Source organism: Neofelis nebulosa, chromosome 9 (assembly GCF_028018385.1).
Source record: "Neofelis nebulosa isolate mNeoNeb1 chromosome 9, mNeoNeb1.pri, whole genome shotgun sequence".
NCBI classification, from domain to species: domain Eukaryota; kingdom Metazoa; phylum Chordata; class Mammalia; order Carnivora; family Felidae; genus Neofelis; species Neofelis nebulosa.
In genome coordinates, this window is record NC_080790.1 from 36,398,069 (window position 1) to 36,969,355 (window position 571,287).

Sequence of the window (571,287 nt, forward strand, 5' to 3'; positions counted from 1 at the left end):
CCTTAAGAGGCTACTCGGCCTTTGCAGCATTTACCTAAGTTGTATTTCTATCATATAAGGCTTTCTGTCTGGCCTGCTACTTTTGCGGTCACTGTCCCTACAGTCACCCTCATACTGTCATCTTATATCCTTGTATCTTTGCAGTCCCTTTGCCTTTGCATGTTGATGCACTACATCACTAACCCCTGTGTTGTTCAAGGCTCAGCTGTCGTTCTTTTGCCTTTATTGGGCTATCTTCCTAGTGGGCTATACAGTCAAAGTAATGAATGTAAGGTTAACTGAAATAATTTTTCTCCTGTGGTTATGCCACAATGGAATGGAATTGCATACGTTTGTTTCAGTTTGCTTTTGATTTTTAGCGACTTTTTTTTTCCTGTTAGATTTAGTGTTTTCTTTTAATGGTTATTTATTTATTTTGAGAGAGAAAGAGTATGTGAGTGGAGGATGGGCAGAGAGAGAGGGAGAGAGAGACTCCAAGCAGGCTCCACGCTGTCAGTGCAGAGCCCGAGGCGGGACTCTATCTCACCAACCATGAGATGGTGACCTGAGCTGAAATCAAGAGTCGGACACTTAACTGACTGAGCCACCCAGGCGCCCCTAGATTTAATGTTTTAAAGTTATGTAAATATTTACCAAATTCCAAAGTCAACATTATAAAACAAGGTGTATTCAGAGAAGTTTACTTTCCATCTCTATTCCCTCCCACCTCCTATAGGCAACATCTACAACATGTTATTAACTTTTGGTGTATCCTTATTTCTTTTGGAAAATATAAATGTACAATATACACATTCCTCCTATTATACAAACGATGGCAGAATTTACATATTGTTCCTCACTTGCTTTTTAATCCGTAGTACCTCTGGCAATCCCTTGCATGGCAACACACAGAGAAAATCCTCAGGGTGGGGAATCCATGTACTTCACATAGGGCAGCTCTCTCTGCCTTGGACCAGGACTTTGTCTCTTGGAGGAGGGATATGAAAAATCCAGCTGGCCTCGGGGCGCCTGGGTGGCTCAGTCAGTTAAGCATCCGACTTCCGCTCGGGTCATGATCTCGCGGTTTGTGAGTTCGAGCCCCGCATCAGGCTCTGTGCTGACAGGGGCAGAGCCTGGAGCTATTCTGTGTCTCTCTGTCTCTCTCTGCTCTCCCTCCCTTGCTCATGCTCTGTCTCTCTCTCTCTCTCTCTCGAAAATAAATAAACATTGAAAAAAAATTTTTTTTAAATCCAGCTGGCGTCAAAACTGGCTGGTCTCGCTCTGGGGAGCCAGGGAAAGGCACCATGACAGTTCACAGCCTGATTGCTTCCAAAAGTGAGGATCCATGGGAGTCAAGCCCAGAGCCCCCTGATGTCAGACTGCCTGCCATGGGCGTTCCCAGCATGTGCCACGGTGCTCGGCAAGGTGGTGGAGCCTACAGTAAGCCCATCGAGTCTGTTTGCAGACTTTATCCTGGGGAAAAAGGAGCCAGGCTCATCAGAGGTGAGTCTGTAATGAAGCCATGGGTCTTTAGAAGGGAGGGCACTCCTGAGGACAGTGTGGTGGTGATTTTTGGAATCTGTCTCTTCCCTACTCCTGGACACATGTCTAGCTCCTGAGGCAAGACAGGCAGGAAGTATAAGCTGCCAGTTTCCCCATTGCAGGCTATGCTTGAGGGCCCTGTTCACGAAGTGATGACATAAAGGGAAGCCATGTCACCTGGGTCCCTTCTCCACACACCACCCTGGGGCTCCATGTCGGGTCAGAGAGTGCCCCGTGGGGGAGGTGGCACAGCTGCTCCTGGTCACATGGGAGAGATTCCTCAATGCTCCCAGAAACCTTGGCAAGATAAGAGGGAGGGGCCATGGTTCTGCATAGGCAGGGGAGGCAAGGGCCAGGTAAATCTGAGCTATTACTGTTACTGGATTTCCCAAAGTCGTCAGACCGGGGAGTACTGGGAAGCATGGGGGACACTGTAAATCAGTTTCCCAAGTTGCCTCATTTCCCTCCTCAAACCCTAGCAAAGTGGCCAGACTCCTCCATTAGAAGCCATGCCCTGCAATGTCCTCATCTAAAAAGAGAGGACTGTCTGGACAAGATCCAGGGTGCCCCCCGTGCTGACACTTTGTGGTTCCATGATTTCTGCAAAACAAACTAAAGTCCCCTGAGAACAGTCTGTGCCTCACCACAGAACCCTGAGCCCTGGATCGTAAAGTTCTTGCCCTAGGTGTCCATGAAAGTGGCATCCAGAAAATTCATCGAGGCCCTGGGGGGAGTCCTGTTGGCGTAGTGTGATATAGGGTATATCTAAGAGCCCTGGGTCCTCTGCTTCAGAGAGCAGCATGCCCTTGGGCCAGTCAGCTAACATGACAGTCCCTCCTCTGCAGAAGGAGCTAGAGGAGACACGGCCGCGTCAAGATCCAAGGAGCCACCGCATGTGGGAATGCTCTTTACATGTTCTAGCCGAGGGCCCACCTCTCAAACAAGAGCCAAGGGTCTGGGGGCAGCACAGAGTACGCCCAGCAGCAGTGTATGGCCTCCCTCTTGCGTGGAGGGTCTAGGGCTATAGGGTAGCCCCCGGAAACAACCCCAGATGCCATCCCCAGTCCACTGTGGACCAGTGCATCTTTCTGCGAGGACTGTGCCGCTGGCTCCCTTCATTTCCCTTGAGGCCCACCTGTGGGGACCCTGGCTCTTGCCCCAGCCTTCTGCTGCCTGATAAAAGACTCAGAGCTGCCCTGAGGAGTGGGCTGCTGTGCAGGGGGAGGCGGGGGGTGGGGAAGAGGAAGAAGGAGAAGAGAGCGCTGGTGGACTTGGAGTAGCCGGTCCCAGCTGTTTCTGATACCAGCCACACTCCTGCCCTTCCCCAGTTAGGGTGTCCAAGCCTTCCTTAAATTTTGTGAACCGATGCACTTCCATTTCGCCGAAGAGAGTTCAAATTGGGTTTTATTATCGATAACTGAGAAAGTCCTGGTTCTTTTAGACAGTCCGAGGGGACCCCATTTTTTTTTTCATCCTGATGTGCTCTTTAATCCCCATTCCCTATTCCCTTATCCCTCCACCCACCTCCCCTCTGGAAACCATCAATTTGTTCTCTATAGTTAAGAGTCTGTTTTTTGATTTCTCGCTCTCTCTCTCTCTTTTTCCTTTGATCATTTGTTTTGTTTCTTAAATTGCACATGAGTGAGATCATACATGACTGACTTATTTTGCTTAGTATCATACTTTAGGGGGACAACATTTTATGTCTTCTCCGTCCCTCCCTCCTTTCCCTCCTCTCTTTCTCTCTCTCTCTCTCTCTCTTTGTGTGTGTGTGTGTGTGTGTGTGTGTGTGTATAGTACCTACATATATGCATATGTGTGTTTATATAATATATACACAGTTTTTTCCCTGACATTTAGAGAAAGCTGCCCTTTTACCCCTAAATACTTCAATTTGCATTCCTTTTTTTAAAGTTTATTTATTTTGAGAGAGAGTGTGCAAGCATGGAAGGGGGAGAGAGAGAGGGAGAGAGAGAGAATCCCAAGCAGGCTCCACACCATCAGTGCAGAGCCTAACACAGAGCTCAAAAACTCACAAACTGTGAGATCATGACCTGAGCTGAAATCAAGAGTCAGATGCTTAACCAACCGAGCCACCCAGGGGCCCCCAATGTGCATGCTTAGAAACAAGAACATTCATTTATATATCTACAGTACAATTAGCAAAACCAGGAAATTAACAATGATACAATAATATTATTTCATCCATCTTGTTTAATTTTTCCCAATTGTCCTAACCATGTAACGGTCTGCTGTGCAGCAAGGCTGTGAACCACCGGCTTAAGCCAATGGCTTCACATTAGAGTCACCTTTGGGGCAGGGGTTTAAAAATACAGACGCCTAGGCTCTACCTCTAGAAATTGGATTTATTTATTTATTTAGTGCGTCTGTACTACTGAGCAATTTTTAAAAACCCAAGGTTACTCTAATGTGCAGCCAATGTGAAAAACAGTTATTTGAACTGATAGTGGTCATTTCCTTCCATTGCTTTATCATATTTTTAGTGATTGGTTTTGGATGGGGACGCAGGGTTGAATAGTGTTCCTCAAAAGTTCGTGTCCACCAGGAACCTCAGAATGTGACCTTATATGGAAATAGGGTCTTTGCAGATGTAGTCAAGTTAAGATGAGGTCATACTGGATCAGGGTCGGTCCTAACTGATGTCCTCAATAAGGAGAGGGAGATTTGAAGACTCAGGGAAGAAGGTCATGTGACTGTGGAGGCAGCTATAAGCCAAGGTGCGCCAAGGACTGTCAGGAGCCACCAGAATCTAGCAAGAGGCAAGGAAGGATTCTTTCTTGGAGTCTTCAGAAGGAACAGGGCACATTGCTGACACCTTGATTTCCAACTACTGGCTTCCAGGACCATGAAAGAATAAGAAAAAATATCTGTTGTTTTCGGCCACCCAGTTCATGGTAATTTGTTAAGGCAGCCATGGGAAACAATACAGCGGGCCTAGGGCCCAGTTAAGACCAGGAGGCCTAAGGGCAATTCTACCGGGTCATTTCTTTGACAACCTTCCCTGCCAAATTCCTTCCCAGATTCAGTTTCCTTGAAAGATTCCTTAGGGCTGGTTGCCAAGTGCTGTTGATTCTCCCCACTTTGGGCACCTGAGAGGGTAACTCTTTTCTGTTCCCTGGAGCAGGTGTGCCGTGTGAACAGATTGGTGCTCATCACTTTGGGGCGCCTTATCAAGCCCATGGGCAATTTGACCTACTCTCGTACTCTGATGCCATGCTAGCGATTCTTCAGATGGGGGTTGCTTGGTCCAACAGGCCCCAGAGTGATAGGTGACTTGCTGGGAACCCCAAAAATCCATCCAGAAGTCTTAACAGGGGTATAGGTCAGACTCTTGCCACAAGAGGCTAAAGGCTAGAGTTTCCCGAGTTTTAATTGGCCTTTATTGCTCAAAACACTTCTGTTTTATCTTTTACTGATAGAACTTGGAGAGCCATTGCCTTTTCCAACTCTGAACATCCCTGGATTTGTGGACTCTCTATTCCGTTTCATCGCTGCTTGCAAACTGCTCAGTTCTTTCTAAGTTCATCTCTTTCTTATTATAGCTAGTCAAACACAGCCAACAGCAGCCAGCAAGCAATGCTAACATTGTCTTTTTAGCATCTTCTCCTCCGGGAGCAATGAGGTCGTTGGCTATATTGTCTGTTGGGCACGGTTTTATCAAACGTTTGCCACTTTGTGTGTGACATGAACTTCCTTCTGTTCAGCTTTGGTTAACAGCATCCTCACTGCCCCTCCCAGTCCCTAAGTCAGTGTGTGTGTGTGTGTGTGTGTGCATGTGTGTGTGAATATATATATATATATATATATATATATATATATATATATATTGAGATCATGACCTGAGCTGAAATCAAGTCAGATGCTTAACCAACCAAATATATATATATATATATATATATATATATATATATATATATATATATTTTTTTTTTTTTTTTTTTTTTTTTAATTTCAGTAGCAACGTTCTTCCAGTAGCTTTGAGGCTAGACTAGATTGTAGTGGGGTAGCAAACAATGCTCCAAAAAATCTTAGTGGCTTACGACACTAAGCCAAAACAAACAAACAACAAAGGTTGTGGTTGTTTTTTTTTTACCCCCTCACTCAATCTACATGCACTTAGTAACTTGTTTTTAGCTTACAGATCTCTGACTCAAGAGGAACCACACCCTGACTTGAGGGAGAGCCACTGGGCATCCCCCACTGGCCTTGGACTTGATGTTGTGACAGAATGGGAATTTGGTTGCCTCTTTTAAGGAGTGAAGAGTATAGCTTGCCTGTGGAAGGAAGAGTGAGACAAATGTTTAGCTAGGTTTAGTAGTCCCTAGTGGGCAAAGAGGGAGATTTAGTAGTTATTAGTGCTGCTTGCAGATTATTTGGGGTGTTGGCTTTCTGAGTACAGCCAGAATGTTACTTCCTTCTCCTATACAGTTAGAGTGAACTGCCTTGGCCGGTGGATTGTGAGTGGAAGTCACACGTGTCCTTGAGAGATGGAAGCTTTAAGAGCCTGTGTGGTCACACAATGGTGGCCGTTGTGTCTGCTGGGATCTGGAAGGAGGGACCGTGGAACAGAACCCTCATGTGGCTTGGGTGAGAAATACCCACTTATCTTTATAAACCCTAACGTTCGGGGGTGGTTTGCAACCACTGCACACCTGGAATGGTTTGGGGGTTGTTTCTCACTGCTATCCTATCCTGACTGATATAGAAGGAAACCCCCCTCACCCCCCGCCAGTTTCTGCTTGGCACTATGTGTTGTTTGGAGCTGCTACATCCAAACAATGGATGGAGGAGATAAGATATGAGATGAGATAAATTAAAAAAAAAAAAAAAAGACAAAGATAACACACTGAAAAAGGATAGTAGAACAGAAAGATGGAAACAAAACACGGTCCCTGAGTAGAGCTACAGAACTAGCCCTGGGCACTCTCCTACTTCCAGCCCTCGCGTTATATGAGAAAAACAATGCCCCTTCTTCATCACATTTGCTTGGGTATTGTCACCTGGGGCTGCACAGATGTTGTGTTGGACAGAATACAGGCCCGCCAGGGGCACCTGGGTGGCTCAGTTGGTTAAGCGTCCGACTCTTGATCTCGGCTCAGGTCATGATCTCGAGGTTTGTGGGATCGAGCACTGCATCGGGGTCTGCGGTGTCAGCACAGAGACTGCTTGGATTCTCTCTCTTCCTCTCTCTCTGCCCCTCCCCTGCTCACACTTTCTCTCTCAAAATAAATAAATAAACTTAAAAGTTTTAGGGAGCCTGGGTGGCTCAGTTGGTTAAGCAGCCGACTTTGGCTCAAGTCATGATCTCACGGTTCATGAGTTCGAGCCCCACATCAGAGTCCGTGCTGACAACTCAGAGCTTGGAGCCTGCTTCAGATTCTGTACCTCCCTTTCTCTCTGTCACTCCCCTGCTTGTACTCTCTCTGTCTCTCTCTCTGAAAAAGAAAAAAAAAAAAATTAAAAAAAATTGTTTTAAAAAGGCCTGCCAAAGATATTCATGTCCTAATCCTCAGAACCTGTATGCTACCTCACATGGGAAAAGGGATGCTACAGGTGTGATTTTAAGTGTCTGATTTTAAGATAGAGATTATCTGGGGGCGCCTGGGTGGCTCAGTCAGTTGAGCGTCCGACTTCAGCTCAGGTCACGATCTCACGGTTCGTGAGCTCGAGCCCCGCGTCGGGCTCTGGGCCGATGGCTCAGAGCCTGGAGCCTGCTTCCGATTCTGTGTCTCCCTCTCTCTCTGCCCCTCCCCCATTCATGCTCTGTCTCTCTCTGTCTCAAAAATAAAAAAATAAACATTAAAAAAAATAAGATAGAGATTATCTTCATGTGATTATTTGGGCGGGCTCAATGCAATCACAAGCGTCCTTGTAAGAGGGAGGCAAGAAAGTCAAATCAGAGGGGAATGAGCAGTAGAAGCAGAGGTTTTTGTGATGCACTTTGAAGATGGAGGAAGGAAGGGAATAGGAGCCAATGGATGAAGAAGGTAGCTTCTAGAAGCTGGAAAAGATGAGGAAAGAGATTTTTCTCTGAAGCAGAGTCAAGCTCTGCTAAGACCTTGATCGGCCCTGTGAGATCCATTTTTGACTTCTGACCTCCAGAACTCTAAGAAGATACATCTGTGTTGTCTTCGGCCACTCAGTGTGTGGTAATTTGCCACACGGCCACAGGAAGCTGATAGAGATGACCTCTGCTCACCTAATGACAGGAGACAGCTTCCTAACTGCTGCACTGCACCCCCACCAGTTCCCTCCCTTGCAGAGTGATTTTTGGAAGGAAAGGGCTAACATTTCCTTCGTATTCAAAAGAATAGGGGCGCCAGAGTGGCTCAGTCGGTTAAGTGTTGGACTCTGCACGTGGTGCCTGCTTGGGTCTCTCTCTCTCTCTCTCTCTCTCTCTCTCTCTCTGCTCCTCCCCCTCTCGCACGTGCTTTCTCTCTGTCTCTCAGAATAAAAAAATAAAAAAAGAATCAATAAGATGAGAGTTATCCAGAGGAAAGGGATGAAAAATCGCCACTTAGGTTGTAACTCCTTTCCTACGCCCCACAACCGCATGAGGAGGGTCCTGGGAGAGGAATTCCCTGTTCCTGTCCGTTGTCTTGCTCTGCCTGCGTCTCCCAGCTGCTCTGGACCGCACCGGCTGCAGGCTGGCTACCCCCAGATTACAGTCATATTAGAGGTCACTATAAAAGGTCCCGTTTTGGGGTTGGGGAGGTGGGGCAGGAATTTTAGCCGAGCAGCAGCTGAGTTGGGGCCAGAGGTAGACCAGACCCTTACCGGACCCGGAGAGCCAGGCAAAGAGGCTGGCACGCAAGGCCGGCTGAGTAAAATGCCTGCGCTCTGAGCAGCCGGGACTCCCGTGCCCACGTCCACCTGACCGTTTCCCTCTCTAGGGTTCTAATACTTGCTTCTGGTGCACCCCCAGACCGGGGGGGACACTTGAAATGGCATGGGCGGTAGAAGCTAAAGCCCCAGGGTGAGGCGGTGGACTTTGAGCTTCCTGGAGGGCGAGAGGAGACCACCGTAGGAGCCCCGACTTTCTGGACAGCTCGTCCCTCGTGCGCAGGGAGCAGTGTCCCGGGAAGGCCGGCTGGGAAGGGGTGGGGCTGGGGCAGGGGACAAGAAGCTGCGGAGGGAGGAGCCCGCCCCCGGGCGGCGCGGATAAGAGAGCGTGCGCTCCGGGCTGCACGTGCCGGCATCTCGGAGGAGGAGGCGCGGAGGGCAGACGGCCCCTAGGGTTCCCGCGGCAAAGCCGGAGGCCGGGCGGCGCGATGGAGCCGGCTCCGGACCCGGGGCTCGGGGACTCGTCCCTGCACCGCTACCTGGACGGCGAGTTTTGGAGTCTCAAGAACGAGCCCCGCAGACTCCTGGGAGGCAGCCCGCTCTTCCGCCCACAGGTACTGTGCCGCCGCAGGCCGGCTGGCCGTGTGCCCTCGGTCTCCGCGCGTCCCCGGGGGCACCGTCCGGGGTGCCCCGGGCCAGGACGAGGCATCGCCCTCCTACCCTGTACAGATGGTGGGCTCTCCTCCGCAGAGGTGCGGGCACCGTAGACGGCCGCGGACCTCACAGGCCCGCAGGGAGGGTGGCCTCCGCCTGCCGGCTCCCTCCTACGCGGAGAGTGAAGGGGTGGGCCCGCCGCCGCAGGCGCGGTGATTTCCTGAGAGTCGCGGCTGGAAGGTTCGGCGCGGCTTCTAGACCTCAGTTGTATGAATGCCCACCCTTCGTGTCCCACTCCGGGTGGTGGGAGAAGAGGCAGAAAATCCGGGATGGGGTGGGCGTGGACGGCGACCAGGGTCATTGTGCCACCGGGTACGCAACGGGTGCACCGAGTGCGCCCGACCAGGTGCGCAGGAAGCGGGCAAGACAGCTTAGGCTGTGGATGGTGTCTGCCTGGAAGAGAGGGACTTTTATTGGCACGGGGATGGACTGGCCCTGCGCAGGGCATATCTGGGCCTCTGGGGTGGGACGGACTCCCAGGGGCCCAGTACTTGGTTCTAAGGGGTGCTCAAGTCCACAAGGTCATTTGATGCCGGGACAGGTCTGAGAAGTGGACAGAGGGGCGGGTGCTGCTCAAGTTCCATGGAGAGAACTCAGTGACAGGCAGTCAGAACCAGAACTCAGCACGTGTGTCCTATTGTGGGCTCTTTCTCCTGTGCTGGGTAGCTCACCCCTTCACAGGCAGTCTGAAAAGCCCACTCTTAGAACCAAGCTCTGGAGTTGTAGCTTAAGGAAGCCCTTAGTAAAAACGCCAGTATGTTGCGAAGGAAGATTAACTAGCTGGCAGTGTCCAGTCCACCCACTTTGAGCTTCTGTCTTAAGAATGAGCTGGGCTGAGGGGTGCCTGGGTGGCTCATTCGGTTAAGTGTCCAATTTCGGCTCAGGTTATGATCTCAAAGTTCGTGAGTTCCAGCCCCATGTCCTCCCTGTACTGACAGCTAAGAGCCTGGAGCCTGCTTGGGTTTCTGTGTCTCACTCTCTCTGCCCCTCCCTGCTCACGCTCTGTCTCTCTCTTTCAAAAATAAATAAACATTAAATGAAAAAAAAAATTTTTTTTAAGTTTTTTTAAAGTTTGCCCATTTTTGAGAGACAGAGAGAACAGAGCATGGGCTGGGAAGGGGCAGAAAGAGAGGGAGACCGAATCCAAAGCAGGCTCCAGGTTCTGAGCTGTCAGCACAGAGCCGGGTGCGGGGACGCGGGGATCGAACCCACTGACCGCGAGATCATGACCTGAGCCGAAGTCAGGTGCTTAACCGGCGGAGCCGCCTAATTTTTGACAGGCACCCCTAGGTTTTTAAATTTTTATGTATGTATGTATGTATGTATGTATGTATGTATTTATTTTTAAAGAATGAGCTGGGCTGAGGTGGAAGCAGGTGCCTTGCCCTTGGGGAAGAAGCTGGGGTTCCTGCCCTGGAAGGGGGTGGACTTAGGGACAATGAAATGTGAGATGTGTAAGAGGGTGAGTATGTCCTGGAATGTCTTCCCTGCTTTCTCTTTATGTCATGGTTTTCAAAGTGTGGTCTAGGGGTACCCAAGATCGTTTCAGGAGATTCAAAGGGAAAACCAATTTGATAATAATGCTAAGATGTCATTAGCGTTTTCACTCTCATTTTTTCACAGTGTTCAGTGGTGGTTTCCAGAGACTACATTAAGTATAATATCCCAACAGATTAAATACATAAGCAGATATGAGAATCCAGCTATCTTCTTTTTTTTTTAATTTTAACTTGTTTTATTTTTTATTTTTTTAAATTTACATCCAAATTAGTATATAGTGCAACAATGATTTCAGGAGTAGATTCCTTAGTGCCCCTTACCCATTTAGCTCATCCCCCCTCCCACAACCCCTCCCGTAACCCTCAGTTTGTTCTCCATGTTTATGAGTCTCTTCTGTTTTGTCCCCCTCGCTGTTTTTATATTATTTTTGTTTCCCTTTCCTTATGTTCATCTGTTTTGTCTCTTAAAGTCCTCATAGGAGTGAAGTAATATGATATTTGTCTTTCTCTGACTAATTTCACTTAGCATAATGCCCTCTGGTTCCATCCACGTAGTTGCATATGGCAAGATTTCATTCTTTTTGATTGCCAGGTAATACTCCATTGTGTGTGTGTGTGTGTGTGTGTGTGTGTGTGTGTGTGTCTGTATCTATATCTATATATCTATATATCTATACCACTTTTCTTTATCCATTCATCCATGGATGGACATTTGGGCTCTTTCCATACTTTGGCTATTGTGGATAGTGCTGCCATAAACATGGGGGTGCATGTGTCCCTTCGAAACAGCACACCTGTATCCCATGGATAAATGCCTAGCAGTGCAGTTGCTGGGTTGTAGGGTAGTTGTATTTTTAGTTTTTTGAGGACCCTCCATACTGTTTTCCAGAGTAATGCAAGCTGCACCAGCTCTTGCATTCCCAAGAGAATCCAGCTATCTTCTATGAATCCCTTCCATTAAAGAGATTTGTAAAAATGCAAAAAAAAAAAAAAAAATGCCTCTTATTACTAAATTTTGGGGGGAGGCTAGAAAATATAGTTTTTTCATTAAAAATTTAATGAATTTAATACTATTACTTTCTTTTTCTTAACATTTTTAATGTTTATTTATTTTTGAGAGAGAGAGTGAGAGAGAGGCAGAGAGAGAGGGAGACACAGAATCTGAAGCAGGCTCTAGGCTCCGAGCTGTCAGCACAGAGCCTGATGTGGGCCCAAACCCACAAACCACGAGATCATGACCTGAGCCAAAGTCAGACGCTCAACTGACTGAGCCACCCATTACTTTCAAATGATTTAATATATATTTAAATATTTTTCTGTCATAATTTCTAATGTGGTAAATATCAATAAATGCTTGAGGGTCTCAATAATTTCTTAAGAGTTTATTTTTCTTCTAGAGCAGTTTTAGGTTTACAACAATATTGGAAGAGAGATACAGAGATTTTCCGTATTTTGCCTGCCTCCACACAGGCATAGTCTCCCCCATTATCAACATCACCCACCAGATTGATACGTTTTTTTAACCAAGATTGAACATCATGATCACCCCAAGTCCATAGTTTATGTTAGTGCTTACTGTTAGCATTGTACATTCTATGGGTTTAGGCAAATATATAATGGTACGCATTTATCATTATGGTTTATTATACAGAGTATTTTCACTGCCCTAAAGATCCTTTGTGCTTTGCCTATTCATCTCTCCCCACAAACCACCCCTGGCAACCACTGAACTTTTTACTCCATAGTTTTGCCTTTTCCAGAATGTCATGTGGCTGGAGTCATACGTCATTAGCTTCTTTCACTTACTAATGTGCAATGAAGCTTCCTCCATGCCTTTTCATGGCTTGAGAGCTCATTTCCCTTTAGTGCTGAATAATCTTTCATTGTCTGGACGAGCCACAGTTTGTCTATGCATTCACCTACTAACGGGCATCTTGGCTGCTTCCAAGTTTTGGCAGTTAGCAGTAAAGCTACTATAAACATCTGCGTGCAGGTTGGTTTGTTTGTTTGTTTGTTTATTTATTTATTTGAGAGAGAGAGAGAGAGAGAGAGAGAGAGAGAGAGAGCACGCATGAGCAGGGGAGAGGGGCAGAGGGAGAGAGAGAGAATCTTAAGCAGACTCCATGCTCAGCGCAGAGCCCTAAACAGGGCTGGATCCCACGACCTTGGGATCATGACCTGAGCCGAAATCAAGAGTCGGACCCTCAACTGACTGAGCCACCCAGGTGGCCTTGTGTGCAGGTTTTTATGTGAAGGCCTCAACCGTTTTTAAGAGTACAAAGAGGTTCTTTCAGTCATACTTTGCTCTGCTACAGCCCTGTCTACACATGTCTACACGTCTCTATTCCTGTACTCGTCAGTCTTCTCAGTGTCATTCCTAGGCTGTTATCACTTTGCCTTTTTCAGTTTAGGGAACTGCAATTTATTTATTTATTTTAAAAAATGTTTTAATGTTTATTTATTCTTGAGAAGAGAGAGAGAGCAGGGGAGGAGCAGAGAGAGATGGAGACACAGAATCGAAAGCAGGCTCCAGGCTCCGTGCTGTCAGCAAAGAGCCCGATGTGGGGCTCGAACTCATGAACCATGAAATTGTGACCTGAGCTGAAGTCAGACGCTTAACCGACAGAGCCACCCAGGTGCCCCAGGAACTGCAGTTTAAAATATGGAACAAGGGGTGCCTGAATGGCTCAGTCAGTTGAGCATCCAACTCCAGCTCGGATTATGATCTCACGGTTCCTGGGTTTGAGCCCTGCGTTGGGCTCTGAGCTGACAGTGAGGAGCCTGGAGCCTGCTTGGAATCCTCTCTCCCTCTCCCTCTCTCCCTCTCTCTGCCCCTCCCTTGCTTGTGCTCTCTTCCTCTTTCTCTCTCTCTCTCTCCAAAATAAGTAAATAAACATTAAAAAATAAATAAAATATGGAACAAAATTCTAATATTCAAACTGCTGACTTGGGCCAAGTAGAAATACTTCCCTGAGATGGCACCACTGGCTTAGGGATAGAGGGAAAGGCATACCAGCGGGTCACAAAGCCAGCAGGTGACTTGTTTCCCAGTATGACCGTCAACAAGTGATTTCACCTTACTGAGCTGCCATTTGCATATCCACTAGGTTATTATGTTGCTCGGATGAGAAACTGATGAATAGGTATTCAGTGATGCTGGCTGTGGTTTGATACCACCCCATCCCCCCCCCCAAAAAAAAACCCACCAAAAGAAAAACACCAAAAAAGAAAAAGATAAGAACACCATTATGCTAACAAACACTTTTCTCTTCTTTCCAGTTCTCGTTTACTGGCTTCATAAGTTTGGAGTTGTGATAAGAGCATAGACTAAATTTCATATTGTTTTTCCCAAGTGATTCAAGATTCTGATCTCTATTCGAAAGGTCACGCTGTACTATCAGATTTGATCTTATCACGTGCTAGAAGACAGCGATCCTGATTTCTTGATGTTTTAAACGTTCTGCCAGAATAGAACGCTCCATAGGAGACCAGAAATAAAACTTCTCTAGTCACTGATTTGCTGAGGTGTCTGGTCCTTCTCCTCCTCCTCAGGCTTTTGAAGTTAAAATGGTGTTGGGGGTGGGGTAGGGTATGTGGCCTGTGGCCACAAGGTTCCCTGAGTGCCATGTGTGTGTGTGTGTGTGTGTGTGTGTGTGTGTGTACAGTGGGAAGTTTGTACGGGGTCAGGCACTCCCAGGACATAAGAGGCTGGGAAATAGATTGCCTCTAAAAGACCAGAGGTTGTGTAATTTCCTGTGCACATGATGACTACCCTCCTCAAGCACTGGGGTTTGCCTTCTACACTCTGCTCCCAGGGGCGGTGTGGACGCAGTCCAGGCTCCCCTCCTAAGGAATGGCTTGCCCTGTCTCCCAAAGACTGGCTTGTCAGGCTGACTCCACACTGTCCCACTCCGTTAGAGAGTCCCCCCAGCCCCTGGGATACCATGGTTGCTGAGGGCCAGGCTGCCCTGTGACAGCATGCTGTTTATTTTGACAGGGGGAGGATTTGGGGAGACTCGAGGTTCCTCACTGGGGTTTGCGAGCAATGTTTAAAAGCAACGTGTGAAACGAGATACGCTTTTAACATGTTTTTGAGTGAGTTTCTTGGCAAACGGGAGCTCTTTCCTGAGGGCCGGGCTGGTGAGTGGGTGTGCACGTGTGTAGGTATGGCACAAGTCCCTCAGGACAACAACCTACAAAGCTCCACTAGATGTTGCTGGTCTCTTAAAACCTTTTACCTGCCCTTCCACAGGGTTCCCCTCCCTGGTGTCAATGTGGTGGCTCCCCTCACCCCTTCTTTCTCTCTACTCCCTTGGCTTCCTCTCCCTAGAGCAATGCATGCATCTCTTCCTAACTGTTGATAATTTTCCCCTTAAGTCTTCTTTACATATGCAAGTATACGTGAAGCCGGTCTCATCGCAAAAGGCCAAATAATTTGGAAAACTTGAAAGGTTCCTAAGCTGTCCCCTCCTCCAACTGCTTTTTTCATTGTAGTCAAATACACGTAAAATCAAATTGACCACTTTTTAAAAAATTTATTTATTGGGGTGCCTGGGTGGCTCAGTCGGTTAAGTGTCTGATTTCAGCTCAGGTCACGATCTCACAGTCCGTGAGTTCGAGCCCCGCATCGGGCCCTGTGCTGACAGCTCAGAGCCTAGAGCCTGCTTCACATTCTGGGTCTCTTTCTCTCTGCCCCTCCCCAGCTCATGCGTGTGTGTGCATGCACTCTCTCTCTTTCTGTCAAAAATAAATAAATATTAAAAAATTTAAAGTGCTCACTTCGGCAGCACATATACTAAAAATTTTTTTGAGGAAGATTTATTTATTTGCTTTTGAAAGAGAGAGAGAGAGAGATCTCAAGTGGTGAAGGGGCAGAGAGAGAGGGAGAGAGAATCCCAAACAGACTCCGCACTGGCAGCATGGAGCCCGATGTAGGGCTCGGCATGGGGCTTGAACCCACAAACCATGATCTGGTAGCAGATTTTTGATTACAAATTCGATTTCCTTACTGGTTATGGGTCTGTTCAAATTTCCTATTTCTTCCTGTTTCAGTTTTGGTAATGTATATGTTTCTAGGAATTTTTCCATTTCTTCCAGATTGCCCATTTTATTGGAATGTAATTGCTCATAATATTCTCTTATTATTGTTTTTATTTCTGCTGTGTTGGTTGTGATCTCTTTTCTTTCATTCTTGATTTATTTGGGTCCTTTCCTTTTTCTTTTTGATCCAACTGGCTAGTGGTTTATCAATTTTGTTAATTCTTTCAAATAACCAGCTTCTGGTTTCATTGATCTGTTCTGTTCTGTTTTGTTTTTTGTTTTTTTTTGTTTTTTGGTTTTGATAGCATTAATTTCCGTTCTAATCTTTATTATTTCCTGTCTTCTGCTGGTTTGGGGTTTTATTTGCTGTTCTTTTTCCAGCTCTTTAAGGCATAAGGTTAGGTTATGTATCTGACATCTTTCTTCCTTCTTTAGGAAGGAGTGGATTGCTATATACATTCCTCTTATGACCGCCTTCGCTGCATCCCAGAGTTTTTGGGTTGTGGTGTTATCATTTTCATTGACTTCCATATACTTTTTAATTTCCTCTTTAATTTCTTGGTTAGCCCATTCATTCTTTAGTATGATGTTTTTCAGTCTCCAAGTATTTGTTACCTTTTCAAATTTTTCTTGTGGTTGATTTCGAGTTTCATAGTGTTGTGGTCTGAAAATATGCACAGTATGATCTCGATCTTTTTTGTCCTTACTTAGGGCTGATTTGTGTCCCAGTATATGGTCTATTCTGGAGAACATTCCATGTGCACTGGAGAAGAATGTATATTCTGCTGCTTTAGGATGAAATGTTCTGAATATATCTGTTAAGTCCATCTGGTCCAGTATGTCATTCAAAGCCATTGTTTCCTTGTTGATTTTTTGATTAGATGATCTGTCCATTGCTGTGAGTAGGGTGTTGAAGTCTCCTACTATTATGGTATTACTATTGATGAGTTTCTTTATGTTTGTGATTAATTGATGTATATATTTGGGTGTTCCCACATTTGCCGCATAAATGTTTACAATTGTTAGGTCTTCTTGGTGGATAGACCCCTTGATTATGATACAATGCCCTTCTGCATCTCTTGATACAGTCTTTATTTTAAAGTCTAGGTTGTCTGATATAAGTATGGCTACTCCGGCTTTCTTTTGTTGACCATTAGCATGGTAGATGGTTCTCCATCCCCTTATTTTCAATCTGAAGGTGTCTTTAGGTCTCAAGTGGGTTTCTTGTAAACAGCATATAGATGGATCTTGTTTTCTTATGCATTTTGTTACCCTGTGTCTTTTGATTGGAGCATTGAGTCCATTGACGTTTAGAGTGAGTACTGAAAGATATGAATTTATTGCCATTATGATGCTTGTAGAGTTGGAGTTTCTGGTGGTGTTCTCTGGTCCTTTCTAATCTTTGTTGCTTTTGGTAGTTATATATATATATATATATATATATATATATATATATATATATGTGTATATATATATATATATATGTGTATATATATATATATATATATGTGTATATATATATATATATATGTGTATATATATATATATATATACATATATATATATATATTCATCTTTTCTCCCCTCAGAGAGTCCCCCTTAAGATTTCTTGCAGGGCTGGTTTAGTGGTCACAGACTCCTTTAATTTTTTTTTTTGTCTGGGAAACTTCTTATCTCTCCTTCTATTTTGAATGACAGCCTTGCTGGATAAAGAATTCTTGGCTGCATATTTTTCTGATTCAGCACATTGAATGTATCCTGCCACCCCTTTCTGGCCTGCCAAGTTTCTGTGGATAGGTCTGCTGCAAACCTCATCTGTCTTCCCTTGTAGGTTAGGGACTTTTTTTCCCTTGCTGCTTTCATGATTCTCTCCTTGCCTGAGTATTTTGTGAATTTGACTATGATATGCCTTGTTGATGGTCGGTTTTTGTTGAATCTAATGGGGATCCTCTGTGCTTCCTGGATTTTGATGTCTGTGTCTTTCCCCAGGTTAGGAAAGTTTTCTGCTATGATTTGCTCGCATAACGCTTCTACCCCTATTTCTCTCTCTTCCTCTTCTGGGACCCCTATGATTCTGATGTTGTTCCTTTTTAATGAGTCACTGATCTCTCTGATTCTTATATCGTGCTCTTTTGCCTTAATCTTCCTCTTTTTTTCTGCTTCATTATTCTCTATAAGTTTGTCCTCTATATCACTGATTCTCTGTTCTGCCTCATCCATCCTTCCACTGCTGCATCCATCCATCCATGATTGCAGCTCAGTTATAGCATTTTTAATTTCATACTGATTATTTTTTACTTTTTATCTCTGCAGAAAGGGATTCTAATCTATTTTCGACTCCAGCTAGTATTCTTATTATCGTGATTCTAAATTCTGGTTCAGACATCTTGTTTGTATCTGTGTTGGTTAAATCCCTGGCTGTCGTTACTTCGTACTCTTTCTTTTGGGGTGAATTCCTTCGTTTTGTCATTTTTGAAGGGAGAAAAGGAATTAATGAGGTAGAAAAATTAAAATTAAAAAATATTAAAATTAAAAAATTAAAAATGCACGCACACACACACACACACACACACACACACATCGAATAAATGATACTAGATCCTGGGTGTGTTTTGGTCTGGGTGTTGAAAGTGGTTTGACAGAAAGTGGTTTTAGAGACAAAAAGGGGGGAGGAAATCGTTTGAGAATTTGAAAAAATGAATACACTGAAGTAGACTAAAATGAGATGATGGGAGTAAAATAGAATTTGAAAAAATTTACACAAAAGTAAAGAATATAGTAGAAAAAAATTTTAAGAAAAATATTTTTAATAAAAATTAAAAATAAAAATGAATTTTTTCACTTTCTGTATTCAAGAAAAAGAAAAGAAATGAAAAAGAGAAAAAAAGGAAATCTTTTGAAAATTTGAAAAAGTGAATACACTGTAGTAGACTAAAATAAAGTGATGGAAGTAAAATAGAGTTTGAAAAAATTTACATAATAGCAAAAAATATAGTAAAAAAATGGAAGAAAATGTTTTTAATAGAAACAAAGTAAAAATGAAGTTTTTCTGTTTCTGCATTCAAGAAAAAGAAAAGAAATGGAAACGACAAAAAAGAAAAAGAAAAAAAGGAAATCGTTTGAAAATTTGAAAAGTTGAATACACTGAAGTAGACTAAAATAAAATGATGGAAGTAAAATAGAATTTGAAAAAACTTACACAAAAGTAGAAAATTTAGCAAAAAAATTAAGGAAAAATATTTTTAATAAAAATTGAAAATAAAAATGAATTTTTTCTCTTTCTGTATTCAAGACAAAGAAAAGAAGTGTAAAAGAGAGAAAAAAAAAGAAAGAAAATTGAATAGATGGACCCGCTTATAGATTGAAATAGGACTGAAATTACTTCGTTTTCCCCTAGAAGTCAGACTATGTAGCGCTTTATAGTCCATAAACTAAGTAGGCGGTGAGACTTGTGTTCTTGAGGAATGAGGTTGGCCCACTTGGGCGGGGCTCAGTGTAACGGCTCCGTTCTCCACTAGATGACGCTGCTAGCCTACTGGGGTGGAGTGTTGTGGCACTGGTACGTGCATAGGTGCGTGCGCGGGAGCGGTGAAACTGGTGCCACCCAGCTACCCAGTCCCTAGTATTGGAACTCTGTTCTCCTTGATCAGCCATCGTGCACCCGTCTTCTGTCTTTAGCTTTTGTCCACTCCCCACTTTTTCTCTGTCTATGACCAGGCCCCAGGCAGTACCTCTCTCCTGAGTTTTGTCTCAGATGCGACTGTTTTCCCCGACCCCTTACTTCTGAAGGACTGTGGCTTTGACCCGTTCTGCCCCTCTATGGGAGGGTCTCACCGAGCAATGGCCGAATGCTGGCTGCAACCAGGAACACTTGCCAGATCCTGCTGCTGCCGGTGCCCCGAGACTGCGGCCAGGTGCCAGCCCGCCCCAGAAAAAGTTTGCTAGATAGTGTAGCAGCAGCTTTTCAGGGATTATGGAAAATCACAACATACATCTGGCACCAGGCTTCACCCTTAATGACCTTGTTCCAGCACCAGTGAATGTGGCCGTTTTCTGGGGCTGCTGGGACCAGGTGGTTTCAACAGTCTCTACCAAATGTCCTTCCAGCAGTGGAACCGTTTTTCCGTGTGTGGCCCAAGAACCTCCCGGACCCCACCCTGTTTCTGGGGATTCGCCCTTCCTACCAGAGCACCACCAGGTATCGAGCTGCAGAGTTGCAACCTTTGCGCTCCCCTTGTTTACAGTCTTAATGGAATTTAAACCCACTCCTTTCTCCTTTCTCCCTTTTTAGTTTAGTCCCTGCGGCTGTTTCCAATTTTCCACTTTCTCTCCAGCTGCTTTTTGGGAGGAGTGCTTTTCCCGTATTCTCTGCCCCCCCCCCCACCGCACCCCACCCCCCAGTCTCTGTCCTCTCTCTGCTCGCAAAAGCACCTCCCTTCCCTCGCCTTCTTGCTCCCCAAGTTCACTGATTTCTGTGGTTCAGGTTGTGCAGGTTGTTGTGTTAATCCTCCAATCGACCTAAACAACATACTTAAACCACCACTTCTTGACTATATAATGACTATTATTGAAAACGAAGATCTCACTGCTGCATTTTCTTTGTCTATGCTCTGAAAATCACCGTGTCACCATTTTTATTTAAATCACTATCCAGTATTCACATTGCTATGACTATATAAATATTATTCCCAGCTGTGCCCCATAGTGCACTGTATTTAATTTCCTTTCTTTTATAACTTTTTATCATTTTATCAGTTTCTCCTTTGTTCATTTGCTTAGTTTTCTATAAACTCATCAGTCACTGACACCACAGTTTGGTATAGAATGGTTACACTCCTCTCAACTTAGTAAAACCTGTAAGGTAATTGGCAATTCCACTCCCCCAGCCCCTGTGGACACATCCCTCCTGGAGACCTCCGTCTGGGGCTTCTGTCTGGACTGGCTTTCTGTGTCTCTTCAGTATTATCTTAGGAATTGCCTTTGAATCTCCTCTGTCTTCCCAGGCTTTCTCTTTCTTAGTTACCCTTTGTGGAGTATGGCCACAAATTCCTTAATGCTACTCCCACTGAGAAGTGTGGTTGTGTCCCCTCCCCTTGAATCTGGGTGGCTTTGTGACTGCTTTGGCCCACAGAATATGGCTGAAGTGACAGCATGCTAGTTGCCAGGCTCAGGTCTGAAGAGACTGACACCTTTCACTTCCTGTCTTTTGAGGTCCTGAGCGTCCATGTAAAATGGTCTGCTAGCCTGTGGCTGGTCCATGGAGAGAGGCTGCAGGAAGAGAGGTGAAGAGTTGCTAACCATTCCCAACGGCTCCAGCTCTCAGCTGTTGAAGTCATCTGAGCTGGGGCTCCAGACACTGTGAAGCAGAGACAAGCCATCCCTACTTGTTCCCGTGTGTCCAAATTCCCGATAGGAAGCAGAGAGATAGAAGAATACTGATGCATTGCTCTTTTAAGCCGCTAAGTTTTGGGGTACATTGTTACACAGCTATGGAGAACTAGAACAGTCTTTCATCTAATAGCTTCCTGAGAAAGAATATAAGAGAAGTCACTTTTGGAGATTTTTGAGATGTTTATGTCTGAAGATGTTCACCATCCAATTGACTGAATGTTCTTCTGGTATAGAATTCTAGGCTGGAAATAAAATTTCCCCCCGATTTTTAAAGGCTTCATGCCATTGCTTTTGGCTATGTATCCAGCATTGCTATGAACAGATATTACCTCTTTTGCACCCTGACCTTTTATAAATGGCTTCTTTTTCTTCCTTTTGGAAGCCACAGCATTATGAGCGTTCTTCTTTAGTACTGGGTGTTGCATCATTTACAGAGTGATCTGATGTGGGTGTCTTTTGCTTTCAGTGTGTCGGGTATGTAATGGGCTCTTTAATCTGGAAACTCACACTCTTCAGTTATTTGCACTATTATCTGGAACTCCTTTTGTTTAGATGTTGAAACCCCTGACCTTGTCCTTTGATTTTCTTATCCTTTCTTCCTTATTTTCCATCTAATTCTTTATTTTTTTGTTCTACTTCCTGGGAGATTTTCTCTACTTATCTTCCAACTCTTCCTGAGTTAAAAATATCTTCTGTCATATATATTTTTTAATGTTTATTTATTTTTGAGAGAGAGAGAGAGCGAGCATGGGAGGAACAGAGAGAGAGGGAGACACAGAATCTGAAGCAGGCTTCAGGCTGTCAACCTGTCAGCCTGTCAGCTGTCAGCACAAACGTGGAGCTTGAACTCACGAACCGTGAGATCATGACCTGAGCCAAAGTCGGATGCTTAAATGACTGAGCCTACCAGGTGCCCCTCTTTGTTCCTTTTTGTAATAACACCTGTTCTTGTCTTCTGATTTCAAAATCTCTTACATTTTTAGATGTTCCTTTCTATTCCTCTGCTTTGTCTCTGTTTCCTTTGGTTTTCTTTTTTTCCATTTGTACCTTTGACCTCTGATTTTTGTGTGTGAAGCTTTCCTTAAATGTCTAGTCCATCTTGGCTGTTTGCTCACAATAGGAGCAAAATAAAAAATACAAGTAAAGTTCTGATTGTAAACAGGCAGGGTTGCTGGCCACAGGCTTTCCTGATCACAGAGTAGCCTCTTTTCAGTGACAGATCAGTATTACGTTTTGTTTTGGACAGAGTTCCTTTCTCCAGAAAGGACTCTTTTAGTTTTCTGAGGAATGGTGGGTAGAGGATGAAGGACAGACAGGTCATAATCCTGGCTGCCTAAAGTGACCGTGAGCAGGGCTCCTCCCTACGTGACTTTAGGCTAACTAGAAAATGCTCCTCTCCTAAGACATTTGACTTCTGTTTGCTGGAGAATGCGTGTTAACTCTGATTTTGTTAGAACAAGTCACTTTATAGCCATCTGCTGGGAAGTTGTCAAAGCTGCCCGTGATGTACAGGCCATTCCTGATGTTTGGTTATGTCCTCAATGTTGGTAAGTGGGGCCTCTGGCTGAGGGGTCTCCCCCTGGCCCCACTGTTCTCAGTGTGCGTCTTCTCTGTTGCTCTCTCACGTCTCCTTCTCCCGACAGTGAACCTTCAAGCTGTGATGAGCTGGGGGAGGGGACTTGGAGCTGTCAGAGGTGCCTGGAGCCTCCAATCCCCAAGCCTTAGTGGAGTTCAGTTGTACCAGCTGGTTGACTTCCCGGCCCCATAAACTTGGCATTCTCTGTTCTGCGATGTCTGCTCCCCATTCACCTGCCTGGTCACTTTTTGGCTGCCAATATGTTGTTGCTATCCTTTGTCTGCTGTCAGTTTCTCTTCAGTTCTTGGTTGGCCCATGTGGGTAGTCACTCCTGTTTCGGGTGCAGAGACGGAAACACAGCTCACATTGGCTTCAGGCGCAGAGACTGGAATTCAAGTGCATGGGTGGTGCTGTCAGGAGCCCAAGCATTGGGCTCTGATTGCCTGTCAGTCTCTTCGTAACGATGGCTTTATGGAGCACGTGCAAACCTCTGTTTGTTCTGAAACTGTGGGCTTACTAAGGGCGCTGCAGACTCCTTGGTCCCTGAGTGCTCTCCTCACCTCCTCCTTGGCTGCCATGGGAGAGTATTGACTCAACCTCTTCTTGACCCTTGAAGGATCTCAGGCCTTGAAGTCTGGGTTGTAATTAGCCCCCAAGGGAATTTCCATGTCCATCTTTCCAGTTCCCATTTACTTGCTTTTTTAAAAAAAATTTTTTCTGTTTTTATTTTATTTTTGAGAGAGAGAGACAGCATGCACAGAAGGGGGGAGAGGCAGAGAGAGAGAGGGAGACACAGAATCCAAAGCAGGCTCCAGGCTCTGAGCTGTCAGCCCAGAGCCCAACACGGGGCTCGGACTCATGAACTGTGAGATCATGACCTGAGCCAAAGTCAGATGCTTAACTGGCTGAGCCACCCGGGGGGGGGGGGGGGGGTCCCGGTTCCCATTTACTTGTAAATGGACAGGTAGGTGGATAGGTGGCTCTCAAGGTTCAGCAGGGGACCCTGGCTCCTGTGCATGTTGCTTAACCCACTGAGGGTGATTCCTACATAGCTGTCGAACGGGTTGTTGTTGAAGACGAGGGGTTTCCACTTTGGCCCCTGCAGACCATGTGTACCATAACGTTCAACCAAAAGCATCCTTTGTGTGACCAACAGTGTCACCACAGCTGGAAACACAAAACCCAGCAAGCTAGCAGACTCCACCATTCCATGGGCAGGGCACAGCCCTAGGAGGGCGTCAAGGCCTGCTTATGCCAGTCGACCACAGATCTAGCCATCCTCCAATACACTTAGTTAAGTGGTGCTGCCTGCCCATTTCTGTTTCCTCAACCAATCTCTCTTGTGTCACTTCAGCCTCAGCACCTCTTATTCGCACCCCCCAAAATAATCCTCTTTGTTTGAGATTTCAAGTCTCCTTTCTAAGCCAGATGCCGTCCTGGAGGCTGGGATCACAATGATAGCCTGGAGCTATGAGGAGCCACCCCTCGGGCTGAGCTGGTGTGGCACCCTCGGAGTCCTGGTGGGCAAGGTCGAGCCAGCAGCAGTCTCTGGCACGCATACCTTTACCTAGTGAGGGAGCATGTCTGAGTTTGTTGAAAGTTCCTATCTTTTGTCTTGGGTGATTGTACCTGTTCCTGTCTTCCGCTCATTTGGTCATATATCTCCTTTCACTTCCTTCCTGCTCCCTTCCGACCCTTTCCTCCTTACGTCCCCTTCCTGCTCCCTCCCTCCTGGGGACTTCCTTTCTCAGTCCACACACACCCCACTTCTCAGCGGATCCTGCAGAGAGACCCGCTTCTTGCTCCCCTGCCTTCTCACTGCCCCGGCAGCCCGTCCTGACAGAACCAAGGAAAGGTAAATGCTAAACCGAAAGCTTTCTACCGCAGAAAACAACCCTGCCGTCCCTGGGGAGGCAGGAACGGCTCTCTGGCCACCGGAGGTCTTAATGATAATGTGTGAAAGCTCTCTCAGTGTCACGCTGTTTGGGGACCCTCCTTCTCCTCCGGTGTCTTCCAGTCTAGAGGCTGAGCTCCTTGAGGGTAGGAACAGGCCGGATCCGTTTTGAGTGCCCCGTGTTTGGTGTGGTGCAGACGCTTACCGAAAGCGCGGGAAGGAAGACCGAAAGGAAGGATGAAGAGGAGGCATCTCTTCACCCGCAGTCGCTGGCCAGCAGGCCTAGGATGCGGGAATGTGGATTGGCAATGCCTCCTGTCAGGGATTCCCATCACATTTCTGTCTCTGGCCGGGAGGATCTTTTCTCCCGCCTCCCTCCTTTCTCTCTCTCTCCCTGCCTTCTTTCTGCTACTTTCGTGGAGTTTGCCACTGAGCAAGTGTACTTCTCTGTGGTTGAGCGAACCCCACAGCTACAATTAAACCGCAGTGCTTAGAAAACCCTTCCCGTAGCGTTTTCTGTCACCCTTGTTGGTTCAGGGCCTTAGTCTTTGACACTTACCACAGGATGATTTAACGGTTTCTGTTTCCATTCAGGGTCAGGTCATCCAGGCTGTGCGAGGGCTCACGGGGGGGTGGGTGGAGGCTCTGGAAGGTGGAAGGTCAAGTTGTGAGGCAGCTGTGGCACTTACTGGAAGACTGAGGGTTTCTCTTCTCGCTGCTTCTGGGGGTCTGTTCTTCACCTCTGCCTTTCATTTGTGCGAAGGCCTGGCAGTGGGTCCCGCCTCATTTCTTAAGGGAGACGGAGCGTTTTGATTTTTGCCATTTTCAACGAGAAGAGAGTGACCGAGGGAGTTTAACCTGGGCCAAGCTGGAGATGTCTCCCGAAGCAAAATGATAAAAGGGACCAGGACAAAAGAACAGGCTAGCGAAGCAGAGGCACCAGAGTTGATTTCCAAGTTCTTGTCAGTATTCGCTCCAGAATGTGGGTGCTGCCCGGATAAGGCTCGGCACCAAGGATATTTCTTGTCAGGAGGGCATTCACATTTGGTATCTGAAAATGTGCTTTCCATTGCCCTAAAGCTGATCTTTGATTTAGATTTTGAGAGGAAAAAAATAACACACAACTGCTTTTTTAAAGTGGTTTTCGGTTTGTTGGGTTTTTACAAGGTTTTTCAAAAAATGCACCAAGATCTGTTTTGTTGTTGTTATTGTCGCCTTGTTTCTTGTCTCTTTTCAAAATGGACTTAATTTTAGAATAATTTTCAATTTTTAGAAAAATTGTGAAGAAAATAGAGTTCCCGTATACCCCTCATTAAGTTTCCACTGTTGTCAACATCTGACACAACCACGGTACGTTTGTCAAAACGAAGAAAGCAGCACTGGTTCATTACTATTACCTAAATTCTAGACTGCATTAGAATTTTCTCACTTTTTCCACCAGTGTGTTATTTCCGTTCCAGGCTCCCATCCAAGATGCCACATTACGTTTTGTGGTCATGTCTCTTTAGCGTCCTCTGACCTGTGACAGATCCTCAGTCTTCCCGTGCTTTTCTTGACTTCGACACTTTTGAAAAGCTTTGGTCGTGTATTTTGTTGAATACCCTCAGTTTGGTCTGCCTGATGTTTTTCTCATGTCTAGATGGAGGTTATGGGCTTTTGGGAAGAGTATGAGGGCGAGTACCCTTCTCGTCAGTCATAACAGGGGGTACATGCTATCAACATCAGCGGGATGTTAACCTTGAAACCCCGGGCGGGGTAGTGTTTATCAGATCTTTTCATTGTAAAATGACAGTTCCCCTCTGCAAGCAGGTCGTTAAGCGCAGCCGACGCTCATGGGACAGTAGTAATGGTGTGGAGACAGGTGAAGCCCCACCTGCTAGAGGGGGAGGTAGCTACACAAATTATTTCAGGCTATTCATCTCTTTTCCCTATGTATTTATTTATTTTAACTATTTGTATCACTATGGACTCCTGCAGATTTATTTTATGACTGTGTTACAGTCCAGTAGGACGTCATTCATTTTGCTGTCCTCGTCGTTCCAGCGTTGACCCCAGGGGGCTCTTTCAGTCGTCTCCTGTGTCCCCTTGACACGCCTCCATCCTTGGGGGACTTTTTTTTGAAGGACTTCTTTACTTTCTAATACCGCAAGATGTTCCGGGCTCATCTTGTATTTTCTCTGCCCGTTTCTCCAGTGAGCCCATGTTCCTTTTATTTGAGAATAGTTTTTAGAAACCAAGATCTGTCCTTGAAGGTCTCATTTTTACATAAGGAAATGATGCCCTACCATAATTCCCCTTTCCGGTCATCTACTTTCTTCCAGTTTTATATTTAAAAAATTTAAACATATAACGGAATTGAAAGACTTTAACACTGAGTTCCAAATACTCACCACCTAGATCCTACCATGAACATATTATTGTATTTGCTATATTACATGTTTGTTCATTTATACCTCCCTCTATCCACCATGATTCACTTTTGGGATGCATTTCAAAGTCCCCCCTCCCCCCAGATAATTCAGTGTGCATATCATGAACGAGACTTCAAAATGTGTTCGGGTGTTTGTTTTGTCGTGTTTTGCTTAAAATGCAATGCAATGCAAAAATCTTAAATGTCCACTCGCAGAGTTTTGACACCTGCATACGCCTATGTAACTCAAACCTCTATCAAAATATTGAACGTTACTATCACCCCAGAAGTTTCCCTCATGTCCTTTCCACTCAATCCTTGCTTTTATCTTCCCAGAGGTAACCACTGTTGTGGATCCCCCCGCCCCTACTATGTTTTAATTTTGTCTGTTTTAGAGTTTAATGTAAGTGGAGTTACACGATCTGTTCACTCAGCATATTTTTGGTGGTATATTAATTCAACGTAATCCTGTGCAGCAGTGAAAATGAATGAGCCACAGCTGCGGTAGGTTCCAAAGATAAATCTCACTAGCCATGTGGAGCAAAAGAAATGAGACACAAAAGAATACATAGAGTCTAATCTCATTTCTGTAATATTCAGAAGCAGTCAAAAATAATTGATGGAGTTACAGGTCAAGAGCGCAGCCAGCAGTGGACAGGAGAGAGGGAGTAATGACTGAGAGGGAGATTACGAGGAGATTCTGTGTGCTGGTGACATAGTGTGATTTTCTTTGACGCGGATGAGGATTATATAGGTGCGTTTTCTTTGTGTTAATTCATTAGGCTATCATTTTATGACTCATGTCTTATTCTTGGTGTATTACATATTGTCAAAGTGTTTTAAAAATAAGATATTAGTTCCTGCCCGTCAGTTGTGTGTATGTGTGTGTGTGTATGACAATGCCACGTGTATTATTTATCTATTGATATGTCACACATGACCTCAAAACTTAGCATCATAAAAAGTAATATGTATTATCTCACCTGGTTCCTGTGGGTTGGGATTTCAGAGCGTCTTAGCTGGGTGGCTCTGGGTCTGTCATGAGGTTGCACGTAGGACTTCAGGTCTGAAGTCCTATGAAGGTTTGACTGGGGCTGGAAGATCCACTCTCAAGATGGTCCACCCACATGACTGTTGGCAGGAGGCTTCAATTTCTCCCCATGTGGGACTCTCCATGAAGTGACTTGAGTGTCCTCACATCATGGCAGCTGGCTTCCTGCAGAACAAGTGATTCGAGAGAGCTCAGCATAATGTTTTCTAGGTTAATACACGTCATGCATGTGTATCAGTAGTGTATTCCTTTTTATTGCTAAGCAGTATCCCATTCCATGGGATCACAGTTTATATAATAAATCACAGTTTATAATAAATCACAGTTTGTTTCTCTGTTCTCTTAGTGATGGATACCTGGGCTGTTTCCAGTTTGGGGCTGTTATGAATAAAGCTGATTTGAATGTTCTTCTACAAGAATTTTGTGAGCATTTTGTTTCTTTTGGGTAAATATCCAGGAGTGTAATTGTTAAGCCATAGGGTAGATACATGTTTAATTTTACGAGAAGTTAACAGGCCTTTTCCCAAAATGATTGTATCATTATATATCTTCACAACAAAGTATGAGTTCAGTGGCCCCGCATCCTTGTTAGCATTTTATTTTGCTTTATTATTATTTTTTTCTAGCCATTCAGGCAGATGTATAGTGGTATCTCATTACGGTTTTAATTTCCATTTCCGTGGTGACCAGTGTTGTTGAGCACTTTCTCGTGTGCTTATTGGCCATTTGTATATCTTCTTTTATAATTTGTCCATCTTCTTTTATAATTTTTCTTTTTTTTCTTAAAAAAATTTTTTTTAACGTTTATTTATTTTTGAGGAAAGAGACAGAGCCTGATGGGGAGAGGGACAGAGAGGGAGAGGGAGACACAGAATCGGAAGCAGGCTCCAGGCTCTGAGCTGTCAGCACAGAGCCCAACGCAGGGCTCGAACTCACGAACCGTGAGATCGTGACCTGGGCTGAAGTCAGACGCTTAACCGACTGAGCCACCCAGGCGCCCCCATAATTTTTCTTTTTTATTTTTATTTTTATTTTTTTTTTCAACGTTTTTAATTTATTTTTGGGACAGAGAGAGACAGAGCATGAACGGAGGAGGGGCAGAGAGAGAGGGAGACACAGAATCTGAAACAGGCTCCAGGCTCTGAGCTGTCAGCACTGAGCCCGACGCGGGGCTCGAACTCACGGACCGCGAGATCGTGACCTGGCTGAAGTCAGACGCTTAACCGACTGCGCCACCCAGGCGCCCCTAATTTTTCTTTTTTAAAAGAATGTTTATTTATTTATTTTGAGAGAGAAAGAGCATGAGCAGAGGAAGGGCAGAGAGAGAGAGGGAGAGAGAGAATCCCAAGCAGGTTCCACACTTTCAGTGCAGAGCCCGACCTGGGGCTCCATCCCACGAACCGTGAGATCATGACCTGAGCCCAAACCAAGAGTTGGATGCTTAACCAACTAAGCCACCCAGGCATCCCTCCTTTAATTAAAAAAAAAAATGTTTATTTATTTTTGAGAGAGAAAGAGAGAGAGAGAACACAAGTGGGGGCGGGGCAGAGAGAGAAGGGAATAGAGAATCCAAAGTGGGCTCCTCACTGACAGCAGCGAGCCCGACGTGGGGCTCACACCCACAAACCCCTCAAGGTCACAACCTGAGTCGAAGTCAGGTGTTCAACCGACTGAGCCACCCAGGTGCCCCCCCCCCCCCCCCCCCGTTTCTCCTCTAGAGTCAGATTCTCCCTGTAACTCTCTCCCCTGATAGCCACCGATCTATTCTTCAGCGCTATAATTTGTCCTTTTGAGAATGTTATAAAATTGGAATCCTATAGTATGTGCCTTTTTTTTTTTTTCACTCGACACAATGCCTTTGAGATCCATTCAAGTTGTCGCGTGTACCAGTGGTTCACTCCTTTTTTTGCTCAATACCACCTTGTACAGATGTACCACACTTTAGTCCCCACTTGGGGGACATTTGGACTGTTTCTAGTTTGGGGCAGTCGGCAAGTGGCTGCAAACATTCATGTATAAGTGTTTGTGTAAACAACGGATTTCATTTCTCTCGGGTAAATACCTGCTATGGGATTGCTGAGTTCCATTTAACTTCGTAAGACACCGTCAGCCTCTTCCAGAGTGGCTGTACCATTTCTTATTCCCGCCACCAGCAAAGGAGAGGTCCAGATGCTCGACATCCTCCTCAACACTCGATACAGTCAGTATTATTTATTTTAGCCATTCTAATAGGTGTTTACGATTATTTATGTATTTACTTATTTACTTTGTACCTTGTAGTTTGCTCTTGATTGCACACGTGAGACTTCCTAGACAGGTATCTGACTTCTGCTGGGTGTCTAAACCCCCCGCCTCTCCGAGGGAAAATGACATTAATACCTCGTTTCAGTTCTTGCTGGTGGCACATGCTGGGGCAGAGGGTTTCAAGCTTGTTCTTAGTAATGGCACCGTCTTCCTTCCAAGCGAAATCCTACATAGAACACCAGTAGATAAGTCAGGTGATGGTGGGACTGCTGGGGACAGAGCTGGGCCCTCTGTGTACCCCCACAGGTGTCCCACAGCTCCTAATCCTGACACCCACACCATCCACCCAGGGCCTGCCAAGGCTCTTAGTTCCACAGGGCCTCTGTCCGCAGTCTGAGGCATGGAGAATAATGTTTGCCATATCCTCGTATCTTACGGATTCAAGAAGACAGAGAAATTATGTATGTTGAAATACCGAAAAATAATCCTGGTAGATGATTTATGCCCCATTGTTATACAAAGAGCATCTGAGGTGTGGCCTATGAAAATTGTTAGGTGTGGAGATTGATATTTAAAGACTGAAAGCGCACAGTTATTCATGTTGTGTAGAAATTTGGAGAGTTTCAGGGTGGGCGCTATTCTTAAAATCCATTTTTTTCCATTGCTGAGGTGGTTACTTTTTTTTATTGAAAAGTGTTAGGAATCTAGGTATTTTTATTAAGATAGTCAGATGCTCAAGGTTTCAGGCAGTTTCCAAGACTTCTTCATCCTGCTTTAATTTCTTTCTTGCCTAAATGCCTCGTGGTGGCAGTTCAAATGAGGAGCAATCGCCATCTAGTGGTCATTTTAAGTGCACAATTTAAAAAATTAATACACATTTAGAGAAACCTTTTATCTTTGCCTCCTTCCCCCCCCCCCCGTTTTTTTTGTTTTGTTTTGTTTTGTTTTTTGAGAGAAAGAGAGCACAGGGGAGGGGCAGAGAGAGAGAGAGAGGGGGAGTCCCAAGCAAGTTCCAAACTGTCAGCATGGAGCCCACTGTGGGGCTTGAACTCACGGACCATGAGATGATGGCCTGAGCCAAAATCAAGAGTCGGACGCTCAACCAACTGAGCCACCCAGGCACCCCTAAAATATTTTTTTAAATGTGTTTTTTAAAAATACATCTCAATGTGATTGAAAAGTCAGAAGACATAAAAAGGTAGAGTGCTATTTCCCATTTGCCAAGTTTCCCCCATTTCCACCCCACATACACAAACGGTCAACACTGTTAATAGTTTCTGTGTGTCCTTGAAGAGAATGACAATAGCAACAATATATATGCAAGCAAATATGTAGTCTTCTCCCCCTGCTGCTTTTTAACAGTAAAAGTAATATATTCACTTGTTTGCACCTTGCTTTTTTCATTTTTTTTTTTTTATTTTTTTTTTATTTTTTATTTTTTTATTTTTGGGACAGAGAGAGACAGAGCATGAACGGGGGAGGGGCAGAGAGAGAGGGAGACACAGAATCGGAAACAGGCCCCAGGCTCCGAGCCATCAGCCCAGAGCCTGACGCGGGGCTCGAACTCACGGACCGCGAGATCGTGACCTGGCTGAAGTCGGACGCTTAACCGACTGCGCCACCCAGGCGCCCCGCTTTTTTCATTTAAATCGTATCTTGATGGGGCGTCTGTGTGGCTCAGTCTGTTGAGCATCTGACTTCAGCTCGGGTCATCATCTTGCGTTCATGGGTTTGAGCCCCATGTCGGACTCTGTGCTGACAGCTGGGAGCCTGGAGCCCGCTTTGGATTCTGTGTCTCCCTCTCCCTCTGCCCCTCCCCTGCTCGTGCTCTGTCTCTGTCTCTGAAAAAAAAAAAAAATGTTGAAAAAAAATGTTTTTTCTAAAACTTATCTTGGCAATTTCCTTATGTTGGCATGTAGAGAGATCTTCCTTTTTCTGTAACAATCTCATTATACGGATGCACTGTCCTTCACTCAATCACTCATCTTTTAGATGCTTGCAATGTTGTGCTGCTGAATTGCTGTTTCGGCCCATGTAATATTATACACATCTCTGGTAGTGCGTTTTGGGAGTAAGGGTGTGCAGGGGAATGGGGTAGACCTCTCACTGAAATGTCTAACTTGTCTCTATTGAGGAATGTTCTTTAATGTCTCTTGATCCGCATTTTTCTTTTTTGAATACAGAATTTCTTCAACTTAGGTTTTAATAGTTGGGAACTATTTAAGAGTCACCCAGTTTTCTTGAGTTTATTTTATAGTTTTTAATAATTTGTCGGGTGCTTTGGCCAGTGTGTGTAGTATCTGTGCACGAACCATCCTCACTTGACCTTGCAGTATGTTTTATTTTTCTGCACAGACTGACACAAAATCATTACTAAAACTTGACTGCTATGAGATGCTTAGTGTCAGTATGAGCAGGAAGCTTAATTTTTTTTTATGTTTATTTATTTTTGACAGAGAGAGAGAGAGACAGCGTGAGCAGGGGAGGGGCAGAGAGAGAGGGAGACACAGAATGTGAAGCAGGCTCCAGGCTCTGAGCTGTCAGCACAGAGCCCGATGCGGGGCTCGAACTCACGAACTGTGAGATCATGACCTGAGCCGAAGTCGGACGCTCAACCGACTGAGCCACCCAGGTGCCCCAGGAAGCTTAATTTAATGCGAGAATAGATGTGAATTAAGAAAAATTTTTGAGACGGAGAGAGAGAGAGAGAGACAGAGGCAGGCAGGCAAAGGGAGAAGTTGTGGGGAAGGAGCAAAGGGAGAGGGAGAGACTCTTCAGCAGGCTCCCCACCCAGCGTGGAGCCCGACGCGGGGCTCTGTCTCACATGCTGAGATCATGACCTGAGTCGAGATCAAGAGTTCGGATGCCCCACAACGTCCGAGCCACCCAGGTGCTCCCAAAATTTTAAAATAGATGAATAACAACCATTTTATCAAAAAGTGACTGGAATGGAAATGGGAAGAAAATAGCTAATACTTCTGTTCTAGAATCTTGTCTGTGTGACCCACTTCATGGCATTCCCATAGATTTTACTGTGTGGTCTTTGTAGTTTGAAAGGTCACTTGATCCACATTTTTCTTTTCTTTTCTTTTCTTTTCTTTTCTTTTCTTTTCTTTTCTTTTCTTTTCTTTTCTTTTCTTTTCTTTTCTCTTCTCTTCTCTTCTCTTCTCTTCTCTTCTCTTCTCTTCTCCTTCTTCTCCTCCTCCTCCTCCTCCTCCTCCTCCTCCTCCTCCTCCTCCTCCTCCTCCTCCTCCTCCTTCTTCTTCTTCTTCTTCTTCTTCTTCTTCTTCTTCTTCTTCTTCTTTTTGATTACAGAGTTTATAATGAATAAATACTGGAGTTTATTAAAAAAGAGGATCCATAGCTTATGTGATTCTATAACTTACTCCTCACATGTGTAACAAAATCCAAAGAATAAAGTTTCCGGAAGGGGAATTGCTGAGTCAAAAAGTAGGTACACTTGTAGTTTTGATAAATAATGTCTAATTGCTGTACATATAAATCGTACCGATTTATACCTCTCTCCCTGCCTCCCCTAGGCTAGCACATAAGGGCATCTGGTCTCCATAACCTTACCAACACAGGGTGCTACCAGACTGTCCAGATTTGTTCACATCATAGGTAAAAATGGATATTTCAGTGTAGTTAACTTTTATTGCATATGACAGCGGAGAGTTAAAAATATATTTGTGTCATTTGTATTCCTTATTCTGTGGGCCATCTGTTCAAATACTTTGCCTACTTGTTGGTCTGTTTTTAATGAGTTATATAGGAGCCCTTTAATTAGGGAGACTGGCCCTTTGCAATGACGTCAGTAATAAATATCTTGTTGGATTTTGTCCTTTGTCTTTTGACTATTCTTACAGTGTTTTGCCATGCAAAAGTTTTTGTTATTATGTAGTCACGTGTATCAGTTTTCTTTTCTTTTTTTTTAAGTTTTTATTCATTTATTTTGAGAGAGCCAGAAAGAGAGTACAAGCAAGCTGGGGACGGGCAGAGAGAGAGAGAGAGGGAGAGAGAGAATCCCGATCAGGCTCCTCACTGTTAGTGTGGACCCCACTGAGGGGCTTGGTCTCACCAATCGTGAAATCATGACCTGAGCCGCAGTCAAGAGTCGTATGCTTAACTGGCTAAGCTACCTAGGCTCTTCCAGTTTGGGGGTTGCTGGAGGTAAGCTGATCTAGAATGGCCTTGGATGAGACAACCAGGCTCTTCCTCACATGTCTCTCAGTTTATACCTTGCCTCCACATGGCAAGCTAGCCCAGGTATGTTCTTAGATTAGCTCAAGCATATTCCCATGGGATTGCAGAGGAGCAAGGGAGGAAGAAAAATGGAGTAGCTCTTTTTTAAGACTTTTCTTTCTTTTTAAAAATTTTTCTTTGTTTTTGAGAGACAGAGAGAGACAGAGCACAAGTGCGGGAGGGGCAGAGAGAGAATGAGACACAGAATCCAAAGCAGGCTCCAGACTCTGAGCTCTTAGCACAGAGCCCGACGTGGGGCTCGAACTCACAAACCATGAGATCAGGACCTGAGCTGAAGTCGGACGCTTAACCGACTGAGCCACCCAGGCGCCCCAAGTCTTTGCTTTTCTCAAGTCTACCAATATCTTAATGACCAAAGCAAATCATGTGGCCAAGCCCAGATTCAAGGGGTGAGGAAGTATAGTCTGCCTCTTTAGGAGAACTGCAGTGTCAAAGCGCAGGGATCAGAGGAGATCTGGCAAAGGGGCCATTAAAAGAGTCAATCGAACACGTGTATCACCTGTACATAGTTTTATCTGTTTCTTTCAAATTTTAATTTCTCGAATTTCTTTCCCTTGTCAAATTGCATTGGCTAATACTGCCAGAGTAATGTTTAACAACCTCTGAACGGTTTTTTTCAGAGCCCAGATTTTGGATTTATTAGTTATTACTTTTTCTGTCTTCTGATTGCTTTTCTACTTTTCCTTTAATAATTTATTTTTTCTCCTTTCTTTTAGTTTAATTTTTTTTTTCTAACTTCTTTAGTCAGCTGCTCAGCAACTGCTGGTAACACCCTACCCTGATCCCTTCACCAAACCTGTATACTCATCTCGTAGCTACTGTCAGTGTTGACTGATATCAACTCACAGCTGAACTTCCTGGGAATTGTCCTGGACTCATGGGAGTTACTGTCCCAGGAAATGCCTGAGGTTATGCTTTCTGCCCGTGATTGAATGACAGGATGGGACAAGTCCGTGGTGCCATTTATACTCCAGCCTGTCCCATCGAATCAGGCTAAGGCTGGACTTCTGCCGAGCCCACAGTTTTGCAAGCTCCCTGTGCTCTGTGTGCTCTGAAGGTCTGTCCTCGCTGATGCCCATGAACCCCACTGCACACCCACACTGCCAGTCGCCAGTGGCTTGCTTCCCCCGCCTGCGTTCCTAAAGATAGTCTAATATTTGCCCAGCAACTCTAGACCCTTTTCACATCCTTCAGCTAGGGAGAATAGGCTTTTCTTGGAGTATTTTTTGTCTCTGCCTGCTGGAAATTCTGGGTTAGAAGATTCTAAAGCATCTTGTGCAGCATAGACAGGAAACAATAAGGAGACTCAGAATCCCCTGACATGCCATTCCTCAAGCCCTGAATGCCCTCTAGGTGGCCTGCCTTCTTTGCACCTATCAGAATCTTCCTATGTTTGTTTATTGCATACGGTTCACGGGTTTTTTCCTTTGTAAGAGGGAGAATCTGGGAGAAAGAATGGGGCTATTTCATGCTGGCAGAACCAGAAGTCCTCCATTATGTAGAATTTCCACCAATAGACATAAATAACCCTAAGCTCATAGATGATAGTAAAATATGACAAAATAATTAGGAAGTGATGAGTTTGAGTCTTTATTGCCTTTATTTATAAATGTAATTTATTGAAGTGTAACTTCATATAAGTTAATTTTTGATAATGGCTGTGTTTAAAAACCAGTTCACAAAAATTCTTTAACATCTAACAGTTGCATCCCATGAACTGATTTAAGCTGGCTTTATTACACCATTGGTTCCACTTAACATACAGATAATATTTGGTCACAATTTTTTGACCAGACCTTTTTCCTGGTAGTGTTTTGCCTTGTTAATGGATTTGCTGCTCTTTTTCTCCACTTTTCTTATAGGATCATTGTATCAATTCTATGCTAGTATCTTTTTATTACTTGTAATTGGATTACTTGAATACAATTGGATGATTGCTGGCCTGACCTTTTCTTTTCTTTTCTATTCTTTTCTTTTCTTATTTTATTTATTTAATTGTTTTTTAAAATTTACATCCAAATTAGTTAGCATATAGTGCAACAATGATTTCAGGAGTAGATTCCTTAATGCCCCTTACCCATTTAGCCCATGCCCCCTCCCACAACCCCTCCAGCAACCCTCAGTTTGTTCTCCACATTTATGAGTCTCTTCTGTTTTGTCCCCCTCCCTGTTTTTATATTATTTTTGTTTCCCTTCCCTTATGTTCATCTGTTTTGTCTCTTAAAGTCTTCATAGGAGTGAAGTCATATGATTTTTGTCTTTCTCTGACTAATTTCACCTAGCATAATACCCTCCAGTTCCATCCACATAGTTGCAAATGGCAAGATTTCATTCTTTTTGATTGCCAAGTAATACTCCATTGTGTGTGTGTGTGTGTATACCACATTTTCTTTATCCATTCATCCATCGATGGACATTTGGGCTCTTTCCATACTTTGGCTATTGTTGATAGTGCTGCTATAATCATGGGGATGCATGTGTCCCTTCGAAACAGCACACCTGTATCCCGTGGATAAATGCCTAGTAGTGCAATTGCTGGGTCGTAGGGTAGTTCTATTTTCAATTTTTTGAGGAACCTCCATACTGTTTTCCAGAGTGGCTGCACCAGCTTGCATTGCCACCAACAATGCAAAAGAGATCCTCTTTCTCCGCATCCTCGCCAACATCTGTTGTTGCCCGAGTTGTTAATGTTAGTCATTCTGACAGGTGTGAGGTGGAATCTCTTTGTGGTTTTAATTTGTATTTCCCTGATGATGAGTGATGCTGAGCATTTTTTCATGTGTCGGTTGGCCATCTGGATGTCTTCTTTGGAGAAGTGTCTATTGATGTCTTTTGCCCATTTCTTCACTGAATTACTTGTTTTTTGGGTGTTGAGTTTGATAAATTCTTTATAGATTTTGGATAGTAACCCTTTATCTGATGTCATTTGCAGATATCTTCTCCCATTCTGTCAGTTGCCTTTTAGTTTTGCTGATTGTTTCCTTTGCTGTGTAGAAGCTTTTTATTTTGATGAGGTCCCAGTAGTTCATTTTTGCTGCTTTCTTTGCTTTGATTTTATCTTTTTTTTTTTAATTTTTTTTTCAACGTTTTTTATTTATTTTTGGGACAGAGAGAGACAGAGCATGAACAGGGGACGGGCAGAGAGAGAGGGAGACACAGAATCGGAAACAGGCTCCAGGCTCCGAGCCATCAGGCCAGAGCCTGACGCGGGGCTCAAACTCACGGACTGCGAGATCGTGACCTGGCTGAAGTCGGACGCTCAACCGACTGCGCCACCCAGGCGCCCCTGATTTTATCTTTTTTAAAGTTTATTTATTTATTTTGAGAGAGCCAGAGAGAACACGAGTAGGGGAGGGGCAGAGAGAGAGGGAGAGAGGGAGAATCCCAAGCAGGCCCCACATGGTCAGTGCGCAGAGCCCGATGTGGGGCTCAAACCCACAAAACCATGAGATCATGACCTGAGCTGAAATCAAGAGTCAGACGCTTAACCAACCACCCAGGTACCCCTGGCCTGGTTATTCTAAGAGGTTTCAGGGCTGGGGAGCAGGAGAAGATGGGATGGTGGTTCAGGGTAGTCCCTTTTCATAACATAGAACTTTTCCCTTCCTTGCTGCCACAGAGATAGACTGCTTCTTTAAAACATGGCCTGTCCCTGTGATTCTGCGCACCGCCTGGACCCTAAACCTGGCTCCGGGACCAGCGAGCCTTCTTACCTGCTAGCTCATTGCCATCCTTATCTTGCTCTTCCAGATTAAAGCTCCAAGTTAAGCATCTCACTCTGTATGTCTTACATTAGGAAGCGCATTTTTGCCAGTGTGTTTTAAGATTTGCCACCATTTGGCCCTTGTGCTGTGATATCTCTTTCTGTGGTTCTTCTTTCCACCTCCTCCTGCCGAAATCCTGCATCAATTCAGATGCATTAGCAGGTATTACCTCTATGTGAGTATCTGGAGATTTTTTCCTGACTCCTAGTTTCATTGAAAATGGAATTTTTGTTTTCTGTTCTCCTGAGGGAAAATGTTGATTGAATGCAGTAATGCGTATACTGAAATCCCCACTAGTGGTTTTCAGATCAGGTCTGCTAGCTGACTCATAAAAAGAAAAAGAGAAGATTCTTCTGTTGGGGAGTTTCTGTGTCCATCTGGCATTCTGGGGGGTGAGTGTTGGCATTTATTTTACATTCCAGGATGAATGGTGGGTCCCCTTGAATTTTTTGTTACCTGCCAGCTGAATGGATGGGAGAAAGTCAAGATAATCAGATTGGTTCTTGTTTGGTCTGAGGCAATCAACCAGCAGGTATTTAGGAAATGTGAGACACTGTGCCGGTCCAGAGGGCTAGACAGTTCAAGACTTGGACCCTGCACCCATTCAGTTTGTATTTCTTGTTAGGAATGAAATTTATATAGGGATAGTATATGTATTTGGCATGCCTTTTGGGACATACATGGGAACACTGTCTCCAGGATCTGGTCATGAAACTATAGGAAGAAAATAAGTTTAATGGGGCATAGTGTGGCCAGGCCTTGAGTTAGGTGCTGAGACTGTAAAAATAGATCTAACAGAGTTTGGGGGGGGGGGTAGGGTGGTAACTAAGGGTATGAATGGAGTTAATACTATTGAGCACTTACTATATATATATGCAAGCACTGGGAACTGGGATAAGCATTTGAGGTGACAATCCTCCGAGTTATGTGCAATTATCTTTCCCATCTTCCAGATGAGAGGATGGAGGTACTAGGAAGCCAGGTCACTTGATGTTGGTCACACAGAGCCAAGGGTCAAACCTGAATGAGGTTTCTTCCAGGCTCAGGTTATGCTTTGCATTTAAACATTTTAGATGGAAGAGTGGAATCTCCCCCTCTGTGTCAGTTTAGGTTTGTTGAGAAGCAAATGCCAGGATGGGACTAGATGAGTGGGTGACTTATGGGAGGGGCTGGGGTCTGTGAAAGATAATGTAAGGGAGCTGGAGGAGGTGGAGAGAAGCTTCAGAGTGTGTGCAGGCAGGGATGACACTGTGGAATGAGAGAGAAGGGCACAGTGCAGTTATAAGAAAGTCTCAGTGGGCCAGTGTCAGAGGGGGGTCTCCTGACATAAGTTGCCTGTTGGGCAATAATGGCCTTGATCTAGAATGTTACCCTACTCAATCATAGCTAGGAGCAGGCAAGAGGAAAGTAGCCTGGGGTGAATGCCACTACTACTTCCAAGGTATGGCAGCTGGAGTTTGTTTGGAAACTGCTCCCGACTCTGGGTTCTCTTGAAGGAAACTCTAAGTGACAGTCCTCATGGCCAGTACAGTCCACCCCTTGTACCACACAGGTCACTCTCTTCTCCCCCCCTCTCCCTAGTAGCTGCTCTTGAGTCATTTTGGGTACATGAAAATCTTTTGCACCTGAAGAGGGGATGCTGGAGTCTTGTTTTAAAGTCACCCTGTCAGGAAATCCTTCTGTCTTTCATTCCATTTGTACCCCACTATATTGAATACATGGTCTGTGTTACACACATAGCTGGCCTCCTTTGACCTGCAGTATCACGTAAGAGAGGGAAGAGGTGTAACAAAGCTGTCTGCCCTGTCACATCCCTTGGTCCAAAGGCTCTACTCAGAGTCACCAAGTCAGTGCCTTAACACTCATTTTGTATCTGTTCTTCACAGGTATGATTTAAGTCTGGATGAAATGGGAGCTTTGACATTTCAGAGAGTGCAGTTTGTCATGGGTCTACCTCTGTTAAAACGTGCAGTTCAGGAACAGGTATGTTTCATTGTTATTTTGCTTGTGATGTGTATATGAGTGAGACAGAGAGACAGAAAGAGAAAGAAAAATATTTTTATTTTTGTTGTTTACTTCTGTGACATGTGGAAGGACGTTTATTTTGTCCCAGGGAAAACTGTCATTGGTATGGGGAAATGCCTTCTTCAGCCCCTTTTTTCTTTCTTTCTTTAATGTTTTTTAATTTATTTTTGAGAGAGAGAGAGAGAGAGTGGGAGTGGGAAGGGGCAGAGAGAGAGGGAGACAGCAAATCCGAAGCAGGCTCCATGCTGTCAGCACAGAGCCCAGTGCGGGCATGAATTCACGATCCATGAAATCATGACCTGAGTGGAAGTCAGACATGTAAACAACTGAGCCACCCAGGTGCCCTTTCAGCCCTTTTTTCCTGCCCCACTCCCCCGTAACCTAATTGATCTCCTTCCCTTGGCCCACACATTCACGTCTCTGAAGATCACAGGCTAGAGAATTGGGGACTCAGCAGAAGTAATGACATATTTGTTTGCAAAAGAAATGTAATTTGGGGCATAAATTCAAATATCTGAGAAATGCAATGAACTAATTTGATAGGCTTTTAAAGCAGTTAGACTTGTCCAAAATGTATGAGTCTTGTTTGTCTAAACATTGCCATTCTAAACTCAGTGAAATTATTTTAGTCAATTTAGCCTCATTAAAAAGAAAGAAGGAAATAAAGAATATGTGATTAGAGAACTCCTTCATGAAGTGAACATTAGGAGCTGTATGTTTTAGCCGAGTTTAAATTGATTTCCAGGGGCGCCTGGGTGTCTCAGTTGGTTAAGGATCTGACTTCGGCTCAGGTCGTGATCTCAGGGTTCATGAGTTTGAGCCCCAAGTGGGGCTCTCTACTGGCTGTGCAAGATCCCACTTCGGATCCTTGGTCTCCCTCTCTCTCTGCCCCTCCCCCCCCGCCCCCCCCCCCCCCCTGCTTGCACTATCTCTCAAAAAAAATATTAAAAAAATTGATTTCCATCCATTTCATTCAACTCCATAGCTTCCTTAAACCTAACACTTTCATTAAACAAAACAAAACAAAACAAAACTCCTAGTGAGACCCTAGGAAAGGGGCTTGAATGAGGAATAAGCTTCAGGAACCTATCCTGCAGTGAGCCTGGCTCTTTCCTGCCCAGTGCAAGCTGTGGAGGGGAGTCTGAGGACCGAGGGGGTGGAGGTCTTCCCCATTCTGGAGGCCATTGAAGGCTTGTTTCTGTGAAATGTGGATCAGAGCCAGTGGGGGACCTGAGGTGAATAGATCACCACCCTGCCACCCCCTGTGGTTGGCTGTCCTGAGCAAGGACAGACTCAGCATCATCTTGTCAAAAGGTAGAGCTTTGGCACCCCCTGTGGGAGTACTGTAGCCACCTCCGAGGTGACAAGGGCACACTTAGGACAGCATGTGGAAAGAAAATGCCCACATAACAGAGGGAAGCATGCTTGCAAAGCCTGAAAAATCATTTCATACCAAGCAGTTTGGCAAAGTGGATTTTAAGCTAGTAAACTGCCTCTCAGTTGAGCATACGTTCAGAGCTGTGAATATAACTGGCAAAGAAAAAAGACAAAAAGCAAAAGACCCCAACCCTCTTCGATTTCAGCCACTGTATGAGTGAGAGTCTGGTCTCCAGTGCATCTGGCATGGGGCTAGATGGAAGGTGAAATCTTGACACGTGGTCAGTCTCCTCTTAATCAGTCCAATATGTCTATAGCCTCACTCAGTGTCAGTATTCAAGACCGGATGTGACAGTTGATCCCTTAATGAAGTTTACTAATTGCCGCTCATCCTACTGAGTCTGAAGGATTAGCCTGTGTAATCTTGCTCCTGCCGAAGCTGTTGATCCCTGGAGCCAATAATCTTGCTGTTTCAGTGGCTCCTTCCGTGGTCTGGGGCAGCCTGGACAACCCTGTCCTGGTTGATTAGGTTTATTCCTCCAGGAGCCACAGGATTGGTCCCAGACAATCCCTCCGGTTCATTTCTGTGACTTACTTCAGCCCATTTGGCGCTTTTCTCTGTGCGAATTCGCAAAAGCCAATGAACCTGAAGGAAATTAAACTAGTCGGTCATCAGCACAGCAGGCTCATCTCTTTGGGTGGATGTCACGAAACTCAGCGGCACATCTATTTTTGAAGGCTCTCAAATTCTGCCCTGTAAACAGCTGGAGGAGCTGTCCACGTCCCGTAATTCTAGAAGGAGTGTTACAGGATTCATTCTGCCTCTTAATAAAAATATTGAGTCATGGCTATACTGCCTGTTCAGAGAGCTTTCCAGGTCTTTCCATCCTTCCCTGGCCCCCGTTTCGTGTTGCTGTTAACTTTTGTGGATGATCCGATGAGCTCCAAGGCAGAATGCTGTGTGGAATGTGTAATGATGATGTTCTTGAGGACAAATGAGGAGTGAGTCTCATTCGTTCCAGGTCTCTATGGACAGGCCACCGGCCAAGAATAAGCCATTAAAATGTTTCCACTCTGTGTTTTCCCCTCTGCCATCTGCAGTAGATTTGAGATGTCCTAATAATTTCAAAAGGAAAAAACAATATCCGAGTCTGACTACAGAGTGTGTCTGCGCATGTGTGTGAGCACACGCACAGTGTGAACATCGTTGCACCTCGCTGACTTCTCATGTGCCTGTTTCTGGTGATGCCACATTTGTGGCCCTAAGCCAACTGTCCTCTTCTTCCCCTGTGGAAATCCTGGGTGGGGGAAGCCACCGACTCCCTGTATTTCCAGAGTTGGGGAGAGAGAGGACCTAGGCGGGAGATCTACTTTATGGGAACACTGCAACTGGGGTCGACTGAGGCTGACGGCCTGCACCAAAATCACCATACCCAATAATGACAGCTCAGACTTACTGAGTACATATTTAATGCCAGTCACAGCACCAAGAACTTTAAATGGATGATCTCACTTAATATCCACAACATCCATAATGGTGTTTCCAGTTTACAGATGAGTAAATCGAAGACGGGTAATTGGCCCGAGGTTATACATCTACTAAGTTGTATATGTAATGAGTGGAACACAGATTTAAACCCAGCTGGTCTGCTTTTTGAGCCCACTTAAACCTGGCCGTTCTTATCCCTGGCCGCACATTAGAATTGTCTGGGGGAACTTTCCAAACTCCTGCCGTCCAGGCTTTCACTCAATCAATCAGTATTTAAATTTCCCAAGTGGTCCAGTGTGTATCCTGGCTTGAGTACCGCTCTCTTATCCTTCTTTCCCAGGACTCTGCTGTCTACCCCAAATTGTTCCCATTCAGCACTTGGTCTCTGCCAGTCATGTTTCAGGGCTGACTTATAGGAATGCTCTGTCCCAATGTTTCCTTTCCCCAGGAGGAAGACAGTTGGGATCAAGCTGTTCCTGGCTAACAGGAGTGAGGAGTGAGGGCAGATATTTGAATAATGGAGTACCCATTCCATGCCTGCGTTGCCTCCCCCACCCCAACATCTTCTCTCTCACCCCGAGTTCTGCTTGTCCTCATCCCCATGACCCACATGGGTGTTGGGCATGGCAGCGTCATTATTATTTAAACCCGTGGCTCTGGAAGTATGGTCTGAGGACCCGTGGGGGTACCCAAGACCCTTTCAGGTACTACCTGAAAAGTAGATGTCCAACTACGTGTGTGTGACACCAGATTTTCATCATAACCTTCAACCAAAACAACATATGGCAGCAGACTGAGCACAGAAGCAAATATGAGAGTTTAGCTGTCTTTCGTTAAGCCAGATGCTAAAATAATTTGTAAAAATATAAAACAACGTCATTCTTCGCACTCATTTTTTTGGTTTGGGAGTTCTTTATTTTTTTAATGTTCTCTTTCTTTCTTTCTTTCTTTCTTTCTTTCTTTCTTTCTGTTTAACTTTATTTATTTAGAGATTGAGAGAGAGAAAGAGAGATTGCGCAGGGGAGGGGCAGAGAGAGAGAATCCCAAGCAGACTCCACACCATCAGCATGGGGCCCAACGTGGGGCTTGAACTCATGAACTGTGACATCATGGCCTGAGCCGAAACCAAAAGTCAGGACTTTAACTGACTGAGCCACCCAGGCGCCCCTTTTTAAAGGTTTTTTAAAAAACGTTTATTTGTTTTGAGAGAGACAGAGAGTACGAGCAGGGGAGGGGCAGAGAGAGAGGGAGAGGGAGTCCCAAGCTCTAACAGTGTGGAGCTCGACTGGGGGCCCTATCCCATGAACCACGAGATCACGACCTGGGTTGAAGTCAAGAATCAGATGTTCAGCTGACTGAGCCACCCAGGTGTCCCAGTTATGGTGATTTCTCATAAGAATTATGTCACTTACATGTAATGGGTATAGTATTATTATTTTTAAATGAATAAAAAATTTTTAACCTCTCAGTTTGCATTACTAGTATGGTATCTTGATAGACGTAACCTGCATAAACAAAAGCTCTTTGGAATCCTCAATAATTTTTAAGAATGTAAAGGGGTCCAGAGACCATAAAGTTTGAGAACCACTGATCTAAAACCATCCACTGTCATCTCAGGAAGTCCACTCTCAGATCAGTTTGAAGGGGAACTGGCAGGAGATTAGTGGCTTTATATTTGTACTTATCATAGTATAATTATTATTTCAGTTAGAATTTTAGTCTCGGTTTAAGATGGTTTTTTTTCTTTGTTTTTTATTAAAAAAAATTTTTTTAAATGTTTACTTCTGAGACAGAGAGAGACAGAGTGTGAGCGGGGGAGGGGCAGAGAGAGAGGGAGACACAGAATCCGGAGCAGGCTCCAGGCTCCAGCTGTCGGCACAGAGCCCGACGCGGGGCTCGAACTCACAGACCGCGAGATCATGACCTGAGCCGAAGTCGGACGCTCAATAGACTGAGCCACCCAGGCGCCCCTGTCTTTGTTTTTAAAGAAATACCAGGTGGGCGATCATATCTAAAATGGAGTAAGACTCTGAGGTCAGCTCACCTTAGAAGGTATTTGGGAATGGGAAGAGTGATTGCATTCCTAATTAACCCCCGAGAAAAGGAGTAGCCTTTCCCAGCAAGTTACGCAGAATCCACAGGTGTGTTGTGGAGAAAGAGCTCAGTAGAGAATATTCCGTGAAGGTGAGGATGTCTACTCTGCCACAGGCCCTTTACACCAGCCCATCCTACTCAGGCCTGCCCTGCTGCTCATAGACACCAGTGCCAGCCCTGATAGGTCCTGCAGACCATGACCAAGTACACACCCCTGCCCCCCCACCCCCTTCCCTGTACTGGTTCTTGGCTTGCTTTGAGCTCTTGGCTCTAACACTCTAGCCTTAGCTCTGCCCTTGGCCCTCTGGCTTCTGTTTGTACTGGAACCCAGGCTTTTCCTAGTGGGCTGTGACAGGCTGCCCCTGGCTCTCATTCTTGTGTGCTGCCTTTGGCAGGAGGCCCTGTCCCAGCTCCAGCTTTACAGACTTGGACCCTGGCCACTTGGCCAGCAGTCTGGCCAGGCCAGCCCTGGCCACAAGGGATGCTGTGGAGGATTTGAGCAGAGATGACAAAACAGAGTGGCCTGTTTACAGAAGTTCCTCTGTGTAGATTGGCATTTAAAGTGAGTTGTCATCTATGATGGCCACAGGAATTACTTGAGAGAAGATGCCAGGAGTGAGTTGGGATCCACCCAGGGACTCCAGAGCAGCCGGAAGCCCAGTGTTCTTTATTTATTGCACTGTAGACAATTTGGCACAATGAAAACTTATTTTGGGGCTTAATTATTATTCTTACGGTGAAATATCATGTTAAAATAACAATAGTTATTACTTGCTGTGATTTGCTATGTCCCTTCTCTGTGGCAGGTGAGGCGATTCACTCGTTTTACAACTATTTATTGAACACCTACTATGAGCCAGGCATTGTTTAAGAGGCAGTGAACAAAGCAGACCAAAATCACTTGTTTTTTTTTAAAAACTTTTTTTTTTTAACGTTTATTTATTTTTGGGACAGAGAGAGACAGAGCATGAACAGGGGAGGGGCAGAGAGAGAGGGAGACACAGAATCAGAAGCAGGCTCCAGGCTCTGAGCCATCAGCCCAGAGCCCGACGCGGGGCTCGAACTCACAAACTGCGAGATCGTGACCTGAGCTGAAGTTGGACGCTTAACCGACTGAGCCACCCAGGCGCCCCCAAAATCACTTGTTTTTATGGAGCTTATATTTTAGCCTGGGAGGAGGCAGACAATAAAAGAATCAACAAGTAAATTCATATGTCAGATGGTTGTAGACGCTGCAGATAAAAATCAAACATGGTGAGTAATAAAATGATTGGGAACAGTAAAAAAAAAAAATCAAACATGGTAAACTGGAAAAGAAGCAAAACTGTCTCTCTTCACGGGCAACATGATCTTTTGTGTTGCAAACATGTAGAAAACTGTTTTACACTAAAATTAATGTAAACTATAAAAAGACTTTGCATTAACATGAAAGTAAGCTCGTGCCTTTTAAGCTGGTCATCAGTATGACACGTTCATCATTACATGCCGTCAATGCTGATAAGCTGTGTGATAACATTAATGACAAACACAAAATTTCCAAAACAGCTAGGAATTTGGTAAGGAAGCGTGTGCTGCGAAGAGAAGAGGCATTAAATTTAACGCAAGAATCTGGAAAATCCTAAACTGTCAGAATACTACACTGATGTTGTTGCGAAAGGAGATAAATATCCTTAGACAGAGCCGTGGGCACGGCACCTTTCACTGTTCCTGACATTGGGCTTTCCTGGAGTAGTCAAGGCCCCTGGGGAGAACAGAAGTACAATGGTTACGCATGGCCTTTGTCGCAGGATTCTCCCAGCACTCTCCTCAAGCACCCTACCCTACTGTGTGGCTCCCCCAGAGAATCAGCAGAGACTAAGGAGCCAGCAGAGAATAAAAAGAACCAGATGGGGAGGCCATGGTCAGAAGGTTGGATTTTCTTGCAAAAGTAACTGGAGTCATTGGAGTGTTTTCATAATGTTGGGTGGGAGGTAGGGGAAGGGGGAGGCGGGGGCAGCACTGCATGATGCTTATTTTTAAAATAGTATAGTGCCTTGATCAAAGTTTACCAGTTGATTCAGAAAACATATACGGAAATGCGAAAGATCTGTAATCATGAAAGCAGTCCTGAAAGAGGACACCTGTGGAGGACCTTCATTACATATTTCAAGACTTATTATAAAGCTACTCAAGATGATGTTGTATTGGTATAAGGACAGACAAGTAGATTAACGGGACATTACGGAGAATCCTGAAGTAAGCCCATACATATATGACGATGGATTTTTTAACAATGTTGCCAGGGCAATTCAAGGGGAAAAGAAAAGCCTTTTCTTTAATGGTGCTGGAACAAGTAGATAAATATGTAGAAAAAAATTTACCTTGATCCCTGTCTCATAGTACACGCAAAAATAATTTGAGACGTATTATACACCTAAACATAAATTCTAAAATTACAAAGTTTGCAAAAGAACAAAGGAGAAATGTCCTTCGGACCTAGGGTGGGCAGAGGTTTCTTAGAGAGGACCCTCCCCCACCCCAAATGCTAAACATGTCAAAGAAAAAACTGATAAATCGGTCTTTATCAAAATCGAAGACTGTTTTTCATCGAAAGCCATCATTAAGAGAATAAAGGGGCAATCCACAAACTAGGAAAAGATATCTGCAATGGATATATTTGAAAAAATTATGTCCAGATACAAAGGATTTGTACCTATGTTACATAAAGAATTCCTAGCGCTCGATGATAAAAGGACAAAAAACCCAATTTAATTTTTTTAATGTTTATTTATTTTTGAGAGAAAGAGAGAGAGAACACATGAGCAGGGGAGGGGCAGAGAGAGAAGGAGACACAGAATCTGAAGTAGACTCCAGGCTCTGAGCTGTCAACACAGAGCCTGGCGTGGAACTCGAACTCATGAACCGTGAGATCATGACCTGAGCTGAAGTCAGATGCTTAACCAGGGAAACCACCCAGGTGCCCCAACTATGTAAATTTTTAGACAGCAGAGATTGGTCTTATTTATGGTCACATTTCCAGGACCTAGTTCAGGATATGACACATATGAGATGTTCAATAAATATTTGTTTAGTGAATCAGTTCTAGCGTTGGGAACTCCTGAGGATAGAATGGTACTGAGAATAGAAGGGCATTTTTATGATTTTATTATGGGAACAAAGGAGATATAACCTGATAATTTCAAAATGTTTGCTGTTTTCGGGGCACCTGGGTGGCTTAGTCAGTTAAGTGTCTGACTTTGCCTCAGGTCATGATCTTGAGGTTTGTGAATTCAAGACACAGCAGGGGAGGGGCAGAGAGAAAAGAAGACAGAGAATCCTAAGCAGGCTCCTCATTGTCAACACAGATCCTGGTCCAGGGCTCGAACTCACAAACTGTGAGTTCATGAGCTGAGCTGAAGTCGGATGCTTAACCAGCTGAGGCACCCAGGCACTCCCAGATAACCCAATTTAAAAAATGGGCAAAGGACTTGAATAGACACTTTATGGAAGTATACAAATGGCCAATAAGCGTGTACAGATACGCTTAGGATCCGTAGTCATCTGAGAAATGCATATTTAAACCATACTGTGATGACATTTCATTCCCTCCAGAAGAGCTAAAAATGGAAAAGCTGCATAGTACCGATGAGGATGTGCCGAAACCAGACGTCTCCTATGTTGTTGATAGCAGCGTGAAATGGTATAACCGTTTTGAAAAACCGTTTGGCAGCTATTTACAATGGTAAACACAAACCTACCCTTTAACCTGGTGACTGCGTTCCTGGGAATTGACAAAAGAAATGGGAACATATGTCTACAAAAAGACTTCTACAAGACTTTTACAGTTTGAATCACCCCAAACTGGAAAGAACACCAATGTTCATCAATAGGAGATTGGACAAACTGTGGCATATTCATAGATGGAAAACTACTGAGTCGTAAGAAAGAACTACTAACACACAAACACAGATGCCTTATTTGCATGAAAGAAGACAGACACAAAAAAGGTACATCCTGTATGATTCAATTTATGTAAGTTAAACAACAGGCAAGGTTAATAGATAATAACACGAGAACAGTGGTTGCCTGTAGGGGTAGGGACTCTGAAAAGGGGTATGAGGGCTCTTTCTGGGGCAGATGGAAACATTCTATAATCTTAATTGGCGTGATGGTTATATAGGTAGATAACTGACCAGAACTCATGTGCTCAAGCTCTGGGCATTTCACTATATGTAAATTTTACCTTAATAATAAAAAAATATCATAATGTCTGAAGTTTGGAGCAGAGTAGAAGCAGGGAGGCCAGCTGAGGGGCTTTTTACGACAGTCCAGGCACAAGATGGTGATGGGAGATGTTAAGAAGTGGCCGGACTTGGGATCTCTTTTCAAGGGAGGGCCGAGGACCGGTTAGCCCAGTAGGCAAGAGTCGCATTGAGAGCAGGCCCCGGATGACTGAATCCCTGAAGCCCATTTATTTTGTTTGTGTATTCTACTCTAGCTCTTTCTCTTTCTAAAACAATTCAAGGCTAATTATAACAAAGGACATGTATTCAACAAGACTGAGAAGACATAACTAAAATAGAAAATTGAAACCAGAAGGTAGAAGCAGCAAATATACCAGTTTGGGCACTGATAATAGAAAACTGATGTCAGGAATCTCTTTCTGTCCAGTACCCTTGTCTGGGCACCTAACTGGGGTTGCAGATGCGTTATAAAGGGGGTGGTGAGGGTCATTTAATATCAGAGAAAAGACAGCTCAAGCAGTGCTGAATCAAGCTGATTTTAGTTGAAGAAGAAAAATATGTCTTTGGAGACTGTCTGGACTTGTAAAACCAAAAATGTACATTTTTGTGGAACTTGATTTACGACAGAATATTGCATCACAAAGGTCTGATACATCAAGTGGTCTACAAAGAAATGGGGAATATTTTAGAGGAAACTACCTTCCTTCCATTTGAGACCATCTATTTTTTTTTTTTTTTTTTATTTTTGGGACAGAGAGAGACAGAGCATGAACGGGGGAGGGGCAGAGAGAGAGGGAGACACAGAATCGGAAACAGGCTCCAGGCTCCGAGCCATCAGCCCAGAGCCCGACGCGGGGCTCGAACTCACGGACTGCGAGATCGTGACCTGGCTGAAGTCGGACGCTTAACCGACTGCGCCACCCAGGCGCCCCTGAGACCATCTATTATGCAGAAATGTAAATAGGTTCCACACTGTCAGCGCAGAGCCCAACATGGGGCTTGAACCCACAAACCGTGAGATCATGACCTGAGTCAAGATCAAGAGTTGGATGCTTAACCGACAGAGCCACCTGGGTGCCCCACGTGTTGATTATTTATTGATCATTATCAGTACAGACACCATTATGTTGTCAGTCGAATGAGAGGGGGGCCTTGTCTATATTAGACATTCTTTAATTAAGAATAATAAATGAATCAGAAATGAAAGAATGGAAGAAAAGAAAGAGTTTATGTGTGGAAAAGATGTTTAAAATATATGCCAGTGAGGCAGTCCATCAAATTAAGCCTAGTCTTAGTTCTGGAGCTTTTCCTGATGTCTTAAAATAGACCAATCCAAAGGAATGCTTAAATCACCATCACAGGATTAATGGCAAACTGCTATTGGCATTGTCCATCAGATCTAATAACAAAGATTGCTGACTCGTGCAGAGACTGGGGAAGGAAAATAATCATCATAAATAATTCAGAATGCACTAAGATGGCTGAGTTTGGGGTTGATTCTTTAGCAAACGTGATTGAATCGATTTCGAACTCGTGAGCACAAATGACCACTTGGACAGTGCTAATGACAAAGGCATGCTCTTGCATCAACAGTATAAATGGAAGGAATGAACTATGAAGAAAACTGTGAAGAGTCGGAGATTCTGAGGGATTTACTTACTCCTGATGGTTTAGGTTTGGCTAAAATAGAGCAGGCGGGTTAATGTGAGGAAGGGTTTGTTGTAATGATGTAGGGTGGGGTGACTCTCAGAAAGATCACCCGGGTCCTGGGGCTTCTGTAAGCTTAATAGTGAGGGGTGGGCACCAGATGTTCACATGGGGAATGTGAAGATCTTGTCCCTGGCCCTTGCTTTCCCACTTACTGGGTGACCCTGGTTGGATGAGTCTTTTGATCTCCTGAGCCCGGACTTTTCTCTCTGTGATATGAGCTCTGTACTTCCTGTCCTTCTTAGCCTCTTACGGAGAGTTGTGAAGATCCACAGGACGGAGGACACATGGGCCCTTAGAGAAAGTCCGCGAATCCCTGCCACAGTTTTTTTTTTTTTTTTTTTAATTCCTTATTTGCTGGTAACTAACTCTCCAGTGTGAGCTGAAGCTGGAGCCGTGCAATGGTTCATGCTCGAGCCTGGAGATATTTTAAGACCTAATCAATACAAGATGCATTGGGTTGGAGCCAGTGTGAGAGTCATAAATCTTGACAGTTTTGCTGTTTGATAAAATTAATAACGCTCGAGAGAAACATTGCAGAAAGCTACAAGAGGGGAAAACCTAGTGTATTCTGGGGAAAAAGCGTCAGCCGTTGTGGAAACTGAGAGTCACTCTGGGAAGGTTGGTTACCATCCTGATGCTGGTGGGGCGGTTTTCAGGCACATGTCCACACAGGCGCACACACCACACGTGTATACACACATGTACGCAATAAGCAACAAGCTCCAGCGCTGTTGGTTGGGTCTCAGGAGACACTGGAGAATTAAGGAAGGCTAGCATTAATTCCAACAATGGATAATTGCAATTTGCACACCCAGGGGCCAACCACCGTCTAAGGAAATGCTGCCTGCTTCTGAATTTTTTTTTAGAGTTTATTTTTACTTATTTTGAGAGAGAGATAGAGAGCAAGCAAGGGAGGGGCAGAGAGAGAGAGAGGGAGACAGAATCCCAAGCGAGCCCTGGGCTGTCAGCACAGAGCCCCATGCGGGGCTCGAGCTCATTACAAACCTCGAGTTCATGATCTGAGCAGAAACCAAGAGTCCGGCGTTTAACCCACTGAGCCACCCAGGTGCCCCGTGAATTTTAAAAATAAAACAGCGACAGGGGTTCTGCCCTGTCTCCTATCTGGCTGGTGAAGTGTGTTCATGGAACTTTGGGATTTGTGGCTGTTGTGTACAGCGAGAGAGAGGAGGGCAGTGAAGGGGGACTGGGACCTCATTGCGTTTTATTTATCAAAGCCCTGAGAAGATCTAGAAAGGAAAGTGAAGAATATTGCTTTCTCTGTGTCCACAGTGTTCCCAAACCTTCCGAATCCTCTGTCTTCAGATCAAGGTTGTCGCGGGGATCCGAGCCAGGCGTCCCCTGTTGGTGGGAACGTCCCTTGGCTCCAAGAGGCCGTGGTGCCCCGCGTTGCTAGGCAGAAGCGTGGGGGGTGTCAGGCTCCTGGGAGCTGCGAGGGAGAAACTTGGTCAAGGCAGCACGAGGCCCGAGGGCAGTCTGCCAGGAGCCTGGCCTTCACGCGGGTGCAGTCGACTCTCCTCTGATGTGTCAGAGACCAGACGGCCACATTAAGATATTGCATGAACACATTTATTTCAGTAGGGTCATGGGAAGTATTCTTAATTAAAAAATTGCTTTCATTGTGTTGAATTTTTATTATGAAAGTAACATAACGTTTATTATAAAAAAATACTAAATTCAATTAACATGTTAATTTACTTAATTTCAAACCATAAGGAAACCTTGACGTTGGGTCTGTCATGTTTTCAGGCAGAGAACACAAAGAATTTTGTCAGTCGGAGCCTGGCCATAGGAGAAGTCCTCTCCATGGCGGACATGGCCACAGGAGTAAAGGTGAGAGGCTCTGGGCACCCCACCCTTGGTGAGCTGGTAACCTAGTTTTGAACAGCAAGGGGTACAAAGTGGAACCCTGCAGGTATGAGTCTATTCACTGGAATAGACGCAACATGGTACGCCTTACGACCCCTCGCCCTGATTCCTCTCTACCCATTATATTCAACCTTGTATTTGTTTTTTCTTTCGTGTTTGTTTGTTTGTTTAGTTTTACTGCACCGTGTCAATCATTTTCACCCGTTATAAAGCTAAATTTTCATAATCATTCGTGATTCTTCACTTAAATATTATCACTAAGATCGATCTGTATTATAGCATGCCACTGCATTCGTATTTTTTTTTTTAATCTTTTTATTTTGAAATACTAATGCTCACAGGAAGTTACAAAAATAGAAGAGAGTTAAATGAACTCTTCACCCAGCTTCCCTCGGTGGTGACATCTTCTTTAGCTTTTAGCACAATGTAAAACCAGGAAATCAACCCTGCTATAGTACTCTACTAGTACAGTATTAGACTACAGACCTTATTCAGATTTCACTAGCTTTTATGTACTCCGTGTGTGTGTGTGTAGTTCTATGCAGTTTGGTCCCATATGTGGATTCATGCAACCACCACCGCCCCAATCAAGATCTAGAACTGTTTCATGACCACAAAGAAACGTCTAGTGCTACCCGTTTGTGGTTGCACCCAGTCTCCACCCCCTCCCTGTCCTTCGGCTACTACTAATCTATTCTCTGTCTCTCTAGTTTGGCCATTTTGAGAATGATATACAGATGGAAGTTCATCCATTTTTCCTATTCCTTTGCGTGAATATACTACAACACTTGGAATTCTTAGGCTTCTCCATTTTTGCTGGTCAAATGGGCAATAAAATGGCATTGCACTGTGGGCTTGCTTTGCACGTCCCCAGGTCACCAAAGGTGAACAGAATAATGCATGAAGTGTGAGGGTTGTGGCTCCTCATGGTACCCCGAAGTCCCCAGCGGAGGGTCATCTGTGTGGCATATGTATATGCTCTCCTTTCCCTCCCTGGACACCACTGTGCCTCAAAATACGTCCCTGCATCCAAAAATTCCATCCTGATGTCCCCAAAGGGGAGAAATACCTAGAACACGAAGAGAGAATGAACAGAGAGGAAGCCAAGTCAATCGTTGGTGAGTCCAAAATGGCAGTTATTTTTGTTTTGCAGTGTAGACATTTAAAAAATGGGTAGGAACTGTGTTATTTGTATTTTTTGTTTTTTAGATTTTTATGTTTTAAAGTAATCGCTACACCCCACATGGGACTTGAACTCACAACTCCAAGATCAAGAGTCGCGTGTTCTTTGAGCCAGCCCGATGCCCCTAAAAATGGGTAGGAATTAAAAACAAAGAAATTTGTGAGTGCCATCTGTGGTGAAGGCACCCACCATTAGGCCCTTTGGGGGAGAATGGCTTCCCTGTGATTTCAGCCAGGCAGGGTCTCTTCCCTCCTGGATGGGTTGGCTGTTTCTTCCAGATGGAAGAAATCCAGCTGAGATACAACGGATGGATTTCCCTCTCAGAAATACTGGGGGACCCTGTCTAGACTCAAGATCCTCACTTTGTGTTTTTACCGTATTTCTCCCTACCGGCCTTCTTTTCAGCAAGCCTGTGGTGAGGGGTGACCATGCAGAAATCACCATCGATTCCAGCATTCTAGGTGGGGAGCCCTCTCCTTGGCAACTTTAGGGTCTTGCACGGATCCTAGTGCATAGAATTGGCACAGGGGATGTTTGAATAACTAAGGGAGAGGCAGCCTGTGGTTTAAGAAACATTTCAACCACTTGCAATGTGTGGACGTTTTTTGGATTCTGGTTCAAACAAACTAAAATAAAAACCCGAAAAACAAAACTATGTGTTAGTGGGGGAAATTTGAACTTTGGATATTTGGTGATACTAAAGAATTATTATTATTATATTTTTTGGTGGGGTAATGGTTTTAGGGTTACATTTTCAGAAGGAGTCCCTTTTACAGGTGTATGGGATATATTTAGGGATGGAATGACAGGATGTAAACTTCAGGATTACCTGGGGTGTAGCATGGGAAAGTGGATCGGGGAAAAGACGCAGCAAAATGGACCACAAGCTGGTCATTGTTGAGTTCATTATACTCTTGTATTTTGGTTAAAATTTTCCAAAACAAAAGGCTTTTAAAAAAGTTTTACTCCTGGGGTGCCTGGGTGGCTCGATTGGTTAAGCGTCCGGCTCTTGATTTCGGCTCAGGTCATGATCTCATGGTTTGTGGGTTTGAGCCCCGCATCAGGCTCTGTGCTGACAGTGCGGAGCCTGCCTGGGGTTCTGCCTCCCTCTTTTTCTGCCCCTCCCTGCTCGTACTCTCTTTTCTCTCGCAAATAAATAGAATGAACACACGCAAAAGTTTGGTTCCTGAGTATCCTAGATGAAAATTTGAATAGATTTAAAGAAACAGGTCTTTAGAAATGCTTCTCTTATCATGCCACTCCTCTGCTTAAAACTCCTTCCCCTTAGGTTTTAGAGAAGCCCTCCTATTTTTAATATGGCCCACGGGCCCTTATGTGGTTTGACCCTACTCACTTCTCCAGACACCTGCTGTATCACTTTGTCCTCCTCCCTAGGAGACCTGACATTCTTTTGTTCCTGTCACCCACCTTTGGACCACTCTTGCTACCACCTAGAATAGATTTTTTCCCCTCCTTCACCTGCCTGACACCTGCTCCTTCTTCAAGCCCCAGCCCACGTGTCCTCCGCGCAGGGAAGCTCCCTTCACGCCTGCAGTTTAATTCCCTCTACTTGTGGTCACCTGTCTTCATACCTTTGTACCTTACAGTTTTCTATCACAGCATGTGCCCGCTTTGAACTTACCCATTTATCTGTGTGTCTAATTGCTGTAGGTCTCTTAGCACCACTAGAGGGCAAACTTCTTGAAGAAGCTCATCCCCTGCGTTCTTGTTATATATTATCAGGACATGAGAATGAAACGATTACAGAATACATAGCATCAAAACGGTTACCGGAAGGGTTACACATAGAATTATCACATGACTCAGGAAATCCATTCCTAGGTATACACCCGAAAGAATCGAAAGTAGGGACTCCAACAGATACTTGTATGCCGGAGTTCATCGCAACATTATTCACAGCAGCTAAAAGGGTGGAAACAAACCAAGTGTCTGTCATCACATGAATGGATAGACAAAATATGGCCCATGCACATGACGGCATATTATTCGGCCATAAAAAGGGATGAACTTCTGGTCCCTGTTACAACCTGGATGAACTTGGAAAACATGACGCTGCGTGGAGCCAGACACAACTGGACAAATATTGGATGGTTCCACTCACATGAAGATTCTTTTTTTTTTTTTTTAATTTTTTCTTAATGTTTATTTATTTTTGAGACAGAGAGAGACAGAGCATGAACGGGGGAGGGTCAGAGAGAGAGGGAGACACAGAATCTGAAACAGGCTCCAGGCTCTGAGCAGTCAGCACAGAGCCTGACGCGGGGCTCGAACTCACGGACCACGAGATCGTGACCTGAGCCGAAGTCAGATGCTTAACCGACTGAGCCACCCAGGCGCCCCTCACATGAAGATTCTTGAATAGGCAAATTCACAGAGACAGAAAGTAGATCATGGGTTACCAGAGGCCGAAGGAACAGGAAAATGGGGAGTTCATTGGCACAGAGTTTTTGTTTGGGGTGATGAACAGTTATGGAGGTAGATAGTGGCAATGGTTGCACAACAGTGTGAATCTAATTAATACCGCTGAACTGTATACTTAAAAATGGTTAAAATGCAAACTTTATCTTAAATGCATTGTACCACAATAAAAACGAAACATTAAAAATTTAACAAAAGTTACCATTAACCCTGTTTGCCTTCCCACACATCAGTCATTGCAGTGGACTTGTTTTTCTTGTGCTTGGATCTCCCAGACAGCTAGAGGAACATGTAGACTGTGCCCCTGAGCCTAGCACAAAAGGGCCAAGGCTGTCTTTCCTGTGGGCAGTGGAGGGAGATGTGATGTGCTGGGAATACAATTCCTGTGAGCCCTGGGCTGGTCAGGGCATCCCCAGATCTCTCGGCCAGCCCAAGGGCAGCTGCTGGCCTCTGCCTGCTTTCCTTTTACACCTTCCCATGAGCTGGCTGTCAACTTGATGTCAAGGACGTGTCAGTGTCAGTTCATCTAAGTCATCTGTGCCCACAGGCCTGGGCCCCTTTTCTCTCTCCCTCCATGTCTGTGCTATCTAAAGGCTGTGGGTGTCCCTGAGCGCTTTGGACAAACATAGTTGGACTAACACAGCCAAGTGTTGGCAGGGTCAAGGCTGGTTCTGAGAGCGACTCACAGCGAGGGGGGTGGGAAAGTGAGAGGCGCCAGGGGAAGACTTCCTTTACTCAGGGCTTTGAATCCCTGCTTTAGCTTGGGAGCCAGCCCAAGGTCTTGTACCAGACACATTGATGCAATCTGGAAGGATTCTAGGGCCCAAAGAAATGTGACATGCTGCCTTTTCTTCTTCCCCACGACTGTTCCCCTTCTTCCTTATTTGAACCAGCCCACTATCTGTCTTAGTTTGCTTGGGCTGCCTTCATAAAATATATAGATCGTGTGGCTTAAACCACGGAAATTTATTTTCTCACAGTTCTGGAGGCTGGCAAGATCAAGGTCCAGCTGATTCAATTCCTGGTGAGGACTCTCTCCCTATAGATGGCTGCCTTCTTGCTGTCTTCACAATGGAACTGGGCAGAGAGAGAGAGAGAGAGAGAGAGAGAGAGAAAGAACACTCTCTGGTATCTCTTATAAGGGCATTAATCCCATCATGAAGGCCCCACTGTCATGACCTCATTTAAACTTAATTGGTTCCCAAAGACCCCGTATCCTTCTACCATCACATTGAGGATTAAGGCTTCAGCACATGAATTCTGGGGAGAACCTAATGCAGTCCGCGTAGCATTATCCTTTCTGGGGTCACCATTGTCTGAAAAAACACCTGCAGTGCCTCATTTGCTCTTGGAACGAAAAGACTCTAAATGCACTCGAAGGTTCTTTAGGAGAACCACTGTTGGAGTACTGTGTAGGAAGGGCCTGGCCTAATCGCAGCTGCGGCACTGGCAGACTTCCTGGCCTGCATGACAAACCTGCCTGGTCCGTCGTGGCACGGAGACAGTCAGAATGACGTGGGTTTACCTTCTGTCTCTGGGACCTCTCCGTCACAGTTCACGGATGCTCCTTCTACATCCAAGTTCATGATGGGTGACTTTGGTTTTCTCTCCTGTGAAGATGGTCCTGCTAATGCCCATTCATAGGCTGTGTTCAGATTCAAATTGATGATGCCTATGAGGAGCTCCATGCCATGGCTGGCATGTAGCAGGAGTTCGATAAGTGGTGGTGACTGTGCCCCCCCCCCCCAAAAAAAAAGATGTGGTCCAGAGCCCTTCCCGGCAGTCTTCTAGGTAGTGGCTCCGTTGGTGGATTGAGGTGAAGTCGATCTGCGTTCCAGCTCCAGCCCACCAGCTTTCCCTGCCATGGTGGGATTATACTTCTTGCTAGTCATCGTTTGGAAGTTAAGAAGCCCCCTTCTGGAACCCTGTCGGCCTGTCCTGACCGCAGTTCCCAGCCCCCAGGAAGCTCTGGTTGTGGCCTCCAGAGGCTACTGCCAGCCGTCACCGGACAAGTTGTGGTCAAGACCTCATGCCCCTGATGCAGCTGTCCTTTTCCTCCTCCGGATAAGTGAGAAAGGAGAAGAGGGAGCTTTCCCAGACAACACAAGGTGCGCGCAGATTTAGAGTTTTTGTTAGGTGTCCTCCCCTTTTTCTCATTTCCTTAGCACTGCTGTCTTCGGTCTTCTCAGAACAAATGGAATTCTTTGGGTCCTGTCCACCGAGGTGGACTGGAGGCCAGGGTGCCCACAGGGCACGATGATAGCAGTGGACACTGCTCTCTGAAAGGACACTTTGCCCTGTGCCCTCATGATGGCTTAGTGCCCTTCTTCATTCAATCTCTGTGTCCTTGTCTTAGCGAATCCATTCCCTTCTCTCTGGCTGCTCCTGCAAGCATCCCCCACCCCTGCAATGGGCCTCCATCCGTCTGGAGACTCGGGACAAAAACCCAGGTGTCACCTGGAGCCCTCTCTTGCCTTCTTCTCCCAAATCCAGCCCATCAGCTCTGTCTCCAGAATCTACCTTGATTGCCTCTGCTTCTCACCCCCTTCACCACCGTAGTCTGACCACTGCTCTTGGACTCACCTCAGTGGCCGCAGCGTGGGCACCTCCTTGCCGGCTGGGCTGGGATCCATGCCACTCACGAGAGGCACCTGCTGAAAGCCTATGTTAGGCCAGGGAGTCATCTGCATAGAATGCTCAGGTGCTCCCCCTGCGTCGGCCCCATTTGGTCAGATTATCTGCGTTTCAGAGAATGTGGCTTTGGGAACACACTGTCTAGCCCATGAGGGAAAATCCCCCCATTTTAAGTGACTATGTGGATTGGGGTCATGCAGACACCGCCTCTGTTAACTGCTGCGGTTTCTGCAAACCTACAGGTTTCACTCACCAGCCCAGTGCTCCTACTAATGGCATTTAATGAATGGAGGTTTTCAACATGTGGATGAAATATTCGCCCCACCCCCCTTTTCTAAAGAGGAGGAAAGGATTTAAAATCTAGAAAAGGACTATATTTGTAAAGAATGCATTAGCCACCCGCCAGAGAGATTTAGGGGTAGAGAATTCAATCTGTTTTAGTTTTAGAAAAACACTTTTCTTTAACTTGATTTCCAAGATGGCTTATGGGGGAAACATTACTATTTGGGTTGATTGCATCTTTCCAGGCTGGAATTAGCAGTGTATCACAATGGTTCTGTGGAGGGGGTGCTGAGTCATCAGAGTGTTGAGCGTTTCTGAGGACACTTTATGCTTCTCCAAATGAAAGCACTCCATATGTCAGATGCTATTAATGACATTTGTCTGTCATGATGTCAGAGCGTTTCAGCTGGTCAGGCCGTTAAAGCTGAAGTGCCCTTTAAGACAGCGAGTGCCAGGCTGACCATGCACGTGGAAGACAGGGACTAGTTCTCGCCCGAGGCTGGTGCCAGTTCCCGGACAGGAGCATCTCAAGATTCTGTTCCCACCATTTCCCTTCCTGCAAGGTCTTCCCTGGGGTTACTTTGTCTGCTAAGGCTCATTCAATTATAGCGACCCCAGGAAGAAAAGGTACCTAGGGGCTGCTGTATTTGAAGAGTCCAGAGTGCATCAGGGTTCAGGGGTGGACGTGTGGCATCTGGTCTCTCTCATGTCTCTGCTTTTCTCCTTCTCCCCACCTTGACCCCATGTGTTGGTTTCATATACCAGTTCTTGCGAAGGCAAGAGCAGCCAGCGGCACTGGGCCTCCGTTCTTCTAGGTCCATTGCATTGAAAAAGAGAGAGCTGCTTTTCTCTACTAGCCCACCCATGTGTCCCAGAGCCCACTCTGGTTGGATCCATCCAGATCATGGGTCTATGCTGAAGCCATCCCGTAGGGCCATGATATTATGCAGATTGGCCAGTCCTGGGTCCCAGGCTTATCCTAGAGCTGGGAGTGGAGGTCAACATCAGCCACAAACCACTTGGACTGATTGTGGGGGAGGAGGGCTCCCCAGAGGAAAGCCGGGGCTGTGTGGTTGGGACAGGAGAAGGCGTGCTAACCTGCAAACACAGCCATTGTCTGAGCTCTTCTGTCTTTGTCATCAGTCCCCTGCTCCCTTCAAATGGCCTCACTCCAGTCACCCTTCCTTCTCATCTTCCTCCTCATCTTTCCCCTCCTTCACTTCCTTCTTGCCAGCAACGCTTTCCCAGGGTTTATAAATGACCAAAGTACTTGGCAGTTGACCGTCACTGAGTTCTTGCAGCAACCTTAGGAAGTGCTATTAGGCATGAGGCAGCTTGGGTGGGGACCCCAGCCCTGCTCGCCATCTCAGGGTGCAGCCTTGGGCTGGCCAGTCCCCTCTCTGGAAGCTCAGTGTCCTTATCTGTCAAGTGGAGGTGATAATGTGTTTTTCCCAGGGTGGTTGTGGGAATCAGCGAGCTTGTGTGTGTGAAGCTCAGTGCTCGGAAGGCTGAGGGCTCAGTAAGAGTGGGGGCGCTCATCGCTCACTGCTTTCGTCGGAAGTGGGAATAAGGATTGCTATTCGTCCAAGGTCCCACAGCCAGTGGGTAGCAGAGCTGGGCTTTGAGCCCAAGCTGTCTCATCTCATCCCAGGCTGAGTTCCTGCTCGTTTTGCAGCATTGCATCTTCCATCAGCTTTCCTGTTGCTCATGGCCGGGCTCACCTCTGCAGGCTGGGCCAGTGCCTGGGGTCAGTGCACAAATACTTTGCTGCACATCTTCTACGTACCAGGCACTAAGCTAGCCCTTGAGCAGACAAGGCAGACTGAACGTTCAGAAGGGTCATTTGAAAGACAGACAAAACTGGTGGTGTCATAATTCCAGATTTCAAGTTATATCACAAAGCGGTAGTAATTAAAACAGTATGGTACTGGCACAAAGAGATGTAGGTCAATGGACTTGAACAGAAAACCCAAAAATTAAACCCACAATTATACAGTCAGTTAATCTGTGACAAAGGAGGAATGAGTATACAATGGGAAAAAGTCTCTTCAACAAATGGTGGTTGGGAAACTGGACAGCAACGTGGAAAAGAATCAAACTGGACCACCTGATTTCACCATACACAAAAATAAACTCAAAATGGATTAGAGACCTAAATGTGAGAACTGAAACCATTAAAAACCCTAGAAGAGAGCACAGGCAGTAATCTCTCTGACATTTGCTGTGACAACGTTTTTCTAGCTATGTCTCCTGAGGAAAAGGAAATAAAAGCAAAAATGAACTATTGGGAAAACATCAGAACAGAATGTTTCTGCACAGTTAACAAAGGAACAATCAACAAAACTAAAGTCAACCTCCTGAATGGGAAAAGATATTTGCAAATGACATATTCAATAAAGGATTAGTGTCCAAAATATATAAAGAGCTGATACAACTCAATACCCAAAAAACAAATAATCAAATTAAAAAATGGGCAGAAGACATGAACAGACATTTCTAAAGAAGACATACAGATGGCCAACAGACACATGAAAAGGGGCTCAACATCACTCATCATCAGGGAAATGGAAATCAAAAGTGTAATGAGATATCACCTCACACCTGTCAGAATGGGTAAAATCAAAACCACAAGAAACAAGTGTTAGTGAGGATGTGGAGAAAAAGGAACCTTCTTGCACTGTTGGTGTGAATGCAAAGTGGTGCAGCCACTGTGGAAAACAGTCTGGAAGTTCCTCAAAAGGTTAAAAATAGAACTACCCTGGGGCACCTGCGCGGCTCAGTCGGTTGAGCGGCCGACTTAGGCTCAGGTCATGATCTCACGGTTCATGAGTTCGAGCCCCGCGTCGGGCTCTGTGCTGACAGCTCAGAGCCTGGAGCCTGCTTCGGATTCTGTGTGTGTGTCTCTCTCTGCCCCTCCCTGGCACATGCTCTCTCTCTCTCTCTCTCTCTCTCTCTCTCTCAAAAATAAATAAACTTAAAAAAAGAATTAAAAATAAAACTACCCTACTATCCAGGAATTGTACTACCAGGCATTTACCCAAAGAATACCAAAAGAGTAATTCAAAGGGATACGTACTCCCTTATATTTATTGCAGCATTATTCACGATAGCCAAACCATGGAAGCAGCTCAAGTGCCCACCAAAGATGAAGGGATAAAGAAGATGTGGTATATATACACAACGGAATATTATTCAGCAATAAAAAAGGATGAAATCTTGCATTTGCAACCCCATGGATAGAGCTAGAGAGTGTAACGCTAAGCAAAATAAGTCAGAGAAAGACAAATACCATATGATATCACTTATATGTGGAATTTAAGAAATAAATGAGCAAAGGGAAAGAAAAAGAGAGAGAGAGAGAGAGAGAGAGAGAGAGGACAAACCAAGAAACAGACTCTTAACTATAGAGAACAAACTGATAGTTACCAGAGGGGAGAAGGGTGGGGAGTTAAGGGAAATAGGGAATGGGGATTAGAAAGTATACTCACCATGATGAAATGCAAGAAAGGAAAGTGAAAGAAGAAAAAAAGAGTCATTTGATGGGCTGAACTGGGCAGCCCTGAGGATGGAGATCTGACACTTTGTGGTGCTGGGTCCTCCTCTCCAAGTGACAGAACCATGGGCTATGTCTGCGGACAGGGACTGGAGCTTCCCAGGCAATGAAAGGAAGGGCACGGATGCCTTGCTGCTGGTGGGGCTTACGTAAGGCTTGATGAGCTGAACAGACGCTCCCTGAGTGGCCCTTGACCAGGGGTTTCGTTGTCATTAAGTTGTTGACTGTTGCTAACGATGGCCGATGCTGTGCTTGTTTTCAGCGTGGAATAATTTACTGGCTATTTGGTGGTGCAGTCAGGAATCTTGGAAGCCCGGGACATGTGACTAAGTGGCTTCAGCCACTCCAGGTATGGCACGTACCTCAATAGAGGTCTTCCGTGGAGAGCCTTAAAAGTTCACAGTAGCTAGATGTGTGCGTGTGCATGGTTGCAGAACAAGAAAAGAAATCAGAGAATGGGTGGCGGCAAGAATCTTGTTCAGAATGAGAATTTCAAGACTAGCTTCTAAAAATTGTATTGTTATCACATTAGCTGCCGCCGGGCTGAATTCTTACAATTCTCTCCAATTCACCTCTTCCCCTCTCACTCATACTCTTGATCATCAGAGAAGTCTCTGTTAGAGCAACCTCCTGACTAGCTAATGCCCTTATACTGTCTGGTAAACTCCAGGGGCAGAAATACACTGGGATGTTCGCAGTGACCGAGAGGGGCCACGGGAGCGACGTGAGAGGGATCCAGACCCAAGCCACCTTTGGCCTCTCTGCGCAGGTGAGGATTCTGCCCATCATTCTGCAGCTCAGGGTGGCAGGAGACCTGTTCAGAACAGGACTCTCCTTCTTCCTGAGGCCAACCTCATATCCTCTGTGTGTGCTGTCTGGCGCGAGGTGCTCAGATTCGAACAAATGGGTAAGTGCTTCAGTGGAGGCGGGCATACGCTCAGCTTTCACGTGTCCAATATCGGCCAACACAGTCACAGCACCCACTATGTGTGGGCGCCGCTCCACGTTCTCCACATGCACTCATGAATTGGATGCCTTGTGACAACTCTGTGAGAACAGTACTGGAGCCATTTTGTCATCCTTCCCGAAAGCAGCAGGTAAATGACTGGACGAGATGCTTTTGTCTGCACTCCCCTTTGCCCGGTGTGGCAGGAGGGTGCTGTGTGGGCTGGGGCATCCTTACCGGGAGCCACGCCCTCCTTGCTGGCATTAGGCCGTGTTTTTAACCGTGACCTGCGTGAGAATTCACATGGCAACCAAAACAGAATGTCACAAAACGGTCTTAACTTTTACTATGTTTGCTGTATGTGATGAACTTTATTAGTTTTCCTTCCATTCTCATTTATAAAAAACAGTTCATCAAGACTCTCTAGGGGCGCCTGGGTAGCCTGCTCCCCCTGAATAAAGAAAGTAACTATTGGGGTGCCTGGGTGGTTCAGTCGTTTAAGCGTCGGTCATGATCTCGTCTCAGCTCAGGTCATGATCTCATCTCACAGTTCGTGAGTTCGAGCCCCGCATCAGGCCCTGTTCTGACAGCTCGGAGCCTGGAGCCTGCTTTTGATTCTGTGTCTCCCTCTCTCTCTGCCCCTCTCCCACTCATGCTTTGTCTCTTTCTCTCAAAAATAAGTAAACATTAAAAAAAAAAAAGAAAGTATTTATTTATTTCACTCCCCTTCATAGTTTCTTATTTGATTTTGGGCTTTCCTAAGAATTACAAAGGAATACATAAATTTTGGAGTTCTTTCTAGAAATGAGTTTGGGTAAATATATGTGTGCAAGTATGGTACATGAGCGTAGGTATGGCTACTCAGTCTGTTCTTCATTTTTTCTGAGTTTGTCTTTCAGAATCTGAATTTTTGTTAGCAGGTTTTCCTGGCCCACAAATGCTAATTAGAGGTGATCAGAGTTTACATTTTTTTTAAATGTTTATTTATTTTTGAGAGAAAGAGTGAGAGACAGAGCTCGAGAGGGGAAGGGCCAGAGAGAGAGGGAGACACAGAATCCGAAGCAGGCTCCAGGCTCTGGCTGTCAGCACAGAGCCCGACGTGGGGCTCGAACTCCCGAACCGCGAGATCATGACCCGAGCTGAAGTCGGACGCGTAACCGACTGAGCCACCCAGGCGCCCCATGGAGGTGATCAGAGTTTAGAATGACAGATTCAAATGATGGTTGTTTGGGACTATGTTCATCCTGTCCTGCCCAGGTGATAGTTCTCTACAATAGTCATTGATGTCCAAGGTCATAGCAAGAATAAGGACTGACAGTTAATGAATGCTTGCTATGCGCCTGGCTCAGTGTCGACCCCCTTCTGTTTAGTTTACTGTCTTCCCTCGCAATAACCATCCGGTAAACGTGATGGTAAGCCGCTTCTGGTAATGTAGCACATGTGTGCTAGGCATCAGGCTAAGCAGTCTACATGTAACATTGTGTTAACTATCCTATAGTTTTGTAGGAAGGTATTATTGTTCCTATTTTCTAGGCAGAGAAACTGAGGCTCACAGAGGGTAGGAAAAACGGGCTCTGAGTACGTGGTTAATGAGCGAGTCTGGTTCAAGTGGGTGGGACTGCCCTTAACAGTTGAGCTCCTCTGCCAGTGGCGGGATGCTGACCGAACATCTTTTGGGTTTTAGGTCGGTCAGTTTTTTCTCTCCCTAATCCATGGTACTGAGGTCACCTTGCTCTTGTTAAAGGGCGGGGGGCGGTGGAACTGCATCCAGAGTTCTTATTTATTTGTTTCTTTTTACAATTATTATTATTTTTTTCCCCGCCAAAATCACTTCCCCGTGTGGGTCCCCTTTTCCCCAAGCAGCATAAACGATTTAGCTACCTGGTGTGCTTCGGCAGCTGCCGCTTCCTGCAGGGGAGCCGCAAAGTTGAAATCATAATGATGAGGACACTCTGGAGAGCGCTGTGCCTCCGGTAGGAGTGAGAGAGAGAATGAGCCCATCATAAACTCAAGCCACTGAGAACTGACAGAGCAGGGGGCGGGTTTCTCCCTCATCGCTTTCTGTGTTTCCCCCCTCGTTTCCCCTTTAAAATGCTAGAGCTTATCGAATGAGCCCTCTCTCCCTCAAGGACTGTTCCAATCTCTTACATTTTCTTGGTTGTTCTTCTCTGTGGGTTGGCTGTTTTATTTTTATTTTTTTGGACAGTGGCTAGGTTAGTGGTACGGATAATTAAGAAGCCAGAGAGAGGTTTATTTTTACATTTTGTGCTAAATAGCAAAAATGAATGAGGCTAAGAGCTCTCTGGCCAAAGACTTTTTTGTTTTGTTTTGTTTTGTTTTAGTGCTTACAGTACTGACCAATTGGTTGGCCTTCAACAACTAATTATGGTAGGAACCAACACACATGGTGTGCATTATTTAGATCCTGCTTTAATGCCAGCATTTTGGCTTATGCGAACTTTCCAAATCAAGTGTCTTTGCCAGAAGTGACAAACCTCCTTTCCCAGAGTATATCAGATGTGTACGGGGATGGATGGCCTCCTGCCTCTTCCCCAGCTCACCAGATCTTTCCTGCCAGGACAGGGTCATTCTACTACTTCTCTTCCTATCCTCTAGGGGTAAGCATCTCTTCGCCACATGGGGTTTTGTGGGGTTTTTTTTTTTGATGTTTTGTGTGTGTGTGTGTGTGTGTGTGTGTGTGTGTGTGTGTGTGTGGTGTTTTCGTTGTTGTTGTTACTGCATCCAGCCTCAAATAATTCCTTTCTTTGAGAAATCCTGGCTGACCTGATAAGACAAGGGCAGTCTCCAGAGACTTCTCTTAAAAAAAGATTCAGCTTGTCCACTTACGTTTCTGAAAAGCGCTCGCACATGTTAAAAGTTTCCCTGTGCAAACACATGTCAGAGAATGTTTCCTTAGGCTTCAAGAGTGTATTTCTTGGCCAGTGGGAAAGTGTAGTCTATGCACCTGAAAATCTGAATTCTGAGATAATCTTCACACAATCAGTCGCTTGTTGGTTTAGTTCAACCACATCTTCGATACTGTCAGCTCCAATTAAAGGTGCAATCCTGCCCTTTTGCCGTTGCCCCTGGATTCTCCGACCTGTCCCAGGGACCCCGCATTCAGAGCTGACAGTTATTGTCAGTCCCTTCTTGGCAAGAGGTTGAAGGGTAACTCGGGTGGCAGGCAGAATTAGAGGTGAAGGGGAGCATTTCCACTGGGATTCTGTACTGGCTTCTGGAGAGGGGGAAAGAGAAGACCGAGATTGAGCAGAGCCTGAAAACAAAAGCCCTGTGTGTTCTTCTGACCCAAGTTTATCTCAGGCTGTATGGGGCTGGAATCCCCGGTCATGCTGTGGAGACAAACTGGGTGGCATATTGTAAGGTTCTTTGCCTTATAAGACGGAGAGTTATTTACCAATGCTTCAGTTTAAGGGCTTATGCATTTGGGGGAACTTTTAATTATTATCTTCATTGACCAGGAAAACAGAGGGGCAGGTTCTGAAACGATCATCCTAAGGGTCCAATGAGGTTTTTTCTTTTTATAAAAATCAGAATTGTGTGGACTGAGATTCTAAGCCATGGTGGAAATAGGTCATCGTTGTCTATTAGGCTTGCTATCAGCCAGGCATATGGTTTTGGCCCTCAGTTGGTTGCTATTTAAACAACAGACCCATATCAATGAGGTAGGGATTTTTAAGGCCTGGGCAAGAGTGGAGGGCATGAGGAACTAAGTCATTTGGCCAGAAGGGGCAATGCCCAGCAGGCAAAATAAAACACATAGATGTGGACTCATCCAGCTAGGGGTCCCAGGTCATTAGATGTCCCATCTTTCCCTGTGAGCCTTGCCAGTGGGGTGTTTGGGAGTGAGAGTATATATCACCAGGGTTTGGGGGGTTTTGCCTGCTCCTCTGCTGTGAGGTCATGATGTGGTTCTATTTCACAGTCTTTACTGCACTGAGCCAACGGGTTGAAATGAGCCATAAGAAAGCAGAAACTCGAACGCGCTTTTTCTGTGTAGGAGTTCGTAATTGACACGCCGTGTGAAAATGCTGAGAAGATGTTCGTCGGAAACGCGATGTGTGGGAATTACGCGGCCGTGTTTGCTCCGCTCATCATAAATGGAAGGTCTCAAGGTTTGTTGCTGGCGCAGAAAGCGAGAATAATTTCCTTTACGATTACTATTTTCTAGCAAGTGCTTTACCCTGAAAGTGCATTTTACGGCACCGTTTTTGGCTTGCATAAAATTCAGTACCAACTTTATCTCTTAAATATTTACGATGACAAAATTTATGATTACATTTTGGCATGACAGTAGTCCCGTGTCCCCCCCCCCCCCCCCCCAGCTTACCCACAGTTTTGCTTTCCGTGGTTTCCGTTACCTGCAGTCAGCTGTAGCCTGGAAAGAGATGATCCTTCTTCTGACGTGCGGTCAGAGGGTCAGTAGTAGTGTTCTCTGCATCCCAGGGCCTACATCATTCCCCGCACATCTCATCATCTCATACCATCAAGAGAAGGGTGAGTGCAATGTAAGAAGATATTTTGAGACAGAGAGAGCACAGTCATGTACCTCTTTTTTGAAAATGTTTAGGGGCGCCTGGGTGGCTTGGTCGGTTAAGCATCCGACTTCGGCTCAGGTCACGATCTCACGGTCCGTGAGTTCGAGTCCCTTGTCGGGCTCTGTGCTGACAGCTCAGAGCCTGGAGCCTGCTTCCGATTCTGTGTCTCCCTCTCTCTCTGCTCCTCCCCTGTTCATGCTCTGTCTCTCTCTGTCTCAAAAATAAATAAACGTTAAAAAAAAAATTAAAAAAAATGTTTATTTATTTTTGAGAGAGCACAAGTGGGGGAGGGGCAGAGAGGGGGACAGAGGATCTAAAGCGGGTTTTCTGCTGACAGCAGAGAGCCCCATGTGGGGCTTGAACTCACGAACCGTGAGATCATGACCTGAGCTGAAGTTGGATGTTCAACTAACTGAGCCATCCAGGTGCCCCCGCATAACTCTTACTATAGCATAGGGTTATAATTGTTCTATTTTATTATTAGTTATTGTTGTTAATCTCTTACTGGGCCTTATTCCTAAATTAAACATTATCATAGGTATGTATGTATAGGAAAACGCATGGCATGTATAGATGGGGTTGGTACTATCTGTGGTTTCAGGCATTCACTGGGGTCTTGGAACATATCCCTGTGAACAAGGGCGGGGGGACTGCTGTATACGATTCAGTCATAGAACTGGCTGAGCTTCAGGATCAACACAATTGTATACTGTCCCAGGAAATGAATAAAGCTCTAATTATATCTTTAGAAAAGAGAGTTTATTATTTTTTTTAATGCTTATTTATTTATTTTTGAGAGAGAGAGAGAGCGAGTGGGGGTTGGGGGGGGCAGAGAGAGAGGGAGATAGAATCCCAAGCAGATTGTGCACTGGCAGCACAAAGCCTGATTCGGGGTTCGATCCCCTGAACCATGAGATCGTGACCTGAGCTGATATCTAGTCAGATGCTTAACTGACTGAGCCACTCAAGTGCCCTGAAAAGAGAGTTTCGCGCTGTCTCTTTGTCATCCTTAGGGCCCCACTGTTGCATTGTTCCTGTCCGCGATGAAAACGGAAGCTTGTACCCAGGAGTGACGGCCGTTGATACGATGTACAAAGACGGTGAGTCCCCAGGTGACCCCTCTCCTACCCTCATCTGCATCTTTTGCTGCTCCCTGCCTCCCTCCCCCAACCCGAGGGAGGATCTATAATAATTCACCAGAGCAGTGAAGGCAGAGAAGACTCTGATTTTGAAGCCCGATGAGAGTCTTTTATGTGAGAGCTGTTGGGGAATGTTGAGGATTGCCATTTAGGAATGTGCACTGGCCTCATTTTCTCCCAGCCTCTCGCATTTTCTAGTCGTGAGGCAGCTTCGCCCTGGGTAATTTTGCCTCCTCTCCTCTTCTTGGATGTGTGGGCTCTCAGAGGGTGGGTTGAGGTGCTCTCTCTCCTGCCCCTGAGCCACAGCCTGGTGTTGGTGCCCAGGAGGCCCCTGATGAATCCTAAGGACCGACCCGGCTTGCTGGGGCTGTTGTACCGCAGGCTGAGTGGCTTAAACAACAGCACTGTATTGTCTCACGGCTCTGGAGGCTCTAAGTCCAAGGCCAAGGTGCTGGCAGGGTTGGTTCCTTCTGAGGGCTGTGAGGGGGAATCTGTGCCAGGCCTCTCTCCTTGGCTTGTCCATGGCTGTCTCCATGCTTACATGGCGTTCTCCCTTCTCGTGCGCGTGTCTGTGTTCAGATGTCCCCTTTTAATAAGGACACCAGTCCATTGGATTAGGGCAACCCTAATGATCTTTTCTTAACTTCGTTACCTCTGTAAAGACCCTATCTGCAAATAAGGTCACATTCATAAGTACGGGGGTTAGAACTCGAACGTGTGGATTTTGGAGGGTGGGGGCACAATTCAATTTATAACACTTGGTGAGAGCAGGCCATACCCGTGGGCTCCACCGGTTGTCCACAGCCAAGGCCAAACCAAACCAAAGAAACAGGTGGGGAGAAGAAAAAGGAAAGAAGAAAAAGAAAAGAGGGACAAGAAGCCGATCCTTCGGTGGAGGGGATAGTCTCGCCTTGGCCTGTCAGTGTTTACTGACTGCCGCCATGGCTGCTGGAATGGGCGGCGGGTGGGGTTGTGAGTGCTCTAATTGTATCTCTCAGGGGTGACCGAGGCCCTTGCTGGCCTTTCCCCTTGAAAGCACCTCTTGAGCAGACGACCCAGCTCTTGTGAAGTGGTGCCAGACATTGAAAACACGGGCAACTTCAGAAAGTCTGCTTTGGTTTCCTTGTAAGCTTCTACCTGCAACCGTGTCCTTGTCAAGGGGTGATGTTTTATTTATTTATTTATTTATTTATTTATTTTTTAATTTTTGGGACAGAGAGAGACAGAGCATGAACGGGGGAGGGGCAGAGAGAGAGGGAGACACAGAATCGGAAACAGGCTCCAGGCTCCGAGCCATCAGCCCAGAGCCTGACGCGGGGCTCAAACTCACGGACCGTGAGATCGTGACCTGGCTGAAGTCGGACACTTAACCGACTGCGCCACCCAGGCGCCCCAAGGGGTGATGTTTTAAATAAAGACATTTACTAAGTAAAGACTTTTTTTCCTCTTCAGATTAAATCTTTCTAAGTGCAAAATGAACAAAAAGTAGACCCTAGACTCTGATAGGTATCATTAGGAAAAGGGCCCAGGGGCTTTCAGGAACCTTCTGGGGAGTTGGGTCACCCCAGCCACCCACTGCTGTTCTTGTGGCCATTTTCTCTTGTCTTTTTAGACACTTGGCTTCACACATGTACCCCTTGTGCTCTGAAGGAAGCACTGGGAAAGAGGAAAAATTTGACTTCTCTATCACTGGAGGAGTAAGCGGCTTTCCTGCCTTCTCTGAGTTCAGGCTGACATTCCTTCTGTTGCCTAGAGCTCTTCCTTTCCAAGTCACAGCACCGAGATCCTCCACCTGAGCCCAGGAGCACAGAAGGCACAGCTCCTCAAGAAAACAGAGAGCATCCCCACCCCCACCCCAAATAGGGAAGCATCAGCCATTCTGGGAGTGAAAAAAAGGGTTTTGAGTTTTAGTGGAGACAGGCCTGGGAAGGAGCAGGGGTAGTGGTTCAGATGCTAGCACGGATTTGCCCCCTGCAGCTCTCTTCTGCTCTCTCTAGGCCTGCGTGGTGTGGATAATGGGATTTTAATATTTCGCGAGGTTCGGATTCCAAGGGAGAACCTTCTGGATAAGTGAGTAGTTTTCTCTTTAACTCAGGTTGACTGTGTGTATGATCTCGTTGCTCTCCCAAACTAGGCCTGGTATCTCCGTCTCGCGGGCTGCATGTCTAGGCTGTCTTCGAACCATTCCCAGAAGTCTCTTGACTACCCACTGGAAAATGTGGATACAGAAATAGAAATAAATGAATATTACCGAGAATGCTGTTACCCAGACTTAATGATTGTTGCACACACTCTGATGTGCAACTCTAGACTTTTTTTCCATGCTAATGTACCAACGGAGAGAGGTATGTTTAATTTTTACTGCATGAGATCCACTTATAAATTCTATGTTTTATAATTCTTAATTCCTGTTTAACATTATGTCAAATGTTTTTATGCAACAGTAATTACGTGTACGCATTACCATTTTCAATATTGCCATGATAGACTATTGAATAAGTGATCTATGATTTATGTAATCCATCCCTTATTGTTGGGCATTTCGGTTGTTTCCTTGAAAACAAAAATTTTTTTTTTCTATTATACACCAGGTAGTGTTTGTCTTCTTTGCGGGTGGCAGGAGATAAGGTACCGCCTTTCAGCTTAATAGGCCGTTGTAACCCGTACTACTTGGATGGATAATGTCAGAGATGCTCAGTGTCACTATTTCCCAGCATCCCACTGGTGTCAGGGGTGGGTTAAATGATGAGGTGAAGGCTTCTTCTTCGGGCGCACTTTGAGGGTGGAGCTCTAGGGGTTCACATTACGCTTTGCCAAGGCCAAGAAACACGAATCACCTTTATTTTTCTCAACAGCATTTCATGTATCCGATGAAAATCCTGACCTCCAGTGCTATTGAAATCTGTGAAAAAGCAATCAATCAAGCTGTGCATAATCAGCTGTCTCCCTGCTTTATGATAGATTTTTCTTTAACACTTCACTCCTTTTCATTGCCTGCAAGCCCTTGCCAGCAGATGCCAAAAGTTTCAGAAAAATGTGTGGGAAACAAACTGTAAAAGGACCAAATTCTGTTGACTACCCACCTCCCCCCGCCGTGAAGTGGTAGGAAATAAAATAGAAACAACAAAAACATCTTCGCAGTGATCCTGATGTGTGCTGAAACCCTTAGGCCCCCTCAGGAGCTATCTGTTCCCGTGACAGCAGCCCTGAGGACTGCCAGCCTTCCCCAGAGGTGCCTGCACATTTCCTGGCCACTTATCAGCCACACTCCGCTCTGGGAGATGGGGAAGAGGGAAGGAAAGCCACATGTGGAGCTCCCCATGCCTCACCCACTCTAATGAGCTCTCAGTGGCCTGGCCAGTCTGCCAGAAGCTGGACCCATTGGTTTAGCATTCATCCAATGCCCTCGAGATTAGAAAGTTAGATTCAACCAGAAAGAAAAGTGATAGTGAACTACATGATCTGTAGAAGGTTTGAGAATTACATAGAATTTTTTTTGATAAGCAAGATTTTATTTTATATTTACAGTTTATTTATTTTCAGAGAGAGAGAGAGAGAGGGGGGGAGAGAGGGAGAGAGAGGGAGATCACGCAAGAGAGAGCACGCACACAAGCGGGGGAGAGGCAGAGAGAGAGAATCCCAAGCAGGGTCCAGGCTGTCAACGTGGAACTCGACTCAGGGATTGATGACTCTTGATTTTGACACAGATTGTGATCCCACGAACCGTGAGATCATGACCTGAGCCTAAATCAAGAGTAGGACACTTAACCGGTGGAGCCACCCATGTGCCCCAAGCAAGATTTGATTTTAAAGCCATTCCACTGGTATTTAAACTGCCCCCTAATATACCAGAGAACAGCAGTCGCAACACAGGTATTTTGAAGGAGGAGCCCCATTTTTGGGGTGTTGATAAAATGTATTCCAATAAATAGATGTTCAGATTCATTGGAATCCCTATGAAAATCCCAGTTACCTTTTTTTTTTTTCCAGAAATTGAGAAACTGATCCTAAAATTTATATGGCAACACAAGAGATTCAGAATAGCCAAAATAATCTTGCTAAAGAAGAACAAAGTAGGAGACTCACACTTCTGATCTGAAAATTTATTACAAATCTATAGTAATTGAGACAGTGTGATTATTACAGTGGATCCCCCTGAAAGCAGGTGGGAGGCAAAAAAGAAAAAGAAAAACCACTGTATTGGCATAAGGATAGATATGCAGACAGTGAAGTAGAATGGAGAGTCAAGGAATAAATTCTTACATTTATGGGAAATAAATATTCAACAAGGGTGATAAGACAATTTAACGAGGAAAGAATAGTCTTTTCAAGAAATAGTGTGGGGACAACTGGGTATTCACATGCAAAAGCCTGAATTTGGACTCTTATCTCATCCCATATATAAAAATTAACTCAAAATGGATCACAGATAGAGGCGCCTGGGTGGCTCAGTCGGTTGAGTGTCCTGGGCATCCAGCTCTTGAGTTCAGCTCGGGTCATGATCCCAGGACTGTGGGATCGACCCTGCAAGCGGGCTCTGCACTGAGGGTGGAGCCTGCTGGAGATTCTCTCTCTCTCTCTCTCTCTCTCTCTCTCTCTCTCTCTCTCTCTCCCTCTCTCTCTCCCCCCTCCTCCTCTGCCCCTCTCCCTGACTTAAGCTCTCTCATTCTCTCTCTCTCTCTCTCAAAAAAAAAAAAAGATCATAGATGTAAATGTAAGGGCCAAAACTGTAAAGCTCTTAGAAGAAAACTTGGGTGTGAATCTTTGTGACCTTAATTTAAGCACCAAAGCACAAACAATCAAACAAAAACAGAGATAAATTAGACTTGAGTGAAATTAAAAAACTTTTGCAACTCAAAGGACACTATGAAGAAAGTGAAAAGACGATGCACAGAATGGAAGAAAATATTTGGAAATCACATATGTTGTAATATATATATGATACATGTATACCATGTAGGTCATTTGCAAATCATACATATGTAGTATCCAGAATACAAAAGGAACTATTACCGTTCAACAATAAAAAGAAAAATGACCCACTTGAAAAATGAGCAAAGATCTGAATAGACATTTCTCCCAAGAAGATATGCAAATGGCTACTGAGCACATGAAAAGATGCTCAGCCTCATTGTCATTAGGGAAATGCCAATCAAAACCGCAATGAGACACCATTTTGCACCTGCTCAGATGGCTATAATAAAAGAGGCAGGCCATAATAAGGGTTGGCGAGGATGTGGAAAAATGGAAACCCTCCTATGCTGCTGGTGGGAATGTAAATGGTGTTGCTGATTTGGAAAAGAGTTTGGCACTTCTTCAAAACTTCAAAATTTTCGTAGGAGCCAGTGGCAGCTCTGTTCCTGGGGAGGTGTGGGAACATTGTTCACAAGAGAGTTGAAAACACGTCCGCCCAAAAACTTGTACACACGTGTGCATAGTGTAAATATTCATAGAATCCGTAGAAGGGGAAACGACCCAAGTGCCGATCAACGGATGAATGGATAAGCAAAATACGGTGACTCCAGACAATGGAATATCATTGGCCCACGAAAAGGAAGGAAGTATATGATACATGCTAAACCACGCATGAACCTTGAACACAGTGAGCTGAGTGAATGGAGGCAGACACAAAAGCCACACGTGGTATGATTCTGCTGATGTGAAATGTCCGGAGAAGACACATCCACAGAGATAGAGAGCAGCTTCATGGTTTCCAGGGCCTGGGGGTGTGATGGGGAGTGACCGCTAATAGTGTGAGGTTCCTTTTGGGGTGGTGAAATGTTGTGGAATTGGATAGTGGTAATGGTTGTACAAGTTTGTGAAGGTGCTAAAAACCATTGCATTGCATGCTTTAGAAGGGATTTTATGGTATTTGAATTGTATATCAACCACAAAAAAGCGGATCGATGTGTGGTCTTCACACTCGGGCTTCGCCGTTGGCTCAATGAGGGTGGTCCTCATCCTTCTTTTTGCCCGGAGCCGCTACTGAGTCACAGGCTGGTGGTGGCAGGGAACCTGCTTTTACTTTTCATGGGTCAAGCCTTTGTCAGAGTCTCCTGAGGAGATCTTGCCTCACCCTTGACTCTGCTATCTTGCGAGGGCGGTTCCAGAGACCTGTGGGACATCCCTGTGTGTGCATATGGTATCCTTTCTAGTGGTGCCAAGTTCTTCTTTTGTGTTAACCCTGCCCCTCTTTTCCACCTGCTTCTTCCCTACCCTAGGTTTGGCTCTGTGGCTCCAGATGGGCGGTCCCCTTCCCCTATTAAGAACAAGAGTGCAAGATTCAACGGGATGCTGGCAGCGCCGACCCCTTCAAGGTTAGCTGTGACTTTCCAAGCTATGGGTGCCACGAAGGTAGTCGACTCTGATTTGAATTTACATCACTGTTTATTCTCTGCTTATTCCAGGGATGGGTAACAGTTTCAGGAGCTGAGTTTCCTGAGCCACAGTTGGTATAATGTGGCTAAGGTTCATGGTTAGATACTGAGAAGCGCCAGTTGGCCATACCCAGAGAGCATTTCTGCACCCTTCTTATCATGGGATCCTATCCATCGGCATCTTAGATGTGCTGCTGATTATGGTGGGTGGAACATAGGCACTGTGGCAAAAGAGCCACAAACTTTGACCTGGGGGAACGGGTCATTCAGAACAGACGCATCTGCTGGAGAAGCAGCTAAAAGCCGACACGTGAGGGAAGGCTGGCATATCTCAGCTGAGTTTACTGGGGAGCTTTGATGGTCGTGTGGCTTTTTGGGGTGTGACATTCAGCGTCACAGGTTGGAGTCCATGAAGCCAGACCCCCGGAAGGCATCTCTACCTCGCCTCCTCCCATACCTTCCCCAATACCAACTAGTTTGGAAAGAGCAGCCCAGAGAGGAAAGTTCTGGAAGGCTCCTGCTCCTCCTCCTTCTCCTCCTCCTCCTCCTCCTCCTCAAGGCTCAGCATTATCTGTTCTCTGGGCCCTTTTCATCTCTTTGCATGAGGGAAAAGCCTGCTTTAAGCTCCACTGAGCTTGGTGAAGCTGGAAGAAAAATTAAGAAACCCATGAATATACATTGTGGCTTGAATCCAATTTTTCCATCAAGAAGGAATAAATTTCATTCGCCTGACATCAGCACAAAGTCGTCTGACTAGCAGGAAAATCCTTCTTTACTCATTTCCACTGTGTTGGTCCGGCTTCCCAGGCTTCCCAGGAAGCCTGCCTGACAGGAGCTTCCCTGTGTTTTGTGTTTCCTGTCAGCTGGTATGACTGTGATGCCGTGAACACCCACACTCCGTACGGAGCCAGTGACCTCAAGTCTGCCCATGGGCACTGCTTCCCACCCTTGTTTTTCGGCGGCCCTTAAAGCGTGTTCAGTTCTGAAGCCCCGCGTCAGGAGTGGCTCAGCTGGTTGGTCCCCTTAGCTGAATCATCTGACAAATGAATGAGCTTGTGATGAACTGGGTGCAGAGGTGAGGCCAAGGCTCTATCCAGCACAGCATCAGAGTGCTGAGGAGGACTTCTTCTTCAAGTCTGTCATAGAAACCATTGCAGCCATTTCGAGACTCCAGAAAGAGGCAAAAGGAGAGAAGCCAGTGAGCTGAGGATTACGTTGTAGATGGGACAAAATCGGATTCAGGATCAGCTGGTGCCTCGATGGCAGTATCTGCATAATATCCCCTGTGATGGTAGGAGCCTTGGGGTCCCTTTGCGGAGAGTGTGCTCAGTGAACACGAAGGCCCCTGCTGGCTCCCGCCTAGAAGGCGGTGCAGAAAGCCTATGCTTTATGTTTCCAAGTGGGCGATGCTGTGTGAAGGACGCCCAGGCTGCCGGCAGCCCCATTAGCTCATTCAGCCTAGTGCTGGAGTCCCGAGGGGCAGGATCAGGACAGCAGAGATGGGGAAGTGGCAGACCTTCTGGAAGAGACTTGATTTTGAGTATCACCAGATCTGGAGCAAAGAAGATGGGAGAGAGGAGACAGAGTGGATGATTCTTTTCTTTTATGTTTATTTGATTTTGAGAGAGAGAGAGAAAGAGAGAGACAGCATGAGCAGGGGACGGGCAGGGAGAGGGAGAGAGAGCATCCCAAGCAGGCTCCGCACTGTCAGCGGGGAGCCCGACGCAGGGCTGGAACTCATGACTCGTGAGGTCATGACCTGAGTCCAAATCAAGAGTCGGCGGCTTAACCGGCTGAGCCGCCCCGGCGCCCCCAGAGTGGCTGATTTTTTAAAAGGTGTGCATTCTCCATTCTACTGAACGCTGGCACCGTAGAGGCATTATCTTGATCATGGGCTCTGAAGTCAGAAAACCAAGGGCTCCAGTCTCAGCAGTGGGGTCGTGGGCAAATCAAGAGCCCTCCTTAAGCCTTAGTTTCCTTGCCTGTGAAACGGGCCTTGTGATAACCGTGAGGCATGAGTGAGGGGGGTGTGGAGAGCACTGGCACGGAGCAGATGTTCAATAGCTCCGAGCCATTACTGACGTGATGCCTGTTGCCAGTGCCGCTGTTGCTGGGAAGACAGCAGCTGGCTGTAAGAAAGGAATAAATGGGCTTTTCCAGGAAAACAGATGCCTGGAATCCTGGCCTGCAGGTAACGAGGCAAGTCTGAGACGTTTTGCAGAAGTGCGTAGTTTCCTTTGGATTCCTCTGCATCTGAAGCAAAATGCAGTGGCCGTGAGTCAGCACCTGCCCTGCCCAGGAGGCAGGTCGACTCTGTGACAGGGAGACCCGCTCGCGGAGCCTGCGACTCTGCACGGTTCGGGTGCCCCCGCTGCGCTCTGCCCTGATGGACAGCGACCCTGGCCACTGTGATCTCATCGCGCGCGTCTCGGGCGAGGATGATCTCACCCGTCCTCTTGGCAACTCCTCCTCTCCCAGGGCTCAAACGCATGACAGATGTTTTCTCGGCTGAAACCTAAGACGGCCCTGCTTGTTCTGCTCTCGCTGATGAGTGGAAAAATGGATCCTTTTCTCCTCCGTGCATTCCTCATGTGTTAGAAAACTGTCACCGCGGCTCCCCATGGTGACATTTTGCTCAAGGCTGAGCATGCCCCGTCCTTTTAAACTTTGCCCAGATGTCTTATTCTTCATGGTTCTCTCTCATTTCCATAGTTTCTCAGCATTTTCAGATTTTTCTCTTAAAGGCTTGCCTTAATAGCCTTCCTCCAATTTGTGTCCAGAGTGCTGTGCCAGATTAAGTGATTAGCAGGAACAAAAGGAAAAGGAAACCAAGACGTTTGGCAGGGGTGGGAGGTGGGGGCTTGGGAGGGCTCTGTAGCTGAAGTGGGGAGGCTGGGAGGCCTTTCCAGAAGGAGGAGGGAAGTGGGGGAAAGTCACCGTGAGTTTGGAGGCAGAAGTAGAGGGAGTGTGAAATGTGAAGGAGGTCTAGCCCATCGTTTTGGGTTAATTTTGTGTGGAAGTAGATATTTCAGCATAAGACAAGCTGGTCCCCGCTCGCCTAAGGGTCTTCCCTAGTCTTTTTCTTTTTTTGACGTTCATTTGTTTTTGAGAGAGAGAGAGAGAGAGAGAGAGAGAGTGCGATCGGGGGAGGGGCAGAGAGCGAGGGAGACAGAATCCGAAGCAGGCTCCAGGCTCCATCCGAGCTGTCCGCACAGAGCCCGAACTCACGGACAGTGAGATCATGACCCCTGAGCCAAAGTCAGACGCTTAACCGACCGAGCCCCTCCCTAGTCTTTTAAAGTAGGTATTGCACAGAAGCGGGGTCTCTCCCCCAGAGTCCTGAGCCGCTCTGGGAGGGGCTGGGGAGCCTGCATTTGCAGCAAGTTCCCAGGTGATGCTGCCTTTACCGGTTGGGCACCGCACTTGGAGAACCCTTGTGCAGAGCGGATGCCTACCGTTGTAACTTTCCAGCCCTGTCCCAGCCACCTTGTCACCCTCCTGGCCTCCCAGGGCCCCTAGGATCGTGGCCCAAGTTCTCTTCTGGTCTCTAGTGACTTGCATGACTTCTCACTCCACCCTCCTTCTCACATGCTGTTGTGCTGCCTAGCAAGCCCACCCCCACTTTTCACTTGGTGAGTTTTCGTGTACATGTCAGAGCTCAGGCGAGTGTCCCTTCTTCAGGAAGGTCACAGCCTTCGGGTGGTGCTTCTGTCATGTGCCCAAGGCACTGCACTCCCCCTTGCAGCATTTATTATGGTTACGACCAGCTAAAGACATGATAGGCCGTTTCTGCGTCCTTGCTAGCCTAAAAGCTCATTGCAGTGCGGGCCCTGCCGGCTTCATTCACGGCTGAGTGTTCAGCTTCCCACGTGGTAGGGCACATAGTAGGAGCACAGCGAGTATGAGTTGACAGAACGAATGAAGAATGCATCAGAATCCACAAACTGATTTGTGAACTAAGCATTCAACACGTGTTTATTCTCATGCCCCACACCCCAACCCCTCGACCCATTCCAGGGTGGCAGGGAAGAAGGATGTTGCTAACCCCTTCCTTCGGACTCTACATGTAATATGTGCTTTACAGGTGTTAACTTCTTTCTCCTCACAACAGCTCTGAGAGAGTTCCGTTGGTATATGGGGAAACTGAGGCATGAGGAGGTTCAAGGAATCTGTCCAAGGTGGGCATTGAATATCCATAGGCTGACTCTGCTGGTCCTTGGTAAGGGAGACGGAAGGAAGGTCATACCCTGGTATGTTGTGTAGATAAGATTGACATGTAGATATTATTGAAAGATACGGTTGACTTTGGTGGGAACAGGGGCAGCCCAAATGCACTACATGAAACCTAAGAAGCTGGAGGTTCTCAGGCATGTTCATGAGCTGCCCAATTAGCTGAGTTACAGCTTTGGGCCACAGAAGGCCGTGAGCTGGCCTGTGAGTTGTTGGCTGAGGAAGATCCTCACCACAGCCGCCAACCAGGTCTGCAGCTGCTGGGAGCCGTGCTCCTCCTTCTCGCCTTATCCTAGTGCCAGTGCTGAGGCAGGCAGAGGGAAGATGCCCCATATAAAGTTGTTCGGTTGAGATGTGTGGGAGTGACATGCATGGAAACAGCTGGAATGTTGTGCTTACTCCAGAGGCCATTAACAGCATGGACTCCGGAACCAGCCTCTTGGATTTGCAGCCTGCCTCTGCATGACCTTGGCAAGTCACTGAGCCTCGCCACGCCCCTAAAAAGAAACACAGCACTGCCTCGTAGAGCTGTTGTAATACAGGCCTGAGTGGGTCAGCACCTGTAAAGGGCTTCTAGGGTGCAGGCATACACTAAATCGTCAATACGCGGAGGCTGCTATTATTATTATTATAAGGGATGTGGGGGCTTATGTGATCAAGGTCAGGAACGTAGATCGTGAAAATGACCTCTGAGGTTGTGGGGATACCAAACTGGGTTTATAACCCATGCTCAGCCCTCTGTGGTACTGGTGCTTGAGCTGACAGTGGAGAATTATGAGGCTGAAGCTGGATGTGGCTGAAAATTGTCTGTGGTCATGGGTGTCTGTGGATATGGGATGGAGAGCAGTGAGGTCCATGCCATCTGACTGTCTTCCTGGGGTGCAGTGAAGGACACATGGTCTTGAGAGAAGAGTGGAGAGAGTGAATGACCCTCTCTGAGTCATAAAAGGTTGCGGTATGTATGATGATGGATAGCTTTTCCCACTTCCTGGGGCTGAAGGGAGAGCAAAGGGAAGAAAATGGTGTCATGTGGGACACTCAGAACTTGTGACGGGAACATGATCTTTTCTGATAGTGAGCCTTGTTGGACATGAATAAAGGGCCTAAGGAAGCTGGTAGGGTCCACGTTTTCAAGAGAGTCTCTCTCTCCCCTATTGATGGGAGTGCGGGGATATCCTGGCCTTGAATAACCTTTTCAAGACCTTTGACTGTAAGGTTTCATGGAGAATTAGAACAACAAAGAAGAAGAGGTAGGGGGTAAATGAGTCTTCTGAGTCAAAGTGAGCTCTTTAAACCACAAGGGGCGTGATGGCACGTTAGGTGAACACAGCTGAGCAGGCTGTGTGTTCCTGCTGTTCTCTGGCCTTAGCTTGGGGCTTCCCCTTCACCCAGGCTTTGACACATCCTCAGAGATGTCTGGGATGTGAGTGTTCTTACCCTGGTGCTGGCTCCTGCATCTGGCTCTGTGTGCTTTAGTCACTGGCTGGGGCTGGGGCTGGGCAGCTCGTGTCAGAGTGTGACAGTTTGCCTGCCCTGACAGCCATGAACCAGATGCTATGACATTTTTCCCCGAGTTGATGCTCCCTCAGTCCCTAAAATTAATAACCTCAATTTCTGTGGCTACCACTATGATAATATCAAGTTTTTGTCTGTTTAATTCTTGCTAGGAGGTCACCCACTGTAATTTTCTTCTGGAATCATTTTATGTTTACCTCTCCTTCTTGTCACTCAGTTTGATCTTATTTTTATTATTATAAATAGAACATTTAGTGGGCAGAGACCATGTCTTTTTATTCAGCTTTAGTGTAGGTCCCAGTAGAGCACTAAAAGTCATGCAGTCTTTTTATCCTTCCCTCCTTCCTTCCTTCCTTCCTTCCTTCCTTCCTTCCTTCCTTCCACTCACCTATCCATCCATCCATCCATCCACTAATCAATCAGCTGTCAGTGTTCACACTCATAGACCCACCTGTCCATTCATCCATCTGTCTGTCCATCTATCTGTCCATCCAGCTCACCCATTCATCCATCTGTTTATCCACTGATCCACTCACCTATCCATCCATCCATCCATCCATCCATCCATCCATCCATCCATCCACCCATCTACCCACCCATCCCACTTCAAAGACTCTGAACACAAGGGTGATCCATTCATGAATGATTTCATAGTTAACGGGGAGCTACAGAATGTTCTAAAGAAAAGCAGTCACCTTTCTAATGGATACCATATTTTAGAAAAACTCCCTAGGCAAGAGTGTGTCAGGAGGAGTCAGAGGCATACACCATCCTCCAGAGCCTGGCCCTCACCCAACAGTAAGGACTAAGAAGCATCTCTGTAGGGTCTTGTACCCACGAGGGCTTGGGGTGGGGACTAAACTGAATGGGATTGGATGGAAATGGAAGTACTCTGACAATGATCGCACTGAGACTTCTGCCTTGTCAAGAGGCATGGAATAATGGAGGGTAGAGTGAGGGGAGGAGATGGGTTCCCTAGAGTAATGTCTTGAAAATGTGTGATGCTCACAAGTGTGTGGGTCATTGAAATTCAGGAGGCAAAGTTGACTGATGTTTATTCCGTTGACACTTTTGTGATGTGGCCAGTCATTTGGTATCACAGAGAGTTGGAGCACTGAAAATGGAGCTCATCCTGTGTGAGTTGTATACTTGTCTTTTTAGACGTGTATGCTTTGAGGAAGTAGATTCACATTGCTCATCTCGTTCTACTCAGGTTGACATTATTCTTTCTCTAGCGTCCTCACACATACATACACAGGTGTAAGGGGCAGAGTAGCAGGACTTGTTCCAATGCCGGGGAAGACCCATGGGATGGATAAAGGGGTTTGAGCTGGGTGAGCCTCAGAGGGGCCATCTGTGAAATAGTTTCCAGTTTTCTGGTGTAGAAACTTCTTCCCCAGGTTGACCGCCAGAGGGTAGCAAATACCAATAATGACTTGCAGATTATTTTTCTTATCTATTTCTTTGCTTTTGTATGGAAGAAAAGGCTGGGATTTTGTTGCTCTCATCAGTTTAGTGCCTTGTCAGCTATGAGTGCTGATTATTACAAAGTGGTCAATATAAGGAGAATGGGGGTGCATCAGCTGAGTAACTGTCTGGCTCAAGACCAAGATTGTATGTAGGATGCAGTTATCTGGATGACTCTTCAGGATATAATTTGACTCACAAATGTCTTAAAAAATAAGTTTGCAGCATTTGGGGCGGGCGTGAAAATGGTGAAAAATTTTATCTGTGGTGTTTCCATGGCAGTTTACATTTTTAACAACTGAAATTTAAACATTGATTCTTTAAAAGGCACATCTGCTGCCTTTTCCCCCAAAGAGCAAAGAGCTAAGGATCCAGTACAACTACAGAGAAGTAGCACATGACATGAATTTTTGAAGTGGTTATTTTAAAGAATTACCGTTTCGAATGTACTTCGATTCTGTGAGCACATGTTGGATGAGACGCTGTGGGTAGTGAGCGGAGCTGACCGGGAGCAGGTGTGTGCCCCCCGGGAGCTCCTGGTGTAGCCAGGGAACTGAGATACTTCAGCACTGTGAGGGGCTCCCTGTGAGGAGGCCTCCAGGGGTTGCACTGGCAGGAGGGGAGAGGGGGTGGCGATGGTATGGAGAATAACCCTTCATAGAAGGAGAGCCCTGAGATTTTTATGGTTGGAAGCGACCTCAGAGATAAGAGTCCAGTGCAGCCATTTCTAAATGAGGTCTCCGGGTCTCTCAGGCACAAAGACCTAGAAGTTGACCTCCAGCACTGAGCAAAGTCTCCAGGTCACATCTGCAGGTGGACAGCCCGAGAGCACAGGTGGTATATGGAGTTTTTCCGTGCCGTAGGAGAGGAAAGCCTTGGGCATCCCTCCCCCTTTGATGTGGCCGAGGAATGTGAGATGTCTGTGACTCTGAGAACATTTCAAGGAACAGAGCTCTCGTGAACTAAGTCATCAGAGGCTGAGAAAACCTTGTAGGAAACCCCAGTCTCCTCAAACCCTGCACTGTGGCCGTGGCGGCGCTGAGAGCGGCGGTGACGCTGTTGCCAGTGTAGACTGCTTCCAAGCTGCTCTGAGCCCGGGTCCTGCCTCGGGCTTGCCTTCCTCGGCTCTCGCAGCCCGCTCACCTAGGACAGGTAGAAAGAGCGCCCAGGCTGCAGCTGTGAGGAGCGTCATCGGCCCTGTTGTCCGTCTCCAGGGAGCATCATTTGCACCAGCCGGGAGGTCAAGTGTGGATGATGAACGGCTGGCTTGCTGTCCTTAGGAGCTTGTCTACCGGAAACTTGATACTCCGTGTAGCACAAATGCCCGTGCAGGCCTCCGTACCTTTTCCTTCCTCCACATTTCATTAACTCCATTCTTCCGTCCCTGTGGATGAATCTGTGCGTTGGTAGGTTCTCAGAGAGAAAGGCGACAGGAGCTCAAGCCATCACCAGATAATAACTCCACATACTGAGTGCTTCCCTGAGCGTTTTATCCGTCATCACTCCTTTAGTTGTCACGGCCACCCTGTGAGATGGGTGCCGTCACCATCCCTGTCTTCCAGATGAGAAAACGGAGACATGGAGAAATGGTAACAGCTCGCGCTGGGTCCACCGGGCCTCACAAGGCGGCAGTCCGCCGCTGGGGTCCTGCCCTTTGCCCGCACCGGGATGGCTTTTTCAATCCTCAAGCAAGGAGTTCTGTGAGCCCGGCCTGGACCCTGCTCACCGACACTCTGGGACCACTTTGGCGCACGATCGTATTTGCTTTGGTTAACCAAACCAAACCAAAAATTAAAAAAGGAATTCGTCTCCATTTAAAAACGTGGCAGTTCCACTGAGACTGGGATCTGGCAGATGCCAAATGGTTAGCGGCTGGGCCAGAATCCCGGCTTCTTTCTCCACTGTGGCCTGGGACCTGATTTGTTTTTTAGTGGCACTGTCTACTTTGCATGATCGCCGTGTGTCACAGTGGTCCTGAGCATCCATCTGTCTGTGTGCTGGGAGCAGGACTGGGGAGGGGAGACAGGCTGACCCAGCCTTTGTATCCAGTGTCCTTCTTTTATGGGCCAAAGGTCCATTCATAGTGAACATTTGTTGAGTGTGCACAACTCTGAGCTCAGTTCAGTGGGATGATTTTTATTTTTATTTTATTTAATTTTTTTAAATGTTTATACTTTTGAGAGAGAGAGAGACAGAGGCAAAGAGAGAGAGAGAGAGAGAGAGAGAGAGAGAGAGAACGAGCGGGGGAGGGGCAGAGAGAGAGGGAGACACAGAATCTGAAGCAGGCTCCAGGCTCTGAGCTGTCAGCACAGAGCCTGATGTGGGCTTGAACCCATGAACCACGAGATCATGACCTGAGCTGAAGTCGGACACTTAACTGACTGAGCCACCCAGGTGCCCCTGTGTAATTATTTTTAATTTTTAAGAGCTCTTTCTCTTAACTATTCATTTTCTATAGGTATATGCTTTTGTTTTTTAGATGCAGTAGTTCTGTAATCTCTCTATAGAGATCAGTTGGAGATTTTTTTCAGAGTTCTCTTCTCTAAATTCTCAGTTTTTTTCCCCTACAGGGTCAGTTGGGATCAAGTAGAGAGAGAGAGGGTTGGGGGGCAGAGAGACTGGAACCCATCAATTACAATCAATGTGAGGTTAGTGCTAAGATGGGGTTATTAGCAGGACCAGGCCAAGGGCCACCAGGCTCAGCGTAAGCCATTCAGAGGAGTGTTCCCCCAAAGACTTTACACTGACTTTTCAAGGATAAGTAGAAACTGCTTGGGAAATAAAGTGGAGGAAGAACATTCCAGGCAGAGGGGAGACCATGCATGAAGGCACAGGGGGGTAAACCAATGAAGCCCATTGTGGATGAACAGAAGGCTCTGTGTGGCCAGAGTTCGTATGGCCTGCTTGAGAAGTCATAGTGGTTATCCACCCCCCTAACCAAGCTGGCGGGTAAGCTGGGGCCATAATGGAAAAGGGCTCGTGAGCCATGGAGAACCTGCAAAGGAAGGGTTGCATGCGGGGTAAGAACGTGACCAGAATTGCATTTTAGATGGACTGTCATGGTAGATGGGTGGAAGATAGAGAGGGTGAAGGGTCCGGAGTTGGGACTAGGATAGTGGTCCAAGTAAGACATGATACACCGTTGGTATGGAAGGGGTGAGGGAAAGAATAAGGTGTTTATGGGAAGGACAGAATAGAGAGGATATTGGAGATGATTGGATGTGAGAGACCAAGGATGACAGCAGGTCTGGCTTTGGTGACTGCATGACTTGAATTCATTCAGGGAGTTAAGAAGGATGGGGCGCCTGGGTGGCGCAGTCGGTTAAGCGTCCGACTTCAGCCAGGTCACGATCTCGCGGTCCGTGAGTTCGAGCCCCGCGTCGGGCTCTGGGCTGATGGCTCGGAGCCTGGAGCCTGTTTCCGATTCTGTGTCTCCCTCTCTCTCTGCCCCTCCCCCATTCATGCTCTGTCTCTGTCTGTCCCAAAAATAAAAATAAAAAACATTAAAAAAAAAAAAATTTAAAAAAAAAGAAGGAGTTGCCTCCTCTGCTCCCACCGATAGAAAGTTTCCTTTCAATATACACCTGGCTTGACTCTACCCTTTACTTACACTACCACAGGGGTTGTGCAGTGACCTACCTCGCTGGAAAGCTGGAGATCAATACCTTGGCATTTTTGGAGGCCTGCTGTCCCCCTTCCCCCTTCCTCAAGGAGCTGGTGTTGAGGGCTGGCCCCTTCTCATGGGGAGGCCTTCCTGTCTAGCGTTGCTGGGACTGCACGGACAAGTGCGTCTGAGGCTGGGCTGCGGTATGAGCGAGTCCGCTTCCTCTAGCCTGGCTTGAATCAATAAGAAAGGCGACATTTTGGCCTGTGTCCACTGTTACTTGCTTTATTTCTCAATTAGCATAAAAGCCAGGTGGGGGTGTCTTGTAAAACGCAATGTAGGGACCGTAAAAGGGAGGGATGTTGGCCATATTTAAGCACAGTCCCCTGCTCCTGTGAGGATATGTGGCCCTACTACATTATTACACGGTTTAGGGTAGGGGGAAATCCTGCCTGCGTTGTAGGGAATCCCTCTGGATCAGACTTGACCACAGTTTGGAGACGTGTGGCTGGAGCAGGAAGACGTAAACTGGAGAATGGACACTCCCTGCCTGCAAGGTTGGCCCTGGGTGGAGTGCCTGAGGGCTTCTATGGAATCACCTCTATTTGCTGCTCAGAAAACTCAGAAGCAAGTAGGTCTTGCCTGGGGTGCCTGACCTGGGAGGTCAGTCTTTGGGAATGTCAGCTTTAAGAGAGGAGGATCTGTGTCTTCTTGGTCACCGTTGTCCCCTCTGAACTTAGAACAGGGGTTGGCACTAAGTAAGCACATAGTGAATGAATGGATGAATGGATGGATGGATGGATGGATGGATGGATGGATATAGGGATGAAGGGAAGGCTTCTTTGATGGAGAAGAAGTCAGTCCAGATGACAGCTCCATGGAGATCAGATGCATGTCATTTGGTGGCATTTTAAATGAATTAAGGGCAGTGAACCCTGATCTGAATCTTTAAAAAAATTAAAAGCAGATATTCTCCATTTCTTCTGTGTGTGTACCAGACTTTCATTTTATAACTCTGGAGCTTGCCCACATCAGGGTATATTCAGTCCATGAAGGCGTCTATACAGGCAGAGACTATTTTGGTTTTTTTTTATTTCCTGCAGATCTCACTTGCTCCCTGGCTCACCCTTGCAGATTGCTCATGGGTGAGCCTCATGGGTCTGACGACATTGTCAGTGTGACTGGAGTGCTATTCTGGGCAGATGACCGCACAGGTCTGGGGATGGTCTCTCATTCTCTAGAGATGGCCGAGTAACAGGATTAAAGCTTCAGAGCACGGCCCCGGTCCCAGCCTGGAGGAGTTGGGTTAAGGGGGATTCTTTCTGGGCGACAGAAATGATCTCATACTCAGCACTACAGATCCGACTGAAGTTCCTCAGACGGGCCACACCTTGGAACATCTGGGCTCTGCCCATGACTTCCCCGTCTCCTTTGCCATTCAGCCATTCTGTCCAAGGGTAGCTGTCCTTTCCTCAGGAAACTTCCCCGCCCTTGCAGCTGCCCTTCCTGCGTGGAGCCCTCACGGCACCTCGCGTGTGGGGCCCCAGATGTCAACTGTTGCCTGCTTCTCCGTCTGGCAGTTAGACTGGCAGCTGCTAGAGGACGGGGGGCCTCACGCAGCGGCAGGTGCCGAGGAGGCCCTCGATAAATATCGGCGAACTGACTCAGCCCCGGGGACCCCCCAGCCCCTCGCCGGCATCTTTGCTCTAAGGAAGTCCAGGAGCAGGGAAAGGGAGCTGCCGTGTGCTGACCGCTCACTGACGGGCCAGACGCGCGATGCTGCGTGTGCATTTTCTCACCCAGCGCTCATGACAGCTCTACCCTGGTCCCCACTTTACAGATGAGAAGACAGAGGCCCTGTGAGCTAAGGTAGCTTGGCAAGGGCACATGGCTCACGTGGGGCAATGCAGTGTTGTGCCCACCTCGCCCTCGAATGGCTTGAGGGTCTCTCTTGAACAGCTCTTGTCAAAGACCCCCTTTTAAAAAATTCTTTCTCTCGGGGCGCCTGGGTGGCTCGGTCGGTTAAGCGGCCGACTTTGGCTCAGGTCGCGATCTCGCGGTCCGTGAGTTCGGGCCCCATGTCGGGCTCTGTGCTGACCGCTCAGAGCCTGGAGCCTGTTTCAGATTCTGTGCCTCCCTCTCTCTCTGCCCCTCCCCTGTTCATGCTGTCTCTCTCTGTCTCAAAAATAAACGTTAAAAAAATTAAAAAAAAAAAATAAAAAATCTTTCTCTTTTTACCTGAAGTATAGTTGACATACGATAGTATATTAGCTTCAGGTATACAACAGAGTGATTTGACATTTACGTACTTTACTCTCCACTCAACGGGAAGTGTGGCCACCGTCTGCCACCCTGCAAAGTTATTACAATATCACTGACTATCTTCCCTATGTTGTACTTTTCATCCCCGAGACTGATTTATAACTGGAATTTTGTAACTTTTAATCCCCCTCACCTGTGTCGTGCCCCCCTGCCCCTCCTCTCCGGCAACCACCAGTTTTTTTTTTCTCTGTCCTTAATGAGTCTTTCTGGTTTTTTTTTTGTTTGTTCATTTGTTTTGTTTTTTGGATCCCATATGTAAGTGAAATAAGACGCCATTCGTCTTTCTCTGTCTGACTTATTTCACTTAGCATAATACCCCCTAGGTCTATCCGCATCATGAATCGCAAGATTTCGTCCTTTTCATGGCTGAATCCATTGTGGTATTTACATACCACATCTTCTTTGCCTGGTCATCTATCAGTGGACACTTAGGTTGCTTCCATATCTTGGCTGTGGTAGACAATGCTGTAACAATAGCACATGTCTTTTTGAATTAGTGTTTTTTTTTTTTTTATTTTTTTATTTTTTTATTTTTTAATTTTTGGGACAGAGAGAGACAGAGCATGAACGGGGGAGGGGCAGAGAGAGAGGGAGACACAGAATCGGAAACAGGCTCCAGGCTCTGAGCGGTCAGCCCAGAGCCTGACGCGGGGCTCGAACTCACGGACCGCGAGATCGTGACCTGGCTGAAGTCGGACGCTTAACCGACTGCGCCACCCAGGCGCCCCTGAATTAGTGTTTTTCTTTTTCTTCCAGTAAATACTCAGAAGCAGAATTACCGGGTCGCACATATTTCTGTTTCTAATTTTTTGAAGAACCTCTATACTGTTTTCCATAGTGGCTGCACCAATTTGCGTAAGGGTTCCGTTTTCTCCACATTCTCGCAAACACTTATGTTTTTTGTCTTTTTGATAGTAGCCATTTTGACTGGTGTGGGAGGATATCTCATTGTGGTTTTGATTTGTGTTTCCCTGATGATGAGCGATGTTGAGCATCTTTCCATGTTTTTGTTGGCCATCTGCATGTCTTCTTTGGAGAAATGTCTGTTCAGGTCTTCTGCCCATTTTTAAATCAGATTGTTTGTTTTCTTTGGTGTTGAGTTGTATGAATTCTTTATACGCTTTGGATATTAACCCCTTTTCAGAAATACTGTTTGCAAATGGCCTCTCCCATTCAGTGGGTTGGCTTTTTGTTTTGTTGATGGTTTCCTTTGTTGTGCAACAGCTTTTTAGTTTGATGTAGTCCCAGTTTTTTATTTTTGTTTTTGTTGCCCTTGTCTGGGGAGACAGATCCAAAAAAATATTGCTAAGACCAATGTCCAACAGTTTAGTGCCCATGTTTCCCTTTGGGAAATTTATAGTTTAGGTGTCACATTTAGGACCCTATCCATTTTGAGTTTATTTTTGTGTATGGTATAAGAAAGGGGTCTAGTTTCATTCTTTTACATGTAGCTGTCCAGTTTTCTCAACACCACTTATAAAAGATAGTCTTTTTTCCACCGTATATTCTTTTTTTTTTAAGTTTATTTATTTTGAGAGAGAGAGAGAGCACAAGCACGGGAGGGGCAGAGAGAGGGAGAGAGAGGATCCCAAGCAGGCTTTGCATTGCCAGTCCAGATCCTGACGTGGGGCTCAAACTCACAAACTGTGAGATCATGACCTGAGTCGAAACCAAGAGTTGGACACTTAACCGACTGAGCCACCCAAGTGCCCCTTCTCATTGTAAATTCTTGCCTCTTTGTTGTATATCAATTGACCATATAAGTGTGGGTTTATTTCTCAGTTCTCTATTCTGTTCTATTGATTTATGTGTCTATCTTATTTTTGTGCCAGTACCATGCTGTTTTGATTAATATAGCTTTGTAGTATTGTTTGAAATCTGGGCTTGTGATTTCTCCAGCTTTGTTCTTCTTTTTTTCGAGATTGCCCTGGCTGTTTGGGGTCTTTCGTGGTTGCATACAAATTTTAAGATATTGGTTCTAGTTCTGTGAAAATACTGTTGCTATTTTGATAGGGATTGAATTGAATCTGTAGATTGCTTTGGGTAGTATGGATATTTTCACATTATTAATTCTTTCATTCTATGGGTATGTTCCATTTATTTGTGTCCTCTTCAGTTTGTTTCTTCAGTGTCTTATAGTTTATAGAGTACATGTCTCTCACCTCCTTAAATTTATTTTTTAAATTAAATTATTCCTAGATATTTTATTTTTTTGTTGCAGTTGTAAACAGGGTTATTTTCTTAATTTCTCTTTCTGCTAGTTTGTCATTAGCATAGAGAAACAATATACAGAAGTTTCTGTATATTAATTTTGTATCCTTTAACTTAGCTGAATTCATGTATTAGTTCTGAAAGTTTTTTGGTGGAGTCTTTAGGGTTTTCTAGATGTGGTATCATGTCATCTGCAAATAGGGACAGTTTTACTTCTTCGTTACTAATTTGGATGCCTTTTAATTTCTTTTTCTTGTCTTATGGCTGGGTCTAGGACTTCAAGTGCGACATTGAATAAAAGTAATAAGAGTGGACAACCTTGTCTTGTTTCTGGTCTTAGAAAAAAAAAGCTTTTGGCTTTTTACCTCTGAGTATTATGTTACTGTGGGTTTGTCATATATGGCCTTTAGTATGTTGAAGTGTGTTTCTTCTATACCCACTTTTTCTTTTAAGATTTTTATTTTTTTAAGTAACTTCTACACCCAATGTGGGGCTTGAATCCATGACCCTGAGATTAAAAGTCACACGCTCCACCGAGTCAGCCAGGCGCCCCTATGCCCACTTTGTTGGGAGTTTTTATCATGAATGGATATTCAATCTTGTCAAAAGTTTTTTTCCCCCGTGTCTATTGAGATGATATGATTTTTACCCTTCATTTTGTTATTGTGGTATATCACATTGACTTAATTGCAGATATTGAATCATCGTGTCTCCTGAATAAATCCCACTTGATTGTGGTAAACGCTCTCAAACGTATTGTTGAATTAAGTTTGCTAATATTTTGTTGATGACTTTTGCATCTATGCTCATCAGGGATATTAGGCTATAATTTCCTTTTACTTTTTTTTTTTTTTTGTAATGCCTCTGTCTGATTTTGGTATCAGGGTAATGCTGGTTTTTAAAATGAATTTGGAAGCGTTCCTTCCTTTTCAACCCATTAAATCTTCTTAAAATATTTGGTAAAATTTACTTGTGAAGCCATCTGGTCCCAGACTTTTGTTTGTTGGGAGTGTTGTGATTACTGATTCAATTTCATTACCAGTAATTGATCTATTCAAATTTTCTATTTTTTTCTTATTCTGCCTTGGAAGATACATGTTTTTAGGAATTTATCCATTTCTTCTAGGCTGCCCAGTTTGTTAGTGTAAACTTTTTTGTAGCTGTCTCTTAATCTTTTGTATTTCTGCAGTGTGAGTGGTAACTTCTTTTTTTTTCCTTCCTGATTTTATTTATTTGCATCCTCTCTCTTTTCTTATTGATGAGTCTGGCTAATGGTTTATCAATTTTGTTTATCTTTTCAAAGACCCAGCTCTTAGTTTCATTAATCTTTTCTACTGATTTTTTTCAGTCACTATTTAATTTATTTTCATTCTAATCTTTATTATTTCCTTCCTTTTACTAACTGTGATCTTTGTTCTTCTTTTTCTTTTACATCCTTTGGGTGTAAGGTTAGATTGTGTATTTGATCTTTGTTTCTTGAGATGGGCCTGTATTGCTATAAATTTTCTTCTTAGAGCTGCTTTTGTTACATCCCAAAGATTTTGAACCACTGTGTTTTCATTTTCATTTGTTTCAAAGTTTTTTTTTTTTTTTTAATTTCCTCTCTGATTTCTTCATTGACCCATTAGTTGTTTAGTAGCATGTTGTTTAATCTGCATATGTTTGTGTCTTTTCCAGTTTATTTCTTGTAATTGCTTTCTAGTTCTTTACTGTTGTGGTCAGAAAAGATGCTTGATATGATTTGTCTTCTTAAATTTATTGAGACTTGTTTTGTGGCCCAACATGTGATCTGTCCTGGAGAATGTTACATGTGCATTTTAAAAGAATGTGTATTCTGCTATTTTTGCTTGGAATGTTTCGTATATATCTATTAAGTCCATCTAGTCTAATGTATCATTCAAAGCCACTGTTTCCTTATTGATTTTGCGTCTGGATGTTCTATCCATTGATTTAAGTAGGGTGTTAAAGTGCCTATTATTATTATATTACTGTCAATTTCTCCCTTGATGTCTGTGGATATTTGCTATATATATATTTAGGTGCTCCTATTTGGGTACATGGATATTTACAATTGTTATATCCTCTTGTTGGCCTGATCCCTTTATCATTAGCAATGCCTTTCATTACCTCTTTTTACAGTCTTTGTTTTAAAGTCTGTTTTGTTTTGTCTAGTATGTGTTGCTGCCCCAGCTTTTTTTTTTTTTTTTTTTTTTGCGTACATTTGCATGGAATATCTTTTTCCATTCCTTTACCTTCAATCTGTATCTGTCTTTAGGTCTGAAGTAGGCAGCATATACATAGATCTTGTTTTTCTATCCATTCAGTCGCTACTTGAAAGACCCTCTATTTTGAGGCTGCACTGGAGAAGGAGTGTCAGACAAGGGGACCCAAAGTGCAGCAGCTTAGGGCACCTGGGTGGCTCAGTCGGTTAAGCATCTGACTTTAGCTCAGGTCATGATCTCACAGTTTGTGAGTTCGAGTCCCACATCAGGTGAGCACAGGCCCTGCTTTGGGTGAACCCGAGCCCCACTTCTTGTGAGCACGAGCCCCACTTCTGATGAGACCCACTTCTCTCTCTCTCTCTCTCTCTCTCTCTCTTTTTCTCTCCCTCTCTCTCTCCACCTTCACTTACTTGCACCCCCCTCTCTCAGTAAACACACACACCCACACAAACACACATATACAAAGTGTGGCATCTTAGATTTCTGGAAACTTTCATGCCTCTTGCTTGGATAAACACTGACCTTTGAGCCCACTTGGCCCAGGTGATATTCTGAGGATTAGATCCTGTCTATCTCTAGGTTTTTGGGAATGATCTTAGACTCAAACTTGATTTTTGTTGGCAGGGACATCATAGGTCAGGCAGTCAGGGTGATGGGCATTAGCACCAAAGCGACCCTATTGGGCCATGATTTCTTGATTAATTTTCATCTGATGAGAATGTTGTGGTGAGTAGACTTTTTAAAAATATTTGCATATCTCATTTCTTTGTCTAATTAGCATTGTAAGAACAATGTCCCAGTTTTCATGCTTGAATAAATAACTGTCATGGTACAAGGCGCTAAGGGGCTGGTTCACCGCAGCGCTTTCTCTTTCTTGCATTTGGCATCTCATCTACGCTTTGTTTCAATGCACACTCCAGACATTTCTTTTAAAAGAACTCCTCTTGTCAGCCAAATAATACCTTCTCCTGCCATGAGAGATCTCCTAAATTTAGAGGACAGTTTTGTCCTTGTCGTGGCACAACGCTGAGCATCAGATCACAAGAGGCGCTTAATACAAAAGTATACTCTGCGCCTATACTCCGGTTTTAAAGTAAGTGGAATTTAAAAATGGGGGAGTTAGTTTAAGGGCGGCCTTTCTTCTGACACAGCTCCACTTTCATATATGACCTTACAAATCTTCTCGTTTATTTGCTTTAGTCTACTATACAGGCCAAAGACATGACCATATTGTATGTTGTGGAGGACCGAGCATAATAAAAGTCCTTGCACTTAAGGGGTTTTCAGTCCTGCTGGAAGAGCAGGGTGGAGACCTGAAAGGATCCTACACCGACATTGGTGTCCTGGGAGCACGTTGAAGCTTGTAACAAGCACAGCTGACTTGGCTACCATGCTGCAGTTAGAGGCCAGCTGGGTGGGCATGGGGAGAACACATTGGGTTTTAAGAAGCATAATTTTCAGAACACTGGAGGGGATAGTTCTGCTCACTGCCTGGAGTAAGGTTGATTTCTGGACTTGGTTTGTAAATCGAGACCCAGACAAATGGAGCCAGTCTGGAGACGATACCCAGGATAGTAAAAGGATTTGACACCACGCCGTGCTAGGAACCACTAGAACATCTGGGGGCATTTAGCTGGGAAGAGAGAAGATCTTGGGATGGAGAAGCAGGATAGCAACCATCTAATAAACTGGGGCTATTGGAGGCAGCTGGGAAGCAGGTTCGGAACAGATGATGGAGGGCTTTTCTTGCTTTGTTAAAGATTTTGCATTTTATTATTATTATTTTTTTTGGCAATGGGGCTCTACTGATGGTTTGTAAGGAAGGAAGTGATGAGAATTAGCTTGCAGTCCAGGGAACACCTTGGTTTAGAATGGAGAACACAGAGGAGGAACAGGTATAGGGAGGAAAGCATGAGTTTGCAGAAGCATCAGGCAGGAGTGGGGAGGCTCTGGGATGCATTGGCCGAAGCTGGGAAGAGTAGGTGACATCGTGCAGGAAGAAATAGTCATGAGGGACTCTGGAAAAGCCAACGTTTAAAGGATAAGCTAAAGGGCATGGTGGGGGAATGCAAGAGATTGGTCAGGAAGTGGGAGGAAAACTAGAAGATTAAATCTTTGCGGAAGGCAAGAGGAGAGAATTTCAAGAAGGAATGTGTGGCCAGTGAATCCCCAGTAATCATCACCATTTGGTGAATGACGTTCATTTTTTGAGTACCAGCCATTTTGCTAAGTGTTCCCCATACCCCATTTCCTTTCATTCTTATAGGAGTTCCACAAGGGAGACCAGAATGTTGATATTCTATAGATAAGGGGCTGAGGACCAGGGTATTAGGCTTCGTGGGAGACAGAATGTTGGCTTTAGTGTGAGACAAGCTGTTTGAGTTCCACCTCTGCTTTTATTAGCTGCACATACTTGTACAGATTACTTGGTTTTTCTTCTCTAAACAACATATAATGGCCCAGTTTCCTGAGGATGTTGATGGGATTCCATGAGCTATCGTCTTATTTTAAGTGATGTCCTTCACATGGCGCCCAACATGCAGGGGTCCCTCCATAGGCTTTAGCACAGTCTTGGTTATTCCCCAGTGTTACCTACCTGGTAAGTGGTGGAGTTGAATTTGAACTCATGCCTGTGTGGGACCATATCCTGTGTCATGCCTTCAAACAAGGGAGGTGATATGGGACCAGAGTTGAAATGCCCGTGGGGTGGAGGAATGGTGTTTTAGAGGTAGGAGTAACTTGAGCATGTCTGAACCCAGAGGGGAAAGAGGAAGTGGGAAGGGAGAGATCGATGCTGCCAGAGAGAGGGGGATTGCCTGGTGGGAAGGTCACAGGGAGACATATGACAAGCCATTAATACACGGATGGAGGAATGATGCTGAAGCCAAAGCAGATGTTTCTTCTTCAGAGACAGGAGGGACAGAAAGTCTGAAGAGAGGAGGAGACAAAGAATTTTCCAGCAGGGGCAAAAAAATTGAGAACACTCTAACCAACTATTTCTATTCTCTCAGGAATGCAGAGTTAGGTCAAGGTATGAGGGAGAAGATCAGGGGTGAGTCGGAAACTTTGCACCAGGATGCCCAGTGTTTACAGCCCTGGAAGGTGATAGGGTGGGAAGAAGAGAGGCAAAAAAAGAAGAGGGCTTGTGGAGATCATTGAAGACCCAGTCTTGAGTGGCTTGCTGTGATGTAACACACATTTGTGACCAGGCAGTATGATGATGTAGGTAGTATTGGGGGCAGTGGTAGGGAAATGAGATGGTTGGATTGGTCCCGATTTGGAAATTGGGTTGCAGAAAAACAGAGTGAGATGATGGCTGCTGGGGAGGTGTGAAACAAGGGAGCCCGGGAGATGAGGGTGAGAGGGAATGGGACAAAGGGACGCTGGGTCTGAGGGAAATCTTTCCTCCTTCTGCCGTTGTTGAATACCCAGAGTATGTTAGGAACTTCTAATGAAGAACATATATGACTCACTTTCACATCTCATTTTCAAAAAAGTATAAGGCATCTGTGTGGAAAATTTTGTGGAAAAAGTGGCTGTCATACCTCCTAAGCTGGATTTTACTCAGACTGTTACGACAAGTGCAATCCATTAAACCTGGGCTCTCAAAATCCCTGGTGTCATGGTCGTGTACCCCAGTCCTATGATCAGTCATTTTTCAAGAACCCCTGGTTCCTTTTGTTGGAGAATGGTTTTAGAAACCAGGATTTGGGTGCTAAGTGTTTTTGTTGCTACTAGAATGTTGTTACTTCCAGGGCCTCCCAGTTGATAGAGCAAGGAAATATGTCTTTATGCTAACCTGTGTGTATACAGGTTTGTATCTGTTTGTATCTATATGAAGCTAAAATTGAGTTCATACTGATGTCTCAGCTCTAATCCATCACCACATGGATATATTCTAAAATTTTCCTCTAGATTGTCTGCCACCGCCTGCTTCAATGGTGAGAAACCTAGCTTCAGCCATTTGCCATCTATTTATTTAATTGTTCAATTCCAGTATGCATGCATGGTGGTTTCAGAATTGCTACCTCATTCGCCCATGGGAAACAATTTTATCATCCAGAGTACAGTGCTTATGTGCAGTTTATTTTGCTTTTAGCTTTACATTCTACACTCAATTCCTAAGTCACTTATTTCTGTACCTCTATCTCCCACTCCCTTCAGTGAGGTCGTTTCAGTAACTTTATCTCCCTCCCCCTTCAGCGAGGTGGTTTTCTACATTTGCGATAGATTCTTTTGTCACAGTCTGAATTCCATTCTGCAATCTCCTTAACTTTTACATGATTTTTTAAAAATTGCATACTTTCAGTTTAGTTTTTTGTGCTGTAAAGTTCTATGTGTTTTGACAAATATATAGTTTCATGTACCTACCATGACAATATCATCCAGAATAGTTTCACCACCCCCGAATAATAATACCCTGTGCTTCCCCGGTTTAGTTCGCTCCCCTTCCCAAACCTCTGGCAACCACTAATCTGATTACCAGCTACAGTTTTACCTTTTCCAGAATGTCATGTAAATATAATCACACAGCGTATAGCCTTTTTAGACTGGCTTCTCTCACTTGGCGATATGCATTTAAAATTCATCGATGTTCTTGCATGGCTTTTATTGCTAAATACTGTTCTACCTCGTAAAGGTACCACAGTTGTTTTTTTTTTTTTTTTTTTTTTTTACTGTTTATTTGTTATTTTTGAGAGAGAGACAGAGTGCAAATGGGGGAGAGGCAGAGAGACAGGGAGACAAAGAATTTGAAGGAGGCTCCAGGCTCTGAGCTGTCAGCACAGAGTCCGACGCAGGGCTCCAACTCACGAACTGTGAGATCATGACCTGAGCCAAAGTCGGACGCTTAACCGACTGAACCACCCAGGCACCCCTAAAGGTACCACATTTGGTTTTAATCCATTCACCGACTGAAGGACATCTTGGTTGCTTCTAGTTTTTGGTAATTATAAGCTGCTATAAACATTTACATGTAGATTTTTGTGTGGATATATGTTTTCAAATCGTTTGGGTAAATACCTAGGAGTGCTATTGCTGAACTGTGTGGTAAAACTACGTTCAGCTTTGTAAGAAACTGCCAAGCTGTCTTCCAAAGTGGCTCTGTCAGTTTGTATTCTTACTAGCAATAAATGAGAAAGTTCTTGTTGCTCTGGATTTTTGCCAGTTATTGTCAGCGTTTTGGATTTTAGCCATTCTAATAGGTGTGTGGTTGTATTTAATTGTTGTTTTAATTTGCTTTTCCCTGATGACATATGAAGTTGAGCAGCTTTTCATATGCTTATTTTCTCTCTGTATATTTTTTTGGCAGTGCCTCTTTAAATCTTTTGCCCCTTTTTGAGTTGTTTTATTGTTGAGTGTTAGAGTTGTTTGGCTATTTTGGATATCGATCCATTATCATATATGTGTTTTGCAAAGATTTCCTCCTAACTTATGGTTTTCATTCTCTTAACAAAGTATCTTTGATAGAGCAGAAGCTTTAAATTTTAAAAAAGCTTGGTCGGTTTATTTTTCTTTTATGGATTGTTTTTGTTGGTGTGTCCACAACTCAACATAAACCCAAGGTCATATAGATTTTCTCCTATGTTTTCTTCCAATAATTTAATGGCTTTGCATTTTACATTTAGGTTTGTGACCCATTTTAAGTTAATTTTGTTTAAGGTGTAAGGTCTGTGTCTGTCTTTCTTTCTTTCTTTCTTTCTTTCTTTCTTTCTTTCTTTCTTTCTTTCTTTATTTCTTTCATACATGGATGTCCAACTGTTGCAGCACCATTTATCAAAAAAGGTGATCCTTTCTCAGTTGAATTGCCTTTGCAGCTTTGTCAGAACTCAGTTGACTATATTTGTGTGGGGCTATTTATGGGCTCTCTGTTCAATTCCATTGATCTATGTGTCTGCTTTTTCTCCAATACCATGCTGTCTTAATTACTGGAGTCTTGAAATGAGATAGTATGCGTTCTTCAACTTTATTGTTCTTCCTCATTGTTTTTGGCTCTTCTAGGTCCTGTGCTTTTTTATATAATTTTCAGATTTGTCAACATCGATAGAATAATTTCTTGGGAACTTGATTTAGATTGTATTGGGATCTTAAGAATTGACAGATTAACAATATTGAGTCTTTTGATATATGAACATAGAATATCTCTCTATTTCTTTATATCTTCTTTGATGTTCATTTTTCAAAATCTTTTTTCCCCTTTCATTTGGATAATTTATATTAATCCATCTTCAAGCTCACTGACTTTTTTTTAATGTTTATTTTTCAGAGAGAGAGAGAGACAGAGCATGAGCAGGGGAAGGTAGAAAAAGAGGGAGACACAGAATACGAAGCAAACTCCAGGCTCTGAGCTGTCAGCACAGAGCCTAATGTGGGGCTCGAACTCGTGAACTTTGAGATCATGATCTGAGCTGAAGTCGGATGCTTAACTGACTGAACTACCCAGGCGCCCCATCACTGACTCTTTCTTTAGGCATTTCCTTTCTGCTGTTAAGCCTATCCATAAACCTGTTTTATTTTCAGATATTGTGTTATTCCATACTAAAATATTCATTTGTTTTTTGTATTTATCTTTCACTTCTCTGCTGAAATTTCCTGTCTTTTCATTAATTAGAGTGTATTTTCTTTGATCTCATGGAATATGGTTATTGAGTTAACTCTTAACAACATGGGTTTGAATAGTACAGATCTACTTATACATGGATTAAAAAAAATATGGCACAGTACTGTAAGTGTATTTTCTTCCTTATGATTTTCTTAACATTGTCTTTTCTCTAGTGCACTTTATTATAAGAATATAATATATAATGCATATATCATCCAAGATATGTGTTAATTGACAGTTTATGTTATTGGTAAGCCTTTCAGTCAATAGTAATCTATTAGTAGTTTAGTCTTTGGGGAGTCAAAAGTTGTATGTGGATTTTCAGTTGTGCAGGGGGTTGGTGCCCCTAACCTCGGCATTGTTCAGGATCAACTGAATATTTTCTTGAAAGCCCTTATCTGATAATTTCAACATCTGGATCATTTTAAGGTAGGCACTTATTGAAAGTGAGATTTTCCTGGTTCTTCATAAAATGAGTAACTGTGGATTATATCCTGGGCATTATGAATATTATGTTTTGGGGACTCTGAGTTACGTTACATTCTTTTTTTTCCAAATGTTATATTCTTCTGAGGAAAGTTGGTGGTTTATTTTAGGAGACAATGAACTTGGTTAGACTCAAGGCCCAACCTTGAACTTTGTCTTAGCTTCTGTGGGTTTGTCTTAGTTCAACTCTTTAAGTTTTGCTGCACTGCTTTGTCCCCTCCAATGCATGCTGGCCTCGTGGTCGGCCTGAGATTCATCCAGAGTTATTGCACAGGCTCAGGGGTTCCCCTTCTTCTACTCTTGCCTCTCTAGGATTTCTCCTCATACTCTTGTGACAGTAGTTGCCTTTACTTATTTTCCTAGTCCCTTTAGCCAGAAAGATAACAGGTTTTCTGTCAGTTTTAGCCACCCATGCTGCCCTGCTCCTCAACCGTGGCCTGCGTTCAGGGGGAAATAAACAGGAAAAAAAATTCGGGAAATTCACCCTGTGCCAGTGGCTACTCTGTAATCTATCTGTTTGTTTTTACTCTCCAGAATTCTCAGTAGTTGTTTTTTTGTATTTTGCCTAAAGTTTACAGCTGTGATCTGTGGGAGGGTTGACCTGGAAAGGGCTCACACTGCCATATTAGAAGTGAATTTCTGGGACGCCTGGGTGGCTCAGTTGGTTAAGCGTCCAACTCTTGATTTTGGCTTAGGTCGTGATCTCGTGGTTCATGGGATTGAGCCCCACGTCTGCGATGACGGCATGGAGGCTGCTTGGGATTTTCTCTCTCCCTCCCCCTCTCTCTCTTTCTGCCTACCCGTGGTCTCAAAAGTAAATTATTACCTCAAAAATAAATAAATAAACATTAAAAAAAAGGAAATGAATTTCTGCCTGCTTTTTTCACCTAACATTATTTCTTGGAGATCTTCCCAAGTGAGCATACAGATGACTTCCTCAGTCTTTTTAATAGTGCCTAGTGGTTCACTATAGGAGGACATTTATGTTGTTTCCAAGGTTTTGCTTTTAGAGATAATGCTGTATCAGTTGTCCTTGTACCCCTCTACTTTGCTCTGAGGTCGTGACGGAGAAATGTCTTGGGCCCTCAGCTAAGGTTTTTCTTGGAATCTTGAAAAACATTCATTCCTTTGGTAGCAATATGATTTCTTTTTCCTCCTATGGTTGACTGAAGCCTGGGCCATGTTTCTGGGCATATCCAGTGGCAGGAAGATGTGGAGGAGAGGAGAGGTGATGAAGAATGCCAAGTATTCCAGAAGTCTTAGAGATTGCTCCCAAGCACTCAGCTCAGAAACATTAAGGAAGTCTGATGGAAAAGGACAGTGACAGCTCTGTCTCATCCCCACCCACCTGGGTGTTTTATTTGATTTACCATTTCTGAATTGGTGATTCATCAACAAACGATAAAAGGCCTCTTTGGACAAAAATGTAGCACATTAAAGCAAAGCTTTCTCTCCTTGTCTGTCTCTCCTCCAATTCCTTTTATGCAATGGCCAAGGCGAATCTTTCAGAAGCATCACAGAGTCTGTCTCTACTTCATTCAGCATTTTCTGATTGTTTCCAGGATCACGTTCTCACTGTTTAGCATTGTACTCAAGACCCATCATACTCCAGTCCTAAATATCCCCAGGCATTCAATCACCTTGGTGACTTCCTGCCTAACTCAGATTCCTTACTAGTAAGCTATTGCTGATGCTGAGGTCCCCACATGATGCCCTCCCTGTTCTCCATAGCTATCTGAATCCTGCCGATCCCTTGAGACCCAGCTCAAGCCCCAGCTCCTTTGTGAAAGTTTCTTGATCAACCTCTCTCACAACAAGATTACCCTCCTCTGAACTCTTGGAGTCTGGCACTTTACACAGTGGGTCGTGAAGCTATCTTCTTGGTTTATATTATGCTTTCTGAGCTCAGGGACCATGCCATGTGCCTTTTTATGCCCTTCTTGGTGTCTTGTACACAATGGGCTTTTTATACACATTGATGATGGGTTGGAACCCTGTATTTCACATGCATTAAATGGGCAGTTTCCACACAGAGAGAAACATAACACAACTTTGTCATTGGTGGCCATTGAACCAAAACAATGCAATGGTCATCCTGGTATTACAAACATGTCAGATTAAAGTTTGAAGACATCCACATAGCCTTCTGAGTTTTGGGGATGTTGTTTTGCTCATTTCTCTCTTGACTTTTTAAAAATAGCAATTAGGATCTTTGGTGTGCAGTTTGTCCTGTAATCTTTTCTTAGGTTCTCAGAAAAACAACCCAGCTGGGTGCCTTGTACAGACATGTCCCCCTCACCACAGTGAGGAAGCAGAATGTTCTTGGCTGCTATGTGGCTATACCAGAACATGGAGGCCACAGGGAGGGCTGTTCTGTTGTCTGTCCGAGTCAAGGGGGAAAATACAGACTTCTGCGTGTTATGAACACAGCCAACTGCATATCCACATTAAAGAAAAGAAACAAACACAAAACCCATACTTTAGCAGATGTTCATTGAGCTCCTGCTGTACATCTGGTACCGGGGTAGGTATGGGGCGGAAGATAAACATAAGTGGCAGAAAGGCAGGTGAGGTAGGCTTAGGGTCTTGGCTTTATCATCCGGCCACTGGGAGTCCCAGATGAGTCTTTCACAAGACTCAGTGGTGTGATCGGCTCTGATTTTTCAGCTGAAGAAAAGAAACCCCTTCAAAAGCTCTCTCTTGTTTTTCCTGTGAGAAAAGGTGACGTTCTCAAGGCAGTGGCATGGGGCTAATGGGAAAGGACAGGACCCAGAGCAACTCATCTGGAGGTCTTGTTTCTTTTTTTTTCATCTGGAGGTATTGACTGGGGCTCACGAGTGGTTGGGTGGGTGAGCTGAGGATGAGGGGGAGTCACATGTTTTACTTTTTAATGTGGTTGTAACCTCAGTGGTAAAATACATATTGCTTATGTTCTGCCTCTTTCGTATTACATCCTGAGCTCGTATCCCTTGTTACTAGATGCTTTTCTTTTTTTTTTTTTTTAATTTTTTTTTTTTAACATTTATTTTATTTTTGAGACAGAGAGAGACAGAGCATGAATGGGGGAGGGTCAGAGAGAGGGAGACACAGAATCTGAAACAGGCTCCAGGCTCTGGGCTGTCAGCACAGAGCCCGACGCGGGGCTTGAACTCATGGACCGCGAGATCATGAGCTGAGCCGAAGTCGGACGCTCAACCGACTGAGCCACCCAGGTGCCCCACTAGCTGCTTTTCTTAATTGTAAGTCTTAGTGGCAACAAAATATTGAGTTCAAGTGTTATATTGACTGAATTCCTCGTGTAATTATTATTAATATTTACATTATTTCAATTTTTTATCTTTGTACATAAGACTTGAGCGTGCATCTTTGGGTTTTCTCTTTTATGTTATTTCCTTAGGGACGATCTAAACGGCTTAATAGTGTCATGACTTCTTGACACATTGTGTCAAATTGTTTTCCGAGTGGGCTATGCCCACAGGTGTGAATGTGCTCCTTCTGCTTCTGGCATTTGTTATGACGAGACTGTTTTTTCTAGATCTAATTCTTGTAACCATCAACAATGACTAACAGATAGTGAGTGCTCATTTTGTGCGAACACTGTGGAGCACGTTGACTGCATCATCTGATACAGCCTTCTTTACAAAGCTAGGAGAGAGTAACAATAGGTATCCCCAAGTTAATGCGAGGAAACTGAGGCACGGAGAGATGGAGCCATTTGCCTAAGGTCACATGGTTCAGAAATGCTGGACCTGGGGTTGGAATTCAGATGGGGTCTTTGGGGAGACCTTACCAAGGGTAATTGCCAACTTGTACTGTCTCACTGTTTAAACTTCCATTTTGGGGGTTTCTGAGGAGGTTGAATATTTTTCCATATGTTTAGTATTTGTTGTATTACTTAGTGACTTTCCATTTTACGTTCTTCGTAGTTTTTACTTACTAAACTTCACACTCCAACTCCATGCCAATTTGGAGTGCCAGTGCATTACAGTCTAAGTAGCCCCCACTTCAAGTGGTGGGTTTGTGTTTTGGGGTCCTTATTGGGTCAAGATGGCAGTCAGCACTGGTCTGGCACCTCACTGATGGCCATGGGATGTGCTGGCCTCCCCCTAGCTGTGTCGCTCGGGCTTGATTACTCCTTGAGAAGTTTGTTCTTTCTCTTCAGAGGAAGAGAAGGCACCCTGGAGAATTGTCCTGGGAATATTGAGAAAACTCAGATTATTTCTTCCGTCTCCTGATGAGGCAGTGACGGGTGATAGAAACGTCTATAAACCAGTTGAAGGTGTTTTTGCTCTTGTGTCTTCTGCGACGTTTCTTCTCTGTGATTACACGATCACACTTCAGCGGGGCTCTCTCTGTCTGGTTGTGTCCTTCCGTGAACCTGGTCCGAGGCGGGGAAAGAAGAAGAAAGATCTTTCTCCCACTCTGCTAGGTGCACGTGTGCAGGCATATTAGTCACTGCCTCTCTCACATCCATCATTTTAGACAAATTCACTTCTCTCATGTCAAAAGTCTGAAGTTACCGCCTGTAGATTGTACCGACCTAACAACTCAAATCATGACAGGGAACCTTTGTGAGAATTTGTTTGGGATGGGGGCAGCATACTTATTTCCAAGAGACTGTAGCCTTGTTCTTTTACCTAGTTTCTTGAGTCTTTGTTTTGAATTTTTGTCCTGGTGGGACATAGTTTAATAATATCCCTCTGCCAAAGCATTCACGTTTTAGGCTGATGAAGACAGCATCCTGAGATGAAAATTGCATTCGGGTATGCAAAAAAGTACATGTTTCATAGCATTTTGCAATGTAATTTCCCCCACATTTTTTCTTCGTTAAATGTTTTGTGAAACTCACCATTCACTACCAGCTTGTGTTAAAACATTCAAATTACGCGCTAAACAAGAGTGTAAAAGCGTGATGGTCCTTTTCTACTCCATTCCTTCCCACCCCACAATTTGATAGTCTTCCACATGTCTCTCCTTATAATTATGTAAATAATTATCTAATATCAAATATCACTTCAATACCTATTATACACATCTACCTTGTATTTGCAATTTGGTTTTTACTTAAAAATATGTTGTGTCTCTTCACAGTGAAGCTACTGCACTCTTTTCTTTTTAAGTCTATTTATTTATTTTTGAGGGAGAGAGAGAGAGGCAGGGAGAGAGCACAAGCAAGGGAGGGGCAGAGAGAAGGAGAGAGAGAATCTCAAGCCAGCCCCGTGTTTTCAGCACGGAGCCCAATATGGAGTCGATCCCACGAACCGTGAGATCATGACCTGAGTCAAAACCAAGTGTCAGACACTCAACCAACTGAACCACTCAGGCACCCCTGCACTCTTTTTTAATAGCTGTGATCATGTTTTATGGAAAGCCTCATCTTAGCCTATGCTCTATACACCTGGAAAGAGGACCTAGTTTTAAAAATTTTTTGTGTGTAATTTTTTTTTTGGTCAAAACTAAATAGAGGAGAAAGTATGGGGTAGTTCAAAGAAAGATGAGTGTTTTTAAGTGAGCATTTGGGAAAATTCAACACCCATTCATGATAAGAACTCTCAGAAAAATAAGAATAGAAGGGAACTGCTTCGACTTGATAAAAAACATCTACCAAAAAAACCCCAAAAAACTATAGATACTATCATCCTTTATGTGAAAGACTAAATGCTTTCTCCCTAAACTTGGGAATAGGGCAAGGATGTCTGTCTCACTACTTTTACACAGCAAAGTGCTGGGATTTCTAGTCAGTGCAAAAAAGCAACAAAGGGAGAAAAAGGTGTATAGACATGAACAGAAGAAGTAAAACTGACTCTATTTGCGGATGACATGATTGTCTACGTAGAAAGACCATGGAGCCTTGGGGCGCCTGGGTGGCGCAGTCGGTTAAGCGTCCGACTTCAGCCAGGTCACGATCTCGTGGTCCGTGAGTTCGAGCCCCGCGTCAGGCTCTGGGCTGATGGCTCGGAGCCTGGAGCCTGTTTCCGATTCTGTGTCTCCCTCTCTCTCTGACCCTCCCCCGTTCATGCTCTGTCTCTCTCTGTCCCAAAAATAAATAAAAAACGTTGAAAAAAAAATTTAAAAAAAGAAAGACCATGGAGCCTATAAAAAAAGTCCTGGAACTAATAAGTGAATTTAACAGTGTTGCAGGATACAAGATAAATATACAGAAATCAACTGCATTTTTACATGTTAACAACAAATATGCGAAGACTGAAAAAAACCAATATTGTTTATAATTGCTGAAAAAAGAGAAAAGCTTAGGAGTAAATCTAACAAAACATATGTGGGAATTACGTGGCGTTTATCTTACAGAAATGAAAACTTCATTCATGCAAATACCTGTACACAAATGTTTATAATCGCCCCAAACTGCAAATAACAGATTAATAGACTGTGGTGCATCTATCCCATGGAGCTGTATTTAGCAAATCAAAAGGAAGGAGCTCTTGGTGCATGTAACAACCTGGATGAATCTCCAGAGAATTATGCTGGATGAAAAGATCTAATCCTAAAGGGTCACATACTGTATGATTCCATTCTTGAAATGACAAATTCAGGAATGGAGAACAGATTGATGACTACCAGGGGCTAAACAGTGCGTGAGTGTGGGAAGAAAGTGGATGCAGTTATAAGGGCAACACAAGGGATCCTAATGGTGACAGGAATGTTCTATAGCTTAATTGTACTGATGCCAATATACTTAATGTGTAGTTATGTGTGATGTTACTATTGGAGAAAACTGGATAAAAGACACATGGGAACTATCTATATTATTTCTTTACATAATTCCTAACACCTGCATGTGAATCTACAACTATCTCATAGTAAAGAGTTTAATTCAAAAATAGGGGTGCCTGGGTGGCTCAGTCAGTTAAGCCCCTGACTTCTGATTTCGGCTTAGGTCACGATCTCACAGTTTGTGAGTTTGAGCCCCACGTCCGGCTCTGCACTGACAGCGCAGAACGTGCTTGGAATTCTTTTTCCCTCTCTCTCTGCCCCTCCCCACCCCCACTCTCTCTCTCAAAATAAATAAACTTAAAAAATTAAAAATACATTGTTTTTTCAATAATGGATCTACCATATTGTTTTTCACAGTTGCTGACATATTTCATGGAATGCCTTATTAATTTAGCCTGTATCTTATGAGCCTGGGTAGAGGGATTTTGTTTATGTGTTTTGTGTAAATTTTTTTTTTTTTTTTTTGGTAAAAATTAGAGGAGACGGTAGGTAAAAACTAGAAGGAGGAAAAGTGTTTTTCTTTCTTTGAAACAAGTTCCTTAAAACTAATTTTGCATTTTACATTAAAAAGAGATATACGGGGCGCCTGGGTGGCTCAGTCGGTTGGGCGGCCGACTTCGGCTCAGGTCATGATCTCGCGGTCTGTGAGTTCGAGCCCCGTGTCCGGCTCTGTGCTGACAGCTCAGAGCCTGGAGCCTGTTTCAGATTCTGTGTCTCCCTCTCTCTGACCCTCCCCCACTCATGCTCTGTCTCTCTCTGTCTCAAAAATAAATAAATGTTGAAAAAAAAATTAAAAAAAAAAAAGAGAGATATACTTTCCTGGGAGGTTTACTCTTGACTTTGATGGGGGCCTGGGGGTCAGAATGGGTCAACAAGCCATGGTGGGGTCTCTAAGCTGCTGTGACGGCTAGAAGGGCCTTTCATTTTCTTGTATTTAACAGCCCCAAATCCACCTTAGAAATGCCCTCAAATACTTTCGTCACTGTCTGCATTTGAGGGCGTCACCTATTTTTTCCCTTTAGTCCTGTACATTTCCTTTTCTTCTCTTCAGCCTCTCCCTCCTCCCCTGGCTGACTCTTTGACTTAATAATCAAGTTTTCACTTAAGTAATATTTGCGCCCAAAGTTCCAGTTAGGTATTCTGTGTTGTAGGCTGCACACAGAATCCAAGTCCATTGTCATGCTGATTTCTCTTAAACAGAGGTTAGGCTTTCTAGGAAAAGAGGGTGTGGTCTATGATATTATCAAATACCCGAACATTCATATCAAGAGAAGCAAAGAAACCAAAATCCACGATTATTTTGTTTGAACCCTAAAACCTAAACAATACATTCGTGAACAAACTGTAAGGATCAGCGGAGTGATTTCAGTAGTTCATGAACTATTTGGCAGCCCTGTTTGTCCATCTCTGGGTACCAGGCACACAAAGATGAGGAACCAGGTCCTGCTGCACACTTACTGTGCTGTGACACGGGTGGACAGACCATGGCCACTTAACGACAAAGACAATAAAGAGCTGGCCTCCAGAAGCCCTTACCTTTGCCAGGCCCTGAGAGCTTCCTCCCCTTTAGCTCCTGGGGGCTGCATTTATTTCACCTGTCTGCACAGGAGGGAACTGAGGTAGAGAACAGGGGTTCCTCCACCTGCCAGAGCCCCACAGCTCCTGGGGCTCAGCCCCTGGAAAATGCCTAGCAGAATGGGCCCAAGGTGCTATAACTGTGGGGTAGCTATGACTCAGGACTAACAAATGGTTTCATTTTGGGTGAATCGGGGGATAAGGCAAGTCCTTGTGAAAACCCATCTACATGTTTTAAAGCCAGTGTTGTAACGTTTAATCCAAAACGATAGTGACTGGCTCAGGTTCTTGGGAACAGCAGTGACGAACAGCATCATCATTGGTCTTACCTTTTTAGTCATCTGGGGCCTAGAGGCTTAAAAACAACCAGTTTTCTTAGGTTGGTTAAACAACCACTGCCTACATTTCAATGTTAGTCCAATGTCAATTTCCATTGATTTAGCAACTCATCTTTTACATCAGGTTTTGAAAGTTTCAGATCTACATCCTCTTCTTTTCCTAAACATTAGTGTGTCTTTTTCTTGATTTTTTTTTGTTTTGTTTTTTGTGTTTTGGTTTTTTTTTTAATTTTAAGGGACCAAGGAAGGAAAACATCACAAAATAAACTCCGTAATGAAGAACACGTCGCTCCTTTTCTTCCTTCTGCCTTCCTTGCCGTTTTCTCCCTCTTTCGAGGGGAATGGCAGAAGGGAGGGGAGGGCTGCAGCCTGTTGAGGCTCACCCTTGGCCTCCTGGGAGCTGGCCCTGTCCTTGCAGGTTGACAGCAAACAGTGGGTCTCGGCAGGGTGCACACACCTCTCCCCGCTAAGTGGGTGGTCACCTGTGAGCACCAGGAGGCCTTGTTTCCCGAAACATAACCTCAGGCCTGACCGTGAGCCTGCCTGAGCTCCCAGTGGTTACCATGCCTGAGGTCGAGTGTAAGGCACTGGGCGGACATTAAGAGCATGTAAAATGAAAATAGCTTTACTATGTGTTATAACATCATCATCGTCGTCATCTTCATAGCAGTTAATAAGAGTCATCTATTCCCAGCACATTGTTATGGTCTCTCCATACATCATCTCATTCAGTGCTTCTAAACCTACCCCTGGAGGAACAGCTAAAACACCCCCAGAGTTCCTGATTCAGTGGCGTTAGGGCCAGAGTGTTTGCATGTCTCGCAAGTTCCCAGGAGACGTGCATACTTGCTGGTCCACATCTCTGAGGTCTAAGTTAATCTGTCTAAAACAGCCCCCACTTTACATTGAGGAAAAGGCGAGAAAAGTCAGGGAACTTGACCACAAAGCTCTTTGCTACTGACCGTAAGCATCTGTTCGTCCAGCAAGGTTAATCTTTCAGAGGAAGTAGCAAGTGCCTGAGAAAGCCCTAGATGGATGCCAAGGCTCCAGACTAGTGAGTTGTTGCACGTTGGCAGGGGTTTGAGAGTCAGGCACGGGGTGGCGGTGGGGGGGGGGGAGCGGGAAGAGCTGGGGTGATGCCTGGGGGAGGAGCAGCCCTGGAGGGTGCTGTGTGGGGAGCGTGGGGTCTGTTATTGCCTGGAGAGAACACTGCTAGAAAGACAGTCAGGGAAAGGGTTAAAGACCTACTCGGTGGCTCACTTTCTCCCTGTGCCGGCTTCCTGGTGTCACACACGCTAGCTGTGTTTGTATGGGCTTCTGTCTACACCATACCTCTTCTCTCCTTCAGGCTCCTTTCCCGTATTTCCCATAAAAGGGAGAGGAACAGTTGAAAAGTGCAGGAGGAAAATAAACCAGAAGCTTTTCTTTTTGAGTTTATTTTGTGATGGTATAAATCTTTGGACCCTTGCAATGAAAACAAATGAAAGGAAGCTAAAGAAAAAACTTCACGTAATTATAGGAAAGGGGGGGGAAGACTCGCGAATGACACAAAAGCTCTTTCTAGATTTGTCATGCACGGATTCAGATTTTAAGATTTGAAAACCCAGGAGAGGCTTGGCAGTGTGGAAAGGTGTAGGGTGAGGTTGCAAGCTGGTGGCTCCCTGGCCAAATTCCACCGATACCTTTTGTTTGGCTCACATAGCATTCAAAAAATATTCAAATCAGTTTAAGACGTGGGAATCTTCGCGCTCAAGCCCTTGGCGTCCGGCTTTTCTTGAGGAATAGAGTGCTAGCACCGGGCCTGTGAGAGGGCATGGCTCCTAGTCATAGCCCCGGCCGGCATCTCACCCCAGTCTAGAGAGTTCTGGGCCCAGACTTGGAGCACCACCACTCACCAGCTGGGCCACCTTGGGGCCGCCATTTAATGGACTCTTCCTCCTCACCTGCCCCCGTCTGCCTCGGGTGGGTGACAGCACATCACAAACACGAAGCACAGTGGACCCGTGAGGAGGGGATTCCCAACAACACAGGCACCCTTGGGCAAGTGGGCATTAGGAAGAGACGCTTTGCGACAGACCGCGGACAGGGAGGGGAACCCACGTGAGGCAAGTGCCCTGCCAAGACCGCGTCACCCACTCCTTTCCTTAAAAAAAAAAAAAAAAAAAAATGTTTTTTAAAGGTGTTTAAAAATGTGTTTTCTGAAATTATTATGATTATTTTGCAAGATCCATGCAGACTACTTGGTGCTTTATAGGGCGTATCCGGCTACAGCTGGTGCACTTCGGGGGGGTTTTATGGCAAATTATTCTCGGATTACTCTTTAATGCAGCGAGGTCTGCCTGTTGTCTGAGCTCCCTGGGTCATATAGAAAACGCTCAGACTTGATACAAAACAGCTGCCTTAGTCAGCTGTTCCAAAAAAGGAGCAGTTTAAGGCCGCAGCAGCAGGAAAAAGGTTTTTGTAGCTGGTAGAGATTCTGAAAAACGTTCAAGTACTCTTTCCTTGCCATTAAAACGTGATTTAATTTTGTTATTAACAAATTGTGTAAATCGAAAACGAGGTACTCGGAGTGGGAGTTTGTTAAGTGCATTCTGGTAATACTTACAGTATGTCCTGGGGGGCTGTTCTCCCGGGAGGGCAGCAGGCACAAAACTCCAGCTGACCTCCGTGTCCCTGGGCCTCAGCCCTGGCTGGGCTGGGGTCAGGGGGGCCAACCCCTAGGCCTCCCTCGTCTCTCTCCGCTGGGCTCCTGCTGAGACCAGCAACAAAAGGGTCAATTGTCTGAGGCCTCCCTTTGTCCCTGGGGGCTCCATGGGCCTCTCTGAATGCCAAAGTGTCTCTGTGCACGTGGGTGAGTGCATGTCTGTATGAATGTGTGTGTAGATGTGCATCTGTGCCAGGGCACATCTGAGTATTGTGTAAGCATGTGCGTGCACGTGTGCACATAGGAACACATGCTTCTTGGCATATGTGCACGTACGAGTGGTGTACCTGTGCATGCATGTGTGTGAGTGTGGATGTGCATGCAGGCATAAGTGTCCATGCACACATGTGTGACTTGGGTCTGAGCGTGCACGTGTGTGTACATATGTGTGCACATGCATGTGTAGATTGGGCCCAAAGTGTGCACATGTGCGCAGATGCATGTGTGTCTGTGCAGACGCAGGCAATGGTGAGACTTGGTTAAAGCATTTCCGAGTTGCTGATGCTTCTCAGCAGGGCAAGGGCTTGTAGAGGCCTGACTGGCCCGTGGGCGTTCCTAATGCCAGGGCAGAAGACTATCTCTGGCTCCTTTCTCAGCAGATTACAAGTTGCCTTTGGTATTTGCTATGGTACAGAAACCTTAGGGAATTTTCTCCCTTCTCTGCCTTCTGTAGGGTCAGATGATATGTAGGAGTGAGGAGGAGCAGACATAGTGTCCTCACTCATGTTCCAACCTGGGGCTTTGTGGTCAGGCCTATGAAGATTTTTCTGTAGTGTTCCGGCATCTTGGCAAGGCTGCCTAATTGGATCCAGTGCGTTCCGTGTGGAGTTTAAGCCGTGTTTCCAGGATGGCTGTGAGATGCCCTGTTCCCATGCACCACATGAGTGGGTTCCCATGTAGCCCCGGGGCCTGTGCATGGGTTTGGATCATCTGGTTTCCCTAGCACCTTGTTACCTGGCCCATGGGATATGCTGCAGCTGGTCTGTGTGGTTCCGTGATCCACACTTTTCTTCCTTCACAAAGATGTCCTTTTTAAAATGACAGGGAAAGCATATTTGAGAAGTCAGGAAAAGGCAAATAAAAGTGCTTAATTGAAATTCATCTCTGTGAAGGATTTATCTCCCAGCCCCTTTTAACCAGCACAGCTACCATTGAACAATTTCCTCTGCTTTTTTCTTAGTTTTGTCCCTCCCATGCCCATTTTCTCTCCCTGCTCCAGCAAAGGCGTGTCTTTCAACTGTGGAAAAGCCACCAATGAAGCAGTACTCTAAAGCTTACCAACACATTCAGTTGGTGAAATTATCTTATAATAAGCCTAACTGTAAGCCAGAACTTTTTAACTCCAGGAAATGTAAAGTGACGGGACATGTGAAATCTGTGAATTGCTCATCCTGACCTTTTTGGCTGTAGTTTCTGTTTTTATGTTCTTCCCTAAATAATTTCCTCCTTGTTCTTTAAATTCTTGATTGTCCCTGAGGCCTCTTCTTCTTCTGTCCACTTAAATCTCCCATATATATGCATCTATATATATATGTATGTATGTATATATATATATATATATATATATATATATGTATATATATACATATATATATATACACACACACACACACAAACACATATACACACACACTCCTGGTTTAGTTGACAAATAATTGAATACACTCAGGTGAGTGTGATATGAAATCAGCTGGATGTTATATATTTCACACCTTCACTTTTAGATAATCTTTTTGTAAAATGAAGCCTATCTTCCCTGATCCCTAATGGCTCGCCAATGTCGGTTCTGCATTTGGGGTATGCATTGATGATGACACACGGCCGAATCATTCTGGAGCTGAGCTCTTCAAACAATAGCTGGGGGATTTTGCAGCGTGTCAAGCTGGACAGAAGTTTGGGCTTGCTTTCTTTTTCTTTCTTTCTTTCTTTCTTTCTTTCTTTCTTTCTTTCTTTCTTTCTTTCTTTCTCTTTCTTTCAATAATTCTAACTGATTATAGTTGACGTAATATTATATTCATCTCAACGGTTTTATTTCTCCTAACTCTCCATCCCCTTGCTTCTTCCTTACCCCTTCCACCCTCCCACGGCCCAGGGACTCTTGAGTTATCTCGTAGCATCCCGGAGAGCCCCATGGAAGTGACCTCCCCACCCCCACCGCCCTGGGGCCGACGTCAGGGAAACTGGCAGTGATGTGTTTGGGGATTTCAAGGTTGCACGTAGGCGGACTTTTTGCTCGGAAATGATATGATAGATGATGCTTGGGTCTTTAACTGCTGCCGAGTCTCTTAAGCTAGTTGTGCCACGGTTCAGCCACAGGGGGAGCGTCGAGACTTTTATGGGCATGCTTGAGGCTGATCATCATTTTAACCTAATGAAATACTTTGTAAGTTCCAAAAACGAACTTCAATTAAGTTTTGGAAAATGAAAACATTTTCATAAATGAAATATTGCCTATATATAGTAGTGGTGGTTACTATTTATAGAGTTTTTTCCCACCGGCCGGTGCCTTCCGCCGCCAAGCCCACCTGTAGAGTTTTTCCTATCAGGCGGCACGCATCGTGTGTGCGCCACACACAGGTAAAAACACCAAAATAGAAAAAGTTACTTCATCCTTGCACGAGAAAATAATTATTTGCCCATGATATAGATGCAGACACCGTGACCCTGAGAGTTTAGATAACGCGACGCCCGTATGGTTAGCGGTTGAACTCCTGTGGCCTGACTCTTCTGGAATCCATGAACTAGCTGAGGCCCGTGCCATATGATTCGACCCCCTCTTCTGCTTGAGAGGTTTCCGTGACCCCCCCCACAGAGTAAAAAGGAAATCACAGTGCCACCTTGGCCTCTACTTGTCACTGTCTCCGGCGACTGTGTACCCTTTCTCTCGATGTCACACGTGCCCTCAGAGGTGCACCTTGCCGGCTGGAGCTTATGAGATCAGTGTGAAGGTTGTGCAGATTCCCCTGGCAAGACTCTGGCCCGGGGTGGGGGTGGGGGGTCGGGTCAGTCCTCTTCATGGCCTGGGTTCCGCTCAGCACTCCTGGGGCAGGGCGAGTGGGGAAGGAACCACCCCCAGGACGGGGGTATGGCAAGCCTCAGAATCAGCCACACGCTGAATCCCATCCTTTCACGGCTTTGTCTCAGAGCTGAAAGAGCCCTGTTTTGCTCATACAAACAGAGAGTGGAATGCTGGTTGCCAGGGGCTGGGGGTGGGGAGATGTTGGTCAGAAGGTATAAACTTTTAGTTGTAAGATGAATAAGCTCCGGAGATTTAATGCACAGCATGGTGACTATAGTTAACAGTAGCATATTGTGTACTTGAAATGTTCTATCTTGCCAAAAAAAGGGAAAAAAAAAGGTAATTATATGAAATGATGGATGTGTTAATTAATGTGATAACACATGGTAATAATTTCACAGGGTGTATGTGTATCGAATCATCACGTTGTAAGTATTAAGTACGTACAATTTATTTGTACATTATACCTCAATGAAAAAACTTTAAAACTTAAATGTAAGAGCATGTAAAGGAAAAAAAAAAAAGCAAAATAAATAAATAAATAAATAAATAAATAAATGCTCTGTTATGGAAGGTGTCTCCAGATGAGAGACACCTGTCCAATTCACAGTGAAATATTTTAGATGTCTCTAAGACCCTTTGACAATCTGACTAGCCTTTAAGAATGATGTTGAAACCAAAGAACTATCATTAAAAGGTGTTATTTATGAAATATAAGGAGTAGGAGATTTTAGGAAATGTTTAAAAAATAATGGACCGTTGTAAGTTAATTTTCTTGTGAACTCAGCATGCTCTTCATATTATTTAGTATGTGTTTTTCTCTCTTTTTAATTACAGCTTGGGCTGACGATAGCCATCCGCTACAGTCACAGGTAAAGCTAAAATTTTTTTTTTTCCTCTTGAGGAATACCCTTCCTGGTTTATAGCTTTCGGTTTGATCGAATCTGTGGGTTTTCAAGCTAAATTTTGGTGGCTTCTCTACCTATGGTATCAGTTCACAGCAATTAGAATTATTCCATTTGCTTCATTGATGAGGGCCACTGGCTATTGGGAGGAATAGAGCTTTTACATAAAGGTCATGGTAGGTAGTACATTTCTTTTAAAACAAAAAATGGACGGCTCTAGGGCAGGGACACAAGTGATTTCTGGGTAGTCTAGGGATAAGCGCAGAAATCAGGGATGTCCCGCATGAATGGTGAGTCTGGGCAAACAGAAAGCTGAGTGAAGGCTTGTTAGCGAAGCCCCTGTCCCCTCCATGCCCCCCCCGCCTTGTCTTAGGTATATCTGAGAATGGCTAAAAGTACCATTTTTGGTCTTGCTTCATGATTTCTGCCTGTTTCTCAAGTGCATCATATTTATGAAAAATGTTGGTTTCTTATGCTAGTATCCAAGTACATGCATCCCCTGGCATGCATCAGAATGTATTAAGATGTTCATTAAAGGGGCGCCTGGGTGGCTCAGTCGGTTGAGCATCCGACTTCAGCTCAGGCCACGATCTCACCGACCGTGAGTTCGAGCCCCGCGTCGGGCTCTGGGCTGATGGCTCGGAGCCTGGAGCCTGCTTCCGATTCTGTGTCTCCCTCTCTCTCTGCCCCTCCCCCGTTCATGCTCTCTCTCTGTCTCAAAAATAAATAAATGTTAAAAAAAAAAAAAGATGTTCATTAAAGATCCAGTCTCAATGGAAGAGTAATAAGCAATGTCCCTCCTGCCCGTACACAACCTGTGCTCACAGCCTCCCCCAAGTGCCACCCGCTGGTCAGCTCAGGACATCTGGCCAGCTCTCCACAAACAAACCATAGTTACTGCAAAGGAGATCGCCTTCTAAATACGCTTGTCACAGGTTGTATGCGCTTACTTACGGTTAACTGTGGCTCGATCGACCCGGTGGGCAGTCACAGAAGCCTGAAAAGCTGCTGGTGCACTGTGTGGGGTAGAGCAGGAAGAAGGCAGGACTGGGCTAGAACCACTTGGAACTAGGAATGAGTGTGTGGGAGGAAAGTGTTTCTGTTGGACATTTCTGGATACTCTTGAAGAAAGCTGCTCCAGAGATGCTCATGATTGCTTTTCGGTGTGTGTGAGGGAAGGTGGGGAATTTTGCCCATCCTTCCTTCCTTCCTTTTTTTTTCTTTTTTCTTTTCTTTTCTTTTTTTTAACAAATGCTTATTTATTTTTGAGAGAGAGAGAGAGAGAGTGCAAGTGGTAGTGTGAGCGGGGGAGGGGCAGAGAGAGAGGGAGACAGAGGATCCGAAGCAGGCTCTGTGCCGAGAACAGAGAGCCGGATGTGGGTCTCGAACTCACGGACAGCGAGATCATGACCTGAGTCAAAATCGGATGCTTAACCGACTGAGCCACCCCAGTGCCCCTGCCCTTTCCGTTCTTTTCCTTTGGTGGAACTTTCCTCATATTCGAGTCCTGCTTATCAAGACTGTTTTCTGCATGAGAGCTAAAGGGGCCTCCCTAAGAAAGCCAACGTCTTGCTCTAGTCCGGAGAACAAACATGTGCTTGTTCCCGCCACGGTAAGGGTTACTCTGTGGCTCTGTGGAGAGTTCTAACTTGTGCAGAAACTCAGATTCTTCCGGAACTGGACAAAACTTTCTTTTTAATACTTTGTGAGGCTGAGGGACTTTTGCCAACTATCAACCTTTTCGAATCAGGGAATCGGGTAAGGATAGCAGAGCAGGGGAGACCGGATGGAGGTCCCAGGTGGATGGTGTCTTTGGCCCCGTGCTTATTATGGGTCCCAGGCCTGTGTCGTGGAAAAGATTCCTGCCCGGCCTGCCTGGGGCCAGGGCAGGCCCCTGGCATCCTTCTGTACGGTTACCAACACCAAACAGAAGGTGGAGACTGTTGTCTGAGCTGAACATCTTCTTCATTTGGAAAGGGAAAATGTCTTCTTACCCTTGACTGGGTAGCGATTTAGATACACCTACTTTTCTGTGGAATTGGTGGCAGTGGGCGCTCTCTGGAAGGAAGCGCTTGGCTTGGATTAGGAATGACTCCTCCCTTTGGCTCCCCCTTCCCTAAAGCAGCCCAGTCTGGCTGAAGAAGTGTGGTTAGTAGACAGTGGCTATGAAGCTGAATAGAGACGTGGGCACCCTGAGTCATGGTCCTATAGGAGGTCCTACAGGATAGGCATTCCACTGTGGAGAAGGGGAAAAATGAAGTTGGAGCAGTTAAGCAGAGCCCATTTTAGAGAGGAGGGAGCTTTGGAATTACTCATCTGGTGGCCACATTTATGGAAACCCTGTGCCTATGGCTGCCTGAGGCCGCTGAGCTACCAGTGGTCATGCTGGCAATGTTCTGTGGGACAGGGGTTTGAAAGGACAGGGAAGATGGCCTGACTCTGCTTCACAGGGTCTGGGGCCTGCTCTGGAAGACTCAGGGAGGAGGACAGAGACATCTGAAGGCTCATTCACTTCTGTGTCTAGTGGGTGATGCTGGCTGATGGCCAGAGATCTCTGTTCCTCTCCGCACGCGGGACTGTGTGGTCTCCACATGGGCTTGTTTGGGCTTCCTCACGGTATGGTAGTCGGCCCTCTCTGATTGAGTGTCCTGGAAAGGGAGAGCCAGGTAGAAGCTGTCTCCTTTCTGTGATCCAGCCTGGGAAGTCATAGAGCATCACTTCCACCTTACTCTGTTGGAGCAGACACAACCCCCTGTTGGCGTTCAGAGGGAGGAAGCAGAGACCCCGCCCCACAGTGGAAGGAGTGCTGGCCACATTGTAACAAGGACATGAGAGGTGGGGAAATCTTCATGAGGCCATTTTGGGAAAATGCTGTCTGCTGCAGAGCCTAGCTGAATGACAGGGTGCTTATTTAAAGCCGTTGTAAAAGGAAATTTAAGACACCGTCCTGGCTATAAGGCATTTACGAGCCGGGGAAACACAAGGGGTATGGGTGAAGAAGACTTAAGGATAGACGCAAATCTTATAGGAGGAGGTAAATCAGTCAAAGGAGGCTTCTTAGAGAAAGCGAATCTTAAACCATCCTCACAGAAGGCAGACTCCGTGGGCTCAGACAGGTGCCCCGCTAACTGATAATGCAGGTCCCTGAGCATACGTACAGGGACAATGTGGAGAGTTTTTTTGGCTTGGGTGAGCCTGTGACAGGTGTAAATGCCCTATTCACACATCCCATTCACCCAAGCCTAGATGAGGTTACTGAGGAGCATTTGACCTGTCCATGTACCAACATCTCAGATGTAGTGGAAATGGAGAACACATTATCAGAGGTTGTATTTTCCAGAAATGATTTCTGAAGTATAAGGAATTGTGATGGAAAAGTTCCAGGAAGCACAACAGTGTCTGTAAATCTGTGGTGGGAAAGAAACCATCTTCTGGGAAGCCCCCAGTCTGCAGGAACCAACGACTCTTAAAACTTTTTTTTAATGCTTATTTATTTTGAAGGAGAGAGAGAGAGCATGAGCAGGGGAGGGGCAGAAAGAGAGGGAGACAGAATCCGAAACAGGCTCCAGGCTCTGAGCTGTCAGCACAGAGCCTGGCGGGGGGGCGAGGGCTCGAACTCAATGAGCAGTGAGATCATAACCTGAGCCGAAGCCAGGCGCTTAACCGACTGAGCCACCCAGGGGCCCCTGCCAGAACCAACGACTCTTAATAAGGTGTTGTGAAGAGCCGTTTGTGGGTCAGACTGTACCACCTGCCGTCACACCACCTTCTCTGTCCTGTCTCTGGGGTCAGCGGGCACAGGTGGAACTGGCCTCTCCTCTCAGAAGCCTGCATGTCCTTGGATTGCCTGGTGGTAGCTCTTCTGTCCCTCTGCTGCCTGTCACCCACTTCTATCCTCAGAGGAGAGGAAGAAGATGAAACCAGAGGGTGTGGGTTTCTGGTTATGTCTCCTCTTTAAATAAAAATCCTAGTTAATCTAATAAGCTAGCTTATTTAGATTAATTGAAGCTTCAATCCTTTCGTCGATTGCTTTTTTTTTTAATCTTTTTGGCAAAATATACCTAACATAAAATTTACTATTTTAACCCCTAAAGGTTTAAAAATGTACACTTCAGTGACATTAAGTACATTCACATTCTTGTGCAACTATCACCACACCCATCTCGAGAACTTTTCCATCTTCCCAAACTAAAACTCTATACTCTTTGAACACTAACTCCTCATCCTCCCCTGCCCTGCCTCCAGCCCTTGGTAACCCGCCTTCTGTCACTGAATTTGACTAGTGTAGGAACCTCATATAAGTAGAATCATCATACAGTATTTGTCTTTTATGTCTGGGTTCTTTCACTTAGCAGAATGTCCTCAGGGTTCATCCATGTTGTAGCATGTGTCAGATTTGCTTCCTTTTTAAGGCTGAGTAATATTCCATTTGTGTGTGTGTGTGTGTGTGTGTATGTATATATAGACCATTATGTGTGTGTATATGTATATATGTGTATATATATATATATATATATATATTACACTATGTGTGTGTGTGTGTGTGTGTATACACACACACACACACACACACACACTTGCATTTATCTGTCAGTAGACATTCGGGTTGTCTCTGCCTTTGGGCTATTGTTAATGGTGCTGCTATATACACGAGTGTACAAAAATCTCTTTGAAACCTTGCTTTCACATCTTTTGAGTAAATACCCAGAAATGTAATTGCTGGATCGATCCTATGGTGATTGTATTTTTAGGTTTTTTTTGAGGAATCGCCATGCTGTTCTTCTGTCGATTATGTTTTAAAGTAGGAGTGTATCCTACATCTATATAGTTCTGGGTCTACTTCAAACGCTCACGGTTGTTTACCCAGGACCCAGATTCTGGAATTGAGAGCTTACCGGGTCCTCTTTGTGTGCATCAGGAGACTTTTGGAAGCAAGGTTTGGGACTTGAGGCTCTAATCACCAGGTCTGTTTCCCAAATTCTGACAGGAGGGCCAGGGCCAAGAGCAATGGTGCTAGGCTCCTGTGATAGACGGGGGTTGGACAAAGGGAAGGGAGGAGGCGATTGTGGTTCCAGACGGCAGCAGTCGGGAGGATGGGTTCACGTAGGAGTGGGTTGGACACGAGTGTGCAGAGGAGAGGAGGAATCACTAAATCCCGTGAACCTGGTGGGCAGGCTGTGCCTCTCAGGCTGCCACAGACACCCGGGGCAGCCTGGAGCAGGGGGGCCCTTGTGTGGTAAAAGAGGGGCGTAACCTGAGGGACGCCTGGTTTTGTTTTCGTGCATCTGCGTTTTGGCTTCGGCCATCAGATCTCCCTTGTTACGATGAACAGTGTTAGAACATCCTTTCCCCCGATTTCCACACTAACACACGCACACCCCACCTGCTCCCACTCCTGCCCTCAGACATGCTGGTTCAGGCTCCAGCCCTTGCTAGACCAGTAATTCCACGCCCGGTTGTATGGTATAGGAGAGTGTGTGGGTGTGGGTATGTGTATGTGTGTGTGAGACGTCATGTGGGGTCAGGCGCTGAGGGGTCAGGAAGTGGAGAATGACACAGTCATATTCTTCTGATGGTATAGATATACCAAGCAAGGAAGCACATCTACTGTGACCGAGGTGTGCATTTATCAACAGGTCCTGTACACATCTCATGTATTATCGTAGTGTTTTAATTTATTTTTGTAAAGTCAAGTCATTTTCACAGAGTGGAAAATTGTCTCTTGATGTTCATTCCCCACTGCTTGGCTTGAGGTTTTCGAGTGGAATCCACACAGTGGTGACAGCTGGGTAACCCCCAGAAGTGCCCTTTGCAGATAACAGCTCTCGGGGCCCCACCACCCACGCAGTGGGGAAATTGTTCCCCACTGTGTGGGTGTTTTGTTTTTTTCTTTTTCTATAAGTTTGAAAGAGAGTTTAGACGTTCTTCCCGTCTGTCACGGTGCAGCAGCCCGGAGAAGCCTGCTCCCTCCTGGCAGGAGCTCCTGGGCAAAGACGAAGTGGCTTCGAAGTGAGCATGTCATCTTTGGCTCTCGCTTCTCTGATACGACAGACAGGCCGTGTAAACCAACAGCGCGGCATTTTTGCACGTGGCGCTTAGGTCCATGTTTCTAAGAATAGCCCATGGAAGCAGGGTGGGAGAGCATGAACTAGCTCCCAACGGAATTTTGTTTTGTTTCTGTTGGTTATCTTTATTTAATAAATCAGGAAGGAAGCAAAATTTCCACTGGGCTCTGTTATAGTTAAATGGAAGTTTACAGAGGTTTGACTTTTAGATGAAGCCTAAAGATGTCTCTTTCCCACAACGGACTCTTTCTATCAGTTTCTAATAGGCCTTAACAAAGGCCAAATTTGGTGCCCTGTTCGGGCCTGTGCCCTAACCCTAATTTTGGAGTTACAGGTACTGACCCCTTAAAAGGCTGTCCCCTGAGGGCTGACGAGGGGATGGGAGCACTGGGGAGCTTGTGCGTGTTCAGTCCCAGAGAAGTTGACAGTTTGACAGTCCCTGTGTTGGACTTTGGAGGGCATGGCCTTACACCGAAAATGCAGACCCCATGATTAAATGTCATTCTGAGGCCCCCTTTGAGCGTTTGCTTTGAATGAGCCAGAGGGCCTAGCAAGCAGTTGAAGCGGTCATGTACTTCTGTGTTCTGATTTAGATTAGAAGTGGAGTTTGAAGTTCATAGATGAATCAGAACGCTTATTGAATGGACAGGCTGCATCAATGAACAAATGAAATTGTCATCTTGAAATACAAAGGGAGGAAAAGACAAGAAACAGGGCCATCAGGCCTGTTGGACTTTGATTTCAAGTGTTGGCAAATACCTAGCATCTCCCATTTGGAGCTGGTTTGATCTTGTGGAGACAGCTGGGAGACACTGTTGTTCTCCAAATTTTGTAAAAATAAACAAAGATGCCTTTCTGCCCTTTTTTCCTCTTCCAGGGAATAGTTGTTTCTGTCACTGGGGCTTTCTGGCCGACGGCTCCATCTGTCTCTTTTTCAGACTTCACAGTGAGGCCCTGACCAGATTTATCCACGGGGTTGCCAAGAAATTTATTCAACCCCAATGGCATAATCTTAAAAGCAAAGCCATCTTGTGGAAGGTTGCGTTTTTAAGATAACCTTCACACAAAATGTTGCCCCTGAAAAGCAGAATGTGAATACTCACACTGTGTCTGGATTCCATGTTCTTACTCAGTGAGGTCCTTCAAGGCCAAATGTATGTTTTTGGCTTCTTACAGCAGAGCTCGGCCTGGGGCTGTGGATGTGCCTGGAGAGTGGTGGATGCTTTTCAGGGTCCGGGGGAGTCGGGGATAGACAGATGTGTCTTCCTGTGCCTCTCCCATCCCCTTCAATCCCTTGTCTGGTTTTCATTTGGTGGCCTTGTTCTCCAAAGAGATTCTGGTCCAGACTCTCGGCCATTTCCCCAGTCACACCTGCTCATCACATGTCTGTTGCCACACCCACAGGGTGATCTCTGGGGGGATAGTTTGCCTGCCAGTAAGAGGATCTTTCTCAAATACAGATCTGATTATGCCCTTCCCACTCAAAAGCTTCCATGGGCTTCCATGCTCAGGGAACAGATTTCTGACCCCAGTCTTCATCTCCAACCCTCTCTCCTCAAAATTTGCAGTTCTGAGCTTCCTGCTTGTTCTATTCCTTGCTCTTACTATTTCCTTTTGAGGAATTCACTTCCGTCTTCTCTTCTGCGTTAGTGAACTCCTACTCATCCTCTAATGGCCCCTAGGATGGAAAAGATGTCACCTCATTTTCAAAAAATTGTCAAGCAGTCATGCTCCTTTCTGGTGTTAGGGCTCAGGGCTGACCTCAATTTCGTGCCTTTCTTTTCCTTTCTATATCAGGGAGCAGGTTGGAGAGGCAGACTGCATTCCTGGCCCCCCTCACCCGTGCCCTTCCACATCAGAACCTGTGAACCCCACAACCCAGCCCTTAGAGCCAAGGCCATTTGGCAAAGCTATTCTCTGTGGGTGAGTTTGGAAGGAACCGGTCAGTCTTTCTTTTTATGGTATCTCTGAGGGATGACCACTCCTTTACTTTCAAAAGGAGAAGACACCTAACTTAAATTGATCCAGAGATTTGACAAAACCCCAATTAAAACATGGAAACATAAATATAAAGACTTTGCATAATGGTAAGCCAATTCGAAAAATGACAAGCTAATTAAAAATGCATATATAAAGGCAAAAAACCTAGATTAGCCTAAAGTAAAATCTAAAAGTGACAACTTTACAGAAGAAAACATAGCTTCAGATCTTTGTGGCCTTGGGCAAGGCAAAGACTACTTCGGACACAAAGAACATAAACTGTGAAAGGAAAAGTTGGTAAAATGGATTTTATCAAAATTAAAAACATCTGCTCTGTGAAAACCACTGCCTAGAAACTAAAAGACAAGCCACAAACCAGGAGAAAATATTTTCAAAACACATATCTGATAAAGGACTCGTATCCAGAATATGTGCAGAACTCTTACAGCCCTTTAACAAGACGGCAGTTTGATAAGTGGGCAAAAATTCCTGAACTGATACTTTACCAAAGAAGAGACGCAAATGGGAGGGCAGAAGAGAAAGAAAGGAGATGGCAATAAACACATGAAGGGATGCTCGACCTTGTTAGTCATCAAGGAAATGCAAATTAAGACCACAGTGAGATACCATTACGCACAGATCAGAATGGCTTAAACACCCCCCCCAAAAGGTCCCCCCCCAAACAACAAAACACAAACCCACAAAATCCTGACAACACAGCATGAAGATGTGGAGTAACTGTAGCTCTTTTACGTTGTTGGTGGGAAAGTGAAATAGTGTGGCCACTTTGGAAGATACTTTGGTAGTTTCTTACCATGTTAAACACTGCCTTCCCATATGACCCGGCGCCTCCACTCCCAGGTAGTACTGACACAGGAGAAATGAAAACATTTGCCCATGCAAAGACTTCATGCAAATGTCTGTAGCTGCTCTGCGCGTAATAGCCGGAAAGTGGAAACGATAAGTGGATAAACGGACTGTGGCCCATCTGCACAGTGAAATATTACTCGGCAATAAAAAGGTATCGTGTTGCGTGAAAGAAGCCAGACTTCAGAGTGCATATGCTGTGTGATTCCATTTGTGGGACATTCTAGAAAAGGGAGCACTACGGGGAAGGAAGTGGGTGGGGGACGGGTTAACTAGAACGTGACATGAAGAGTTTGGGTGGGGGGGCAGCGATAGACATATTCCAAATCTTGATTGTGAGGGTTACATGTTTTTTGCCCAAACTTGTAGAACTGTAACACCTGAAACAGGTGAATTTTACTATAATTGAATTACACCTCAGTGAACTTGAATTAAAGAGAGCTGACATTGGGGAAAGCCCTGGCCACTCTGGTGCGAGACTACCTTGTCTGAGGCCACGTTAACAGTCCTGTGTCCAGGGGCGCCTGGGTGGCTCAGTCAGTTAAGTGTCTGACTCTTGATTTCAGCTCACGTCATGATCTTGCGGTTTGTGGCATGGAGCCCTGCGTCGGGATTCTCTCTCTCTGCCCCTTACCCCTTCTCTCTCAAAATAAATAAATAAACATTAAAAAAAAAAAAAAAAGTAGCCCGGTGTCCAAGTGCTTCTGGGTGTGGAATTATGTTGTGTTTCGGACGCCTGGAATGAGGCACCCATTTCTTTGTTTTGCTCACTTGATTGTTTTCAGTGAAGGTGAGTTGTGAGATGTGTAACTAACACATGCGTGAAGTTTATTTATTTATTTTAATTTTTTTTTCAACGTTTTTTATTTATTTTTGGGACAGAGAGAGACAGAGCATGAACGGGGGAGGGGCAGAGAGAGAGGGAGACACAGAATCGGAAACAGGCTCCAGGCTCCGAGCCGTCAGCCCAGAGCCCGACGCGGGGCTCGAACTCACGGACCGCGAGATCGTGACCTGGCTGAAGTCGGACGCTTAACCGACTGCGCCACCCAGGCGCCCCGCACATGCGTGAAGTTTAACTCACGGGTCTTTCTGAGGCTTTCCATGGAAACCAGTTGACAGGTGCGGCCAGAACTTTTGTCAGCTGGAGTTTTCAGATGGAAAGGTGCTCGAGCCAGGCCCTCTTAGTGGGCAGTTCAGCCTGAGGCAATTGGGTTTGACCTTATTCTTCACTCACTAGGCTGCTGCCCCTGTGGGGGGCCCTGGAGGGGCTGCGGGGGCGCTGGATGACACGCCAGGCTCCACTTGCTCCCCTCCGTGGAGCAGAGGTCCCCAGTGCAGGTGCCTGAGGTCATGTTCCAGGAGGCACTGCTCATCTCATCCATCTGGAAAACTCATCGGCTGGCTGGTCCCTCCCCGGAGACCCAGGGAATGGGGTGCAGCTGTTTCCAGATCTCAGCAGTGAGAGAGAGTAGTGAGAAAGCGGCTCTGCGCTCCACCCCCTGGCTTCTGAGGCGAATGTGGCAGGTGTCACCCCAACTCCCACTCGGTTGACTGCCACTGGGCACTGGGCAGGGGGCAGGGCCCCAGGCCCCCAGTGAACAGGCTGCACAGTGCGCCGGGGCAAAGCGCAGACAGAGAAACCAGCCTGGATGAAGATCACCAGCACACTCCTCGTTGTGCTGGAGGGAGTTGCCATTCTGCCGGGGCCCGGAGGCCAGCCCACAGACCATGGTCTAGCCCGGAGCCAAGCTGAGTGGGGGAAGTGCAGGGTCCTTCTCTACAATCCCTTGACTGGTGCCATAATGCCCTAGTCCAGAGGGTCACCTACAGTGAACATGCAATTGGCCTTCACCCATTTTATGGGAGGAGAGTTTACTAAGGCCCTGGTTGTGTTGTCGTTAAGTGGGAGAGGACAGAGGGGTTCTCTGATCGACCTGATGTGTGTGTGGGGGGGGGCCTGGTTCACAGGCTGATTGTCTAAGGCTTTACTTGCAAGCTTGGCTTAAGGTTCTACATCTCTTCCTGAGGAGTGTTTCTCAAGTTTTAACGTACAGTTAACTTGGCAAGATGTAATCTTTAGGCTCTGTGAAGCTAGCCACAGAAAGTTCTAGATTTACTTCCTTCCAGTCACCAGGGTGTCGCATTGGTAGGTAATTTTTCCTGTATGAATGACATTTTGGCCTCTTACGTGGCTCAAACCATCTCTGCGTCAGGAACTTTCGATACACAGAGGACTGGGCCTGCGGAGGACCTGAGGGGTCTCCTGAAGGGGGCAGCACGTATACCACCTGCTGCGGGCCCAATGGGAAAGGAATCACGCGAGGCAGCTTTTTAAACTTTTTCCTGAGGTGTCTTATCACTTAGCTTTTGCTTCCTGCTGGGGTCGGTAGAGCCTCGAGTGCCATATAGAGAAGGAAATATGTAAATTCACACTCCCGAGTCTTTGGTAAGGTAGACGTGACTGCTTGTCACGGTGGCTCTTTATGTTACACAAGACAGCTTCCACTTCCTTAGAGTTTGCGGTGGGTGGGGACGGCGAGGGGGTGTTAGTGGCACGGAAGGAGCCACATTTATATCCTCACGTGTAGGCATCTGCAGATGTCCCCAGCACTGCCACCACACTCCCCCCGCCCCGGGAACGACTTGCTCCCTTGTTCACGTTCCCAACTGGGCTGGCCTCTTACATGGTGGTGCATCTTACAGTTATTTATCTACACTCCTCCTAGACCAGTAGTTTTCACCTGGGGAATTTTGTCCCCTAGGGACACTCAGTGATCTTTTTGGTTGTCCCCGCTGTGAGGAGGGTGCCACTGGCGAGCAGTGGGTAGAAGCCAGGGACGCGGCTAACCTGCAATGCACATAGGATAGCCTCTCACTGCAAAGAATGATCCCGCCCAAAATGTGAACAGTCCCAGGGAGGAGAAACGCTGTCCCAATGGAGCGCTTCTCAAGGTCTGTACAGGACTTTTTAAAAAGTTTTTATTTATTTATTTATTTAGAAAAAGAGAGAGAGAGAGAGAGCGCTCATGGGAAGGGCAGAGAGAGAGGGAAAGAATGAGAATCCCAAGCAGAATTCCACACTGTCAGTGCAGAACCCGATCCTGGGCTTGAACCCACGAGCCGTGAGATCGTGACCTGAGCCAGAACCAAGAGTCGGAGACTTAACTGACCGAGCCACCCAGGTGCCCCAGATCTACACAGTTATTTATTCCTCTTTCAATCTTGATGGCTTGGCAGTTATCAATCGCATGTGCAGAGATTCAATTCAATTCAACAGAGATTGAATCAAATCTGTTGTTAAGAGGCTCACACGCTGTGTTGGCTCTGTGTTGACAAAATACTCCCCTGGAAACCTCTTTGTTCTCTTTGGTTTGCCTGTTTGTTTCAACACAGAAATCAAATCAGCTTTCAATTAATCATGCTAATGGGCCGGAGAGCATGTAGCCTCTCCTAAATGGTGTATCACCCAGAATTGATTTTTGGTTGTCTAGGCAATGGGAGAGAGGCACAAAATCAACAGTTAGACTCTTTTGTCCCTCTCTGGAGCCAGCCCTCTTCCAACCCTAGTTGGGCTTTCATTGGAGACACACGGGAGGGCTCTGCCCTGTTGATAATCCACAAGGTGTGACAGGTAACTGGAAGGCAGTTGGCTATTGTAACTTGACTGTCCTATTTCCAGGCTTCTTCTCACCTTTGCCCCCTTGAGAAACAAATAAAATCCGGGACACTGAAAAAAAATTCCCGTTGAATGTAAAATCATTCATGTGTTCATTCAACTGGGATTATTGGGATTATTGGGATTATTCAACTGGGATTATTGGGATTATTGGGATTATTCAACTGGGATTATTGGGATTATCTACCATGAGTGAAGTTGAAACCATACCACCTCTACCTCGGGTGACTCCCGTGGGAATACTGTATGGTAGGGCTGATAACGGAAGTGTTCAATGTAGTAAGGCATGAATGTATGTATATGTGTGTGTGAGGGGTGGGGGTTGTGTAGCTGGCCATGCCAGGTTCCACAGGACGGGCTGGAGGCAACTTCTGGAGGAGGAAGAGGAGCTTGGCAGGCAGATGGGCAGGTGGAGAATATCATCAGCATTGTCAGTACAAATTCTAGAACCCCCTCCCGTCTGTAGCTGTTTGTGACTGTCCAGGCAGAGACTTGCTGTACCCTCGTGAAGGATGCAGGACGTGATGGTTTTAAGCCAAGTGGATGTGGGGATTTGAACTCATGTCTCACCAAAGTGTGTGACACCGCTGGGAGTCCCGGGGATGATTTTGTGTGGCTTACAGCTGTGATCTAGCCTCAGGCTCTTGTTTGCTGGTCACTTGCAGGGGCCAGGGCCTGGCGGGAAAGCAATTCAGTCACGTTTGGGCTGGAAGGGACAGCTAATGCTGATGGAAACTTCTGTTTGAAATACATCCACTTAGGGGGTGCCAGGGTGGCTCAGTCAGTTGAATGGCCGACTCTTGATTTCGGCTCGGGTCGTGATCCCCAGTGTCATGAGATTGAGCCTGGCGTTGGGCTCTGTGCTGATCGTGGAGCCTGCTTGGGATTCTCCACCACTGGCCTTCTGTCCCTCCCCTGCTCACTTGAGCAACTCTCTATCTCTCTCTCTGTCTAAAAATAAATAATAAAATACATTTACTTAAGTAGAAGCTGAGTAGATACATGGAAGAGTGTTAAGAAGACTTCAGGCAGTGTGATGATGTGACACAAACCGTGGAGGGCCATCCATGTGGCCGTGGTCTGGAAAGCGCCCGCTCAACCTCAGGGGAGAGGTGGCCCTCCTCAAGTGATCCAGGAGGGACTAGAATTTTCTGAGTTTTCATACCCTCACTTGAGAAAAGGGAGGGAGGCAGGCAGTGGTTCCTGTCCCACTTGTGGGGATCGAAGATTCCAAGACCACTGCTCTGCTCAGCCTGCCCCTACCCCCAATCCATCACACCTGATGGTCAGACCGGGTGGGGGCTGTGGGGTAGGGAGCTACCAACCTGTGTTCAGGAAACTTTCCCATTTGAGAGAGCTGACTAACCCCAAGGGGCCTATGTTGTCCGAAAGGAAACCATTCGGGATCTTCTTTTTTTTTTTCAAATGACAATTTTAAATTATTTTTTTATTGTGGTAAAAAAGCACATAAAACCTACCATTTTAACGATTTTAAAGTTTGTGAGATAGAGAGTACGTGCGTGCTTGTCTGCACGAGTGGGGGAGGGTAGAGATGGGGAGAGGGAGACAGAGAGAATCCCAAGCACTTTAGCACAGAACCTGACACAGGGCTTGATCCCACGACCCTGGGATCATGACCTGAGCTGAAATCAAGCCGATTAACCGACTGAGCCACCCAGGTGCCCCACCATCTTAACTGTTTTAAAGTGTACAATTCAGCGTTGTTTAATACATTCACAAGGTTGTGCCACCATCACCGTTGTCTGTTTCCAGAACATTTTTTTTATTGCAGTATAATTGACATCCAAGATTCTAATAATTTCAGGTGTACATTATAGTGATTCAGTCTTTTTAGTCACATGTCCTCTGTGATGAAAATAGGTAGGAAAAAAAAGGAATGTTAGGTGTTGGAGACCAAACTGCTCATAAAGAGGGAAATTCGTTCCTTTTTTTTTTTTTTTTTTTTTTTGTATACCCGAAAGCAAGGGTAGAAGAATAAAACAGCGATTCTGCAAGTTGCCAACAGTTACTGTGAACCTTAAAACCAGTCTTGGTGTGGATGAAATGGCACTGTGCAATGATGCTTTAAATGATTCGCTGCATGCCTTCCCATTTAACTCTCTCAGTCCCTAAGATGGGCATTACTGATTCTGTCTTGTAGACGAGGATGTTAATGCTCAGGAGGTTGAGGAATCTGTCTGAGACCACAGAGCCACTTAATAGAGATCCTGCACTTTCCAGTATACTGGGAGCCCCCACTGACCTGGGCGTAGCTATGAATATGAGGGTCTGGTGGAGGAAAAGCTCCAAACAAATCAAAGAGCAACTTTCCTGGAGAGGATACCAGGAAGTATCTGATTGGCTGCCAACGAACTAAGATGTACAATGTGTGCTATAAAACAAGAAAGAAGATCCTATGTACTGAGGGGAAACGGAATATAAATCTCAACTTGTCCGTGGGATTACAATATTCACTTTACTAAGACTCAAATGATGCAGCTAAAACTGGTAATTTCTCTACATGTCAGCCTTCATCCATTCTTTTTTTTTCAACGTTTTTTTTTTTTTTTTTTTTTTCATCCATTCTTTTCTTCGTTGGTTGAACAGTTATTTTGTAACAAGTAGGATGCCTTTAGTTATGAGTAACAGGAAACCCTGGCTCAACTGTTTTAAACAGTAAGTGGGTTGTTTTCTCACTTAATGATTCCTGAAGTGAGGCAGTTTCAGGGTGGTTATTTCAGTAACTCAATGACATCCTCAAAGGACAGGGTTGCTTTGATCTTTCCTCTCTGCAGCCCTCAGCAAATTAGTTTTGTCTTTGGCTGACTCCCTCATGGTCACAAAATGGCTGCTGAGGTTCTTGCTGTCACATGCGGATACAACAAATTTTAGCAAAAGAGGAAGACCCATCTCTTCCTATATGCCATTTTGTAGCAGCATGGGAGCTTTTCTTTTTCCAGAAACCCTTCGGGAGACATCCCCCCTTCTTTCATTGGCCAGATAAACCATCCGTCCAGCCCTAAGGCTAACAGAAGCAAGGGGAATTGGGATGACTATGACTGGCTTAGTGAAGCACAGTGGCTCCTTAGAAGAGGGTGAATTACATGAACAAAATTGGGATTCCATTACTAAGGAGAAGGGAGAGGAGGTGGATCAATGCCTGGAAATACTGCTACGTATTTAAAAATTATATTGATTACAGAAATTTTCACACACAAGGAGAAATAGCAGAGTGGAGTCCCAATTACTCATCTCCCGATTTCTATAGTTGCCAGCATTTTGAAAATTTTAGTTTATTTCTATATTGCCTTTCATCTCCTGCCGAAGTATTTTGAAACAAATCCCAGACATATCATTCTTTAATGACTCCGTGTGTATACTGAGTACCTTCTCTATGTCTAGTTACAGATCCAAAGAGAAATGCCATTTCAGGGGTAAGCTATCAGTAAAGACCTGAGCTGGTATTAACTACTTTTTGCCAACAAGGAAAGACTAAACTCCCCGAAACAAAGGAAAACGCACCCTCCACAGAGCAGGGTTTTCTCCAGAGCTTTTGTTCTGGCCGCATCTGGAATCCTTGGGATGTCAGGGAACAGGTGTCCTGCGAGGTTTAGGTGGAGGGGCGAGGGGGCTGCCCTCTTAGTCACACATGGAAGGTGAGTGGAAGTTCGCCATCTCGTTTGTCATTTCCACTCTCAGGCGGATGAGGTGAATGCTTTCTAAGAGTGGGTTTTGATTTGATGACACCTGTTTCTGCATGTTAATAGATTTCTGGGGTAAGACAGAGCCTGGTGATGTCACCTGCAGGTGTGTGAGCCTGTGGTAGCGGTCTGCTGCTTGGCATTTGTTTCACAAGGCATTGCTAGCCACATCTGTCCTCAGCTGTGAGGGCATATTCAACAGCCAGCTGAAGAAAGAGGTGTTTTTAACCAGAACAGAGAGTCAGCTACAACAAGCTGACTCTGGGCTGGGTTGTAAACACATGTACTTTCCCTATGGCTCTAGCTCATTTCGTTCAGTTATGGAACAAAATACAAATGTTATATCTTTAAAATATCACAGTGGCAGTAAGGGTACATTTCCATGCACCCTTTTCTGAGTTTCTTGAGGCCACCTGTTTTATGATAAGTTTAAAAGACCCCTCTTCCTCCGTGTGCATGAAACAGGAAGCCTGCCTTCTTATTTTCCTTCAGTTTTTCAACATTTGCCCCTTTGACGAGAGTTCACATGCCTCAGGAGGGGCGGTACCTTTGTATATCACATAAAAATAAATTCACCATTTCTGCAAATGCAGTTCTCCATTTCTACCCGGCAATTAAAGGTCAGATTGCAAAGCTGGATCAGTTATAGGTCCATGTTCAGTATATACTCAACCTGAACTGATTTTATCTGCCTGGGCTTTGTAAAATGTTACTATTTGCACAGTGATTAAAAACAAAAGTCTTTTGCATAACTATATTTGAAAAAACCCTTAAAAAAAAAGAGAGAGACTGGAGTAATGACATGAAATAGTGCCATTTGACTTGATGCTCGTGTAGTTCAGGTGGCTTTTTAGCAGTTGCACCGTTCTTCGCGGAGCTTTCTAGAATGTGCATGTTGTGGTTGGGTGCCCTTTGTTTCACGCGCTGTGCATTTCGGTGCTATGTGAGAATCCATCCGACCCCAATACATTTTATTTGACATGCACAGCTGGGTCGCTGGAGCACAGTCCAGGCCATTAAAAAGAATGCAAAAGAAAACACAGACAATCTATTCATCAGAACCCTGTGAAAGGAAGGCTTTCTGGGCAGGCTCTGGCAGGAACGCACCTGGAGGAAGGAGAGGAGGGAAACCAACCGGGCGCCCAGGGAGCAGGGAGGAGGAAACGCAGCTGCCGTTGACCTCTGATGCTGCGCATGGCCAGGGGCTTGGCCAAAGGTGAAACCCGATTCCATCTCCAACTGGTGGATTCTTACTTTAGGATGCTCCGCACACAGGAGGCTTGGATGACGGGACTGAGGTCTTACTTGTCAGTGCTGGTCTATGCTCACCGGGCACTTGGTGCTCAGTGGCAACCCGGCCAAAGGCATGTGCGAAGCTCACTTTGCATCTGAAGTTCCTGACCTGCCAGACCGTGCTGGATCTCCCCAGACACCCCTCAGGCTCCCCAAGGAAGGAAGAGAGGAGGCAGCTTCTGGAATCCTTGGAAAGCTTTTCTTTGGCCACAGGATGTTCTAGTAACCTCAACCCGGTTCACAACCTGCCTGGCCCCCAACCCCCTCTTCCTCTTCCTACTTCCTATTTGTGATTTTGCAGCGGTGGCTTCACACTTTGCTCTTTTGTCCAGCGCAGCCAGCTTTCCATTTTGCGTGCATATGTGAGGTTGTCACCCGAACAGCCATTTTGTATTTTTGCCTAAAGGCTCTCCTAGGGGAGGGTCCCTCACCTCCTCAGCTGCACCTTCTCACTGCAGCTGGCATGTCTGTGTCACCTTAGTTACTCAGGCCTTTTCAGGGTGGCCACTCTAAGCCTGGTCTGGGCTGAGACATGGCTTGTGGTCCCCAGCTTGCTCACGGGTCTTTGGAGAACATCACTGTGTCTTTAACTCAAGGTCATGGATCTTGGTGCGAAGATGGAATTTGGGGGGACCTAAGAGCCTTCCTCTTGGTCCAGAACTCCACACAGGTCTGCGCTGCAGAGACCAGGAGCTTTGGAGAGACAGACACACAGACAGACTTGGGTCCAAGCTTGGTTCCTCCACTCTATAGGTGATTCTGTGCAAGGCAAGCACTTCACAGAGACCCTGGCAAAGAATACCCAGGAAGTGCGACTGGCTCTGTCTCCATCTTGGGGACCACACGTGGAGTTGGTTGATTACATTATCCCCCCTTTTACCCAGTGACTCCCCCGTTCTCCCACCTGGGGGTGATGCTGGAAGTGAGTGTAACTCTATAGAATCAGAACCCATGGTAAATTCAGAGCCCATGGTAACAAGATGTTTCTTTTTTAATGGCTCTGTTTCAGTATTGATTTTTGCAAAATGTTCCTAGTTCCCAAGTGAAACAAGGTTCCAGACTCATAAGGCATTTTCAGAAAGCTTTTATTTTCTTTTAGGTTGCTTATAAAGCTCAACGAAATTCTACAGCACATTAAAGCAATTAAAAAAAAAAAACCTTTAGTCTAGGACTAAGGTCCTTGACAAATATGGCTTGACAAGACTGACATAAAACTAAGAGCAACCAAAACCCACACCCCCTGAAAATACTCATGGCTTTTCCGGTCGGGATGGCCATTTAAGGTGTCCTTTTGGTTCGCTGACCTCTGAGAACGACCAGAATGAACGTGGCTCCCTGGCTCCCTTCGGTGCTTCCTTGATTCCCTCCCCCCGCCCCCCACAACCTTCCTTACATACGTTCTGCTTCTTGACCTGGAACGGGAAACTCAACATGTAACCCTGGCTATGTTATTAAATTGTAAACTTTTAAATTCACCCAGGGCGGTTGATGGGAACTTCAAAACACAGGGTGAAATTCTGCTCTTATAAAGACGGAACAAAAGCGCTCTGTCTCTTGGAGGTCACTAATCCGGTGTTTGCACCTTATTGTCACTACGTAATGTCTGAAAAACTTGGAATTATTTCCAATTAGGGGGTTTAAGTGGATCCTGCTCTCTGAGCCGTTGACCCCTCTTGTTTGTTTAGCAGGATTTTCTCACTGGTCTTCACCTTGCTGCACATTGTTCTGCTGTCAGGGCGTCTGAACTGCTCCGGGTGACCCCTGCAGAAGTGTCCGTGTCGTGAGACTCGGGAGCTGTTGTGAATTTTGTGATGACAGATGGCAGAGGCATAAAAGGCACCTCCATGGGCTTTCTGAAAGGGGATTTGGGTTCTCAGAATCTTTTTTTCCGTCTCCATTCTGGAGGCACCGCTGTGATTGCTGTCAGGGCGGCGAGGCGGCCCGTTTAGAGTCGCGAGGCCTCGGAGACTGAGAACCCTCGCGTGTCCACGCACACCCGCTCCCGGACACACGCGTCCCTCGCAGGCAAGCCTCAGCAGATCTGAAGGTCTCGGCCACTTGCCTGCTTGGAAAAGCAGGTTCTTCCCTGGCAGCTTGGCACCCCGAAGCCCTGGGGTTTCGGCATTTCACCTGGTTTCTGGAGATTAGAGGGCCAGGGTTATCAAGGAGAGCAAAAAAAGGGGGGCCTCTGTGATTCTGCGTATGAAATGGACGTCTGTAACTGGCCGCTTTCTAGACTCTGGCTGAGATTTAGAGCCCGGGGTCGTTTCTCACGGCTGAGGAAAACCCCATGGGCTCTCAGAAAAGAGTCACCTACGGTGGAGAGGCTGTGGCCGGCTCCCGGCCAGCCTGAAGGCGTAAGTAGATCTCTGTTGCCAATGTTTACACGTGAGCAGACATTCTGGATCGCTGGCTTCTTTGGAACACCGGGCCGGCCAGCAGCACCCTGGCCCCATCCCTCATGGCAGCCTCCAGCTGGAGCCCTGTAGCAGCCGCCTCCTCTGATAGCTCACACTCACTAGTTTTTTGTTTCTTTTTAAAAAAAAAAAATTTTTTTTTTTTTAATGTTTATTCATCTTTGAGAGACAGAGCATAAGCAGGGAAAGGGCAGAGAGAGGGAGACACAGAATCCGAAGCAGGCTCCAGGCTCTGAGCTGTCAGCACAGAGCCCGACGCGGGGCTTGAACTCACGGACCGCGAGATCATGACCCGAGCCTGAGTCGGACGCTCAACCGACTGAGCCACCCAGGCGCCCCTAGTTTTTCGCTTCTTCTTACCTCCGGCCAACTGAACTCATTTCCCTGACTAACCCCTGGAGGCATTTGAGTTCGCAAAGCTCCCATCGGTGATAATCTTTTCAGAGAAACTGAAACGTAAACATGTGACAAGAACCTTTAGAATCCATCCTAATAAAACAATCCAAGACACAGGAAGCATTTCATGCTACAAAGACGTCTCCCTCCATTATTCATGATAAACAGAATGGGACGCCACGTAACAATGGGAGTGGTTAACTAAATTCTGATGCGCTCCCATAATGGAGTATTACGCAGCCATGAAAGTGTTGCCTACTCAGAATTCTTAATAACACAGAAGGATGCTTACATTATATCATGTTGGATTTAAAAAAAAAAAGCCAACATCAAGTTGTTTTTGCAGTACACGCTCCTCTTATCTCCCAAAATGTGATAGCAGTTATCAATATGCATAAACTAAGACCAGAAGGAAATTTGTCAAAATATTAACAGCATTTGCTTCTTAGCAACGAAAATACCCGTGATTATTTCCTCTTTATTTTATTCTGGGCTTTCCACATTTTCTACAACGAATGTGCATAGCTTTTATATTAAAAAAAAAACATTAAAGCATAAAGAAAAAACAGAAACCTAGATTAGGAGGTTTTCCCTGAGTCTCGGCTGGGTGGTGAAAAGGCAGGAGCCAAACTCAAGTTTCCCATTTCTGATACCGATAGGGACTTGGCCCACTCCTGATGGTCAGGCTACCTGCAGCTGTGCACCTGGGATTTAGGGCCCCACGGATCTCGCTTTATTTGGGCATGCTCATCTGTACGGGGAGCATGTGTAGTTGTATGTCCTTTGCTTGCCTTCAGTTTCACTGTCATGAACAACCTTCGAGAACCAGACACCTGTGCCCCTTCAGTAGGTATTAGACCTCGTTTAGATGTAACACCATGCTGGGCGAGCTTCACGACTGTGTGATCTGTGGGCGAATTTCCTTGGGGGCGCACCTAGGCTAGGTCTTCTCCAATTTCTGTTATTCCTCCCTCTTTGCTTCTTCTCCACTGGGGAGGACAAGTCACAGCAGCTCAGGTCCCTTCATTGAGGCAGGGAAGTGATGATGCAAAGAGCACCCAAGTATACCCATTGACTTTGCACCAAAATGGCAATGGTTTCAGCGAGCACCTTGAGGTCTGAAGACCTGAGCCCCCTTCCCAGTTTCTGTCACTGACTGCTTTAGCGAGCCTGGGCAATGTGTCCTCTCTCAGGGCGTCTCCCGTACTGTCAAATGGGGAGGAGAATATTTTACGTTGAATGACTTTCTCTAGGGTGTGTGGGAGATGTCTGATGGGACCCTCAGGAAAGGTCTTCATGGTTCCTGAGGAGGAGTCCCCAGAATTGAACACAAGACGATTTATCTCCACCTTGCAAGGGTGGGCTCACGTTTAACTAAACACACAGGGACCCAAAGCTTTTCATTCTTGTCAGCAAGAAATTGAGTATTCCCTTGATCCAGAAAGCCAAGGCAGACCCACCAGAACTTTCTATCCCTGTAGACATGTCCTTGGGAGGTCCAGTTCTTTTTCAGGGTGGCTGAGTTATTGGATCTTCAGAAGTGCCTCGCACCTGAGGGAATATGAGGCTTTCCTACCCACGTGGGAGTAGTCTTTTCAGGGGGATCAAATGCTTGCTCACCTTAGCTGTGACTGTCTCTCCCAAGGAGAGAGCACTGCCAGTGGCCTCCAAAACGCAGCCCCTGTAGTGTTTCCCAGGCTGAGCATCTTTCCCTTGCAACGTGGCTGTGCAGTTAATCAGGCTTTCACTGACTATAATACAGTGCCACTTTTGGCCCTGCGCCTGGAGAGACTGGAGAGAAAGCTGGCTCCCCTGATGGGAGCTCCAGGGTTGGGTGGGCATTAGTGGTTTCATCCCAAGCCGCTTTGCACCCAGGTTCTTGGGTTCGTGGTCAACAAAGCTTGCTCTGATCAGGCACCTGGTAGTCAGCGTCTCTAGCACGTGGGGTGGATGTGCCAATAGGGACCTCGGAGCAGTCGCGTGAGCGAGGCGTTGAGGTAGGCAGCTGCCTCCCTGCTCTGCTGACTGGCGGTTCAATTTCTCTCATAATTCTGGAAGGAAGGTGGATGATTTCTATTTTTTTTCACGTTTCCGAAAGGACTTCTAAAACCGGGGACTTCAGGAGACTTTTTGGTTGCTGGGGAAACTGATACGAAGTGGAACTATGGGAATCGATATCCAAACACCTAAATTCGTCTGCTGAAAAATAGAATTGTTTGTTTCCAGTGGGCAATGGTGAAGGGAGGAATGAGGCACCCTCGCCCTGGGTCCCTGTCCCGTGGCTGGCATGGGGTCAGAGCAGGACAGCGTTGTGTGCAAGGTGGGTCTGCCTTTTCAGATCTGCCTCCAAACGCTTTTGTTTCTACTTTACCTTAACTTTGCGTTTCTACACTGTTGAATTACAGCCCGATTTCACGTTCTGAAACTAAGAGTGTATCTCTCAGTTCTGTGAAGAAAAGACTGTTTCAGAGGAGTGATGATGTGCCTTTTATTTTGAGCCCATTGAGAAGAATACGATCTAAGAGGCATTAATGGAATGAGCATTTGTTGTATTTCAGGATGATTGTATCTGTTTTTAAGTTTTGATTTTTAAAAAATTTTTTTTAACGTTTATTTATTTTTGAGACAGAGAGAGACAGACCATGAACGGGGGAGGGTCAGAGAGAGAGGGAGACACAGAATCTGAAACAGGCTCCAGGCTCTGAGCCATCAGCACAGAGCCTGACGCGGGGCTTGAACTCACGAACTGCGAGATCATGACCTGAGCTGAAGTCGGCCGCTTAACCGACTGAGCCACCCAGGCGCCCCTAAGTTTTGATTTTAAATTTTTTTTTTTCAACGCTTTTTATTTATTTTTTGGGACAGAGAGAAACAGAGCATGAACGGGGGAGGGGCAGAGAGAGAGGGAGACACAGAATCGGAAACAGGCTCCAGGCTCCGAGCCATCAGCCCAGGGCCTGACGCGGGGCTCGAACTCACAGGCCGTGAGATCGTGACCTGGCTGAAGTCGGACGCTTAACCGACTGCGCCACCCAGGTGCCCCTAAGTTTTGATTTTAATGTGCAACTTGGAGCCCCTTCTTACTCTAAAATTCAGTCTTCCTTGCACCCCCCACCCCCATTCTGGACCCCTTCCCTGAGGTCGCCACATCCACAATTTAATGTGTATGTTTCTGGATGATTTGTATGCATTTATCCATTTGTGTGTGGAGATAAATATATGGGTTTATTTATGTGGGTGTGTATTTTTGCACACAAGTGATAGTGTAATCTGTACCTTGTTCTGTAACTTGTTTTTTCCACAGAACACTATATCTTAGACAACATTCCATATCATGGGAAAAAGATCTGCCTTGTTTTTAACTGCTGACACATATTTTATGGTAGATTCACTTAACCCGCCCCCTCTTGGTAGATAGAAAATGGTTGTATTTCTCAGGGTATCTAAGTGAAGCTCTGTTTCACGTATTCTTTTCCCCTCCCCAGAGTGGTAGGTACTATTTTTTTAAGTGTTTGTGTGTTTGTTTATTTATTTATTTATTTTTGAGGGAGAGACAGAGAGCAAGCGGGGGAGGAGCAGAGGGAGGGAGGGAGAGAGAGAATCCCAAGCAGACTCTGCACCACCAGCACAGAGCCCGAAACGAGGCTCGAACACATGAACCACGAGACTGTGAACTGAGCTGAAGTCCAACACTTAACCGACTGAACCACCTAGATGCCCCCTATTTTTTTTTTTTTTTTTTTTTTTTTTAAGAAAGGAAACACTGAAGAAAGACTGATTCACCATTGCAAGAGAAACAACCAGGCTTGTCTCTTGTCTGAGACTGAGAGGGTCCAGGGCTGAGGCATGGCACCTGATTTGTGGTCAGCAGGGCATGAGGCGTCACGGCAGCGGTGGAGGCCTGCGCCAGGCATGGAGGGGCAGCAAGGAGGACCATGCAGCCGTCCGAAGACGGAGTTGGGGCTTGCCAGGGTGGCTCAAACAGAAGGAACGTCTTTGAGTTGAGGGGGCAGAAACTCAAGGTGGCCATTGTCCTTTTGCCTGTCTCTTTGTTCATTCACTCACTCAGCATAAACTGTCCCAAGCCCAGGCAAGGCGCTGGGGACCCCATGGTGCCGGAGATTCTATCCTTCAGAGCCTCCCGTCTGGTCACAGAGAAGGATGTGCACAGATGTGGTATATGAATGGCTGCCTCGGGTGTCGGGGGAGGAAGGCCCCACGGACGCTTGTCTGGCCTTGAAGGACGAACAGGGCTTTGCGGAGTGGACAAAGGAAGGGTCAGTGGGATGGCCGAAGCCCGTGTGGTTGAAGAATAATAAGGCCAGGAGGGGCAGAGGAGGGAGGCGAGGGAAGTGGGCAGGAGGCAGAGCAGGAAGGGGTTGAGAACTCAGAGCTGGGGTTCTGCCTTCAGCCGGTCTCAGTAACGGGGGGGGGGGGGGGGGAGAATTAGCACCTGATTTACTCCTGGAGGAAGAGGCACGGGGGTGCAGAAATTGACGTGCTGGAGCAGGAGAGGGGGAGGCTGGGATTCGGACCGGGGCGTGTTCTTCTGTGCATCTTTCTGTGTGTCCCATCTGTCGATCCTTAGCACTTCCAGAGGACTTGTTCTGTTCCAGACTCCGGGAACCCAGTGACTAGTAAGATGTGGCCCCCGATCGGTAGGGATCTATAGGCCGTGGATGGTGTCTTGCCCAAAGTAGGTACCCGTTCACCTTTGATGAGGGATGAGTCAGTGCTCTGAAAGGAAGCCAGGCTCTAGACTATAGCAGGTGAAAGAGGGGAGAGGCCAGAAAACAGGGCCACCGCTGGAGGAGGACTGGGAGAATCTGGAACTGAGAGTAAGGAGGGAGGGAGGAAGGGACTGGCTTGCCAGGAGGAGTAGACAGGAAATGGGAAGGTGAGCAGTTCTGGGTCGGGGGTGGGGGACAGAGAAGGATTTCTTTTGAATCCTAGGGTCAAAAGAATCTTTGTGACGTACAAACTGGAGGAGAAATAATGAGTACTTTTTGATATATAGCAAAAATTCAATTCCCCATGTGAATGCCATGGAACTGATTTATTTACACTTGTATAATTTTCTGTTGACTGAATTTGTAAAGAATTTCACGTGGTCAGTGGAGAAAAGGTAGTTAAGCTTCAGAATTGTTTTAAACATAAAGTGACAGCAAAATCATAAAGACAGTTTCTAATTTTTTTTTTAATGTTTATTTACTTTTGAGAGAGGGAGAGAGACAGACAGAGTGTGAACAGGGGAGGGGCAGAGAGAGAGAGAGACACACACACAGAATCCGAAGCAGGCTCCAGGCTCCAAGCTGTCAGCAGGGAGCCCAATGCGGGGCTTGAACCCACAGACCGTGAGATCATGACCTGAGCGGAAGTCAGATGCTTAACTGACTGAGCCACCCCGGGCGCCCCCATAAAGACAGTTTCTAAATGAAACTTATTTTAAAAGCTTCAGTTTTTATGGTTGCTTTGCCTGGCTTTGTCATTTTCCCGAATTCCTCCAGGCCCACCATTTGTGTCCCTGGAGCTTTTTCTCCAGAGCTGGGGCCTCTGAATCCTGGTTCAAGAGTGGTTGGTGCCCCTCTCTCCCTCCTGGGAAAAGAAGCCAACCATCAACACTAAAAAATAAGGGATTGGTTTCCTTTGAGCCAGATGCTCTTCCGTATCAAGCCAGTGCCTCCCTGAGGGAATCTCACCTCTGTGGGTTTTCAGATAACAACCACGGAACCTGGAATGGGTATTGTATCACTTATTCTGTATTCTTCTGGTTGAAGCAAGGCTGAGGCCTGCTCCGATCAAGAGGAGGGGAAATAGAGGCCATCTCTTGCTGAGTGAGAGCCAAGAATGTGTGGCTATCTTCAATTTGCCCCGCAGGTGCAGTTTGGGCCTGCCCCAGGTTGGAGAGGTGCCTAGCTCCTGGTCTCATGGGTGGATGAAGGGAGGCGAACCCTGCAGATCGGCAGGCCTCTAGGAGAGCCGTGTGTCATAGGCCCCCTACCCTGGGCTCCAGGAGGCAGAGGGTCGCCGTGGCTCTGTTTGCCTTAAGTCCTAGTCAGAGGCCCGAGTTTCAGTTCTTTGGAACAACGAGTGACCTTGTGGCATCTCTGTTAGCCTTTCCTTTTTGGAAACCCTTGGTATGTGGATGTTGTAGAGGGGAAGGGAGGGAGGGGACAGTTTGTTGGTTCACCTCTGAACTTCTGGACAGTGAGACCTTGTTCCTTGCTCAGTTCCAGGACATGTCTCCAAGGAGAGGAGGGAGGGATTCTCCATGGGACTTGTGGGGATAGTGGCAGGTTCCCTAAATGACAATCAAAATATTTTTTACTTTCTTAAAAATTTTTTTTTCATGTTTCTTTACTTAGAGAGAGAGAGACAGACAGACAGACAGAAAAGCCCAAGCAGGCCGTGCGTTGATGGCAGAGGCTTGAACGCACGAACCATGAGATCATGACCTGAGCTGAGATCAGGAGTCAGATCGTGACCTGAGCTGAGATCAGTCAGTCACCGGCTGAGCCACCCAAGCGCCCCAGTTTTTCTTTCATAGTAGAAATTCATGTAGCGTTTTTGCGTTGCCTTTTCTGTGTGCATTGGTTTGAATATAAAACAAAGGTTTTAAATTGCTTGTTGTAGAGTCTCACTGGCACTCTAGGTGGAAGTGCTGTTTCTCAGTCAGTGCCCCTCCCACGCCACTGGGGCCTCGCATCTCCAAGAAGAGTGAGCAAGCCTGGGAAGCCCTTGTCATGAAACTGTTTTGTCCATATCAGGCCCCACTGGAGGTGGCATCCCCTCGGGGCCCTGTCTGTGGCTGGTAGGAGGTCCGTCGGGTGGTGAGGGGTTGTGGGCACCCAGGTTTGTCCAGTGGCAGGTGTGGGGCAGGCCCCGTGGCAGTGGGGGGGGCCTGAGCATGGGCTCAAACATGGCTTGGGGGAACAGTATTGTAGGTTAGGGTCCACAGGACGCGTGAGTCCCAGGTGCCAGGGAATTTATTGAGCCTGTTCTTAGAAGCTTCTCTAAGTATTATCTTATTTACGCCTCTCAACAACCCTATGATGGAAGTCCTGGGATTATCCCCATCTCTCTTTAAGGCACGCAGTGGGTGAGAAGAAGGACAGGATTTGACCCAGGGTCGCCTCAACCACTGATCCCACTGCCTCTCTCCAGAGCAGGTGAGCAGGGCCAGAGGAGGCTCTGAGCTCCAGCGCTCAGCATTCAGATGGCCCTAGCTCCTGCAGCGGGAGGGGGTGAGGGGGCCTCTTTTGGCAGCTGGTCGGGGGGGGGCGCAGCGCAGGAGGGGCAGAACACAGGCCTCGCAGTATTGTCTGCACCTGTCCAAGAGCTCGGGTTTGTATACAGGAGACAGACTCTCCGGAGAAACAACTTGCCTCTCTCCCCCAGTTTCTGGAATGTCTATGGGAAAGGTCATGCAGCCCTTCCCTGACCAGGGTTGGAGGCTGAGGACAGGGCACGGGGTAGCTCCACCGCGTGGGCACCGGTCATCCCCAGGGCCCTGCCTGTGCCCTCACTGTGCCCGGTGAGCAGCCCGATGAGAGAGGCTAGGAGGCTGAGAGGAAAACAAAACAAGGCAACCCACCCCAGAGCAAGAGGGGTAGGGGATGCTCCTGTGACCAGGTGGGCACTGCTTGCCTTGGGAAGGAGTGTTGCCAAGGGGAGACTCCCCACCCCCCCAAACCACCTGTTGGACTGGAGGCCAGCAGGAGGCAGTGGAAGCAGCCGGAAGCTCTGAGAGGGGGAGGAGCAGGGACGTGGCATGACATTTGCGTGTTGCACGTTGGGAGGCATCAGCAAGACAAGAGATCATTTTGTTCTGTGGTTGGTTTCATGCCGGCTGCAAATGCACCTCTCCCACCCCAGCCGCAGCTGGGCCCCAAGCCCTGCTTCTGCCACAGGCAGGGCTGGGCTCAGACGCTGGAGGGCGCAACTGGGCAGCAAGACGGAGATGGTGATGTTGTCTCTAGGAGGCAGAGTGAGCAAAGAAATTGGAGTGCGGAGGCCTCAAGAGCCCATCGCGGCCACGCAGAGACTGTGGCCTTCAGCAGATCCATCACCATCCTCGTTACAAAGTGAAGGGGTGGACTCGACGGGAGTTTCTGGAGGAGCCTCTGTGGATCACCTAGGGCCACGTGGGGTGCGAGGGGACTGGTCGTTAAAATAGTAAGAAAGGCACTAATGCATCACCGTTCCCACAGCACAGCGGTGTTGCGAGCAGGGCTCAGCGCATGGTGAAGGCCACAGATGCTGTTATTGTAGAATTATCGGTTTTGTAATCTGCCTCTTAGCGGACCCCCGAATCATCCTCCCTGGGGGTAGGACCTGGGAATCTGCCTTTTATGAAACAGCTGCTTCCGGTCTCTGAGTCCTGAGCTGGGAGACGGCTGAGGTTTCTCCTGGGTTCTCTCACTCCCTTGTCCTGCTGTTCGCTCTTTCCCGGGGAACAGCACTCCCCTGGTGATTTTGTACACGATGTAATCATGGCTCTAAACTCAAGTTCAGCTGCCCGCCTGCCGAGTGGCCCGAGACGAGTGTCTGCACCCAGGCAGGTGAGGCAGGGGAGTTAGAGAGCGGGTCTGCTGCCCACACGGACACCTCGCCTGGGATGGAAACTCAGCTTCATAGGGACAAAGAACGGCTACACGTGCGTAAATGAACAAGCTAGCAGTGTCACCCTTTATTTCCCTTGACTCTTTACGTGGGAAGGCCCATGGTGAGCATTATTTCAGGTTTCTGTGAGTCAGGACGCACTTCTACTTTTTTAAAATTAAATATAGTTTCGGGCAAAGAAGAATGTTAACTTTGAAAACCGGGTCACCACAAGCCACAAGATTTTGACAGTCCTCCTCTTTACACCTCTGACACGCAAGACACTTACAAATGCAGGAGACGGGCGGGGCTTGGAGCCTGGACTCACTGACCCAGCAGGTGGTGCAGACGTGGGGTGTGTGTGTGTGTGTGTGTGTGTGTGTGTGTGTGTGAGGTCCTAGTGTGTAGGTGAATGAGTCTGGCTTCTGGATGCATTTTCTACCTCCTGTCCTCTGGGACCCCCTTCCCTCCCACCTCACCCCTGTCCTTCCAAGGGGAGACCTGCTTTGCCAGCAGCCCAGGCAGAATTGCATCCCGTAGTGGGCCCACCTCTGTCAGCCCTCGTGACCACACTCAGCCTGGGCTTAGGGAGCAGGGTTCCCTGCGATCCTAGTGCTGTGTGATTTAGGGCAGGTTGTCTAACCTCTCTGAACCTTGGGTTCTTCATGTGTGAAATGTACACTCCACCTACTTTGTGTCTGACTAAGGCCTGTAAAAGACATTCTTATTCTGTACTAAAGGTGAGGGATTTAGGGCACAGAGGAGGTAAATTACTGGCTTGAGGACACACAGGGAAGAAATTGCAGGACGCTTTCTGGCCCCTCTGGCCCCAGAGCCTGCATAATCCCACTCTGCTGTATCTTGCAAAGCATCAGCTCACACTCTTGAGGAAAGGGAGGCGCGCCACAGGGGCCTCTGCTTTCAAGGATACTTCCGTCGTCATTGTATCCACGCCTCTTTCCTTGAATTTCAGGGCGCTTTAAAAAATGTCCCTCCCTTGGGGCGCCTGGGTGGTTTGGTCAGTTAAGCGTCCGACTTCGGCTCAGGTCACGATCTCACGGTCCGTGAGTTCGAGCCCCGCGTCGGGCTCTGTGCTGACAGCTCAGAGCCTGGAGCCTGTTTCGGATTCTGTGTCTCCCTCTCTCTCTGCTCCTCCCCTGTTCATGCTCTGTCTCTCTCTGTCTCAAAAATAAATAAACGTTAAAAAAAATTTTTTTTAAATGTCCCTCCCAAAGTCCTAAGGGCTGGACACAGCCTCTGTGATGGAGAGAGGCCACCCCTGAGGGGAGCGTGTGTGTGAAGTGGAGATGCCGGGCCTGCAGGTTGGGGCAGAAGGGACCGGGCTGCTTCCTGCCACGGCAGAGGATGGTGTGGGAGGGAGACAACAGGCTGGGCGGTGGGGTCCCAGCTTGGGCAGGGAGCCCGCCTCTGTCAGATGCAGGGGAGGCGGCACCGTGCTCTGCCCTGTGCTCTGCCCAGGCCCCCCTGCACCCTGTCGTTTGTGCTCTGAGCTGCCAGGGGCTTTCCTGCGGACCGGGGTGGGGGAGGGGGCTCAGCACCCAGGTGTCCAGGCTGAGCACGATGGCTGGGCCCTCGGACCCGGTGGCCGGATGTCTGGTCTCCCTGTGTGACAGCACGCTGACACCCTTGATATAGTGGCCCAGCAAGTCAGAATGAAGGACAAGGCTCGTGCTTTTCAGCCCATTCGTTTATGCTTTCAGCAATTTTTGTTGAGGGCCTACTATGCGCCAGGCCTGATTCTAGGCACTGGGGATTCGGTGGTGAACAAACACAGGTGAAAATGCCTGCCTTCTGGAGCCGATGTGCTAGTACCGAAAACAAAGAAGAGATACGTACAATACGAATTGTGTTTAAACTGATAAGGTGATATTTAAACTGGGAGCGGGAGGCAGGGGCAACTTGGAGGCTCTCAGCTCAGTTCTCTCCGCTGCTCCCTGCCTGGCGTTCCTTTGGCACCTCGCTCACACTCCTCCTGACGGCAGCGGCCACCCCAGGCTGTGCCTGCCCGTGGCTCTGTGGCCTCCCACATCACACAACCTTGGGACGTGCTCTGTAGGTGACAGTGAAACGAACAAAAGGAAGAATGATCAGGTGAGTTTGGTTGTTCGCTGCAGAGGGACCCTCCTGCCTTCCACGTGGCCAGCGGCCACGGATGTGGCTCTCTGGCTGCTCTGGGATCTTCCACGTGGTCAGCTGCCTTCCACGTGGCCAGCAGCCACGGATGTGGCTCTCTGGCTGCTCCTGCCTCTCCAAGGTGGTCCAGTAGTCAGGCACACAGAGGTTGAAGCCGGCTGCATAGGAACTTCTTCCGGGCCTCCGCCTCACGGTCAGTCCAGAGCTGGCTGTTATCTGCCCTCTGCTCTGCAGGGAGCAGGGTGTCTCTACATATTTTCTTTTTTCCATTAAAAAAAATTTTTTTTTGCTCTTGTTTTCATTCCAGCTAGTTAACATGCAGCGTTATATTAATTTCAGGCGTACAACATAGTAAGTCGACACTTCCGTATATCACCCTGTGCTCATCGTAAGTGCACGCCTTAACCCCCATCACCTCTCTAACCCATCCCTCCCACCCCCTTTCTGGTAACCGTCGGTTTGTTCTCTATAGTTAAGAGTCTGCCTCTTGGTTTCTCAATCTCTCTTTTATTTTTTTCCCCTTTGTGTGTTTGTTTTGTTTCTTAAATTCCACACATGAGTGAAATCATATGGTATTTGTCTTTTTCTGACCGACTTGGGGTGCTTAGCATTATACTCTCTGGCTCTACCCATGTCATTGCTAATGGCAAGACTTCCCTCTTTTCTATGGCTCTAATAATATTCCTATATATATATGCATATATGCACATATGTATATATGCGTATGTGTATATATGCATATATGCATATGTGTATATATGCATGTGTGTACATATGCATATGTGTATATATGCATATACGTGTGTGTGTGTGTGTGTGTGTGTGTGTGTATCTCATATCTTTCTCATCCATTCATCTGTAGATGGACATTTGGGCTGCTTCCATAATTTGGCTATTTTAAATAATGCTGCTATAAATAAATATAGGGGTGCATGTATTCCTTGGACTTCCTATTCTTATATTCTTTGGGTAAATACCCAACTGTGTGATTGCTGGATCATCTTCATGCCAGCTGCCCTTGACTCTTCAGCGTCTCTGGGATCACTAGAGTCAGCTCAGGCTTCCGTTGGGGTCCACATACTGGCTTGCTAGATACAGTATTTGTAGACAGGTCTGTAACTTGTGTCCATTTTTCATGTTGGTCTAGTAAGAAATCACTCTTCTCTACGATCTGCACAAGTGAGTTTTCGTGTGATTGTTGTTTTTTTCAAACACTGCATATCTAGCTGAAAACAGAACTTAACCCTTTGAACATAACCACCAAGTAGATATAGCTCACAAGCACACAGGATTTCCTTTTCCGACACACTCCCACACCACTTGGGTCACCACAGAGATGAAATGTTACCAGGTTGTCTTATCTTTGCAAAGGTCAGGCCTCTACTGATACTGATGCTACACATTCCTTTGATAAAGCACTGGAGGCCAAAAAGTCCCCCTGGCACGAGATTGGCCCCTGGGATGGTGAAGACAGGACAGGAGGGGTGCCAGCTGGTGTCTCACCCACTGGAGATGCACCTTGGCTCCTGTGCGCTGTGGTGCCTTCTGGGGACAATGCTGCATCCCACAGCTGTGCAGCGACCCTTCATTTAAAGCAGGTGTACCATGCCCTTGATCTAAGGGGCAGATGTTCCAAGCTCTCCCCCAGGAGCTAAAAGGTTGGGTGTGGGAAAAGCACGAAGCTAGCCAGGCAGGGTAGCTTTTTGGATTATTTGGATTATTTCTCAGACAAAATGTTAAACAAAAGCTCATTTTGAATATGTCATCAATCTCTTATGTCAAAATTTAAAGCAATCTTCCTGCTGTATGAAAATCAGGAGTTTTTCTTCTGAGTTTCTGCTTTAAACAAAGGTTTAAAAACCTAGGTTTTGCAAGGTTTCAGCTTGCGTTTTAAAAAATTTTTGCCAGTGCCTTCTTCATGGTTACCCTTCATGGCGAAGAGAGAGAACAGCAGAAAGGATCGACATGCCCATTTCACAGATAGGGAAAATAAATATACAACAGAAGAAGTGTTATTGTTTGTTTTTTTTTTTTTCTGGGCACTTTCTAGTTCAGGAGTTGGTGGACTTTTTCTGTATAGGGCCAGATGGTAAATATTTTAGGCTTTGAAGGCTAGGTGATTCTGTCACAACTACTCAAATCTAATATTATAGCTCAAGATTAGCCGTAAATAATACATCAATAAATGAGCATGGCTGACTTCAGTGAAACAATATTTGTATAAACAGGTAACTGGCTTGCCAGTTCTACCCTAGCTGAGGGTAGAATGGGAACTAATACTTAGACCCTGTGTATGCCCAGAGCTAAATACTCTTCTAGGTTGTGTATTGTCCGTTGAAAACAAATTCCATTTGGGTGAAGAGCAGACAAAGTAACTTAGAATAGCCCTTCCAGAAAGTAGTGGACACATGAAAATGCTGGAGAAAATGTAAAAAGCATTTTTTAATGCTTTACAAAGGTAACAGATAAAGGGAGGTGAAGAGGTAAGGAAACACCATTCCAGATAAAGGGAGGTGAAGAGGCAGGAAACACCATGGTGCCCCGCGTGTATCTGCTAATCTGTTTTATGAGGCTGCGCGCTGGGAAAATGGGATACAAAACCAAGGGCCAGCACAAGATTAGGAGTCAGGTTGGGAATTATGCATAAAGCTGGGACCTGGCAGAGTGATGTTGTCAATGAAAAGTATAACCAGAATAAAAGATGGGACAGATAGGGAAATTTCCTGTCTTGACCTTGGATCTGATGGAAGGGTCAGAAAACCCAAATGGAGTCTAGATATATGTACTCTTGGTTTAGTCTAAGGTCACCCTGGGTTGAGAATACCTCCAAGCCCTGGAAACCAATCTACTATCTTCTCTGGAGAAAACATATTAAACCTAGATTTCCGGAGATGATTTTCAAAGGCACGTGGGCTCACAATCTAAACTCACAGAGCACATGAGGATATGAGCTACAATGAACACATCAGCAGAAATGGTAAATAATAGTATAGACCTGCAAAGACTGCAAAGATTACCAGATTTAGAAAATAACGTATGTCTAATATATGTAAATAAACAAAAGAAGTTATCAAAACAATGACCAAGGAATAAGAAGCTATCAGAAATGATCAAGAACATAAAAAATAAATAAATAAAACTTTTAGAAATAAAAAACATAATAATTGAAAATGGAAACTCACAAGATTGGTTAAATAAATCAGATACAACCAAAGAGAAAATTAGTAAATGAGAAGTTTTACCTGAAGAAATTAAGCATCATACTGTAGGAGACAAAGAAATGGAAAATATGTGAGGGGTTAAGGAAACGTGGGAAAGAGTGAGAAGTTTTCACACATATTTCATTGGTATTCCAGAAATAGTAAATACAGAGAAGTGAGAGGAGGAAATATTAAAAGAAATATTGATTAAGAATGTTCCAGAATTGGTGAAAGACACAAATTCTGAGTCGAAAGCCCAATCAAGCCCAAAGATAATGAATGAAAAGAAATCTACATCCAACCCCATTGTATTGAACTGGAGAGCAGGCTTCCAGAGAGTGATGGATTTTCCAAGAGGGTTGAAAGAGGCTTCTTAAGCAACAATTCAACCCAGAAGAATACCTCCAGGTGCTAATTCTTTATTTGCTTGTTCCATGCATATTCTTTCTCCCTCTCATTGACTGTAAGCTTCTTGAGGGCAGAGACTGGTTGCTTACTGCTGTATCCTCAGTTCCAGGAAGGTACCCAGCAGATAGAAAGTTCTCAATAGAAACTTATTGATGGGGTAAATGATGAAATGGTAAATCTAGCTCTTTTCTCCAGTGAGGCGAGAGATGGAAAGATGTGCCTAAAAGTTTTGTGTTTCAATTCTGACCAGTCAAAAAGTTTCTCTGTTGCTGGACCTCTGCATTTTTATTTCTTTGGGAAGAGCACTTCCCACCTCTTCAGGACCTCTCCCTTGTCCCTACCTTCTTTAGCCAGAGCTTGGTATTGTTCTGTCAGATAGAGGAACGAGGTCACACACCGACTCTGGCCTGCCTTATCTTTATCAGCGTCCTGGTGTGGCCTTGAACAGGCGGCCCCTTGGAGTCCTGCTGGCTGTACATAGAGGATGGGGATAAAAGTGACCTTAGGCACCATCCAACCTGCCGTTTCCAAAAGGTACACCCCAGAATGCTAAAAATGTGCTCTGCAAAATTGGTTTAGATGTTCAAGTAACTTAGGAAAACTCTGGAGTAAGAAGGTTTCCTTACTGCTGTATTTCTCAGAGCCATTCTCAGAGCATAATGGTGCTGTTAAATAAATAAACATTAACACTCTCTGGGGAGTTGAATGTTAATTTCTGTAGCAGAAGTTTCTCCTCTAGAAATGTACTTAAAGATACCATATCCTTTGTAGAAGAGCAAAAATATAAGTTAAAGGATAACATTGCTCACCATGGAAACATCCGGTAAGCACTTAAATATCTATAAGGGGAGACTGATAAATAAAAAGTGTTCATTCATGTAATGAAGCACCATGTGATCGTTACACAGAATGAAGGATGAGGGGGCGTGGTAATAGGCACTGGTATGAAAAGAGCTCAAAGATAACGTTATTAAGTGAAGAAAGCAAGGTACAGAGTAGGAGGTACTGTGTGATCCTATTTGTGAAAAGAAAAGGATGGGGGGACGCACGCACACACACACACACACACACACACATACAATCTGATAAGATATATCAGAGATTGTCATTAATAGTTATTTGTAGGGTATGGGCAGGGATGGAGAAGGAGAAGGCCTTTTTTATACCAGTTTTTAAACCATGTGTCCATATAACTTTAATATTAAACTCTAGCATTTTTAACAATTGATTGGCGGCATTTTTAACAATCGGTGAGCAGGTGTAGCCTGTCGCCCATTGCCTTGTGTCCCAGTGTTCTTCCCCACCAGCCTACTACACTTTCCCCCAAGATCCTTGTGCACACCATATTTGAGCATTCAACTGGATTTACCCTTGCAAGAAGAACTGAGTGCATTATTTCAGATTTCCGCCCCCCTTTTCTGGGCCCAGACTCATCTCCTTTGGCTTTCAGCTGGTTTTTATTGAGCCCCTACTGCAGGCCAGGCCCGTTTCCTGAAAACTGGTTTTTGGTTAACGTTTCTTTCACTTGCTCACGAAATCTGCCAGTCACTGTGCTGGCTCTTCCCAGTGTATTCATTCAGGCTCACCATTGCTTTACCCCAAGAGTTTTTTTCAGTGCATCCTGACCATGACCCTGAGAATATTGTTGTTTTGTGAGAAGTCTGCAGAATGCAGTTTAGGAAATGCTGGCATGGTGTGAACAGGTCCCACTGTTTATGCTTCTCTGGGAAGGTGGCCTGCCTCCCCTTATTACGGATGATCTGGAATGGGTAAAACCTTGATCTGAAAATGAAATTGTTGAGTGTGTTAGCATGTTCTGAATTTTCGGATCTTGTTTTGAGAGGTAGAAGTTTGGCCTCTTTTATAAAATACATCAAAATGCTTTTATAGAGGACCGGACAGCTGATACAAAGAGCAGGGCACTGACTCCGTTCCTCTGCCTACTTTGATCATGTTCCCAACTTTCAATGAGAATGGAGAGCAAAAAAACCCAGCCCGGGGCCCCAGCCTTGGACCCACCTCCAGCATATCCTCCGAGTGGACGCTATGACACATGGCTGCTCGGTGTTGGCCAATTACCAGGGGTCATTTCTGGAATCCCAACATGGGGAGTCAATTTACTATTACTTTAAGGTATGTGTTGCCATTCTAGTTTGGGCAAAACGTTTGCCATTCTTCTTTTGGATAATATCCAAGTTTTTCTCTTTTCCATGGTGGGAAGTGGTGCTTTCTTGCTGACAGTGGAGGGCATCTATCTGTAGTACTCTCCTCATAGGCACACGAAACTGCCAACATGCATTTGAAGAGAATGACAATTATTCAAATAATTTGAATGAATACATATTTTAAACTCTTTTCAAAAGACTTTACCTGCTGGTAAATATCTCGTGTACTTATAATAATTAGGCTGCATCTGCTTTGTCTCTTTTTCAGCCAGTTTTTAGTCAACTAAAGTCTCAGACATTTACTTTCTCTCCGAAATGGAGGCCTCATGGCTGACCCAAACCCAAATTCCTGGCCAGCGAAAATTGGGCCCAGTGCCTCCACAAATTGTCCCAGCACAGGCCTAGGTGGAAGGGAGGATCGAGTTCCAACATGGCCTGGGTGTGCCCTGGGACTTCAGGCAAACAATTTGGCTCTGCTGGGATTTGGTTCTTGTAGAAATCTAGGCTTACTAATACCTCTGTGGATTAACTGCTGTAACCCATATGGATACACATATGGCCGTTAGGGTACAATGGGGCCAAGATCCTCATTGATGATGGCAGTGCTAGAAGTTGTTCTGGTGGACTCTATCTGATCTGTGCCAGCCTTAAATCCTTCTACTTCCCCATTACCTGGGCTGCTGATTATCCAAAGACGTGTCTACATCTGCAGGGCAGGGAAGAAGAGGAACGGTCTCATTGCAACTGAAGGTATTTTCATGGTTTGCTTATGAAGAGGAAACTGCAGGTTCAAATTATAATAGAACTGGAAGGAAGTTTTCAGTGTCTGGGGGAAAACCGTGACAGAAGGTGCCATTTAAAACTTATGAATAATGTACGAGCCAAAGGAAATTCATAGTTAGGAGACCAAACCTGTCTGTCTAAAGAGAATTGCAGTAAAAGCCAAAGATGCTAGCCCCATAGCTTTTGTTCAACAAATTAGCTTAATAGGACAGCTAAATTTAGAATACCTTCTGCATGGAGCGTTCCTGGAGTGGGTTCAGTCTTACATTTCAGAAGCCTTGCATTTTATCATCAAAATCAACACCTGGGAGCGTTTTAAATGCTCTTTTACACTCAGTTCTGTAGGATCTCCAAGTACTTGGTGCATTTACCACCTAGGCTTCTCATGGATGTCTAGATGTGTATGATGAGATGCAGACAGTACCTCGTCAGTAGCAGCAACTTTCTGATTGTGTAGGATTGGAAATTAAGAGCTCATGATGAAGTCATATTAGCTGTTCCAACTGTTTTTTTTTTTTTAAACAGGTTTATTTTACTTTAATTGGTTAAGGTTTGTTTCTTTGCTTGCTTGCTTGTTTGTTTTAGTAATCTCTATACCCAATGTGGGGCTTGAACTCACAACCCTGAGATCCAGAGTTGCATGCTCTTCCAAGTGAGCCAGCCAGGCACCCCATAAAATCGATTTATGGAGATACAATTCTCATACTATAAAATTTGCCCATTTAAATTCTAGAATTCAGTGCTTTTTAGTATATTCAGGGTTGTGCATCCATCACCACAGTCTGATTTTACAAAATTGTTGTCAAAAGAAACCCTGTGCCCATTAGCAGTCATTTCCAGTTACCCTTTAATCCCAATTCTTTAATCCCAGTTCTTTAGGCAAGAACTAGTCTGCTTTCTGTCTCTTACACATTTGCCTACTATGGCATTTCATATACTAAGGAGATAATACAAGATATGGTCTTTTGTGAGTGATGTCATTCCCTTAGCATAATGTTTTTCAGATTTATTTATGTCACAGTATGTATCAAAGCTCCATTCCTTTTTATATTCCAAATAATATTCCCTTGTGCGGATTATACCGTATTTTCTTTATCCATTCATCAATTGATGGATATTGAGTAGCTTCCACTTCTTGGCTATTGTGAATAATGCTTCTATCAACGGTCATGCACACGTTTTTGTGTTGATGTATGTTTTCATTTCTCTACATTTCTCTACTTAGTGGAATTACTAAGTCATATATGTTTACGTATTTAACTATATGTAACCATATATTTAACACTTTGAGGGACTGCCAGACTTTTTTCCAAAGTGGCTACACAATTATACATTCCCACCAGCGGTATATAAGGGCTCATCACTTGTTATTGTCTATCTTTTTTATCATAACCATTTAGTGGGTGTGAAGTGGTATCTTATCAGGGTTTTGATTTGCATTTCTCTAACAGCTAATGATATTGAGCAGCTTTCTCCGTGGTTATTGGCCATTTGTGTATGTTATTTGGGGAAATGTCTGTGCAGATCCTGTACCCGTTTAAAAAAATGGATTATTGATATTTTTACTAGTGAGTTTCAAAAGTTCTTTATGTATGCTGGATAAATTTCCTTGTCAGATATATCATTTGAAAATCTTCTCTCCCACTATGTGGGTTGTCTTTTCACTCTCTTGATGATGTCCTTTGAAGTACAACATTTTTAATTTATTTAAAAAAATTTAATGTTTGTTTATTCTTGAGAGAGAGACAGAGACAGAGACAGAGCACAAGTGGGGGGAGGAGCAGAGAGAAGGAGACACAGAATCCGAAGCAGGTTTCAGGCTCCCAGCTGTCAGCACAGAGCCTGACGCGGACTCACATTCACAAACCGTGAGATCATGACCTGAGCCAAAGTCGGGTGCTTAACCGACTGAGCCACCCAGGCGCCCCCAGATTTTTAATTTTGATAAAGCCCAGCTTATCTGTTTATTCTTTTGTTGCTTTTGCTTTTACCATCATATCTAAGAAACTATTGTCTAAACCAAGGTCATAAAGATTTACTTTGGTGCTCTCTTCTAAGAGTGTTATCATTTTAGTTCCTAGATTCATTTTGAATTAATTTTTGTGTATGGTGTCCAGTAGGACTCCAACCCCAATCTTTTGCATGGGGATATCCAGTGGTCCCAATAGTATTTGTTGAAAGACTGTTCTTTACTGTTGATTTGGCTTGCCATGCTTATTGAAAAATCAATGGACACAAATGTAAAGATTTTTTTTTTGATTTTCAGTTCTATTCCATTAATCTATATGTCTATCCCATGCCAGTACCCCACTGTCTTGATTATTGTGGCTATGCAGTGGTTTTCAAATGAGTAGTGTGAGTCCCACAACATTACTTTTCTTTTCAGCATTGGTTCGGCTATTCTGGGTCCCTTATATTTCCATGTGAATTTTAGGAGCATCATGTCAGTTTCTGGGGGGGAAAAGGCAGCTTGGATTCTGATGGGGATTTCACTGAATCTGTAGATCAATTTGGGCAGTATTGTTACCTTAATGATATTAAATATTCCAACCCATGAACATGGGATGTCTTTTCATTTATTTAGTTAATTTCTTTCAATCATATTTTATAGTTTTCAGTGTATAATTTTGTTAAATTTTTTCCTAAGTATTTTATTCTTTTTGGTGCTTTTATGAGTGGAATTATTTTTTTAATTTCATTTTGGATTATTCATTGTTAGCGTATAGAAATATGATTAATTTTGTATATTAATCTTGTATCCTGCAACCTTGCTGAATTTATTATTTCTAACAGATTTTTAATAGATTCCTTAGGATTTTCTATATACAAAATCATGACATCTGCAAACAGAGATAGTTTTACACCTTCCTTTCCAATCTGGATACCTTAAGGACAATTATAAAATGCTCCTCCTCTATATCCCTAGTAACATTTTTTTTTTAATTTTTTTTTTTAACGTTTATTTATTTTTGAGACAGAGAGAGACAGAGCATGAATGGGGGAGGGGCAGAGAGAGAGGGAGACACAGAATCGGAAACAGGCTCCAGGCTCTGAGCCATCAGCCCAGAGCCCGACTCGGGACTCGAACCCACGGACCGCGAGATCGTGACCTGAGCTGAAGTCGGACGCTCAACCGACTGAGCCACCCAGGCGCCCCACATTTTTGGTTTTAAGACTGTTTTCTGATATTAATATATGCACTCCAGCTCTTATGGTTGCTGTTTGCATAGTGTATCTTTTTCTGTCTTTTTTACTTTAAACTTATTTGTATCTTTGAATCTAAAGTGTCTGTTATAGAGAGTATATTGTTAAATCTTGGTTTTTTTTTAATCTCGTATGATAATTTCTGCCTTTTTACTGGATGCTTAATCCATTTGAATTTAATGTTACTGATAATGTTGGATTTACATTTGTCATTTTGCTTTTTGTTTTCCATGTCTTTTTGTTCTTCTGTTCCTCCCTTACTGCCTTCTTTTTCATTAAATGAACATTTTCTAGTGCAACATTTTAATTCCTACAATTTTATTATTATTTAAAAAAAATTTATTATTAATTTTTAAGTAGGCTCCATGCCCAGAATGGAGACCGATGCAGGGCTTGAACTCATGATCCCGAGATCAAGACCTGAGCTGAGATCAAGAGTCGGACGCTTAACTGACTGACCACCCAGGGCAGCCCTTTATTCCTTCAATTATTTTTAACACTATATTTTTTGTGTTATTTTCTTAGTGGTTGTTCTATAGTTTATGATGTACATGTTAACTTATTGGAGTCTACTTCTGATTTATAGTGACTTAATTCCAGTGAGGTATAGAAACTTTATTTCTGTAGAGCTCTATGCCTTTCTTCCCTTTTTGTTTTATTATTCTTATATGCGTTACAAACTCAACAATACACTGTTATAGTTATTTTGTATAATTTTATTTCTTCTATTGAGGTAAGGGAATAAATGAGAGCAAGTGTACATTTATAGAGTTTGTTATATTAAACTTCTTATTTACCATTTCTGGATCTCTTGATATGGATTTTAAGTTCTTGTTGGCATCGGTTCTTTACTGTAATACAACTCGTTCCCACCTACTTTTTTGTGCAGTTATTGTCAAATATATTACATTCCTATATGTTATAGTCCTCATAACACAATTACATTCATAATGCTCTGTTCACAATTTTTTGTTTTTGTTTTTCATACTTATTTTTTGTTCAGGGTTTAGGCTTTTTTATTTTTTTATTCATATTTAGAATTTTTTGATTTTTTTTTTAGTATAATTGACAATGTTACATTAGTTTCAGGTGTACAACATAGTGATTCAGCATCTCTATAACATTATTCTATGCTCACAAGTTAATCTACCACCTGTCACCATAGAATTCTATTACAGTATCACTGGCTATATTCCCTGTGCTGTAGCTTTTATGCCCATGACTTATTCATTCCATAACTGGAAGCCTATGTTTCCTACTCCCCTTAAAATCCATTTTGCCCATCCCTCTGGCACCTTCCCTCTGGCAACTATCGGTTTGCCCTTTCTATTTATAGGTCTGATTTCTGCTTTCTGTTTGTTTGTTGGTTCCTATTCAATCGTTTGATTTTTTTAGATTTTTTTTAAAGCGTATTTATTTATTTTCTGAGAGAGAGAGAGAGAACCATCAAGGGAGGGGCAGAGAGAGAGAGGGGGACAGAGCGGACTCTGTGCTGACAGCAGAGAGCCTGATGGAAGGCTCAGACCCACAAACTGTGAGATCATGACCTGAGCTGAAGTCAGACGATTACCCGACTGAGCCACCCCGGGGCCCCCATATTCAAAAGTTTTTTTTAAATCAGTTCAATGAAGAAAGGAGAAGAAATATCCAATTATCTTATACAATTGCCTACATAATTACTTTACCGGTGCTGCTTGTTTTTTGTATGTGGATTTAAGTTACTCTCTGGTGTAACTTGCTTTCACCCTGAAGAACTTCCTTTAGTATTTCTTACAAGGTGAGTCTGCTAGCAATTGATTCTAAGTTTTTGTTTATTTGGGAATGTCTGTATTTTGCTTTAATTTCTGAAAGATAATTTTGTGGGATATAAGATTCTTGTTCGTTTGTTTGTTTGTTTCAGCACTATAAACTGCCTTTGGGCCTCCATCGTGTCCGATGAGAGGTCGGCTGCTAATCTTAGTGGTATTTCTGTGTATGTGATGAGGCATTTTTCTCTTGCTTTGTTAAGAGTTTTGTCTTTGTCTTCAACATGTTTACTGTGCGTCTGGGTGTGGATCTCTTAGATCTCTCCTACTTATAAGTTCATTGAGTTCCTTAGATGTACAGATTATCTTTTTTATCAGCTTTGGTTAGGTTTTTTGCCATTATTTCTTCAAATATTTTTTTCTGCTCCCTCCTCCTTCCTTTATGTGTATGCTGGTAAACTTCATGGCTTCTCTCATTATTCCATTCTATGTTTACTTTTCTTTGTTCTTTTATCTGTTTTTCTGATTGCATAATCTCTAGATTTATGTTTAAACCCACTGATTCTTTCTTCCACCAGCTCATACCTACTGTTGAGCTTCTCTGGTGAAAATTTTCACTTAAATTATTTATTTTTCAACTCCAGAGTTTTCATTTGTTTCTTTTTCAGTAATATTCTCTATCTGACTGAACATTCTCATCATACTTCTCTTTAACTTCTTTTTAAATTGTTTTCCAAGTTTTTATTTAAATTATAGTTGGTTATAATACAGTGTAATATTAGTTTCAGGTGTAGAATTTAGTGATTCAACACTTACATACAACACTGGGTGCTCATCACGAGTGCCCTCTTTAATCCCCATCACTGATTTAACCCATCCGCCTTCACACCTCCCCTCCAGTAACAATCAGTATTTTCTCTATATTTGGAAGTTTGTTTTTGGTTTGCCCCTGCCCTCCCTTGTTCATTTGTTTTGTTACTTACATTCCATATATGAGTGAAAACATATGGCTTTTGTCTTTCTCTAAATGACTTATTTTGCTTCATATAATAACCTCTAGTTCCATCCACATCATTTAAAATGACAAGATTTGGGGCACCTGGGTGGCTCAGTCGGTTAAGCGTCCGACTTCGGCTCAGGTCATGATCTCACGGTCCGTGAGTTCGAGCCCCGCGTCGGGCTCTGGGCTGATGGCTCGGAGCCTGGAGCCTGTTTCAGATTCTGTGTCTCCCTCTCTCTCTGACCCTCCCCCGTTCATGCTCTGTCTCTCTCTGTCTCAAAAATAAATAAATGTTAAAAAAAATTTTTTTTAAATAAAATAAAATAAAATGACAAGATTTCATTCTTTCATTATGGCTGGGTGATGTTCCATTGTATAGGTATATATCACATCTTCCTCTCTCTTTTTTTAAAATTCCAAGGTACTTTTTATTTTGTAATTTTATTTTTTATTTTTAAAAAATTTACATCCAAATTAGCATATAGTGAAACAATGATTTTAGGAGTAGATTCCTTAGTGTCCCTTACCCATTTAGCCCATCCCCCCTCCCACAACCCCTCCCGTAACCCTCAGTTTGTTCTCCATATTTATGAGTCTCTTCTGTTTTGTCCCCCTCCCTGTTTGTATATTATTTTTGTTTCCCTTCCCTTATGTTCATCTGTTTTGTCTCTTAAAGTCCTCATAGGAGTGAAGTCATATGATTTTTGCCTTTCTCTGACTGGCTAATTTCACTTAGCATATAATACCCTCCAGTTCCATCCACGTAGTTGCAAATGGCAAGATTTCATTCTTTTTGATTGCCGAGTAATACTCCATTGTCTATATATACCACATCTTCTTTATCCATTCATCCATCGATGGACATTTGGGCTCTTTCCGTACTTTGGCTATTGTCGACAGTGCTGCTATAAACATGGGGGTGCATGTGTCCTTTCGAAACAGCACACCTGTATCCCCTGGATAAATGCCTAGTAGTGCAATTGCTGGGTCATAGGGTAGTTCTGTTTTTAGTTTTTTGAGGAACCTCCATACTGTTTTCCAGAGTGGCAGCACCAGCTTGCATTCCGATCTTTAACTCTTTAAACATTATGTCATTTAGTTTTTTTAAACACGCTTATAGTAACTGCTTTGAATTCTTTGTTTACTAAGTTCAGTATCTGGGTTGCCTCAAAGGCAGTTTTTATTACCTGCTTCTTTCCTGTGTCTGAGTCACACTTATTTGTTTCTTTGCAAATTTTGTCATTTTTTTTTTTTGAAAACTGGACATTTTAGATAAATATTGTAGCAACTCTGAATATTGATCCCCCCCTTCTGGGATTTGTTGTTGTTTGTTTATTCATTTGTTTATGATGTGGCTAGACTGTTTCAGTGAAATCTGTTCTCCAGTGTGCGGTCTCTGATGTCACTCTGGAGAGGGTGCAGCCTTGAGCATGTGACTGTCTCCCTGATGCCTTGGATGACTGTGGTTTTAGCTGAGCTCTGTTTAACTGTCTCCTTTTCTCATTTCCCCCATAAGCTTTTGGATTATCTGTCTCTGTTGGTATCATAGCAGTTATTAGCCCCAATTAATCACCAGCTGATTGCTATATTGTATTCAGTAATGACCTGGGGCATATTTTATGCCACAGTCTGTTCCAGTTAAAGTTAGGCTTCTTTGCAGAAACAAAGTGTTGTCAGTCTTTGAGGCTGCTCCAGCCACAGAGGTTCTTAGCTATTCCTTTCCCTGATTCTTTTTTTTTTTTAATTTTTTTTAAATTTTTTTAACGTTTATTTATTTTTGAGACAGAGAGAGACACAGCATGAACGGGGGAGGGTCAGAGAGAGGGAGACACAGAATCCGAAGCAAGCTCCAGGCTCTGAGCAGTCAGCACAGAGCCCGACACGGGGCTCGAACTCACGGACCGCGAGATGGTGACCTGAGCCGAAGTCGGACGCTTAACCGACTGAGCCACCCAGGCGCCCCTTTCCCTGATTCTTTCTGTTAACCTTCTTGCTGATCTACCATCTGGCTGAGCCAATCATCTTTTTGCCTGTTGCCAAAAGAGTTCTGGAACTAAGAGCAACTCTGAATCGCTCACCTCCCAGATCTCCATTGTTTTAAACAACACTCATGGGCGTGATCTTCCCCATGCTTTTTTTCCAAATAAAATTAGACTCTGTAGGCCAAGCTGCAGAGCTCTCTGTTCTTGTCACCTGCTTCTCTTTCACGTCAGAACCTCTGTACCACTACATCAGAGCTGGGGGTAAGGCAATGACTTGCTTTCCCCAAAGTGACAACCCAGCAAGCGGGACTCTGGACAGGAATGGTGGCCCCTTGTCTTCTCGGTTTATCCTTCTTGGCATGAGACCTCCTCCCTGAAGTAAGCAGGGGCAGGGATGTTCAGGATCCAGTATTCCTGGCCTGCTCCATTCAGAGTAGAGTTTCTGCCCTGTGAATGGGGGGCTGAGTGGAGAAAGGGAACCCCAGTCCTCTTGGCTGTAATAGAGCTGTCTGGAATAGAGCTCCTGTAACATGGAGCTGGAGGTGAAGCAGTGAAGGGAATTAGAGATGCCACTGGCCTGCAGGAAGTCATAGCCCTAAACTGTAAGCCAGAAGGAGAAGGTTCCCCATATTCTCGGCGGCACCTGCCCTCGGTACAGTTTCCATCACATTGAGCTCTTGGAGGATGGGGGGTGAAGGGGATATGAGTGGGTCGTGGTTCAAATGAGATTTAAGTTTAGACATTCTTGAATAGATGTTTCTCCATTTGCTTAACACCCTTAGGATAGTGTCCAGAGACTTGAAGTGTTGTTTTAGACATAATTTTTTATTGACTAAGTGAAAAGCATTTGAATATCAGTACCATTCTGTGCAGGTCAGCAAAAATAGTGGAGTCCAGCTAGGGATGAAAATTGGGTTTCCTTGGGGCGCCTGGGTGGCGCAGTCGGTTAAGCGTCCGACTTCAGCCAGGTCACGATCTCGCGGTCCGTGAGTTTGAGTCCCGCGTCAGGCATCTGGGCTGATGGCTTGGAGCCTGGAGCCTGTTTCGGATTCTGTGTCTCCCTCTCTCTCTGCCCCTCCCCCGTTCATGCTCTGTCTCTCTGTCCCAAAAAAAAAAAAAAAAAAAACGTTGAAAAAAAGAAAATTGGGTTTCCTTTTTGGGCAAAGTTTAGATGTGTGCTGTTATCTCAGGTTCAGTCCTGAAAGAAGTGGTACAAGAACCTGACCTCTTGGCTTCTGGCAGGGTCTCTGTGGTCCAGCCTCCACTAGCCTCCCTGAACCTCTTTGGAACACATTCACCCAGGCCATCACCTTGTAGTGCATTTTTTGTCATCCCATGTTTTGGGTAATTTCCAACTTCCCAAGATCATACATAGAAACTCAAATGACCTTGTAGAAGTTTATTTGGGGGCAGTTTCCCTGCAAAGCGGATGAATTATTCTTGTCACAGGCATAATAAATTGTTAATTTTGGAAACGTGCTTTTGTAAAGAAAACAACCGTCAGGTCATTTTCTTTTTAATTTCAGTGATGTGTAAGGATGCATCAGTACAGAGAAATGAGATAAGCTTGTCATAACCTGGATGACAGCACTGCCCTTCGGGAATGTCCGGGGAAGATGGGAGCCAGGTGAGACAGATTAGACGGCATTTCTGGACAAAGTATGGCAGAGAAACCTGGGTGGTGAAGGAAGAGTGTCCAGAAATGAAATCCTGGGGAACCTGCTGATGTCATTGCACCACGCAGGTCTCTCTGTGGCTAAAGGCAGCAAACTAATGGTGGGTCTCGGGAAAACTCTAGCCGAGGGAACTTTTCATTGCTGCGTTCTAGGCCTTAATGACAGATGTGTTCATCCTACACCTGACGTACGGATTCTGGACATAAATGAGGCCTAATAACTGAGTAGATAGAAACTGTTAGATGGAGGATGAACTATTTAGGTTTTGCTGGGGTGGGTGGTTATTATAGCATAGACTCACTCAAAGAGATTTTTTTCTCCTTAAATAAATATTCCTTGAAGGCACCTATTTTGTTGCCAACAGAATAGCAAAGTTTGTTTTTACCTATTATTTCAATTTTAGAAACAAAGATGAAAAAGGATGCCTGGAATACACTGTGTTTAGAGGGGCTCAGGGCTTGCATTAATTTCCTGGCAGATTAGAGAATAAAGTGGGAGAGAGGTTAAAGCAAGGACTTGTCTGCCAAGTCAGTTGGAAGGAGGAAGATCAAGGGAATTGTCTGGGATGAGGGAATGGCTATTTTAAGCATACATGAACCAAAGTCAGTTCACCTTCATAGATCCTTCTCGGGTCTACCTAGTGGCACTTGCTACAGTTAACTATGTTGGGAGATTTATTCCTGTATCCCACTGGGGTAGACCTACATCTCTCATCTCTGCCTATTTCTCACATTGAAATAAGCCACAAAATTACAAAGATGAAAGGAAGAGGTGACTCATACGTTTGTGCAGTTTGACAAACCTTCCAAATAGAAAAAAGGAAACCCAAAAGTATTAAGGTGGTTACATAAAAATGTAAAGATGTGCATATTTCAAAAGCAATGCTAAAAACAGGACACGGTAGAAAAATAGCTAAATAAATAGCACTGACAGTGGTTTAATTTCCTTAATATATAAAGAACCTCTATAAATAAATAAGAAAAAATACTAGCATCACAGTCTATAAATGGATACATGGTATATAACATTTTGAAGAAGACCTAACTATAGACAGTAAATATATGAACAAATTAATTACATTATTAGTAATCAAAGAAAGCCCAGTAAAAGTAAGATAATTTTTTACTTTGTTAAATTAGCAAAGACTTTGAAAGGGCGATACTCAGATCTGGAAGAAATGTATAAGATGGGCAAGCTTATATACACTGGGAGAAGGAATGAAAATTGCCACAATCCTTTTGGAAAGTGAGTTGGTGATGCGTGACAGGAACTATTCAAAAGGTTCACATTTTTCAATCCAGTACTTTTTTTTTTTATAGAAAGTTACCCTATGGAAGTAATCATTAAGATGTGACTTCAAGGATATTGAATAACACAAGAAGTTGCATACAGTGAAATATTAGGTAAACAGAAAATCAGGATGTAGAACTCTCCATCTATACTACTAATCAAATATATTAATATGCATTGGAGATAGAAATTATCCCTTGATTGCAAAACACACACCTGTTCACTTTATTTTTTTCTGACGTTGATGTATCTGTAATTTGGCACACATTAACCATGTAGTATTTCCTTATTTACAGATCAATTATTATTAAATTAGCAGTATATCTTTAAGAGATTTTTTATTGGAGGAAATATGACACTTATATCATATACTAACATCTATACATGGTCTCTCTCACTGTCTCTTTACGTATATGGAAACTAAATAAATCTAATGTTATCAGTCAATTAGTACACTTTTAACAGACAAACTTACTGAAATTCAAATCTAAACACGTCATGTTTAGAAATTTGCAATAGGACGTTCACTTCTGGAGAGATGAGTAGATGTGCTCTTCTCTAATCTTCCCACTAAGGACAATGGAAAAGCCTGGACATCACATATGAAACAAACATAAGAAGACCCTGAAAGATGGAGACAAGAAAGCAGACCAACTAGGACCTTGAGACCTGAGGAATGACACAGTAGGGAGTTCCCTTGTTTCCTTTGGCCTCATATATCCCAAATTGCATACTGATGAGGCTGACGATCCAGAAACGCCAATGAGAACAAACAAGCAAAAGAAAAATAAAATGCCCATCCAAGTCTGCTTCCCCTGTGGTCCCACCCCACACATGCCAGCAAAGGCTAAATGCAGAGCCTAGAGTTGCATCAACTCTGCCACCATGGTGGTATCAGAGAAGGCCAAGCAGAGAGCTGGAAATTTTATTCCCTCAAGAAAGAAACAGGCCCTACCCGTGTGTTGTCAGTAGAGACCATGTGGAGAGCCCAGACATCTACCCCTACCCATCACCTCTTTCCACCTCCTGCTGTAGTGATGTAGGGGAGGCTGAATGGAAGGTTAGGACTTTGACTACTACTCAGCAATAATGACACCGCACCTACTGCCATGTCGGTGGAGACTACATGGGGAGCTAGAACTCCCATCCCAACACAGCAACAAGAAGAGCTCGCCTGTCACTTGGGTGTCAGTGGAAGCCATGTGGCGAATCTGGACTTCTACCTCCACTTGAAAGTAGTGACTCCTTTCCCCGCCACAGTAGTGTCAGAGAAATCCCAAAGGTTTAAGATCCAGAGTCTTGCAATATAATGTGAAAATGTAATGTATCTGTTTCATTAAAAAAAACTGCATGTCATACCAACAACCGCGAAGAGCTCAAACCAAATGACAAAAGGTAAGAAATAGTTGCCAACACTGAGATAACAAAGATGTTAGGCAGTCTGAAAAGCACTTTAAGGTAGCCATCATAAAAATGCTTGAAACATCAATTACAAGTACACTGGAAGCATGGGGGGAAGAAAAAGGAAGTCTTGACAAAGAAACAGAGTCTAAGCAAAGAGACAGAAAATATACAGGGGAACCAAGTGGAAGTTTTAGAACAGAAAAATATAATAACCTAAGCAAAACACTCAGTCGATGGTCTTAACAGAAGAATGGAAGGGACAGAGAATTGGTGAACTAGAAGATAAGGCAATGGAAATCACCCAATCTGGGAAAAAAAAAACTGTACAAATAGATAAGAAAGAATTTTTTAAAATGTTTAAGTAATCTATAGAAAATTAGGAAAAATAAAGCAGAAATTAAAAAACAGAGGGAACAACAACAAAAAAGTCAGACTTAAGCCCTAATGTATCAATAATTACATTAGGGGCACCTGGGTGGCTCAGGTTGTTAAATGTCCAACTCTTGATTTTGGCTCAGGTCATGATCTCACAGTCTGAGCCCTGTGATGGGCTCCGCGCTGATAGCATGGAGCCTGCTGAGATTGTTTGTCTCCTTCTCTCTCTGCCCCTGCCCTGCTCACACATGTACACGTGCATTCTCTATCTCTCTTGCAAAATAAATAAACATTAAAAAATAACTACATTAAATTTAACTAGTCTAAATAACTCAGTTAAAAAACAGAACTTGGCAAAGTAGATTTTAAAACATGACCAAACCCTATGTCATCTGTAAGAAACTCACTTCATGTAAAGTCATACAGGCACACTGAATGTGAAAGAATGAAAAAAAGATACATTATGCAAAGATTAACTAAAGAAAAGCAGGAGTGGCTCTATAAATTTCATATAAAGTAGGCTTCAGAGCAAAGGAAATTATCAAGGACAAGGACATTTAATAATGATAAAAAGAGTCAATCCATCAAAAAGTTATAACAATCCTAAATGTGCATGTAAAACACAACAGGCTGAAAAATACATAAAATAAAAGCTGATAGAACTGAAAGGAGAAATAGACCAATTCACAATTATAGTGGGAGATTTCAGCATCCTTCTTTTCACAACTCATGTGACTAGACAGGAAATCAGCAAAGGTATAGAAAAACTCTACAATACTTTCAAGCAGTAAGATCTAATCAACATTTATAAGACACTCCATCAAACAAAAGCAGAATACATTTTCTTTTCGAGTGCCTAACATTGCCAAGATAGACCATATAACATGTGCCATAAAAGAAACTGCAACAAATTTTTAAATGTTGAAGTTATACAGAGTGTTTTCTGACTGGAGTGTATTCAAACTAGGAATCTGTAACAGAAAGATAACAGGAAGGACCTCTAAAAACTTGCAAACTAAACAATAGACTTAAGTAAGTGTAAGTAAAAGTCACGTAAGTAATTAAGTAAAAGTTACTTAAGTGACTAGAATAAAAAGAAGAACTCTCAAGCAGTTTTTTAAAAATACACTGAAGAAAGGGTGCCTGGGTGGCTCAGTTGGTTGATCATCTGACTCTTGATTTCTGCTGGGGTTATGGTCTCACTGTTGTGAGATCGAGCACTGCACTGGGCTCTGTGCTGACAGCATGGAGCCTGCTTGGGATTCTCTCTCTCCCTCTCTCTCTCTTTCCCTCCCCAGCTTGACTGTGTGTGCTCTCTCAAAGTAAATAAATAAACTTTAAAAAAATACACTGAACCAGATAGAAATGAAAATACAATGTATCAAAATTTGTGGGGTGCAGCTAAGGCAATTCTGAGAGGGAAAGTTATAGCACCAAATGCATACATTGAGGAAAGTCTTAAATCAATATCTAAGCTCCGCCTCAAATTAATATCTAAGCACCCCCTTTCAACCTAGAAAAAGAACAAAACTGAAAGGAGGCAGAAGGAATGAAATAATAAAATTAAGAGCAGAAATCAATGAAACTGAAGACAGAAAAATAGAGAATATCAATGAAGCAAAGAGCTGGTTCTTTGAAAAGATCAGTAAACTTGACAAACCTCTAGCAAGACTGTCAAAGAAAAAAGAGAGAAAGCACAAATTACTAATATTAGGAATGAGGTGGGATATTACTACAGACACTGAAAATATCAAAAGGGTAATAAGGGCATATTAGGAAGAGCTTTGTATACATAAATTTGAAAATTTTGATGAAATGGACCAATGTTTCAAAAAAACATGAAATACCATATTTATTGGGTAAAATATTTTACCCAATATATAAGACAATTTGAATAACTCTATAATTATTAAGGAAATTGAATCAGTAATTTTAAAACTCCTAAAAAAATCTTCAGGCCAGATGATTTTATTGGAGAATTCTGCCAAACATTTAAAGAAGAATTAACAATAATTCTATATAACTCTTCTAGAAAGTGGAAGAGGAAGAAATGCTTTGCAGTTCATTTTATGAAACCAGTCATATCCTGATCCCCAAAACAAATTAAGACAATACAGCACAATATTCTTCTGAATATAAACACAAGAATTCTTAGCAAAATATTGGGAAATAGAATTTAGCAATATGTAAAAAGAATTACACACGTGAGCAAATGGGATTTATTCCAGGTATATAATGCTGGATGCTGGTTTAATATTTAAAAATCCATGTAATACAAAATGTTAACAAATAAAACTAGAAAAATCACATAATCATGATCAATTGGTGCAGAAAAAGCATTTGTAAAATTCAATATACATTCTTCACAAAAATTCTCATTCAAACAGAAATACCAAGAAATGTGCTAAACCTGATAAAGACCATCTATAAAAAAAGTACAGTCTGCGTACTTAATGGTGAAAGACTGAATGCTTTCCCCTTAAGATTGGGAATAAGGCAAGAATATCTGCTCTTATCACTGTCATTCAATAGAGTGATGGAAGTTATAGCCAGTGCAATAAGACAGGAAAAGGAAATAAAAACCATACAGATTGGGAAGCAAGTAAAACAGTTGTTTCTACATTCAGATGATATGATTGTTTATATAGAAAATCTCAAAGGGGTACCTGGGTGGCCCAGTTGGTTAAATGTCTGATTCTTGATCTCAGCTTAGGTCCCGTTCTCAGGATCATGAGTCCAAGCCCCACTTTTGGCTCTGTGCTGGGCATGAAGCCTACTTAAAAAAAAAAAAAAAGAAAAGAAAGAAAAAGAAAAAAAAAGAAAATCTCAAAGTGTTTACAAAAAAGTCCTAGAACTAAGAAGTAAATTGAACAAGGTCACAGGATACAACATAAACATGCACAAATCAATTGTAGTTTTTATCTACCAGCAATGAATGCAAGAGTACCAGAATTTAAAATATGATACCATTTACAGTTGCTTATAAAAATTGAAATACTTATGGGCAAATTTAACAGAACATGTGTAGGGCTTATATTCTGAAAACTGCAGAACACTGATGAAAGAAATCAAAGATCTAAATAAATGGAAAGACATACCATGTTTATAAATTGAAAGACTCTGGTGTTGTTTTAAGAACCTATGGGTACCCTTTACTTTAAGACTATGGATTGAGAGGGAAAGCAGAGGCAGTAGCCAGTCCTTAAGCTACTTGGGTAATGTCCCATTGCCAAGAACAGTCTAAAGCCAGACTAAAGCATTACTAAATGGATGCCAGCCCCTAAAGAGTACTTCACTGCTTGGTTTTCATTTTTTGACAATCAACCTCAGTGAAGGGGTTACCTGGAGAGTGCGGCAGCTCAGTATTTGTCTCCTTTCCTTCACTGAACACACATGGTGGCCTGGTTTGCTGTCTCCAGGATGACAGCAGGCTCTGGACGGCTCTTGGGGCAAGGCAGGATGCACATATACCCTGCACCTGCCATACAGTGGAGAGGAAGGCTGGCTCCCAAGGTGGTTGGCCCTCTTGCTTCCTGACTCTAACGGCTGAGGTGCTGGGGGCTTCTGTGGTATCTCTGCAGTGGTGTTGATGATGGAAGACTCTCTCTCTCTCTCTCTCTCTCTGTATAATTTTTTAAAATATGAAAATAATTCAATAGTGAAATTATTAGCCCACCCCAGGCAGTCTCAGCTATAATTTATGGCTCCGCGTCTCCCACCATTGTAATTTTGTTTTGCATTCATTAGGATATGATTTTTTTTTAAAGAACAATCTCAAGGAATCATAGTTCTGACGACTAACATTAACCACCATGTCACTCATAGATATTGCTGAGGCTGTTATTCTGAAAAGTAAATTAATTTCCCTTGTGTGGGAACCATCTGAATAACATTCACATTCCTCTCTAGGGTGGGCTGATTGACTCTGGAAAGAACCTGCTGCTTCTATGGCAACATGATGTACTGGAAGGCTCTGCCCACCCCAACTTCTCTGGCTTTATTTTGTCCACCCTTTTGTCCTTCCCTGAAATTTGGGAAGAAGAAAATTTGGCTGGTGTTCTTGGATACATAGAAGTGTCAGGTGCTTTTAGAACGCTTCATATTGCTTTCCAGTACACACACACACACACACACAATTTTTCTAACACAGCAATAAACAGCTTATCTTCTTTTCTGTCAGTAATTTCATTATCTTTAATTTAAGATTGGGTGGAAGAGACTTTCCCCTTGACTCTAACTTTTTTTTACAACAGTTTTAGTGATGCAGAATACATTGGTGCTTTGTTTGGGTTAAAGGAATAAAAGGGGGACTTCTTTTGGGAAATATCAAAATGATTTTTTCTAGATCAACGCTGAGTAGAAGAGAGGGTAATTTTAGGGACTCAGGATAATGGTAATGACTATGTTGATGAAGACATGCCTTGAAGACCTACTATGTGTCAGGCGTGATACTAAACACATATGAGCACTATCTCACTTAGTCTTTACCATCATCGTCAGCCTTAATTAATGGGCTCAACGAGTTTGTGTAACTCACTCAGGTTAACATAGCAAATGTCAGGATCTGTATGCAAACCAGATTTGTCTGATCCAAAGCCTGGGGTTTAACCACTATTTCCTTCCTCCCCTCTGGTGATGCCTGGGGTGATGGGATGTTGACTTGGTCCCAGGATAGCCTCCCGTGGGCAGCATGAGGCACTGGAAGAGGGTAAGAACAAATTCAGTGGAGAGGCAGCCAGATTCATGGGTGTTTAATTTGAAGGGGTTTGAACCTTTGTGTGTCAGGTCAGACCCACTGGTGTTTGTGTAACTGAATCCTCACAGAAGAACCTGGAGTTGGCCAATCTTCAGATTCAGAGTGACCCAAACCTTGCTCTCTACTAGGCCTTCATGGTCAGGCTTATAGTGGTTATATTCCAGGATTATAATGTTGACCAGAAGTGGCCCACTCAACGGAAATATGAGCACTGCAGGTTTACTCTGCCTTGTGTTGTCTCTTATCTGAAGGGTTGCTGGCATCTCCACTGGGGTCATCCATCCACTGGTGGGAGGAGTGGCCTGATCCTAATCCCTTATGGTTCCTGCAGCCTGCTCCACTTGGCACTTCTCTTCCAATGCGAATTTACAAGGTGGACAGTCTTTGCAGCCCCGGATGGCAGGATGTCAGTCCCCACCTGGCACTGGCCATGACTTTAGAACCACAAGTTTCCTGTTGGGGAGGGCCTTTGTATTCCTGGGGATTTGATACTGTGTGACCTTTGAGAAAGGGGAAGAAGGTATGGCAAAGGCTCTTCCTCTCTGTGTTCTCTGGCCAAGAGAACATGGGCTCTACTGTCTGTTTATGGGCTTGGGGGTGGCTGTCTCTGCCCTCTCTATGTAGACTTCGACCCTGACAACAAAGCACCCTCATTTCTTTTCATGTCGGAAATATTTTCATGTTTATAAATTGCCATCGTCATGGACTCCATCACAACCATTAAGGATCACCTATTCTATTCTGTGGTGGTTGCAGTGAGAGACTGTGGAGGGTTCAGAGAAATAAAGTGTCTGGAAGGTGCGAAAGTTATTTGGGATTTCCACGGGATCGGGGGGTGCTTTAAGAACTCTTTCTTGAGGTCATTTTTCACACTTCGTGACAATCAAGGCTACTGTTAAAAAAGCATGTACTTTTATGCTACACACACACACGCACACACACACACACGTGTGCATGCAAATACACCTTCTATCTTTCCTACAGACAGATTTAAAGATGCCATTTGAAGAATTGCAGTGAAAACACGGTAATGTAACATCTTGAACCTGATGTTTTAATGCAGGATTGCATTGTCAGAACCCGAGGACACGCTATTTAAATGCTCAGCTTCAAAAAAAAAAAAAAAAAATAGCAAGGGTTGTGTGTAGCCAGGCCCCTTCCATGATCCCAAGCTTGCTTGACCCCAGGGTGGGGTTAGTTGGGGTTGGGTGTGGTGAGGCTTGGTGCTGAGAGTCAACATGTCTGTTGACATTACTTGATAATAAGAAGCCAGGTTTTTACATCCTGGCTGGACAGCTGAACCAAATCTGCCGGGTCCAACCAGTGGTGTTAAAATATCCTGCTTTGTAACTTATTTTCTCTGTGGGTTTCTATGTTCAGGAGCATCCCAGAGAAGGGGAGAAAGGGATAGATGGGCTGTGGGCTCTCTGAGTGGTTGGAGGATCTCTGTTGGGGGCCAGTGGGGCTGCAGTGGTCCATCTGTGGGGCATTCACAGGCTCACTTGAAGCCTGTCTGTGGCCGAGATTAATGAGGGAAGGTGGCCACAGGGAGTGTGGCCGGGGCCCAGGAATTTGCTCAGCTTTTGTCTGCAGAGGTCAGCACTTTGACAGTGAAGGAGGAAGGTCTTGTCCTTCCTCCCTCCGGCAGCAGGGATGCCCGTGAACCAGCTTGCACCAAGAAGTCTCAGGGTCAAGGGCGAGCCCCAGCCACAAAGCTCCTCTCCTTCTTCCAATTTGACTGGATGTCATTCAGAGTATACTGATGCAATGATGCTGCAGAGCAGGCAACATGTGAAGCAATTATCTTTTTAGTAGGTCACTGGCCTCCTTTGGGAGAAGAGACCAGAGGGAGATGGGAAGGCGGGCAGCTCAGCCACCCCCAGAGGCTGCGCGCGCAGTAGCTGAGCTGGTGATTAATAGCCGTGTCACTTTCCATGAATGTTGCTTTAAGCAGCCGTGTTCAAAATGGAGTGGGAATGAAATAAAACACCCCAAAATAGATATTTCCTCTCTTCCTGATGAGTTGCTACAATCCAGAAATAGCTTTTCAAATCTGTAATTTTAAATGGCACCATTCACGGCATCCTCAGGGCCGTGGCTTTATTTTCACATGGATGTTGTCGTGTGCACACGCACATGCATCACTTTTCGTTTTTAAAGAGCACCAAAGGTTTGAGCTCAGTGACTTTGAGGTTTTCTTGGCGCTGAAATAAAAATTATGATTACAGAGAAAAATACAGCCTTTACATGTGTTTTTAAGGAAAAATAGTAACCCAGCGGAGGAAAAGGACAGGAAGAGGATTGTGCCCATATAGATCATACTGGAGCAGTAAAAACGTCTGGCAGGCAGTAATTGCTGGCCAGCTGCAGGGATTACAGTCCTGTGAGCTGTGTTCAGGGCAGCCCGCCAGGACGCTGGCAACCAGAAGTCGGGCCTGGACCATCATGACCCGCAGTGCCATTGCTAGGTCTGAGAGCATAAATAGGAGGGTGACCACACAGCGGCATGGCAGGGTTCCTGCACTGACCACACCCTCTCAGAGCAGAGACTTGAGGCGCCTTCTCTCTGCTGCCTCTGAAGGAGCCAGGCTACCAGTTTGGAGGCTGATAGTGGCAGTCATAGGGGTGACCTCTGGCCGGGTCTCTGGGCAGGAGAAGGGTCACTTGACTTTAGTATCACTTTTGTCCTGCCAAAGAACATATCTGATGGGTGAGAAGCCAGCAGGAACCCTCAGCCCAAAGCTTTGGGGACTGTCACTGTCTTGGGCCAGAGGGAGGGAGGGAGAGAGGGCGGGTGCTGTGCTTTCTCTCCCGCTCATGTCTTTCCTTCTGGTCCCTAGCAAAAAACAAAAAACAAAAGCAGACAAAACAAAGCAGCGGTGGGGTGGGTTGTTGGGCATAAAAGCGAAGTGGATTCCTCATCTTATTTGCTTCTTCCATCCCTGTCCTAACTGCCCCTGGCTCCCATTTGGCACTCCAGTGTCTGACCGTTGGCCTTTTGTCGGCATCTAGCAACTAGATGTTCACATCTAGCAACTCGTGAACATTCCAAGGAGACCTGGAGGTGGGCGCGGAGTTGGGTGTGGAGCTGCTGGGGGATGGTGGGACATTTCACCTGCCTTCTCTTTCCCAAGAACGCACACTTGGCCAGCCTGGGGCATGTCAAGACGGAATAGGCTGGCCTCTTGGGTTTTACTATTGTTGGGGTCCGGTGAGGCCAACAGAGCAGGGGGTGACCGCCATTGAAAAGATAGCTGTTAACTCACAGTTCCCAAGGGGAGGGGGGGTGCTGTGCCACGCGGGCCATATGGGGAAGCAGCAGGGATGGTTAAGAGGCAGAGGGAGCAAGGGGGAAGCAGGGACAAGAACCTTTACTGTGGTTTCTGTGAGAAGGAATGGGGGAGGCAGGGCAAGCAGGCTAAGCACGTTTAGGTTTGGCTAGTTTGAATAATTTCAGAAGGTTCTGGGGCATAGGGGCTGTCCCTAGTTGTCTGGTACCTGGCCTGGGGGGATAGCGGCCCAGAGTAAAAAAAGTCTGGTAAAGGAGGTGGCTGGGGGTGTGGGCTTTGAACTGGTTAGTTTGCATATGAAAGATGGAAACACTACTCAAGCAGAGTAGTCCTTTGTTCTCCTTAGGCACTGGCCCGCCCAAGGGCCAGTCAGCAGGGCCCCAGATGGCAGTGCGAGAAGACATGTGGTCAGTACAGGTGTCCCTCACACCAGCCTAAAAGGGAGAAGCGTTCCCAGGGGGGCAGGAATAACAGGGGAAGTGCCCAGGGCACCCTGAGGAGAAGTAGCTTCCTGCTTTGATTGGTCTGGTTTGGGTTTCGAAGGGGGCATGTCACGAATAGGAGAACGTGTCAGTGGGAGGAGAGGGCATTCGGCTAAGCCACCAGAAATATGACGTGTGGCAGCCGAATGAGATTGGCGGAGAGCCCTGCCTGGACAGAGGCCCAGGATGGGAAGTGTCTGAAGGGGCTTAGCAGGAAAACCAGTTGGGACACTCAGACAAGGCCAAAGTAGTCTGTTGAATGCCAAGCCAAAGCATTTGGATTCCATGCTCTGTGAGCTGTCCAGAGCTGTTCTCTTTTGCCCTCTAGTTCTGTTAATGAATTCATAGCCGCAGAGAATGCCTACGCTTGGCCGTATATCATAATCTCAGAACTTAATTAACAAGTAAGGATGCTGATGTAAATGTATTCTGGATGAAAAAAAGAAATCCCCCGCAGCAGGGGTTGAAAACTCAGTGCCTCCCAGGCCTGCGGTGAGCGGAAAGGACCCTGGGGACCACGGGGAACAGCCATGCCCCAGACAGAGAAGTCAGCAGCTTCTGAGCTCCAGTGGAACAGATCACGGGAATGGGGTCCAGAATTGCCAGATCTTCCTAGTTTTCAAGGAAAGCTGGAAATTCAGAGTCTTGTGTAATGTCCCGAGTTTTGTGACATTGCCTGGCAAGTCTGTGGCAGCTCATTAGTGACACTCTTTACTCCCACAGAGCACAAAGAAAGGCACGGCGAGGCCTGCCACATGGGCTCCTGGTGGCCTCTTTCTGCTCTGCACCTGTCACCCTAATTTTACCGTGAGGGTCAAAGAGGAAATGGGATGGTTATAAGGTATGGCCTAACCTGGGAAACTGAGGCACACCAGGTCAGGGGTCGGATCTGTCACCCGAAGACCTTCCCTGAGGTCTTGAGTCAGCCACTCTGTGGTGCTTCGTCTGCATTTCCTCACTGGCAAAATCCATTCATTCTTTCATTCATTCTTGCTGTGTGGGAGGCCAAGACAAACGCTTCACACACAAAAACAGAGGTTTTGATGGGATGCTGTCCAAAGTGGTATTGCTACCGGAATTATTTTATAGCAAAACAAAAGCTAAAAGGTGCTGCGATCAGCGGCTTCTTTTCCTGGCTGTGTGGAGAAGTTCCCTGCAGTGATGTTCTCGGAGCACATAAGGACGACGGGTGATTGACAGGGCAGGGTGAGCGGGGTACAGGGTTGGGGTCATGGGGGTCTGCACAAGGCTGTCCTGCCCACGTCACTTGGTCTTGTTCTCTCCGTGTCCGGGGCTGGGGGCTCAGCAGCTGGGCCGGGCCTCCTTGACCCTGGTGGACGCCCAGCACCTTAGGGGATGCCTGCACAGAGCAGGCACGCGGATGTCCCCCAGTGTCGTGTGGCAGTGTCTACCTTCAGCAGACAAACGTTTTAGCCACAGTGACCGTAGAGAAAAGATACAGTATAATCATAGCACTTAAAAATGGAAATTGAGAGAGTGGGGACAAATGGAATTTAAAATGCCCCGACATTATGATGACACCATTATTGGATCTGTGATTTCCTTGCTGGTTTTGCAGTGATCCAGCAAAAGCTGAGACGTTTCCCTGCAGGCCGTCTGGCCTCGTTTGGCACCAGGGCCTGCAGGCGTTGGGGTCCGCCGGTGTGGACGGAGGGCAGAGTTGGGTAGCGATCCTTGGACAAGCAGCTGCGGGGTGGTTAGGCCGTGCCCGGGGAGGTCTGTGCGCCTAGAAAACAAGCCTGTGCTCAGGGTAAAAGAGCGGTTCTCCCCATGCGAGCGTCTGGTCGCCCTTACCACCCCCCCACCCACACAACAGCAACAGGTTATGAATTCTAGACCACCATATGCACTACACGATCATGGTGGTCTTTTAAGAACAAACAAAGGCAACAGGAAAGCATCAAATTATGTTTAAGAAAGTCTATCGAGTATAAAAATGTTTTTTAAAAACTCCCGTTTCCCTTCTCTCCTTGTGACTGATAGATACCCTCACCTCACCGGTGTCTGAAGCACGAGTTTTGCTCTGCCGGTTTGATAATATAGCATTACGTGCGCCTGTGTGTGTGTGTGTGTGTGTGTGTGTGTGTGTGTGTGTGTCTGTGTATGCATGTGCACGTGCGTGAGGTGTCCTTTCAAAAATCAGCGTGAAGATCAGAGATGTTCAGAGGAGAGGCTGCCGAACCCAGGGCTGTAGAGCCATCACAGGGCTGGGGAGGGAGGTGACTTCCGACAGGCCAGGCTTTTTGCAGTCTGCGGCGGAGGGATTCTGTAGGATTAGACCCTGGGTGTTGCCTGTGGGGATAATCCCCCCCCCCCCCCCCCCCCCCCCCCGCCTTACGAACTGCTCTAAGGAGGGCCTCGATTTGCCCGGACACCACTGCCTTAGAGCAGCAGCTGTTCATAAAGCACAGTACTTCCAGCGGGATGTGAACACCTTTCTGTGTGGAACTGCAGGGGGATTTAGGTGGGCTGAAAGTAATGACCTGCCTGTGAATCTGACGGGAGCAGCGGGGTTAGAGTTGCCTCCTTGTTGAGAATGTCCTTTTGAAATACATTCTAAGATATTGCTCCCGTCCTATTAATTATGTCACACACTTAGCAAAGCTGAATAATTAATGATCGCGGGGCACCCGGAACTATAAAGTGCCATGTAAATGTTAAGGAGTAAAAATTACTCTGTGTATTAATTAAACAGATAGGCTGCTTTAAAAATAGTCCATGGTGGGAAGATTAATTTCCAGAAGAGCCAAAAAGCTTTTCTGTTGGACTATCCTAAGAAACTTTTGATATCTAATTATCTCAACCACAGTTTAGGAGACCCGGGCATTCTGTATTCTGAAGTGTTTTAAAGGCAAATGGCTGCTTAGCACTTTTAGCTCTGGAAATGAAGTTGCCTATTGAATTTTGATAAAATTTGTGCCTGCTTGATTCTCTCTAGCCGGAGGCAGTTTGGGTCTAAAGCCAAGAAAGAAGTCAAGATCATTGAGCACCAAACACAGACCCTTCGGCTGATGCCTCACCTGGCCACAGCCTTGGCCTTGACCTTCGCCAGCAGGTGAGATGGCTCTTAGGGTTTGCTCCGTAAAAATGAGTGTGAGGTCCTGCCTGGCATTAGTAAGGAGTGAGGGGAGAGGCAGGTGGGGACTTCATTTTCTAAGTGGGGACAGGAAAGTCTGTGGCTAAAATCTGATGTTCAGGTTAAAAGTGATGTCTGAATCTTGATTGTCTGTATATCTGGGTGGATGGGATCCACAGAGGATTTGAAAAACCTTGAACCAACGTTTCTCCATATTTTCTAAAAGAAACAGACTTGGCTGTTAAAATTTCTCTACCTCTGATAAAGGTTCTAATTTAAATTTTTCAAAAATAGGTCAAGGTTGTGTGCACATGTAGGATTGGGGAGGGGGGTCGGAGTCAGGCTACTGAATAAAATAACGGTGATAGTCCTGTAAATTCACACGGAGCTTTGCATTTTATAGCAGGCTTCCATCTATGCCTCTCAGCTATTCCTCCGCAAAGCCCTGGAATGTTGCCTGGGCAGTTGTGTGCTATCACCACCTTCTGAAGGTCAGAAAATTGGGGATTTGCCTAAGATCACAGGGTCTGGGAGCAGATGCACTGGGAATATAACTCCACACTTTGGACCTTTATCCTGTGTTCTTTCCTCCCTATGCAATCCTGCTTCTTAGGGAATTAATTTCTGAGTAATTGAGAATCGGTGTGTGTTTGAAATTTACTGCACCGATGGGTAGGCTGGTGCCAGGCTTTACAAAAGGAGGGTAATCGGAGGGCCCTGCCAGTCTGGTGTGCAGCTAGCTTGTGGGGCTGCCTGGCTGGGAGGGGCATGAGCGGGCACACCTCTGCTCTTACTGCACTCAAGCCTGGCATTCCACGGTTCTCGAACAGCAAATCCTACAGACTGAGCTTCAGGTACCACTAAGATCAATCAATCCAAGCCACCCAGAAGAAAATAAATGTAAATCACTCACACCCAACATCTTACTTAAAATATTTTTGAGTGGTTTTTGAGATTTAATTTGCACATGGTAAAATGCACAGATTTTAGGGTATAGTTCAATGACAAGCATATACCCTTGTGTAATGAATGCTCAAACCAAATATGAAACATTTCCCTCTTTGGGGCACCTGGGTGGCTCGCTCAATCAGTTAAGCGTCCAGCTTCACTCAGGTCATGATCTCACGGCTGGTGGGTTCGAGTCCCACGTCAGGCTCTGTGCTGACAGCTCAGCCTGGAGCCTGCTTTGCATTACGTGCCTCCCTCACTCTCTGCCTCTCCCCCACACACTTTCTGTCTCTGTCTCTGTCTCTCTCTCAGAAATAAACATTAACATTTTTTTAAATTAAAAAATTAAAAAAAAATTTCCCTCTTTGCAGTTGGCCCTCACCTCGAGAGACAACCACCTTTCTGAGTTCCACTCCCAGAGCTTAATTTTGTCAATTCTTGAGCTTCCTGTAAATGGAAACATACAGTATATATTTTTTGCGTGTGTCCAGTTTATTTCATCCCACATAATGTCTTAACATTCCTCAATGCTGTTGATAGTTTATTAATTTTTAGTGCTGAGTAGTAACATTCAATAAATAAACCACAATTTTTTAATACGTTCTCCCAGGGCTGGACATTTGGGTTGTGTCTAATCTTTTAGCTACTGTGACTAAGACACCAGTGAATATTCTCATCCAAGGTTTTCATTTTTCTTAGGGTATTTACTTGCAGGGTAATTGCATATGTGTATGTCTAAATTTATAGAAACTGCCATTTTTCAGAGAGGTAGTACCATTTTATATTCATTTCAGCAATGCATGAGAGTCCTGGTTACTCTATTCTGAGATAAAAACTGTTTGGTGTCTCAAAACTGTTGCAAAAAAAATCAGGTTGTATGAGTCATCTAAGTCTGTTCTTTTTCAAAATTTTTTTGGGTGTTTTGACTCGTCTGGGCACTTTGTATTTCCGTATACAACTTTGGATCTGCTTACCAGGTTTTTAGTTTTTGGTTTTTTGTTTTTTTGAACACAAAGCCTGATTGGATTTATTTGAGATTGCATGGAATCTATTTTTTTTTTATTAAATATAATTTGTCAAATTGGTTTCCATACAAGACCCAGTGCTCATCCTAACAGGTGTCCTCCTCAATGCCCATCACCCACTTTCCCCTCTCTCCCACTCCCCATCAATCCTCAGTTTGTTCTCAGTATTTAAGAGTCTCTTATGGTTTGCCTCCCTCCCTCTCTGTAACTTTTTTTTTGCCCCTCTCCCCCATGGTCTTCTGTTAAGTCTCTCAGGATCCACATATGAGTGAAAACATATGGTACCTGTCTTTCTCTGACTGACTTATTTCACTTACCATAATACCCTCCAGTTCCATCTGTGTTGCTACAAATGGACAGATTTCATTCTTTCTCATCGCCAAGTGGTATTCCATTATATATATAAACCACATCTTCTCTATCCATTCGTCAGTTGATGGACATTTAGGCTTTTTTTCATAATTTGGCTATTATTGAAAGTGCTGCTATAAACATTGGGGTACATATGCCCCTTGCATGGAATCTATTAAGCAATTTGGGCAGTTCTGGGTCTTTCAAATCTAAGAAGATGGTTTATCTCTATATAGGAATTTAATTTTTCTTAGTGTTTTATAATTTACAGTGTAGAGGTCTTTCACATTTTTTCCTAAATTTATTCAAATAGAATAGCTTTTAAAATTTAATTATCAAATGTTTCTTAATGTCATGTAAAAATATAATTGAATTTTTGGGGCGCCTGGGTGGCGCAGTCGGTTGGGCATCCAACTTCAGCCGGGTCACAATCTCGCGGTCCGTGGGTTCGAGCCCCGCATCAGGCTCTGGGCTGATGGCTCGGAGCCTGGAGCCTGTTTCCGATTCTGTGTCTCCCTCACTCTCTGCCCCTCCCCCGTTCATGCTCTGTCTCTCTCTGTCCCAAAAAAAAAAAAAAATAAATAAAAAATAATTGAATTTTTTATATTAACCTCTTACAGTCTCACTGAATTCACTTAGTAAATTTAGTAGTTTCATTATAGACTCTTTAGGATTTTCTATATATATCATCATGTCACATGTACATGAAGAGAGTTTTACTTCTTCCTTGCCAATATTTATGCCTTTTAAAAATTCTTTTTCTTGTCTTGTTGGACTGGCGAAAACCTACAGTAAAATATTGAATAACAATGGTGAGAGTGGACATTCTTATTTTGTTCCTGATTTTGTAAGAAAAGTATTCCATATTTCCCTATTAAGTGTGAACATTCACTGAAGAGTTTTTGTGGAATGCCTTTTATTAGACTGAGGAAGTTCCTTTCTACTCCTAGTTGGCTGGATATTTTTATCATGAATATTGGATTTTGACTTAATTTTTCTATTTAGCTGATCATATGAGATTTCTTCATTCTATTAATGAAGTGAGTTACATTGATTACTTTTCAAATATTGAGCTGGATTTGCATTCTTTAATTGGTCATAATGTATTATAATATTTTTATATTATTGGATTCAAATTGGTCATGTTTGGATAAGGATTTTTGTGTTTATATCTGTGAAGAATATACTTTTCTTTCCTTTGAAATATCCTTGTTAGGTTTTGGTATAAGGGTTATGCTGTCCTCATAACATGAATAAGAAAGTGGTCCCTTCTATATTTTCTCAAGGAGTTTTTATAAGATTGGTATTATTTCTTCCTTAAATTTGATAGTGTTTACTAAGAAGCCATCTGGGCATTTTTTTTAATACAAAGATTTTTGATTACTCTATTAATTTCTTCAACAAATATGAATCTTAAGATTACCAAGTTCTTAGGGGCACCTGCATGGCTCAGTTGGTTAAGCATCCAAAGCTTGATTTAAGTTCAGGTCATGATATCACGGTTTGTGAGTTTGAGCCCCACATTGGGCTCTGTGTTGGCAGCATGGAGTCTGCTTGGGATTCTCTCTCTTTCTCTCCCTCTCTGCTCCTCCCTGCGTGCTCTCTCTCTCTCTTTCTCTGAAAGTAAATAAATTAATTAAAAAAAAAAGATTACCAAGTTCTTCTGTGTTAGTTTTGTTACTTTGTGTATTTCAAGGAGTTTGTCCTTTTCTGCTAATTTGTAAACTTTAAGTTGTCAATAATATTTTCTTATCATAATATTAATGTCTATAGGATCTGTAGTGATGACCTTATTCCTAATATAATTTTTGGCTTTTTGAGGGGGGTCAATTTTGCCAGCCATTTATCAGTTTTGTTAATCTTTTCAAATAATATACTTTTGTCTTGAATGCTTTTGTTATATTTTTATGCATTTTTTGTTATTGATTTAATTTCTTGTCTTTATTATGTTCTCTTTTCTATTTAGTTGGGAATTAATTTGCTCTTTTTTTCTAGCTTGTTGCTCTAAAACCTTTCTGTATAAAATAAAAATGTATTGTTAACACAATTTCTGCTAATTTTATTTTGTGTATTTTTAAGCTTTGTTTTTTAGCACATACAGATTTTGGGGTTATTATTTCTTCTAGAGGAAGTTAGCCTGTTATATTCATTAATATTTCTCTTCATTTCTGGTCATTTTTCTTGTCTTGAAGTCTACTTTCTTTGGTATTGATACAACCATACTGGTTTTTTTATGCTTAGTGTTTTCGTGGTATATCTCTTCCCAACCTTTTATTTTAACCTGTCATTGTATCAACCTATGTGGGTCATGGTAAGATTTTTATAAATAGCACATGGTGAGATCTTGCTTTTTTATACAATTTGATAATCTTTTAATTTGGAATGTTAAGTTCATTTTTATTTACCGTAGTTCCTAATATAGTTAAGTCTTCTGTTTTGGTACTTGCCTTGTCCTGTCTTTTCTTGGTTTCTTCATTCCCTCTTTCTTCTTCTTGTGAATACTGTAAGTATTGTAATATGCATCCTTATCTTGCCAGTATCCACCTTGAATTGGCATTATACCACTTTATATATATATAAATGTAAACTTAAAAGACTGTAATTCTTTCTTTTTTAGGGGGTTATTGAGTAATTTCTTAGTTCCATATGATCTCCTCTCTGCTTTTACCTGTACTTGTTTTCTTTTAATTTTTCCCAAGAATCTGGAGTGTGTGTATTTAAGCTCCTTTAAGGGTGATTCTAGTGAGCCAACAGAGTTGAGAACCACAGGAGCTTTTTGGGGAGCTTCCTAGTGTGACCTGAAAATAAACTTCACTAACAGATAAAAGGCAGCAGCATTAAATTATCATGAAAATTTACATTGGGTCAAAGTAATCTGATGATGAAACCTGATAATTTTTCACATGTATAGCAAAGGAAAATAAAATTCATCTTTGAATTTTTTGCCCAGAATTACTTGTAAGTATTACAAAGAGGCAAGAGAATCTACACATTTACTTCTCTGTCCGCTATTTACAGATCCATGGCCCATGAAGTTAATAGATCACATAACGAAGAGCCACTATATATTCCATATTTATATGTGTATATATACACATATATATGTGCACCTGTGTAACAGAAGTGTGATATGTACAACACGTTTCCTTTTTCTTCAGCTCTATTTATTTTTTATCTTGGTTTAAACTTAATTTATCTTGGGGCGCCTGGGTGGCGCAGTCGGTTAAGCGGCCGACTTCAGCCAGGTCACGATCTCGCCGTCCGTGAGTTCGAGCCCCGCGTCAGGCTCTGGGCTGATGGCTCGGAGCCTGGAGCCTGTTTCCGATTCTGTGTCTCCCTCTCTCTCTGCCCCTCCCCCGTTCATGCTCTGTCTCTCTCTGTCCCAAAAATAAAAAAAAAAAAAAAAAAAAAAAAAAAACAACTTAATTTATCTTTATTTTATAAGCTCTGTATTGATACTATTAGTAAAAATTAAAGTTTCTCTTGATTTTTAGAGAGACACCCCACAAATGCCAAGATCAGAGAAATAGAGAGGTCACAATTCTAGCTTAAGGTTTCAAGGGGAGCAATAAAAGGTGATTAATGGAAATTAATTAATTAGTAAAAAATCACGGAATCCTAAAAAAAAAAAAAATCACATGCCATGCATGGGTAATAGTACTGAACAGGATAGGGTCAGGTCCACACCTCATCAAGATGTCAGTCTAATTGACCCCAAGACCTTCCAGACTTTCCTGACCTTCACCTCCTTACACACTCTGGTCTCCATTGTGGCTCTGTTGATCCTTCATCTTGTCTTGCCTTGCCTTGCCTTGCCTTGCCTTGCCTTGCCTTGCCTTGCCTTGCCTTGCCTTTCCTTTCCTTTCCTTTCCTTTCCTTTCCTTTCCTTTCCTTTCCTTTCCTTTCGTTTCCTTTCCTTTCCCTTCCTTTCCTTTCCTTTCCTTTCCTTTCCTTTCCTTTCCTTTCTGTCTCTCTCTCTCTTACTCCTCCCACCTCTCTCCCCCCCCAACCCTTCTCTCTACCCACCTGCTGCAGCAGGGGTTGACCCACTGAAAATCTGGCTATTGGAATCTCCAGGAAGAAACACTTCAACTGTGGAGGAAAAGGCTGTCTGTGTTTTAAAACAAGCCCAGAGAGAAGCTGGTGTTTTCTGTAACATATCCTGGCTTTCTTGTTTGTCTCTAGTTTATAGCTCCTGTTGTCCTTTCTCTGACTTGTGAGGAAATAGTTCAATGAAGCTGGTTGTAACATGATAAAACTTTATGCTAAGTACCTCTCCCCACTTCACACCCATTTTTTAATTTTTAAAAAATTTTTAAAATGTTTTTATTTATTTTTGAGACAGAGAGAGAGGGAGACACAGAATCCGAAGCAGGCTCCAGGCTCTGAGCTGTCAGCACAGAGCCCGACACGGGGCTCGAACTCACAGACTGTGAGATCATGACCTGAGCCGAAGTCGGACGCTTAACCGACTGAGCCACCCAGGTGCCCCTTCACACCCATTTTTTAAGAAAGCTATCAGACCTTGCTTCTAGACCCCATCTCCTAATTCTCATGGGTATAATGATGCCAGTCAACTGGCTTCAAGTTTCAGGGTCTGGGTAACCTCAGGTTTGATGAGTTCAATGTTTAGTCAATGTGCTGGGTCCTCCTCAAGCACAGAGAAACACTCGTGAGAGTAGCCTACACCTTAAGCGTCTGGGTCTGGAGTTGAGTGAGCAGGAAAAGTACCACCGGCTAGGTCAGCTGGCCCTGCCTCTCCTCCCTTCTAATGTGACAAAAATGAATAATTAGCGCTTCGCTTCACAGTTAAAAGGTAGGTAATAGAAATGAGGTCGAATGGCTTCTGTCAGTGCACGTGCGTTTACATATTCAGTAAGCACACGGGACCTCGCTGGTAGGTTCACCAAGTAAAATACAGTCGCCCAAATTCGAATCTCAGACGTCCAATGTATGATTTTTTAGTCTAAGTACATCCCAGCACCTGAACTAAAACTTATGCATTGCTTAACTGAAATTCTCCTGTTTCTACTTGTTAAATCTGGCGGTGGTCCTTGCTAGGTCCTGGACGTGTGCTAGGGCTCGAGTCAGACACGGTCCCTGCCGCACGGAGTATGCCATGCCTTGTCTGGGGTCTGGCAGTAGCAGGTGGGCAAGCCACTTACCCTCTTCCTTATCCCCTTTCTTTGCCATTGCCCTCACAGGTCTAGACAGGGAGGACCTGTCTAGCCCTTAGTGAGTGCCACTACCCAACCCCCACCCCCCCTGCATCACTCACATTCCCTTGCCTTCAACAAGGAGAGGATGTCCTTTGGAGCCTGTTCAGTTCAGGAAGAGATGGGACCCTTCTCCCCACCGGCTCGTCAGCCGCTGGCTAGCGGGGCTGGCTTGATGAGGCAAGGGCTGGTGGGGTGGGGGCCTCTGAGAGAGACGATGGGCTCCTGAAGAGCCTGCCAAGGCTTTTTTCCCTGCCTACCCTCTCCAGAACTGGCAGATGTGTTCCCTCCTCCCTTCTTCACACGACCTGTGTGTCAGGCACCTTTCCAGCCCCTGAGGACCGGCAACCAACAGCACTGCCTGGGTGGCCAGGTAGGATTCCTGTTTTCTGCCTTTGGCCACGGGTGCTATCCTTGGGTCTCTTACTAAACTCCTCCCATAGGGCCCAGGACATCCCAAGCTGGCTTCCCACTGCTGAGTACCGATGGCACCCTGCATGCTTCCTGGCTCAGGGGCACACTGGTGGGCATCTTGGCATGCGGGTCTTGCACCGCCCGGCTGATGCCCTCTATGTTCTCATCCACTGACTGCGATGGCAGAACCCCTCCTGAGGTGGCCATAATGCTCAGTAAATGTCAGCTGTTGTTGTTGCCATCACCGCTGAAACTCAAGTTTCCTACCCTCACCTCACCAATAGCCACATTGTGACAAGGTTTCCTCCTGCATGGAAATCACTCAAGGCCCTCCCTCTTTATCATCTCACCTGGACCCTCCCCAGCTCCCCTTCCTGCACCCTGTCCCCCACATGCAGCCTGGCCTCATCAGATACATTCTCCACAGGCAACTACACCTGAATAGAATCTGAACTCCACTTGACTGCTGGCCCCTCCTCGGACCCTCCAAAGCCTTCCGTACTGGATACCCTTAAGCTCTCTCCTGTGGCACTTTCCTCTGTCTGGCCCCTTGCCAGCCTCCACCCCACTGTGTCTTCTCTCCTCTACCTTGAGGTTCTGTACTCGGCCTCTGCCCTGCTTTGGCCTTCCCTGCAAGCAGCGTCCTCAGCCTGTCTGCACATTCATCTCTCAGGTCTTGGTCTTTCCTCACTGGCAGTTCGTAGATACAGTTCAGCCTGGCATCTCCTCCGGGACACCTTCTCTGAGTCTCTCTTGGAATAAGGAGCCCCTTTAGAAGCCTCTTGGAGCAGCAGCCTGGGCCCCCTCTTGTCACTGCACCATTATGATTGGTCTGAGGTTGTGCAGGCTTCACACATAGAAGCTGTGGGTCCTTAATTTGGCATCTCCACACCTAACGGTAGGTACCTAGCTCTCTGCACAGGTTGCTTCAGCTGAACTGAATGAAATTGCCTTGTGTAATTACGTCACACTTGGCCACGTAGTTGTTCGAAGCTTTGCTTTTCAACTTTCTGTTGGTCCCTAAAGCAGCAGTTATATGGCGGGAAGGAGTTAGTCCAAGAGCTCGCTGGCCAGTGCAGTTGGTAGCTGATACCTCTCCTGGGAGTCGTTTAGGGGGATTTGCTACTACAATGAATTTCCTAGCTTTTAATTTCAGCATTTTAAGTGTACCAGCCAAAAGGAGTATTTTGGGCCCGCCTCACCTCTTATTCATTCAAGGCTGGGTTCCAGGCCGGTGGGGGTGGTGGGGGGTGGGTCACAGCACCATCGCTGTTATCTTTCACTGGGATTCTCTCATTTTCTCTCACAGTTTCTTCTTACCCAACATCTTTTTTTTAATGTTTGTTTTTTTTATTTGTTTAAAATGTTTATTTATTTTTGAGAGACAGAGCACGAGCACAGGAGGGGCAGAGAGAGGGAGACATAGAATCTGAAGCAGGCTCCAGGCTCTGAGCTGTCAGCACAGAACCCGACGTGGGGCTCAAACTTATGAACTGAGAGATTGGGACCTGAGCCGAAGTTGGACGCTCAACCGACTGAGCTACCCAGGCGCCCCTTTTTATTTATTTTTGAGGGGGAGAGAGAGAGAGAGAGAGAGAGAATCTGAAGCAAGCTCCACGCTGTCAGCTCAGAGCCCAACATGGGGCTCAATCTCACAAACCGTATGATTATGACCTGAGCTGAAATTAAGAGTCAGACACTTAACTGACTGAGCCACCCAGGCACCCCTACCCAACATCTTTAAGAATAAAATTACAATAATAACTAACACATATTCTATTGCTTATCATGTATCACATACTGTCCTTAGTAACTTCTTTAACACCTCAGACAACTCACCAAGTGTCTCCTTGTTTTTTAATTGATGTTTCCATAATACCTAGAACAGTGCCTGGCACAAAATAAGATCTCATTAAGGTGAAATGATACTTTATGACTTCAGAAACTCACCAAAGTCCTGTCCTCGTCAAAGAATGGAGTCCAGGATATTTAAGTGCTTTGGATATTCCTCAGCAAATGAACACCACCATTTGTGCATTGAACTGTGTTTTTAATATAATCCTGAAACCTTATTGCCAAAAAGTCTTGTCTGCTGTCTTTATGTAAAACAGACTTTTGTAAATTGAATCCTGCCCTCTCACTGACTTAACAGTTTTAGAGATACCCCGCATTTCTCCTGAATCTCACCCTGTGGGTGGGTTCTAATAATTCAAGTGGCTGTAACAAATACCTTGCATTTCTAGAGGCATTGCCTATAAAATAAACGTATTTCGAAATGAGGAATAATTTTTCCACAGAACCCATAAATCCGAATTGATCCTCTGGGCCACTCTGAGTTTCTCGTATCAGACAGTCTCAAGATACGCACCTTCTGGACTCTACCGTAACCTGCACGTGGGAGGCTTCTCAGTTCCCCTTTGCAAGCAGACATGAGAGTATATTAAAGAACTAGAGTCACTGGGTGCACCTTTGTGTCTGGGAGACAGAGGCTCCCCTCCGCGGGGTCTATGTCTTGTCAATGTTAAGTAAAATCACAGGCCAGCATTGGAAAGAAATCTCACTAGACCTCTGCTAGGAGAGAGTCTCATGAGTCTTTCTTTTCTTAAAGCAGATTTATTTCTTATTCCCCACCCATTTCTACCCTAGGGAATGTCTAGGGCTCTGTGTGTGTGTGTGTGTGTGTGTGTGTGTGTGTGTGTGTGTGTTTAGGGAGGTCAGCAGGGAGTCATATATACATTTTTTTTTTAAATGCTCAGCTCTGGGATTCTCTGAGAATTATTGTATGGCAGTCGCAGTGAAAGACATGGGGGGTGGTACTATAGCAGATCAAGAATGCTATTAACTTCCTCAGGGCACTGGCAAACTCGTTATTCATCATGAAAAGAGCATGTTTAGGACTAGAGAGTCCTGGGCTTGAATCCTAGCACCGCTCTGCTCTGGGAGACCTAGACTTAGGTATGTAGCCTCACTCGGACCTCTGTTTCCCCATCTATAAAATGGGGATATAATTTCCTGTTTCATGGGGTTGTTGGAAGGACAAAGTTAGATGAAGTGTCAATGAAACAAATGATGATTTCCCTGTATTTCCATTTGTCCCAGCTCATTGGTCTCAGTTCTGAGGTTGGATGGCAGTCTTTCCTGTTTGCTGTAGAATGAGGTCCAATGCAACATCTTTTGCATGTTCAGGTTTCACTGAGGAAACAAGGATATTCAGACATTGCAATATTATCCCGTGGATGGAAAAAGGTAAATACCTTGAGCCAAAATTGATTTTGTCATTAATTAAATGAAGAGGCAAGCTCCAGAATGGGAGGAAAAGTTTGCCATACATGTATCTTACAAGGGAACGCGAAAGGGGACATGTAAAAACATGGAAAATAAAATTCAGCTAAAAACAAGCCAATAGAGTATGCACAAAAGAACCGAATAGACGCTTAACAAAAGCAAATGTATGACTGATGAGCCAATGCATACATAAAAAGATGCTAGTTATCAGGGAAATGTAAATTAAAGCCATGACGATACGCCATTCCATATCCACTAGACTGACTAAAATTAAAAAGACTGAAAAGACCAACTATTGGCAGACGTGGAACAACTAGAATTCTGCACTGCGGGTAGGAATGTAAAATTGCGCAAACACTTTGGAAAACTGTTTGGCAGTTTCCTCAAACGTTGAAAATGTATCTGCCATATGACCCAGTCACTTCCCTCCTACATATTTACTAAAGAGAAATAAAGACATATGTCTCCTCTAAGATTTTTTACATGAGTTTCCATAGTGTTTTCTTTGTAACAGCCCTAAACTGGAAACAACCAGAATGTTCATCAGCCGTGAATGCAAAAATGATGGGTGATCTGTGCATTGCACAGAGTGGAATTCTGGTCAGCAATAAAAAGGAACAAATGCTACAGTAAGGATGAATCTCAAAATAGTGTACTGATTGAAAGAAGCAAGACATAACATATTGTATAATCTTATTTACATAAAATGTAAACTAATCTTTACCGACAAGCAGCAGGTTAGTGGTTGGCTGGAGAATGGGGATCAAGGAAAGGATGGACTGCAAAAAGACATGAAGCATTTTTTTGGAAGGTGTTGGAAATGTTCTGTAGCTTGACTCTAGTATTATGGGTATTTACAGTCGTCAAAACTCTTTAAATGGCATGCTTTGAATGAATGCAGTCTGTCGTAAAATAAATTATCCTCAATGATGTTGATAAGGAAGAAAGATAAATTATGTAAAGCAAAAATGCAATGAATTTTAAAACATGCATAATATATAGAATATATTCTCTATATATGCATAGAATATATTCTCTATATATGCATAGAATATATATATATATATATATATATATATATATATATATAATCTCAAAAGTAGCACAATGGGGGGGGGAGAATAAAATGGAAGTGTATTGTTGTATTATAAAGTTATTACATTATCGGAGAAGTGGTGCAATGTTATTTGAGAGAAGAATGTGTTAGGTTAAAGACGCATAGGTTAGACCATAAAAACCACTAAAAAACATAAAAGTAACATAGTTAAAGCTGGAACAACAGTGGAATACTAAAACCGATTCCATTAATCAAAAGAAGACGGAAGCAGAGGGAAAAGAGAACAAAGAACATATAGGATAAATAGAGGGGGAAATTGCAAGATAATAGTTTCATACTTAATCATGTTGATAATTACATTAGGTATAAATGGTTTAAACCCTCCTCTTTAATTTGCAGATTGTTAGACATGATAAAAAATCAAGAGTGAACTAGATGCTTTCTATACGAAACCCGCTTAAAATATAAAATCTGAGATTAGAAGTGTGAGAATAAAACATTTACACCTGCAAACATTAACCGTAAGAGAGCTGGAGTGGATATATTATTATCAGATAAAGTAGACTCAGAAAAAATAATATTACCAGAAATGAAGAGGAACACTTCATAATGATAAACAGTCTACTCATCAGAAAGACATAAAAATCAAATGTGTATGGACTTGGACTCACAAAATAGCTTCAAAATACTTGAAGCAAAAGTGGCAAGTATTGAAAGGAGAAATTGACAAATCTAAAATTAAAGTTGCAGACCTCAGTCCTTCTGAATAAGTGATATAATAAAATCAATTTAAAAATCGATATAATAAACAGTAATGATACAAAACATATGCACAATATTACTAATGAGCCTGACCTAAATGACATTTACAGAATACCCAACAACATAATGCACTTTTCTTTTCTCTTTTCTCTTTTATTTTATTTATTTTATTTAGGTATAATTAATATACAGGGTTATATTAGTTTCAGGTGAACGATACATGTCCGATTCAACAATTCTGTACATTACTCAGTGTTCATCAAGATATGCATATTCTTTTTTTAAATTTTTTTAACATTTATTCATTTTTTGATAGAGACAGAGTGTGAGTGGGGGAGGGGCAGAGAGAGAGGGAGACCCAGAATCCAAAGCAGGCTCCAGGCTCCGAGCTGTCAGCGCAGAACCCGACGCGGGGCTCGAACTCACAGACCGCGAGATCATGAACTGAGCCGAAGTCGGACGCCCAACCGACTGAGCCACCCAGGCGCCCCAAGATATGCATATTCTTAATCCTCTTCACCTATTTCACCCATCCCCCCTCCACCCACCTCCCCTCTGGTAACCATCAGTTTGTTCTTTGTAGTTAAGAGTCTGGGTTTTTTTGTTCTCTCTTTCTTTTTGCTTTGTTCACTTGTTTCATTTCTTAAATTCCACATATGAGTGAAATCATATGGGATATGTCTTTCTCTGGCTGACTTATTTCACTAAGCATTATACCTTCTGTGTCCATCCATATTATTGCAAATGGCAAGATTTCAATCTTTTTTTTTTATGGCTGAATAATATTCTATTGTAGGTATATATACCAGATCTTCTGTATCCATTCACCTATTAATGGACACTTGGATTGCTTCCATATCTTGGCTATTGTAAATAATACTACAGTAAACGTAGGGGTACATGTATCTTTTTGAATTAGTATTTTCATTTTCTTTGGATAAATGCCCAGCAGTGGAATTACTGGATCATGTGGTAATTTTATTTTTATTTTTTTAAGGAACCACCATACTGTTTTCCACAGTGGCTGCACCACTGTGCATTCCCACCAACCATGCACAAGGGTTCCTTGTTCATATCCTCACCAATACTTGTTATTTCTTGTGTTTTTTATTTTAGCCATTCTGACAGGTGTGAGATGATATCTCATTGTGGTTTTAATTTGCATTTCCCTGATGATTTGTGATGTCGAGCATATTTTCATGGTAGTTAGCCATCTGTATGTCTTTCTTTGAGAAAATGTCTATTCTTTTCGAGTGCACATAGAACATTTATTAAGACAGACCATGTAAATGTAAAGGATTGAAATCATGCAAAATATGTTTTCTGATTATAATGAAATTAAATTAGAAATTAATAATGAAAACATCCGGAATAATTCCATACATTAGGAAATTAGACAACACACATACTTTATAGGTCAAAAAAGAAATCACAGGGAAATCAGAAAATATTTTGACCAAAATGAAAATGAAACAGAACATATCAGAATATGTGGTACACAGCTAGCGCAGTGCTTAGACAAAAATTTATAATTTAAATAGTTACATTAGAAAAGAAGAAAGGTAGAGGGGCACCTGGGTGGCTCAGTCAGTTAAGCACCCACCTCTTGATCTCAGCTCAGGTCTTGATCTCAGGGTCATGACTTTAAGCTCTGAGTTGGCCTCCACACTGGGCGTGGAGCCTACTTTAAAAAAAAAAAGAAAAAAGAAAGAAAAAAAGAAAAATGGAAAACCAATGGTATAAATTTCCATTGTAAGAAGTTAGAAAAAAAAGGATCAAATCAAATTCAAAGTAAGCACAAAGAATAAGAAAAATGAGAGAAGACTTTGAAAGAATAGCCAAAAATAAACCTAATTAAGCCAAAAATTATTTTTTCTTTCAAAAGATAGATAAAATTGATAAACCTTCAGCTAGATTCATTAAGAAAAAAAGGGACAAATGGTCAGGATCTGAAATAAATGAGATGACATCACTACACATCCTACAGACACTGAAAGGATAAAATTAAATATTATTATTATTGGTGTCATGTCAATGTAATGCCAATATGTTTGACAACAGATATGAAATAGAAAATTTCATGAAAGATACATGTTACTAAAAGTGACTCAGAAAGAACTGAAAAATCTGAATAGCTTCATCTGGCATTGCTGGTGAAATCTACCAAATACTTAAGAAAATAAAACATACTAACTTTACACAAACTCCTTCAGAAAATGAAAGAGAAGGGAAACCTTTCTAACTCACTTTAGGAGTATCACCCTGACATCAAACACCAGACAAAGACACTGTGAGACTAATATCCCTTGTGAACAAAATGTTAGTAGATCCGTATATTTTACTGTAAAATAATATATAGCAAACATGTGGGGTTTATGCTAGGAGTGTTAGGTTTGTGTAACATTTGAAAATCAATTTGTATGATTTACCATAGTCACCTTATAAAGGAGAAACACCATGTAAGTATCTCAACAGATGACACTCAGTTGATAGAAAACAATGAATCATCACGTCTAACGGCAAACACTCTTATCAATCTCCTGAGTCTGGGGCTTCAGTTGAGAAGACCAGTAAGGCCATACTTCATGGTACTTTCCATGAGTTTGAGGTGCTTAGAGGAAAGTACCCACCCCAGTGTGTTTACCACACTTGACTTTAGGTCCTGGAGTTTGGTTGAGCAGAGAGAGAAAGAGTTCACTAAGGATTTTGTTCCCAGCAGTTGTTATGAACAATAACTCATTTTAAGAGACTTTAAAAACAGGTCAATAGGAAGGTGTTCAGAAGGGAGAGAGAGGGGAACCTATACTCTCCATTACAGCATTTTGAAATATGACAAAGAAGAAAACCTGAGGGGGAGGTGTGCAGATGGAGGGAGGAGGCCCGTAGACATTGCACTGTGCAGCAGTTGTGGCCACAGGTGGCTGAGAGGTGAAGGGAAACAGTGACTTTTACCACTTTGAAGGAAGAAATTATTCATTTCTGTATACCTATCGGCGCTAAAACAAATTGCACAAACTTGGTGGCTTAAAATAACACAAATTTGTTGTAGCTCTGGAGATCAGAAGTCTGGAGTGGGTCTCCATGAAAAATTAAAGCGTTAGCAGGCTGCACTCCTTCCGGAGACTCTAGGGGAGAATCTGCTTCCTTGCCCTTTCTAGCTTCTGGAAGCCACCTCATTACTTGGCTCATGGCCCTTTCCCCCGTTTCAAAACCAGCAATGGCCAGTCGAGTCTCTCGCTGCGTCTCCCTGACTGCTTTGTTGTCACATCTTCTTCTCTGGCCTCCCTCTCACTTATAAGGAACCTCGTGATTACACTGGGCTCCCCTGGATAATCCAGGATGATCTTCCGAGAGAGCGCAAGATCCTCGATTTAATCGCAAGTGAAAAATCCCTTCTGCCACGTGGGGGTAACATACTCCAGGTTTCAGGGACGAGGACGTGGACATCTTGGGGGAGGGGCATTATTTATTCCACCTAGCACACGTTCAGTGGCAGTAGCATTAAACAAATTAAAAATACGAGAGACATGTAAAACTTTTGTGTGTGAAGGGCAGAGGGAGGTAGTTTGGAATATGATCCTATATGGTAGGCCGAAACAGGGAGAGAGTGAAACCGAGTGCCTGCTTTTCGTGGGGTCGAGGGGTGCGAAGACAAACGTCAGTGTGAACCATGGGGCCTCTGAGGGACCGGCAGGAAAGTGAACCTGGACAGAAGGCAAGGGAGATTTCCCAGGAGAGGTGGCGTGGTGCAGCCTCACGGTGGCAGGGTGCAGGGTGACAGTTCTGAAGGGCACATGGAGCCTTCGGCAGCGTCTTGAGGAAGGAGCAGGTGGCACCTGCGCCCGGCCTCAGACGCGCCTGCGCCGTGGTGCCGTGGTGGTGGGCGGGGCTGCTGGTTCCATCACAGGCCTGCGCTCCTCTCACAGGTATGCCGGGGGCCTCCTGGACAAGGACGTCTTCCGTGGGAAGGAGCTCGTGGACAGTCGCCCCTTGCAGGCTCTGGTGGCGGGGCTGAAGGCCTACAGTACGTGGGAGAACGTCAGCTGCCTGCAGGACTGCCCCGAGTGCACAGGAGGCATGGTGAGCCCCGCAGGTCCCCCCTGCTGCAGCGCGCGTGCCAGGCCAGCCCTGTGCGCCAGCGAGCGGAGCACCGGCTTCGGAGCCGGGCGGAAACCCGGAGCCCGGGTGACCCGGGGTGCATCACGCGTGTCCGCCCCCTACCCCGCTGCGAGGACTGGTGCAGACGGTAATTGTAAAATGCTGGCCGGATGGCCTGGCCCGTGGAGGCCCGCAGTCTATATATCGTTAAACTTGCGGTGGCCGCTGTGGACAGTATGGGAAAGGGCCAATGAGGGTCGGCTGATGAAAGCACCGCTCCAGTGTTTGAAATCCCGCTTGCGGAGGATACAGGAAATGACCCCAGGGCTGTCCAGCCCCGGGAAGAAGGCAGACGGGGATGTGCCGAGCATTTGGAGACTGCTTAGTGTGTCCCGAGCCCTGGGCCTCAGCCTGGATTGTGCAGTGAGGGGCACGAGGTGTTGAGAAGTGTCAGTATGAGTCTTTGGAGAGTTGAGGGGGACGTTGAGAACAGCTAGAATCTGTGCCCAATCCCCCCACAACCCTGAGAGCACAGGTGCCCGCGAGGTTCGGGGAAACAAATAGGAGATGGGGAGTCTCTGCAACCCTATGGGGGTTCAGAGCTGGGGAGAAGGGGGACCCACGGGGGAGTGTGTGAAGGCATGGCAGGTGTGGTGTGGGGTTGTGGGCCTGTGACACGGTGGCATGGCAGGGCTCTGGGCATCAGCTGCGGTGGCGCCTGGGGTTTATCCCCAGATGACAGCCCTGCATTGGCGACCCCCAGGGGCTGCGTTGCTTCCTCCACGTGCGGGAAGGATGCAGGTGCTGCTGGAGCCTCCAAAAAACACTTCCTGGAGGAAGGAGGGGACAGGGAGCCCCTGCTGGGTTTTTGGCCGAGTTTAATCCTGAATCTGGCTGAATATTGGCCTACAGACGGCAGCTCTGAACTTGCAGGGGAAGGAAGAGGAAGAGTTTCGGCCTCAGTGAGAACGAAGGGCTCAAGAGCAAGTTAAGGACGTTGGTGGGAAACAAAAGGGAAAGGCTAAGTTTCCAGAAAGCCTGTCACCCTGCCTCTGTGTATCAGAGCTGGGGCCTCTGGAGGGGTAAGGAGCGAGGTGAGGAAGGGCTGGACCTTCACAATAGGCAGAGCCCCAGGGTTTGTCCCACACGAACCATGTGGATGGGAAGGAGAGCCTCCTGCGTTCTCTCATCTGAGAGCCAGTGTAATCATTTCTCTTAAGGTAGCCACGTAAAGATGTGCCCGTGATGCAGGGAGGCCTCAGTTAGGTAGGTGTGCACTCTGTCCACGATGGTGGTGGTGGTGACATTGGTGACGGGCATGCTTGCTTTGCTCCTGTGGGGCTGTTGTGTGGGAGTCCACATGGAAAGAAAGAGAATGGAGAACAAAATAACAGCTGGCCCTGGGGCACAGCTGGACCAGGAGCCGAGGTCCTCTGAGGCAGCTAGGTGCAGTGGCTCATTGTGACATTCCTTAGTGACCCGACAAGGTGGAAGCCTCCTGCCACATGGCTGGTTTCCACCTGTAGCTCCAGGGAGGTGGCTGTCTCTTTGAACAGGGATTGTGGGGTACAGCAAGAAAATTTAGGTTAGCAGGTGGGAGGTAAGACCGGAAGTGACCCCCTGCCACCTCAGGCAGAGGTGGCCCACACAGGGGAGGGTTAGGGCTCTGCCGGGAGTATTGAGCAGATGCAGATATTGTGGCTTCCGACAGGTGACTCAACCCGAGGGTGTGCTCAAAACCACCTGTGGTCTTCTAGTCTTCCTCCCTTGGCTCATTCCCTTTGATGCATTTCATAGGCTGACATGCCCAGTGGCCTTCTGCCCCTGGGCCTTCATAACCTCCTGGATGACCTGAAGGACAGACAGAATGATGGACAGCTGGACTGATGGGCAGATGGACTGATGGCAAATAGGATGATGAACAGACAGACTCGTTGATTGCACTGTTGCCCTGTGCATTCATTATCTCTGATAATTTAGTTTCAGTGGAATGTTACTAATTTGGCTCTTTGGGATTTCAGATTATGTATTTGCAAATGAGAAAGAGAAAAAGGCTATTATAATGTCTCCCAAGCATTGACACTTACAAAAGTGATCAGTTCTTCCTGTCTGCTTGGCTTTTCTTGGGACTGAGGGGAAGATTCAAGACCCAGCGGCCTCCAACGTTTGGTCTAGGAGAGAGTTCACCATCCCTGCACGGTTGCTCTTAAACTGTTGTGTGCAAACCTGTGGGTTCTGAAGTTCTTTCCACATTTAATATCCATAGCACTTGGTGGTCTCTTTTAATAATATTATCACTGTGTGTCAGGAAACCATGAGAAAGTCTTAGGTTGGCTCTTTCTACAGGAGCCTCAGCAATTGTCGCTTTCTTTGGGTGATAGGTTGAATGTTGCAAGAGTGACATTTAGTTGCTAAAAGAACATTTTTAGCAATGAAGTAGACAAATGCAGAGCACGAGTGGAAGCGTAGTCTGTCACTTTTTGTGCATAAAGCCTGACATAAATGACATTTCATACCATTTTTTTCCCATAATTAGATCAAGTGAACAATACTGATTGGAATTTTCATAATTCCTGTTCATGCAAGCACACCATTGCCTTAACAACTGCTGATTAGGAGTCATTGCTAAGTATTTCTAAGTTCTGTCTCTGTGTGTGGAGCAGTGTAGTAGGTACACGTTCCCTATCCTGAGGCCCAGATAATGTGAGGGGGGACACTGTATGCTGTGCATGGAATTGCGTGACCCTACGATTCTGTCAAATGAGCATTTGGGGGCTCCCGCTCCGACCAGGTTGAAGTTCCATGTGGCAAGTATACCCTCCTGACTGAAACAGCCAGAAGGTAGATGATATATGTGAACTAAACGGTTTTCAAGACACTGGACATCAGGCAGTGAGGGACAGTGATCTCTGACAGCGAGGAAATGCGCCAGATGAGCCCTACGTTTGCCCCAATTTTACTGCCTTGAGAGAGTTTCCACACCATCCCTTAGGTGGGGCAGCCGAGGCAGAGCGCAGCGAACTCCCCGATTTGAAGATGCTGAGATTCCAGGGCAACCAAAGCATCTGGAATTCACAGAATAGGGTAGGGGACAGAAGAGAACTGGTCGGTCAGAGAGAGAATTCAGGCATCTGCAGTGGTCCCCTTTGACCATTCAGCTGAGCACGGATTATTGCATGTGTGTGAGGGAAAGAATCATGTGGAAGGAACGGAGGGAGAGGTATCGGGTCCTCACATGGGACTGAGAATAGCGCCTTTTCCCACAGGCCAGTCTGGAATACCTTAAGGCTCAGCCTAAGAAAAACAGAAATGTTATGTATGAAAGAAAAAAGATACAGGTTGATAGCAGATTTCTCACCGGAAAAAAAATTACAAGCAAGAAGATAGTGGACCACCATTTTAAAAAGTACTAAAGGAAAAAAAAAAAAAAAAAGATAAAGTTCTATACTCAGCAAAATTATATTAAAAAAAAAAAGGTATAATAAAGACATATTCAGACTTGGCAAAGTTGAAAGGATTCGTCACCAGGGGACTTTCACTATAAGAAATATTAGAGGACGTTCTTCACACAGAGGGAAAATGATACAAGATAGAAACGTAGATCTGCAGAAAGCAATGAAAAGTGCCAAAAATGGTAACTTTCTGGGCCAATGTAGAAGATTTGTCCTAGTGTTTAAATCTCTTTAAAAGGTAATGGACTCTCTCAACAAAACATAATAATCATGTAGAGTGAGGTTTATAACATACGTAAAAGCAAAATGTGTGACAATAATCACATAAAGGCCGGAAGGGAGAAAAGGCAGTAATACTATGGTGAGGTTTTTATGCTATACCTAATGTGGTATCACATCACCTGGAAGGAGACTGACCGTGGGAAGTTGAAGATTTATACTATAAACCCTAAAGCCGCCACTAAAATAATGAAGAGTTATAGCTAATCGGCCAACAAAGGAGTTAAAATGGAATCCAGCAATCCTAAATCAATCCAAAAGAAGGCAGGAAAAGAAGTAGCAGAGAATGAAGAGATTGTTCAAATAGAAAACAAACAGCCGTATGGTAGATGTAAACCAAACCGTGTTGGAAAACGCTTTAAATGCAAATACCCCAATTAAAAGGCAGAGCTTGCCAGATTGGATAGAAAAGCAAGACCAAACTATATGCCTCCAAGAAACACACTTCGAATTTAAAGACACAAAGAGGTTAAAAGTAAAAAAGGTGGAAAAAGAGATGCCATGCACACACTCCTCAAAGGAGAGCTGGAGTGACTTAATATCAGAGAAAATGGATTTCAGAGCCAAGAACGCTGCCGTGGCCATTTCATCACGACAGAGGGGCCAATTCCAGAGGATGTAATAACCCTAAACCCAATAACGACCTTTGCAGGCGGCTACTTTGCTTATCCCCACTTTGCAGATGAGGAAATGGGGGCTCAGAGCAGTTGGACTTGCCCGAGCTCCTACAGGCTGCCGGGGGAGTTGAAGCCTGATTCGTCTGACCCCCGAGCCCATGTTGCTGTGGTGAAGCAATGCCCTGAGCAGGAGTGGGAAATCACACGGAGCTGCCTGGGAGGCTCGCCAAGGAGGTGAAGTTCACCTTCTCTGTGTGGAGTGAACAAATGCCACGGAGTGAATGAGACACCCATTGCACACAGGTCCTACTTCAGTTTAACAGAATGTTACAAAGCCCACACTTACCAAAGATGAGGTCTGAGCTCCATGGGGCTCAGTGCCTCTGGTACTCCAGACCTGCCCTTCCAACTGATGCTTCATGCTGATGAACGGCAGCCTCTTCCCATGTCAGACATAGCACATGCAGGGGCCCAGGATCCAGGGGCTGTGGGGTCTCTTTACTTTGTATTTGTTTTAGTTAACAGTCATTAAGCACTTTCTATATATGTAGGCACCTTTATAAGTGCTTTCCATGTAGTAACTTAGCTAACTCTCAAATTAGATGAGTACTATTAATCAGACTAACTTTCCACAGGAGAAAACTGAGGCCAGATCGGGATGAAACAACTGGCCCACGGTTAAGCAGCTAAAATGTGGCAGAGTTTGCCTTTAAAGCCAGAGAGTCTGTCTCCAGAGGCCATGCTCGAAACCACTGTGCCATATGCAAACCAGATGTGCCCCATGCTCCAGAAGATAGCTGGGCTCACGTTAATGGGATGAGCACAGTTTAAATCTAGCATGCCACTTCGCAGCTATGTGACCTTGGACAGGTCTCTCCCCTTCCTGAGCCTATAGACGACTCTTGCTGAACTGCCCGGAAGTTAGCATTAAACCGGATCCTCCCATCATGGGGGAGGTTGGTTGGCAGGACCAGACCCTCTTCCTATCAGACCCTCTGAGGTGACTCTCTGCTCTTGCCCCCTGTTACAGGGCTGGGGGAGGTGAGGCAGGATGTGGTTAGATTACTCACCCCAAACCTCTTTGGTAAGTCAGGGAGGGGCTGGCACAGGAGCTGGGAAAGCAAAGCCCACTCCTGGCGTGCAGCCGGGCACCATTCCCAACGGCCAGGGCTTTGTGCTCACACGTGTTCTGCATTTTGGCTTTTAATCTCCATATGTAAGTGGAGAACCCAACTGGCCTCATTTGGACATGATGAAAACCCTTCACCTGCCCGTGTGGGAACACCGAGAATCAAATTCTGTGGGCTCTGGTTAGTCACATGACTCAGGCCTCAGCTGCTTCTCTTTGCTTCCACCTTCTTTCTTTAAGGATTGACAGGGTCAACCAAGTTCTTAGGATTGTTGCTATTCGACTATCCTTACGCATTGTCTCTTTTCTCCATATCCAAGCAAACTCAGATTGAATTTCCTACCGTTGTCTGAGAGAGGAATAGCGAAGCAGAACCCTGGATTGCAGAACCTTTTTAGGAGGCTGCATCATGAAGAGGGGCAGTATGAGAGGTGGTGAGGGGAGCACTCATCACAGAAGGGGTGGGACCTTTTGGTCAGGGCTCTGTGACCTTGGATCTTACCACTTGGAGCCTCAGTTTCCTCACCTCTTGAAGCCTAGCACCTGATGGGCACTCAGGAAATACTAGAATCTCCTCTGCTTTTTCTTTTCCTGGATGTGAATCCCGGCTCTCTCACCGTCCCCCCATGACCCATTAGACACATGTGGGACCTGCCTGGCTAGGGCTCCTCAGGGTGCAGCCTTGGACAGTAGAAGCAAGTCACATTCTCAGCAGATCTGACTCCAAATCATCAGGGTCTGCAAAAACAGGTGTGGGGCCTAGAAACTGCATAGTTCCTGCTGTTTCTTCCACTGGAGTAGAACTTAACAGGAGCCCTGGCTGTTGACCTTGGCCCTACACAGCCACATTCTTCACAGGGACCTGCTACAATGTCCTTTGGCCCTTGATTGTTACCTGTACCTGGATGCCCATGACCGGGGGCTGTGCTGTCTGTGTGGTCCCCTTGATATCAACAGTGGAAGATGCCACCCCCTCCATCAGGGCCCCTTTGTGAGAGCCTTCCCATCTCAGCCCCTGGCTGCTCCATGTCTCCTCAGTGTGTTTCAGAATCCCGGATGAAAGAGCAGAACTGGCTGAAGCAGAATAAAGAAATATCTGTACAAAATTGGAGCAGGGGAAAGTCTCAGAAGAGATCTATGACCCAGCGTGATGCTAAGGTTATCAGCAGACATGCATTGACCATTCCTTTCATGTCAGACACAGAGCTGCTGTTTGCTGTTTGGAGATGTCATCCAGCTGGGCAATGACTGAATCGTTATATTTTAAAGATTTCATAAGAGAACACTAAAACAATTACAAGTGTTTGTAAATTAAAAAAAAAAAAAGTGATGTGATGTGGAGCCCCTCGGTTATTTAGTAGACTTAATCCCAAGACTAATTCCTCAGGGAGACTCAACACCACCTCATTTATCTGGCATTGACCATTTCTTGGAACAGAGCCAAGGCCTGAAATAAGCAAAACAGAACTCTGGGAATCCCAAAGAGAGGACATGAAGTCCATGTGCTGAAGCTCAAGCCCTTACTCATTCCCGAAGGAGCCTGGCCAGCTTCTCTGGAGCCTGGTCATGCTTGTTGACTCTCACACATGGTTCCTGATTTCCTGGGGGTGCTGCAGAGTAGTAAGGAGAGAGGGTATCTGAATGCAAGCAGCTAAGAGTGCTGCTGACCAAAGAAGAGCCAGAAGAACTAGAAAAACCAGACTCAAAAATACAAGAGTGGAGTAGGCCCACTTTAGGCCCAAGGAGGAATTGGAACTCTTGTGGAATATGAAGTCCTTCAGGCAGAGTTGGCTCTGTGCAGGCAGGCAGGCTGGTGCAAGGAACATAGCTGTTTGAGGGTCCCCTCTCTGTCCTCGATGCGGCAGATTTACTATTCCCTGGAACAAAATAGATGGTGTTCTTTAACTGCTCAGCTTTTCATAGTAATCCCCTGGACGTGGATTGCTCAAAACAGATAAGTAGGTCAGTCTGACTTGGATCTAATATGGCAGAGACCATTTTACTCCCCGTCCAATATCTTAAGAAGAAACAGAGCCAAGAAAAGTCCTGGCTGGTGCCTGGGCCACGTGGCACTAGCAGTCCTTGTGGAGGATTCTAGGCATGGACGTCATGGGTCCAGCTGGCTAGGATTGCATGTGTGGGCAGGGTAGGGGTGAGTTGGGCTTCACCCTAGTGCCAAGTGACTGGGTAACAGAGTGAAAGGGGTTCATGCATGGCCCTCACTCAGAAATGGTGCAAGGATCTGGCAGACCTCCTGAGGAGGGACTGGCTAGGATCCAAATGCTGATCGCAGTAGAAGGGCCCTCTCTGTGCTACTACGACAGCTTCTTCAGTCAGACTCTTTGCTCAGCCCCAACCCAATTTTCTAGAACACCGGTAGGTCTCTGATCGACTTAGTCCCTTTACATTTCATTGATCAGAGAATCCTTTCTCTGGACAGAGTTAGGGCCTTGAAGAAGAATCTCAACATTTTGGGCCTCTGGATTAAAATCCTAGGTTTCTCCTCATTGCTGCTCTCACTTTCTGGTCATTATGCAGACAACAACCTGTTTGATTGTAGGGATTTAGAAAGACAGCACAATAAAAATGCTTTATGATGATAAATTGTTTCTCAACTTTGAAAGACCCTTGCTCCAAGATTAGAGGACTCAGCTCTTTTTTGTTGTGGTTGTTTTTCAGAAAAGTTTTCTGTTTTTGACTCCCTAACATCCTCTGAGTCCCTGCTAGGTAAGGTGCCAGAGCCTGTATACATGTTGCCACCTTTAATCCTCCAACAGTCCTATGAGCAAGAATTATTATCCTTATGGTTCTCCCATGGATTGAAGAACTAAGACCAGAGGTGAGATGCTATTTCTCCAGATCTAGTAGAAGATGGAGGCGCGTTCTGATTCAGATCTCCCAAATCCAAGGCTCTCACTCCTAATTCAGGACCTTGGGAGGATAATAACTTTGTTTCTGGTGCCTGGGTGCCATTTGAATCAATGTTCTATGCTTAACCTTCATTTAACATAACCCACTATTTTAAAAACCTCTGTGTTTTGCTGTCAACCTGTGGTCATTGGAAAAGATAATCTCCCAGTGAGAAAATCCACATGTCATATCTGTGAGTGTCTTATGTTAGTAGGTCTTATCTTGTCAGGTAAATTAGAGTGGGAGAGTAGCAGGCAGTAAAACTGACCCTCATCATTGATAAAGAAAAGAGAGATTACTAAAATGACCCAAAGACAATCCGTTTTATTGGCAACATTCCTTTGAAGAGCTCAGCCCAAACTTCTTAAGGGCATAAAGAAGGCGATTATAAATTTTGTATGAAATGGATAGCATTCAGACATATGAGAGGATAATGGATAAAGCTGGCGTCCATCCTAGGCCAATTTGCCAAATTTTGAATCTACTGTATTCTTATTTTAGCCTCCCTTGAGATGGTTCATAACTCGCCACAAGGATTCACTCATCACATCAAGAAAATAAAGGGCTGGGGAATGAAGTTTCACAAGTTGACTTCTGAATTTGTAATCATCTTAGTTAAAATTCTTTTGGAGGCAAGTTAGGGAGACTCATTACAGACTTGCTCAATCAGGAAAGGAGAATACAGATAGAGAGAGAGAAAGAGAGAGAGTGAGAACGAGAGTGTGAGACAGAGATGTGTTCTGGAATCCAGGTCTCCCAAGGACCAGGGACTGGGAAGGGGGTCTGGAGTGGAGGCAGCTCTGCTCTTGGCCTCTCATTCTCTCATGCCCATATTCTCAGCCTTTGCTGAGTGCTCGTTCTCCTTGTTCCTCTGCATTTGTGACTGATCTTTGGCCATGAAGTTTATAGCATCTCCATTCCAGCTGTACTCCAAGATGGTGTCTCAAAGATCTAGCACTGAACTCCTGGCTCAATTTGAGTTGCAGTACTTCCCAACCCAGTTGCTTTTGGTTAGAGAATGGGGCCACATATTATGAACATGCCTACTGATGCTTTGATTGTATGGGTGGTGAGACAGCTCTCAGAGAATAGCTGAGCAGAAATCTATTAAAGTATATATGATAGCTTTTAAGAGACTTTCTCACTAATCCTTTCAGGCTGGTGTATAGATATGGAGCTCAACTTTGTATGTTGATCTTATATCCAGCAACCTTGTTGTACTGTCACAATAATTGTAATAGTAATAATCTGTTTGTAGTTTTTTTTTTTTGCATTTCCTATGTACATAATCATATCATCAGCGGAAAACGATAGCTTGTTTCTTCCTTTACAATTATTTACATTTATTTTTTTGTCATATTATTAAAGTGGCAAGGACCTCCTGTGCAATGGTTAAAACAAGTGATTGATAACAGGCACATGAATTTTATTCTTGACTTTAAAAGGCATGTGTTTACTATTTCCCCATTAAGGATGTTATTTGGTGTGGGTATGTTACAAATATTCTTTTTCCCCCAGTTTCATTGAGAAATAATTGACATATATCACTGTATAAGTTTAAGGCATCCAACATGATAGTTCGATTTGTGTACATTATGAAATGATTACCATAGTAGGTTCAGCTAACATTCATCTTCTCATATAGATGAAATAAAAAGTAAAGAAAGAAGAAAATAATACAGGGAAAGAAATTTCTCCTTGTGATGAGAACTCAAGATTTTACACTCTTAATTACGTTCTTTCCTATATATCAAATAACAGTGTTAGCTATAGTCATCATGTTTTATATCACATCCCTAGTACTAATTTATTTTATAACTGGAAGTTTGAACCTTTGACAACCTTTCTCCAGGAATTCCTCCTTCCTCCCTGCCTCTGCTAACCACAAGTTTTGCCTCTTTTTCTGTGAGAGTTTTTTTTTTTTTTTTAATATTCCACGTATCAATGAGATCACACAGTATTAGTCTTTGTCTGACTTATTTCACTTAGCATAACGCCTTCAGGGTCCATTCATGTTGCTGCAAATGGTAGGGTTTCCTTGTTTTTTTTAATGGCTGAATAATATTCCTCTGTGTGTGTGTGTGTGTGTGTGTCTGTAGTGTGTGTGTGTACCACAGCTTTTTTATCCATTCATCCATCCACTGATGCTCATCTTGTTTTCTTACCTTGACTATAATGTAAATGTAAAGCAGCAGTAAACAATGCTGCTACACACCTGAGGATGCAGATATCTTGAGTTAGTGTTTTCATTACCTTTGAATATATTCCCAGAAGTGGAATTGGTAGTTTTATTTTTAATTTTTTGAGGGTCTTCCATACTGTTTTCCACAGATAATCCGGCCATCAGGGCACAGGGCCCCCTTTTCTCTCTCCATTCACACCCGCATTTGTTGTTTCTTTGTGATGACGGCCATTTTAACTGGCATGAGGTGATGTTTCATTGTAATTTCAACTCACATTTCTCTAATGACTAGTGATGTTGAGCATCTTTTCATGTACTTGTTGGTCTTTTTATATCTTCATTGGTGAAATGTCTATTCGAGTCTTTTGCCCATTTTTAATTGGGTTATCTATTGTTTTGGGTTGGGGTTTTTTGCTGTTGAGTTATACATGAGTTCTTTATGTTTTATATGTCAGATATTAGCCCCTTATCAGATACATGGTTTGCAAATATTTTTTCCCATTCCATACGTTGTCTTTTTCATTTGTTAATGTTTTTTTCATGGTACAGAATCTTTTTAGTTTGATGTAGTCTCACTTATTTATTTTTTTATTTTGTTGCTTGTGCTTTGGTATCATATCCAAAAATACATTACCAAAACCCATGTCGAGGAGCTTTGTTCCTATATTTTCTTCTAGAAGTATCATGGTCTCTGGTCTTACATTTAAGTCTTTAATCTATTTTCAGTTAATTTCTTACAGAATGGTGGGTCAGTTTCATTCTTTACATGTGAATATCCAATTATCCCAGCACCATTTATTGGAAAGACTGTCTTTTCTCCATTAAGTATTCTTTGCTCCCTTGTCAGATATTAGTTGACTGTATATGTTTGGGTTAATTTCTGGGCTCTCAGTTCTGTTCCATTGATTTATTTGTATGTTTTTATGTCAGAACCATACTATTTTGATGAATGTAATGTTATAGTATAGCTTGAAATCAAGAAGTGTGATACCTCATGCTTTGTCCTTCTTCCTTGGGGTTTCTTTGGTTATTTGGGGTCTTTTGTTGTTCTATATAAAAAGAGTGTTTTTTTCTACTTCTGTAAAAAATACCATTGGAAGCTTAGTAGGGATTGCACTGAATCTATAGATGGCTTTTGGTAGTATTGACATTTTAACAATATTAATTCTTCCAATCCATGAACATGGGATATTATTTTATTTATATATGTCTTCTTTGATTTCTTTCATTAATGTCTTATAATTTTCAGCATAGAGACCTTTTACCCCACTAGTTAAATTTATTCCTAAGTATTTTATTGTTTTTGATGCTGTTGTAAATGTGACTGATTTTTTATTGCTTTTTTAGAAATTTGGTTATTAGTATTTTACTTCTTTCTTTTCAATTTTGATACTTTTTATTTCTTTTTCTTGCCTGATTGCTCTATCTAGGACTTCCAGTACTATGTTGAGTAGGAGTGATGAGAGTAGGCACCTTTGTCTTGTTCCTGGTATTAGAAAAAATGCTTTCATCCTTTCATCATATGTTGAGTATGATGTTAGCTGTGGGCTTGTCATATATGGCCTTTGTTATGTTAAGATATGTTCCTTCTATGCCTAATTTGTTAAGAGTTTTATCATGGGGGCACCTGGGTGGCTCAATCGGTTAAGCGTCCAACTCTTGGTTTTGGCTCAGGTTGTGATCTTACAGTCATGGGATCAAGCCCTGCGTTGAGCCCCATGTTGAGCTCCACATCAAGCTCTGTGCTGAGTGTGGAGCCTGCTTAGGATTCTCTCTCACCCTCTGTCTCTGCCCCTACCCTGCTTGTGCTCTATCTCAAAATAAATAAACATCTAAAAAAAGAGTTTATCATGAATGAATGTTGGCTTTTGTCAAGCGATTTTTCTGCATCTATGAGATAGTCATATGATTCTTTTCTTTATTCTATTAATGTGATGTATTACTCTGATTGATTTGCATGTGTTGAACCATCCTTGCATCCCAGGGATAAATCCCACTTGATCATGGTGAGTGATTCTTCTCATGTGCTGCTGAATTCAGTTTGCTTCTATCTTATTGAGAATTTTTATACCATATTCATCAAGATACTAGTCTACAGTCTTCTTTGCTAGTAGTGTGCTTTTTCTAGTTTTGGTATCAGGATAATACAGGCTTCATAAAATGAGTTTGGGACGGTTCCCTCCTCTTTGATATGTTTGGAAGAATTTAAAAAGGATTGGTGTTGATTCTTCTCCAAATGTTTTGTAAAATTGATCAGTGAAACCATCTGTTCCAAGGTTTTTCTTTATTGGGAGATTTTTGATTACTGATTTAGTCTCCTTACTAGTAACTGATCTATTCAGATTTTCTATTTCTTCCTGATTCAGTCTTGGTAACTTCTATGTTTCTAAGAATTTTTCCATTTCTTCTTTATGTCCAGTTTGTTGGCATATAGTTGTTTATAGTTGCAAATATTCTTTGTTATGTCAAGGAAGGTCTGTTTTATCTTTAGTTGTGAGGAGGCTTTTGTGTGCTTATGTTTATTTTTCTACTGGTTTTAAAATTATGAATAGATTTGACTCTTAGGGAATTATGTGCATTTATTTTATTGAGATAATTGTACCTTTTCCTCCTTTTAGTCTGTTAATGTAGTGAACTTACATTAGATTTTCTTAAAAAATTTTTTTTAATGTTTATTCATTTTTGACAGAGAGAGAGAGAGAGAGAGAGACAGAGCATGAGCGGGGGAGGGGTAGAGAGAGGGAGACACAGAATCTGAAGCAGGCTCCAAGCTCTGAGCTGTCAGCACAGAGCCCAACGCAGGGCTCGAACTCACAGACTGCGAGATCATGACCTGAGCCAAAGTTGGACGCTCAACCGACTGAGCCACCCAGGCACCCCTATATTAGTAGATTTTCTACTGTTTAGCAAATCTTGAGTTTGGGGATATAAACACAGTCATGGGGTGTGTATGAGTGTGTGTGAGTGTACGTGTGTGTGTGTGTGTGTGTGTGTGTGTGTGTGTGTGTGTTTGTATGTCATACATTGTAGATTCTGTCTGCTAAGATTTATTGAGGATTTTTCCATCTGCAATAATAAGAGTATCATTCCTTTCTAGCACTGCCTTTGTCCAATTTGGATATCAAAGTTATACCATTTTCATTAAATGACTTGGGGAAGGAGTGTTTCTTTTTTTTCTATTTGCTCAAAGAGTTTACATAAAATTAAATCATCTGTTCCTTGAATATTTGGTACAAATCCCTGTAAAGCTGTATAGGGTTAATAGTTTATTTCTGGGAACATTTAAAGATGATTGATTCTCTTTCTTTAGTGGTATAGCTACTCAGGTTTTCTATTCCTCTTGAGTCTGTTTTCATCATTTATATCTTTCCAGTAATTTTTCCAATTATTCTTAGTTTTAAAATTTATTGGCATAAATTCATAATGTCCTTTTATCTTTTCAGTCCTCACTGTATCTATAGTTATGCTCCCTTTGCCATTCCTAATATTGTTTATTTTTCCCATCCCCTTATCTTGTGCTCTATTTTTGTATTTTTTTCAAACAATAAACTTTTGGTTCACTTGATCCTGTCCAGATTGTATCTGGTTTTTCTATTTAATTGGTTTTTATCTTTATTATTTATTTTCTCCTACTTTTCGGGTGTTTATTTTCCTGCTGTTATTCTAGTACCTTAGCTTGGATATTACTCATTAATTTTTGTTGTTTCTCCTTTTCTATTATAAACATTTAAAGTTGTAACATTTCTTTTTAAATACTGCTTTGGCTGGATCAACCATAATTTGATAAATAAAAAGTTCTGTTTATCAATTCTAAGTAAATTTTAATTTCCATCGTGACTTATTTGACCCAGGAATGTTTTCAGATTTCCTAATATCTAATGTTTTTTTAAAAAAAATAATAACTAACCTTTATATAATCCTCACAACAACCCCACAAAGTAGGACTCTTACAATCCCAGTGTTGCGTATGTGAAGAATGAGGCACTGAGAGTTTAAGCAATTTGCCCAGAATTACACAGCTCCTGAATTGGCAGATCTAAACCCATCCAGTTGGGCTATAGGGTACAACCACTGTGCAATACTGCCTTCTTTTTAGTAAATGTTCTCATTATCTTGTTGTTATAGTAATAATTATTATTATATTGATTTTTCCACTTAATTCCATTGTAGTCAGAGGAAATGGCCAATGAGATACAGATTTTTTTGAAATTTGTTATGGTCTACTTTGTGGCCTAGAAACATGGACAGTTTCCATGTATGCTTCAAAAGAATGTGCATTCAGTAATTGGATGCAGAGTTTTAAATGTGACCAATAGATTAAGGTTATTAATGGCATTATTCAAATATTCCCTATTCTTACTGAGGTTTTGGTGTGTCTGACCTATCAAATACTGAGTGGGCTAAAATCTCCCACTTTCATGGTAGATTTGTCAGTGTCTCCTTAAAATTCTGCCAGTTTTGGTCTCATGAGTTTCAAGTTGTGTTATTTGATGTTTACAATTTTGGAATTGTTCTAGCTTCCGCCTGAATTGAATGTTTGGTCCTGCTGCAGTGACTCTCTTTAGCTCTAGCAAGGCCTTAAAATGTATTTTGCCCAATAGTAATACAAGGACAGAGCCTTCTATTTGGTTGGTGTTTATCTGTTATATCCTTTCACTTTAAACTTTTCTGTTATTGTGTTGTATTGTTTCTTATAAATAACATATATCTGGTTTTTAAATTTAATTTACTCTGACAACCTCATTTTTATCTTTTTAGTCTCAGTATTTATTGTCATCACTGATATATTTGAATTCATTTCTTCCATCTTACTCTTTGCTATTTTTGTGTCTTATCTCTGCTTGTTTGGACTTCTTACTTTCTTTCAGATTTATTATTTCTGCCCCTTTTCCACTCTTCCCTCGTCTGGTTTTCATTCTAATTATGTTCATTTTGTGGTCAACCTAGCAATCAAAAATTTGTTAATGTTTATTTCTTTAATTTGAGAGAGAGAGAGCAGGGGAGGTGCAGAGAGAGAGGGAGAGAGAGAATCCCAAGCAGGCTCCCTGCTGTCAGTGCAGTCTGACATGGGACTCGATCTCATGAACTGCGAGAGCATGACATGAGTCAAAATCAAGAGTTTGACGTTCAACTGGCTGAGCCACCCAGATGCCCCCAATCTGGCAATTTTATTATGCACATTTAGCATGTGAAGTTGAAAGTTAATTATCATCTTTCTTCCAACAACACAGGGCTTAGATTGCTTTCCCTAAATACCAGTTCCCCACCTCTGTGCTATTGTGTCCATTACTTCAGCGCTATGTTTTTTAATTCCACCAACTAGCCTTTGTATTTATTATTCTATGGAACCACGGTTTCTTTAGAACTTTTGCCTTCTACCAGTGTCTTTGCTTACAATTCCTTCTGGCATCTCTTGAGCCATTGCCCTTACCCCTGCGTTCAGAATACCATTTAGTGTGGGTCTGGGGTAGTGAACTTCAGTTTTATTTGTCTGAATGTCTTCCTTTTATGCTCAGCCTTAAAAGATTAAGTACTATTAGGTATAGATTTCACGGTTGGCAGCTATTTTCTCTCAGTATTTTCAAGTTTTTACAATTATTCTGGATTCCCTTGTCACTGAGGAATCAGATATCTGTCTAATTTTTCATGGCAAGCTATTGCGGGGGGTGGGGATCTCTGCTTCTTTCAAGATAGTTTATTTTTTGGTGATCTGTGATTTGACTTAATGTGCCTAAGTATTGTTTTTTTTTTTTTTTCAATATATGAAATTTACTGTCAAATTGGTTTCCATACAACTATTTGGGGTTATTTGAGTTTGCTAAATATGTGGATTTGTGTCACTTGATCATTTTGGAAATTTTAGGTCATTGTTATCTCCGTGTTCTTGATTTTATCCACTTCTAGGTATATTAGGCTAATATCTATGTGTGCTACCTCTGCAGGTTTGATTCTGTTATGGTCTAGCTCTTCTGATTATTCTTTATTTCCCCTTGTGATTTGTGATTTTTTTTAAATTGATCCCGTGATATTTGGAACTTCATCTGGATAGTTTTTTCAGGACAGTGAGGATCTATATTTACCTCTACCAGCTGCCCGATGATCTCAACAACCCACTTTAAACTGGCTCCTTTGTTTGGGACTTTGAGGGGCCTCATAGGAAGTATGGATTCTGGCCACAGAGCCATGGTTGAAAACTCTAAGGAAAGATGTTTTCTGCACCTGCCCCCTCCCCCCCCCCCGCCCCCCACAGCCAGAGCTAAGACTAGCCAAGTTCCTCATTATGTTCTTGGGTGAGGGGTGGTGTTTTCTTATTTCACCCACGGTAGGTGTTGTTTTCCAGGAGACTATGTATATGTAGGGGTCTTTACATAACCTCTTATCTGGCCTCAACACATGGTACCCTCTTGGAGTCCGTGGTCTCTCATTGTGTCCAGCCTGTGAAGGTTTCTCTTTATTAGCTTAACCATGCATTCAAAATGATTTTTTAAAAATATTTTATGAGTAGGGCACCTGGGTGGCTCAGTTGCGTGTCTGACTCCTGATTTTGGCTCAGGCCATGATCCCAGGGTCGTGGGATTGAGCCCTGTGCCAGGCTCTGATTTTGTGATTTCTACTGGAGAATTAAAAAAAAAAAGAATATCTAGCCTGCCATATTGCCAGAGACAAATCTAACTTCCCCTCCTCCATGCTCCCTAAACAGTTTTAGTCCAGCTGCCATTGATTCCCCATGGCTTAGTCCAAAGGACACTTCTCGGTCCTCACCCGCCAAAGCATGCCTGTTCCTCCTGGACACATTCTCAGCCTTCAGGACACAGTACCCTTTGGCTTTCTTCTGGCTTCTTTGTCTTCTTAGTCTCCTCTGCCAGTGTTCTTCTGTGTGACCTCTGAATGTTGGCATTTTTCAGAATGTGAGCCTGAGTCCTCTCTTCTGTGTGTATTCACACATTCTGAGTGTATTCACACTCTTGATGAGCCCGTCTTCTCCTGAGGTTTTAAATACGACCTGTATGGTGAGGCCTTTCTAATTTACATATCCATCCCAGACCCCTTTTCACATGTCCGGAGTCTCGTATCTGACTTTCATCGCTCACAGACTCTCATACCTCACACCGACGGACGTGAAAATTTGATCTTTCCCTCAAATATCCTTCTGCCCCAGGATTCTCCAACTCAGTAGACACCACACCATACACCTACTGTTCATGTGGCCCAGGCTTCCTTGTTCTCATGCCCACTCTCAATCCTCTCCGAGCCCTTCTCCCTCCACCTCCATGCCCCCATGTCTCCCATCCATGCCACCAACTAGCCCAACTTCTCTCTCTCTCTAGGCTGTGTTCACGCAGCAGCTAGAGCCAACTTGTAAAGTCACAAGTTATCTCACTCCAAAGCTCAAAATTATTTTATGGCTTAGCACCTACACTAACCTAAAATGAACTCCTGATGGCTCCCGAGTCACTTGACCCCTATCTACCTCTTCTACCTTAACTTTGGGCCACTCTCCCCCAACTGACCACCTCCAGCTCAGCCTTCTTCCTAGTCCCTGAACATTCTGTGCTTCTTCTTGGCCTCAGGGTGTTTGCACATGCTGTTCTTTCACCGGGAGCAAGCTTTCTCCATTCCTGGTGTGGCTGACTCCTCTTCTTTAAGTTTCCAAGTTAAACAAGCCCTCTGAAAATATTCTTCAACATCTATCTAGGTTAGAAGAGGTCTTTCTCGTTATTTTTTCCCTATGGAACCCAGATCTTCTCCTTTCTGGCACTTCCCAGAGATTGTTTAATTGCCTATTTTATTTGTCTACCTGACCAACACCTATCTCTCTCCTGCAACACATGTCTGTGGTTGCAGTGGGTAGCATAGGGCCTGCGAAGTGAGACCCTCACTATACCTTTGGTGACAGGACCTATGAATGAACTCCCTCCTCTCCGTTTCCCCAGTTTATAAGCCCTGACACTGTAGGGTCATCTCAAAGCAAACAGGGCAGGGCGGGACAACTCGTCGTCACCTCCATAGGAACATCCGTCATCTGCTGGGCGTTGAACTCTGGCTGTCAGAAGATCCCACTCAGACCACGGCTGTCACAGGAAAGGCTGTATTGAATCTCACACACATCGGCTGACCTTGCACATGGGCTCTGCCCCATTCAAGGTGTGGAGATACATAGGCATAAATTAACACAACTCTAAGAAACAGTCCATCCTGTATTTCCAATTGACCCTCCTCTTACAAATAAGATTGATTTCTGTCTGTTTCTTCTCCTTCAAATTAACAAGATTTACTCTCAATTTGTTTAAAAGGAAGGAAGAAAGCCTGTTTCTAATTTGTTCTTATCCATTTATTAAATATAATCATATAGTAAAAAAATTCAGAGATGTTAAAAACAGCAGGAAAATATTAAACTTGCAGTGTACAAAGCTTGAATCATAAAATATGTTTCATGGGGCTCTTACTGAAATGGGACACAACCTTAATGACATTCGCAATTACTTGCTAAGAGGCTCGATGTAACCCAGAAGGCAGAGATAGAGTAACACATCTACCCAGCGTGCTCTCTCTTCATGGAGACCAGATTCCGGGCTACATTGCCCCCTGAGGATTCTGTTGGCTTTGGGAGCGTGGAGTTTAGAGTTCCCTCTGTCTATTCTATATTTCTTTTTTTAATTAAGAGTGAAATAAGCTAATGGAAAATATTATTCACTTTTTTGGAGATGAAACCTGTTTCTTCCCTCACTTCCCTCCTTTCTCGCATCTGCCTCCCCCACCAGAAATGTATAAGCAAAATGCCCCTACTTAGGAGTCCGGTGTGGAAAAAAAAGAAGATTCATGGGACTACCATTTCATTTCCCAACATGCTGTCGAGTACCTTGAGATGATGGCTTCGAGAAGGATTTCCTTGGACTCCCAAAGGATATGTCGACGTCGGAGAAGCAGTTCACATTGATTTCTTGCTCTGTGTGTGTGCACACGCCCCCTGCACTGCCTCAGTCTGCTTGGTCTGCCGTGACCACGTATGTCAGACTGAATGCCTTAAAAAACAGAAATTTATTCTGGAGGCTGAAAGTCCAACATCAGGCTCTTTCTTGGCAGGGGTGGTTTCTTCTGAGGCTTCTCCATGTGGTTTGTAGATGACATGTCTTCACATGGTCTTCCCTCTATGTGTCTCTGCCTCAGTGTCCTCTGCTTAGAAAGACACCTGGAGGGGCACCTGGGTGGCTCAGCGGGTTAAGCATCCAACTTTGGCTCAGGTCATGATCATGCGGTTCATGGGGTCGAGCCCTACGTAGGGCTCTGTGCTGACAGCTCAGAGCCTGGAACCTGCTTCAGGTTCTGTCTCTCTCTCTCTCTGCCCCTCCCCTGCTTGTGCTCTGTCTCTTTCTCTCTCTCTCTCTCTATCTCTCTCTCTCTCTCTGTCTGTCTCTCAAACATAAATAGACATAAAAAAAATCCTGATGAAGGTACAAAGTACCGGGTTATGACCCGGCATGGAAAGTATCTTAGGCTGCAGAGCCCAGGACTGCCCCTCAGCTTGCCACCGATGGGTGCTATATAGGTGACTATGAGGTTAACATATTTCCTCCTTCCCCAAATCCAGCACTCTTACTTTCCTGTCTTGCTCACCTGGTTCTGGCTTTCCTCACACCCAACTCACTCCTCAGCCTTCTCTAACTGTAACATGCTCAGTCACGTTCCCCCTCCCTCCAAAACACTCCGTGGGTCCCTTTGCCCAGATCTGATCTGCTGGTTTCCCAGTCCCGCCCCACTTTCCTCCTCCTAACACTTGTCTCTGCCCTCGCAATCTCGGCTCCTATTCCAAGCCTTTTTCTTGGGGGCTTTCCTTCCCAGACACCCTTTTATCTCCACATCCTGAGATTACAGATGACTTTATCTTTTTTTCTGTTGGGTTTTCCTGTGTTCTGGTTTTTTAAAATAATGCTTATGTATTGCTTTTAGTCATTTATTAAAAACCTCAAGTTCATTTTTAATTAGAAAATCACACACACACACACACACACACACACACACACACGCACACACACAGTGGTTATAATCATTTGTCTCCAAAGAATTCAGGGTCCCAAGTTTAGAATTTAGTCTCTCCAGAAGACGGCTGCAAGTCTGCATTGAGTAACTTCTCTGCATTGCGTGTCTCTCCTTAAACTTGAGAGCGTGTTCACACGGAACGCAGCTGCCTAGAATTTGTTGAACCTTGTTAGTTTCTCAACGGGTCACCTCGGATACTTCAAGGATTTAGATTTTTATGAGGGTAGGTCTCTCTGGCCTAGTCTAAGGAAATTCGATCAGAACTATGCCCTTGGTAGTTTCAGGAGATTGGAAGCGAGGTGCTGGCCACAACCGTGTCTTGCACGCAGTTGGCTTTGGGTTTTCTCCGTGCCGTTTCTCCTTCAGCTGCCGGCAAGCTCTGTGAGGGCTGTGGGCCTTGTGCCTCAGCTCCGTCCAGGCCTTGGAGAGTCTGGAATCATTGAGAAGCAGCGATGCGGTTTTACTCGGGTTTCAAACATGCGGAGGATTTCAATGTTGAGTTTCGCCATCCGGAAGAGAAATAAATGATACTGCGTTGGAAGAACTAATATATAAGATGGAGCATCTTCATGTTCTCAGGACTCTATTGCCCCTTCTCTGAGAGGCTGTCAGTATTCATTTGCTGATTCCGCTGCGTCTTGAGTAGATTATCCCTCAGGTCATTTTACAGCCTTGTGGCCTGGCTTCCTGGAGCGGAGTGTGAACAGATTCAGAAGTGTCAGAGAACGGCAAAGAATTGGACACTCGCACCCCTACTGGGATAGACCGGAGCACAGTTCTCGAAGACAAAGTATGTTGTTCCCTCAGAATCATTCTTTTGAGCACTTAGCAACTATGCTTCTTAAGTACAAAGGCTTCTTCCCAATACCGAGGTGATATATGTAGTGTTTTCTACACCAGAACTTAGGAGATTATTCAAGAACATTCCAACATGGCTCTCAAGCTTCACTTTCTTCGCCTGTGAGATGGGGTGATGTCTCACGTGGCTGTTGTGAGAAAAAAAAGAGGACTATGTGAAACAGCCAGTGAAATTCGGGTAGAGCACCCAGTCCAGAACCTAGTTGTAGCGGGCACTCGAGGAATGGCGGTGTCACAACGATGAACGTGAGTCAGCTGTGGCCTTGTGGCAGGGAAACATTCTGGAGCCTGGTCACATTCAGTGGGCACCTAAGTTTACGTGGTCTGCCTGTGGGGCGGGTTTATCCCTGTGGTTATGGGGCAGGGGCTGGGGAGGTTCGCAATGTTATTGATTTATTTCTCCGTAAATACAGCCTGTTTACGTTTATGTAACTGTGAAGGAGTCCTGCAGATGCTTACACTGTGCGCTTCGGCCTGCGTAGACCGCTGTGATGCTGGCCTGGGTGGGGGTCTGGGAAAGTAGGGGCATCTGAAGACGGCTCCCGGGTCAGGAAGCACTGACTGATGCTCCAGACTTCTGCAGGCAGCAACCCCCAGAAGTGCTGGCTTCTGTGACTCAAGTGGCCATTTTCAGAAAGAAAGCAAGGTACCCTGAGATGGGAGTGTATGGCTGCCCACGGGAGCGCCCTTCTGCGCTGCTCCGTGCGGCTTGCAAATTTCAGCAGAGGCTGAATCTTGTCATTCCCTCGCCAGAGCTGAAGTGCTAAATGCAAATAGTCCTGGGAGAAGTAGCCTGGCAGTCACCTCTGATATAACTTACTCAGGCAGGATTGATTTGTGGAAGCCGATTTTGAGAGTGGGAAAGATTCTAGACATTTAATGGGGAGAGCAAGGAACTGGAAGAAATACCGTGCAGGGGCCTTCAGAAGGGGAAGGGCCCGAGGCCAAACACAGGCAAACTTTGCTGCTCTATGTTTTGCCTGGGGCCGATCGACTTTCTCCTGAGCAGCTGCTTCTCCCAGTTTGTGTGCAGAACTACTGTCAACACTTTGAAAATGAGCAGCAGGCTACTGCCATTTAAATAAGGATTTCAGGAAATAAAAAAAGAAAAAACACTAGCTGGAAACTGGGGTGTGAATTTATGACTCAGAGTAGTTAATGATATTAACACGCAGAGTGGCAATTTAGGATTTTTGTGTGGTGTCCCGAGAATCAGGTACATTTGCTAATTTCGAAAAGGTTGGGGTGGAGGAGGCATCATTCTCCTGCATATATTTAGGGCACAATCACTAATTTCTTGACATTTATTAGAATTCATAAGATTTGGAAGAGAGGTAGAAAAAAATCAGCACAATTTGTTGAAATATTTTGGGGGAAAAATGTGACATGACTATGTCCAAATGTTTTTACTAATAATGAAGGCAAATCTGAAATAATATTTATAGATCAAAAGCAAGTGTGATGGCTTAAAACTCTTAGAATGGTTACTCTGGGCAGGAGAACTATAGTTACTGTATTCTTTTCCATTTTCTGTATTTTTGTATAATTTCAAAGAAAAGGTTAGTCTTTTATGATGATGGGATTGCACATTTAAAATATATTTCTTTTCTTTTTTCTGCAATAGGGTTACATGATGGAAAACCAAATCTCAGGCCTAAAATGTGACACGGATGTGTTTGTAACTTTTGAAGGCGACAATGTTGTTATGCTGCAGGTAAGATTCAGGAAATGTTTATTCTTCTTTTTATTTATTTATTTTTTTAATTTTTTTTAACGTTTATTTATTTTTGAGACAGAGAGAGACAGAGCATGAACGGGGGAGGGTCACAGAGAGAGGGAGACACAGAATCTGAAACAGGCTCCAGGCTCTGAGCTGTCAGCACAGAGCCCGACGCGGGGCTCGAACCCACGGACCGTGAGATCGTGACCTGAGACGAAGTCGGACGCTTAACCAACCGAGCCACCCAGGCGCCCCTATTCTTTTTTTTTTAAAAAAGTTTATTTATTTACTTTGAGAGAGAGAGAGTGAGCATGCATGAGTGTGTTAGTGCTAGTAGGGGAGGGGCAGATTTGGAGGGAGAGAGAGAATCCCAAGCAGGCTCTGCACTGTCAGCACAGAGCCCGACATGGGGCTTGATCTCATGAACCTTGAGATCATAACCTGTGCTAAAATCAAGAGTCAGTGCTCCTCCCAGCAGGTGCCCTCCTCAATGCCCATCACCCACTTACCCGTCCCTCCAACCCCCATCAACCCTCAGTTTATTCTCAGTTTTTAAGAGTTTCTTATGGTTTGCTTCCCTCCTTCTCTTTGTTTTTTCCTCTTCCCCTCCCCTAGGGTCTTCTGTTAAGTTTCTCAGGATCCACATAAGAGTGAAAACATATGGTATCTGTCTTTCTCTGTATGACTTATTGCATTGGGTGTTGTATGGAAACCAATTTGACAATAAATTTCATATTAAAAAATAATAATAAAATAAAAAATAAAAACAAAATAAGCAAATAGACATACAAGAAAGGACTTGTTGGCTGGAAGACTCCTCTGATTATTACTCAAAATGCTAATAAAGTCCCTGTGCACAAACAGCTAAAAAAAAAAAAGAAAGAAAAGAAAAGAAAAAGAGTCGGATGCTTAACTGACTGAGCCACCTAGGTGCCTCTTGGAAATGTTTATTCTTCTTAAACAGTGTAACTTTCAAGATTAAGAGTTACCCAGAAATCTAAAGTGTTCCGTACGTTTTATTTTCATCTGATGTCTTCATTTAATTGGTAGGTGTTTTCCTGTTAAGCGCTTGATCTTTGCAGTAGTTGAACACGGGATGAAATTATTTCTCTCCTAGCTGATCTTTGACATTGAACTATATCTTTTTTGCTTTAAGAAAACAGCTTCTTAGACACAATTAGTCAGTTCTTGTACCGGGAAGGCTATTCCAAAAGAGTATATGAAGACCCAGAAGATGAACAGGCACAAAGACATGAAAAGGCAATTTACAAAAGGAGGGCAATTGATCAACCTCAGTGGCGATCAGAGAAATGCACATTAGGGCATACTATAATACTGTTTTCTCTATCAGACTGATTCATGTTTAAGAGTATATTGAAGTCCCAGTGTTGTTGAGAACAAAAGGGGCACTCTTCCATGTTCCTATTAGGCTGTGTGTGATTCTACTTCTGGGACTATCTAAGGTAATAATCCTAAAATACAGAAAAACGTTAAGGCACAAACGTTTTCATTAGTACATTATTTATTACAGCAATAATGTTGGAATCTAAATTTTCAACAATAGGAAAATGATTATGTAAATCATCTTCTGGCCACTCAGTTGGGAATTATATAGCTTTTAAAATTGTACTTACAAAGAGTTTATTACAGAAATTAAAAACTTATGATATGGTAAGTAAAAATGATATAAAATTATATATACAATGTGATCGTAATTTGGTGTTTTTAAAAAAGAAAAATAGGGACTTCTGGTTCTGCTAAGATGGAATGGCCCTATTCCTCCCAGGTTCTCCCTGTTAATAATTAATACATAATTATACATATTACATGATATACATATACATATACACACATACATATACATAATACATAATTAATACATAAATACATAATTAATACATAATTAATACATAATACAGCAAACAAATGTAAGAAAATTCTGAAAGAGAGAAGGAAGAAAGCAGGCTGCCTAGAGATCTTGGAGCTGGGGGAAGGCAACGGCTGTAAGTTTTCTGGGTTTCGTTATTGTCTCCCCTAAATCCTGGATAGGGCATATATGTATGCCCTGAATCTCTAATAGGCACAAACTCCAGGAAGAGCCTGTTCTCCCCAGCCAAAGGATAGGGAAGATGGTGGCCTAACAGTCATAATAATCAAACAAACCAAAACCAAAACCAAAACAAACAAACAAACAAACAAACAAAAAACCCCAACCCCTTCCAAAAAAACAAAAACACCTTTCTAGAAATACCCTCCCTACATCAGTCAAACAAAAGAGAAAAACTGAACACACACACACACGCGCGCGCGCGCACACACACACACACCTATTTCAGCAGGGCCTGGCAGGAACTGATCTTTCACCTGACCTCTGATCCAAGGAAGTAGGCAGAAGCAGGTAGCAGGTAGCACTGCCATTACCCAACCTGGTGCTATTGGTGGGGCTGGGCAGAGATCTAATATTCTATCCCCTGCCTAGTGGAAGCAACTGGAAGTCAGATTTTTACATCAGGGTAATGTCAGCAGGGCCCATTGGTGAGCTAAGCCTCCACCTCTACTCAGCAGCAGCAAGACCCTTTGAGGTGATGTAAAATGAAGCAAATTACCAGTATGATTTAACCCTGTACCCCAGTGTTTGCAGGATCCAGTGGAGAGTTGAGCCCCTCCTTCCACAAATAGAATGGAGGTCACCAACTAGACTAACCCAGGAGGTATGATAAAAAAAAAAAAAAAACCCAAGAAGATTCAAATAACCAATATTAGGAATGAACATGGATATGTCACTAGGTATCTTGCAGGAATTAAAAGAATAATGAAGGAATACTAGAAAACAACTTTACATTAATACATTTGATGACTTAGTCAAATTGACCAATTCCTCAAAAACCACAAACACCAACTTGAAATGGACAACCTGAATAGTCCTACAATCTCACAAATTGAATTTTTATTAATAATAAAATACGTCCTCAAAAAGTCTCCAGGCTTAGGTTTCATTGAAGAATTCTGTCAAACATTTGAAGAAGAATTTTGCACAATCTCTACCAGAAAATAGGAAAGAAGGGAACACTTCCCAACTCATTTTATATAGCTTGTATTACTCTGAAACCAAAAGCAGACATTACAAAAAAGGGAAAAATACACATCAATAAGTCTCATAAATTTAGATATAAGAATCTTCAACAAAATATTAACAGATTGAATCTAACAGTGTATAAAATGAATTATACACCATCACGAAATGGAATTTATTCTTTATATGCAAGACTGCTTTAGCATTCAAAAATCAATTGTTGTAGTCCATCGTATCATTAGACTATAGGAGAAAAAAATCACGTGGACATATTGGTTTCCACAGTTAAAGTTTTTGACGAAATCACAGTGTAAAATCTTATCAAACCAGGATTAGGAAGGAACTTCTTTCACTTGATAAGAAATATAAAAAATATAAGCAACATCATGCTTACTGGTGAATCACTGGATGCTTTTCCCCTAAGGTCAGGAACAAGTCAAGGATGTCCACTGGCACCACTGTTATTCAACATAGGGCTGGAAGTTATACCAGCGCAATAAGGCAAGAAAAAGAAATAAAAGACCTAGATATTATAAAGGAAGAAATAAAAACTGTCCCTGTTTCCACATTATATGATTATCTACATAGGAAATTCAGAGAAGCTATCCCCAAACTCCTATAACTGAGTTCAGCAAGACTGCAACATATAAGATCAATACACAAAAATCAATCTCATTTCTATATACTAATAACAAGCATGAAAACTGAAATTAAACACACAATATTATTTACAATTATCCCAAAGAAAATGAAATACTTAGGTTTAAATTCAATTGACATGCATAGGATCTATATGCTGAAAATTACAAAATGCTTGAAAGAAATCAAAGAAATCCTAAATAAATGGAGAGACATACTATATTCATCAGTTGGAGGACTCTGTGTAGGAAGATGTCAGTTCTGCCCAAACTGATCTATAGATTTAACGAAATCCCCATCAAAATCACAACAAAGGTTTTTTGTAGACATAGACAAGTTTATTGACGACATCAAAACAGTGGAATAGGAGTTTTCTGCCATCTTACCCCCAGAGAACACCAATTTTGATAATCATCCAAGGGTAACAGTGCCTTTGTATAAGTCCATGAGTCCACCAAGTTCCAGCACATTGTTGGAGCAAAAAATAATCTGAGATTGGATGCATTGAAGAGAGTAAGAGGAACAGTTTCACTTTAGCCATGTTACCTCCCCCTTGAGGCAACACAGCTCAGTGACAAAAGAGATCTTTCGGCCTGTGATTTTCCTCACAGGGGAAAGTGAGAGTGTGTAAGTGAACACCCAGCTTCCCCAGACGTGTGGGACATTGCCCAAGAGACCCATTTCTTTCTCCTCTTACCCAGATTTCTGAGGTGTGTTGCATGACATGGACTGCAAGGAGTAGCTGGGAGAATAGCAGCCAGGGCTGACATCAGTCGGATATGGATCCTACTAACTGCTTTGCAGACACCTTCAGGAAACCCACTTATGAACCACTGGGGACACTTCACTTACAGATCTTCCAGCTTGGTCCACAGACACCCACAACACTCTACATGCCTAGTCACACTCATTGCTACTCCATGGCCAGTTATCAGTGTACATTCCCAAGGGCAGCAAGAGCCAGCCTCTGCAGACAGCTAGTGAGCGCCTGAAGAAAGCCAGCCTGACCCTGTGGGGTTAGAAGAAAGCATACAAACTTGAGCCCTCAGTACCACCCAAGGGGGGAGCAAACGAGAAGCTATAAGCACGAATCCTGGTTTTGCAGGATCAAAAAAAGTAATACAGTCTTAAGAACTATTCCCTAAGAGGGAATAAGAGGTGTGGAACATGTGTATCTATAGAAGGTCTGAGAAAGCTTCAATTCATAAGAGGACCGGTGGAAGGTATTTCTCTCCCAAAGCCAGTCAGTAAAGACTAGAGGAGGTGATAACTTCTTCAAATGTGAAGACAGCAGTGGAAGACTTCAAGGAACACGAGAAATGACACCACCAAAGGGACATACGGATTTTCTAGTGACTGACCCCAAAGAAATGGAGATCTGCAATTTTCCTGATAAGCAATGCAAAATAGCTGTTTTAAGGAAGTTCAATGAGCTACAAGAAAACACAGAAAGATAATTCAATGACATAAGTAATGCAATACATGAAAAAAATTAGAAATTTAACAAAAATATATGAATCATTAAAAAGAACCAAATAGGAATTACAAAGTTGGGAAATACAATGAATAAAGTGAAAGATGCAGTAGAGAACATCAACAGCAGACCTGATTGAGCAGAAAAAGATTTTGTGAAGGGGACTACAGATCATTTGAAATTATCCAGTCAGAGGAGAACAAAGGAAAAAAGAAGGAAAAAAAGTGAAGAAAGCCTACATGAACTATGGGCCACCATCAAGAGGAACAGTCTATGCATATTGGAATCTCAAAAGGAGAAGAGAGGGAGATAAGGGTAGAAAGTTTATTAAAGAAATCATGGTTGAGAATGTCCCAAATCTGGGGAGAGATTTGGATATCCAAGTTCAAGAAGCTCATAAGCCCTCCAAGACGTTCAACTCAAAGAGATCTTCTTCAATGTATATTATAATCAAATGGTCTAAATTAAAAGACAAATAATTTTAAAAGCAACAAGAGAAAAAAATCCTCAAATACAAGGGGACCCCCATAAGGCTGTCAGTGGATTTCTCAGCAGCAACTTTGCAGGCCAGGAGAGAGTGAGATGATATATTGAAATGCTGAAAGAAAAACACCCTGCTAAACAGAAATATTTAACCTAGCAAAGTTGTCCTTCAAAAATGAAGGAGAACTATAGACTTTCTCAAGCAACCAAAGCCGAGAGAGTTCTTCACCACTAGGCCTGCCTTAAAAGAGATGATGAAAGGAATTCTTTGAGCTGAAATGAAAGGACATGATTAGTAAGAAAACATAACACATAAAAATAGTAAAAGTAAGCATATAGCCAGATTCAGAATATTCTGATACTGTAATATGGTGGCATGTTAATCATTCAACCCTAGTATAAAGATTAAAGGACAAAGTATTAAAAACTAGTGTAACTACAATAATTTGTTAAGAGATACACAACATAAAAAGATGTAGAGGCATCTGGGTGGTTCAGTCAGATGAGCGTCTAACTCTTGATATAGGCTCAGGTCATGATCTCGCAGTTGTGGGATCAAGCCCTTTGTTAGGCTCAGCGCTGAGTGTGGAGTCTGCTTGGGATTCTCTCTCTCTCTCTCTCTCTCTCTCTCTCTCTCTCTCTCTCTCTCTAAAAAAATGTAAACCAAAAAGGTAGAATTTTTGTGTGTGATTGAAGTTGCTATTAGCTCAAAATATTTTACGTAGGTCTCATGGTAATTACAAAGCAAAAACCTACAGTAGACACGAAAGGTAAGAAGAAGAGAAGCAAAGTGATTTTCTCTATGGAAAATCATCAAATCACAAAGGAAGATGGCAAGAAGAAAAAAGGAGCAAGGAGACTACAAAACATCCAGAAAACAATAAGATGGTGTAAGTCCTTACATATAAATAATTATTTAAATGTAAACAGGTTACATTCTCTAGTCAAAAAGCATAAAATGGCTGAATGGATTAAAATAAATCCCACAAGACCCAAGTATATGCTGCATATAAGAGATTTACTTCAACTTTAAGGACATATAAAGGCTCAAAATGAAAGGATGGAAAAGATATTCCATGCAGATAGAAACCAAAAGGGAGCAGGGGTAGCTACGCTTATATCAGACAAAATAGAATTTAAGTCAAAATCTAATGGGTGGCAAGAAGGTCATTATATAATGATAAGTGGGTCAAGTCATTAAGAGGTTATCACAATTGTAAATATAATGGACCCAACATTGGAGTACCTAAGTATATTAAGCAAATGCTAATAGATCTGAAGGGAGAAATAGTACAGTAATTGTAGGAGACTTCAACATCTCACTTTTAATAATGCATAGGTCATTCAGATAGAAAAGCAATAGGGAAACTTTAGACTGAAGTATACTTTAGATCAAATGGATATAACAGATATATACAGAACATTCCAGCCAACAACAGCAGAATGCACATTTTTTTTGTTCAAATGCATGTGAAACATTCTCCAGGATAGATCATGTTAGGTCACAAACAAATCTTAGCAAATTTCAGAAAATTGAGATCCTACCATGTATCTTTTCCAACCACAATTGTATGAAACTAAAAATCAATAACATACTCAACAGTGCAATGTTGAGAGCTTTTCCTCTAATGTCAGGAACAAGACAGGGTGCAAACTGTCACTGCTCCTACTGTACATAGTGCTGGAAGTCCTTGCCAGAGAAATTAGGCAAGAAGAAGAAAGGGCATCTAAATTGGAAAGGAAGAATTACCGTTGTTCTGTTTGCAGATGACATGATCTTGTATATAGAAATCCTAAAGAATCCACCAAAAATTTCTAGAACCAATAAATGAATTTAGTAAAGTTACAGAATGCAAAATCAACATACAAAATTCAGTTGCATTTCTGTACATTAACAACAAAATATCTGAAAAAGAAATAAAGAAAAGCGATCCCATTTATAACAGCATCAAAGACAATAAAATAGTTAGAACTAAATATAACCAAGGAGGTGAAAGATCTGAACACTGAAAACTATAAGGCTTTGAAGAGAGAAATTTAAGAAGGCACAATAGATAGAAAAATATTCCATTTCGTGGATTGGAAGAATTAATATTATTAAAATGTTCATACTACCCAAAGCCATCCATACATTCTACATAATTCCTATCAAAATTCCAATGTTATTTTTCACAGATAGAAAAAACAATCCTAAGATTTGTAGGAAACCACAAAGGACCCCGAATAGGCAAAGCAGTCCTGAGAAAGAACAAAGCTGGAGGCCTCATACTTCCTGATTTCCAACTCTATTACAAATATAGTCAAACGGTGGTGGTACTGGCATAAAGAAGGGCATGTGGACCAATGGAACAGAATCAAGAGCCCAGAAGTAAATCCATGCATGTGCAGTCAACTAATATCTGACAAGGGAGCTAAGAACACGCAGTGGAGAAAGGAAAATCACTTCAGTACCTGGTGCTGGGAAAACTGGATATTGACATACAAAAGAATGAAATTGGACCCCTGTCTTACACCACTCACAAAAATTAGCTTGAAATGGATTAGATACTTAAGCATAAGACCCGAAACTGTAAAACTTCCAGAAGAAAACCGATGTCTCCTAGACATTGGTCTTGGCAACAATTTTTTGGGTATGATACCCAAAACACAACAAAAGTGAAAGTAAACAAATGGAACTACATCATTCTAAAAAGCTTGTGCTCAGAAAGAAACAATCAACAAAATGAAAAGGCAACCTATAGAATGGGAGGGAATATTTGCAAACCATATATTGGATAAGGGGTTAATATACAAAATACACAAGGAAACCGTACAACTCAATGGCAAAAAAGAAAATAACCCAATTTAAAAATGGACAAAATACTGAATAGATATTTTTCTAAAGAAGACATAAAAGTGGCCAGAAGATATATGAAAAGGTGCTTAACATCACTAATCACCAGGGAAATGCAAATCAAAACCACAATGAGATAACAGGTTACACGTGTTAGGATGACTTTTATTAAAAAAAAAAAAAGATAAAAAATATTGGCAAGAATGCAAAAAAAAGAGAACCCTTGTACACTTGTGCACTGTTGGTAGGAATGTAAGTTGGTACAGCCAATATAGAAAATAGTATGGAGGATCTTCAAAATATTAAAAATAGAACCACTCTATGATCCAGCAACCCCACTCGTGTGTATATGTCCAAAGGAATTGAAACCAGTATCTCGAAGGGATCATCTGCACACCCATGTTCATTGTAGCATCATTCATAATAGCGAAGTTATGGAAACTAAGTGCCCATCAATGGATCAATCCATGCAAATATGCCCTACTGATTTTTAACAAAGTTGCAAAAACAGATCAATGCAGGAATGATAGCCTTCTCAAAAACTAGTGCTAGAGAAATAGAGCATACATAGGCAGTAAGATGAACCTCAGCCTAAGTTTCCTACCTTATAAAAGTTTTGACTCAAAATAAACTACTTAAATATAGAACATAAAATTATAAAAACTTCTCCAAGAAAACGTGAGAGAAAATCTTTGAGAGCTCAGACCAGAAAAAATTCTTAGATTTGACATCAAAAGCACAATTCATAAATGGAAGAAAAAAAACCCCTAGACTTTATCAAACTTAAAACCTTTTTCTTTGTGGAAGACTAGGAATAGGGATGAAAAGACAAGCTAAAGACTAGGAGAAAATATTTGCAAGCCATATATCCGACAAAGGACTTGGGTCTGGAATATAGAAAGAGCCCTCAAAACTCAACAACAAAAACCAATCCAATTATGAAATAGACAAAAGACATGAACAGACCTTTCACTGAAGAGGAATGCCAATGACAGATGGGACCATGAAAAGATAGGTAACATCCTTAGCCATCAGGGAATTGCACATTTAAACCACCATGAGATACCACGGTAAACCTATCAAAATGCTAATATTTTAAAAATATTAATAATATTTTTATAATGCCAAAAGAAGCAGAGAAACTGGATCACTCATATATACCCATTTACTAGTGGGTACATGAAATGTTACAGCCACTTTAGAAAAGTATGCAGTTTCTTAAGAAACTAAACATGTACTTACCATAAAACCCAGCAGTGATACTCTTGGGCATTTACTCTCAGAGAAGTGAAAACTTCTGTTTACACAAAAACCTGCATTGCACATGAGTGCTCATAGACAGTGTATTCGTAGTGATGCCAAACTGGAAACAACCTAAATGTCCTTCACTGGGTGACCAGTCAGACTGACAGTGGTATGTTCATGGAGTACTACTCAGCAAGAAAAAAACAAAGAATTGTAATACTCTCAACAACTTGGATGCTGAGTGAGAGAAACCAATCCAAAAAGGTCCCATACTGTATAATCCCATTTCTTAACATTTCTTTTTTTTTTAATTTTTAACATTTATTTATTTGGTGGGGAGGGGGGTTGCTGAGACAGAGGGAGAGAGAGAATCCTAAGCAGGTTCCAGGCTCCACGCTATCAGCATAGAGCCTGATGCAGGGCTTGAACACGCAAGCCATGAGATCATGACCTGAACCGAAGTCATATGCTCAACCGACCTAGCCACCCAGGCACCCGGATCCCATTTCTAGAACATTCTTGGAATGACAAAGTTACAGTGATGGAGATCAGGTCAGTGTTGCCAGGGGTGAGGGAGGGAAAAGACAGGGAAGTGGCTGTAATTATAAAAAGGTAGCATGAGGGATCTTTGGGATGGAAATTTTCTGTATCTTGCTTGTGGTGGTGGTCACATAGATCAACATACATGATAAAACTGCATAGAACTACACACACACACACACACACACACACACACACACATGCATGCATACACGCATACACACACATACAACTGCATGTAAAAGTAGCAAAAACTGAGTGACCTCTGTGGATTGTACCAGCATCGTTTTTCCTGGTGATATTGAACTGTGAACAATACAGTGTTCTGTAAGATGTTATGATAAAGGGTACATGGGGTCTCTCTGAATCCTTTCTTACAACTGCATTCTTACAATTACATGACAATAGAAAGTAAAGAAAAAACAAAAAATGAAAGAAGAAAACGAATAGAAAACTCTGCATGAATAAGTTTAAAAAAAAATAAAAATATTGGAGATCATTATGTTGTAAAGGCACTGGATGATTGAAAAATTGTTTATATTGAAATGAATTTTTATAATAAATAAAATTTACAATGAAGAAATGGCTAACTTAAAGAGTAATGCAGAAGTTTTTGGAATGCTATTCAGTTATAAGTTTAGTCTGTTGAAAACTAAAATGTTACAGGATACGTACTGGCAGCTCTCCCCTGCCCCCTTATTTTAGCTTTCAGAGATATCTATAGTTAAGCAAATAATTTAGGGGGAATTATTTAAGAATTGCCATTTAATTTGGGATAGACTGACAGTTCCCTGCTCTTTTTTTCTCCCTCCTACCTAAACGTTGCTTAAAAACAAAACAAAACAAAACAAAGTAAAACAAACCTCTCCTTCAGAATATTCACTAATCAGACATTGCACTAATCCACATTCTCCATCTCAGCTGGTGATCCAAGTGTGTGAGGTTTTTCAACAACCTTCTCTTTGGGGAGTATGTTTTAAACCTTAGCATGTGGTTCAGCACCACCTGAGTCTGAAGTTATGATTCAGTGCTTTAACTGCAAACTTTAGCTTGTGGGCACCGTGGACAGGTTGTTTTAGTTTACTTATGGGATGGTCACAGTTTCTCACTATGAATGAAAGTGGAAGCATAGGTAGAAATAGGGACTGCTTGCCATTTGTCATGTAAATGGGTGCACGAGCAATGAGAGGGATGGTCTGATGACAACAGTGGGCAGTAACGCAGGGATGCTGCGCTAGAGGGAGGCTGTGTGCCAGCACAAAGAGGCAGAGTATCCTTGCGGTAAGAACCCACAGAAAGACTTCAAGGTCCAGGCCGAGGAAGGAAGCCAGGAATGGTTCAGTCTGCTAGGAAGGAGATAGCCAATGACCTTCAAACCAGGTCGTTTTAAGGAACTTGACATAGTTCTGCAAAATGGAAAGCAGATGGGATGGAATTGATGAGTCAACTGAAGTGGAGAGGGCCTGAGGTGAGAGCTGTTACTTTGGGGTGTCTTTGGAGAGACACTGAGTCACAGGGATTGAGAGCAGAAGAGGGGTTGGTGCAGAGAGCCAGGCATTTCTGTAAAGGCCTGCCTCACAGCAAGGTGGCCAGGCTCCCACATCAGAGCACCTGACTGCACCAGTAACATCTGCCACAACTCTGGAAACCTGCTCCGGAAACGACACTTGATAGCCTTCCCAGGGAAGGTTTGGTCTCCTGGGGTGAGAGACTGAGACCCCTAAGCACATTAGCTCCGTGCTGGGGAGAGAGTCAGCCTGCCTGCTTGCCACCAGTTGAAACACCCTATAGGAAACCTATCAATCGACATGTCCTGTTTTGTTCCCAGAGCTTTCAGGCTACCTGGCACCACACAATGATGGCGAAGGTGGCTCTAGCTGCCTGCAGTGGTCAACCTGACCGCCTTCGACTTGAGTGTTGGAATCTGCCCATATTGGGGAGGCTACCTTCCTCTGGGCTGGATTTTGCTCTGATTCTACTTCCTGAAGTAGAAATAGAAAATTCAGGAGACTAGGGGACAGCAGAAAGTGGTCAGGGACTTTTACAGTATACCAGGCTTATCTACAGTGCTTTCAGCCCTCTGCCTGAAGGTGAGACTCTAGTGATCTTGAAAATGGTGGGGCTGCTCTCCCATGATTGAGGAGATGGGGACAGAGTAGGCATGCACTATAGAGTTTCTACAGGCTTTACATATTTCCCTTTAAGCAAGATGGAATGTCCTCTGACCCTTTCATCATTTTCCTGGGGCAGAGGTTGTAGGCCCTTGGTGAAATTTAATTACATCCTCCACCAAATCCAATTACTACCCACACCCATGAAATCCCATTATAACTTCCTTTGCTTCATTAGAGATACAGCAGGACAGGTGCCTTCCTAATCCGCTCTGGCAGATTTCCTAAAGATTATCATTCAGAGGCTTTGCATACATTGTTCATTACTCTGCAAGCAGAGCAAATATGCAAAAATGCAAATAACTTGTAGTCTAACTTGCTTAAAGACCATGTAAGCTTCTGGTTTCCCATAGGAAAACAGATTCCTTAGAGATTTTAGGCCCCCTCAGAGGTATTCTCCCAAACATATTCAGATATTTTTCTTTTGTTTTTCTTATTATTTCCAAATTTTACTTAGAAAAATTCCAAGTAGAAATTTCAAGAGAAAAATTGAAAGACTAGTACAGTAACTCTTGGACTATATTCTCCACTTGGGTATAGTCTCCACTGCCAAGTGTTAATACTTTGCTATATTTAAGTGTTCTCTCTTTCTCTCTTCTGTCTGTGTGTGTGTGTGTGTGTGTGTGTGTGTGTGTGCGCGCGCGCGCATGTGTAACCTGTGAAAGTAAATTGCAGACATCTCTAAAAACTTCAACATTCATTTTCTAAAATACAGTTTCTTACATGAGCACAATGCCATCATCATACCTAAGCAAATGAACAATAATTCTGTGATATTATCTAATGAGGATGATCAGACATTTAAGGAAAATCAACAATATCATAAAGAAGGAGCAAGATTAACAAACAGAACTGCTGGCACCGGAAGAAACAAAACAGAAAAATGAAAATGAATTAGTATCCTTAAAGACGTGTGACAACACTGCATCCATGAAAGAAGAACAGCCTGCTATGAAAAATGAGCATTACATTAAACCATAGTAACCACAGTGCAGAGAAACACAGTAAATTAAAGTTAGATGTTTGCAAATTTTTAAAAATCCAATAGAAGGGCTGAAGGATCAATTGAAAAAACATTTTTTTCAGAATGAAGATCATAAAAACCAGTGAAGGGAAATAAAAGGGAAAGGCTAAAAGATACGGATGATCAAACAGAGAAATCAATGACATTCCTGAAAGAGAAGACAGAGAGGCAGACAAAATTAGAGAAATAAAAGAAGAAAATCCTCCAGATCTGAAGAAAGGCACAAGTCTTGAAATTGGCAGGACCTAATGGAAAAGGTCACAGCCTAAAAGCAGCCTGGAGAATTTCAGATCACCAGGTAAGGACAAAGAGAAAGTCCCTAAATCCTAGACTGAAAAACACTTCAGGTTACTTACCAAGAAAAGAGAGCAGATTGACTCAGTCCTCTTAGCAGCAGTGCTGAAGGCTGAAACATTACTTCTCAAGTCTAACACACCCACACATCCCTAGAGATCCAGTTGACATTCAGATTCTGGGGTGGGTCTGGGGTTCTGTATTTCCAGCAAGCTCCTTGCTGAGACTGCTGACTTGCAGACCACATTTTGAGTGGCAAGAGTCTAAAATAAAATGAAACAATGCTTTTAGAATTTGGAAGAAAGTGGAGCTCCTGGCTGGTTCAGTCAGTAGAGCATGTGACTCAGTCTTGGGGTTGTTTGAGCTCCATGTTGGGTGTAGAGATTTCTTAAAAAAAAAAAAAAAAAAAAGGAATTTGGAATGAAGTTATCCTGAATGTAAAATTTCATAGGTAGCCACATTATTAATCAAATATGAAACAAAATAAAGATGTATAGATATTCAGTTGCTCAGTAAGTTTACCTGCCATGTACTTCCTGAAAAGTATTACTTGTCGATGAACTGCAGAAAAGCATAAAAGGAATTAAGAATTATAAAGAAATGTGTGCCTTCTGGAGCTAATCCCAGGGGAGTATGTATAAAGAAATACCTGGATGGTAGTTGTGTGGCAAGTCTGGAACACGATTAGTCCAAATTAGAACAGGAAGTCAGAGGGATCAAAAGAATGGCTTCAAGAGGGAAATTATTTCGGTTCAACAAATAGAATGATTAAGAAATAGGAAGATCTTAGTGATATGATGGAAAAGGCATATGTTTCTTCTTGAAACAAGGTGATGGGGTGGGGGGAAATCCATTAAGATTCCAGGAAAAATAAAACCACTCAAAAGAAGCATGCTCCAGATACGAAGCAAACTAAAACATGACATGAGAATCTGTTTCACCTTGACACTTGAAAGCTTCTCCTTCTAGCAGAACAAAACCCAGTTAAAAATGGTTGTTTTTGGAGTGAGGCCCTAGAGAAAAGGGATTGGGCAAGAGACTTTTACTTTTTGCTTAAGACCACTTAGTATGGCTCGAAGTTTAAAAATTGGGTATATTTAAAACCATTAAAAAAAATCCCTCCTTTAAGTATAAGAAGTGAGGAAAGAGAAGGAATGAAGAGTAACAAAAAAGGAAGACCTCTATGAGAGAGAGAACAAAGGCCGGTGTGTTTCTCTCTCTGTCACACACACACACACACACACACACGCACGCACATGCATGCACACCCCTTACCCTCCAGCCCTAGTGTTCTCCCCCCCCTCCACCACTGGAGAGAATTTCACATTCTCCTAGACAGCTGGGACCTCGGGGGTTAGAATGGGGCCTTGGGACCAGTATGATGTTAGATGAGGATAGAGCACTGGCTGAACCTGGACTCCCCCTGTTCCTGGAAGGACCCATGCAGTAAACTGGAAAGAACATTCTCTCTGGGGTCCCAACCTTCTGGTTGTAGCTGAGCAGCAGGTGGTGAGGTTGAGATGACAGAAGGAGAAAAGTGCAGATACCCCTAAAATCAAAGGTGAAATTTGGTTCAAACCCAATTGCAGGGTCATGGAGCACCAGTTCTAAAGGGCTTGAGATCTGGATGGCAAAAGCAGGGGTCTAAGGAGCGGCTGGTACAGGGGTTGATGGGGCTGTGGATAACACGTCTGCTTACCTGAAGGATCAGCTGCCTTCTTATTCTGAGGGCTCTTGGGGAGAAAGAAGAAAGGGGTAGGCTGAGGGCCTGCTGGACCCAGCAGAATCAGGGGCAAATGGTTCAAGAGATCTTCCCCAAGACCTGCAGATAGGGTTGTGCCCAGAATCACCTCTGATGATGGCAGTAAAAATTAAGGGGAAGTGCATGAAATGAGACCAGAGAGGCAGGCAGAGGCTGCCTAGTGAAGGATGTGAAGGTTATGGGTAGGGCAGCCAAGAGTAGGGTTGGGACCAAGTGTCACCCTCTAGGAAGGTGGTGGTGCCCAGGCCAGGGTGGTGGCATTGAAATGGAGTGAGGAGGACAGCTTGAAGATCTGCTTAGGGGATAGAACTGATATGAAGTATTTACAAAATGTGATCATTAGGGGGAACTTGGAGGGACTTGGGGACGATGCCGTCTTAGAAAAGCTAACCAAAGTAATTTGAACAGGCATTCTGTTTTTCTATTTTTTTAAATCCAATGACCAATACACAAAGCTGGCATCATTTTTTTTTCAAAACCAGATGTTGTAGCAGCTAAATATTGAACCCTGTCCTCGAGGACCCCACGTGTGAGATTTTGAAGAAAGGGAGCCTTCTGAATCTGGCCTACTTGTTTATCTTTCCTTGTCTGCTCCCCAAAGTGACTTCATTTTCTGTACAGTGAGTTTGGTCTTGGCATTGTTTTTCAAGTTGGGATCTATGAGTTCTTTACAAGAATGTGTTAATTATTTGTTTTAATTCTGATGATACTCTAAACAGAAATAATCTAAGTGAGTTATGTCAGTTGTCTGGATAACAACCACAAAACCAGAGACTGCTGGGGGATGCTGGCCTTCATCTTCATATTTGCAAGCCCTTTGGCACCAAATAACATTCACCTTGGTCACCAGGAACCAACGAAGAAGGAACCGGTGTAGGTTTTCTATGACTAAAACAAGGTCTTTGTGCCAGGTGAAGGCCAACGGGTTGGTATGATGTGCTGTTAACGGAAGGTTTCGTAGTCAGAGACTGGAAGGAGAAGGGCCTTTCCCCGCAGCCCCCAGTGGCATGGGGCATAGCCCATCCATAGGAACCCCACGGCCAGGGAGGGCCAAGTTCATGCTGCAAAACAGTCTGCCACATGTTATTAGGTCTGTTGATGTGAATCTCATTAGTTTTATAGTTTTGCTTGTATTTAATTTCATAGTTTATAATTGAACAAGAGCCACAGACATAAGGTGTTTACATCCGGTTAAATGTTTGAACATGTTTAAGGAACATTATAATTTGAAACAACTTAAGTCAACATTGGGGGTTAAGGAGAATTCTTGTTTTCCTTCAGAAGGGGTTTGTGCCTTACTCAAGATGTAGAAAACTTCATAGGGTTTCTTTTTTGTTTCGTTTTAACATTCTCCGTATTCCCATTTGTTTCTTTTGCTGCAGATTTAAAACTTCAGTTGCTTTACCTTTTAAATAGAAGAAAATGAGTGTACCAGTAATATCTCTTCCAACTACACTGGACATTTTGTTGTTGTTAGGGGGTGGACTTCAGGAGAAGCTGGACACATGTGTGGTGCGCTACAGGGAAACTTGGCCTCAAGGGGCAGATATGAGCACGTGGAGCCGGAGGGGAGGCAAGGGTTGGAGGATGGGGCTGAGAAGGCCTGGGACAGCAGCAGCAGCCCTATACAGGGGAACATGGGCAAACTAGTCAGGGAGTTCAACTTGGACCCAGCTGCCAGTGGGGCTACCAGTCCCACTGGTAATAGAATACACCAGCCCCACTGGTGTAATAGAATACACACCAACATGGTCTACACCATAAGAACGTGTATCATCCTCCATGGTAACCCGAGAGCTGACTCAGTGGCCTGTTTGTCCTTAAGGCCCAAGCCTCTTTCTAGCATTCAACTCCAGTGACAGGAGTGGTTCCTGGGTGGTCTCATCTGCATCTTAGAGGACATTCCAGAAACCTTGTGCAGAGGCCCTCCGCTAAATTCCTCTCAGGTCCCACTGGCTAGGACTGTGCAGCTTGCCAATGCCTTAGCTGCAGGGGAACTGGGGGGGGGGGGGGGGGTGGGGTGAGCACTGGGCATTTTCCACCTCTTTAGTGAGAGAAGGTGTGGGCCAGAAAGAAAAGACTATGTGGGGGTCAATGGCAGCTAGTCTCAGATAGCTGACCAGTAGCATCTGTCCTGCTAGGTAGGTATGCTCCTGAGCTGGGCTCCACCATTCAGGGAGAAGTGGGCTGGCCACAGATGGCTGATTTATGAGGCTAGGCAGTGGGAGTCGGGGCCCATCCCCAGGCTCCCTACAACTGGCTACATAGGGACCCTTGGGATCCTTGGATGAGGCTCACACCAGGGGTCACCAGATGAAGGGTCTTCAGAGCCAGGCAGAGATCTATGTTACATAGATCTCTGCAGTAGGCCCCTGAAATCTCAGAGTGCAGTGGGGAACTGGGGCAGATGTGGGCCCCTGCCCCTCTCCAGGGGGCTGCTGCTACTTACTTCCCATGGATTGCTGCCTCAAGGGAACATGGGTTCAGGCTTCCCATAAATTCCAATTTTTCAAGAGAAGAGGAAACACATCATTGGTTTTTAATGTGAAATGGTGAGGGAGGAGGAGGTCAAAGAAAACATGTCTGTGGGGTGCACTGAGCCACAGGGCCTGGCACTCAGTAGGTTGCAGACCTCCTAGCCTTAGCCTGCTCACCTCCTTTGAAAGCTTCTGTTCTCGCAAACATGGCCCCAGAAGCTGATAGATGAGGTTGTGCCTACCCTGGAAGGGGGAGTGCCGACAAGGGGGTAAGCTTTTTAAGAGTTCCCTTCCTGCAAAAAATGAACTATTGGGACCTCATCAAGTTAAAAAGCTTCTGCACAGTGATGGAAACAATCAACAAAACTAAAAGAAAACTGATGGAATGGGAGAAGATATTTGCAAATGAAATATCAGATAAAGGATTAGTATCCAAAATCTATAAAGAACTTACCAAACTCAACACCCAAACAACATACAATCCAGTGTAGAAATGGGCAGAAGACATGAATAGACACTTTTCTAAAGAAGACATCCAGATGGCCAACGGACACATGAAAAAGATGCTCAACGTCATTCATCATCAGGGAAATACAAATCAAAACCACGCTGAGGTACCACCTCATGCCGGTCAGAGTGGCTAAAATGAACAAATCAGGAGATTATGGATGCTGGAGAGGATGTGGAGAAACAGGAACCCTCTTGCACTGTTGGTGGGAATGCAAACTGGTGCAGCCGCTCTGGAAAACAGCATGGGGGTTCCTCAAAAAATTAAAAAGAGAACTACCCTACAACCTAGAAATAGCACTACTATGAATTTATCCAAAGGATACAGGAGTGCTGATTCATAGGGACACGTGTACCCCAATGTTTTTTTTGTTTTTTTGTTTTGTTTTTTTCTTTTTTAATATATGAAATTTGCTGTCAAATTGGTTTCCATACAACACCCAGTGCTCATCCCAAAAGGTGCCCTCCTCAATATACCCCAATGTTTATAGCAGTGCTTTCAACAATAGCCGAATTATGGAAAGAGCCTAAATTTCCGTCAACTGATGAATGGATAAAGAAGGTGTGGTTTATATATACAATGGAATACTACTTGGCAATGAGAAGGAATGAAATCATGCCATTTGTAGCAACGTGGATGGTACTGGAAGGTATTATGCTGAGTGAAGTAAGTCAGCCAGAGAAAGACAGATATCATATGTTTTCACTCATATGTAGAATTTGAGAAACTTAACAGAAGACCATGGGGGAAGGGAAGGGGAAAAATGTTTCAAACAGAGAAAGAGGGAGACAAACCATGTGCCCAGTGGCCTTTGAATTTCCTCTGTCACCTTCATCCCATTATTCTGTCCTACTGACCGTTCCTGCCTGTCTCCCCAGCATTCTGGGGTTCTAGCATTCTCTTGGTATCCCCAATGCCCAGCACAGAACCTGCCACCCAGGAGGTGCGGTGTAGGTGTGGGATTATTAAACACGTGGACCCCGGGTTTAAGTCCTAGTGCCACCACTTCCTAGCTGTGTGACCCTGGCAGGCTGACCTCTTTAGGCCTCAGTTGCCTTTCTAGGTGATGGGATGATTCTACCCAAAGTTGTCAGGAGGATTAAATTAATCATTCCACTTACAGAGTTTGGAACAGTTCTTAGCCTTACTAGATGACCCCCCCCCCAAAAAAAAAGGCAGCTGTTACCATTAGGTACTGAACAAATGGATGAACAAATAAATAAAGCTTATCCATGCCCCTTGAAGGACAGATGTTTCTTATTCATCTTTGTGATCCCCCTATACTCAATATAGACAGTAGGTGCCTTGTACATAGTGTGTGCTCCATAAATGTGGGTGGGATGAAGGAAGAAAACCACAAAGATGTACTTTATTTCCTACTGGGAGGAGACATTGGGAAAATAAGTTAAATTTGATCCAGATTTAACGACAACAACTACAACAACAACAAAACCTCCCGAAAACTGATCACTCCTAAGTTCTACTGAGCAGTGCATGAATTTTTGCTGAGCTTATATCACTGCTTTGGATTCATCCATCCTCCTAAAGTATTAAGTTCAAATCCATGTTGAAGGCCCAACAATTACTCACGGCATCGTACATGTGGGTTTATCTGTTAAAATAGCTCTTCCTCTTTTCTCCTCGCTCTCCTATCCCTGCCTTCCTTTTCCCTCTTCTTCCCTCTTCCCTCTTCCTTCCTTCCTTCCTTCCTTCCTTCCTTCCTTCCTTCCTTCCTTCCTTCCTTCCTCCCTCCCTCCCTCCCTCCCTGGCTCCCTCTCTCCCTCTCTCCTTTCCCTCCCTCCCTTCCTTCCTTCCTTCCTCCCTCCCTCCCTCCCTGGCTCCCTCTCTCCTTTCCCTCCCTTCCTTCCTTCCTTCCTTCCTTCCTTCCTTCCTTCCTTCCTTCCTTCCTTCCTCCCTCCCTCCCTCCCTCCCTCCCCCCCTCCCTCCCTTTCTTCCTTCCTTTTCTTCTGGGCAAGGAATTTTTAAAGATTCTCCTCAAAGAAATCTCACTTTGATGGGATGTCTAGCACCTTAAAGAGGAAAAAAGTTAAGGGCTTAGAGAATCGCGTCCACTTAGCTTTTTCTCACAACCTCACACCCTGAGTGGCACCTAAGCCGTCCTCAGGAACCTAGAGTTGCCAGATGTAGTTGTAATAAAGATACAGGACACGCAGTTACATTTGTGTCTGTCAATCCTACTGAGGTCCTGAGGGCCAAGTCCAGCTTTGTGGGGTGAAACCTGTATAGTTGTATGAGACCTCATTCTAGGAAGGGCCTATGCTTGGTTTAATACTCTGCTCTCACCATCTTGAAATTCTTAATAATTTTTGAGCAAGGGACCCTGCATTCTCATTTTGCACTGGGCTCCAAATTACATAGCCAGTCCTGCCTAGGGCATGATTTGGGACCCCAATGCCATAAGTATTGCCCCTTTGAGTGGCTCCATCCCCCTATATGGCTCGAGCCTGAGTGCAGCCCCACTTCCTGGCTCGTCCTTGTTACATAATGGATGATATCTGGGGGGTTTTCCTAAGACACCATGTTTTCTATTCTAATTGGTTCTCAGGATTTCTGTCTTGGCAGCCGATACCACTTGTTAAGACTTTTTCATCCAAGTTTCACTGTACCTGGCATAAATCAGTGAGATACTTAGTATATAGAAATGCTAGTTGCTTCATAGGTACCTTGAAAAGCCATTTGACCTAAAAAAAATAAGTTTTATTGATGCTATATAATCAGTGTTGCCTGATACATATGATATTCATTATAAATGCATGTTTATGGTGTCATTATTCTGCACAATTGCTTAGACTCATAGTTTCCAAATGTTGGCTGTAGATTAGCATGATTCCTCCTGCAGATGGGATCTTTTTTAAAAGGCAAGAACATGGCTGTTCTGACTACTCAGGCCCCTAGAGTTCCCTTAAGAAAGGGGTTCCTGAGCAGGTGCGCTGGGAATTAATCAAGTATATGGAAGAAAAAGAGTATTCATATTTAGAACCAGAGAACTAACTGTGCAGATAACCACAGAAACAACATGACCACGAAAACAGTCACCTAGAAAGAAATAACATCACAAGTTGTCTTAAGAAAATCTTGTGCAAGTATTCAAAACACCAGACTTAGATAAGGGTGTAATAGCTTGTATTACAAGATAATATTTCACTTCCCAAAATGATCTACTACTGGGTTCATTTTTCTTTTTCCTTTTTAAAGGTTATTTATTTTGAGACGGGGGGGAGAGTGCAAATGGGGAAGGGCCACAGAGAGGGAGAGAGGGAGAATCCCAAGCACTGACAGTGCAGAGCCCAGTGTGGGACTTGAACTCGTGAAGTGAACCATGAGATCATGACCTGAGTTGAAATCAAGAGTCAGATGCTTAACCGACTGAGGTTCCCTGGGTTCATTTTTAAATAATGAAATCTCTACTATAACTAAGATAGTCAATGTGTAAAAATTATATTGAATTTCCTGATTTTGGGTAGTCATTATTACTGTGAAAGATATCACTTTGGGAGGAATCTGAGTGATGACTACATAAAACCTCTCTGTACTATGTTAGGTTTTCAACTTTTTGTGGGTCTATAATTATTTTAAAATAGGAAGTTAAAATATGTGTATATGTATGTGTACACACACACACACACACACACACACACACACACACCATAGCATATTATAATGTATTTAGGAGCACACCTATGAGTGAAAACAAGCACATCTTCATGGCATGCCCAGTCAAGATGGTGACTGATCTCTTTGCCTCTCTGGTCATTTATCAAATAAAGTGTTGGAGTTAGAGACTGTAATGCCCAAACAGCATGGTAGCTGATAGCTTTAGTCATTTAATCTTTCACCAAGGGGTATCAACAGCAGGAAATAAACTTGTTTTTACATCATATTTTTTTGTCTCGTGACCTAATAAAGGAGGAAAGAAGCCAAGAGCCAGGAACAAAAGGGAAAGAAAAGGGAGCAAAGATCCAAAATAACCGATCTGCCAGCGCCCAAATTGTCTGTTTTTTTTTTCTCTTAAGTTTAGCCCCTGAGCTGGATTATTGTATCATTCTAATTTTAATTCTAGCTAAGGTGAGTTATTTTTTTCCAATTTAAGTTGCTTAAATCGGAAAGGTGGAAGTAGTGACAAAAAGGAAAGGAAATGATTAAGGAATGGAGCAGGTTGGATGAGATATTGAAAACAGGAAGGGGATTTATTTATTTATTCATTCATTCAAGAAAGATCCTTCCGCTTTCCATTCCGTGTTGCCCGTTGTCTGACGACATGAGAATGAACCAACTGTGACCTGGCATTTACCTTACAGGCAGTAAAAAGATAAGAAGCCAAGAAACAAGTTGCTTTTGCTCTTTATCATCAGGCAGCAATTACTGCTATGAAGGAAAATAGAGGAAGGTAAAGATACAGAAGGGTGGAAATCAGAGAAAGGAATTTTTAATGCTTGGAATGATGTTGCTCTTGTAACACAAGGGACGTGGAATTATAGCCATCATAAATTTAATAGATTAGCAAAAACAAAGAATGTACACTTAATCCTAGCGATGTGTCAGTGAAAGCAAACTTGATCACTATATAATTTGAATTCTAGTTAAAGTTAGTTAATTTCTCCCCTCCCATTTTTCCCATTGCTGGGAGTGTTTTGATGTTTACACTTGTTTTGTATAGCAGCGGACGTGAAAATGTTCATGTCCTTTGACCCATAATACAGTACTGTGATTCTTAAACGTATTGGACCTAATGCCCTGTTTTTTGTAAACAATATTTTGTAATACCCCCTCTACTATCCTGAAATGAAATCATGGATACTATAACTTATCTGGAGATATAATCTCAATAATTCAAGACAATATTTCAAAGAAACGAAAGGAATTTGTAATAAACATAACAACACAGTAAGACAATGTCTGGAAGCCAATGCATGGGATTACCATGGCAGCCTCCAGCAGAGACCGAAGCCCAGGGATAGGGACGTGTCACAACTGGGAACATCCACCAGCTTGCACGTCACTGGCCTAAAGCAAGTCCTGTGGCCACCCCTAACTTCAGAGAGCAAGGGACTTTAGTCCTTCCATGAGCCTGGAATGGGAAGAACCTGAAAGCTTTGGTATAACTGAGTTAGGCTCTGGGCTATCAATTGGCTGCATGGGTTTGACATGGGTTTTGACAGGACCCTGGATGTGACATGATCCCCTGCTGGTTAAGATGACCCAATGAAGGGGCGCCTGGGTGGCGCAGTCGGTTAAGCGTCCGATTTCAGCCAGGTCACGATCTCGCGGTCCGTGAGTTCGAGCCCCGCGTCAGGCTCTGGGCTGATGGCTCGGAGCCTGGAGCCTGTTTCCGATTCTGTGTCTCCCTCTCTCTCTGCCCCTCCCCCATTCATGCTCTGTCTCTCTCTGTCCCAAAAATAAATAAAAAACGTTGAAAAAAAAAAAAAAAAAAAAAAAAGATGACCCAATGAATAATTGCATGACTGGCTCTGCCCAGCACTGCCAATAAAGCTCCCCTAGGCAGATCTGCCTTGAGAAGTTTCTAGCATCTTTCTTATAGGCTGTGTGGTCCTTTATAAGGATCTTTGCATCACATGAGGTCATGTGATTTATTCTCAGGTAGTAACAACAACAAAAAAGGGACAATGAATGCTATTCGTCTGAATATACTGATATCAAATTAATGACAGTATAAAATTGGAAACAATCTAAATAAGTGAATAGGAATCTTTAATTAGCTGTGATGGTTCCAAACAAAAAATATTGTACAGCCATTAAACAGATAATTAGGATCAGAGACAGCAGTGTGAACCAAAAATATCACTTAAGATATACTGTTGACTGAAAGTATATACAACATTTTATATAATCTCTATAGAAACATAAATGTATCTGAAACAAAGAAGGAAATATTCTTTTTTTTATTTTATTTTTTCAATATATGAAATTTATTGTCAAATTGGTTTCCATACAACACCCAGTGCTCATCCCAACAGGTGTCCTCCTCAATACCCATCACCCACCCTCCCCTCCCTCCCACCCCCCATCAACCCTCAGTTTGTTCTCAGTTTTTAAGAGTCTCTTATACTTTGGCTCCCTCCCACTCTAACCTCTTTTTTTTTTTTTTCCTTCCCCTCCCCCATGGGTTTCTGTTAAGTTTCTCAGGATCCACATAAGAATGAAAACATATGGTATCTGTCTTTCTCTGTATGGCTTATTTCACTTAGCATCACACTCTCCAGTTCCATCCACGTTGCTACAAAGGGCCATATTTCGTTCTTTCTCATTGCCACGTAGTACTCCATTGTGTATATAAACCACAATTTCTTTATCCATTCATCAGTTGATGGACATTTAGGCTCTTTCCATAATTTGGCTATTGTTGAGAGTGCTGCTATAAACATTGGGGTACAAGTGCCCCTATGCATCAGTACTCCTGTATCCCTTGGGTAAATTCCTAGCAGTGCTATTGCTGGGTCATAGGGTAGGTCTATTTTTAATTTTCTGAGGAACCTCCACACTGCTTTCCAGAGTGGCTGCACCAATTTGCATTCCCACCAACAGTGCAAGAGGGTTCCCGTTTCTCCACATCCTCTCCAACATCTATAGTCTCCTGATTTGTTCATTTTGGCCATTCTGACTGGCGTGAGGTGATATCTGAGTGTGGTTTTGATTTGTATTTCCCTGATAAGGAGCGACGTTGAGCATCTTTTCATGTGCCTGTTGGCCATCCGGATGTCTTCTTTAGAGAAGTGTCTATTCATGTTTTCTGCCCATTTCTTCACTGGGTTATTTGTTTTTCGGGTGTGGAGTTTGGTGAGCTCTTTATAGATTTTGGATACTAGCCCTTTGTCCGATATGTCATTTGCAAATATCTTTTCCCATTCCGTTGGTTGCCTTTTAGTTTTGTTGGTTGTTTCCTTTGCTGTGCAGAAGCTTTTTATCTTCATAAGGTCCCAGTAATTCATTTTTGCTTTTAATTCCCTTGCCTTTGGGGATGTGTCGAGTAAGAGATTGCTACGGCTGAAAGAAGGAAATATTCTAAAGGTAGTTCTGTATGTGATTGAATCACCTATAAATTGCTACCTAACGAATCATCCCAAAATTGAGTAACTTATTTTTTTTTTGATGTTTATTTAGTTATTTATTTTTGACAGAGACAGAGCACACCCTGTGAGGGTACAGAGAGAGAGAGGGAGGGAGGGAGACACACACTCAGAACCAGGCTCCAGGCTCTGAGCTGTCAACACAGAGCCAGATGTGGGGCTCAAACCCCAAGCCGTGAGATCATGATCTGAGCCAAAGTCGGACGCTTCACCCACTGAGCCACCCAGGTGCCCCCCAAATTGAGTAACTTAAAACAGCACACAATTGTTAGCTCCTGGTTCTGTGGGTCAGCAATTTGGGCTGGGTTGGGCTCATATGGTGTCGTTCTTCTGCTGGCCTTGCCTGGCCCCACTCACGCTATGGCAGTCAGCTAGAGGCTTGGCAGGCAGGTTGGTCCAAGGTGGTCTCACCAACACATCTAGCAGTTGCTGCCGACTGTTGGGTGCACCTCTATCTGTAGCAGGCTAGACACGGACATCATTTTTTTTTTTTTTTTTAACAAAACTGGAAAAGCATGCGGTATGTTGGGGCCAACTTATAAGTTTCAAGCTGCTGAGGGAGAGGATTAATGGAGCTTGTTTTATGGGTACATTTTAATACTATTCCCCAAAGGCCTCATCAGCCATAGAATATTAGAGGCAAAAAAGAAAATAGACCATCCATCTGTCTGGTTCAGGGAAGGCAAGTAGGTTTTATTTGAAGTGTTGACTCAACTGCTTGGTCCCAGGACTGGCATTAAAGGCTGATGTCTCAGGTGGGCGAGAGAGCAGTAGGTAGTTAGCCAGTTAGGCAAGTTGGCCATAGGGGAGGGATGGACAGTGGGAGCGTAAGCACCACACATTGGCCATGGGAGACAGAGACCTCCGGAAGGATAGGGTTTGCATTTGATTCCTTTCAAGGAGTTTGCTAGAAACAACTAGCCCTTCTCTGGCTCCAGCATTTAAAGACACCCTAGCACCTCTTTACATTCTTGACAAATGACTGACAAGTGATAAACTGTCTGCATAGGTTGTGGTGCGGGAACTGCTGGCTCCATATACCAAACAGCATCAAGAGAAACCACTCTCCCCCGTGTTCCGAGACTGGGCTGAGTCTGGGAGTGACAAGCTGAGAACCAGGTAGGTGACTGCTCAGGCTGTGACCGTCCTTGGCCCCCAGTGTCTTACTATCGAGCCTGAGTGCATGGAACCTCGTCGTGGCACAACCACTCTTGTTGAAATTTTTAATATTCCATACGGACGAGCAATGCACGATTGTTGTAGCATCAGTGCTCGTTCACCCACTCCCCAACTTGAGAACCAGAACACTGTTAATTCTGTTCTTTCTCCTCCTGTGCCTTCTTCGTTGTGTGTCCACTGTTCCCAGCACTTCAGAGATTTTAATCCTAAGTACCCCCATGAGGTAAGTTACTGTTTCCATTTCACAGATGAGGAAACTGAGGCATAGAGGTTATTTAGCCCATGGTTACTTGCTAGGGAGTGACAGAGCTAGGATTTGAATGCAGGTGGTTTGGCTTCAGGATCCATGCTTTTGCTTGTTTTTATTGATTTTTTTCGTGTTGTCTTTAAGCTTGATAAGTAAGGGGTAGCGTATGTGGTATTCTGTAGCTTCCTGTTTTCACTCTATGTTGTTTCTAAGATTCATCTCAGCTGTTATGTGTGTGGATGAAGAACTGTTCTCTTTGTTTATAATATTTAATCATGTGTATATGTCCCCATCTACGTAGCCATTCTAATAACCAACATCAGTGGACATGACATGAGGGTTGTGCTTTTGATATTTTGCACAAATCTCCTGTGAAAAATCTTGCACGTTTTCTGGGTAATATGTATAAGGGTTTCTACAGGGCCTTCAAATTTAGTTGCTGTGACTCAGAATAAGAAATAAATTTTACATCAACCACTGACGCCCACACATCCATAGAGCTCCCCACTCCACACACACCCCGAATCAGACACCACCAAAGCAAACATCTCATGAAACCTTGCTTCTCCTGTTACTCGTAATGGTCTCTGATAGTTTTCAATTTTATTTTTTAAAAATACTGACCTCAATCCTTTAAACTGATTTCACAACCAATTAGAGATGTGCAATCCGTTGTTTGAAAAACACTCCTCAGTAGTACATAGGAGTGAAAGTGCTGTGTTGTGGGGAGTATACCAGTGTTCAAGTTCACTAGATCATAACAAATTATTTTTCAGAGTCATTTTGCAGATGTATACCTTCACCGGAAGCATGTGTCCCGTGGAACCATCCTCACCAACATGTGGGATTATCAGTCTTAATCAGCCTTAATACACACACACACACACACACACACACACACACACACACGCAAAGATCTCTCACTGTGACTTTAAATTGCATTTTCCTTATTACTGTTAATTAAAGTTGAGCATGCTTTCACAAGTGTATTTGCCACTTTTATTTCCTCTCATGTGAAATGCCTGTCCATGTGTTTTGCCAATCTTTCTTTTTCTTTCTTTTTCTTAATTCTGAGTTTTGTTGTTGTTGTTGTTGTTGTTTTTGTTTTTTATCCTTTGTTGTTACAGATGTTACAACTACCTCCTCCAAGTTTGTGCCTTGTCTTATATTTTCTTTATGGTGCCTTTTAACATAAATTCTTAAATTACTATTGAATTTATCAATCTTTTATATTCCACACTTTGTGCATCTTGTCTACTTTGAGATCATGAAATACCAGTTTGAGCGTTTCACCTTCCACATTTAATTCTCGAGTCCATTAGAGGTTTATGCCTGTAGTGTGAGGAAGGGATCTAACTTCATTTTTTTTGCCTCCTGTAGGGATTGTCTGTTGTTCCAGCACCACTTACCAAATTGACTGTCTTTTACTAGTGATCTTCAGTGCCTGCTCTGGCATTCATATAGATTTCTACACATGTGGGAGGCCATTCTGGTGGTGCTTTGTTCCTAGTCTGTTTGTGTATCCTAATCCAACAATACAATACATTGTTGCAATTATACTAGGTTTGTAATTATAACCTTATATTATTGTATCTAAAATATAATTCAGAGGGGCGCCTGGGTGGTTCAGTCAGTTAAGCATCTGACTTCGGCTCAGGACATGACCTCCGGTTCGTGGGTTCAAGCCCCATGTCAGCCTCTGTGCTGACAGCTCAGAGCCTGGAGCCTGCTTTGGATTCTGTCTTCCTTTCTCTCTGCCCCTCTCCTGCTCACACTGTCTCTCTCTCTCTCTCAAAAATAAATAAACTTAAAAAAAAAATTGTTTTACTATAATTCAGAGTTGTGTTGACTTTTGCCCTTTCATACAAGTTTTGGAATCAGTTTGTTACATTTCTCAAAAAAAAAAAAAAAAGAGAGAGAGAGAGAGAAAGAAAAAAAAACAAAAAACAAAAACCTGCAGACACAAAAGGAAAATATTCTACGACTGTGGTTTTATGAGGCATCTAGGGTAGTCAGATTCATAGATACAGGAAGTAGAACATGGTTACAAGGGCTGGGAGGAGGAGAGAATGGGTGTTATTATTGAGTGGGTACAGAATTTCAATTTGTGATGATGAAAAAGTTCAGGAAAGGGATGGTGGTAAGGGTTGTGCACCATTGTGAATGTACTTAATGCCACTGAACTGTACTCTTGTAAAGGGTTAAAATGATGGATTTTATGTGATGTATATCTTACCACAGTTTTTAAAAATCTGCTATAATTTTCTTTGAAAGTGTTTTGTCTTATAGCTTTGCAGAAAAATTGACATATTTATAAAACTGACCCTCGTCTCAAAGATTTTCATTTTCTAAGTGTTTTCCAGAAATTTATAATTTTTTCCATACATAGTACATTCTTCGATAGATTACTAGGTACTTTATGATTTTGTTATTGTAAAAAGAATAGTTTTGAGGTCATGTTTTTTTGTTGCCCATTTATTATAAATGCAGTTGACTTTTGTCTATAAACCTGACCATAAAAAAAATTTCTTCTGGGTCTATAGATTCTTTGAGTGTTTTTTAACACAGACAAGCACACCATTTGCAAATGATGACTTTTTACGCCTTTCTTTCCACTTTTTATTCCTTTTATTCTTTTTCATGTAGAAGGTGTTCTTTTGTCTTATTCCTGGTTTTAAAAAGACTTAGCTTAACATTTCACTACTAAGAAGGATATTTGCTGAAGTTTTTGATAGATACACTTTGCTTCCTAAAGAAGCTCCACTTACTGTTATTTCTAATACATTTTTTGTCATTAGTAGGTGACAAATTTTATTGATTTTACTGCAAATGATTTTTTTGCATCTATTGAAATGATCTATTTCTTCCTTAACTCGTTAATGTGATAAATAAGCCTCATAAATCTTTTAATGTTAAACTACTCTTGCGTGCTTGAGAAACATTTACTTTTGTTATGCTGCATCGTTGTTTTAATATTTTCCTGAGTTTGGCTTGCTAGTGTTGTTTTAGGGTTTTTGTTTACTTATTGGCCTACTGTTTTCCTTTCTTGTAGTTCCCTGATTTGAATTCATGTCAAGTTTTACTGGTTTCATAAAGCTATTTTGGGAGTAGTTTCTTATTTTGTGGGAGAATTCGATAAGCTATTTGAAAACTATCTGGGCCTGGGGGAATATTTAAACTACTAATTCAATTATAGTTGACCCTTGAACAAAACGGGTTTGAACTACAAAGGGCCACTTACATGCAGACTTTCTTTGATAAACATAATACAGTACTGTAAATGTATTTTCTCTCCCTTATGATTTCCTTTTTTTTTTCCTTTTTTAAAACTTTTTCTTTATTTTTGAGAGAGAGAATGACAGATTGCAAGTACAAGAGTGGCAGAGAGAGGAAGACAGACTCTGAAGTAGGCTCCAGGCTCTGAGCTGTCAACCTAGAGCCAACGCGGGGCTGGAACTCACGGACTGTGAGATCATGACCTGAGCCGAAGTCGGACGCTCAACCAACTGAGCCACCCAGTCGCCCCTCCCTTATGATTTTCTTAATAACATTTTCTTTTCTCTAGTTTACTGTACTATAAGAATATAGTATATAATACATATAACATACAAAATATGTGTTAATTTTTTTTTTTAATTTTTTTTTTTCAACGTTTTTTATTTATTTTTGGGACAGAGAGAGACAGAGCATGAACGGGGGAGGGTCAGAGAGAGGGAGACACAGAATCGGAAACAGGCTCCAGGCTCCGAGCCATCAGCCCAGAGCCTGACGCGGGGCTCGAACTCACGGACCGCGAGATCGTGACCTGGCTGAAGTCGGACGCTTAACCGACTGCGCCACCCAGGCGCCCCACAAAATATGTGTTAATTGATCGTTTTTGTTATTGGTAAAGCTTCCAGACAACAGTAGGCTATGGGGAGTTAAGTTTTGGGTGAGTCAGAAGTTATATGCAGATTTTCGAGTGCACAGGGGTCAGGGTCCCGACCCTCATGTTGTTCCAGCATCAAGTGTAGTTTAATTGTTTTAAGACCATTTAGGCTTCCTCTTCTTGTGTCAGTTTTCATAAATAATATTTTCTAAGAATTTATCCACTTAGATTTGAATTTATTTGTATAAGGTTTTTCATACTGTTCACTGATTATCCTTTTAACTACTGCTAGATCTGTAGTTATGTCCCATTCGTCACTCCTAGAATTAATTTCATGTGCTTTCTCTCTCCTTTTTTGTTGCTTAATCTTACCAGATGGTTGTTTGTTGTTGTTGTTGTTGTTGTTATTTGAAACAACCAACTTTCCTCTTTGTTGATCCTCTCTGTGGTAACTTTGTTTTTTATTTCATTGATCTATGCTCATAAATGTTTTGTTTTCTACTTTTGAGGAGTTTATTGTGCTTTTCAACTTTTGTGCATTTTTTAAATTGTTATTTTTATTTGGAGGAAGATTATTGGTCTCCATAACTAAAATGTGTTGAACTAATTTCCAAGGAAACTATTTATTTTAAAATGTCATTTAGGGGTGTCTGGGTGGCTCAGTAGGTTAAGAATCGAACTCTTGATTTTGGGCATGTCATGATCTCATGATTCATGGGATTGAGCCACCTATCGGGCTCTGTACTGATAGCACAGATCCTGCTTGGGACTCTCTCTCCCTCTCTCTGTGCCCCCCCCAACCCCTGCCCTGCACTCACTCGCACATGTTCTCTCTCTCTTTCTCTCAAAATAAATAAACTTAAAAAGAAAAGAAAATGTCATTTTATCATCCTGATTTAAAACACGGGAAACGGGTGCCTGGGTGGCTCAGTTGATTAAGTGTCCAACTTCAGCTCAGGTCATGATCTCACAGTTCATGAGTTTGAGCCCTGCATCGGGCTCTGTGCTGACAGCTTGGAGCCTGGAGCCTGCTTCAGATTCTGTGTCTCCTTCCTTGTCTGCCCCTCTCCTGCTCACACTCTGTCTCTCTCTCTCTCAAAAAAAAAAAAAATAAAAATAATAAAAATAAATAAAACATGGGAAACACAATAAATAATAGTGTGTGGCACTTTTCATGTCTATTAGCATAAGGTGAAATTAAGAAATATGTAATCTGTCCTTTTTTTTCTTTTTTCTCTCTCCCTTTCTTTCTCCCTCTCTTTCTTTCCTTCCTTCCTTCCTTCCTTCCTTCCTTCCTTCCTTCCTTCCTTCCTTCCTTCCTTCCTTCATACTGGTCGGGTTCCTGTTTTTTCAAACTCTAATCTATCTTAAAGCTTGAAAACATCAGGTCCCATATTCTAGGACTGTTTCACTTAACTTGTTATTAGTTGTAATGTCTCAATTCGTCCTTGCACATTCTGTAAAGCCACTGCATCTTTTTAATATTTCTAGCCCTGAGTGGGCAATGTATAGTACTGTTAGCTCCCCCCCCCCCAATTCTTCAGTTTGAAAATTATCCAACATATAAGGAGTTGAAAGAACAGTACAACTCCCATCGGAATCAGCTCCATTCGTTCAGGAAACTTGTTCCCAAACTGGCAACACATAATCTTCCCTTTCATTTCTTTTCCACATAGCAGAGCAGAGCTCGTTTCCATCATTTTGAAGGCACAGCAGACCCTCACCCATATGCAAATTTATATTCCTAGCAAATTTTCCGAGATAGACTTGAGATGTGCCAAAGGCAGTATTCCACTTGTAAATATTTGGAAAGTTCCAGTCCATTTATTTTTGTCTCGCTTATTAACCTCTAAAACAGTATACATCTCTGTCGCATACATCCAGGTTTTACTGATTCAGTCTGTTTATCTACTTACATCCCCAAACCTTGCTCTGGTTTTTATGTATCTTGAGAAAAGCCTTTATCGTCCAACATGTTTTCAGTGCCCTGGGCACTTCTGTCAGTGTCGGTGATGCAGCAGTGACTGTGGGTTCTCAGCCTTCATGGAACCTACAATCAGATGGCGGTCATATTGACAACTCATGAGAGACGTACCCACGAGCAGGCGGGGGCGTGAAGAAGGATGGGCTGAGGACTTCCTGGTGCCCTGAAATGCCTCCAAGTAGGCAGTCATTTGTGTGGACACTCAGAAGCTACCCATTCATCTGGACTGTGGGAGGAATTAGTCTCCAGAGACTAGGTGAGGGAGGCAGGGCGTGGCTCTGAGAGTGGCTGTAGCTGGTTCTGCAACAGCTCAGTTCTGTCCCCTTGTCCTGATGAATGCTGCCTCTCCCCTCCCCCTGGGACTGCCTCTCCCTCTCTCCCTGGGGCTGCCAGCGGAGCTCTGGCTGCCCTCATCACCCCCATGGATCCTTAGGAGGTGTGGGAGCTGAGGAAGTTGAAGTTCTGCACTATGCTGAAAAGTTTTACCATGTTGTATTATGAACATTTTCAAGTATTGACCAAATTGAAAGACGTGTAGTGAACATTTATAAACCCACCATATAGATTCTACTATTAACATGTTACTGTGCTTGTTATATCACATGTATATCCATGTATCAATTCCTCAGCGCACTTATCAATTCATCTTTTTTTCCCTGATGCATGTCAAACTAAACAGCTGACATCAGCATACTTCTAAATGATTCAGCATGAACATTATTCACTAGAGTTCAAAATTTGGTTACAGTTTTTTTTCTTCCTTTGTAGAGCTTACATACAATGAAATGCACAAATCTTAACTGTGCATTAACTGAATTTTGACAAATGCAGATATATACCTGTATAACTCTTGTTAAGTAATAGGTCACTAGCACCACTCCAGAAAGTTCTCTTATGTCCCTTTTCAGTCATTTCCTGTGACCACCTCCCCAGATGCAGCCACTAATCTGATATTTTTCTACCACAGATTAGTTTATCCTGTTTTAGAATTTTGTATAAGTGGAACCATACAGTATGTATTTTTTGTGGCTGGCTTACTAACATGACATAATGCTTTCTGAGATTCATTCATGTTGTCATGTGTTCTAGCTTGTTCCTTTTTATTGCTGAGTAGTGTTCTATATTACGGATATACTAGGATTTGCTTTCCATTTTCTTATTGATGGAGAGACACATGGGATGTTTTGAATTTTTCATTCTTCTGAGTAGCTCTGCTGTGAATATTCATATGCAAGCCTTTTTGTGAAGATGTGTTTTTATTTCTCTTAGGTAAATAGTAGGAGTGGAATTGCTGGGTCATAGGGTATGTGCTTCTTTAGTTTTATCAGAAACTATGAGAACTTTTTCCAAAGTGGTTTGCCATTCTACACCTCATCAACAAGTATGAGAGTTCCGGTTGCTCCATATCCTTGTCAACGTTTGATGTTGTCAGTATTTTAATTATAGTCATTCTGGTGGACATATAATGCTACCTCGCTGTGGTATTCATTTGCATTTCCTTGATGACTGATGATGTGCCTTCGAATTTAACTTAAATTTAGAGTCATTTTGACCTTCTTATAAAATACAAGGAGGTTGCCTTTAGCGATATCCCTAATTTTAAGGGTCTTCACAGTTTTTTATGCTGGGTGAGTTTCTAAAGCTATGTGATGTGGTTGTGCCTGGCATGTGACTCATGATAGGGCAGGTGGATGAGATCCACATCCTGTAGCACATGTAGTTCACAACCTCAAGTGGATCGTATTCCACAGTAAACATTACAAAAAAGATAGGTTCTAATAACAAAATTCACAGTCTCTAGGCTTCATAGTAAGTCTCTAGAATGACTGAAACATACCTTTCAATACAATGTGAGAGTTCTTTCACTTTTTGTTAAGTAAACTAGGACAGAAGCTCAACTTTCTAATGACCAGATTCAGAATAAGTATTGATACAAGTTAAATTTCCTGATAATTGGCAGGAAAATGACCTCCCATCTTTCCTGTCTACACGGAGGGAAATTATTAATTCAGTGCTTGGCATTCTCAAAAGCACTGTATCAATTGCTTCTTAATGTTTCTCTTATGGCTTCTGATTAAGCAACAACAGCTACTTGTGGGTTTAATTTTAATTAATGAAACTCTAAATTATTTGGGTCTTATGACAACTTATTTTCCAAGAATATGGGGCGAGGGGGCCACAAAGGTGTGGCTAAGTTATGGGAAGACGTAAGTGTGAATTAAGCCCTTCACTGTCTGTCCAAGTTCCAAAAACAGAAGTTTCATGGGGCAGAGGATGGGAGGGTGCAAAATTAGCACAAAAGGCAGAGCCACATGAAAAGCCTGCAGGGCTTTAAGGGAGACAGGTGTTTTGAGTCTCTTTGTGCCAAAGTCTCTTACCTCCCCTGTGCCTCAGTTTCCTCATTGCCAGATGGGGAAGATAGAAATGACTACCTGCTGAAGAGAGTCATTATCTCTGCAGGACACTCTACCCTGCACTTGCCCACAGCCCGCTCACTGACCTCTTGGCCTCCTCTTTCCTCAAATGCAAGTGTTCCCTAAGACAAAACACGAGCCTGAGCATGTTCTGCCCATGTGACCTTGAGCAGGCTGCTGAAACTTGCTGAGCCTCAGTTTCCCAAACTATACATTGAATAATTATAGTATCTGCATCGTAGAAATTTTGAGATTGTTGAATAATTCACAGCGGTAATTAGCACAGGTCCTGATACATTATGTATTTAAGAAATGTTAGCCTTTGGGGGCGCCTGGGTGGCGCAGTCGGTTAAGCGTCCGACTTCAGCCAGGTCACGATCTCGCGGTCCGTGAGTTCGAGCCCCGCGTCAGGCTCTGGGCTGATGGCTCGGAGCCTGGAGCCTGTTTCCGATTCTGTGTCTCCCTCTCTCTCTGCCCCTCCCCCGTTCATGCTGTCTCTCTCTGTCCCAAAAATAAATAAAAAACGTTGGAAAAAAAAATTAAAAAAAAAAGTTTAAAAAAAAAAAAAAAAGAAATGTTAGCCTTTGACAAATACTTTGTGACAGATGTATTTGATGAGCAATATTCACTTGTAATCATTAGAACAAATGCCCAACAATGGTTGAGAAAATTATCATAAACCCAATGGATGCAAATTATATAGTTCTTAATGAAGAAAGACTATATAAAATATTGACTAACTATCTCTAATACAATAGTAAGTGAAAAGAAGCAGGAAGCCAAATTATCTTTACACCATAAGGACAACCACATAGGATAAACTAGAGCCAGGTACCCATCAGAATATTGAGAGAAGCATGAATACGGCGAGTGAGAGAGGTGAAGGGGGCTCAACTGTACTTACACTACTTTTCTATTGGAAAAAAAAATTTATTTTTGACAGAACAAACCCTGTCTGTTTTTCTCAAATTGAATTCTTTGGTGAGGACAAAATAATAATAATGGTCACTGTGTTTTTCCATCAGTTTCTTGGCATTTGATGTGGACACAGTCGGTAATCTCGCCTTTCTGTCGAAAGCAGTGAATTTTCGCGAAAGGGCTCTTCGCCGGAGTTTGGTGGCCAGAATTCATTACAAGGTAAAGATACGTTTTGTGTGTGTGTGTGTGTGTGTGTGTGTGTGTGTGTGTGTGTGTGTTTCTTTTTTTCCTTTTGACATGTGTTTAAGGCATATTCTTGCTGGTGAACTATCTGCTAAATGTAGTAGAGGATAAGTCAGGATAATCAGAAGCTTCTGGAAGTGGCTGGAGTTCCTACAGGGCATTTGTCTGCCCTGAAAGCCCCACTTGCTCTGAGGCCCTGATGCTGCTGTTGAACCCTTTTGTGTTGACTTTTCGAATTCCGCCTGCAAGCCATCATTTGGCTGCCATCGAAGTTGATGACTGGCATAATTTTTAGCCCTTATTGGAATTGAAAAATCATGGTCTCTGTGTTAAATGGACACATTGTTCCCTGGGGGGAAAATGTACATTGGATATATTTAAAAAATAACCATTGGGAGTGCCTGAGTGGCTCAGTCAGCTGAGCGTCCGACTTCAGCTCAGGTCATGATCTCATAGTTCGTGAGTTCGCGCTCTGTGCTGACAGCACAGAATCTGGAGCCCACTTTGAGTTTTGTGTCTCCCTTTCTCTCTGCCCCTCTCCTGCTCATGCTCGCGCGCGCTCTCTCTCTCTCTCTCTCAAAAACAAACATTAAAAATTTTTTAAAAGGGAACAATTTTACTCATTTGGCCTTTCTTAAAATTATTCAAAGACATGCTCTATAGGACATTTAAAAAAATCAAAATTAATAGCTCCAACATAAGGAGGCCAAGATATAAAAGGATTTGTGGTCCCCCTAAATCCAACCAATAAGTAGGTGTTTTTTTAAAACTAGTTACAAAGTTCAGGGGTGCCTGGGTGGTTCAGTCGGTTAAGTGCCTGACTTCGGCTCAGGTCATGATCTCGCCGTTCCCAAGTTAAAGCCCCACGATGGGCTCTGTACTGACAGCACAGAGCCCGCTTCAGATCCTCTGTACCCCTCACTCTCTGCCCCTCCCCCTTCTTGTACTCTGTCTCTCTCAAAAATACCAGAAACATTTAAATTTTTTTTTTCAACATTTTTTATTTATTTTTGGGACAGAGAGAGACAGAGCATGAACGGGGGAGGGGCAGAGAGAGAGGAAGACACAGAATCGGAAACAGGCTCCAGGCTCCGAGCCATCGGCCCAGAGCCTGACGCGGGGCTCGAACTCACGGACCGCGAGATCGTGACCTGGCTGAAGTCGGACGCTTAACCGACTGCGCCACCCAGGCGCCCCAAAAATACCAGAAACATTTAAAAAAATTAAAAAAAAATAGTTGCAAAGTTCAGAATCTAAAAATGTGTTTTGGGGAAAAACATGAATTAAAAAAATTTGACTCACTGGTTCTACAATAGATTGGGTTTATAATATATTTTAAGGTGAGATAGAAGCTAGAGTAAAAACATGCTCAATCTCTTACTTTAATTGCAGAGTAGGCAAAAGACACTGTTTTGTTCTGACTTTGATCATTAAAGGAACCTAGGTTAAGATACGTCTCATTACATTGTAAGTTAATATGAGTACCAAACACAGGATGCCTGTTATCCAAATCGCTACAGAAGACACAGCAAAGATAAATAAACGACCAGAAGCTTGTGTAATCAGAGGCAGAGCAAGGAACAAATTAGAAAGCATGTTCTTAGGGTCCTTAAAGATTCCCCAGCGCTGCTTTTTTTTTTTTTTTTTTTTTTTTTTTTTGCTCTGCCTGCATCATGGCGAGAGGGCTGTTTTAAGAGGGCTCCTTGGTTTGAGAATTTCTCCGGGATTGCTTCTTGAAATCTGCTTCCTGATCATTGTGACATCCCCTTGACTCTTGTCTGATTTGGCTAAGTGCAAGTCCTCTGTCTCTGGCCCCAAAAGATTAACAATCTGGTCTTCAACTGCACTGATCTGGTAATTCCTTGAAAACACCTTTTCCATTACAATATGATCCCTAAATTCAATCCACAAAAAAATCATGGGAGAGGCATCTTCTCATACACTTCCATTATAAAGAGACTTAAATCCCTCCAGCATCCGCCTCTAGATTAGAGCATTAGATTTAAAATGGCCTATAAAATGAATGAGTTTTAGTTCTCCTAATGAAAGCATAGATGCTTAGTTTAGAAATAAATCTAATTATATACATTTTATATAGAAAAATCTAATTATATATGTTGATGTATACTTATATACATCAAAACAAAAATGATTTTTTAAAAAAAATACAGATTGGGCAACAGCAAGATATTTTCAGATGTCTTTCAGAAGGTTGGTGTTTTAGTCTACTTGGGCTGTCATAACAAAACACCACAGATTGGTTGGCTAAACAATAGGAATTTATTTTCTCACAGTTGTGGAGGCTAGAAGTTTAAGGCCAAGGTGTCAGCAGGGTTGGTTTCCTCTGAGGTCTTCCCCATGGCTTCCAAATGGCTGCCCTCTTGATGTCTTTTCACACGATTCTCCCTCTGTGCATGCCCTTCCTGGTGTCTGTTCCTCTTCTAAGCGTATCAGTCAGACTAGACTGGGGCCCCATCCTCATGGCCTCATTTTAACTTAGTCACCTCTTTAAAGACTTTATCTCCAAATAGCATCACATTCTGAGGTGCTGCAGATTGAGACTTTCAAGTATGGATTTTGGAGGAAACATAATTCACCTCATAACCGTTAGTGATGTTGATCTTACAAAAAATGCAAAAGTGTGAAACAGTACACAGCCAAATTGATGATGCTATAACTGTGAACTTTTATGTGCCAAATAAGATATATCTGTGGTAGCCAGCTTCCAACGTACCCCCAAGAATCTTTCCCTCTTGGTATTTACACCCTTGCGTAGTCCTTTCCCATACTGTACCAGAATTGGTCTGTGTGACATACAGCAGAAGTGATAACATGTCCCCTCTGAGATGAGATTATTAAAAAAACAAACATGGTGACTTCCATGTTGGTCACTCTGTTGCTCATTCTTTCTCTCTTTCTTGGATTGCCCACTCTGTGGGAAACCTTGTCTTGAGTTTTAACTGACTTAAGTTTTAACCTGGAGATACATGAAGCCAGAACGGCCCTGCTAAGCAGCTTCTGCATTCCTGACTTCCAGAAACTCTGAATAATGAGCGTTTGTTTTAATCTGTTAAATCTGGGGGCAGTGTGTTACAGAGTAATAGATACCTCACACAGATTTGGGCACCTCAAGCTAGGTGATGATGTAACCCAAACTCAAAATGTGGGTGTGGTCTTGGAACCAGGAGTGAGCTTCGAGAAGAGTCTTAGAGAAGAAGAGCTCAATAGAAGCCTAAAATGCCTTGAAGAAATCGTTCATAGAAGCCGTCTGGGCTTTGATAAAGCTGTGGGTGAGGACTTACAGGAAAGTGAGTAGATATTATTGGAAACTGGAGGAAAGGGGATTCTTGCTATGGAGCGGCAGAACTTAAGCAACACTGTTGTGTCTGTAGTGATACAGAAAGTGGAAAACATACCTCAGCGCCTGAAAGTGTCCACAGGGTCTGCTTTCTTCTGGCTGCTTAGAGTACAACGCCAAAAGACAGAAGCTGAAGGAAACAGTGTTTAACAGGAAGGAACTAAGACTTGCCGTGGTTTTGAAGATTCCCAGGCTCACCATCTTGTAATTTCTTGTGGCTGCCATGACAAAGTACCACAGGGGTGGTTCCTGGCAACTGGTATTCCTTGGCTTGTCTCCGCATCACTCCAATCTCTGCTTCTGTCACCGTGTGGCATTCTTCAGTCTGTGTGTCTATATCCTCTTTTCTTCTTATGGGGACACCGAGTCATATGGACTAAGGCCGACCCTACTCCAAGGATGACCTCATCTTAACTTGCAAAGACCCTATTTCCAAATAAGGTGTCATTCACGGATACTGGGGATTAGTGCTTCAATATATATTTTTGGAAGACCTAATCCTACCCAAAAGAAACATAGAAGATGGCTTCAGAGCAAAGATATAATCCAGAGCACTCTCAGGAATGCACGGTCTAAAGATAAAGCCCAAGATGTAAGTGAAATCCTTTTAAGAACTGAGAAAGATCAAAGATGGGTCTTCAGTAGGGCAAAAGGCCCTCTGAAGAGATTAAGGGTATGCCTCACAGATCTTTTCAGTCCAACTGTAGGCTTCTAGGGTGCTTTTAAAGGCATCCTTCTTTAGCCTTCTCCACACCCCGAAGGCCTATCTCAAAGAGATTTGTGGATATGGATTTTTTTGTGTAATGGACTGAACCCCAAAAAAGATTCACAGAAGATGTATAAAGTTTCTAAGAGAATTATATCAGTCACATTTTTCAGTTTGTGCTGAAAGGTACAGAGATAGCACAAAATGAATAGAGCCTTTGAGCCATGAAACTTCTACAAGCTGAGAGCAGGCTGAGAAAACTACTCAGTCACAAAGATGCGGACCTTTCATGATAATGGAAAGAATGCCTCAGAGGAAGAAAACCAAGGGCTGTGGAGAATAAAAACAGCTGGACATGGGTAGGACTGAATCTTAATTAAAAAAAAAAACAAAAACTTCTGACATTTGATCAGCTGGATTTCAGAATTTCTATGGATCACTGACCCCTTTATTCCTCTCATTTTCTTCCCTTTTGAGCATGAATATGTATAGTGGTTATCCAGTCCTCTCCCACTATTGTATATTGGCCATGTACAGCCAGATACAGATAACTTGTCTCTTTAAAGCCTTCAAATCAGTTTTTAAGAGACTCTTAAAAACTGAGAACAATCTGGGGGTTGATGGGGGGTGGGTGGGAGGGGGGGTGGGTGACGGGTATTGAGGAAGGCACCTGTTGGGATGAGCACTAGATGCTGTATGAAAACCAATTTGACAATAAATTTTATATTTAAAAAAAGCCTTCAAATCAAAAGGAACTGTACTTAAGGAGTGACATCTTAGAAACCTAATCTGTACCCAGGCTAGACTTAGATGATGGGATTCTGGGATTTGAATCACTGCTGTAATGGGATGAGATTTTTGTGGCCCTTGGGAAGGGATGAGGATGGGCTGTGATAGAATCCAAGATGGCCTTCAAGGATCCCTCCCTCCTGCTACTCACATCCTTATACACTGTGCCAGAGCTGGTCTGTGCAACCAATAGAATACAGTAGAAGTAATGGGATGTCCCTTCTGAGATCGTGTTAAAAAGACACCATGGCTTCTGTCTTAGTTTCTTTCTCTCTGTCTCTCCCTCGCTCTGAGGGAAACCACGTCATGAGCAAGAACTTTGGCAAAGAACTGAACCGTCTTGACAAAAGCTATGTGAATGAGCACGGAGGTGCCTCTTCCAGCCATATTCAGATATTCAGAGACGACGGGGACCAGGGCAGTCAACAACTTGACTGGAGCCTCCTGAAGGCCTGAGCCAGAAGCACCCACTCAAGACATGCCCAGATTCCTAAGCCTCAGAAGCCATGTCAGATAACAAAAGTTTCTTTGTTTTAAGATGCTAAATTTGGAGATAATCGGTTGTACAGCAATAGATAACTAATATGGGATCTGCAAGCAAAAATTGTTTAAGAGCTTCGGCACTGATGCACACATTTTTTGAAGCAAAATACAAAAGGAGTTTGTAATGTTTTAATCAATATTTCCACTTAATAAAATGAGACGGCATTCTTTCTTTGTCAATAAGAGCATGATTGTACGATATTCTAATGCTTCTTGGGTTTCAGTTTATATTACAGACGGTGCCACTAGGAACATTCTTAACAGTGTGCAGTTTTTAGGCTTTACATACTGCCACATTGTTCTCCACAAATGTCGAACCAGATTGTACTTCCCCAGCCATGCATTTCTCCACATTCATTTTCCTAACACTTTATTTCTCCAGCTTTCTAACTTTTTTATCGTCAGGATTTGGGAGCCTGTCATCTTCTCTTTGTATTTTTATTTTACTGACACTAGAAACATAGGTCCCCTGCAAAATACCTACTTTTTATTCTGTTTTCGGCATGGTATTTAGATGCTCCCTGGTACTTTACTAAATTTTCAGAGCCATTTTTTACTTATAATTGTTCTCTGCAAGAGAGCAAATTGTTCATGAGTATTGATTTTCTAATTTTGAGAAAAGAAAATTTGCACCCACACGTGTTTTCTGAACATAAAAGAAAATTAGGCACATGGAGTGGCAAGGAAATACAAGGGTTTTCAAATCAGACAAATATATTTTACTGCTTCTGAGCCTCTGCTTCTATATCTATACATTTGGGATAATAAGAGTGGACGTAATACAAACTTGCTGCAAGGATGGAATAAGGTAGAACATGGAAGAAGAAGGAGGAGAAGGAGAAGAACTTTTTAAAAATAATAAACCTTGCCCTCATGTTAATTATCTTAGCTGCTATCATTAACGTAACTATTTTCATGGTCAATTTAAATATTCATTGAGCAGAACAATTTTCTAGGGCTTAAGCATGGGAAGACCACAAATTATTAAGATATGCTTCTGCCTTGGGATAAGTCTGCTAGTTGTAACCCACGAAAATGAAATAACTTAAGTGCTAAATTATGCCAAAGCCTACAAGCTTAGAGGAAAGAATATTGACTTCTATATCTTAGTTTGTATTTTTGATTCAGCTGTTTATTCAGCTAGCTGTATGTTGGCTTGTGTCTACCTACATTAATTTGGTATATCTTGAAATAAAACAATCTGTTCAGTAATTTGAACATCTAACTCACATGGAGCTGGGACAATAGTCTTTGTGCAATGTCCAAAGGTGGGTGATTTCATCTAGAATGCCAAGATCTTGTAAAAACAAGCCTGTGATTTGGTTCAGAATCTTTTAAAGGGGTGAAAATATGAATGGGCTTCAGAAATCGGCTTTTCTTCTTCATTTTTTGTAATGCTCTTTTTATTTTAGAGTTACTTAGCCAGCCTCTTCTCACATTAGATAGCCTATCTGCCTCTTACCCAGAATTAAACTGAAAATAGGGCCAGGAAGTGTCCTTCAGTGTGCTGGTGGCCATAAAGGAAGCACAGCCCCATAGCTTCCCTTAGAAGCCCCCCTTCTCCAATTTTCCAAAGTCATGCTGCAAATCTCGCTCATCAAGACTGCTACATCATTTTCCCGTTAGTGGGAAGAAAAAGTAAACTCGTAAACAATGGCTTGTCGCTTTGAGAATATTCTGTTAAGGACTTATGTCATTGTATGGAGAAAAAGCTATGGGGAAAAATATAGGCCCTCCGTAAACAATATGTTTAACAAATGACTGTTTATTTCCAAATATACATAACAAACACTGGGTGGGTAGAGGGATGTGAATCCAGATCGGGTGATAGTTCTAGTTCACTGGGAGCTGATTCATGTTCCATCTCTTAGCACCTGTAACCTTCTTCTACCACACTGGTAGCGTGTGTAAGAATGACCTGGAAAAGAGTGATTTTACAAATCTGATTCATGGTGCCCTCCACCACACTGCAAGGCCGAGTTAAAGTGAAAAGGGAAGCAGTCTGCCGATGAACATTATGAATCATTCTCAAAATCCAGGGACAGTAAACTAACTTGGAAACAACTACCCTAAGTTATTTTTCCTTATTCAGAGTTTGCGATTTGGATGGAGAAGAATTGGTGAGGAGGCTGGAAATAAGGTTATCAGAGATGTGACTTTCTAGAGCTTTCTGTATATGGTTTTTTACTGTTGTGGTCAGCGCGCCACCTGACTGCGTGTGTGTGTGTGTGTGTGTGTGTGTGTGTGTGTGTGCCTTTAAAACTCTTAATTTAGATCTTGAAAACATAATAAAGCCAGAGTACTTCTGTAAAGACTGTCTTTCTAACAGATGATGCCAGCTATTTTGTTTGTTATAATTTTAGACTGACAGCATCTTCGCTCAGGTCACCAGGTTGGGGTTTGGAATCTTATCTGAGTTCTTGTCTGTGCAAAATGTGTTAGGTACTGTGTTAGGTATTGGATGGCATACACATGGCTGGTGCTGCAGGTAGGGCTGCAATGATGTCCATCGGTCATAGGTCCTCGGGAGCTTTGGTCACCAGGTAGCTGGTAGATCCGGAGAGGATCTTGGAACTGCTATCGTCGACAAGCCCAAAGAGAGGAAAAACTCTGGTGCCGGTTTGTTTGTGCTTCTCTGAGAGTTTGAGGGTCGGGAGAGGGAACAAGAGAGTGACAGCAGCTGGCTTGTGTTTGTTACCTTTTTAAAAGCCAATATAGTGGCCTGAATAGCAGATGTTTTACTAAAAATCTCATAGCACAGAAATGCCAAGAGCTTTGTTCCAGAGACAGATCATCAAAGCTAGGAAACAGGATTAGAAACCAAATTTCCTGAGTTCATACTTTGCATTGATATTGATGCATCTTCTTACTCAAGTTGAATTGAGGAAATGATCAGAAGACCAGGACAGTCTGATGGAGGGGCCTTTGTATCTTCGCAGCATGGGTGCTGCCTATGCAAAGGCCACCTGTGCAGAAGTGTGGCTCCTTCTCTGCTGACCGGTGCTTGAAATTCCTTCAATGGGGAGCATGTGCCCATTTCTCAGTGAGAGATAAGGCTTAAAGTCCTGTAACTCCAGAGAAAGGGAGAGGGTAACTGACTGCCACTTCTCACAGCAAGCCGTACTTGGTGGCTGAGGAAAGGGTAGATGTTGGTCTTGTGAGACCCCAGAGTGGATGGGCAAGAAGATCTGAGGCTGACTGCACCTGCTTCCCCGGTGGATGGTGCTCCCAAGCATTAGCTTGGCACTTTCCCCTTGTTGCTGCTGGTCATAGGAAATGTTTCTGTTCTGTGATGTGTTCCTCTCTCTTACTTTCTTCTCCACCCTGTAGCAGCCCAGTTGCATTTTTCTCTTTTTCCCTCACTTCTGACTTACTCCACCTTTCTCTCATAGAGAGCACCCTAAATTCTCTTCCTAGGGAAACCTACTATGGGGAGCGAATGGAAAAGAAAGAAGGAAGGGGAAGTGAAGAGAAAGGAAAGGAAAAGAAAATTGTATTCCTGATTACTCCCTGGGAGGTGTGGTCATTTCCTTTGGAGTGTGAGAACTAGAAGGGTCCCTCAGGGTGAACTAGTCAAACTCGCTCATTTACAGATAGGCAACCTGAGGATGAAGAAGGCTAGTGTTTTCTTCAAGGTAACACAGTCACCAAGAGCAGAGATTAGACTGATGCTTGATTATGTAGATATCCTGTTGTTCCTCAAACTTTTACCCGTGTCCATCTATGAATCTTCCTGGAAACGACGAATACTATGGTGTATGCCTAGTGGGGAATTTCTGTGTCCCCCATCCCGATTACATTAGTTAATTAGAACCAAGAACTGTCCCTTCTCCTGCAACTACTTATTTATTCAATTAGTTATTATTTATATCAGTGTAGACTCAGCAATATCGTTTCTGTGTTTGGGCTGCAGTCTGATACCATCATTATTTATTTTCTTGCTCAAATTGTTCCAGTTTTGGCTATTGAGAGCTCCTTCTACTTATTCCTTATATCCCTTCGATATGTCACTATTCTCTTTTTTAGTAAGCACTTCCTTATTTTCTGTTGCCACAAAATGTATCATACCTTGAATTTTCCCTGCCAGACATATCATCATTTTCCAAGAAACCCCGCTTCCTTTTATTGGAAAATGGTATTTAAAAACCAACACCTGGTTTCTTGGTGTGCTGATGATTGCTGGGGTGTCACTGCTTCTAGCTGTTCTAAGCTAGGAAATAAATGTATGTTTGCTAACTCACACGTTCTCACAAGACCTATATGTGTGTATAGACCACAAGCTTATGCTGATACCTCTGATTCCAATCCAAAACCACAAGGTTCATTCTAGCCTTCCCTCTTTGCTATTCGTAACTTCTTTCTCTGAGACAGTGAGAAACCTGGATTTCATTGTCTAATATGTGCTTATTTATTTGATCTTCCTTAGTATGCACAGTAAGTAGTTTCAGAATTGCTAACCCATACCTCTGTGAGAAGCGCATTTACTAACTAGAATATCGTATTCTTCTTTTGGCGTATAGTATCGAAACAGAATAGTATTTCCCAATTTACTTTCGTTTCCTTCTCCATATCCTTTAGTGAGATTATGTTATTTGTTTGTTATGTAAGTTCAATTGTTCCTATTTGTTCCTACTTTGGGATCTTCCTGGTTGATTTTACTCCATTCATGGTTTAGCTACGTAAAGCACTACTAAGTCTCCAGGACTTAAAGCTTTTAGAAAGGTATACTCATCCACACTTTTATTTCTTCCCTTTTTCCCCTCTACATACTCCTAGAGGTGTTCTTTTTATTTTTATTTAGTTTTTAGCTTACTTTTCCTTTATTCTTCTCCCCCCAAATACACAAGAACATGTGTATTTTCTTATATTGCTTTCTCTGTTACATGAAGGATAGCATGCCATAGATATTCTTCTAGACTTCCCCCCACCACACCCCCACTTAACAGTAGTATGTCTTGGGAATTACTCTGTATCACTTCATAGAGATCCATCTCATTTTTTCAAATGGCATCAGAATAATATGCTGTGGATGTGCTGTCACCTACTTAACCCTTCTCTAATACATGGGCACTTAATCTTCCTCTCAGTACTTTTCAACTAGAAATAATGCCGCAGTAAATAGCCATATGCATATAAATTTTAGTATTGCTTAATGTGTATCTCCAGGGAAGATGTCTTGAAATTCGACCACTGGGCCCAAAGTAAGTGCATATGTAGTTTGGTTAGATATTGTCAAATTCTGCTTCGGAACAGTTGTACCACTTTGCATTCCTAGCCCCCATCCTCACCACCGGATAATGTTCATTTTTTCACAGTCTCATCAACAGAACCTGTCCTCATGCTTCCCCCAACCCCCAATTTGATAGGTGAGAAATGGTGTCTCTGTTTTGGTCTAACTTATACTTCTTTAGGTATAAGTAAGTGAGGGGCGCCTGGGTGGCTCAGTTGGTTAAGCGTCCGACTTCAGGTCAGGTCATGAGTTCCGTGAGTTCCAGCCCGTGAGTTCCACCCCTGCGTCGGGCTCTGTGTTGACAGCTCAGAGCCTGGAGCCTGCTTCGGATTCTGTGTCTCCCTCTCTCTCTGCCCCTCCCCTGCTCATGCTCTGTCTCTCTCTGTCTCAAAAATAAATAAAACATTAAAAAAATTTTTTTAAAAAGTGTAAGTAAGTGAGTGAACAGTTTTTGTCAGTGTGAGGGCCATTTTAACATATTTTTCATGTATTGTCTATTCATATCATTTTCCCATTTATCCATAGAGCTTTTGGTCTTTTGTCCATCCATCTTTAGGACTACTTTCTGTATTAAAGATCTTAGCCCTTTGTCACATTGCATAATTTTTCTCCCAGTTTGTCACTTGTCTTTTGACCATTTGTGGTGATTTTTGCCATGCAAAAAAAAAATTTTTTTAACTTTTATGTAGTTAAATGTAGTAATATTTGTTTTTATTGTCTCTGAATTGTAACTGACAGTTGGAAAGCCTTTTCCTGCACTTAGGTTAAAGAGGAAGTTATCACACGGAAACCACAATCTTAATGTCATGAGGAGTTCAGCAGATGGAGTCTGGGACTGTCAGAAAGACTGAAAATCAAAGCAAAAAATCCAGAACAAGGAGGGAACCACAGAGAAGGAAACTTCAAAATATGTGTATGAACATTATTCAAATCCTTGACTCATGTATGAAATATCCATGGATGGACAAGACCCCAAAGAACTCAAGGGATTTTTAATCTGGAGGGATTAAAGAGCTGAGCAGAGAATTCAACTGTTGCCTACTACATAGGAAGCAGAATTTGTAATTTGAATCCTGCCAAGTTAGAAGGGTAAGGCAAAGTCAAGGGGCTTTCCAATGAAGTCCTAGGAGGGCCCTACCTTATGTATAAGACTATGTCCCAGGAAAAGAGATTCACCCAAGGACTAAAGGTAAAATTAAAACAGACTAAAGGCAAAACCAAAAATATTCTTTCTGACAAAGCATAAAACAGCCTCCACAAATCCAAGTTTATCTGCTAGTGATCTAACTTAATGCTGGAAAAAAACCTCAACACTCTTTAGAAGAACACAACAGGATCTAGAATGAGATCATTCACATTGTCCAATATACAATAGAATGTTATCAGACATGTGAAGAAATAAGGACATGTAATGCATAATCAAGAGAAAAACCAGTAAACAGAAAAAGACTCCCCAAATGACCCAGGTGTTGAAATTAGGAGAAAAGAGCTTTTGAAAACATACAGTGAATTTATTAAAGAGTGGATGGGATATAATACATTAAAATTTCAGAAGACTTTTGGAAATTCTTAAAAAGAAAGAACTAAATGGGATAAATCTAAAAAAGATAATATTATCAATAAATTAATAATTTATTGGATGAGATTACAGATTAACAACAGATTGGACAGAACAGAGGGAAGAGTCAGTGAACAGACAAATCAATAGAAATAATTTGAACTAAAGCATAGAAATAAAAAAGATTGATAAAATGAACAGAGCCTCAATGACCTGTGGGGCAGGATCACATACTCTAGTATATATGTGATTGGAGTCTTAGAAGAAGATAACAGAGAACAGAACAGAAAAAGTATTAGCCAAATGTTTTCTTTTAAAAGAAAATGACAGCATGCAAATCCAAAAAGCTCAGCAAGGGGCACCTGGGTGGCTCAGTAGGTTAAGCGTCAGACTTTAGCTCAGGTCATGATCTCACAGTTCGTGAGTTCAAGCCCCACACTGGGCTCTGTGGTGACAGCTCAGAACCTGGAGCCTGCTTCAGATTCTGTGTCTCCCTCTCTCTTCCTGCCCCTCCTCTGCTCGCTCGCTCTCAAAAATAAAGATTAAAAATTTTTTTTTAATTCAAAAATGCAGCAAGATTCAAGCAGAGAGGATTAAAAAACAAACAATCACAAAAACGGGAGCATATCAGAGTAAGACCAAAGATGTCTGAAAACCAAAGATAAAGAATAATTTGTAAAAGTAGCCAGAGAGGAAAACACATACGAAAGCAATGATAAGAATGAGGATTGACTTTCATTAAAAACCACAGAGTCAAAAGCCAGTGCAAAAGATCTCTCTAAAGGGCTGCCAAGAGAAAGACAAAATAAAGCTGTCTACCTGGAGTTGTAGATCCAGCAAAGACATATATCAAAAATGAATTGAAGATATTTTCAGGTAAAGGATAGCTGAGAGAACTGTTACCAGGGACCTGTATTCCAAGAAATGCTAAGGAAAGTTCTCCAAGCTGAACAAAGCAAAATTACATGGGAACTCAAATCCAAAGAAAAGAAGAACACTGAAAATGCAAAATGTATAGGTAAATATTAATGGCAATTTTCCTTCTTATCTTAAACTTTTTATAGTTCAGTTGGTCATTTAAAGCAAAAATAATTATAATTATTTAGAGTTTGCAGAGTACATAAAAGTAAAATATATGACAACAATAGCACAAAAGATGGGATGTAGTATACATGGAATTATATTATTATAAGGTTCTTATATTATACATGAGTGTTATTAATTAAAGGCAGACTGTTATAAGTAAATAATACATATTATAATAGAGAAGGTAGACTGAGATAAAAAGAAAACTCTTTAGTTAATCCAGAAGAAGTCATAGAAGGAGGAACAAAAATTAAAGACCCAAAGAGATAGACTACAAGTAGACTTATACCAAACACAATCAATAATTACATTACATGTAAATGGACTGAACATTCCAATGGAAAGGCAAACATCATCACAGAGGGTTAAAAATACAAAAATTCCATCTATATGCCTTAAAGGTAAAGAGAGACAATAAAAGGATATAGCATGCAACTAGAACATAGGAGAGCCTATATTAATATCAGATAAAGCCAACTTTTAAGACAAAAAGTATTACCAAGGATAAAGAGGGTCATTTCATGATGATTTAAAGGTCACTGCATCAAGAAGAGAGAATAGCCTGAAACAGATATGCACCATAACAAAGATTTAAAATACTCGAAGCAGAAATTGACAGAACTCAAAGGAGGGACAGACAAATCTAGTAACTGATGGGACTAGTAGACAGAGATTCAGTATGACTACAATACTGTGAACAGCATTATCATTCAACTTGACCTATTTAGGATATATAGATATTTATTGAAAACTGCACCCAGGATTACAGTGCTACCATAAGATAAGTCTCAGTAATGTCAGTCAATAAACTTTTTAAAAGACTAAAAGATAGAATGTCTTTTCTATCAACAATGGAATTAAATTAGAGATCAATAACAAAATGATGTCTGGAAAGTCTCCCACATTTCTAAATAATCTGTGAATCAAAGAAGGAATCACTATGGGAAATGGAAAGTATTTCAAACCAAATGATAATGAAAACACAACCTACCAAATTTTGTAGGGTGTAGTGAAATTTCCTCACAAGGAAATTTAGAACTTGAAATATTTATCTTAGAAAGTGAAAAAAAAAAGATTTTAAATAAATGCAGGAAGCTTCTACCTTAAGAAGCTAGAAAAGGAAGAGCAAAATAAGTAGAATAAAGGTAACAATAAAGATTAGGAAGAAATTAATAAAGTAGGAAGCAAACTATAGAGAAAATCAAGAAATCTAAGTGTGTTCTTAAAATGATTGATGAAACTGATTGATCCTTAGCAAGACTGATCAAGAGAAAAGGGATAGGGGCGCCTGGGTGGCGCAGTCGGTTAAGCGTCCGACTTCAGCCAGGTCACGATCTCGCGGTCTGTGAGTTCGAGCCCCGCGTCAGGCTCTGGGCTGACGGCTCGGAGCCTGGAGCCTGTTTCCGATTCTGTGTCTCCCTCTCTCTCTGCCCCTCCCCCGTTCATGCTCTGTCTCTCTCTGTCCCAAAAATAAATAAAAAACGTTGAAAAAAAAAAATTTAAAAAAAAAAAAAAAGAGAAAAGGGATAAAGCACTAATAATATTAAGAATGAAAGAGGAGATATTGTAACATACAGGACAGATGTTAAAAACACAAAAAGGGAATATTATGAACAATTTTATGCAAATATATTCAAGAACTTAGAACAAACTCCTGGAAAAATACAACTTTCAAAAGCAAGCAAAAAATGGAAGCTCTAAAAATACCTATTAAATGAATTTAATTTGTAATGGGAACATTCCACAAAGAAAGCCCCAGGTCCAGATGATTCTTCTGTTGAATCTTATCAGAACTTAAAGATAAAAAAAATACCAGCCTTACACAAAACTCTTTCAAAAACCATATGACTGATGATACCAAGAACTAATAAGTACATTACAAAAAAATTATAAATCAATATTCTTTATGAATACAGGTAGAAATGTATAATAAAATATTAATGGCCGAATACAGCAGTATATAAAAGAAAATACATCACCAAGTGATGTTTTTTCCAGGAATGCAAGTTTGAATTAACATTCAAATATGTTTGTGAACGCAAATTGCAATATTGACAAAATAAAGAAGAAAAATTACATGATTATATAGTGCAGAAAAGAATTTTGGCAATATCCAACACAGGTTCATGTTTAAAAAGTCTTAGCAAACTAGGAATAGAAAGTGGTTTCCTCAATTTTGAAAGAGCGTATTTATAATAAACCAATAGTTGGCATCATATCTAATGGAGAAATATTGCACATTTTCCTTACAATAGAGAACAAGGCAAGAAAGTTCATTTTACCACTTCTATTTGACATTACACTGGATATTCTAGTTGGGCAACAAGACAGGAAAAAGAAATAAATGACATAGAGATCGTAAAGGAAGAAATAAGTCTATCTTAATTTGCAGATGAAATAATTGTTTACATGGAAAATATGAGAGAATTTACCAAAAAACAGAAAAACCCAAAATACTACCAGAACTAATAAATCAATAGTTTACAGGGTACAAACTCAATATCCAAAATAAATTTTATTTTTACATAACATCAATAAACAATTGGGAAACAAAATTTAAAAATAAAATTTATGATGTCATTAAAAAAGCATGAATTCTTAGGAATATATTTAACAAAAATTCAAGCAATGCAAGATCTATATCTTGAAAACTTTAATTGTTGCAGAAAGTAGGGGCGGCTGGGTGGCTTAGTTGGTTGAGCGTCCAACATCGGCTCAGGTCATGAGCTCGCAGCTTGTGAGTTCGAGCCCCGCGTCGGGCTCTATGCTGACAGCGCGGAGCCTGGAGCCTGCTTCGGATTCCGTGTCTCCCTCTCTCTCTGCCCCTAACCCACTCCCATTCTGTCTCTGTCTCTCTCAAAACTAAATAAACATTAAAAAATTTTTTTTAAAAGTTGCAGAAAATCATTCAAGAAAGCCTAAATAAATGGAGAAGTATGCCATGTTGTGCCTGGAAGAACTCAATATTGCTATGATGTTCATTCTCCTCAAATGGGTCTATAGATTCAACACCATCTCAATCAAACATCTCAGCCAGAACTTTTGTAGGAACTCACAGGCTGATGTGACAACTCATATGGAAATGTAAATGGCCTAAACTAACCAAAACAACTATGAGAAAGCTGAAGAAATGTGGAAGACTTTGCACTACCTGGTTTCATAATTTCTGTTAATGCTCCAGTAATCCAGACAGTACCAGATTGGCATGAGGATAAACAAACAGACTGGGGCGCCTGGGTGGCTCAGTTGGTTGGATGACCGACTTTGGCTCAGGTCATCATCTCACTCCATGGGTTCGAGCCCCATGTGCTGTCGGGCTCTGTGCTGACCCCTCAGAGCCTGGAGCCTGCTTCGGATTCTGTGTCTCCCTCTCTTTCTGACCCTCCCCGCCTCACATTCTGTCTCTCTCTCTCAAAAATAAATAAACATTAAAAAAATTAAAAAAAAAACAGATTAATGGAACACCATAGAGTCCAGAAATTGACCCACACATATATGTTCATTTGATTTTTGATGAGGGTACAAAGGAAATTAAATAATGCAAAGGTAATTTCTTCAACAAATTGTGCCAGAAACTAGATATCTGAATGGAAACTAGATATCTGAATGGGGAATAAAAGGGACCTTGATTTATTCCCTGCACAACACACAAAAGTTAATTTGAGATTGATGATAGACTCTAAATGTAAACGCAAACCATAAAACTCTCAAAAGGGAAAAACCAAAGAGGATATTTCTGTGGAGTTGGAGTAAACCAAGATTCCTTAGAAAAGAGGTAAGAAGCACTGACCATTATATTAAATATCTTCTGACTGGATTTTTTTTTTTTTTCAAAACCAAGAAAAAAAAAATCGGTCTCCTGAAGATGCCAGTAAAGAAACAAAAAGGCAAACCTTAACCTCGGAGAAATTATTTGCAATGCACGTATCTGGCAAAAGATTTTTATCCAGAATGCGCAAAGAACTGCAACTCAATAATAAAGACACAATCCAAAAAAAATTTTTTTTTTGCACAGAAGACTTGAAAAGGCACTTCACAAGAGGAGATGAAAGGATGGTAATGAGCACATGAAACCTTGCTCAACCATATTAGTCATCGGGGAAATAGAAATTAAAACCACAGTGAAATACCACGACGCCCGTACTGAAATGGTTTGAACTAGAATGACAGATGACACTCGATCCTGGTGACAATGTGGAGCAACGAGAAAATGCATTGCTGTTGGTAGGGTAAAAGGGCAATGACAGAAAACAGTTTGGCATTTCCTTATAAGGTTAAAATACATTCCTACTCTATGACCGGCAACTCCCCCGCGAGGTGTTTACCCGAGAAAAATGAAAGCATGCACAAGAATGTTTATAGCAGCTTTATCAATTCTAGCCCCCAAGTGAGAACAACCCAAATGTCCATCGACGTGAGAACTGGATTAACCAACCAGCTGTGGTATATTCACACAGTGGAATTCTACTCAGCAACAAAAAGGGATAGATTACTGTTACATGCAACAACATGAGAAAATTCATAGACAGTATGTTTAGTGAAAGAAGCCTGACACAAAGGAGTTGATAATATATGACTCCATACATCCAGCGTTCGTTTAATAAGCGGCAAAATTAGTTGATGGCGGTGTGGGGAATCACAGCGTGGGAGAGAAGGGTATTGACTGGGAGGGAGGAACAAACTGGGATACGGGAAATTTATGCGTCTTTATCTGGGTGGTTAATATGGGTATATACACGTGCTGAAAATCATCAAGCTATAAACTTAAGATTTACGAAGGTGGCACATCTGACTGAATGCATTTTGTACTGCAATTAAAACATTTGATGATATAACTTAAACAGCGCCTCGCAGCATTTAAACAGGCTGTTTACATGATAGGCACTTTCTCATCGTTTCACATATGAACGTGGAAACTTAGCAGTTTCTTTTTTTTTTTTTTTTTTTTTTCAACGCTTTTTATTTATTTTTTGGGACAGAGAGAGACAGAGCATGAACGGGGGAGGGGCAGAGAGAGAGGGAGACACAGAATCGGAAACAGGCTCCAGGCTCCGAGCCATCAGCCCAGGGCCTGACGCGGGGCTCGAACTCACAGGCCGTGAGATCGTGACCTGGCTGAAGTCGGACGCTTAACCGACTGCGCCACCCAGGCGCCCCAGAAACTTAGCAGTTTCTAACAGGAGGCCTCAGCCGCTGAATCTCGATTTACTAATTAGGGGCAAAAAGAAATGGAATGTCTAAACCTGCTATTCAGAGATCTTGACGTCTGGGAGGCTGGGCCACAGGAAGCAGGCCCCTGGCTGAGGTGCCGAGGGAGGCTCCGTCATGGACAGTTGCACGAGTCACCCAGACAGGACCAGGGGACAAGACAACTCAGGTGCAGAGAATGTCAAATCTGTGGGGACGTGTTGCCAAGCTCTAGGCTCATGTTTGAAGAGCAGAGCATGGAAATGACATTTTTCTAGTTTATGGCACACTGATTATTAGTGAATTTGACTGGGTGTAAGTGACTAAATACTGAACAGCAGTTTCTTTTTCAGTTTTGTCTATACTGTTTTTTTTCTAGCTTTATTGAGATGTAATTGACATATAACATTGTGTAAGTTTGAGGTGTACAATGTGATGATTTGATACACACATTGTGAAATGGTTACTATAATAGTGTTGATTAACATATATACTGCCTTACATAAGTAGCTTTTTGTGAGGTGTGTGGGGGGGGGGTGGAAATGAGATATTTAAGATCTAGTCCTTTAGCAACTTTCGAGCATGTAATATAGTATTGTTAACTGTTGTCACTGTGCTGTACTTTAGATCTCCAGAACTTACTCATCTTATAACTGGAAGCTGGTACCCTTTGACCGTCTTCACCCATTTCCTCCACCCAACTCTTGGCAGCTCCCACCTAGTCTCTATTTCTGTGACTTTAGCTTCTTTATATTCCACATATAATAAATAAGTTCATACAGTATTTGTCTATGTCGGACTTATTTTACTTAGCCTACAAGGTCCATCCATGTTGTTGCAAATGGCAGGGTTTCCTACCTTGGCAGGGCTGAAAAATATTTCCTTGTTCAGGTGCATGCATCTGTATCCCTTCATCCATAGGCACACCCTTAGGTTGCTTCCATATCTTGGCTAGTGTGAATAATCCTGCAGTGAACATAGGAGTGCAGATATCTTTTCCAGGTAGTGATTTCAGCCCTTTCAGATACATCCCAGAAGTGGGATTGCTGGATCATATGGTGGTTCCATTTTTAATTTTTTGAAGAGCCTCCATACTGTTTTCCACGGTGGCTGCACCATTTCACATTCCTGCCAACAGTGTGCAATGATTCCCTTTTCTTGCCGACGCTTGTTATCTCTTGTCTTTTTGATAACAGCCATTCTGACCGTGTGAAGTGAGATCTCATTGTGGTTTTTCATTTGCATTTCCCTGATGATTAGTGATACTGAACATCTTTTCGTGTGTCTGTTGGTCATTTGTATGTCTTCTTTGCGAAGATGTCTATTCGGGTCCTCTACCTATTTGTTAAATAGGCAGAATTTTTTTCACTATTCGGTTGTATAAGTTCCTTATATATTTTGGATATTAACCCTTTATCACATAAATGGTTTGCAGATATTTCTTCCCATTCCATAGGTTGCCTATTCATATTGTTGTTTTTTTTTTTCTGTGCAGAAGCTTTTTGATTTAATGTAGTCCCATTTGCTTATTTTTGCTTTTGTTGCTTGACTTTTGGTGTCATATCCAAAAAATTATTACCAAGACCAGTGTCAAGGAGCTTTTCCCTATGTTTTCTTCTAGGAGTTTTAGGTTTTCAGGTCTTCTATTTGAGTCTTTCATTCATTTAGAGTTAATTTGTCAGTGGTATAAGATAGTGATCCAATCTCATTCTTCTGCATGTGGTTATTCAGTTTTCCCAGCACCAGTTATTGAAGAGAGTATCCTTTCCCGACTGAGTATTTTTGACTCCCCAGTGAAATATTAGTTGACTGTATATGGGCAAGGGTAAAGGATTTTCTGGTCTCTTAATTCTGTTCCATTGGTCTACATGTTCTTTTTTATGGCGGTACCATGCTGTTTTGATTATTATGGCTTTGAAATAAGGAAATGTGATATCTTTAGCTTCATTCTTTCCCGGGATTGCTTTGATTGTTCGTGGGCTTTTGGGTTTCACATTAATTTTAGGATTGGTTTTTCTGTTGCTGGAGTGAATGCCATTATAATTTTGATAGGTATTGCACTGAATCTATAGGTGGCTCTGGGTGGTATGGACATTTAAACATTAATTCTTCTGATCCATGAACATATGAGATCATCCTTTCATTTATTTGTGTCTTCTTCACTTTCTTTCATTAATCTTGTACTTTTAGGGGACAGATCTTTTACCTCTTTGGTTAAATTTATTCCTAACTATTTTATTGTTTTCAATGCTACTGTAAATGGGATTATTTACATTTATTTTTCAGACAGTTCGTTGTTAGTGTATATAAACATAACTGATTTGTATATCAGTTTGATTTTATATCCTGCAACTTTACTGAATTCATTTATTCTAATGGTTTTTTAGTGGAGTCTTTAGGATTTTCTACATATGAGGTCATATCACATGCAAATAGAAATAATTTTATTTCTTTTCTGATGTAGATGCTTTCTTTCTATTTCTTTTCCTTGCCTAATTGCTCTGGCTAGGACTTCCAGTACTATGTTCAATAGGAGTGGGAAGAATTGGTACCTTGCCTTGTTCCCGACCTTAAAGGAAAAACTTTCAACCTTTCACTGTTGAGAATGATTTGGGCTTGAACAACAGTTTCTTGAAGTTCTCTGTGGTTAGGAGGTAGACTTATCTGGAGGCTCAAAGCTACTGGAGACTGTAGTATTGTGGTAAACAGGAATGAAACTATTATTCTGTTTCATTCTGTCTTTCCACAAGGCCAGTAGGAAGACCCCCATGGTCATCTGGGATCAAGGACATTTGTTAAGTTCCTACTGTAACGAATGGTAGCCCAAAGCCCAATGCTTTGCCATACAGCCAACCACCTGGTTGCAGGAAAAGGGAAATGGTAAAGTTGTCGAATCACAGGGGGCTCCTTCAGGCTGAGGCACTTGGGACCAAGCACACAGGTATGATGTTAGGACACCATCTCATGTGGTATCCTAATAATGCAAAGGAAGGAGTCAGATACGTCCTGTAAGAGGCTTAATATCTCTCAGTCTGGCCTCTCTGCTGAGGCAGTGCTAAGTCTTGCCCATCACCTGCCAGCTTAGCAGCTTAGGGGTGGGAATGGACAGTCACTTATTAACTTATAATTTCATGTGATCTGTCACGCTTCCTTCCCTGCTCACCAGCACCTCAGACTGTTGGAATAGGCTGTTTTGTTGTTTGTCAATTTCCAGTGCTAATTCACCTCTTTCTCCCAAGCTTTTCAAATCTCTCTCCATACCAAACCACAGAAGCTCACACAGAGGTTATCTCGACATTCTGGAAAGTGTGCTGTTTCAGAATTCCTAAAAGGTTAGCCAAAAATACAAGTGTCTTAGTGACAGTGAAATAAAAAAGCTTTGCTGGAGCTTTAGATATATATTTAAATAAACAATTAGGAAAAATAAGAGAAGATGTGTAAACGTTTTTATTTTTACTGGATAGTTCCTTGTTTGAAAGATTTTGCTCCCCGGTGATCTAGTACACCAATCACTCTGCAAGTCTGGGGCTGCAGAGATGACCGAGGTACAATGGCTGTCCTCCATGAACTCAGCCTGGGAGGGGTGGTGGCAGTAATGTAGGTCAAAGCGAAGTGCAGTGAGAGGGGTCTGGAACAAAGGAAGGGCCACGCCATTCTGTGGGTGAGGGTGGCCCACGGAATGGAATGTCCCTGAGCTGAGTCCTGCCTGGTAAGCGGCAGAATGTGCCATTTCACACCATCCCCGGGCAGAGGTGGGCAGGACCTTCCGGGCATGGCATGGGATGTGAATGAGCAACTCGCATGTTCAGGCTGAGCATCAAGCCAGTCCACATCCCAGGTGCTGGGCTAGAGAAGCTAGCAAGAGAGTGACTGTGGCGGCCCGTAGACCCTCACTGCAGTGAGCCTTGTGTACCCTGCTTGTAGGCCTGAGAACCTTCTACCCTTCCTGCAGGTGATGGGACTGTGGCCTGAGCACAGTGGTGTCAGGAAGATGATTCTGGAGGGATGATCACTGTCAGGATGACCCCTTCAAAAGCCGCAGTAACCATCATCCCAGAAGAGTTAAGATACAGCCTGAGTGTGGGGTGGTGGCAGTGAGTATGAAGGGTAGTCAGTGACACTTGGGAAAGTTTGATGGGAGAGAAGGTGAAAGCTGGAGGAAGAGGTGATCCGAGGGCTCCAGCCTGTGCACCGGGAGGTGGGATGCCTTTACTAGAGAAGGAGGCATGGAGCCCTAAGGAGTTCCAAATTGCAGCGGGCTCCATGTGCTCCAAATCCCCCGGGGGATTTGGGCTTTCTGTGTGCTGTACCCCCTGCCTTTCACTCCCAGCCCCAAGAATGCCTCTTCCAGCTGTCTCATGGGCCACGCACCAGCAGAGCTGCTGCAGAGATTCAGGAAACAAAGATCTTGGGGCCTAATTCCTCTCACGTATTAAATGTACATTGTTCTGCCTTATGTCAGGTTTAAGCAGTCACCAAGGGCAGTCAGATTCCATAACGTAGTCTTCAGCTAAACGTGAAGAGTGTATTTTTGAAACAAGATCTTTCTAGCTGATCGTACTCCAAATACAAGCTTTGGTGCCTGTAAAATCTATTTAAGGCCTCCTGACTTCCCCCTTCTATTCCTCCATCCACCAGAACTATTAGAAGGAACTTTTGAAATGAGGAAGTGGTTACAAAAGGGAGAAGGTATCAAACAGTTATCTATTTACATATCTGTTATTGGAAATTATCAAGATCAATTTCAGGAGCATAGAGTTCAAATGTATGTTAAATGACCAAAGAGAGTGTATCATCCAACAATCTTTTTGTATTCTGAAAGGCTAAGTAATGAAAAGCACACTCTTAATTTGACACAAAAAGGAAAAAGGAGGAGAAATTAGGAAGTAATATATTCAATTATAGGAGCCCTTTGCCAAGACCCTATTGATTTCATGTTCTGACAATTTCAGTTAAGCCTTAGCGGGGAGGAAATTTAGAAACAGGTCAGATCAAACATGTGTGGCCCCCCACGCCTGGAACTCTTGTGTGTGTGACAAAAATAGTGAGGGCTTCACTAGGAATGGGCTCTAACTTTGGGGTCTGTTCCTATTGCCAGGTCTAAGATTAGAGCTTGGAGGACATTGCAGGTGAGAGAAGGGGCCACAGAGAAGACCCCAGAAAATCCGACAGACACCATAACTGCTATGCAGGGAAAGGCTGGCCAGGAGCCTCATGTCCTGTTTCTGCAGAGATCCGTCTCTACTGAATTCCCTCTTGCTGTTTTTCTGCCCTCTGAATCTAGTTTCTTTTCCCCTCCCTCCCCACATGTCCATGTCTGCTCTGACCATCCATCTGTGTGAAGGGGCACCTTGATGCGGTCATTGGCCCTGACCACCATGCTGGGTGCTGGGCTGGTCACGGTCCTGCCCTGGTCAGAACAGCGCTCACACTGCAGCGTGGCAAGGGCTTCCATGGATGGATGCGCCGCTTGGTGGGGACCCAGACCACACTCAGGAGGGGGAGCTGTTGGGAGGCTTCCTGAACCAGGAGGAGGCAGTCAGGCGAAGGCAGAGGGATGGTGGGGAGAACTGTACCTACAAATATCTGAAGCGAGGGAGGGAATGTGTCCTGGGACTGGACATAGTTCAAGGTAGACAGGAGCCACGGTGTGTGTGTGTGCATGTGCATATGTGTGTCACACATGCATGTGTATCTTTCAGTGCATGTTTATTGAGAACCTGCCCCCAGCACCACGAGGGAAGGAGAGCAGGCAGTCTGTAGGGGAAGCCCCTGTGTGAACAGCGAGGACCATATGGGGTGATGTCTTTGCTAAGATAGCTGTGCTGAACAAGCTCTGTTGGGGACTGGCGACGAGGAGGTCCAGCAGGAGTTCTTCTGGAAGATAGGCTCTTTGGAGTCAGATACGTCCGTGTTCCAGTGGGTGATCTAGGGACCACTACTGGACTTTTCAGGGACTTACTGTATAATCAGAATGTTTTTCTTCTTACAGAGCCAAGCACTGCAGGGCACATGGATGTGCTCAGGAAGTCTTAGTTCTTGGACCCCTTTATACTATCATGCCATTCATCATTCTAATGTTGGGTTTCTCTAGGGAAACATGTGAACCCCAGCCTTGCACCCCAGGGCTTATCTTACTAAACAAGGACTGTCCCACCCACCCTCTGCAATGCTGCCACCTGCCACCTTCTGAGGGCGGGGGAGATTCTGGTGCAGTAGAGCCTGGTGCAGAACTGGGACCAGCAAGGTCTGGGGGTGGGGGTGGTAGACAGAGGGCCCTGGGTTTAAACACTGACCCAGGCTCTGAGACCAGACACGAGCCCCACAACTGGCCCTTCCCTTCAGGGTCCCAAAGCCAGGACGCAGCCCTCTCTGGGGCATTTTGGGCATATTTACTTTTCCTTCTCGTAGGACACAAGCTGGAACAGTAGATACAAAGGTGTCCTGATGTGGCCTCTCTCCCAGGATGTAGTAAGATGTCGAGTCATATGTGTTTATCTGTCTGCCCTGGAATTGCAGCTCAGGTTCAAAGGACAAAGGTGCAAAGAATCTTATATTCCCAGTTCAGACAGCCACCAGTGCGCTGACTCCGACGCACCTACTTTCTGTGAGACACTAGTAGAGAACTGACCAACACCGGGTCATTAATGCAGGAAGAGACTGGGGGGCTTTTGGAGAAGATAGAATTCGGGAAGGGAGGCTGTCGTGGGGATGGGGGGGGGGGTCCCTTCCCAAAGTCAATCAGAAGAAACCAAGTAAAATGGGGGAAAAGGTCTAAAGAGAAAAGGGAGAATAATTTGGTGTGCAAACACGTAAGAAAGGTGCAGAAGAGGAAGCAGTGGAATTAGCCCAGGAAAAAAGACAGAACAGTACGAGGCAGGGCAGGGGGCACTGAAAAACACAAGGGAAAAGTATGAAAGGGCAGAAAAAACTAGAAAAACAAAACCCCTAGAAAATCGGGAAAATATAGAGCAGCACAAAAATACAGAAAAATTAAAAATACAGAAGAATGAAAAAGCAATGGAGTAGGGCTCAAAAAGAAAAAGAACTCACTGAGAGAGAGGGGGAACTATAGAAAGGTTTTTAAGGGGCACCTGGGTGGCTGAGTCAGTTAAGCGTCCGACTTCGGCTGAGGTCGTGATCTTGAGGTCTGTGGGTTCGAACCCCACATGGGGCTCCGTGCTGACAGCTCAGAGCCTGGAGCCTGCTTCCCATTCTGTGTCTCCCTCTCTCTCTCTGCCCCTACCCTGCTCATGCTCTGTCTCTCTCCTGCTCTCTCAAAAATAAATAAACATTAAAAAGATTTATAGGGGCACTTGGGTGGCTCTGTTGGTTAAGCATCCAGCTTCGGCTCAGGTCATGATCTCACAGCTTGTGGGTTCGAGCCCCACATTGGGCTCTGTGCTGACAGCTCAGAGCTTGGAGCCTGCTTCAGATTCTTTGTCTCCCTCTGTCTCTGCCCTTCCCCCACTCATGCTCTGTCTCTCTCTCTCTATCTCAAAAATAAATAAACATTAAAAAAATTTTTTTTAATTTTTTTTTTAACGTTTATTTATTTTTGAGACAGAGAGAGACAGAGCATGAACGGGGGAGGGTCAGAGAGAGGGAGACACAGAATCCAAAACAGGCTCCAGGCTCCGAGCTGTCAGCACAGAGCCCGACGCGGGGCTCGAACTCACAGACCGAAAGATCATGACCTGAGCCCAAGTCGGCCGCCTAACCGACTGAGCCACCCAGGCGCCCCTAAAAAAATTTTAATAAAAAAATTTATTTAAAAAAAGGTTTTTAAAAAGGAAAACATAAAAAATATGAGAAGGCAGAAAAAATATGTAAAGACCCTCCTCCCTGAGCCTCTGCCCCACTCCTGAAAGACAAGACAGAAAGTCAGGAGGAGTGGTGGGAAGGTGGAGATGTGAACCGAGCTGGTGAGGGAGGGGAGTGGCCCTTCCTGGCCCGGCCAGTAACTCTGTGAGGATGCCCCTGAAGAGACAAAGCAGACTTTGGAGGGAGTGTGGCCCTGCCAGCACCTTGATTTTGACTTCTAGCTTCTAGAACTGTGAGAGTATACATTTCCGTTGTGTTATGTCACCAGGATTGTGGTAATGTGCTACAGCAACCTTAAAATAACTCCTTAGTGTGATTTTACTTGTTCTTATGCTCACAAGATAGGTAAGTTCCAAGCAGAGATATGGGAGGTGGACAAAGGAAAAAAGGCCCATGCTAGATCAGGCTGTATTTAAAAAAAATTTTTTTTTAATTAAAAAAAAACGTTTTATTTTATTTAACGTTTATTTATTATTGGGAGACAGAGAGAGAGACAAAGCATGAGCATGGGAGGGGCAGAGAGGGGGAGGAGACACAGAATCCGAAGCAGGCTCCAGGCTCTGAGCTGCCAGCACAGAGCCCAACACGGGGCTCGAACTCACAAAGCATGAGATCATGCTCTGAGCCAAAGTCAGACAGACGCTCAACCACCTGAGCCACCCAGGTGCCCCCCTGAAATGCCGTTTACTTTCCATGCACGGGTATTACATGTGCTTTGTAAAATGTATCTGTGAGTATTTCATATTTTTGATGCCATTGCAATGGCGTTTTTACTTCAAGCACCAATTGTTTATTGCTGGAATATGGAAATTCAGTTGGTTTTTTTTCCCCCCAAATCTTGTGATTTTGCTTAATTTGAGGATTCATTTTAGTAGCTTTATTACACACTCCTTAGGGTTTTTTTACACAGAAAATCACGTCCTTTTGGACGAAGACAGTTTTCCTTATTCCTCTCCAATCTCTCCACCTTTCATTTCTTTTTCTTGCCTTATTATCCTGGCTGGAATCTGTAGTGCAAGGTCAAATACAAGTAACGACAGACATCCTCATCGTCTCACCAGTCATCAGGTGAAAGCACTCAGTCTCTACTATTAAGCGTGATGTCAGCTGAGGCGTTTTGGTAGGTCCTTTGTAAGGAGGTAGATATTTTCATCTGGCAATATTGCTGCCCAAAGCTACTTGGGGTTTTTCTAGAAAAGAAGAAGGGGGAATGGATATGGGCATCCATCAAAAGGGAGGCCAGCAGGGGTTTCTTTATGAGTTCAGCCCTGTCTTAACTGTGTGATGATTTATTAGGAAGTAAGCATTTATTTCCATTAGAGGCTTTAAGTGTGGAATATGGTTCACATTAAACATGACCACGGACCATGTGTGACAATGCATCTTTATAAACTGTCTTTGGGAGGGACAGGTGTTGCCAGGAAACAAGCTCCCCATTAGTCCATTGGGAGGCAGCGTGGCCTGCGGTTAGAAACAATCGCTCAGAAGCCTGGCTGCCCAGTCCGAATCCGGCCCTGCCACCTCGGGCACATTCTTCAACCTACGTCGGTTTTCCACCTGCAAAATGAAGGTATCAAAAGATATCAGTAATACTTACCTCCGGGGCTTCCGAAGACTCATAAGCAAATGCAGTTAAGAGCTGAAAACAGCGTCTGTCGTCTGGTGCGTCTTAAGAAGGATTTAGTTTGTGTGGGGCTCAGTTACACACAAGTTTTCAGTAGTGGGTATACTGCTTGAAGTAAAGAACAACCATCCATTTAAAAAAAACTCCACTCTCCAGAAGTGTCCTACTAAGGTTTCATAAGGAGAAAGGGTTAGATACTTGATCTCTGTTGTTTTGTCTTGTCGGTGCAATAAATACGTTTTAAAATCCTCTGCATTGCATAGGCAGTTATCAGCTGGGCTATAGCTGTGGGCGGTGACACTCCGGAGTTCACACCGAATCTACACTTAAAGGCTGAACCAGACTCTGACCTTCTGATCTGCTTGTTTTGACCACTCGACAGTGCACACTGTTCCTGGGCTGCCCCACCTGGACGTGTGGACCACTGTGCAGCCCCGATTGGCTTCAGCCTATTATTTCTTGCCAATAAACTCCAATTCGAGGGGATGGAGACTTCTCAGTCAGTCACTCTCCTGGGCTTGTGCCTTCTTATCAACATGCTCCAAGTCCTAGGTATCATCCTTCAGTGGGGGGTAAGTCATGCCAGCCTTCCTATCTGGAGAGGGCTGCAAGGGGACACTTGCCAGCAGAGATGAGATTACCCTGGACCTGCTCAAGTGGGTCCTGCTGCAGGACTGTGATGTCAACATCTAAGGAAAAGCACTTAGGAGCAGGCTGGCAGGCCTTCAAGAGGCCTTTCCCCTTAACTTGAACCTTTTTTTTTTTTTTTTTTTTGCCTTATACTTTTTTTTTTTTTTTAACGTTTATTTATTTTTGAGACAGAGAGACACAGCATGAACGGGGGAGGGTCAGAGAGAGGGAGACACAGAATCTGAAACAGGCTCCAGGCTGTGAGCTGTCAGCACAGAGCCCGACACGGGGCTCGAACTCACAGACCGTGAGATCATGACCTGAGCCGAAGTCGGCCGCTTAACCGACTGAGCCACCCAGGCGCCCCATTTTTTTAAAAATTTTTTTAATGTTTCATTTATTTTTGACAGAGAGAGAGAGACAGAGCATGAGCAGGGGAGGGGCAGAGAGAGAGGGAGGCACAGAATCCGAAGCAGGCTCCAGGCTCCGAGCTGTCAGCACAGAGCCCGACGCGGGGCTCGAACTTCACAGACCACAAGATCATGACCTAAGCCGAAGCCAGACGCTCAACCGACTGAGCCACCCAGGTGCCCCTGCCTTATACTTTTTGAGGGGTGCAGTCACAGCAGGTTTTGTAAAGGCCCCTCTGCGGCATTTTCTCGTCTGAAGTCCCTTCTTCATGCAGGGTCTACGTTGTCGAGCCAATCATCTGTTTCTGGTTTTCTCTAGATCAGGCCAGTGAAAGACTTAACTATACACGCTGAGTTTTTTAAAAAATTTAAAAGTGCCCTCCGTTCTGTTTGGACACATATATCTGCACAATATTTTATCCTTCCTCTCTCCTTATACAGTGGTGGGGGGCAGCCGACGCATGTGTAGGAGAGCCTGGGCACCAGGCCCCAGCATGGAGTTTCAGGTGTCTTCCTCCACAGTGTGACGGGTAGAGTTTGGGGACGGGAGCATCTGGCCAGCTCTTGTGCTCACTTTTGCCACAGGTGCTCCAGAGCCTGTTCCTTGAGAATTCCATTTTCTACTGTGCCTTTTCAGCTATAATTTTGATATCAGCACAGAGAGATACTGATTCCGGGAGCAAGACAGACGTTATCCTCTCCCTGGATTATCCTAAGACACCCCAGTTAGGTGGGGACTTCAAGGCACATGTGACATGGCCCTCCAAACTCTGCCTGCTGCCCCAGGTGATCACGCTAAATTATACATGGGAAGAGGCTTTCTGCAGTGCTGTTTTTCCACTGGAGGACAAAGCGCTCTGTTACAGGAGGGCTTTGACAAAGCGAGGCCTCCAGGCCCCGCAGGAACCGCGGAGCTTCAGGCGCAGGTTACCTTCCAACCACAGGGCTCAGTGTGTGAGTTTAAAACAAATGGGAAACAGATGCACAGAGTCTGACTTTCTATTTGAGGGTTAGTTCTTTGAGCAAAGACAAGCGCTAAACATTTAAATATCAAACTGGTAGGTTTTCGAAACAAAAAAAAGGCAAGAAGAAACAAAGAAAAGTCAGAAATGACAAATTTAACACCCTTCTCTGGTCAGATAAGAATCTGCCCTTAGTGCCACCTAAATGACGATAACTGCCAGCTTCGTGATTCGGCATCTTTCTCTTTGTGTCTTTTCTTCCTTCTTATTCCAGTTAGATTTCCTCCCTTCCCGCCAACTAAACAAACAAACAAACAAAAGCGAAAACCAAAGCAAAACAACTCTTTCCGCAGGCGTGATCGAAAGAGCGTCTCACACAGAGTAGATGTGCAAACGTGCAAACGTTATCCGTCAGATGGAGGGATGACGTGGAGGTGATGTGAGTGAGGTTTCCACACTCCTGTTACCTCCTCACGCACATCAGACGCGAAACGCCAGTCCTGGAGCTGTGACAGGCTTTCGAGAAACAACCTGACAACAAATGGAAGTCTACCGGCCTACCACGGAAGGAAGGAGGGAGGAAAGACAGGTTGGCTTTGCTGCAGATTAGACTGAAGTTGTTAGTTCTGGTATTTGAAATGCTTCGGGCAGTGAGCGACCCAGTTGACACCGTGTCACTTTATCTGTGTGTGCGCTCTCCGCTTCGGATTGTTTCCTACGCGCCTGTTACACCTCAAGAATTGGCGGCTGGTAGGGGCCGTGTTTGATGTGAATGAGGACTTACTATAAACACATAAACTGGACTCGCAGTACGTTTATGGCATTTCTTCATCTAACAAATAGCCTTTGTGGGTGGCAGAGGCCAGCCTGGCAACACACCCAGGCTTAAGGTTGAACGAAAAACGTGCAAAGTGGCCATCTGCCTTGCTTCTGAGTTTGATCCTCTGAGAAGATCACCAGTGGTTATTTTTACTCTGTCAACGTGACAGGTGACGAGCAAGAAAGAGGACTTGTTCAGTGCCTGGAACTCGTGTCTTCGTCATGTTGCCTCCCTGTCTCTGGCGCGCATTCACAGAGGCCAGTTGGCTCTTGTTGAGTGTTTGTAATTGAGTGACTCGGGGTGCAAGTTAGGTGGGAATAAGGCTGCAGAAGAAGGACAGTCCCCACACCAGCCTGAGCCCTGGTGCTGAATTCAGGGCCCCAAAAATAACTCCCAACCTACCAGGAGCACTGACCGCACGACACGCACCCAGAACCCAACACTAAACTCCAAGAACTGTGCACCTGACACAACCTGACAGTTGCCAATAACGCTCGATCGGTTGGAGGCAGCTGGCGAACGGCGGCCCCTCAGCAGTGGCCCTGTGCCCAACGGGAACTGCCATTCCCACAGAAACAAGCCCGAGGGCGCCCGCGAGGATGAAGCGAGGGTATTTTTTTTAATAGGATCACTGCCTGGAGGATTTCAAATACCACAACCAACTACTTAAACCTAATCCTCAAATTAGCACGAAACTGGTTCAGCCTTTTAAAGCTGTGGTTCTCAACCAGAGGCGATCGTGCCCTCCCCGGAACGTTTTAGTGCCATTTGGAGACGTTCTTTGTTGTCGTAACTGAGGAGGGGTTGCTAGTGGGTGGAGGCCTGGGACACCGCTAAACATCCCTCCGTGTGTGACAGCACCCGCAACAAGGAATCATCCTGCCTAGATGTCAGTGGTGCTGAGAGTGAGAACCCATGAGTGTTCATCTCGACCTCCACAGAGACACAATCAAGTAAGATAAAACGAAATCTTGGGAACGGTGGAAGATCCATCAAGACATGGCAAATTATTCTGTCTTTAAATTTTTTTAATGTTTACTTTTGAGAGAGAGAGAGAGAGAGAGAGAGAGAGAGAGAGAGAAAAGGGAGAGGCAGGGAGAGAGGAAGACACAGAATTCAAAGTAGGCTCCAGGCTCTGAACTGTGAGCTCGAACTCATGAGCTGTGAGATCATGACCTGAGCCAAAGTCGGTCACTTAACCGACTGAGCCACCCAGGCACCCCAAGATATGGCAAATTATTCTTGAAAGTGTTGTGTAAGTTCCAGAATGATTCGTGTATTCATCATCACGCTCCTACTCCATGGGGGGAAAGCCTTAAAAGAAAAAGGCTCTCTCTGTGCTTGTTTGCTGTGTAGGGTTTTCCGTCACACCAGGCTCACCGCTGGCCCTAGGAAGGCGGGGTCAGGTCTGGTCACCCCCACAACTCTGGGACCTGGCTCCCAGTACTCGTGTGTCCTCAGGCACCATCTTGTGGAGTGGAGTTCCTGGATGGCCTCTGTGAAGAGGCAAGCCAGCACCCCAGGAATGCCTGCCTGCTACCCAACCTCATCGCCCAGCCACCACCCTCCCTCCCCACCCAGGCAGTGACCACATTCTGTAATAGCCACAGCCTCATTAGCACCCGGATTTGGATTGGCTTCCACCTTCTCCCCGGGGCCGGAAAGGAGGTGCCAGCGTGGGACTTAGAGGGACAGAGGAAGGGCAAAAGGCTCCCAAAGGTCATTAAGGCACAGGACTGAGCTCCCTCATTTACAGATCCAGAAATTTTAATTTGTCCGCACGCCCCCACTGTATAAGGCTCAGGGGCATTGACTCACCGTAATCAAACTCAAAGGTGACAGGTATATAGGCCAGAATGCCAGTTTATTCATCACAAATGAAAACCCAACTGCTGACTCATCTGTACACGCTCTGCCCTGTGGGGAAATCTCCATGGGGAATTCAGTTCGCGTCAGAATGTTGCAGAAGGCTGGACTGTCTGAATGGCTCTTGGAGGAGCATGTGGGTGTCCATGCTGGCCGGCCTGCCACAGAGGCTGGACCCTGGAGGCCGTGGGCTGTCTGCTGCCTGGGCTGTCTTGTTTAGCTCAGCACCAGCTTCGCTCCCCAGGAAATGCATGCAAACCACCCCTCTTCTGTTGGTGGGCTATTTTTTCAGATTTGTTGATCCGGCTGAAACTTGATAGGAGATAAAGCAGCACACGACCGACACGCGGGTCAGCACTACTGAAGGCACCTGCAGCCCAGGTCTTGTCATCCCTTCTGTGTAGATGTTTAGAGCTCCACTCCCAGGGGTGCCGGGCCTGTGGCTTCAGCACCTGGTCTCCTCCCTCTGCTCCTCTGCGTACTGACCACAGATATTACCCATTCCAGGATGTGAGCAGATGAAACTTCTTTTTTTTTTGAGAGAGAGAGAGAGAGAGAGAGAGAGCAGGGAAGGGGCAGAGAGAGAATAAGAGAGGTAGAATCCCAAGCGGTATCCTCGAGGTCAGAGCGGGGCTCAAACCGTGAGATTATGACCTGAGCCGATCAAGAGCTAGACTTTTATCAACGTTTTTTTTTTTTTTTTTTTTTTTTTTGGGGGGGACAGAGAGAGACAGAGCATGAATGGGGGAGGGGCAGAGGGAGAGGGAGACACAGAATCGGAAACAGGCTCCAGGCTCCGAGCCATCAGCCCAGAGCCTGACGCGGGGCTCGAACCCACGGACCGCGAGATCGTGACCTGGCTGAAGTCGGACGCTTAACCGACTGCGCCACCCAGGCGCCCCAAGAGCTAGACTTTTAACGGACTGAGCCACCCAGGTGCCCCCAGGTGAAATACTTCTAAACATAAACATTAAGAGATGGGATTAAATATGAAAGGGGGCATCAAAGTATCCCTGAACTCATGCCTTTGCCTTGGAAACACTGACCATTACGCCTTGAACCACTCGTCTCACCTGTCGAGAGCCTAATCAAGTTTAGTGTGAGGGTTGAGAACTTGGGCTCCAGAGTCAGGTTAACTGAATGCAGAGGCTTTATTTACCTCTGCATGCTGTGTGACTGTGAGTGGTTTAATCAACCTCTCTGAGCTTTAGTCTCATCTTCATTTACAAAATGGAGATAATGTGATATTTACCTCATGAGGCTGCTGAGAAGATCCTTGAAAGCACTTACCTTAGATATGATCCATTAGGGTTCAATAAAAAATTGTTACTACTGTTAATTACTACTCTACAAAAAAACCTTAGTTCCTATTACCAAAATGGAACATTTAGATGCTTGTTTCTTAAGAGTAAGAATAAGAGAAAGAGAAAGCAAGTTAGCTTCCAGTGTATGAAGTCTTAACACCGGCAGGAAACGTCGAGGATTTAATGTCGCCACAGCGCAAAAGAACTCCACATTGATTCTCAACCTTTTATTGGTTAATAACCACAGTAGCAAAAGTGATTATTTTTACGAAATTGGCCCCCTGCAATGTCAGAGGAGGACCATTTGGCTGTATAAAGGATCAGAAGCAAAATAATGAGAATTTGTTCAATGGCAGCATCTGGAAATCCCAGGAATGTTTTGAGATAGAGAAAGCCATCCGTAATGAGGAGGCCTGTACAGATACAGAATAGGTTCTAACAGTAGGAATGCACTCGGCACGCACCGTGCAGGAACGATTTAGTCAGCATATCATTACATTCAAATAGCATGCCGCGCCTCCGGCAGAGGTCCCGCGGGGATGGGGGACGAAGTAGAGGGAGCCCATCTGTCTTCGGTGACCGGACCCAGATGTTGCCTTTGGAGACTTTCGAAGAAAGAGCACAGAGGAGGGAAGGAAAGGATCAGTCCACGAAAGCACAGACCTTAACGTCACCCCAGATGAAAATGAACTCAGAATCTAGCCATTTTTATTAGGAACAAATGGAAAAAAAAAACCTTCTGGCATCAGTATCCGTTGTCACCTGAAGACTCAGGAAAACCATGTTTGAAACAAGAACGTTAAGCAGTCTCTAGTGGTTTCTGAAGTGGGATGTAACCATTACAATGATAAATTGTTATTTTTCTATGATACACATTTTTACCTTGCCCTGGAAAGAGCAGTTCTGAAACATGGTGCTGTCTGAACCCCTAAGGGTGTACCAATTCCTAAACAGAAAAGAGAAACTAAGCACTTTTATTACATAAATTACATCCAACGTTCTCCAGCTCCATGCAGAGTTGTCTTTTGGTTTTCCCCTTCTCGAAGCTTGTAAGGTGTTCTCATTATGCCACAGAAGTCCCTTTTCTGGTTCTTAATAAAGTAACTAATAATTTAGAATGTTCACATTAAGAGCGCATTGTAATTGTGATTGGAATGTATAAATAGTGTGGCTGTCTGGCTACCAGAAGATTAATTTCAGACTCCTCTCAGGGATGATTTGTTTCCAAACAAGACTTATTTCTTAACAAAAATGCGATCATATGTGTTCTTAAAGCATGTATTTCTTTTCTTTTTTTTTTTTTTAATTTTTTTTTCAACGTTTTTTATTTATTTTTGGGACAGAGAGAGACAGAGCATGAATGGGGGAGGGTCAGAGAGAGGGAGACACAGAATCGGAAACAGGCTCCAGGCTCCGAGCCATCAGCCCAGAGCCTGACGCGGGGCTCGAACTCACGGACCGCGAGATCGTGACCTGGCTGAAGTCGGACGCTTAACCGACTGCGCCACCCAGGCGCCCCAAGCATGTATTTCTGTATTTTATCTGCGAGTGCTTGTTCCAGTATTCTTCATGGGATCAGCATTTATTTGCCCCTGTTGTTAATAAGGCTATTGTTTAAACAAACTACATTCACCTTGATTTCTTATTAGTCTTGCCATCCATCTTCTAAGGAACTATGGGAATATACTTACCACCTCATTGAATGTGTATTTCATTATTCGAGCTCAGAAAAATAAAATGCCATAACTAGGGAACCTGGGTGGCTCAGTCAGTTGAGTGTCTGACCCTTGATTTCAGCTCAGGTCCTTATCTCAGGGTTGTGGGCTCGAGCCCTGCATTGAGCTTCATGCTGAGCCTGCTGAAGAGCCTCTCTCCTTTGAATACAGGTTTCTTCAGTGTTTTGCTGTTGTTGCTGGAGATAGAGGTCTGGCGGGGGTGGGGGGCGGGGAAAGGGTAGATACCACAGGCATTGTGTTGGCTGGGACAATCTGCATGCCTTCCTTTCTCATGGGGACCCTCTGCTGGATGGGACTATCTTTAGAGCAGTCCAGCCTGCCCTGACAGGTGGTCTGGGGTTGCAGGGAGGAGCTCTGGGGACTGCTGCCCCTGACACTGACCTTTCTCTTTGTCTAGCACCCATTAAATATGTGGGTGGTAGAAGCAGACAAGGGGTCTAGGGAGCCAAGAATGGGCAGGTGCAATTTACGGCAGCATCTTGGAGGCCCTAACGCTGGGGAAGAGAAGGGCTTTTCCGGCTCTGTTCCCTCTATCCCGGTCACGTGACTGAACCTCAGCCACATTTGTTCCTGAGAGCAAAAGGTGCAGCTGGGAGTTGAGGGCCCCCATTTCAGAGCGCGTGATGCCTGGGAGAGCCCACGCGACTGTCCTAGTCCTCTGCGGGAGTCGCCGGGTCCCTGAAGCCTGAAGTCTGGGACAGCGGAGAGGGGCCATCTGGAATGCCAGGAGGTGGCAAGAAACAGGGAGAAAAGGAAGTGAGAACTCACTTACCCTGAGCTTGCACAAGATTCCCTCAAGAGGCAGGTGAAAGCAGGGGCTCCTGCTGAGGGAGGCACCCGGGGAAATGGAGACGGTTTTAAGGAGGAGCATGGGGGCATTTGGGTGTAACGTAAATGGCGGCTATCACAAAAAGAAAAGAAGAGGAAATTTGGCTGAACTTGAAGCATTATAGCATGTAAGCCCTTGGTGGAGTGTGCAACATTGCCTCATGAGCAAATGGACACAGGAAGAGAAAGTTCTATAATGCAGACCGCCCAACGTCACACCCCATCCCTAACCCTTCCCCTCCTGGGAGAGTGGGTGGGGAGACCTCTGCTAACTCACTCGTCTTTGAAGGAGGTGACAACGTATGAGATCATCTTATGACAAACGACCTGAGGACTCTGTTGCGCTGGGAAGAAGAGGACAAATGGAAACAGCAGAGTCTAACTCCTGAGTGATACCTGTTCTGTGGAGGAGACTGTTAAGAACAGAGTTCAGCTACTTGACCCAGATGCTAATAAAGCGTCACTATCCCTGGAGCCCCAGTAGCGATCACAGCGGCCTCCACCTGTTGAGGGTTTCCCGATGCCAGTCATGTCATTTCTTTGGTCTCTACAACAAGCTCACAAAGCCCACTGAGGAAACTGAGGCTCAGCGGAGGGCCAGTTGCCTGGGATCCCATGCAAATGAGCTTTGGAGCTGGGGGCTTCAACCCCGGACTGGCTAACCCCAACGCTTTGCTCAGAAAAGCTTTCTAGGCATCAGATTTTGAGGGAGACTCTCCCGCCACCAACCCTCCCCCCCCTGCCCCCCCCCGCCCCCCAAGGGCTTTCCTTCCTACAGAGAAACACCAGAGGATGGGAGTCACAGCCTCCTTGAACTTCCGGAGATTTTCCTTTGTATATTCTAAAGTTGGCCTGTACTGCTTTTCACTACTCTCACTGGGTTTGTCTCTGAATAGCGCGTCTTCTATTTTCTGTCTCACAGGCTTTCTGTGAGAATTAAAGGAAAATCACGCAAGGAAGCAGGAGGGCCCTGTAATCATGGCGACAGCTAACAGGGAGGGAGGGCTCAGCGTATCAGGCCCCGTGCAAAATGTTATGAATGAAGCGTTCATTAATGCCCCGCCAAGACGGCGAGGAAGGGCCCACTGTCTACCCAATTTCCATCTGAGGAAGCTAAGCACAGAGAGGTTAAGTAAATTACCCGGTGTCACACAGCAGGAGGATTCAAATCCCAGCCGACTGCTACCATCTGCCCTCCTTGGGGGGCCCATACGCTCTGGGTGGGGCTGAATTTGGTCGCTCAGCATTGCTAAAGAGGCACCAAAAATAAGGCCTCCCCACCTTTGAAACGTGGGTTTTTATTTTCCTCTCTCTTTCCCCATTGTAAGCTCGAAAGAGGTACCTTACATTTGTGCTGCAAAGATCTGATCCGCAGTCCATGCCGACTTTATAACTTCTGGCGTCTAAGTCCTTTCAAAATAAGATTAATCAGTACCCAAGCTGGCAGGTGAAAGCAACACAAACGTAAAAAAGAAACAATTTTTACTGCTGAACTCTGTACTGCGAGGTTTCCACTAGGAATATGATTGAGAATGATACCTTCTAAACTGAATAAAAGTAGGAGCATAGGATCTCTCATAGCAATTCTAGGTGTGATTTTATATTTAAAAAATATCCCGCATCCCATATCCTGCAGAGAAACATATTTGCAATAAACATAAATTAAATTTAGATTTTAAAGGACAACATGTCCTAATCTCACAAAACATTTAGCAAATAACCTTTGAGTTCACATGAGCCACCCACACAAAAACCAAAATGAACTCAGAAAAAAAACATAGAAAAAGCAACTGTCTGTTGACAACCAGATTTTCTTTCAGCTCTGAGTTTTTTGGGGTTTTTTTTTTTTTTTTTGTCTATAAATAATCTGTATGTTTCAAATGTGACCAATTTTTTTTAAGGTGCCTCCTGGCATGTTCTCACTTCAGTGTGTTTTGAAAACAAGAAAAAAACTGTGCAAACCATAGGAACTAGTGGGTTTTTGGAAGGGGGAGCTTTAATATACACACTTTTCAGATACCAAAAGTGTCACAACGAAACATTAAGATGATGTATCCTTTCTACAGTGCATCTGTTTTTCTTTTATGAACTCTGGAGTTTGATAAATCACCAGAGATAAAAACATCATTTTTAACCTATCGTAGATCCCAAATGTCAGGAGGAAAAATAGTGCTGTGTGTCCTCTTCATGAATTTGCCTCTCTCTTTGCTTGAGAGTTATGGGATTTTATTTGCAGAGAAAACATAATGCTCTATTAACTTGAAAATGATGGCGTTTACTCAGAAATGTGAGAACCAAAGAGAAAAAAAAAGGAGCGTTCAATCTTCTGAGATATAATCAAGTAACAAGTTTTAATATATACTTAGAGTGGCCTAGAATGTTGGATGCAGAAGTGATCACTAGATAACTAACAGCGAGGTTTTCATTAGTATATTTACCTTCCTTTCCCGACACGTAGGACCCCTGACTTGCTCTATCGAAGTGGATGTTGAAAACTCAACAGGAAGAGTTTGTTTAACATCAGGGTAAATAGAGATGGAGGAAGCTATTTCTTGTAATTTTTTTCTACTGAAAAATGACTCCGAAATTCTCTCTTAATTGGAAGCCTGGAAAATAAAGGAAATTCCCACAGATTTTTATAACTCTAGGTGAGAAGTATTCTGTGCCCGAGAATGTAACAAAAAGCTCCTCTGGTACAGGTGGCGCCTAATCTCTTATTGCTGTGATCCGGAGGGTCCAAGTGCATGAACCAGAAAGTAAGCTTGTCACGAAAGCACAACATGGCCGGAAAAAATGGCTTTTCACAAGGTTAGAAATAGCTCTTTCTTCATACGTGATGCAGTGAACACTAGAGTTCCTTGTCTTGTGCCCATTTCATAGTTCATCATTCCTGAGAAGTTTAAGACAACTTAAATTGTATGCAAACCCATTCTAGGCTATGGACAAGTGGTTGAGTTTTTCTGATAAGTGCTATAAAAAGCTTTTGTCAACAGTCGATTCTGATCTATGCACCAGAGGTGCCTCAAGTCCCAGCTGTGCAGGACCAGTGATGGCTGTGAACACTTGACTTCAGTTTGCTTTGGTCTCTCCTGCAAGGAACATGAGGACAGTGCTGGTCCTAAGGAACGGCATTGAGCTATTTCCTTGGATCATGGGACAAAATGGCGGGATGTTCCGTAGAAGCTAAAGCTTTCAAGCATCTAAAATCTGGCCCTGCCCCACCTGAGTCCAGCATCTACGCAGTTATCCTTCAGAAACAATGCGGATGTAGATCACTCTTCCTTCAGTCCCTTATGCACCCATCCTCAGCCAACAAGCATGTGGTGAGGGCCTACTGTGTGCCAGGAACTGTGTTGAGTTCTGAGGATGAAAGATCCAGTAAGGAATGGCCCCTGCTCTCAAGGAGCATTAGGCAGAGCTGGGATGACAGTGTCTATAGAACAGAGGCTCTGGGAGAACCGGGGAGAGACTTAAGTCAGCCCTGGTGTAATGGGGTTCACATGGCTCCCCATTGAAGCACCAGGCAAGGCAGTCAGCATTTAAGACCTTGCTTTTTGTAAGGTTTACCTACATTGCAGAAGTGGAAAGGGCATTGTAAGCAGGAGGAAGAGTAGAATGGGAGGCGTGAAATTCATGGATGATTTGGGAAAACACTTGTGGTTTGGTGTGTCAGGGCACACGTAGGGGACAAGAGTCAGAATCCCTCAGGACCTTTGCAGGCCTATTCCGGGAACTTTCACTGTCACCTTGCACAGTCAGCGGAGGTCTGGGAAAGATTTGGAACAGGGGAAGGCATGACCAGATGGGGCTGTAGGAGGTGAAGTGTGACCAGGGGAGGCCAGGACAGACTGCCCAACACGCAGCTGTGAGGGTACAAACTGAGAAGCCACGGTGACAGGACTTGGAGAGGGGGGCATTCTGGAGACGTTATGGGGAAGGAATCTATGGGACCTTGAGAGTGATGGGAAGCGAAGGGTGAGGTGGGAGGAAGCACCGAGGGTGATACGAGAAGGGCTGGGCTAGTTCTGGCTCCAAGGTGGAGCAGACACGACCAAAGCTAGCCTGGACATGTGCAGCTTTGGGGGAACCAGAGGCCTGTGGGTGAGACGCCATGACAGGGAATGGCAGAGAGACCTGAGAGGCATAGAGATATCCAAGTCCCGAGCATAGCATTATGTTAAACGAGAGGTGAACCCCTCAAAATGGAACATTGGGGCTGATGCTGCCCCCTAGGCAATTGCTCATGGCCATCACGGCCATTATCTTCCTGATTTAAATGATATATCTGGAGTCCACAGCTCTTGGTTTTCCAAAATTGGTCAACTCCTGTTCCCTTCATGGATCAGTGTATGGGGGATGTGACCTCCAGCTGAGGGTCAACTGTTGGAGTTGTCTTTACAACAAGGGATCTGCTGGTGGGCAGGGCAGTCCCATGGGGACGGTGGTCTACTGACGAGAAGATGTGGCAGTGGCCACCACTGATGGCTACCTCAGGAAGCACTTGTTGGCCATGATGAGCTGGGGGGCCACACTGAGTAAGCGAGAGAGTACCCCATCCATCTGATGGTGGGCAGCCTCCCCACACATGGGAAGACTGCATGTTCCAGAGAGAGGAGTCCAGAAGAGCTGTGCCCTCGTCTCTTGTTGAGTGAATGGCCACGTTTGCCCCAGGCTGAAAGGACTCTATCCGGGGAATCAGTGGCAAGTGTGCTTGCCCCCTCTGGTGACTGTGTACCTGACCTGAGCCAGAGACACAGCTGGCTCTCCTTTGAAACCAGCTCCACAGGAAAGAGCCCTGAGAAGGAAGATCAGATCAGCATAGTGTCACAGGCATGGAGAGAGCAGAACCACCTTCCTCCCAAGGTCCAGACACTGCAGACAGGGTTTGACCCCCCCCCCCCACAGAGCCTTGCCCCTGCTCCCCATGGGAACTCTCCACCTCTAGAACTTGGCAGCCAGTTATCCATATCTCACTCCCATGGCTCAGACTAGGGTCAAGGATTCCAAGATGGCAGTGAGAAGCCGCTGCTGTTCCCACCCAGGGCCCGGCCAAACTGATGTATTGCCTGCTACAGAAGTGCAGTCTGCCCCTCCACACTTCCCCTCTGTGAGCACTGTTCCTGTAGATTTCAGAGGAGTGGTGGCGGCGGGGGTGGCGCGGAATTACTTGGCAGTTTATTTGCTTCCAAAGTTTTCGGGACCTCCTGTTTGCAAGACTTTGGGCTAGGATGACATATGACCCTTGTCAGTATAGTAGAGGAATAAGGTGCGAATGCACGTGCCCTGGTACATGGGGAGCGTGACGAGCCCGTGAGAGGTCCAGGGAGTTTGCAGACATCACGGGACTCTGAGATGCCTTCCAGAAGTTCCCTCGGTACCGAGTCTTAAAGTATGAATAGGATCCCGGAGTTGGAAGTGTGGCAGTGCATTCCGGGAGGAGGCTGCAGTGTGGACAGAGGTGAAGGTGACAAAATGAAGTCCTTGTTCAGGGAATGGCAAGGCGCCTGTTCTACCAGAAGGGAAGTGTTCAGGGGAGAAACCAGGAAACAGGTTGAATATTGGAAGAGTGGGCTGAACGCTGCATTAAAGAGCTGGGCCTTTTCTGGGGAGACAGTAGGAGGATCAACTCCCTGTTGATCCTGAAAACAAAAGAAGAGTTCTTTCTGCAAAGATGAAGCCCTTTTGTTTCTCTGTCTCTCTCTGTAAACATTTCCCTGTGGTGTTGTGATGAATAGGTGGGCGGGGGACTTCAGAGGCCCAGGAGTGACAGTTCTACAAGAGCTGAGTACAGGCTTTCAGACACAGGTGAGATGAGAGGGCTGAGGGACAGCCACCAGCATGCTACTTTGTGCCATAGAGTAAGTGGAGGACCCCTAAGCTGACCGGGAGCCTCAGGTGTGGGTCCCAAGCGTGCGTGACCCTCAAGGCTCCCGAGGAGAGGCAGGCCAGAGCTGGGGATACGGGACCCGCTGCCCCCGGTGCCAGAGCATGGTGTCCAGCCCCCAGGGTACTCGGCCGTCACACTCTCCCAGGTGGAACCTTCTGTTTAGGGGCACGTGTCAGCCTCCACATTTCTTCTGCCTCTAAGAGGAGGCTGGTTTCCTTATCTTCATTGTAAGTATGTGAGGTGAAAGCCTCCTTCTCCTGCCAGACTGGAGACACAGCTGGGACAGCTGTCCTCTCTCCAGAGATAGATGGACGGGCCTGGTTTTGAAGAGGTTTGGGTGAGCCTGTATTTTAGCATCATTCTCTAGCACAGCAAGCGTTCCCTTCTACGTGTGGGGCCCAAGGGAAGCGTATAAAACAGGCTGGCAAAGTGTTGAAGAAAATCTACCCTGTCCTGCTGCCTGAACAAACGTAGCTTCACTCATCTGGAAAAGCCAGGCTCCAGTTTACAATTCTCAGACTCTGGGAAGTTTTGTGAACTCAGCAGCATGGGGAGAAGCATCCGCCCTGCAGATCCCTAGCTGTCCACATCCCCAGAACCACCCCACACCGTGTGAATCCTCCAGTCTAGACACACAGGGTCTGTCTACACCCCTGCCAACAGCTGCCCCTTGGGCAACCCATGAGTCTGGGGGTACGCACACCAGATGGAGTACATTCCCAGGGAAGAGACTCAAGCTATAAACCCAGGACCCTGGGAAGTGGGGTGCGGACCCTAAGCAGGTAACCCCCCATTGCCACACAGGGAAGGCTACAGCCACAGGAATGGCAGAGCAAGGCTCTCTAAAGCTTGGCACCTGGGGAAGGACCCCAGTTCTCCAGGGCCCTGTCATGGGGATTGAGAGAGAAGCTGAAAGAACATTCTGAGAGCAGTACAGCCTCTGTGTCATCTGTCGAGGTCACTTGTGCCTGCTAACGTAGTGATAGTTCCCCAATCTTATGGCCATATTTCAGAAGGAAACAAGTTCAATGCTATTGTGCATTTGGTTTGTCTTGCTTTCCCCCCTTATTTGCATTCACATGTCATAGCGAAAGACATTCTAGGTACAACCATTTCCTTGTCTCAGGGATCTCCCATGTTGCAGAGTCCTGTCTACCTTTCAAAAATGGCTGCAGGGGCAAGGCTGTCGGATCTCACCTCCCAGCCCATGACAGCACACAGTCAGAAGGGGAGACTTATGTAGTCCAAGCTGGCCTGTAAGTTTGTTCTCCCCAACTACCATTTTCTTAGTTCAGCTGGGTCATTTTTTTTTCCTAGGCTCCCCCACTGCAACCCCGCACCTCAAAGCTACTTTTTACCTCAAAATCTGTTGTTCTCCCTCTCTTGTCAGGCCCATCTTTTCTGTTGCACCGAGTGGAAGGGTTGAACTGGGGGACCCTGACTGTATTCAGACAGGTGGAAGCGTTTGCATCCCCTGCCGAGATGAACTGCACTGGGACACTTCAGAGCCATTAAAACAATCGACGTGGAATCAAGAAAATCTCACCCAGCGTCTCTGAAGGAGACTGGCGCCTCTGCCACGAGCCCTGTGTTTCGTCGCACCGCCTTCTTCTCATTAGGCAGGCAGCCCCTTGAATCAGCAGCAGAGGTAGAGGAACGGAGATACCACAAATGCTTTCATTTTTAGGGTGGTTTTTTTTTTTCTCTCTCTCTCATTTAAAGGCTGGGGAGGGAAGCGAGAGGGGAATGAAATGTCAACCTTGTGGCGATGCTTCTCAGTGGGTTAGGCAGCCCAGGCAGGCCCGGTGGCCGTGCAGACCTGGTGGAGAGCGGCTGGCAGTGTGCCCACCCTCCCCCTTCTTCTGGGGTTGGGCAGAAGTCGGAGTTGGGGGAGGTGAGCCGTGAGCCTGCCGTTGGCATGAGAGCACATGTCACGCTGACATCGAAGGCGAGGGGGAAACAACCTGGGACTCGGTCCACTCTGCCACTGTTGGTGCCCAGTTTTCAAGGTTGGCTCTTGTTGCTTGTATAGACAGGGTGAGAGGGGCAGGCCTCATGAACCCGAGCCAGCCAGTTAAGGGGAAACTGCATCTTTGGAGTCCTGTGTCCCCACAGGGCACTTCGGTCCACAAAACGGGACATGTTTTTGTGGGTGATGTTGGACATGTTAGACAACGACAGGCATAGAACAGAGCTCAGGAAAAGACCCGAGGCTGCCTATGGAGTGCACAGTCTCACTCCTCGGACGAGGCAGTGTGTGCACCCATAGGCCAAAAAAACTATTTAAAGAGAAGAATCCAGTGTGTAATGTGTCCACCAAAGTATCAAGTGGAGAAGAAATAAGCGTGGTGAGGAAAGCGGAAGCTTCTCAAAGGTGCAGGGTCGGGGGCCCAGGCCATGCCGGGCACTGTGCCTTGGCCTACGGCCCTTCTTCCTAACACCACATCCACTGGGCAGGCACCAGTCTCCGCAGGTGACTGTGAGGAAACTAAGGCTCAGGGAGAGCATGTGGCTTGACCAGGGACACGCAGCTGGGAGTGGTGGTGAAGACCACCAGTGAGGTCTGTCTGACTCGGCCTTGACCGGTTGGGCCCAGGAAAGGGGTGGGGTTTGAGCAGACGGGAAGAAGACGGAATGGCTGAGGACCCAGCCGAGGATTAATGATAGTGCGGAGCTGGCAGAGGGGGGGTCTGCACCAGGGAAGAGGGGCTGAGATGCAGAGGGGAGGCAGTGTATGCAGAGCAATGGCCGTGCTAGTTTTCCTGTGGTGGCGGCAGTGGGCACGGCGACCGGAGAGGGGGACCAGGCATCAAGGCTGGGGAACAAGTCGGGAGTGTTGTACAGGAGTCAAAGTGGCACCTGTGCCGTGGGAAAGGGGTACCTCAGGGAGACACTTTGCAAGAAGGGTCAGCAGGCTCAGCGACAGGAAGGAAGAATCAGAGATCTGGCTGGGGCATGATGGTGACAAAGAAATGGGAAAATTCCGGGAAGGGTTAGCTAGGCATGGAAGTCAACTGGTTTGGATTGTATGTTCAGGGTTTAAAGGAACAGCTACACCTGGCTGGGTGCCACATCTTGTGAACACCGAAAAGTGTCGCAGTGGAGTCCAGCCATAGGCAGCTGGAGGTATGGCTCTGGGGGTCATCACAGAGGAGGGGAGGTGAGGGTGAGAATCTAGGAGCACCCCAAGGAAGCAAGTAACAAACATTCAGGTTCCCATGGCCTGTGCTCAGAAGATTCCAAGTCACAGCATAAACTTTTACCAAATGAAATTGCTATCTCCAAAAAGATTATCTGAAGAAAACCTAGCCAGGACCACCTGGGTGGCTCAGTCAGTTAAGTGTCCGACTTCGGCTCATGTCATGATCTCATGGCTTGTGAGTTTGAGCCCCACATCAGGCTCTGTGCTGATGGCTCAGAGCCTGGAGCCTGTTGTGGATTCTGTGTGTGTGTGTGTGTGTGTGTGTGTGTGTGTGTGTGTGTGTGTCTGCCCCTCCCCTGCTCATGCTCTGTCTCTCTCTGTCTCTCAAAAATAAATAAATACTACAAAAAATTTAAAGAAAACCTAGCCCCTGAATTTGTAGATTATTCTTTACTCATCCTCGGACAATAGAGGTCAATGTCACCGTGAAAGTCCAAAACAGAGCTTGGTGTCTTTTAGGGGCTGGTGTGTTCTACATGGGTGAGAGCAGACCACAATCATATGAATGCATAGGTTGGGCTCTTATCTCATCCTGAGTTTCTGTTGAGCCCCTTTCATGGGGAAAGTATCGTATTAATTCTTAACTCTCTTAAAAATTTTTTTTAATTGTTTCAAATAATTTAAGACTCAATGTAATTAATGAGCTTTAGCCGGGAGGGCATGCTTTAGCCAGCTTTAGCCATGACTGGATGGGCATATACATATAAAGTGGACAATACCGATCGATCCTTCTGTTGGTTCTGAGCACATTTTGTCTGGATAAGGGCAAAAATTTAGACTTGGGAAAAATAAAGAGCACAAGATACAAGTGATAACGGTTAAAACCATAGAGTAATTTAGTCATAGATGAAAACTCTCTAAAGATTTATATTTTTTTAGGTAACGTTGAACACAACAAAAAATTAACCAGACAATGCTTTCCTGATGAAAATTCATTCTTGATGATACAGTTCTCTTCAAAATATCTGCATTTGTAAACATGACATCAGGACATCCTTGGGGTCAGATTAGTGGAACCAGACTCTTCCTGAGTCATGAAGCTGGGTGTATCTCTGCCCACCCACTCCCGTGGGCTCTGTGCAGGTTGGGCAGGACCCCAGAGGTGATCAGTGGCTTTGAATGGGCAGGGCTGCAAACTTCCAGTAGAAGAACTTTGCTCTGCTCAAAGGCAAGTGGTAGGACTGTGCCCAGCAGACAGTGGTAAACGGTTATGGCAGGTAGAGAGCGGACACAACTTTGAGTCTAGAAATAATAGGCTCGTCTAGATGGTTGACTAAAGTTGAAATCTTAATGCCTGTCAAAAGAAGTAGATTTAAATCTGAGGGCGGTAGGGACTCATGGGAGCATTTTTAAAAGTGAAATAATATAGTCAAAACAGTATGCAGGGAAGGTAGCGTGTGGTTTGGTGTTTAGTACAAGCAAAAGAAAAAGGGGGTGCCCACACACATGGGCTTTTGGTGAGAGCTAGGCCACCGTGACGGAGAAAGGGAATGTAATTGGTGTAAATTGTCTACATTAATATTCCTAGAGCATGGCCAATCTAAATGGACCCTTAAAGTATTTTCTTGCAAGCTTTCCTGAGTTTTCTCTCTGCCATTCTGCTGGAGAAGGATGATTGGGGAAACATGACTTGAAATACGTAGGGGAGTTTATGGGATTTGTTTGAGTCAACACTGAGGGCCATTATCACATTCACACCACGAGAGGCTTTAAATCCATGGGAATCATGACAGAACACCAAGATAGAACATTTAGCACTGTCCAATTTACAAAGGCAGTTGGGTCCGCTAAATAATGGAGATCACACGAAACTGGGGTGTTAGTATGGTCTTCGCGGGGGGCCAGCTGGTCATTGGTGGCTACACCGAGGACCTCCTAGAGCTTTAGGATAGAGCTTTGTTGATGGTAATGGCCATGTGCTCTGCTGTAATCATCCCGGCCTGACAGTGGTGGAGAAGCCCCCGTGTGCTGGCCCTGACCTACCCCGGGGCCAGGGAGACCTCTATCTATCCCATCACCAAGGAAAGACCCATAGCATGTCCCCTGCATCTGTTATAACTCCAGTGCGCTTCTCCATGCCAGGAGTCCTCAGGGGCTCAAGGGGGGGTCCTTCACCTTTTCTGTTTCTTCCCTTCCAGTTACTCTAGAGCAGTTCTGGCTGGCAGTGAGGAGCTGTCCTGAGCAAGAGGACCAGGCTTTGTTAATGAAGGTAGGTTATCAGACAAAGTACTGATTTCCTTAAAGGCTCGCAGCACTTTTACTGCCCTGAGGAGAGTTTCATTTTTACAAGCAGGAGTAAATTTATCATCCCTGAATTCGGTGCTCCGCGGGGATAAACTTGTCATCGGCGGGTAGGAGGGTTGCTGGTTAATGAGCACAACCGCCGTCCGTGGTGTACAGCAAAGTGACAGGGAGTGGGTGTCAGCTACCAGCAGGGAATCTCTTTTAATTCTCCAGAGGGCTCAGTTGGTCCTATTTAAGCTTATCTGACAGAATCTTGATTCTCTGAGCAGATTTATGAGGCTTGGCCAAATTCCATGACTCTCGCTGCACTTTTTAATTAAGACAAAGGATTCCATACGTTCTGTGTCTGCCACATCCTCCCTTTCGTCACCACAGGGAGCGCCACACAAATGAGACTGTCCATGTTAACCACTGGAGCGGGCATCTCATGTCACAGATGCCTTGCCCTTGAGTGGAAGACAAGCTTCGCCATTTCTTGGTAACCGTTGCGTTCTTTCCCTCTGAGTGACAAAGGAGCACAGGTGTGGTATAACCTACATGTAGATCGTACATCCAGGTGAGCCAAAAGCATGGAAAAACTTGGCCAGCAGCCTGCATGAATTTAATTAAAACTCTGTCTCCGAAGGCAGAGAGGAGTAGACACCAGCAAGTCACGGAGGCACGCCAACACCTTTCCACCAATGACTAAGACTCGTGTTTTCACCCAGAAACTATACTTAGAGTCACCTTGAAACATGCGCATTTCCGTGACGTCATTTCAATCCCATACCGTCAGGAAACCACGTGACCCAGGAATTGCATCCCTCACCTGAACACCATACCAGGTGTCCTCCGACTTTAGAGATGGGCGGAAAAATAGAGGGCGTCACTCTAAGGGATTTCCAGCTCATTTGCCTGAGATGTGATATTTTTGGTCTGCCTTTTTTTTCCCCTAAGCTTTCAGTGTGGTTCATTTTATAATAAAGAGGTGCCGGGGCGCCTGGGTGGCTTGGTCGGTTAAGCGTCCGACTTCGACTCAGGTCATGATCTCACGGTCTGTGGGTTCGAGCCCCGTGTCGGGCTCTGTGCTGACAGCTCAGAGCCTGGAGCCTGTTTCAGATTCTGTGTCTCCCTCTCTCTCTGCCCCTCCCCTGTTCATGCTGTCTCTCTCTGTCTCAAAAATAAATAAACGTTAAAAAAAAATTTTTTTTAATAAAAAATTAAAAAAAAAGAGGTGCCGATACCAAATAACGGATCCGTCTGGGAGACCTGCTCCCCCAGAGTCCTGGGTACAATGTACCAACTTTGGCATACAGGCAGGCATATAAGCTTTTCTCGGTGTTTTGAGGTTATCCAGGGTCAGCCCTCGGTCTTCTGTCCTGACATCTATTCCCCAAGGACCTTTCCTCCCAGATACACTGTTTCTGTGGCCTTGACGCAGCCCTTGGGCCCCAGACACTCACCTCTTTACCCCCAGTCACTATTCAAGGTACATGGGCACGGAGCCTCGTGGCCCTTCCTTCCTGTTCTGCCCAGTGTTTTCTCCAGCCATCTGCTCCTTCCTGCTTCCCTCTTGTTGTTCTCCTATCCATCTATCCCCCCTTTTCCCTTCCCTGCTGTGCTTCGGTGTGCTGAATGCACTGCTGTGTGCTGCTTGGGTACCGCCGGGGACCTGCGATGCCCCAGTGACCCTGAACTTCTTCAAGTCAATAGCGTAAGGGTGGAAAGCGATACCACCAAAATCCTGCTTCTCCTTTCAGTTTCTCGCCTTCCTTCTGACTCTCCTACTGCCCCCGGCCAGCTTCTCTGGAACATTTGCTCAGATACTAGCAGCTGCAGGTGGTGGAGGAGGGTTCAGAGAGCCTGAGGTGTCCTGGAAGGTGCACGATCTCCAGTGACCTTCAGTATTTCATGCCTTCCCTGTTGGTTTCTGCAAACCATACGGTGGCAGCCGAGGACGACGTCTGTGGGTGTTTTCTCAATATTTGCAGGTATTTGAACAGGCAACATCAAAGAAGTTTCACTGATCAAAATGTGTGCTCGGTTCATACATACTGAAACTACTGTACGATTTTTTTTCAGGAGATTGAGGTTTCTAATGTCACATAGCAGAGAGCACCATGTGGGTGTGACAGTGGTGTGCAGGATTTTTGTAGATGTTATGTGGGAGAACTTGCTCAGGGTGACAGTAGATCATTCCAACTACGACCAGCCTGCAGTCCAGGATATGTTTACGGGGGTGAGCCATTCGCTTTGAAGATGGTCTGCCATAAACTTCGACAGTTCATTCAACGTCATTGGGTGAAAGGTTGCTGGAGGCAAAAACTGTAAATCTGAACCAAATATGCTGGTTTTTTTTTTTTCTTTAAACGGTACTTTGCACGCAGTGCCGTTGTTATCCCTACATTGTCAACATTGGATACTTTGTATCCCTACATTGTCAGAGATCATTAAGATCTAAGGCCAACGATCTCATTCAGAGCTGTGAGGGTGCCCAGCCCAGGTCAGATACCGCTTGAGCCAAGGTCGGATATCCCTGGAAAAACAGAGCCTGGGGTTGAGACTTGGGAGGCGGCCGAGACCAGAGGCTTCATCTGACAACCAGGAAGAGTCGGCGAGGGAGGAGAAGTGACACTCCATCTCCGCACCGCTAGTTAGCAGGCAGCAGAACGGGGACCGAAAGCCACGTCTCTGGAGCCTCGAGCTGGGCCTCTTGCCGGGACTTCCATCCAGATGAGTAGATTCACAGAAAAGTCTACCACCTCACCCCCTCCACCACACCCGAGCCGCATGGGAGGTCAGACTGCAATGAAACCACAGAATGTACTGTTGTGGCTGGCTGGTGGAACCGCTCTTGTGGCTTGTTGTTAATCACACCCCATCTGCAGAGAGTACCATCAGACGGAAGGGAGCTGGCTTCTCCATGATTCAGTTTCCCCATCTACCAAGCAGAGGTCAGGGCTCTTACTGACTTGCGATTTTCCCACCACTGCAGCCCTGTTAAGGGGTAGGAAGGAGGTATTAAGAGATAAGACAACTGTTATCAGGGTTTGCCTCTCTGTTCGGTTTCACTACAATCTGAACCAAAGAAAAGATGTCAGTTCTATAAATTACTTATCTGACCCCATTCGTGTCCATACCAACCTGTTTCTTCACTGGTTCTTAGTTCTACTGACCAGTTCATCTCTTTGGCCCCTTGCAGGCACTGCCCTGGAGAGCTGGGTTACCCCTCGACTCCACCCACCACTCTGTTGTGGCTCCAGACCTGCCCTCCAGTCCCACACCCACTCGTGCCCAGCAGGTGTGGCCCTCACCTGTCTCTGTCCTTCCTCCTCAGCCCCGGAACCGCAGCGTGGCCTGTGACTCCCCCTGCTCGGGAGCTGCCATGCCACCTGCCATATAGCTATTAATCCCCGGCAGCAGCCCTCAGAGACATCCCGTTCCCTCTCACCCAGAACACAGCACCTGGGCTTGACCCTCCAGGGACAAGTCTGGTTCCCACTTTGCTGGGAACCCGGTGTGATCACAGACAGGTCACCTCTCTCTTTTAGCCCAGTGTCCCCTTGTGGTGAAAGCGGAAGTGAATTAGATTCCCCGGGAGACCCTTCCAGCATCCACCCTCTCAATCTATGCCCCGACATTGCCCGCCAGCCCGTGACTCTAAACATGCTTGAGAATGAGCCAACCTCTACTGCCTGCCCTTCCTTCAGGCTCAGCAAAATGAACTTTCTCAGAATCCCACGTCCTACTTGTCACTCTTCTGGATTCATGTCCAGCCATAGCTCACTCTCTCTTTCTCTCTCTCTTTTCCTCTCCTTTGGCCTGGGGTGATCATAGAACCTATCAGCCATGTCTGGACATTTTGAAAGTGAAAGGAGGCACCACTGAAAATTAAACTTGGGTGGCTGGCATACAATGGGACGATCCCAGGCACATCAGGGCATTTGATTAGCCTATTTCTGCATCAAGTCCGAAGTCCCTTCTTTAAATCAAATGGATCAAGCTTGCCTATGAGGCATCCCTCTCAGAGTTGGTCCAGATGCTCCTTGTCCCCACTCCCCCCCCCACCCCCACGATTGTCACTTCTTAAAGATCGCGCCCTCCTTTCAGTGATGGAAGTTGTCAGGAAGACAGACCTCTCGCTGCCAATCTGCATTTGGACCTTCATTTTCTAAATCACACATAAACGATCACACTTCCTCATTCCGTCCTCCAGGGAGTTTCTTACACACCTGGCAGCAGTCATTTCCAATTTGGGTAGGAGACAGCAGCCCCAGCAAGGATCCTCACTGGGACGGAAACTTCCTGAGGCAATCACCTGCCGTGCCTCCCCGCTTCCCTTGGAAAAGCAGGAAGGATGTGCAGCGGAAGGTGGCCCTTCCTGGTAAACGCTGCTTTCCCGGATCAGGAGACAAGAGCTAGTTGAAGAAGCTTTGCCTGGTCTGTTACAACTGGAGCAAGACAGTAGAACAAGGCTTCCTCACTCCAGTGATGCTGAGTGGGTACCTGGCACATTCCTCCCACCGCAGCCCCCGGCAGAGGCCTGGGTGGACCTCTCTGACGAAGGGCTCTAGCTAGAGGTACCACGTGAAGTTCAAGGTAGCCCTTTCTGTGGGGGAGAGCCGATATCATACCACGTGTACTGCAGAAAACAGTAACAAGAACCGAGCTGCCTGCATGAAGATAAATAACACACCTTGAATCTCATCCCCCCAAATTGCAGACCTTTTGCAGGACTGTGGTGCCAGCAGCAACGATGCCCCAGCTCATCCTCCGTGGAGTGCTGGCAGGAGGGGCTGACTGTCTGTGGCAAGGCGGGTGACGCCTCGGTCTGAGGACACAAGCAGAGTAGTTTTAATAGCTGCTGGCCGTCTGGCTGGCACGTGCAGGGACCCGCCAGAGTCGGTGGACACGGTTGCCAGGCGCCGAGGCCGAAGTCAAGAAGACCCACAGAGCCGATTCCCCGGGAAGTCACCCCTGCCCACAGGTGTGCTGGCTGGAGTGCTGCCGGAAGCCTCCTTAGCATTGCTTACCAGCTGCCGAGTATTTTCTTTTTTTAATTTTTTTTTTAACATTTATTTATTTTTGAGACAGAGAGAGACAGAGCATGAATGGGGGAGGGGCAGAGAGAGAGGGAGACACAGAACCGGAAGCAGGCTCCAGGCTCCGAGCCGTCAGCCCAGAGCCCGACGCGGGGCTCGAACCCACGGACCGCGAGATCGTGACCTGAGCTGAAGTCGGACGCTCAACTGACTGAGCCACCCAGGCGCCCCCCCCCCCGCCGCCACGTATTAATATTGCCCCCCAAATGCACAGGGGCAACCGGACAGCTGTGGAAAGAGGGGTGCCCAGGCTCCCTGCCACGTGCCACCACCCCCCCACTGTGATCTGGCCAGATCGAGCCCTTTCTCTGTCTAATGATGTGCTAGCAACTTGGACACCCTTGAGTCCTCCTTGAAACCAAAAGCTGTCAAGTGAGTGGCGTGACCCAACCTGTCAGTCCTCCCAGGGTACTCAAATCCAGCTGCTTTCCAGAAACAGGCGTTTTCTCCTAGCCTGGTGGGGTCCTGGCCTGGCCCGAACGAGTGTTTAGCTTAGCCTGGGAATGGGGATGCGTTGAGGAGAAAGGGGATTTTCCACATGACCGCTCCACTGACTCACCTCCCCGCAGAAGGTTTAGAAACACCCAGCAGGCCGGTTATCTAGCGTTCCTTAAATTGTCATTGTCACAAAGAGTCTTTCTGCTTCACTTCTCTCACAGTCCCCTCTTTACCCTGCTCACTCCCCTCCACGTCGCTGGGCTCAAGGGGCAGACACGGAGCCATTAGGCTTCTGGAATGGCCGAGGCGTCCTTGCAGGGTCTCTCTGTCAGCTCTTGCCCTGTAGGCAAGGCCACAGCCGCTTCAGCTCCGATGGGGTGCTCGCCACGGCAACCCCAGTATCTAAGCAGAGCGTTCGCAGGGGACTGTCCCTGCCTCGCAGGCGGCTGGCAGCAGCAGTTTGAGCCTGTCAAGTGGGCGAGGTGGGGTTTTTCCCTTTTTCCTGCATTCTAACTGCTCTTTCTTGCTTTTCTCAACACGTGTAGGTGGTAGCTAGTTTAAGCACCCGACCTAGCAGCCAAGTACCTCCCACCAAGAGCTCTGGGAGGACGGTGATGCCCTCCTTTCTGCGGGAGGGCTTTTTAATGCCTATGGACCCACCCTGTCATAGCCCCTTGCCTTTGAGAGCACCCTAGGCCCCTGAGCAACCAGCAGAGCAAACATCCTGTGTGTGTGCTACGCGTGCCCACGGCCACCGCTCCGTCATCTGGGGCTGGTCCTGGGAGCAGGCCTCCCACACAGAAGGAACAGCATTCTCACTTGGGGCCTGACTGCGTCTCCAAACCCCATCCGGGGTGAACAGCGCCAATCCCTGTCGGCAATCCTTTGGCACAGATTGTTGAAGGGTGGCGGGGGGTCTGTCTGCAGTGTTGAACTTCAGTCCGTATAGCCCCTGTTGCTTTCCTGCCGCCTTCTCTGCTGCTCACAAGCCAGGGCCTCGTGGAAAGAAGTAAGCATGTGGCTGACAGTGTTTCTAAGAGAAACAGGTAGGGTTTTTCTAGTACCTGGCTCACTTGAAGAATAGGTTTCTGGTTTGTTTGTTTGTTTTTATGTTTAATAAAGGACCAGAACTACCAGGGACGTAGCAATCAAGTTTCAGACCTAGTGTTCCAGCAAACGGTGGTTTTCTCTCGTGCCTGTACCCGTGTGGGCCGTCGATGCCCCCGCATGCCTTCCCCCTCTTCAATCCCGGTACCCTCGTCACAAGCTCCAAGTCAGGGCCAAGGTTCTGAGGGGGCTCATCTCAAACCTGCCCCCTACAATCTCAGTGATGATTATCCCACCCAATGAAACACTAACTGTGGGAGGGGATCTTTGGTGCAGAGGACTAACTTTCTAACCCAAAGGAACACATACCTAATGGTAGGATTTCAGGCTTCGCCGTAAGTCAACAGAAGGGTTATTTTGGCGACTGTCTGCGGATACCTATCACAGTCCCTCTTCGTAAACGTTTGTGAATGCCTGTTTTGTGCCAGGCACCGTGCTAGGCTCTGGGGGTGCTAATACCAATAAGACCTGGCCCTCATCCTTAGGTAGCTCCCTGACTACTAAGGTGTGGAAGGTACTTCAGAACATGCAAGCGTGTTGGGGTGGGCTAAGCGCTTGAGAGGGAAGCTTCTGAGAGGGAAGACACTCAGGGTGCTGATGGAACACTCAGCTGGAGTGCCCAGCTCAACATGGGTTTCAAGAGGACTTCGGAGGAGGTGGCATTTGAGCTAAGTCTCTATGTCTCTGTAAGAGATTAAATTTAGCCAACTGTGTGGGTTCTGCTGTGCTTACCGGTGGGGTCAGTGTGAGTTGTGCTCTGAGCTTTCCATTTATAGAGTGTTTCAGGTGCACTGATGCATGCCTTGAGAGCTGGCTGCCAGAGCAGGGGGACCAGACAGCTGTCTCTCAAGGGGAGGGGTATCCAGAAGCTTCCATTCTCGTTGCACTGTGCGTGTTTCCTCATTGTGCCATTCAACATTCTTTCCTTCGGCGTGGAAGACTTCCCTGACTTCCAAAGGTTAATGTCAAAGTGAGGCGTCTCTCAGAGGGAATGCAGCAGAAGCCATGCTCAGCCGACAGTTGCTCTAGAATAGTTCTGAGAGCATGGTCTCCAAGACCGGGGGCCAAGCACAGAGCAGGAGATGAGAGTCGGGAAATTAAGAGGAAAAAGGCAGAGGGATTTCCCTAACCTACAATAGGAGAACGTGCTCTGTGCTCTAAGGGTCTGACAAAGTTGAGAGAGCTCAGCACTCACGCTCATACAAAGCTCTCCTGTTGGGGAAAATGGACCGGTGTCTTTCCAGGCTCATGCTATCAAGTGCAAGCGTTACATGGGCCTGATCACGTAAGAGGATCATCCGATCACAGGTGGGCGGCAGCCCTTTGTGAGGACATCACCCCTGCTCCGCCCCCCTTGATACTTGTTTGTCGAGCATCTAAATAAACATCCAAGTGGAGAACCAGCTGGAAAGCAGACAACCCAGTGTTCAGAAAAGCAGTGACTTTCCCCGAATGGAGGACACAATCTGCTGGGAATTTCTGGCCCTGCGAGTCTGGCAGAGGACGCGTGCAGGAGTGTCCCTCCCTGAACGCTCTGCCCTGCATTTCTCCGGTGTGCAGCTCTGGGGCACAGATTTCATTTCAGGCTGTTCTAGACGACAGGGCGGAGAGCAGAAGAGGAAATCACTTGAGACAAATAAGAAAAATGGAAGGATTTGGTAAAAGCCATCTGTGGGAAAATGAGAGCAAAATTTGGCCCTAGGGGACGAAAGTGAGAGGAGCGAACGGGGCCCAGCCCAAACTTGTTATTTTATCGTTTAAATAAAAAGGTCAAGATGCTAATGTGCCCAGGAGACTTTTCTTGAGTGACATACCCAGACTATGAAGAAACTCTGTCAGGGGGTTCCGGTGACATGAATGGAGGCTACCATACATTAACAGAATTACCAAGTGGCTGGGGGGATGACAGATTTCCCAGCACACAATGAAGGGGACATTAGCACTAAGGTTATGTGGGTGTCACGCTGGCCCAGGCTGATGAAGGTAACAGAGTTCAGCACTCCCGCTTCGGCAGCCACCCTGCCTGCAGCCAGTCACGTTTGCTGACTGAAAACTGGACGTGTTATGAGGCTTGAAGATTTCTGTTCCCCACACCTTCTCAACTCTCCCTCTTGCCCTTTCTAATTGTAGCCACTCTGTTTTTGGTTAATTTTACAGTGTTCTCAAGTCTACTCGAACACACTCACACCCACCATGGATATCAACTTTGAGATGGGGAAGAAAGAAAGAGATTGGTTAGATCTATTCCCAAGGGAGAAAGGGAAGAAGGAGAAGGGAAATCCGTTTTGGAACAAATGCCAGGACAATGGCCAGCATGAAGGCAGCAGTCAACCAGTTGCTGCTCAAGTTCTTCTGACGGAATGTGTTCACCTTTAAGAAGATCTTTCCACCTTCGTCTCTTCCAGGACTATTAAAAGGACAGGATGGGATGAAGCAACTTGCTGCGTTCTTTTTTTTTTTTTTTTTTTTTTAAATTTTTTTTTTCAACGTTTTTTATTTATTTTTGGGACAGAGAGAGACAGAGCATGAACGGGGGAGGGGCAGAGAGAGAGGGAGACACAGAATCGGAAACAGGCTCCAGGCTCCGAGCCATCAGCCCAGAGCCTGACGCGGGGCTCGAACTCACGGACCGCGAGATCGTGACCTGGCTGAAGTCGGACGCTTAACCGACTGCGCCACCCAGGCGCCCCTTTTTTTTTTTTTTAAATATAATTTATTGTCAAATTGGCTTAAATACAACACCCGGTGTTCATCCCAACAAGTGCCTTCGTCAATGCCCGTCATCCATTTTCCTCTCTCCCCCACCCGCCCCCATTCACCTTCAGTTTGTTCTCTGTATTTAAGAGTCTCTTGTGCCTCCCTCCCTCTCTGTAACTTTTTTTCCCCCTTCGCTTCCCCCATGGTCTTCTGTTAAGTGTCTCAAGGTCCACATTTAAGTGAAAATGTACGATATCTGTCTTTCTCTGACTGACTTATTTCATTTAACATAATACCCTCCAGTTCCATCCACGTTGCTGCAAATGGCAGGATTTTATTCTTTCTCATTGCCAAGTAGTATTCCATTGTGTATATAAACCACATCTTCTTTATCCATTCCTCAGTTGATGGACACTTGGGCTCTTTCCATGATTTGGCTATTGTTGAAAGCGCTGCTATAAACATAGGGGTACATGTGCCCCTATGCATCAGCACTCCTGTATCCCTTGGGTAAATTCCTACCAGCGCTATTGCTGGGTCATATGGTAGTTCTATTTTTAATTTTTTGAGGAACCTCCACACTGTTTTCCAGAGCGGCTGCACCAGTTTGCATTCCCACCAACAGTGCAAGAGGATTCTTGTTTCTCCACATCCTCGCCAGCATCTGTAGTCTCCTGATTTGTTCATTTTAGCCACTCGGACCGGTGTGAGGTGGTATCTCAGTGTGGCTTTGATTTGTATTTCCCTGATGATGAGTGACGTTGAGCATCCTTTCATGTGTCTGTTAGCCATCTGGATGTCTTCTTTGGAAAAGTGTCTATTCATGTCTTCTGCCCATTTCTTTACTGGATTATTTGTTTCTCGACTGTGGAGTTTGGTGAATTCTCTACAGGTTTTGGATACTAGCCCTTTATCTGATATATCATTTGCAGATATCTTTTCCCATTCTGTCGGTTGCCTTTTAGTTTTGTTGATGGTTTCCTTTGCAGTGCAGAAGTTTTTTACCTTGATGAGGTCCCAATAGTTCATTTTTGCTTTTAATTCCCTTGCCTTTGGAGATGTTGTCGAATAAAAAATTGCTGCGGCTGAGGTCAAAGAGGCTGTTGTCTGCTTTCTCCTCTAGAGTTTTGGTGGTTTCCTGTCTCACATTTAGGTCTTTCATCCATTATGAATTTATTTTTGTGTATGGTGTAAGAACGTGGTCTAGTTTCTTTCTTCTACATGTTGCTGTCCAGTTCTCTCAGCACCATTTGCTAAAGAGGCTGTCTGTTTTCCATTGGATACTCTTTCCTGCTTTGTCAAATATTAGCTGGCCATACATTTGTGGGTCCAATTCTGGATTCTCTATTCTATTCCATTGGTCTGTGTGTCTGTTTTTATACCAATACCATACTGTCTTGATGATTACAGCTTTGTAGTAGAGGCTAAAGCCTGGGATTGTGATGCCTCCCGCTTTGGTTTTCTTCTTCAGTATTATTTTGAGAAATAACTTCACTATTACTTCAGTATTACTTTGGCTATTCGTGGTGTTTTGTGGTTCCATACAAATTTTAGGATTGTTTGTTCTAGCTTTGAGAAGAATGCTGGTGCAATTTTGATTGGGATTGTATTGAATGCATAGATTGCTTTGGGTAGTATTGACATATTAACAATATTTATTCTTCCAGTCCATGAGCACGGAATGTTTTTCCATTTCTGGAATTCTATCAGACATTTAAATCAGAGATAATATCTATCCTTCTCAAGCTGCTACAAAAAGTAGAAAGGGAAGAAAAACTTCCAGACCCATCTATGAAGCCAGCATTACTTTGATTCCCAAACCAGACAGAGACCCCACACAAAAAAAAAAAAAAGAACTTCAGGCCAGTATCCCTGATGAACATGGATGCGACAATTCTCAACCAGATGCTAGCAACTTGCTGTGTTCTTCAAACGCTTGCCTGATAGGAAGGGTAACTAGGAACAGCCTGTCGACAATAGCTTGATGAATACGTTATTTGTGAAAGTGGCTTCGCAGGACACATAACACTGAATGTCAGGATTGGGACCAATTATACAAATGAGGCGAACCTATCGTTACAAGTGAAAGACTCTCAGATCGGGTGAAACACAAAGTCCAGCTGTGTGACATGTGCAGACATGCAGACTCCCGCTTCCAGGAAGGCCCTGGATTTTCTCTATGCCTTATATATGTTATATTTGGAGCTGAAGAAGCTGGAAATCCAGAAAAGGCGAACAAGAACAGACCCCGCCTCCAAAAAAGAAAGCTGACTCTAGCCAAAAGCTAATGGACCGGAAAAGGGCCAGCCTGGCAAAACAAAAGACTTGTAGACAACATTGCTTTGATCCAGTCCAACACTACATAAAAATCAATGGCACCACCTTCGTGCATGCTGGGAAAGGCCTTATGGGAAGCATAGATTTAGATTTAGATGCTCACTAGGCCATAAAGAGGAAATGCAACCTCGCTACTGGGATTATGTCAGAGGAAGCCTAGTAGGGAACTAGAGTTTTCATCTCCACTTGCCAGTAAGGAGCGCCCCCTCCCCCCCCCCACCACCCTGCAGTATCTTTGGGGAATACCTAGGGAGCCGGAACTTCCTCATTCAGCAGTAACAACTCACCCCTCCCCGCTCCTGCTATGGTGGTGTTTAAGAGAAGGCCAAATGGAAATTTAGGACTTTCACCACCACCCAGTGGCAATGAAGCTACCACCTGTCCCTGCCTCCCATCAGTGGGGTTCATGTGGAGAGTAGAAATGAGAGACTCCTATCCTCCCAGCCAAGGTGATTATCAATGGAGGCCTAGTGGGGAGCCAGCACTCCTACCTCTGCCTCCTACCTCCTACCCAGCAGTAATGAGGAGCACTTCCCTCACTTGGCTGTTAACAGTGGCTACAGTGCACGCTGCCCACCCACCCCCGCCACACACACACACACACACACTCGCTTCCTCTGAGGAGACAGTATCACAGATACTAAGTTAGCTAAGATAAGGTTTAAATAAGATCCAGAGTCTCATAATATAATACCCCAAATGGTCAAGTTTCCATTAAAATAATCACTCATGATACCAAGAACCAGGAGTATCTCAAACTTAACGAAAAGAAAAAAGCCAATCACTAGACTCTTCACTGATACGATAGTGATGTTTAAATGATCTGAAAAAGATTTTAAAACAGACATCATAAAAGTATTTCAATGAGTAATTATAAATGTACTTGAAACAAATAAAGCAATAGAAAGCCTCATCAGGTAGTCTCAGCAAAGAAATAGAACATATCAACAACCAAATGGAAATATTAGAACTGGGAAATACAATTACTGAAATAAAAATCTCAAGAGATGGTCTCAACAGTAGAATGGAGGGGACAGAGGAAAGATTAGGTGACCCGGAAGATAGAACAATAGAAATTAACTGAATCTAGGGGCGCCTGGCTGGCTCAGTCAGTGGAGCATGTGACTTGTTTTTGGAGTTGTGGGTTTGAGTCCCACACTGGGTGTAGTGATTACTTGAAAATAAATCTTGAGAAAAAAAGAGAAATTAACTGAATCTAAACAACAGAGCAAAAAAAGACAGAAGGGGAAGGAGGAGGAGGAGGTGGGGAGGAGGAAGTGGAGGAGGAGGAAGAGAGCATCAGGGACCTTTGGGACTGTAACAAAAGATTTAACATTTGTGTCATTGAAGTCCCGGAAGGAAAGGAGAAAGAGGGAAGGGCTGGAAAAGTACTCAAAGGAATAGTAGCTGAAGATTTCCTAAATTTGGCAAAAGACATAGACCTACACATTCAAGAAGCTGAATGACAAACAGCATAACCTGAAGAAATCCAAACCAAGATACATCATCATTAAAATTCTGAAAATTAAAGACAAAATTCTGAAAATTAAAATGCAAAAAGAATGTGAGAGCCATGAGAAGGAAATAATACCTTTTCTATATGGGAAAATTAATTCAAATTACAGCAGATTTCTCATCAGAAACCATGGTGCCAGAAGGAAGGAACATATTTTCAAGTGTTTTGGAGGGAAAAGCCCCCATCACCCAAATTCCGATATCCAGTGAAAACATTCTTCAGAAATTAAGGGGAAATTAAGATATTCTTAGATGAAGAAAAACCAACAGGATTTACCACCAGAAGACCTACACTAAAGGAATGGCTAGGGGCGCCTGGATGGCTCAGTTGGTTAAGTGACTGCCTTGGCTCAGGTCATGATCTCACAGTTGGAGGGTTTGAGCCCCACATCAGGCTTTCTGCTGTCCAAGCAGAGAGCCCACTTCGATCCTCTCTCCCCTTCTCTCTCTACCCCTCCCCCGCTTGTGCTCTGTCTCACTCTCTCTCAAAATAAATAAAAACTTAAAAAAAAAAAAAAAGGAATGGCTAAAAGAAGTAAAAGAAGTTCTATAGGGGACACCTGGATGGCTCAGTTGGAAGAGCATGTGACTTTTTAAAAAAAGATTATTTGCTTATTTTGAGAGAGAGAGAGAGAGAGAGAGAGAGAGAGAGGAGGAGTGGGGGAGGGGCAGAGAGAGAAAGGTGAAGAGAGAGAGAATCCCAAGCAGGTTCCACACCGTGAGCATGGAGCCCGACATGGGGCTTGAACCCTGAACTGAGAACTGAAATCAGGAGTCAGACTCTTAACTGCCTGAGCCACCCAGGCGCCCCGAGCATGTGACTCTTGATCTCAGGGGTCATAAGTTCAAGCCCCTGTTGGGTGTAGAGATTACTTAAATAAATAAAACTTATAAAAAAATAAGAGGTTCTATAAACAGAAAAGAAGCAATGAAAGAAAGAATCATGGAACATCAGGAAGTAAGAAACAATACAATAAGCAAAAATGGTAAATTGAAACTATTTTCCTCCTTTTAATTTTCTAAATTATGTTTAACAATTGAGGCAAAAATAATACTGTCTCATGTGATTTTAAATACAGACAGAAAAATATCTAAAATAATTATATTGCAAACAGAGAAGGGTAAAAAGAAATAAACGTTAACTCAAACTGTCATGCCAGTAGACTGTGAGACTGTGATAAGCTCTCTCTGCCTCTCTCTTTCTCTCATATATATATTTTCCATCCATTTAATTTCTGTCTATCTGTATGATTCTGTGGACAGCACAGAGTTGGTTCATGTTTTTAATCCACTCTGATGATCTCTGTCTTTTATTGATATGATAGGGCTTAAGACTCTTTTTTTTTTGGTTTCTGTTTGTTTTCTCCATTTTTCACTTCTGTTTTCTCTTCCTTGCCTTACTATATGTTACTTGAGCATTTTTTTAGAATATCATTTTGATTTATCTATGCCATTTTGGGGTGTGTCTCTAGCCTTTTTTAGTTGTTTTAGTAACACCTAGAAAAAATATATATTGTGCTAACACTAATCAAAGAAAGCAAAAGTGACTATATTAACATCAGATAAATAGACATCATAGCAAAGAGAGTTACCAGAGACAGAGAGGGACGTTACATAATAATAAAAGAGCCAGTCCACCAAGAAGATATAATAATGTCAGATGTTTATGCAGCAAACATCACAGTTGCAAAATATGTGAAGCAAAAACTGACAGAACTGAGAGTAAAAACAAGTACACAATTATAGTTGGATATTTCAAACCCTCTCACAACAGTTGATAGACCAATTACACAGAAAATCAGAACATGGAGAAAAACTCAACACCACTGACAAACAGGATCTAACAGACATTGATAGGACACTCCACCCAACAACACAGGTTACCCTATTTTCAAGTGCCCATGGAAAATGTACCAGGATAAACCATAACTTAGAACAAAAGCAAACTTCAAAAATGTCTAAAGTTTCGAAGGAAACTAAAAGAATACATTGATCTGGGTGACGATGAAAATACAATATATCAAATTTGTGGAACACAGATAAAACATTGCTGAGAGAATTTATAGCTTACATTAAATGGAGGGAAATCTCAAATCAGTAACCTAAGCTAACCTAAACTATCACCTCAAGGGCGTAAAAAATGAAGAGCAAGATAAAACCGAAGAAAGCAGATGGAATGAAACAATAAAGACAGGAGCATGAATCAATTAAATTGAAAACAAGAAAAAATAAAGGAAAACGGCGAAGCAACATTTCATTGCTTTTTTGCTTTAAAAAGAGCAATAAAATTATGAGCCCCTAACACAACTAACAAAGAGAAGACAGAAATTGCTAGTATCAGGAATAAAACAGATGATATGAGTAGATACCCTGCCTACATCAAAATGATAAGGGGATACTAAGAACACTCGATGCATATAATTTTAAAACTTAGATGAAATGAGGCAATTCTTCAAAAACACAAATTACCATACTCCGTATGAAGTAGATAATTTGAATAATGTTATAACTATTAAGGAAATTGAATTTGTAATTTTAAACTTAAAAGATTTGAATTTAGAATTCAAATTTTATAATTTAAATTTTAAATTTTAACTTAGAAAAAGAAAGCTCCAGGCTCCAGAATTCACTGAAGAATTTTACTTAACACTCAAAGAAGAATTAACAACAATTCTGCACAATTACTTCCAGAAAGTGCACCAGGAGTAAAAACTATTCATTTTATGGACCTAGTATTTCCCTAATACCATACCAAACATAGACAAACAAAAATTGAAAAATACAGACCAATATTCCTTATAAATAAATATAAACATAAAAGTCCCAAACAAAATATTAAGAAAAAGAATGATACATTGTGACAAGTGTGGTTTACTCCAAGGATGCAAGACTGGTTCAATTTTTAAAAATCAACCAATTTAGTTATCAGTATTATAGGCTCAGTGAAAAAAAATTACAGGATCATATAAATTGATACAGAAGAAGCATTTGACAAAATTCTATACCCATTCACGAAAACAACTGTCAGACAAATAGGAAGAGAGTTCAACTTCCTCAACTTGGTGAAGTTCTTCTGTAGAAATTCAATAGCTAACATCATACCTAGTGGTGAAATAATGAATGCTTTCCCCCTCATATCAGGAATAAGGCAAGGATGTTTGGTTTCACCATTTTTATTTACTATAATACTGGAAATTCTAGCCAGTTCAAGAAGGCAAGAAATGGAAATTAAAGGCATATGCTTTCAGATCAGAAAGGAAGAAATAAAATAGTCCATATTTATAAATGATAGCATTGTCTATTTTTCATTTTTATGTTTTGAGAGAGAAAGAGAGGGGGGGGGAGGGGACAAAAGGGGGGGAAGAGAGAGAATCTTAAGGAGGTTCCACATCCAGCATGGAGCCTGATGCAGGGCTCTAATGACCTGAGCCTAAATCAAGAGTTGGACACTGAACTGACTGAGCCACCCAGGTGTCCTATATCATTGTCTATTTAAAAAATTCCAAGAAATATGTGAAAACAAACAAACAAACAAACAAACAAACAAAAAGCCCTAGAACTAAATGAGTTCAACAAGGTATAGAATACAAGACCACCATACAAAAATTAATTGAACTTTTATATGCTAGCAATGAGCACATTAACAGAAAAATTTTTTAAATCAATACCATGTATGGTTTATGCAACTGATACAATTAGGTATACATCTAACAAAACTTGTGTAGGACTTATATGATTAAAACTACAAAATGCTAATCCTTAACAAAATACTAGCAAGCCAAACTCAACAGCCTATTAAAAGAAGTATACACCATGACCTAATGGGACTTATTCTTGGAATGCAAGGATGGTTCAATAATGAAAAATTAATCGCTGTAATTTCCATATTAACAGAATGCTCATTAACACATGGTCATCTTAATTGATGCTGAAATAGCATTGAAAAAATTCATCACCCCTTCATGATAAAAACACTCAGCAAATTAGGAATAGAAGGAAACTACATCAATATAATAAAGTCAATATATGAAAAACCCACAATCATCATCTTTCACTCAGTGTTGAAAGACTGAAGTCTTTTTCTTCATCCCAGGAATAAAACAAGGATGTCCACTTTCACCTCCTCTATTCAACATAGTATTGGAAGTTCTAGCCATAGTAGTCAGACTAGAAAAAGAAATAAAAAGCACCCAAATTTGAAAAGAGGAAGTAAAATTATCTCTATTCACATATGATATAATATTATTTATAGGAAACCCTAAGATTACAGACACACACACACACACACACACACTCACAGAACTAATAAACTAACTTAGACAAGTTGCAAGACATAAAAATCAACGCGCAGAAATCAGTTGCATTTCTGTACACTAACAATGAACAAATCCAAAAAAAGAAAACAATTCCATTTACAATAGTATTAAAAAAAAAAACCTTAGGAATAAACTCAACCAAGAAGATAAAAGACTTGTACACTGAAAACCATCAAATGGTGCCGAAATAAATCAAAGAAGACATAAATTAATGGAAAGAAATACAGTGTTGATGGATTGAAAGACTTAATATTTTTAAGATGACAATATTACCTGAGGATATCTATAGAGTTAATGTAATTTCTACCAAAATCCCAATGATTTTTTTTCATAAATAGAAAAATTCATCCTAAAATTCACATGGGATCTCTAAGGGGCCCCAAATAGACAAAATAATCTTGAAAAAGAAGAAAAGATTTGGATATCTCACACTTCCTGATTTGAAAGCTCTAGTAATCAAAACAATGAGGTACTGGCATAAAGACAGACATACAGATCAATGAAATAGAATAGAAAATGCAGAAATAAACCTTCACATATGTAGTCAAATGATTTTTGACAAGGGTGCCAAGATCATTCAATGGGGAAAGCATAGTCTTTTCAACAAATGGTGCTGGGAAAATTGGATATCCGCATGCAAAAGAATGAGGTTGGACCTCTACCTAACTTGACATATAAAAATTACCTCAAAATAGACCAAAGACATAACTGTAAGAGCTAAAACTATAAAACTTCGAGAAAAAAAACTTAGGGGAAAAGCGATGATATTCTACTTGTAGTGGTTTCTTGATATGACTTCAAAGGCACAGGTGACAACAAAATAATAGACACGTTGTAATTTATCAAAATTTAAAGCTTTTGTGCATCAACTGACACTATCAACAGAGTAAAAAAGGCACCCCACAGGTTGAGATAAAAATATTTACAAATTACGTATCCGATAGGAGATTAATATCCAGAATATAGAACGAACTCTTAAAACCAAACAAGAAAAATAACCTTTTTCAAAAACGTTCAAATGGCTTAAACAAACATTTCTCCAAAGAAGATCTACAAATGGCCAATAAGTACATGAAAAGATGCTCAACATCACTAATGATTAAAGAAATACAAATCAAAGTCACAATGAGATACCATTTCACGTTCATTAAGATGGCAGCTGTAAAAAACAATGAAATAACACGTTAGCAAGGATGTGGAGAAACAAGAACACTGGTACACTGTTGGTGGGCACGTAAAATGGTCCAACCACTATGATAAACAGTGTGGCAATTACTCAAAAAAGTAACAAACAGAATTACTGTGTGGTCCAGCGATTTCACTTCAGGGCATACACCCAAAAGGACTGAGAGCGGTAATTCAATGAACTTGAACAATTACTTGTACATGCATGTTCATGGGAGCACTATTTGCAATAGCCGAAAGGTAGTAGCAACCCAAGTGTCCATCGATGTATGAATGGATAAACAATATATGGTATACACATACAGTGGAATATTATTCGGCTTTAAAAAGAGAAGGAAATTCTGGCATATGCTACAACGTGGATGAACCTGGAAGACATTAGGCTAAATGAAATAAGCCAGTCACAAAAGGGCATGTATCGCATGAGGCCACTTCTATGAGGTACTAGAGTAGTTCAAATTCATAGAGACAGTAGAGAAGGTAGGGACCATGGGGAAGCAAGAATGAGGAATTATTTACTGGGTACAGAGTTCCAGTTCTGCAAGATGAAAAACGTTCTGAAGATGGATGGTGATGATGGTTGCAAAGCCAAGGACAGATAGGGAATTGGGAGTGGTGGGATGTTGGGATTAATTATGGGTTAAAACAAGTCAGAAAGAAGACCTGGCTGAATGCTTTTCTACAAGTTGCTTAACCTGTCTGCATAAAGTAGGAGTACAGTATCATTCTGAGCCAGTCTAAACAGTGGATTGTGGAAAGAGCCCCAAGGGAATGGCCTCATCTCTGCCTGCAAAGCTTTGCTTTCTGAATTTTCCCACTCCCACTGAACATGGTAAGACCAGTGCGCTGTGACACCACAAGGCAGAGAGTGAGTTTGGCAGAGTATGGCAATCACAGGATAGCTTGAATTCTGCAGCTGGCTATAAGACCCCCAAATAGAAGAAAAAGCACTTACTTCCCTCTCAGTCTATCCTCAGGGTTCAGAACCAGAGCTCTGGTTTTCCCCGTGTCCAAGCACCGGTATTCAGCATACTGGTGAAAAGATGTCTCAAGTTTACCTTCTCCAGGGCTTTCCCTCTGTCTCCTTCTTGGCTTGTTGAGTTTTATTTCCTACAGGTGAATTTTCTGTGCTTCTTTATTTCCCAGTGCTGAGGAGGCCAGGATATAGCTACGTCTAGAGTTTTCTAAAGAGGCATAAAGTAGGAGGTGCCTTGGGTCTGGTTGTCTGTGGCTCATCTCTCCCTTCTATCACACCTGCTGTATTTGATCCGCCATGACACCAGCCCATGTCCCACCATCAATTTGCTGTGAGACTCATCCCCCATGAAGAGAAACATGTTCCCCCGCCACAGAACGTGGTGGTGAAGAGCAGGCCATTCTGGGCTCCTCTGTGTCCAAAGACTCAGAAAGAAAATATCACCTTCGTCCTCAACGATCTTCTCCCAGAGAGCTCTGAGCTACCAGAATGATCCATGTGCCACGGTGCCTGCCACCTTTCTTGAGAAGAGAAGCATTTAAGACACGAGGAATATTGAGCAGATTGGATTTAAGAAAAAAAAAATTTTTAATTAACATCTCCAGGCAGTTTGGAAGGAAAAGATAATCTGATCTTGAACAACTTCCTTGAGTGATCAAAGAAAAAGACACTAAAGTTGCCTCTCCCTGCTTTTCCAGTTAAATATAAATAAAACTTCCTCTCTTGTGAAGCTGATAGCTTACACCTGGAACTGATGGCTTGGAGGAGACTGGGCAGGTGCATTATAAGGACTAAAGATGAGCATCGTTCCAGACTGGTCCAATTTTTAATCACTTTCCTATGGCAGGGAATGCCCTTAGAAATTGCAAAGCCAATGCTTTTTTGCTAATGCGGCAGAAATTCCTTAAACTAAGAGATGGTGCCACTGCCCATCAATTTTACAAGGCAATAATGCAGATCCCAAGTGGCTAAAGTCTGAGGCAGAAGGCAGAGCACTTCATCACAGTGAGAGAACTGGGTTGTTGCTGGGGAAAACTGTTCTGATACCATGCTGGTATTACCATGAATTAATAAGCTTTGTTTATCTTCTCTGACACTAGAGGTCCAACTTAGTCCTTTTGCTTCATCGTCTTGCTTATTATGCAGCTCAGGCCATGGATATAGGCTGCCTACTTGTCATAAATTGCAGGCAACCTCCCTTCTTTCTGCTCTTGGTCCCAGTGGGTTTACGCTCCTGGGAACCAAGGCTCTCTTAACTTTTCAGTTAAGAAATGCATTTCAGTTCACAAATGCATACTGAGCCCTGATGCTATGCTAGGTGCTGTGGAAATTCCAAGATGCATGAACCACAGCTCCTGCCTTCCTGATCACCTTGTGGTTAGGGAGAAGTCACATGGGCAAATAATCACACCAGCAGGATGTGTAACAGAGGGGAAAACACACCTGTCCTGGAACCCAAGAAGGGAAGAGGTGACTTTTTTTTTTTAATTTTTTTTTTTAACGTTTATTTATTTTTGAGACAGAGAGAGACAGAGCATGAACAGGGGAGGGGCAGAGAGAGAGGGAGACACAAAATCGGAAGCAGGCTCCAGGCTCTGAGCCATCAGCCCAGAGCCCGACACGGGGCTCGAACTCGCGGACCGCGAGATCGTGACCTGAGCCGAAGTGGGACGCTTAACCGACTAAGCCACCCAAGCGCCCCTAGAGGTGACTTTCAATGGAGGAAATCAAGGCGGGGTCCTTGGACAAGGTCTCAGTACAGGGAACCCTTATAAAATACAGCCATTTCAGCTTGGAGTTTGCCATAGTGAACAAAAAAGAGCCTGGATATAGGAAGGTGATATATTTCAGTACAGCAAAATGAACTTGTTTAAAGATGTATAGTTCCATGAATTTTAACACATGTATAGAATTTAACACATACATCCTGCCACAATCAGGATACAGAACAATTCAACCATCCTAACATCCCTTACAGAATGGCTTTATAATCGTTCTTTCTTCTGATAATCCTTAGCAACCAGTGAGCTGTTGTCCATCACTGTACTTTTGTCTTTTGAGAATGTTATATAAATGGGATCATACAATATGTAATCTTTTGATATTGACTTCCTTCACTCAGCATGTCTTCTTTGAGATTCAGCCAAGTTGTTGCAGACATCAACAGTTATTTTTCATTGTGAATAGTTTTCTTTTTTTCTTTTTTTTTTATTTTTTTAACGTTTATTTTTGAGACAGAGAGAGACAGAGCATGAACGGGGGAGGGTCAGAGAGAGAGGGAGACACAGAATCTGAAACAGGCTCCATGCTCTGAGCCGTCAGCACAGAGCTCGACGCAGGGCTCAAACTCACGGACCGCGAGATCATGACCTGAGCTGAAGTTGGACACTTAACCGACTGAGCCACCCAGGCGCCCCTCATTGTGAATAGTTTTCAATCGTAAGGATGTACCATAGCCTATCCCTATACCCAGTGAAGGACATTTGGGATGTTTCCAGTTTTGATGATTGAGTAGGGATGCTATAAATGCTCATGTACAAGTTACTATATTATGTAAACATAAGTTTCTTTTCTCTGGGGCAGTTTCTCAGTTTGGGCACTATTGACATTTTGGGCCAGATACTTCTTTGTTGGAAGGGACTGCCCTGTGCATTGTAGGATGTTTAGCCATATCTCTGGCCTCTACTTACTATATGCCAGTAGAAATCCCCAAGTTATGCCAACCAGAATGTCTGCACACATGGCCAAATGTCTTTTGGGGGACAAAACTCATCCACAGTTGAGAACCACGGCTCTGGGGTAAATACCTAGAAGTCAATTTATTGGGTCATGTGGTAACTAACTGTCTGTTTAACTTTATAAGAAACTTTGCATCCCTAACGTATGAGAGAGTTGGTTGCTCAGTATCTTCAACATGTGATATTGTCAGTATTTTTTATTTTTGCCATTCAATAGGGACATAGGAGTAACTCATGATGGTTTTAATTTCCATCTCTCTAATAGCTAATGATATTGAAATTTTTTTCACATGCTTTTTTTGCCATCTGTATATCCTCTTTAGTAACGTCTGTTCAAATCCTTTGCCCATTTTTAAACTGGATGATTTGTTTTCCTACTGCTGAGTTTTGAGAGTTTTTTATAAATTATGGATACAAATTCTTTCTTGGATGTGTGATTTGCAAATATTTTCTCCCAGCCTGTAGCATGCATTTTCATTGTCTTAACAGTGCCCTTTGTAAAGGAAAAGTTTTTGGTTTTGGTGAAATCCAATTTGTCAAATACTCTTTTATGGATTGTGCTATTGTTGTCATATCTAAGATCTAAAAATGTTTAATCCCAGGCCATGAAGGTTTCCCCTGTATTTTTTCTCTAGAAGTTTTAGATTTTTATATTTTACATTTAGAGCTATGATTCACTTTAAACTAATTTGTGAATACGTGTGAGGCTTAGGCCAGGTTCATTTATCTTTTGACCATTGATATCCAATTGTTTCAGCAGTACGTGTTGAAAGACTATTTTTCTTCCATTAAATTCCTTTTGCATCTTTGTCAAAAGTCACTGAGGCACATTTGCATGGGTCTGTTTCTGAGTTCTCTGTTTTGTTCCGTTGATCTAAGTGTCTATCCCTTGATGATACCGTGCCACCTTGAATACTGTGACTTCAGAATAAATCTTAAAGTCAAATAGGGTGATTCCTCCAATATCACATGTTATTCTTCTTTTTCAAATTGTTTTAGTCATTCTAGTTTCTTTGCCCTTTCGTGTAAATTTTAGAATTAGTATGTCTATATCTACAAAAAAAACCTGTGATTTTATTAGAGTTACATTAAATCTAGGGATTAATTTGGGGAGTTTTGACAAATGTACTATTTGACTCTTCTTTTTCTATAACATATTTTTTTTAAGTTTTTCATTTATTTTTTTGAGAGAGAGAGAGAAAGAGCATGAGCAGGGAGGGGCAGAGAGAGAGAGGGAGAGAAAGAATCCCAAGCAGGTTCCTCACTGTCAATGCCAAGCCTGTTATGGCACTTGAACTCAGGAACCATGAGCTCATGACCTGAGCTGAAACCAAGAATTAGGCTTAACCTACTGAACCACCCACATGTCCCCTATTTGACTCCTCTAATCTATTTTATTAGTTCTTCCTTGGTTTCTTCCATCAGCATTTTTAGTTTTCAACATAAAGATAATGTACATGTTTTTGTAGATTTATGCCTGAATATTTCATTTTAGGGAGAGCTATTGTAAAGTGTATATTGTTTTAAATTTCAGTTTCCAGTTCATGTACATGATCATTTACATTAATCCCTAGATTTAATATAACTCTAATATGTAGAAGTACAATTGGTATTTTTTGTATTAACCTTGTATCCTGTGATCTTGCAAGTTCGCTATTAATTGTAGAGATTTTGGATTTTATTTTTTTGTAGATTTCTTATAGGTTTTCTATGTTTGCAAGTGAACAGGGACAGTTTTATTTTTTCCTTTCCAAATTGTGTTTTTTCTTTTCTGATTTGTATGCCTTTTTGTTTGCTTGTTTTTTTGTTTTTCTTTTGCCTTATTGCATGGACTAGAACTTCTAGTGTGTCAGTGAATAAGAGTGATGAAAACAGATATCTGTGCCTTGTTATGGATATTAGGCAAAAAGAGTTTAGTTTTCTGCCATTAAGTAGGATATTAGCTATAAGGGTTTTGTTGTTGTTGTTGTTGTTGTTGTTATTTTGTTTTTTGGCGTGTGTGTGTGTGTGTGTGTGTGTGTGTGTGTGGTGTAGCTGTCCCTAATCAAATTAAGAGGCTTCACTTCTATTCCTACTTTCCTAAAAGAATTACAGAGATTCATTTTTTCTTCTATGTCTTCATTTATTTCTTCTATGTCTTCATTTATTATATGAAAGATAGTATACTATAGTTTCTTTTGTAAATTTGCTTTTTTCATGTGTCCTGAAAATCACTCCATATTGGTTCATACAGATCTTCTTTATTCTTTGTTTTCCAGTTGCGTGGTACTCCATTGTTAGGATGTGCCATGCTTTATATACAATCATGTATATATATATACATATATATATATACACACACACATACATATATATACATACATATATATGTATATATATGTATGTATGTATATTAATTGTTTCCAATATTTTGCAATTAGAAATAATGCTACAATTACAACAAGTAACCTTATACATATACATATTCTTTTTATTGAAGGTATACCTTTAGTGTGTATTTCTAGGAATTTCTGGGTTTAATGGTGAGTTTCATATGTAGTTTTGTTATGCTTTACCAAATATTCCTACAAATGAGTTCTACCAATTTGCATTTGCATTAGCAATATGTGAGAGCTTATGTTTTCCCATTTCATCACTGAGAGAACTTAATACTTATATATCTCTATATATAATTTTTGCAAATCAGATAAGTGACAGTATCTCAGCATTGTTTTGTTATTTCTCTAATTATGAGTTACTTGAATACTTTTTATATATTTAAGGACAGCATTTTATTTTTTGTGAATTTTCCATTCATGTCTTTTTCTCATTTTTCTATCATATATTTAGTCATTTGTCCCTTTACTTTTAAAAAAAATATTTTTAAGTTTATTATTTTGAGGAAGAGAGAGAGAGAGCATGTGCACAAGCAGTGGAGGGGCAGAGAAAGAGGGAGAAAGAGAATCCCAAGCAGGCTCCTCACTGTCAGTGTGGATGGAGCCTGACACAAGGCTTGATCCTATGAACCATGAGATCAAGATCTGAAACAAATCAACAGTCAGACGCTTAACCGACTGAGCCACCCAGGTGTCTCTGTCCCTTTACTTTTAATTTAATTCTTTATTGAGGTATAATAGACATACAACACTACGTTAGTTTCAGGTGTACAACATAATGATTCAATATTTGTATAAATTGCAAAATGATCACATTAAGTGATCAAATACATTGTGATAGAATTTTTTTCCTTTGATGAGAAATTTTAAGATCTATTCCCTTAACATCTTTCAAATATACTCTACAGTATTATTAACTGTCATTGTTGACCTATACATTATATCCCCATGACTTATTTCTTTTATACCTGGAAGTTTGTACCTTTTGACCGTGTTCCATTTTGCCCACTCCCTATCCCCCACCTCTAGCAACCACCAATCTGTTCTCTGTGTCTATGAGCTTGGTTTGTTTTTTGTTTTTGTTTTTGTTTTTTTAGATTCCATATATATATATTCCATATATATATATTCCATATATATATAAGATTCCATATATATATATATATATAAGATTATATAGTATTTGCCGTTATCTGTATGACTTACTACATTTAGCATAATGCCCTCAAGGTCTATCCATTTGCTGTTGCATATGACAAGATTTCCTTCTTTTTTATAAGGCTGAATAATATTGCATTGTTTATCTAGTTGACCCTTGAACAACACGGGTTTGAACTCTGTGGATCCACTTATACCCAGATTTTTGTTTTACAGTACAGTACCAATATATTTTCTCTTGCTTGTGATTTTCTTAATAGCATTTTCTTTTCTCTAGCTTATTTTATTGTAATACAGTATATAATCCGTATAACATACAAAATATGTGTTAATTGACTGTTGATGTTATTAGTAAGACTCTCATTAACAGTAGACTATTAGTAGTTAAGTTTTGGGGGAGTCAACAGTTATATGTGAATTTTTGACTCCACAGGAAGTCCACCCCCCACCTCCCTGCATTGTCAACTGTCAACAAAGGGTCAACTATATATACCACATTTTCTTTATGCATTCATCAGTTGGTGGACATTTAGGTAGTTTTCATTTCTTAGCTGTTGTGAATAACACTGCAGTTAACATGGGGGTGCACCTATCTTTTCCAGTTAGTGTTTTCAGGTTTTTAAATAAATACCCAGAATTGATGAATCATATGGTAATTCTATTTTTAATTTTTTGAGGAATATCCATACCGTTTTCCACAGTAGATGCACCAACTTACCTTCCCAACAACAGCAATGCACAAAGGTTTTCTTTTCTCCATGTTCTCACCAGCATTTGTTATCTCTTGTCTCTTTGATAATAGCCATTAGGTATAAGGTAAAATCTCATTCTAGTTTTGATTTGTATTTCCCTAATGATTAGTGATGTTGAACATCTTTTCATGTGCCTGTTGGCCATTTGTACATCTTCTTTGGAGAAATGTCTGTTCATGTCTTCTGCCCATTTTTTAATAGATTGTTTGGTTTGGGGTTTTTTGGTTTGTTTTTGTTCGTTTGTTCATTTTGCTATTGAACTGTACGAGCTCTTTATCATTCTGGATCTAAACCCCTTACCAGATATATGATTTACAAATGTTTTCTCCTATCGATAGGTAGCCTTTTAATTTTGTTGACGGTTTCCTTTGCTGCACAGAAGCTCTTTAGTTTGATGTAGTCCCATTTGTTTATTTTTGCTTTTGTTTCCTCTGCTTTTGGTGTCAAATTCAAAAAAATCATTGACGTAACGATTCATTTTTGAGTATTGAACCAGCCTTGCATTCCCAGGATAAAGCCCACTTGGTCATGGTACATTATTCTTTTTATGTATTGCTGGGTTCAATTTATTAATATTCCATAGGGGATTTTTAGATCTATGTTCATGAGAAATATTTGTCTAGAGTTTTTCTTTCCTGTTATGTCTTTGCTTAGTTTTGATATCACAGTAATGCTGGCCTCATAAAATGAGTTGGGAAGTTTCTCTCCTCTTCTATTTTCTGGGAAATACTGTGTAGAATTGCTGTTATTTCTTATCTAGATGTTGTGTATAATTTACCATTCTCAATGGAGAATCCTAATATTTTTTTGTGTTAGCAGGTGGTGCACCTGGTTTTTCACTGTGGTTCACTGTGCTTCCAATGTCAGCTTAGTCTCCTAAACTCCTTTAAACTCCTCTGCAGTACTCTTCTGGTCTGTCCCACATATGCACCAGTCAGTGACCAGTATGGCACCTGCATTCTCATCTATGTACTAGTTCAGTTCTCAAAGCATTAGGTAAGATAATTAGCATCAGATTCATATATGCACCCTGGATGCTGAGCCCAGCTTATAAGCAACTTTATGAGGTTACTTTTCCAAGCCTTTTTTCTCCATGACCTCCTTGGTACTTTCTGGTTCCCTGGAGCTACCTTTTTTTCATCCTCCAGCAAGAAATCTGGGGTTTAGATGTCCCCATCTGCTGCATATGCCTCCAGGGACAAGCAGCTTGAGGACTAGGGGAAACAATGAAAGTTGGGGCACCTGGGTGGCTCGCTTGGTAGGTGGTTCCAACCTTGGCTCAGGTCATGATCTTGTGGCTCATGGGTTCAAGCTCTGCATTGGGCTCACCGCTGTCAGACTGTCAGCACAGAGCCTGCTTGAGATCCTCTGTCCCTCTCTCTCTCTGCCCCTCCACTCTCCACCCCTCTCAAAAATAAATAAACATTTTTAAAAAGTGAAAGTCACCACCAGTTTAGTGGTACTTTGAATTCTGGTCCTTTGCCCCAATCTTCCTGCTACTGTTTATTTTTCAGATTACTCAAATAGCTTTTCCATTCACTCTCTCCAAGAGTTATGGCTACATTCAGTGAGAGGGACTGGGGAAGTCTTTTACTTCATCTTACCCAGAATAGACTCTATAGCCTCTATTTTTAGAAAGAGTTGTCTGCTTTGGGTTTTTTTTTTAATTCTGAAAATTAGACGTCCTATGGTAGATAGAAAAATATCTTTGAACCCTGAAAAACTTAGTTCCAACCCTGGCTCTATAATTCAACTTTCTTGAGGCTCTGTCTCTTCATGGGTAAATGGAGCCTGTGTTAGGGGTCCCCAAGACCACCCTCAGGTTTGATGATTTGCTAAAAGGGCTCACAGGACCTTTTTATTTATGTAAAATCTTTATACACATTGCAAAAGGATATAGATTAAAATCAGCAAAGGGAAAAGGTAGGGAGTGCGGTCCAGAAAAAGCCAGTAAGACTCCGGGTGTTTTCTTTTTGTGGAGTCCTACAGACAGCACTTAATTCTCCCAACAATGTAACCATGTGACAGTGTGACAGTACGTGCAAAGTGTTGCCAACAAGGATACCAAAGCTTTGGTGTCCAGGGTTTTTATTGGGGTCAGCAGCAGAATATTATTCTGACAATGTAATAGATACAGAAAAAAAAGCTGTGATTTGGGACACATTTTAAGAAACCAGACATAAGAGTATGGGTGTGCCCCTTGATGGGCATAGGTCTAAGCTACATACAAGCAATGAGGAGAGAGGTAATGGGAGGGAAATGCTTGTCCAAGGATAAATACAAAAGGATAGCATTTAATAAATGTCAGGGTGACTGAGTCCGAGCAGAACATGAGGCTTAACAAATAATCTAATGAAAATTTCAAAGGCCATTTTTAGCCACATTTAGAATTTGAAGAAACAGGCTTCTCGTTTGGAGAAGAGAGCTGTGGTGCTAAGAGATGATGAAAAGAAAGCTAAGCCCTTCATCTCCTATAATATTCCCATCTTCTGTCTGAATTGGGAAGTACTTGTAGTTTTGAGAGATCTGAAACCAAGAACAAAAGAGATGTCAGAAAATTATAAATGAACAAATGTGCACTTTTTTTTTTAATGGGGAAAAAGTAGATTTTGGAAACTATAGAATTTAAGGTTGATATGAATCTAAGTTAAAATTCTAGAAAAGACTATTCAGGATAGCTTATGAGCAATTAGAAAACAGACAGTCACCAGGAGCCTATCTGTGTTCACTGTGGCTAAGCCTTGCTAAATGAATCTTACTTCCTTTCTTAACCAGGTTACTAGAAGAGAAAAATCTGGAGAAATTGGTATATCTTGACTTGGGCCAACACTTTGCCAGACTCTCAGGATATCCTGTGGGCAAGCCAGAGAAATATGAGTTAAATGACATCTCATTAAACAGATTTTCAGATACTTGAATCAGAAGACTTAGACCTATTAGGTGGGCTCTATTGTATGAAGACACAGATGGGACTTGACAGATTTGTAAATATGGCACAAACATGTCAGGTGATTGAGTCAAGATCCATAGAGATTTGGGGGACTTGAGACAGGTCATCTCGACAAGATGATACTTTCAAAGAATAAGGAATCAAAGAATTTTGTTTTTTAAAAAGAACAAATTTTAAATCATCTCTTTAGGGACGTTTGTATGCATGTGCGTGTTGGTTGGAAACAGTTCCTGGGGGAAATGGCTTAGTTGGAGTTTGTCAAGTGAACAAACATTTGATGTTAAACCAAATACGTATGATATTCTTTTATTTATTCAAAAAATATTATGTGGCTGTCGTAAAAGCAAATTCTGCCTTAACTTGTATATAAGAGTATAGAACCCTAATCCGGGATGGTGATGGTGTTGCTAACACTACAGTCATGAAAGAACATTTGGGTAGTCTGCTCAGTTTTTTGTGAGACACCTTGAGGGTGAGAATTAGCACCTAGAAGAGGCCCCCAGGTCCAAGGTGGCAGGAGGGCTGGAAGCCATGTGGTGAGAGGGAATTAACGATCTGTGAAGGTTGATCATCTTGAAGAAAGAAAGACTAAGGCGAGATGTGGAACTGATCTTTAAATCTGTTAAGAGTTATTATCTGGATCCTTTCACAGACTCCTGTTTTGTTCCTTAGGCAGAAGTTACAGGGTTAATAGCTATGAGTCATAGGAAATTGTGTTTCAGCCAGTCTCTTACAGCGCGTTAGCTCCTTCACCAGACCTTAGGCTGGCAGAGATGGGCAGGACCAGATCACGTTCCTATGGAGCCAGCAATCCATAAATTCATGTTCCACGGGGAGAAGTGGATTGGTATACAATGGCTCTTCCAACAGAGAGACTCCTTCGAGAGCCGGATGCCTCTAAAGCACTGAGCTCCTGTCTCTGGAACACAAAAGGAAAGACATTCAGGTTCTGTGTGAGGGTCCAAGGCTGGCCTGATGGTATCTGGACCTCAGTGTGGTGTTCTGATAGCCACTGAGGACCAAGACACGTGTTTGCCAGGATAGGTAAAGAGGGTTGTTTGAGGAGAGTCTGAACTGTGTTCAAGGAGAAAAGCAAAAGTTCAAAGGCAGAATAGTGTCCCTGAGCATCAGATACACAGGAGCCACAGAAGGACAACTCAGGAGTCAACAGGGGGGAGGAGCAGACCTAGTCAGGAAGCACAGTGTGAGACTGGTTGAAGCCAGCGGTCTGGAACGAAGCTTGGCCACGATGTCAGCAGTCAGGGGCTTGTTGGGAGCTCTGTGGGACCAAGTGGGCTTGGGCCGGAGTCGGACAGGACTAGACTAGAGGCTGGACCACCGTCTCTCGGGGGTGTTAGAGAGGGGATTTGTGCCAGATACCCTCTATTTTGCTCTCCAGCTCTACACTCCACCCTTCTCCACCTGGCTCTAAGCCCAGGAAGCTGACCTACATAACTTGGATCAGTGGAATCCTTGACCTCTGCAGCCAGTTCGCTTCTGCAAACAAGAAGCCTCAGTTGGAGATTGGAGAGGGGAGGAGAAGGAGGTTGGGATATTCCTGCCCTCTGCGCACCTCCCTGCGGGGTCACCTTGGGATTTCTGGGTTCCTAGGCCAACGGTCACAACTCCTCTTAAGATGCTTCTGTCTATAGAGCTGTCTCTTCCAGGATCCAGGAGCCCCTCCCTGCCCTCCTCCCTTGCAACCTAGAGCTGGTGACAGTCCCAGAGATACCAGCTCTGGGGTACTGCACTATCCTTTGTGGCTCTCCTACAACTTGCCCACACCCTTATGAAAACCATTTATTAACCTCTTCTTGAATCACCCTAATAGGAAAATGTCATCTGTTTCTTGTCATGCCTTGGCTGACACAGGATTCTGGATTGAGTGAGAAGATCAAATAGGTTATTTCAAAAAAAACCTTATATTTCTGTGGCTCTGGATTTCTTATCACTGACCGTAGATGTTTGTAGACCCAGGAGTAATGAGAATTAAGTTTCTATACCTAGGAATCCACAGAAGTATTTCTACAGTGGATGTGAAATTCACCTAGAGATTTGTGGTTCAGTCTAGCCACAGAAGCTATACAATTTATCATTTTTGTAAGAATTCATGCTATCAGGATGTATGACAGGATTTTCAGTTGCTTCTACTATGTCTGAAGGGTCAGCTAACATCTTTACTGCTATTCTATAAAAGAGCCAAAGGTAGCTTACACTAGCCAAGCAGAACATTGGCAAAGTCATAAAAGAGCCATAATTAATCTTAAATATCTTGCACAGACAAGTCATTAAGCCATACTGTGACCCTTTCTAGGAAGATTGAATAGTGGAGGCTCTCCATAATGATGATATTTCAAGGATGTCCCAGAACCTCAGGAAAAGAAGGAAGTCTACATGACTTCAAACTGTATAATATCTGAGCCTAATGATCAATAGAAAACATTGTCTTCTGGTATGTGAAGGTCATTTCCATTTGACTATGAATAAGAGTTTTGTTGTTGTTGTTGCTTGGATGGACTTTGATATAATCTTACTTCTAAAGAGTCATTATCTTAAAAAAAAAATTTTTTGGGGGGCGCCTGGGTGGCGCAGTCGGTTAAGCGTCCGACTTCAGCCAGGTCACGATCTCGCGGTCCGTGAGTTCGAGCCCCGCGTCGGGCTCTGGGCTGATGGCTCGGAGCCTGGAGCCTGTTTCCGATTCTGTGTCTCCCTCTCTCTCTGCCCCTCTCCCGCCCGTTCATGCTTTGTCTCTCTCTGTCCCAAAAATAAATAAAAAACATTAAAAAAAAATTTTTTTTAAATAAAAAAAAAAAAAAAAAAATTTTTTTTAAATCTTTATTCTTGAGACAGAGAGACAGCATGTGAGCAGGGGAGGAGCAGAGAGAGAGGGAGACACAGAATCCAAAGCAGGCTCCAGACTCCGAGCTGTCAGCACAGAGCCCGATGTGGGGCTCGAACCCACAAACCGTGAGATCATGACCTGAGCTGAAGTCGGACGCTCAACCGACTGAGCCATCCAGGTGCCCCAAGAGTCATCATTGTCTTTTAGAGATACACAGTGAAAAGCTTATGGATGAGATGGTGTGACCGAACTTTGCCTCACAGTAATACAGAAAGGGGCATGGGGGGCAGGGGAATGGATAAAAGAAGACTGTCCATGAGTTAGTTGATAGCTGTTGAAGCTGGGTGATGGAGACGTGGAAGTGGTTTATACTATTCCCTCCGCTTTTGTGTAATTTTAAAATAATTGAATATTAACTGCCAAATGAATAGTTAATTAAAAAGTTGTTTCTTGGGGCACCTGGGTGGCCCAGTCGGTTAAGCATCCGACTTTGGCTCAGGTCACGATCTCGCGGTCCGTGAGTTCGAGCCCCGCGTCGGGCTCTGTGCTGACAGCTCAGAGCCTGGAGCCTGTTTCAGATTCTGTGTCTCCCTCTCTCTCTCTCTCTCTGCCCCTCCCCCGTTCATGCTCTGTCTCTCTCTGTCTCAAAAATAAACGTTAAAAAAAAAAAAGTTGCTTCTGGACACGGGAACATGCATTTATTATTGCTCGACGCCACTGATGTCATGAAGTTCTGTGTGTAGGTTTCAGAAGTGTAATAGGAAAAACGTATTGAAACAAATGTAAATGAGGAATGCCATTTTTATGAGAGTTTAATGAAACTAGGCTCAATGAAAACTGTTAAGATAACATTCAGAATGTACACTTAGAATATTTTTTCATGAATTGAAAAGGAAAGCAAACAAAAATACTGCATTCATGTTTTAAAATATATTACATGTGGACTTTGCTTCTAAATAACCTGGGATGAGAGCCGACTGGGTGAGGTTACAGACGAAACAAGTTTGGCCATGAATTCATATTTGTTGAATTGGGGGGCGTGGCCACATGGCAGCTTACCATGCGATTCTTTCTGCTTTTATATACGCTTTACATTTTATACAGAATGGGTTTTTTTTTTAATAAAACATATACTGCACTCAAAAATGTGACCATTTTACCTTGAGGAAGTATTAACTCTTATGATTTAATGAACTGTAACCTTATGCTATTTCTCTTTCTCCTCCTTAGCGTCTCCATTTTCTAATATATTACCATTTGTTCATTTCTCTCCTCTTCCCCCATGCCTTAGTTTTGTCTGTTATATGGAACCAAGCTGGTGTTCCAGAAGCGAGCCTCGTATCTAGAACATAAATATTTGACTCCCACGGCCAGCACGAGGATTAGGAGTCAGGTAAGGGTCCCTGATGTGCAGAAGAAACCCTTTGCACTTCAGCCGTGAGCTCTTTGCTTTCTTAGAAAACAGTCCTGTCAATCTTTTATCAGTTCCCACTCAGGGATTTTTATGCCCCTGGGACTTCACATACATGTTTGCATTGCCTACCATGATCATATTACACTTCAGAGTTTAAGTGACAAGGAAATGATTCACTGTGCATGAACTTTCTGACATGAGAAGCAGAAGAGGGAATCAAAAGCATTTTCCTTGTCTTGGCAAAAAATAAAAATGTATTAAGTGATTTTCATTTTTCTGCTTCTTAGCAAAACCTATTAAGTCATTCTTCATATTCAGAAAGAAGACCTGTGGTATTTTTATGTCAGTGATGGTAATGGAAATTCAATGTGATGGCTAAGAGTACCTGAAAATGAAGACAGAGCCGGTGAACCACCACCAAGATGCTGCTCTAATGGAAAAGAATATAAAACAACATAATCGTGTATAAAACACATTTTCTGACAGCTTCTCTTCCGGGTCCCCCATTAGATGCTATAACATAAGCAGGTGTATATGCTCAGACTTTGCCTTCAAAGGAGCTCATCATATTTGAGGACACAAAGCTGACTTTAAACCACAAATAACGGGGCACCTGTGTGGCTCATTTGGTTGAGGATCCCTCTCTTGATTTTGGCTCAGGTCACGATCCCGGGATCATGAGATCAAGCCCCGCACTGGGCTCAGTGCTGAGGATCGAGACCTCTTGGGTTTCTTTCTCTCTCTCTCCCTCTGCCCCTCTCCCCAGCTCATGTTCTCTCTCTAAAATAAAATAAAAAAATTAAAAAAAAATTTTTTTAGCCACAAATAATGACACAAGGGAGCAGAGGCTTCCCAATGAATAAGTTCAGAGTTCAGAGGACAGAGATCACTTAAGGACTTAGGAGCAAATGTCATTCTTGTTGCTAGACTTTCAAGAGTGGAAAATTCCAACAAACTGGTGGTTTGACTGAGGAGGGGGCCGTGCAGTTTTGAGCCTTCAGACAGGGTTGGTTGAAGTGAGTAAAATCACAGAAGCAGGAGTACTTAGGGCAGACATGTTGAGAAATGGTGAGCAGACCAGTTTGGCTGATGTCTCAAGTGAAAGCCTGGAGAGGAGCCAGATTGCAGTGGACACCGAAGAACCTTGAAGAATCTTTTTCCCTTTCAGGAGACCAAGAATTCTGAAGAAAAGCATATGTAAAGATGTTTCAGTTATCTGTTGCTGTGTAACAAATGACCCTGAAACTTAGTGGCTTAGAACAACCAGTCATTACGTGTCGCGATTCCACATCTGAACGGGGCTCAGCTGGATGGTTCTCCCGCTGCCTGAGGTACCTGCTGGGTCTATGAAGGCGGCCTCTGCACTCACAGCAGTCACCTTCGCTGGGGTGGCAGGGACATCTGGGGACTGCTGGGCAACTGTCTCCTTCTGTGTGACCTAGTGTGGCCTTCCCCACAGCGTAGTAGTGTCAGGGGGGCTGAATGTTTTACATGATGACTGGCTTCCAAAGAGGAAGTGGGAGATGCCAGTCCTCTCAAGGCTAGGCCCACTGCTAACATAGTGTTCCTTCAGCCACATTCTGTTGGCCCAAGGGACTCACAAGGCCAGCACAGATTTGGGCTAGAGAAGAGACTTCCCCTCTCATTGTGAGGAGCAGCGTGCACATCATGCACATCTAAGGAAGGAAAAATTGATGGCAGCTGTCTTTGGAGACAAGAAAATGCCCACTTTGGGGCATTTGCCTACCAAGAAAATGCCCACTTTGGGGAGGAAAAGAATATTTTTAATTTAAGAAAAAAAAAGCTACATGAAGGAAGATTTTAAATCCATGTGATGAGGTATTTCAGTGATATAAAATAGGTAAATAATACATCAAAAGAATATTGAGTAAAAGAAACCAACTTTCACGTACAACATTGAAGTGCTTTCATATGCTATTGGTCCAACATGCTTTCTACACTTTTCATTTCCTGGAATCAGTGAGCAGCCTGGGAGATAAGCAGGGAACAGACAGACATTTTGGAACAAGCTTTATCTATGGATCTGGGTTGCTCAGACCTATAGGACATTTCCAGGCTTTCTTTTGCAGATCTCAGGGCTACCAGCCATTAGCACTCACCCCTTCTCTGGGCTTTCCCAGTGTTCCCAGAGGGGAGAGGGTAATGTAGCTGGCACCAATACTTCCCTTCCCACTTCTGCCACACCCCTTTGAAGGGATTTCAGGGTTTCGGAAATATTATTACTAGTTTCTTTTTATTAAAATGTCTGGGACTCTTGGCCAATTGGAGATGCTTAACAGGAGTGGGCTGGTGAAAGGGTGAAAAGGGGGAAAGGGCTGATTAATATTACTGAAACTGATCTAGGTGCTTTACATGATAACTCTTCAAGTTTATTGATGCTTTCTTTCTTTAGGTGCATCTAATGTTCTGACTAATTCATCCCCTAAAGTTTCAATCCTGTTTGTTAGGATTTTTATTTTAAAAAATCTTTTTTGTTTTTTGTTTTATATCACCTATGTCCCTTTTTAGTTTCTTATACCCTAAAGTTATATTCAATTTTGTCTTGATTTCTTTATGCATTGAAGCATAGTTATTTCATAGTTTATCGCAAATGATTCTAATATCTTAAGACTTTACCAGTCTAGTTCTTTTTGTCTATTATTTCTGCTATGTGTGTAGTTATCTTTTAATATGTGTTGGTCATTGTTATTGGAAAATGATTTGTGAGATTTATGTGAAGGCCAAATTGAAGGCACCTTCTTCCCCTTCACAAAGCATCTGAAAGTGCTCTCAGTTTAAGACCCACCATAAACCAAACTCAAGGCTTGAGTTTCCCATAAGACTTGGAGAATTCAAGTAAGAGCAGTAGTTGCTTCACCCTCCCCCAGCATTATAGCTGTTTGGCATCCAGCTTATTATAGCAAGGGTCTCCCATTAAATTTCTTGCCTAGTACTAGCCCCAGTTTTGACTGTCATCACCCCTACCCCACCCCAGCCATCATGAGGCTGTCAAAGTGAAAATTCAGAATTGCTGGAAATGGCAAATGCCTTCAGGGTAAATGCAACTTTCTTACTTGTTCATTTCTTTTGGTTCCTTCTTTCCCATAATTTTTGCCGTTATTATTTTGTCAGATCATTGTTGGATGATTCCTGTATTTTCTCTAAGAACTTTGGTTGTTTTCAGCAGAATGGTTGGGGGGAAAAATCTAGCTCCCTAGCATCAGAAGCAAAGTTCCTACAGTGTTATACCACTTGACCCCACAACTGCTCTTTAAGTCATTTTCATTATCCTTACACAGGTGAGGAAATGGAAACCCAACATGGAAAAGTAACCTGCCCAAAGTAACACAGCTAGTAAAAAACCCATACCTCCCTGACTCTAAACATTTTCATTTATTTTATTTGGATAAAAATCAGCAGTAGCTAATAACAACAAGGACATTCAGTGTCCAGTTCTTGCTTCTAGTGCCACTTTCCAATAAAAGGAAGCAGGGTACCTGAAGAAATGACTGATTCCAAGAATGGGGCAATGCATACATAAGATAAGCCCGAGGCATCCTTCAGTGCTAGAAGGTAAGAAAGTGCCCAAAATGAAAACTAAAACAAAATACCCCATAATTGCGGGGTATGTCAAGGGGACACTAGAATGAGTCAACTTAGAGTTCCCAGTGGCCAAAGCTGGAACAGTTTGAGCATTGGATTATAACCCCAAGTATAAAATAATTAAATATAAGTCCATAATGATATAAATAAATGATGAAATGGATAAATAACTGGGGTTAAAAAAGACCAGTCTTTCTTACTAATGTATGTAGATTCAGTAAATGAAACCTAATTCATGTCCCTTGAGTGTGGGTTGGACTCCATGGTTTTCTTTTCTTTTCTCTTTTCTTTTCTCTTATCTTCCCTTCTCTTCTTCTCTTCCTTTCTTTTCTTTTCCTTTCTTATTTATTTATTTATTTATTTATTTATTTATTTATTTTTAATAATTTATTGTCAAGTTAGCTAACCTACAGTGTACATAGTGTAGTCTTGGCTTCGGGAGTAGATTCCTCTAATTCATCACTTACGTACAACACCCAGTGCTCATCCCAACAAGTACCCTCCTCAATGCCCATCACATGGCCATTTTCCCCACCCTCCAGCCCCCCGCTCCCATCAGCCCCCAGTTTGTTGTCTGTATTTAAGAGTCTTTTAGGGTTTGCCTCCTTCTCTCTTTGCAACTTACTTTTCCTTCCCTTCCCTATGGTCTCCTGTTAAGTTTCTCAAATTCCACATCATATGAGTGAAAACGTATAATATCTGTCTCTAACTGACTTATTTCATTTAGCATAATACCCTCCAGTTCCATCTGCGTTGTTACAAATGGCAAGATTTCATTCTTTTTCATTGCCAGGTAGTATTCCAGTGTGTGTGTGTGTGTGTGTGTGTGTGTGTGTGTGTGATCTTTATCCATTCATCAGTTGATGGACATTTGGGCTCTTTCCATAATTTGGTTATTGTTGATAGCGTTGCTATAAACATTGGGCTACGTGTGCACCTAGAAATCAGCACTCCTGTATCCTTTGGATAAATTCCTAGTAGTGCTATTACTGCATTGTAGGGCCATTGTATTTTTAATTTTTGAGGAACCTCCACACTGTTTTCCAGAGCGGCTGCACCAGTTTGCATTCCCACCAACAGGGCAAAAGGGCTTCCCTTTCTCCACATCCTCGCCAACATCTGTTGTTTCCTGAGTTGTTAATTTTAGACACACTGACCAGTGTGAAAAAATTTTTCTTTTATTTTAGAGAACAGAGCATTGACAGGGAAAACAGTTACTTTACAGTGGAGAAATCTGGCAGATCCCACCTTAACCAAGTACAGTAGGTGATCACGAGTAATAAGTTGTGTTGATGACATATACTTAAGATATTATGTGGTGAAAACAGCACTTCACTTATCTACAAAAATGTCAGAGGGAATCAGATGGAAGTACGGTCTACACAATACCTAACCAGCCCTCAAACTGCCAGTGCATGAAAGACAAGGAAAAACTAAAAAAAAACAACAACACAGACCAGAAGAGACTTAAGGAGTCATGATACCTAAATTCAGCGCAGTGTCCTGGACTGAGTCCTGGAAGAGAAAAAGGACATTAGTAGAAAAACTGATGAAATATGAATAAATTGTAGTTTGCTAGTATTAACGTACCAATATGGACCTCTTAGTTTTTACAATGGACCATAGTTATGTACGATGTTAACATTAGGAGAAACCAGGTGAAGCGCATATGAGAACGCTCCATATTATCTTTGGAACTTTTCCATAGATCCAAAAGTATTCCAAAATAAAAGGTTTATTAAGAAAAAAAATAAAGCATCAGGGAATAGCAGTCAGCCGGGGCTGATTATAAATAATAAAACTTCCGAACACCCAGGAGTGATGCTGCAGGTCTGGGCTCTGATAATTAGCAATGCGTGTATTTATGCTAAAAGAAAACAAAATGGAATTTCATTCTCATAAAGATCTTCCAGGTAAGTAAGGCTGATGTAGTCCCCATTCAACAAATGAGTGAAACTCTGCAACAGCGAAGTTAAAAGACCGCCCAAGATTCTAACTGAGCAGAGAAACCAGAACTCCTAATCCCAGATGGATCATCCTGCTTGTCTGCATGGGGCACTACAACAGCTGAGTTCAAAAGCTTCGCAGGGACCTGCCTGATGTCCCCGAGTAGGTAAAATCCATCCACGTATTCCAAAGGCAGCATAAGTGCCCTGTAGTCCAACTGGAGCCCATAGGAGAGGGGGTTGGGTTGGGGTTTGTTTTCTTTTTAGAATCCAGCTGATCCCCCAACAGCCCTTCATAGCTGTGATAACTAACTCCTTTCTTTTGTCTGGAACTTCACTGTTGACAGAGCTCGTCCACATTCCTTATCCTGTGTAATCCCCACAAGCACCCTGTAGTGTGAATCGCTGTTAATCCACTTTATGGATTGGGAGACTAAGGCTGGTTTACTGCTGATTCAGACAGTGGTAAAGGCGAGGCTTTGGGACTCTAGTACACTGCTGTTCTCAGTGTTCCCAGGCCCAAATTGTAGGATGAGCTGGCTCCACCTTTATGTCCTCAAAGTAGGTAGGGCCCTGGCTCAAAGGCAGTCCTGTGGCAATATCCCCAGGACCCCATCATAACAATGCTCCTAAGCTGGGGTGCCTGGATGGTTCAGTTGGCTGAGTGTCTGACTCTTGATTTCAGCTCAGGTCATGGTCTTGCGTTCCGTGGGTTCAAACCCTGCATTGAGCTCGGTGCTGACAGTGTGGAGCCTGCTTGGGATTCTCTCTCTCCCTCTCTCTCTGCCCCTCCCCTGCTTGTTCTCACTGTCTCTCTTGAAATGAATAAATAAAAAAGAAAAATGCTCCTAAGTAACAGATTTCTGTGCCCTTTCCATTAGGTACTTTAGCAGGGGTATGTATAAAACAAATGTGTGCTTTGTTCCTGGAAAATTTAGCATCCAGGCATTATCCTGTTTCATTCTTCATTAACTTAGACATTTGGACTTATTTTTCTTCAGATAATTACCAGCATTAGGGAGTAGCAATCAGCCAAGGCTCATGTTAAGAAGGCAAGACTTTCAAAATAATCTACCAGTTATTAATTGTGTATATCCACTAAAACCAACTTCGTTTGCTTAAAAGAGAGAGGGGCGCCTGGGTGGCTCAGTCGGTTGAGCGTCCGACTTCGGCTCAGGTCATGATCTCGCAGTCTGTGAGTTCAAGCCCCGCGTCGGGCTCTGTGCTGACGGCTCGGAGCCTGGAGCCTGCTCCGGATTCTGTGTCTCCCTTTCTCTCTGACCCTCCCCCGTTCATGCTCTCTCTCTGTCTCAAAAATAAACAAACATTAAAAAAACAATTAAAAAAAATAAAAAAGAGAGAGAGACAAAACAAAACAAATACTTCAACTTCTTAAAATAGTGTATTTTACTGCAAATGAATATTTGGCCTTGGGTCCCTACTTTTACACCAGCCTTTAAAGTAAATTTCAGCTTTACATAGAGGAGCCTCATTTTTCTCATTGGAGTGTTTGCACCCTGAATTCCTGGCACAGCTGTCCTGCTCTGTCAGTGCCCACCAGCACTGGAACACGAGTCTCGGTGACATGCAAAGAAAAAGCAAGTACATGGGACATGTGGTCAGCTCATGCCAAGAAATCAACACAGGAGGAAGCTTTAAAGTTTATGTGTGTTGAGAGAACCACAGCCCAGCTGTGGGTTGCAGATCAAAAACGACCCTATTCAGTGTGGTGAAAATAATACTTAGCAAAATGTTGAATCAGGTTCTATTTCCTGCCCTAAACCCAAATAATGGAACCACGTGAGAAAGCATGTTATAAAGGATCTGCAGGGAGGTCAGAGAGGACTGCATAACCCTGCCCAGACGTAAGGAGGGCCACCCTTGGCACCTTCCAAAGGCCATGGGAGATTGCCTGTAAGAGTAACACTATTAAAAACCAAAATTTCATTCAGGAAGAGAGAAAATAAATACTAATCATGACCATGTCCAAGCAATCTTGACACCCTTCCCCAATATTTGATCATATTACACCCAAACATTGCCTTGATGTCCTGTTTGAGCCATGACCCGTCAATTTCTTCCTAAGTGCACAGTTTCTGCTGGGGCGACAGATGGCTGGCACCTTGTCCCATCTAAGTCATTCCCCCATGCCTTCAAGACTGTTTTCATTTTGGTGTGCCCACCGATGTGCTAGGGTGTTCTAGAGTGAAGCCCAGATTTAGCACTGGAACAGTGACCAGAAGGACAAGCCTAAGTCCTCTTCTGCACCCTTGGCAGCAAGGGCACACAGGAACAGACCCAGCCCCTGGTAGCCTTGGTCTGCTCCACTGAAAGGGACGATCCCTTCTCTCCCTGTGTAAGAGAGAGCTGCTCAGGGACCCAGTTGTAGCAAGGAGGCCAAGGGGAGCCTGTTGATGGCAAGTGATCTCTTAGGCTGTATCTGCTCGAGTCTACAACAACTACTAAGGCTTGGAGTTTAGTTTCGGTTTAGTCATTCAAATGGTTGAATCATCACAGGGGGGAATCATTCAAGCCCATTGACTGATCGGTCATTCAAGTACTTCTGAGCAGAGGTACCACCTTAATGTCAATGACACACATTGACTTATTCTTAGGAAATGTGGCTTGGAGTAAGAATGTGCAGAAGTGTGGCAGACCCCCAGACTCCAAAAGCCAAGACCCTACTGGGATCCTTCAAATTTAGAAGATGGATCACACTTATTTGCTATTTTGAACTAAGCGAAGAATATAAATTCAGCCATTGCCTTGTGGCCAAAAGGCTTGGGGTAGAAGAAACAAACCAGGAAGAAAACTTAAGGAGGAGTTCCAAGCTGGGAAGATGGTGTTGGGATGTTAGCCCTTCTCAAATCTCAGCTTCAAGAACATGTACCTTATACTTGTACCCGTGATGCTTAGAGACGGTACACTTGCCCTTCACTTCCTACAAATGCAGTATGGCTGCTTTCCATGCTGCTTCTGTTAAAGGCTTCTTTTCAATGGACACTCAGATTCCCTATTCTTCTATTTTCATTTTCCCAAACCACCTGCATCATGGCATCTGAACAGATGCTCAGGTACCAGAAACAAATACAACACGAACTGGGATTTTAGGGCATAGGACATTAAAACATGCTTGAACAGGGAAAGGGAGGTAGGGTGTCTCAGTTCCTTGGACTCGTCTACTACCCACAAACTCTTGATTTTTTTTTTTTTTGTAAGGAATTTGAGAAGGAATCTGTGGTTCCCTCACCCTGGTCCCACTTACCCAGCAAGGCCCATCTGACTTGGCTACAAGCAAGTGATGAGGTTGTGACGCTTGGCTCTGTTCTACAGGCTGAGTGGAGAAGCTGGTATGGAATGTAACCACAGGCACCCATCCCATCAGGGTGGGAAGGGACATCTCCTATTTGGTGGCTTGGGTGAAGAAGCTGGGTGTTATGAAATAATAGCACAATGGAGTGGTCATACAGAGAATGCAACAGAGTCAAATTTTAAAGTCTCCATTGATTTGAAAGCATCCTCAGAACTGGTTTTAACCTTCTTTCACTTCTGTAGAACCCCTTGGTTCACCTGCAGGAGACAGCAGGGACCAACTAGAATATGAATGCATCCTGGTTCACCTTCTCTTTCCAGAGCTGGAGACCTCACACAGAGAGCCAGGGAAAATATCAGTGCCAACAGATACTAAGAAAGTGGGTTCTCTCTTTTCCCTTCCCCCTGCCCTTTACCCCTGGGCCCAGCCTGCTCCTCAGCAGCATAAAATGCATTGTTGAACCTATAAATGGACACCACTCAACTGAGGTTAAGAAAATACAAGTGGGATTTGCTTTCTTCAGTTTGGCCAAGGACTGTGAGGTCACCACTCCTGCAATCCTGGTTTCCACGTGGCAGCCACCTGGTCAACCCTCATGCTTTGCCCCATACTACAGTTTTGTGTATCTGGGGAATGAACCAGCATCATTCTGTTTCTCTTATTCAAGGTCAACTTGTTAGAACCACAGGAGAGAGCAGTTTGTTCTGCTGATCTCCAGCCCCTGGGTTCTTCTGGCAGCTGCATTATCCTGGGCTCCTTGGGGTGATATTTGAAGTGCTGGGTAACTAGGGCATCCTTCTCCATCCTTTCTCCATGAAAGTCTCAGGGTTCACCCCCTTACTCCAGGATGCACAGCGAGAATTTCCCACTGGCAAAATGTGTTCCTAAGAGTAGCTGTGTTATAATAAAAAGACCTTTTAGGAGATGGAATTCAGCTCTGTGTAAGCAGGCAAGGCAAACCGTGTCACAGTTAAGGACAAGGTGGGTTTTATTATGATTCCATAATAATACAATTTAAGTGAATTACTGAACTCAAAACAGGAATGGTCCCTACTATATCCATTTTGTTAGAAATTCATATTCTAGCTAGAAATGAATATTTTTTTACAAAATAAAACGTGTTTGTAGCTGCTTTTCTTTTTCTGATGCTGTTACCTTTTTCCTTTGATTTTAGAGACTAGATATTGCTGTGGCCTTCTCTATTCCTTCTGTCTTCTGGGGGACTCAAAGCACTTGGTACTTAGTAACTACACAAAATAGGGGTGGTCCCATTTTAAAGCACAATGGACAGGACTCACTTGTGAGAACCCATAGGTCTGTCCTTCCCTGGACACTGGTCATCCCCATCACAGAACTACCAGGCCTTAATTCTGTAACCAAATTGGCTATTGCTGAGACAATGTAAGAAGAATATCCAGATCAAGTGTGTGACTTTTTGTAGGGTCTTTTGGGATACGGGTGATCTATTTCTTAATCTGGGTGATGGTTACATGAGTATGTTCCTTTTGTAACAATTTAGCAAGCTGGTGTATACTTGTTATTTCTATCTCTGCATGCACGTTATGCTCCAACTAAAAAGAATGAAAAGAAGAATCTTCTGTTTTACTTATATAAAACCTTTTGTTGAAACCTAATCTGAAATTTATGCTGACCATGATATGGGGAGGGTAATTAAACTTTTTATTTTGAGAGATCATAGATCCACATGCACTTGTAGGAACCAATACAGAGATATTTCATATTATTTTACCTAGTTTCCCCCAATGGCATCAGCTGCAGAACCATAGTACAATATCACACCCCAATTTTGACATGGTATGGTAAATATACAGAGCTTTCTCATCACCACAGAGGTTCCTCCTATGTCTGTTTTATAGGCACACCCTGTTTCCTTCCCTTGCCTCCCCTATAATTCTTAGCAAACACAAATCTGTCCTCCATCTCTATCATTTTGTCATTCCAAGTTGTGCAAATGGGATCACATAATATGCAACCTTTCGGGGCTGACTTTTTCCACCCAGCATAATTTTCTAGAAATCCATCCAAGTTGTTGCATCTATCAGTAGTCTGTTTCTTTTTATTACAAAGGAGTACTCCATGGAGTGGATGTAGCACAGTTTGTTAAACCATTCACTCATTGAAAGACATCTGGTTTTCTTCTAGTTTTGACTATTAGGAATAAAGCTATTATAAACATTTGTGCATAGGTTTTGGTATGAATATAGGTTTTAATTTCTCTAGAGTAAATGCCCAAGAATGTGTTTGCTGGGTCAAATGGTGGGTACATGATGATTTTTTTAAAAAGAAATTGCTGAACCGTTTTTCAGAGTGGCTGTAACATTTAACATTCCCACCAGCAATGTAGGAGTGATTCCATTTCTTCATGTCCTCACTAGCCTTTCATGGTGTCACTATTTTCTATTTTAGCCACTCTGATAGATATATAGTAATATTTAATTGTGGATTTAAGTTGCGTTTCCCTAATGGATAATGATGTTGAACATTTTTTCATGTGTTTATATGCCATTTGTATATCCTCCTTGTTGAAATGTCTTCTCTGACATCTTTTGCCCATGTTCTAATTGGATTTGGTAGTTTGTTTTTTTTTTAACTGTTGAGTTTTTAGAGTTCTCTATATATTCTAGATACTAGCCCTTTGTCAGATAGTTTGTAAATGTTTTCTTCTGGCTTGTCCTTCTATCTTGACATAGTCTTTTTTCCAGAGTAAAAGTTCTTAATTTTGATGAAATCCAGTTTATCAGTTTTCCTTTTATGGATCCTACTTTTGGTGTATGTCTCATAATTTTTCACATATCCCTAGGTCCTGAAGACTTTATCCTACAGTTTTTTTCTAAACTTTTTCACTTCTACAGTTTACATTTCGGTCCACAATTCATTTTGAGTTAATTTTTGTATAAGTTAGGAGATTTGGGTTGAGATTCATTTTGTTGGTCTAAGAATGTCCAATTGCTCCAGGAAAAATTTGTTGAAAGGTTATCTTTCCTCCACTGAATTGCTTTAACATCTTTAAGCAGTTGGACATATTTGTATAGTCCTGTTTCTGCAGTCTCAGTTTGTTTTTTTTTTTTTATTTTTTTGCAGTCTCAGTTTTGATCCATGGATCTATGTGTCTATGCCTCTGCCAATATCATATGGTCAGTCGTGATTACTGTAGTTACATAAATCTTGAAATCTGCTGAATTTTTTCCTCTCACTTTATTCTTTTTCAAAATTGTTTTAGCATTTTCTTTCTTTCCCTTTCCATGTAAATATTAGAATAATCTTATCTATATTATTTGAAAAATCTTGGTAGGATTTTGATAGGAATTATGTTAAATCTGTATAACAGTTTTTGGAAAAGTGACATCAATTCTATACTGGATCTGGGGTGTCTAGGTGGCTTAGTCGGTTAAGCGCCCAACTCTTGATCTCTACTCAGGTCATGATCTCACAGTTTATGAGTTTGAGCCCCTCGTTGGGCTCTGAGCTGACAGCACAAAGTGTGCTTGAAATTCTCTCTCTCCCTCTCTCTCTGCCCCTCCCCCTGCTCTCGCTCTCTCTCTCAAAAATAAACATATGAAAATTATGATGCTAAGTGTTCTAATCCATTAATATGGTATGTCTCTCCATTTATATAGATTTCCTTTCATTTCTTTTATCAGCACATTGTTGTTTTTGACATACAAGTCTTATACATGTTTTGTTAGATTTACACCTAATTATTTATTTCTTTTGTTTTTTCGAGAGGTTGTAAATTGTATTGCATATTTTAAGTGTCTACACACCCATCACTAGTATGTGGAGATACAGTTGATTTTTATTTATTATTCTTATAATCTATAATCTTTCTGAACTTACTTATTAATTCTAGGAGTTCTTACAAATTCCTTGGAATTCTCTACATAGACAAACACGTCATCTGAAAATAGGACAGTATTTCACTAGATATAGGATTCTGGGATGAGGGTTCTTTTCTTTCAGCACCTGAAGGCATTTTTGGCTTCATGGTTAATAATTAAAATCCATTGTCATTCAAATTGTTTTTTCCCTTATAAGTAAAGTGTGTTATTTCTCTCTACCTTCAAGATTTTTTGGAGGGGGTGGGTCTTTAGTTTTCAAAAGTTTAACTATGATGTTCCATGTGTGGATTTCCTTGGGTTTATCCTGGGTCAGGTTTGCTCAGCTTTTTGAATTTGTTGGTTTCTGTCTTTTGGCAAAAATGGGGAATTTTTTTTGGTCATTTCATTAAGTGCTTTTTAGTCCTACCTCCCTTTCTTCTACCTCTGTAACTCTGATGACACTTAAGTTAGATATTTTTTTTTAATCACACAGGTCCCTAAGCCTCTGTTCATTTTTTTTCAGTCTATTTTCTTTCCATTGTTCAGAGTCATAATTTCTATTGTTCTGTTTTCCAGTTTACTGATTCTTTCCCCTATCTCCTAATTTTTGCTGTTGAGGATATCCACTGAGTTTTTATACAGGTCATTATATTTTTCAGTCCTCACATTTCTATTTGTTTTTTTGTATTTCCTATTTCTTTGCTGAGATTTTTTTGTTTGTTTGTTTCAAGTGTGGTCATATCTGATTGTTGAAGCATTTTTATGAAGGTTGCTTTAAAATCTTTGCTGGATAATTCTAGCATTTCTGTCATCTCAGTATTGGCAACTATTGGTTGTCTTTTTCTTCAGTTTGACTTCTGATTGAAACCTGGACATTTGGGGTATTAAATTATGAAACAGTGGGATTTTGTTTAAGCCTTCTGTTTTTGATCCAGTGCTCCAGTGGGAGAAAAGGAGCATACTACCTTACTACTGCCCTATAGGGACAGAAGTCAATTCTCCATTCAACCTCTGCTGATATCTAAGGGGGGCTCCTTTTTACTGTTGGGTGAGGGTAGAACTTACAGTTGCCAACTGGGCCTCCACTGATACCTTCCTGGTGGTGAAGGGTAGGAGAGCTTCATTGCTGCTCCCCACATTGTCTCCATTAACACTGGCAGTGTCTTTGCTATCACCATGCAATGGTTAAATCCTTCCTTTCACTAGGCCTCCTTTACAGCACTCCATCTGGAAGAGGAAGGAGTGCATCTCTATTGCCAGGTGTAGGTGGAAGCCTAGCCTCCCCATGTGGTCTCCACTGTCATGATGGCAGACACCTCATTACAGCCTGGCAAGGGTGGAAGACTAAGCTCCCCACTCAGCCTTGAGAAGACATGTTGATAGAGCCATAGTCTTCTATGGTGTTTGGCTGGAGTAGGGTGGTTATTGTCTAAAAATTTTCTGCCTTGCTTGACAGCCCCTTTTGACTGGAGAGGACATGCTTTTGTTGGGGTTTATATCTGCATCTATTAATGTTCTTGGGTTGACATCTTCTTTAACTCTGAGTGTGGGATATATGAGGTAAAAAGGAAACCCAGAGAATTCACCACTGTCATTCCTCAGCTCCCCATATCCCTCAACAGACTGTTGTCTTCTCCTCACATTTGAGTATTCTTATGTTTGTAATATATATATGACAAAACCTGAACAAAACCCTTTTATATATATATATATATATATATATATATATATATATATATATATATAAACTATATATGGACTATATATGTATTCGAAGTGGGCTTTGACTATGATTTTTGAGAAGAAAAAATGGTATCTGATAGAATGTTTTCTGGAGAGCTTCATGATTTCATTTGAACTCAGACTGATGGCCTCCCTGGATCTTCAATTTTTTTAGTCCTTTTTCACTTGAACCATCCCCAGCCCCTCTGTTCTCGTGCTGAAGAGTCTGCCTGCAACTGTTTCATCCAGTGACAATATCTTACTTTATCTGGAGGATTCTTTCCAGTCCTTGCTGACCTGAGAACCATACAATCCTGATTCCTATAAGCCCAAGCAAGAAATTTTCCTAGGAAAGGAGTTAACCTATCTATGGTAAAATGAGAAAAATAAAATATATTGAGTTTTTTGTAATGAAAAATAGTTTTTCATTAAAAATGTCATTATGTTCTTCCTACTTTTTAGGTGCTGAATGTTACCATTTAAATAAAATAGTGATAGTGGTCCATTTTTTTGATATCCTTACTTGACTATATATATATATATATATATATATATATATATATATATGTAGGCAATTACATGTTGGTTTGCCCCATATTGATTTTTTCCTTTCCTTTTCTCTTCATTGAAAAGAAATGAGGTCTACTTTACATATACTGAAGTATACAAATATTAGTGGTACAGTTCATTGAGTTTTGACAAATAAAATTGTAGATTGTATAATGTACACCCCATCACCCAAGAGATTTCCCTCAGCCTGTTTCCATCAATCCCTCCCTTTTGCCCCCAAGGTTCTGACTTTGTCATTACATTTCAGTTTGGCTGCTCTAGAGCCTTACAGGAATGGAAGCAAATAGACTCTCCTTTTGCTCAACTTGATGTTTATGAGATGTTCAGTAGTTCATTTTTTCCTTTTTTTTTTTTTTCTGAGTGATATTTCACTGTAGAGATATCTCCCAACTCCTTCTCTTTCCCAAATGATCTCTCTAGGCCCCTGCTATATCAATCTTGAGCAATTGGCCTTGTTACCTCCAACTGACCTCAGCTGCATCATTCCATGGGTATTAAGGTACAATGTCTTATTTATACTCACTATGGAAAGAAAAAATAACTGAAGACTTTAAGACTTACTTTTCATTTTTTTCTTGCATTAGAAAACAATTAAAAAATTGTTTATTCTTCTGTTGATTGACATTTATGGTATCATGGATCAGTATTATTATGAATAAAATTGTCAGGATCATTTTTATACAAGGTTTTTTTTGACATGTTTTCATGTCTTTTGGTGAATACTTAGAATAGTTGGTATGGTAGACATTTATTGAACTGTTTAAGAACCATAAACAGTTCTTTTAAAAGTGATTATATCATTTTACATCCCCACTAGTAACATATAAAGGTTCCATTTTTCCACATTCTCATCAACATTTGGTGTTGTCAGTCTTTTAAATTTTAGCTATTTTAGTGGATGCGTAGTAATATCTCATTGTGTATTAATTTTCATTTCCCTGGTATTTAATGGTGTTGGGCACCCTTTCAAGGTGCTTATTGTTTCTTCTTATGTCTTAGTCTTTTGTCCATTTTTAAACTGTGTGTTATTGTTGTTTTAAATATTGAGTTATAAGACTTATACATTCTACATATAAGTATTTGGAATTATCCCAGTCTGCGGCCTATTCATTTTCTTAACAGTATCTTTTAAGAAGCTGAAGGTTTTAAGTTCAATGGAAAAAAAAAATTGTCAACTTAAAATTTTTTGTCAGTGTCTTTGGGCCTTGTCTAAGAAATCTTTGCCTAACTCAAGTTTGCAAAGATATTCTCTCATGCTTTCTTCTAGAAGCTATGTGATTTTTGCTTTTACATTTTGGTCTATGTCTTATCTCAAATAAATTTCTGAGTATAGTATGAGGTAGGGGTTGAAGTTCATTATTTTTTATACAGTTATCCAAGTGTTCAAGCAACATTTGTTAAAAAGATTATCCTTTATTAGCACCTGGGTGGTTCAGTCAGTTAAGTGTCCAACTCTTGATCTTGGCTCAGGTCATGATCTTAGAGTTCATGGATTCGAGCCCCGTGTCAGGCTCTGCACTGACAGTGTGGAGCCTGCTCGGGATTCTCTCTCTCCCTCTCTCTCTCTGCCCTTCCGCCACTCGTGCGTGCATGCTCTTGCTCTCTCTCTCTCTTTCTCAAAATAAATAAACTTAAAAAAAAAAAAAAAAGATTGTCCTTTATCCATGGAAATATTTTGGCTTCTTATTAAGAAAAAATTGATCATGTAAGTGTGGGTTTGTCTCTGGGCTCTCTATTCTATTCCACTGATGTACTTATCTCCTATTTTGCTAATTCTGTCTTTATTATTATATTAAATTTTATACCAGAAAATGTAAGGCCTTCAGATTTTTTATTCCTTTTCAAAATTGTTTTTTGTTATTCTGAAAACTGCCTATTTCCATACATATTTTAGAATTAGCTTGTGAATTTCATGGAATAAAGAAGGGGACAGCTAGGATTTTAATTGTGATTCCATTAAACCTATATATCAGTTTGGGGGGAATTGATGTTTTAACAGTCCATGAACATGGTATGTCTCTTCATGTATTCAATTCTTTCCAACAATGTTTTAGAATTTTCAGTAATAGAGTTCTTGAACAGATTTCATTAAATTTATTACAAAGTGGTTTTTTTTTTATTTTTCAAAGCTATTGCAAATTATGTATTTAAAATTTTAATTTTCTATATGTATGTTTCATATTTAGTACACACACAATTAATTCTTGTACATTGCCTTGTATACATAAGCTCACTAACTCACCTAATAGTTCAAGCATTTTATTTGTAGATTCCCTGAGATTTTCTAAGTACTCAATCATGACATCTAAAAATAAAAAGACTTACTTCTTTCTTTTCAACCTATATGTTTTATAAAGATCCCACCAAGAGTCAAGTTGAGCAAGGGCTGCTTTAATTAGACCAAGGTCATTGTCCCTAGTCCAATTCCCACACACCCCCCACTCCCATACTGCCTTTTTTGTCCTGTCAGCAGTTGAGCTGGGAGGATGTTAGACTATAGTCTGTGATATCTTCGATTCTCCATTGGGTTCAACTTCTGGTTGTAACTATGGGATCAAAGTTCTCTTGAATCTTTCTACATTCTAACTAGAAGTACAAGTCCTCCCAAATTTCTTTCAAAGCATCAGGACACAGTGTTTTCAAATTACTGCTTCAGGTCCTGATTATTTTTGAAGTTTTCATGAAATATTAGTTAAAGAAAAAAACGAGGAAGGATTTTTCTCAAATATACCAATCATGCATATGTTCATGTTAAGAAAATAAACTAAATTTTTTGATATAAAACATTACTTTTGAAATTGTTTGGGTCCATGAAATTCAAAGCTCCAGGACCCACTGCCACAGAATTTCTCCCTAATATCTTGGGTTTTACTGTTATGTTCTGGCAGTTTGTGGGGCTTCTGTTTCTTGAAAAAAATTTTGGACTGAAAATTATTCCTTCTTGGGTATGCTTACATTTCTTTGGGTCTGTATTTACAAGGTTGAACTATCAGTTGATTAAACTACTGTATTCTTTTGTCTGAAAAGGTGTAACGCTAATAGGTGTGAAGCTTTATTATAACCACCTAATTTAATATTCTTTCTAGTTTCACGTAAATGTCTTTGTAGAAAATGCTACCAAGAGCGGCATTGTGGTTACTTTAATTCCATTGCCAATACTTTTATATGGTTTCCTGTATTCTAAAGGGAAAGCTATATGCACTTTTCTTCTTTTAAAACTTTTCCTCTTATGAATCAGTAGCAGCGTGAATAAATGTCAGAAGTTCTTATTAAGTGGTTAAAGTTGATGTCTCTGTCTCAGCATTCTTGTTTTAGGTAATGATGATTAAGCAGACTTCATAATGGAAAATGCCAGAGTGTTAAAGAAATTTTTTTTCTTGCTGAGTAAAGAACACATGATAATAGTAATATTTGTAAATACTCGCCTTGTGCCAAACTTGCTTAATCCTTATATTTTAAAGATAAGAAAGGTAATCATGGCTTCGAGGTCACAGCATCAGGGTTCAAAAGTCCCACTCCTTTACTGAAATGGGCATTGTCAGTAATATTTAGAAAATACCAGGATTGTGTACTCTCCAGTTGAAAAATATTGTGATAGGAAGAACATTTTGAAGGTTAATTTGTCTCTCCTCAAAATGAACTCTTGGGGTAGGTGAAATGAGGTATTTTGTTTTTGTTTGTTAAGGAAGGCAATTTCTCCATTCTAACATTTCAGATTATACTAAATATTTTTATTAGCTGAAGAACTAATCAAATAAAGTATAATTTATACTGATTCAGAGAAAATACTAAGCCGGAGTCCTGATTATTTAATGCAACCACAGAATTTCATTTCTTGCTAACGGAACTTGGCTGTAGAGAAAACCATGGGAATGTACATGTTCTTGGGACCAGGAGGCCCAATATGCTAAGCTCTGGCAGGCTTGAGATGCGAGCGGCCAGTAAAAACAAGAGCTGAGCTCCCCTTTCCAGTGGTTGTTGGGTAAATTGAGAGAGTTAGAATCATCGCACGTAGTGTGCTATTATGCCCCCATGTGAGTGTTTCAGGTATGTTTTTCTTTACATTTACCACTAGCCAGGCATTTGGGCTAAGATAGCAAATTAGCTATTACAGACCTACCACTGTGACCCTTTTCCTACAGAGGCTGGCAATTCTTTAGGAAAGGTGAATGGATGGGAGAGAAGATGTGAAGATAGAAGATGTGATCTAAAGATCACAGCCTGCCTGTGTGAATTCAGTGAGTTTGGACGTCTCCACAAAAAGTAGTAATAGCTGCAGATTGAATTTTACTGGATTGTGACAGTTTTCACTGACCATTCTGTGACGATCAGCATGTTTCTCTTCTGAAGGGATTTGAATTGTGTTTGGTGACTTATGGTACGGATCAGAGGAGCAGAGAGGGCCTGTAGACCTGTGCGGCAGAGTTCATCCAGCTTCCTGAAGAAGAATCTGCAGAGCAAGTGGCCCTCCCTTTACAGGAAGAAAACCTGTTTCCTTGAATACCCTTGTGTCTAAGCCCCACTGGCCCGGACACAGTTTCTGGAGACTTGGAGGCTTATCCTTCTCAGGAAGGGCATCCAGATCATCAGGCTGGCCTTTTTGTATCATGGCAGCTGGCTCTGAAGCCAAGGCCCTCAGCACCTCCCTCTAGTGGCAAGATCCTAGAGGCCCCCTGGGCTGCCCATTACTGCCCTAGCCCTCTTGGGGAATCTGAGCCAGCATGGCTGGCCAGACCCACATTCCCCACACTCAGCACATATGGAATATCGATTTTGACTTAGAAAGAACATCAGGGGCCACACGTTTGGACAGGGGCAGAGGCATTTCCTCATGGCAACCCTCTACCCTCCAGAGATGGAAACAGGGGGGGACAGGGGGTAAAGATGGAGGCAGAATGGGTAGACGGGGCTGTAGAAGCAGAAAGAAAGCTCTGGATTAAAACCCTGGTTGTGCCAGTTATGAGGTATGTTACTTGGAGCAAAGTTAAATGACATGTTCATGTTCCTTCAGCTAACACAGCAACTATTTCCCGATGGCCGTACTCAGGCAGTCAACCTGTAACCAAGAACAGAAAGCTTGAAAGAGGCTTAATTAAGTTATGGTAGGCCAAATAAGGGGGAATGGGAAATGTGGTGATTCAGTGAAAGGTAATGAAGAGCGTCAAGTGGAAAGCAAGATAAATTTGCTTGGCCCAAGCAGAAGGGGCAGATTGTGCTTGGGTTGTAGGTGAGGAAACTAGTTGTGGGAACTCCATAAATCAAATTCTATTAAAGGACTCAAGTTCACAATCAAGAATTTTACTTTAAAACTAAACTGAGTAGCAAGTGGAAGTGATTCTGGGCTTTTCAGAAGAAAAATGATCAGATCAAAACAACACTCGAGAAAGGTAATCTTGTGAGGCAAGAATCTGAAGAACTTGGTGAGGGTTTGAATCAGGAGGCTACAAAACAAGAGTGGAAAGGGTTCTCACACCAGATTTTTAGTATAACAACAGAGCAGAGGATTATGGATGACTTTTCCACGGAGGATAAAGACAGACAACAAAAATAAGCCAACCTTTCTCTTGTTGAGAGATTTTAGCAGTGTGCCTGAGGGACGCCGATACTCATTTTATTTCACACTCTTAACAACCTTCTGGAGAAGGTGGTAGTTACTAAAATGCAGCAATACATTTTGCTATTGTTTCATTCACACACATGTGGACACACACACACACACACAATCATTATAAAAGCTTTCAGACATATAAAAGGGGCCCAATTCATACAATAAGTAGCATCGTTGTACCTATTCCCTAGCTTGTCACTTCCAGGCTGCCATCACAGCACAAATGGAACCCACCCACTCGGCTGATGAATGGCATTATGTGTTGATATATGACCTTTCTCAAGAAGGATACTCTTTAAAGCTGTTTTAAACAAGGAGCACGTTACGCATCCTAGAATAAAAAGAGACCTCCATTTGGATAGAAGTGGCAAATTATGGGTCCCTATACATGGGCTGGATTTCCACATACTGTCACACTCAGACCCCAAGCTTCCATGTAAATAGACAAATTCATATTGAAACTTATTGGTCTGAGTTTCTCGGGAGACTTTAAAGGCCCTAATGATAGTATTGGGGGGGGGATAAAGCATCAACAACTCTTTTGCTGCCTTTTGCAGTGTGGGCTTCACATAATTAATTACCTCACTCTATCCTCCCAACCAATTCTGAGGTCAGACCTCTAACCTACACTTCAAAATTTTTGTCATGTTTATTTATTTATTTTGAGAGAGAGAAAGAGCGCAAGCAGGGGAGGGGCAGAGACAGAGAGAGGGAGAGAAAGAAACCCAATACGGGGCTCCAACCCACAAACCGTGAGATCATGACCTGAGCCGAAATCAAGAGTTGGATGCTTAACCAACTCAGCCACCCAGGAGCCCTTAATCTACCCTTTATAGTAGACAGACTCCTGGCCATGGAGATGAACCCTGTTGGCCACCTTGTTTAAGAAATCTCTGGGAGTAGGGAAACACTGCAGTCCCATGAACTAAAGTCATAGAGATGTGCTAGTCTATCCCATCATACTAGCTGACTCTGGTTAGGTCTGACCAGGCCCTATCTGTTTCTCTCTTCTAACGGTGCAGGAGAACCTAAACGTTTAGGAGACTTGGAATCTCCAGTTGCAACGATTTTCTGCCTTGCCCCCCCCCCCCCATCCCTGACACTTTGATGTTACGGAGTATTTTTGTAGGAAGCTCAAGTCCCTTGTAGAGACGGTAAAGGCATGGCAGATGGGTTATATAAGCCAAGTCGTGGTGATTTGCCTTCTATACTGGGTTAGGAAAATGGGGTGGGTGCTGGTGCGCGGTGGGACTTCCACTCTGCTATTCAGATTCTCTCCCAGATACCCCACCAACTGGATAGTCATTTGGCTTTATAAACTTCTCTTTTACGACCTGAAATTCTCTTTCAGTTAAGAAAGACATTGTCCTCAGATAATTAAGAGGGTAGAAGTATAACTGAAGATTACCTTCTCCTCCCCAGCCCCGTGATGGCAATTTGAATTTTACTTATTTTTATTTTTTTTAATTTTTTTAATGTTTATTTATTGTTGACAGAAAGAGAGAGAGAGAGAGAGAGAGAGAGAGAGACAGAGCATGAGTGGGGGGAGGGGCAGAGAGAGAGGGAGACACAGAATTCCAAGCAGGCTCCAGGCTCCGAGCTGTCAGCACAGAGCCTGACGCGGGGCCTCGAACCTGTGGACTGCAAGATCATGACCTGAGCCGAAGTTGGACGCTCAACCGACTGAGCCATCCAGGCGCCCCACAATTTGAATTTTAAAAGGAAAATACCTGGGGTGCCTGGGTGGCTCAATCTGTTGTGTCCGACTTTGGCTCAGGTCATGATCTCATAAGCCCCGTATCAGGCTCTGAGCTTAGAGCCTGGATCCTGCTTCAGATTCTGTCTCTCTCTCTCTCTCTCGCAAAAATAAACATTAAAAAAATCTTAAAAGGAAGATGCCTGTTTTCGTTACCCATTGCCATATAACATATCACCCTAAAACTTAATGGTATAACAAAGCAATTGTTTATTTCTTGCAATTCCATGGGTAGGCAACCTGAGTCGTTCTCTGACTAGCCTTAGGTAGGATCACTCCTGTGGTTGCTGTCATCTGAGCTCAAATGGACTAGAAGGTCCTGGATGGCCTCACTCACATATCTGAGAGTGGGCCTCGGCTGCTGACCGAGGGAACTTGGTTCTTCTCCACATGGTCTTGGGCATCCTCCAGCAGGCTAGACCTGCACAGCAAAGTGGTCTCAGGGTCCCAGGAAGCGAGAAAGGGCATGCATTGCAAGGCGTCTTGAGACCTAACCTCTGGAAGTCACACAGTGTCACCTTCTCCACATTCTATTGGTCGAGGTAAGTCACAAGGCAGCCCAGATTCAAGGGATGGAGAAAAAGGCGTTATCCCAGTGCCCACAAGAAAGGGGCTAACTGAGGGCCATTTCAAGTTGAGGTAAGGGATTTGACACAGAGAACAGCAGGAGGTCCCCTGGTGTTGGTAACAGAGGTGGGGGGCATGGGAAGAGGCAGGAAAACCTTCTGCCCAGAGTCTTTGGAATAGCTGGGGTGTCATTGGACAGCTCATACCTTGAGCATCTGTTGTATAATTAACACCAACACAAGGAAAACTGGATTTTGTTTAGAAGGCTGTAAAGCTTAGATACTGCCCATTCTAGACCATCCTGGTCTCCCACCTGGAATAAGGAAAATTCTGGGACAAAGAGGAAGAAAAGAGACAAGCTACTGCAACTAGGTACGGGTGGGAAGGCAAACTTGTTATAAATTTCCCCCTGAAAATCCACATATCAACTTGCATACCCACTGTCCCTCGAGTGTTGAGCACTTCCACTTTCTTCAAGGTAAATATTCTCAGATCCCCATCCCTGGATAGTTCCAGTGGATCTCATGTTATTATTTTTAGAGCAATACTGCCCATGCTATGCGTTCTTTAAATTTTTTTCTATAAGAATTGGTAACTTGTTCATGCTCTTTTATTTTTAAAGGACAGCTATGCATTGGTGTCTTCTCAAAAGCTGGTGAATTTTCTTTGTAAAGGGACGGGTGGGCTTGGGGTGCTTTGACCAGAATAGTTGGGTCATATACTGGCATAATGGGGAGCGGGGGAGGCCACCATATGCGCCATTTTTGTGCTTATATTACGGAGATATATGTTTGGTAATAAAACTAAACTTTAAAAGTACAGATGTACCTTGTTTTATTGTGTTTCGTGGGTATTGCATTTTATTTATTTTTTTTTACAAATTGAAAGTTTGTGCCAACACAATGTTAAGCAAATCTGTTGACGCCATTTTCCCACCAGCATTTTCTCACCTTGTGTCCTTGTTATCACATTTTGGTAATTCTTGCAACATTTCAAACTTTTTCATTATTATTTTATTTGTTGTGGTGATCTGTGATGAGTGACTACAACTAGCTGAAAGCTCAGATGATGGTTAGCGTGTTTAGCAACAAAACCTATTTTAATCAACATACATATGTTGTTTTTGAGACATAATGCTATTGCACACTTAACAGACTAAGCTATAGTGTGAAACATAATTTTTATATGCGCTGGGAAGCCAAAATATTCCTTTGACTTGCTTTGTTGCAATATTGGCTTTGTATTAGTGGTCTGGAACTGAACCTGCTATATTTCTTTTTTTTTTTTTTAATATGAAATTTATTGTCAAGTTGGTTTCCATACAACACCCAGTGCTCATCCCAACAGGTGCCCTCCTCAATACCCATCACCCCCCCCCCCATAAACCCTGAGTTTGTTCTCAGTTTTTAGGAGTCTCTTATGTTTTGGCTCCCTCCCTCTCAAACCAATTTTTTTTTCCTTCCCCTCCCCCATGGTCTTCTGTTAAGTTTCTCAGGATCCACATAGGAGTGAAAACATATTGAACCTCCTATATTTCTAAGGTATGCCTGCCCTTTGCTTAGTCCTAGGGGACTCCCTCGTAATAAAAAAAAATACCGTATATATAATAATAAATGCTATATTCGCTACTTAAGTTTATTTTTTTTTTAATTTTTTTTTTAACGTTTATTTATTTATTTATTTATTTTTTTTTTTCAACGTTTTTAATTTATTTTTGGGACAGAGAGAGAGAGAGCATGAACGGGGGACGGGCAGAGAGAGAGGGAGACACAGAATCGGAAACAGGCTCCAGGCTCCGAGCCACCAGCCCAGAGCCTGACGCGGGGCTCGAACTCACGGACCGCGAGATCGTGACCTGGCTGAAGCCGGACGCTTAACCGACTGCGCCACCCAGGCGCCCCTAACGTTTATTTATTTTTGAGACAGAGAGAGACAGAGCATGAACGGGGGAGGGTCACAGAGAGAAGGAGACACAGAATCCGAAACAGGCTCCAGGCTCTGAGCTGTCAGCACAGAGCCCGACTTGGGGCTCGAACCCACGGACCGTGAGATCATGACCTGAGCCGAAGTCGGACGCTTAACCGACTGAGCCACCCAGGCGCCCCTTAAGTTTATTTTCTATTAAGGAGATCCTATTTGTAAAAAGTCTTTGAAATTCTTCAACATCTCCTTGATCTAGAAGGCCTGTGTCTGCAGTATCCATCACTAAATCTCCAGTGCCCAGCACAATCCGTACCACAGGACAGGATTCCAGTATGTACTTAGTAAGGGAAAGGACGATAATAATAATGATCATCCCCACAGGCAGAGGTAAGGAAGTATCTGGAATCGGAGTCAAACTTGTTTTTTAGAAGTGATGCCCGATCCTTGGATCTGGACCAATGGGCCTGTTGCAGTCTGCAACAAATGGAGAAAGGGAGAAGGAGGAATATTTTAGACGGCCTCAGAAATTTAGGTTGAACAAAGAATCTTAGCAGTTGACACATGGTCTTCCCCTTCTATGACAGCATTCATCTGTAGAGTGTCATTTGAAGGGGTTGCTCCCTGAACACTTGTGAGTAAGAAAACCCTCCTCTTCTCCAGCCGTTAGATCCTTTTTTATCACTTTATTCTTATTTTTCAAGTTGTGAAGGGGTGCTTGGGTGGCTCAGTTAAGCGTCCGACTTCGGCTCAGGTCATGATCTCATGGTCCGTGGGTTGGAGCCCTGCGTCGGGCTCCGTGCTGACAGCTCGGAGCCTGAAGCCTGCTTCGGATTCTGTGTCTCCCTCTCTCTGCCCCTCCTCCACTTGGGCTCACTCTGTCTTTCTCAAAAATAAACACTTAAAAAATGTTTTAAGAGAATGAAGTTGTGGAAATTGAATAGATTGTGGAATTGTGGAATAGTTGTGGAATTGAATAAATCTGCCTCCTGCAATTTCTATCTCTCGGTGCTTATTCTGTGTCTGGTACTGGCCAGACCAAACCCATACTCTCTTCCATATAACATTCATTCATATAATTGAATCTCCCCCATTGTCGAATATGTGACAAAAATTGGTTGAGTTTCATAATGCAGACCTAAAGGAAACTTATCTTGAATAATGACATTACAATACATAGAAGGTTTAAGGACTCCTACACCATCTCACGGTTTTGAGCTGTGTGGTTAAAGACCTTGAGAGTTGACAGATTAGTCAGGGATTTGTCAAGAGTATTAATTACAAACTTTGAAATCTTGGTCAGTGAAAGTTCATCATAGTGCATCTTGCAAATATGATCAAAGTCTTTTCACTACTGATTTTATGATGCTTAACCACAGTGTGTAAAGAATGAAGGTTTTCATTAGAAATTACTGGTGTAATAGAGCACATTTTAAAGGCAGATGTCTTGTTAGACTATTAAAATTCATGATCTTCCCCTATCCTACCCCAACCCCTGTTTTGGGGACGCCCCCCCCCCATTGTCTCTGAACATCGGAAATGGCATTTTGGACTGCTGTAAGGGAACTGTGCTCTTTACAGTATTAATGTAGCTCAGTAATGACCACTGCTGTGAGGGCAGCTACAGTGGGGCTGGTGTAAGTGTTGTTTTTACAACCATAAAAACTTGGGGGCTAACTGTAATTTGGTGAGTGAAAGAAATTTATGGCTGGCTGAAAACTTAAAAAATGGAGGGGTAAATTGTGCAGCTGGTTATGGGAAAGGAAAGCAGACCCTCCGCCTTGTCCTTGTTGAGTTTTAGAAAAACAACCTATTATTTTTGGTAGCTTTTTTTCCCCCCTGGGAATAAAAAGAAAAAAATGCATTGGCACCTAAACTATGGAAAATGAAATTAAAATACACCCAATGCAGCTCCTCCAAAATCACTAGCTTACATTTCTGCCTCCCTTCTGCCGAGATGTCATATTTGTGTTTTCCAATGGTTATCAGAATACACATGGACATCTGCCAGGTTCCTTGGTGTTCGCCTTAACTGCAGGTTGATTTGCTGCAGTAACCAGGTGTAAGATGCACAGAGATGCCAGTGCTTGGTCTTGGTACCCCCAGTCCCACTGTGCCTGCATTTCGGGAACTATGGCCTGCTGCCAGCCAGGGGTGGGGAGGTGCTAGTCTGGAGAGAACCGGGGCATGTCTCCAATGGGTTCACCTGTCTGATGCTCTTCCTGTTCAATTGCGTCAGCACGCCAGAGGGGGGCACCCCAGGCACTCCAGAGGTGAAGGGGAGGAAAAGGATGGGGACTGGAGGAGAGGGGAGGGCAGGGCAGGGCAGGCAAGGGGAATGCTGATAAAATTCCCAGACCTTGGTCCTGAGATTCCCATCTAATTTGGAGCCCGCCCCCAACCCTGTATGGAAGAAGTGGACTTCTGCAGGACCAGCTGTCACAGACTTAGGAATTTCTAAGATAAGTGTTGTGACGGTTATTCATGACCAACGGCCTCTACCCTCCTGGGTCCCGGGAAATCCCAAGGGAAACTAGTTTCCACAGTGGCTACCTGTGCAGGTGCTTGGGAGTGGGCGCAAAGCCAATGGCACCCCGCGCTGTAAGTGAGCCAACATCTGATCTGTCACTTTGTGTCATGTTTTGCAGTTACTGGATTTGTGCGATTCGGTGAAGGATGATGCCCTAAGGGTGATCTCCGCCTTTAACATTCCACACACCTCCCTCCATGCACCAATCGCCGGAATCACCAATGCGCAGGCGGCCTGGGCATTCTACCCTGCACCGCCACAACCCCAGGCCGGAGAAGGGGCGCGCTCTCAGCGGCCCAAGCTGGGAGCCAAGTTATAGCGGGCGTGGCGGGAAGGGTGGTGGCTCGCTCGCAGTTGCCACGACACTAGCTTCTCTGACGCCTGGAGCTGGGGCCGAGGCCGGCCTGGCACGCGCTGGGCCCTCGGGGATTTTCGGTCGCAGAGCGAGGTTCCCACCGAGGCTGGCGCGGTTCGCGATGGGCTGTTGGGAAAGGAAGCCAGGCGGCAGCCCCGGAACACGGATCCTTATCACGTAACCCGGCCGCGCCCAGCCGCAACCTCTCCCAGCTTAGGCGCCTGATCCCCCTAGACAGTGGGTTCCCCTGCGAACACGCCCCACACCCAGGTGTCGCCAAAGGTCTCCTGCTGTCAGCGGTGATTCAGATTTACAGTGATTTTTGGAAAACGCATTGGTGCTGCGTGGGGGGAGGGGGGGGAAATCAAAGCATAAAAATCAAACACTCGTGGGCAAAGTTCAGCTCAGCAAATGATGCTTTTCCAGTGAATCAGACCCCCCCTTGGAGTCTTCGAGGAAACGCACGGATGTGGAAAGGGGAGCGTGTGCCTGGAGTTTTGCTCTCCGCAGAGCGCGAACTCCGGCTCGTCCTCTCTGGCAGGCGGCTTCCGGACCGTAAGACAACGAGCGGAAAAATATTTTTACCATATGAAATTGTAATCTGTTCTTTAGAGGAGCATAGATACAAAGTTTAATAAAGACATTAAGCGATGGGAAGGCGCTCCGGCTACTTCCGAGGATGGGGAGGCGGGCTAGGGCCGTACATTTCAGTTAAGTCGATTTCGGAACTCGGAGACACCACACCGGCAACGCCTGTGGTCTGGGCAAGGGCTGTAGATTTCCTATCTCATTTTTCAGATCATTGCCCCACTTCATTCTTGCTCCTTTCTCTCAGTCCAAGCCATCCTCCTTACTCCCTCTCCTCCTCTCCTGGCGGAGGCAGGAGTGGGCATAGCTCTGCTTGTGTCTGCGAGGGCGACATCCAGGACCGGACCGGAACAGAGAGCCCACCTGCTCTTCCCACACCGTCCCTTTCCAGAGGACCTCCGACCCCTGTGGGAGAGGGCGGGAAGAGCGCGGGGTGTTCTGCCAAAGCTCCCCAGCACAGTCTGGGCTGCATGAACAGCAGACTCCGAGACGACCTCTTCGTGTCCCAAATAAGTGCGCTTAACCATTTGCTTTCCCTGATGCCTTTGATTTTTTGGTGTGTGTGTGTGTGTTTTACTTTTTGTTGTTGTTGTTTTAAAGTGTTCACAGGGTCGCTAAAGCAGACGACGCGGGGGCGGCGGAGCTGCACAGAAGCAGATGACAACCACTACGGCTTCTGCGTGGTTCTTTTCCTGTCCCCGTCTGCGTCGCCCAACCCCACGGAGAGCTCGGAGCACTAGGTCGGGTTTGGGGCTCCCAGCGGGCACAGGAGTTCTGTTATTTTCCCCGGGGTGCTACTACACCGGGCGGCTAAGGCTCAGAGATCACCCGTGGCCGCCACCTGAGGTCGAGGGCAGCAGCTCCAAGCCACGTCCGGATAGACATCTGGCCTCTGCGTCCACTTCGCCGCGTGCACGCCCTCGTTCTCTCCCTCTTGCGACGAAATCCCGAGGCAGAACCGGCCATGGGTCCTTGAGTCCATCCGGGAACCCCTGGCCTCCCACACTTCGCTCAGGATTCGCGGGAGGATGTGCTGAGAAGACTTTAACCAGGGGCTGTGCTGTCTCGCTGACGTTCCATGTCTGCTTATGCAGCGTAAAACTGACCGAGGTGGCCAGCAGCGGGACAAACGCCTCGCTGACTTGCTCCTCTGCAACTGAGGACCCTTCCTTCTTCGTTGGGGGGTGGGGGGGGGGCGGGGTGGGGAGGTTAGGTGATCCTTAAATTGAGTTTCTTTATTCCGTCCAACCGGGTCTCCCCCGTGGCAGGATGTTCCATCTCCCGACCGACCTTGCCCCTACTCCCCGGCCACGGCCCCTACTCCCCGGCCACGGCTGTCTCCTGGCTGTCTCCTAGCGGTGAGGGGTAACGGTGAGAACTCATAACCCACATTAGGAAAACAGATATGGGGGTGCGGACCCAGAGGTGTACCGTCCCCCCAGCAGGAGTGGGAGTGGGGCCGCGGGCACCAAGGAGGAAGGGGATAGGAGCGCCCAGGGAAAAGGGGTGTGGGGGGGGGAGTACTTCGCTCTCTACACCGCTCACCATGCGCGCCGCCTTCCTTGGCCTCACCGCGCCTCCCTGGCGTCTCTCTGAGAGCCCCACCAGTCTCTAGGATCCTAACTCCCGAGCAGAGTTACCATCCTCTCTCCCACCTGAAGGCCGAGATTCTTCTGGGCCTTTTTTTTTTTTTTTTTTCTTAAAAGGATTTTTTTTTTTTTTTCGAGTTCTTTTTTCATTTCCCTATTTTACCTGCTCTGCGCTCAGCCCCTTCTCGCTTCGGGGCTACGGAACAGACGCCTCCGGGGATCAGCTCCTGGCCTCTTTCTCCACTCGCCCCCCCAAGGTCTCTGCCTCTTATCGGAGGTTCCGCGCGGGAGACGAGCTAGGTGCCCCTGCCAGATGGCAAGAGGAGGGAACCTAAGACAATCACGTGAGGCGAGAGCGAGGAAGGTGAGCAGCCCTGCAGATCGGGGTCTCTCCCAGCACCCCAGACTCTGAGTGAGGAGAGCTTTGAGACCCTCTGCTCAACCTTGGAACTGCGTGTTCTCGGGTCAACCCAGTCCCCGCGTCTGCCCCAAAGAGGCTGAGAGAGAAATTCCTGCAGCCCATCAAGGGCTCGGGGGCGCCTCCTGAGGCCTTCGGCTGGCGGCAGCGGCCCAGCCCGCTTCTGCGTGCCCGGAGCGCCCCCTCTGTTCCAAGCGCACGTCTTGGCCTCTGCTGGATGGGGGAAAGGCAAGGGTACACTTTGGAGGGAGGGGGATGGGTGCACACCAGCCACCGGCAGCCCTAGTCGCTCCAGTAAACACGCCCAGCCGGGGCAGGGCGGGCAGCGCGCGCAGGGGAACCCGGCGGGGCCACCCCCGCCTTTACCTGTCGGAGCCTGAAAGCGCCGCGGCTGCTGCGCGGCGGGGGCGGGGCTTGCCAGCCCGCGCGCCGGGGCGGGACCCAGCGGGGGCGGAGCTCACAGTGATTGGGTGCGGGCGCGGGGCCACCAGCCAGAGCCGAGCCGCAGGGCTGTGCAGGTTTCACTTCGCTCCGCGCAGCCTCCAGGTTCTGATCTTGTAAGAGCGCTCCGTCTCGCGTCGCCGCCGCACCACTGCCACCGGATTCTTGAAGTCGCCCTGCGCGCCCCAGCCCAACTGCGGCCAGCATCGCCGCGGGCTGCTCGCTTCGCCCCGCTCCCGCCGCCACCCCCTCGGCGCCCTTTCCCTGGCCCTCGTCCCCCCAATGTCTGACTCTGACTCTCGGACTGAGAAACGCAAGGTAAATACCTCCGAATCCCCGGGAGCGGGCCGGGTGCCGACGGAACACAAACACCGGAGTCAGATCGGCTCCACCTCCTGCTCCCTTCCCGAGCACGTGCAGGCAGAGATGCACGTACCCGTCCCACTTGTCGCTGGGCGGGAGGCGGCGATCAGGCGGGTCGGGTTCCCTTCCCCTGCAGGTCCAGTTTGGTGAGGGGTCATCCGTGGAAAGGCTACGGGCACTTGGCCGAAGTACGGCTCGGGCCGGGATTCCGCGCGAGGGAGTGGTGAAGCTTCTCAGGGCCGGCTGGGAAGGCAGCGCGTGCTCTCCGCTCTGTCCCGGGAGCTGGGGCCCCGCTCCACGACACTGGGCTGCGGCAGCCGGCCAGAGCCTCGCGGCCGGCTCCCGGAGACCCCCGAGTAGCGGCTGCGCGGTCTGGAGCCTTGACTTTTCTCGGGTGCTTGGGCCCGTTGCGGAGGATTTGCGGAACTGAGGTGGTTATTTAACTGACGGGACTCGGCTTTTCCTTGTGCCCATTCAGGCCGAGGTTTCAGGGCAGCTACTGCGTTCGTTCTCTCGGACGTGTCTGGGAGCCCTGCCCAGTCTGCGAGTGCGCTGCAGACGATACCAGCCGCACCATCCATAGACAGCGGGAGACCGAGGGCTTCCTCCGACTGCCGCGGCCACGCAGTGGACGAGCCTCGAGCAGCAGAACCTGCTGCATCCGGGGGCCGGACTGTCGTAGAGACCCGGGCACCGCGACTCACTTGCAGTGCTGGCTGGCGGTGCGGTGCCCTCGAAGGCCTGTTACTCGGTGCTGGTGCTGGTAGTGGAAGACCCGCGGGACGCTGGGAATGGGGGTGTGAATACGTTCGCTGTCTGCAGTGGCCACGGGTGCGCGCAGATATGCGTGCCAGTGGCCGTGGTGATCGCTTAGATTTGGAGCGTGTCCGCGGCGCACGGGGAGAAAAAGGGAGGAAGTTGGAGGAGGGTCGGTGCTGCAGCTAGGGAGGGGGCGGCCTTTGGGGTCTTCAGCCCAGCCGGCCTGGGCGGGGTCGGCGGCCCGCAGCAAGGACTAGGGACTGAGATCGGCCCTGCGGGTGTGGAGAGAGCGAGGCTCCTGCTTTGTCTCCAGGTGACCGGCTGCTTGGGGTGGCGGGAGCTGCGGAGGCTCGAGCGGCGTCCGGACGGTCACAGAGGCGGGTGGCGGGCTGGGGAAGCCTGGGCAGCTCCTGGCCCCGAGACTCCCGCCGCCGCCGCCGCCGCCACCGCCGCCGCCGCCGCAGCCGGGGCCGCCTTCGGAGGCGAGTTTGTCAACAATCGCCTCGCCTTTGGCGGCCTGACCCGTAGGCGCCGCCCCCGCCGGCGGCGGCTATTGGCTGCGGCGCAGAGCGACCGCGCGCGAGCCAATTGGGAGCTCGGGCACCCGGCGCCAGCGGCGCGGGGAGGTCGGCGGTGCCGGCGGCGGCGGGCGCAGTGCGCGAGGGGAGGAGCGGGAGGAGGCGGAGGATGTTCCCGGCGGCGGCGGCGGCGGCCGGGGCAGCGCGGGCCAGAAGCGCGGCGCGCGGAGCCCTCGGCTGCCCGGCGGAGCGCGGCGGCGGGTGGACGGCCAGTGGTCGGGTCTGCGCTGCCCCGGGGGCTCTGAACGCGAGTTCTGGGCTTTGTCTCCCGCGCTACCTTCGTGCTGACGGTCAGGGGGCTCCGGGTCGGCGAAGGGCGCGGGCAGGACGCCGCGCGGCCCGGGCTCGGACGCGACGCTCGGAAGGGAAGGGGCGGACGTGAGTTTCGGCCCGATTGCCTTCGCAGAGGAGGGTCAATGGGGTGAAGGAGGCGCGCGCTCCGGTGTCGCCTAGCGTGTAGAGTTACTTGGGGACTTTGCAGGGGGCGCCCGGGGACGGCTTTGGGGAACTCCCCCCCACCCCCCATTTGGAGGTGTGCACCTCGTAGTGTGGGTGCATTCGGGAGAAGTTCTGTCGAGTTCGGGGCGGCGCGCTACCCCCTGCGGGAGGAGGGGCGCGCGGGCTGGGAGCGGGAGGGACCGCGGGCGGGGAGCGCCCGACCCGGGCCGAGCCGCGCTCGCTCGGAGTTACAAACTCTATTGTGACGCACTTACTACGACTGACGGCCCTTGCCAAACCTTCCCCAGACTTGCTGCCCTCAGCACTTTCGGCAGAACAATGGGGCCGGAGCGGGGAACGCGGCCAGCCGCCTGCAAATCGCTGCATCTGCGCCCGCTCCCGTGCTCCAGCGCGGTATCTGATCCCGGGAAATCAGAGCCCGCTGGGAGTTTCCGACTTCTTCAAGTCGGCCCTGAGCAAAGAGCACGTGTGAATAGACTTCACACGAGCTGCTTCTCCTAAAACTTGTGTGCGTGTCCGTGTGCGTTAGAGCACCGGTTACACGTTGACGATGTAATTGTATTTTGCCTGGTGGCAGGAAGTTTAGTCCCACCCCCTGCCCTCCCCCCACCTCGCAAAGAGAGAGATAACTTTTGTTATTTTAGGTGTTATTTTTATTCTTACCTGGAAGATTGTCAGACAAATATACGAACTGACGACTTAACGTTAAAGCACTCGCTCTTCTAGAAATGTTGAAGGAGTCCGTGAAAGTTAGCTACATTTAGTTACTTGTTACAGTTACTGTTTTGCTTAAGATAATCTTAGTTTTTATTTTACTTGCAGAAAAAAAGACCAAATGGCAAAGCAACCTTCAGATGTAAGTTCTGAGTGTGACAGAGAAGGTGGACAATTGCAGCCTGCTGAGAGGCCTCCTCAGCTCAGGCCTGGGGCCCCTACCTCTCTACAGACAGAGCAGCAAGGTAATCCTGAAGGCGAAGGGGACCGCTGCCCCCAAGGCAGCCCTCAGGGCCCGCTGGCCCCACCAGCCAGCCCCGGGCCTTTTGCTACCAGATCCCCGCTTTTCATCTTTGTCAGAAGATCCTCCCTGCTGTCTCGATCCTCCAGTGGGTATTTCTCTTTTGACACAGACAGGAGCCCGGCACCCATGAGTTGTGACAAATCAACACAAACCCCAAGTCCTCCTTGCCAGGCCTTCAACCATTATCTCAGTGCAATGGGTAAGCGATACCCGGGTAAGAGGTAGTTAACGTGTGGTTGTTTGACTCTGTGTAAAGGCTGTGTGTAACATTTACATTAAACCCCCTTTTAGAAACCTTTTTACTGATTTATTCCATGTTTTCATAGGAGGGGAGGATGTGTCAAATAAGACATCAAGCCGACATTGATTTTAAATCAGGTTTTGTAGCAGCAGTAAAATACACCCAGTGTCTGCCTGTTGAGCAGTAAAGCCGGAATCCCTGTTCCTGCCTTCACTGAAGTGTAGGTGTTGTTGTAACCACTAAGACTCACTTATTAATGACCCTCTGCTTGAAGGGGACTCAGTCAGCTACAGCAAATAGCTTAAAAACATGACTAAATGTATGGAAGGAAACGAGACAGGTTAACCATTTTCAACAAGAACACTTTAAAAAACTGACCTTGTTTGTAAAGGCAGTACCAACATAGAACCATGGAAATGGTTTGCTTTCTACTTACATTTCTTTTTGGGCTAATTTTGTTTGCTCAGAGGTTTTAGGTATAGCACTAATAAGATTAGATTGTGGGTTTTTATTTCAGGGATTAAACAGTGTTTTGGGGTCTGAACCAGGAGTGGCAAACATAAATGCCCAGGAAAACCTGACCATATAATCACAGAGGGAACTGACCTTGTGGGAACTAACTATGGGAAATCAGGGAGCATTTGCACTTTTTACATTAGAACTGCCCCCAACTGTGTCTGTGTGGGTGTGTGGTCTGAGAGTAGTAGTTATTTTCCTATTGTATAGTGCAAGATAACCCAGGAATGTAGATTTTGATGCCAAATATCCTGATGTTTAGACATTGGCAATTAATTTAGAACTTTGAAAGCACTGTGCAAGCCAGATAAAACATCTGCAGGCTAGATTTGACCCTTGAGCCCCCAGCATGTGACTTTGAGCATGTTTGCTTCTGGCAACCTTGGTAAGGGAGTAAGTCTGTGTTGATTCAAGTCACTCTTCCCCACTGATGGAAAAGGTTCATGTCTTGATAAGGATTCACCAAAATCTTGCTTCCCATTTGGACAGATTAGCCTTTCCTGGATTATTGAAATATAAGCAAGTTGGCAGCATTATTCCTGAAGGATCCGGTATATACAGACTGTTACAATGCAGATCACATTTTTGCCAGAAGCTAACTAAACAGTCATCAGGCTACACATCTGATTGCTGGGACACAATGGCAAATTTGCATTTACAGATAGAATGGGGCTGTGCCTCCTAACCTTCAGATGGGGAAACCGTGCAGGTCTGTCCCCATGTTACAGAATTAGAGCCTCAGAAGGTTGGTCACTTGTCAGATTGGGCACACGTGGGAAATGGCAAGCAGAGACGGCAAAAACATTGGTAACTATGCATATTGGCTAGGTGTCTCCTGCTGCACACTGAGATCTACTTCATTAGGATCCCTCCATGAGAAAAGGAGCTAGAAGTTTTATTGCTGCTACTTACTTCTCTCACTACTGTCCTGAACTCCTTTAAAGCTTAGAAGTTCTCAGTGCTTGGGAATGTTTCTCTGCCCATGAAAGTGCTCCTGAGTTTATGAACCTGTAGCGTTCTTGCTCACTGAATGAGTGAATAGGGCTTAATGGTGTGTAGTTTTAAAAACCTATGGGGCGCCTGGGTGGCGCAGTCGGTTAAGCGTCCGACTTCAGCCAGGTCACGATCTCGCGGTCCGTGAGTTCGAGCCCCGCGTCAGGCTCTGGGCTGATGGCTCGGAGCCTGGAGCCTGTTTCCGATTCTGTGTCTCCCTCTCTCTCTGCCCCTCCCCCGTTCATGCTCTGTCTCTCTCTGTCCCAAAAATAAATAAAAAAAAAACGTTGGAAAAAAAAAAAATTAAAAAAAAAAAAAAAACCTATGTATTTTAAGGATCCTTTGGAAGCCTTATAGTTTTTCCCTGCAGACCTATGAATCCGCCTCTACAGGTGGTGGCTTGATGCATAGATAGAGTTTATCTTACCTTGTGAACCAGAAATAGTGGGTGAGATAATGTTGGTTGTTTTTTTTTTTTTTTTAGTATGTATGGTATCATACTGTTTAGCGAGATTATAAGGTAAGTCCTGTTACTCCAGATGACAGATGTAAAGCTTTAGAGATCACAGTCTAAGTTATTAAAGACAGTTATGTTTATGCCTGCGAAGTCAAGTCATGGATCCTGAGGTGTAATTTCATAGCACTAACTACATTCCAGTAGATTGGCATGATAACCGAGAGTTTAATGCAAGGAGTAAATGATAAGTTATAAGGACTTTGTCTGAAGTTACTGCATCAAGGTAAGTTTTCAGGATTTAGTTCTGGGGAGATCTGTTTGCTGGGGTGGGGGATGAGTGGAGGACTGGAGAGGACTTAGATAGGAGTTTTATTAACTGCAGAATAAAATTGACAGCCTTTGTAGTCTATAACTTTTTTTCATGGTTATTCTTCTAATAGTCCAGTGCCTAAAGACCCCTGAAATCTGCTGAGTTGATAAAATCGGGTTCTGTTCTCTTTGTAGTCATGTTTAGTGTTCCTTACTCAACCATGTCCATTAAGATCTTCAATGAAGCTTTTGATAATTTATTGCAAAACGCATTTTTTTTTTTTTTCACAAAGAAGTCTTTATGATTGGTTTTCCCCAGGGCAACACAAATGTGAGGTTATAGAGAGGTTCTCCTCTGCCAGGGGCTCCTGCTCCTTCACCCACAAAATAGTTTCTGCTCCGCGAGTGGGGAAAGGAAGCAGCGGATCTGGTAGTTCTGCTCCTGCATCTTTGTTCTGATGAGAAAGTCTATTCTTGTCTGGGATGTGCAGCAAGTAGATGTTTTGTTTATTCTAGAAATGCTTTCCTATTTTTCTCGATATCCCCGATTTTTCTGGAGGTCTTTAAAAAATACTGTATTTTTCCATGAGGAGAGAGAGAGGGTTCTTTTTTCTTCTTTCCTTTTTTTTTTTGCTTTTACCAATCAAATTGTAGTCTCCTTACATCCTGGGTCAATTCACTTAACAAATGAGCTCTTAGTGGATAACCCATTATTCTGCTCACAATCGTTGACAGAGGTATGGGTTTCTGAGTGCCTTTGCTAGTGAGCGTGCGTGTGCCATGTGCGTTTTTAATACAAACTGTGTACTATTTTCTGCACAAGTTTGTACTTTGAAGGTGTAGTTACTGCTGGTGGAGGTAAGAGTTAAGAAAGGTCAGGATGTGCCAGTGAATATTGTGAACAGGGTGAAAGCTCCGTAATTAACAACTTCCGGGTGTCAAATGACTTAACCCTTATATTCTCTGGAACATCAGAATTCATAGGTAGGGGTTACTCGTGTTCTTGGTATTCCTCCACATGATGTGCATAGTCCTCTTGCACCTGGCAGTGATCTGGCAGATTGTGAGCCCTCCGAGGAGAGGCATGATGTCCTGCAGATCGTCATGAGGGCCTGACAAAGAGGACACGCCCAGGAGATGTTCAGAGTTTGGAGTTTTGCCCATCAGCCTTTCCATAGAGCTACCTGAAGACAAATAAGATTTCAAAAAAGTCTAGCAGCAGGAAAAAGACCCTGTGTGTCTCCCCTGCCCCGCCAAATATTTTGAGTTATTTGGCTCTAACTATAAGGTTTATTACGTGGGGGTGACAGGTGAGGTCTGGCTCAGTGGGGAAGCCACAGCTTCCCACAGCGGAGTACTGAGCACTTAAGATGCAACTGGTCCAGATTGAGATGTGCTTGTTCCTGTCCGTTCACACTGGAGTTTGAAAACTTCGTGGTGCGTAAGAAAGAATAGAAAATATCTCAGCCGCGTTCATATGAATGACACGTTGACACATTTTTAATCTACTGGGTTAAATTAAAAATGTGGGTTTTTAAATTTTTTTAGATATTTATTTTCGAGAGAGAGAGGGTGTGAGCAGGGCAGGGGCGGACAGAGGGAGACACAGAAACCAAAGCAGGCTCCAGGCTCTGAGCTGTCAGCACAGAGCCCGATGTGGGGCTCGAACCCACGAACCGCAAGATCAAAACTGAGCCGAGGTCAGACGCTTCATCGACTAAGCCACCCAGGCGCCCCACCTTCACCTTTCCCAAGTGTACAGTTCAGTGGTGTTCAGGTATTGACATAGTTGTGCGACCCACTCCCAGGACTTTCTCATCTTGTAGTACTGAAACACTGTACCCATTAGCCGTCGGTTCCCCACTTCCTCTCCTCCCAGCTCCTGGCAACCTTCGTTTTATCGGTGTCTATGATTTGGACTGTTCTAGGTGTTTCATATAAGTGGGATTATACAGTATTGATCTTTTCATGACTGGTTTATTTCACTTAGCCTAGGGTCCTCAAGGTTATTCATCATTACTAGACTTTCCTTCCTTTTTAGGGCTGGATAATAGTCCATTGTATTTATGCAACATACTTGATTCATTCATTCATCCGTCATCGGACACTTGGGTTGCTTCCGTCTCTTGGCTGTTGTGAATAATGCTGCTTTGAATATGGGTATGCAGATATCTCATAGATTATACTTTGGATTCTTTTTGATATGTGCAAACATCTCTTCAAAATCATGCTTTTGATTCTTTTGCATATATACCCAGAAGTGGGATTGTTGCGTCATATGGGAATTCTATTTTTAATTTTTTGAGGAACCTCCACCGTGTTTTCCACAGTGGTCACACCATTTGATATTCCCACCAATGGCCTACAAGGGTTCCAGTTTCTCCTCTTCCTTGCCAACATTTGAATACTTGTTTTCCTTTTTTTTTTTTTTTTTTTTTTTTTTTTCCCCAGTAGGAACCATCCGTTTGCGGTGATATCTCATTGTAGGTTTTGGTTTTTGTTTCCCTGATGATAAGTGACATTGAGCATCTTTTCATAATGCTTGTTGGCTTTTAAATAAAATGTATTTTTTATATGAATTTTATCTGTTTGTCTTTACTTTTTGGAAATGTTTCTTCGAGAACAATGTCACATTAGCTCTGTGGCTAGCATTCTGTCTTACCTGGGTGGGCTGCTTTGCAGATGGAGGAGGTAAAGTGCAAGAATTTTTTTTTTTTTTTCACTAGTTCCAAATGAAGTTTAGTGACTAATGGCTGTGTAGACAGTTCTAAATTTTATATCTTTTTTAAAAAAAAACCACTTTTTAAGATCATTACAGATTCACATGCAATTGGAAGAAATCATACAGAGATCCTGGGGCGCCCAGCTGGTTCAGTTGGAAGAGCGTGAAACATGGATCTTGGGGTCGTGGGTTCGAGCCCCATGTTGGGTGTGGAGATTGCTTAAAAATAAAACCTTTAAAAAAAGAAAAAAGAAGTGAAGAAATAACAACAGAGATCCTCTATGCCCTTTGCCTAGTTTCTGCCAGTGGCATATTAGTACAATATCACAGCCTGGAAGGGACGTGGCTAGACTCCGGCTACCTTACTCACCTTTCCCCAGTTCCACATGTACTCCATGTTGTGTGTGCGTGTGAGTGTGTATTCACTGCTCTGCGATTTTATCCGAGGTGGAGGTTTGTGTGATGGCCGCTACCGTCAGGATACAGACAGAAGAGTTCTAGCCCAAGCGTTCCTCATACTACCTTTTGAAAGCCACAGCCACTTCCCTTCTCCCCAACGCCTAACAACCACTACTCTAGTCTCCATGGCTGTACTTCTGTCACAGGCGACCTTTTGAGATTAGCTTTTTTGCCCAGCGTAATTCCATTGAGATCTACCCAGGATGTCATATAAATCAATAATCGCTTGGTTTTGATTGCTGAGCAGCATTCCACAGTATGATGTAGCACGGTGCATTGACCTGTTGAAGGACATTGGAGTTGTTTGCAAGTCACGGTAGGGACTTGGGGAGGGTCACAGCCCGCACTGCGTGTCGTGCGTTATCCCCGGTACGTCTTCGGCAGCTGCCAGTTGAAGACCAAGGGCACAGGCTTCCTTCAGGTGACTGGCCATGACGCTGTACCATGGCAACAAACTGCCACTGTGGACAGTTCCCTATGGGTTTTTGCGTGTACGTGAGTTTCCGTTCCCAGAAGTGCAGTTGGTGGAACACATAGCGGTTTAGTTTTTTAAGACACTGCGCAGCTGTTTGCCAAAACGGCACTGCCGTTTCGTGTCCCCGTCAGCGATGTATGAGGGGTCCGGTTCTTCTAGATCTTAGCTAGCATTTGGTGTCATCACTATTTGTTTTAGCCATCCTGACACATGCCTCATTATTGTTGTAATTTGCATCTCCCTCCTGGCTAATGATGTTGAATATATTTTCATGTGTCCCTTTGCATATGTACGCCTTCTTCCGTGAAGTGGCTGTTTCTGTCTTTTGCTCCTTTTCTAATTGGATTGTTGGGGTGTTTTACTCCCTCACTCTTTTTGAGAGCTCAGACCCATCCTAGATTCCAGTCAGGTTTGTGATTTGCAGATAGTTTCTCCCAGCCCCAGGTCCCAAGAGTTTTGCTTAGTTGTTTTTGTTTTTTGTTTGTTTTGCCAAAACTTTTATGGTTTGACATTTTACATTTGGATCTATGATTCATGTTCATTGAGTTTAAGGTCTGAGATGTAGATCAATGTTTATTCGTTTTGATTATAGGTACCTGGTTGCTCCTGCACCATTTATGAAAATTGTTACCCTTTTTCCACCTACCGGTAACCCTTGAACCCCTCAAGGTGAGGGGCGTCAGCCCTCTGCACAGTCAAAAATCCATGCATAACTTTTGACTCCCCCCAGACTGGACTACTGTTAGGCTACTGATAGCCTGCTTTTCACTGGAAGCCTTAGCAATAACACAAAACTGTCGATGAACGCATATTTTGTATGTTACACGTATCGAATACTCAGTTCTTACAGTAAGCTAGAGGAAAGAAAATGTTACTGAGAAAATCATAAGGAAGAGGAAATCCATTTACAGTACTATACCATATTTATTGAAAACAATTCACCTATCAGTAGACCTGGTTGTTTAAGGGTCAACTATAATTGGCTGTGCACCTTTCTTAAAAATTAGTGTGTTTTTGTGACTCTATTTCTGGGTTCTCTTTTGTGTTCTATCGAACTGTGTGTCTGTCCCTCCGCCAATACCACACTTTCATTACTCTAGTCACATACGAGGCCACAGTAACGGATAGAGTGATTCCTCAGATTTTATTCTTTTTTTTTTTTTTTTTTTCTAAAATCGTTTTAGCTAGGTCCTGTGCCGTTTCATCTATATTTTTGAATAAGCTTATCACTGCCTACAAAAACCCTGCTGGGGTTTCAGTAGGAATTGTGTTAAACTTAACAGATCAGTTTGGGGGAGAATTTGCACCTTCACTATGTTGAGTCTTCCGATCCATCAACGGATGTCTCTTCAAGTTTTTAGGTCTATGGGTTTTGTAATTTTCAGCATACAGATCTCATACATGTTTTCTTAGATTTCATTTCCTTGGGAGCAATTATTAATGGTGTTATGTTTCTAAACTTACTTTCTAAACATTCATTTTTAATAAATAGAAATGCCGTTCATATTTGTGTGTTCTTGGATCTTGGAGCTTTGCTGAACTCAGTAATTTCTTGTAAATTTCTTGGGAGTCCTATGTAGACAGTCTTGTTATCTGCAAATAGGAAGTTTTATTTCTTCCTTTTTGATCTGTGTGCATTTTCTTTCTTTTTCTTGCTCTATTACAGTGGCTAGAACTTCCAGTGCTATGTTGAATGAGAGCAGACATACTTGCCTTATCCCCAGTGTTAGAGGGAAAGCTTTCAGTCTTTAACCAATGAGTGTGTTATTAACTGCAGGTGTTTTGTAGATGTTCTTTAAAAAGATGAAGACGTTTCTCTTTATTTCTGAATTGCTGACAGTTTTTAGCATGAATGGAATAGGTATTAGATTTTATAAAATTTTTATTCTGCATCAATTGATGTGAATTTGTGAGTTTACTTATTTTAGTCTGTTGATGGTGGTGAGTTACATTGATTTTCAGTGTTAATCTACCTTACTTGCCTGGGATAAGTCCTTCTTGGTCAGGGTATAGTTCTTTTCATATGTTGCTGCACTGGATTGAATTTGCTAGTACTTTGCACCTAAGTTCCTGAGAACCGTTTACCTGTTGTTTTCTCTTCAGACTGTTCTTGTTTTGATCAGGGCCTCTACAGTGTGTTGGGAATGTTCCCTTCTTCTCACTTTTCCAGAAGAGATCGTGTAAGAGTCGTATTAATTCTTCAAATGTTTCAGTAGAGTTCTCTAATGACAACATGTAGACCTGAAGATTTCCTTCTTGCTGAGGAGGGGAGAGGGTGTCTTTAAATTACAAATTCAGGTTTTTAGTGTTTGTAGGACTCTTCAGGTTGTCTCTTTCATCTTGGTTGAATTGCAGTAGTTTGTGATTTTCAAGGGATTGGTCCATTGCTTCTAAGTTGTTGAATGTTGGGTATTTACAGTGTTTATGTTGTTCTCTTATTATCTTTAGTGGGTGCAGGATCTGTTGTGATAGCCCATTTCATTCTTGATATTGGTGATTTAGGTTTTCCTATTTTTTTAACCTTATCAGTCTTTCTGGAGGTTTATTGGTTTTATTTTTTAAAATCAGCTTTTTTGTTTCATTCATTTTACTCTCTTTTCCTGTTTTCAGTTTTATTGCTCATTTTTATTTCCTTTAGTTTGCTTTGTGTTTGTCTTTTCTAGTTTCTTGAGGTAGGAACTTGGAGTAATGTTTTGAGACTTTTCCTCTCTTCCACTGTAAACATTTAGTGCCATAAATTTCCCTTCACCACTGCTTTACCTGTGTCTGACAGTTCTTGGTATATTGTGTTTTCATTTTCATTACAGTACTTTTTTGGTTTTTTCATTTTCAATGACTTTCGTGTGTTTTTATTTCCTTTGAGATTTCCTCTCTGACCCTAGATTATTTAGAAGTGTGTTGTTTCGTTTCTGAGTGCATAGCAATTACCTTCTCCTTCTGTTACTGTTTTCTTGTTTGATTCCATTATGGTCAAAGAATACATTATGTATGATTTCAGTTCTTTTAAATGTGTTGAGGTCTGTTTTGGTAAATGACCCATGAGTGCTTGAAAGATATCTGTATTCTGCTGTTGGTTGGAGCGTTCGTTATATATTTACCGGTTGATCAGATCTTAGTGGTTGAATTGCGTTGTCCAGTTCTACATCCTCGCTGATTTTCTGTCTGGTAGTTTTGTCAGTTGCTGAGACAAATGGTGTTGATGTCCCCAACTGTAAGTGTATTTCTCCTTTTAAATCCATCAGATTTTGCTTTATATATTTTTGAGGCACAGCTGTATGGTGTTCACACATACTGAATTGTTAACTTATTCCTATTGAATTGATCCTTTTATCATAAAGGCTACTTTATGTGATGTCAATATAGCTACTCGTGCTTTTTGTAAAAAATAATAATGCTGTTTACCTGGCATATTTTTTCCCACATCTTCAGATAATACTGTAATCCACTCCCATCAAATCTGTCTTCTAAATGGTGAATTTAGATCATTTACATTTATGGTAATTGTTAATATGTTAAGGCTTAAGTGTGCCATTTTATTGTCTTTCTGTTTCCTCTGTTCCTATGTGTGTTTGTGGGTTTGTTTTTTTGTTTTTTTTTTTTTTTTGGTTTTTTTTTGTTTTTTTAACCTTGCTGTGGGAGCCACCTGGGTGGCTCAGTTGGTGAAGCATCTGACTCTTTATTTGGGCTCAGGTCATGATCTTCTGATGTGTGAGTTTGAGCCCCACTTCAGGCTCTGTGCTGACAGTGCGGGGCCTTCTTGGGATTCTCCCTCTGTAACTCTCTCTCTGCACCTCCCTCCCAAAAATAAATAAACTTTGAAAATAAAAAAATTAAATAAGTCAAAATAAGTAAATCTTACTGTGGGTTATTTGAGCATTTTTTAGGATTCCATCTTGATTTATTTCTAGTGTTCTTTGTTTCCAAGTTTTGGTTTTTTTTCCTTAAGTAATCACTGTACCCATCATGGTGCTCAAACTCACAACCTTGAGATCAGGAGTCATATGCTCCACAGACCGAGCCAGCTAGGCGCCCTTGTTTTTAAATACATTGTTTAGAATAATGTCCTTAGTGATTGTGCAGTTATACAGATGTAATTTGTTATGATCTATTGGCATCAATGGTATCAATGTTTTTTATTTCATCTGCAGTGTAGACACCTTAAATCCATTGAGATCCCTTTACATGTCCCACTTTTCAAATATAATCATCTTTTTTTTTTTTTTTTAATGTTTATTTTTGAGAGAGAGAGAGAGAGACAGCCAAGTGGGGGTGGGGCAGAGAGAGAGGAGAAACAGAATCTGAAGCAGGCTCCAGGCTCTGAGCTGTCAGCACAGAGCCTGAGGTGGGGCTCGAACCCATGAACCATGAGATCATAACCTGAGTTGAAGTCAGATGTTTAACTGACTGAGCCAGACAGGCACCCCTCAAATGTAATTGTCTTAAACATTTCCTCTATGGAGCGCCTGGGTGGCTCAGTCAGTTAAGCGTCTGACTTTAGCTCAGGTCACGATCTCACCGCTCGTGAGTTCAAGTCCCACGTCAGGCTCTGTGCTGACAGCTCAGAGCTTGGAGCCTGCCTCGGATTCTGGGTTTCCCTCTCTCTCTCTCTGCCCCTCCCCTGCTCATGCTCTGTCTCTCTCTGTCTCTCAAAAAATGAATAAACGTTAAAAAAAAAAAATTAAACATTTCCTCTATATACATTGAGCACCATATCTGATGGCATCACATTTTTTGCTTCAGCCATCAAATATACCTGAAGCTCTTGGAAAATAGGCTAGGTTATTATATTCACCCCTATCTTTTCCCCATGTCAGTATTCTTCCTTTCTGAAGTTCTAGCCTCCTGTTACTCCCTTTCTGTTCAGAGGACTTTGTTTAGTCATTTCTTAACAGTAGGCCTGCTAGCGACAATCCTTCAGTCCTGCGTTTGAGAGAGTCTGTGTTTTCCCTTCATTCCAGAAGGCTGTTTTCAGTGGCTATAGAATTCACAGTCCATGGCGTGGTTGGTTGGTTTGTTTTGTTTTTTTCCTGAACTTAAAAGACATGCCCCTTCCTTCTGGCTTTCATTGTTTCAGATGAGAAGTCTGCCATCATTCAGATATTCTCCTAGAAGTAACAAGTCCTTTCCATCTGGCAGCTTCCGAAGGTTTTTTGTTTGTTCGTTTCCAGAAGTTTAATTATGTGTCTTAGATTTCTCTGGGTTTATCCTTTTTGATGTTCACTCAGTTGGTTACATTTGTGGTTGTAGGTTTTGTGCCAAGTTGGGGAAGTTTTCAGCCGTTATGTCTTTGAATATTTTCTCATTGCCTCCTCTCTTTTGGAGCTCTGATGACAAAAGTGTATTTTCGTGGTGGTCTCACAGATCCCTGAGACTCTTAGTTTTCGTTCTGTGTTCTCTTTTTGGACTGAGTAAATTCTGTGGACCTAGCCTGGTGTCCGCTGATTCTGTGGCCTCTTGTTCCCCACTCTAATACTTGGCCCAGCCAGTGAAGTTTGGGGTTTCTTTTTCCCCCCCGTCTTTGTTGCATTTTTCAATTCTAAAATTTTTGCTTGCTTCCCACCAGGTGAGGTGCAAGCTCAGATCCTTCTTTGGCCTTGCTGATACTTCCCGGCAAAAGTGGTACACCAAATCGCGTGGCTCCGTTGAGTTCATTTGAGGGTATATGCTTGGTTCCCCGCAGCCCCTGCTGACCCCTGGGAGGGGGACGTGGTGGAGGGCTGACTCCCAGCTCGGCTCCTGCAGGATGGAGACTAAAGCTCAGCTCCTCTCGCCTCCTCGTTGCCGCCAGAGTGCAGGTGAGGGGTAGAATACCAGCCCTGCCTCCCACCACCCTGTTTCCTGCATGATGCTGGGTATGAGTTCCCGATCATTCTCCTTCATGTCAGAGCAGAGTGGAGGCCCAGTGACCCACTGGGTCTCACAGACTCCCAAGACTAGGGTGAGGAAAGCCTACAGGCCACCAGCCCTGTTTCCTACCACCTCGTTCAGTCTCGTACCTGCTCAGCTCCCCGCTGGGCCTTCCCCTAACCGGTGGTGGGGGAAGTGATGTGCTGACTTGCCCTGACTTGTTCTGTCTCATTGCTCACTGACGCTTGGTGCGGGTGAAGGCCCAGCTTGTTACTGGGCCTGCAGATAGAGGGTACGTGCCCGTGCGTGCACGTGTGTGTGTGTGCGCGCGTGCGCGTGCGTGCAGTGGCAACTGACCTGCCACGTGCCACCTCCTCGCTGCTTAGTGGGGGGCCAGCTTTCTGCTGGGCCTCACCAGCGCTACCTTGGAAGGGGAGTGAACATGATCTGCTTCCACTGGCCAGGGGTGAGAGAGCTACCCACGTGATTTCTCCAGCACCCCTCTGGCAGGGCAGCGGGATCGGCCCCGCCTGCTTGTGCCAGGCAGAGGTTGGCAGCTCAGCTCCCCTTTCGCCTGCTGACACAAGCTGGGGGTGGGATCAGAGCACGAGCACCTCCCACCGAGCAGGGGATGGGTGGATGATCCACCCCTGGCTTGGCCATGCCGACACTGCGGCACGTGGTGGTCAGCTGGGGTAGGGCAGGTGTTGCCAAAGGGTTTTCTGTTGCAAGGCCACCCTTTCCCCAGTGCTTTAGCTGGGGAGAACTCGCTTCCCCGGGAGCTCTTTGCGTCTGTGACCATCGGAGACCCTCTGCGGCACCCTGTCCAGGATATATGGAAAACGGTGAGGAAGCTGGGGACCTCTCTGCCATGTCATTCCCTGAGTCCTGGGGTCCCCAAGCAGCCTACCTTCTTCTTTCCCCTTTCAGTACTTAAAAAAAGAAAGTTTCGGGGTGCCTAGGTGGCTCAGTCGGTTAAGCGTCCGACTCTGAATTTCAGCTCAGGTCTTGATCTCATGTTTGTGAGTTCAAGCACCATGTCGGATTCTCTCTCCCCCTCTTTCTCTGCACCTCACATCCATGCTCACTTTCTTTCTCAAAAAAAAAAAAAAAAATTAATGCTTATTTACTTATTTTGAGAGAAAAAACAGGAGAGGGGCAGAGAGAGAGGGAGAGAATCTGAAGCAGTCCACACTGTCAGCACAGAGCCTGACTTGGGCTTGATCTCATGAACCATGAGATCATGACCTGAGCCAAAAGCAAGAGTCAGACACTCAACTGGCTGAGCCACCCAGGTGCCCCTAGCATTTTCTTATCTGTTGTGTTCTCCCTAGGGTTTTTAGTAGCACGAGGTTGGACTTGGGGGAATGGGTGGGGCGACCCTACCTTGGTGGCACTAGAAATCTCTTTTTTTTTTTTTTAATGTGTGTTTATTTTTGAGAGAGAGAAGGGAGAGAGACAGAGCACAAGTGGAGGAGGGGCAGAGAGAGAGGGAGACACAGAACGCAAAGCAGCTCCAGGCTCTGAGCTGTTGGCCCAGCGCCTGACGTGGGGCTCAAACCCACGAACCATGAGATCATGACCTGAGCTGAAGTCGGCCACTTAGCCAACTGAGCCGCTCAGGCTCCCTTGTATCTTCTTTTAACTAAATATTTATGATGGGTATTGATTGGTTCTGATTGCAAAGTACTACTCGGAATTTTGGCCGTCACCTCTTAGACCCTCTGTTTTTACCCTATGGAATAATAGAGTTGAGGGGCGCCTGGGTGGCGCAGTCGGTTAAGCGTCCGACTTCAGCCAGGTCACGATCTCGCGGTCCGTGAGTTCGAGCCCCGCGTCAGGCTCTGGGCTGATGGCTCGGAGCCTGGAGCCTGTTTCCAATTCTGTGTCTCCCTCTCTCTCTGCCCCTCCCCCGTTCATGCTCTGTCTCTGTCTGTCCCAAAAATAAATAAAAAAAAAACATTAAAAAAAAAAAAAAAAAATAATAGAGTTGAGAGGGGATTGGGCAATAGTCCCAGCCATTGTTTTCAGGTAATAACTACAGTGTCCCTATAGGTGTAACTGCCTTGCGTGTGATCCTGGTGGTGAGCCTGTAAGGTGTAGCTACACCTTGCTTCTCTCAAACGTACTGCCTGAAAACCAAATGGGTGACTCAAGTCAGATTCCGCATGCCAGAGGGGAACTCCTTATTAGAGAAGGCCTAGCCCTGTAGTCCTGCATGACTGGACTATAAGGCAGGAAAAAAGAGATAGTCTATTGATTTGTGTTGTGGTATTAGATTTGAAGAAATGCATGTAATTGCCAACCGAATGCTAGACAGTCTAATATCTTGCCCCCTGACATATTTTTAAACCAATGAATTAGAACACTTGCCCAGGGCCCAGGTCTCCTCGTGCCCCTGGTCTTGGTCACCCTGCCTGTGTTGGGGCAGGGGACTCTCCACGGACCACCACCTCTCCCTGCCTCACTCACCATGTCCCACACCGGAATCCAGTTGCCTCCGTTCCTTTCTGTGGAGAACGAAGCCTCCGTCTTCCGACATACTCCCTATGTGACAAAACGTCTAGCTGCTTTCTCATCTGCTCAGTGTCCTCTAGTTGTTCTGCTTGGTCAGTGGCCAGGACCCGTGGTAGGGCATGTGACCCGAGACTGCTTTCCTTCTCTCTGGAAGTCCTAATGACACAGACCAGACACCTGTCCTGTAAGACCTTGTGGACTCGGTCCCGTGCTGTGCTCCGGGCTCTAAGCACCCTGCCACCCACCCGCCCTCAGACCCTGCTCTGCAGGCACAGAGCAGAGAGCCTGACATTCCTTTCTTTCGCAGGAAATACTCGGCGAGATGCATGTACCGAGGGCACAGGGGGGTTGTTCATCCTGACATTATTTATCCCAGCCAGAAAAAAACTATTGACTGTCTTAATGGTTTGGGGAAAATCTCTAAACTTCTACACATCCTTCTGACAGACTGTGGTGCTGTCATCCTAACGACATTAAGAAGAATGACGTGGCAGATGCTTCTGGCATAAAGTTAAGTTAAAAACGGTTACAAAGTTGTTGAGGACATCGTAGTGTTTTAGTCTGTCTTTGCTGCTGTAGCAAAAATAGCACCAACTAGGTGGCTTAACCAGGAAACATTGATCTCACACTTCTAGAAGCTGGAAGTCTGAGATTAGGGTGCTAGCATGCTCAAGCTCTAGGGGAGGGCCCTCTTCCTAAACTTATAGACCGCCACCTTCCCTTGTGTCCTCACGTGATGGAGAGAGAGCAGGCCAGCTCCCTGACCTCGGATAAAGGCACTGGTCCCATTCATAAAGGCTCCACACTCATGATGTAATCACCCCTAAAGGCCCCGTCGCCTAATACCATCACGCTAGAGATTAGGTTTAGCATAGGAGTTTTGTGGGAGGCACAAACAGTGGAGTTCAAGAAGTTCGTAAGTGTAACGGATTCGAAGGAAAATATATCAAAATGTTAAAAGCAAATATTTTGTGTTCAAGTGTCCGGTGGTCTTATCTGTGTGCCTTTTTGTACAGCGTGCACAATCACGACTGGCATTTATAATAGAATAAATCCAGGGCGCCTGGGGGACTCAGTTGGTTGAGCGTCCGACTTCAGCTCAAGTCGTGATCTCACGGTTTGTGGGGTCGGGCCCTGCGTCGGGCTCTGTGCTGACAGCCTGTTTCAGATTCTGTGTCTCCTCTCTCTCTGCCCCTGCCCCACTCACGCACTGTCTCACTCTGTCTCTCAAAAATCAATTAATGTAAAAAAAAAAAAAAAAATTATAGAATAAATCAACAATATGTATGCTATATTTTGTCTTAATTTTAATCTTCATTTTTGGCATCGCCGGCAGCTTGTCACCGTGACACGTTCGTCTTCCCGTACGACTCAGTATTAAGTACCATGCCCCTTATGTTGGTAAAAGTTTCATCTGGGTAACATCAGGCTTGTGGCCCACCACCGCAAGTAACCTGCATGGACATTAGCCCCCAGTAGACTCTTCTGGGGTCGGCTTTTTATTTAGCGAAGCATTTGTATTGTGAATGTCTCCGTCCAGAGGGGTCACAGCTTGTTTCAGCACCGGTGGGCTACTGCTGTGTCACCTGCAGGGCCGTGCGTCAGGCCGGGGCAGGGTCTAGACGGAACCCCAGCTGTTCCCAGACACGCCGAGGACCTTGGCAGACCTGTTTTTCTGTCTGATGAGCTTGTTTTCTCATCGATCAAATGAAGACAGAAGTGCTCACCACTGGGGGTTGTGGGGAGCTTCCACATAAGCTACCGGAAAGCATCCGATGGGACCTCAGTCACTAATTTTCCTTGCTCCTCAACGACCCATTGCAGCCATGGCGGGTCAGCAAGTGTGATGGTCATGAGTATTCCCTCCTACTTTCTGTAGAAAGAAGCTGTTTGAGGAGTGTAGGAAACTCACAGGGAAGTGAATTCATCCGGAAATGCTACTATAATTCTAACTCCCTCAGGTCCCACAGCAAACATACAAGCAAAAAAGATCCTTTCTAGAAACTTGCCTGGTGGGGGTGGGGAAGGGAGGTCTGAATCACCCCTAACCTGCCCGTGACCCACACATCACCCTGAAAAGACCCTTGGCGTGGTTGGCAAATCTTTGGACCGTCGAGAGACATCTGGAAACCACACTGTCTGAGCTGGGCCTGCATCAGGTACACCTGTGGGAGATGGTGCATTGCACTTGGCAGAAACTTGACTTCAGTTCAGTGTATTTGGAGAAAGGTCTTGAGACAAGGCATAGGCTGAACTACTTTTTCCTGCAGTCAAAAGTTAAGCAAACGTTTTCAAAATGAGGTATTTTGCTGGTTGGTTTCACGTGAGAAATATTTGTTGCCTGTATAGAATTAAGAAGTTTTAAAACAGCTTTCTCTTTCTCCCTTTGAGGGAATTTATGCTCCTTTGGCTGTTAAATTTTGGGTTTTATTTCTGAGTGAATGAATCACAAAAGCTTCTTGAGAACTTGTCTTCGCGAGCTATGAGGTGACCAATGCCAGCAGTTAGAGCGCACACCATTTCCCTGATGGGCGAGCTTAAGCTCCATTGGTTAAGAGCCTGTGCCTTCGGGGTTTGAAGTATTTGCTTAGAATGGGTATGGTATCCCAGCGTCCTCCGGGAAACCCCAATTCACTTGGTATTTTCTCTGTTCTCTACCCTGAAGCAGATCCCCATGGTTTGTGAATAGAGTTGCATCTCAGCCAGTGATGGAGAGAACCAGCCCCTGCAGACAGTCGTCTTCTGTTCTTCCTGGGCCACATGTACCCATGGGCCTGCGTGAGACCAGGATCTGTGCTTGAGTTACATCCTAAGCCTGTCTCCCCTTCTCTCTGATGTCTGCACCCAAAGAGGACACAGGCCAGTTGATGGCCTGAGACCAGGATTATCTGTCCTGTTCAGAAACAGAGCTCCCAGGATTTGGAAATGGGTTTGAGGGCACATCTAGTGTTAGATGTGGGAACTCGGGCATTTGGCACTCATAACTTACTCTCTGCCCCGTGCATGATGCTTGCTTTAATTTAGGCTTTGTTGACCTTCTTTAGGAGTGAAGATGGCTTTAGAGCTAGAAATTTTTTTAATGTTTGTTTATTTTTGAGAAAGCATGAGCGAGCAGGGGAGGGGCAGAGGGAGGAGAGGAGAGAGAATCCCAGGCAGGCTCCGCACGGTCGGCGCAGAGCCCAGTGTGGGACTTGATCCCGCAAACTTCGAGATCATGAACGGAGCCGAGATCGAGAGTCGGGACACTTAACCGACTGAACCTCCCAGGTGCCCCTCAAGCTAAAATCTTTTAAAAAATGCAATCAGTCATTTCACTCTGAGAAGGGTGTATGTGTTCAAATTGAAACAGGTTCAACATGATGATTCTCCACTATATGAGTTGCTCTGCGAACTTTCTTTTTCCCCTTAAACATGTCCCGTTCCTGGACCAGAGCATTCTTCCTATTCCATTTACTGAAGTGTTTGTTTGTTGTTTATTTATTTATTTTTGAGAGAGAGAGAGAGCACAAGCTGGGGAGGGGCAGAGAGTGAGGGAGACACAATCTGAAGCAGGCTCCAGGCTCCGAGCTGTCAGCACAGAGCCCGACCTGGGGCTCAAATCACGAACTGTGAGATGAGATCATGACCTGAGCTGAAGTCAGATGCTTTACTGACTGAGCCACCCAGGCACCCCTACTGAAGTGTTTTAATGTAACCAATTTGTGGATTTAATGAGTAATTTGAGGCTTTTTTTTAAAAAGCTGGTTTCAGCAGAAAGGACCTACTTTTCTCTTACTGATGGATGTGTGTCTGTGAAAGTGTGTAAGATGAGTTGACTTTGTCAACCTGAGTTTACTGAGAGTTACTTTTCTATGGAATAAGTGTGTTAGAGGACAGACTAACAGATTTCTTGGGTTCTTTTTGGTTTGTTTTTGCATCTCTTGAGAAATTTCTCAACACAAAGTAGTCTAGAAATGAATTCTAGATATATGTTATGTTAGTTATGTATTTGAATTTAGACTTCGGTTTTACTTATACCTGAGCATAAATTCTACTAAACTAGTTAAAACAAGTTATCAACATAGGAAAACAGTTTGGTGCATAATGGCAGGAGCCCAAATATTTGTAGATTTAATGAGAATTCAAGTAATATTTAAAGCAATATATGAATGCCCACGACTCCCTCTTTTTTTTCACTTGGGTCTTCCCGTTGTGTTTATTTAAAGCTTAGAACTGTGTTTTCTGTGAGGAAAGCCCGGCATATTATATATACCAGCTTTGTTTTCTTTCTAGTTCTTTTTATTGATAGTATGTCATGAAGTGTGGGAGTGGAAAGTTACAGAAGGTGACCCAGTCCAGTCTTGAGCCCTCCACTGACCCATTACAGCCCCTAGGCCTCGTCCCACAACCTGGCTGGGCACCAGTGTCCTCTCTTGCTGTAGAAGGGTGTCATAGCCATTCAGTAGTGGTCGCAGGGCTGGGGGCGGGGCGTGTGCTGAATTAGAACAACCCCAGTTGAATCTGTATTGCACAGGGGCTTCTAAGCACAGGGGTGGCCAAACCGTTTTGCCCCGTTTATGAGCGCGTCAAGCATCAGAGCTGGGCCAGCAGCCGTGTCCACCCCCGAGGGGTAACGGGTACTGGGGAGGAAGAGGAAGAATGTGTGAACCAGAACAGACATAAGATCTTCAAAAACCACCAGACCTGATGGTCTTTCGGCACAGAATTGCACACAACTTAGGCTTGGGCTTGCACCACTGGTGACACTAGCTTCCGTGCTTTTCCCGTGTGGGAGGACACGGCACACTTCCTTCCGTAACATTTGTATGGTTTACAGGCGAGGCCTGGGGTTCTCCCTCAGCACAACTGCTCAGTGGTGCAAAAGTTATATGGTGTCTTGAGCGTTAGTGCAGGCTGGTCAGCGGAGGAAGGAACTTGAGGCTCAAACCGTCGTCCTCATTCATCCATCATGCACGGTACCACTCTGGTGTTCCGCTGGCTTGGGCCTTCCAGTATTCTTCTTTTATATGCAGCGGGAAATTTTCACAGCATTTCTCTTTCTTACCGTGTTTCCTACACAAGGCTGTGGGGCCTGTGTTCGCCTGTGTCCCTTAGAGGTGGAATACCCTGCCTTCAGCATCAGTGTGTGTGTGCTCAGTCAAGACGCACGAGCTTTGTGAGTTTTCTGGGGAGGAGCCAGACAGCCTGACTGTGACAGATCTGGGTTTTAAGGACAGCTTTTTAACCATTAAATGTCCAAGCTCAACGATTACATCTTTGTGATTACACAAAAGAGGGCCTGGGATTCAGGTGTAAAGTTTGTCTCTCTTCTCCTATGATGCAAGGTGAAAAGAGGCGGCTCCCTTTCGTGAATTTGTGTTAAGTGAGACGCTTTCAGGGTGCCTCAGACTTCTGCTGTGTCACCACTGCCCGTACATCTCTGCTAACAGGTTAGTGTTTCACTTTGTGTATAGCTGTGATCAATTCTAACTGCGTGAATGAGATTGATAGACTTTTGTGTGTTTTGATTAACACTGCTTAAGATGGCGCTTCGTAGGACTCTGTTTTTGCCCCAGGTCTTGGTGTTTGCTATCACTGAGATGAAATACAGTAACTTTAAGGCCTTAATGTGAGTTAGAAGAGATTTTTGTCACCTGTTTCCTGGTGCCAGTGTTAAATTTCGTAAAGGAAGCCACATTTACTCTGTAGTCAGGAATTTTTATATTTGTGGTTTAAATTTTCATTTCCTCCCCGAGATCAGATTTTTGGCTAGGCATAACATGTAAGTTACCGAAAGGTAGTAACTTCAAATTGTTTTTAACATTTCCTTCTTAAGGAACGGTACCAAATTAATGTATGGCACCAAAATGTAGTCACTTGAAAAAAGTTTTTAACACTTTTTTCCTAAGTGAATTAATGTGTGGAGTTGTACATTCCTTTTAAAAGGTCTCTGAAAAACACTTTTTCATAGTTGTGATGGAGTAAGTGGTGGGATAAACTGGATAGAAAATTGCATACACTATCAGTAGAAGGGACATAGGGTTTATGTGTCTGTCTTAAAGCAAGCTCAGAATTGCTCTCCATTTGACTATACTTAGTTTGGGGGTTATTTTTATTTGTTTTTCAAAATAGGATGGCACAGTCCAATCCTCTGTAATCCTCTGAAAGAAATTTAAGCTATAGAAATAGAGCCGCAGCTGTGCAGAGACTTGGTGTGGCTGGGGTCAGTGGAGGGAAAGCAGAGAGCAGTGTCCTGTGTCTGCCCCTGGTCATCATCCCTAGTACAGTCCTCCACCACCCGCTGCTCAGGGCAGCACGTTTCAGGAGCGCACCAAGGGGACCAGGATGGCCATGGTGGGTCTTCCCGAGTCACGTGGAAGGGGGCGCCTGGGCGGCTCAGTCGGTTAAGGCTCTGACTCCGTCTCGGCTCAGGTCATGATCTGACAGTTTGGGAGTTCGAGCCCCGTGTTGGGCTCCACGCTGACAGTATGGAGCCTGCTTGGGATTCCCTCTCTCTGCCCCTCCCCTGCATGTGCTCTTTCTCTCAAAAGAAATCAATAAACTTAAAAAAAAAAAAAAAGGCACATGGAAGGAACTGGTTTAGGACCAGGTTTGGGGCATGTGGTGACTTCGAAAGAGGGGTGACGATTGAGAGTGATTATAGATTATCTTTATAGGCCCAGGAGACGTGTTAGATTGAGAATAGGGGTGGAAAGGTTCAGCTCCCTGTAAGGAAAATCTTTGTAGTGCCCAATGCCCTTCAGGGAGGACCGCACTGCCTCGGGGCAAAGCATGTCACCTCTGCCAGGCAGTGGGCACACAGGGCAGGTGACCTGGCATCGTGTCGCAGACGGCCCCTGTACCCGGCGTCCCACCTGCCTGAGATGCTGGGTATGACCCCAGACATAGACCTGAGAACTCCGTCTGCGTTTGCTCCCAGCACATCACTGGCTTCTAGTAAAGATGTAAATATGGTGGGAGGGGCAGGGGGGTGTGGCTCAGGTGAGCTGGGGAACTGGGTCTCCTGATGTTGCATAGTAAATGAGTGAAAAGGCACAACACACATCGGTCTTAATGCCTTAGATTCAAACTTCATTGGCTGAAGCCTAATGGTAGACAGGGAAAGATTATGAATGCCGGTTTCCAGACTTCTGTCCAACGACGCAGCCTTGGTTTACTGGCAGTTTCCGAATGGTCAGACTGGAAATGGATCAAAGCAGCTTGTTTTGACTTTCTTCCTCAAGGCCACGTAAAAGCGTGGGCACCACCCACTGAAAGGAGTGGGTGTAAAACACTGGCTTCCTCTCATGAACTTCATTACTTGCGGTGGTATATCCTAGCAGCTGTTTGTAAAGCTCTGTCTTGAATTCATGCGACTGCCCAGGCTTGACACCGATGTGTACCAGGGGAGAACAGATGGAGGAACTTTCTGAGCACTGGTGCTAACTATGATCACTGTGTTCCGTTTCTAATTGCTCTCATTATTCTCCAGTGGCTCAGTGGAATTGATGCAAGTTTACCAACAAATAAAGCGATGCAAGAGAGAAACAGGCCCATGTGCGTGTGCACGTGGTGAAATTGGTCTCTAGCTCAGTTTCCGAGAATCATCAGTTTCTGAAGGCGATTCTGATAGCATTTTCTGCAGCAAAACTTACTAGAGTGGTAGTTGTCTTTTCCCCTGTGGCCACCTGGGAATCCTGGGGCAGGTGGGACAGCCTGATCACTCGGGTGGGTTTCCTAAGGAACTCTTAGCAGGCTGGCAGGCTGTTTTCCTTTTTTCCTCTTGCAAGCTGTGGATAACTGTGCCTTGATATTTCTGAAGATACCCGTTTAAATAAGGAGACTGTTGGGTTGAATTAACATCCCAGGATTTTTATTTCCCCAAAATGAATGTTGAGCTTCAGGGTGGCCACCTGCAAAGGCAGTGCTTCCTGTGGACATCACTGGATGTTTGGCACTGGTTTCAGTGCCTACAGAGGAATGGTCCTTTAGGGGGTCCTTTATGGCTTGGGTTGAATTAGACTCTCCTTGGGGAAATAAGTAAAGATGGATGACCCTGAGGTGTCAAGAGGAAGGGCCCCACGGTCCCTGGTAAGTGCCGGGCAAAACGTGCGCTTAAGTGTGACCTGTTGTGTGTTTAAAATGATCATTTCCTCAAAGTCATCCGTTCCATATCCATCCCTTTAGAGACTGAGAAATCCTTTCTCAGCAGTGAATTGAATACACACTCAGTGCTTAATTCACGCTGACTACTTTAAAGGCTCATCTTGATTCTGCCTAAGTATTTGTGGATTACTGGACATCTGAAGACGGGATAGTGTGAAGTGTTGCCATGAATTTTAATTCTGGCTCCACACTTGAAAAGCCCGTAGCGACACGCCGGGAACTAAAACAGCGACCGCCTCTCAGAAGTGGGAGCCGCACCAGTCCTGCCCCCGGGCAGGAGGCCGCGGTCACGTGCGCGCACGTGTATGCTGTGTTTTATGGCACACGCGGTAGAGACGCACACGATATACGCGGTGGACGGCACGCGTGTGCCCCACTCAGCGGGACTTCTCAGTTCCAGCCTCACAGAGGAAGTCAGCTGGGTGTAGAAAGAGCAGCAATGGCCTTGTGATGGGGTCACCGTTCCTTTGAGCACCTGCCATTGATAACCGGGGTGGAGGCACTTGGGTGTTAAGGAAAATTCAGGGGATGTGGTTGGGCTGGTGCTGCGCGCATTACGAATTGACAATCGTTTTCTTTTCTTTTTCCTTTTTTTTTTTTTTTTTTTCATTTTCCCACCCTAGCTGGTGGTGCTACAGAAAGCCCTTTCCGAAAGCCCCAGCCTGATTTCACTATCAGCCACTTAACCACGACATCAATTTTTTCAATTGCTGAACTTGAAATTACCATATGGGTTGGAAAATGTTCTGTAACTGAACGGGAACGGTCTGTTAATGAAGTAACACCCGTCTTTTCGTAATACAAAGTTCTTTGACATTAAAACATGTCCTCCTTCCCATCCCACTCCACCCCACTGTCCCCACACTGGTATAGAAAAATGAATTAGTACTACCTCAGCATTTTTTCTGTAGGAAGTGATGTTACCAGGAAATTCTGGATTGCAAAAAATAATTTCTAAGAGTTTTGATGAAAACTCAGCTAACCTCTCATACTTTTGATAGAATGGCTTGTGTGTGACACAACTGCATTATTTTTGATTAGTGGCTTTGGTTAGAAAATCTGGACCTAGCAGGTTCCCCCCCAGCTCAGGCTGGTGCTTGTAGGATTTGAGCTGGCTTTTCATGGGCTTTAGGTAATAGCTGTGGGGTGGCTTTACATTAAGATCTGGTGCATATTGTATTCTGCTTTTTTCCCCCCTAAATTAGTGCCAGGCTTATGGAGTGAAATGATTTCTTAAATGCTGAAACTACATTTTCTGTGGGCAAAAATACACCTCACCAGGGGCGCCTATATGGCTCAGTCGGTTGAGCGTCCGACTTTGGCCCAGGTCATGATCTCACGGTTTGTGAGTTCGAGCCCTGCGTTGGGCTCTGTGCTGACAGCTCAGAGCCTGGAGCCTGCTTCGGATTCTGTGTCTCCCTCTCTCTCTGCCCCTCCCCCACTCATGCTCTGTCTGTCTGTCTCTCTCTCTCTGTCAAAAATAAACATTAAAAAAATTGTTTAAAAAAAAAAATACACCTCACCAGAATTTCCCGTTTGGAGAATTTTTTATGTTCATGTACAATTGCCCTAGAAGTTAAAATTTTTATCTTCTTAACTAGTACTAAGAGTTTTTGTTTCAAATAAAGACCCATTTTATTGATCAGCTACCAACATTTATAGTTGCGAAGCACGACGCACATGGGAAAGTAAAATATTTATCCTCGATACTATAGACTAGAAATGTAAATGTAAGTTATCTTTTTCATAGGCGGACTATCTTACTATAATGGGAATAGTCAGGTCAGTACCTGGATAGGATTAGTAGAGTGGGGGTAGAGCAGCATGTTTTCTGAGTTACTCCCTGCCCCCAAGCCCCAACTGCTCCAGGGGCATCTTTAGAAGACCATACTGTGGATCTCTTCATTGTGGTGGTTCATGCTCAGGGTGACGGTAGCACAGAATTAAGCAAAATAATTTGAGCTCTGACCAGCACTGCCATGGGGCTAACAAATCAATTCTCTGGGGTCAGCCAGACCCCATTCTTTCATTCTGGTGGGTTCTCGTGTGACAGGAGACCAATTGTGACAGTCACTAAGATTAAACCAGTGATGAAATTAAGAAAAGCTTCTTCCACTGTCCCCCCCCCCCAAAAAAAAAGAAGATATTTTTGTCACTTCAAAAATAATCTTTGAAATTTATATTGGAAAACTGCACTCTGTTAACTGAGATTAAGACTACCCTTTTAGGGGCACCTGGGTGGTTCGGTCGGTTAAGTGTCCGGCTCTTCATTTCAGCTCAGGTTGTGATCTCGCTGTTCCGTGAGTTCGAGCCCAGCATGGAGCTCCTTGTGGACAGTGCAGAACCTGCTTGGGAATTTCTCTCTCCTTCCCTCTTTGCCCCTCCCTTATATGAGCATGTGCGTGTTCTGTCTCTCTTTAAATAAATTAAATAATTAATAAAAATTTTTTGAAAAAGACTACCCTTTTAAAATACAGGAATACAATGCCTTTTAAAATATCCAAAATAGGATTTCTGTCTTAAATAATCTTAGTATAGTAACGGTCTATTCTGTGTACATGTTAGGTAGGTTTTATTGCAGGACGAGTGATGGTCATTAATTTTAGATTTATAGATGCAGGGAACAAAAACAAACACTGCCAGGTTTTTTTAAAAGCCAAATGGTGGGCGCCTGGGTGGCGCAGTCGGTTAAGCCTCCGACTTCAGCCAGGTCACGATCTCGCGGTCCGTGAGTTCGAGCCCCGCATCGGGCTCTGGGCTGATGGCTCGGAGCCTGGAGCCTGTTTCCGATTCTGTGTCTCCCTCTCTCTCTGCCCCTACCCCGTTCATGCTTTGTCTCTCTCTGTCCCAAAAATAAATAAAAAACGTTGAAAAAAAAAAAAAATTAAAAAAAAAAAAAGCCAAATGGTGATACATGCTGTGTTAGAGTAGCCCAGGTGGATCAGTCTCCTTGGCAAAAGTTAAATTATATTGCTATTATTGAATTATACCCTATTGTTACTGTTCTAAGTCAACTTAAAAAAAAAATACACATAGGGGCACCTGAGTGGCTTAGTTGGTTAAGCATCCGACTTCCACTCAGGTCATGATCTCACGGTTCGGGGGTTTGTGCCCTACGTAGGGCTCTGTGCTGACAGCTCGGAGCCTGGAGCCTGCTTCGGATTCTGTGTGTCCCTCTCCCTCTGTTCCTCCCCGACTCATGCTTTCTCAAAAATAAATAAATGTTAAAAAAAAAAAATACACCTAACTACAGTTAGATAGCTCTCTTACTAATCTGTTGTTCTGGCCAGTTAGTGCATGCTTACCCTGGTCTAATCCATAATCTTTGGTTACCTCTGCCTCCAGGACCTCCCTGTGGTTTCTTACCCATTGCTCAGTTTTCTCAGGGTCTAGTCTGTGGAGTGTCTGCACCAGAGTTGTGTATGGAACCTGTAAGGGCTGTGGCCTCCGGGGCCTCCCATGGACACACCCACCCTCTGTGTCACATTGCCACACACCTCGTGGGTATGTTTGTGTCTATACGTTTATCTGAGCTACTGAAATTTTTAGAAACATCTACTTACCTTCTTTGCTTCCTTCCCCAAAATATAGCAGAGCAGTTATCTCTAAGGTGAACAAGTTAGACTTGGCCACCAAGGTTCCAGATTTCTTTCTTTGCTGCTGGCTAGGTGCTAGTTTGATGATAAGCTGACTTCTGACACAAATTGGCTCCTTTGATGGTCGCCAGCCCAAGCATCAGCCAGGCGGAACCTTCTAAACCACACAGGTAGTAAGGGCGTTAAATAGAATGCAGTAGGTTTCATCTTCGGGTTGGGGGAAATTAACCAGGGGAGTTACTTCTGTTTCATGTTGTAACAAGTATAAAGTTTACTTAAAAGTGTCTGTGTCCAGAGGAACTTAACATTTAAATGTTGAAATGGAGGGGTGCCTGGGTGGCTCAGGTGGTTAAGTGTCCAGCTCTTGATCACAGCTCAGGTCTTAACCTCATGGTTCGTGGGATTGAGCCCCACATTGGGCTCTGTGCTGGCAGCGCAGAGCCTGCTTGGGATTCTGTCTCTCCCCTCTCTGCCCCTTCCCAGCTCACGCACTTTCTGTCTCTTTCTCTCTCTCTCTCTCTCTCTCTCAAAATAAACATTAAAAAAAAAAAATAAATGTTGAAATTTAATCCACAAAAATGTAAATTCCACAGGAGCAAGGGTTGGCCTGTTTGGTTGCTGTATCCAGAGCACCTCCGAGAATGGTGCCTAGCATCCGGGCATTCGTATTTGTTGGGTATATTCGTGAACAGCTTGATTTATTAAACATTGGGTAACTTGCCAACAGTTTTGACCTACCATCTTTGTAAGACATATAACCTATATTTCACACTTTTGGGGGGGGGCGGGGATAATTGGTATTTTCTTCACTTCTGACTCTAGGTTTGAAAGCAGATTACCCTTTTTTGAACTCTTAATTTTATTTTTAAGCAAACTCTACACCCAGCATGGGGCTCGAACTCACAACCCCAGATCAAGACTCACATGCTCCACTGACTGAGCCATAGGCAGGTGCCCCTGCAAGCAGATTACTCTCTTAAAGAGAGGCTTGTATAGTAAGAAACAAGTGGGGCTCTGAAGCCCAGAGGAGGGGTGGGGTGGTAGCTGTTAAGTGGCCATGTGACGTCTTGCTTGCTGGTCTGGTCGCCTGTGTATGGGGGCAGGTGTCTCCCCCTGTAGTGCCGGGTAAGAGGATTGCATGACACAGCTCACATGAAACATTGCAGGCTCTGGTGTGTAGTAGGCACTCGAAGAAAAGAGATTTCCTTTCCCTCGGGGGTGAGTTAACCTTTTAACAGCTTCTGAAGTTAGGGGGAAAAATACTTGATTGCTGACAGTATGAAAAGAATAGTAACGATCGGGTACCTCTGATAGAGTAAAATCCTTAAAGTGTTATAAACCCCCCAAAAGGGAGTAGACTGTTACATTACCACCTGGCATTACATCCACCCGGAAATTTTGGGTTTTGCCAGTTTTAAGCCATTTAAATGAAACTTAATTTTAATAGGCTTTTACAGAGTAATGATAAAAATATTTGTGTGGCAAAAATACAGCCAAAGTAGTTTTTAATGTGGTTGCAGGTGTATTCAGGGGACATGCCTGACTTCTCCTAAAAGTTTCTCTGTGGTCAGCCTTCGTGTTTGCCCCTAGGGCTTTCTTTAGGAGTCTTCCCTTGGTTTATTCACAGAGCACAGATAATTCTGTGCTCTTCTTCAGACACACACACACACACACACACACACACACACACACACACACACCCTAGTACCCAGCTTCTCAGGCACTCACTCTTTGTGAGGTCATTGTTGCATTTGGGTGGGGGTTGGGGGGACAAAGAAGATGGGACAAAAGTTTTGAGAAGACTTGGTAAAAACTCGGTTTTTTACATCTTTTCAGAGTGCACTTTTCAGTGCTTTTACAGACCTATGAATCCCCATCAGTTTTACTTAAAACAGTAAAATTCAGAAACCCAGAATGTAAAATATTTTTATAAAAACACAACACAGCCATATGTATGGCATTGCAAAATCTGATTATTGCAGGCTTTTGAATATTTTGCCATGGTTAGGACATAACATTCGTGTTAGATTGTGAGTAGTGTGCCTATTTTCTCAGTAAGTTAAGTCACAAACCCAAGAGCCTCGTCTCTTTTCCCCAGTTGCATCACTGAACCGGTCTTTTGTGAGTATGGAGAATGCCATCTTCCTGGTGCATGGTGGGATCTTTTGATGACTCCCATTTTTGCTCCCCTTCGTGGCTTCAAATGGTTTCATTAACAGTTGAGTGGACTGGATGTGAATGTCAGTGACAACTTGACGAAGAGGCCAAGTCCCTCTTTTTTCTTCTTTCAAAAATGCCTTTGCTCCTTCACCCAAAACGTTTCCTCTCCCCATGTGGTGTTTGCAGACTTGAATCCACCTTTACTGGCTGCATTAATATTGAGACAAAACACGTATTTATGCTTTAATTTGGCCACATGCTAGTATTTACAAAGACTGTCTCATCACCTCTTTGTTACTTCCTTCTGTAGAAACGAGCTCATTCAGGTAGGTAGCCTGCTGTTTCTCAGGTTTTCCCATATTTTGCTTTAAATAGGACAACCATTTCATTTTGTATCTCTACGTGATGTTTGAAATTTCCCTAAGAATTCTACCTTGTGTAAGATCAAAGTATTTACTGACAGCCTAAATTTTTATGTTCTGTGTTTTAAGTATGATTTTTTTTTTTTTTTGGTGATATTTATTGTACCATTTTTGTGTTAGTGTATCTTCTTGAAATGGGAGCATGTAATTAATTGGCCAGGATATTTTTTTTAATTTTGCAGTTCTGAGTCTCCAGTTTTAAAAAAGTAAGTTGTTCTTTGTCCGTTATTCTTCATAACCAAGTTTATGTGACAGACCTTACCGCCATAATCTAGTGCAGAGTCCTGGAAGTTAGGGAGATTCCCAAAACAAAACAAGAGTGTGTGAGATGGGCTTGCTTCTAGAAAGTTGCCTTTGGAACTTGCTAACTGATTTATGGAAAACCATGTGATTTTTGTTCTGTTTGTTCTGATGCAGCTTCCATGAGGCAGCCTCAGGCTGTACCCGCAGATATGCGCCCGGAGATATGGATTGCACAAGAGTTGCGGCGTATCGGAGACGAATTTAATGCATATTACCCAAGGAGGGTAATGATGTTTTATTTACCCCTTCTCCCTACACCCTCCCCCTCCCCACAAGTTTTTTTTAAGACGACCAGTCATAATTCTGTACTTATTCTGGAAACATGAGGTATCACTTATGTCTTACCTGCCAGGGTTTCTCCTTTCCCGTTTCCCATTTTAAAACGTTTTATGGATGAATTTTTTAAGTGATGGTAATGAAATACAGTACAAGGTGGCAAAGGGATTTCATGAGCACAGACCTTAACACATCTGTGCTAACAAAGGAATTATCAATAGGCTTTGAAATAGTCCCGCATAAATAGCAATATGGTTTCCAATCTGTATAGAGTGTTTCTTCATTCCCTCTGGGTCGTTTGGGTCAAAGTTAAAAAAGTAGGAGAACTTGCATCTTTACTCAGCCAAAAGGAATGATGCCAGCGAGAGTCATATAATGTCACCCCTATAATGTAACAGTCAGAGCAGGACAACCATTGCCCTTTCAGTCCGCATTGCTATCCTCGAGTGTCCATTTACAGAAATGTATTAGGAGGCCATCAGTCAGTGGTCTGTGATCTGGGGTCTCACCATTTTATACCTTGAATTGACTGCCACTAAAATTCTGAGGTGTGCTGTGGATTAAAAAACAAAACAAAACAGAACTTCCCTACATCTTCTGTAGACACAGTGTACGTTTTGTTTGTTTTGCCCAGTGGCAACAGATATTACCATTTGGACACCTTTAGCCCATGGACGACATTTTAAAATGCGTAAGTAAGCTTTCACTCCGGGAGTTAGGGCTGTTAGGAGTGTAGGCGAGTACTTCTGCACAGGGTACACGAGCAGATGTGTCCTATAATGAAATTTTGGCTTGTTGACATTTTTTTCAAACAATCAAGTATGAAATATTTCTGTGGATTTATCTAAAAAGAAGACACATCTTATTTTGTAGAAAATGTTATAATTGATATTACCATCCTTTCTTATGGTGTCTTGTCTTCTGGCTCCTTTTTTTTCTTTCTTTCTTTCTTTCTTTCTGAATATTATGGCTTCTGAACGTGATACTTCATAGAAGTATCTCTTCGAGATTTTTTTTTTTTCCTATCTTTTTTTCTGGAAGGAGAGGTCATGCTTAGAATACCCCAGTACTTCTGTCCCTCTTTCATCGTTGGCCTCTTTGCTAGCTAGCTGTTGCTAAGTAAGTGGATGTTACCTGTTAATTGCTTTTAGTCATTCTTGTTTTCCTGTCCATACGATGCTTTTCAAACTTGTTTTAGACACATGGAGACATCCTCCTATTTTCAGAGGGTCTTTCATTAATTTCTTCGGTATAGAGTCATTGGTACGGAAGCCAGGGATGCTCTGAAAACTTACACTGGATCCCCTTCATACATTCCTGTGGGTGTGTGTGGTTGTGTTTGATGGGAAATGTGCTTTAGTATGATTCTCTTATTAAATGAGAAATGTCACACTGATGAATGAGTTCAGGAGTTTCTTACGTGGCTGTCTCTAGCTGGCAAGAGTACCGAGCATCCTACATCTCATGGTTACAGCGTATAAATCCCTTCACAGCCTAGCTCTGAAGTGGTCATTGTTTGTGCAAGGTTGATTGGTTTGTAATTTGCCACTAAAATTATTCTCCTCCTCCCAGCACCCCCCAGCTCCTTTGCCTTGGTTTCCCTGAAGGTATTTTGGTGTTCCTGTGTGTGACTGGACTCGGCCCTCCCGGTGGACCGGGAGGGATTGGGCAGAATCAGGACCCCAGTGCATTCATGAGGACCTCACGTTGGGGTGGGGAGGCTGACTGCGATTGAAGAGGGCAGGCTGATTCTGGGGGACATGTCCAGGCTGATTCTGGGGGACATGTCCAGGCTGATTCTGGGGGACATGTCCATAATTCAGCGGGAAAAGATGGTATAGTGGCCTCTTGGGTTAGCTAAGCAGCGAAGTGACCACTGTGCTGGGCCTGCCTTCTTCCCCCATCTTGAAGGGGTTTATAGATGTCCTTAGGCCAGATCTGACATGGTGGGGCTGCCCAAGAGACGTGAGGCCATTGGGCTCTGTTGCCTTCAGAGTCCAGAAGCTCTGGACACCAACATGAGCCCACACAGCTCCATTCTCAGGGACTGGATCAGAGCCTTTGGCCACAGAGCCAGGTGTCTTGTAAGGATATCGTGTGTAAGTTTCTCTTTAAACTTACATGGAGTATCAGTGACTCTATAAGGCGACCCCCGGATGGACCTGGTTGATGCACCATGCGCACTGTGGTGGCCTGTGTGGTCCGCGCTAAGACACGGGCCAAGTGTGGCATGAGGGTTGGCGCACAGCCAAGCCCACGGCCATCCTCACATAGGCCTTCGAGGTGGATAGTCCCAAGTCACGTGCATTTGGGTCACAGGCTGTTGTGTTGTTGCCATCGCCTTGCCTGTCCCTTGGAGGTGAGGGAACGGTGTCTAGCAGGTTATATCCTTCCTCTCCTCCTTTTCTCCCAGTGTTCTGTCACAGTCCAGTGTTTCAGAGGATATTTAAGATGGCCATCTCTGTTTATTCAAATGAGATGTAACCTGTTTGTTCTCAGTGCTTTTGGCGAAATAAATGTCCGTTAGTTTCATTGCACTGTCACGTGGTTTTCTGGTTGTGAACCTTATTTTGCATCTCTTTAAAAAAGTCAACCACTGGGAAAATGCAGTCACTGATAATTTAAGGGACTCTAGCTTTCTAAGTAGGCTGGGATATCGGGGGAGGCATAGGGACAGACTGTAGGTTATAACCTGATTTTTCTAAAACAGAGGCAAGTACATTCTCCAGATTTAAATGAAGAACCAGTTCAAGACACCAGACCCTGGATAGTGACACGGTGACCCCCCCCAAAGCTCCAGATGCCTGTCTTGGTAGTTGTTAGGTTAAAAATAATCCCTAGCCTGCAGCCACATTGATGGACGGTCTGTTGTTGAATAGTGGGGGTGGGAATCTGGGGAGGAAATGGGAGGCTGTAGCGGGAAGTAATGCATTCACGTCACCCGCTGGCTCACGGGGTGGGGGGGTGGGGGTGGCTGGGAGGAGCTACTTCTTCGGTGAGTGGTGCACGCCGTTGCCTTGCTTTACGACGGTTGCTTTTTAATAGATGTTAGCATTTTAAATACGTAGTGTCTTGATTTGCTTAATACTGTTACAGTGCCTTTTCTAAAGTGTTGGTCTTTTACTGCCATGAGCCTTGCGAAGCCTGACAGGATATTTTCCCGTTTTTTCAGTTAGAGCAATAGAGGAAGGTGTCCTGTAGTTGTCATGTGTTCAGTCCACTTAAGGGCAGTGGGGAAGCCTGTGCCACGGAGCTGTGCAGTCTGAACCCTTGGAGGAGGTGAGAGAGGCACAGGTGAGCGCAAAGTCCCGGTGCATGTTCCCTTTCTCTCTTGTGACTCCATGTCACTGCCCCCGCACGACCCTGCCAGGGCAGAGTGGCGTGTGTGCCCCCCCTCTGCCTGGTCAGTTTGCTCCAAGTCTGGTGTATTTTTGTGACTTTTTTGTTTTGAAATAATTGCAGACTTCACGTGAAAGTTGCAAGAATGGTACGAAGAACCCCCTTCCGTCCGCCACCTAAGCTCCCCGCTGTTCCCATGTTGCCACATTGGCTTTAATGTTCCCCCTCTTTCTACCCGTGTGCGCGCTGTTTTCTGCCCGGTTTGAGAGTAAGTGGCAGGTGTGATGCCCTCTTACTCTTCAGTGCATCGTGTGTATTTCCTACTAATGAAAGTCGCCTCTCACATAACCACAGTGTAGTTCTCAAAATCAGGAAATTAACAATGTTGCAGTACCGTTATGTAATCTGTGGACTTCATCCAAATGTTACCAGTTGTGCCAAAATGTCCTTTATAGTAAGATTAAAAAAAGGTTTTTTTCCGGTCCAAGATCCGGTTTAGAATCCTGCGTTGAGTTGTCTTCATCGCTTTGATGCCATTGACTTGGAACCAATTCTCTCTCAGTCTTCATGACACTGACACTTTGGAAGACACTTCATAGAGACTCTAGTTTGTCTGATGTCCCCTCACGATGAGACTTGAGTTCTGTGTTTCGAGCAGGAATACTATAGGAGTGACACTGTGGCCTCCTCCATCCAGAGTTTGCACTGGGAGGCGCAGGGAGTCCCTTTGTCCTGTTGCTGGCAAGGCTGACTCTGGTCAGAGGTGGCGTCTTCTACTCTCCAGTCCGTGTGTCTCCATCTGCCCTGGAAGGAAAGTGTGTGTAGAGGAGGAAGAAGTTCCCTTCCCGAGTGTGTGTTTGTTTTGTTTGTGGACCTAAATTCACGGGTCCCTTTTAATTCAACAGGTTACTATGCGTTACTCTCTGTGCTTATTTGGATCCTTCAACTTATGATAGATCTGGCCAGTGGCAGCCCGCTGGTGCATGTTCACCTGTCGTCAAGCATACAAGGGCCTCAGCAGTGCAGGCGCACATAACGCGTGTCACAGGACAAAGCCCAGGGGCCCGTGGAGGTCGCGCAGCCCCTGGAAGGCTGAATGATGACCTGCACCCACACGGTGCCCTGACTGTCCCAGCTCCCCGTGCCCGGGCTCTTGGTGAACGCTGGGGAGTGTGGGTGGCAGTGGGCCTGTAGGGAGGAAGATGTCTCGGAGAAGCTAGATCTCTGTCTCGAGCTTCACGGAGAGAGCGAGCGGCTTGCATGTAGCCGTGGTGCAGCGTGGAGCGCCGTGTGCTCATCACCTGTTCTCGGGACAGCGTCCACTCGGATGGGACTCTTAGCCGTGGGCTAAGGGCGCAGTCCAAGTCTGTGGAGCGTGTGCTGGGCCTTCAGAACATAAGCACTTGTGCTCTTGGGGTAATTAGACCAGTCTTTTGACCAGCATCTGCCTCCCCCACCCCCGTACCAAAGCTGGGATCATTTACCTCTTGTGGCCTCCTCGGTGCTTTGCACTCAGGTTGTCAGGCCTGCGTTGCTCTGTGCTAAGGTGGACTGCTCTCGGTTGGCAACGACTTGGGGACGTCCTGGTGAGTGGACAGCAATGAGCAACAGCATGGGAAGCTACGCCAGACCCTCTAGTTGGGCCAAGAAGTGAATGAAAACCCTTTCATTGTTCGGTCTGGAGAAACAGTGTATCCTTTGTTTACACTGCCTACTTCCTACTTCTGTCCCAGGCATGTACAGGCACGAGTTGGCTGAACTGCATGTAGACTGAAGAGTAGCACCGAACCAGACAGCATAGAGAGGGAAAGGTGGCTTGCAGACAGGTTTAGATGGAAGCAAAAGTTTAATTGAAGAGCCAGCCATTAGCGTTTTCATAGACTATATCGGAATCTGAAATCTTTCTGTGCTGTCCTTCCTGTGATGTGAATTCCCTGTGCTGTGTGATTCTTCGTTTTATAAACAATATTCTGTAGATAACGTACAAGGGAGAGAACGAATTTGTGGCTTGTTTGGTTAATAGCATAAGCTGAACATCCACCCAGAGAAAATGTGTTCTCTGACAACATTCTTTTGAGGCCTTCGTTAATTGAATGTAGGCGTTTAATAAAATAAGCCATTTTCTATTACTGTCTGAGCAAACCATAGTGGGAAATTTGCATATCAAATATTAAATTTAAAACTACACCTATCTCATGAGATGGTGAGTTGCCCATGAGTTTACAGAAAGACCGTTTTCATGGCAAAAACCATTGTGAGTAGCTTCAGTAAATTGGTGCCCACCATTTATCTGTGATACAGTTCTCAGGTTTCGTGTTTTTCTCGCAGTTGGAGGAAGTCGTTCGGTGTTGTGGTTTTAAGAGCCTTCCAACAACCCCCATCACAGAGATGCTGGAGCCTGTGCGATCCAAGAGTCACCCTTCCTATGGCTTCAGCCCTTCCTGTTTTTCCCTGAGACCTCTGAGACCTCAGCTGATCCCCGCAGTGACTGTGGATCACAGGTTTTCTGAACAAGGGTTTTCCGCGACTTGGGGATAAAGCGTGAGCTTACAGGAAAGCAGGACTCGTGGACAAGTGTGAGAATTTCGGGGTGAGGTCTGGAATCCTGACTCCATCCGTTAATGTCTGGGAGCCCCAGTTTCTGTCCGTCTCTTAGGGATGTGGTGAAGGTCGTGCGGAAACGTTCAGGGGATGGGGCTAGAAATCGCTCTCGTCCCTGGCCCATCGTTCTGGCGTCTCGTTGAACTAGAGCTGAAACAGTTCCCGGGTGGTCTTCAAAGTTTAGAGATGCTACCAGAGTTTCCACCTGTCTATGTTTCATTCAACCCGCTGCCTTGTGGAACAAGTTGTGTTCGGCCCTACTGATGCGTGCTGGGTCTGTCTGGGTGCACAAAAACAGGAGGTGAGACTGGGGCGCTGGGGTGTGTTTAAATGGCTGGGTGGGCATCGCCGGGTGCCGTGGCTCCCGTTCACCCTGCCCGCGAGTGCTGCGTCTGCCGTGGCCGGTGGGTACACCTGGACGGCTGCCTCGCGGGAGGGGGGGCGCTGGGCCATTCACACAGAACCATTCAGAGGTGCAGGTGCCTGGAGGGGGACTTCAGAGAGGTCTAACGGGGGTTTTTTAATCCTCTTGAGGAAATGAAGAGGCGCAGGAGGCAGGGCTTGGCCGGCCTGCAGACGTCTCACCACCCCCCGCTAGACTTCTCCCAGCCGAACCAGAGCAGAGAGGTTCAGGTGGTGGGTACAGTGCGTCTCATCATCCTTTTGAGGCCGGGGAATTTCGGAACTGTGTGTTCTTGCTCCGAGGCTGACATTTATTTCGTCTGCTGGACCCTCACACGGGAGATGTGAGAACCATCTCTGGCTTCTCTGTGATGGGCCACGGTGTGGTGCCACACCTCCCGGGGACGATCGGGGGCGCTTCACATTAGCCGGGGTGGGGTCTGGGGTCCGAGGGCCGGCGAGTTAGAGACGTGCCCGGGAGAGGGGTGGCTTCTGCCCTGCCAGAAGCCAACCCAGTGCACAGCAGGCCTGACTGGAAGGCAACCGGAGAAGTGGTTGTTCCACGGACCTCTTCTTTGAGATGATGCATCAAAAATGAAGGAGTTGGATTCATGCAAATGGGATTCGTCTGCGGCTCCACCGTCGCAGGTCAGCCGCGGCCCCGGTCGCTTGGCGAGCACTGCGGGAGAGCTGGCTCCTGGTCGCTGAGTGGGAACACCACATCCGGGGGAGGGCCTCCCGGCACCCTCGCCACAGCTGTGTTGACATCATAGCACGCGAGGCGCGCGCTATGCAAATGCACACGTTGCCTTGGTGACGGAGAGAAAATGAATCTGGCTTCTGGGCAGCACCGCAGCATCAGCCTGACCCCTGACAGCAGTGGGATGGCAAACCGAGTGCCCAAATCTGGGCCAGGGTGCAGAGAGCCCACATCTTCCTGGAGACGTCCACATTTGGGGGCCCTTTTCCTCTCTCCTCTCTGTCTCCCTCTCTCGTCATTTAAAATTCTCTCTAGGTTGATGGTGGTCTTCCATCGGGATCACTGACGCCGCTCTCTGTCCCCCTCCCACCCTGCCATCTTTGATTGTGGCGACACTCAGCACTGTCCCGGAAGGTGCCGCCGTAGTGCCTTGGGGAGCAGACACCATCCAGACAGACACTCACCTCACGTATCCTCACTTGCTTGATCTGGAGCACAGGTTCCCTGTTTCTCAGAGTCTCATGGCCAGAATTTGGTCTCTTCTAGCATGTTACCACTGAAAGGTGTATCTATTTTAAAAAAGAGAAGGGACGTCTAGGTGGCTCAGTCAGTTGAGCATCCAGCTCTGATTCCGGCTCAGGTCGTAATCTCGCGGTTCACAAGATCGAGTTCCGCGTCAGCCTCTGCGCTGAGCATGGAGCCTGCCTGGGATTCTCTCCCTCTCTCTCTGCCCCTCTGCAGCTTGCATGCTCCCTCTCAAAGTGGATAAATCTTTTTAAAAAAAGAGAAAACAGTTTAGGGCCTCTTAGGTATTCAGTGCTGAAATTGTATGAGAAAGGGGTTTTTGAACAAGTTTAAAAATTGCTGTGTGTCTCAGAGTTTTATAGGTATTCCTTGCTTTTTGGGTTGTCTCTTAGAATTTGCTATTGATCTGCCTTTGATAAAATGGTAAAGATAGTGCCATGTCTCCCTTGTTACTTTGACTGCCAGGAAACTCTCAGCTAAACGATGGCTCTTCTGCAGTAGATCTCAGCCCTCCCTGGTTCCCAGGATAAGTCTCTCTTCCTCGATGTCATTTCTGACCTCTCTTAACTTTTGTTTTTATCTCATTTGTGTGTTTTTATGGTTAAGCTCCTTTGAGTAATGCTGAGTGAATATGTGTGTGTTGTACTTACTGAGTCATTTGGTGCAGCCACATGGGGTTTGGACCAGCCTTTGGTGCGCGGATTGGTGAGCTAGTGTGTTCTACACAGTGCTGAAGTCTGAGTTGACTTGTTGGGAGCACTTGATGGTTCTTGATTTTGATTCCACAAGCTTGGTCAATGTCATCGTATCCGTGACGTGGAGAAGCGAGCTATACCGGCTCACAGCATTGTCGTGAAGACTGTAGAGGTGTGTGGCACGCCATTTTGTTTAATGGTGGCGTCAGGTGATTCGTCTGGACCCCAAGCTAGGGCGCACAGAGCCTGAAGACCTGGTATGTCTTGGGCTGCTTTTCAGAGGCAGGGCTCGCCCCTGCCTGCGGGAGTGTGGAGCCAAGTCCAGAGCTGTGCTCTGCAGGCATGCGGTCAGTGGTCCTCCTGGCCAGTTCTCCGGGCAGCCTGGGATGGGATCAGGGTCTCTTGTATCTGCATACCTGCCTCCCTGGATTGGGCAAGAGAGGATGTTTTACTGTGATTATTTTGCCCTTAAAGTGTAATTAAATCCCAGTACTTGGTTGATTGTGTCAAGTGTAAGTTGAAGTTGGTCCTTGTGCGGAAACGACCGTGGCGGCTGGTGCTCCATCCGCTCGTGCTCTCTCCTCTTGGCTGCTGTAGACAGAGGGAGCCCCAGCCCCCCCGCCCCAGCCATGTGTTTCAGGCTGGAGTGGCCCAGAGTGCCCCAGCTCCCCGCCCTGTATGCCATCGGCCCTGGTAAGTCTCCCTCATCCCCACTTGGGGACTTTTCCCTGGCACAGCCCTGCCCCCAGCTGCCACCCAGGTGAGCCTGTGTTCTCTGGTGTGGACGTAAGAGAACCGTTCGGGGATGCTGAATGCTTGTGACACTGTCTCTAAGGACACTTTCCATATCTTCAAAGCAGAGAACTCGAGTCTACGCCAGGGAACCTGGGCTCACCTCTGTGCCTTCCTGCCCTGGCTCTCCCAGGCCCCCACTTGCCTCTGGCAAGCGCTGCTTTCTCTGTCCTTTTATTAACCTCTGTATTGCCGTTGTCCTGCTATCCTGCTATTTATTTGTATGGCGATTCCCCACCAGAGTGTGAGCTTCTTGAAAAGAGATGCTGTTGCATTTTTTTCTTTCAACGGGAAGGACCCTCAGCATCTTGACTCCGTTTTGGCACAGGGCTCCCATTTTTGCCAGAACGTGTAGGTGTTTTTCCGCCTGCATGGTGGGAACCTGCATCATGATTCCACAGGCAGGGCAGTGGTCGCTGTGGGTAGCACCCACGGGTAGCCCTTGGGATGGGCTGTGCGATGCTGTTCTGCACTCGTTGCCGATGACATAGGTATTGCCCATCAGGCCTATGGATGCAGATAACTGCTTTCAGAGTTGGGCCCCAGCACACCCCCTGCCCCCATGCAAGGAGGCATGGGGGCTGCGGGAGCCCCTCGCCCAGAGAGGAGCATGAACTGTCAGAATTGGTTCTGGGAGGGAGACACAAAGCTGAATGTTGAAGGAGTCATCTTCTGGGCACATGGGTTAGCCATAAAAGTCAATTGCCCCAAATAATATAGTTCCTGATCTAGACCATGGAGCTAAAAAGACCCAACAGGATGGGGCCTACACTTTGAGCACTTGTGATTGTGTGTGTGTGTGTGTGTGTGTGTGTGTGTGTGTGTGAGCAAAAGAGATCGCTGTAATACATAAATTCTTTGTACTTAGTAGCATGTTTCATTTTTTTAATGATGCCCTCTATCCAAATGCATCATATTAATGTACCTTCCTAAAGGACTTGAATGAGTTTGATTAAAACAGCGTTCCACAACCCTGACCTGAAAAGTGTTGTTTTTCTAAAGGGGGAAGGACCAAGAACGTCCGCTTAGCACGTAGCACGAGAGTGTGTGTTCATTCGCTAAGGCTGCTGTAACAAAGTACCACAGACTGCGGGGGAGGGAGTGCTTGAACAACAGAAATGTGTTTATCCACAGCCCCGGAGGCCAGAGGTCTGAGATCTCGTGCTGGCTGTGCTGCTGTCGTGTGCTTGGCGCTGATAGCTGGAGCCTGGCCGGGCGTCCTCACCCGCTGTGGCCCTCGCGCCGCCTGCCCCACACTGGCATCTTCGGGCACCTACGGTGTGCTCCCGCAAACCAGCTGATTCGTACGGCTGCAGGTGCTGGAAGGCGGGGAGTCTGTGGGAAGCGGGAGCTGCCCGTCATCCAGCTGCTCTGGAGGGACGGGCCGTGCCCACGGAGCTGTGCCAGCCGCGCCAGCTGTCAAAGGTTTTCTGGGCTGGCGTGGCCCTTCTTTGGATTCGGTCGTAACGGCTTCCTCTGTTGAATGCTGTCCAAAAGCAGTTTCTCGCTGGCTTGAAAGCGTGTGCCGTGTTGTCTCGCGTGCTGCCTGAGGGGGCAGGCGTCCCGCTGCCCTTCCTGAGTGGTGGTAGCTTCTTGTCATCTGTCAGGGATTGGGGGTTCCTTTCTCCAGAATTTCCTGCGTTGCCCCTGCCTCCGCCCCGCCTTCCCTGGAACATGCCCCATGCCCCCTACATTGAAGATGAAGCGGGACTCTTAAACACTTGGAAAGACTTCTTGCGAAGTGAGTCCTGTCTGCTGTCATGGCCACTGTCGTCCACCTGATGTCCTCAAAGGGTGGGTGGAAGATTTCTCCTCGCCGACGCTGCCAGTTCTTGAATGTAAAATTAGCGAAGTGTAAGCAGTTGGGATCTGTCACTAATGGGCCTTGCTGGTGTCACTTAGACCCCATTCTCTGGTCTCCCTGAGGCTGGTAATGACACCTGGCTGACATGAGATTTCCCACCTTGAAGGGATGGCTTAGCCCTGCATTTACGCCTTCTTAGTTTCAGTAAGTCGTGGTTTTATTTTGAATAAGCCTCTTTCAACCTATTAATATTAGTCTAAACTAAAATTAACCTTCCCCTAAATTATTCTCACACAGAAAAAGCAAAGTAATTTTGAAAGTTAAATCAAAACAAGGCAATCTCGTGTGTAAAACAGATAAAAATCACAGACTGTGGTTACAGAGCGCCTGTACAGGAATCGCTTACAGAAAGCTGATTTCCTCCAGTCTGGGTATGGAAGGAGAACGGGAAATGCCCTGGCCGTATCACAATCCCATTCTGTCAGACAGGCTTGGGGAGCTCGTGTAAACAGGGCAGGGGCTCCGCTCGCAGCTGGCGTCTGTGGGCCCTGTTTGTGTGTGAGACGGGACACTCGTTCCCAGCCCGACTTGTGGCCGGCGGTTCCGCGGTGGTGCGTTGGAAGCTTCACCTGCGCACGTGAACACGGGGTTCGTGGAGAGCCCCGGATGGCAAAGAGCCGGGGTCCTGGGCACGGATGACTCATTAAGGAAACGACCAGGATGGATTGCAGGCCTGGATTGCGAAACGGGTTGTAGCTCCTGGTGTAAGAGGCAGGTGTGTTCCATTGCTGGCTCTGGCTGCTCTGAATTGACACCTTGCGCTTTAGCGGCAGAATGGATTAGAACGCCAAGGTGGGCACTCTTCGGAAGACCTGAGGACCTCTGAGACCGCTGAGACCTTTAATCCAGCAGTTTCCTTTTGAACAGTTTGTCAGCTTATAAACATAGGGTAGTCACTGGCAAGGAGGCTCTTTAAAATTTTTCAATTGCTTTTTCTTTGCTCCCCATATGGAGCGGGAGGATGGGGGTTGACTTTGCCCGTGTGTGCTCAAGTAAACTGCAGCTACCAGAAATTCACCCTTGGGGGAGTCGACGGATTTGAAGGTTAATAACCTGGGTAGTTAGAGACTTCCTTCACATCTCTCTTCTGTCCCCTCCACCCCTGCCTCTTTCAAAGGGACACCCAACTCCAGTTAAGTGGGGTGTGGGGGGATGGCATGGCTTTTCTCCAGCACCTGCACAGAGGTTGATGCATTTCCAGATCAAGGCAGTTCTGGCCGACGATGACCTAGAAAGCATAGTGTTTTAGAGAAGCAAACAGAGTTTCAAGGATTCTCTTTGAGGCTCCAAGCATTCTGTGGGTTCCTGTAAAGCAGCAGATCATTCAGTCTACTGCTGTCTACGCAGTGAGGTCTCCCTCTGCAAGGGAGGTGGTAGGAGGGCCTCCCCTTTCGCAGTCTCGGGGAAGAACCCGTGTTCAGAAGATGGGGTGCCTCCCGAGCTGGGTAACAGTGGGATTGGTGGATCGCTTAAGTATAGGCATTCCCCCACCCAAAAAATAACATCAGGGCTGAGAAACTAAGAAGCTTTCCTATTGTCGTTTCAGGTCTTTTTGAATAATTACCAAGCAGCCGAAGCCCAGCCCCAAATGATTATCTTACGACTGTTACGTTACATCGTCCGCCTGATATGGCGATTGCAGTGACGACGGGTTCCTCGCGGAGCCACATGTGTGCAGACATTTCACGTGTTCACGCCAGCAGGCCCCAGCACCACAATTTCTGGGGGCCACTGCTGTGCTGCCAGCGGCTCTGTCCCCAACGGGGCATGCGGGCAGGCCGGCCAACGCGTTCCCGAGGACGCCGCGCCGCATGTGGACCGGACCTTTCTGTTCACCACACGGCAGAATTTCTAATGGAAGTTTGTTGTGAATGTAAATGAGGGAGGATTCTTTAAAAAAAAAAAAAAAAAAAATATATATATATATATATATATATATATATGTACAAATCATGGTTCTTTGGAGCAGGATTTTATGCAAGAATGGTGTTTACACGCGGTGTGGGTTTTTTTTCCACCTTCTTTAATAAGAGCAGGTTTTTCAAAAAGGAAATGGAAACTTTTTAACCAACTCGTGAATGATTTTTGTACTAAAATTTTAAGAACCTGTTGCCTACTCTCAGAGGATTATGTAAACTCTGCAGTGGAAACTGAGCCAGCTAATTTATAAAGCTGCCTTAGTTTCTTTTTAGAGATTACTGTACAGAATTTTTAAACGGGAGAGGTATGATATGGCCCCCTCCCTTCCCTGCCATTGCCTCTTTGACATACTTTGTTGTTTTGGTTTTGTTTTTTGTTTTGTTTTTGTTTTTTTTACCATTATTATTAATACCAAAAAGTTCTTATGAAATGGAACTGATTAAAGGGGCAGAGGGTCTGTTACCAGCCTGTATTGATATGCCACTCCCATCTTGTAAATATTTACTTACCTCCTCAAATTCAATTGCACCTGTGGCAAAAAGTTTAAGACTCTTCTCCGTGTGTTTTTCCTTATCTCCCCTGGCGACGCTCTTCTGGTCTGCCTGGACGGCGATGCGCAGATTTGGTCCAGCGCGTGCTCATGATAAAAGGTAATGGGGTCAGGACATGAGTTAGGTTCTGCCTGTATCATACACGCTGGGACGGGCTTGATGTTGGTCTTCTTTGGTTTCAATGGGCTCATCGTTTAGAAGTGTCCTGAGGGAGGACTGGCAGTAACAGCACAGACAGGCACCGTCGGCTTTTCTGGTTGCAGACTTTCCCATAGTCACAGGTGCACTGTCTGCGCGCGGCCACAGGTGGTGAGCACGCCCCCTCACAGCTGAGTTCCTTGGACTGCAGGTGTCCGAGCCCCGGCCCTCGTGGGAGTTGGCACAGGCCATGGGGCTTGAGGCGGCTGTTTCCTGGGCATCCGGGCTTTTCGTCCAACTCCCAAGTTCGTCTGGCCTTTGATGCCTGACGCTTGGTTCCCACCCCTCTGAATCCATTTTGATATGAAGGCTTAATCCCGCCTTCGGCAGTGCCATCAAAAATCCTCCGTCGGAGCACAAATCTGAAGCGGCCTCTCAGCCTCCTGACAGCTGTCGGTTTGACTTGTTCCATTTCCCTCAGAACGGTTGGGTTTTGTGGGACCGCCCTGCGTGCGTCCACCTCTGTTGGGGCTGCTCTTTCTTTTTCCCCCTTTCTGGGACAGAGAGCCCGTGAGTTGGGCCATCATCTCAAAGGCAGTTAACTGGGGAGACCCAAGAAAAAGATCAGGAAGCAGGAAAAGAAGGGAGGTGGAGATCATTTCGTGAACCCTATAACTCTGACAGTCTTTGAAACCTCAGACCATTAAACAGCTTTTTAAGAGAAATACATCAAACCGAGTCAGCACCAACAACTCTTGTTTTGCTGTTGGCCCCTAAGAGGACCAGTGTTTTCACATTATTAAATTAAGTGGGGAAATTCATTCATTTGTATCTTCATAATTCTATATAAATATATATATATATATATATGTATCTATAGCATATACATTTTTTTCTTTTAGGTAGAGAGATTTGCTTCCAAATATCCTTCCTTTTTTAGAATTTTCGTTTCCCCCAAACTCTCCTTGGGGTCTTGAATAGTTTTTAAAGCTGTGTTGAGGGTCAGCTTGCGTTTTCGATGTGTCTCGAACTCCTTTGTAGGGTCGTAAAGCCCACACGGTTGTAAGGCAACGGTGGGCCTGCTGGACACACACACACCAAAGACGTATTCGGTTCTGGACGCCTCGCCCCGACCCAGGACCTCCATACTCAGTGCCGGTCTCTCCAACTGGGGCACTTTACTCTGTTTCTGCAATACTGCGGCTCCCTGGGAGCGGGGCCCGAGGGCTGTGTGCTGGCCACATGTACAGGTTTACCTCTGGCTCGGTGGCCTCCTGGCCTCTAGGCCGGCCGCGGAAGCAGCTCGTGAGGAGATAGGAGATTCTATGAATTGTAGTATTAAGGAGCAGGATATCGCACCAGGACTCAAGAGAGATGACTGGACGTTTCTGTACTGTATGCGTCTGTTTATCAAGATGCCTCTGGAAGGTATGCCTACTGTGGTAGACCTTGTATTTTCTCTGTCTTTTACTTTTTGTAGAAAACATAACGTGGCTAGATCCCTTTTTGGAAACTGAATGCGGGTTTTGTGCCTTGACCACCTCTTCTCACGTGAGGTTTGTAGAAAGTGTCCTGTGACTTAGCACAGAAATGCAATAAACACATACAAAATACTCTCATGAGTAATGCTTCCAGTTAACTGTGCTCCTGCCTAGAAGGGAGTTTACGAAGAACTCTTTTGGGTGGTTGTGGAGAAACCAGGTAAAAATTCCGTCTGATGGAAGTGTACGCAGTAGAGAACAACTTTCTCCTGTTTTCCCCTTCTTAATAATGTATATATTTTGACTATTTATTAGATTAGGAGGTCACATTTTACTTACCAACTGAGCCAAATGTCTGTGTGCAATTGTGTTTCCTTTACCTTTCTTGTAAAATTTTGTACAGCATAAATGAGTAAAAATCACTGTTTTTACTAAACTTTTTCAGAATTGAGGATTGTAAATATTGTAGATTCTTTTTCTGTGTAATGTGTCCTACTGTTTCATAATGCTGTAACTTGTAGAAATATTGTATATTTATTTCCTGCTTATTTAATGTCTTAAGTTTTGAAAAGTGTTGACCTCCCTGCCCCCCCCCCACCCCCCTGCTGTACCATTAATCGCTTTTTGACTCTGACGTGGTGACCGCTCAGCTCCCTGAGCCACACGGTCTTCCCAGGCTGGCCCTCCAGCTTTGGTTCCTGTAGTTTCTGGTCACATGGGTTTCAGTTCTTGGGGTTTGCTCTACTTTTGATGAAGTCTGTGCGTCGCCATCAATGAGGGACCATTTGGCAGGTTACCAAATTCTACAAGAAATATCCAGTGACTTTTTATTCCAAAAGAGCGAGCTTCTCATGGAAGCAAATTCTATTAACACCAGACCGTATCTTTTTTTTTTTTTTTTTTTAATGTATCATTGGCAGTTGGGACAGATCTTTCCATTGAACACTTACCCCTGACAATTCAGCGTTCAGAGAAATAGAAGCGTGCCCGCTCTGGAGGTACTGCCATGGAGTGAGTGGTTCAGGGGCAGGAGGAAGGGACAGGGGAGACAGGTGGCTCCTGCCTCGGGAGTGACTTCAGGACCACCTCATTGCCACTAATCCCTTTTTGGCAACTGGTGAGTAGTTGAATTACCCCCCGCCCGCTGTGTCCTGTGCTTTGAGGTGTGGACTAAATGGTCTTCAGGAGCTAATTGTACAGACCCTACCCCCGTCCCCAGCCCTGAGCCGTTTGGTCCCTACGTTTGATCAGCCTGCTTCTTCAGGTGGTCGTCTTCTGCTTCTCTGTTGCCTTTGAGAGAGGTTGAGGGTCCCACTAGACTGGATGTTAAGATGTAAAAGCTTCTTGGAAGCTTTAGAGACTTCCTAGTGGATCCGTGTCAGTAGATGGTCCTGTCATCCCTGCTGATTTAGCCTGGTGCCTGTGTGTGCCCACTCTGCACACACGTGACGCTAAGCCAGCTGAGGTGACTCCTGTTCTCCAAACGGCATTGCATTTGAGAAGCGTTCCTCAAGCTCCCAGCTAGGTAACTTGACTACTTTCATCCGGAAACCTGACTTTAGAAACTCTCCTAAGTCGTATGTCCAGATTCTGTGACCACTAGTTACTGTATCAGAACTCATCAGGTACACATTTATAAATAGCACTGATCTGTCTGTATACTGACCCATCACTAACTTGTTTCCTAGGACCCAGCGTATGTAGCATTTGTATTGCAATTTCCCTGGCTTACTTGTGTTTTGCACTGATGAATTTCGACAGGGTAATTGCCACTTTACTTGTGCAATACTGCTGTAAATAACTGCAGATTTTTTTTTTTTAAGAAACTTAATCTTTTATGTTCTTAATGAAGTTTATACAAATAAAACTTTCAACTAGTTTTGGTGAGCTGTGTGCTTTGTTTCACAGAACGGTGGAGAGACAGCTGGAGTTCTGTATCAGTATATGCACACCCACACCTCTGCCCTTTGTCAGTCACAGAATGTATTCCCTACGTGTAGGTTTTGTGAATTCTCGCTCGAAGACAATTCTGTGTAGCATACTTAAAAGCAAACCACTCTTAAGAGTTTTGAAGTGGCTGGCGGGACCTTCTGCATGGTTTTCTGCCCACATAGTCAGATATGACTCAGCACCCACCTGGGTGTGGGGGGGTGGTACTAGGAGCCAGCTCTGTATTGATTAGTGATCAGGGCAGATTCCCTGCCGTCTCATCCCCTCTCATAGTTGGAAGAAAAAACAAAAGGTGGGAAGTCTGGTTTGACTCTGGCAGAAAGGGCTTGTCTGCAGAGCCCAGGCGATCACCAACGAGTGTCTGGGGCCCCGGGTGTGAACTGACCGCTGCCTCCTTGGGAGGGTTCACTGAGTTGAGTGCTGGGGGCACTGTGCTCCACAGTGAGTGTGCACTGGTGTAAGGGATGACAGAGACCGTAAAGCTTGGTCTGGGGGCATAGGCTATAAAATCCTAAATAAGTAATTGTAGCATTTGCCACTGTTGCTTGGAAGCAAATGCTGGGAGAGTTAAAGACTGGCCGGGCTTTGTTGTCAACAGGGTAACCTGTTCATGTGCTTCATTTTAATTAAGCGAGCAATGCATGACTATGGTCTTGTTGCTACACATCTGTGTGTGTATACATTTATTGCAGATCATACTTACTTCAGATCAAAGTTGTTCTGGCCCCCATCCCGCATCCTACTTCCTCACCAACAGACACGCGTTCAAATTTTTCCCCATCCTTTTCTTTGTGGGTCCGTGTGCGCGCGCGCGCACTTAGACTACCGTGATTTTGCTTTTTCTATCAATGCAGCAATTTGTACGTGATTCTGCCTTAGCAGTAGGTCGTAGAGCTTCCAGAGTGACTCCAGTCCATTCTAGCCTCTGCATCGAGTGCACGCAGGTTCGCCGCTTGCCGCCTGGCGTCCTGCTTCTGGCATTTCTGCCTCTTCCGTGCTGCCCCGGGCTGCCTGGCCAGCAAGCAGGAGGGTTGCGCGGTGGTGGGACAGGGAGGTGGGGGTCTCCGCTCCCGCGGGCTCACGGATGCTGCCTGCCTGGCTCCGCTCACACGACCACCGGCGGCACGTGAGAACATCCGCTTCTCCTCCAATTCTCCGCCAAGTGTCAATACCGTGTTGATAATCAGCCTGGACGGGGAAGAGTAGCATGATTGGTCAAATTCAGGTTTTTCTAGTTACAAATGGGATGATCTTGTCAGATATTGTTGGCATTTCCCTTTTGTCTAGAGGCCTTCGTTTACGGCCCTTTGGGTTTTTCATTTCTTCTGTTGATGACGAGCTCTATGTATCATGAGTAAAAATCTCTACGTGTCACAAATACCTTAACTTGAATCTTTTGCTTTCTCCCCCCCCCCCGACATTCTATTATCAAGATCTTTAAATATGCAGAAAATTTGAAAGAATTTCACAGAGAACCCCAGTATACCCCCCTGCTAGATTCTACCTTTCACAATTTACTATACTTTTTTTTTAACGTTTATTTATTTATTTATTTATTTATTTATTTATTTATTTATTTATTTTGAGAGGGAGACAGAGACCTGGGGAGAGGCAGAGAGAGAGAGAGAGTATCCCAAGCCACCTCTGCACTGTCAGCACAGAGCCCAATGTGGGGCTCGATCTCATGACCATGAGATCATGACCTGAGCCGAAATCAAGAGACAGGCGCTTAACTGACTAAGCCACCCAGGTGCCCCTACTATTTTTAACGTCACCTATCCAACCGTTAATCTGTCTTCCTTTCTGATGCATTTTGGAGTAAACCATAGACATCAGTATTCATCCCTAAATACTTCAGCACACATATCATTTAAAGGTGGTTATTTTGGGGGCACTGGGTGGCTCAGTCAGATGAGCGTCCAACTCTGGCTCAGGTTATGATCTCACAATCCATGGGTTCGAGCCCTACATTGGGCTCTGGGCTGACAGCTCAGAGCCTGGAGCCTGCTTTGGATTCTGTGTCTCCCTCTCTCTCTGCCCCTCACCGGCTCACGCTCTGTCTCCCTGCCTCTCAAAAATTAAAATAAAATGTTAAATTTTTTTTTAATAGTAAAGTTGGTTCTTTTTTTTAATGTTCTCTTTTGAGATAAAATTTACAATAAAACCTTTTTTTTTAATTCATTTCTCAGGAAAACACACATCTTAAGTGTGCATTTGCTACGTTTTGACCAAAGATAAAGCTGTCACCCAAACCCCTCTCAAGACGAAGAACCTTGCCATCGCTGTAGAAAGTTCTCTGAAGCTCCTTCCCAGGCAATCCCTCCCATCCCACTCCCAGGAGTGGCCTCTGTTCTGATTTTTTTTCCACCATGAATTTGTTTTTGTGGATAGTTTGAATGGAATTATGCAGTATGTGTTTCTGTGTGTGTCTGGTTTCTTTATTGTTCAGCTTAATGTTTTTGAGACCCAAGTTAAAATCAATAGTCGATATAATACTGTACTTGTTTAAAGACGCTTGGGTGGTTCCGTCATTAAGCAAATGACTTGGGCTCAGGTCGTGATCTCACAGTTCGGGAGTTCGAGTCCCACATCGGGTGAGCTCGAGCCCCGCTTTGGGTAAAACATGAACCCTGGGTGGGCCCCACTTCTCTATCTCTCTGTCACTCTGCCCCTTGCAGGATTCTCTCTCTCTCTCTCTCTCTCTCAAAGAAGAAAATATATTGTACTCATTTAAGGCGTACAACGGAGTGATTTGAAATTATAAACATTACAGTATGCTCACCACAGCCACCATCTGTCACCATACAAAGTCCCCACAACATGACTATGCTCCCTATGCTACCCTGTTTGTCCCTGAGACTTTATTTGACAACTGGAAGCTTGTACCTCTTAATGCCCTTCACCCATTTTGTGTATCCCTCCACCGCACCCCCCTCCTTGATCACTATTGTTTTAGGTTTTAAATTTCTTATCCTTATTTTTCAAGATTATCGTGGCCATTCTACATTTTGTCTTCAATGCATTTTAGAATCCGTTTAAGTGCCTTGAGTAGTTCTGTAGAGATCTTGTTTGGGATGATGGTGACTATTAGGGGAACATTGTCATTTTTCCAAGATGTGTTTCATGGTGGGTAGTATTTTGATCTGTCCATGAGACTTTTTTTTTTTTTAAACATTTATTTATTGTTGAAAGAGAGAGAGAGAGAGAGAGAGAGAGAGAGACCATGAGCAGGGAAGGGGCAGAGAGAGGGGGAGGCACAGAATCCGAAGCAGGCTCCGGGCTCCGAGCTGTCAGCACAGAGCCCGACGCGGGGCTCGAACCCGCACACCGTGAGACCGTGACCTGAGCCGAAGTCAGACACTTAACCAACTGAGCCCCCCAGGCGCCTCATGAGGCTTATTTTTCATGCTTTCAGTACACTTGATTTCTCTTCCATATATCCTGCATGTTTCTTGCTAGCTTTTCTTTATGAGAGGGAGGGGGGATTATGCCGTCCAACCCGCCTATCCCCGTTCCCCTTATTTCTACCACAATTTCCCTTTATCTCCCTGCCCCTGGTACAGCTGAGGGCAGACCTGTTTCCTAGGCTTGGCCAATCCAACGCTCTCTGAATCTGCAGCAAGCAGGGCAAAGAGGGGTTGTTGCGAGAGCAGCAATATCCTTGGGTCTGCAGGGGCGTGGTGGCATTCCCTGGCCACGGTGCTCTGCTGTCCAGCCACCAGCACGCCAGTATCTGGTCCCCGGCTTCCTGTGTGTTCTTTGCGCTCGGTGCCCACCCCTCCAGTAAGTTCTCTGTGTGCTGAGGTAACCCAAGTTGCTTTCAGTTGCTGGCAGCCAAAATCAGAAGGTGAGAGGTGACAAGTTGTTAAAATTCTCCACTAGGCAAGACCAGATGGGGTCTGTGAGAAGATGGAAAACCAGGCAAAAACTCCCCCAAGTTTTCTGGTTTCTCCCACGGGGGTCTCCTTTCCTGATCACTGCTTCCTGGGTCATGCCCTGAGCCCAAGAAGACACATTAGAACGTTGAAGGTCCTCGTTTCTAGAATGTTCTGCCTTGTAATACCCACGTTACCAAAAGGAACTCAGCAAGGGAAAATCATCACAACTTCTCCCCCTTTGCCCTCCTTAAAGCAGATTTGGGGAGAATCAGCTCTACAAGAACCCCTTACCTGCGAACTAGACGAGACCAAACGTGGGCAACCACTCCTAAAATACGCCCGAAAGATAACACGTTCCGTTGTTGACCCTCCGGCCCAGAAGGACGCCAGAGACTTCATGCGAGCTCATTACTCTTTTAGTGATTTAGGTAGTGGTTTTCCTAAAACGTTCGTTCATTCAATCCAAGTATGTAGTCAGACCCTAGCATAGCCCAGGCACAAATGAAAACAAAAAGGCGGAAGACCAGGACGTGCTAGGGAGCTGTGTTGCTCCAGATCTCATGGGCAGTAAGCAGAAAAATCCTTTAAAAAAAAAGCAAGAGAAAATTCTGGGGTGGGACCCTAGGGAGAGACCGGCAGACCCACCGGTGTCTCCCCCACCCCCACCTGGCCCCAGAGCCCCCTGTGATGATGCCTCTAATAGTAACAACTAACCACTGGGCACAGATGTGTGAGGCCCTGCTCAAAGTATCGCATCTCCGACAGCCCTTTGAAGAAACCGCCCTTATCACCCCAAGTGTCCACATAGGGAAACTGAGTCACACAGCATTTAAGCTCCTTGCCCGGGGGTCACTGAGCTCATCAGTGGCAGAGCCAGGGATGAGGCGCCAGGCAATGTGGCTCTGCCAGAGCACAGATGACCACCTCCTTCTTCCTTTTAGGTCCCTGCAGAGCAGGAGCAAGAGGCTACCTTGCCCCAGAACAGTTCCGGTCATCCTGGGGACTTGTGACACTGTGGTCTGGTCTAAACCACCCTGTAGGGGCAGGAGGGGGTGAGCGCTGTAGGCCCCAGGGCTCACTCGCGTCTCTGGCCACCAGGCCGTTTCAGCTGGACCAAGGGCACATCCTCTAGAGGCCCCAGTCCTGCCCTTCTCGAGTCAGACCTCCTGCAACTCTTGGTGACCTTGTCTGATGGCGTCCTGTGGACGTGCGGGTTGCCCCAAGAGTTCCGGGTATTGTCTGAGCCTACTGACTGCTGCCCGTGGCCCTGTAACGTGTGGCCTCAGTCTGGTCCCCTCCCTCTGCCCCAGCTGGGTACAAATGTTCCTTTGGCGTGTCTTATCTTGGTGCACCTCCCTGTGTGCCAGGCCAGGGCAGAATTTGGGGTTCAGGCCATCCTGTTCCCCTGTCTACCTCATTCTCTGGTGAAATCTGTAGAACCACAGTCAGGACTGGGCTCCTTGGGGGACGGGCAGCGGGGGGCCTCCCCGCAGGCCATCTCCAAGAGCTGCTGCAGTTTTCTTCTTTACTCTCTCTCTTTTTTTTAATGCGTGCGTGCACAATCGGGGAAGGGGCAGAGAGAGAGAGGGAGACTGAGAATCCCAAGCAGGTTCCAGGCTCTGAGCTGCCAGCACAGAGCCCGACATGGGACTCGAACTCATAAGCCACGAGACCATGACCTGAGCTGAAGTTGGACGCTTAACAGACTAAGCCACCCAGGCGCCCCACTGCATGTGTGTCATTCCCGGCAGAATGACGTGTGTCTAGAGCTGAAGAGTGCTCTCCGTGATGGACCTGTCCAGTTGCAAGCGAGAGCGGTTCCATCCTGCCTGTCCAAGGTCGAGACTCACCCTTCCCCTGTCCGCTTGCTCGGTGGACCCCTGGCCAGGAGCTGTTTCTGCAGAGGCATGAGGAGGGCCTGGGGATCTGGCTGGGGTCCTCCAAGGGCGTTTGGGGCCTCTCAAGGCCCTTCTCGCAGGAAAGGGAGCCCCCTTTGCTATTTGAGTGGGTTCTAGGCAGCCTGTGGCTTGGTCAGAAACTCTTCGCCATGTTACTCAACCATGACCTTCAAGTCGATACGCGTCACTTATTTCTGCTGAGAGCCCCGTCACAGAAAGCCCTGGGTGTAGACAACCTGGCACATTTTCTTAAAAAGTAAATCAAGTCTATTATCTTGACGTCTGGCCAGTTGGAAGAGGGGAGCAGTGCGCCGAAGTTTCCTAGGTCACTGGCTAACATTCTGAGGAGAAAACATTTTTCGTCTTCTTCATTCAACTTCTATAAAATCTCCAACCCGTGTGAGTGTAGGTGAAAGGGTTTTATTGTCTTTAATACAAATAGTCTGGTAAAGCTTGCGTTCACTCGTTCATTCACTCATTCATCCACTCATTCAACCAGTGTTTATTGAACAGCTATTATGTGCCAGGCGCAATTTTTTCCAAGTGCTCAGGCCTCAGCAAGGACCAGACTGCTGAGTTGCCCGCCCTCGCGGGGCTTATATTCAGTGGGGGGGTGAGGGACAGAAGATAAAGGGATGAACAAATGAACGGACGATGAAAGGTGAAGGCAACGAGCAAGGCCAAGTGTGGCGGAGCAGGTCTGGTGGTGTGGCGGGAACAAGGAGGGTCTCTCCTCTGACTCAGGGTGGGCAAGGAGCAGCCGGCTCAAAGCTGGGAGCGGTTCCAGACCGAGAGACCAGAGACATGAAGGCCAGCATGGTAAGGAGGCCGGTGAGGCTGCTTCCAGGAACCAGTGCCATAGAGAGGCACTGGGGACAGAGCCGGGTGGGCCATGCCCCAGAGACCGGGCCCCTCTGATTCCACAGGGCACTTGCAGAACCAACATGAGCTGATACGAGTAATTTTAGAAAGATTCCTCTGAACTCCAGCCTGAGGGAGACTGAAGGGACACGATGACAGAATGTCGTAAGTGATCTGGGGTTTCCACTTGCTAGAAAGGACACGATTGGGACAAGCGGGGAAATCTGAGTAAAATGTGTAGGTGAGATAATAATGTTGCCTCCAGGTTAATTTCCCGAGTTTCATCATTGAGCCAGGGTGGTTTAAGAGGATGTCCTTGTTCTTAGGAGATACGGGCTGAAGCAGTTAGGGGTGGGGGGCATTGCATGTCTGCAGTTTCCGCTCAGACACTCAAACATATGGCGGTGCATATATGTGTGTTCGGTGAGGCAAAGGGGAAGGATGAAATAAACGTGGCAAAATGTTAACATTTGGGGAATCCGGGTGAGGGCCGTGTAAGGAAACTGTTTATACTATTTTGCAATCTCTCCGTGAGTCCGAGCTTATGTCAAGATAAAAAGTTCAAGCTTTGAGACCCCACTGGCCGTGCCTGGATGGTGGCAGCGAGTAGAAATGTTAAGACGCGGGGGGACGGGAGGCCCGGGACCTGGACGGAGGGAGAGATGCTCTGGAGGGAAGGGAGACGGCACCTCCCAGGGTGGAGGGAGAGAGGAGAGAAGGATTCGAGGGTCCTCAGGGAGGACTTGGGCCAGAGCAGCTGGGGGGGGGGGGGGGGGCGGGGAGGGGAGGGGAGGAGGCTACTTCCTGAGAAGAGAAACAGGGCGGGGCAGGGGAGGAGATTTGGGGAAAGCTGGAGGGGGAAGAAGGGCCAATGGCGAGTTCTGTTGTGTTGATCTGCCAACTCAAGTCAGGCCTGATCCAGAAACAAAGTGTTATCAATTCGTTTTAAAGGGAAAATGTTGGGCTTTTGGAAAGGAATCCCAGCCACTTGGGCTGTAAACCACTAGCCCGTTGGAGAAAGGCTGCATCAATGTTTAGGCATTTGCTTTAATGAAACACTTTAAAAACTTATAAAACTGAGGTTATAAACTCATAAATCTGAGGAACCGGAGCCTTCGACCGGGAGGGACGCAGGACGAACGATGTCATCTTCATGACCCATAGGCAGCTTCCACTGAACCCAGGCCAGACGCTGCCCCGGAAGTAGGGGATGTGGACACTCAACCCGGGAGGACGTTAGGCCTTCGCCAAATAACCCACACCCAGGGTCCACCTCCCCAAAACTAGTGCGATTCTAGTGTCATATATTTTTAAGTTTATTTTTATTTATTTTGAGAGAGAGCGCAAGTGGGGGAAAGGCAGAGAGAGAACGAGAGAGAGAGAGAGAGAGAGAGAGAGAGAGAATCCCAAGCAGGCTCTGCACGGTCGGCGTGGAGCCCCACGCGGGGCTCGAACTCACGAACCGAGAGATCATGACCTGAACCAAAATCAAGAGTTGGACGCTTAACCGACTGAGCCACCCAGGCACCGCTATAGTCTGTATTTTTTACTGCAGTGGGTGGCAGGGCTTGGGAACCGCCAGGTCAGTTTGCTCAGGATTCCCACAGATAACTTCAGAAACGGTGTGGCCAGTTGGCACAGCATCGCGGGATCGAGTGCCTCACCCCCAGGGAGAACGCTCTGAAGGATGACGTCCAATCGGGTACCTTCAGCTTGTTTCACATTTTTGTTACGCTTGCAAAATGTTCAATCCTCATGTCTCTTTCCCTCCGTCAGTTTGCCCTGGCACTGGCATTCGTGCCTCCTGCCGCACTGGGGGTGAGTAGAAGGACAGACAGAATGGGCTGAAGGGCCCGGGGTCAGGGCCACTGCAAGGTGTCGGTGAGGCTCTGTGCCTGGGGAGAGCCCGAGCGATCAGGTAGGACAGATCGAAAGGGCTCAGCAAGGACAAAGACAGAAGAACGGGTCGCCGGCCGGGCTGTATGCCTGCGTGTGCACACGCACACGTGTGTGTGTGTGTGTGTGTGTGTGTGGTAAGGAGGGCGTAAGACATGGAGTGGAACAGGTGATGGATGACAGTGAGTACTGTAGTGTGCTTGAACCTGGCCTTCACAGCTCAGATGGGCGTGGTGCATGAAGGAATCTCAGAATCCAGGAGAAAGTGTCATGGTCCCCTGAAAAGCAAGGACACACAACGGGCCTGAGAGCATGCATTCAGGTGTGGGCGCCTAGTGGGGTCACACGGTCGCTTGTGCCGGGGAAGAGATCACAACCTGTATGACCCCCAGCTGGAAAAGAAATTCTTCGGAGGGGGGGGGTCACCTATACATGCTCAGTGCTATGCAAGGATACTGGGTCAGCACCCCCCTGCCAAAACTGCCTCTGTGTGAGCCCCTACAGGCCCAGCCTGGACTCCTCCAAGTCCTTCTGAGGGCACGACTCCTGCCACCCACCTGGCCTGGTGAGGGTTCAGGCCAGCAAATCTCCCAGGTGACTCAGCCTGACTCAGGCTCCCAGTCACTGAGCTCCGGGGCTGGACTTCCGTTGGCTCGCAGGTAGAAGCTCTCGACCCCACCAGGAGATTTTATTTGGAATTGTGTCTCCCTGCCTTCTGGATCATGAGGGTCAAGGCAGGATCTAACGTGGTGCCCGGCACCTGGTGGGCACTTGATGCATGACCAAGGGGTTGCATGAGTGACAATGAAATGTCTGATTAGGATTCTGTGGTAAATCATTTTTCGTGAAAGCCCAAGTCTGTTCTTGGCTGCTTGACCACGATTTGTGGTTTTTGCCTTTAAAAAAAATAGTGGTGGGAACAGCGGCCTATACGAATGACAAACTTCTTTCCTAAGAGGCAGGTCCGAACTTTGGCAAAATGGTTCTTTTTTTTTTTTTTTTTTTTTTTTTTTTTTTTTTGAGTAGGTGGGTGGGTGGGGTCCTGTTTTACTTCATGGCAGCCCCTTCCTCCTTCCACCCTGTGCCTGCACGTGGGCCCCAGGGCCACTAAACTTCCTCTACATCCCTTTCTTTAGGGGCACTTGGGTGGCTCAGTCTGTTAAGCATCCGACTTCAGCTCGGGTCATGATCTCACGGTTTGTGAGTTTGAGGCCCGTGTCAGGATCTGTGCTGACAGGTCAGAGCCTGGAAGCCTTCTTAGGATTCTGTGTCTCCCTCTCTCTCTCTGCCCCTTCCTGCTCATGCTCTGTCTCTCTCTCTCTCAAAAAGAAATGTAAAAAAAAAACAAACAAAACCCCTTTCCTTTAAAAGCTGCTGCCGAGAGCCATGGTGCTGGTAGGGTGCTGATAAATAAATTCCCCTAGAGCACACATGCCTGATAAAGCCTGGATGAAGTCAGCCTCTCACAGTGCCGCTGGCAGGTGCAGTCAGGTGCTGTCTGATCTGGGTGGCTAGTGTAAGAAGTCTTCATTAATCCCAAGAACATGACACTTTGGGGAAACCAATCCCAACAAATACGGGCTGTTTCCCGGAATACCCCAGGGAACACTCATTCCCACATCATGGTCTTGCTGTCCCCTCTTTCTGAAGTGCTCTCCCCCAGAGAGCCACAGGGCTGGCTTCTTCAACAGCTCCCAGGTCACCTTCCCAAGTGTGGCCCTGCCCAACCGCCCCACTCAGTCTCACCTTTGGTTCTGTTCTCTGGGCAGTGAGGCTTTGGACACATTCCTGGAGCCCCCCAGTCTGGTGTCTGTTGGAACTTGGGGTCCAGTGATTGGTAAGGCCTGGGCTGTGTGCTCCGGGAGAGCAAGGACTGGGTGGGCCCCCTTCCTTGCATCCCAGCACTGGCACATAGTAGGTGTTCCAGGAACATGAGTGGAACGATGTAGTTCTTTTTTCAGAGAAAACGCATGGCTACCCTAGCCCCTTGGACAGGCCAAGGGAGTACTAAATTGGGTGGGAATGGGAGAGCCTCCCCCATCTCCCTCCAGACCCCTTATAGCTTCCCTCTGTGGGACCCAGTCACGTGTAGACTTTTACTGTGCACAGATGTGGAGCACCAGGGCAGAAGTTTCTCAGAACTTCTTTCCAGAAGAAATCAGGCTTAAAATACTTGCCTACCAAATGACTGGGGCAGCCCTGGGGCACTGCGTCTCTTATCTGATGGCCATCTACAAAGAGGCCTCTGGAAGCTGTTCTCAGAGCATCAAAGAGACCGGGCTGTCAGCTGCCCTCACGGGTCACAGCTCTGTTGCCTCTACCGGGGTCCAGCCCATGGGACTGACCTGCCTAGCGGGGCCATGAAAGTTTAGACAGACAGACAGTCTGAGATGGAAAGGACACACTTGCCCCGCCTCTCCCGTGGCTAAAATCCAGCGTATGGCCAGTGTAGCCAATTAATTACACATGGACTAGGGGAGGAGGGAGGGGAAGGAGAGAGGGGAGAGAAGAGGGGAGGAGGGAGGAGGGGGGAAGGAGGGAGGGTGGGCCCACAGGTAAAGTCTCACACCTGGACAGCGGGAAAGAGCCCTGTTTGGATTAACTGAACACATTCTCGGACTGCAAATCGCCTTTTCTAAAAGCATAAGCACCTGAGAAGGCACATGTAAAATCTGAAGGACTTTGGCCTCAGGGAGTCAACGTATGTCACTTGTGTAAATAATACCACGCCATCTTAAAAATACTCCGCAAGGCAGGAACAAACCACTTTCATTGTTATGAACCTGGACTAAGATTGCATTTTTTCCCCCTGAAATTACTTTTCAGAGTTCATAAATATACCTTACGAGGAGGAAGGAAATAGCATTCACGAGATAGAGTACAACATTTTTTTTGGATTATTTATGCTTTTGTGTGTGTGTCTAATTCTGATCCCTTTGAAGAACTGAGAGACTATAAAGTAAGTTGAATGGTTTCTTTCCAAGAAACATCAAATAAAACTCCGGTTTCAGAGAGACAGCATTCTTTACCAGAGTTCCCAAATGCCAAGAACCTTCTTTTTCATGTTTTTCTGTAACTGAAAGTTATTTTCCATAAGCCTGTATGATTTGCAGTTGAAAATCTCCAAAATGGAAGCAAGCCCTGCCCCGTGTGAGTTTAGTTCAAGGAAGACTCCCATTGCCCATGACTCAGAGAGGCGGGGGAATGTGACCCAAAGGGGAGGTTTGTGACTGCAGCGCACAGACTCAAGTTCTCGGGGGGTCAGCATTTGAAACTGACAGGACACTGACCTATGTTGATCAGTCAGACAGCCCGGAGCCACCTACCCTTGTCCTGAGGGCTGCCTCTTCCCCACCCTCTCTGTGAGTTCTGATTAAAGGGCGCCTGGGTGGCTCAGTCAGTTAATTGTCCGACCCTTGATTTCTGCTCAGGTCATGATCTTATGGTTCGTGAGCTGGAGCCCCGTGTCAGACTCTGCTAACAGCACAGAGCCTGCTGAGAATTCTCTCTCCCTCTCTCTCTGCCCCTCCCACCCCCTCTCAAAATAACTAAACAACTTATTAAAAAAAAAAAAAAAAAAGCTACCAGATGGCAGGAAACTCCAAAGTGGACTCGCGTCTCTCCCCACTGCAGTGCCCGCTTCTTCAGACGTGCGGGGGCCCAGGCCTGGCCTGTGGTCAGCACATGAAGTTAAGCCCCCTTGGTCACACTGTCCTCACAGTGGACCACCGGCAGTCCGAAGACGCACCGCCTTCTCCTCCCCCGACATTATTATGTATGAGGTTGGAAGCCGGTCTGGACCTTTATTTGTCCCTACTGTGTTTCATGTATGTGGTATCTGTGCGATCCGCCTCTCTGTGGTCCTGGGTAGCGGTATCTTATTGAGTTCCAAATACACTAAGCGGGGTCACCTGGGTGGCTCCGCCGGTTAAGCGGCCGACTTCGGCTCAGGTCGTGATCTCGAGCTCCGTGAGTTCGAGCCCCGCGTCAGGTTCGGTGCTGACCGCTCAGAGCCTGGAGCCTGTTTTGGATTCTGTGTCTCCCTCTCTCTCTGACCCTCCCCTGTTCATGCTCTGTCTCTCCCTGTCTCAAAAATAAATAAAATGTTAAAAAAAAAAAAAATCTTTTTTAAATAAATAAATAAATACACTAAGCAAAGCCTATGCATTCGAAAATAACCTGGCCGTTCAGAGCAACACATGTGTCAAAAGAGGGTGTGTGTATGTGTGTGTGCGCGTATGTGTGCACACACGTATACCAGTGTGGTGGAGAATGGGAGGGACAGCCCAGCATTTATTGGTCACCTTTGTTACCCCTGAAATTTTCATGCAATTTCTTCTTTAATGCCGGTGCCAGTCTCCGAAGGTAAGGATCGTCGGGGCCCAGATACATGTGGGATATTTCCTTTGCTCAGGCCGCCGTGACAGATTACCAGACACCTGGTGGCTGCACTCCCTCTGATGGCTCCAGGGGAGAAGACATCCTTGCCTCTTCCAGCTTCTGGTGCTCCAGGCACCCCTTGGCTTGTGGCGGCATCCTTGGCTCTGTCTTCATGTGGCCTTCTTCTGTGTGTGTATGTCTTCTGTCTCTTACCAGGGCACCTGCCTTTGTGCCGTTGGGTTTCAGGCCTCCCTGAGTAATCCAGGATTATCTTAATTCAAGAGCCTTGACTTAATTACATCTGCAAAACCCCTGCTCCCAGATAAGCTCACATTTACAGATTCTGGGAGTTAGAGTATAAATCTATCATTCCGGGGTCGGGGGGCAGGGGGGTGCTCCAATTCAACCCCCTATAAGGGGTAATATTTAATACTTACTGGCAATTAATCTGCCCCAGGCACTGCTTTCGGTGCTTTGTCTGAATCCTCTCCCACAGTCTTGACAGTAGCTCCAGGAGGCAGGCACAAATGATCGTTGCCATTTTTGCAAGTGAGGATACCAAAGCATCGCAAGGGGAAGGGGTCCCAGGATCGCTCATCTAGAAAGAAGCAGCATCTGGGCAGTGCTGGGAAGCCCAGGTGCCCTGCCTGGCTCTCAGAGCTAATACACAGCTGCACCCCCTCCTAGCCAAAGCCTTCACTTTGCCCGCTTGTGTCACCATCCTCGGTCACCCCCACATCCAGGCCGCCGGACCGCGGGGCACCATCGCCCTCCCTCCTCTGGTGGCCAGGGCAGAGCTCCCCAGTGGCCCATTTACTGCAGTCGTGCCCAGACCCCCTCGTCGCTCTCCCCGCAAATCCGGATTCCCAACGCCTCTCCCCGTCCTGCCAGCCCTGCAGCTCAAGCTCCCGTTGCCGGTTCCGTGGCTTCGCTGGGAATCTGAATGCACTGAGCGCCCACCCCCCGCCGCAGGCCTCCTCCTGGCCTCTCTCTCCTCCCCGTCCAGCCTCTGCTCCTGGGCTTGTCCCAAGTGCCCCCAGTGTGAATTCCTTCAGCAACTCTGCCCGTCTCTCTTTTTGTCACCGCCCCTGGCAAAATCCCAGCCCTGGATGAACCCTCCCCTCCGCCTTCTCGGGGCCGCACCAGAGCTGTTGACTGGTTTTGGAGATCATCGCACAGCAGGGCTGGCTGCCTTGCTGTAAAGTCTTCGTCTCGGTCTTCACATCGGCCCTAGATGCTGCCCGACAATCCCACTGTTCCCTCTCCTAGTCCACTCCCCTCGCCCACCTGCACCCGCCTCCACGGCTACTTCCAGCAGGTCTGATCCATTCATCAGCATCCTTCAGATCCTGCTAAGCCTTCAAGGCCCAGCCCCGGGTGCCCCTCCCGGGAGCCCCTGCGCAGCCCTTCCTGAGCCCCCGCCTTTGCACAAGCCTGTCTCTACCGTCTGTTGTCTCGGGATTTTGCTCTTCTCCCGCACGCACTGGATCGGTCTCACCAGCTTCTCGGGGTGAGTTTGCTTGTACTGCAGTAACAAGTAAACCCCAGCACTCAGCGACTTCACCCTGGGGGGCGGGCAGGCACGTGCTTCATACTAGCAGGCCCACCGTGGTTTGGGGGAGGCTGTGCTCCCCCCCCCCCCCCCGCATCGTCCTCATTCGAGGACACGCGCTGATGGAGTTTTTACCACCTGCGGTCACTATGGTGTGAGGAAGGGAGTGTGGCACCAACTCTTCGAAGCATCCACCTGCAATGCCGCCTGTTGCTTCCGCTTCCATTTCATAGGCTGAAGCAATCGCACGGCCACACCTGACCTGGGGGGCGAGGAGAGGTGGAGAGGAGAAAGTGACCAATTATGACAGCTGACCTCTCTGTGAGCTAGGCTTTTTATCGTGCAATTTTGTCATGCAATGAGGTAGGCATTTCTTCCCCTACTCGTGTCCACAGCCCTGCCTCCACTCCCAGCCCCCTCCTCCCCCCCCCCCCCCCCCCACCCCGAGCCTCCAGCCTGGTCTCTCCAGAACCCTGGCTAGGCCCAGCTTGGGCCGCCTCAGAGATGCGGTCCGGACTCCCAGAAGACAATACAACTTCTTTCTATTGGCTACAATATATCGAGCCCTTCTCAGAGGGCCAGGCACTGGGTTGGATGCTTGATCATATCATTTGATTCCTTCCTTTTTTTTTAATGTTAATTTTTTATTTATTTTTGAGAGAGAGAGAGAGAGGGCACAAGCTGGGAAGGGGCAGAGAGAGAGGGAGACACAGAATCCGAAGCAGGCTCCAGGCTCCGAGCTGTCAGCACAGAGCCCGACGCTGGTCTCAAACTCATGGACCTCGAGATCATGACCTGAGCTGAAGTAGGACACTTAACTGACTGAGCCACTCAGGTGCCCCCCCCCCCCTTTTTAAAATGTTAGTTGTAGGGGCGCCTGGGTGGCGCAGTCGGTTAAGCGTCCGACTTCAGCCAGGTCACGATCTCGCGGTCCGTGAGTTCGAGCCCCGCGTCAGGCTCTGGGCTGATGGCTCGGAGCCTGGAGGCTGTTTCCGATTCTGTGTCTCCCTCTCTCTCTGCCCCTCCCCCGTTCATGCTCTGTCTCTCTCTGTCCCAAAAATAAATAAAAAAAAAAAACGTTGAAAAAAAAAAATGTTAGTTGTTATTTATGTATTTATTTATTTATGTTTAAATTTTTTTTTTTAACATTTATTTATTTTTGAGACAGACAGAGAGACAGAGCATGAACAGGGGAGGGTCATAGGAAGAGGGAGACATAGAATCTGAAACAGGCTCCAGGCTCCGAGCTGTCAGCACAGAGCCCGACGCGGGGCTCGAACTCATGGACCGCGAGATCGTGACCTGAGCCGAAGTCGGACGCCTAAACAACTGAGCCACCCAGGTGCCCCATAGTTGTTATTTATTTTTGACAGAGAGAGAGAGATCATTTGATTACTGCTTGTCACAAGCCAGTGAGGAGGCTCCCATCATGAAGTCCATAGTACAGCTGAGGATAAGAAGATCCAGAGAAGTTTAAAAATTTCCCCAAGGTGCCCGAATGGTGAGCAGGATCTCTGGGCTCTTCCCCGCCTATCTGGCTCCCCACCTTGCTTGCCTCGTGACTGGGCCTGTGGCTGAAGGGGGGAGTGGTACCAAAGGCCAATCTTTGGAACATGTGTCCAGCTCCACGGGGAACTCGGTGTTCTTTGTGGGGGCTGAAGAGCATAGATAATGATGGAATTTACCCCTCAAGATGGCATGGCTAAGCACGACTTTTGTTTGATAGGCTCAGATTTTATGTCTTTAGGACCAAACAAACCATAAAGTGGCAGTGCGTTTTAATGGACAGTTTGGAGTACCTTTCAGCTGAGGCTGTACCTATAAGGAAAGGCTTGGGGGCTCTTCCCGAGGGGAAAAATGAAAGAGGCAGGCACACTGGGAGGGGCAGAACATTGCTTCCCACCCACGGCTCGGGCTCTGGAGCTGGGCTGGCTGGACAAATCGATTTGCTCCTTGGATCTTCCTTTTTCCTCATCTGAAAAGTGGGGAGGGGAGGAGTCAGTCTGATTTCCACCCTGTCAATCAGGTGTTATGGTAATGAAACACAGCATCACCACTTAGAAGGCTCGTGATGATAAAAATAATAACAGTGATAACAGTAACTTATCCTGACCCCGTGTGTCAGACAAGATGCTAAGAACTCCATATGTATTACCTTTTAAAATGATCCCAGGGGCGCCTGGGTGGCTCAGTCGGTTAAGCGTCCGACTTCGGCTCAGGTCATGATCTCACAGTTCGTGAGTTCGAGCCCCGCGTCGGGCTCTGTGCGGACAGCTCAGAGCCTGGAGCCTGCTTCAGATTCTGCGTCTCCCTCTCTCTCTGCCCCTTCCCTGCTCATGCTGTGTCTCTCTCTGTCTCAAAAATAAATAAACATTACAATAAATAAATAAATAAAATAAAATGACCCCACTTTAGGAGCGGCTGGGTGGCTCGGTCGAGCATCCAACTCTTGATTTCGGCTCAGGTCATGATCTCACAGTCGTGGGATTGAGCCCCACTTCAAACTCTGTGTTGAACGTGGAGCCTGATTGGGATTCTGTCTCTCTGTCTCTCTCTCCCTGTCCCCTGCTTGCACTCTGTCTCTCTGTCTTGAAAATAAACATGAAATTTTTTTTTTTTTTAATTTTTATTCTCTCTCCCTCAATCATTGAAGGCACTGACTGCTGAAGTAAGCAATACATACAGCCTGCAGTGACTTCCCCCTCCCACCCAGGCCTCAGGGGTGTTCAATCTGGAGTCCACGGGCCTCTGCCCCCAGCCTTGGGTCCCACAGGCAGGCTCCAATACCGTTACCGCTGTGTTCCTCACCTTTATTCTTCCGTCTGCACAGTGAAAATGCTCTGCGGGCTGCAGACTCAGGTGCAATCTCGGGTCTGCATTTGCGCATTCGCCTCCTCCGTGAAATGGGCAATGATAATCTCTGGCCCTCAGGACCACGGAGTGGGTGAAATGAAAGAATGTCAGCAAAACACTCAGCACATGGAGACTGTCTATCGTTGATGACAAAACGGCCAGTCTCCCTACCACTTTATAAGGCGGGCAGGGGTTATTATTACCATCGTCTGCGCTCTGTGCATGAGTTCAGCCAGGCTTGGCTGGGTCATTGACGTGTCCTGGATGTTTTCGGCGTCAGCAGCGAGCTGCTGGGCCCCGGGTCCTTTCCCCCACTCCCCCCCACCCCCCCCTCCACCCCGTGCTGGGCGTGGTGCCAGGAGCTCCTGGCACAGCCAGAGAGCTGCCTCCTCCACGTGTGGAGCAGGGACCAAGCTGGTTGGTCTGCCCCATAGGAGAGGCTCACTCCAAGTGTGTTGAAAGGAAGAGCTAAGTCCCCTGCCACCAAGATGTCTGGTTGCAGAGCTCTGGCTTTAGATGGCAGCTGCTGGAGGGCTCCTTTCCAGAAGCAGCTCCACCGAGGGAGTGAAGATTCTAATCTTTAGGCTTTGCTTCTCAGACCTCAATTGCTTTATACCCAGGCCTTTCCAGGAACTTGTCTGTGTCCAGAAGTGAGACCAGGCAGGTCCATTCAGGAAGCAGCATCTGGTTTTAACCTGATACCTTTCTGCGGTCTCACCACGTTGAATCACCTAGAGAATTAAAATGCAGATTTCTGGAACTCAAATTCCCCCAGGAGCCTGATTCAGCAGGTGTGGAGGGGGATAGGTGGGGGTGAGCATCTACATGTCAGATCTCCTGGGGAATGCTGGGCCAGCCAGGCTTGGGAGCCCCTGGGTCCCCCCCGCCCCCTTCACAGCCTGGCACATGACTGTGGGCTCCGATGCCCCACAAGCTGGGTCCACAGTCCTGTTCCTGTACGTTCAGTAGCTGTGGCACCTTGGCATGGTATTTAGCCACCCTGTGCCTCGGTTTCTTCATCTATAAAATGGAGCTAATGATTGTAGTGAGCCCAGAGCCTTGTGACCAGGATGAAATGAGTTACTATACCAGACCCTCAGCTTACAAGATCTCCAAAGCAGGGTTGGGGGGATGGGGTGTCTTTATTTTTTTTTTTTTACCTCCTGTGGGTTCCCCAGGTTAACGAAGCTAGAGCCTTGACCTCACCTGCATGGACAAGTCTGGAGCCTCCCTCAGACTCCCCTCTGAGACACAGATCCCTTCCCCTGGGAGCCCACAATTCTATGGAGACAACATAAGCCAGACAGACCCACAGGAGGGTTTTTTTTCCAAAACACTAGTGAATGCAAAAGAAGGTTTCTATGGTTACTACACACATATTTTAAATTAAAAAAAAACAACAGATTTTTTTTTTTTTTTTTTGGTCTGGTTTCATTTTAAAACACAAGACAGAACTCAACACAACCTAGTGATTGCTTGCAGTATCCTGGCCACAGCAAAGGCGGAGAGGCTGGTAGCCAAGGCAGGGTGGGTTGCCCACCTTGGTCTCCTTGGTGTGGCCTTGACCTACAGCCACTTCCATGGCCGAACCAGGAAGCAAGAAGCCTCATCGAGTGTCAGCCACACTTACAACGTCAGAGGCCAGATCCCTTCCAGGCCAAACTGGAGAGAGGGATGTGATCCTCTGGTTAACTTTGTCAGCTATGAAATGTCAGCCCAGCTCTAGGACGGGGGAAGAAATGAGCATCTATGAAGCCAGCGGCCATCATGCATTTCCTAAAATGTAACATGTTTACTTTTTTGCTCTTCAGTTTAAACGGCCAAAGGAAAAGAGATTCCTTTTCCCTGGAATGACTTACCGGAGGGGTGAATGTCGGGGCCCGCGAGGGACAACAAGAAGCTCACTCCAGATGTGGCTCCGTGCACCCTGGTGTCAGTTCTTCGTGTATTTTTTCCAGTGGCAGAAGGATTGAAGAGTATCTATCTCAAGACATGCAGATTCAGGAATATACCTGAGGTCAGCTTCCTGGCCCCCTGACAATTTCCCTACATTGTATGGAGTCCGGGGCCCTCCTCTCCTTGGACGGGTCCCAGAAATCTTCCCGTCTTTGCTCCTCCGTGCTCTGAAAGAGACCTTTTTGCTCTTAAACCGGTCAGGTTCTCATCTGAGGATGGGCTTCGATTCTTGCTTAAATATACTTGAATTAACTCTGAAGGTGGAGATCTCGGGAGAGTTTCACATCGACGTCTGCCCTTTTTCCATTGTCTCCATTTCCTACATTCCGCAAATTACAGACCCACTGATTCACGAGGCTTCTCATTCGTTAATAGATAAGCTACGGGTGTGCGGCTCTCGATCCCATCCAGGAAGGGCGGTCAGAATGGAGGCCCAGCTCTGTTGTGTCAGTACTCTCGCGCGTGCCCACACGATCTCGGAGAACAGCTGCGTTCCCGTTTCCCGAGGTGTCTACCTCTCCCTACGTTGACTCGTCACATCCTGACTAACCCTGCGAGGCTGGCATGGTGACAGCGCCCCATTTTCAGATGAGGAAAGGGAGGCCCATTGGGGTGAGCGACTCGCCCAAGTTTGTAGAAGCTTTGCACCCAGCCTGCTGAGTCTCGGTAAGCCATAACCTCCTGGGCCCCCTGGCCCTGTGCTTTGCTTCCTGAGAGCAAGACAGCAAAACTTTGCAAAGCATAGCACAGATTTCTGCTCATCTTTGTGCAGAGAACATGCCCATCTGTGGATTCAATCTGAATAGGTTTCAGGATCGATCTCGGCCACTGATAAACCATACAACAGTGGACCTCAACCCTGGCTGTGTCTACAATAAAATTTCCAATGCCCTGGGCCGTTCGCCGAACCAGTTCAATCAGAATTTCTGGAAGAGGGAGCCAGGGATCCGTGATTTTTAAGGCCCTCCAGGTAATCTGCGTGTGCAGTGAGGTTAAGAGCTACTACCTAGTGATGAATCCGCAAGAAGGAGAGGTTCTCCACAGGATGTAACCTCCTTCTTACATTTTTTTTTTAAGTTTATTTGTTTGAGAGAGACAGAGAGCGTGAGTGGGGGAGGGGCAGAGAGCTAGAAGGAGAGAGAGAATTGCAAGTGGGCTCTGTGCCTTCAGTGCAGAGCCCGATCTGGGGCTCAGACCCACGAACCGTGAGATCGTGACCCGAGCTGAAGTCGGATGCTTAACCGACTGAGCCACCCAGGCGCCCCACATCCTGCTTTTTTTTTTTTTTTTTTTTTTTTAATTACCACTTTGCCACACTGCTTTCCAGGCCTCAATAACCACAAGTCATTTGACCATCCATTTCTTTGCTATTAGAAACTACATCTTGAGGACTATTTTTATGCATGCAGGGCTTTCCTTTTTCTGGTTTATTTGTTTCACATGAACGTCTAGAACTGGCATTACTGACTAGGAACTTTTAAATTTTTTTTTTTACGTTTATTTTTGAGACAGAGAGAGACAGAGCATGAATGGGGGAGGGGCAGACAGAGAGGGAGACACAGAATCGGAAGCAGGCTCCAGGCTCTGAGCCATCAGCCCAGAGCCCGACGCGGGGCTCGAACTCACGGTCTGTGAGATCATGACCTGAGCTGAAGTCGGACGCTTAACCGACCGAGCCACCCAGGCGCCCCCTGACTAGGAACTTTTAAATGACTCTGTCACCAAACTCCTTCCCACAAAGAGTCCCATTACCGCCTATTGCCGTCAACACTGGACACCCGACAGATCCCATAACACGGCGCCAGGGTTGTGCATTTTTCAGTATGTTCCTCTTTGGCAGCTCAGTATACACATAATGCCACGTAACTGTTGCCACGTGCGCCTCTTTGATTACTAGCCGGTTCTATTCATTCACACGCCCAGTGATGAATTAACGTATTGGACGCCCGTTCTCCGCCAGGCAGTGTTCGAGACACTGGAGAGATAGCAGCGAACAAAACAAACCTGAATCCCCACCCCTGAGGAAGTTGTCTCGTAGTGAGCTTTTTCCTGTTTGTCTGGACTCTGGCAACAATGTGACTCACTAACAGTAGGGGCTGGACATTTCCATACACACCCTGATAGGCACAGCCTGACACAGCAGAGGCTTCTCTAATACCCTGTGTGCAGGTGCTAAAGTGAAGGCTTGCTTGTCTGACATCCCACCTGCGCCCTCCGCCCCACCCAGCTCCCTGGACCTCCAGCCCTTCTTGGAGCTGGAGAAGGGCTGGGCCCTGGCCCTGGCCACCCTTCCGGTGTAGACTGAAGGCAGGGAGAACCGAGCGGGGAGAGTGGGCTGGCCACTGCCCAAGGGGCTGTTGTATGAAGGGTGCCATGTCGTGCCCACTCGTTGGAAGGCCGCTGTCTGTGCCTCACGGAAATCGGCGGCAAGTCACAAGTGCCGCAAATGAAAGCTGTGTCGTGAGGGGAAGGATGTCTGTCTGCAGGGCCGCCAAAGGGTCAGCCCGTTCGGGGTCTACCCTGCCTAAAGGCAAGTCGGAGTTTCCTTAATCTCCCAGCCTAAGTGATGTGCCTGCTGTGGTGTCTGTTCTGAACAGGAGAGTCCTTCCTTGTGCTTTCTTTCCAGAAATTGAAATGAGAAAACGTGGATGTGAAAATATCAAGGATATTCTCAGTAGATGAGGTTGATCATTAGAGCCGGTAGGAGGGCGGTCTCGCTCTCATGTCTGCTTGGGGGAGGCAGGGAGCTAATGGCTCTCCTCGAGGGCTGCCTGCCTGAGAAGCTGGATCTTTAAATCACAGCAGTGTAGACTAGACGTACCCACCAGTTTACCATGGGTTCTTGGCTCCTTCAGTGTCTCTTGCCAGCTTTAAAAACAAAAACAAAAACAAAAGCCTTCTAAGAGGGGCGCCTGGGTGGCTCAAGTCAGTTGAGCGTCTGACTTCAGCTCAGCTCATGATCTCGCAGTTCATGGGTTCGAGCCCCACATCACGCTCGCTGCTGTCAGCACCGAGCCCACTCCATCTTCTGTCCCCCTCTCTGTGGCTCTCCCCCGCTTGCACTCTCTCAAGAATAAACAAACATTTAAAAATAAATAAATATAATTTAAAAAAAAAACCTTGTAAATGTTCACAAACCTCTTAGACAAAACCTAGAAAATAGATATCAGCAAGAAGAAGGAAATAAAACACTCAGAGCTAGCCACTGTTGACATTTTGGTGCACATCCTTTAATCTTTATTTATTTTTGAGAGAGAGCGAGCGAGCAGGGGAGCAACAGACAGAGAAGGAGACACGGGATCCAAAGCAGGCTCCAGGCTCTGAGCTGTCAGCACAGAGCTCAACATGGGGCTCGAACTCATGACCACCAAGATCATGACCCGAGCTGAAGTCGGATGCTCAACTGGCAGAGCCACCCGGGCGTTCCAGCATCTCTGTTTAAGTAAGATCTCTGTATAAGAATTCTTTTTCACCTCTGGCAAAGACCCCGATGCTCCAACATTGTTACAAAGTGTTTGTGCTTTGTTTCCATCTTGCCCCCGAAGCAAGTATAGAAAGAACACAAGAATTTAGAAAAAGTTGAGAAGTGAAGCTTGGGCATTTTGAAAGTAACTTTGCAAAATAAAATTCGGCACACCATCGTCCACAAAATGATTTCCTCGTGATCATTTTACAACAGGGACAAGTATCGAATCATTATGTTCTACACCTGAAACTAATAGGGCTCTTTATAGGTCGTTTAGACCTCAGTTAAAAAAAAAAAAAAAGCGCGGGGGCGTGGGTGGGTGGGGAACTTATGAGCCTTGCTCAGAGGTTGATTCTTAAAATTTAAACTAATAAACAGTGTTTACATTAGTTAAAAAATAATAAAGTAACATACAGTAGGAGCTTCCAAACAATAAAGGTATTGAGGAAATCACACGGCTGAAGACAAATACACTCTCGTTTATCTCCCCAGTGTTTCCTGTTTGGGTTAACACATTTTAATTGCCTTCTTTGGGATTTCCGCTCTAGCTCTGTCACCTGCGTGTCTGGACTGAGCGTCGCACACGCACTGTCCAGAAACCCGGAGCCCAGGGGTTGCAGCAGAGTCTAGAGTCATCCGTTGCCCGTCTTGATCAGCCATCTGCCGCTTGGAGGAAGAATCCTGACTTACCCTGAGGGTGAAAAGCATTAGCGCATGAGAAAGAGAGCTCTGAATTCAAGGCCCAGCCCAGAGTAGCCCAAGACCATTGTCCCAAGTGCCGCTAACCCCTGGTTCTGCCCTGGGGGACCAAGCAGGAACAGGTGATCCTGACTCCACGTACAGAATCTCAAAGCAAGCCTGCCTCTCCCCTGGGGGGGTCACACTTGGTGTCCTCTAACTGTGGCCAGGCATGGAGAATCCCGTGGGCTTTGGTTAGGTGCTGTCTATGGCTTCCGAGACCTGCGGAGGCTGGCCAAGGAGGCGGCCGCACTGAGGGGAGGGGCAGCCTTCCAGCCTTTTGTACAGAGAAACTGCCGTCCCTTGCAGGCCACCACGCGGGGGCTGGGCGACTCTGTCAAGTGGAGAGAGGCCCTGGTCCCTTCGCTGAAGAGAAGACCAGCCTGGCCTTGGCTCTAAGCCAGCTCTGGACCTCCAAGCTGCTAGAGCCCGAGCCCCCCGCAGCAGAGACCCCTCCTGACACATGGTAGAAAGGAGAAGCATGGCTCCCTGCCCCCACCTTTATTTCATTCCTGCATTTCCTAAAATTGAGGTCTAAATTACATGCAGTAAAACGCACAAACTTGCCTACGTATTCCCCCTTTCCACAACCACCTGGATCGAGGTCCGGAAGGGACAGAGGGTTCCTTCCCGTCCCTTCCAGTCAACACCCCCACATCCAGAGGTTTGAAATCTCTGATTTCTACCATCCTGGTGTTGGTTTTGCCTGTCCTTGAACTTTATAAAAATGGAACCCTGCGGTATTCAGTACTTTTTGTGTCTAGTTTTGTTGTGTTTTTTTTTTTGTTTTTTTTTTTTTCACCCAGCATCATGTTTTTGAGATTCATCCAAGTTTGTGTGATCAGTAGTTTGTTATTTTTCGGTGCCGAGTAGTTTTCCACTTCAGGGCTATAGCACAAGTGGGTCGTGTCTGGATAGACTTTTGTCAGATCTGTAGGTTGTTTTTGTCTTCAGTTATCTTCAAATGAAACCTGTGAACATTTTACTGGATATGTGCCATCATTTCTCTTGGACAGAAACACCTAGGAGTGAAGTTGCTGCTGGTTTGGGAGGTGAATGTTTGTTTTTTTTAATTTTTTTTAACGTTTATTTATTTTTTTGAGACAGAGAGACACAGAGCATGAACAGGGGAGGGGCAGAGAGAGAGGGAGACACAGAATCAGAAGCAGGCTCCAGGCTCTGAGCCATCAGCCCAGATCCCGACGCGGGGCTCGAACTCACGAACCGTGAGATCGTGACCTGAGCTGAAGTCGGACGCTCAACCGACTGAGCCACCCAGGCGCCCCAGGAGGTGAATGTTTAATTGTACTAGGAAATGCCAGAAACATTCCCAGTGTTGTGTACCATTTTGTGTTACTACCAGCAGTGAGACCTGCCCTTGGTTCTTCTACATCTTTGTCAACCCTTGGCGTTGTCATTTGAGTGGGTATGGACTGAAACTTCATTTGCAGTTTTAACTTACATTTCCTGATGAACAATAGGTTGAGAACATTTTCATGTGCTTATTGGCCGTTTAGATAGCCTCTTTTGTGAAGTACATGCCCATTTAAAAAAAAAATGTTTTTGCCAAAATAAATTGGCATGGTTTATGACTTTTCTACTGGCAGCAATATGAAAATTAGTAGGAGTAATGCTTTTATCCCTTCCAAATTATCTGCATTAAAACCATAATTTTTCAGATAATGGGTATGAAAGGTAAGAAACAAAATTCAGTATTAAAAAAAAATCCTCAAAGCAATTAGCTCTCAAAGCTGAAGACAAATTTCTTCTATTATGATGAGAAGAAGCAAGATACAGTTTAAAGAAAGACCTGGCATTAAAAAAATAATAATAAGTGTTTAACTGGGCAAAAGATCAAAAGTTAATTAGAACATTTTTCAGACACACAATACCATTTGTGCATTTTCTAGATCCGTTGCAGTAGCTATATTTCCAACAAAACCAACAGAAATTCTGAGATACAATGTAAGATAATGGAATTTGGTCAAATGACTCCTACCCTCACTTTTATTCAATTTGTATTACCTGTAGATGTGCTGATGGGGAAGGTTAGGGGGCCACAAGAGGGTCCACAGACAGGTACCATCACCAAGTGTGCATTGGATCCTGGGTTCCATTTTCAGTGGGCTTCCTGAGTTTTCTTTGCAGTCAGACTTTCTTTTGCCTTTTTTTTTTCTAGTGTTCTGCTAAATATCTTTATAATCCTGTGAAGAAAGGCAGATTATTATGGCTTTCTTTCTTTCTTTCTTTCTTTCTTTCTTTCTTTCTTTCTTTCTTTCTTTCTTTTCTTTTTACATTTATAATCTTACAGCATGTTAATTTTTGCTTTTCTCCAATAGCCCCTGGTTTGGGGCAATCTGTGACTGAACAGCACTTACCATATTCCTGTCTTTGGGTTTCTCCTGTGTAGGCTGCCTTTGTCACACTGCTGTCTTCATTTGTATACCATTTTCTACTCAGGCAACAATGGCCATCAGGCAAACCTAATTTTGTCTCCCTTATGTTTTTCTATCCTTTCTTCTGAGAGCCTCACTAGGCTCTCCAGTCGTCTTGATTGTATGTGCCCAAATCAATTAGTTCTTTCCCTCAGTCCACCTGATGCACAAACCTTCCACCGACAGGAACACAGCTCACGAAGTGAAAAGCACCTTTCGTGCTTGCGGAAGCCCACCGCGACTTCTGACATTTCCTGTCTGGCAAAACCATTATGGGCTGCACCGTATAGGTGCATCCAGACGTTGGGAAAATTCTTCAGTCTCTGATCACGTCTCCCCTAGGTGGGTATGGTTCACTGGTACACTTGGTAAAATGGTGACTTTGTGTCAACTTGGTCGGGCCACAGTACCGAGATATCTGGTCAAACATCATCCTGGACGTTTCAGCAAGGGCGTTTTTAGATAACATTTACATTTTCATTGGGGGACGTAGAGTCTAACAGATTGCCCTCCATCATGTCGGTGGCCCTTATCCAATCAGTTAAAGACCTAGAACAAAAGACTGACCTGCCTGGAATAAGAAGGAATTCTGCCAGAGGACTGATTGCCTTCAGAGTTGAATGGTGACATCACCTCTTCCTGGGGCTCCAGCCTGCCAACCCACCCTGCCAGCCTCCATAACTATGTGAGTCAATTCCTTAAAATAATCTCTCTCTTTTTAAAATGTTTTTGAATGTTCATTTATTTTGAGAGAGAGAGAGAGAGCAAACAGGGGAGTGGCAGAGAGATAAGGAAGAGAGAATCTGTGCTGTCAGCACAGAGCCCAATGTGGGGCTTGATCTCACAAACCGTGAGATCATGACCTGAGCCAAAATCAAGAGTTGGACACTTAACTGAGCCACCCAGGAGCCCCAAAATAAATCTCTTCACACACACACACACACACACACACACACACTACTGGTTCCGTGTCTCTGGAGAATCCTGGCACAAAATGTCAGAAGGGCCAGTCTGGAGTCCTGATCCACAGAGCCCGCTAAGTTCTTTTCCTGGCTGACACTTGCAAAGAAAAATGAACCCATGAACTGGCTTTAATTTTTCAAAACTCTTTGTTCCTAAACTCTTCATCTTCTTGGGATCAAAATGGCTGAGGGCGTGTTATATCTCCGCCAGGCAGGGGCACTGTCCTCAGGCAGAAGGACCTTCCCCAAAGCTGGAACAGATCCTGCTTCAACGTGTATGGCTTCCCCAAGGCTGCCTTATGTTGAAATTTTGTTTTAAGAAGGAAGTGATTTAGAGGCATGCAATCAAGACCACTGGGGAAGAAATGCTTTATGCTTTCTGGATTGGAGTCATTGGTCAGCTATATGTAGTGAAAAGGGGCTCCCAGTTTTTAATTGGCCTTTTCTCTTTTGGAAGGACGCCCTTTAATAAACAGACGTTTTCACTTCAATTAAAGTCTCGTGGTTTTTCAACTTCATGGTTACCACTCTTTTCGTGTCCTGAGAAGTCTTTGCCCACCCCCACCTCACAAAGACATTCTCCTGTGTTTTCTTCTCAAAGCCTTATAGTTTTCGTTTTTACACTCAGGTTTATGATCCATCTTGGGTTAATTTTCGTGTGCGGTATGAGGTAGGTGTCGCGATTTTGTTCCCCCATATAAAATCTAGTTGCTTCAGAAACATTTATTAAAAAAAAAAACGGGGCGCCTGGGTGGCTCAGTCTGTTAAGCATCCGCCTTCAGCTCAGGTCATGATCTCACAGTCTGTGAGTTCAAGCCCCGCGTCAGGCTCTGTGCTGACAGCTCAGAGCCTGGAGCTTGCTTCAGATTCTGTGTCTCCCTCTCTCTCTCTGCCCCTCCCCTGCTCATGCTCTGTCTCTCTCTGTCTCAAAAATAAATAAAAACTTAAAAAAAATATTAAAAAAAAAAAGATGAAAAAAAAACCCCTTCCGGTCCCCCATTAAATGATCTTGGCAGCTTTGTCAGTGTAGGTAGAGCCATTTTTATCTTAAGAGTCTTCGGGTAGGGGCACCTGGGTGGCTCAGTCAGTTAAGCGGCCGACGTCAGCTCAGGTCATGATCTCGCAGTCCGTGAGTTCGAGCCCCGCGTCAGGCTCTGTGCTGACAGCTCGGAACCTGGAGCCTGTTTCGGATTCTGTGTCTCCCTCTCTCTGACCCTCCCCTGTTCATGCTCTGTCTCTCTCTGTCTCAAAAATAAATAAACGTTAAAAAAAAAAAATTAAAAAAAAAAAAAAGAGTCTTCGGGTGGGTGGCAGTGAGCACTTGGTCTGAGTCTGCACTGCTGGACCAGAAAGCATCAGGCTTGTCCTAAGTCCATCTGTATTTCCCACAAGTGGTCCTCTTGGTGCTGAGATGTCTGGTCCTTGGCCATTTCCTAACCACATTTGTGAATTCCCGTTTGGAAGTTTGATGTGATAGTCAAGGCTTGGCTTTGTCACTGACTATCTGAGACATATCTTGCCCTCCCCTGCCTCAGTTTCCTTATTGGCAACATGTCCGTGACAAATGAACTGGGCTGTTGCAGGATCAACATAGCCTTAAAGACTATGTGGCACATAGTAGGTACTTACTACATGTAGGGAGAATAAACAATATTCTTTTAGATAGTTTAGATATAAGTATTTATGAGGCAGTGCGCCATGATTTAGTCCTACCAAATTCAGTGGGCAAGCCTGTCTTCGCCTTGTTTGACACAGTTGACCAGTCCTCCATCCGGATGCCCTTTATTCTCTTTGCTTCCAGAACACCACACACTCTTTGCTTTCCTCCAGCTGCACCGACTGTTCTTTCTTATTAGCCTTCATGGCCATACCTGTTGCCTCTTCTCTAAGAGCCATGGTGTCCAGGGTTCATTTCCCATTCTGCTTTTCTTCCGTATGCACACTGCCTCCTTGCTGATCTCATCCGCTCATGCTATCTTTTTTTTTTTTTTTTTTAACGTTTATTTGTGAGACAGAAACAGAGCATGAGCAGGGGAGGGGCAGAGAGAGAGAGAGGGAGACACAGAATCCATGAAGCAGACTCCAGGCTCTGAGCTGTCAGCACAGAGCCCGATGCGGGGCTCGAACTCACGGACCTTGAGATCATGACCGAGACGAAGTCGGACACTTAACCGACCGAGTCACCCAGGCGCCCCTGCTCACACTATCTTAAGTGCTATCTCTGTGCTCGGGACTCCTGAATTTCTGTATGCATTCAGAGTCCACACTTACGTACACATGTCTTCTCTACTTGGATTTTAACAGGCATTTCTAATTCAAATTTATCCCAAGCAAAGCATAAGATTTCTGATTTTACCTCACTCTTGCTTGTCTTGGCTTTTCAAGTTTTTCAAGACAAAATCCTATGCGTCAGCTTTGGTTCTTCTCCTTATCCTCACTTTTCACATCCAGCTCTTCATTAAGTCTGGCTTGACTGTATCTCTAACATGTTTCTGGGTGTATCTACTTCTTTCCTTCATACCAACACCACCCAAGTCCAAACCCCCACCCTCTTTTGCCTGAATTACTGCAGCGGACTCTGGGCTGGTGTCACCGAGGTTCCTTTCTCGAAGGACCTGACCATATCGCTTCTCCTGTGCAAAACCCTGCCTCAGACTAAAGTCCAAACCTCTTACCCTGGCCTGAAAGGTTCTATGTGAAGGTCCCCTGCCCGCCTTCTTGACTTTGTAGACAAATGGATTTACCTATAGGAGAACCTGGAGGATCCGAACACAGCGTTCCCAGCATCCAGGAAGCTCAGCCATCTGTATAGTTACATCATATCTTAGAAGGTTCTAGAGGCATCCAGTTGAGTGTAGGTCTGTCAGATCCCCCAGAAAATATCAACGGTGATTGTATATGTCTTGCATCTGAACGTCTAATGTGTCGATTACCTGGAAAATACTGATGATCAAAATCCACCAGTGGCTATCAACGTGATGGTGCAGCAGTAATGACTGGTAAGGAACAGTGGGGAATGGTGACCCGGCAGTGCTGGTAAGTGGTGGTAACACAGTGCTTATGGTGATCGGTGGTGACTCAAGAGGTCATGATTGGCGGTGACCCGGCAGTCGTGGTGAGGTGGCATGCCGAGTTAAAGAAAGCATGTGGGTCCTCTGGCCAGACTGGCTTGGATTTGAATCCTTGTTCGGCCCCATCTCGCTGAGACCTGGGGCGTGAGAGCTGCTGAGGCTCTCCGAGCTTCCTCTGTAGCACTGGGTCGATACTGACCTTCAAAGTCTGCTGCAATGGTTCTCCGGCATGGCATCCTTTTCAGGAAAGCGACGGGAAACGCAACCAGGGCTCTCTCCCCCTTCTCTTACAGACACAGAGTCCAGTGCTTCCCTCAGGATGTTACGGCAGAGATGAGGTGCAGAGCTGCCGAGGGCTTCTATAAACCCAGGCCAGCTGGCTCTCTGCCCCACCGTCCCACCTCCCTTCAGGGTGGCTAATTCCAGGAAAGCTTGTGCAAAGGCACAAGATTTTCCCACAAGAAACAGATTGCCGCTTCAAGTGGCCGTGCCCAAACGGGGCCGCCTTAGTGACAAGACCTGACATATTTGGGGCGCCAAGGACAGCCCTTCAATCTGGGTCCCTTCACAGCAGTTGGGCTGAGAGGTCTTCTCGGGATGCAGAAGAGGGGAAGGGGAGACTGAACATAATGCTGGACTCATTCTCTAGTGCGACAAGATCGCCCACAGAGTGAAAAAAGCAAAATCTTAAAAGTTAGGAAATCATAAGAATCGAAAAGAAGTAAATCTCATTTAAAAGTGATCAGAGTGTGCTCAACGTCGCTCATCCTCAGGAAAATACAAATCAAAACCACAATGAGATACCACCTCACACCTGTCAGAGCGGCTCAGATGAACAACTCAGGAAACAACAGATGTTGGAGAGGACGTGGAGAGATGGGAACCCTCCTGCACTGTTGCTGGGAATGCAAACTGGTGCAGCCGCTCTGGAAAACAGTGCGGAGCTTCCTCAAAAAATTAAAAATAGAACTACCCTACGACCCAGCAATAGCACTACTAGGAATTTGTCCAAAGGATACAGGAGTGCTGATTCATAGGGGCACATGTACCCCAATGTTTATAGCAGCACTCTCAACAATAGCCAAATTATGGAAAGAGCCCAAATGTCCATCAACTGATGAATGGACAAAGAAGATGTGGTTTATATATACAATGGAATACTACTTGGCAATGAGAAAGAATGAAATCCTGTCACTTGCAGGAACGTGGTTGGAACTGGAGGGTATGATGCTAAGTGCGATAGTCAGAAAAAGACAGGTATCTTATGTTTTCACTCACACGTGGAATTTGAGAAACTTAACAGAAGACCATGGGGGGAAGGTAAGGGGGAAAAAATAGTTTCAGAGAGGAGGCAAACCATAAGAGACTTTTAAATACAGAGAACAAATTGAAGGTTGATGGGTGGTGGGGGGAGAGGGGAAGGGGAAAATGGGTGACGAGAGGGCACTTGTTGGGATGAGCCCTGGGTGTTGTTAGTGTTGAATCATGGCAATCTACTCCCAAAGCCAAGAGCACACCGTATGCACTGTATGTTAGCTAACTTGACGATACATTATATTTAAAAAAATAATAAATAAATAAACAAAAGTGATCAACGTTAAGACCATGGGATTTTTTTTTTTTTTTTTTTTTTTTTTTAGCAAACAACCGATGATACAGTCGTAGGGAACTGGCTTGTGGTCAGCCATAGGTACTTTCCACACCCACGAGCCACCACAGGGATTTAACTCCGGCAAGAGCTCGATTTCAGATTCTCTAAACCCGAAGAGAAAAGCCCCACACTGGGTTAACTGGCAGCCGCGTGCTACAGACAACCCAGATCTGAAAACAAAACAAAACAAAAGGTGTGTGGAAACAATTGTGTTCTGGTGGTTTCTAACAGAATTATTGTCTCCTCGGTGATTTGCATACTGCTACAGAGGTGTTGACAGGCTCCGGTTCAATGTGTAAATTTTGTGTGCACCTGTTTGCAGGCCATATAGAGAACAGCCACACGAGAGCAGAGTCTTGGTGCTCTCCATTGCCTGTCTTCTTTTTTAATTTATTTTGAGAGAGAGTGCAAGCGGGGGAAGGGCAGAGAGAGAGAGAGAGAGAGAGAGGGAGGGAATCCCAAGCAGGCCCCACATTGTTAGTGCAGAACCCGCCCGATGCGGGGCTCAAACTTACGAACTGTGAGATCATGACCTGAGCTGAGATCAAGAGTCGGATGCCCAACTGACAGCCACCCAGGCGCCCCTACCTTACTTATTTTTCTGGAAGCGGCTTGATTGCAGTATAACTGACATACGAAAAACTGCACAAACTTAAAACGTACAATCTAAGTTTTCACATGCTTGTGTATCCATGCAATCATCACAGTCTATGCAGAGAACATCGACACCACCCCAAAAGTTTCCTCATGCACCTTTGTAACCTCTTCCAGATCTCCCTTTCCTTCCCCTCGTTCCCTACTTGTTTGTTTCATTTCACTAAAGATTTTCATTTTCTGTAGCGTTACGTAGATGGAATATACAGCATGTAGTTCTTTTTTTGGCTGGCCTCGTTCGTGCAACATAGTTGTTTTTGAGATTTATCCAAGTTGTATTTATCAATAAATCTTTTTTTTTTTTTTTTTTTTTTTGGGCCAAGTAGTAGTCCACTGTATGGATGTACCACACTTTTTCCCCCATTCATCTGTGGACGGACATTTGGGTTGCATCCGTGTTGAGGCTGTTACCAATAAAGGTGCTATGCACATTTGGGCACAGGTCTTTGTATGGACATCTGCTTCCTTTTCTCTTGGAATTCAACGTCTGGGACACGTGGTAGGTGCATCTGGAACTTCGGAGAAGCTTTAAACTGTTCTTTGCCAAAGCGGTTGTATCGTTTTTCATTCTCACTGGCAGCGTGTGAGGATTCTAGTTCCATGGGTTGCACCGTCCTACCTATCTTTCAAAATTTTAATGTGAAGATCGGTGCATTTTATGCTATGTAAATTGCACCTCAGAACCAAAAAGAACTACATATAAATTAATTTGGTGTCAGTGGACGGTCGGTGAAGGTAAAAACATCAGAAAGGTAGAAAGTGAATAGTGACGACAGCAGGCGATAGGCACATGGGGGTTCATTAGACCCTTTTGCTTACTCCGAGATTTTCTCAATAGAAGTAAAAACAAATGCACAGTCTCTCTGATCTAGAGAGGGCAATGACCACTTCATTTCCAGGGGGCAAAAAAAGGAAATGAGAACAAACTGTTGTTTTTTATTTTTGTAAATTTTATTTACTTTTGAGAGAGAGAGGGAGAAGCAGAGCGCAAGCACGGGAGGGGCAGAGAGAGAGGAAGACACAGAATCCGAAGCAGGCTCCGGGCTCCGAGCTGTCAGCACAGAGCCCGACGCGGGGCTCGGACTCACCAACCACGAGATCATGACCTGAGCCGAAGGTGGACGTTTAACCCACTGAGCCACCCGGGGCCCCCCAAAATAATTGTTGTAAGAGAGAGCATATGTAGCTTAACTAGGAAGACACTTCACCACTAGGAAAACTTCCCGTTCAAAGAGTGTCTTAGTGTCCGATCATCTTTAACGTTTGACCTTTCCTGGCTATAGTTGCAAAAGTAATATAGATATTACTGTGAATAATATTATGTAAAATGACTATGTGACTATTATGTAAAATAATCGCACATTAGAGGGCAGTAAGATTTAGAAACTGACTATCTTCTATAAGCCATTGAGATTCTTATGCGCGCACGTGTGTGTGTGTGTGTGTGTGTGCGCGTGCGTGTGCGTTTGCGTGTGTTGCCAGAACCGGCGTTACAGCATACGTGTGATTCTGCTGCTTCCTCTTTTGCACTTCAGCATTCTACTTAGAAGTCCTTATAAAACAGAACAAACAGCTGTTTGGCAGCAGAAGGTAAAACCAAATGAAACAGAAAGTTCTCTCTCTTTGGATTCCAAGATTATGCCAGTTTTATCCAGGGTTTAAGATCTGACATGATCTTAAATATGGATTTTTACCTGAGTATGTAATTCTGCATAAATATTACGCTTTTGATCGAAGGCCAGCAACGACAACAACAACAAACCCCTGGCAGCAGTGTAAACAGCCCCAGTACAAGATCTTAAAACTCGGTGGTCGAGGGCAGCCGGCCCTCCGTGCCTCTGGCGACCAGATGGCTGCTGGGCTATGACTCTGAGGGGCACGGATGGCAAAATGACTCAGCAAAGCAATGGCCTGGGGAGCATAGAGGAGGTTGGCAAAGATTCACTGCTGTCAGGAGGAACATTCTTTGAGCTGGCTAATTAGCCAGCTCTTTGAAGATAATGAAAGTGTTTTAGGTTCCTTTTTGTCCATATGCAAATAAACTGGTGAGTCAAAGTCACTCCCAGTGCAAAGGGGAGTATAGAACCCGTCTCACGAAGATGAGTGGTTTCCTCTTCATTTTGCATATTGTCTTGTCTGCCCTTAACTCTGAAAAGACATTTGCCTTCACCAGATTTACATTCAGGTTTGTCTCTCACTTCACGGGTCGTCCCTTCTCTCTTGCCCCACGGATTATGTGTTGTGGCCATTTCAAATATGATGCCCCGATTTTGTAACACTAGCTCTGATAGAATATCGGACAAGATCCAAAAACAAGTACCTGGGGATAGGGAGTAGATGGGGCCTCCCTTATATAATAGAATTCCGTGTTGGGCTTCTTTTGTATTGTGTAACGTTTAGCTCTACGAAGCTCACAGTATCTCCATTTGTGGTTTCTGGTTGATTGGTAAGTTTTCTCACTAGGGATGACAGTTCCCAATGTGGACAGTTTGGTTTATGATTTTTCAACTTTAGGATGCCAACAAAACTAATAAGTGCTCAGTAGAAACCTGGAATTTTGTTTTGTTTTGTTTTTTTAACATTTATTTATTTTTGAGACAGAGAGAGACAGAGCATGAACAGGGGAGGGGCAGAGAGAGAGGGAGACACAGAATCAAAAGCAGGCTCCAGGCTCCGAGCCATCAGCCCAGAGCCCGACGCGGGGCTCGAACTCACGGACCGCGAGATCGTGACCTGAGCTGAAGTCAGACGCTCAACCGACTGAGCCACCCAGGCACCCCTGAAACCTAGAATTTGGAATTTCCACCTTTTCCTGGGCTGGCAATATGCTGTTCATACTCTCTCATGAAGCGGGGCAGTGGCAGACTGCTGTGGCCCATAGTGAGCCCCGCCATCGTGAGGGTAGCCGGTGCAAACACGATCATTCTTGTGTTCGCGTTCAATACAGTGCTAATAAATGGCATGAAACAATCAACACTTGATTACAAAATAGGCCTTGTGTTATTTGATTTCGCCCAACTCCAAGCTAATGTGACTGTTCTGGGCATGTTCTGAGCTATGATGTTTCGTAGATTAGGGGCATTCAATGCGTTTTTGACTTAACGCTATGTTCACCTTACAATGGGTTTGTCGGAAGGTAACCCCGTCTGAAGTCGAGGACGATCTGAATGTAGCGAAATCATCTGATGTCTCTAAGAGCTAGTTGCAGTGACCCATGTGAGTGATGCAGGTGAGTTCTGACGAGACAAAGTCGGATCCGACGGAGTCCGTGGTATTACACCCCAATGCTGTGCACGAAGCTTCGTGCTTTCCCTCATTCATACTTCCATTTAGTCAGCTAACTCTTATTACTCGAAGTTCAGATACTAGACTCTGGACCACGTGTGCCCTGTACTCCTGGGCTAGTGACTCCTTCAACCTCAGCCTGCTCTCTGAAGACATGATCATGAGCACATCTGAAAGCCACACTCCATTTCCCTTCCATTGGAGGAGGAGGCTGCCTTCTTCAGCAAAGCCAAGCACAGGCACTGTGCCTGTCACTGCCCATGAGAGCCTCCAAGCCCCCTCCCCCTTCCTTCTCCTTGGCCTTTTTCCCCAACCAGTTCCTTGGAGGCTCTTCAGAGTTGATGTCATCACTTTCTCGGGTTCCCCCTGGGGTCCCCGTGGGCCTATGCCAGATGTGTTCAGAGATCGCTCATTTTAGAGCCAGAAGGCTTCCCAAGGAGGTCTGATGTAAGTTCTCCAACATTTTCCCCGATTAAGGTCAGCTTGTCCCTTCTCCAGACTTCTTAGACTCCCAAGAAAATGCTGGGCAGCAAAGGCCTGCCCTTGCTTCTGTGCCCAGCCCACACCACAGCGAAATCCATTCCCTCGAAGGTGAGACCACCCTGCCCTTCCTGAAGGCTCCTTCCTGCCCTCCTTGGGAGGGTTCTCCGTTGCCCTTTTTATCTCCGCTAGGCGACACTCAAGTCCCTAACATATCACTTTGATTATAGTATCACATACTGAATTTGAGAAAGAAAAAAGAATCCCCTACCCTTTCACACCCAGACACAACCACAGTTACCAATCGTGCTGGCGGATCCACTGGGGCTCCTCTTTCCTGCGAAGGCTGTGTTTCACTCACTCGGCATCCTTGTAGACACACGGCATCTTGTCTTCTGGTGGCCACAGCCACTCCTCTGTGTTGCTACCTTGTTCTTACGGTCATCATTTCAAGACACGACGCAGAATTAAAGCATTTGTCATGAGCTAGGACTGGAGCACTCGATACGTCTATCAGAATGACAATTAACCCTCTGATGAAGCTTTCCTCCAAATCTTGGATTATTTTCCTGGAGAGACGGTCCTGGCCTCTTGCAGTTCTTGACACGTAATGATAAATTGCCCTCCATGGGAGATTGTACAAATATATACTGTCGAGAGAGCAACGTGCGAAGATAGGAGTTTTACCCTGTCCTTGCCGGCATGCAAATTGTCATTAAAACGTTAATTTTGTTAATGTATTCAGCCAAGGCGTGGTTCTTTGTCGATAAACAAATGGAAACGTGGAATTCTTTCCTTAGACTAGTTAAGTCACCATGGCTCGAAGCCAGTTAAATGCCTTGCTACCTTTCCCTTTGGTTTTTATACCTTGAAAATTATTTTCTTTTACAGAATTTCTGCCAGCTCATGGTGGACCTGTCGCTTCGAACCACTGACGCCAGGAACTGGCCTGTTGGGCTGCCATTGGGCACCAGGTCCACCTTCTTGGCTGCCCTTCCTGTGATGTTTATACCTGGAGTGTCCCAATGGGCACAGGCCTGGGAAAACATTTGATCTACCTGGACTGTGTGTGGTTACAGGTCAGTGGCACTTAAGGGGTGACCCAGAAGCAAAGCTGCTCAAGGCCTTGTGGCCTCACCCAAGGAGGCTCTGAACCAACTCATCCCCTTCAACTGCCACCACGGTGCCGTGCTTGACCCTTCTGAAGACACGGAACCTAAACTGCACTGGAGTTTGAGTCGGAGAGAGAAGACAATTATAAAAGGCTCTGTGTGCTAGAAAGGTTATCTCAAAATCATGGAAGATTTTTTGAGCCTCACGAAAGATTTCAGGCAAACCAGGAGAGGGAGGGTAAGGCTAACTTGGCATTTAGGAAAGTTCCCTTTGGCAGGTGTGGTGGCTGTAGATTAGAAGATGGGGGGGGGGGGGGGGGCGTGGAGAAAAAAAGAAAAAGAAAAAGAAAAAAAAAAAAAAAGATGGGAAGGCCAAGGGTAATGGTCTTACCCCAAGGAGGAAGTGATAAATGCCTGTGCCCAAGCAGAAGCAGTAAGATCGGGCACATGGAGTGGCTTTCAGAGGATTAAGAAGGGAGGCTGCCCTACTCGGATTTGGTGGTGGTGGAAAAGGGAGCTTTCTGGTTTAGGCAGTGGACGAGTGTTTGGGGGAGAGAGGATGAGTTCAGTTTTGTATATGTTGAACTCTAGACAACAAAGAGACATCCAAGTGTTGTTCTGAGTTGCCCAGAGACCAGAACAAAGACCCGAGACCTCACAGTAGTAGAGGGAGGTAAGTACCTGGGTGGGTGGGACCAGTCAGAGAGCCTGCTTATGGAGGAGGTGAGTCTTAAGGCCGGAGCCAAGGTCACTGACCTTTAAGAGGGTAACAGGAGAAAAGGACAGCACAAAAGGGCTTGAGAAGTCCTGGTCAGAGCGTTTGGGAAAAAAAAAAAAAAAAGAGTTTCTGGAAGTAGGTGTCTATTTATGTCCTTTGGGACAAAGGACAAACAGTGAGTATTAGTAACTGGTCCAGGAAGCTTGGCTGTGAGAAGTCAGAATGAGAGGTCAAGAGAGAGATCATGTCAAGAAGGGAGACTTCAGGGCATGTAGTTGCGTGGACCATTTCTTTAAATGGCAATGTATAGAAATACAGCCACCTTTTCCATCTTGTAGGGGACTGGCATAGTTTTTGTTTTTGTTTTTGTTTTTGTTTTTGTTTTTGTTTTTGTTTTTGTTTTTGTTTCTGTTTTGCTTGGCACAACAGTTTCAGAGGCCTGCTCAGCTCTGGAAAGTGAGTTTTCTCCCATCTGCGTGTGAACATAGAGAACAGGATAAAGTACAGAGTGAGGGTTGTTCTACAAGAAAACTCAATGCGGGGGTGGGGGGGTGGGGGGGAGGGAGGGGGGAGGCAGAGGGAGAGGGAGGCAGTGTTGAGGAAGGGCCAGAGAGAGGGAGGAAGAATGAGCCGCAAGGAGGAGGGGCTGAGAAAGGGAAGGCCCAAGCAGCATGCCTGGATGGAAAGGGGGGGATGAGAGCTGCTGGGGTGGGGGGGAGGGGTGCAGCCAGGCCAGGCCTTGGAAGGGCAGGATTGATGAGGATTCTACTTGAAGTTATTTGCTTGGCCAGGTAACCTCAAACCTCAGTAAAAGTCAGTCATGCCCAATTACTTTTTGAGAGTAGAGCTCAGAGGTCTCAATTAGGGACAGAAGGTCTTAGATCAATGTGGGGAGAAGAGAAAGAGACAGCCAGAAGTATTAGAATGTGAGTGAGGGGTTGATTGGGCAGAAAAGGTGACAAGGTGCCCGGTCAAAGGCGCTCTTCCGTGAACACTTAGTGCCAGGGTGGCCTAGTCCCTCCTTCCCGCTCACTGGGAGGGGATCCAGCCCATTTTATTGACTGAAATAGGCAGGAGGCTGGCAGGTGTGGGCGCCCTAGGCTTATAGAAGGAAAGGTCAGGAAAGATGGAGAGGTTGAAGAAAATGGATCAATTTGCCAAATAACCAATTTGTTGAAAATCCATTTGCTAAAGAACCAACTTCCCTGATGAGTGATCCCTGGAATTCACCCAAAAGTTGTTTGGGTTAATTACTTAAAAATGTATAGCAATTTGTATGCAATGGTTTCCACAACACTGAAGATTTTCCCATAGATTTGTTTTTCTATTTCACTTAACGTCTAGCAGTTTCTCCTGGTTTACAAGTTGTCAATTATATTTTCACCAGACATTTTCCTATAGATTTCTCAGTCCCTCTCTGGTAAATGTCAGTTTTCTGTGAGTTTCCATATTTTAGAAGCAGGACACTTCTTGGGTGCACAAAGTTTTTGGTGTCCATGGATGGGTTTTCCCTCAGCTGCAAGTACTGTCAGCTCAAATTTTAAAGACTTGTGCCTAAATTGAACTATAACACCCACTCTGGGATTTCGCCACTGGGGGAGTTGTCATGGATATGTGAAAATTAACCTGCAGAAGAAACTTTTATCTGGCTGACCGCCAAACCACTTTAACAAAATTGAGAAAATGCAAATTGGTATAAAATTACCCTTGAAGGACAAAACCACTTTTTTTGCAAACCAAAGGTTAAAATTAAAAAAAAAAAAAAAAAAAAAAGGCGCATGCATTACCAAAACCTTTATAAGTAACTTTTGAAAAAGAGGCAACCGCTTCAGAAACGGGGGTCCCATACCATACATAAATCCAATATAAAACAGTGGTGCGGAAACCAAAAGTAAAAACTTCTGAACTAGATAAAAACCAAAGGCCAAAATGCTGAGAAACATCACCGACAGCTTTCAAAACTTCCAGTGCAACACGTATTATTACACATTTTGCAAACAATCAATGTAAATAAGTTTTGGGGGGATTTGGCGGTCTACGGAATCGGTCACTGGCAAATCGATTTTTAACATCGAGGTTTGGGGAATGGGTCACTCTGACGTTTGGCGTTGGGCAAACTGTCTTTCAGCAAATGGCTCTGTTTCTGAAGGGGGTGAGAGGAAGGCTGGTCTGAGACCAGCTGGTTGGAGCAGGGGAGGGATAGAATGCAAAGGTTTAGATTTTGCTGGAAAGGAAGAGGGGGGAAAGGAAGGTTATGCACGGAGGTAGGCGTGAAAGGAGTTAGTTCTGGAGGGTGGAGAACAGGACCTTTTGCTGAGGACAGGGGGCCTGGGAGTGGGGGTGCCTGGGACCATGGAGGAAGCAGGTCCCCAGGCACTGGGGGGGCTGTCCAGCTGAGCCTTGGACCTCAGCCACACACCAGCATGATTTTCTTTGGTCCTGGGGGTGACTGGCTGGATTGCCCTTGGGGCTTGGGGCGTTTCCTGGCAGGTGCTTTGGGAAGACAAGAGAGAGGGAGATTCAAGGAAGATGGAGAGAGGCCTTGAGAGGGAGCTGGGATGGTCATGAACACAGGAGGGACCGAGTGTGGGGAGAGTGTGGTATGGCCAGGACTAGGGTCCCGTGCAGGGCAGGAGCAGGGCTGCTGGGGGTGAAAGGGCCGGGGAGAGGAGATGGGTGAGAAAACGGGGCAAGTTGCTCAGACTCTGGAGGGGGCTCAGGGTGAGGCACAAAGTTCTCTGGTGGCCCTGGGGGCACTGGAGCCGGGGCTGGGTGGGGCATGGGCCTGGAGTTCAGGTCTGGGGACACGGGAGGCCATGGCCTTGGCTGAGTCAGCCACACAGCCCCTGAGGTTGCTGAGTGAGGGACACCACAGGATACGTCTCAGGCCCAGCTCCATGGCTCTTCCCCACTTACACACGACACCCATACACGGCCACCACCACCACCTGTCACCTCTGCGGCTGCTACTGCCACGTGAGCTCCTCTCCCACAGAAAAAAAAGGGCTCTGAAACACTCTCCCTAGCGTCTTCCTCTCTGCATCCCTATGTCCTTTCTCCCTGTCCCCTGCCGGATGGCAATTAACACAGTCACAGCTCTGGAACCTGCTCCTTTTCTGGGCAGACACGGCCATTCATCCATGAGAGAAGAATAAAATTAATCTATTTCTGGCTTTGTGCCGCCCATTCTGCCTTTCCTCTCACTCCTGGGGGGCAGCCCTCCCTCCCACACACCTCAAGTTCTTTCCAGGCCTCTGCTGTCGCTGTCACCCTGCAGGCAGCATCAGCCCTTTGCAGGTGACCGAGTGCCACTGGGGAGCCTCTGACCTCAGCATCACCCATTCTCTCTCCTCTGAGCCACAGCCTGTGGCGTATCTGTGACTCCCGGGCTGGGGGTTGGCAAAGCCCTATTAAAATGCTAATATGGGGGCTCCCGGGTGGCTCAGTCGGTTAAGCCTCCAACTCTTGATGGCGGCTCAGGTTATGATCTCCCGGCTTGTGGGTTCAAGCCCCGCATCCGGCTCTGTACTGGCTGTATGGAGGCTGCCTGGGATTCTCCCTCTCTCCCTCTCTGTCTGCCCCTCCCCTGCTCACGCTGTCTCTGTCTCTCTCAAAATAAATAAATAAACTTTAAAAAAAATGCTACTCTGGCATCTGGAAGGAGTAAAGCATGACAAGAGCACTGAACTTTCACTTCCAAGGCTTCCTCCTGCTCTGAGCACCTGGGGTGTAACATTCGGAAGGCTGTGCATGTGTAACAGGACGCTTCTAACCTGCCCTTCACCTGATAGAACCCATATGCGGGCTCTTCTGCTCTCGCGCTGGAGGCCAGGCACCCCCAGGGCCCACCGGCCTCAGGGATCTGGCGGCTGCCACTGCGCTGTCTCAGAACCACAGTCCCAAGTGGTGCCAGCTCTGGGACTGCAGGAAGCTCAGTGGTTTTTCAGCACCTTGAGCCCCCTGCCCCTCTTCCCCCCCATTCCCCCAGTCCAGCCAATGCTTCTCCTACCTCCGGGCCTGTGTCCAGCCTGCTATCGAGATATGCCACCCCATACTACCCCGTTGGTTTAGTGTGCACTTCCTCTCCTGTCTGCTACCTCTGAGAGATGAGGACACGCCAACCCTGTTTGTTTTTTTTTTTAAATTTTTTAATGTTTATTTACTTTTGAGAGAGCGAGAGACAGAGTGCAAGGTGGAGAGGAGCAGAAAGAGAGGGAGACACAGAATCCGAAGCAGGCTCCAGGCTCTGAGCTGTCAACACAGAGCCCGATGCGGGGCTCGAACCCACAAATCGTGAGATCATGACCTGAGCTGAAGTCCGATGCTTAACCGACTGAGCCACTCAGGTGCCCCACACCAGCCCTGTTTACCACTCAAATCTAGCATGATGAAACCAGCTCGGCTAGTGATTTTTAAAGTGCCAACACTTTGAGATTTCTATTTCTGCAAAGATGGAGTTGACAGACTTTTCCCTATGCCTCCCACTAAGTACAGCTAAAAAGCCTGGCCATTATATCAAATAGACGGGAAGACCTTGAGAAGCATAGAGAAGAAGGCAGACTGCCTAAGACCTCTGCACCTCCAAACCCCCCACCTGGGGGTGGTGTCACAGAAGACAGAGTGGAAAGCCAGGACGTAGGAATCCCATCCTGGTGGGGCCATAGCAAGGTGCTGACATTCGTCCCCGGCAGTGTAAGTGGAAAGCACATTGGGGAGCTTGGACATCCACCCCCAGATGAGAAGGAGGCATCCAGATTACGTGAAGCAAAATGGATAGAGCTGAAGAGAGAAATAGACAAATTCATAGTAATAGTTGGGTACTTCAGTGCCCCTCTCTCTGTAATATGATAGGAAACTTGGCAGAAAATCCCCAAGGACGTAGAACTCAGCAGCATAATCAGCCAACAGGATCTAGTTGGCATTTGTAGAATATTCCACCCCAAGCCAGCAGAATATACGTTCTTTCTGCGTGCCCACAGGTCACATAGCAAGATGCATCAGGTCTGGGGCCGTAAAACAAACCTCAGCAAATGTAAAAGAATTGAAATCATATACGGTATATTCTCTGACTATGATGGAATCAAACTAGAAATTAACAAGAGATATCACCAAAAAATCTCAAAGAAACGAACCAGTCCACTTTCAGAAAATCCATTTCAAAGTGGAGGTCTCAAGGGAGATAGAAATTTAGCTGAATGAAAAATGAAAACACAGCACATCAAAATCTGTGGAATGCACTAAAGCAGGCCGAGCGAAAAAAAAAATGTATCCCATTAATGCTTTCATTAGAAAAGAGGAAAATTGGGGCATCTGGGTGGCTCAGTCGGTTGAGCTTCCGACTCTTGACTTTGGCTCAGGTCATGATCTCAGAGTCCGTGAGTTCGAGCCCTGCATCAGGCTCTGTGCTAACAGTGCAGAGCCTACTTAGGATTGTCTCTCACCCCCTCTCTCTCTCTCTGCTCCCCCCGCCGCCCACAAAATAAATAAACTTTAAAAAAGGGGGGGATTTCAAATCACTAATATCAACTCTCACCTCAAGAAACTAGAAAAAAAAAGAGCAAACTAATCCCAAACTAAGCAGGAAAAAAGAAAATCAAAAGATCAGAACAGACAGTAATGAATACGGAAAACGAGAGAGAGGTGCAGGGGAGGGGGGAGAGAGAGAGAGAAAATCTGTGAAACAGAAGCTGGTCCTCGAAAAACTCAATAAAACTGGTAAACTTCTAGCAAGATTCTGCCGTCTACAGAGATATCACCTGATTCGTTTTTGGGATTGGTGATTTATGTCTTCTCTCCCTTTTCTTTGGTCAGTCTTGCTAGAGTTTTCTTTTCTTACACTGGCACGTATTTCTTTTTTCCTTTTCTCTCTCTCTCTCTCTATGATAATACATAGCATCTATTTTAATTTTGGTTTCCATGTGGTCATTGCCAGTATATAGACATACATTTGATTCTCGTTATGTTAATCCTGTGACCTTGCTGAACTCACTTACCAGTTCTAAGAGTTTTTTTGTAAATTCCTTGGGATTTTCTACACATACCTTTATGTAATCTGCAAATAGGGACGGACTTATTTCTTCCTTTCTGATGTCTTTTATTTCCCTTTCTTGCTTTATTGCACTGTCTAGAACTTCCAGTGCTATGTTAATTAGCCTCATCTTGTTCATGGTCTTGGGTGGAGAGCATTAAGTTTTTCATTGCTAAGTATGATGTTGGCTAGAGGTTTTTTGCGGATGTTTTTTGTCAAGTCAAGGAAGTTTCCCTTTATTCCCATTTTTTGAGTTTTTTTTTTTTATCATGAACAGGCACTGAGTTTGCTGTTTGTCTTATCTGCATCAGTTGAAATGATCATGTGATTTTTCTTCTTTAGCTCTGTTAATATTGTTGATTACATTGGTTGATTCTAGAATACTGAACCTGTCTTGCATCCCTGGAATAAGACTCAGTTTGTCATGGGGTATTCTTCTTTTTTATAGTACTGAATTCTATTTGTAATGTTTCCTTAAGAACTTTTATGTCTATATTCATGAAGGATATTAAACTATAGTTTTTTGCCCTGTCTTTGTCTGGTTTTAGTATCAAGGTATTACTAGTTTCATAAAATGAATTAGGAAATATACCTTCCTTTCTCTACCATTTTCTGGATGACATTGGGTAAAACTGGTGTTAATTCTTTTTTTTTTTTTTAACGTTTATTTATTTTTCAGACAGAGAGAGACACAGCATGAACGGGGGAGGGGCAGAGAGAGAGGGAAACACAGAATCGGAAGCAGGCTCCAGGCTCTGAGCCATCAGCCCAGAGCCCGACGCGGGGCTCGAACCCGCGGACCGCGAGATGGTGACCTGAGCCAAAGTCGGACGCTTAACCGACTGAGCCACCCAGGCACCCCTGGTGTTAATTCTTTAAACATCCTCTGAGCCTGAAAATTTCTTTCCATTTAATTTATAAATAATCAATTGAATTTCTTTAATCATCATAAAGCTATTCAAATTATCTAGTTCATGTTGATGAGCTGTGCTAGTTTGTACCTTTCAAGCTATTGGTCTATTTCATGTAAGCTGCCAAATTTCTATATTTGGAGTTAATCATAGTATTTTTGTGGTGATGGGGTGGTCCTGTGTCTTGATTGCAATGATGGTCATAGGAATCTCCATCTATGATAACATGGCGTAGAACTACACACACACGCGCAGATACACACACACACACACACACACATTTTATCAATATCAATTTCCTGGTTTTCATATTACACTATAGTTAGGTAAGATGTTAACCTCTGGGGGAAATTGTGGAGAAGAGAACATGACACGCTATCTTTACTTTACATGAATCTATATTTATTCCCTCCACGTCTCCTCCATTGACTCCTTATTCCCTTTGTCTTTTTTGGTTTTTTGTTGAGGTATAACATGCATACAGTAAAGTGTATAATTCTTTTTTTAAAACATTGGTTTTTTTTAAATGTTTATTTACCATTGAGAGAGACAGAGACAGAGGGCGAGTGGGGGAGGAATAGAGAGAGAAAGAGACATAGAATCCGAAGCAGGCTCCAGGCTCTGAACTGTCAGCACAGAGCCCAATGTGGGGCTCGAACTCACAAACCACGAAATTATGGCTTGAGCCGAAGTCGGATGCTTAACCAACTGAGCCACCCAGGCGCCCCAACTAAAGTGTATAATTCTTAAGGGTAGAGCTGGATGAATTTTTATACAAACATATATATTTGTGATCACCACCTTGAATGAGATGTTGAACATTTCCAGAAGCTCCTTGTATTCTCAGTCAATCCACCACCCTCCCCTGCTCCTCAGTAATCAGCATGGATCACTTAGTCTGCTCTGGAACTTTATATAAATGGAATTGCATAGCATACCCTTTTGTCCGGTTTCTCTCACACATGATGTCTGGTAGATTCCTCCATGTTTTTTTGTCCATCTGTAGCTCATTTATTTTCATTGGGAGGTAGTATTCCGTTGTGTGAATATGCCACGATTTGCTTACCCATCCCACTCCTGATGGACATTTGAGCTTCCTCCCCCTTAAGTTTTGTAAAAACCCTTCAGGATCTGGTCTCCATTTTTCTTCAGGTTGTCTCACTTTTCTTGAAAATGGTCCAAAACAACAGGCATTCAGCCTTCTGGGAACCTGCCCTTTCCTGAGGCAAGAGCAGCAGCTGCCCCACTTTCTGACATCAGAAGGTTAAGTCAGGTTATCCGTCAAAACACACAAGGAGAGGATGTGGAAGTAAGTTTGAAGCCGTGTGTGATAAAGCAATTGCAGGCTGTGGGAGACTCCATGGCGAGTGTCAGAGCCTGCTTCCAGAGCCTGCTTCCAGCATCAGACAGCCCATCGCTGGCACTCTCCGAAGCTCTGCAAGTCTCAGGCTAGAGCCGGGCTCCTTGGCCTTCTGCCCAGTGCCCAGAGGCAACCAAAATGAGGGCCCAGAGAGCCAAGAGCCACAAGGTTGTTTTTCTAAGACTTAAAGGAATTATGTCATTCCTCCAGCCTCGTTTGCCCGAGGGAAGAACCCCCAATCTCCTCCTTCAGGACCGTTAGATGAATCTTCCCCTGAGAAGAGTAGGGGAAAAAGGAGGAGAAGGTGGAGGGGCAGGTCAGTTTAGGGCAGCTGGGGGTGGACGTGAGACAGTAGTAAAGGGCGGCTGCACAGGGGCCCAACCAGGCACTGCTCAGGGAAATCCAGCTGGGTAAACTGAGCTCCGTTTGAGAACGCCTTAAGGGCTACAACGCTAAATGTTTATGTGAATATAATCAAAGGAAAGGGGAAAGGTTTGGGAGAGAGACACTAGAGAAACCCAAAGAAAGCCACAAGATCTAGACAAGAACTACCAATCTGGTAATGATGGGGTGTGCTGTAGGGTTGGTGTTTATGCCAGACAAGGCCAGTGCTTTCCCGAGATCTGGTGACAATTGAGGGCACAGATCGTTAGAGGGAAGGGCAAGCCCTGGGGAGAGGCTTTGAGTCAAGAGACCTGGGTTGAGCGTCAGCCTTAGTGGTCCTCTGCTCTCCGGCCTTAGGCAACCCCCTGTCCTTTGGATCTGCAGAGTCTCTGCCGGTGAAGGGCAGCTGGACCAGCCAAGCTTTGTTGGCTCTCTGGGCTCAAGAAATCTGGCTTCTCAGGCCCAGGCACTTGCTAAGGCACTAGCCCACTTCACAGCGACCTTGTCAGGACCCCTGAACCACCCCCAGTGCTTTTGAGATAGACCCAAACCTCCGGCAAGGTTTGCTTTGATTTCTAAATTCTTATTGCAGAAGAGAGGAAGTCGTTTTAGAGTCACATCCTCATAAAGCCTTTCATATTACAGGGCATTGATTTGCTTGATGATTTTGAACAATTTATTTAAGTTTTATTCAAGTAATATCTACGCCCAACGTGGGGCTCGAACTCACAACCCCAAGGTCAAGAGTCCTGTGTTCTCCTTTTTTTATTTTTATTTTTTACTTTTTAAAGGAGGGGGAGGCAGGAGGGCAGGAGGGGCAGAAAGAGAAGGAGAGAGAGCGTATCACAAGCAGGCTCAGCACCGTCAGCGTGGAGCCCCATGTGGGGCTCAGTCTCATGAACCGTGAGATCGTGACCTGAGCTGAAATCTAAGAGTTGGCCACTGAAATGATGGAGCCGTTCAGGTGCCCTTACGCTCCTAAGTGTTGATCAAAACAATTGCTTGAAAAATCTCTGACCCAGAAGTCATACACAAGGTTAATCTTCAATTCAGCAAATGCTGTATTATTCTCTAGCCCAAAAGAAGATACTCAAGATTATATTGGACCCACTTGGGGAGCTCACTGGACTCTACCTGAATGAGCTGCTACCCGGCAAGAAGACCCGGCACACAAGGTGGACTGAGCCCAGCCTGCCTCTTGACCCAGACCTCGTGCACCAGCCTTCAGTGTAGACCACTGCCCGGCCATCGGCTGCCTTGAAGTGGTCTTATCATGTCCCTGCAGGTCCTGTGGCAGGTGCTGCAAGTTGCTGAGGGCGGACAGATGACTTGGTGCAGGTTCGTGACCACCTGGTTGAGAGGTGGGCTGTCAATACCAACTAGGGGCCATGGGACCAGCGTGCAGGTGTGTGCATGTGAGGTTGGAGGTGGTAGAAAGGAAGGCAGACTGGCTCGCCCGCAAAATGCCTGACAACAAAGAACAGCAAACCTCCATTTGGGTCCTCTCCTTTCCTCTTCTTTCTTCTTCCTCCTTGGCTACTTCTGTCCCTAAGGAGCTCCAAACCCTCATACCCAGAGGGTGTTCAATGAGTGAGGAGGCCAGGGTCTCTGCCCTGGGGAGTGGCTGCCTCCAAAGTTCAGAGACCCACGGCTTATAAGATGAAGTTTGCCTTTCAGCTTTTTCTTCATTATTGCCTGGCTGCCCCCGAGATTTGACTGACTCTTCATTTTGCGGGGGGATAATATTCTAGTTGGAAAGGAGGAAGGGGGGACAGGATTGTGAGGAGGGTGGTTCTCTATTTTCAAAATAAAGAACCTTAGCCTCTTCACTTCCCCTACAGGAGGCTTTCCCTGCAGGCACATTTTCTGTTTCAGTGGTTGCCGGAGAAGAACAGGGGGTCATCTCGAATCACATGTCATTGTTCTCCAAGGTCCCGCTTCCTGGAGATAAGGATGTTCATCTGCAAAGCAGCCTGTTGGACTGTGAGGTTCTACTACAACACATTCCAGGAACTCTTCGGATCCTTTGCTCTTCTGAGATCGACTCCTATTAGCACTTACTGGAAAGAAGCAGGCTGGTCAACAGGGCATGGCCAGGAGTGTTGCATGAAGTGGAGGGTGTTGTAGGGTGGACCACTGGTCAGGTGCAGAAGTTAACCCAGGATCCAACAAGGCAGCAGCCATGGACCTGTTAGGATCTGAGGATCCCCATCTAGATGCTCCTTCCTGCATAAGAGTTCCCTTTGTCAATTTGGGCATCTATGTGTTCAGTGTTGAGAGAGTCCAGCTCAAGCCTTAGATTCTTGGTCCATCAGAGAAGCATGGCAACCTTAGCTGCAGAAAGTAGGTGGGGAAAACTGTAGTACACATCACGACCAGTTTTCTGGAAACATCTCCCGGATGCTAGCTTCTGAAAAGACATGCTCTTCTCTCAAAGCATTGCTCTTTTGAGGGCACCCCAAGACCGACCTGGGTAGGTTCTGTGTCTTTCTGTCTGTGCCAAGATCTAGATGTCTGAATCTGCTGTGAAGACACGTCCCTGCCCACCGCTGAGGGAATGTTTACAGCAGGGCAGCGAATCCTTTCTGAAGCCAAAACTGAAACAACAAAAACAGCAACATAAAAACCCCTTTCTGAACCACAACTCTGGCTTAGAGTGTAGTTTTTGAGAATATACTTCTCCATTCCTTGAACGGTTACGTTTGTCTTTATGATTCTGCTATTTATGTGTTTTGAGAACTCTCTGGAAATCCCTTTTCCAAGAAATGAACTAGCTTTTCAGTGACCGTGTTTACTGGATCTCCTGTTTCGGTCATACCTGGAGGGGACAGCAGCTTGGTCCAGTCTCTTACTCCTTGATATTTTCTCCCCTTTCCCCCAGCGCCATAGGTGCGTGTGGTCTGAGAATGGATTGTGGGGAGGGTGAAGATAACGTCCGGTCACATATTATGGGATCAACAGGTGGTAGCAGCTAGTTGTGATGACATCATTGTGATCACCATTATTGTCATCGTTGTCTTCGCTAGTCAGCCTTAAAGATCTTTGGAAAATAGTACCTGGGCTATTAACTGTAATTTCCAACTAAAATCTTTACTGAGCCAAAGTAACGTTAGGTCGAAATTTGTCGGCACTGGATCTGACTATAGGAATTTTAAATGCTGCACACCGTTGTCAGCAAAGGCTGTACTCGTCCCACGGGTGTGAATGCATGTATGTATATACACGAGGGCTCCCAAAGAGAAGGACACGAATCTCCTCCTGCAGCTCCAGTTAAAGAAAACAGGGTGAACATTTTTATTCTCTCTTTGCAAGTCTCCCACCTTCAGATCGGCCACCGTTTGACTCCCAAATTCTTGCAGAGTTTGAAAATATACACCCACACACATGCTGTGGAGCTTAGATTTTAGTCTGAGTAATATCTTTAAAAGCAAAAAAAGTTAAAATGCTCAAGGTTCTACTTGGGGTGAATCTTTAATTCAAAAAATAATATAAACAAATCTTCTTACTAAGAACTTTAAAACCAAGAACTTCCTTGTAAGTGGCAGATTTTTTCTTTTATTCCTCAGGTTGGGTTTTTCATTTTAGATTTGGGAGTTAAAATAATCCAGAAAAGATCATACCTCCAAAAGCAATGATGAGAACTTTGTTTAGCACCCAGAGAAATATCATAACGTAAAGCTGATCTAGGGCCCAAGTCATTAAGTGATTTAGCACTTAATTGACTCTAAATCGCTGGGGTCCAGAAATGTGGGATTGGCTATGTCTGTGAAACCTTCTGGACATTTATTATCAAATACAGGCTTCTGCATAATATATATTTTTTAATTTGTAGTTTAATTTGTTTTTAATTTAATTTTTTAACTTAATTTATTTTAATTTTTTATTTTGTAATTTTAAATGCTCTGAACCACAAATATGAAAATAATATGAGCACTGTGGAACTCTGATCTATTTCAGGAGCTAAAAATAAGGAACATCAAAAAAGATATTTCCAATGGATACAAAGCCTTTCTATAAGAGATGCACTTGAAACAAAAAGAAACATCTACATATACATTGAGAGAATGAATGGAAAAGGAAATACCATGAAGACAGTAAGCATTAAGTGGCCCACAGTGGATATATCCACATCAGATGAAGTGAGCTTTGAGATAAAGAGTGCTACCAGACCTAAGAGGAACATGTCCTAAGGATAAATGGATGTGTCATGTGGAAGACATTCTAATTATCAACATGTGCGAGCCTAATAACAAAGCTTCAAAATACATGAAGCAAAAATAGTAGAGTTAAAAGGAAACGTAAACAATTCCACAATCGTAGTTTGAAATGTTAACACCTTCCCTTCCCAACCACTGATGGAGAAACTAGGTCTAAAATCAGTAGAGACATAGATGAGCCATACAAAACCATCACCACCTTGGGGCGCCTGGTGGCTCAGTCAGTTAAGCGGCCAACTGCGGCTCACGGGTTGTGAGTTCAAGCCCCGTGTCGGGCTCTGTGCTGACAGCTCAGAGCCTGGAGCTTGCTTCAGATTCTGTGTCTCCCTCTCTCTCTGCCTTTCCCCTACTCATGCTCTGTCTCTCTGAATCAAAAATAAATAAACGTTAAAAAAAAAAAGTCATCACCACCTTGACCTCCTGATAACTAGAGAACACTATGCCCAACATCATACATGCAAAACATACATTCTTTCCAGGTGCATCTGGAGACTTTTGTCAAGATAGACAGTATGAGGCTTATCATAAAATAAGTCTCGATAAGTTGAAAAGAACTAAAATCCTACAGTTTTCTCTGACCACATGGAATTAAATTAGGCATCGACAACAATGAGATATTTCAGAAGACCCCCAGATAGCTGGAAATCAAACAACATACTTCTAATAACCTATAACCCAAAGAAGAAATTGTAAGGAAAGTTTAAAAATTTTTGAGCAGAATTGTAATGAAAATAACATAGTAACACTCATGAACTGTAGTTAGAACAGTATCCAGAGGGAAATTAGTGGTTACATTAGAAAAGAACAAAGATCTGGGGCACCCAGGTGGCTCAGTTGGTTAGGTGGTCAACTCTTGATTTCGGCTCAGGTCATGATCCCAGGGTTGTGGGACTGAGCCCCACACTGGGCAGAACACAAATCACCAGTATCGGAATAACACTGAATGTGCTACAGACACGAAAACGGTAATGAAATATTATAAAACTCTTTATGGCAACAACTTTGGCAACTTACATGAAATGGACAGATTCCTTGAAAAATGTAACTTACTCCCACATGATAAAACAGAAATCTGAGTAACACTGTATCTACTTAGGAAACTGAATTCATTATAAAAAAGTGTTCCACAAAGAAAACTGTGCCCAAGATAGTCTCATCAATTCTGTCAAATGTTTAAGAGAGAAACAGTGCAAATCCTTCACAAACTCAGAAAACTAAAGATGCAAGAACACTTCCCAACTTACTGCGTGAGGCCAGCATTAATTTTAATATAAAACTTGACAAAGAGATTAGAAAAACAAAACCCACAAGTGCAAAAACTCTTAACAAAACATTAGTAAGTTGAATCTAGCCATGTGTAGAAAGGGTAATATATGCTTAAGTAAGATTGACACCAGAAATGCTAGGTTGGGTTAATACTAGAAAAAATGATCAATGCAATCCACCATATTAACAGAATGATGGAAAAAATAATTATATGATCATTTCAACAGGTATAGAACACAGATACAGGAAAAGCAGAAACAACACTCGTAATAAAAATGCTTGGAGAATAAAGCACAGAAGAGAATTCCTCAATCTGATAAAAGGCATTTATGAAAAACGTACAGCTAACATCATACTTAAGGGTGAAATATTGAATGTTTTCTTGCAATATTAGGAACAATACAAGGATATCTACTCTCATTCGCACCAATTCCATTCAACATTGAACTAGGAAGTCTTAGCCATTGCAGTTTTGCAAGTAAAGGAAATAAAGCCATAAAGACGGGCAAAGAATTATAGCTCTCCACAGGACATGATTGCTTATGTCAAAAATCCTATAAAATCTATAAGCCAACTATTAGAACTAATAAATCAGTTCAACAACGTTGCAGGATACAAGGTCAATTGTTTTTTCATATGCTAGCAGCAAAAATTTGGAAAATGAAATTAGAAAACCCATGTCGTTAATAACATCATCAAAAAGCATAAAAGACTCAGGATAAATTTATCAAAAGATGGACAAGACATTTACATTGAAGACTGCAGAACATTATTGACAGAGATTTTTAAAGACCCAAATAAACGGAGAGACCTATTCATGTTCACGAATTGGAAGACTCAGTGTGGTCAACATGTTAGTTCTCTACAAATTGATCTATAGGGTCACTGCAATCCTAAAAATACCACTAGTGGGAATCTTTTGTAGAAATTTACACAGTGATTCTAATGTTTACATGGACATGCGAAGAGTCTAGGATATCTGAAATGGTCTTGAAACATGAGAACAATCCAGAGTGCTCAAACTCCCTGACTTGAAAACAGTACAAAACCACGGTACAAGGTAATGTGGAACTGATATAAGGATTGACAAATACATCGTTAGATCTACATAGAGAGCCTGGAAACTGGCCCACACGTACACGGCCATTTGGTTTCTGACACAGGTACCAAAACAATCCAATGAGGAAAGAACGCTCTTTTCAAAAAATGATGCTGTATTAACAGGATATTCATATGGAAACCAGCAAGCAAAGCCTCAACTCCTTTCTTACACCATGAACAAATAACCACGGCCCTAAACGTAAAGCCATGAAGCTTTTCGAAAAAATGTATGGGAATATCTTCGTAACTTGGAGATAGGCAGATCCTTGCTAAACAGGTCAGAAAAAGCAAAAAGGAAAAAAAGGAAAATCAATAAATTAGTCTCTATCAAAATTAAAAGCTTCTGCTGATAAAAGATTCCATTAAGAAAATAGACAGGTATGTATTGAGGCAAAATATTTGCAAAACCTCTGAAAAAGGACTGATATCCTGGATATATAACGAACTCTTTCAATTCAATAATGAAAAAACAGTGCAATTAAAATGGTCACAGGAGTTGAAGGGCGCCTGGTTGGCTCGGTTGGTTTAGTGTCCAACTCTTGATTTTGGCTCAGGTCATGATCCCAGGATCATAGGATCAAGCCCCACTTTGGGCACTAAGCGTGGAGGCTGCTTCAGAATCTTTCTCTCTGTCCCTCTGCCCTCTCCTCCGCTTGTGCTCTCTCTCTCTAAAATAAAAATAAATAAGTAAAAATAAAATGGTCAAAGGAGTTGAATGGACACTTCACAAAAGACGATATACAAATAGCTCATAGGCACATGAAATGCACTCAGTCTTTGACTCATCAGGAAAATGAACATTAAAACCACATTGAGATACCACTACAGACCTACCTCAAATTAAAAAGACTGACATCAGGCAGAAAAAGACACCTACCGTATGTTTTCACTCATATGTGGATCCTGAGAAACTCAACAGAAGACCAGGGAGGGGGAGCAGGGGGGGAAAAAAAGTTACAGAGAGGGAGGGAGGCAAACCGTAAGAGACTCTTAAATACTGAGAATAAACTGAGGGCTGATGGGGCGTGGGGGAGAGGGGAAAGTGGGTGATGGGCATTGAGGAGGACACCTGCTGGGATGAGCGCTGAGTGTTGGATGGAAACCAATTTGACAATAAATTTCATATTAAAAAAATTTTTTTTAATAAAAAAAATAAAAAGAAAAAGACTGACATCACCAAATGCTAGTAAGGCATTTGAAGTGGCAACTTCTTATAAAACTATACAGGTAACTAAACCCCTAACTTGTGATTCGGCAATTCCGTTCCCAGGTATTTTCCCAAGAAAGATGGAAACATGCATTCACAAAAAGGCTCATACAGGAGTCTTCATGGCAGCTCTGTTCATTGGAGTGGAAAAACTGGACACATATCAGCTGTTCATGAACAGGAGAATGGAGAAGTGAACCGTGTATCTTCATAAAATGGAATACTACACAGCAATTAAAAGGAGCAGATATTGATAGCACAAGAAGGATGGATCCCAGAAACATTACGCTGAACAAAAGAGGGTGAACATGAACAAGCACGTGCTCTCTGTGTTTATAGGAAGTTCTAGAACAGACACAACTAATGTATGCCGGAAGAAAATCATAACCATGGTTGTTCCTTGGAAAGAAAGGATTGACTGGAAAGAAGGCATAGAAGAATTGTCTTTTTCTCTTTTTTTTGAAGTTTATTCACTTACTATTTCTGAGAGAGAGAGAGAGAGAGAGAGAGAGAACACACAAGCAGGGGAGGGGCAGAGAGAGAGAGAGGGAGACACAGAATCTAAAGCAGGCTCCAGACTCCGAGCTGTCAGCACAGAGCCCCACGCAGGGCTTGAACTCACAAGCCACGAAGCTGGACACTTAACCGACTGAGCCACCCAGGTGCCCCAGCACAGAAGAATTTTCTGAGGTGACAGCAACACTCTTTATCTTGATATTTGCCCAAAGTCATCTCAGGTACATCTAAGACGTGTATGCTTCAGAGTTTGTAAATTTTGTACTAAAAAAAAACATCTGCCAGCTGCAGAACCAGGAAAACCAATCATGTAATTCTGAGTCTGAAGGCATCGTGGTGGTGGGGGGTGGTCCAAGGGGGATGATGGTGTAAGTCCTGGTCCAAGTCCAAAAGCCCAAGAAACAGGAACAGTGATGTCCCCAGGCAGAAGACGGATGCCCCAGCTCAAGCAGAGAGAATGAGTTCATCTTTCCTCTGCCTTTCTGTTCAATTCAGGCCCTCATGGGTTGGATGAAGTCCCCCGACGCTGATGAGAGCGATCCTTCTTTACTCAGTCTGCCAGGGCAAATGCTGACCTCTTCCAGAGGTCACAGACACAGACATGCCCAGAAAGGATGTTCTACCAGCTCTCTGGGCACCCCTTAGCCCAGTCGAGTTGAAACATAAAATTAACCATCATAGCCATCCTGTATCCCTGGAAGCAGCAAACATCAACCGGAGAATAAAAAAGACGTAAGTGGACCTGCGTAAGTACGGTACATTCATACATATAAACACAACATCAATCTTTTAAAAAGGTAGCAAAAGCATTTGTAACTCTAGTCCTCAATGTAAATCTTAAAAAGTATAGGGGCGCCTGGGTGGTTCAGTCGGTTAAGCGTCCAACTCTGTTTTTTTTTTTTTAATTTTTTTTTTCTTAATGTTTTTATTTATTTTGGAGACAGAGAAAGACAGAGCATGAGCAGGGAAGGGGCAGAGAGAGAGGGAGACACAGAATCGGAAGCAGGCTCCAGGCTCTGAGCCATCAGCACAGAGCCCGACGCGGGGCTCGAACTCACAGACTGTGAGATCATGACCTGAGCTGAAGTCGTACGCTCAACCGACTGAGCCACTCAGGCACCCCAAGTGTCTGACTCTTGATTTCGGCTCAGGTCACGATCTTGTGGTTTGTGAGATCGAGCCTTGTGTTGGGCTTTGCACTGACAGTGCGGAGCCTGCTTGGGATTCTTTCTCCCTCTCTCATTGCCCCTCCCTGCCTCTCTCTCTCTCTCTCTCTCTCTCTCTCAAAATACATAAATAAACATTTAAAAATCAATCAATCCATCTTATAACACATAAAAATACTCTGTGCAGTAAGGGGCAGGTAGAAAAGTCTCGCCATTTAAATAAGCTTAAATGTGAAAACCCCAGCGGTGGCTCCAGTAATAATCCAAGGCTCTTTAAAAGGGCACAGCCTTTACGTACCCAATGGAAAGACAAGATTAGGGTCAGGGATTTCATAGCTTCCTTGATGGAACAAAGTTAAAGACAATATAATTTAAAACCGTGTATCGGCTTTATTGGATGTGGTCCATATTATGGAGTCCTGGTAGCCTTGAGAAACAACAGCCACCAGATTCTCCTCTTCACGGGCCAGTGGGGCCAGGATGGGGAGTTAGAAGCCCTACCAAAAATGGGGCGCCTGGGTGGCTCAGTCGGTTAAGTGTCCGACTTCGGCTCAGGTCACGATCTCACAGTCTGTGAGTTCGAGCCCCATGTCGGGCTCTGTGCTGACAGCTCAGATCCCGGAGCCTGCTTTGGATTCTGTGTCTCCCCTCTCTCTCTGCCCCTCCCCTGCTCATGCTCTGTCTCTCTCTGTCTCAAAAATAAATGAAAACATTAAAAAAAAATTAAAAAAAAAAGAAGTCCTACCAAAAGGTCACGTCTTGACTTTCTAGCCTCAGACTGACAGAAGTAATATTCAGCATAATATTGGGTTTTGACTAAACCAAATGCCTCTAAAGTAAAATTAACATGCAGGCAATTATAAATAGGCTTCAATACTGAGGGCAGTTGAAAGGAGGAAAAGGGAAAGAGAACAGTTATATCCCAGGCATCCCAGATGGCTTTCGGTATATGGAACCCAAAACTCTATATGCTTATGTTTATTGATTGGATGAAAGGGGTTGTGTCTTTCCAATTTGGAAACTAGGGTCTAGTGCTAAGCACACAGTAGGTGCTCCATCAATACTCCTGCTGTTTAACCATAAGCCTGAGTAAATGGGCTTTCCCAGCTCTGCTTACCTCTGTGCTCTCTTTCCAAGCTGTTCACCTTCCTCTATTTGATGCTAGAGACCTGAGAGTCAACTCACTTATGCCTTCAGGGCACAAGGAATATGTCAGCCACTCGAGCTCAAGGAATGTGGCTCTCTCCAAGACCACCCCAAGAAAAAAGTGCAAACTGCACACATGTAGTGGCCCCTGACCCGAATCTGAAGTCATCCAATCCAGACCCAAGACCAAGGTTCTCAGCACAATCTCGACGCTCCACCTCCTGGGCAGAGTGCACTGTCTGCCACGATCTGGCTCAAGACTCTCCGCACTGGCTTACCTGGCACCTCATGACCCTCTTGCTTTCTCTGAGGTTTAAAGCATCTTTCTCCTTCCTGCTATGTTTCCCTCTGGGGCTGGTTCAAGGGGAGTTCTTTCACTCCCCTCACTGACCATGCTCTCAGCCCTCACCTGCATCTCCTGGGGCCAACGCTGGTCCCTCTTCTGGATTCACCGCGATCACAGCGATCACAGTATATCCCGGGTGTCGGCAGTTCTGTCGCCTGGATCCTGCCTCCATGGGGTTAGTCTATTTTGAATCACATCCCTAACTCAGCACAGGACTCAAACTGTCTCTGAGATAACCGAAGAGCCCACTCTTCCGAAACTGGTAGTGAGAAGCGTAGACTTTGCAGGTGACGTAGAGTAGCCCAAGGAAGAGGCTAACCTCACATACCTCAGAGCCGAAAATATATCACCGGGTGGATACATTTCTTTTTTCCCAAAGCTCTTTCTCTTTGGAGACCTCATCCGTGACTCTCCTCCTTCTGGAATCCCTGTCTTCACCCAGCAAAACGGAGTTCCTACTCTCCGACATAGAGGAGCGTCTTTGTCCCTCGGAAGCCAAGGTGCCCCGCCCTGGCAGTTTATACCCAGGTGAGCTCCCAAAACACCTGCTCGACGAACTTGAGTCTGCCCTAGAAGGAGTCTAACCACCACCACCATCACCACCAATTTATTGGGTGCGAATCTTGGGTCCAGGGGAAGACTCAGCATTCACAAATATTATTACAGTGATCTTATTATGACTTAGGTAATATGACAATGGGTAAGAACAATCAGGTTCTGAGAATCACTTGTCAGTAGGCATTGTTGACTCCACCACGATTCTCTCACTTCAGGTAGACCCTTCTGGCAGATGCCAAGCTATTGATTTCTCCCCAGCGCATTCCTTATCACATTCCCTATAACAGTTGCCCCAGACCCTCACAAAGCCCTTTAATCCAAGGCCAGATGGCCTCTGTGGTTTCTGCAAAATAGTTTCCTCGATGGGCCTTCTCTTCTGGAGACAGCTGCTTTGCTCCATGCTCTCATGGCTAGAGCCAACGCTTCTCGAGCCGCAGCTGTTCTAAGCACATTTGGTGCCTGGCTGCATTATTTCCTTTAATCCTCTCCACAATGTGTGGGCTAGGGTCCGTTTGTATCCAGAGCCTCTACCCTTGATTCTGTGTCTCCAGCTTTAAAACCCCACAGCATATTTGACTCCGCCCCCTTCCATGGCCCCTTATCCAGGTATGGGAGGAGCCCCTGCCTTCCTCTTCTGCAGGGTTTAGTCACTCTACCTGGAAGAGCAAGCAGCATGCCTGCATGATTCTGATGCCCCTGGTATCAGGGCTTAGAGGGACCATCGCTGGGAACTGACTTGAAAGCCCGATGAGAACACCACTCAGGGCACGTGTCCTACTAACTTTACAACCAGCGAATGAGACGTTTGGGGGCTCTCCATGTGACGCACCAGCAGGAACAATGGCCACATGACTCAGAGAGGAGAGATGGACCAACCGAAGCTCCCTTGGCAGTGGTTTTCCATACAGAAATTTCTATCATACCGAGGAACAAATGAACAAAAACTGACCCTGAGACCTCAGTTCTGGAAGATTCTTTTTTTTTTTTTAACGTTTATTTATTTTTGAGAGAGAGAAAGACAGAGCGTGAGCAGGGGAGGGGCAGAGAGAGAGGGAGACACAGAATCTGAAGCAGGCACCGGGCTCCGAGCTGTCAGCACAGAGCCCGAAGCGAGATCACGACCTTAGCTGAGCTGAAGTCGGACACTTCACCCACTGAGCCACCCAGGCTCCCCTCAATTCTATCAGATTTTAAGGAGTCCGGCACAAAATTAGCAATCTAATCCTAGTGAGAGCAACAGGGGCCTTGTTCTAGAACTTGCTGCTCTAACTCGAGCTGTGGAGTCTGTGGGCTTCTGCGCAGGGCGACAGGTAACCACATACAGCCCAGGCTCGGCAGAGCCCCACGAGGGGGTTTCCAATGTGGTCCTTGGCTGTGTATTTGGTGTTTGTTTACCGTGGCCCAAGGCTTGTCAGTCCATCTCTTCACATATCTAACTCTATTAAGCAGGAACATTTTGTTTCTTCAGGAAACAAAAATGTTCAGAAGAGTGGCGGATTGGGGCACCTGGGTGGCTCAGTCAATTAAGTGTCCAACTCTTGATTTCGGCTCAGGTCATGATCCCATGGTTTGTGAGTTCGAGCCCCGCATTGGCCTCTGTTCTGGCAGTGCAAAGCCTGCTTGGGATTCTCTCTCTCCTTATCTCCCTGCCCCTCCCCCACTCATTCTGTGCATGTGTGTGTGTGTGTTTCTCTCTGTCTCTCTCTCTCTTTCTCAAAAATAAATAAACATTAAAAAAAAACTGTTTCAATAATAAAAAAAAGAAACAAGAGTGGAAGCTCACCCGAGTATGTACATCTTCACCAGGAATCATATAACCACACACTCTGCTGAAGACAAAATCCCAGGCAAACACTAGGGTGTCTTGGCCAAGACCCAGATTGCCTGAGCTCAGATGAGACCAGATTTAATTCCAGCTCCTTGATCTGGACTGGGCTTGATAAAGATTGTTTCCTGATGATGATGCAATATAATTAAATATCATCATGATAATATTTATTATAGACAGATACATCCTGTTAATCTGAAGGATACATTAATCTGCAGTGGCTTGTCCCAGAATGTAGAATATAAAGGGGCTCGTAGATTATGGTCGAGACTAAATGCCTAAGGGGGCTGTGGTTCAGTCGGTTGAGCGTCTGCCTTCAGCTCAGTCATGATCTTGCGGTTTGTGGGTTCGAGCCCCTTGTCGGGCTCTGTGCTGACAGCTCAGAGCCGGGAGCCTGCTTCAGATTCTGTGTCTCCCTCCCTTCCTGCCCCTCCCCTGCTCACGCTCTGTGCCTCTCGCAAAAATAAACATTAAAAAAATTTTTTATAAAAGAATAAATGCCTAAGAAGAAAGCAAAATTCAAAGCAGCGTGTAGAGTATAAAAAAGAGAAAATGTGTGCACACAACCTCATCTTGAACGACAGAAAACTGAGTCCCTGATGCACTGGTGTCCAAAGGGCTGCAGGGCTCATGAGCAGCTGCTCTCAGAGGAAGAGGGAAGACTTTGTCATTGCGGACCCTTGTGTCTTTTGGATTTTGAACCATTGGATTGCATGATCTTTATTTAGAAGATGGAAACACAAGTCACATACTATAAAATTCAACCCTTTAAAGTACACAGTTCAGTAGGTTTATATTTGCGAGGTTGTACAACCATCACTACTGAAATATGTGAATAACCCACAAAAAAAATCAGTACCTGGGGCACCTGGGTGAATCTTGATTTCAGCTCAGGTCAAGGTCTCACGGTTCATGGGACTGAGCCCTGTGTCAGGCTCCCTGCTGACAGCACAGAGCCTGCTGGGAATTCTCTCTCTCCCCCTGTCTCTGCCCCTCCCCTGCTCGTGCTCTCTCCCTCTCTCTCTCTCTCAAATAAATAAAACTTAAAAAAATCAATACTGTTGCCACTGCTCATTCCCCTCTCTTCCAACCCCTGGCAACCACTAATCCACTTTCTGTCCCAATGGATCTGCCTATCTAAGTAGTTCTTATGAATGTGACCTTTTGAAACTGGCTTCTTTCACTTAGCACAATGTTTTCAAATTTTATCCAGGTTTTTGTATACATCAATACCTCATTCCCCTTAATAGCTGAGTAATAAAAGTTCATTATATGGATATACTACATTGTGTTTATTTATCAGTTAGGTGATGGACTTTGGGGTTGTTTTGACTTTCGGACTATTATAAATACCTCTGCTGTGAACATTCACGTACAAGTTTTTGCGTGAACATGTTTTCAATTCTCTTAGATATCTATGTAGGATTGAAACCCCTGGGTCACATAGTAACCCTATGTTTATACTTTTGAGAACTGCCAAACTTTTTTCCAAAGTGGCTGCACTCTTTTTACGTCCCCCCCCCACCAATGCATTGAGGGATCATATTTCGGCACATCCTTAACAATGTTTGTGTTTATCTCTCTTTAATTTTAATTGTCCTAGCAGATATGACATGACATTTCATTGTGGTTTTGCCTTGCATTTATCACGTGGCTAATGATCGTAAGAATCTTTCCATTTGTTTTTTTGACTAGTTGTAGATCTTCTTGGGGAGAAATGTCTATGCAGATTCCTCATCCTTTTTTTAAATTGGGATATTTATCTTTTTACTGTTGAGTTATAATAATTCTTTATACATTCTGGATGCTAGAATCATCATATATCCAAATGATTTGTAAATGATTTTTTTGCAAATATTTTTCCCTTTCTGTGAGATATCTTTTCACTCTCTTGATAGTGTTCTTTGAAGCACTAAAGTTTTTAGTTTTCATGAAGTTAAGTTTATCTACTTTTTTCTTTAGTTGCTCGTGCTTTTGGTGTCATATCTAAGAAACCATTGCCTAATTCAAGGCCACAAAGACTTATACCTATATTTGCTTCTTTTTAAAAGTTGTATTAATGTTTTTATTTATTTTTGAGAGAGAGAGAGAGGAGGGGCAGAGAGAGAGGGAGACACAGAATCCAAAGCAGGCTCCAGGCTCTGAGTTGTCAGTACAGAATCTGACATGGGGCTTGAACTTGTGAACCACAAGATCATGACCTAGGCCAAAGTCGTACACTTAACCGACTGAGCCACCCAGGCACCCCCTACCTGTATTTGCTTCTAAAAACTTTATAGTTTTAGCCTTTACATTGGGTCTTTGATCCATGTAATTTTCAGGTATGGTGTGAGGACGAGGTCTAACTTCTTTCTTCTACCTGTGGATATCCAGTTGTCCCAGCATTGTTCGTTAAAAAGACTCTTCTTTTTCCAATTGCTTTGGAACCCTCCTTGAATATCAACTGACCATGAATATATGGGTTTATTCCTAGACTATCAATTCTGTTTCCTTGATTGATACATCTTTCCTTATGCTGGTATCACGTAGTCTTGATTACGGTATTTTCAAATCAGCAAGTATGAATTCAAATCAGCAAGTATGAATTCTTTAACTTTGCTGTCTTGAAGATTATTTTGGCTCTTCTGAGTTCCTGACATTTTCATATGAATTTTAGGGTCAGCTTGTCAGTTTTTCCAAAAAGCCAACTGAATTTTGGTAGGGATTGCATTTAACCCGTAGATTATTTTGAAGAGCATTGCCACCTTAACAATTAGGTCTTATGATGATGAATAAGGAATGCTTTTGCATTTATGTAGGTCTTCTTTAATTTCTTTCAAATTAAAAAGTGTTTTTCAGTTTAGAGTATAGATTTTGTACTTCTTTGATGAAATTTATTCCTAATTATTTCATTCTTTGTTACACTATTATAAATGGAATTGTTTTATAATTTCATTTTCAGATTGCTAATATGTGGAAATACATATAACTGAGTTTTTTTCCTATTAATCTTGTATCTGGCAACCTTGCTGAATTCTTTTATTCTAATAGTTTTAAAGTGGATTCTTTGGGATTTTTCTATATACAAGATCAGAGATAGTTTCCCTTTTTGTTTCCAATCTGGGTGACTTTTTTTTTTTCTTGCCTAAATGCCCTTCCCAGAACCTCCAGTACAAAATTGAATAGAATTAGTGAGCATGAGTATTTTTTGTTTGATTCTTGATCTTAGGCAGAAAGCTTTCAGTCTTTCACCATTAAGTAAAATGTTAATTGTGGGATTTGCATAGATGTCCTTTATCAGTTTAGACAATGCCTATCTATCCCTAGTTTGTTGAGTGTTTTTGTCATGAAAGGGAGCTGGACATTGTCAAATGCTTTTCTGTGTGTTTTAGAAGATAGTGTGGTTTCCGTCTGTTATTATATTAATATAGTGTATTATAGTGATTGACTTATGTATACTTAACCAAACTTGCATTCTTGGGATAAATCTTACTTGGCCCTCTTTGGAGAAATCCTTTTTATTTGTTGTTGGTTTCAGTTTGCTAGTATTTTACTGAGGTCTTTTGCATCTGTATTCATAGGGATATTGGTCTATAGTTTTTTACAGAGTCTTGTCTGGTTTTGATATCGGTAATACTGGTCTGATAGAATTATTTGTGAAGTGTCCTACCTCTTTTATTTTTTGGAATAATGTGTCAAAGATTTGTATCCTTTATTCCTTAAACATTCGGTAGAATTCACCAGTGAAGCCATCTGGTCTTGAGGTTTTTCTTGTGGGAACTTTTTTGGAGCTCTAATTCAATATCTCTATTTGACATATACAATATAGGTTTATATTCTAAAGTCAGTTTGGGTAGTTTATGTTTTTCTAGGAATTAGTCCATTTTATCTAGGTTATCCGATTTGTTGACATAGATTTGTTCACAGTATTTCCTTAGGCTTGCTTTTGTTTCTTTAGGGTTGGTAATAATGTTCCCTCTTTTATTCCTGATATTAGTAATTTGAGTACTCCATTTTTTCCCTGGTCAATCCAGATAAAGGTTTATCAGTTTTCAAAGATAAAGCTTTTCAAAGATTTTGTTGGTTTTCTTTATTAACTTCCTATCTTTTATTTCACAGCTATTAATTTCCCTTTAGGCACTGCTTTTGCTGCATCCCATGAGTTTTGGTATGTTATGCTTTAATTTTCATTTATCCCAAAATATTTATCTTAAAAATATTTGCATTTCTCATTATTTTTTTTTGACACATTGGCTATTTTTGAGTGCATTGTTTAATTTCCTCATTTTGTGAAGTTTCCAGTTTTGCTTCTGTTAACTGATTTCTCGTTTCCTTCCATTGTGGTCAGTGAAGATACTTTGTGTGATTTTAATCTTTTTAAATTTATTGAGGCATGTTTTATGCCCTAACATATGATCCATCTTAGAGAATGTTTCCCGTGTACCAGAGAAGAATGCATATTCAGATGTTGTTGGGTGGACTTTTCTGTAGATGTCTGTTAGATCTAGTTGGTTTAAAGAGCTGTTCAAGTCTTCTATTCCTTGCTGATCAACTGCCTAGTTGTTCTGTCCATTATTAGAAGTGAGGTTATTGAAGACTCCAACTTTAATTGATGAACAGTCAATTTTTCCTTTCCTGCCAGTTTTTGCTTCAGTATCTTGGGGCTCTGTTGTCAGGTGCATATATGTTTATATTGTTATATCTTCTTAATAGATTGAAATTTTTATTATTATAAACTGTCCTTTTTTTCCTCTATCAATAATTCTCACCTTAAAGTCTGTTTTATCTGATATTCAATTAGCCATTCAGCTCTCTTGATTACTGTTTGCATGATATATCTTTTTTCCATTCTTTACTTTCAACTTACTTGTTTCTTTCAGCTTAATGCTCTTGTAGACAGCATAAAATTGGATCATGTTATTTTTTAAATCTGTTCTGCCATTCCCTATCAGTTGAAATGTTTCATCACATTACATGTAATATAATGAATGATAGGATAGGATTTACACCTACTCTTTTGCTATCTGTTCTCTATTTGTCTTACGTCTATTTTGTTCCCCTATTCCTCCATTATTTTCTCCTTCAGTGTATCATAGGAGTGCGTGGGTGAATTTCTTGGGTGAGTAGTGTAATGTTTTTCACAAAATTTAAGAAGTTTGCAACATTATTTCTTCAACTACTTTTTTTGCCCCTTTCTCTTCTTCTGATCCGTCTGGGACTCCCCGTATGTGTATTTTGGTGTGCTTAATGGTGTTCCACTGGTCTCTGAGGCTCTGTTTATTTTTCTTCATTCTTTTTCTTTCTGTTTTTTAGTCTCAATCATCTCAGTGACCTCTCTTCAAATTTGCTGATTCTTTCTTCCACCTGATCATATCTGCTGTTGAGCCCTTTTAGTAAATTTTTCATTTCACTTATTGTACCTTTCAACTCCATAATTTTTATTTGGTTCTTTTTTATATTTATTTTTTTTTAAGTTTTATTTATTTATTTTGAGAGAGAGAGAAAGAGAACAAATGAGGGAGGGGCAGAGACAGGGAGAGAGAGAAAGAATCCCAAGCAGGTGCTGCTCTGTCAGCACAGGGCCTGACACAGGGCTCAAACCCACAAACTGTGAGATCACAACCTGAGCTGAAACCAAGAGTTGGATGCCTAACCAACTGAGCCACCCCTGGTTCTTAATATTTCTATCCCTTTATTGATATTTTCTGTTAAGCGAGACATCATTCTCATATTTTCCTTCAGTTCTTTAGACATGGCTCCCTTTAGCTTTTTGAACCAAATTTCAGATTTTGTCTGGTAACTCCTATGTCTGGGCTTCCTGGGGGACAGTTTCTATTCATTTCTATTGATGACTTTAGTTTTCCTTTGTATGTATCATCCCTTTTTTTAATTTCCTTACATGCCATGTAATTTTTTTGTTGTTGAAAAATCGACATTTTAAATAACACAATGTGGCAATTCTGGAAATCAGATTATTCCCTTCCAGTCCCCAGGGTTTGTTGCTGTTGCTGTTTGTTTGTTTGTTCAGTGATTTTTCTGATGTAATTCTGTGAAATCTGTGGTCTTTGTCCTGTGTGGGTACTAACGTCTCTGCTTGGTTAGCTTAATGGTCAGTTAATGATTTTCTTGAAGGTCTAGGAATAAGTCTTCCAGTCTTTGCCGAGGTTCTCTGTAACCATATTAGGGCATGCCTTCCACATTCAGCCAAGCAGCTGACAACTCTAGCCTCTCCTTGTGCAGAACACCAAGGCAGTCAGAGGTGACTTTTTTCTGAGTATATACCCAGCCCTGAGGATAGACAAAGTCTTGCTTATCCTTGTGGCCTTTGAGATTCCCCCGGAATATGTCAGAGATTCTCAAAGCCCCTTGGGACACCCCATTTCCCAGTTTTTACTTTCAATTTTTTGGTTAGCTTATTGTTTGCCCCAACTGTTATCCACTGCCTCAAGCATCTGTGAAGTTAAACAATTGCCTCTAAATATTTTTAACAAACGCGCTAGAGGAAATGGCTTTTCACACTAAGCGGACTTCAAGGCAGGTTAAATGACAGATTTTCAAGTGGGGTCTTCCAGAGAACCACCAGATTGGTTTTTTCCATGGTTAGAAGACGTTGGTTTTTCGATGCTACCATGGAGCTAGAGAGAGAGTGATGGTCATGGGGAGATTTAAAATGCCGCAAAGCTCACTGGTCTTAATGAAATTCAACTGTTTTGCTTGAATAAACATTCCCTAGATGGCTGCAAGCCTTCAGTTAATGTCCAGAGTTCTGAAAAAGCTGATCCTAACTTCTTTTTCCCCCTCAGTTTTATTATTGCTTTATAAGAGAATAGAATTTTCAAAGGTCCTTACTCCATGACTTACTTTGCTGATGTCACCAGACTGCATTATCTCTTCAAACACTGCATAAATGAAATTTAAATTTAAAATTAAAAAGGCCATAACAGGATGCCTGGTCCATACGAACAAACTCCTGTGGATTTTAGAGACAAGTGACCCGTGTGCCTTTTCTGACCAATATCTTTGGCTACCCTCATGACCTCTAGTGCCTCTGCGGTAGTGTGCCTATGCCCCCACTCACCTGTCTGGACGCTCACCAAGTTGTACCAAGCCTGGGACAACGCCTCCACTCAGCCGTAAGTTACCAAAACCTCACAGATAGTAAACTCCTCTGGGAATTTACTATAGAAGGAGTTCACTACACATTCCTACACTAGACATTCAAGAAAACTTCACAGCCAGATCCTTTCATTAGAGGGGCACTGTCCCAACTGTTAGCAGGCTTGGAATTTTCCATGCACTGTGAGCTGCAGTGTCAATGCTGCAGGGGTATGAGGCGTGGGTGTGGGATAATGATGCTCCTTTTTGGGGAGCTGAATACTGAGGAAGCCTTCAAGGTTCACCTCATTCTTAGTCCACATTTCTCAATTATTTCACTATTTTGATGCACGTGTACTATATCGGTCCATAAAGCATAGTACAAGGGCAGCTATGAGGCAATCTCAAGACCTCTCTGTTAAGGATGCCTTCTCAACCCCTGTCAAGTATTCCTTTGAGAAAATTCAGCCTGCCAAAAGACCTGCATTGATATGATTAATTAATTCTGTTTCACATTAATTTTAATCAATTCATGTGGACTACAACACCTATATATATATTTTTGGAACTAAATAAAACCTACTGAGGTTTCCGTCCAGGATAACCAAGTCTCACGGTGGCTGGCTGGCTCAGTCTATAAAGCATACATCTCTTGATCTCGAGGTCATGAGTTCAAGTCCCACATTTGGTGTAGAAATTAGTTAAAAAAAAAAATATATATATATATATAAAACCAGGTCCCTCACTAGCTTTGAAGAAAGAAATGTGGCCGTAAGCTGCACCACATTCTTAGGGTTCAAGTCACCTTTTCTAGTGGGCCTTTTTTTTTCAGTGTAGTATTTCAGACCTACATGAAAATGAACCTAACCTCAACATTTGTCAACTGGTGACCCATCTTTTACGTCACCCTTGGGTTGATGTCACGACCCACTTCACGCCCTACTCCTCTACTATCTTGAAGCAAAGTCCAGTCTTTAGATAATTTTGTTTGTAAAACATTCAGTGTATATCTCCAGAAGATAAGCGTTCTTTCCTTTGTGACAGCTTTATCAAAGTGTAACTGTCGCGTAATAAACTTTGCATAATTAAAGTGTCCATTTGAGAAGTTTTGACATATTTATACATCTCTGAGACTATCATCACAATTAAGATCATGAACATACACGTCACCCCCAAAAGTTTCCTTTGGCCCTTTGTAGTTCCTCTGTAGTCTCTGCCCCCAGCTTCTTCCTGTTACTATAGATTGCATTTTCTAGAATTTCACGTAACTAGAATCATAGTATGTCTGCACTTTGTTTTGCCTGACTTCTCGTATTCGGCATGATGATTCTGAGATTACATCATGCTTTGGTGTGTACCAAGAGTTTCTTCCTTTTAACTGTGGAGTTTCATTCTGTTGTATTTATAGGTCACAATTTGTTCATATATTCATCTACTGGAGTTCCTTTGGGTCGTTCCTTGTTTTTGACAATTTCAGATAAAACCATCATGAACATGTTCTCCCAGCAGATCCTGAGGTAGGGGTCATACCATATTTGTTTTTAAGTTCCTAGGCCTTACGCCAGTGTCTAGCACATAGAAAGAGCTAAATAGGGGCGCCTGGGTGGCTCAGTCGGTTAAGCGGCCGACTTCGGCTCAGGTCATGATCTCGCGGTCCGTGAGTTTGAGCCCCGCGTCGGGCTCTGTGCTGACCGCTCAGAGCCTGGAGCCTGTTTCGGATTCTGTGTCTCCCTCTCTCTGCCTCTCCCCTGTTCATGCTCTGTCTCTCTCTGTCTCAAAAATAAATAAAACGTTAAAAAAAAAAAAAAAAGAAAGAGCTAAATAAATATTGAATAAAGGAATGAATACATCAGGGTTACTACTATTTAACCTTCATATTATTTCCAGTTTTTTTTTTTGTTTTTTTTTTTAACAGGTAAGGGCCTAAAATCTTCATAAAACTTTGGGTTCATTCTTCCCTTAAAGCATCGTTCCGCGAATCAGATTATTGGATTAAAGGATGCCAATATCTTTTTATTTTTCATACATAATTTATATTGTTTTAAAAAGTGATTTTGAAAGAAATTTACAATTTTAGCATCTCACAAAAAAGGGGGGGGGGCTATCACGAACATTTGAGTACAAGTCTTTGTGTGAATATATGCTTTCGTTTTCTGTGTGTGTGTGTGTGTGTGTGTGTGGATTGTAAATAACTGGAGTGGAATGGCTGAGTCATATGGAAGATATATTTTTAACTGTTTAAAAAACCCGACAAAATGCTCTTCAAAGTGGTCATACTATTTTCCATTCCCACCAGCAGTGAATGAGCGGTTCCAGTCGCTTCACACCCTTGCAAACACTTGGTATGGTCAGTCTTTTTCATTTTATCCGTTCTAGTGGGTGTTCAGTGGTATCTCGTTGTGGTTGTGATTTGCATTTCCCCAATGACTAATGATGTCGAGCTTCAAGTGCTCATTTACCAGTCTTGTACATTCTTTGGTGAAGTATCCGTTCAGATCCTTTAAAAAAGGATTTAAAAAAGGATGTTGTTTGTCTTCTCATAAATCACTTCTTTTTTATATTCTAGATACAAATCCTTGGTCATATCGATGTTTTGCAAATATCTTCTCTCAGTCTGTGGCTTTCCTTTTCATTCTCATAAATGTCTTTGGAAGAGCAAACGTTTATTTTTTTATTTGGGTGGGATCCAGTGAATAAATTATTGCTTTTGTGATTTGTGCTATATCTGTTGAATGTACCAAACTGTTGCCAAGACCAAAGTCAGTAAGATTTTCTCCTACATTTTCTTCTAGGAGTTTTAGGGTCTTAGCTCTTACATTTATGCCTATGATCTGTGAGCGACCTTTTTTACTTGATGTGAAGTAAGGATTGAGTTTCTTTCTTTCAAGAAATCCTATGTTAAAGAAATCTGCCTAACCTGGTCCTGCGTTCATCTGACCACCAAAACTTTTTCACATGAACATCCAGAGTGACTACCATCCTGAAGAATAATGCTTTAGAAAAAGCTGCTTACAAAATACAGGGGTTTGGCAAGAGGGTCTTTGCTTTTGTGATCACACCTTCGGCACTGTCCGGGTACATCATTTTGTATTTTACTTACATTCCACATTTCTATGTCTTGTGTTTCTGGTGGCTTTGTAAACATTTTAGGGAAGGAAAGTGTGATTTTTGTCTTTTTGAATCCCTGCCCTCTACCCTCCGTAGAGCAGCATTCACAGTAGACATTTCATAAATACCCAAGTGGGACTTTGCATCCCTAAGGAGTTAATTCCAATACTGCAACAAAGCCAAAAATTACTTATGAAGGTGCCCTAAGTGGCAGGCAGGGTCCTGGGGTGCTGGAGATGGAATAAGGAAGCAGGTTGTGGAGGTGCCTAGAATTCACCATCCAGGGGCAGGGACTTGGCCAGGAGCCACACAGGGGAGGCACCTCTGCCTGGGGCTGGGGTGGGGGTGGGGGGGTAAGTTCTAAAGTCACCCCCAAGGCACATTTTTCACACAGCCCAAACATCTGAAAACCTTGATGGAGACACCCCATGTGAGACAGATTTTCTTGCGGCTGAAAAGTCCACACTGCCCATCTTTTCTCCAGTGTTAGAAAAGGTGCTTTCTCTTTTCTTGTAGTCGAAGACTTGTACTTAGGAACTGGAATGGTCAATACTATGTCTCCTTAAAGAAGAGTCCGTCATTGCAAGCAGAGCAGCAAAGCAGGAAGGACCAGACGCAGAGAGATCAGGGTTCGTACCCCGGATCCGCTTTTGAGTATTAATAGAATGGCGCACAAAATTATTGGCACTGTCCAAACAGCTTTTTCTTTTATTTTAAAAAGTGTGTTGAATTTGCTTAAGTGACGGTATGGGCTTGTAACGTGACTCCCGATCCTGGAAGCTTGGCCAGTGCAAACACTGGCCTTTGAAGGAAGAAAAAGGCCCTGGAGACCAGAAGAAGGACAATGGCTGGAGAAGAGGGGGGAGGAGCAGGCTGCCCGGGGGGGGGGGGGGGGGGGGGGCGGCAAACCCGAGGGCAGAGAATACAATGTCCTTGGGTCTCCTGAGACAACCCAGTGAAAATGTGGGAAAGGTACCCAGGGAAAACCACCACCAGAGGAATTTGAATGTGACCAGAGGGCCTTGCTGAGGTCACTCAGCCTAGGCAGCCTCCTCCGATTTAGAAGCAGCAAGAAGTACCCGCCCCTCCCCACCACTCCCCCCCCCTCCCCCGCCCCAGCTGTCTGGAGGTAGGGTTACTAGCCTCCAAGCCGAGTACCAGGGAAACCGGTCTTACCAGCTTCTGTGGGGTCAAAGGGCAGCCTTCCCAGCAGGCTGCCTGACTCTCTGGAGGCTGTTGGGGCCCAACCCACCCCCAGGGGGACCTGGGCCGGAAATCTCAGCAAACTGGGCTCCTGGATCGCTCCCCAGTGTATCTTTTCACCCCCCACAATGAATCTGTGCACAGAAGAAATGCAAATGTGGCCAAGAGCTGACGCAGCCTTGCAGCGCGAGCTTCTCCAAGGGACTTGAGGACCAGCACCTGGTCTCTCACTGGCTCAGAAGCTCCTGAATTTACATGTAATAAAGACCGAATGCAGACCTGAATTTCAAATCCCAGAGTCTGGGTTGGAGATGGGAGGCCTTCCCCGTCAGACGGCTTTGTTTTGCTTTTTCCCTGCACGTGGGCCTTAGAATTTGCCAAGGAAGGTTACAGAGGCTGTGACTGTTTAGTTTGGAGATGAGAAAGCTCAAGAATGACTTAACTACTGTCTTCAAATATGCAGAGGCATTGACTACAAGGACGGAACGGACCGGCTATTTCCTTCTGAAATCGGGAGAAGAGAAAATCTCAGTTGGAAGCCCAAGGAAGGCCTGCACCCTGGGCCTTCCCTCAGAGTGCCCTGCACAGGGGAGGCTCCCCTTGCCATAAAATCTCAGGACTCCCTGCCCTTGAAGTTTAGGCCTCAATGTTTGAGGAAGGGGGTCCCAGTCTCTGTTTTAGATCAGGCCGGTAGGTTCTGCCTGGTGAAGAGGGACGAATTTGCCACCCTGAAACATGCCTCTTCGGCCTCAAGATTATTTTGAGCTGTTTATTTAAAACAAAAACAAAAACCCAAAACGACAGCAGACTCGGCAGACTCTGAAAACCAAATAGAAGTTATCTTTTTTGTAAAATCATTTACATTTATATGGAAAATCTCCATGTGTAAGAGGGTCTCCCTCCCTGTACTAGGAAAAGAAGGGCCGGACCAAATCTCTAAAAATTCTTAACAATGGAGACGGGTGCACTTAATCTGCATAACAATCATACCCTTGGTTACTGTGCTTTACCTAAAAACTTCCTATCATTGGCTTTTCCCCAACCCCCCCCCCCCCCGAATCTTATTTTGTCTTTAGCTGGAAATGATCTGCTTGGGCCCTTTTGGCGAGTTACTCAGTTTTCCTAAATGTCTCCATGTTCCAGGGCTGAGAGGCTGGGACTGAGCTGAACGACTACTGAACGGTAGACGTGGGAGGCATGGAAGCTTGAAGTTGTGGGGGAGGGTGGGGAATTTGGGGGGAACCCGCAGTGGCTGGTGCGGGCAGAAGGGCCACAGGCTTCTGGTCACTAAACGCTTCTGGTGATGGGAATGACGGAAATGATGGATATGCTTTCTAGGGATTGCAAGCCATGCGATGCAGCCTACTGCGCCCGCCACCCCCCCCCCCCGCCATCTTTGATTTCCTCTCCCACACAGGGTCCTAGTTGTTCCAGATCCTTCACCGAGAGCGAGTTTTGGTATGGATGGAAGAGGGAAGAGCTTTGTGGAGGGGGAGCCTCTGGGGATAAAAAGTGAGTACAAGATCTCTTTAATGGTGGTGGGGGGGGGGGGCGGGTGGGTTGCGGGTGGGGAGAAGAGAGGAGACACCAGTAAAGGAGCAGGTGGACTACTTGGGAACCACAGTGCCGTCTGTGACCCTCTCCAACTCATCAGCTTCCCAAATTCCATCTGCATCGGGAACCATTGACCCAACCTTGAAACTGCTCATCACTTCCAAACTGTGTCTGTCTTCACGACGCAACTCAAGTGCCTTCCTCCCCCACCCCTGCCCACGCTGCCCCCCTGCAGCCACGCACCTCTGGTCAGCTCCTCTGCAGGTGGGATTCGACACTGGAACGGATGGCTGTCTACATCAGTCTTGCCTTCCCGAACAGAGGTCCCTTGAGACTGGTCATGTCTGGGCTCTCTCTGGGACTCCTGGTTGTGGCTGGGCTCCCAGTCCATTATCTCAACCCTGACTGGTTCTCAGCTTCTCATTCCACATTTTCAACTGCCTGTTGAGTATTCCCATAGAAACCGTATTCTCTTTCAAATTTGTTCCTGTCCCGAGGTTCCTGCTTGGAAATCTCCCATGCCCCGGTCAAGTCTTCACTTTCCTCTCCCTTGCTGCTCCTGGCACACCCTGGTGTCTCCCTCCGCGGTCCCTCTCCCCTGTCCCCACTGGTCCACCCTTGTCACTCCAGAGCAGTGTCCCCTCCTCCCCTGGCACTGTGGGAATGCATCACTTCTCCCACCAGAAGCTCATTTCCTATGGTGTCACTCCGGAACTCTCTTGGAGTGTGGCTCTGACCGTGTCGTTGCCCCCGTTTAGAAACAGCGGTGGCTCCCATCACCTGCCAACCTGAGATCCGGCCTCCATGTTGGGCAGCTCAGGCCCCCACCTTATTTCCAGTCTTCATTCCTCTCCAGGAACTGTCTGCCACAGCCCACAGCAAATGTTTGGAGTTGCCTCTAGGGCCCCTCTCAGTTATACCACATTTCTTCCCTCTGATTCACCACCTGGGAAGTCCCCAGGGTCCCCCAGGTCCCCTGCCTGCTTCCCCTGAGCCAATCTTTCCCATCCTACATTCAGGGGCAAATGACACCTGCTGCATGAAAGCCTCCCCTGACCTCCCATGGGGAGGGAACCCTGCTGACCCTCCACTCTCAGCACCTCTGCTGAGTCTCTCTCTGTGCTTGAGGTTGTGATGGCCCACCCCACAAGGAAGGACTTAGGGTATTGGCAGCTTCCTGCTGTGGCTTTGTCGGGGACTGCCTCTGCTACAGAGAGCTAAGGTTAGACCCCCTCCTGTGGCGGCATAAAAGCAAGCCCATCTTGGCCCAGTTGGGGACTACTCTCGTGGATCATTCCAGCTCCAGAGTTCCCTCTGGGGTCAGCTGAGGCTCTTAGCTCCATGTCTCTGTCCTATTCTCTCACCACCTCTATTCCTGCTTCCTCCCCTCCTTCCACAGGTGTATTGTCCCTGAGAACCCCCCGGAGGAAACATGCTACCCGCTTACCTCTTCTATGGGTTGAATTTTGTCCCCCTCAAAATTCATGTGTTGAAGTTCTAATTCCCAGAACCTCAGCATATGGCCTCATTTGGAGCTAGGGTCTTAGTGAGCTAATCAAGTTAAAATGAGGTCATTAGGCTTGGCCCAAACCCAACACGACTGGTGTCCTGAATCAAAAGGGGAAATTTAATTGTAGACACACATACAGGGATAACACCGTTGAGCATGAAGAAGGCCATCTACGAGCCAAAGAGAGCAGTCTGGAGCAGAGCCTTCCCTCAGTGTTGACACCTTGGTTTCAGACTTCCGCCTCCAGAAACCCACGACCATACACTTCGGTAGTTTAAGCCACCCAGACTGTGGTCCTGTGTCATGGCGGCAAATCAATACGGTCTCCTGTCTCAGAGTCCACTTCCCACGGAACCCAGCCTCCACCATCCCGTGTGTCTGTGTTCAACTTGACCCCGTGACCTCAAGTGTTGGCTCCTTGAAGGGCAAGGCCCGTGTCCTCTTACTAACCATGGTACCTTCAGCGCACACAGTAGATACTCAATTATTAACGTGCTGATTGCTTGAGAGAAAGGGAGAGAAAGGGAGAGAAAGATGTAGCCATCCAGAATGAAGACGGACTGAAGCTTCGTCCATCACCGTGTGTTTACATCTTTGCCTTTAATTGAGTAATTAGTGCCTTTCCCGGTCATTGTGCCAACATTCATGGAACACCCACATTGCGGCAGACTCTGTGCTAAGTTTTATTGAAACCGCCCATTAATTAGACACCGGTCCTGCGCTCAGATCACTCCACTACGTTAGAGGGAGTAAGATGTGCACACAGAGTCGTAGTGCCGGGGATTGAGGCAAGACACTCAATGGAGTGTTGGGGAGGAGGAGAGGTGGCTTTGAGCTGAGAATGGAGGGGGCTGGCCCTTGAGAACGCAGGATGGATGGAAGGATGGCACTGTGCCAGAGGCTAGGAGCCAGCCAGGAATAAAACAAGCCAGGAGTCCATGGGGCCATCAGTTGGGCAGCGGGGGCCACCCTGCTATAGTGGGTAATGCATTGGGAGGGTGCCAGATAGGGTGGGAGCCTCAGCCTGGCTTTCTAGCAAACATTATTCTAGTGTGTAAGATCTTCTCACCATCTTCCCCTAACCTTGGTGATTTCGGGGGGAGGGGGATTTTTCTTTTTTTTTTTCTTTCTTAAAAACTTTATTTCTTTTGAGAGAGACAGAGACAGTACGAGTGGAGGAGTGGAGGAGAGAAAAGGAGAACAAGAATCCCAAGCAGGCTCTGCACTGCCAGCCCGGAGCCTGACGCGGGGCTCGAACCCAGGAAGACATGAGATTGTGACCTGACTTGAAACCAAGAGCTGGACGCTGAAGTGACTGAGCCACCCAGGCTCCTCTCTGGGGGGATCTTTCTTTGCCAGTCCTTCTAATTTTGGAAGTTGATCGATTTGACCCATTGTTTTCTAGATTCTTGTGGAAGGGATTTCTCTCATTGCTGCTTCCTATCCTTTCAGGGAAGTCCAAAGGCCAATCCCCCAAGCCATTCCCCACTCCTTCCATTTGACATCTCCCCCGTGGTGAGGTCAGGCTGCAGCCTCCCTCCCAGTTTGCCCAGAAGCACGTGCTAGCTCTTTCAACCATGCACAGAATGAGAATAATGAGCAAAATGTTCCAGACAGGCCGAACCTGGGTTCTGGACCACCTCTTCCCTTTTTCCTCCTTCCCGGAGTCCCTCCATCACTGCAGTGCTAACACCTTCCCCGGGCTCTCCTGAATGGGTGAGAGCACTTCTGTTTTCAGACGCGTGGAAGGAGCCAGCAAAGAGCCAACGTTTGAGTCATAATCACTGCCCGTGGCAGCAGGAGACCACAGATGCGATTTCTTTCTAAAGGTTCCTATCCTAGACCCATACCTCCTCAGCTTTTTCTGCCCTAGAGTCTTTCTGGAAAGCCCTCAAGTGTGTGATCCCCGAGACTGTTTTAGAGGTAAGATATTTTTCCATCCTGGGTTCTAAGACCCCCACCTTCTGTGTTTGCGGTGTCTTTGATGGGGTCTGCTCCTGGTCTGTCTTTGAACAGGCCACTCTTGAGCCCGGCTGCCCACTGAGGCCCGCACCTGTTCTCTGCCAGGGATTGTGACCCAGTTCCGGGACTCTTCACTTGGAGCTCATCTGAAAGCTCAGATGTCAGAGTAAGGCCCACGGCAAGGGGCTTTTTCTGTCGTCACTGTCACTATTCTTCCTTCTGTTTGCCTACAAGAGCTGCTGACTCAGCATGTTTATGGTGAGATGCTGCGTGCGGGGTCCTGTTGGAGGTAGCAGGGAAATGAGATCTTTGCTCTCAAGGAGCATTGGGTTTACTCCCTTTAGAGAGGGCAGCAGAAGGAAAAGAGGGAGAGGGAGTGAAAGATGATTGACAGCCACCGTGTGGCAGGTGCACCCATCAGCCTCCCAAACCCCCGATCACAACCTCCCGACCACCGTGCACACCTCCTTCACTAGGTTAATGGGCGGGACCCATGTGGATTTCTAGATGGTGAGACTTCAGAGATCTAGTGATGTTTTCTCTTTTTTCCAGTTTTACATATATAAAAAATTCGACTAGGATGCTTTTTCCGCTCTGGATTTCTTTGTTTTGAGTTGGGTTCCTCTAGCAAGTCCAACAGCTCAGTCACGGCCCCGGGCGATGATTCTGCCAGGGTTTTCTGTCTTGCCGACTGCTGCAGAGCGTGGAGCCCATCTGAGAATTAGCTTTTACATAAAAGGCTGCCCTCTCCTGCCCCACCTTTGACTCCCTGTCTAATAGGCTTGCTCTGCTGGGCTGTGCCCTGGTTGGAAGCATGGGACAGCAGAGGCCAGACAGCAGGCTCCCTGGGCGCCCTGACTCCTGGCTAGCAGAGGCAGCTTTGGCCTACTTCCTGCTTCCCAGTTCTGTTTCTCCTGGTTGCTGGACACGGGCCATGGCATTACTCCGCATTCTGTTATCTGGAACTCTCCATTCCTTTGGCTCATCTTGTCTCCAGCCCTATGGCACTCTGTGTGGGGGCTGAATTTGCCAGGCCCAGCCCCCATTGCCTGGGAAGCCTGCCTGAGCCGAGGGGTTTAATACCCATAATACTCTTGGTGTGGGGAATGGCAGAGGAGCAGGAGAGGCTATATTGGCAGTGACACAGAGCAGGCATTCGGAGAGAAATTTTGAGGATTCATAGTATATTGGTCAGTGGAAAAGAAAGCTTACAAATAAATATACAATAGGATTACATATGTTTATATATGTGTGTATATGCATATATCTGCATACGTGTACATCTGTACAATGGGATGAATGCATCATTCTGTAGTCACGCACCATTCGGGGGCACGTGGGTGATTCAGTCGGTTGAGCATCTGACTTTGGCTCAGGTCATGAACTCGAGGGTTGCGGGTTCGAGCCCCATGTCAGGCTCTGAGCTGTCAGCACAGAGCCTGAAGCCTGCTTTGGATTCTGCGTCTCCCTCTCTCTTTCTGCCCCTCCCCTGCTCTTGCTCTGTCTGTCTCTCTCTCTCTCAAAAATAAATAAACATTTTTTAAAAGTTACACACCATTCAGGTACGTAAGCAGAGAATAAAAACAATGCCTGGGAAGATACTAGAAAGATATTCAACAAAGTGTAAATGTACAGAGCAGTGATTAGTTAGATTATAGGTGACTTCTTTCCCCTTTATGCATTTTTTTAATGTTTATTTATTTTGAAAGAGAGAGAGGGAGAGAGTGGGGGAGGGGCAGAGAGAGAAAATCCCAAGTAGGCTCTGCATTGTCAGCGCTGAGCCCATGCAGGGCTTGATCTCACGAACCATGATATCGTGACCTGAGCCGAAATCAAGAGTCAGACGCTTAACCAGCTGAGCCACCCAGGTGCCCCAGATTATAGGTGACTTTCATTTTTCTTTTTATTTAGTTTTACTTTCTAATTTTTCTGAAAAGAATATGTATTACATAACAAAAAATTGTAAGAGCAGGAAAAAACACATTATTTTCTATGGTGTCTCATAAAGTCCAACCACTGCTCTCGTGAAGGCGAATTTTGTGTGTGACTCCAAGGCCAGGAATGGGGGTAGGAGGATAAAATGGAGACTGCGGTTTTTGACTGCTTCCTGGACAGGTCAAGCTCCCATGTCAGCTGATCTGGATTCTAGATTCTGCCTTGCTCCTGAACTCTCTGGCTCTCACTTTCCTCTGGCAAGTGGGCAGATTCAGCTGGACTCCCAGCTGGCAAATCAGAGACGGAATCAGAGCTTCTCAGCTAGGCTGAGAAAGATGCTGAGCTTGACCCAGCTTCCTTGGGAAAGGATGCTGTAATTGATTAGTGATGCCTGCTCCAGGCAGCACATAAATGAAAGTCACATATATATATATATATATATATATATATATATATATACCACCAACCCTCCCAGCCCAGAGATGGTTGGTTGCAGTCTTGCCTTCTTCACCTTCCCAGACTCTTTTTTAATACCTTGATTATGGTATGGCATTATGGTTAGCAATTACTCAGTGGGAGCCCTGTCTTATTTATTTTGTAGTTGCCAATTCCAGAGTCGGGCTCCCAGGGGCACTCAGAAATGAATGAATGATGGATGGGTTACTCTGAAAGTAATTACCAAGTGTGTATTCAATTGCTAGATACGGGTGTGCAGCTTTCCAAGGTACCTGAGGCTGTTGTGTGGCTGTGTGAATCCTGCTTTATTAGTACACCATTTAATGCACACCGGGTTGTAACATGCACACCTGTTAGAGAGAAGAAGCCATCAAATGCCATCCTTCTAGGTGGGTTCCAGCATGTGCAGGAGGATGGTGTGGGCAGCCTCATCACGGAGAGAGCACTGACTGCTGGTCCACCATCTATCTTTATCATATATATATATATATATATATTTTTTTTTTTTTTTTTGCGGTATAATTGAGATTATATTTGTTTCCAACATAACGATTCAATATACCTTCATCATATTTTTGAGCTGTCCTCTTATAGTTTATTGGTTTGAACACAGGGCTTGAATTCAGGCTGGATTATTTGGGGCACATCATGTTAATGCCACTTGAGTGTCCGCGGCTTTCTCATTCATGAGAAGTGGCCTCTAGCTCTGAAAGCAACACGACCCCGTGCTGGTTCTCAGCCTTCATGGAAACTTCTTCCCTCCTGTGACCTCCCTGACCCATTCCCCAGATGGATAAGTTGGTGGCAGCATCTCAGATTGTGCCTGTTTTCACGAGACGTCATTTGCACCTGAGAGAAACTTTGGAGACCTCACACCCTTCCTGTTCTCCCGCGTCCTGCAGACTTTTCCTTCAAAGAACTTTTGCCCACCCAGACCTGGAAGTGTGTTATCTCCTCCCGTCCCTCTCCCCCTCTCCTCCCTCGCTCTCCAGGCCCATCTGTCCTGTTTTTCTTATTCCTTTTTTACACCCCTACCCCACCCTCCCCAAGGGCCCTCAAGCTGCCTTCTCTCTCCAGCTCCCAAGGGAGGGAATGTTCTCGTTCTCGTACCTGTTACGACAGAGCCTTTCCACTCCTAGTCTCCTCCCTAGTCCATCTCCTCAGGCTCCTCCCTCAAGAGCGCTCAGACCTGGCTCCTCACGGGCACCTTTCCCCCTCTGCTGGGGGATGGCTGCTTGGACCCTGCTTGGCTGTAATTGCTCTCAAATGCTTGAGTGTGTGGAGGATGGGCTCTGGGCCATGGGCAGGGGCCAGAGAGCTTTGCATATTCACAGGATGTCCTTGGACAAACAATCCAGGACAACAAAGGCCTCCTGGCTGCTGGCACTTGGCCCCTGCCCCAGCTCAACCGGCCCGGCACTTGTCAGGGCCGCTTCAGCACCATAAAGCGGCCTTCTTTCTTTTCTTCTAAATAGATTTTCAATATCTTCAGAAGGATGCTGGGGCAAGGTTCAGGAGCTGGGGGGCCAACGGTCCCCTCCACGTGGGGCTCCCCTGGAGGATGGCGAAAGCCCCAGACCTGCAGGGCAGTGCCTGTAAGTGGGAGCTGGGAAGTGGGCACAGGGCTCCTATTCCCCCCAAGGCCTGATCAAGAAGACTCCTGGGATTTTGTGATAAGCCTAGCAGCGAGCCTAGGGACAGCAAAAATAACTGAAAGACCAACGTGACCTGGGGCACAGAAGCCTCTGGAAGAGCAGAATGGCTCCATGTATGGCACTGCTGGGAGGCTGTGGGGAGGCAAGGTCAAGAGCTACCTGCTGCCTGGGACCGTCCGGAGACGTGGGGACTGGGAGCTGAGTGGTCAAAGGGCCAGATCTGTAAGTGGCATGAGTGGGTGGGAGAGTGTAGGCCTTTTCCCTGGGGGCTGGACCCTCGCAAAGGGCAGTGCTCCTCAGCGGAAGCAGCCAGGAGCCCCCTCCCCACTGTTGGGGTGTGTGCTTCTCAGAAGAAGGAGCTGCCCCCTCCAGCCTATCCCTGGAGCCGGATTCTGCCCGTTGTCCAACCTTGCTCTGAAATGGCCCACCCCTCTGCCCTCACAGACTCCCTCCCCGTCGTCGGGGGTGGAGATTGCCAAGCCCTAGGTCTGAGCCCTGCCTGCCTCAGTGTCCTCCTCGGAGACAGGGAAGAGTAGCAGCAGCTCTCCAACAAGGTGAGGATTAAAACAGTAAATGTGTGTGAAACACTCAGCCCAGGCCAGGATGGGACCATGGTTGTTAATATCAGTATTCACGGCGGTGGCCCGGGGCCAATCACTTAACCTCTGTGAGCTTCCATTTCCTCATTTGCAAAATAGGGAAATAAAAATAGCTGCTACACTCGACGGCTGTGAGGTGCAGAAGGAAAAATCCTCGTACACTGTAGATGATCACACCCGCAGTAGCAACTCACTCAAACCTCCACGCTTTGAACGGCCCAGTTAGGTGCTCCTTTCCCAAAGCTGAGCGTTATTGTGCACTGGCATCCTGATCCCTGCAGATTTTTAACGGTGTCCAGAAATTGTGTCTGAGAACGCAGTCGCCCCCACCCCCCGCCCTTATTCCCAGCTGCCTGAGTTGTTCTCCTTCTCATGGGCTACCTCGTCCACTGTGACCAGTGGAGAACTCAGAAAAACACAATGCTTAGGAGAGTTTGCAAGCTGGGCCGCTTCTCCTCTGGGACAGAACACTCCAGCGAGCACAGACATGGGAACAAGCTGGGTTTCACTCCTTCGGGTCCCTCCTGTGTCCTGTGTACACGTGATCTGCGTGCGGACTGCAAGCCCAACGTCTACGGGCCTGGACGGGGGTATATTTTAATAATTTTCTTTACGTTTATTTAGAGAGAGACGGAGAGCATGAGTGGGGTAGCGGCAGAGGAAAGGGGAGAGAGAGAGAATCCCAAGCAGGCTCCGTGCTGCCAGCACAGAGCCCGATGTGGGGCTCAGTCCCATGAACTGTAAGATTAAGACCTGAGCCGGAACCAAGAGTCAGACGCTTTAACTGACTGAGCCACCCAGGCGCCACCCCGGGCAGGGGTATAAATGGCCATGAGAGGAGGGGCTCAGGTTTGAGGCAGTCAGAAGAGCGGGGACTGGGGAGATCGAAGGGCCGAGTCCTGGAGTCCTAGGAGCCGCTGTGACCAGCTCTGGCTTGCACGGCCGGGTGCGGGCCCGTAAGGTCCAGGACTTTCCATTGGTCAAGAGAAGCCAGAAATCTGGATAGCCACACAAAGTTTTCCTGGCTTTAAATAATCACGGTGCAGGTCAGACAAGGCACATTTGCGGTGGAAGACAGTGTGGGGGCCACAGTCGGCCCCCTGCCCCATGCAAACCCACATACTGTCACCCTATTACCAGTGGGTGGGGATGTTTCCCCTTCTCCCACCACTTCTCCTTGGCTGCTGCTGCTGGCCCGAGACCTATGGCCTGACACCTGGACCTCTCCCTGCCCCAGCTCTCTCTGCTCACGGGCTTTCCTTCCACAGCCATGCCCACCCATTAAAAAATGGCTGCCCCACCACTTTGCCCGAATTCTCCTCCTCCCTCGAGATGTCCTCAACCCCAGCCTAACACTCAGTGGCTCCCTCCTGACTACAGGCTTCCTGAAGCCAAGACACCCGCCCGGCATGGCATCTGGTACCAAAGAGAGTCCTTTATGAACAATTACACACTCCTCAACCTGCTGTCTGCGACCCCACCTCCCACCTCAAATCCCAGGGCTCCCATACAGCAGCTCACTGCCGTCTTTCCATGCCTTGGCTTTTGCTGTGCTCACTGCCTGCGGTTCCCTTCTCCCCTTGTGGATCAACCCTTCGAAACTCAGCCGGAGTCTCAGTTCTTCCACTGTATCTCCTGGAGAGACCCAGCTGCGTTTTCCCTGAATCCCCGCTGTCTCTGTCTTCAGGCAGGTGTGAAACCAGGAATCTCTTGGCCTTGCTGTTCTTACCTTTCCAGGTGTGCAGTCTTTTCCCCACTGGGGGTTGCTGGGCATCACAGACGCATCTGCAACCGAAAGGACTTGGTAGCATTACCTGTCCTGCTTATAGTAGGCGGTCACCGAGGGCTCACAGAAAAACTGGAAAACTCAGGGCTTGCTTATCAATAGTGCTTTCCACTGTTTTTCCTTTCAAATCTCCAGAGAACGGGAAGCAGCCCCTGGGTTTCCCTAATTCAGAGAATACCAGCTTCATACCCTACAGTGCTTTGCTTCCATGAGATCTATCCTAGGTATCCAGGAAGGACCACAGAACTCACCCCTTCTGGGTGAGCATGGCCTTGTGTTTTGTTCTTGTCTTTATATGTGCAAGTTCCTGTTCAAGAGGAAAACCCTTCCAAAAGCACCTGGGCCCATGTGCCAACACCGGCCTGGGCACACCCACCTGTTTTGCACACCTGTCAGACCAGTGCTGCTAGCCCACTGCCCCGGGGACACTTGTGAAAGCCAAGGCCGACCTCCTGAAGGAGGCCAGTGGGCAAATGAAGCCCCCACTGCATTTCTAGGCCCAGGGTCATGGATTGGGACGCCAGAAGGAATCTCTTTTTCTGGTATTGCCCTCCACTTCTGCACTCTGTTTTCTCCTTCCCACGATCAACTGGAGAGGGACAAATTTGGCCGTCAGTTCTCCGTGGTTCTGACCAGTTAGCACTGTGGCCCAGTGGCTCTTCTGCCAAAAACTCGTATCTTAAGATTTTATAAGATATTACTTAAATGAAGGGGTTCTGTGACCAAATAAGTTTGGAAAATACTACACAAAAGTACATCCTGGTTCTTTACTGCAGGACTTCTCAGTGCCTTTCATGTGTGTGCTTCTCCAAGAGAGTGACCACTCACATACCACTTGTACGCTTTTTGAGACCACGCCTTTGTTCAAAGACAATCTCGAGAGGGCACATGGTGAATAGTGTACTCTTGGAAACGTGATTTTGCAGAACACGCAGCCAGCACCCAGGCCTGGGCCTGCCCGCAACACTGCTTCCTCATGCAACTCGCCCTCTTCCCCCTCTAGCCTGCTGGCTTCACTTGAATTGTATTCCCATGTGTCCTGTCTGGCTCCCTACGCCTCTGGCCACAGACTTCCGCAATTCTAAGGCCTCACAGAGGCCTGCGTGTCCCGAGATTACCTTTCATCGCTGGCAGCCATCTCTATGAATTCTGGAACGAAAGTACAAAAGCCCGTGGCCAGGCTGGCACGGCTGACCACACGTGGGCAGGGACTGGGCTTCGTTCTTCTTTGTCCGTCCTGTGCTCCCGGCATGGCCAGGGGACCTGGGGGTTCTAGGAATCCAGTCACTCTGGGTTCACACCGACAGACACTGAAAACAGAACAAAGTGTGATTTTCACAATGGCTCCTAGGAGTCTGACATGGGTGGACCGTAAGCTGCCACCCCATGATTTTAACTACTGTTTTCTCGGATTCTAAGATGTCATCAATTGCAAGACACAACATTGTTTTAAGAACTGCTGAAAAAAGAAACACCACATGCAGCATACCAACCAATTGTAAGACATATCCTGATTCCAGAATAATTAAAATTTGAACAATTGTGTGCCTTGGAATTGAGGAAATCGACTACTTCTATGGGTCAGGGTTGGCTTCCCCCTCCATCGCTCATGAGGAAGCTGAGTGGCAGGCTGTAAGGGAGAGGGCAGGAGTCTGGGGTGCTGGGCAGGTATCTGATTGCGGTAGTCACCACACCCCCACATTGCCAGGCTCTGTGTCAAGAGGGGAGAGGGGGGTAAAACATGCCTGCCTTTACCAGCCAGCAGGCAATCACGGAATCCTGCCCGGAGGCGATGTGTCTCCTACAACGTCCCAGCAGGAAAGGCAGCGTTGAGCGCCCTGTGTTTTGTAACTCGCGGCAACAGAGTAAGACTGGGCAAAGGTACGCCAAGCCGTCCTGTAAACTGTCAAGCAGAGCATCGCACTTCTCCTGCGATGATTAAAATCGCCACTGATCGATCATAAAGGTAACATAAGAATGGAACTTGGCCAGGAGCATTTTGGAGCGATTCTGAACTGACAGTGACCCTCCCGTGGTTCCCCATCCCAGGGTGACCCGCCTCGGCCTCGTCCAGGGAATCCACCCCTGCCTCTTTGCCCCACTTCCCATAAATGCTACAGACGAGAGGCAGGTCAGGAGGACCTCCCAGTGGTCCGGGCAAGAGGCATTGCTGTGGAGGAGTGTTCGAGGGCAGGAGGCGGCCTGGGTGGAGTGAGCAGCTCTCAGCACAGAGCCCGACGCGGGGCTCGAACTCACAAACTGTGAGATCATGACCTGAGCCGAAGTCAGACGCTCGACTGAGCCACCCAGACGCCCCAATATACTTTATTTTCAATAAATCAGCCAAGGCCACTTTATTTTTTTATTTTATTATTTTTTTAAGTTCATTTATTTTGAGAAAGAGAGAGAGAGGCAGAGAGGAGAGGGAGAGAGAACCCCAAGCAGGCTCCCTGCTGTCAGCATGGTGCCTGAGTCAAGGTCCTTTATAAATGTCCCCCGCAGGGCCACAAATACCCTGCATTGTTTCATGGATCACGTGTCCCTCCCCCAGGGCAGAGTCCTCACCGTAAACATCGACACGTGCAGCCTCCACCTCAGGAACCTGGCTATTCCCTCCCCTGGAATGTTCTTTCCCCAGGTAGGTGTATGGCTCACTGCTCACCTCACCCAGGTCTGAGCCGGCTTCCTTCCTGACCCTCTTAATACAAACTCTGCCCTCTCCCCCTGTCTCCTCTGCCTGCTTGTTTTCTCTGCCTTCCCGCTAGAATGTGAGTTCTATCTTGGCTTCGGGCTCAGAACAGAGCCTGACGCTTAGCAGACGCGCAGTGTTTATTGTTATTGAATTACACTGTTTTCCAAGTTCTTCTACGTTTATTATTTTGTCATATCCTCAATAGTCTTCTGATTTCTGGATGGGAAAAATATCTAAAGGGGACCAAAGGAATTACCCAAGATAGCACTGGGGCTAGGAAGAGGAAGGGGGTGCAGAGCTTTGCGCTTTCCCGCCACCATGGCATTGACCTTTAGGACAACACACCCTTGATGCTCACTTGGCATTTGCCTGTGCCTTCCTCTTCGGTGTGGGACCCCCGTGTCCCGGGCCCTAGCAGCCTCCCTCTCTAGCCAGGCAAGCCGACTGCCCCTTAGGTGGGACTGAGGTTGATGCACTGGTATTCCATCACTTGGGAAACAGGACCCAAATGCGAAGTGTGAAGGGAAGGATTTGGAAGTGGGTGGATGGTGGAAAACTGAAAAGACTCCATGGCAGAGGCTAACTCTGGATCTACCCAGAATCAGCAACTTCTTAAAAGGTTTCTCCAGCCAGGAGGAAGTGGCCAGGTGACTCATCTCTGAGAAGGGTTACAGGAGGCAGGAGTAAAGCAAGAGAACGTGAGGAAATGACCAAGATTGAAATTGGCCCCTCTGTTTGGACTATTCTCCCCTCCTAGACCTTGGGGGAGCTGACTGACAGAGTGACCAGGCCCTGAGCCCAGACATGGCCCGCTGGGACTCGGGACCCACCTGCACCTTGAACATGAACCCAGGGGCCATCACTCCCCACTGCAGTTCTTCTCTAGACCATGGTTCCTGGTCACTGGGGCTCCTGAGAGCCTCCTGTAGAGCTGGGATAAATGTGTGCTCAAACCACCACCAGGACCCCCCAAGCCCAGTCTCAGGGCTGACTCTGGTTGTGACATGATTTTAGGGGGTAACCTCTGCCACAGCATTGGTCTTACCTACTCGTACTCCCATCTAGTAGATGATCTGCCTACATGGAACGCTCGAACACCAGCTGTGAAGGCACCACAAACATAATCTCTCAGTTAAGAATCTTTGGAAATTGAGGCTCCCAAAGGTCAAGTAACCGCTCATAGCTCTGGCGGGGGTGGGGAGGACCCTAACAAGTTGCCCGCTCATCTTCTCTCACCCATCACACTAGCTTCTCCATGGAGCCCAGAACCAATGTATCTGAATATCCAGCACTCCCAAACCCAGACAAGGATGGAGCCTGGTATACAGCAGGCACTCAAACTGTTTTTCATGAGGCCTTTCCACCGTCTGTTTCTAAGTCCGTGGGTTCAGACAGAAGCCCCTGGGAGGGAACAGCTGTGTGAAAATGTCGAACCAAATGAAGTACCAAAAGGTCCTTGGAAATAATTCCTCTCTTCACATGATCATTTCTCCCTGCTTTTTTCCCAAAGATACTAGGTTATGAAAAGGTGAAGGCAAATAAATAAATAAATAAATAAATAAGTTAATTAAATAAAAAGACTGTGGCTTCCACCTGGGGTGCTCTCTCTGGGATCATACAGCCTAGGGGAAGTCCGTCTCAAAGGAGGCAGGTGGCCTGGAGAGGCCCAGGTGGTGAGGGACGGAGGCATAGGAACTACTGCATGAGTAAGCTTGAAGGAGACCCTCACACCTCATATCAAACCTTCAGATGAGACCACAGCCCCAGCCGACAGCCTGACTGAAACCTCGTGAGGGCTCCCGGCTAAGCTGTGTCCATGCTCCTCACCCACAGAAAGTGTGAGACAACAAATGTTGGCTGTTTTAAGCTGCCAAGTGTTAAGGTAATTTGTTAGCTAGTGCAAGATAATTAATATAGCTCCTTAGCCCCGCAAGAAGTAGGAAAGGATGAGGAATTAAGAAAAGGTGAGCCTGGTAAAAATGAGAGAGGTACAGGGACATCTGGGTGGCTCAGTTGGTTAAGCGTCCGAGTTCAGCTCAGGTCATGATCTCATGGTTCATGAGTTCGAGCCCCACATTGGGCTCTGTGCTGACAGCTCAGAACCTGGAGTCTGCTTCGGATTTTGTGTCTTCCTCTCTTTCTGCCCTTGCCTCTTTCTGCTTGCGCTCTTTTTCTCTCTCTCTCAAAAAGAAATAAATGTTTAAAAAAAATTTTTTTTAAGTGAGACAGGTGCAGATGTCATGGGTGAGCATCGAACACCTGAGGGATTCAGAAAAGGATTTCCAGAGCAACTCAGGGTTACTGTAGAGAAATAGAGCCGCGTGGTTGCCCCAAGCTCTTGGGGTAACCCCAATGCAGAGTCACTCTGCTTCCCCCTGGGTTTCCTAGTGGGGCTGCAGTTAGCAACAGTTTCAACCCTGTGGCAATGTGACGTCACTGAGGAAACTTCTAAATCAGACTGCTGCCCCACCCAATTAGATCAGAACTTCAAGCAGTGGTGTTTGGGAAGTTGTGGTTGTTTTTGTTTTTTTTTTTTTTAAGTTTAATTTATTGGGGTGCCTGGGTGGTGAGTCGATTGTCTGATTCTTGATTTCAGCTCAGGTCATGATCTCATGTTTCGGTTCGTGAGATTGAGCCCCAAGTTGGGTTCTGCTCTGACAGCATGGATCCTGCTTGGGATTCTCGCTCTCCCCTCTCTCTCTGCCTCTCCCCCGCTCACTCACACACACACATTCTCTCTCTCCCTCTCAAAATAAATAAATAAACATTAAGAAAAAATAAAGTTTTCGGGCGCCTGGGTGGCTCAGTCGGTTAAGCGTCCGACTTCGGCTCGGGTCATGATCTCACGGTTGGCGAGTTCGAGCCCCGCGTCGGGCTCTGTGCTGACAACTCAGAGCCTGGAGCCTGCTTCACATTCTGTGTCTCCCTCGCTCTCTGCCCCTCCCCCACTCTTTCTCTCTCTCACTCTCTCTCTCTCTCAAAACTAAATCAACATTAAAAAAAATTTTTAAATACAGTTTCATTTATTTAAGTAATCTCTACACCCCACATGGGGCACAAACTCATGACCCCAAGATCAAAAGTTGCATGCTCTACGACTGCACCAGTCAGGCTATGTAGGTTTTGTTTTGTTTTCCTATCTAAATGCTGTTTTAATTTTCTTATTTCTTTCTCTTAAAAAATGCATACAGGGGCGCCTGGGTGGCTCAGTCGGTTAAGCGTCCGACTTCGGTTCAGGTCACGATCTCACGGTCTGTGAGTTCCAGCCCCGCGTCAGGCTCTGGGCTGATGGCTCAGAGCCTGGAGCCTGCTTCTGATTCTGTGTCTCTCTCTCTCTCTGCCCCTCCCCCGTTCATGCTCTGTCTCTCTCTGTCTCAAAAATAAATAAACATTAAAAAAAAAATTAAAAAATAAATAAATAAAAAAAATGCATACAGCTCAGCAAAAGGGGCGTGTGTGTATGTGTGTGTACATGCGTGCATCCACGTGTGCACACGTATTCACGTGCTCCCTATTACCACTCCTTGTCCAGGAAACCACTGTTCTGATCTCTATCACCATAGATTAGCTTTGCCTGTTTTTTCAAGCAATTTTTAATGTTTATTTATTTTTGAGAGAGAGCGAGTGTGTGTGTGTGTGTGCACGTGTTGGGGAGGGGCAGAGAGAGAGGGAGACACAGAATCTGAAGCTGGCTCCAGGCTTTGAGCTGTCAGCACAGAGCCCGATGCTGGGTCTAACTTGTGAACCACTGAGGTCATGACCTGAGGTGAAGTCGGATGCTTAACTGACTGAGCCACCCAGGCGCCCCTAGCTTTGCCTGTTTTTCAACTTCACGTAAATGGAATGTCACAGTAGGTAGATCTGCTTGCTAATTGAGTGATTGGAGGTGAGTTAGTGACTTTCAATGCCTTTGTTTCCTTGTCCGTAAGAAGGGGATAATGGGAACACCCACCTCATGGAATCATGGGGAGCATCAAAGGCATTAGTACCTGGAAAGCACTCAGAATCCTGCCTGGCAAGCAGTGCGTGCACTCAGCCCGGAGTGTTCATAAGCTTTAAGCTGTTTCCTATTTTACATGACAAGAAATCCTGCCTCTGGTGCGGATGTTTGTTTACCCACAGCAGCTTCTTGGTGCTGTAGTTTGGTCATCTCTGCTGTTTTCTGACCACAGGACAGTTTGATGGGAGCCAGCGGGAAAGCGGATGAGAGTAGCAGTGATAACTGACATTGACAGAGCTCTGCTATCAGCTGGTGGCCAGGGCAGCCCATGGGCTCAGCACCTTGCCCGGGCAATGCCTGGCATGCCACGTGCGTGGTCGCAGGGTGCCGGGAGCCTCACGACACAGGCATTGTTACTGCCACTTTACAGACAAAGACTTTGTGCAGTTTTTCCACACCTTTCTGCGGTCTTTCAGTCTTACTGGCCCAAAACAGAGACATGGCAGGAGACATCACAGCCTGTGGCATTGCCCCGTTGCCCTCGTGAGTATCCGGCAAGGGATTCGGCAGTGTCCCTGACTTCCTAGCCACCATCCAGTGACAGAGAAAGTAAGGAGGCTGGCGCTGGAGGTGAGCAGCTTTTCACACGCCAAGATGTTAAAGAGCAATGACTTGAATAACCCTAAACGAGAAAGCCAGCGTGCCCAGGTGTTGTGAAAATCAAGAGGTTTTGACAAGCACTATAAATGAAGGGATGGATGGACGGATGAATGAATGAGTAATGAATGAATAAATAAACAAATGTGTGTATGCACTTCTTTTTTTTTTTTTTTTTTTTTTTAATCAGAGAACACATGGCCATCCTAGAATATGAAGAAAATCATAAGTAAGCTCCCCGAGGAGCAGGCACATTGCGGATTCTCTGACCACAGCGGAATAAAGCCTGGGTCAACTACAGAGAAGATGGCCAAGTTAACATGCAAAGTCAAAATGCGATATAGCTCTTGGCTGCATGAAACATACTTGTAATACTATCAGGTCTACCTATGATCGTTAAGCTAAAAATTGCCCGAAGAACCTTGGAATTGCTGAGCCTGGAATGCCCGCGCCTTGGTCAACAGGGACTGGATTTAGATAAGGAGATGTAAAAAAAAAAAAAAAATTGGTTGTCGTCCTTAGCTCCTGGCACAGAGCTCCTTAGACCCTCAGGATTTACTGTCTGTCGTATGCTCCTGACATGAGCCACCGGGAGATCCTAGATAGCTTCAGGGTAGAGGCTAGTTAGCCAGAGAAAGCAACTATGGGATTGGAAGGTTAGAACTTTCAATGTCACCTGTGACCTCTTGCAAGGGGACAGGGGCATAGATTAAATTCAGTCACTAGTGGCCAGGAGTTTCATCAATCTTTTTTTTTTTTTTTAAGGGAGACAGAGACAGAGACAGAGCATGAGCAGGGGAGGGACAGAGAGAGAGGGAGACACAGAATCGGAAGCAGGTTCCAGGCTCCAAACCATCAGCACAGAACCCGACGTGGGGCTCGAACCCATGAATGGTGAGATTGTGACCTGAGCTGAAGTCGGACGCTCAACCCACTGAGCCACTCAGGTTCCCCCAGGAGTTGAATCAATCTTACCCATGTAACAGAACCTCTGTAAAATCCCTCAGCAGCAGGGTTTGGGAGTTTCTTGGCTGGAGAAAACACGGAGGCGCTGGGAGGGTGTCACAGCCAGAGGGAGCCTGGAAGCTCTGGGCGCCTTGCCCCGCGCCTGGCCCGCACATATCTTCCATTGCTCTGTTCCTCCGTTGGATCCTTTACAGTAGCTGGTGATTTTAAGGAGAACACTTTCCTTAGTTCTGTGAGTCTTCTAGCAAATCACTGAACCCAAGGAAGGGGTGTGGGGACCCCGGAATTTGCAGCCAGCCAGGCCGAAGTGTGAATAGCCTGAGCGTTTCACTTGCAGCTGGCATCTGAAGTGGGGAGACGTCTTGGGAGACGACCCCTTCACCTGTGGGGTCTGCCTTAACTGTGGGTGGTTAGTGTCAGAATAGAATTGAATTGCAGGACACCCTGTTGGTGTTGGAGAGGCTGGAGAGCTGGTGTCGGGGCCATGTATTTCTTTGGTGTCAGAAAAAAACCACACAGGGAGACTCAGGCTTCCCAAGCACTGGGGGTGAGTGGGAGTGGGGTGGTGGTGGTGGGAGGGGGAGGTGACTACTGGGGAGAGAGGGGTGGGTGCCTGTTCTTTGTTCCTATAAAACTCCCATCAGAGCCAAGATAGCACCTCACAGCCTCTCTGCTGATTTCTGTGTTTGCTCATTTTCCAACTCGGCACTTTCCAGACATACAAAATGGGCATTCCTACAACAGCAGTTCTGCTTTCCTGCAAATTGCCTTCATGCAAATTCTAGGAGAATACTTAATGTTTAACCTTGGTATTCTCACCTCAAAGTGGGTATTCACCTTTACTATTGTGCAGAGCCGTGAAAAGAACAGCTTAGGACTAAAGTCTGGCTTTGCTTGTACTGACTGTCTGCACTTCCTGTGCTGTGTGATTTGAATTAGACAACGTTACCTCTCTGAGCCTCCCTCCTTATCTGTCAAACTGGCGAACATAATGCCTAGGCAAGAGGTCATTCGAGAGCGAACAGTTGCAGGCCACCCCCCCCCCCCCCCCCCGCCGTCCCCCCACACCAATGCCCGGTCTGGGCAGGCAGTCAGCACAGGGCAAGCAAGCGTGCTTGTTACCGTGGTCTTTGGATTAAAATGTGCTTACAATCTTATCTATAAAATAAATTCCAACCTACAGATAGAACTCAATGCCCCATGAAAGTAACGACGTGCCAATATTGAAAGTGTCAGCTTCCCCAGGATGGGCAGGCAGCCTCTGAGGCCAGGACTAAGCAGAAGGGGGCAGGCCAGTGGGCGGAGGGGAGCCGTCTCTGTCCTCTCCCACTTCAGCAAAGGCCCCAGCGCCTGGGCTCTCTCCATCTAGGTTTCTGCTGGTGCACTCCAGGAGGCCATCAGATGACCTGCCTAAACATGAGCTGAGCTCTGTGTGTGTCTTCAGTGCTTTTGCACACTTAACTCTCAGGCCCTGTGACACACTGCACGTGAGTCTCCTGGGCTGGCTTTCCTTTACTTCTTGAGGTCTCGCCACGCATTGGGAAGCACCGAGAGGGGCTCCACTCGCCTCCATGACCAGCCAGCTTCTTTGTTTCCAGACTCAGAGCACTTTATTAACATCATCCGGTTTACCCTCCAAATATTCCTGTGACTTCTGCCAAGACACACCTCTGGGTTCGCGGTATTGGAGAGGTTCCCCAGGACTGGCACCGACGGCAGCAAGGGCAGAGCACGGCGCCTCGTGGTGTGTGGCCATGGGCTGGACCGTCTGGCTCGGCTTTATTTGATGTCTACCTTTTCATCAATAACGATAAGACCATGACGGGGGATGACTAGGGTCAAGCGTCTGCGTTCACCCGAAGGGCCCTCTTCCTGGTGCTGTCCCTCCTTCCCTCATTCCCGGGGTTGGTCTGAATGCAGCGGGACACCGGCTTTACCCAGGAGACTCGACGCTCACAAAACAATTCGCTGTTCTTGTGCACCTTGCAATAAAAATGTTAACCAGCTGTTGCTTTTTACCTTTAACCTCACCTTGGGTCCTCGGCTGTTTCCCCGGCCCATCCCAGCCCTGATGGAGGGTGGGCCTTCCCAGCCGAGGATGCGGCTCCCTGGGGACCACGGGGAGGGGAGAGACAGCTGGCTCTGGCTGGCTTCATAGCACCAACGAAAGAAAACAACAAACTTAAAGAAAACGCATCTAAATACTTGCCAGCTCCTCCTTTTCCACGTGCAGAGGTCGGAGAAGAGTTTTGTCCCTTCCAAGTGACTCAGCTGCACGAACCCCTCTGCAGGGCCATCTGCCAGAGACTTCAGGCCCCGAGAACAGTCCCAGCGACCTGTCGCCCCACTGGAAAACCTGGCCTACGTCCCGCTAGCCCCATGGGCCTCTTCTCATTTCTCAACCCCATTAAAGAAACAGGTTGGAAATATTTTATACCGTCAAATACTTTTCTTAAGAAGCTCCCCCCTCCCCCCACTTTTTTTTTTTTTTTTTCAAAAACAAAGCCAAACTAAGAGCAGGAGACGGCGGAACGCAAAACCTGATAACCCTTATTTTCCCCTCACACCTCCTTTCTCCCTGCCCCTCTGCTGTCACTATCTCTGTGTTCAAGAGCCACACAGAATGCTAGATGAAGCCAAAGACAAGGGTGCTCAGAATAACCAGAAACTAGGAAAAGGAGATGCTCACCAATACCTGGCAGAAGATTCCGAGATACTCCTGAGAGTCTTACCGTGCCGAGGTCAGATGGGTCGACTTGCACGTAGGACTCCGAATTTTTTAAAAATGTTTATTTATTGGGGCGCCTGGGTGGCTCAGTCGGTTAGGCATCCGACTTCGGCTCAGGTCATGATCTCGCGGTCCGTGAGTTCGAGCCCCATGTCAGGCTCTGTGCTGACAGCTCAGAGCCTGGAGCCTGTTTCAGATTCTGTGTCTCCCTCTCTCTCTGACCCTCCCCCATTCATGCTGTCTCTCCCTGTCTCAAAAATAAATAAACGTTAAAAAAATAAATTTAAAAAAATGTTTATTTATTTATTTTGAGAGAGAGAGAGAGAGAGCATCAGTGGGGGAGAGGCAGAGAGAGAGAGAGGAGAGACAGAATCTCAAGCAGGCTCCACACTGTCAGTGCAGAGCCAGATGCAGGGCTTGAGCTCACAAACCATGAGATCATGACCTGAGCTGAAATCAGGAGGCTGATGCTTAACTGACTGAGACACCCAGGAGCCCCGTGACTCAAATCATTTTCTGTCAGGGCGCCTGGGTGGCTCAGTCGGTTGGGCTTCTGATTTCAGCTCAGGTCACAATCTCACAGTCCGTGGGTTCGAGCCCCGCATCGGGCTCTGTGCTGACAGCTCGGAGCCTGGAGCCCGCTTCGGATTCTGTGTCTCCCCCTCTCTCTGCCCCTCCCCTGCTCATGCTCTGTCTCTTTCTCTCTGTCTCAAAAATAAACAAACATCAAAAAAATTAAAAAAAAATCTTTTTCTATCAATAGGACTCTTGGGAGGGGAACATGAACCCACTTGAGCGGATATGGGCCAACCCCTCTCTGGAGAAAATACCATAACACTTCATGGTAACAGATCACCGCAGCTCCCAAAGCCTCATAAATGGCGGCCTGCCCTGACCATGTCGAGCTGGACAGACCTCCTCCTTTGCACTCTCATCTATGTGGGGTCGCTGGCCTCTGGGCTCCCACAGTCCCAGACTCAATGTACCACAGGGACTTCATGGCATCTGTCACCCCTGTGTTTTGCTTGCCTTTTCTATCCCGGGGCTCCTGCAATGCTGCTGCTCTATGAGGATTGTCCTTAGCAGGAACACCCCGGGGTCACAGTCTGGGGACACTTACTCTTCAAGTATCCTCTGTTCCTACACATATCTTTCCTGGAATGCCTCACCTGACACACAGCACTCTCTGTACACTCCTTTGGGGGAAATATTTTATTTATTTTTAAAATGTTTTTTTAACTGTTTACTTTTTTTTTTAATCTTTATTTATTTTTTGAGAGAGAGAGAGAGAGAGATTGAGAGCCAGAACATGAGCAGGGGAGGGGCAGAGAGAGGAGACCCAGAATCCGAAGCAGCCTCCAGGCTCTGAGCTGTCAGCACAGAGCCCGACGCGGGGCTTGAACCCACAGACCGTGAGATCATGACCTGAGCCGAAGTCAGATGCTTAACCGATGGAGCCACCCAGGCGCCCCTATTTAACTGTTTACTTTTTAGAGAGAAAGAGAGAGACAGGGAGAGAGAGAGAGAGAGACCGTGCATGCACTAGCGGGAAAGGGGCAAAGAGAGAGGGAGACAGAGGATCCAAAGCAGGTTCTGTGCTGTCAGCACAGAGCCCGATGTGGGACTCGAACTCACGGACCGAGAGATCATGACCTGAGCCGAAGTCAGATGCTCAACCGATTGAGTCACCCAGGTACCCTGGAAATATTTTAAACACATGAACAGTGTACAGAAGAATGTAAAAAAATATTCACACACTCCCATGGTTTCATTAAAGTCTGAATATTTTGCCACATTTGTTTCAGGCCTTCAAAAAATAGTACATAAACAATACAGACAGCCCATGGCTTCCTTGATCTTATTCCCCATCCCTACTTCTCAGAGACACCACGACCTTGAATTTAGTGTGTTTTAATCTCAAACATGCTTTTTAGATTTTCCTACAGTGCTCATCCTTAAATAATGTGGTACTGTTTTGTATGTTTTTAAATTTCATGGAACTCTACCCTACTCTATACATTCTTCTGAAGCTAAGTTTTGTCATTCATTCATCATTGTTTTTAGTTTTGTCCATGCAGATACATGTTGTTCTCATTTATTTTAACCATCGTATAATATTCTGTTGTATTAAAGTATCACGGTTAAAGGCACCTGGGTGGCTCAGTCAGTTAAGTATCTGACTCTTGATCTCGGCTTAGGTCATGTTCTCATGGGTTCGTGAAATCAAGGCTCACATCCGGCTCCTCACTGACAGCATGGAGCCTGCTTGGGATTCTCTCTCTCTCCCACTCTCTCTCTGTCCCTCCCCCTCTCCCTCTCTGTCAAAATAAATAAATAAACTTTAAAAAAAAAAAGGTATCACAATTAACTTATCTATTTCCTGCTAATGGTTTTCTAGTTCCTTTTCAACTTCGCTGTCTATGCTGCAGTGAATATTTATGCACTTGTGTGTGAGTTTCTCCAGGGTGGATCTCTACCCTCCAAAGGGATGGCTCCACTCTACATCATGAGCACGTCGTGAGTTCCCCGTCCTCGTGTTTGTACGGATACTTGGTACTGGCAGACAAACACTTTGACTAATCTGGTGTATTGGAGGTTATAATGGTTAATTTCATGTGTCATCTTGGCTGGGCCTATTCTGGATGTTTCCAAGAGGTGTTTCTGGATGACGTTTGCGCTTAAAATGGTAGACGTTGACATGGGGAAGAGGGAGGGGGGCTCATCCAATCAGTGGAAAGCCCAAATGGAACAACAGGCTGACTTCCCCAAGCAAGAAGAAATTCTCCAGCAATCTGATCTTTAGATGTCATCTGCAACATTGGGTCTTCAGACCTGAACTTTAGCGCCAGCTTTTCCTTGGGTCTCCAGCCTGCTGGTTCACCCCCGCGGAATTTGGAGTTGTCAGCCTCCATAATTGCATGAGCCAGGGCCTTATCTTTTTCCACGTATGCCCATCCTATTGGTTTTGTTTCTTTATTCAGAGGAGCTGTAACTGGCACAGAGGTAGTATCTCTTTGTTTTTTGAAATCCATTTCTGTGATTACTAATGAAGTTGACCATCTACTCAAATGTCCGTTTGACATTTGGATTACCTCATCCACGACTTGTTCACGTCTTTTACCCTTTTATTTTTTCTCTCTCATTGGGCCATTTGGTTTTCTTCTCATTGATTTGTCGGCATTCATGTGTTCTGATTCTGACTCTTTGTTAGTTATATGACTGCACTGCAAATATCTGAATGTGGCCAAACGCTGAAAACTTTTTTTTTTTTTTAATTTTTTTTTTCAACGTTTTTTATTTATTTTTGGGACAGAGAGAGACAGAGCATGAACGGGGGAGGGGCAGAGAGAGAGGGAGACACAGAATCGGAAACAGGCTCCAGGCTCCGAGCCATCAGCCCAGAGCCTGACGCGGGGCTCGAACTCACGGACCGCGAGATCGTGACCTGGCTGAAGTCGGACGCTTAACCGACTGCGCCACCCAGGCGCCCCAACGCTGAAAACTTTTGTATGAGCAATGTTTTTTAAAAATATAATGTGGGGCGCCTGGGTGGCGCAGTCGGTTAAGCGTCCGACTTCAGCCAGGTCACGATCTCGCGGTCCGTGAGTTCGAGCCCCGCGTCAGGCTCTGGGCTGATGGCTCGGAGCCTGGAGCCTGTTTCCGATTCTGTGTCTCCCTCTCTCTCTGCCCCTCCCCCGTTCATGCTCTGTCTCTCTCTGTCCCAAAAATAAATAAAAAACGTTGAAAAAAAAAAAATTTTAGAAAAAAAAATATATAATGTGATCCTTTTTATTATGCTAAGTAGTCTATTAATTTTTGAATTAAGTTTTTCCCATTTGTGTCCAGTTTGAGAAAATAATTTCTTACCCCCAGTTCATAAAGATAGTGTTCAATATTTTCCTCTAAATTGTTTACAGTCGTCGCTTTTTATACTGAGGCATTTAGTGAACATAGATTTATTTTTGCAGGTGTTGTGATGTAAGTAACTTATTCTCATATGGATAACCTATTATTCCCAAGTCATTTATTGGATGAGCCCACCATTCCCCTCTTATTTACTAATCTATAATAATCCTTCTGTCATATGTCAAATTTCCATATTTCATTCTCTTAATTATTATAACTTCATAATTAGTCTCGATGGTTATCAGCTTGTTGAATTTTACCAAAAAAAAGTGAGATTTGGGATGAAATTGTATTAATTTAGAGAATAATTAGGGGGTGATTGTCATCTTTGTTAAATAGAGTCTAGAACGTGATAAATCGATCACCCCACTAACTCATATTTTCTTTTATGCTCTTAGCAGCGCTTCAAAGTTTTCTCCAAAAAAAAAAAAAAAAGAAAGAAAGAAAAAGTCTCCCTAAACTCAAATCAAAACCAAAACAACTTACACATCTTCTGTTAAATGTATATAGAGCTATCTTGTAGCTTTAGTTGTTACTATAAATGAGATCTTTTTTGCCTACTATATTTTCTAATTGGTTTAACTAATCACGTGCAATGGTACTAATTAGTGTATATTACATCTAGCACATTTGCTCGACCCTCTTTCCGTTTGAATAGTTTATTTGAAAATCCTCTTGAATTTTCTACGTAGTTCATCATACTGCCTAGAAATAAGGACATTTTTGTCTTTTTGGGGGGGGGGTCAGTTCTCACTTTTCTTATTTGTTTTTGTTTTATTGCCTTCAGCATGGCCTCCGGGATACTGGTACATCAATAACAGACATCCTTGTCTTGTTCCTGATATTGACGTACAAGCTTCCAAAGTCTTGATGTTAATTAGAATGTTTACATTTTTGGTAGACATTGCTGATCACATTAAGGATGTTCCCGATGATTTTATTTTGAATACTCAGTTGATTTACTTTAATTCACCTATATCTTTAAAATAAGTTTATTCATTTTTTAAAATTTACCTTAAATATCCTTTTAGTTGCCATCCGCCACTTTGATATGTAATAATTTTATTATCAATCTATTCCAAAGAAACTTCAAATGTAATTTCCTCTTTAAGCTATGAATAATTTGAGTTCCCAACATATTAATGTGATTATTGACTATTGAATTAATGATTTCTAATTTAATTGGGTTGCACTCAGAAAATATGATCGATGTGATTTTGGTGCATTCTAGACACTTGTTGAGTCTTTCTTTGTGACCTATTAGGTGGTCAAATTTTTAAGCGATCTATATATTTCCAAAGAAAATAATGACTATCTTTGGTTGAAGACTTTTACACATACACACGTGCACACACAACCGTTAGATAATGCCTGTTACTTTTATTTTCCAAAATCTTTCATATCCTAATATTTTATTTCACTTGCTTGGTTTTATTTTAGTTGCTTGGTTTCTCAATTTCTGGTTAAGTTAGATGAGTCAAAATTCTTGACTTATAATTCTGTCAATTTGCTTACCATATTTTGAAGTGTGCGTGTGTTAGACACATATGCATTTCGAACAATGATGGCTTCTGAGTGAATTGGTGTCTTGATTATTATGTGGTTTCTCTCCTTATATTACAGTTTGTCTGTTCCTGCTAGCATTTACATGCTGCGTATTTTTCCATCCCTCTATTTTTAGCCCTTCTGTGTGGCTTTGTCCTAGATGGTCTCTCAGAAGCAGGATATAGCTGGATATTTTAGAAATCCAATCTGATAATTTCTCTCTTGGAGTAGGGTAAGTTTAAGCCTATTTATAGATGCTATGCTGATATATTTCAAAGTATTATTACTTTTCTATCAAGTGTTTTGTGTGCTTTTTTTTTTTTTTTAAGTCTTTTTTTCTTCTTTCCTGTCTTTCTCTTCCTCTGTTGCCTAATGAGTAGAGTGAAGCTCCGTGAAGAATTGTCTGGGGTCCTGTAATCATAGAGCTCGCACGCTGGAACCGCCCACTGTCTCCACTGAAGCAGCCGGTGCTCTCTGGGCTCAGAGCCGATCAGCTGCCTGCCGTTAATAACTTACTCCTTGAACACAGTAATGACGCTAATTCAACACTCACCCTGGCTCCATATCCATAATTTTACTCGTAACGTCTATTTTGTCACTTGACGTTCCTGCGCACCTCCTCTGTGCCTTTCCAGCAGCAGCGGGACCACAGTGCTGCCTTTTGGCAACAACCGACTAAAGCTGATTAGCAGCCGTTCCTTTGGGTGGGTCCACTCTCCAGTTCACCACCGCCCCCAAAAGGGTCAGCCCGGAGTGAGGCAAGTGAGGCTCCAGGAGCAGAAGTTGCGCAGGCCTTCGCCTTTCAGGTGCCAGCCCTGTACTTGCAAGATCCCGAGAGTGAGTTCCTCCTTAAAATGTGCACCCCGTGTCCCAGCTCTGGTCCCCACCACTCCCTACTGCGGCCCCCACAGGGAGGTCCCACTGGGCTCCCTGGGTCGTTCTACCACTAGAGTGAAGGGGAAAGTAAACTTTTTGCTCTGTTTGTCGCCGTCAAAACTGAGTAAACAAAGAGCTTGCTTATCTTGATGAGCACGGAGTTATATAAGGAACTGGGGAATCACCATTTTCTACACTTGAAATTAATATGAGGCTGTGTGGTAACTGCCCTGGAATTAAAATGGGAATAAATAAATAAATAAATAAATAATAAATGCAAGTCAAAAGAGAAATACCACGTTAAACGAATTGAAATGCAATATATATATATATATATATATATATGAAATGCAAATATATATATATATATATATATATATATATATATTTTTTTTTTTTTTTTAGCAAACAAAATATAGACCAAAAGAGCCCCGGGTTTCACCTGTCTGATTCCCCTATTTCATTCCCCAGGGTGTTGATTTTGAGGACCCCGAGTTCTCCGCCAGACTGTGAAGGGCCTTGAGTGCCAGGCTCAAGAGTCCCCACAGCAGGACCTTAATCAGAGGGACGATGGGCCTTTTGGAAAAACAACCCTGGCTTCTGTGGTCGGAGACCTGACCCGGACTGCGAAACTAAGTCTCCCGCAAAGGTGAGGGCTTAGAGAAGAGGGTGGGTGGAAGGCCTCCTGAGGTGTGGTTGTGCTCACGGAGGGAGTCAACACAGGCTTGGACGAGGCAGTCCTCAGAAATTACTAGATGGTTTTGATCAAGGTTTTTCGGTCACCGTGTGCGGGGGGAGGGGGGCGGGGAATACAGGGTGCTTTAACAAGGAGAGAGAACAGGAGAAAGTGGCCTGCTTCGGGTAAGCGGAGTTTGAGGTCGAAATAGCTCGGTAAACTGGAATAAAAGGGCCAGGGCTGGGATGGGGGGGGAACCCCTTACCGCCTCCCCCCACCCGCCCTACTCCGGGTTCTCCCCAGGGGCGCCCCAGCGGCTTTGTCAAGGCCGCCTCTGTGTAGGGCTGCCCTGTGGTTGGAACCCCGCCTGAAACAGCCCCCTCCCGGGAGCCAACTACGTATTGTTACCAGGTTGAAAAGGAGGCTGTTATTTTGCAGCAGAGATAAAAGTTAATCACAGATTAGGACTGCCCGAAAATATTGATGACTTCATTCACCTGAGTGCTGGCCCCGGGGGGGGGGGGGGGGGGGGGGGGGGGGAAGCGTTCACCCCTCCTCAGTCGCCAGACCAGTTCAGCGAGTTCTCCGCTCTCCACCACGGAGCCCAGACTTCAAACAAAAGCCTGGGTTCATGAATAGAGAGCATTCACGGGCAGCTGGGGTCCCTCTGCGGACCTACTGCGCGCCTGCAGCCCAGCCGCCTTCGCCCCGGACCCCCTCCCTCTCTCATTACAACTTTTATCTGGTGGCACCATCACCCCAGGAGACTCCCAAACAGAAAACCAGACATTAAGGAGCAGAGACAGGAGTTGCAAAATAAAAGTTCCCGTGTCCTGGCGCAGGGGCGATTTCTCAATTCTGACCATCCAGGTTTAGCATTAGGGGAATTTATCTCCTTGGACAACACGAAAATGGGGCAAAATCCAAGCTGTGCTTGAAGCAAACATTTAAGGAGCTCTTATTGTTTGTTCTGGAGTGTAAACCAAATACTGAGTACTGTAGTGGCTCATCGGGAACCACTAGAGGGGAAAGCTGGGTCGAGACCCCCACCCGCCTCCCAGGCCTCCCCCCCCCCCCCCCCCGTCCCCCCAACTAGAAGATCCCGATCATGCATTGAAGTCCTGAGCTCAGCTGGGTAAAATGCACACAGCAGAGACATGGCTGAAGCCTGTGGACATTCCCCAACCCCACCTCCTGCTTTGGGCTGAAACAGGACTGGGTGGCTTGGATGCGAAGAGAGGCCACCCGGGAGCCTTGGTGGGGTTGAGAAACTGAGCTTTCACAGAAAGGCCAGAGGATAATTAAGGCCAGGAAAAGGAGGGTGGTAGTATGCTTAAAGAATATGACGAAGCTTTTTATAGAGGAGTCGTTGACTGTGCCATTTTTCTTCCCAAAGATGGGAGAAAAAATAATCACAAATTACAGTGATTACACAAATCACAAATTACTGCTCAAAGCCCTCAGAGTCACACATTGCCCACTGGGGAAGGTCCAAGCCCTTCGGTTCAGCTTTCCAGAACCCCCCAGAGCCCCTCCTCCTGTCCTTTTCCAAGCTTTTTCTTACTGCCACCCTGGCCAGTAAGCCACCTAGCAGCCTCTCCAAGCATCGCGTCCCCATCCTCCAGGGAGCCGGCCCTCTGCCCTGCTCAGAACACACCTCCTTAGCCCTTTTGCTTCTGTCCGGCTCCAGTGCAACCCAGCTCCTCTGAGAGGGCCTCCCTGGGCTTGCAGTCTCTTGGGCCTTTTCTCGCCTGAATCTCTCCCCCAGTCCCTCCTGGCCCCAGCACACTCACCCTTGTGGACCTAGGTGGCACAAAACAATGTAAGCAGCACACAGTGCTGTGTTTGTGAGGGTGCCCTGTGGGGAAGATAATGGGGTGGAGGCAGGGTGCAGGGGTGGGGGCAGGGAGGATGATGGCATCGCAGGATTGTTTTTATTTTTTTTTTTTTATTTTTTTTTTATTTTTTTTTTAAATTTTTTTTTTCAACGTTTTTTATTTATGGGACAGAGAGAGACAAAGCATGAACGGGGCAGGGGCAGAGAGAGAGGGAGACACAGAATCGGAAACAGGCTCCAGGCTCCGAGCCATCAGCCCAGAGCCTGACGCGGGGCTCGAACTCACGGACCGCGAGATCGTGACCTGGCTGAAGTCGGACGCTTAACCGACTGCGCCACCCAGGCGCCCCAAGATTGTTTTTAATCTCAATACCCAGGGTCCGGTGTCTCACTGCTTTGAAGAATGAAGAGGTGGACACAAAATGAAATGAGCAGCAGGCAAAAGTTTATTGGAGTATAAGATGAGAAAGGAAGAACAGTATGAGAGCTCTCCTTATAGAGAGGGGGCAATGGAAAATAACTGCCCGAGGCAACAGGAAAGGGACTGTGTTTTATAAGGTTCCGGTCAGCCCTCTCCCCCCACCCCCTTCCCCCTTCCCCCTTTTCCTTCTCAGGTCCCACCCTTATTGGCTTGATGGCTCTAGGTGCTGGCTTGTCCATTCCCGATGGACTCGGTTCCATCCTATGAGGGTAGTTTACGGCCATATCATTCCTTGTGGGTCATACGTTTTCTGGTCTACTACTTATTTTTAGTCCGGTCTTTAGTCAAATTCCTGAAGGAAACCTGAGGGGGAGTAGGTGGTGTTTGTTACATTCTTAAGAGGAACCTTACACCCTAAGGGGTTTGCTGTGGTCAGAGGCTCCCAGCATTGTTCCAAAATACATGTTTTTCTCCACCCGGGGACCTCAGGTCCTCACCTTTCCCTCTCTGCCTGCGGAATCCTATCTTTCCCTATCATAATGGGTTTATAAGGGTGTCAGTGCTATTCCAAGATTGGAAAGTCTTGGGTTATTCAGAACCAAAGGGATCGTGTCCAGAGAATTAAGGAGAGAGAGAGAGAGAGAGAGAGGCCCCAGAGTGTGAGGGCAGCTCAGAGAGTGCAGGGGAATTTGAATTCAGAATTCAAACTCGTTTTGAATTCAGAGGCTAAAGGGACCTCTCGAGAAGTCAGGGAGGCCAACACGGCCTCTACGGCAGGGAGTTGAGGAACACAAACACGGACTAGAGGATTCATCAAAACACTGCCCTGTTCCTGATCCATCCCAGGTCCTCACACTCCGGAGAACAGGTGAGACAACCTGTGCCCAGGTACTGAGCATTAGTGGCAAGACAAGAATGGTGCCCAACTTCCTAGAAGTGAAAAAAAAAAAAAAAAAAAAAAAAAAAAAAGGAAGGAGAAGCTAAGATCCATATATGTCTACATTTTAGAGATATGGGAAGGCCCGAATTGGATTTCGAATGTGGTTGTTTTTTTTTTTTCCTGGAGTGTGGATGAGCTTACTCTTAGTAACTGCTGAAACCCATGCCAAAGGTGGCCTCCGAGCTGGAAAGAACACGGCTGCTTCATAGCACACGCTGCACATTGCTGGCAGGTCCTGCCAGACCTCCGATAGTACGTGCTTTATTGTACAACATAAAATGCATCTCTCAACAGACCCCTTGGGATACAGAGATGGAGTGTGTCATAGAGAGGAAGGGGGCTGGACTGAGATGGGAGGTAGGGGAGGGGGCAGGGGAGGGGGGGTTATTTATAGTAAGGCGGTTCTCAGCACATAGCAGGAGCTCAGAGAATGTTTCTTTCCTTTCAAAGAAGCCCCAAAGCCTTTGAAGTTAACCTTGATTGTTCAGAGATCAGGGTTTGCTCTTGCTGGGATCCCCAGGCCTGCATGATATGGACCCGTAGCTGCTCTGGGGCCTTTAGGGCAGCTCAGCACCCCCTCCAGAAAGACCCCAGTATCTGCCAATGTCATCTTTCCAGTGTCCCTCACGTCCCTAGCTTGGATCCTCCCCTCTGCTGAGCCCTGAAGTCAAGAACAAGGTGGCCACTGTCTCCTGGAAATCAGCACAGGACAACACAACACTCAGAAGGTGCACACTACTCTTTATTAAAGAACAGGGGCGCCTGGGTGGCTCAGTCGGTTGAGCGTCCGACTTCAGCTCAGGTCATGATCTTGCGGTTCGTGAGTTCAAGCCCTGCGTTGGGCTCTGTGCTGACAGCTCAGAGCCTGGAGCCTGTTTCGGATTCTGTGGCTCCCTCTCTCTCTGACCCTCCCCCGTTCATGCTCTGTCTCTCTCTGTCTCAAAAATTAATAAACGTTAAAAAAAAAATTAAAAAAAAAAACAAATAAGTGGGTGAATGGGGAAAGAGGGGGGGAGGAATCAAAGAGAGAAAAAGGTGTCAAGACAAAAGTTTATGGCCGATGCTTTTTCAGTCTGAAGGCTGAGGTCACACAGCTCATTCTAGCCTCTTTCTAAATGGAACTTCGACACTGATCATTCAAATGTGGTTTTAAAATTGTGCATTGGAAGGGGGAATAAAATCCTTTCCAGTCTCTTTTTTTCAGGCTTGCATATACGTACTGTAACATATATAGTGGAATGGTGGTCAGAAGAGTCTTCAATCTGGGGTCTATCCTTCCCAGTACCCTGGGCACAGGTGAGTCCCCACCAGGCTACCTGGCACAGAGCCGCCAGGGGCCGGCCTCCCTCTTGGACCCTGCTTCTCACAGCCTCCCGGCCTTGTCTGCGTCACGCTCTGGCCTTGCTGCCTTATAGTTGTTTGGGTTCACACAAAAGGGCTCATATTTTATAGACTAAGAACTCCCTACGTGTTGGCAAACTAACAAGTCACCATTGCTTGGGTTTACTCTGTGGGTAATTTTTTATTTTTATTTATGACATTTATACGAGAATCAGCTCTCATTGGAAATAACTTGCACTATAGAGGTAAAGAAAGAGTCTCCCTGGATTTTCCCACTTTCCATTTGTGTTTTGTAGGAATTAGCTGGTCATGCCTGTCTCCACTTTTCTATTAGGTTGTGGGTCTTTGTCTTTTTTTTTCTTTACAGATTGATAGGGATACTTGATAGAATCAGGATAATAATAATCCAGAATTTATGTATCCATGTATACATTTCTGTACATATGTAAGATGTATTGTCTATGTATACATATATACATACACACACATATTATATTACCAATATCTTCCCTCGTTTCATTGCTTCTCGGCTTGGTTGTATCTCAGCTTCTCGTAATTTCTGATTTTGAATCAGAAGTTCCACATTTTGATGACGCTGACATCACTCTTTCTCTCTTGGCCTCGTGGCTTGTGTCTTGCTTGCTTGAGGCCTTGCCCACTCTGACTCTAGGTCATAAATACGTTGTCCTCTATATTTTTTAATCCTTCCGTCTTTTTTCAGTGGATAGCCAATTGCCCCAGCACATTTGTTAATGATCCCTCCCTTAGTGGTGGGAAAGGCCACCATGTCCCCAGATCTCAAGGGTCTCTCTTCAGGGGAACTCTGAAGAGGTTTTTGCTGCGGGGCGTCCGGAACTTCTCTTTTAATTCCTAGAAAAGCTTACTGTTTGCTACCTGTTTTGGGGTCTCCCTTTCCCCTGGGTGGAGAGTAGAAGGTAACCTGAGTCAGCTCAGAGGTTGATCTCTGAACAAAGTTTTCCTTATCTCCAGTCACTATTTGCTAACTCGTTTGAGAATCTGCCAAAGAGGAACAGCAGAGTACCCTCCTCTGGTTTACACAGTCTGCTCTTCGGAAAACTAGGGCATTTGTCTGCCCTGCTTTTGTGGCATTTCTGAGAGTGATTGCTTTCTGCGTGACCTTTCGTTGGCCAGGCTCCCCAAAGGAAAACAGCCACCAGCAGAAAAAGTTACCTCCCTATCTGCAGTGGAAACGAATACAGGGCACAAAACAAACCCAGTCACAAATGTGACTTTAAAAAACATGGCTCTTAGACTTTGAGAGTTCACCATTCCTCCCAGCCCAGCCACCCTTCGGGATTATAACTTCAGATCCCACATCGCATCCACAGGCCACGTTACTCCTGAACAACTACTTTTTAAGTTTCAAATATGCAGACTATTTAACAATTCTGTGGTGGTGGTGGGGGTGGGGGGGGGACATGGTACGTATCTAACTCTCTTGTTAGAGGTGTATGCCCCATGCTCTGACGGGTCAACAGTGTGTTCCCCATCACCCCTCCTCCTACCCCCCCACACCTTTTCTGGTCAACCTCCTTCTCCTGAGGATTAAAAAAAAAATTTTTTTTAAAGATTTTATTTTTACGTCTACGCTCTACACTCAATGAGGGGCTTGAACTCACAACCCTGAGATCAGGAGTCGCACACTCCACCGACTGAGACTGCCAGGCACCCCTCTCCTTGGGATTTTTAAAATCTGTCTTGCCATAAAAGACACAAAGAGCTGGGATGCCTTGGTGGCTCAGTTGGTTAATGTCCGACTCTTGATTTCAGCTCAGGTCATGATCTCACAGTTCACGGGATCCAGCCCTGCATCGGGCTCTGCACTGACAGCTTGGAGCCCTTGGGATTCTCTGCCTCTCCCCCATTCTCTCTCTCTCCCAAAATAAATTTTAAAAAACATTAAAAAAAACCCAAAAAATAACGCAAAGCTCTTCGGTTGCTTCAGACAAATACATGCAAAGGAAAACCCACTCAGTCATCAGGAAGGGTTAATGACAGATCTAGAAACAAGAAGTGGGAACTTTAAGATGCTACACAGCTCCTGACATAGGACTGGAAGAAAAAAAAAAAATGCCTCTTTCTTTAGGGTTAAAATGGAGCTTATCATTTTACCATTGAATGTGAAGACCAGCCCCACTGAAATGACATTGTGGCGTTCCGTTTTTTGCTCACGTAAACATCCCGGAAGACATGAGGCGGCCAAATGAACAACGGTAGGTAGGGTCAGAAGACAAGGGCAAAAACCCTCGCTCTGCCTCTTATTCGTGTGGTACCTCGAGTGTGTCCCTCCCTCTCTGGGCTTCAGTTTTCTCGTCTGCAAATGGAGAGGATCCCGTCTACACCCCGGTGTCTAGAATATGTTAATAGGATAAATATGTTAATATGACAAATATGTTAATATAACAAATATGTTAATATGATAAAATTCTGTCAGTGAAAAAATATACGCCATTATTATTACTTTATTTTAATTTTCAAGTAGGCTCCACACCCAGTGTGGGGCTTGAACTCACGACCCTGAGATCAAGAGTCACATGCCCCACAGACTGAGCCAGCCAGGCGCCCCAAGATACAAGGAATTTTTGGCGTGGCTTCTTATTTGAGAGCCAGGGTCTCTGCTGCTCCCTTGTCAACACGCAGCTTCATAGCTGATGCCCTCATGGCCTTCTGGTCTTTTTTTTTTTTTAATTTTTTTAACGTTTATTTATTTTTGAGACAGAGAGAGACAGAGCATGAACGGGGGAGGGTCAGAGAGAGAGGGAGACACAGAATCTGAAACAGGCTCCAGGCTCTGAGCTGTCAGCGCGCAGAGCCCGACGCGGGGCTCGAATTCACGGACCGCGAGATCATGACCTGAGCCGAAGTCGGCCGCTTAACCGACTGAGCCACCCAGGCGCCCCAAGGCCTTCTGGTCTTAATGGTCTTCCTCATATGGTATAATATTGACCAAGTATACCGCTTTTACTTTTTAACATAAAAGTCTGAGACATTAATCTTGCAAAACACTCATGTGTTCTTAAAAGTTTTATAAATTATGTGAGGTTAAACCCCAATTCAGAGGGCTGGTAGAAATGTCTCTTGGGGTTTACAGTTTTCTAAAACCGATGGAACACCTGGGTGGCTCAGTCGATTGAGCATCCGACTTCGGCTCAAGTCACGATCTCGTGGTTCATGGGTTCGAGCCCCGCGTCGGGCTCTGTGCTGACCGCTCGGAGCCTGGAGCCTGCTTCGGATTCTGTGTCTCCCTCTCTCTCTGCCCCTCCCCCATTCGTGCTCTGTCTCTCCATCTCTCAAAAATAAAGAAGCCTTACAGAAAATTTTTGTTAAACTGAGTCTGGGGAAATGTTCCCCCAGAGTTAGCATTTAGGGGCAGAGGTCCCACAGCCAGGGCTGAGGGAAGAGCATAGTTAGAAATGCTGAGCGCTGAGCTGTGTGCTCATGGCCCCGGGGCACAGACCCACAGAGAGAAGGCCTCCTCCTGTGGGTTCTCTATCCAGACAGGCCTAATTACCTCCGAAAACCTAACCTGATACGTAGTCTCTCAAAACTGTCAAAACTTGCCAAAACTGCTCCTGCCTGGAACCATTTGTCGAGGAGTTTGTGTTGAACAGAACTCCTGATTGTGTGGCGCGTGATTTTTAAACGCACTCGTGAGAGCCAGTTCAGGAAACTGGAAAGGAGTAATTCCTAGAATCCTGTATGACTTCTGGGTTCACTTAGTTTCTAGTGACAGGAGGGACCCAAGGTACAGAGGAGCTGATGACAGGAGAGTCTTGCCAAATAGAGAGACAGGGGGGTGGGGGTGCGGGGCTGGGGAGGGAAGGCTGTGTGGGCTCTGTGCCCGCTGTGGGGAAGGAAGCTTCTGGAAGTCCTCTGGGACTGTGCAGGTTTCTTTTGCTGAGCCAGTGTTAGCAAGGGTTTCAGTCCTGACCCAGCCCTACCAGGTCTCCCCTCTTCTGTCTGGGCCCAGCTCTCCCCTGAGCTCACTTAGTGCCATGGCAGGGACTCCTCTCCATCTTCCCTCCCAACTTCCTCTCAGTTTCTCCTTTTGCATTTCTGTGTTTCCCCTTTCCTGCAATGGGTTGTTCTCCTCCACCCACCCCCCCCCCCCCCGAAAGCGACTGCATCCAGAATTGGGGGGAGGGCAGACCACCAGGTGGCCGCAGAGGCCTTGGGGGGGGGGAAGGGGGGGGACACAGGCCTGGGAACGAGGGCACTTTCAGTCACCTCAGCTGCAAATTAGGGTTACTAGTGCCAGCCTCCCAGGCTATGTTGGCCACACTAAGAGAGAAGCCCCAGGTTGGAAATATTCCCAAAGGTGCTCTCCAAAGGAATCCGAGGGACTGTGAATAAAATATTAACATACTCTTTTCCCCCTCCCTGTTCTGCCGTGCGACGCCTGCGCCGGTGCCTCATTTATTCCTGCAAGTAAGTCAACAAGTTGTTTCCAGGAGGCCAAATTCTGGGTAACTCAAGCGTCTGGGGTGGCGGGGGTACCTTGAAGTATTGGCAGCATGTCATTCTTCTAGCATTTGGGGGGACTATATTTCTAAAGCTGCACCCTTCCTGCCTTTAGAAAGGGAAGGTGTTTTTCTGGGACCCCAAGTCCGGTTATGAAGCCAGGCCGCTGATGCACCTCTGCTTGGTGTTAAGTGTCATGCAAATGAGCCCCGCCCACCTGGTGTGGCCTCCGTCCAGCCCCGCCCACCGTTCTCAGGCCCTTCACGAAGGCGGACCTGGTTTCCCGTGGCGCTGTCAGAATTCTCGGATCTGCCTTTTAAAATCTTTTATTTTTTTTATTTTTTTTATTTGAGAGAGAGAGAGAGAGAACAAGCGGGGGAGGGGCAGAGACAAGGAGACACAGAATCCTAAGCAGGCTCCGCGCCATCAGCCCAGAGCCTGATGTGGGGCTCGACCTCACGAACTGTGAGATTATGACCTGAGCAAGACCAGGGCCCGAGCCGAACCCAAGAGTTGGAAGCTCCACCGACTGCGCCACCCAAGCGCCCCCTCGGATCTGCCTTTTAAATCCCTCTTCTTTCTGTGCCCTGTTTGCCGCTTGCTGTGGCCGGTCTCTCTTGCCTCTCTCCCTGCCTCCAGCTCCCCGCCCCTGGTGGCTGAGTCCTGGATTCTTAACCCTGAGCGGAGACGCGCTGGAGAGACAGACGTGCCTGGTTGTATTTGTGCAAAGCACCTCCCACTTTGTGGCTGGGTGTGTCCACCAGATTTATTTTAGAATAGTCATTTTCTGTTTCCTCAGGGAATTGTGCTACCAGCATGACCAGTTTATTGGAAGGATCCAATAAAGAAAGCAGTGGGTGGTCTTTCGAATTTGGGTTATAATGTAATCATATTATAATGGAAGGCAGCATAGTTTAGTGGCTCAAAGCTTGGGCTGCTTGCTTTGAATCTCAGCTTTGCCATTACTAGCTCTGTGCCGTCTGACCTCTTCAAATGATTTTATGTGAGGAGGGGGGGAGGAGCAGAGGCGCGAATCTCTGCTGAATCCCCTCCAGCCCTCACCTCAGGGCCTGCCAGGATTATGGGGGTGGGGGCAGCGAGGACACGACCAGCTCCTCCAGGGAGAAAGGGGAAGGTGGCGCACTGCCCTCTGGAAAGCAGGGACGTGGGGAGAGAGGGTGCCTTTGTTTCGTTGCGTACATAGCCCAAAGTGGGTTTTTTTTTTTTGGAGCCGATGCAGTTTGTAGGGATGTCTTGTAAGATTCAGACCACTCTGGGCTATGAATAATGCTGTCTATAAAACAGAAATAATAATAACAGTAGTCGCCTAAAAGGGCTGTGGTGGAGATTAAATACAGTAATGACCATAAAGTGGAGAGTCAGGGCCCAGGACAGCCTGGGAGCTCCGTGCCATCTGGGAGAGCATTTCCAAAATCATTTTCAAAATTATTTTTCCTTTCCTTTATCAAAGAATGTTCCAGTAGCCACCAGGCACAATGGGGGTAAGCGTCATTTTGTTGCATTTTCACAGTGCAGCCTTCTTAACCGGCTCTTCTGGTCTCTTCTAGAGTGGCCTCAGGACAAAGCCGTGTGGCATCCAAAGGGTGGGTGTCAGAGGCGTTCCATATTCGCGGACACTTTCTGGGGTCTCTGGGTAGGGGAGAGACAGCATATGCTCTTCCCCATTGGGGAGTAGACCGTGGAGTAGGCTGTGGGGAGCAGCTACACTTTTCCCAAGTTCTCTGCAACACCCCAAGAACCTATGTGTCGCCATGCAAAGAGGTCTCTATGCTACAGTGAAGAGGTCTTTGCACTCCTCACTCTTGTGAGACCTCGGAAGAAGCCTTCAGAAGCATCCTCTGTATATTTAATAGTGTTAAGTCAATGTGAGAATTATCTGTAATCTAAGGGGAGTCTGGAGTTGAATAGGGTCCTGCCTCATCCACTTAACATGGTGCCGCTGTTGGGATCAGAGCCAAACTATTTCGTGGGAGCATGGTTCCAGCAAACTGAATATGCCCAGATGCTCATCTGACGGAGAAAACCCACGAGAAGGTTTGGCCAGGTATGAAGAAGACGGTTTTATACGCTGAGGCAAAAGAAGCGTCTGGGTCCTTAGGGGTCTTTTTATGGCGATGTATCATTATTGCTTCATCGTTACGCCTAAAATTTGAGGAAGGAGGTATCCTATCTCTTAGGGCAAACCTCCCCAGGAGGTCTCCTTGGGCGTGAGCAGTGAGACAGGGGGTCACGGGTGGGGAGCCAGCTGTGCTGAGAGGGCACAAGTGACACTTGGAGTCACAAGGCTTGGGGCCGTTCTTTCAAATTGGATGCGACTTCATGTTGCCCAGAAAATGGGGGTTGAGGTAATGGGTGTCTCTTCTGGGAAGAGGCCCATAGCCCAGAGCGTGATTCACCGTGTCTCCTTCCTCCTGTCAGAGACTGATGGCACTCCTGGGGGGATCTTCCATCACCCTGCTGCTCTGAGGGAGGGTGACTCTGAGCAGAGCCTTGCCGGTCCAAGACAGGTGCGTGACACATGCAACAAACAGAAACCCGGGCTGACGCAGACGCTGAATTTTGGGTTTGCTCGTTACCGCAGCGTAACCAGCCTGTCCTAGTGGATGCAGCTGACAGCCAGACACGTTCTCCTGCCCAGTGGAGACTCATCGGTGTGGCAGCTAGGAGTCCTATCCCATTTGACAGGCGAGGAAACCGATGCCCTGAGAAAGCCATATGGCTGACTCTTGACACTGGTCCCCAAGCACCCAGCACTCCACGGACCGGGTGGCTTATAGACAGCAGACATTTATTTCCCACAGTTGTGGAGGCTGGAAGCCTAAAATGAGGGTGCCGGTGTGGTCAGGTTCTGCGAGGGCCCTCTTCCGGTGGCAGACTATCATCTGATCGCGTCCTCACGCAGCAGTGAGGGGGTGAGAGAGCTCTTCCACGGCTCTTCTAGGGCAAGAATCCCATTTGTGATGTTCCACCCGCGTGACCTGATCATCTCCCAGAGGCTCCACTTCCTGATGCCATCACACTGGGGTTAGGGTTTCAACACATGAATTGGGGAGGGTTGGGGGGTGGGTAATAAACATTTAGTCCGTAAGAGTGACATCCAGGAGAAAATGGCAGGCCAAATGGAGACTCTGGCAAAGAAGAGACCATGGTCCCCCTTTCAATGGGGGCAGCGGTCACTCTGCTCAGCGGCCTCGGGTGAGAAGATGACCCAGTGTGGCCAGATCGTTCCATTTTCCAGAGAACTTGCAGGGCACCTGGATGGCTCAGTCCGTTAAGGGTCCGACTCTTGACCTCGGCTCAGGTCAGAATCTCACGGTTTGTAAGACTGAGCCCTGCGTTGGGCTTTGCGCTGACAGCACGGAGCCTGCTTGGGATTCTCTCTCTCTCCCTCTCTCTCTCTGCCCCTCTCCCACTCATCCACGTGTTCTCTCTCTCTCTTTCTCTCAAAATTACAAATAAATAAACAACAAAGATTCAGAAGAACTTGGAACCTACAGTTTTTTTTTATGTGAAAGGCAAGGTCCTGATTTTAAAATCTTGGCAAGTAATTAAAAAACTGAAAACACACGTGTGCCAAGCAAAACACATCTCCAGACTGAATGTGGCCCACAAGGCTCCAGCCTGTGACCTCTGGAAAGGTCTAGAATCTTTTTGCTGCTTGGAGGCATGTTACTGGGGGCAGAAACTCCCTGTCTAAACAAGAGGCACGTCTGGAAATCCTGTCGCCCGCCTGACGCGTGGGTGGAATTGGCTGCCATTTGGACAATGGCGTTTCAGAACCACCACCTGCTGCAAGGTATCTGACTTTCCATACCTAGCTCCTATCTTTGGTCTTTGCCTCTTGATTAAAAATAGATTAACCTTGACTGCCTTCTCAATAATTCTTCCCTTGGTGAAAAACAGTAAGTCTGAAGACAAGACCTTGAAATGACACCTGTGGGTGCGTAGGGTAGACAGATGGCTCCCTAGGCTGAGAGGGAGCGGGGAGGAAACGGAAGTTGAGGATGGGTATATCTGGGAGCTGACTTGGCCTGCTTTGTGGTTGCCATTCTGCCATACCCTGGTACCAACGTATGATCCCCGATCACTATAGTGCCTGACAAAGGTCAGTGAGCCTTCGGGGAGATTTCTGCTGGGCCAAAGGAACAGTTGAGTGAGAACCCTTCAAACCCACTTCTCTTAAAAGCATGCTGAATTTCCATCTGTGGCTTTTTGTACAAAAATGACTCTCCCTCCCCAACTCCCACCTGTTGAACTCACTGATTTCAGTTAGGTTCTGGGAGACGTCTTGTACACACGCTAAGCAACTAAATATACAAATGGATAATGGCCAGACCATATATAAGACAGAGCTCAGACCCGCCGTCTGTAGCAACCAGCATAGGAGGCCAAACAATAGCTCTTACAGCAATCAACCCCAAACTGCCAGGACTTGATTAATAGCTGTCAGTTTCCTTAAATCCTGTCCCCACTTCCAACTTAGAACTGATAGGCTAAAGCCAGATGTGCACCCCTGACCAATCCCACAGGAACCATTCACACACACTAGCCTACAGCTTTCCCCATCGAGAGCCTCCGACCTGGCACATCTGGAGCCCTCCCCCTTTTCCACCAAAGCTTTTCCATGCCCCTCCCTGCCCCAGTCTCTACCAAATGCAAGATGGTGGCTGACTTCCTTGTGAGAGCAAGCTCCAGATAAATAGCCTTGACTTGTTCTCAGTGGATGATTTGCTGATTTCCGGAGCTCATACACGCTCACACGTACACGGTTTGCTGGGAAGTTGGGGCTGCTCCACAACGGCCGACACGATGGCTAAAAACACACCTCCAAGTACACACCAAGTCCGCAGAACAGACTTGGAGGAGGAAGCAATTCTGAAGGGATTGATGGACTCTTGCGTCCAGATGAAGAGCAAAGAGGTCCAAGAGATGGAGATCATTGCATTTTGACCAAAAACTTCATTAACCTGGAGACAATGGAGTAATTGTCCTGTGGCAGACAAAGCAAAATGCTCTAGACTTGGCCAGAGCTGCCTGAGCGGCCGGGCCACAGATCCCCACAGCAGTGCCGGCAGTGGAAAGGGCCACAGTGACCACTGAGCACAGTGGACGGGACCCACACGGGCAGATAGCCCTGTCACCTCCTCACCGCTGAGCGCGTCAGGAAGGCAATAGCCATCTCATTTTTTTAAATCTATGAAAATGAATGAACTTTCCACCCTCACCCAACTCACCAGACCTACATTAGACCCAACTGAAAGAGATACGCCTCGGGAAAGGGACAGCATTTTCTAGACTAAGAACAAATGTCATGGATGGAGGGCATTAATTACACTGTAACTGTATTTTGCAGGGAGAAGCAGTTGGAAATTAAATAAGTAGAAATTTATAATACTAATTTAAAAGAGGACTTGGCCTGTATTCCTGGCTCCCTCTCTCACCAGTGTCTGATATTTTAAAAGCTTCAGGAGAAGATTTAGAGTTTTTCTCCAGACACGACTCTACAAAGAGAGTATTTAGAAGCGCTGTTTGGAGCTTGGCAAGTTAGGAGGGGTGGGGAGGAGGGGACACCGCATTGGAGGCCCCCCTCCCCTGTCCTGGCACAGGCCTCCATGGATGGGAAGAGAAGGTGCTAATGTATCTTCATTCTTCCTTGAGAACGTCTGCCAATGACTTAAACCAAGGACTCAATCCCGCTCCTGTTAATTAGGCTGACCTCGTGGAATCTACTAGAAGAAAAGCAGTCTGGAAAGCTGCGCTGCCTCTGTCTCCACTGCTTCTGTGTCATCACGTGACACAGCAGTTGCCATAGAGATTATCAGTCGTGAGTGGATTGTCCACAAGTTGAACTTGAATCTGACAAGTCAAATTTGTCACTTTGGGGGGGGGGGAGCAAAGAGGCTTACTATTTTTCTGTTGTTCTTGAAGAGATTTCCCTTGGCTCCTGACAATGCCCTCTTCCCCCTTCCAGCTCGGTGGGCTTTTTCCTCATCGTGGTCCTGTACTGAAGAAAGGTGGTCTTATTTTCTCTCATGTTCTGTAGTGTAAACATGGAATCTACGAAGCTGGTGCCCACGGCCCTCCATGATAATTTCTGGATAACGTAAAACGCACCCTGTGATTTGACTTCAGAACAGGTTGCTGTCTCTTCTGTGACGGGAATGGCGCGCCAGCGACTGGGTGTCTCTCCAACAGGAGGATCTCACGTCCTTCACTCCCACCACACCTGATGATCGTGTGTGTATTCACACGTGCGTGTGTGTATTCTGTCCTGCTCCTCTTTGTCCCTCAGCGGGTAATGACTTTCATGGACCGGCTTTATCAGGTTAAGAGGGAAACAACCATTTAAAAAAGGCCAGCCCCTCCAGCTGACCGCTTGCAAGAAACTGGGTTGCAGGCATGGAAAGAAGAGAGGCAGCCTGAAGGCATCCGTTGCAGCTTTGGTGGGAGGGTAGGGAAGGAAGGTCCCTGCGCTGGATGGGCCTGCTTCTCCTGGTCCCCAACGTCCTTGTTTCTTCTTTGGTTCAGCTCCTAACCAGGGCCAAACCTTATAGGGACCTTTCATCAAGGAGTCTCTCATTGATGGTGGATGAAAGGACTCCCAAGTGTGAGGGCTGTACCTTTGTGTGTGGGTGCAGCTGTCAGATGTGGCCAACACCCTTTAAGGCCATGATCCAGGCGCCCTCCTCTTAGAAGTCTTCCTAACCCTCCAGACGAGTCTAGGCCTGAACTGGGAAAGTGGGGTCTGGGGCCTTATCCCCAGATGGAGCCAGAAGAAGACCTCATTGTGGGTGGAGAGATTGAGTCTCGACTGAGCAGTGTCCCCCTCCCCTGTTAACTATAGGCGCCAATAGAGTCCCCTTTCATCCGTAACAGAAAAGGTTCCGACAGACGTAGACATTTTCCCTGCATAATTCAGCTTCTTTTTTTTTTTTTTAATTTTTTTTTTTTAATGTTTATTTATTTTTGAGACAGAGAGAGACAGAGCATGAACAGGGGAGGGGCAGAGAGAGAGGGAGACACAGAATCGGAAACAGGCTCCAGGCTCTGAGCTGTCAGCACAGAGCCCGACGCGGGGCTCGAACTCACAGACCGTGAGATCGTGACCTGAGCCGAAGTCGGACGCTCAACCAACCGAGCCACCCAGGCACCCCTGCATAATTCAGCTTCAAGATCACCGAAGACCAAACCAGAAGCAGTTCCTCAAGAAACAGCAGCAAGAAAAGCAAGAATTGCAATTTGATTCTGTAACTCTTAAGACAGACCCGCTTCATTTCAGCTCAACTGACCAGTGGTTGCACCCCAGACTTTCATTCTGTGACCCTGTCTGACGTCTTTCATTCTCAACTCAAGGGCACGCTGGTAGCCTCTCCTTCCACACTCATTTAAAGGCTTAAAAATCACCCTTGGGATTCTCTCTGGCCAAAGACAGGAGTCTTGCTTAATAAGACCTTGATCTGAAAAATGTTAAAGAAAGAAAAACAAAGCAAAAGAGTAAGAAAGAGCATGCATCTGTCTTTTTATTTTTACTGCCTTATTTTATTTATTTTAGAGAAAGAAAGAGAGAGAGAGAGCACACGAGGGTGGGGGAGAGGGGCAGAGAGAGAGGGAGAGAGAGAATCTTAAGTTCCATGCTGAGCATGGACCTAACACGGGGCTCGATCCCATGACCCTGAGATCTTGAGCCAAAATCGAGAGTCGGGGGCTCAAGTGATAGAGCCACCCAGGTGCCCCCCTTTTTTTCCTCTTTGATAGCTATGGTGGGAGACTCTCTTTGTTCAGCAGAGCACCTTAATGCATTTGGGACTATGGACAGCAAGCCTGGGGCTCTGCATGGAAACAGATCGGAATTGAGCAGAGGACTCTGGAAGCTGTGTGAGAGAGGGAGAGAGAGAGGGAGGGAAGGAGGGAAGGAGGGAGGGAGGTGGTCCACAATACAGGGGCAGGCTGGCACCAGAGGGAGGCCAACCAGGGACAGTGGGGAGGTTACTGCATTTTCTTGTGCCTCTTCCAGTGACTGACCCAGCACGGCTGGCCACGTGGGAGGACTTAATGAGGTTGGACTCTCCCAGTGCCTCCTTTCAGGACCTGGCATAGATGTGTGTGTGTGGTGGGGGGACAGGACAGAGCACCCGGGCCTGGGAGGGGCTAGTGATCTTCCCTCACTAGAAATCTACCTTGCACAGCAGCCTGTGGGACAGCGGGGGTGGACACTGGTCCCCTCACTTGCTGCAGGCTCCAGAGGGACAGTCCGCTGGCTCCCACCACTGGGGCTCTGCGGCAGGTGGCTCAGGAGAAGACTGCCCATGCATGACAAGATCCATGCTGGAAGTGGCCAGTGGCTGACGTGGGTGTAGGTCCTGCAGGCAGGAGAGCGAGGCTCCAGAAATGCCGGTCCGGGTCCGGGTCCAGGTCCTCTTGTGGCCAGAGGTGTCGAATGAGTCACAGGGAAATAAGGGAGGCAGGTGGCCTTCGCACAGAGCGGCGGGTGTTGTCAGAGCATTTGCTGCAAGGTGCCGACCCCACATGACAAGGGGCCTGATGCCACCAGGTAAAACCGGGCAGTCCCCCGGGGCTGAGCTCCTGACTGGGAAATCACCCCCCCACCGGGGACTTTGTCCTTCTAAGGCTGCCCTGGGCCACGTCCTTCGGTGCCCAGTGGGAACAACAGGGGATGATTGAGAAAGACCTGTTTCTCTTAGGAAGGCCAACCCCATGTATTGACCAGGCACTGTTGGTGTGGGAGTGTGTGTGTGTGTGTGTGTGTGTGTGTACATGAGTGAGGTTAGGTGTCTGTGTATGCCTGTGTATGTGTGCACATGCCAGAGTGTGTGTGTACGTTTACACGTATGAATGTGTGCTTGGTGTGTGTGTAAATGTGTGCCCATGTGCACATATGTACGTTCATGTGTCTGTGTACGTGCACACGTGTGTGAATGTGTATAGGTGTGTGAATGCGTCTGTGTGTGTGTGTCCGTGTAGGTGTGTGTTAGTGGTGAGAGCTGGCTCGCTTCCGGAAGCCTTGAACTTGCGGCTGGCCCAGGCACCCGCACTCAACGCCCCTGGCTGGAGCCCAGCCTGCCTTCTCCACTGAGACGGCAGGCTGTCGGGCTGCTCCGGGCTCTCAGGGGCTGTCACCCTGGTCGGACAGGTACCATGGCTCGGAGCTGAAGTTCAGCTACCCTCGGGTGGATGTGGCCCCGAGCCGACCACGGCGCATGCCTTGCTGAGCAGAAGCCATGCAGCCGACACAGCCCCTCTGGCCGTGCTGAGCCCCATCACCACCAGAGCGTCGGCTCTTACTCTGCCAACCGTCCTGCTGAGACTGTCTCCATTAGCCCATTTTGGAAATGGGGACCCCGAGGCATGAAGCGGGGTAGCTCACGGTGTGCAACCCAGTTGGGGTCTAAACTAGGCTGGGGCCTACAGGGTCTGTGCTTGCTCCGTGCCCCCGCCAGGCCAGCCTGCAAGTGCCCACTGGGCACACGGGCCCACGGGACAGACGTCTAGTATTGGGGCTGGGGGTCTCTCATTCTCTGTACACTGGGATGCATGGGGTCCTCTCTGTTTCTTCATGACCCCATATGTGGACCCCCTTCGGAGACGAAAGGGTGAGGTTCTTCCGGGCCTCGTGTTCTGCTCTGTGCGTGGGTTCTGGCACCGGGAGAGCAGAGAAGGGCGTCTTCGTGCCTGTCTCCTTCCCCGTCAGCTGCATAATGATGAGAGGCATCTTCCGGGCCAAGGCTTTGGTGGGTGGGAGTGAGGGGGCAGCTTAGACCCAAGAGACGTCAAGGCAGAGTGGCCACCTCGTGTATCTTGCCATACAACATAGGGAACAAACAAAAGTCTTCTAAGTACAATTCTGTTAGAAGGCCCAATTAAAATAGAAGGTTTTTGTAAAAGCAGCATCCCCCCCCCCAAATAATTGCAATATTGTATCCAGGGGGAAATCCCCCTGCGTCAGACTGTTCCCCCACCCCACCCTCACCCCCCCGGGCCATAGGAGGAGCAAGCCACAAGCACAAGTGCCCCACTCCTGGTCATAATCTTATCTTCCTGAGTGCTGCTGGGCACTGCTGGGCACATGGCTCTAGAAGCCCGGCACTCCAACCCTTTTCGTGAACAGAGATGCAGGCCAGGAGCCAGAACCAGAAGATAAATACATAAAAGCAGAAACTTCATGTGCTGTTGCGGCTGAAAGGTAACAGGTAGGGGCCTTACCGAGAAGGAGGGTCTCCAGAAACCATCTAGAAACGCACCCCCGAGCCCCACCCGCAGAGGCCCAGCTCACAAGGGGCCGCAGGCTCGAAGAGGGTCCTGTGTCCAGTGCTGCAGGTCGGCAGGGCTGGTGTTGCAGAGAGAGAGAGAGCACCTGTGCCCAGCTAGTTCCTGCCCACTGCCTTCTTCCTCATTCCAGAGAAAGGCAGAGACTCCTCTGGAAGTAGCTATGAGTTAACAGTCACTCACCCCTCCCAGGCCGCCCACAGACCTGCTCCTTCCAAGTGTTTGACTGGTTCTTCATTTATACAGCGGCCCATCTTTGAGAAGCACTTTGGCGATGAGCTGTGGGTCACAGGGTCAATCTTAAGGGGCCATTTTCTCCTCAAGGTCATGGTCACTGGCTGCCCTTCCATACCCATGGAAGGTGCACAATGCACACTGCCCGTCGCCCAGGGGACAATCAGAACCTCTGGAGGCATGTGCGTCTCCCTCTCTGCTTGGCCCAAGCCCAAACCCAAGCCCAGGCCCAGACCCAGGCCCAGAGAGGTTTGCCCCAAGCTTCCCGTGGGGTGACAGGGACTGAAGTCATTCGTGTGACACACTGTGACCAGTCTCTTCACCTCCCTGTTTGGGGTGAGTGCCATGGCAGGGTCTCAGGAGAGACCTCCATCCGTCCACCCTCCTTAGCCCACCACAGAGGGAGGTGTGAGTGGTCACAACCCAGCCCTGAGCCAGTCTGGGCTACATTCCAGGCTCTTCTGGCTGGTTGTGTGGCCTTGGGCAGCTCAGCTGTCTGGTTCCGTTTCCTTATCTGTAAAATGGGATGAAAACAGTACCCACCTCACAGGGCTGGACCTAAGGATTAAATGAGGTTTTCTGTATGTACATAGAGACATATACACGCTCACATATATGGCATTACATGTGTAAATGTAAATGACATATATATTTGAGTGTCTAGGTATATACTTATGAGATTATAAGCACATATAAAGTTTAAAGTTCTTAGAACAACGCCTGGCACATAGTAAAGGCTCCGTAAATGTTAACTGTGGCTGTGGCTGCTGGTGTCCCCCTGGTTACTGTCATCATGACAAATACAGTTTTGGAATCAAGGCAGCTGGGTTCATTTCAAGTCTCCATCTATACCCTTAAGGTACCTGTGAGCAGAGGTGAGGTTTCTCAACCTGTCCAAGCCTCCCTCAGTATCAGCATTTTATTATTTTTTTATTAAAAATTTTTTTTTAATGTTTATTCGTTTTTGAGATAGAGACAGAGTGCGAGGTGGGGAGGAGCAGAGAGAGAGGGAGACACAGAATCCGAAGCAGGCTCCAGGCTCCGAGCTGTCAGCACAGAGCCCAACACGGGGCTCGAACTCACGAACTGCGAGATCATGACCTGAGCCGAAGTCGGACGCCCAACCGACTGAGCCACCCAGGTGCGCCCCGCCCCCCCAATATCAGCATTTTAAAATTAGCTAGAAGGGTGCCTGTCTGGCTCAGTCAGAAGAGCTTGTGACTCTTGATCTTGAGGTTGTGACTTTGAGCCCCACGATGGGTATAAAGATGACAAAAACAGAAATAGACTCCAAAAAAAAAAAAGTTAAAAAAAAACGAACTAGAAATTGTGGGCCTTAAACTGTACACTTAAAAATGATTAAAACGGTAAATCGCAGGTTATGTATATTGTATATTTTACCAAAATAAATAAATATATAGCACATGAATCAATATGAGACACTTGTCACACAAATATCACAGATACATCAAACAAAGCCCCTAATTGTAATATTGTAATGATAGTATTACTTGGACGAGGCAACGTTATGGCACACACACACACACACACACACACACAAAATGAGTTAATTTCAAGTCAGTTAAAAACATCTTCAGTAACTGATAGTGCAGGAGGCACCCTGGAGACTGGGGAGGCCTTGCAAGCGTCCCCGCAGCATGTGTCTAGGGCCTGGCATTTACAAGAGACCTTGGAAGTGGGCCTGGGAATCCGAGACGTGTCCCTGTGCGATGCAACATTGCCAGGGCCCCTGTGGCTCTGGGATGGAGCATCTACGTGTTTTTCTGCACCAAAGGCAAGCTGGAAGCCCTGTAGACACTGCACTCGGGCCTCGGGATAAGATGTTCCTCATGGATCTTTCCAGCACTGTCTAGGCAAGAAGTTCCCTTCCAGAACTTTCCAGACAGCATGATCCAGCACAGCCTCATAAGGCAACTGGTGTCCCTCTCCCCTGCTCACCACCAGGGTGACCTAAGATGTGTTTATCCCAAAGCTCCAACAGCGAAAGTGTGGTTTTAGCGTGATGCCTCCAGGAATAAAGGTGATCGAGGAGGTAGGGGCTAAGGAGAGCTGTCCCTTATCCCAAGGTACCCACATACCTTGCTCTGGTTGCCCAGGCCATATGACAGGGCCTCTGCATTCTCACCAGGACAAGCCTGCTGCTTTCTTCGATCCAGACACAGGGTTCTGGGCACAGCAGGGTGGGGGTGGTGTGGACCATGAGTGGGAGACCTGCTGGGCATTGCAGCAGGGACACCCCATTCGCTGGGCATCCCCATATGTTGGGTACCATGCAAAGCACATTCTCGTTCACCTTTTGTCCTAATCTTTCTCAGAAAACCTTCAATTAAGGCCGTACGATGCTCTGTGCAGAAGAGAAATCTGAGGGGCGCCTGGGTGGCTTGGTCGGTTAAGTGTCCGACTTCGGCTCAGGTCATGATCTCACAGTTCTTGCCCGCATCAAGCCTGCTTCAGATTCTCTGTCTCCCTCTCTCTCTCTCTGCCCCTCCTCTGCTCATGCTCTCTCTCTCTCTCTCTCTCTCTCTCTCTCTCTCTCTCTCTCTCTCTCAAAAATAAATAAATATTAAAAAGGAAGAAGAAGAAGAAGAGAAATCTGAGGTAAAAGATTCAGCAATTGCCACTGGGTCCCAACACCAGTAGGAAAAACAGAATCTGAACCCAGAATTGTCTTTCTCCCAAACAATGCTGTTTCTTCCACTGCCCATATCTCAGCAATTCACGTGCCAATATGTCCCACATTTACTTATTATTCTCTTCACATCAACTTTAAATTAACTCGTTTTCTACCTAACCTCATCCTAAGCAATAATGTTCATGAGATCATGCATTCCATGTTCAAGTTTCGCTTTTCCCAACTCTCCTTAAAACCACGTACGACCGTTAAAATCAGGCACCCGCCGCCTGCCGCCATCTTGCTGGTCACCATCCCCACCGCGCTCTGGGAAACACCGCAGCCGGGACGTGGATATGAGAAGAGTTTCACGTGCAAAACTGGAAATGGATCCCGACCCGAGTCTGGAGTGATTAGCTAGTGGATTTTAGGCTGGTCTCTAGAGGTGGTTCTGGGAGTCCCCCAGCCAGGCAGTGGCGGGGGGGGAGGAAAGGTCCAGACTGAAAGGGGCAAGGGAGGCAGAGGTGCCGCTAAGAGCTAGGCTGTTGTCCGCAACTGCACCATGTTCACACGATAACCAAAACCTGAGGGACTACACAACAGAAATTTATTCTCTCACAGTTCTGGAGGCCAGAAGTCTGAAATGGGGGTGTGGGCGAGGGTGTGATGTCTCTCTGAAGGCCCTAATGGGGGTCCCCCTTTGCCTCTTCCAGCTTCTGGTGGCTCCCAGCAGACCTCGGCTTATGGCCACGCCACTCCAGTCTCTGCTTCTGTCTTCCCACGACTCTGTGTGTGTTTGCGCGTGTGCGTGTGTGTGTGTGTTTGCGCATGCGTTCCTGGGTCTGCTTTCTCCTTAAGATCCCAGCTGCTGGGTTAGGGTCCACCCGACTCCCGTACAGACTCCGGTATGGTAGATGGAGTCCAAGGACATCCGGAACTGTGAGATCAGAGACAGCAAATGCACGACCCACGTGCCACCAGCTGTCCATCGTTCAGCAATTCACTGAAGGCGCAGACACACTGATGGGAGAAAGAGGCAGACTCCCGTAAGAGGAGACAGCCTGAGGGAGGCCCCAAAGCAGAAGGGCTCCAGGCTGAGGGGCTCCCTGGGGCCTGGGGTGGGACTGCTGTGGCTCTCTTCAGAGGGGCAGGCCGGGCAGGAGTGCAGAGTGCACTTGTCTCCTGCTCACACCTTCCCCTACTGCGGTTCGGGTGGCGCTGGGCTCTGAACAAGGAGCTGTAGAGGGAACACTGCGGTCCAGGGTCGGTGCAGGACGAGCCGTGGCTCGCTGGGGTTCGCCCGCTGCTGACGGACGCTGCCCTGGGGTTCGGCTGGTGTTACTCATCCACAGGTCAGTCTTCCATGAAAGAGAAAGTCCCAGTCCTGGCGCGGCCCCTTGGTTCCTACAAGTTTTAAAACCATTTGGAAGTGCAACAACATGCCCAGATGCCAGGCTCGGAGGAAGCCTGCCCTGGAGTCCTGCACTGTCTGGGGGGGTGGGGGGTGGGGGCGGGGTAGTCCCCTCCCGACGCCACACAACCTGCCTGGGGCCCTGGGACACCAAGTTGCTGGAACTTAACTCAAGGGTGACTGGTGCAGCTTCTGCATGTGTACCATTGGGGGTGGGGGATAGCTGAGGGGCAGACCCTTTCTGACATTGCTAGTCAGAGTGCCTCGGGATCCTCTGGCTTCATGTGCTGGCTGCCACTTCAGTCCCCACTAATTCAAAAGCCACACTTGAGCATTGTCCACAGGCAAGCCTTGGGCGAGGTCTTGACATACAAAGGCTTAAGGACTGTCCAAGGGCTGAACCACTAGGCTTATGGAGTGTGGAGATTGTACACACACACACACACACACACACGGCAGACACACAAAGTGGCTCACATAATTATGAAGGTGCAGAATTCCCAAGAACTGTCGTTGGCAAGCTGGAGGCCCAAGGGAGTCAAAGGTATTGTACTAACCTGAGTTCCAGAGTCAAAGCCAGCAGCCACAAGACCCAAGAAAAGCTGATGTTTCAGCTAGAGTCTGAAGGCAGGAAAAGACCAATGTCTCAGCTCAAAAGCGATCAAGTAAGAATTCCTTCTTCCTCAAGAAAAGTCAGCCTTTTTCTTCTATTCATGCCTTCAGCTGATTGGATGAGGCCCACCCACATGAAGAAGAACAATGCATTTTACTCTATCTATCCATTTAAAGGTTAAATTCATCCCAAAACACCCTTGTGGAAACACCCTACACAGAATAATGTTTGAGCCAACATTTGGGCACTCCATGGCCCCATCCAGTTGACAAAAGATTAACCATCACAGACCTCAAGTCAATCAGGTTCTCTCTTCTCAGGAATTTGCCACGGGACAGGGACAGCTGGCCTCTGCCTTGCAAGACTTGGAACCCTATGGATAGAAGGCTTTCGTTCCCAACATCCTCCCAGTCTCTTCCACCCTTGTGTCCTACAAGACACCGCATCTTCCTTCCCCTGATGATGGTCATCTGCACACACTTTTCCTCAGATGAGCCTGGGCTGAGCTTCCCTATCTGTACCACCCCCCTGGGAACATCACCTCCTCTCTATCCGACCTTCCCCCGACTGGGGGGTCTTCAAGAACTCCTCCCACATGTTGTTACCACCGGGCAGGGTCAGCCCCAAGTCGCATGACAGAGTGTCCTCCACCTTCTGTATCGTCATGACTGCAGACTGGGGGTTTGTGTGTATGTTTGTTTTTATAGGCGGCCATTCACTTCCTGAGACATGTTTCCACCCGGATGCGCACCGACCCGCAGGGCTTAGCCATCCTGCAGGTGGGAGTTTCTAAAGATACCAGTATAGCTGGATATATGGTTTCCATCACAACTCCAGTTTTGGAGGCTTCCCCTTCCCTCCTCAGCCTGGGACATAACACGTAACTAAAATGTCACAGTGAAATTCTGGCCAGGAAGTGGGCCTTGGGAAACCTGCTTTGACAAGGTGCTTTGTTTTGTGAACAGCGGAGTGGGCAGGGCGGCCAATACCTTGGCAGTATGGCTGCATTTTTGCAGGGCACGAGGAAATCTGTGCCGTGATTTCATCACGCCCAACGGGCGTATCTCTGGTCACGGGTTGAAGCCTCAGAGATGACCTAATGTAACCTTCTCAGCGGCCAGGTGGGGACACTGGGCACCCAATTTGCTCAAAGTCACACAGCCAAGCAGTAGGGAGCCAGGCTTCACACAGATCCACACGAATGTAAGACCGAAACGTAAAAACGAAGCTTTCCAACCATAACGGAAATATCTTTAAGACCCCATAGTGAGGAAGGAAGGACTTCTTAAGTGAGGCACAAGAAGCATAAACCAAGGGATGAAAGATGGGTACACTTGACCCTGTTAAAGTGGAGGACTTCTTTCCATCTTAACACAAAAGGGAAAGGTGATGTCTAAAGTCTGGGTTTGCTGGGTCCTTAGAAAATTCCTACTAAAAGTGAGAGGGAGGGTCTCGTGGGAAGGAACAACAGCGTTCACTCAGGCCAGGCAGGGCGCCAGGCCCCTTGCGAATGTGTCACCCTAACAACAGTGCTAGGAGGCGAGAGTGTTCCCTGTCACACAGAGGAAACTGAGGCTGGAGAAGCCCGCTGCCTGTGTGCTGGGCCCCAGGGCACCACCTTTGCCTGCCTCTGCAAGCTTCTCCTGCCAATCTGCCAACTCCCCTGTCTCTCCCTCCAGTCAGCCCAGCAGTCCAGGTGCCCTTTATAAAATGCAGGTGCATTTTTCAGTAGGGGCACCTGGGTGGCTCTGTCGGTTAAGCGTCTGACTTCGGCTCAGGTCGTGACCTCACGGCTCCTAGGTTCGAATCCCGTGTCAGGCTCTGCACTCTCAGTGCAGAACTGGCTTCAAATCCTCTGCCTCACCCCCCCCCCCCCGCCCCCCGCGTGCCCTCCTCCTGTCTCTTGCTCATGCTCTCGCTCTCTCAAAAATAAACAAACATTAAAACAAAACAAAACAAAATGCAGGTCAGACCACATCACCCCATCAGCAGACCCACCAGGGGTGCCCGACAACACATCGCATAAAATGCAAACTCCTTCCCAGCCTACAGAGGGACCTCAATGACATCTCCTCTCTTACCACCCTGCCCTTCTCCCCTGCTCCAGCCTCCAGCCCTTCTTCAGGGCCTTTGTGCAAGCTGTTCCCGCCCCAGAGACACTCCTTTGCTTTCCCTGGTGGCCAACACTACTCACCCTTAAACACCACCTCCTGGGAGAAACTTCCCCTGAGCCAGCCCCCGTTCTCTTACTGCTGTGCAGAATTTAATTCCTGTTTATTTGTTTAGTTTTTGCTGCTGTAACAGACTGTGTGCTCTGGAAGGGCAAGGAACAGGCTATTTTATGCTCGACTGTATCTTTAGCTCCAACACAGTGCCTGGCACATAATATGCGCTCAATAAAAATGTGTATGTACACTGAATGCTGAATCCATCCTGAAATGCTTTGAGCACAATCTCCAACTAGCTGTGTGACTGGTAAGAGTCTAAACTCACGTGGTTCTCTTGGTCTCCCACTCCCCTGGAGGCGGCTGTTCTCCCCACGATGGTGGCCTTGCTGGCTGTGGAGGATGTTGTCGGGAGGAGCTCCAGAGCCCAGGAAGGCACATCAGGGTCCCAAGGTTGAGGGGGTGAAGGAGCCGCAGCCAGTGGCCAGTCTGTGGATGAAACTTCGATGGATGGAAGAAGAAATTATCACCCCACTCAATGCTTGAGGAAACGAAGGCTCAGACAGGCTAAGCAACTCACTGAAGAGCACACAGTTAAGAAGAGGCAGGGGTGGGACGTGAATCTGTGGCTGCCTCGCACGGGGGAAGGGGTAGGGATGGTCTGGGAGGGCGAGTGGGAGTGAACGCCCCCGGCCCTGTCCTGACTCAGTTGGGATCCTCACTACGGACCCGCAGACGCACAGGAGAGCTGGAACCCATGAACAATTCATTGTATCACTGCCGACAGCCCGCACGCCGGCTCGCTACGCAAACACTTCAAAGGAAAGGCATGCATCCGGCCAGTAGAATCAATAGCAGCTTCTGAGTCCAAAGGGCCATGAAGGACGTACCCTTGGCATGAGCTCTGTGGCCAGTTGTGTGAAGCTGGAGGTGGTGGGTTGGATGTGCAATCACCAAGACTTCTCCTGGGCACTGATGTCTGCAGGGACGACTCTGCAGACGGTCTGGGAGAATTCACTGGGTGAACAGGTGGGGGAAAGGCAAGGCCAGGCAACAGCACAGAGCGGATAATCCAAAGAGGCTGCAGCTGACAGGTGGTAGAGGGACGACCTGGGAGTTGGGGCACAAGAGCGACAAAGGTCTAGGTCGTGGGGGAGAGTGAAGCCGAGCAAGGGGGCCGGGGAGGAAGGATCACTGGGGATGGACCTGGGTAGAGCAGGTCTGGCTCTTACTTGTCCCTCAGCCCCCTGCGTCCTATGGTAATACGTGCCCCACAGCGGAAAACTCAGGAAGGAGGTAGGGCTAACGGCAGGAGCGTTCTCTGCAACATTTTCTTTTTTTTTTTTTAATGTTTCTATGTTGTGCGGAACCTCTGGGAAGGTAGAAGACGCGGGAGTGCCCCCAACGTGGCCCTCTGACAGTGGTCACGGGTTTTGGAAATCAGGGAGGGATGTGGCTTGGGTTGTGGCGGAGGGCAGGGAAGGCGGCATCGGTGGCTGATGCGGGTCCTCCCCACACGCACACCGGACCGGGCGCAGCTTGGCAAAACGGCCAGGGAGAGGTAGCCATGGCAGAAACACTGGTCCAAGGTGGGGCGGTGTTCTGAGAAACCCACCTCCTCCTTCCCATCCAGCCACTCCACCCTCCTCATGTCCTGGCGACGAGGGTATGGGTGACCCCCACCCCAGACACCCCCGGAATAATTGGGGTGGACGAATGGGATGATAGGGCGCATCGTCCCAGCAGGCATGACTGGAAAAGTGTGGGGATTAATCGGGACCCATGAGGAGTAAACTCAGGTCATTCGGTGGCCCCGGCAGGGAGGGCCATGTTGCAGGATGAAGTCCCCAGAGTAAGATCCTCAAGGGTGAAGCCTGGAGATGCCTAAGAACAAAGGTGTCTATGGGGCGCTTGGGTGGTTCAGTCAGTTCAACATCCGGCTCTTGACTTCGGCTCAGGTCATGATCTCACAGTTCGTGAGATCCAGCCCCCAGTCTGGCTCTGTGCTGACAGCTCAGAGCCTGCTCGGGATCCTCTCTCTCTGCCCCTTTCCCCTTCTCAAAATAAATAAATAAACATTTTTTAAAAAAGAACAAAGACGTCTACTCCAATGTTCAGTTTGGAGTCCTTCGACGGAGTCCTCCGATAAACCTTTGTTTACCTTCTATGAGCCAGGCACCCCCACCCACCGTTCAGTAAAGTCTATTACATACACGAATGTCTTTTGAAGAGTTTTTGTGGGATGTCAGTAAAGGGGCTGGCAATCTGTCTCTGGGTTCGAGGCTCTAGGGACATGGGGGATCATCCACACATGGAACCCAGTGGAAGCAGAAACATGGAGCTGGGTTCTAGAAAGCTATGAAAGTTGATAGCAATGTGGGTGCTGTTATCTAGACGTCATTCCCTACCACCTGGGCCCCTCTCTCCCTGTCCCACTGCCATCCGTCACTTCTTGTCATGGGTGTCTCTGTGGACTAGCTGCCTTCCTGGGTGATCATCAGCTAGTCAAGTGCAGGGATCCAGCTCAGGTTTTCTGATCACCGCTGACGGGTTAGAAAGAACTTTCTGAAGGGACAGACCATGACGTGTTTCATCATGATGCCGCGTTGCTTCAAATGAGACATTAGTCTAGAAGTAATCTCAGTTCTTCAGAGGACCCAGGACATTCTAAGAGCAGGACATTCTAAAGACTGTGAGTCCAAACTGTGTTATATGGAGAAAATCTCCTGTCTTCCCTCAAACAACGGGCTTTACCAAACAACAATGACAATTAACCTCCAGATTAATAAATGTTAAACAGCCTCCTGATCAATAGTGAAGGAGCTCAAATCACCCTCCTTGAATCGATGGGGGAAAGTGACCAGAGTGAAGATTTCATTGGGCCAGGAGGGACCTGAGAGCCAGAGGTGACTTCTGTGGGTGGGGCTTTTTGCAGGGACCCCAACACCACCTGCAGGATGTGGGGACCCCTCTCGGGCAAAGCACCGATAGTTAATTATATTAAAAACTCCAACACTTTGTGAAATTATTTAGGTGATTAGCATGTAAAGACTATACCTCTAATTCCTTCTTCAAATTCTGATTTTGGACCCGGGACTAATTAAAAAACAAAACAAAACAAAACAAAACAAAACTGAGGCATTTGTAATTGTTGGAGTTTAGCCACTATGGGAGTTAACATTTCCTGGGGTGGAGGGGGAAAAAAAAACATAAAAAATTGCACTAGAAAGTGAAATTGGATTTTAAAAAATCAATGAAGTAACCAGGCTATTAAAATGGAAAATAAGTCTGATGTCATTCTGAAAAATAAAAGGGTGAGTCACCTGCAGAGCCACTTAATTAAGCACAGGAAGTAACAAGAGAGCTTGAGTGATTTTCCCGGTTAATGTCAGTATTTCAAAATGAGTGAGGCGTTAGGCCAAGAGCATTCCTTCTAATCAGAGAGTTAAATCGGTTCTTTTGCCCTCAGGACATCTTGATACATTTGAAGTTGATGAAGAGCAAAAAGGAATGTATTACAAATTATCCCAACTGCACCGCACAGGCAAAGAACGGAGCTTTCTACTCGAGGTCCCTGGGGTAGCGTGTGATGGGGGCCACGGGGCAGGTTCTAGAACCCTTTGGAGCCTGGAGGCACCCCGGGTCTTGGGGGGGAGGCTGTGCCCACCTTCATAAGGTCCGAGGAAGGAATGTCCTCCCAGTGTTCCTGAGGATTGTGGCAGCTGAGAACAGTGACTGCCAGGTTTGGGTTTTAACAGAAGTGACTTGGGACTTGCAGGCAACTCTGGTCCACTCTCATCTGAGCCAGTGCTAGGGGGTGGTTGCAGGGGGCCTGGCCAGGCCTCCCCTCCCGCCTCTGCCAAGCAGGTGGCCCGGCGCTGTCAGCCCCAGCCACCTCTTAAGTCTGGGGTGCGTTCCCCAGCACAGCAGCCGTGTTGAAGTGTCCGAGTCGACCCCAGGGAAGCCCGAGGATCACCGCCAAGGAGGCTCTGAGTTCTCTGAGGTTCTCTGAGAACCTCTCTGTGGGAGGAGCTCCTGGGGTCACTCCCAGATCCCAAACTACAGTGGCCTCAGAGGGTCTGTCCTGAGACCTAGTGCTCAATGCGTTACCCCCCATCTGCTCTCCCTGATAGGTTATCAAAGGCCAGTTTCCTTTAGCATAGTTCACACTTAGGTCTTTTGATGTTGGTTGGTCGTTGTAGATTCATTATTATCATTATTTAACTGTGCTCATAGGGCTAAACTGTGGGAACCTTAATCCTTAAATCTGATCTGGTTTGGGTCGGGTGGAGACCAGGCTTGTCCAGAAGAGCTGAGCACCGAAACAGAGCGTGGCTGGCAGCTAAGTGCAAAGACCAAGGGTCCTGGACCCACAGGGAGGGCCTCTTGTACCAGGAGCGTGGAGCCGCTTCCCCTTGATCACGAAGGCAGCCTGTTTCTGAATAAGCTGAGCTTAATTAGCGGTTACAACCCAAAACTGGCCACAACCAGGCACCTGCAGGTTTTAGGGAGCACCCTGTACCCTGAGGACAGCTAAACACTTTCCCGATGTTAATAGGGATAATGCTCCATTAGCGACATCAACATTAGTAACATTACATTAACATTAACATTATATTGGTAACATCAGAAGTGACTCTCCCCCCCTCACCCCCCACCCCCAGGATATTTCCTTATTGCTTAAAATTGACAATGTAACACTGGGTTTTCACTTTAACTTTCTATATGTTTCTCCTTTCCCCATCCCACTCCAAATAGGACAAAACTGCTCGACAAAAACATTGCACATAAGTATTTGGTGTTGACGACTTTTAACCCTACAGCCAACTAAGGAACCAGGTAAACGGATCATAATCCTCTTTTGAAGACTGTCCTGGAAGCAATAGCTGTGCCACACACATTTAGCTAATGCCAGCAGAGCACTGAGCTGCAATGCTGGGAGCTCCGGGAATAATAGGATATTAATAGGCAAGGGTGGGGCCTGACAGTTAAGTATATCCCTAGTAGTCCTGATTATTCTCACTTGAAAAATCTTTCCTAATTAGAGAGACCACCGGGATCGGGGATGGGGGGCTGGAGGGAGGCGGTAGCATTCACCCTATGCAGGTGAAATAGAGCATATGGGTTGGGGGGCCAACACTGCAGGTTCATTGCCCTGTGCTGCTGTTTCAGCAGTGTGGGCTGCGCAGCTCACCTCCCCTTTCTGAGCCTCACTTTACTCATCTGTTACATGGGATCGAGGAGATTCCTGGGACAGTCCTGGGAAGAGTTCAGCAAGTTCCCCAAGATAAGATAACTGCCTAACTCTTATTAGTAGCTACTGTATCAACATTTTTGTTCTAATTCAGTTTTTGTTTTAAACAGTGAGCTGAGAAGGCAAGGGAGAAAATACCGATTGATCTTTAATAGATGTTAGTTCGTGTACTCCAATCTGGCCTGAGGTCCTGTATAACATCGCTCAGAACTACCTTCACCGTTGCATGATTTCAGTTATCAGAGACCAAGGGGAGCATCAGTGCAAGAGAGAGTCCAGGACCGGCTGGAGATCGCAGGAAAATGTTCTCTGCAAATTGCAGCCAGTGCTTTTGCAGAGGACAAGCTCAGGATGGGTTTGCTCCTGACTCAGGTGCTGGCAAGGGGCAGCAGGACCAATCACAGGTACCTCCCTCGGACCCACTGCCCGCATTCCCTGCCTGCCTCCACCCACTGGGTGGGCACAGCTGGACGGCAGGGGGATGTGCTGGGAAAGTGTGCTGTCCTGATTTATAATAAATGTATTTTCCTCTTAGACCTTGTTCCAGGCCCAGAGCTCCTAAACCCTTGGAATTTCCCTGATAAGAGTGATAAAGGTGTCTTTGTTATGTTAATGAGGGGACTGCTGGAAAGCTTTTAGGTAACCTAGCCATTGGAAGTTGGTTGCCAGGAGAACCAACCGGGTGATCGGAAGGTTGGAAATTTCAGTCTCTGCCCCCCTCCAGGGAGGGGAGAGGGGCTGGAGTTTGAATCCATTGCCAATGGCCAATGATTTAGACACTCGCGCCTGTGTGATGAAACCTTCACAAAATCCCAAGAGGACTGGGTTCAGACAGCTTCTCAGGTGGCGGAAACAGTTTGGGTGGTACCCCCGGAGAGGTCATGAAGGCTCGGAGCCCTGTCCCAGCACCTCACATCTCTCCCCTCTGGCTGTTCCTGAGTTGTGTCTTTTCATCGTAAGCGAGTAATCTAGGAAGCAAAATGTTTCCCTAAGGTCTGTGAGCTTCTTTAGCAAATGAATCCAACCCGAGCTGGGGTCTTAGGAACCTCTGATTTACAGCCCATAGGAAGCACAGGTAACAGCCTGGATTTTGGATTGGTGTCTGAAGTGAGTGCATGCGTGCGCGTGCGTGCGTGCGTAAGGGGGAGTCTGGTGCGGCACCCTGGTGTTGTCTGAGCATTGCTCGGCGTTGTGTAGCAAGCACCCCTGCGCCCCACAACACATTGGAATTGGATCCAGGAGACCAAAAGAGCGGGTTTGCAGTGGAAGGGATGGCATTCGGCACTGGGCACACGGACCTTTAGGAAACTCTCTGCTGAGGTCCGGTCCACGTGCACCACCTTTCTTGCCCCTGTGACAGCGCCCTCAGGGCCACCCTTCTGCCTGAGGAACAGCTGCAAGCCGTGAACTGGCCTGCAAGGTTCCCAGGAGGTGTCACCTGCTGTGTCCAGGGGTGGAAGTTCCAATGTCACTTTGAAGTGGTGGTCAGTCAGTCATTGTAGAAGGAGACAGGAAAAGGAAGAGATAAAAGCCTGGCCCCCCCCCCCCAACCTCCTCCCTCCCACGCCCCGCTCCCCTAGGGTTGTAAGACCCAGCCCTCAATTGCAATTCCCAGCAAGGCCTCTCCTCCTTTGAATCCCAACACCGTCCTTCATCAGGTCATCGCCACCATCCACAACCGTCCATTCGTATCTTCCTTGCTGGTTCCATGTGACCAGGAGGGACTGGGGCTTGGACCCCCGGCTCTGCCACTCACTGGCTGCGCGCCCCGCCCTGGGGAAGATGGAAGCTCTGGCCACTTTCTCATCTGTTAAATGGGAAACGTTCCAGGCTTGGCACGTTTCTGCTGGTGACAGGCCTGGCGTGGAGTCAGCCTGTTTCTTTTCCCTTTTCAGATCGCCTGCCCCGCCTGACCCCTCCTCCGGGACGTTTCCCTGTGTGACTGATCTCAGCCCCTGCTGCGGCAGCCCGAGCCCGCCTGCGTCCCCCACCCCAGCCACCCTGGCCCCCTGCGTCCTTCTGTGCCAGCTGGGCCCTGACCCCCGTCCTGGCTTCCCGCCCTGCCTCTGGCCTGGCGTCGGTGCAAACATTGCAGATTGCTGAGACCAGGAACAGGTCGTACTTGCCATTCATTCCAAGGAGTCACTTCTGTCTCCCCGGGATCAGCTGCATGGGGAGAAGGGGGTGACATCACCAGACTTCACCAGTCTCTCCCAGAGGGGTCCTTTGCCCTGGGGACATGTCCCCCTCCAGCGGTGGGCCTGGAGCTGCTTCCTTTTGGAGTGGCCAAGATCTTGAGAGTTAGGCAGTGGGATCGCCGTTTTTTTCTTTTTTTCATGGGACAGCCCAGGGACCTCAGGTTGTGCAGCCAAAGTTAAAAAGCCACGAATTTTCTGTCTGGCACGGCCACTCCCAATGCACAAACATACCCCTGAGATTCCTGGGGAGGAGACGGTCACAGAGCCTTGTGTGGGTCCTGACCCTTGAATCTGGGAGGGGTTGGAGGTTCATCCAGGAGGGGCGTGGATTTCACGGAAGGATAGGGCTTTGGGCTGTGCCTCCTTGGTTCCTGCTACCTGTTGGCCCCCAGTTCCCTTTTAAGGGATGACATCTCCCCAGTGCATTTGATGTGGATGGGAGAATGGTCTTGTAGGCCACCCTCCAGCAGGGAAGTCTGGGAAGCAAGCCCTTCTCTCCCTGTCCTGGGCCACTTACAGAAGGGGGTGTGACCTAGCCCTGGCTCGAAGGCCCTCACTGGGGGTGGTATCTGCAGTGACTAAAGCAGGAAGGAAGATCAGCGGGGCAGATGGGCTCATCCGCGAGGCAGTGATTGTACTTCCTGCTTTCCCAGCCCTCTGGCGCAGTCCTGGTCTCCCGCTACGCCACCCCCAATTCCCAGATCCCCTCATCACCTGCCACTGCATTCTTTGTTCCTTTATCTTTTTTTTTTTATGATTTATTTATTTTTGAGAGAGACAGAGTGCCAGCGGGGAAGGACAGAGAGAGAGGGGGACAGAGGATCCGCAGCGGGCTCTGTGCTGACGGGCTGACAGCAGAGAGCCTGATGCAGGGCTCGAACTCACGAGCCCCATGAGATCATGACCTGAGCCAAAGTCAGACGCTTAACCGACTGAGCCACCCAGGCTCCCCGAGAGTGTTTCTTTCTTACTAGTCAATCAATGGACTATATTTCCTCTAAAAGAGTGAATATTTTGCACCTGAAGGACTTTCTCTACCTGAGACACGTCTGATGGCACACCAGTGGCCAATGGATTTTCTGGAAACGTGCATGGCCGTTCCATTTTGCCTGAGGAACATCTACAGCTAACACACTGTCCACATCCCAGGACAGGTCCCTGCGGAGCCTCTGTCTCAGCCTCGCCCTGGTCATCTGGATCTCAGGGGCACCTCCGTGGCAGAAGCTGAGGCACTCCACTCTGGAATGCCGTCACCCACACTTGTGAGGAATGAGGCTTGGGGACAATCGGGGGACTGCAAAGGCCAGTGGTTCATCCCACCATGTTCCTGATGATCTGTGATGAGACTATAACCTACATATTTCTCTCAATCTTTTATTTATTTATTTATTTATTTATTTAGTTAGTTAGTTAGTTATTTTTGAGAGACAGAGAAAGTGAGAGAGAGAGAGAGAGAGAGAGAAAGTGCACAAGCAGGGGAGGAGCGGAGAGAGAGGGAGACACAGAATCCGAAGCTGGCTCCAGGCTCTGAGCTGTCAGCACAGAGCCGAACACGGGGCTCGAACCCAGGAAGAGAGAGATCATGACCTGAGCTCAAGTCGGACGCTCAACCAACTGAGCCACCCAGGCGCCCCATCTCTCAATCTTTCTAAAAGTGTACAACTCAGGGGCTTTCAGGACTTTCGCAACGTTATGCAACCATTACCGTTGTCTATTTCCAAAACGTTTTCATTACCTCAAACAGAAACTCCGTGCCCTTTAAGAGTAACTCCCCGTTCTAGCGCTCCCAGGTCCCTCGTGCCCATTTTCCTTTCTGTCTCTATGAACTTTCCTGTTCTAGGTACCTCGGCTGAGTGGAAGCACACGAAATCTGTCCTCTTGTGTCTGGCTCTTTTCACTTAGCACAACATATCCAAGGTCATCCATGTTGTAGCATGTGTCAGTCCTTCCTTCTTTTGTAAGGCTGGATAATAGTCCGTTGTGTGTCAATACCAAGTTATCTTTATCTAGACATCTCTCGATGCATGTTTGGTTTGATTCCATCTTCTAGCTGTTAAGAAGGCTGCAATGAACATTGGTACACCAGTGGTTTTTATTATGCACTACAGTAATACAGTGCATGACCTTCTAGAAGGGTAGATGAGCATAACTGAGTTATTTTACATCAATCAGGAAAATACTTCCTTCCACCCAGGGGCACCTGGGTGGTTCTGCTGGTTAAGCGTCGAACTCTTGATTTCGGTTCAGGTCATGATCTCATGGTTTGTGAGTTCAAGCCCCACATCTGGGATTCTCTCTCTTCCTCTCTTTTACCCCACCCTGCTCACACACTCCCTCTCTCTCAAAAGCAATAAATAGACATTAAAGAAAAAAAAAAGGAAAATGCTTCCTTGATTGATAGTCTCCAAACGCTTTGACACATAGTAACAATTAACTCCAGAGATGTGCCTCTTTCCATCAAACTTCACTGATATGAAAATCTGGAAAGCCTTTTTTCCCTTTCCCCTGTTAGCGAACGTGTGGATGTGTGCAGTGGCTATGCCGGGGATGAGCAAGCACATGGCCATGACACTGATCCAGGGTGGAATCTCAAACCACATCTCTCCTTGGTTGCCAAGGCCAAACCCTTCGTCACTGTGGTTTTGATTTGCATTTCCCTAACGAATGATGCTGAACATCTTTTCATGTGCTTATTGACCACTTGTATATCTTCTTTGGAGCAATGTCTATTCAGGTCCTTTGTGCCGTTTTAAACTGAGCTTGTCTTTTTGTTGTTGATTTGCAGGAGTAGTTTATATATTCTGGATATTAAATCTTTATCACATATGCGATCTGTAAATATTTTCTCCCATTCTATAGATTGTCTTTTTACTTTTTTAATCATGTCCTTTGTGGGGTGCCCAGGTGGCTCAGTCAGTTGAGCATCTGACTTCAGCTCAGGCCATGATCTCAAGGTTCATGGGTTCAAGCCCTGTGTCAGTTTGAGCCCACGTTGGGCTCTGTGCTGATAGCTCAGAGCCTGGAGCCTGCTTCGGGTTCTGTCTCCCTCTCTCTGTCCCTCCCCTGCTCACTCTCTCTCTCTCTCTCTCTCTCTCAAAAAATAAATAAAACATTTAAAAAAATGTCCTGGCTCAGTCGGTGGAGCCTGTGGCTCTTGACTAGGGTCGTGAGTTCAAGCCCCACATTGGGTGTAGGGATTGCTTAAAAATAAAATCTTTAAAAAAATAATGTCCTTTGATACACAAAAGTTTCATTTTGATGAGGTTCAGTCTAAGTATATTTTTCTTTTGTTGCTTATGCCTTTGTTGTCAAATCCAATAATCTGTTGCGAAATATGGCATTATGAAGGTTCACTTCTGTGTTTTCTTCTAAGAGTTTTGTGGTTTTGGCATCTATATTACGGCCACTGGTCCATTTTGAGTTACTTTTTGCACATGGTGTAAGGGAGAGGTTCAACTTCATTCTTTTGTCTATGGAAATCTACTTGTCCCGCACCATTTACGGAGGGGATTGTATTTTCCCCCTTGAATGGACTTGGCGTTCTTGTGAAACATCAATTGGCCGTAGATGTGTGAATTTACTTCTGGACCCTCGGTTCTGTTCTGTTGATCCCTGTGTCTATTCTCATGCCGGTACCACACTGTTTGGGTTACTGTAGCTTTGTAGTAGTTATGAAATCAGGAAGTGCAAATTCTCTGACTTTGTTTTTCTATTTATTTATTTAAAGTATAAATGACACACAGTTATCTTATTAGTTTCAGGTGTGCATCATAGTGATTTGATGTTTGTATACACTACGAAATGACTCCCACAATATGTCTAGTTTCCATCTGTCACCATATACGCTTATTATAATATTATTGGCGATATTCCCTATGCCGTACATTACATCCTCAGGACTTACAACTGAAAGCTTGTGTGCCTGGATCCCTTTCACGTATTTTGCTCATTTTCCAGCCCCTCCCCTCTGGGGTAACCACCAGTTTGTCTCTAACATCTATGAGTCTGTTTCTGGTTTGTTTCACTTGTACCTCTGTTTTGGTTTTTAGATTCCACGTACAAGTGAAATCACACACTATTTGTCTTTCTCTGTCTGACTTATTTCGCACAGCATAATACCTTCTCGGTCCATCCATGTCTTTGCAAATGGCAAGATTTCATTCTTTTTTATAGCCAAGCAACAGTCCATAGAGGTATCATCGTCTTCATCTTCTTTATCCATTCATCTCTCAATGGACACTTGGGCTGTTCTATACCTTGGCTAGAAATAACGCAGCTTTGTTTTTCTTTCTCAAGATTGCTTTCGAATATATGGGGCCCTTTGAGATTCCATACAAATTTGGAGAATAGATTCCTTCATTTCCACAAAAAAGAAAGAGCTGTTGAAATTTTGATAGGGACTGCATTGAATCTGTAGATTGCTTTGGATAGTATTGCCATTTTCACAACATTAAGTCTTCCTACCCTTGAACACAGGATGCCTTTCCATTTATTTAGGGCTCCTTTAATTCCTTTCAGCAATCTCCAAAACTTTCTTCAGCCTATTTGTGTCTGTGACTCACATAACCTCTCAGGATAATGAGGGCCATATGTTTCCCTTACCCACTACATAAATTAGTGTTAAAGCCAATAGAACATGTTGTCTCTCTCAATTTTTGCAGGCGTTCTTAATTTCAGTATTTTCGGTTTTGGTAAGCAAATCCCAGCGTGTGCCTTCATGATTTCCTTGATATTATATATACATATGCCCTGTCAGCCACCACTTTCACAGATTAAAAACTCTCACTCTTGGGGTGCCTGGGTGGCTCAGTGGGTTAAGCGCCTGACTTCAGTCCAGGTCACAATCTCACAGCTCATGGGTTCAAACCCCACGTCAGGCTCTGTGCTGACAGCTCCGAGACCGGAGCCTGCTTCAGATTCTGTGTTTCCCTCTCTCTGCCCTTTCCCTGCTTGAGCTCTGTCTCTCTGTCTCTCTCTCTCTCAAAAAACAAATAGACTTTAAAAAACAAAACAAAACAAAAACCTCTCACTCTTGGGGCACATGGGTGGCTCAGTTGGTTAAATGTCCAACTTCGGCTCGGGTCGTGATCTCGCATGAACTCTCGCATGATCTCGCATTGAACTCACATGCTTTGTGAGTTCAAATCCCTCATTGGGATTGCTGCTGTCAGCACAGAGCCCACTTTGGATCCTCAGTCTCCCTCTTTCTCTGCCCCTCCCTTGTTTCTGCTTTCTCTCTCTCAAAAATAAATGAAACATTAAAAGAAAAAACCTCTGACTCTTGTTGGTATCCCCTCACACAGAGTTTTATCAGTTTCCCTTCTCCCAGTTCTGCTACATTTCCTATCCAATAAGCAAACATATTCAGCCAAGTTGTATACTGTCCAACCTGCTTTAACATCCGGGTGGGAGACACCCCAGTGTTCAGGGTATCAAAGAACAGACCCGCAATGTTGACCCTACGTCCAGGTGCCATGGCAAGAGGTACTGAAAACCCACGGCCTTGACCTCACAGAGGGAAGAGAGAGACCCAGTGAAGGAGAGAGGATTTCCAGCTGATGGTTTAGGGGAGACCCCATGGAAGAGGACCCATTTAAAGAAGGAGATTACAGTATGGGGTCCTTAGACTCACAATTAGTTGCGTGTCATCAGAAGGTAGAGTTGGATTTTTATGAATGAGTTCCAGGCGGAATCTGAAACTTCTGAAAATGAATGCTGGGTTTGAGATGTAATCAGATATGTGCGTTTTATGGGGTGGAGGCAGGAATCCATGGCTCTCATTAGATTCTCAAAAAAGTAGGTCAGGTTCAAGAAAGATCCTCCCGAATGAGGGGCTGATCAGAGGGCTCATTTCTCGCTTGTTGCTAGGAAGCTCAATGTGGATGTGGGGAAATATTATTATGTACACGGGCCAGAGGCTAACGCATTCAGAAGCTCTGAACCTAGATTCAAGGTGCCTTCATTGTCCTAAAATTGTATATTTGTTTTATGTTTTTATTTTAGCACATTTTTTTTCCAGAAATGGTCACTCATCTGATTCTTAGAGGTTTTGATCCCAATAACGAAGCATGGGGGCCCTAGGAGGCAAGTCCTCTCAGTGAGGAGACACAAGATGTTGCTGCAGAGGGAGAGAGAGAGAGAGAGATGTTGCAAAGGAGGGAGACCCAGGGGGGACAGAGAACAGGAGGCTTTAGATATCCGAGAACAATGCTGAGTCCCTGGGCTGCCGAAGGACCAGGGGAGGAAACCCTGAAATTGAGGAAGGGAGAGAAGAAAAAGAACTCAAACTGGGGAGCTTCAGAGTCGACTTTCAAAGCTCAGCGCAAAAGCTTACTTCTGGAGGGCCTGGCCTGATTTCCCAGCCTTGTCCACGTCGCCCGTCCCTGAGCCATAAGCCTCTTGCTCTCCCTCCAGACCAGGCCCTCTCCAGAGCTTCCAAGGAGTCTGCTGGGCCTGGCACACACCAGACGCCTGGGCTCCCTACCCTTCCCCAAAAGGCGGCCCCCCTCATTCTCAGAAAGTGACCCTCTGGAAGACTGGGCCTCCCCATCCGTCACACGGGCCTGGTGATCATACTGACAGTCTCCTCGGGTGTATTCAAAAGATAAGCTGTGCCGAATGTGCTTCCTCTCCTAACTGGTCACGATGACACACAGACAGAGGTCCCCGGAGCTCGGGTGGCCCTGGCCTTCCAGATGCACCAGCGCCTGTCGCCCTCGGTTCTGCTTCGCCATGGATCCTGGGATGGCAGGCTTCCCATTCGCTCACCCTGTGGGCTGTTTGTTTCCGAAGCGGGGAGCAGGAGCGTCGGCAGAGCAGGATCATGGGAAGGCCCGAGAGCGGGCACAGAACAATTGGTGAGGTTCCTGGCCCAGACTTCCCTTTTGGCACCATCCCAAGTGACCCTGGTGCCGGCGGCAGGAGCAGACGCAGGCGTGGGGGTGCTCAGCACCTGCACAGAGGGTCTTTCTTGGGCAGAAGAGGGCCCCGGGCAGCACACGAACCCTGGCCAGGGACTCAAGAGGGACACACAGCTGCCTCTCCTTTTCCAGACCAGCCTGGACCTCTGCTGCCCAAAGAGGCAACCGTTTCTATCTCGACCCACTTGATCAGAGACCCCGGCGGTCCACACCCAACCAGCCGCGGGCCACCGGAATCGTGCGATAAACACGTCATTGCGTTTTCTCGTGCACGAGCCGGCCTTCTGTCTTTCTTCTGCTCTTCCGTGGTGGCATCTGTTGGCTGCTGAGTCACGCAGCAGGTGACGTGCGGCCCACTCCATATGTGTGAGCTCTGTGGCCATTTGCAGCCTGTGGTTCCCCCGTGAGTCAGTAGAATTGGGACATCACTGAGCAGATGTTACGGAGGTAACACGACGGTCACAGGGTGTGTGCCAAGGATGAGTTTTGAATCTTTGAAGGGGAGAACTACACTCAAGTCTATTTTGAATAAGCTGAGTCACGGCCGCTTCAAGGACAACGCTCAGCTGCAGCCACCAACGGCAAACCCAAACCCTGGGGCCTTTTGGCGAAGATTCAGAAGTTTCTATAAAATGATGCCGTTTCGAGGAGAACTGAAACATTTTTTTTTTTGTTTTTCTGATGACAGCGTGGAATTGTCTGTAAAACTTTACAAATGAAAACGTAGAACAATTGCTTTCTTACACGTGCTTAAGTAACAGACGGCAGTGCATCTATTTAAAACTTTAAATCAAGTTCCAAATTTATAGATTTTTTTTTTTTTTTTTTTTTTTTTACAAACTCAGTACAGAAGGAGGAGGGTACGGGAGAATGGGGAAGACCCAGGGTAAGAGATTTTGTAATTCGCTCAAAATGTGAGCAAGGCATCGATTCCTTCGCCGTTTACAAGAGACGCTTGCAATTTGGTCCTTTGCTTGGTTGGTTTTGGGTAGGAAACTCCTTCTGAAAACTCAGAAGGAGATGCCTTCGATCAGGCATCTTTTAAGATGCCTTTCCGCTCCCTGAAGTGGCTTTGCGTCTTTGGGATGGGTCTCAGCCATGCTGAGTCCTCTCAAGTCCTGGGCAGCTGACTGGGCTGTGTAGACAGCTGTGTAGACAGTGAGGGCTCTGTGGAGGCTGTTGGTATGATTTACCCCGGTGCAGGGGGCTGACTCACAGACCCCGGGGGATGTGAGTTTGGGGTGGAAGGTGGGCTTACTTCAAGTTGTGCAGACTGAGCTCCCCCCACACCCATTCAATGCCCAGATGGGAGATCCCACTCGGGGACCAAGACGCTCAGAATCCTGGGGGGCCCCTGGGGGAGCACCCTTGAGTTCCACTGGCGGCTGGAGAAGTTGAGTAGCAGAGAAGCCAGGCAGAATCTTCACGGTGGGGTCCTCGCTGCAGCCTTCAGGGTGCAACCCCGAGATGCGGCCCCCTCCTTTCTGATTCATGGGACAGACAGTCCTTGAACCCTCTGTCTCCCAGACATTTAACTCACCCTTCGATCTGCTGATATTTCTCTCCTCTCTTCCCCACAAGCTTGTCTGACTTTACTCCGTGTGCGGTGGGTTTGTTGAGGAAATGAGGGCAGGTCCGTGGGCCAGACGAATCTCACCTCTCTCCAGGTCTTTGTCCCCAGCCCTTCACAGACCCCTTTACAGAGTACTTTGCCAGAATGCTCTTGTCTTCCTTCACTCTGCCAGCATGGCAACTTGGAGCCTCCTAGACCACCAGTATCATGGAAGTCAGCTCCTGAGGCCCACTTGGCCAACTTCCCATGGGCTCCCTGGTGGTCACGTTTTACTTCGTGAGGCCTGAAGCCAGACAGCAGCGAAGGCAGAACTCCTAATCACGGCCTTGGCTTTGCCTCTTACCCTGATCTATGCCTCATTCACCTCTGTCCTGTTCTCTATCCTCCCAGATTTCTTTTTTTTTTTTTTTTGATGTGTATCTATTTTTGTAGAGACAGACAGAGCGTGAGCAGGGGAGGGGCAGAGAAAGAGAGGGAGACACAGAATCCGAAGCAGGCTCCAGGCTCTGAGCTGTCAGCCCAGAGCCTGATGTGGGGCTCGAACTCATGAACTACGAGATCGTGACCTGAAGTCGGATACTTCGCCCACTGAGCCACCCAGACGCCCCCATCCTCCCAGATTTCTTTTGGCCTCCCCCTCCCTCCCCTCCTTCCCCCCTGTCTCCCTCTCTTTCTTGCCCCAGAACATGAAGAGAACCAGGGAGCAAGCCCCCGCATTCCCGGCCCCCCCTTTACTGTTGTCCCTCAGGGTAGACGCCGGACTTTTCACCGAGGCAGGATGTGACAGTGAAGTGATGTGGTACATGGTCTTTGTCACAGCCCCTGGCCTCCACCTCAAATCCCTGGGGACATCTTTCAGCTCCCTCCCTCCTTCTGAGCAACATCCTGTGATCAACCTTCCAACCCTTGGACCAGCATGGCATCCCAGCCCCCCTTGCCATGTGCATGACTGGAATTTCCAAGGCCCTTCAGACTCGGTGGCCTCCCTCCCAGCACAAGGATGTTCCCCTGGAGCGTTCTGTCACATAAATTCTTCCAAGAATTTGTTGCCAGGAAAAAAAGAATTCCCTGAAGAATATTTTCTTTTATTAGACAATAAGAGCTGCATACCACACTGTTTTCCTTTTTTTTTTTTTCTTTCCCTTTCCTTACCAGGAAGTTAGAGCTACACTTGTACAGATTACTAAGGCCATCATCAGCCCTCTTTCTGTCCCCTTGCTACAGCCACTTGTCTGGGGTATTCTGGGTGTGTACCCCTGTGTGGTCATCATGAATGGTGTGCAAACCCTGCTAACCGTGTGGGAAGGTTGTCCGGGCGGCCCTGTGGTCTTGACATGCTGCCCTCACCCTGCCCCACCCCCCCGCCTTGTTGGGCCCCGGGGTCTCTCCCAGCAGTCACGTCCACTGCAGAGTCCGCGCTGAGTATTGGATTTGGGGTCGTGCAATCCCCAGGCTCCCGCTTAGGGGTCACAGTGCCACCCAGATTAACCCCTGCCCCCCTTCACTTCACGAAATGGAGCTTCCCGAAGAAAAAGAAGGCATTTTGCCTGGATGAGGATCCCTTGAAGTCTGGGGAGGCTCCTGGCCTAGGGCCCAGGTTTTCCCCTCTGCTGTCGGTCCCCATTTTGCACCCCGTGTGGGGCAGCCCGAGGGAGAAGGTGAGGAAGAGGGAATTTCGGTCTTGCAGGTGGAGAAAAGGGATCGTGGCAATGAGAGAGGCCCGCAAAGGTGAAACCACGCCAGCAAGTACAACCGTCCCTGGAGGAGGTTCTGATCCCATCCTGGGGCGGGACTTCATCCCAGCCGGTCAAGGTGGGGTTTGCAAGGCATGTGGACACGTTCCCCTCACCAGGCCCCCAGGGTTCGGAGGTATTTCTGCAACTTCCTTCCGTCTTCCCAGGCTTCGAAACAGAACAATAAGCAAGACGAAAACTTGTAGTCAGCAGGGAACTATTTCTTTGAGTTTGGCGGCCGAGCCCTTCACCAAGCCCCACCGCGGCCTGAGGGCTCTTTTGCCCTTGGGGAGAAAGGCTGTTCCCTGTAAGCTTTATTTTATCCAGCAGGACTGTGTTGAGTTATGGTGGAAATTACACCTTAAATGATAACTTGCGCCCTGACGTTAAACCACCCTAACTTTTCTCCCGTAGGCACGCCCCAAGGGAGACAGAGACGTGAAAATCATCTGAAAGCCAGCGTGAGGCTGGCGTTGGAGCCACTAACACAGCTAGAACAGGGCTGCACCGTTGACAACCTGCCCCTGTGGTTTCCAGTAGCTCCATCAAGCACAGGAATAGGGGGACAGACACCAAGGTGTCCGGGGCCCGCAGACCTCACGCCATCTCACTGGTTTGTTGGGTGAGAGTGTGAGTTGAGTAGAGCCATCCTTTATCCCAGACTTGGCATCAGACCTGGGATTAAAGCCTCCATTGTCTGCAGTCCTGGGTCTCTGCCCCACCACCTGCCAATCGGTCCCCTGCCAGCTGTGCAGAAAGACAGGCTCCGCGTCAGGTCACCAAATGGGCCAGCACCTGAAATGGCTTAATAAAGAAGCCCGGGTGTTGAGGTTTGTGGGCACACATTTGCCGAGCACGCTGGCGCTCTCCGCCTGGGAGCTGATGGGGTACCCCGTGCCCCCCCCCCACCCCGTCCCAGTCCCTGGCTCCTGTCAGTGGGGGGAGAGATTTGAAAGCTGCAAGAGGCGATGAGTCCCCTGTAGGCCCTCACCGTGCCCAAGAGAGAACTCCTTGCACAGGGGAAGGGCTGAGAAGGGGCTCATGCCCCTTCTTGGCTTGTCTGCCTTTCCGGAGATCCTTCTGCCCTAAATTGAGACCAGAGCTTGGGATGAGGCCCGCCTCCTCTGGGGCTAGCTTCTACCCCTGTTCCTTTGGTCCCTGCCCCTGAAATGCTTTCAGATCCTTGCAGAGGCCTGGTCTCCCTTGCTCTGGCCCTGTGCTCAAGCTGGGACTTCACCTTGGCCTATGTGTTAGTCAGGGATCTCCAGAGAAATGGAACGAAAAGGATGTGTCCGAGAGGATATTTATTATCATAGGACTTGGTATAAGTCCCGATCTGACTTCGAAAGACCAGGAACCATGAGTGATGTCTGAGGGCAAGAGAAGAGGGACGTCAGCTCAGGCAGAGAGAGAATGAAGTCACCCTTCTTCTGCTTTTCTTTCTACCTGGGTGCCCATTGGGTGGGTGGGTGATGCCTGGACACACTGGGGAGGGCCATCTGCTCTATTCAGTCTACCAGTGCAAATGCTAACGTCTTCCAGAAACACCCTGACAGACACACCCAGACATAATGCTTGCGCCAGCTCTCCGGGCATCCCTTCGCTAGCCAACTTGCCCACATTAACCATCCTGGTCTGTCTACTCTGTCTTTCCCATCCCGGTCTGGGGATTCTCCTGGCCCTCCAAGACCGGGTTGGGGCCTCTTCCGTGCTCCCATGGCCCCTGTCCTCCCGCTGGTCCCATCACTGCACTATGGTATTCCTCTTATGGGTCTTCCTCGGGGAAAAACAGGGTCGGTCTGAGTCATTGATATAACCACAGTGCCCCTCACACAGTCTGGCAATAGCAGACTCCTCAGAATAGTCAATGCATGAAAATACTCTGGGTTTACTGGATTTGAGCCTCTTGACTGGACAGAACCAACAGTTCAGGTCAGAGCAGTTGGCGGGCAGGGTCCCGCACCGTGTGGAGTACGGGTCCTCCAAATCCAGGGACCCGGTCAGTTCTAACACTTGGGACACTTTGCGGGGAGCGGGGGGGGCGGGAAGGAGAGGGTCTGTTTCAGTGGGACCGCTCAAGTTTTAGGAAAGCTATAAACAGGTGGACTGGATGTGATGGGCTCTTTCATTTCTCCAGGTTGGAGGTGCCTAGGTCAGAATACCCAGATGGCCCCCTGCCCGCCATCTCCACGAGGCAAAATTATCTGGGAAGCCCCTGCTCCATCAACTGCACAAAGGCAGGGCACTCAGACACGCCCGACTCTGGGGTCTCTACGAACCTCCGGGGTTTGGCTCACTCTGGTTCCCAGCACCCAGTGCAATCCCTGACCCAGGGTAGCTGCTCAGCAATTGGTGGCTGAGTGACTGAAAGAAGAAGAGAGTGAGTTCACGGACAAAGAGATCTTTTCCTGGAAAACTGATAATGTAGCCCCAGCTGTGTCTCTGGAGACCTTTGAGTTCAAATTAGAAAAAACAAGCAAACAAACAAACAAACCCCAAACTCCCCTTTAATATATTTAAAGGTGATTTCCCACCGGCAGTATCCCCTCTCCCCCATGAGGACATGGGGGCGTTGAACGGGATCTTCACTTACGTGCCCATCAGGATGAGCAGGGTCCAAATGACGGGGCACTTACCACCTCACGATGAGAATGAGCCGCATCCACAGATGGCCACAAAGATAGAGCTGAACACCATGGCGGATGGAAAGCAAATAGCCCAACGACTCCATTCACCGCTAACGTGTAAAGCCCAGTAAACGGTGGGGCTGGGGGAGGTGAGGTCAAGCTGCATCTTCTTTAAAAAGATCTGGGGGCACCTGGGCGGCTCAGTCGGTTGAACGTTGGGCTTCGGCTCAGGTCACGATCTCGCGGTTCGTGGGTTCGAGCCCTGCATCAGGCTCATTGCTGTCCGTGTGCAGAGCCCTCTTCAGATCCTCTGTCCCACTCTCTCTGCCCCTCCCCTCTCTCAAAAAATAATAAAAACATTAAAAAATGAAAAAGTAAAAAGAGCCGAAGCCACTTACAGAAAATGTTACCATTCACCAACTGTTAAGCAGTGTCACCATTATTGGGTGTATGTGTTAGGTCACTCTCCGGAGCTTTTTTGGAAGAAGCAATGTTCGCCCTTTCTCAGAAATAATTTAGGAACCACGCGGTTACTTCGCTTAGCATTTGCTGTAGACCCTAGAAGAATGATTTAGAGTTACTTTACCAAGATGGTATAGAAATCGTACTTGGGAAAAAGGATTCTTCTTTGAATTCACTTCTCCCAGCTTCCTAACTCCCCAGTTCAGCCTCCTTTGCCCCAGGCTGCCCCCTAACCAATGCAGGTCGGCGTCTCCCACCTCCCTTCCTCCTCACCTTCTGGTGCCCACCCCCCCCACCACCACCCCCACCCCATGTCCAGATATCAAGCGAATCTTTCACTTAATGACAGCGAGTGAGGTGTCTACGCAGCACAATGTCACGGATCTCAAACCTCAAGCAGCACTGGAACCACCAGAAGCTTATTCAAGTGGATTCGCAGGCCCTACCCCCCCAGAGCTCCTGATTCAGTAGGTCTGGGATGCAACTCGAGAATCTGCATTTCTCCCAAGTTCTCAGGTGACGCTGAGACCACTAGCCCAGAGGTCACACGCTGAGAAGAACTCTACTGGAGAATCCTGGAGCATCATCACACCTGTGCCTTACACACACACCCGCGAGAGTCAATGGCACATCTCCTGCAAGCCCGGCCTCTCGCTTCCCGGTGCCCTCTGCCCGTCCCCAAATGTCATCGTTGCCGCAATCGCTGGCGTTCATTTTCGTCTTCATCCCTTTCAGCATAGAACAAACGTTTTTAAACTTTTTTCTAAGCATTTATTTACTATTTTTGAGAGACAGAGAGAGACAGGGCGTGAGCGGGGGAGGGGCAGAGAGAGAGAGGGAGACGCAGAATCCGTGCTGAGCCATCAGCCCAGAGCCCGACACAGGGCTCGAACCCACGAACCGTGAGATCATGACCTGAGTTGGAGTCGGACGTTTAACCGACGGAGCCGCCCAGGCGCCCTTCAGCATAGCACAAATTTCATCATGTTTGTTTCCATTTGGTCTGGACCCAGCAAGCCAACTTTTGACCGGAAGAGAACATTCAAAATTAAATAAGCATTATCGCGTGAAGAATGAAGAGAAGAGCAGGAACATGAAAACGCCTAAGAGGTGATAAGAAATGAAGGAAGAAAAGCAACGAGGATGAAGAAATAAGAAGGAAGTCGATATTTTCCATGCCTACTGCTGTGAGGTGACTCGGGAGCTAGCTGGATGTCCTGCTTCTCAGCCAGCAGAGAAAGAACAGCGGGGCCATTGTTCACGCCTGTAATAATCATCTCTAACAACAGAAAAACCATTGGCGTCGGAGAGGATAATTTATGACTGGCAGGAGTTCTCCCTTTTGAGTCTGTTGTCACCATCTCTTGAGAGGCCTTCAGATGTCCCCAGGGACTGTCCACACTGTCTTGGAGGCCCACACCTCCTGACGGAGGCGCCAGAGCCATCTGGGCCCCCAGGGCCTGTCCCCGGAGGACACCCCTGGGAAGCAGGATGACAAAGTGAGTAGACATTTCCCTCTCGGGGGCCTTTGGGCCTAAACACGTCCATCCTTAAGTCAGGAAATGAATCTGTGGCAAACAGGACAAGGGTGTGTGGGGGGAGTTGGGTGGGGAGGCTCGGGCCTTCACAGACGTCAGAGCTGAGACCGAGAGGAGGAGCCAGCTGTTCTAGGACCTGCAACCCCCCTCCCCGCCACGGGCATGGGAATCACCCGAGTCCACCTACCACAGATTCTCATGTAATAGGCCTGGAATGGAGTCTGGCTGACAAAACCTCCCCCAGCTGGTTGCACAGGGCAGGCTGCAGCCTCGAGGACCTAGAGGCAAGTTCAGACCACCACTCTCCTTCTGCAGGAGAGGAGACTGAGCTTCAGAGAAGCTGAGCCACTTGCCCAAGGTCACGGTATAAGTGACTTCGCGGAAGATGGATGATGTGAAGTCCCATCTCCATCCACCTGTTCTCACGTGGGGAGAAAAGTCTTCTTGTTTCTGAGGTGAGAACCAGCTGACTCTTCTCTCCCTACCAGTTTTCAGGGTCATCTATCCGGTGGGGCTCTGTCCACACACTGCTGAAATGAGCCTGGAAGGTTCCTATCCTGACAAACAGGCTCCTGGGAGGCCTGATGGCTCCAGGCTACTAACACTCCACAGGGGACCTGTACCTGTGTTTGCCCTGTGGTAGCGTGCAGGCCATGAACCTCCTCTCGTCGCTTCTGTACTCCCAAGGAGAGAGCTTGTCACGTCGGATTGGGGCACAGCGGGTGTGAAATACGGTGCCCACAGAGGGGCGTCAGCTAGACTAAAAAATGAATCAGTAACAGAAAAACATTGTGGGGCATCTTTAGTTTACTGAGTGTCCGCCCTGTCAGGCACTGAATCTGCAGCAACCGGACATCTCATGAAAACCCTCTGGCAGGCAGCCCACCCGGCGGCCGTGGAAATGAACCAGCGCAGGCTCCGCTGGGAGGGGTGGTACGTGTGACAAGGCGGGGAGGCTGGAGCTAGAAGGCCGGGCCCCGGCTGCACTTGATTTGCTGAATGTGCTGACCCAGAGCTGGGCCGGAGCAGGCTGGGGTGACTCCCTAGGTGTCAGGGAATGAGGCAGAACTTCTAAGAGTGGCGGGCCCCATTTTCGTCGTTTTGCAGGCTGACCCTCCCATCTTAGAAAAGCGCAGGATGAGGTGACTTGGCACACTGCCAGAGGACAGCTGGGGAGTCTCCTGCCCACTCGGAGCTACCCCAGCAACTGGAAAGGAAAGGAGACCAACTGGAAAGGCTGGGATGCCAGCCGGTCGAGGCCTTGGTTTTCTCATGTCTACACCGGCGTTGTGGCGGGGATCGGATGCGATCGCGGGCGTCAGGTTCCTGGGATGGCGCTCAGCACGTTGCAGGGGCTCGGTGGACGTTCGATGCTGCCCGTGGTGCTGGTTTTGTGATGAGTCCGGAAACGGCTTCTCCTACCCGTACTCTCTTGTTGAAAAAGCACACGAAACCCTCGAAGCAAACACAAATGTAGCAGATGAAAGCATGCAGCGTAACGTGGTCCCCAGGCCAGCTTCTCCTCCGCACGAATGAGTTCGTTTGTCACATCTTTGTCCTGTGCAGTTTCCACTGGAGCCTTTACAGAAGGGCCCCGGGGACCTAGAGCGAAAGCGCTTACTCTGCTTTAATTAGGATTAATAAGCCAGTTGCTCTGCGTAGGTTGTGACAGAAGTGTCCAGTTCATTCGTCATCCATTCATCCATTCATCCACTCATTCATTCATTCATCCACTCATTCATTCATTCATCCACTCATTCATTCATTCATCCACTCACTCACTCATTCATTTATTCATTCATTCATCCACTCATTCATTCATCCACTCACTCATTCATTCATCCATCCATCCACTCATCCATCCATCCACTCATCCATTCATCCATTCATCCATCCACTCATTCATTCTTTCATTCATCCACTCATTCATTCATTCGTCCATCCACTCATTCATCCATCCATCCATCCATCCATCCACTCATCCATTCATTCATCCACTCATTTATTCATCCACTCACTCATTCATTCATCCATCCATCCATCCACTCATCCATTCATCCACTCATCCATTCATTCCTTCATCCATCCACTCATCCATTCATTCACTCATTCATTCATCCACTCACTCACTCATTGATTCATCCATCCATCCACTCATCCATTCATTCATTCATCCATTCATTCATTCATCCATCCACTCATTCATGCATTCATCCACTCACTCATTCATCCACTCGTCCACTCATTCATTCATTCATTCATCCACTCATTCATTAATTCATCAGTTACCTACTCAACACCTGCCCATACCAAGCACTGCTTCAGGGGCTAGAATGCTGTGACATCAAGACAAAGAAAGAACCCGCATGCTAGTGAGAGGGACAGATCACAGAGAAGGAACCTGCAGAAGCACTGATGAAAATCAGAGTGCAAGGCGACAGGATTGTGTGGGGCAAGAGGCCTGTCTGAGGAGTGACCCCAGAGACCCGAGGGGTCGGAGGACCATGGCGCCTGGCTGAGCACTCCAGGCTGAGAGAGAAGCGAGAATGAGGCTCTGAGGTGGGAGCCCCTTCACAGCAAGCACAGGTCGTGGTAATCAGCTAACCATATTTAACATGGGCAGTCTGGAAGCTGCACACGCTGTCCCAGAGCTCTTGGGTGAGCAGACCCTTGTCACACTCACGGGGAGACACAGAAAAGGAGGCTTTGTATAAAACGTGAGGAACCAGGGGCGCCTGGGTGGCTCTGTCAGTGAAGCGTCTGACTCTTGATTTTGGCTCAGGTCGGGGACTCATGGTTTCGCAAGTTGGAGTCCCGCGTCCAGCTCTACGTACTGACCTCGAGGATCCTGCTCGGATTCTCCCTCTCTCCCTCTCTGCCCCTCCCCCCACTCACACTCTGTCTCTCTCCAAGACAAAAACAAAAACAAAAACAAAAATAAAAACAAAAATAAAAACAAAAACAAAAACGTGCAGAACCACGTGAGCACAGCACATCTTAAATTGGGGCCACCCACTTTGCCAGTAAAGGCTCTGTCTCTCCATCTCTCTCTCTTTGTCTTTTTTTTTGAGAGAGAGAGAGAGAGAGAGAGGGAGAGCACGTGCATGTGCCAGAGCATGTTCGAGTTGGGGAGGGGGCAGAGAGAGAGGAAGAGACAATTCCAGGCAGGCTCCACACTGTCAGTGCAGAGCCCGATGCCCGATGCGGGACTCAAATTCACGAACCAGGACACTGTGACCTGAGCCGAAGTCAGATGCTTAACTGACCGAGCCACCCAGGTGCCCCAGGACTCTGTCTTTTGGACAGAGGACCATATATTAAGCCAAAGGAATGGCTATCTAAAAGTGGACATGTCAGCCATCAACTGACAGAGCCCAGGAGGGAATGTTTTCCAAGGGGAAGATATTCCCAGCTCTCAGGGTACGGCAGGTTGCCTTTATCCCTTCCACAGGGGGGGCCCACCGGTCAAGTGACTTTGGTTTCCCTTTGGCACCTCTCCGCGCCCCGTCCAGGTTCCACTGATCAGATTCTCCCTTTGTTGTCTCTCTGTCTCTGGCGTCATGGCGTGTGGTCATTAGCCCAACCGGTTGGTCATACTAAGAGCTGAGGGTTTCACGGAAGCCAGGAAGTGGTTCGCTTGGGCAACAGACAGGCTCTACCTCCAAGAGCCGTCTCGGCCTTTTGTATCCACTGAAGACACCCAAAGCGTGGCCCCTTGCCCTTTTGGGAGCACGTCTGCCCTCACCACCTGCGGTGCCTCGGCATTCGGGCACTGTTCCAGTAGCTCGCACACTGTTCGTTGTCCTCGGCAATCTGACTGAGGGGCTTCTACCGTCATTCCTGCTTCCCAGCTAGAGAAACTGAGGCCCAGAGACGGTAAGTGGGGGAGGTGGAATTTGAACCCATGATGTGCATTTCCAGAGGCCGAGAATTTTACTCTTTGCTACACCCCTCTGCAAGCCCCCTCAAGCACTCGTGTTTTTCGGGGCTGGCCCTTCCACACGGCTGCCTCTCTCCTCCAGCTCACCCCAGATGAGGACGCCTGAGGGCCTTTTGCTTGTAGCAGGGGACAGAGACGGTTCCTGGCCCCTCCCATGGATGCATTTGGAACCTGACTTTGATGGTAGGAAGCAAAGAAAAGGAATCAGGGGAAGGAGGTGACAGCTAATTTTGGTTCAACAACACCTTGCTTTGTTCTCAAGATCCCCAAGTGTGGGGTCACTGCCAGGTGTCCCAGGAGACCTGTGTTCTTACAGCTCAACTTGCAAATCCCTTTCCCTCCCCCAGACTTGGCCCTGTCTTTGGCAAACCAGGGAGCTATGCTGGGTGTTCTCGAGGGTCCCCTTGCTCTAACGTAACTTTAGCTACCTACGGAGGGAGAGAAGATGACAGGTTGCACACAAATGGTTTGTAAACAGTGTCCAACTGATGGGTGCCTGGGTGGCTCAGTCAGTTAAGAGTCTGACTCTTGGGGCGCCTGGGTGGCTCAGTCGGTTAAGCATCCGACTTCGGCTCAGGTCATGATCTCACAGTTTGTGGGTTCGAGCCCCGCGTCGGGCTCTGTGCTGACAGCTCGGAGCCTGGAGCCTGTTTCGGGTTCTGTGTCTCCCTCTTTCTCTGACCCTCCCCTGTTCATGCTCTCTCTCTCTCTGTCTCAAAAATAAATAAACGTTTAAAAAAAAAAAAAAAGAGTCTGACTCTTGATTTCCACTCAGGTCATGATCTCATGGTTTATGAGATTGAGTCCCAACCAAGTTCAGCTCCACACTAACAGCACGAGGCCTGCTTGAGATTCTCTCTCTCTCTCTCTCTCTCTCTCTCTCTCTCTCTTCCTGTCTCCCTGCCCCTCCCCTGCTTGTGCTCTCTTTCGCAAAATAAGTAAATAAACTAAAAAACCCAAAATGTCCAGCTGGTTATACCAATACCTCTCCTCCTACTAGTTGAAGGGAATGAGGGACTAGAAAGCTTAAAACATCTCAAAAGGAAATAAACCAGCTCTTTGGTGTTTAATGGCCCTATCGTTCAGCAGAT

General features: G+C 45.4%; 3 protein-coding genes and 1 long non-coding RNA gene across 15 annotated transcripts; 2 read left to right on the forward strand and 2 right to left on the reverse strand.

Moving 5' to 3' along the window:
- Positions 1–23,623: 23,623 nt before the first annotated feature.
- Positions 23,624–364,910, forward strand: ACOXL (acyl-CoA oxidase like). Its single transcript, XM_058683275.1, has 19 exons — positions 23,624–24,400; positions 40,058–40,154; positions 52,857–52,940; positions 63,330–63,416; positions 63,738–63,836; positions 68,032–68,146; positions 69,583–69,669; positions 71,706–71,778; positions 75,930–76,062; positions 115,949–115,983; positions 177,889–178,005; positions 195,011–195,164; positions 218,272–218,361; positions 245,006–245,115; positions 254,714–254,825; positions 285,746–285,833; positions 302,538–302,608; positions 336,402–336,503; positions 364,017–364,910. Exons 1-19 carry the CDS (start codon positions 24,126–24,128, stop codon positions 364,215–364,217), a joined length of 2,130 nt encoding a protein of 709 aa, XP_058539258.1. The 5' UTR covers positions 23,624–24,125; the 3' UTR covers positions 364,218–364,910.
- LOC131484728 (uncharacterized) lies at positions 288,959–291,514 on the reverse strand. Its single transcript, XR_009248412.1, has 2 exons — positions 291,255–291,514; positions 288,959–289,351 (listed from the first exon to the last, which is right to left on the reverse strand). It is a non-coding gene; the product is annotated as an uncharacterized LOC131484728 (long non-coding RNA).
- Positions 364,911–367,317: 2,407 nt separating the features above from the next.
- BCL2L11 (BCL2 like 11) lies at positions 367,318–416,791 on the forward strand. 12 transcript variants are annotated; one of them, XM_058683264.1, is made up of 5 exons: positions 369,020–369,367; positions 370,271–370,407; positions 370,576–370,665; positions 399,743–399,852; positions 412,369–416,791. In XM_058683264.1, exons 1-5 carry the CDS (start codon positions 369,099–369,101, stop codon positions 412,465–412,467), a joined length of 705 nt encoding a protein of 234 aa, XP_058539247.1. In that variant the 5' UTR covers positions 369,020–369,098; the 3' UTR covers positions 412,468–416,791. The 12 variants fall into 12 exon arrangements, 9 of the variants coding, with proteins under 9 accessions (XP_058539252.1, XP_058539247.1, XP_058539251.1 ...); XR_009248407.1 differs by adding an exon at positions 403,077–403,198 and having other exon boundaries at positions 369,084–369,367; positions 370,271–370,665; XR_009248409.1 differs by lacking the exon at positions 412,369–416,791 and adding an exon at positions 390,327–390,431 and having other exon boundaries at positions 369,099–369,367.
- Positions 416,792–498,137: 81,346 nt separating this feature from the next.
- LOC131486300 (NADH dehydrogenase [ubiquinone] 1 alpha subcomplex subunit 1-like) lies at positions 498,138–554,003 on the reverse strand. Its single transcript, XM_058686386.1, has 2 exons — positions 553,790–554,003; positions 498,138–498,187 (listed from the first exon to the last, which is right to left on the reverse strand). The coding sequence occupies exons 1-2, from the start codon at positions 554,001–554,003 to the stop codon at positions 498,138–498,140; spliced, it is 264 nt and encodes an 87-aa protein (XP_058542369.1).
- Positions 554,004–571,287: the final 17,284 nt, after the last annotated feature.

What these genes read in the sequence shown, in the direction of transcription:
- BCL2L11 (XM_058683263.1), top strand. Translation starts at nt 369,099, where the DNA reads ATGTTCCCGGCGGCGGCGGCGGCGGCCGGGGCAGCGCGGGCCAGAAGC. An exon ending in TCGGAAGGGAAGGGGCGGAC is followed by an intron (nt 369,368 to 370,270) that starts GTGAGTTTCGGC and finishes TTTTACTTGCAG; the next exon opens with AAAAAAAGACCAAATGGCAA. An exon ending in ATGCATATTACCCAAGGAGG is followed by an intron (nt 399,853 to 412,368) that starts GTAATGATGTTT and finishes TTGTCGTTTCAG; the next exon opens with GTCTTTTTGAATAATTACCA.
- ACOXL (XM_058683275.1), top strand. Translation starts at nt 24,126, where the DNA reads ATGTCTGAGTTTGTTGAAAGTTCCTATCTTTTGTCTTGGGTGATTGTA. An exon ending in AGGGAGAACCTTCTGGATAA is followed by an intron (nt 71,779 to 75,929) that starts GTGAGTAGTTTT and finishes TCCCTACCCTAG; the next exon opens with GTTTGGCTCTGTGGCTCCAG. An exon ending in TCTGGCGCGCATTCACAGAG is followed by an intron (nt 285,834 to 302,537) that starts GCCAGTTGGCTC and finishes CTTCCCTTCCAG; the next exon opens with TTACTCTAGAGCAGTTCTGG.
- LOC131486300 (XM_058686386.1), bottom strand. Translation starts at nt 554,003, where the DNA reads ATGTGGTTTGAGATTCCACCCTGGATCAGTGTCATGGCCATGTGCTTG. An exon ending in GGAGACTATCAATCAAGGAA is followed by an intron (nt 498,188 to 553,789) that starts GCATTTTCCTTT and finishes CACTGGTCACAG; the next exon opens with TGGACGAGGTAGCCCATGAG.